Source organism: Drosophila sechellia, chromosome 3L (assembly GCF_004382195.2).
Source record: "Drosophila sechellia strain sech25 chromosome 3L, ASM438219v1, whole genome shotgun sequence".
NCBI classification, from domain to species: domain Eukaryota; kingdom Metazoa; phylum Arthropoda; class Insecta; order Diptera; family Drosophilidae; genus Drosophila; species Drosophila sechellia.
The window spans coordinates 14,052,757-14,599,665 of record NC_045951.1 but is presented as its reverse complement, the minus strand read 5'-3'; the positions used below and the strand labels follow the sequence as shown (position 1 = coordinate 14,599,665).

General features: G+C 39.8%; 44 protein-coding genes, 3 long non-coding RNA genes and 2 other non-coding genes across 75 annotated transcripts; 27 read left to right on the top strand and 22 right to left on the bottom strand.

Annotated features, from left to right (window-relative positions):
- The first annotated feature begins 18,499 nt into the window (after window positions 1-18,499).
- On the top strand, window positions 18,500-19,108 carry LOC6605711. The gene has a single exon (XM_002030491.2). The coding sequence runs from the start codon at window positions 18,542-18,544 to the stop codon at window positions 18,779-18,781; it is 240 nt and encodes a 79-aa protein (XP_002030527.1). The 5' UTR covers window positions 18,500-18,541; the 3' UTR covers window positions 18,782-19,108.
- A 1,443-nt stretch (window positions 19,109-20,551) lies between these two features.
- Window positions 20,552-21,155, top strand: LOC6605710. The gene has a single exon (XM_002030490.2). The coding sequence runs from the start codon at window positions 20,594-20,596 to the stop codon at window positions 20,828-20,830; it is 237 nt and encodes a 78-aa protein (XP_002030526.1). The 5' UTR covers window positions 20,552-20,593; the 3' UTR covers window positions 20,831-21,155.
- A 768-nt stretch (window positions 21,156-21,923) lies between these two features.
- LOC6605709 (echinoderm microtubule-associated protein-like CG42247) lies at window positions 21,924-60,766 on the bottom strand. 2 transcript variants are annotated; one of them, XM_002030489.2, is made up of 11 exons: window positions 59,690-60,766; window positions 33,090-33,284; window positions 25,712-25,828; window positions 25,057-25,445; window positions 24,846-24,995; window positions 24,550-24,721; window positions 24,393-24,488; window positions 23,930-24,328; window positions 23,428-23,845; window positions 22,949-23,345; window positions 21,924-22,827 (listed from the first exon to the last, which is right to left on the bottom strand). In XM_002030489.2, the coding sequence occupies exons 1-11, from the start codon at window positions 60,554-60,556 to the stop codon at window positions 22,674-22,676; spliced, it is 3,354 nt and encodes a 1,117-aa protein (XP_002030525.2). In that variant the 5' UTR covers window positions 60,557-60,766; the 3' UTR covers window positions 21,924-22,673. The 2 variants fall into 2 exon arrangements, with proteins under 2 accessions (XP_002030525.2, XP_032574743.1); XM_032718852.1 differs by lacking the exon at window positions 59,690-60,766 and adding an exon at window positions 38,359-38,790.
- Window positions 60,767-76,083: 15,317 nt separating this feature from the next.
- LOC6605705 lies at window positions 76,084-76,856 on the top strand. 2 transcript variants are annotated; one of them, XM_032718606.1, is made up of 2 exons: window positions 76,084-76,353; window positions 76,439-76,856. In XM_032718606.1, exons 1-2 carry the CDS (start codon window positions 76,139-76,141, stop codon window positions 76,587-76,589), a joined length of 366 nt encoding a protein of 121 aa, XP_032574497.1. In that variant the 5' UTR covers window positions 76,084-76,138; the 3' UTR covers window positions 76,590-76,856. The 2 variants fall into 2 exon arrangements, with proteins under 2 accessions (XP_032574497.1, XP_032574496.1); XM_032718605.1 differs by having other exon boundaries at window positions 76,428-76,856.
- Window positions 76,857-88,171: 11,315 nt separating this feature from the next.
- LOC6605703 (Ig-like and fibronectin type-III domain-containing protein 2) lies at window positions 88,172-156,826 on the bottom strand. The gene is made up of 18 exons (XM_002030483.2): window positions 156,358-156,826; window positions 130,276-130,368; window positions 105,297-105,390; window positions 105,055-105,225; window positions 104,854-104,991; window positions 103,403-104,525; window positions 102,673-102,886; window positions 101,995-102,268; window positions 100,471-100,788; window positions 99,399-99,715; window positions 92,896-93,049; window positions 92,698-92,815; window positions 92,097-92,289; window positions 91,793-92,039; window positions 90,848-91,526; window positions 89,897-90,213; window positions 89,575-89,819; window positions 88,172-89,062 (listed from the first exon to the last, which is right to left on the bottom strand). Exons 3-18 carry the CDS (start codon window positions 105,370-105,372, stop codon window positions 88,694-88,696), a joined length of 4,953 nt encoding a protein of 1,650 aa, XP_002030519.1. The 5' UTR covers window positions 105,373-105,390; window positions 130,276-130,368; window positions 156,358-156,826; the 3' UTR covers window positions 88,172-88,693.
- Window positions 156,827-158,551: 1,725 nt separating this feature from the next.
- LOC6605702 lies at window positions 158,552-159,548 on the top strand. The gene is made up of 2 exons (XM_002030482.2): window positions 158,552-158,691; window positions 158,750-159,548. The coding sequence occupies exons 1-2, from the start codon at window positions 158,664-158,666 to the stop codon at window positions 159,445-159,447; spliced, it is 726 nt and encodes a 241-aa protein (XP_002030518.1). The 5' UTR covers window positions 158,552-158,663; the 3' UTR covers window positions 159,448-159,548.
- A 266-nt stretch (window positions 159,549-159,814) lies between these two features.
- On the top strand, window positions 159,815-160,640 carry LOC6605701 (H/ACA ribonucleoprotein complex subunit 2-like protein). Its single transcript, XM_002030481.2, has 2 exons — window positions 159,815-160,142; window positions 160,203-160,640. Exons 1-2 carry the CDS (start codon window positions 159,892-159,894, stop codon window positions 160,432-160,434), a joined length of 483 nt encoding a protein of 160 aa, XP_002030517.1. The 5' UTR covers window positions 159,815-159,891; the 3' UTR covers window positions 160,435-160,640.
- A 565-nt stretch (window positions 160,641-161,205) lies between these two features.
- Window positions 161,206-172,093, bottom strand: LOC6605700 (probable helicase with zinc finger domain). Of its 3 annotated transcripts, none has more exons than XM_032719737.1 (6): window positions 171,957-172,093; window positions 170,081-170,172; window positions 169,589-170,021; window positions 168,782-169,394; window positions 163,612-168,315; window positions 161,206-163,498 (listed from the first exon to the last, which is right to left on the bottom strand). In XM_032719737.1, exons 3-6 carry the CDS (start codon window positions 169,916-169,918, stop codon window positions 162,798-162,800), a joined length of 6,348 nt encoding a protein of 2,115 aa, XP_032575628.1. In that variant the 5' UTR covers window positions 169,919-170,021; window positions 170,081-170,172; window positions 171,957-172,093; the 3' UTR covers window positions 161,206-162,797. The 3 variants fall into 3 exon arrangements, with proteins under 3 accessions (XP_032575628.1, XP_032575630.1, XP_032575629.1); XM_032719739.1 differs by lacking the exon at window positions 171,957-172,093 and adding an exon at window positions 171,424-171,725; XM_032719738.1 differs by lacking the exon at window positions 171,957-172,093 and adding an exon at window positions 170,475-171,394.
- A 263-nt stretch (window positions 172,094-172,356) lies between these two features.
- LOC6605699 (tudor domain-containing protein 3) lies at window positions 172,357-175,289 on the bottom strand. The gene is made up of 4 exons (XM_002030479.2): window positions 175,184-175,289; window positions 175,047-175,131; window positions 172,831-174,972; window positions 172,357-172,725 (listed from the first exon to the last, which is right to left on the bottom strand). Exons 1-4 carry the CDS (start codon window positions 175,216-175,218, stop codon window positions 172,435-172,437), a joined length of 2,553 nt encoding a protein of 850 aa, XP_002030515.1. The 5' UTR covers window positions 175,219-175,289; the 3' UTR covers window positions 172,357-172,434.
- A 545-nt stretch (window positions 175,290-175,834) lies between these two features.
- On the top strand, window positions 175,835-185,858 carry LOC6605698 (patatin-like phospholipase domain-containing protein 2). 2 transcript variants are annotated; one of them, XR_004361761.1, is made up of 8 exons: window positions 175,835-176,273; window positions 183,328-184,010; window positions 184,073-184,239; window positions 184,309-184,417; window positions 184,570-184,658; window positions 184,723-184,991; window positions 185,089-185,222; window positions 185,346-185,436. XR_004361761.1 is itself a non-coding variant. In XM_032718609.1 (7 exons), the coding sequence occupies exons 1-7, from the start codon at window positions 176,114-176,116 to the stop codon at window positions 185,528-185,530; spliced, it is 1,662 nt and encodes a 553-aa protein (XP_032574500.1). In that variant the 5' UTR covers window positions 175,836-176,113; the 3' UTR covers window positions 185,531-185,858. The 2 variants fall into 2 exon arrangements, 1 of the variants encoding a protein (XP_032574500.1); XM_032718609.1 differs by lacking the exon at window positions 185,089-185,222 and having other exon boundaries at window positions 175,836-176,273; window positions 185,346-185,858.
- A 358-nt stretch (window positions 185,859-186,216) lies between these two features.
- On the top strand, window positions 186,217-192,975 carry LOC6605696 (tyrosine-protein phosphatase non-receptor type 23). Its single transcript, XM_002030476.2, has 9 exons — window positions 186,217-186,425; window positions 186,829-187,578; window positions 187,649-190,555; window positions 190,622-191,614; window positions 191,679-191,807; window positions 191,868-192,049; window positions 192,104-192,291; window positions 192,366-192,485; window positions 192,544-192,975. The coding sequence occupies exons 1-9, from the start codon at window positions 186,342-186,344 to the stop codon at window positions 192,654-192,656; spliced, it is 5,466 nt and encodes a 1,821-aa protein (XP_002030512.1). The 5' UTR covers window positions 186,217-186,341; the 3' UTR covers window positions 192,657-192,975.
- A 55-nt stretch (window positions 192,976-193,030) lies between these two features.
- LOC6605695 (alpha-1,3-mannosyl-glycoprotein 4-beta-N-acetylglucosaminyltransferase A) lies at window positions 193,031-194,786 on the top strand. Its single transcript, XM_002030475.2, has one exon. The coding sequence runs from the start codon at window positions 193,052-193,054 to the stop codon at window positions 194,570-194,572; it is 1,521 nt and encodes a 506-aa protein (XP_002030511.2). The 5' UTR covers window positions 193,031-193,051; the 3' UTR covers window positions 194,573-194,786.
- Window positions 194,591-200,190, bottom strand: LOC6605693 (alpha-1,3-mannosyl-glycoprotein 4-beta-N-acetylglucosaminyltransferase A). The gene is made up of 4 exons (XM_032719848.1): window positions 199,820-200,190; window positions 199,132-199,193; window positions 198,984-199,042; window positions 194,591-198,532 (listed from the first exon to the last, which is right to left on the bottom strand). Exon 4 carries the CDS (start codon window positions 198,347-198,349, stop codon window positions 196,583-196,585), a length of 1,767 nt encoding a protein of 588 aa, XP_032575739.1. The 5' UTR covers window positions 198,350-198,532; window positions 198,984-199,042; window positions 199,132-199,193; window positions 199,820-200,190; the 3' UTR covers window positions 194,591-196,582.
- A 111-nt stretch (window positions 200,191-200,301) lies between these two features.
- On the top strand, window positions 200,302-204,876 carry LOC6605692 (probable tRNA-splicing endonuclease subunit tsp-4). The gene is made up of 6 exons (XM_002030472.2): window positions 200,302-200,428; window positions 200,486-200,572; window positions 200,673-200,933; window positions 201,113-201,220; window positions 201,283-201,619; window positions 204,793-204,876. Exons 1-5 carry the CDS (start codon window positions 200,380-200,382, stop codon window positions 201,606-201,608), a joined length of 831 nt encoding a protein of 276 aa, XP_002030508.1. The 5' UTR covers window positions 200,302-200,379; the 3' UTR covers window positions 201,609-201,619; window positions 204,793-204,876.
- Window positions 204,877-205,004: 128 nt separating this feature from the next.
- Window positions 205,005-212,488, top strand: LOC6605691 (transcription factor GAGA). 4 transcript variants are annotated; one of them, XM_002030471.2, is made up of 6 exons: window positions 205,005-205,222; window positions 207,602-208,067; window positions 208,173-208,508; window positions 208,668-208,805; window positions 210,350-210,852; window positions 212,375-212,488. In XM_002030471.2, exons 1-6 carry the CDS (start codon window positions 205,031-205,033, stop codon window positions 212,435-212,437), a joined length of 1,698 nt encoding a protein of 565 aa, XP_002030507.1. In that variant the 5' UTR covers window positions 205,005-205,030; the 3' UTR covers window positions 212,438-212,488. The 4 variants fall into 4 exon arrangements, with proteins under 4 accessions (XP_002030507.1, XP_032575737.1, XP_032575738.1 ...); XM_032719846.1 differs by having other exon boundaries at window positions 208,668-208,928; XM_032719847.1 differs by lacking the exon at window positions 212,375-212,488 and having other exon boundaries at window positions 210,350-211,883.
- On the bottom strand, window positions 205,929-206,909 carry LOC116801282. Its single transcript, XR_004361916.1, has 2 exons — window positions 206,313-206,909; window positions 205,929-206,224 (listed from the first exon to the last, which is right to left on the bottom strand). It is a non-coding gene; the product is annotated as an uncharacterized LOC116801282 (long non-coding RNA).
- LOC6605690 (sericin-2) lies at window positions 212,433-214,166 on the top strand. The gene has a single exon (XM_002030470.2). It carries the CDS (start codon window positions 212,453-212,455, stop codon window positions 213,392-213,394), a length of 942 nt encoding a protein of 313 aa, XP_002030506.1. The 5' UTR covers window positions 212,433-212,452; the 3' UTR covers window positions 213,395-214,166.
- A 56-nt stretch (window positions 214,167-214,222) lies between these two features.
- On the bottom strand, window positions 214,223-277,590 carry LOC6605689 (venom dipeptidyl peptidase 4). 2 transcript variants are annotated; one of them, XM_032719844.1, is made up of 10 exons: window positions 251,168-251,290; window positions 226,073-226,165; window positions 217,644-217,898; window positions 216,794-217,570; window positions 216,207-216,660; window positions 215,920-216,140; window positions 215,691-215,860; window positions 215,460-215,620; window positions 215,193-215,398; window positions 214,223-215,128 (listed from the first exon to the last, which is right to left on the bottom strand). In XM_032719844.1, exons 2-10 carry the CDS (start codon window positions 226,118-226,120, stop codon window positions 215,012-215,014), a joined length of 2,409 nt encoding a protein of 802 aa, XP_032575735.1. In that variant the 5' UTR covers window positions 226,121-226,165; window positions 251,168-251,290; the 3' UTR covers window positions 214,223-215,011. The 2 variants fall into 2 exon arrangements, with proteins under 2 accessions (XP_032575735.1, XP_032575733.1); XM_032719842.1 differs by lacking the exons at window positions 226,073-226,165; window positions 251,168-251,290 and adding an exon at window positions 277,168-277,590.
- On the top strand, window positions 228,460-229,407 carry LOC6605688. The gene has a single exon (XM_002030468.2). The coding sequence runs from the start codon at window positions 228,553-228,555 to the stop codon at window positions 229,339-229,341; it is 789 nt and encodes a 262-aa protein (XP_002030504.1). The 5' UTR covers window positions 228,460-228,552; the 3' UTR covers window positions 229,342-229,407.
- Window positions 232,694-233,456, bottom strand: LOC6605687 (thioredoxin-2). The gene has a single exon (XM_002030467.2). The coding sequence runs from the start codon at window positions 233,208-233,210 to the stop codon at window positions 232,791-232,793; it is 420 nt and encodes a 139-aa protein (XP_002030503.1). The 5' UTR covers window positions 233,211-233,456; the 3' UTR covers window positions 232,694-232,790.
- On the bottom strand, window positions 251,851-252,594 carry LOC6605686. Its single transcript, XM_032719850.1, has one exon. The coding sequence runs from the start codon at window positions 252,444-252,446 to the stop codon at window positions 251,997-251,999; it is 450 nt and encodes a 149-aa protein (XP_032575741.1). The 5' UTR covers window positions 252,447-252,594; the 3' UTR covers window positions 251,851-251,996.
- Window positions 256,132-260,688, top strand: LOC116801280. The gene is made up of 3 exons (XM_032719841.1): window positions 256,132-256,230; window positions 256,293-258,318; window positions 258,644-260,688. The coding sequence occupies exons 1-3, from the start codon at window positions 256,219-256,221 to the stop codon at window positions 260,623-260,625; spliced, it is 4,020 nt and encodes a 1,339-aa protein (XP_032575732.1). The 5' UTR covers window positions 256,132-256,218; the 3' UTR covers window positions 260,626-260,688.
- On the top strand, window positions 260,820-261,495 carry LOC6605685. Its single transcript, XM_002030465.2, has one exon. It carries the CDS (start codon window positions 260,820-260,822, stop codon window positions 261,267-261,269), a length of 450 nt encoding a protein of 149 aa, XP_002030501.2. The 3' UTR covers window positions 261,270-261,495.
- On the bottom strand, window positions 265,990-266,624 carry LOC6605684. Its single transcript, XM_002030464.2, has one exon. The coding sequence runs from the start codon at window positions 266,518-266,520 to the stop codon at window positions 266,179-266,181; it is 342 nt and encodes a 113-aa protein (XP_002030500.1). The 5' UTR covers window positions 266,521-266,624; the 3' UTR covers window positions 265,990-266,178.
- LOC6605683 (protein PIH1D3) lies at window positions 272,135-273,501 on the bottom strand. Its single transcript, XM_002030463.2, has 3 exons — window positions 272,927-273,501; window positions 272,636-272,874; window positions 272,135-272,578 (listed from the first exon to the last, which is right to left on the bottom strand). Exons 1-3 carry the CDS (start codon window positions 273,054-273,056, stop codon window positions 272,315-272,317), a joined length of 633 nt encoding a protein of 210 aa, XP_002030499.1. The 5' UTR covers window positions 273,057-273,501; the 3' UTR covers window positions 272,135-272,314.
- On the top strand, window positions 273,817-274,404 carry LOC116801281. The gene is made up of 2 exons (XR_004361915.1): window positions 273,817-273,986; window positions 274,043-274,404. It is a non-coding gene; the product is annotated as an uncharacterized LOC116801281 (long non-coding RNA).
- A 2,246-nt stretch (window positions 277,591-279,836) lies between the features above and the next one.
- Window positions 279,837-283,430, top strand: LOC6605681 (trypsin-7). Its single transcript, XM_002030461.2, has 2 exons — window positions 279,837-280,576; window positions 282,514-283,430. Exons 1-2 carry the CDS (start codon window positions 280,224-280,226, stop codon window positions 283,283-283,285), a joined length of 1,125 nt encoding a protein of 374 aa, XP_002030497.1. The 5' UTR covers window positions 279,837-280,223; the 3' UTR covers window positions 283,286-283,430.
- A 126-nt stretch (window positions 283,431-283,556) lies between these two features.
- On the bottom strand, window positions 283,557-283,628 carry Trnam-cau. Its single transcript has one exon. It is a non-coding gene; the product is annotated as a tRNA-Met (tRNA).
- Window positions 283,629-283,955: 327 nt separating this feature from the next.
- Window positions 283,956-284,027, top strand: Trnam-cau. The gene has a single exon. It is a non-coding gene; the product is annotated as a tRNA-Met (tRNA).
- Window positions 284,028-285,428: 1,401 nt separating this feature from the next.
- LOC6605678 lies at window positions 285,429-285,901 on the top strand. Its single transcript, XM_002030460.2, has one exon. The coding sequence runs from the start codon at window positions 285,528-285,530 to the stop codon at window positions 285,879-285,881; it is 354 nt and encodes a 117-aa protein (XP_002030496.1). The 5' UTR covers window positions 285,429-285,527; the 3' UTR covers window positions 285,882-285,901.
- A 405-nt stretch (window positions 285,902-286,306) lies between these two features.
- LOC6605677 (glypican-6) lies at window positions 286,307-324,955 on the bottom strand. The gene is made up of 8 exons (XM_002030459.2): window positions 324,186-324,955; window positions 293,417-293,581; window positions 292,814-293,048; window positions 290,439-290,595; window positions 290,115-290,381; window positions 288,043-288,593; window positions 287,813-287,982; window positions 286,307-287,711 (listed from the first exon to the last, which is right to left on the bottom strand). The coding sequence occupies exons 1-8, from the start codon at window positions 324,493-324,495 to the stop codon at window positions 287,266-287,268; spliced, it is 2,301 nt and encodes a 766-aa protein (XP_002030495.2). The 5' UTR covers window positions 324,496-324,955; the 3' UTR covers window positions 286,307-287,265.
- Window positions 324,956-325,539: 584 nt separating this feature from the next.
- Window positions 325,540-329,396, top strand: LOC6605676 (ATP-dependent DNA helicase Q5). 3 transcript variants are annotated; one of them, XM_002030458.2, is made up of 5 exons: window positions 325,543-325,731; window positions 325,794-327,092; window positions 327,369-327,820; window positions 327,880-329,101; window positions 329,160-329,396. In XM_002030458.2, the coding sequence occupies exons 1-5, from the start codon at window positions 325,629-325,631 to the stop codon at window positions 329,261-329,263; spliced, it is 3,180 nt and encodes a 1,059-aa protein (XP_002030494.1). In that variant the 5' UTR covers window positions 325,543-325,628; the 3' UTR covers window positions 329,264-329,396. The 3 variants fall into 3 exon arrangements, with proteins under 3 accessions (XP_032573556.1, XP_032573555.1, XP_002030494.1); XM_032717665.1 differs by lacking the exons at window positions 327,369-327,820; window positions 327,880-329,101; window positions 329,160-329,396 and adding an exon at window positions 327,161-327,357 and having other exon boundaries at window positions 325,540-325,731; XM_032717664.1 differs by lacking the exons at window positions 327,369-327,820; window positions 327,880-329,101; window positions 329,160-329,396 and adding an exon at window positions 327,166-327,356 and having other exon boundaries at window positions 325,540-325,731.
- Window positions 329,382-334,778, bottom strand: LOC6605675. Of its 4 annotated transcripts, none has more exons than XM_002030457.2 (5): window positions 334,539-334,778; window positions 330,631-330,684; window positions 330,401-330,507; window positions 330,068-330,228; window positions 329,382-330,007 (listed from the first exon to the last, which is right to left on the bottom strand). In XM_002030457.2, the coding sequence occupies exons 2-5, from the start codon at window positions 330,650-330,652 to the stop codon at window positions 329,770-329,772; spliced, it is 528 nt and encodes a 175-aa protein (XP_002030493.1). In that variant the 5' UTR covers window positions 330,653-330,684; window positions 334,539-334,778; the 3' UTR covers window positions 329,382-329,769. The 4 variants fall into 4 exon arrangements, with proteins under 4 accessions (XP_002030493.1, XP_032573560.1, XP_032573561.1 ...); XM_032717669.1 differs by having other exon boundaries at window positions 334,626-334,778; XM_032717670.1 differs by having other exon boundaries at window positions 334,665-334,767.
- An 845-nt stretch (window positions 334,779-335,623) lies between these two features.
- Window positions 335,624-342,975, bottom strand: LOC6605674 (ecdysone 20-monooxygenase). Of its 4 annotated transcripts, none has more exons than XM_002030456.2 (7): window positions 342,526-342,975; window positions 337,863-338,157; window positions 337,083-337,677; window positions 336,840-337,017; window positions 336,543-336,782; window positions 336,162-336,377; window positions 335,624-336,085 (listed from the first exon to the last, which is right to left on the bottom strand). In XM_002030456.2, exons 2-7 carry the CDS (start codon window positions 338,149-338,151, stop codon window positions 335,975-335,977), a joined length of 1,629 nt encoding a protein of 542 aa, XP_002030492.2. In that variant the 5' UTR covers window positions 338,152-338,157; window positions 342,526-342,975; the 3' UTR covers window positions 335,624-335,974. The 4 variants fall into 4 exon arrangements, with proteins under 4 accessions (XP_002030492.2, XP_032573557.1, XP_032573558.1 ...); XM_032717666.1 differs by lacking the exon at window positions 342,526-342,975 and adding an exon at window positions 339,051-339,129; XM_032717667.1 differs by lacking the exon at window positions 342,526-342,975 and having other exon boundaries at window positions 337,873-338,203.
- Window positions 342,976-347,982: 5,007 nt separating this feature from the next.
- On the bottom strand, window positions 347,983-351,137 carry LOC116801106. Its single transcript, XR_004361777.1, has 3 exons — window positions 351,033-351,137; window positions 348,767-349,134; window positions 347,983-348,188 (listed from the first exon to the last, which is right to left on the bottom strand). It is a non-coding gene; the product is annotated as an uncharacterized LOC116801106 (long non-coding RNA).
- A 77-nt stretch (window positions 351,138-351,214) lies between these two features.
- On the top strand, window positions 351,215-352,025 carry LOC116801127. 2 transcript variants are annotated; one of them, XM_032718896.1, is made up of 4 exons: window positions 351,215-351,333; window positions 351,386-351,479; window positions 351,535-351,742; window positions 351,836-352,025. In XM_032718896.1, the coding sequence occupies exons 1-4, from the start codon at window positions 351,320-351,322 to the stop codon at window positions 351,913-351,915; spliced, it is 396 nt and encodes a 131-aa protein (XP_032574787.1). In that variant the 5' UTR covers window positions 351,215-351,319; the 3' UTR covers window positions 351,916-352,025. The 2 variants fall into 2 exon arrangements, with proteins under 2 accessions (XP_032574787.1, XP_032574786.1); XM_032718895.1 differs by having other exon boundaries at window positions 351,794-352,025.
- A 6,612-nt stretch (window positions 352,026-358,637) lies between these two features.
- Window positions 358,638-374,796, top strand: LOC6605673 (homeobox protein abdominal-A). Its single transcript, XM_032719225.1, has 4 exons — window positions 358,638-360,381; window positions 362,063-362,248; window positions 367,941-368,137; window positions 373,995-374,796. The coding sequence occupies exons 1-4, from the start codon at window positions 359,454-359,456 to the stop codon at window positions 374,223-374,225; spliced, it is 1,542 nt and encodes a 513-aa protein (XP_032575116.1). The 5' UTR covers window positions 358,638-359,453; the 3' UTR covers window positions 374,226-374,796.
- Window positions 374,797-389,824: 15,028 nt separating this feature from the next.
- Window positions 389,825-390,492, bottom strand: LOC116801101 (keratin-associated protein 5-5). The gene is made up of 2 exons (XM_032718744.1): window positions 390,439-390,492; window positions 389,825-390,375 (listed from the first exon to the last, which is right to left on the bottom strand). The coding sequence occupies exon 2, from the start codon at window positions 390,242-390,244 to the stop codon at window positions 389,870-389,872; it is 375 nt and encodes a 124-aa protein (XP_032574635.1). The 5' UTR covers window positions 390,245-390,375; window positions 390,439-390,492; the 3' UTR covers window positions 389,825-389,869.
- Window positions 390,493-394,971: 4,479 nt separating this feature from the next.
- On the bottom strand, window positions 394,972-397,698 carry LOC6605671 (COMM domain-containing protein 4). Its single transcript, XM_032719098.1, has 4 exons — window positions 397,593-397,698; window positions 395,648-395,788; window positions 395,365-395,596; window positions 394,972-395,300 (listed from the first exon to the last, which is right to left on the bottom strand). The coding sequence occupies exons 1-4, from the start codon at window positions 397,593-397,595 to the stop codon at window positions 395,080-395,082; spliced, it is 597 nt and encodes a 198-aa protein (XP_032574989.1). The 5' UTR covers window positions 397,596-397,698; the 3' UTR covers window positions 394,972-395,079.
- On the top strand, window positions 396,916-397,543 carry LOC6605670 (leucokinin). Its single transcript, XM_002030452.2, has one exon. It carries the CDS (start codon window positions 396,951-396,953, stop codon window positions 397,431-397,433), a length of 483 nt encoding a protein of 160 aa, XP_002030488.1. The 5' UTR covers window positions 396,916-396,950; the 3' UTR covers window positions 397,434-397,543.
- Window positions 397,699-406,776: 9,078 nt separating the features above from the next.
- On the top strand, window positions 406,777-416,529 carry LOC6605669 (protein phosphatase 1 regulatory subunit 3B). Of its 2 annotated transcripts, XM_002030451.2 has the most exons (6): window positions 406,777-407,213; window positions 407,597-407,758; window positions 410,175-410,540; window positions 414,637-414,843; window positions 414,909-415,221; window positions 415,280-416,529. In XM_002030451.2, the coding sequence occupies exons 2-6, from the start codon at window positions 407,667-407,669 to the stop codon at window positions 415,454-415,456; spliced, it is 1,155 nt and encodes a 384-aa protein (XP_002030487.2). In that variant the 5' UTR covers window positions 406,777-407,213; window positions 407,597-407,666; the 3' UTR covers window positions 415,457-416,529. The 2 variants fall into 2 exon arrangements, with proteins under 2 accessions (XP_002030487.2, XP_032573503.1); XM_032717612.1 differs by lacking the exon at window positions 407,597-407,758.
- Window positions 416,530-417,515: 986 nt separating this feature from the next.
- Window positions 417,516-419,915, bottom strand: LOC6605668 (phosphate carrier protein, mitochondrial). 2 transcript variants are annotated; one of them, XM_002030450.2, is made up of 4 exons: window positions 419,812-419,915; window positions 419,093-419,510; window positions 418,445-418,785; window positions 417,516-417,999 (listed from the first exon to the last, which is right to left on the bottom strand). In XM_002030450.2, exons 2-4 carry the CDS (start codon window positions 419,480-419,482, stop codon window positions 417,660-417,662), a joined length of 1,071 nt encoding a protein of 356 aa, XP_002030486.1. In that variant the 5' UTR covers window positions 419,483-419,510; window positions 419,812-419,915; the 3' UTR covers window positions 417,516-417,659. The 2 variants fall into 2 exon arrangements, with proteins under 2 accessions (XP_002030486.1, XP_032573504.1); XM_032717613.1 differs by lacking the exon at window positions 419,812-419,915 and adding an exon at window positions 419,680-419,802.
- A 526-nt stretch (window positions 419,916-420,441) lies between these two features.
- Window positions 420,442-421,127, bottom strand: LOC116801108. The gene is made up of 2 exons (XM_032718756.1): window positions 420,807-421,127; window positions 420,442-420,755 (listed from the first exon to the last, which is right to left on the bottom strand). Exons 1-2 carry the CDS (start codon window positions 421,063-421,065, stop codon window positions 420,508-420,510), a joined length of 507 nt encoding a protein of 168 aa, XP_032574647.1. The 5' UTR covers window positions 421,066-421,127; the 3' UTR covers window positions 420,442-420,507.
- A 2,842-nt stretch (window positions 421,128-423,969) lies between these two features.
- Window positions 423,970-534,052, top strand: LOC6605664 (serine-rich adhesin for platelets). Of its 3 annotated transcripts, XM_032719232.1 has the most exons (8): window positions 423,970-424,111; window positions 439,708-442,074; window positions 442,902-445,207; window positions 529,634-532,059; window positions 532,128-532,256; window positions 532,366-532,780; window positions 533,150-533,290; window positions 533,355-534,052. In XM_032719232.1, exons 2-8 carry the CDS (start codon window positions 439,730-439,732, stop codon window positions 533,501-533,503), a joined length of 7,911 nt encoding a protein of 2,636 aa, XP_032575123.1. In that variant the 5' UTR covers window positions 423,970-424,111; window positions 439,708-439,729; the 3' UTR covers window positions 533,504-534,052. The 3 variants fall into 3 exon arrangements, with proteins under 3 accessions (XP_032575123.1, XP_032575124.1, XP_032575126.1); XM_032719233.1 differs by lacking the exons at window positions 423,970-424,111; window positions 439,708-442,074 and adding an exon at window positions 442,707-442,804; XM_032719235.1 differs by lacking the exons at window positions 423,970-424,111; window positions 439,708-442,074; window positions 442,902-445,207 and adding an exon at window positions 520,137-520,259.
- On the top strand, window positions 431,300-433,214 carry LOC6605667 (trypsin-1). The gene is made up of 3 exons (XM_002030449.2): window positions 431,300-431,717; window positions 432,314-432,882; window positions 432,954-433,214. The coding sequence occupies exons 1-3, from the start codon at window positions 431,336-431,338 to the stop codon at window positions 433,125-433,127; spliced, it is 1,125 nt and encodes a 374-aa protein (XP_002030485.2). The 5' UTR covers window positions 431,300-431,335; the 3' UTR covers window positions 433,128-433,214.
- Window positions 434,503-435,123, bottom strand: LOC6605666. The gene has a single exon (XM_002030448.2). The coding sequence runs from the start codon at window positions 435,037-435,039 to the stop codon at window positions 434,503-434,505; it is 537 nt and encodes a 178-aa protein (XP_002030484.1). The 5' UTR covers window positions 435,040-435,123.
- Window positions 534,053-534,109: 57 nt separating the features above from the next.
- LOC6605663 lies at window positions 534,110-537,275 on the bottom strand. Of its 5 annotated transcripts, none has more exons than XM_032719237.1 (6): window positions 537,187-537,275; window positions 535,999-536,222; window positions 535,647-535,837; window positions 535,125-535,435; window positions 534,865-534,954; window positions 534,110-534,599 (listed from the first exon to the last, which is right to left on the bottom strand). In XM_032719237.1, the coding sequence occupies exons 3-6, from the start codon at window positions 535,822-535,824 to the stop codon at window positions 534,282-534,284; spliced, it is 897 nt and encodes a 298-aa protein (XP_032575128.1). In that variant the 5' UTR covers window positions 535,825-535,837; window positions 535,999-536,222; window positions 537,187-537,275; the 3' UTR covers window positions 534,110-534,281. The 5 variants fall into 5 exon arrangements, with proteins under 5 accessions (XP_032575128.1, XP_032575130.1, XP_032575129.1 ...); XM_032719239.1 differs by lacking the exon at window positions 537,187-537,275 and adding an exon at window positions 536,262-536,563 and having other exon boundaries at window positions 535,999-536,111; XM_032719238.1 differs by lacking the exon at window positions 537,187-537,275 and adding an exon at window positions 536,471-536,563.
- LOC6605662 (mucin-5AC) lies at window positions 536,728-543,306 on the top strand. The gene is made up of 2 exons (XM_002030444.2): window positions 536,728-537,260; window positions 539,998-543,306. Exons 1-2 carry the CDS (start codon window positions 537,113-537,115, stop codon window positions 542,952-542,954), a joined length of 3,105 nt encoding a protein of 1,034 aa, XP_002030480.2. The 5' UTR covers window positions 536,728-537,112; the 3' UTR covers window positions 542,955-543,306.
- An 826-nt stretch (window positions 543,307-544,132) lies between these two features.
- On the top strand, window positions 544,133-545,935 carry LOC6605660. Its single transcript, XM_002030442.2, has 3 exons — window positions 544,133-544,285; window positions 544,680-545,507; window positions 545,739-545,935. The coding sequence occupies exons 1-3, from the start codon at window positions 544,156-544,158 to the stop codon at window positions 545,828-545,830; spliced, it is 1,050 nt and encodes a 349-aa protein (XP_002030478.1). The 5' UTR covers window positions 544,133-544,155; the 3' UTR covers window positions 545,831-545,935.
- The last annotated feature ends 974 nt before the right edge of the window (window positions 545,936-546,909 follow it).

Below are 546,909 nucleotides of genomic sequence, written 5' to 3'. Positions count from 1 at the left end.
ATGCTGTGTGTTTGACCCTTGCACGTGCACAATGATGGACCCTTTTTTTTGAGAATGCAACAATGTTCAATCCACGGACGTAGGAGTGGGGGTGGTGGTGGAAGGGTACCGAATATGACCGACGAATGCCACTCCAATCCAGCGTAATTGTGACCTTCCGGAAAAAGGGATTAACTGCCGCCATTGTCCAACTTTGAATTTTTGGCCTGAAATCAGAAACGCTCCTGTCCACATAATGGTAAAAGGGTCCTATAAAATCCGTAGAGTTCTTCGATTTCAATACAATCCGACAAAAAATGTACCCAAAATGTAAATGTTCTGGAATTGTAAGAAAATCAGTTGAAGCGACCAAGAAGTTTCCCCAAAATAATCTTTTGAATAGAATTTGAATTTGAGCGTGATGTTTTTGTGAACGCCGTTGATTGATTGATGCGTTGGGCTCAAATTATAAAATCAAATGAGAAGATCCCTTAAACGATAGTCTTTGGGGTTGAGAAATTGAGTGTGTCCTTCGCTTGTTTCATTTACGGGGTGTGGGGATTTATTTGATGGTTGGGTAATTGAACGCGTTTGTCCTCAGTTTTATATACATATTTTCGAGGTTTTTAAGTGCTTTTGAAATTGTAAATTCCTTACACAGTAACTTCAATTTCACTCATACACTTATACTCATACTCATACTTATATAGGTTGCAATCAAATGTATGTTGAGATTGGTTGTCAATATTCTACGTTCTTACATATACATATGTGGAAAATATTATAAAATCCTTTTGAATATCAAAACAAAACATAAAATGACTTTTGTTATTTGCTTTATTTATTTTTTATGATTTTTTTTAAAGAATTTTTTGTATATTTTTTTCTTTGCAAATATGTAACTCTTAAATTGTATTCTTTGAATAAATATTTTTTAATATTTGTCTGAGTTTTGTATTTCTTTTAGGGAATCGAATCGATGCATATAGTAAAAGAAAATAAAGTAGTATATTTATGAAAACGATTGTTTTAATTGCGAAAATATGAGAGTTTAGTAACACTTCTTGCTAGTTAGTTATTCGTTTTTTTTCTGTTTGTCTTGGTTTTGGCTAACTAACTGAAAACTGGGCCAGGAAGAAAATTTTTTGTTTAAGAAAATAGTTCAAAACGATTACACCTACACACACCTATAGAATAATGCAAGGTGCGTATGAGGTGAAATTTTAGGAATTATTGCAAGTTCCCTAAAGATGGATGACATCAACCTGTTGTGTGGCTTCGTTGTTCTCGTCCTCTCAAGTGTGAAAAATCGCGCACTTTGAGACAAAAGAGAAATCCATATAAATTTTGGAACGGCACTGCCAATTCCAAGAATGTCAGGTCGAATGACAAAAATGCCAGACAGTGGATAATTTTCCTGGCGCCGGCGTCCTGTCGTTCATTGTCCTACTAACGACTCGAGACGCCTTTGCTGCGTCTTACCTGTAGCAAAACCAAAGTGTTACCTGTACCCCTAAAACCTTATCGTCAAAACTGTCGTAAAGGAAAACCATTTATTTTTTGTTGATAATTTTAAATAGCGTCACTGTTTCAATTACTTTACTCTACTTCAGACAAGGCCAAAGTCATTAATAGTCTCAAAAAAATATATATTCAAATTTGAATGGGCAAAGTGCATTATCTTGTCGTCGATTCGGCTTGCCTCAATCGGCACTTTAGGGATCGTTAGTTATCGTTTAGTTTTATGGATGCACTACTCAAGTGGCTGTGGGCCAAGCCCCACGAAAAGCGAAATGAAAATTTTCCGCACTGGAACACAGTTGTTTGGTTGGTTTGGTCATGGTTGAGTTTGATTCAGTGCCAGACACAAATATCATTTTACAGCCGATAACATTCCATTCGGGTAGTTTTCATAGCTGATTAGTAAAGATTATTGTGGCATGGTAAACACTTGCGCCTCCTCGCCCAGAAAGCGGCACTTGAAACGGCTGAGAGGATCTAAAAGGACCTGATTTGGGCGGGTTTACCATATCGATTGTGGAGTGACGCCCGAAATGCATTTTCGAACACGAGATCATCTTGCACATCGAGGCATTAAATTTCAGGAGCTGGGATGGATGTTCGTGTTAGAAACTGCACTTGACAATTAAACTCAGAAAAAAAAACAGATGAAATCCGTGTTGTCAAATATAACAGGGATCAGGACAGGACAGGGATTTGGTGCCAGGACCCTCGTCGTAATCCGATCCCTCGTAGCCCGAAAGTCGCGCTGTGGAGTCTCGAGTGTTTAGGGGTTGAGCATCATTATTTACGATTCATGCTCCATTGGGACTAATGGATATCCATATGCAGCCGACAATTTGTGAAATATTTTAGACACCTATTTGTTAAAATCGAAAACCAATCTAAAGCCACATGGTGTCTACGCTTGTTTATAATTTAGTTTAAATATATGGCTGAGGAAGTTTTTTATTTAAAGAAGCTGGAGTATTGTGTTAATTTTACCCGTTTATCATAATGTAGAAGGGTATTCGTGTTTGTTAAAATAAGAGAGGAGAGCGTACCCGACTCCTTAACAATATACATTTTTGTATTTACCAATCCATCGTCATTTAAGACACATCATCCTAAAATTCTAAACAAATCATATTTTAGAGATATGGTGAATATTATCGCAGGCTAATGTTTTCATTAATCGAACCTAATATTTTATATTTTCAATATAGGCTTAAAGTTAATTCAAAGATTAGTATGCGTACTTTTAAGTAAATAATATATTTATGTGTTCAGCCTTTGACATTTTATAATGATTTTCTTAAACTTTAATTTCAACTTTAAAATTGACTCCAAATATCAAAACTCCATTATAACTATATTAACTATATTATATTAAAAATATGATCATAAGATTAAATCCAATCTTAGGTCGACTAATGTACGACAATAAATTCAATAAAATCGTTGCGAACACTCCTCTGAAATTAAAATAATTACCAAGGTCTTAACGAGTCAAATTGATTATGCATAATAGACTTTTAAATATTGAATAAAAGAATTTCACATTTTCAGCTTCACTGCATTCCGTTTGAACCCTATATACTTTGTTTTTGTTTCATAGTTTATCTTTTCTTATCCCCTTCGTACTTTCTTTACAGCAAATTTATCTTGCATCTAAAAATCTAAATTAATTGATTTGGAAAGGTCTCCTGCGATTATCAATTTCACAGTATTTGTACGCTTTTGATATATCCCTTGAGGCAAAAGGATACGCAAGCTAATACACTACACACCTATTTGTTAAAATGGATAACCAATCTAAGGCCAAGAAGCGGTCTAGCATCGTTAAAAAAACGGGGATAGACAAAGATACAAATTTAAACCGAATTTTAGTGGAACATTTTCGAGCTAATGTCGATCGGTCGTTGTGGCGGTCAGTTTTCCTTTGTAAACACGTGTGCGAGGTTTTCCTTTGTTAAATTTTATTTTCTTTTTTACTTTAGTGCCCTTGGCCCTTCCCCTTCCCCTGCCTCTGCCCCTGCCACTTCCATTGCCCTTGCCCACAACATGACTTGCCTGTGTCCCCTGTGGCGTTGGATTTTATTGATTTTGGGTTTCCAATCTTTTCTCCTCCGATGTCTTCGCTTTTTAGGGGCGTTTATCGGGCATTGTCCATGTAGAAGCAGTACATAGGAAGTCCATATATGAAGATTAGAAAATTTTTAACGTATTTTTTTTTCATTTTTGGGGGCGGCGTTCTGGGAGTACAGCCCAACAATCAGCTACAAACGATATTGTTAGAAGATTGATGGGAGACTTTCTGGTGTAAATTGTTAACACTGTTTTCCCTTTGACTTTGGAGGTCTTTGCATGGCGGCCCAGGGCGGTCTGGGCGTGGTCCTCGCCCTCTTCCGCCCCTCTCTGTGTTCCACTGAAAAAGTGTTGTCTAGTGAGTTTTAAAACATTTTGTAATGCCTTGAGTATGTATGCTTAAGATGATTAGGCCTAAGCAGCCTTTTTAGTAATTTACTAATGAACCTGAAGATGCCAGATAGGAAGTGAGTCGGGACTTTTGAAATAAAAAAGGAGTTGCCCTAGTTGGAGCTGATTAAAGGATCTGCTTATTCGGCATGAATTAGGGTTGCGCCATCGTTAATTAGGTCCTTTCATGATTATTTGTAGGAGTCAATCGCAGGATCAGAAGTAAATCAGATCGAAATATGTGGTCCAATTAGGTAACAAAAACACAAGAGAAAATAATGATAGTTTATTGAAAAATAAATTACTTTGATAAATATTATTACTCAAGGCTCATTTTAAAACATAAGTGATTAAGAACGTTCTACTTTGTTTCTTTGATAACATACCAATTTATCGATATGCAAATTTCTAATTTATCCAATTCCACAGAAAAGTAATCAAAGAGTTAGCAACAGTTTTCTATGTGTTTTTCTCAATTTAACATGAATTATTAAATAAATGGAAGAGCGATTGATCAATTTTGAGATTGCTTCACTATTGCTAAACCGAATAATTATTTATTGATCCCCTCACTTAGGACCTCGTGGGCAAAACATCTGGTTAAGATCGCACGATGGATACAATCCTCGTGGAGAGCCCACCTAAACGTCTTAGACAAAAGCCCCTGTAAACATCATATGAACATCAAATCAGCTCAGGATTACAGCAGAGCAGCGTCTTTTACTTAAGATACTAGTAAGGAAAATCGTTTTTCAAACAAAAAACTGTACACATACGAGGAGCGTAGACAATAGAAGAGACTTTCTCTGGCAAGCCGCGCATTTCTGGCCAACAACTAGAGGTAAGACACAAAACACACATCAAACAGAAAACGCTTCAAATTTGCTCATTGTTTTGTCAAAATACCAAATAACATAAGCGACAAGATCTCATTTTCCAATTTCCCAAAAGGGAAGCGAACTAATAGGGCTGTGAGCAACCAGACCGGAGAGCAATAGGTCATGTCATAGGTAAAATTTGAGCAATTTAAAAGATTATCACGTTAGGGATCTGTCTCGAAGATGGAACAAAAACAGACTGGCATGCACTTACACTGAAAAAAAAGCATATTATTGTGGTGTTTATTATTATTAATTTATTATTCATTTTAATAATATTTTAAAACAATTTCCAAATGAACAAAATGTACATAAAAATAAAAATATATATTACAATTTCATTTATAGTTTTTAGAGTTATAATTAAAATTTCTGAACTTAAGAACTAATTAATGACATTAATTTAATGATTTTATTTTGAAAATACGTATTTTTTTTACGTATCTGACATTATGTTGAGCTGAATTATATTGTATTTCTTTCAGTGTAATTGACTACACTTTCAGTCCCGAATTCGCATTTGAATCTGGATTCAGATTCGGTCGAGCAGACAACCGATCATTATTTCAGCTATTCTCTGGAAATAAGTTGCGAAGAAAGGAACCTTTTTTGCTGCTCGATCCGAGCAATCCCCGTTGTCGTCTATTCGAAATGGTCCAGTACCAAATTAGAGCTCGTTAAAAGGCACACTTTTGTATGGGCCGGGGCTGAGAGGAGCAGACAGAGGATTCAGGATTCGGAGTCGAGACAGGGGATTACCCCCGGCCGAGTGCGAGTCGGTCTGGGATCACGTTTCAACAGATTCTACTGCAGGGGCTGAGCATCCCGGGTCCGTTGTCGGGGCTATTAATAAGCCTGGCGGTTGGTGGCTGGTGACAACACGTGAAACTCCATGACGTCTCACTGTGATGTTGGGCCAACCTACCTCCAACCCTCCTCCGTCGGGACAATGGTTAGCCTTGGCAAACACGGCAAATTTCCCAAAAACGTGTTTACAAATATTTTCAAAAGCCGCCCAAACAATGCGACAGCCTCGGGGGGAATCTGTTGCCCTATTGTGTGCATTTTGCATGACTTTTCCTTTAACCGGGCCATGAATATTTCTATCTATTCCCTCCTCGCTGGCTGTTGTTCATTTCCAAATTGTTGCTTCTTTTCAGATATCTGTTTCTGTACCATATATCCTCATCAAAGCGTTTATTTGCTGCTACGGTTACCTCGATTCACTTTTTTTTCGACGCTCATTATTCTCCATGATTGAGTAGTTGCAATATCTATAAATTGGTATGTTCTTATGGATTTCTCTATTGATGGTCTTGCATTTGAGTTCTTGGAGCTCAGAACAAATGTCGGTTGGTAAATAAACCGATATCTGTGTTTTTGTTTGGGTATAAAGTATATTGTTTGCAAAAATATCATGAAAATATTGAAGTTAAAAGAAAGATATCACAAAATGAAGGTAACAATTATGCTGTTATAAGAAATATTCAATGAAATTGTTGGTAAAATATATGTAACTTTAAAGTCAAACGAACACATTTAGTATTTTACATTTAATATAGAATTTAATTTTATTTTTCAATTAATCAATGGCTTAAAGTTTTGTGTTATTCAAAACGATTTAAGTGATCTATCTACTAATTCTAAAATTAACAAAAAGTAAGTGAATTAATCTTTGAGTGTAGTTAATGAGGCTATACAAGATTTTGTTGTATTTAATTTAATATTTAATAGTCTATGAAAGTAAAAATATTTAAAAACGTAAAATTATTATTAAAAATTATTCGTCTTATTTTTTTAAATATATAAATACCTTTGGAATGTAAGCTTTCTACGCATTAAATTTCAAAAATATATGCAATACCTTTTTATAAAAACATTAATAATATTAAAAATTCAACAATGTTTCAACTGATAGGTTGTTTAAGTGCTATCGAATATTACATTTAGTTATGGGTTAAAGTCATTCCAGAGATATTTATCGTCTTAGACTAAAATATTTTCACAATATAAATACTTTTGGAAAGTAAACGATCTACACTTTCAAAGTTAAATAAATAATAATAATATTACAAATGAAATAATGTTTCAATAATAATATTTTAAATTATCTACATATGGCATAGTTAGTTGTTGGTATACCAATCAATATAATTTTATTGTCTATCCCAAAAGGTATTAAGTAAGATTACGGTTGGCCATTTTGCGTTTATGAAGCGGTTCCGTGCATAATTTCCTTTTCCAGCATTTTCCTTTTAAAATAACAAATTCGCTCTAAAATCCATATAAGTATATTCATATCCCAAATATGCATAGAATAATAGATTTCATCTTTATCCTCGGCAAATTACTCTTTCCATGTACCTTATCTAAGGATATTATCGGGAATTTCTTGAATACTCGCATATCGTCTATGTTATTTCAATTTTGCCTAAAAAAACATGCACATGTAGATGGTCTGCCATTGATAACAAATTTCATACGTAAAAGATTACTTAAAAGGAGCTCAGTGCGTAAAAATGTTATTGTAGGATTATGTTTCCTGTTTCTTTGAAAAATCGTTCGGTACAAAAACACATATATGTTTGACAATAGGTCGGATCAATTCGAATAGGAATAGAAATGGAAATGGAAGTGGATGTGCATGTGAGGCCATACATTGGACCACAAATACTGTGTGGGTCTTGGGTTTCGATGGTCAACCACTATGTTGGCTTGCCACCACGGTAGTCGGATCGAAATGTATGGGATCAACAAGGATCGGTTCGGATTTTATGTGCGGGTGTGCGAGGGAGCGACTTCTTCTTTCATCCCGTCTCCTTTTTCGCCTCTGGGCGTTCGGTAGGCGACATGTAGGTAAACAAGGACATATACGTGTATCTGTAGGGATGATATCTTCTTGAAGGCTTCTTGGCATCGGTGATTAGCTCTTTTGTTGAAATCGTCTTGCTCCTCGCCCTCGAACCTACCTCTTCTGCCTCCGCCGCTTTGTTGATCTCTATGTGGCAGTACAAAAGTGCACAATGTCCGTATGAGATACTTGCCTTCTCTAGTAGCAACTCAATTCGAACAAGAACGTTTATCTTTCAATCTTTTTGCTGAATTGTCCCCTATGCTCTACCTTTCCGGATATGTGTAACAATTGTAAATATTTAATACTAGTGCAGAGAATGGAAAGTCTATTGCATGCTTCAGCAAATTCCATTTGTTTAGAGTCTTTACTGTTTCGATTCTCGGAAAATACTTAACATTTATTTTTGAACTACTTTGGATCTTTAAAATAAAACGATATTTTAGCGATGTGGGTCAGTATCAAGTATTTGGTGTAATGTTCCAGGATAATAAGTAGTTGTACTAGATAAGTAGACCATACGATACTAAGGTAATACAAATTTGAAGCCTTTACTGGGACCAAATTTAAAACCAAGTCGAATGGTTCTTGCTTAATTTCATTTTGAACCATTTAGTTCATTTAATGAACTTCTTTATAGCTCAGAAAAATATAATTATTTTAAAGACTCTTTATAACATCACACTTAAATCCTTTCGAGTTACGAAAATATTCAAATTACCATTCAGCTATATTATTAACTAAATAGACCAGTATAGAAATACATTAACAATGAAGTCATATATTAATATTAAAACACTGAATTCGAAAGTTTTATCCTTATTTATTTTATTTATTTATTTGCAACCAAATAAGTAAATTTAAAATCTATATTTATATTTCAGTTCAAACTATGTATATATATTGAAGAATCAGAATAGCTAAATAAAAGTGTAAATGATGTTAAAAGAGATTAAGTCTTTGCAGGTTATAATAAAACTTGCCCTATTCAATAAGCCCTACTTTGCAAACTTTTAATCAATTGTATTCTTCGCACATCATTGTTTAAATCGCTATTAATCATACAAATAATCTAAAAACAGTAAATACCTTGTATGAAATTTATGAAATTTAATATGTATAAATTAATAAATAATCTCAGTATTATCCCATAATCAATAATTTGTGATTACCTAAAGATCGTTTTGATCTCATGCCCAAAAAGGCACACCTCTTAAATCACATATGAATGAACACCTATCGTAAGGGATCAATTACTATATCAAACAGATCTCCTTGTTAAACTGAGATCATTTATCACATATGGAAATGGGATAGCCGAGATATAACTATTCCTCAAGAAAGCAATCACTCCGAAGTGATTACGCATATCGTCGATGGCATCTACTAGAACCGAAGTTCACACATGATCCTGGATAGTGGAATCTGGTTAACCAATTCCTGGTTACAATTTCTATCTTAGAGGTTCAATTATCGGGCTGGTTGGGATCTGGCAGAGATAGCCACTTCTACTTCACAGCAGATACTAATCGGAGCGGCTATCTCTAGACCAGATATCCCAAAAGTGAAGTGTGAGGGCACCCGAAAGTATCTCAATCATTCACATTCGTTATGCTCTATTCATTGTTCCGTAAGTATCTGCATGCGAGGGATTTATGGTTATCAGTGATGTGCAATCTAGAAGTGCAGTACGTCTACTTGCATCCCAGATTATGCTGAGCAGTGATCCCAACTGCAGACGAGATCTAGATAAGGCAGCCAACAACTAGCTGGGTCCTATTTTGTTTGAGCACTTGGTTTACAAAATATTTTCCCTCTGTTTTCACTGCACTTCAAGATCCATTGCCAGCGATAAGATCAACAGCCTAACAATGGAACCCACCAGTCGGAGCCTCAAATTTCATGCATAGCTATTTTTTCAATAAATATTTCCCTGTCTACCGACGCGTCACTGCAAATGATTTAGAATGTCTCCGCACAGCGCAGCCAAAAATTAAGAAAATATATATACAACTAAGTAGGAACGCCAAATATTATTCCAATCGACTTGTCGGACCATCAGACACTTGCTATCGTCCCGAAAATAATGCATTCTGTTTGTCTCCTTCTGCGTTTTCTTAGTCCTTTGTCAATATTTGCCGTACAAGTGCAAAGAAAACTTCTATTTGCCCAGCGAGAAACGCTTGTGTTAATCGACGATGGCAGCTATATTGACATAGAGCTCATTAGATACCTTCTTGAACACTTGCTGACCCTGAGTCCGAGGGTATTTTTCAAAGTCACGACGTGTTTGTCGGAGCGGGAATTGAATTTTTCATCCCAAAGGTGTTTGTTTTCTTGATCTTAGCATCAATGAAAATGACGATAGCGTAGATGAAAATGCATGCGTGTCTCGTCATTTTCATTCTTTTTTTTAACAATCTATAACACAATATTATCTTAAAGCAAATTGTATATTTGTTATTAGAGAAATTTACTTAAGCTAATTATCTGCACACGACTTTTATTTTTTCAGAACAAATATACTATGGCTTCATTCGGTTCATTCGGAACTATGCTATATGATAAATATATTTTTGGCTTAGCTTTTTTTTTAAGCGGCAAACTGTCGGTTTTTAACCATTATACCCTTGCAGTGGTATAATTTATGATCAAAAACAATGAAGCTGTGATATCTTTTCTAATATTTCAATTAATTCATTATATAGTCGCCCGATATTTACAAATCAAAACTGTATTTATATATTGTCAGAAGACTGGTGTATACCCAATTATGATCAAAAATAACAAAGGTTGTTTTGGATTCCCATTAATCCTATGACCTATAAGATGGCCATCCGGTTCGTTCAAACTTATATTAATAAAGTTTTAATATAAAGAAGACTTTTGATACGATGGGAGGACTCTCATTCTAAACTTTTAATACTTTATATGGTTGCAAATGTCTCCTATCCGGCTTAAATTTTTCAGGGAAAGCAAATGAACATACGTACAAAATCGTATAAATAGGGGAATATACTATGAATAGTAAATTCGCAAGGTACAGTTCGGTCAAGGACGAAACATAAAGGACCACCATGATGTGAGAAGTTGAGCATACCAAAGTTAGTTCTCCATGCTTCTTTTGTAAGCCATTAGCACTCCCTTGAGAAATGGTGTTATTGTTTTAAATTTCAAGTTGTGACTGATATTCGGCTTCCGGTCGCCTCAATATTTAACAATTGCATGTAAATTGTATTAGCAACGCATCCTCTTTTTATTAGCCTTGTCCGGCAATTTCAATGCTAAAAGGCTGCATAGGACTCTGAAATTGCTCAAGGCTGTGCAGGAACATCCTGGCTGTTCTTTGAGAGGATTTATTCAATTGCATTCTTCTGAATTGAATTGGCATGTAAAATGCACTCGCCATGTTTGCGTGCAATTGTGACCAATTTTAGTGCGACGATTTTGTACTGTGGTTCCAAATTCGAATGGTCTGAATGGGCCAGAGATGTCCTGCGGAGCTACGCACGAGTACCTCTCAATGGACAGGACAATGCGGACATTCTTCGCCGGCAGGACCTCTCGCCAGCATTCACACTCGACGGTCGAGTGAGAAAGCATTGTCCTTTGAGAGGGCAACACAATTATTCAGCACTCGTTTCCCCGCAGACAATGCAACATTTATCTGCACATGCGCAACGAATGCTCCGCTGGTCCATTGAACGAAATCCATTCCCAATTATACATACATTTATTGTCTACTTATATTGTTTTTTCCGAACGCTCTGTGGATATGGCTAACATGCTATGAACATGTCCCTGCTTGCTGTTGGCCATAAGTCCCAACGATCCTTCAGCCAGATCTCAGCATCCATCCATATACACTCAGAAAAACTACTATATTCAAATGAAATGAAAAGAGAGTTTTCTAAAATATTAAAGCTCTATCAACTAAAATATTAAAGCTCTCACAAAAATATAAATAATTTTAATTATTAACAAATTATATGGTATAAAGCATAATATCAATAATGAGATTGCGAGAAATTTGTTTACTAAAATATTATTTATAAATATTCTTATAAAATATTTAATAAGAACATTTAAATTTAGCTTAAAACATATAGTTTCTCTCTATGTACGTATTCCGATTCTAGATTTTCGAACCACTATTCTTTTCTGATGCTTAATCGTTTCATTGCCGATTTGAAAACATTTTTTTCTGCCCTAAGATAGACAATAGCTCCACAGGCTTTCCGAAGTTTCGCCTTCGTCATAGCCTTCTAAAAGATCGTCCACCATTTTTGTGAAGTATCCACGGCATTTTCCAGGCAATTAATTGTTTAGTTGGCATATTGTTGTTCATTTTTCAGCTTCCCACCTTCAATTACTCATAGGTGCTGCTGCCATTAATGGTGACAAAGAGGAGTCCTTTGAAAGCAATTTCGGTCGCTAAGTAGCAAACAATAGTTTGGCAATTATCAATCGTATAACGCACTCTTTTTCAAGAGCTGCTCTTTTGAGGCACCTTGTCAGCTGCGGATTCCTGGTAAAAGGCAAATTATTGTTAATAATCGTATAATAGATGACCATAAATTTCGAGTCAATTTCAAAAGGGACATATATCCATATCCAACAAAAAAATGTTCACAATTGCTCTGTGACTGTACCTAAAAGTAATCCATGGGATAACCCAGATGTTCTCCCCGTTTTGTTCACGTCAATTTGGTGGCAATTTAAGTACTATGTTTTTTAACAATACCTAGAAAAGAGTCTAATAACAACAAAATGGGAAAGTAATGCTGTGGATAAAATACATTTTATTTTTGTCACTTGGGCTTATTCGTTTCAATTCTTTGATTTAGAAATCTTTCACAAAACTATCACTTAAGTAGTATATAGCAGTACAAATCTGAAAAACTTTTATATATTAATGACTTAAATTATATAGAAAGAAAACATAGTCAAGTTCGTCGGGTATGTACCTGATACTAAGATAGATTAGAACAAGAAATATAAAAACTGTCAAATAAAATTTTTTTAAAATGGATGTAGTTGGTGTGACAACGTTTTGAAACCTACTTTTGCTCCGTCTATTTCTATATGATGTAAGAGCTTGAATTTCTAGCCTTTAAAGTTCCAGACATCTCGACGTTCATATGGACGAAACTACAAACAGGAGGACGAACATGGCCAGATCTGGATGGTGGCCTAATCAAAATTAAATATATGTTTATAGTGTCAGAAACGTTTTCTTCTACCACTCGCACACTTTTCAAAGTATGTCTTTGCTTTTACCAAAGATCTTTTAATAACAATAACTGCCAGCACAAAGAAATCGTGTGTAAATAAATTTTAAAGCATTACGCATCTTGTCATTCTAATGTCTTTGATTATTTTAATCTGTGATTAACGGATGCAAAAACAAACAAGGAAATTTTTTATAGAAGCAACAAAATTAGACTCGCCTGTCCAAATCTTTTTTATTAATGATTTAATTTATAGTTGTCCATTTCATATGAATCGTGCTGCTTTGCAAACCATTATTGGTCGTAAAGATTATTAGAGACCTAGTTTGAAAAACGACTTTTATTTAAATTAAAAACGATACAAAGGGACGTAGAAAACTAACGACTGCTATCACTTTTCTCCTGATACTCAAATATTAATTGTAACACATATTGGACTTTAATCTTCCCAAATAGCTTATAACTGAGCAAAAAGTGAATAAAAATAATGGCAATTTTGGGAGCAATATGATATATAAACTTCACAGATTTATAAAATGTTTTATAAAGAATGCGAATCATTAAATTGGATCGCGTGCATTAATCTTTTTTATAAACTAATTTACTGTAACTTAACTTTTATAAATTTTAGGCAGCAAACAAAATACTTTAGTAGGAAATCCAGGAAATTTCTTTTAATTATTTGGTATTTTATATAAAACTGGCATTATTTATTTTCAGTTGCCTAAGGCTTTTGCATAGTCAGCTTGTTACTGTAAATTAAAACTTTAAAAGACGGTTTCGAAACGTCTTAGCCAAACAAGCTCTTGTTAACCCAATTTACGGATCTGTTGAAGAGATATTGCCAACCTTCGGAATGCAATTCGATACAATTATGTGTCTAATGAACTGGGCGATTGAGGGTGTTTTAGTAAATTCGTGTTGAGCTATATAAAGGATCGCTTGTGCGGAGATCAAAAGCGAAACCGAGACGAAGACCACCAAGCCAAATGAATTTTCCGCTTTGATCCTGCCGTGGCCGCTCACCATTGTGACTGCTAATCGCACCAGGTGACGGATGCGTCGGCTTGTCGGGCACCCAGGATCGGGGATACCTAGTAGTGACAAGGGAATAGTTCGGAGGTGTCTCTTTTCATGCGCCCGAGCATTGTGCGAAAAGTAGCAGTTTCCTCTTCTCCGCTTCTCGCTTTGGCCCGCCTTTTGTGATCTATGTGGGTAGTCCTGCGTGTCCTTTCTCTCCGTGGGCTACGAAAATTGTTACATAGACACTCTCAATTTGCTTTCAAATTGCCGACAAATTGGCCTTAGTCGAGGGCCACCAACATTGATTGCCGATCGTGATTTCTACCGATCTAAAAGGTCTAACTAGAGCTCACTCTATGCTTAGTTGGTTGAACTATCTGAGCCACAGTCCCAGCTCTCGCACATATGGCATCCGATTTGCAACGCTTCTCCGATTCTTTGACCCGAAAATTGAAAGGATCTGAAACGAGGACAGGATGAAGCACGAACGTGTATCCCATTTGAAACGGTTGATTGGGTTTCTAATAGGATTTATGTCCTGCCTGCATCTTCCTTGTTTCGAATTGATTCGTTGCACTCGGTTGAGATTCAATAATGAGCTCATCTGTTCGATCGAATGCGTTTGTTTTCATTTGCCAATGTTCCAGGTAATCCAGCCAGGAAATTTCAATTTCTTCGCTATCATTTTTTTCGCTTCCATGTTTATTTAGGATGTTAATTGGTAATTGGCCTACTTTATTTTAACGAATTTTGGTCTTAGCTGAGCATTTCTTTAGCAAAATAAAACAAATATTTGGAAGTAGTGGTAAGAGCTGGTAAAAAGGTGTTTAAAATTGTGTACTTCTTAAGGATAAGTGAATTAAAAGTAAAATAACATTGCCTCGCTTGTTTGATTAAATTTTGTGATTCACTTAAATAAAATAAACAAATGTTCGTTTATTAGTATGAATATAATTGAGTATGAATAAAGGAGTACAGACGTATACTTTACATTAAATTAACTTTTTGGGAAAGGTTACACACATGTGTAATGAATTCAGATAGATTTTAATTTTGTGTATTTATCCATTTAATAATATTCAAAAGTCTGAAAAACATTCTAAATAATATGAGGGATTTAAATATAATCCTAAAGGACATTATTCATAAGCCAGAGGATTTAAAAACCAAAACGTGGTTCTGGCCCGTGCATATGTACCTATGTACATATGTAAATCGCTTTACAATTTGACTTGATATTTATGATCTTTCATTATACCTATATTATTAACAATAAATTCTCTTTTACCAATATCTCCATTTGACTTGGGCTGCCTACACTGAAAAGAGCATAATCCCTACCGTTTGCCTATTTTGAATAATTACTAGAGTATTGTTCGCTTGCAAGCCAAAGAAATATCCTTTTCACGGGACTGCTCATTGTTCCGCCGCTGAACACAAAAATATGAAAAATAATTAAAATTTAAAACCCTGAAAATTAGAAAGTGCCACCTTTATACCTAAGCGTATTTAAGAATATAATTTGAGAGTATCATATATTTAAATATTATATTAATGGCAATGGAAGTACTTTACATTAAACAAAATATATTTTTTAAAAATAATATATTATATAATATATATAATATTTGTTAATAATATAATTTGTTTAAGTTTATATTTCCAATTATATTCTACAAGAATTTAAGCTATAAGAGAATCTAGCTTGTGCAAGTCGATGACTTTATATCCGGGCGAAAACTCTCTAAAAAAATCTGGGTTATGCTGACTAAGAACAATTTATGATCAAAAACAATGGCAATATGATTTCTTTTTATAACTTTCAATCAATTCTCAACTGTTCCTGTGACAGCTGCAGGATATCATCATCCAATCTCGATAAAGCTTGAACCGAATTTATGTATTGTACAAAATCTGCTGTATACCGATTAAAAACACTTTAAAAGAAAGGACAATTAGCACTAAAACTCAGATACGGGTTTGCGTAGAAACCCAGGGAAGGAAGGACAGACATGACTGTAAAGACTCGGCTGGTGATACCAATCAAGATACTACTATATAGTATAATGTAATTTATACTTTATATGGCCGCAAGTGTCCCCTTCGTGTATAAATCCATGCACTACATATGTTTCCTCTTCTGTATTTTGGCTACTTTTAGTTCAAGGTATACGTTTTTAAAATTTGCCCATGAGTGCCCATGATTATAAGTTAAAAATCTAAATCTGTCTCGTTTCTTAAGTCTTTGAAGACCTTATTATTAATTCGTTAAGTAATCTTCAAGCATTTGAGGACAAATTTAGATTGGCGTAGTAATTTCAATTTGCACAGAGAACGTGCTTGGTTCTAAGAAATCTTATTTTGCTTTATTCTGAATAGAACTTTTGCTTCGGTTATATTTCGGCAAAGGTTTGGAACGAATTGATTCGCCTTAGAAGTTGGCGACATTGTCGCCAAAATACAATTATTCATCGGGCACGTAACTGACTTTTCACCCAAAAAATAATAGAGAACGAAAACTAAAGAAGATTTTGCAGTGAAGTAATTGTGCCCAGGAATGTTCAGGCGTTGCAAATTGGAACATGCACTATAGGATGTAAAAGGATCGGGGGTGTATTTGTGGACATGCAACGTTTAGTCTGACTCTACATCCCTCAAAAAAAGTGTGTCCTATAGACAAAACCCATGCTGAGCCCTTTTCGGGACACAAAAAGATCCTGCACACACTTCTTCGGCTCCTCAGCGATGCGTACTTGTTGTTCGGGTCACGTCACGCTTTTTACCATCGGAGCCCATTTGTGACATTTGACAATTATTCATTTTTCGTTTTATTCCTTAGAAATAAAACTCGGCCGGATCGCTTCGAATCGATTGGTTCCAAATCGTTGCGATTCAATTGCGAGTTGCCTTTCTGGCTTTTTGGCATCCTGTTGCCATTACCATTTCTTTTCAGCTGTTCGACACGATCTATTTGGTGTTTTACGCTCATTTCGGGATGAACAAAGTTTCAACCTCGGAATGTGGAGAGTTTTCGGTTATGCGTAAATCGGAGTAAATCGAAATACTCCTACGAAATGATACGGTGGAAATCGCAATTTTCACGTTAATCCTAATTATCCTTTGAACTTAATTGCTTAATTAGAAGACTATTCGAGTGTGGTGCATCGCTAAGGCTGGACTGAAGGTGTTCTTATGGAATTGGTAGAACGAATTTGATTTTCATATCAGTTCTTATGGGGTGGTACATTATTACAAACAGCGTGTCCTAATGAAAACAGGATAAGATATGTGGCATCAAGGTCGGCTTCTATTTTTGAAGGTTTGACCGCATATGTGTTATCACAGGAGGATAAGATATGAAAGGGAACGCTCCCATTACGGTAATCAAATCTTTGAATATTTCATATAATTAGAGGAAAGATATCTTTGTTAATACGGCACATCAATGGCTTTGAAGATTTTTCCTGTTTATTGCAACACCATTGCAACAGATCTACATTAAGATAACGTTTACCATTGTTGAAAGAAAACATACATAGTAGTTCAATACTTTTTATAAGTAATCTACGCTTTTCCTACCTCAAGTATTAACTTGTTGCTTATGATAATAAAAAACAAAAAGCTCTTCGGCAATCCGAATTCTTTATGTTACTGCAGTACTTATATATTTTAATAAAAATATAATGTATTCCGAAGTCAACACTATGATAATATAATGTATTTTATTCCGAATCCGATTCCATGACAGCAATAGTAGCCCCATTTAGGCAGAACATATATATTGTCATAGAACTGGCCATGATTAGAACATTTAACCATTTAGGCAATGATTACTATGACACTTACATGATTATTCGTCTGATCTGGACCGTTTGGAAGAACTCTTCTGAAGAGGTTCACGTTATATACACATATATTAAAAACATACTTCCTGTGTAAACTTTAACCAATATAACCAAATATACCCTCTACAAGGGTACAGGAAAAACGCAATTAAGCTAGCTCGCACTTTCTTGCACTTGTATCAAAGCTGTCCGCATGAAACCTCTCCAAAACGTATTTATCTTAAACTTTAATATATAAAAAATACTAAATACTATTTTTACAAAATGTTTTGTATTTAATTAAAAGTAACATATGGATTGAACCCAATTATCAATAGTAAACACCACATTTAAAAACCATACTCTGTGCTCTAAGATAGGTAATCTTATTTTGTGAAATGGGATACTAATCCTTTATTGATGTGATCCGCCTCATTTCGTGACTCTTTATTTTCATTACCGATCTTGTTTGTAATCATACTCAACCAACCGAAGAAGTACCCGCAGTAATTGCAATTAATTTGGAGTGCTCCTAGATAAGTTGCAACAATCAGAAAGCAGTTGATGTCAGAAAATACGTTATCATGTCCCGACCTACCTGCAGTCTTGATGACGCATTTCATACCCTTCATCCTTGGGATTTCGGAGAGCAGGTAGGGAAGGACCCTGCTAGTCATTGCACCACCATCGGGTATAAAAGGACGAGCAGCAAGACCAACAGCATCATTCGATCAACAGTTCTCCATCCGAGCAGATCATCAGTAACCATTCAGCAAAATGTTCGCCGAAACCGCTCTTGTTTCCAACTTTAATGGAATGCCAGAGAAGAAATCTCTCACCGGCGCCTCTACCAACCTGAAGAAGCTGCTGAAGACCATCAAGAAGATCTTCAAGAACTCCAAGCCTTCGAAGGAGATTCCGATCTCCAACATCATTTACTCCTGCAATACTGAGGAGGAGCACCAGAATTGGCTCAACGAACAACTTGAGACCAAGGCAACCAGCCTTTTGTGCTGAACTCTTCTGGGACATCCCCTCCATCGAGTATCTGTGATGTGACCCGATCAAAGGGTCTATAAATCGGCACTCCGGCTTTAATATCCAACTGTGATGACGAGAACACGAGACTGACTTGTGTGCCGTGGAGGTGACAAACTTCGTCACCTCCGCCAACTGTACATATCAAACTAGCTGCTAAAATGTCTTCAATAATGCTTTAATGTAGTCTAAGTTAGTATTATCATTGTCTTCCATTAGTTTAAGAAAATCATTGTCTTCCATGTTTGTTTGTTAGGGTATAAAACTAGGTTAAGAATAAAAATCCCTCGCGGAAAGAAAACAAAACTTCATTGTATTAATTTTTCTTCATGCTATTATTAGGTTCAATTATTTGTTTAGTGTTTTCAATATCCTTAAAGATATATTAGATGAACACAATGGTTTAATTATATTGTGATTAAATAATTTGGTTCGGCTGTTTTCTGTACACAGGATATATACTAAATAGTGGGCGTTAAAAAAGGTTCAAGCTAAATTTATCTCGGTATTTTGCCATTGATAAAAATGTTTTTGAAAAACAGAACCGAATATCTAATATGGGCGAGAAAACTACAAAGTTTGCAATAAAGACCGACATCAAATCTTAATTTAATTTAATTTGAATATAAAATTTTTTTAAGTAAACGCTATAGTGGGAATGTGTAAGCCACCGCTTATTTTTTCTAAGAAAGAGCTCAATATTTGTTTGAAAAAGTGTTTTTTCGTTGCCAAACATGATTTATGCCTTTATTATATATATATAAGAACATATACTTTGAACTAATGCATCGGCAAGAAATTTAGTATTTCTAAATTGAACTTCCAGAAGATCTATTAGATATATTTTCGACACCATGACTTGGAAATATAAATTTTGTAGACATATTCAGTATTTTAACATCTACTCTGATAAAATGCGTCTAAGAAATGAAATGCTTTAAATTTATTTTTAAAATATTATATAAAAAAATGCATACAAATATAGTTGTTTTTATGCAAATGTAATTTTCTCACTCTATGTAATTCCTTGAAGGTGATCCATAGTAATCGGCCGCAATGCAGATGCAAGGTGCACCGGACAGTCGTATTCTAATATATGTTTGAAAAAACAAAAAAATTTATTTGAATCAATTATTTACTTGATTTGAAAAAAATTTAAACGGTTCACATAGTTAAAGTTGCAAATTATTCAGGAATTTAACATCTCAAAAACTCAAGTTTTTTACTTCGTCCAATAGTTAGCATTCACAAATCTAATTGCTCGCTGAGTTGCATGCCTTAATGCATATAACTTTTATGTGTTTTTATTTCTTGTCGAATATTTTAATCTATTGCTTTTTATAAGATCGTTTTTGTAAGATCGCTATTATTTAACGGTAAGTTTCAGAAATAGTTATAAAAATGTCTTATTTTCTATAGCCAACATTACCAAAATATGATTAAACTAAAAATCTAAAAACTAAAAATATTAAAATTAGGCAGGTGGAATATAACTCACATGCGAGCCCTTCAAGTAGGCAACACATTGTGCAAAAGTACAGCAAGCAGACAATTTTCTAGCTTGTAACTTTCTTTATGTTATTATTGTATTCGTTTTAGCCAACTCACCATCTAAAAAACTGCTAATTCTACCTGCAAAACGGTTTTCATCCCCTTACCCACTGAAATTTTACAAAGCAGGTAGGGAGGATTGCGAAATCTGTGGGTATAAAAGACCGCGCAGCTAGACCAACAGCATCATTCGATCAACAGTTCTCCATCCGAGCAGATCATCAGTAACCAACCTGCAAAATGTTCGCCGAAGCCGCTCTAGTTTCCAACTTCAATGGAATGCCAGAGAAGAAATCTTTTACCGGCGCTTCCACCAACCTGAAGAAGCTGCTGAAGACCATCAAGAAGATCTTCAAGAACTCCAAGCCTTCGAAGGAGATTCCGATCTCCAACATAATTTACTCCTGCAATACTGAGGAGGAGCACCAGAATTGGCTCAACGAACAACTTGAGACCAAGGCAACCAGCCTTTTGTGATGAACTCTTCTGGGACATCCCCTCCATCGAGTATCTGTGATGTGACCCGATCAAAGGGTCTATAAATCGGCACTCCGGCTTTAATATCCAACTGTGATGACGAGAACACGAGACTGACTTGTGTGCCTTGGAGGTGACAAACTTCGTCACCTCCGCCAACTGTACATATCAAACTAGCTGCTAAAATGTCTTCAATAATGCTTTAATGTAGTCTAAGTTAGTATTATCATTGTCTTCCATTAGTTTAAGAAAATCATTGTCTTCCATGTTTGTTTGTTAGGGTAAAAAACTAGCTTAGGAATAAAAATCCCTCGAGGGAAAACAAAACAACTTTTGATCTTTTCTATTCTCTTCTGCTTTAAGGGCGCTTGAAAATTTGATTACAAAAACAGTAAAATATAACACTGTCCAACAGCTCAATAGATGTGCAATAATGACTAATTTCTTGGAAGCCCAAAAAATTTTATTTTGGTGTATTGTTATTAACTATTTCTATGTGACAACTCTATTCTTGACATATGTCTTTATACAAAGTCTTTATACTAGTCTAAATAGGTAATTAATCGTATATACTACTACTTATATATACTTATAGATCTTGTGGTAAGGTGAACAATTGAAATACTTATTATTGGTAATGGTAGGCATATTAAAGTTAAGAAAATATTTAAAATGATACGGATATAAGATGGTAGTAATATTATTATTTAAATTCTAAGACGCACGCCAATCATTTCGACTTAAATTAAATAAATAAAGTGCTTAAAACTGTAGTTACCTTTTTAAACATCACATTTCATGAGTTTGTAAAGTACTTGTTGTTTGTAAAGTACTTGGTGGTTCAAGGGAAAAACGAGTTTCCTGATACAACATTTTAGATTAACAAAAATAATTAGATCATTAAATTTATAGAAAATAGAAAAAGTAAAATCAAACAGCCTCCAATGCCAGTTAGTTGCAAGAAACCCCCTATTTTTAAAAAGTTGGTATTCTATGGCTCAGGCTCAGTGGCGCCGTTGTTCCTCACCTATCGAGTCCGTTTTCAGAACTATGAGCACAGGCGAGTCTCGTTTCCAAAAATAATCGATAGGCGAACGGTTGCCCGGGCTTTTTGCTCCGTTTCAAACTGTTTATTTATTTCAACGCTTATAATAAAAGTTGCTGTAACAATACACATTCGATATATGTATATATAAGTATATATGTTGGAAGTGCACTTGGGTTTCGTTATCCGTGTAGGTGATTCGGGTGAGATGTATGTCTGTTTGTCACTTGCTGTCTGGTTTGCTGCATTTGTTCGGAAGAGTTCTGACAACTTTCTGGAAGATGAAGTATTTATATGCGGTATCGTCGTTTAGGGTTATAGTTTTAGATCCACCAGTGGCATGTAGAGTTTGTTCGAGGGGCTCAAACAAATGTGGAGCGTAGGGGACAAATGCAGATGGCAAGACCGAAACGGAAGAATAAATTTCTGAGTGGAAGCCGACTTTTGGATTGCTGGATTGCTGGACTGCGGTGCTCGTTGCTAGTGCGGGTTTCTTTTTTCACTTTTCTCAAAAACTTCTCGAAAATATTAAATTTCTCTCGTATTAGGTGCAATTATCTAATATCAATATTTTGTTCGTCTAAAACCAAAAACGGAACGCTGGCCAATTGTAGTTCGTCTGGGTCTAGCAAGCAGTTCGCCGCCCATCTCCGATTTCCCTCGTACTCAGCACTACGGATAGTCCACCGAATCGCTGTCGAGGATCGTAGAGGAGACCCTCGAGGCGCGGCGGTGCCAGTAGTCCGAGTAACTGGCTTCGTACTGGGCGGCGGTGCGGTGCCACGGTGGCCATTTCAGCTATTCCTCGACAATGTCCCACACCATCAGGGACGCATCTGTGCCGCCCACGGTGATGAGCGTGTGGTCGCCGCACAGGAAGCGGACGCAGGCCAGCATCCCGGAGTACACCTTCGACTCGTGGAACTCGGCGCGCGGCGAGATGCAGGGATATCTGGATAAAATGGCATAACATAAGATTTAAGGCTATACAAATCCCAGAGTTCAAAGAGAGACAAACGAATTCCCCTTATCGAAAGTTGGGATGTTATATTAAAAGCATTCCCGCAGCTCACCTGAACAATCTCAGATAGCCCTCGGCGTCACCGGATGCGAGCATGTCGTGGGCGGCGGAGCGACTGCAGGTGGCCACGATGGTGTTGGTGGTGCTGTAGTAGCGGTTGCTCCACTGGCCCGCCACCAGGAAGCCCACGGTGCAGTTGTTGGTCAGCCACTTGACGTCCTTCATGGCAATGGGACTGCGCTCCGGGGACAAGGACTTGGCATCCCAGAAGAGCAGATCAAAATCGATGGTCACCGTCTGCACAAAGTTGCCGTCCATGCTCCAGTCCAAGTGGGTCAGCGGTTGCGATCCCCGGATCTTGTTCACCTTCTTGTACGAGAATCCGTCGCGCGACACGCGGAACAGATAAATGCTACCGTTCTGGGAGCCCATGGCTATCATGTCGCCAACTGCAAAAAGGATAACAGGTGAATTTTATATTTTCAAGATTATTAACTATCGATGTAATACTATTTAACCCTGATATCTTACCCTGGTTGTAAGCCACGCAATTAAGGGGCGAACCGCAGACCCTCAGGGTCAGCATTACTGCCCCATTTTCGCAGTTGATGACCAACAGGTGACCTTCGGTGCTGCCGGCGGCCAGAGTGCCGAATGGATGGAATGCCAGTGCCACGCACTCATAACCTGTTTGAATGGTCCAAATGAGCTTGTTCTTGCGCCACAGGGCCACGTGCTTGTCGTGCCCGGCGGTGGCGTACAGTTCGTCGTCCGGATGGGCTGCCAAGCCCCATAGTTGACGTCCGTGGCCAAAGACCACCTGGGTGAAGCGGCGCTGCAGCGAGCCCTCCAGGATGTTGTTCCGCGTGGTGCCCACGTAGATGTTCCCGTCATTCCGCCCGGGCCGCTGCGGATAGATGGTACGTACTCCACCGGCGGCCTCCGGGAGCTGTGGTTTCGAAAAGTTCAATTAGCTACGTTCCTCTGTTTGTACATGGAATCAAAACAAAAATCAGCTTAGACCGAATCTTACCTTAGTATCGGCAATCTTCTTGTAGTTCTGCAGGGAGTCCCAGGCGGCGATCTTGCGATCCTTCTCGCCTCCGGAGAGTAGGGTGCCCTCGCCCAGCATGATCAGGCATCCGATACCCTTGTTGTGCGCCTCGAACTCCGTGCGGACGAAGTAGGCGCCATCGGAGTCCACCGAGTAAATGGTTATGAACCCATCCGAATCAGCAGTGATTACATCGCCATCCGGCTCGAATTGCACACTGGTGACATGGGAACGCGACGGCTGCTTCACGATGTCCGTGCGCTCAAAGAAGCCATCCTTGCGCCGGTGCCAGAAGGCAAGGTGACCACGTCCATGGGTGATGATGAGATTATCGTCCAGCGGGTGGAAGGCAGCCCCCGACAAACCCTCCTGCAGGGTCTGTAATTGAGTCGAGAATCGGAATTAGGACGCTTCTTAAGTGGGCTGGATTAGGCGAACTTACGGCCACTTTGCCCAGCAGGTGACCCCACTGCCACTGCCACACGGACAGAATGCTCTCGCGTCCACTGTCCACCGCCAGTATGTAGCTACCTCCGTTCTGCCGGGGAATTCCATTGGTTAGTCACTAATTCGGTTTAAATCCTGGGGGCATGACTTACCAGCTGCGAGAAGGCCACTGCCGTCACCCCGCTGTCCAGTTCGCCCATGCCAAAGACGTAGAGCGTCTGCAGGGACTCGGTGCTCCAGATGCGGACGTGCGCCTGCGACTTGCGATCTCGTCCAGCTTTCTGTCCTGACGCAACCAGCTCCCTAGAGGGATGCACATCCATGCTGGAAGAGAATAACTGTATTTAGGTTTGTAGCTTCATGGAATTGATTTTACTTTTAATTAAGGGAACAGGTTAAACAATATAATCGTAAGTTATAAACTTTAAATATTAATTTAATTGCTAACCACATGATATCCTCGGTGTGTCCGGTGTAGTGTCTCTGTGCATCCTCGTCGCGGTCAAAGAGTACGGCCACGGCAGCCACGTAGTAAAGCAGTTCTCCGGAGGGCAGAACCCAGAGATTTCGCCGCGCATCAATGCCGCGATAGCCATGGCTAAGAACAGTCGAATCTCTGTAGGATTGGTTAAAACAGAAGTCGAATTCGATATACATACACCCATTGAAGCTGCAGTTTTTTGTCCGGCGGGGAATTGTCGGCCGGCGCATGGTGAACGGGCGGATAGAAGGTGCGCCGCAGTCCCCGGATTGTGACCTTGGTGGGCTCCTCCTTCATGATGTCCAGCATCGTGTACTCGCCGTTCGGCCGCAGGATCTCGCTCTCCGGAGCGTACAGAATCCGCGGTCGGCTCTTGCTCCGCGGACGGGCGCCTCGCAGCGGCACCTTGGGCAGCTCATCCGTGGGCAAAATGGGTGCGGCGGCCACCACCGAGGGGCGGGACCTGGAGCGCCGGATGGGTGAGCCGGCAATCAGGGCCGTTCCCGTGGCCAGGTAGAAGGTGTCAACGTCGGCGAACTCATTCCGCAGCTGAGAAAAGCTGCGCACCTAAAAACCAAATAATATATTATTAATATTATTGGAAAGTTAATAGACAGGATAATATTTATGTTATATAGACTTATGAAAAGGTATATGTTGTTTGGGTTCCGATCAAGTCTGATATACCCAAATTAATGTTTTTTGTCGCCGTGCGTGAGGGCAATTTGTCAAGCAATTTCGCAAGTCGGCTAAGTTCGGTTCTTCATTAAGTTATTAGGCCGTGTCAAGGTCGTGCAGTTAGCAGCCCGGCCACCCCATGGATATATACATACCTCCTGGCCAGTGCCTGTGTACATTTTCTTTGCTCCGTTAATTTTCAGCACTTGACCCAAATCCTCGAGCACTTCCTCGAACGGCTGCGAGGTGCGTAGGTTCAGCAAAACGCGACACTGAAAGGGGAAAACAGTGGGTGATATGGCATGAGTATATAGATTTGTATATGTGGAAAATCACGTGTTAAATCTGGACGGGTAATTAGTCTGGCAAGTGGCTACATACACGTATGTGCCACGCGGCCCTTTCAACACATTTTACTTGACCCGCGGACAAAAATTTAGCCATGGCACGCAACTTCCGATCGTCGGCTTAAGGGCCCGACTTTCCCGATTCCCTCTGGGTTTTAGTAATGCTTATAATTATATGTTGTCGTCGACTTGCGTCCTCGCCGCATTCTCCAGCCACATCCACATCCACTTTCCTTTGAGGCTTGCCCCACAAATCGAGTCTGTGACCCAGTTTGCGTTTTCTTTTAATGCTTAATACATTTTATTTGTTGCAAGAAGCAATCACGCGAAAAAAATGTGACTAGTCATCCAGAAAATTCTGGGATTTCAATAATGTGCACTCACAAAATAAGACATTAGCTTCTTATAGATATTAAAGGAAATACATTTGGAAATTGTAAAATGAATTAAGAAGTTATAATTTGCTTGACCAATTTGAATGGTTTTTCTCTCCGTGCATGCAGCATTGTTTGCCTGCGCCCCATTGTAGATATGCTTATTGTTGTTGCACTCGAGCTCTTGCGCTCATAATTGGGTGCACCCCACGCACACCACCACCCACCACCCACACACAGAACCACCCAGAGTGAAGGCCATGCTTTGTTGCATTTGTTGGGTGGCGCTTGACTTTGGCTTTTCTGCTTTCCCTGCTTATTTTTCAAGTGGAATACTTGAGTTTTAATGAACTTCAAGGCCTTGATAACAGTTATTCACGCGTGTTAAAGAAGAATTTGTCTCTCCACTTCTGCCAGGATCCTCCATCTCCATCATCATTTTTCTGTAATAAGGACTGGCTCAAAATTAAAGCAGCTGCCACGGAAGTTTTTATTTGGCCAAAAAGGACGAGGTCCTGCATCCTGGTCCAGAGACAACGATAAACTTTCGCCGTTGTCTGGCCGAGCTTGGTTTAATTTATGTATTTAGTTTGGCTTCGGAAAAGGCGTCCGTTTAATGGTTTTATGTCCGTGTTGAGTGGTTTTCCCCGCACATTGCTGCCACTTAATTTTCCCACCCAGGTCGGACTGATTGTCGGCAAACAGGAACAGAAAAAAGAAACCTAAAACCAGGGCTCCAACTTTTCCCTTCTCCCCACCCATTTATCCAGCTCATTTTGAAGTTTTTGGCGAAAAGTTGGAAATTTGACTGTTTGCTAGGCTTGACCGAATATCAAAACTTTTTCGGTGAATTTGTGAATCAATTATAATTATCATCGAAGTAGGCCGAAAACTATCAGTTGAAAAGTTTGTTGTCAGCCGTTTTTTCTGTCCATTCAATTTTAAGGCTAATAGCTTTAGAATAATTCTAGTTTTAAGTTTAAGAATGGAAGAATAATAATATATATATTACATTTAATCAAGTTTTTAAAGCCAAAACATCATCTTGGATAGGTGGAAAAATCAATTTTACGCATTCAGCTTCGCTTAAAAATTTTATGTATTTTCTTTGCCATTTCTAACCCCTTTTTCATGGCTTGCAATTTGATTTACACTGACGACCATTTCGACTACCGAAACGCATGTCTTTTATGGGTCGTTAGATGGTCCGGTTCTGGTCCAGGTGTATACCATTTTCCAGCCGGACCACACCGGACCCCATGGATTGTGCCTCTATTTATCACAATTTATTTACGGTTTATCAAAGCGCAGCACCTGCGACACAATTGTCCGGCAAAAATGTTTTCAAATTCAAATGTTGATGGAAGAGTTGGGCCTTTCATCAAATAAATGGACAATATTCTAGGATGTGGATGCAATTGGAAGACTTAAAGGTAAAATTATTTATAAAGGGGAAACTCAAATTTATGTTTTATGAAATGGAACATGGCAAGATCTAATACTCCTTTCAGTACATTAAGTTTCACTTCACCGAAAAAGTGTCAAATTTTTGCCAGAACTCGAACAATATTATCTTAAATATTTCCGGATGGTAAATAAAAATTTCAATAAGTATGCTTACTTATGTAAATAAGTATATTAAATTAAACTTAAGAAGAGTGTCCAATTTTGCCGAGAACTCCATCCATATTATTTACTCAATGTATGGTCAACTTAAAAGCAGCTCCGAGTTCCCAAAGCGATAAAGCCAATATCCATTAGGCAAATTATTGGCCCATTTGACATTAAATTTCTAGCTGCATATGGGTAAAGTTTTCCTAAACTTTTCTTTCGGCAGTCCAATCGAGTGTCACTTAATTTGCTGGAAAATTAATTGACAGAACAGAAGCTGAGAAGATGCTTTTAATAATTTAGTGCAATGCATTTCAGGCCCGAAAGGCTGCAAACTATCGATGTGTGTGCCATAAATTATGCATGAATGTGTCTCTGGAACTTCCTATTCGCACACCCTCATGATACGCATACGTATGTATGTACGTATAGATGTACATCTGGGCACTTGGGAGCCATTGCCGTCCTTAAGACGCCTTGATGAGGCATATGGGCTGCCGACATGGACTACAAACAAATATAATTATGTGAGCAAATAATTACATTATCGGCTACGTTGCCAGTTGCAATCACGTGACCCCAAACAAATGGCGTTTGTTAAGCCAATTACGTGCACTTTTCGTAAGCGGCGGCAGGTGGAAATCGGTTGAGGAGAAGCTGGCAAACAGCTGCCGGAAGGAAATGGCCAGGACCTCCATTTTCCCTACGTCCTGTGTCCTGCGTTCTGTGTTCATGTGTTCATGTGTTCATGTGTACATGTGTGCATGTGTGCATGTGCTAGTGTGCCAGCGTGAGCGTGAATGTGTTGGTGTGATTTAAATTGTCAGCATTTCTCCTCGTCTGGAAAATTGTCCTGGTTTTTCAGGCATTCAATCGCTCGGCCGTTGCACAGCTGATTTAATCTTGGTGACGTCAAAACCATGCAAATTTTCCAAATATTTTCGTTTGCGGCAACTTCTCCTTCCACTGTTTTTTCTGCAGTTTGCCATCTCCGTACACACAAAGGAATTCCAATAAAATACAAACATGCATAAAACAAAAGACGTTAAACTGCAGCGCTGTTAGTCGTCCTTATTGTTGTCAACGGTCGTTGAGTTGCATAAAGGGAACACAAGTAATTTAAATGAAAAACACAAGAACGACAAAATACCGAATGCGAGTAAAGTGCGGTACGCGAAATTTAAATGGGACATTATATAAATTATATAAGCAAATAGTTAAGTGCACAGTCCATGAACATATTGAAATCTTTCACAGTTTTCAATAAGTATATAGTCCAAAGTTCAGCTTTTTCATAGCTCATAATTTGCCTCCGCATGTGTAGGCCTCATATCAATTCGAAAATATTTCCGAGTAGCTTTTCCATTTATTGAAAATTCCCTTACAAGCCTGGAAATTTGGTATCCATGCATTCGTCTGGGATGTGGAAACTGAAACCATTCTTTGAGTGAGTTGTTTTTGCGCTTCGAGCTTACTTGCATATTCCCTGCCTTTTTCTGTTTGCCTTCATCGAAAGTCCAAACGAAACACAGAATGTCAGGTGAGGCTGCCTGCTGTTCTTGCACCCCTTTCCCCCCTGCTAGCCACCTTTCAATGCCCCGGTGGCGTATACTTTATGAAAAAATTGAACCAAGCCCCTATGCATGCTCGACATTCGTGCACAGAGAACAAATACTTAGTGTGGGTTTAATTACAAAAGTTTAATCCTCAAAAATCCTCTGCAATCCTTACACTGATTGGTGTTGAACTAACTGATTTGATTTGAAATATTTACTATGTTTGCTTTTAATTTGGGGTTTCGTTCTTTAAATCTCCATTTTACAAGTTTTTTTCTGTGCCATGTGCAACCCATTCAAATGTGTTTATAAACACATAATACTCGGTTTTCCAAAGTTTCTGCTAGTACGTCAAACACGTAAGCTGCAAGTTGAAAAAGTCAAACAACAAAGTGCAATGCGACACGTTGCACTTTAGTTTGCCAAATAGCCCAGCACTATGCCATACTATCGGGTGATATATACATGTAGATATATGTATATTGCGGAGTCGAGGGACCGCCATTATTGAGTAGCCTGCCATTATGCATAGCCTTTTATTGCGGCTTTCAATTGCATTACCCGACGAACACTTGGTGTATCTACAGATATAGATGTCGATGCTGATGTAGACGTAATGGTAGTGGTAGTTGTATTGGCAGTTGTAGTTGTGCAGCCCAGACACAAACAAATAAACACAAAAAAGGGAATTCCCGCAGACTGGGACACAAAATACAGACACAGTCTCAGACAGTAAGTGGGCGGCGGAAGGAGGGGTGAACAGTGTCAACATATCAGTTAGAATAAATAGAAGTTTTAAGGGCAATTGGAAACTATTGTTTAGACATTACACTTCAATTTGGATACTTATTTAAAATTGGGAGCAGTTAATCGCAATTCCAAATTCTTTGTGAAAATACGAAATTTGTAAAACAATAATTATTCAGTAAGGAAAGCAGCTAATGCATAAACTATGACTTCTTTACTTCAGTAAAGTTTCTAAACGAATATAAGCATAAATCTTATATGCACATTTTAAATATGTGATCAGAGAATGGTGTTGAAACTTAGTATTTTAACTACATATTCTCCATATTTCCCATCCTACAGTGCTGTAACTTTTAGAGACCCAGGACTCGGGCGTTCGGGGTAATGTACGTGTAATGCAATCGGCGTCAGCACTCCGTACATTCAGTGTTTTGGCATGGAGTACATGGCTTGGAATACCCAAGCATATATTTGTATATATTTTCGCCAGGACTTCGTTGTCGGTCGTGGGGCGTACGAGGAGCGACATGTCCTTGGCCTTGGTCAATGAGCGCGTGCTAGGTTGGATAGCGTTGGGTTGGGTTGGGTTTGGTTCAACAGCGGCAACAAACACTATGACTACTACAATTTCCTCTTTCGCCTTTGTTGTCGGTTGTGCTTTGGTCAAATTTGCATTGCAAACTCCATTAGGGTTGTCTCGTGGGTGGCGGGAAAATGGTGAAAAATCGGAAAATCGGAAAGGACTGCCTTTGTTTTCGGCCCCTTCCCTTACGCCAAACTCGCCCTCTCTTTTCCATTGTCTTGGCCATTAATGAGATTCGATTTGGGCCTGGCCAACATCCCCGGCACAAAGTACCTGTCACGACTTAGACCAGCCTTTAATTGGCCCGATCAGGTGTGGCCTTCGCCAAGGTTGCAGCCCACGTGCTGAAAGGTGCCGAAACGCCCAAAACGTAAAATGTACTTTTGATTCATAAAACTGCACGAATGCCAGCACCAGCACCACCAACGCCACCAGCTGAAAAACAAGGGGCCAACAAAATGTTACTTGCACTTAGCAAAATTACCATAAAACGTTACTACGACAACGGTCGAGGGCGGTGGGAAAATGGGGGAAAACTATAGTGCCGAAGCCAATTCATATTTTAAAGGCATTTTCGTAATAATAACATAAATTACGAGTACGGGTGTGGCGCAACGAGAGCCAAAGAGTTATGGGGCCATACACCTGACTGCAAACTTTTTGCCGGGCCTTCCCTAGTTATTCCCTTTCAAAGAGTAGTGTAGATTTTGGCCAAAGTTTGCCAAAATTTGAACAAAAATTGTAACAAAAATACAATGAAACTTGTATATTTAATCTTGCAATAAAAATGTTATTTTACTTAATGCCCACAACAAATTACAATTATTTTTAAATTCGTTCCCAAAAATGGAGTTATTAGAATGGCTTTATTTTCTATTGGGTGTAAGTTATTGGAGCCTGAAACTCAGGTTTATGCGTTTAATATTTTGTATGAAGTATTGGCTGTTTTAAATATTAATACTTAAATGATTGAAAGTATCGCAGCTGGAATCTATTTTAGTTCTGCTCAATAAGAGTGCTTAAAGATTCGATTCCCGAATCTAAAATTCCTGCCACTTTTTCCTTGCCCGATTTTTTAGCTGTTCTTGTTTTTGTATGTCAGCGGAAATTACCAAATTGACCGTGGCTTCAATTTTGTTGCTGTTGGCTGTTGGCCCGACTCCCTGGCTGCATACAATAAAATACAAATTACAGGCAATTGATTTTCCATATGATTGCCGAGGAGCGAAGCCCCCGAAAGTAGGAAAAGGTTAATTGCAGACTTCTGCAGAGCTTATTTCGTGGTCAAAAAAAGTATTAAAGTGGCGCATTTTTTCGCAGATCTATAAAAGTTTAATCACAGCACTCAGGACATTTTAATAGGAAATTCACAAATAAAATGCACATTTTAATATGGCAGGGAAGTGTGGAAAACAGTGGAACTGCATTTGAAAAATGGAAACCGCAACTAATGACGTCCCCGAGGGGCAATCAAAGAATTTCAGCATTCAGAAAAACAAATCAAAGTGGGCTCCACCATCAACTGCGGCTTGGTTAAAATAAAATGTCAAATTATTTATGTGTTGAATCCTTTAATGACAGTTAAGTCTGTTTGGTCACGGGTTGCTGAAAAAAAGAATAAAAAATACACTCCACTGACCATAAAATATTGATGGCAAATATTTATACAAATAAAATCGAATCGGTTTGACCCTCGACTCCGAGTTGGTCTGCATTTTTTCGCACAACCCACTGAGGCGAAGCGAAAAAGTAAACCACCTCCCGCAAAATGCATTTCACAATTCGCGGGGACAGGTGGTGCATCCAAATAAATATGTATGTATATTTACCCACTTCATGTGAGCCGAGCCCTCTGCATTCCAGCTTTAAATATTTAAACACTTTTTTTTCCGTTCTCTGTTTGCTTGAAATATTTGCCTGGCTTTGGCGTATTTCAATGAGCACTTTGCATAAATTTCAATAAACTTTATAGGCCTCTACGCCACGCGGCGCTCTAATGCAATAGTCAAACATAAATTTACATAAATATTGCAGGCCGATGCGCGCTTTAATCGCTGCCCAGACACAAATACAAAGGAAATTGCGAACATAGCGAAAATGCCGCAATCGTTGGGAAAATGCAAGGCACGAGGTGCAATTTTCCCAGAAAGACCCCTCAGCCCGCCCACCACGACCAAAAAATATTTTTGTGCATTGTTGATGACGTGGGCTGGCCGAAACAATAAATGCGATATGGAGCTGGTGGAAAATGACCAGCCTCCTCCTTCCCTACCCTCACCCCTTATCCCGACCGCCTGTCAGGACTCAGGACTCACCTGCACCGAATGATCCAAATTATTGATGATGCGTATCACACGGCCGGCGCTGCGCTTTATCGAGCCTGATGTGGTCGATAATGTGCCCAAATCCGCTTCCATTATTGAGGGCTTCCGACTGGCGGGCTTGGAGCCCCATCCCTGATTTCCAGGCGATGCATACCACATCCCGTTCTTCTTGCCGTAGCTGGCAGGCTGTCCGGGTTCGGGAAATATAAGAGCGAAAATGGGTAAGTGGAAGTGGGAATCAAATAAATAGTAAAGGTACGTGCGAATGGCTGAATATTTCGCATTGACTAGTTATCCCATCATCAGAGAGATGGGATGGTAAGTCACTCATACTCGTATGTATGCATGAGATAGGTACAGTACTTACTACGAGTTATAAAACAGGGTTGTATTTGATAATCTTCTTATAAAGAAAATTATATTTATCCTAATTTAGATGTATCATCTGGTAAATGCCTTGCTTTCAGAGGTTTATATTCATTTTTTGACCATTATTTCTTATAAATTTTAATATAATAAATAATTCTAGTAGTATTGAGTTCCAATGTGCCACATCACATCACCAAAAAATCCCTTTCCCTGTCCATGTATTGTGCGTGTGTATGTATGCCATTTACAGATTGCTGGCATCGCGGCTTTCGTGAAAAATTCCGCGCAAATCTGGAATTAATTAAATTGTTTTGGAGCACGCACCGACCTGGCTTGACCATGGAAATGGATGTAGATGTGAATTTGGACGTGGTGGTCGTGGACATGGACAAGGACACGCACCCACACACGACACAGTCGACTGCCCAAATCAAGCAAATCCACACCCACCCACTCGAATTCACGCACTACGAGATTCACACACTCCAACTGAGCAGTGCGGTGGGTATTTGGTTTCCTATTTCTGTTTGAGAACCAAGACCTCAACCTTTCAACGCTTGAAGGTATCAAAAATGCTGGCCTTTCGGTTGGGATCATGAGAAATGGTATAAGATTGAGATGAGCTGGGATGAGTCATGTGAGCTTAGGGTATTTAAAGCAAATTATATGAACTATACTGTATATAGGTATTATGATCAAGATCAGATTAAATATGTTCAAAAGGTATGTATTTAACAATAGACTAAATTGCTTTGATTATATGCTTGATTTAACACAAATTTATGGTACTGTCTTGTTCATCATCACATTAATAAGTTACCTAATAAAGATAATTAAAGCAGAATATATTCTGGTGCCCTTAAGATATAAGGCACACATCCTGCAACATAACAGTATACATAATACTGAAAAATACATATGAAAGAAATACTTAGCTTTTAGCAAAGAATTTCGACACATTAATATAGCTACCTATCAGATACTATCCGAAACTTTGACTTTCTGGTATTTTACCTTCACAAATCCGAGTTCTGTTCGTGAGTTCACTCTATGGTCACGAAGCCATCTCAGTCTCGCTGGCTCTTGGAGCCAATCCGCAAATTGGAAAGAAGTCGGCCGCAGAGTGCGTGTGTATTGGCATTTGCTTTCATCTCATTGAATGATTAGAGTCACTGACAGTGTGAGATTAGTTGGCCCACAGTCTGAATAAATTATCAGCCTAATCTGTTTCGCCCAGGCTCCTTGCTTTTGAGACTCTCGACGTGTCTAATGCCGGAGGATGAGTTCGAGTACTTATAGTTTCCCTAAGCTTTCCATTTGCCTAATCATCGCCAGTTGCCCCGGGTGAAAATACGACTTTCATTCGAGGCTTGCAGTTCTTTGACAAATATATGTGGCATTTTGCACTTTATTGGGTTGAGAGACTTTAAATTTAGCTGTTCAGCCATCGCATTCAATTTGACAAATGCATTTTTGCTATTTCTCGGTCTGCGGTATATTTCAGTTTCCTGCCACAAACAGAAGTCGGGGCCATAATTCAAAATAAATAAATTGTTTAATTTTAATTGTTTTTCGTCTTGCTGCATCGACTCGACTCGTCTCGGTTCGTTTCGATTCGTTTCATTCCGTTTGATCCGTAGGTGAAAATTCAATTTTAATTTCACATTCGGCTTCGATGGATTTTCAATTTAATTCTCCTTTTCTCCGCACACCACTTCCTTTCGGCCCAATGCCAATGCCTCCTTTCTCCATTCCTTTGGCGCGCAAAGGTGGATGGGATATATACAATTATTGTAGACCGAAAACGGGGGCCCAAAAGGACGAAACAAAAAGTGGAGACTGAAATTAATGTAAATTCGTTTTTAACACAATTCCTCAGCCGGCAATTTTACATTTGCTTTGTGGGTGGAACCAGAACACCAGAGCAGAGCACCCAGAACACTCATAGTAACCCCCAACTGACCCCAATATTGTTTTCTGGGATCCTACACACTTGGAGCCCATATAGAATTGCGGGGCGGTGGGGCCCAGCATGTGTACAAGGTTACCATCAAAATCAAGGCTTTTAATTGAAATTCAACAAAAATGCAGAAATTCAAATATGGCCCACTCGGAAATTATGTTGGTGCGTATCTGTGTGTTTGCCGAGATTTGGCTCTCGTGCAAATGGAAAGCCGGAAAACTCATTGCACGTGTCAATGATTGTTGTTGCTGCTCTGGCTGACGCGGACGGACATTTCCTCCCTTGGCAAAAATCAATTAAAATTCCGCCAAAACATAATAAATATGTGGCGTTTTTGCCGCCTACTAAAATCGTGAATGAATATATTTTCATTGCATGCAAAAAGTCTCCTGCGGTGATTTAAATAAAATAGAAGTAAATCATTTCTGCCTATCAACGCATTTATTCTCAATATTCGGCTATGGCTTCCTAGCCAATGCCATATATATATTTAATCAAATTTTATAATTATTTATTGGTGGTAATGCGATTATCGCTTTCAGAATTTTCAAACTAACTTTTAATTATTCAAGGCTTATCCAATTGAACGAGCTTTTGTTGAAAACTTCAAAGCATCGTTGCCTTTAAAGCTAAATTCTAGGGAGACGTAACACTACTGGGAATATTTGAATTTTATTTTGGCCCTACACGTAAAATAAAATTCATTTTCTTAAATTTGAGAGGCTTTTATAAATTCCCATTCTAATAAAAGTAAAATAACATCTATCAATTTTATCTAAACAATTGGAAACATGTCCAGGATTACATATATTACTGAGTTTTAGACAGACATGCAACGTTTTTTGTAATACAGAATACTCTACGGTATTTACAAGTGAGACCCAAAAACGGCAGCTTTGTCTTCGCTTAATTAAAAATGGTTTTTTGAAACGACACAGATTTGTTCGCATAGCCATTTGTTAGTCTAGGCGCACATGAAAAAATGCATTAAATTGAAAACCCGAATTGGCCGAATAACGTTTTATTTATTTGAGCATAAGGGCCCTGTTTTACATTTTTGACCGAGGGTAGAGATTGGCTTTAAAATTGGTCTAAACTAGTGGGAAAATGGGGCTCCCTTTTGGGGGCCGGGCGGTGGATTTTAGGGGGTTGGTCATGCCACTTAGCAACTAATATAAGCACCAAAGTGGCGAGCAGGGCAGCTCGGCAAAAGCTTAAATTACGCGCTCAATTAAACTTTAAGCAAGTTGGAAGAGGCCACCAATTCAATACAAAGGGGGCCGGCAAAATCTAAGCGCAACTTCAAAGCCCTTTCGACGTTTCACGTGCAGCCTCGCAGAAAATTCACTGAATCCAAAGCGGGGACCCTAAAAAGGGGGACCGTGGACGAGGATGTGGCGCCTTTTGGGGACGTGGCAGCATTTAAGTGGCAGCTTAAGATGCCGCATTTTACGCATATTTAAGCCGCAGTCCCACTCTGTACACTTTCCCCCCGGCAATCTTTATGATTATTATCGGTTTCTGGCGTTGGAGTAAGATTGGTTTTTGTTTTGGCGTAAACAAATAAAATAGTTTGCCCAATAAACTGGTAAACATATAAATACATATTGACATTTATGCCTGCTCTGGAACCCCAGAGATTCTCGCGCTCTGCTAATGCTAAATGGGTTTTAAAATTTACGGTCAATATTATGTGTTTTGCCAGGCGTTCACGTAATATGGTATTTACTGTTTCACACCTTAGCTGGTTTTGTTTGGATTAGATGGGGATTTGGAAATGATGAAAAATTATTTCGAAATGCCAGTGAGAGTGATGAATGTGGCTTTGCATTAATACATTTGCAATTTATGAGGTGGTAATAAATAAATGTTTACTTCAATGCCCATCTATGTATATTTATTAAACTTGTGGAATAATAAAGTTTTGGCTATCCTATCAAATAACAATATTTGTTGCTCTGCTCCCATTGGGTTTGATTTCCATCTATTCAAGTTATGTTTGCCATTTCATACAGAACTCCCTCGCACACACGCATTTCACTTAATCAGCAGTTTAGAGCAAGTTAGTGGCTAATGTAAATATCATCTACTCAACGTTGTGTGAACTTTTTGGGCATAGCATAAATTTGCGCTGACATGGCAGATGCCACATGTCGTACACACAAATGTGCACCGGGAAAAAGTGTATGCATTAAAATGTTGCATAACTTAACAAAGAGCATAAAAAGATCAATAAATATTTATTTAAATGTCAATGTTTTCAGCTTTGATTGACCTTTTTTTACGAAAAGATTAAGCCTGAAAGTTTTGTAAAGAATTTAAAGAAGCTTACAATCCTACAAACAATACAAAAATGCAAATCGAAAGGCTTTTAAGTTGAGCTCAAATGGACTTAAATGAAAACGAGATTTAATTGAATTAAAAGTTTTAATTATAATAATTGCCTTTCCAGGTTAATTACGACTATATGTGAACTTATTTAACGAAACATTTTCAGTGGGTATTATTCGTGAATGTTCGAATCTCAGTGTCTGCAGTCAAGTGGCATGCCGAAGGCTAAGGGAAATATTTAAAATTGAGCATACATCAACGATGGGCAGCAGGACAGGATTCAGCGGCCAGCACACGTAGACCATTAAAAAACACTTAGAAAAACAACAAAAGTCATTTAAACTTTTTGCCAACTTTTTTCCCGCCCGCCCGCACACTGTCCTGCTCCTCAATTTCTCTCTCGAAGGCAAAAAAAAAAAAAAAAATGAAATGTGAAATTAAGAGATGTGTGTGGAGATCGTGGGGGCTCGGGGCACTGGGAGCCCGGACATGTGTGATGTGCCGGACACCGGACTCTGTTCTCTGGACTACAGGACTACAGGACTCCAGGGCTACAGAGTCCGGTCTCTTTGTTTACATTGTGCGGACTGAACTGACCCAAGACTTCGTGGGGGATGTGAGCATCACAAAGGGCGAACTTTCCTCACTATCCTCGTCGATGTACATTTAAGCGAAAGTTTCTTTCCCGTTTCCCGTGTGCGCGTGGATGTGCGTGTGTTTGTAGAGTGTTCGAGGCACTTTTAATTCAGTTGCAGTTTTATCCGCCGCACAGCATTAAGTCCGCAGAAACGTATAGTCGTAGAAAAAGCGCCGAGTGCAAAATAAATGTAATTTTCTGCGCGCAAATGAGTTAATTCAAATCATTTACATTTAATTGCACTTTAAATTAGTTAATTCGCTAAGGTTGATTTATGCGGAGCGGCGGCGACGCTCTGGCGTCCTAGAGATGGCGATTCTATGGCTATAATTATTGGCTGCACCGGGTTCACATTTCGTTTTGGTTTCGTTGGCGTTCGCTGAGCAACTGAATGAAAGAATAAACTAAAAATGAAAGGCGGCGGCAACGGTACGTATACGTTATACGTGGCGTATACGTTACGCTGTCCTCAGTCGGCGGAGTGACCACGCACACAGCCATAAAACTTCTATATAGCGTGTACATAAAGAATATTCAAATTGGCAACTCAGCACCTGAGTTACCACTTTTGGCGCATTCGAGCATGAAGTGTACTCAACGTACTCAGCGCACTCGTCACACTCACTCACTCACTAACTCACACATTCTCGTGCCCACCTGTGCTCATATTTCTTGTATACTTGTATTTATTTATTGTTTGGCCAAATCAGGGCCGTCAATCTCGAAAACTTCGCGGCCATTAGCCGCCATCACCCAGCTATGCCTTTATCCCCGTGCCACCCATATTTTCCCACAGTGTATGTGTGCCGCTGCTACCGCCACTCGCCGCATGGGGGCGCTGGTGTTGTGAATCAACAAGGCGTCGTAGAAATTGCGCGCCAAAAATCCGTGGAAATGCACACACACATGCATCTGGCGTGGTATTTGTGTTTGCAAGCGAGTCCTGTACCCGTCTGTGTACTGCTGATTTGTTTGCCTTAAGAGAAACATTTGCTGCATGAGCTATTGGCCAACGCTTAGGCCGTGGGCCAATACACGAGCTATAGCCCAGCCCATATTGGATGTGCACCGATGGAGTAGGCATCCACACCTTGTCGAGCAGAGATGTGGTCGATTATCGATGAACTAGTTCGTGTGCAATTAAGTTGAACAGCCTATTTGGCAGTTGTCTTCAGAGCCTTTCACAGCCCTTGTGGGCGTGATCTCATAACTAATTAATTCAATTTGCAAACCGTTTTCGTGGAAATTCCCTGTTTAATGTAAAAACTAATCTTAAAATTTGATTTATTATATTGTACGGATTATAAACCAGGCTTTTGCAATGTCGCAGGATTTTATGGACTTTGTTTATCATCTGGTTATAGTTCAGGAAATCGGTCAACTTTGATGGATAAATCACGAAATGAAGTATGCATGCCCCATCTACAAAAATATTGCTTGCGGTGTGTTTGTATGCGTGCCAAAAGAGCCGTATAACTTTCACTGGCGAAAGAGTCTCAAAGGAAAGCACTATGGTAGAAGAGGAAGAAGTGGAGCGTGCTTGGGTTTTCCCCGCTTTTCCTCGTATTGCTTTTGTCGCTGCTTTGTTTTCCACTGTGTTGTGTTGTGTTTCCTCTGCCTTTGCCCTCTGAGACGGCCACTTTCGCTCTCCGCCTTCGGCACTCACATTCACATTCACACTCACATTCGCATTCGCATTGGTGTTTGCTAGGATTTTTGTTTGTATTGGACTTGGTGGTGCTATTGGTGTTGGCCTGCTTTTGGATTTATGTTGATTTATAGTTTTGCGGCAGGTGAGGTCCGTTCTTGGGCAACTTGATGTGGTAGTTTAGCTTATTGCTTTTCACTTTGAAGTGGCTTATATGGATATTTATTACCATGTCGGTTGTATTTGAATTTCCCTAGCAAGAAGCACGCGCCAGCTCTCTGACTCTCACACTTTTCTCTCTCTTTTTCTTATATGCTGCTCCGGTTGCACCAGTATTTGCCTTTGATATGGTGGCCTACGGCAAATACTTCAACGTCTACGCAGCCTTTTTCCATTTCGCCTAACTTTTTCCTCTCTCATTGCTTTGTGAATGAAAATGCATGAAATACACGGCTTTCTTTCAGGCCGGTTATTGCCCATTGCTAGGCTCACTTGCTCGGTTTTCAGTTGGGAAATTATGAAAATAATTAGCATACACCAGGAGAAAAAATCCTGGTTATTAGCTTGCATATTGCGATTGCGATTTCTGCCTGCGGTCAGTTTCGTTGCCATATTTGTTTGTGGCCACGACAGCTGCACAAATGAGTCGGGCAGAAATGGGTTTGGGGATTCTGATTTCGGGCTGCTCATTAATAATTTTATGCTCTTTTGTTTGCTTTGTGGGTGTTTGTCTGGCATTGTCACTTGGCCCGGCATTTAATGCGGTTGTCCAAACAAGTTTTGGCGAAAAGCTCGGAAGCTCGGCTCGGAAAATGCTGAATATGCGACACCGCAATTATGTGTTGCCTACTTATGGGGATGGCCCACAGGGCGTATGAGAGTTGCCACGCTGTTGCTTGCTACAAAGTGTGTATGCGAATCCAAATTCGTGAAATCATATAGGTTCTTGAAAGACGTGAATAGTGTGCAAATACCAACTTTCTATTTTACCATATTTAAGATATGTAATTCATTTAATTAAAGAGAGAATATAATTGAAAATAATAAACGAAATGTTATCGACACCTTGTAATGCACTAACAATTTTTTAAAATTATAATTTGCTATTCTAGCATTATTTGAATAAAACGATAACTAAAAAAACTTTTTTATGGCTAGTTTTTACACACATATTTATAGATGCCCAAAAATCGCTCATAAGCAGATGCATAAGTAGAGCACATTCGTTCTTCATTTGCAATTTATATTCCAAAATTCATAGCGTAAACTCAGTCTTTAATGCCAGCTCAGTTTACCTCACATTTATCTTGAAGGTTAGCGTCAAGATTAATTTTGTTAGCTCGACCTTTTTGGCCATTTGTGCTGGTTGCCTTTCGTTTCTCGGAGCGTGTCGAAATAAATCGTCTTAGGTCTGTTGGCTTGCTTTGACTTTAATTGAATTAAATTGATTTTGCTCCACTTGCCAGCCGGCAGTCATCAATTGCCAGACGCCAGGTGAGAATGAGCTGCTCCTGTTGCCAACGCACTTGATATAAATAGAATTTTCTAATCTAGCCTCTCGCACCGCAAATTTGACATGACAATCAACTCAACTTGGACACGTATTAGAGACGCACACACTTACTTAAACACACACACAGGCACACCCTCACTGCGATCCAATGTTTATGTTTTTCCAATCAATTGTGTCACAAACATGGCTATGAAAATAAATACGACCCAAACCACCCACAGGACATTCTGTTACTGTTGTGCTCCGAACGGATAAACATAGACACGAACACAGGGACTTAGATACAGATACATTTGATGGCCATTCTCTGGCATAAAACAATAACAAAAGCGTGTTCAACGTGGACAATGAACCGAAAATGAAAATGAAAACTCGCCGAAATTGATAGATACATAGATACAAGTTCGGTTGATGGGATAGCGGGATAGTGGGATCCGTGGCATATGAAACTGCAATTTACAGCCATTGTGTGACGGTCATTCAGTGATTGTTTGGACAGTGGCACAAAAGTGATTGACTGCGCACACAACTTTTAAGTGGAAACTCGATTGCTCACTCTATTTGACTTGTGGCCACAGTGGGAAAAGTTTGTCCAAGTTTAACGACTGCCATATTTGCTGACGGTGCTATAGAGGTGAACATTTGCGGTGAAGTTTGATTCCTGAGAACAGTGGTGCAATGTCAGGAAAACATTTTCAATCGGCAAAATAGACATTATGGCATGCAGACTATTTTAAAGATTGCCTAACTATTCCTCTATATAACATTTATAATCCAATGTTTATAATTAATTTAAGCAATGCATAAAATATTTATTTTTAAGGCATTAATTTCTGTAATTAATTACAATCTTAGGAAAATTAAACATGTATTTTTTAAGAAATATAATTAACAAAATACAACTAAAATTTCTCTAAAATGTTGTCGTTTTATGAACTTAATTATTTATTTCCCACTCATGTTTGGCTTCACTGTACTCTGAAAGTGATGGTAATGCCACGCAAATGCGTAGCTGCCATTTTCATTGCCGTTCTGTTCAGTTTATGGAAATTCGAAATATTTTCACAAAAGCCACATGAACGGCCAGAATAATTCACATTTTGGCCATGCGATGACATCGCATGCATTTTTTCCCAGCCCGAATTTTCCCGTAAGTACGTTTTTCTGTGTTTGCTGGGAATTGCTAGTGGGTCCACACCACTGGGGGCCATGTTTTCAATTTCCATTGTTGCTGTCATGTCTGCACTGCACTAGGATCCACCACTATCACCACCTTCACATCCGCCTTCATTTTGAGGCTCAAGTTGTTAATAAAAGTTTACCGATTTTTGGACGTCGGAAGAATGATTACTGCCACACTGCACACAATTTAAAGTTTTCCCCGCTCATACATAAATCAGCGAAAGGAAAATCCTTCTCGAGGGCTCCGAGGAAACGCGCACGACAAAAAATATTGTCCGCGAAAGTTGGCCGATTCGATGCGATGCGTGCAAAGTTGTTTAGTGAGGAACTTTAACTGGACGCGGCCGAAACTAAAGTTGGCCAAAACTGAACTTGGCCAAAAACGCTAAACGCAAAATGGTACAAAGTGTGCCATGGCGGTGGTTTCGGGTTGTTCGACGGTAAAATTAATAAAAGTCGTAATAATACTCGCAATTTCCTTTTAGCGCCGACTTGCCATCGCGCATTTTCCTTTGGCTTTGTTTCCTTTGCCTTTTGCATAATTTTTTCAGTAAAATATATATGTACATGCCGACATACATACATAGATATATTTTCCTTGGCTTTTCCCTCGCTGTGTGGAAATTCCACAGCTCTTTTTCCGATGCTGGACTTTGAGAAGTTTTTGATTTAAATAGTTTGGCCTGGCATTTTACTGCTTGCTTGGCTGGAATTTTTTAGCTGCCATCGACTCCTACAAGTCCCTATTATTTTTATTGTGTTTTCTCGTTCGGATTCCTCGTCTGCCACGGGCGGATTATTATTAGTAAACATTATGGACAAGGTTAGGTCATGATGTATATAGGTTTTCCCGCCCCATTCCCGCTTCTCAAGCGGAAGTTGTCCAGCCGGGGCTGACTTATCGTCGCCATTTTCAGCGACGAGTATTCGTGCATAAATAATTTGTTAGGCATTTATTATTTGTTTTAGGTGTAAATATTTCAAGCTCACAAGTGAAGCGGCCTGCAGAAAAGAGGTCGAGGTTTATAGCTTAATTATTCCCATGCATGAAACGAGCCTGCTTTAAGCCTCCTCCGTTTCCAAGAAGGAAGAAATTTCTTGCCGCCATTGTTCGGTAACCCCTTTGTACGGTCCCGGGCTTTTTTTTATTTCCCCCAGCACACACGCATATTATACATAATTTTTTATGATTTATAAAATGTTTGCTTGTGCGCCTGCACGGGAAGAGGAGTGGTATAATTTTAATTATTTCCTACATGTGCGTGGTTTATTAATGGCCACGTCAGCTCAGCTCGGCTTATACTTCTTTTTTGGTTTGGCTTGGTTTGTCCCTAACCTCTCGCTTTTTAATGGAGGTCAACTTTAGTTGGACAAAAAAAAATGCATAAAGATTTATTGCATTTGACAAGTTTTTGTTAATGATTATGGCACGTGCTTTGGTAGCCGTTTTTGCCAAGGTTTGGCGACCCCTTTTTCTACTTTAATTTACAATCCCCTTGGAGGAAAGCAATAACCTTTCAAGGATGTAGTTTGTGTGCTTACACAGAACAAAATATATGAATTACAGTAAATTTGAATACTACAAGTGTGCCATTTGTTCAAAAATTAAAAATTGTTGGTTAGAATATCTAAAGAAATTTGATATATATTAACCATAAATTTAAAATAGGTATGCATATTCAACTATTACTGTAGTCAATATAGTCGTAAAAAAAGATATAAAAGAAATTTTTACCGTCATCCGAAAAATAGTTGAATGATTTGGTATCAATTTAAAATTCTATGTTTTTAGAAGCTTTCTAGGACATGCATGCATAATTGATTCCACTGTTACTTTTCTGGAAGTACAAGTATAAGGCAGTGGGTTTTCTTACTTTATCAGATAAATATTCAATATCCTGAGACATGTGTGTCCTTTGCCACCGAAGTCACGCACTGTCAATAAATTAATATAAATGTCACTTGCCAGACTGCATCCCATAAATTTTTCAATCATTTCGACAACGCAGCAGTTTTTCCACCCTGGACCACGCCAACTTTATGTGCCTGCGGATGCGAAGGAGGTGTATCCCGGTGGAAATACCATTACACGGGAGCACAAAACTGATTTGAATTTAATTACTTGCTTGGCATATTTTGTTATTTTTCCGTAGACCGTTAAACGTTATGCAAATTGCTTCGACTTACAATACAAGAAAATGTTTCTTTTCTGTTGCCACTCGCTGACAAATTGTTGATGAACGTTGAATATATATTTTCTTTTGTGGTGGTGCCAAGTAGGAGGGAATGAGTGGGCGTGGTGGGTTGGGGGGAGGTGGGGCTTAGGAGGTGTATGGTATCCGTAATTGCATTTGCGTGCCGGAGAGCGGGAGACGTTAATGAGCGATACCGAAACGCGCTGGAATGTCAGCCTTAGTAAATCATCATGCCAAAAGCAACGGCCAGCCTTGACGTTTTGCCATAGGAAGGTGATGGGTGGGCTAGTGGGTGTTTGATGGGTGGATAAGTGGGTGGATTGGACATGGTCACAGATATGGTGAGGCTGTGTGGGTGGGCTGGTTCTCAATGCAGGGTGTGGTCCTCTCACAATCACATGCATATCACATGTGTCCTTAGCATAGCCAGTGACATTTTCTGCTCCATTATTTTCATCATGTCTGACAGACGACATTTCAACATGCAACTAGCAACTAACGGGGGCAGCTAACACATACCGCCTTTCCATCTCGCATTTCCCATTTTACACGGCTCACCCCTACAGTAACACGTATGGTAAGTGTAACTCGAACTGCGAAGTGTACACAGCGAGAATTGGTGCGACACTTTCAGTATGTTCTTATCAACGGTGAGAATTTATGAACTGTAAATCTTAAAAGGTTAAGATTTAGATTTAAATATATTTTTCAGAATTTATCCTCACACTCCTACTTGCTGAGTAACGGCTATCTGACAGTCTTTTCTCTTGATTTATATTTTTATGTAAAGCACATTTTACCGTATAATTTTTCCCAGTGCAGTGCATCTGGAAAGTGCTGCCAAGCTGGCTCGCCACACCACTCCCATTTCTGCTCAAGTCGGGCATTTCGTCCTGTCTGCTTTAGACACCAATATATTATGCCATTGTCATGGTGTGCGTGCGCGTGTATCTGTCCGCGGTGTGTATGTGTGAGTGGCAGTTCCCTGTTGCATGTACCCTGGACGAGTGTGCAGTGCCAGAAACCCTCACTAGTGCCTATTGGTACCCTCTCATCCATCCATCCACCCACTAGATTTCACAACTCTCAGGGGTCCTTCGTCCTTCCGACTCCTTCTTACGCATTCAGCCCATCTCATTCGTTTAGGTCGAGTCAGCATTTTGCATTGCAAATATTTATACCCTACTTAGTTTGAGTTTTATGTGCAAGCCCATAGAGTTTGTCCTGACTGCAACGGTTTGGAATCGGGAATTGGACTGAGTGTGAAATGAAGACAGTCAAGTTAGATTAGCATGAACGGATACAACCGCATTTACAAATTAGAGCTGTCTGTAATCGGAATTTCCACGTAAAATTCTGGAAAACCCCTTACAGAACAAGCTTTCTAAATAAAAAGGTGGGGCTTACTTTTTGATTTCTGCAAAAATTCTTTATTAATAAATCAAAACTAATAAATTATAAATTATGGAAACCAAAATTAGTTTTTATTTAAATTATTATTATGGTTTGAATAATTAAATCATTGAATATTACTCAATGGCTCGTTATAACCTTAATATGGAGTTGATCAGTTATTTCCATTTGTTTTGTTTATCTAAAAGATCTAAAACAAAAACCCATCTAAATTAACATTAATCTTAATGCACTTTTAAACTCCTTTTAAGATCTCTTAAAATTTAATTTTTAGCACTTTCGCTAAACAGCAATCTTTACTGTTCGAGGACCGTTTGTCCTTGTGCATTTTAGGAGCTTCGTTTGGTTTGACGTGCCATTTTTGCAACACCACATGCCATGCAATTAATTTGAAGCAATTGCACGGCATCGAAAATAATATACAGAGATGGAATATTGTAAATGCCATCTAGACATATTTTGCATGCAAATTTGACACTTTTTGCCTCATTATTTGACGCCATAATAATAATTTTGTGCCGGGCAGAATGCCAGCAGCATATTTCATTTAATGCCATCGTGTGTGTGAGTTAATAAGGAAATATCCTTTTACACATGTGACCCTAATAATTTCCCCGAGTTCTTAGGTTCTGAGAGCAGGCTGCATTACTAATAATAATGCCATTGTATGCATGCGTATCTGTGTGTGTGTGTCTGTGTGATGATGCGGTGGTATTGGTGGGGTATTTTGTGCTGTGTTGTGATTTATTGCATTCGTGTGCCAGATTTTACAAATGTAATGCGCCACACTATGGCACCGATCCCTTGCCATCCCACTCCACCCCCGCCGCCATCATGCATATGCAAAGTTTCGAATATTTTGCCTTGGAAATGTGTCACAGTGTGCGTGTGTATCTGTGTGGCATATAAGGGGGTGTGTATATCCGTATGAGTGTGTGTGTGGAGGAGTTCTCGCATAAATATTCCGTACGGAGTCATATTTCTTTCTTTCGTTTTGTATGCGCTCCACTCCTTCAAAGTGGCGTGGACATACGTGTCGGAATTATTTGACTTCCGTTTTCTCCGTTCCGTTTCCGTTTCGCCTCTTTTCGGCTTCAGTTTCATTGTCAGCTTTCGGCTTGGGCATAAGATGAATATGAAATTTTTATTAGCTGGCAAAAGTTGTAAATGCAAATTTGTTAACCGAACCGTACAGAGGTCTCCTGTTGCTCACAGGATCGGATCACCTGGCGCATGATGTAAGCGGAACTTGTCAATTCACAGAGCATAAAAATGCGGATTTCTTGAATTCATTCATATGCCACAGAATCATTTGCGCAATCTTGAAACTAAAATGCTGTCACTCGATGGCAAATGCACACAGAATCTGTGAAACTGTGAACTGTGATGGCCTTCTCTTCAGTTATTACGTATACGCACTCGAACACACTCACTCACGTGCAATCGAAATGGGAAAAGGAAACTATCTGTGGCAATGCGCATAACTATGCATAATTGTTGTAAAATGTCGGAGCTCGAAAATCTGATAAATTATAACTAAAAAGTTTTTGAGTGCGCCAGCAGAATTTTAAGCAATTCCAGCCACGCCCAGCTGGGCAACAAAGGCAAATGGCCCCCGTTCCATTCAAAAGTGTAACTGAATCCCATGCAAAAGCCGAAAGTTGAAACATATTCAATTTATGACTTTAGATGAAAATTCCCCCAGCATTTAAATCACTTATGCACTTAATCAGTGCACTTAAAATGCAAGAGAAGTGCCACAGCAGAGACACTCTGACAGAAGCTATGGCAAGAAATATGCAATCGTTTCGCAGGCACTTGTTAACAACGTTTTTTGGCAAGCCCTTAAAATTCAAAGACCGAGAGTGATTACAAATTATAATTATAATTATAATATTATATATTTTTCTACCATTGAAACATTCAAATTGAATTAAAAAAAAAAAAATTAAATTATAATGATTAAGAAAATAGATGCGGTAAAGAAAAAATTCGTCATAAGAATGAATATTTAGAATAAAATTATAATCTATATTATATAATAATATAATCATTATAATCTATAAAATGGTTACAAAAATTATGTGGAGTTAAAGATTAAAATACATTGGACTAAGTACTATACGAAAAGAAAATAGAAATATTAAGAAATTTAGTTTAGGTATGCTTACAAGTACCGCAATTTTTGGTTAAGTATCTAAAATGATCAAAAATCAATATAAAAATGTCTGAAAAGTACTTTCATTGTCTTAGCTTCATTCTTTCTCTACTTTGCTGATCGGTGTATTGGTCGGAGTGCGTGTACGCCATTTGGTTTTAGATTGCTTTTGGGGTAGCCAAGAGAAAATGTTGACACTTTTGATTACGCAGTATAATAGTGTCCCCACCCCGAAATTCCCACTGCCACTCCCATAAGTTTCGCCTCGATCAACAATCGATATGCGAGGGAAGTGATTCGAAGTGTATATTTACATGTGAGGTCTGCAGGAATGCATTCACAGCCGACTCCTTGGCCCAGAAATCACGTAGGGTCGCCTTTTCCGGCGGCTCCCTCTGCGGATAAGCGGTCATCTCCGTTGTGGTCGATTCGGCGTACATCGATGTTGATTGCGATTACACCGACACGCACACGCATACAAAGGCGGGTGCCGTGTACCCACACACTCTCACTCGGTCTACTTAGCCTAGTTTTGGACAATATATATTTTTTTTGGCTATACCACCACACGCCTTGACTCGGATTTGGAAACAAATGAATTTAGAGCACGTGACAATTTGCGCCTTGATTTATGCGCCAAGGTTTTCTCGACGCTTATTTATGCTATATTTATTTTCGGGCGTAATTTGAATAATACGTCCGTATAAAAAAACATTTATCACAGTTGATATAATTAATGTCACTTGCACAACAAATGTTAAATATGAATTTGCACAACTGCGTCAGCCGCCGAGTCAAGGAAATATTTTCGGAAATTAAATCGCTGGCTGAACGATTTCGGGCGCGTGTACAGAGTCCTTTCAAAAGATGTCCTTTGGCCGGAGAGTTTTAACCGCATTAGTCGCTGCTAGACACCAAACTGTGCCTACAGTCGTGCTGAAAAGTTTGGTCAGGCGCGTTTTCCAAACCGCAGGCCACAGCAAACAATATGACGCAAAATATTGCACCGCATACATAAACATAAGCCAGGGGGGTCGGACAATCCAGGGGACAGCGACGGAAAATCGCTGGGGAGAGGGGCAAGGAGATGGCTGAGGTAGAAGAAGAAGCAGCAGCGTCTTGTCACATTGCGCCTGTAAGTGTGACATGGTCTAATGGCATTTCCAAATAGCTTAGCGCAAAAACTTCATACGACCGTCACTCACTCACACAGGCGCTTTTCACAAAGACTCACTTACACTCTCTTAACTTGTCAGGCCATCAACAACGACAACAGCAACAACAACAAGAATAACACCAACGACAGGAACCCCAACGAACAGTTACAACAACAACAGGGCAACAACAATGGCGACGTTTCAATTGCATTTCCGTTTGTACCAGTTTTCATTTCAAAACTCATAAGTTTCAGACGACATCAACGACGAGGACGTGACCAGCGGGCTCGTCCTCTTCGCCTAGCAACTTCTTCTTCTTACACTTAAAAAAATATTCCACGAATATTTAAGGAATTCATTATTTTTGTCAATGCTACATATTCCAATATAACACATAAAGTAAAATCTTCAAAATTCATAACTCAAAAAACAATATGCTTAGATAAACAAAAATGTAATTGATTTGATAACTGCTCTTTCATTTTTATTTTATATTTCGGGTAAATTAAATTATAAAGTACAATTCTATAGTTCCTGTAAATTGATTTCACTGCATCGAAGGGAACACACTGCGGTTGGGAGCGCGGGACAACTGTTTGCAAATTCTAAAAAGTTTTCAATATGTTTGACGACGTGTGCCACACACAATGGGTGGAAAACACTTTTTGCTTATTTAAGCGAAGGTGGAAAATAGCGCAGTTAACTCGCAGGTAAACGGGAAAGTTTTCATTCGGAAATAATGGATGGATAAGAACAACGATTATCCAAAACCACGCACTATGCTTGTATTTAAATATCAGCATAATATTTTAAAAAAGTTATTTCATTAAAAACTTGGAATATTACATTTTAAGTTTCTTTCGAAATGTTAAGCTTTATCTAACTGTTGTTATTTTGTTTAATCGCCAATGAGATAAATCAAAAAGTAAAAAAAATGTGTAAAAATGGTGGAGGTTTTTTAAACAGATTACATTTTCCTATACTACTATACTACTATATACATTTGATAGTGCTGCAAAAACTAACAGATGAATTAATGTTTGTAATTTTAATAAATCACATGCTCTAAATTAAGATTTTAAGCAACATTTAATTTTGATTTTTTACGAATAAAAAGCTAACGGAAAAGAGCATAATTATGACACGAAAAAATAAATTATTGCCCTCGCTTAAAAGCAATCTCGATAACCTTTAATGTAATTAAATCATCCACATTTGGTTATTATTAAATCTGAGCTTAAAGTTTCTTCTTATTAAACATATATCTTTCATTATAAAGAAGCAACGTTTTTTAGCCAATGTTTGACTACCCCAAAAAGTATGGTATAAAAGGTGGTCGAGTAATGCCGATTTGGTGTGTTTTTTATCGGACCTACTACCATTTAGTTCCCTTGTGCAGCGGGCCGGCTCTCTCAAGTGAAAGTTGTTGTCTGAGGGAAAAACAACGGAAAATTGCGCCTCAACCCGGAGCCCATAACCCCGCAGCCCACCGTAACCACTATACTGGTACTTCCACTTTACCACTTGAGCCGCTTGACAACTTTCACCATTAGCGGAACAACGGACAGACAACACCAGCACACTCACTCACAATATGGCTCACACAAGTCGATTTCGTAGTCAGCGCCATCAATTTGAGCTGAAGACATTCCCCAGCCGCTTTTCCAGCTTTTCCAGCCCCCACCCAACAGACCCCCTTTCTGGAGGCCTGTGTTTTATTGCTCTGTGCGCTTTGAGGGCGACAGGAATGTTTGCCGAGTGCTTTACAGCACCACGGTCCGATGGATTGAGTTGTTTTGCATAGTTTAAAGTCGAGTGACGTCAGTCACAAAATTATGAAAATATTATATCCAGTGGGCTGCATTCGTAACGCCGGCAAATTCAAAAAGATGTGGGTGTACGAGTGTAAATAATTTATTTATTCCTTTATGCCTTTTGGGGAAAACCGTTAAGACGACTTCCCTGGCTGCGAGGAATTTGTTGTCATTTATTACAGTTGCTGCCAGTTGGCCACTTGCTTTTTTGGCAACAGCCGAGTCCGTGTTGCCAAACGTAGAGCGAATAAACAAAAAGCCAAATAACCGAAAAAAAATCCCAACAAATTCTAATTACTGTCATTTGGCTCTGGTCTAAGTTTTTCTCGGAGTTTGCGGCTTGGTTCTTGGCAACTTGTGCTCTGGAACAGCATAAATTGGCTTCCGAGCAGCCAAAAAGTTCGGCGCTTCGCTCTTCTTTTGATTAAGTTAATATATTTTAATTTTGTTTTATGGTCACGGGAAGTAGTAAAAACGAGTGAAATTATTACAGCTCATTGAAAACAAAACAACAGTCGTTTACCATTTAAACCCGTTAAAGTGGATTACTTCTGCGGCCGCTTCAATAAAGGGAGCAAATGATGAAAAGAGCGAGTATTTTCGATGATTTAAATGGCCAATTCTAATTTCCCTCTTGTAAAATAAGTTCAACCCTTTTTATGTAGCTCACTCGATAAACTTTTATAGTTTCTCCAACGTTACTGGCACTCGGAAACCTTGCAGTTTCAACAGTTTAAACTGTCCTCGGCTATTTATTCAACACTCCGGCTCCTTGTTGTTGCTGGCGTTGCAATTAAAAACGCTGATATATGTTCTTTTTACAATTCAATAAATTTACGCAATGCTTTACTGTTGCCAGTCAACCCGGCGAACCTTCTCCATTCCCCTGGCTTTTAATGCAATATTTGTGTTCGCCTGTGCGCGCTTTTTGTATACAATTTATTTTGACTCTGTGGCGCGGCGAAACGATTCAGAATCTTGCAAACCAATGACAGTTTAATTAATTGCCGCACTGTAATGCGTTTTAAATTGTCATGTTTATACAGAAAAATCCAGCGAGGGCCTCTGTATTGGTCCAGCACGTCCTTTCTGCTTGTGGGCGAGTGGCAGGACAAGAGCTCACGGCATGTCCTTTTATTGCGAGTGTGTGGGTGGCTTAATGCCTGATTGTGGGACAATGAGGGAAATTGCCAGTAATAAAGCTATGGCATTATATTTTCAATGTGTGTAGAAACTATCTGTGTGTATGTAATAATTTAAATCTGTTATTCAAAATAAGCTCCTAAAAATATATATTCATCTGATATTATTTTGGTGCTAAATAAAATTGCACGAAAATGTTGAAATGTTCCAAATGAAATCAAACTTATTATTTAACCCAAACAAATGGAGAGGAATACCCTACGACTATTTAACTTTTATTTTATTTTAGAAGCTCCCTTTTTTTAATAGCACATGACTGGCACATTTAATAACTCAATGGCGAAATTAACCCATGGTAGGCCATTTATGGGCATGAATGTTTGCGGGCAGTAGGATGGCTGGCTGGTAATATTGTTTTTCATTTGTGTTTCATTGTTTTCAATAATTGTTATTATTGTCCGGAGCTGTTTTTCGATTTCAACACCTACATATTTTCATAGGAACTCGCACATGCGGTCGCTGCTGTCCCGACACCCGCAACCCGTCTCCCTTATTGCTAGTGCAATTTCAATGGCCGCAAACTACAACAATGAGCCATTTAAATGTCAACCACAATGAGGATCGGGTAAACATATATATGAATATTCACATATTTATGCACCGCACTCGTGCAAATGTGTGCGTTAAGCCACGGCATGCAACTGCTCTGATTTGATAAGACGCTTAAGTGCTTCGGTTGGACTAATTTATTAAAGTGCTTTATTAATGCCCTTACGAAATCCCAGAAATTGCGTCGAGGCATCTGGATGCTCCTAATTGTTAGTCCTGCCCGAAGGAAAACTATAGCAGGCCAACAACAATGGCGGTCTGGGTCACATTTTCCAAGCCAATGCGCCTGCAACACGGCGAATGCGTAATATTAATAGGCGTCTTCGTAAGCAAAATTCTCTTGGCTCCCCGCCCAAGTTTCCATGGTTGTTGCTACTGCTGTTGCTGTAGCTTTTGCCATAATTGCAAAACGCCTTAAGGCTATAGACGCGTTCGAGCCCATACATATGTCCATACATATGTAAACACATAATTATGACTACAGAGGGTTGACCAAGGACTCTTAAGGAGTAAATGTTGTCGAATAATACGGATTCATGCTAATTATCGTTTGCAATAAGTTAGTGATATGGAAATTCGTATCGAAGATCAAAATATTGTATAAAATAACAAGGGATGTTTATTATCACGAAGCTAATAGTGCATACGTTATATCTTTACAAGCTTAAAAGTTTACACGATATTTTGTTTTATTGATATTATATACATCTTTCAAAAAAAGTGAAAGGTTTTTGTTGGTTTCTGGAACAAACTGCAAAAACTTCCCTCTGCCGTGTAGACAACATTTCCGCCTGCTGCATCTTCATTATGTGCGACCAAATTAAACACATATACGTAATACATGTCCTCAATCGAGCACGCATATTGTTCAACAACTTGGCGACTCAATTCGAACTTGACTCCAATTAGATTCGAAGGCGTGACACAAATTGTTTGTTATTGTTCCCGGCCTGAAAGCCATTTAATTATACAAGTAGTAATGTAATTTTTCAATAATCGAATCTATCCGCAGAACGGAGCAATTATTTCGGGCCTTTTCAATACGACGATTGGCAAACAAATTTAAATGAAAAAGTGCAAAAGGACAGAAAAAATGGCAGCGAACAACAAATTAAGAATGCGATGAAAGGCGGCAATTAAACGGTAAAAATCCGGTGGCTGGCATGGCATTTCGCTCGGAAACTCCCCACCATCCTTCTGCCACTCCAGATTTTCGATGTGAATCCCCTGAATATCCTGATGCTGCAGCAGTTACGTGTGCCAACTGTCAATGCAATCAGTAGCCGTAATGCTGCACCGGCGGACAACTCAAAAATGTAAATCAAGCATGGCTCTGATGACGTAGTCAGAAAATCATTAAAATGAGCCCACAATGGCACCAGTAGATCCTGCCGAGAAGAGTCAGCAGCGGTCAACAATGCCAGGACAGCAGAAAACAACAAAAAATGGCCAGTCTGTGTTTATATTTGTGTCGAGCAATTAAAAAATCATTGCAGCAGCAGCAAACAAGCTGGAAAAGTTAAGGAGTTTTGAACTGTGGAGTGATCAGGAATTATTTTAATATATACATATTTATTAATATACTCGTAAATATTCTATGAAGTTCTGTACAGTTTTCAATATATTTTAAGCAATGAATTTATGAAATATATATATTTTTATATTATTGTGTAATTAAAATAAATAACCGCGCTTAAAACATTTGAGTTATATACTGCTCTATAAATTATTCAATAAATCAGAAAATTCTGGCTTGTTGCCTTTTTTTGAGTATGAATATCCGTCGGATCAAAATAATTATAAGTACATTATTTTCCAAATTTATATTCCCCTGCTCACCACTCGTTCAGTGGGTATTGAGTATAAAATTTTCTTGTAATTGTGAAGCAGACGCGTTGTACACACACAAACGCGCATTACTCATACGCCCGGTTGGCTTGCACCTTTTGCTAAAGGGTTGGGAGGGGCAAAAGGCAGCTCTGGAGGCAACTGAGATTTTGTCGTGGCGCTGTAAGTGAAAAGGATCACGACCACGCAAATGCGCAATTTATGTCGTCAGGTGCAGTCAACGGACACAGTTGTCCCGGCCCCTCATCGCCATTTTACCCCCTTTCACCTCGTCTTTACCACCACAGTCCTTACCCCACCTGTTAGCCATAGTCAACTATCTGAGCCCACACCATCGCCATCGCCATCGCTCGCCAGCTGGTTCATCCACATTTCACATCCCTGGCGCGTGCAACACGTAAATGGCAGCGAAATTTATCAAACGCTTTATAGCCCAAAGGCAAGTTCCGAAGTTTTTGGCTTTCTGCGGTGTGGAAAAGCGATGAGGGCGGAAAACCTGGGAAATAACGTAGACGAGACGGTGGTTTGTGGGGTTTAATCTTGTTCACATGTCACTGCAGCTTGTTTGGTCATAAGTTGGCCGCCTTGGCAGGCAAAAAAAAAATAATAATAATTGACGTGAAATCTGGTCGCTCTCCATTCGCCTTTTGCCCACTGCCACCGCCGATTACCACCCACTGCCCACTTTATATGCAGTTAATTACAATGGCGCTGACCTTGCGTGCTGCATGCCCCGCATTTTGGCTTTTGTTCTCTTGGCATGCCGCTCACGTTTGTGCCAAAAATCTTAATTTCTTTGCGGCTCTGCGTGTCCATTTTTCTTGGCCAACCGGGTTTTGGGGTGCAGCAGGAAAAGGAAAGCAAAGGAAAGTCCAGGCCATCATTCATAATTGGCGTGCTGCACCTTTAAGGCATATTTATGGCACAGTGGCATTATCGGTCAGCAGAATTCTGGGCACTGGGCTGGTTGCTAAATTGCACGATATATATCTAATTTCAGCGCTAAATTGGCCAGCAAGGAGAATTCAAATGGAATTTCATATTGCGGCTTGTAAATGACATTGCAACTGCATTCAAAGGTGTGGTGGCAGAAGAACAAAATAAATTAAATAAAAAATGCAAGGCGGTATTAAATCATTTCTTCATTTTCTTGAAACCAAACTTTTTGTTATATTTTTATATGTATAGCACGACACATTTTTACTTCTACCGATCAGCTTTTAAATGGAATTTTTTATGGCAGTCAAAACTGATGCTATTTTTCTCATGTGTTAAAGGGTAAAATATAACAATTTTTCGTATTTGTTTAGCATTTATGGATCTATACATTCAATGATTGAAAACTTTAGCTTTAAATGAAAGATGCTTATGTCGCCCTAGTCTAAAATAACGGTCAAAATATACATTACAAAAGGGTTCTGTTTTGTGTTTTACATTCCTTTGGTTTTATTAAATTTACTTTGAGATTATTTTCCATCCGCTTTACGAAGAAGATGAATACCATAAACAAATTAAGAATATGGAAATGAAAAATTGTTAAGGCGACAGCAACTTGAATTCCTTTCAGAGAAAGCTAACAAATTCCATTAATGCTCGTTAATCCCTTCCCCATTATTTTCGCTCGGCTCCTTGGAACAACCAAAAGCGACGTTTCCTTTTCATTGTCTGAAAATTCCTCTGTCTCAACCCACTGTTGGGCCTTCGACCTTCGCTGGATGGTTAGAAATTTAAATTTTGATTACAAACTGTGTGCACAAGCCACCCACTCCGCGTTTTTGGCGCACAACGCAGCAATTATTTGGCGGGGCAAGCTTTTGACAAGGTTAATGCAATTTGCTGCACCCAAAATCATTCAAATTTCGCGGGTCGGCGTGAGTGTCGTCACGCATTCCCGGTTGAATAAATTATCATAAATGATTTTGTAAACAGTTTTCGTCCGCTTGGCTCGGCCGCAAAATGAATTTATATTATTAGCCAGGCCAAAGTGCACTTTGCGCCTGGTTCTGGCCCGATTTCTTGGCCCCTCCCGTTCGGCGTAGTACTTTGCATACATTTTTAATTTCCCTAAGTGAAACGCCACAAGTTTTCAAATTGGCCTTTTTCGCGTGAGAGCGCCCGAAGTGCCGGCTGATTTTCTATGCATTTTCCCATCTGATGAGTATATATGTGCCCGCTGCTCCATTGTTCTTTGTGGCCTTTTGTGCCACGGCGTGGAGCTGGAGCCCACGACCCCACACAACGGATCCCCTTTGGTTGCCGAAGAGAGCGCCTCTGGCTCATCATAAGTTTTGATTTCAGGCGGTGCAGCGAATGGAGCGAAGCCCTATACATAGAGAAAAAATGGGAACTTTTCTTACTTCATTGGGAATTTTTTAGGCTAAACATCTTTGATAAAAGAGTCCCAGTTCTGCATACCAAAATTGGGAATTTGAATTACCAGATAAAATATTCTGAAAATTCAGAGATTTTGCACATAGAAAATACTTAACTGAGCTATACGTCACAAATACATTTATAGCCTTTTGTCCATTACGGCCAAAGTAACTATATGATTTTGACACAATTTGTTTGGCTTAATGGTTAAAGCTTCTTTACCAATCGCATTTAAATTTTAAATTAGTAATAATGGCATTTTTTTCTTAAATTTTAACTTTAAATTTGTACCATTCTTAACCACAGCTACGTCAAGTTATAGTTATACTTCATAAATAGTCAATTTTCAGAAATACATTGAACGAAACCGCGAATTGCGGTTTATTTTGGCCTTGGTTTTTATTGACCGTATTTTTTGGTGAAAACCGCAAACTCTCAGTTCAATCATTTTATGTCGGTGAGTTTTTCAGAAGTTTTTTAGTGTTGCAAAATCAGGTTACATACTCAGTACTTTAAATAGAATATTTAAGGCCCAGTAGTTAAAAGATGACGTTGCGCATGTCTAGTTATACGAATGACTTAATAATATTATAGTAAGAAGAAACACTATTTTTTAAAGGCTTAAGTTTAATATATGTATGAGTTCTGTCAATCTTGACCGAAAAAAAATATCCTTGTTTGAAGTATTTTCGCAAGTGCACTCTGCATGCTCCATGCTGCGCTTTTGTTTGCTAGCCGCGGGCCAGGCACAATTGCCTTCGCCGTAGCGAGTTGCAGCTGAAGTTGAGGCCGGAGTCGCAGTCGGTACTTGGTGTCCCGTAGTGGAGCCCGGAGGAGAAGTCCCAACCTGGTGGATAGCGGGTGGCGGTCTTGGGCATCCTGGCGGGATGGAATGGCTGCTTTTTTCTTTGTCTTGAGCACTGGCACATCGTGACTTTGGCTAACGCTTCGACTGCATTAGACGCATAGTCGGGGATGGCTTTTGACTTGGTCGTTATCGATTGCCGCAGCCTCTCCAGCCACCACCACTATCACCCCAACTCCCAATGCCACTCCCACTCAGCCTTATCATCATCAGCCACCCACAACGTTTGTCAAACGGAAGGTGGAAACTTTTTCAATAGTTGTTCCGGAACATGTTGGATGTGCGGACGCTTGATTGCTGCACCCGCATGATGTCTGCGATTTGTGTGGATTTTTTTTTTGGCCAACTGCCTCGGCCAGATGTAAAAAGAGAGGACTTTAAAGCCAACTGTTTGGAGAGTATCTGATTGAAATTTTTGCGAAAGTCAATCCTTCAAATGGGTTGCTTAAAAAAATATCCTTGGGCGACGAAATTTTTCTTTGAATATTATACAATGTTTTTATGACTTGATCCCATTGTTTGTTACTTTTAAATCTTTTGTTATTAATATAATTAAATTGTTTTTGAGTAATTAATGTACTTTGTAACTAAAATAAATCATTTTCTCCCACGAACTTTTGGATGAAAAGTTATATTTAAATCTGTTACTTTTAATTCGATTCCCTCGACCGCTTTCAGTATATTGAGGGAACTTATCGATAGACTGCCAGCTGACCATTTTGCCCCAAAGAGTTGATGTCCTTATGATTTTTTGCTGAACCAAGCTACTCTTAAGAACCACTGCTCTCTTAGCCGCCTCAACTCTCAAGTTAGCCCACTCTCAGTCGACCATAAAGGCTAAGACCTAATTCCCGACTTGCCCTCGTCGCAGGCCAAAAGGCGTGCTAATTGTTGGTATTGTTTCTAGGGCTAGACTCCTACAACAGCGAGAGTGAATGAATGCGAATGTGTATGTATGTGAATGAGAGCGAGAGAAATCGAAAGTGCTTGCATGCAAAAATGTGGCCCCACCGACCGACTAACCACCCACCCGCTCACTTCACCCATTTCCCCGCAAGGACCCGCTTTTCCGAAGAAGAGGGAGCAAAACAAAGAAGCCGAAAGGAAAGCGACGCCTTTGATTTTTAGGCCAAGTGACCAAGTTTTCTCACTCCACAGCGCTGACCGTAAAAAAACGCCAAAACCTCGTATATAGTTTTATGTATGTTATGCACACTAACATACACAACCGGCACACTCACTAAAATTATACCAAAATATTCAAATTTATATTGATTTTGCGCCTGACGTGAAAACTCTCACTTAAACTTCAAAATCATGGAAAACTTAGCTGAGCTGAATGCAGAAATGCATGCAAATAATCTGGTACTAACCTTGAAGGCCTTGAACGAGGATACGACATAGAAGGCTCCATCCTCCAGTTCATCGAGATGATATTTTCGATCTCCGTCCATGGAGAACACATATCGAGCACCCCGTGGCAAGTCCATCTTGGGCGAGATCTTATCGAGAAGATTGTCCAGCGAGGTGACATCCCGCCCGGGACGATATCGCAGCTCCACGCCCGGAAAGAATGGATCCCCATTCCGGTAGAACACCACACGGCGTGCCTTCCAATAGGAGAGATTGTTATAGCGCGATGCCGCTGCACTTGAAATTTCTGGACGGGACTTGGATCGCACCAGCGGCACCACCGGCGGCTGCTCCGAGTTCTCGCTCATGTTGTCCAGATACCCGGGACTAATGGCGCGACTCTGCCGCACACTGGTTGCACCAGTGGTCGCACCGTTCCGTTGCTGCCAATAATCCGGCACCTGCCGATCTCCACCAGCCACCTGCTCGCTGGCTGCTAAGTCCTCCTCATCATTATCGTACCGGCTGGCGTTCTGAATCCGGAAGCTGGAGGACACCGGACGCTTGGGACTCTTCGCAGGACTGCTGCGGTTGCTATCGTTGTTGCCGTTGATGTTGCTGCCGTGCTTGTTAATGTTGCTGCTGCTGCTGTGGATGCCGTTCCCGTTCCCGTTCCCGTTGTGCAGATTATCATCCAAATGGGGCTGCGTCGGTGGCGGCGAAACGTTTCCCTCGAGCGGTGCGTTCGGACTAATTTGTGGCATTGTTTGGCCGCCCAGAACGGAGTCGTTACTGCCAGCTGCCTCTCCACCGCCATCGACCTCATCCTCGCCGGTCTGGGCCTGACTCAAGCTGGCCATATAGTCGTCGTTCTCTTCGTTGGACATCGTCCTGGTGTTGGTGCTGTTGCTTGTCCTGCTCCCAAAGCAGTCACGTCAGCTTTCTCTTAAGGAATTGGCTCAACTTGCGTGCTCGGTTTGTTGTGGTCAAACGGAATCGCTAAGGGCAGCGTCGCGTCGACGCAAAGGAAAACTTTAAGCTCCCAAAAGGTGGGCAACTTCTTGGAGGTTTTCTTCGAGCACGCAGTCGCTGGTTGCCCAGCAAAGAACCACGTTGCTGGCCTGGCTAAAATGGAAAATATTTGATTAGAAATTTGATTAAGCAGTAAAGTTATTTTAAATTAAATTATTGGATTAAAAAACCTGCATCTAAATGCTTAATACTATTTTACAATATTAAATTAAAATATACAAAAAAACCTTTTTTATAAAACATCGATTCAAATGTCACTCTCCTAATAATCTTAGTTATCTAAAAGGTTGGATGTAAATTATGTTGCGGAATCAATTAGTTGTAATATTCGTAATTCGAGATTGTTTATCATTTATCAACTGTGGAGAAACAATTCTAATTGTCGTTATTCAGTTATTCAGTTCTCTGATAGCCTTAAACATGTCAATAGATCGAATATGTTGTGTGTTAGTTTCCCATGTAATGTCTTCATTCATAATCCTCAAACACAGCATACATATGTCCTGGTCCTTGTTCCACTCAAGCCCTGCACTTAGAAATATCAACTGTTAACCATATCCTCACCCTCTACGTAATCGATATGCCACGAACTCTCGATGCAATGTGTCCAATGCTCCCATTGCCCAGGGCTCTCCAGAGTTCCGCCCTCTCAGCCTGCCTGCTGCTCGCCTCCCCCACTTCATAGGACTCCAAAGGATTCAATGGGCTGTCCGGCGAGCACTTGCCACTGCCTTTGTCCCAGCAAACAGACCAAAGAGCCCCACTCAACCATTCTGCGTGGGCACTACAAACATTCACACTTCTGCGGGGTCGAGGGACAGGGCTATGGGTTCTGGGTTCAGGGTTCACAGTTCAGGCGGCTCCACTCCTCTTCACTTCTCTCCCGCTGGAGAGGCCGAAAATATCGCGTATTATTTGCCCTGCCTTGCCTTGCCTTCATTTGGCTACCTCACATCGATGAGGGTACACTCGAAGTCGTATGATAAACTTCTAAAGCATTCTGTCTCTAGGTTCAAGAACTATATATTGAGTCCAAAATAAAGGCATAAGCAATTCTAGTTGTATTTATATATTTTTATTGCTAATACCTAACTAATAACTCATTTATCACTTTGCAAATTTGTTATATTTAATACCTGAATACCAAAGAAACAGGATTTTAGTTACAAGGAAAATTGCTCTGCCGGTTTTTCCTGATTTTTCCCCAGTGCATCGAGTGGTAAGCACCGAAAAATTGCAGACGGCAGGGAACAAGCCGACGACTCCTGGCTTAAGTGGCATTGGTCTCTTGTGTCTTTGACCACTCTGCACTCACACTCACACACAGTTCACCTACAACCATTCACACACACATCCACACAAAACGGGATACAAGTCCTTTTCACTGCATTGGAATTTCGTGTATTTTACAATTGCAACAAAAAATAAATATTTGTGGGCCAAGGGAGCTGGAATTTTCACTGGTGAGCCCTTTTACTTGATTTTTTTTATGGTTTCACCTTCTTTATTTGTGGGGTGGCGGCGGGCTTGGGTTTGGATTTACCTGTTTTATGCAAATTTGTTTTTATTGCAACACGTTGCACGTTGCTTCTTCCTTTTGGCTCTCGTATTTATGGCCGTATATTTTTTCGGTTGGGGTAAAAGTGGCGCGGTGGCTTCTTTTGCGGCAATTAGGTTAATGACACTTGGGCCGGCGGTTGTTGCTTTGGGTTATTTATGCATAAACAGTGGTGCCTCTCCACTTGCAACATCAGTAGCATCCACTTCCACTAATTGCCTATCAATCAGCCGCAATTGTCTCCAATTTTGGATCGGTTTTTTGGAGGAAAACGGGAAAAACACTCACTTATCGGATGGCACAAACCCATTTACTTGAATCAAACTTAATGAACTCGAAGGCGAGTTTATTAAAACATCTCTCGCGCTGGCAAGAAAGTTGGCCAAAACAAAAGTGCGAAAGTTTTGCTTACTTTCTGGCATTTACCGATGCACAAGAAGAAATTCCGTGTGGCAACTTTGCCGGTCAAAGTGTTTTTGAAGTGTGTTTCGAGCGGCGCTGCCTGCTCGCTGTTCTGCTGGTTTTCCCGCAGCTTTTGCTTCTGCTGCTACTGCTGCCTTTTGTCCACTCTAAATTTCCTTGGCGACGCAGCCAATTTTCTTAGAGAGTGCCTTTCTCTTTCTACCGCCTTTCCTCGAATCGCGAATCGAATTACACGTACGCCTGTGTGAGTGACTGAATTATGGGTCTAACTGCCCACCGCTTCCCACCCGCTCCACCACTAATTGTGCCCTGCTTAGGAAAACCGCAAGCACTAACACACAAACACACTCACACAGACATGCACTCATACCAGTGCAAAGGAAAATCCAGTGGGCCATTTGCTGTGTTCTCTTAGCCGTTTGGCTTTTTCACCTTTCTCATTGCACTATTACCTGTCGACCAGTGGCGTCGTCAGGAGATTCCTTATCCTCTCCAATTATTATGTTCGCATGGGATCCAGTAGATTCCTGGCTTTGACCGATTGATTGTGGGATTGTGTCTTTGCCCGCGGCGGAGCTTCGGCCTTTAAACTGCTTTCCAGGTGAGAGCTGCAGGCCAGGGAAATGCTTACCACGACACCGTAGCTTTAGCCAAAGCAGGTCCTTTTACCCCTCGTGGCTCAAAGGCTTCATGGCACTGTGGTCAGGTGTTTTTGACTTTAATAAGCTGGATGGCTATTTTCTAAATGATTTAAATACATATTTGATTTAGAAGTTGGTTAAAGGAAAGGCATAAACCCTTTCCAGAAAATATTACAAATTATCTTATCCCTGGTTTGTATACAATCAAGAGCGTTGGCCAGCATTTGTTATGATTTTATATATTAATAAAATATATTTAATAAGTTAAAGCCACTAAAAGTAAGCATATAACTTTGTTGTTATTTAAGCAGTAATGTTTTATAGCTATTTCCTAGGCATAAAAAACAGTTTTCTCTACGATTAACTTTTATAATCGCTTGACTGGATATGGCAGCTGGATTAATGGTACGTAATTGAAACTTTATATTTATATTTTCGAAATTCCCGAACACTGCACCACAGTACCTGGCTTCCCCTGACCAAGCACCGCCATTTCGCTTTCAAATTCTGACTTGGGGCACGTTCCCCGAGGGGAAGTCGCAGTTTTTTGCTTATCGTGTTTATATTGTCGTGGTTGTGTGTGCTTGGGGTTTATGTTCGTGTGTTTTGTCGTCGCCTTAGTCAGCAACGTCAACGTCAACCTCACGGCTCCAGCAGCAGCACCTTCCTTATAGGGGGGGTCTATAGAGGGGGTCCTCGAGGGGGCTGGTTATGCGCCACTCACATGCAACTACTTGGCCAAAACAATTTGTGGGTTATTTTCGCTGCTTTTGGCAGTGCTGTGAAATTTTCTGTGTCACGCTGGTCGCACGAGCAACAGTCCCCGCGAATAGTCCACTCCCACTAAGCCGCAGAAAAAAAATCCTATTGGCGGTTGGTTGAGATTGGCTGGGGTAATGCTTTCATTTTTTCTATCGTACAATTAGGCCAAACGTTTGTGGAAATTTGTTTTTATTACAATGCTATTACTCGTAAATTGTATTGGTTGGGGCGAGGACTCTCCGTTAATAACTTTGTGAGTTTCCTTCGCCGTACGCCCTCGCATTCCTTTAAATTAATCACATTTTTGTGTGGGCGACGCAACGTTTTGGTGAAGTTAATGTATTATTTTAATGCCATTTCCGGCTGGCTGCGTGATTTATGGATTTTCAGCCATATTTCTGTTTAATTATTTCGGCAGCTTGGTGAATTGCCACACAATTGAATCATCAGCTGAAAGTAGCTGCGGATTATCTCCGCTCCGCTAAATGGGAATTTTTTCCCATTGGCAATTTCAAAGTAATTTTCTCATGGCCCGCAGAGGTAAACTTTTAAGCTGACTTACGTAGCTTCGATCTGAAGCATCATTCTATCCAGTTTCATTTTCAATTATCTAATTTTGCCCAACAGACCCAAGCTGGCAAACAACGAACTATTAGAGGAGCCAACAGTGGCACGCCCACATCAGTTAACAACTCAAATAAGCTGCCTTTCTGTTGCCAATACGACTCCTTTGTGCCTCCCACTTTCTGCCACCAATCAAATGAGAGCACATGAGAGTGCTTAGGGACTGTGCTGGCAATCCGGACGCTTGTGGTAAAATCTTACTCTGAAACAAGTACCATATATATATCAGTTTATACTAGATATTAAGAAGCAAAATTATATAAATACTCTTAATTGAAAGTGCCACAGAAAGTAATATAAGGTAGATAATATAAGGAATATTACGTCTTAAAAGTAAAAACGGAAGTTTTTATAACTTCAAATGGAATTTCAGACATTATTTAAATATATTGGTATCCATTTTAAATTAGCTATCTAGAGAGGTGGCAATTTTTGAATCTTAAAAGATATACACTTTTTTAAATTTTTCTTAGCTATACAACGATTTTTTTGCAATTTCCTTAGTTAAATTTTATATATTTGGTTTCTGTAATGATAGAATTTTATGAATAAATGCTAATGTGTTGAATATTTTTCAAAGTCATTGAACGTTTTAGTAGCTTTTTTGTAGACATCTTGCCCTCGTTTTGGATTAGATTCCAGCATCACTGGGTGAAAAGGTACCTGCCATAATGAGCTCTTTCAATGGCCCAGAGAGCGGGTGAGTCGAGGTGCGGGTGGTGGAAAAGTGCAGGCTGCAGCACCTTGTTGCCGTTCGGCATTGTGCTCACATGAAGGACTCTGGTGCTGCGGCAGCGGCGGCAGAATCCACGAAAAGTCGATGGCCACAAAGGATGTTATGTTTGCTGTAAATGTCCACTGTGCAGCAGCATGCACACACACGTGCCCACCTTAAATTTCCAGCTAATGTACTCACGTGCAAACACCCACTCATGCACACACACACACACACTCCCGCACATGCACACACCGATGCAGACTACGAATAAACAGAAAGTGCAATGCAAGCCACTAAAAAGTCCAATGCCGCCGGCATGCATTTTGTATTGCATACTTTTCTGCGCCGTGGCCGAAAGAAAAAGAAAATTGCAGGAAAATTGCAAAATGGCCGGGGTGGCGAACATTGCATTGGGTGCGGGCTGGCGAAATGCAGTGGAAAATATTGTGCAAAGGGCGCGGTCAGAAGTTGACAACGACAACAGAGCCAACAATGAGGCATTTTTAATGTGACCATTAAACAATGGCAACGAGGACAATGAACACACACACAGACACATATACACATTCTAGCCAAAAAGAAAGAAAGAAACACATTGACTGCAGTGGACGGCGAAAGTAATAGTTTACCCAACAAACCAAATTTGAAAAAGATATTCCAAACGTTTAAGACTCAAAAACAGAGGCTTATATCTTGATATAATTGTAGTAATAATTATTTCGAGCAGGCAATCGATTACATTTCCAAGTACTTATTCAATTGGAAGTACTGATTTAATTGCGATTATACAGCACTTGAAGTTGAATCAAGTGGCGCATTGGGATATCCGTTGCAAGCCAAAGTTTCCCAAGACGTGGAATGTACATATATATCTATATATGTGCGGAAAGAAAGGCAGACTTCCCATTCAGCTGCTGTCAGTCGCGCGCGAAAACTTTTCAATACAAAGTATGAAGCCCATGATGCTACTAAAAGGAGACATTGAAGAATGCGACAGCCCCGATGAGGCGACGGCAACAGTGCATCAGAGGGCCCAGGAGCAGACCAAGAGCTATAAGCCAACCAACGAGCCACGGTAAGGACTTTCGGCCAAGCCGAGCCACATATACAACTGAATGAACCGCAACAAAGGCACTCAACTGACTCCGATTGCGACTCCGGCAACTACTACGACTACAAGACTTGGTCATTGACTATACAGACGAAAAGAACATATTAATGAAATTGGAGTACATTTATATTGTTTTTCTTAAACTAATTTAGAATGTATTATAACAATTAAAGTAATTAGTATAAAAATATTAAATAAGACTATTGTTTAACTGGTCAACGACGACTGTACATTTAAGAATGTGCACTTAACTTTAGCTAGAAACAAGGAAAAGTAATTTATTGATTGATTACCAATGGTCATGATATTTTTCCACCGTGTAGGGGGTCTGCGATTGGGGCTCAGGCTTTGTCTTGCCACTCAGCTGCACAACAAGCCCCCACCCACCGCCGCGTTCCCATAGACGCTGTTGCATTTGGCCATGGACAAAACCGCAAGCAGGGCGAGCATAACAAGAGTTCTTTGAATGGCATGGCAAGGAAAGGAAAGGAATCGAGCTGAGGGAGGTGCTATATAGAAGGGAGTCGGATGGCTGACCAGGCAGCTGCCATGTCAAACTGAATGAATGGATGGGTATATGGCTGGAAGGCAAACCGACCACAAGCAGCCCAACAGCTTGGCCAACTTATGTGAGCGCACATGCACTGCAACAAAAAGCGTTCGACAGATTAAGCAAATAAAATAAATAAATGGTTACATAGAAGTTTTGTTATGTGTGAAAAAATCGCAGTACTTACGATTTTTATACTAAGTATTATCATAACCAATTTCATACAAAAACTGAATTCTTCATCATAATTTTCAATGAACTTAGTGAAATGCTTCTAAAAATAAATTGCTTAACAGAATACTAATTGCATTGCCCAAGTTGCTCACATTTTTCAGTGCTCAAACACATGCTTTGGCACATAAGAATGGAGAAGTTGAAAAGTGGGAACGGAGGTCCTGCCAACGCATGTCAAGCTGGCCGGCCAAGAAGAAAAGCTCATGTCCTCAATTGTGAATGGGACCAGAAGTAGTCATAGTCGTAGCCGTAGTCGCACCCATTCCCATTCCCATTCCCAATCTCACTCTGGAACTCGTACTCATCCTCGAACAAAAAGTTTCAATTGTCTCTGGCCGAGAATGTGTGAATGCGATTGTCCAAGTTTCTCATTTGCGGCAAGGGTTTGGATCCGTTTCGGTCTCGTTTCCTGTTGAATGTGGGCCCAATTAATTTTTGTTGCGTACATGCAGCATGTGATCGCAAGGATAATGATGATGCAGCTGGCCATGCCTTTTGCGCCCATATTGTGCAATCCCTGGCCTGATAAATGCCCCACTTGACCCTTGTGCCAGTCGAGACGTCTCCAACTCTTTCCGTCCCGACTCGCAATTCGGGGTCCTGTCTTTTGTGGCCACCCGGGGGGCTTTATCTCCATCTCAGATAGTGTCAGCACCAGAAACTTTCGCCATTAATGAGTTATGCAAAGCTCGAATGGAAGCGGGTGTGCACTTAGCGCCACATCCTGCATCTTAGAAATTTAATTCAAACCTGGACATTTGCTTAACCCCAGAAACATATATCTTAAGTCTAGTAGTTGTCTCAAGTCAAAGCTTATATTCAAAGGAAAGTCTTCAGGCGTTTTGTTTCTTTATAACATGTTGAATTATTATTGTAATAAAATTAAAATTATTCTAAAATTTATTATTTTTAATTTCTTACAAAATTATTTTAAATGCACAACTAATTCCCATTTCACTTTAAAAATTGTATTGTAAAATTAAGTATTGGTAAAATCCCGTCTTGAATGGGTTAAAGCTTGGCCTTCCTCTTTCTACATATTTTCTCGTTAATAAAGCAAATGACCAAAAAGTTTTCAGCCAGGAAATTAGCATTTGGCAGCATTCGCTGTGAGCCAGTTTGGCCACAATGCTCCTCCATTTTCCTGGGGAAATGCAAATGGCTGGCCAAAGTGTTACGGTTTCTGGTGCTGCTTTTTTTCTCGCTTTTGCCACCGCGCAGTTGATGGGTAGCCATGATTAGTTTAGGTCGGAGGATCGCAGACATAGCCATTCCCATTCCCTACGTTCGCGCCACACGCCGTGCCACATGCCGCATGCCTCATGCCGCATTCTGCTGGCTACATGCTCGCGCTGTTTTGGCATCAAATGTTTCGCACTGAGGCTCTGCTTTTAATATGATTGCAATTCCCGATGCGCGGCTCTAGCGAAACACTCGCATTCACACGGCTGGATGGTCCACTTCGCGGACGTGGATGCACTGCACCATTGGCGATTGCTCCACACTGGTACATCACTTTTTTTAGCCGACTTTGAGTCTCCAATATTCGAGATCAAAGTACGAAATTGAAGTGAACAAATCTTCTTAAATTTATAATCTTCAGTTCACTATTTAATTGTTCAGTATGCAGTAACAAAATATATATATATATATAAGATATAAAAAGAAAATTCAAAAGAAATTGTTTCACTTAAGTTCAGAGCAAAACAATAAATACTCAGACAACATTTTATGATTAGAACTTACCTGTTTTGTAAGCGAAATTCTTTGAGTGAAATGTAATTCTCTGCCAACGCATTTCATCAGAAAGAGATGTGCTTTCTTCAAACGAGAAGAATTGCAAAAAGAAAATTACAGCGGGCAGCGGCAATTGCACACGAATGACATTTCTACTGGCGGTTGGACATTAGATTCGCTTCGCTGGGCCCAAATGGTTTTTGGCCAGCCGTCGGTGTCGTCATAGTCCTGTTGGCATTGGACCATAGTCCTTCCACCTTCCACCTTTCGCTTTCCTTTACTTTGTGGTAATTAATGTACATATATATGGGTTCGTGTGAGCTTGTGTCTGTGTGTGCGTGTGTGTGTTGGGCGTCAATTACTTTGGCTCTTGCAGTTGGCCGGTTACAAATTACAGGCTATGAAGGCGCCTCGCCTTTCATGTGGCGAATCCTTTTTTTTAACTTTATTGGCAAATCAATTAGGTGGCTTCAAATTGTGTTTGGCTGCTGGTCAGCGCTTAATTTATTTGATTTCACTGACCGACCGACCGAACGAGCCTTCCTTCAAATGAATGCCAAAACTTTTTGATCATTATTATTTAATATATATATGTATATGTCGTGGCGAAAATAATGAGTATGCGTGTAGTCGCTGTTTACTTCTTCTCCAAGTTCCCTTTGCTATTATGCGTGTTCCTATTTATGAACACGTGGCGAAAATAATGAATGCGTTTAGTCGCCGTTTACTTCTTCTCCATGTTCCCTTTGCTATTATGCGTGTTCCTATTTATTGTCAATGTGTGAGGATGAATAGATGAATTATCTAGGACTTTGCAAAAACGAGAGCGATAGAGCTGTTGCTGAACGTGGCCACTTGCGCTGCTTGGTTAGAAAGGGAAAACTATATAATGAAAAGGAAATGCCAAAAATTGAGAAGAGACAAAGCAGGCTGCACGAAACGGGAGTGAGGTCATTAATCGTGGAGAAGCCAAAGCAGACGCAAGTGGACTCGTTGACTGCGCACAGCTGCATAAAAATTATATTGTGAAAAGAGTTATGAGCAACGCTGATATGGACGGACGGACGGACGGCGAGGACCCTGATATTCTTAACCCGACATCAGAAGTGGGATCTGTGCCACACCCTGCATTTTCTGAGGATCAGTGGCATGCAATAGTCGAAATGCAAAATCGGAATTTGGCTGAACTTGTAAAAATCATGCAAGTGACGCCGGCACGTGAGCAGCAACCTAGTTATGATGTTAAGCTACCCAAATTTAACACTGATGCTGCATGCGTAGAGGCAGCAAAGTGGTGTTCAACAACCGATATAATTCTAACTGAGCACCCCCTTAAAGGAAGTAAATTGATCATGGCACTAAGTAACTGCATGGAGGGAACTGCATCTCAGTGGCTAACACAAATTTCGTACCATGGTATGACTTGGCAAGAGTTCCAGGAATTATTTCTGCAGCGCTTTGAAACCGAAGAGACGCCGGCCGCTACGTTTTTAAATTTACTCAACAGCCGCCCGACTGCCGCCGAATGTTACGCGGTGTATGCGAGTCGGCTGGTGACGACGCTAACTACGAAGTGGCGGAATATGGAAATAGAAGAAATTGCCGTTACAACTGTTCTTGCGCATATGGCAAACATTGACAGTCGTTTGCAGCGCGTCCTCTTCACATCCAATGTGCGTACCAGAAGTAAGCTACAGGCGGAGTTAAAAGCGTTTACGTTCGACAAGAAGCGACATGCTCGAGATGACAACCTTGGACCTGACCAGAAGAACCGTAAGGCATCGCCAGTTGTATGCCACTTCTGTTCAAAGCCGGGACATCGAATTGCTGAATGCCGAAGTAAAATGCGACAAGATAGACAGGCGAAACCGCAGCGTGAAAAATCAAATGTTACGTGCTATCGGTGCGGCCAACCGGGACATTTCTCCAACCAATGCCCGAAAAACGGAAGTGCAGCCAAACAAGATGTGACTCAACAGAAGACTGTTAACCAATGTTGTGTGATTGAGCCAAAGGGAAGCTTGCATCAACGAGGTGAGATCTATCCAATTTGTTTCGATTCCGGTGCAGAGTGCTCCCTTATTAAAGACGACATTAGCAATAAGTTATCTGGTAAACGTATAAACAATACTGTAATGATAAAAGGCATTGGTGGTGGCAGTGTGTGCAGTACATTGCAAATCCTGAGTGAAGTCACTATAAACGAAAATATTATGGAAATATTATTTCATGTAGTCCCGAACGAGCAAATGAGGAATGATATTCTGATAGGGCGAGAAATACTTAAACAAGGCTTTTATGTAATTTTGACATCCGATAATTTTAAAGTTGTAAAATCAAAAACTGTTAATAATTGTTCCGTTACTGAGCGATCGTTTACTTTGTCCGATATTGACACCGAATTACTCGACAATGAGAAAGCTCAATTAATTGAGCTACTTGAAAAGCACTCAACTTCATTTACCAACGGGATACCTCATACTCGAGTAAATACAGGCGAAATGAAAATCCGTTTGATTGACCCAACTAAAACTGTTCAGCGCCGACCTTACAGACTTAGCCCCGAAGAGAGAGAAGTAGTGCGAATGCAGGTGAGCGAATTGATAAGATGTAATATTGTTCGCCCAAGTTGCTCTCCCTTTGCTAGCCCCATGTTGCTCGTCAAAAAGAAGAACGGAACCGACCGTCTATGTGTTGATTTTAGAGAGCTAAACTCGAACACGATTTCGGATAAATACCCCTTGCCGCTTATCAGCGATCAAATTGCTAGACTTCGCGGAGCAAATTATTTCACATGCCTGGATATGGCAAGTGGTTTCCACCAAATCCCGATTCACCCTGAATCCGTGGAATATACTGCATTTGTGACCCCAGACGGCCAATTTGAATTTCTTACAATGCCTTTTGGCCTCAAAAATGCGCCATCTGTTTTCCAGCGCGCAGTCATAAATGCACTTGGTGACCTTGCTAACTCTTTTGTAATCGTTTACATGGACGACATAATGGTAGTATCGCCAACCAAGGAATTGGCTTTGGAAAGGTTAAAAACTGTTTTGAATGTTCTTACAAAGGCTGGTTTTACCTTTAACCTTTCTAAATGCAGTTTTCTCAAAACAACGGTTCAGTATTTGGGCTATGAAGTGCGAGCTGGAGAAATTCGTCCGAATGTGCGAAAGATAGCTTCATTAAGCTCCTTGCCTCCTCCTCAAACTGTCTCCGGCGTTAGACAATTCATTGGCTTGGCCTCTTACTTTCGCAAATTCGTGCCTGGATTCTCCCAACTTATGAAACCATTGTATTCACTTTCCTCTGGTAGCGGCAAGATTACATGGAGCGCTGAGCTGGAAGAGATCAGACTTAAAGTTGTGACGATCCTCACAAATGAACCTGTTCTGGTAATCTTCGACCCGCAATATCCTATTGAGTTGCACACTGATGCAAGTGCCTGTGGATATGGAGCGATACTTTTGCACCGTATAGAAAGTAAGCCCCATGTAATCGAATACTTCAGCAAAACAACTACCTCTGTTGAATCTAGATATCACTCCTACGAGCTGGAAACCTTGGCAGTGGTAAAAGCCGTTAAACATTTTCGCCATTACCTAATTGGCCGTGAGTTCGTTGTCTATACAGACTGCAATTCATTAAAAGCTTCTCGCACAAAAATAGATTTAACACCCAGAGTTCACCGCTGGTGGGCCTACTTACAATCGTTTAATTTCGAAATTCAATATAGAGAGGGTAAGCGTATGGCTCATGTGGATTTCCTATCAAGAAATCCTTTATCACCCGAACACATTTTGTCAATAAACAAGATTCCCGAAAAACGAGTAAATCTGTCTGAAATTTCAAGTACTTGGCTTCTTGCTGAGCAACGGTTAGACCTTGAGATAATAGAAATAGTTAACAAATTGGAGTCAGATGAATTGGCTGAAAATTTGGCCAAAACGTATGATTTGCGAAAAGGTGTATTATATCGCAAGGTCCAAAGACGAGGTAGAACAAGTTATTTACCAGTTGTACCCAGAGCTTTCAAGTGGTCAGTAATTAACCAGGTACACGAGTCGATAATGCATTTAGGGTGGCAAAAGACACTTGATAAAGTGTACCAGTATTATTGGTTCGCTAAAATGAACAAGTATGTTCGAAAATTTGTTTCAAACTGCATAACTTGTAGATCAGTGAAATCATCTTCCGGGAAGGTTCAGGCGGAACTTCATTCCATTCCGAAGACAAGTATACCGTGGCACACCATCCACATAGATATAACGGGTAAATTAAGCGGCAAGAGCGATTTGAAAGAGTATGTCATTGTTCAGATCGATGCCTATACAAAGTTTGTTTATCTGTATCACACCTTAAAGATAGATGCCGAAAGCTGTGTTAATGCTATGAAATCTTCTATATCCTTATTTGGAGTACCAGATCGCATCATCGCCGACCAGGGCAGATGTTTTACTAGCTCTAAGTTTTCCGAGTTTTGCGTATCGCAGAAAGTTGAACTTCACTTGATTGCTACGGGAATGAGCCGTGCAAATGGGCAAGTGGAACGGGTGATGGAAACACTGAAAAATTTGTTGTCAGTGGTAGAATCAAGTCAACGGTCGTGGCAGGACGCACTTGGCGAAGTCCAACTTGCACTGAATTGTACAATTTCTCGTGCCACTGAGGCAAGTCCGTTAGAAATGTTAATTGGTAAACAGGCTCGACCCCTTGGATTAGTTCCCCCATGTGAGACCGAATGTGAAATAGATTTGGCAACTGTTAGAGCTCATGCGACAGAAAATATGAAATCCTTAGCGTCTTACGACAAATCCCGATTTGATAGCAGTAGGGCAGCCGTTGACAAACACCACGTAGGTGACTATGTGCTATTGAGGAATGAAGAAAGACACCAAACTAAGTTAGATCCGAAATTCAGAGGACCGTTTTTGGTAACTGAAGTATTAGAGGGTGACAGGTATACACTAAAGTCGTTGACGAGTAACCGATCGTTCAAGTATTGCCATGAAGATATACGTAAAATGCCGGATGCAGAAATCCCGAATGAGTTAAACGAGAATGTAGAGCAATAGCTGAAATATAGAAACAGTTGAATGAAAAGAAAAGCCCGCCAATGAGTTCTTTTGTGAACGAGAGATATCCGTCTAGGTGAGACGATGAATTGTGAGTTATCCGTCTAGGTGAGACGATGAATTGTGAGTTATCCGTCTAGGTGAGACGATGAATTGTGAGTTATCCGTCTAGGTGAGACGATGAATTGTGAGTTATCCGTCAGGTGAGACGATGAATTGTGAGTTATCCGTCAGGTGAGACGATGAATTGCGAGTTATCCGTCCAGGAGAGACGATGAGTTTGGATTGAATTAATAATCAAGTGTGTGTGAACTGGCGGAAGATCGATTTATAGAAATCGATAAATGATAATGTTAAGATAAGTTGTAAGCTGATTTATTACTGATCAATGGAACTGAATATGAAAACAGAATAAGTTATCTCAGCAACAATGAAATAAAAGCTGTTTTGTTTCTTCACAGAATTAAGATTTAAGAAATACACCTAATAAAGTCAAACTAATGAAATTAAATGTTATTGAATTGTGATGAAAGTATGTGATCTTGATATCTTGGTATCTCGGTATCAAAAGCTTACACGAGGACGTGTAAATGTCAGAATGGCCGTGTCGTGGCGAAAATAATGAGTATGCGTGTAGTCGCTGTTTACTTCTTCTCCAAGTTCCCTTTGCTATTATGCGTGTTCCTATTTATGAACACGTGGCGAAAATAATGAATGCGTTTAGTCGCCGTTTACTTCTTCTCCATGTTCCCTTTGCTATTATGCGTGTTCCTATTTATTGTCAATGTGTGAGGATGAATAGATGAATTATCTAGGACTTTGCAAAAACGAGAGCGATAGAGCTGTTGCTGAACGTGGCCACTTGCGCTGCTTGGTTAGAAAGGGAAAACTATATAATGAAAAGGAAATGCCAAAAATTGAGAAGAGACAAAGCAGGCTGCACGAAACGGGAGTGAGGTCATTAATCGTGGAGAAGCCAAAGCAGACGCAAGTGGACTCGTTGACTGCGCACAGCTGCATAAAAATTATATTGTGAAAAGAGTTATGAGCAACGCTGATATGGACGGACGGACGGACGGCGAGGACCCTGATATTCTTAACCCGACATATATATATGGCATTATTTTTGGCTCTACCCATGCCAGATGTTGTGGCTCTCGGTTCTCTGCGGCCGTCGTTATTGCCAACAATCAGTTATGGATCGTGTGTTGATGGTGAGGAGCATTTCATAGAGGAGGGGGAATCAGCGTAAAATTTAATTAGCTTTAAGTGTGTTGGTTGCGGCGGTTGTTCGGGAACGTTGTTGTTTGCTACGGTTTCGTAATTTGTTGTTAATTACTTTTTGCAGAGCGGCTTTTTATTGGAAATTAACGCCAGCAGGTTTTCGGTATTCCAGTGTGTATTTCTATTTGTTTGCGGCAGTCGGTGGGCGGCGGCGGCGGAGGTTTGCTACTTAAATTGAAATCAGCCATAAATAGGCATTAAACTTGGTACATAATGATTTTAATGGCGGTTTTCTATATTATGCTGATTACTGTAAATTTTCGGTTTCAATTTGCCCGTTGTTATCGATTTCCCCCTTATCTGTTTTTTGCTGATGGCTATGTTGTTGCTGCCGCTGTCTTTTTTCAATTTGCCCCTGTTTGTGTGTGGAATTGGAAATAAATTTATCTAATGACTCTGCCATTATTTGCCTTTTGGGCGCGCATTTATTTTATGGCGAATTCAATGCGTTGATTTATGGGATGTTTTAAAATTTGCATAATGTTATTAATACGACTTAGAATTCGACTGGCTTAAGATGTCGAGGCTGCGATCTGAATATATAATCATAAATTACTTAGGAATTTAAGTGCAATTAAAAGCATTCACGGTATAAGTATGCAACCATACCATTTACAACTTAATCGAACAGAGCGTTCTGATTATTAGGTAAATAAATTACTTTGAATTACTTGTCACAAATTTGACGAATTCGCATTTTATAAAACTGTATGGAACGAAATGAATGAATCCACGCCAAGTGACTGCAGCACACCCAAGACACAAATACCTATTAAAGGGATTCTTAGACAGACCAGGGAAAGTGTAACTGAGATCTTTACCAAGTACCGCCAAAAAGTGGGCAATGGAGCTTTCCAGGCGGCTCAGAGGGTCAGAACTTCCCAACAATTGAGTCTTATAAAGCCAACCTTGCGTTGTGAAACCAAACGACAACGGTATGTAATTGAGAAAAATTACAATAGAAAATTAGAAATTCAATGGTTTGCGATGTTCCTAAAATATTCAACAGTTTCTTTAAAGGATATGGTTGCGAAGAGGTGGCCACTGTGTGCCTTTTGGTGGTCATTCTGTTGATGCTCTTGTTTGGACTTTACCTGGCCAGGAACTACAATCACGCCTTTATCTATGGAAATGGCGGATGCCTTTCGACGTTTTTGTGGACATACGATGAATGCCAAATAATTACATAGGCACAAACGGTTTTGTTTGTATATGAACTTTATTGATGCTCAATTGGTTGTGGCCAATGTCAAAGCTTAATTGCATCAATTTTAAACAGTCCACCACACAGACAAAAAGGGGTGACCTCCGCACCTTTAGCTAATTAGGCCGTTGGCAGAGTGGCTCTTTTTTTCACCGATGGGGGGCGCTGCCAATCATCAAGCTGTTTAAATAATAAATCACTTTAAAATTAGTTTGCCAACTTGTGCAAGTTGAGCGACAGCAAATTAGTGAAAGTTAATTAAAACTATTTAAATTGCAAATTATTTTAACGTTTTTCACACACATCCACACGCCCAAAAGACCTGAAGTCGTGTAAAAAGTTGGAAACGGAATTCACGCACACCGCCCACCAAAAGAAGAACTCAAGCCACCCGATCCGTATGAGTGTGCGCTCGTATATATATGACTTTTCACAAAATGTTTAAATGAGGGAAATTAAAAAGGGGTACAGGAGGCACACGGTGGAGTATCTAAAAAAATGTCAAGTTGCCCTGGGATGGATGGTAAAGTCAACCGAGGCGGGGGTGCTAAAAAAGTGGGAAAAAAAGGAAAAAAAATTAAAAAGAGGCGGCGGTAGGCGTTGGGGCGTGTACGTGTGGCGCAACAATTTGCATATAAAAAGGGTTGTTAGACTTTAAATAGCAGGCATGGCCTATTATATGCATTAGGCCCCAGATATGGCGGGGCATTAAGATAAGGCACTTACGCCCAGCTTACCACGCTCCGTATTTCGTATTCCAAAGACCCGGGTAACTCCATACACCTACGCAAAAGTTAATTTATGCGGGCATGTCTGTGCTATCCACCCTCTCTTTCACGCTGCCGTGTGCCGTCTCTTTCGCTTGGCAGTCTGGCTTGTTGAAATTTTAATTAAAGGGAAAATATTTAAGGATGCAGCAGCAGTAGCAGTACCAACAGCACCACCGGCAGGAAGAATAAATACAAAAAAAAAAAAAGCATAGCGAAGCGAACCAAAGATGAATGGAGTCAACGGGATCGTGGAGTTTGTGGAATAACCCGCATACTCTAAAAACTTTTGGCCTTGCAAAGAACTCCGGCATCATCATCATCACTTGACATGTACTTGGCTTCCGCCACTGACTTTTGCTTAATTCCTAATGACGGGTTCCCAACTGCATAGCACGTAAACAGATGCGAAAAAATAAAACAGCGAAGCCAAATGTTTGGCTCATAAACGTGAGATAATTACTCGGATGACAAGAAGTCTTCTAAACCGGGTGGTATGAGTAAAAAGGTTGACTTTTTCTTAAGAATTTGCCTGAGCATGGCAATTACGCTTTCATAGCTCTCCAAAAAATGTAAGCTAGTTTGAACGACTTTAGTTTTAAAAGTATGCAAAGAACTAAGGAAAGTTATAGCTGTTTTTTATACTTCAAGGAGGTTTATCGACAAGATATTTATCTACAAACCAACTGCCGTATTGTAAAGAAAGTGCACTGCCGATTAACTCTACTAAATGAACTCTTGAAAAATGCAAATCAATTGGACTCTCAAATCTCTGCACTATTTAATTAATTAACTTTCAATTACCTTTGCCGAGCTTGCAACTCTTAATTAGTTTATACTTTCCGTATCTCTTGCCTTGCCTTTCCAATCGAAACTCGAGCTCTTTGACATGATTTAACCTTTGGACCGGTCTGGACGCCCCAGTCCTCGTACTGGTATTTCAATTAGCAGCCTAATAGAGGCTGAATGACTTCTGACCCCGCAACGTGCAACAACTGACCGCAAGGAAGGCACGTCGGCAGCCTCCAGTTGCATTTTGGCCAGTCAGCCCGCATCTCTTTTAGGCCAACCGGATTTTTTCCGACTCCAGTCGGAAGATCACGAGGCAACAATGGATGGAATCAGAATGCAAAGCACTTGGAAAAATTTCAGAAAATTCTTCATTTTCATTTTAATGATTTAACCTGCAAACGGAGAAGCTAAACGGCTTAGACCTACCACCATTTACAAAGCAGCAGTAGTTATCCAATAGATTACTTTACAAAATTCTTCCAAACTAGGTAACTAACTTAGTTCAAGAGATTAACAATAATTCATTTCTTAGTTTAAAAACAAAAATAGTTACCTGGTCTTGTTTTCTCTGCGTTTGAGCATCAGCGGCGTTCGCAAATATCTCAATTGAAAATGACTTGGTACGTGAAATCCTCCACCTGATGTCTGCCTCCATTTTCGGGTGTGGTTGTGTGTGTGTGTGTCGGCCTGAATGTTGACCAGGCTGCTTTTATGGGGCTCTTCTAAATCAATTTGACAGGGATGCGGAATAGAGCATGCCAGGAACTCATCAAGACCGCAACGAGGTCCTCTTCAAAGCGATTAAACGTGGAACGTTTGCGTTAGTCAACATAGTTTGACATTCCAAATTAATGAGCACTTAAGCGCACGCATAACGCATTTATTTTGCGAGCAGGTTGGTATTGGGAAATGGGGCGTATGAGGATATCTGTGTGCTGACACTTTGCCGATGAACCTGCCAGCACGAAAGTTAAGTGTCTCTGACAGACAGACACCGAATTTGGTGGCTAGATTACGGCACACACACTCACTGGGGCATGATTTATAGGGTTACCACGTGGAATTATGCTTGTACCCGGCCAGAGATTCTAATTATGACGCATTAATCACCGAGCGGCGAGTTTATATATCTGCTTTTTATGGCCGAAATATATAAAGCAAGTGCTATAAATTAGCAAAGATTTGTGGGCCTGGTCAAAATTCTAATTTCAGTATATAACCTTGGCGCGCAGATTTTCAAGCACTTTAATGTAATAAATGAAAGGTGTATTATAAATTAAAATAATACCCTTCACGTACGGCTGGCAAATTAAAACAAATGACATTTTACACAGTCACTCGCAATCGCGCGCACGGAATCGTAAAAAGTAAATGAGAAATAATAAAAGTATAAAACGAGAACTTAACGCGCGTCCCGCGATGAGAATAAAAATAAAAATCACCTCAAAGCAGTAAAAATAACAAGAAAAACTAAATTTTTCATAAATCCCCAAAGCGGCAACAACGCAAAAACCTCATATAACTGTGGCCGCGCACACGCACACACTCGCACATACCTATAATGTTGAAAAGAGGAAAATTAAATCAAAAACATAAAAATAAATATTAAATTTTTTCTGGTTTCCTGCGCTGCAGCGCCACAAAACAAAAAGTATAAATAAAAGAAAACAAAACAATCCGCGTTGCGTATACGCCACGTTGCGGTCGGATTCAGATCTGCCATTTTGGCCCCAGCTTGTTAAAGCTCACGTGGCTGTCAAACGATGTCAGTACTTTCCCGGCAGCCCCCCAGAAAACGGAGCAGGAAATTAGACCGAACGCCAGCAGAAGTCGCACAAAACAAACAGACAAAAAGTTAATTGTATGAAATCAACACACTTAAAGTCAACAGCAACAACGAACACCGAACACCGAACAACTCGAACAACAAATACGCTGAACATGTTGACAACAGTCAAGGGCAATATTAGGGGCAGGCCCCAGAGCCCCTGTACCCCGGAAAAAGCCGGGGAAAACCCCAGCAAAGTGCTGGCAATGATAGCAGGCCAGGGATGGGGCGTGGCAGTGGGAAAGGGGCGGTCGCTGGAGCTGAAGCTAAAGCTCAGGCGTTGAAGAGCAGGCAAGGACCAGCTCACACAGCATCCAAGGACAACTGCCGGTGTACAGAGAAAAAACTAGTACGTGATAAGTGATTAAAATGAAAATAACAGGGCGTGCACGCTGTTGAAAAAAATTTAATTTAATAACTGTCACTTTTAACTTCTGTTGACTTAAAGGAAAATCATGTTAATTAGTACTGTAAGGGCTTATAAGTATAATACCGAAGTAGTTATAAATGATTTTATTTGCATGGTAATATTAATTCAATTTTTAAACCATTACCCTAATGTCTTTTTCCTGAAAATGACAAATGCGTTTATTAGAGATAAATAATTCAATAATACATTTATAATTTATATTTTTCTATCACAACATTAATTATTATTCTTATAAAACTAATGTTTAGTACCGTTATAATTTATGTAATTCGAAAACACACAAAAATATATTGTAACTTTAGATATTTAGTTTACTTAAAAATATTGAAGGCCTACATATAATGCAATCATTTGAGTTTATTAATTCTTCTACTAGTTTCTCTCAGTGTTCGAGTGCGAAAAGAGTAAAATGATGGAGCTGCTTTCTTGGCTGAGCTGCTCGCTGCACATGAAAAAGATGAAACTGCTCTCGGTATTCGGTAGGTAAGCTAAATACTCAAGGATCCCAAGGATGGGGAAGGACGAGGACCCAGCACAGGACACTCGAGCAGAGACAGACAGTGGAGACAGTCAGACAGTTGGCCCAGACAGAGACATACCTTGACACTCGCTTGCTCTTTGGTGGAGGAGGACGAGAACGAGAACGCCGGAATGTGTCCTCGTTGTCGTACGAAAATACTTGAGCAAATCGTGTTAAATCGCGCTCAAGTGTTAAAGTAATAAGCACTTTTAATAAATAAAGTTGAAAGGTTGCCCGGGTATGTGGCTGTGCGGGTGCGAGGGCGACAGCGTCAACACAAACACGCGCAGACAAAGACAGATATTCGCAGGCAATTGCGGTGCTCAGGAACTTGTTTGTCTTCTAATGGTCGGGGTTATTACATTTCTTCTGCAGGTGATTTCGAAGGAAATAAATTGGAATTGGCATTCTGCCTGAATAATCGGGAATATGGAAAGGCTCGTGCTCCTATGGGTATTGTCGATTTTAAAATCGATAGTTCATCAGATTAATAAGTGGAAGGCAGTTCTCAATTGGATTACTTAATTTCAACTATGCCCGAAGCTAATTTGGGCTAGAAATCATTTAGTTGGGTTTAAAAGTGTAATTTAAAAGGAAATAATATATGTATCAAGCATTTTATTCATATATGTTGAAAACAGAATGCTTAAGAGGCTTAGACTTTTGCAGCACAATATTTATCAAATGAATGATATTTTAATGACTGACAAACATCATTATTTTAGATGACAGTCTATGTGCTTAGCTAAAAGTCAAATAAGTGAAAACGACAAATGTTACTCATTCCTTATTTGTGCTCAAAATAAATTGTTTTTATTTAATTTCTGCTCTCTCAATTAAGCCAACTGAAGTACTTGTGTGAGTAATCAATTCATTTAACACATTTCCATTCAGCCTGAAGTGCTGCTCATTAGTCTTTGATATTTTTTACGCATTCTCGTGAAATCCACTTGAGCGCAAAATATCAATGTAAATCACTTAAAGGCATAATTAAAACAATATGTTGCATGGAAAATGCGTTATATATAATAACGGGTAATTTAAAAAGTAAGCTGAAATATGCCGGGCATAGCAGCCATAAAGGGCGTGGATGGGGGCGAGTGCATCTCGTGGATATGAAATTACAATGGCGAGTGCATTAATTCAATAATTAACACTAATTATGTGCGCCAGGCATTTATTATGCAGTGACTGTCATTCGACTGCCGACGATCTGGCAGTAGTGGCCGACCCGAGTAGTTAATTATAATTTATGCATAATTAAAAAGATATTTATTAAAAAAGGGATGACAATAATGCAATTCATATTGATTGGGTAAGCCAGGGACACTCTATATTCTCTATCTCTCTCCGTATCCCTCTCTCTCTCTTTCTGTTATCCCCTGTTTTCAGGACACAAGCACACACACAGACACACACAGCGACATCCTGCCTAATACCGTTAAATGCGCCATCATTGTCAACAGCCGTGGCCTGCTTTTAGGCTCCCGTTTTCATCCCCTTCTGCTCTCCTCTATTAGGAGCATAATTTTCCACGGCCATAATCACTTTAAAACAATTTCGTGTGCGCCACATTTAATGAAAATTAATTTAAAACTTGCACAGGGTTAGGCAGCGCCTTTACATACACACACATAATTTTTTTCGGGATTTTCTTTTTGGATCCTGGCAAAAAGCCGCTTAAATTACCCCAAAAATCCCAGACATATAATCTTTTGCCAGCTTTTCTGCCTCTGTGTGTGTGCGAGAGCGACTTTTTTGTTTTTACATTCAACGAAACTTTGGTTAGCTGTCGGCTGGTGTGGCAATCACTTTTGAGCGTAAGCTGCGCCATATTGTCTGCCATTATTGTCAGCGTACGGGAAACGGAAATAGGGTGTCATATTTTTCACTGTCTGCCTAAATGTCCTGCCCTTCGTTTTCTGTGTGTGTATGAGAGCAACTGACTGTGTGTATGTGTTGTAAAAATGCGTTAAGCTCCACTCGTGCTTAAGCATTTCAGACCGGCCCTTTCTGTTTGGCGGCTTATATCCGGCCAGGAAGAGTCCAGCTTATGACATCGGAATGATATCTCATTACCCGGCTTAAGCAAGTTTAAAGATTCTCAGTAATTTCAGAACATTCACACATGAGCAATTAATTTTGGTCGACACTGCAGTGACTGTATGGAACTGGCCTCGGGGATATTGGTGGATTTTTTGGTCAAGGTAATTTTATTTCCAGGTACAATGCTTTTCCTGGGATTACCTTTTATTTTATATGAATGTGTGATAATAATTTGATTACCTTTTGTATGTTAAAGCTATATTATTGTACTGCATGGCGATCTTATATGAGTGTGTTATCAGTTTTTACTATACACAGCATATTTCACAAAAACGAAAGATTTTTATGTATGCTATAGATATTAGTTTTAGAACTACTGTTTACGAAGAGATTTACAAAAATGACTAGGAGATTTTTGAACTCAATCACACAACATAAATGTCGTAAAAAGATGCAAGCCAGCAACGATAAAAGGGAAATTAGAAAGTATAATGAAGTGTTTCAGGCGTTCCTTTATATTTTGTTTGTCCCATTACCCGGTCACCACCCACAACTCACCTCCATCAACTTTCTGCTGGCTTTTTGCTGTTTCCACCACGAACCGCCTCCCCGTGGACCAAAGTGTTCGCGTTTTATCAAGTGCCACGAGGGCAACACTCATACGCCATGTGCGCCATGAATATTTGTTAACCGCACTGTAAACTGTGTTTACAAAAATGTTTGCCCCGTGTGCATGTTGTTACTCATACAGTTACAGTATGCAAAAGCGCTTGAGCCGCCCACTACGTCCCCAATCCCCCGCCCACTGAACAAAAAACATACAAATACAAAAAGCCAGAGAGCAGGGAATACCGCACCTGCGGTTCTTGTTCTGTCTTTTGACACATCGCACTGCCAAAGGGGGAAAAGGCAGATGTTTTTAGCTTTTGGGTGTAGCATTACGCATACGCCGCGTGGCGCTCACTTGGAAATGCCTGAACACATCCTTTGGTTAATGCATCTTGGAGCTTGGCCATTTGTGGTCACCAGCCAGATGTCTTTCATTAGGTGGTTAAGCTTAAATGGTATCCTGGTCCAGCCATCTGTTTTAGTTCTGATGGCGTGCCAGAATGTCTTCATTAAATTAAGGAATTTTCTCGACAGCTCTTAATTGTTTACGGAATTTTCTTGAAATTGTTTTGTATGGTTTACTGATGAAATGCTTAAGCAAATAACAACCGAATTACAAGTAGGCGTTCTGCAAGGATAGACTGCAATTATTAATAATAAGTCAAAAATTATATTTTCTTTTCTTGTCATACGAAGTTGTTCATTTAAAGAAGCAATCAAAATAATTATAAAAAATCTAACAATTTGTAGAAATTTAAAGTTCCTAAGTTATTCAATTTTTTGTTATCAAAAACCAAAGGTACAGGTGAAATCTCAGCAATTTTTTGCTTTTGTTACATTATATTTGGGTTTAACGATTCCATCAGTTGCTCAATTAACATAACGCCGGCCAAGTGAAGCATCCCTCGAGCCCACACTCACTCTCACACATATGCGGGAATTGCTGGAGCGTCTGGCAATAAAATCAACAAGAATGTATTATTGTATGCTGGAGCATACTTACCGGAGACTGGCGGACGAATCAATTCAGACATTAATACGGATGTGCGCTTATGCCTCACGACTGATTCAAGTCAGAGGCCACCCAGCGGGCGCCACATATATTCGCATTAATGCCTCATATTTACAGCACTATTAACGCGAAGCATATGCTGTTGTAAATTATATAATTAGCACGCAGGGAGTGGGATAAAAAATAACAGAATCGATAGGTGGCATTTACAAACATTTATTATATGTCCAACAACATGCATGACCCCATAAAAAGTTAATTGTTAATTGTTATTACAAGTACCATAGTGTTTGTGTTGTGTAAAAAAAAATATGCCGAACAAACAGGCAGACATAAATATAACAATTATTTTAGAGCAGTACTTACGTGTGCGATCTGCTCTTGTTATTTTTTCCTCTGCATTTCTTCCCTAATGCGCTAAACTCACGCAATGCCATTAAACCCAAATTTTGTGCTGCTCCTGTCGCTGATTTCCACACAAATCCTGTGGCAATACCAGCTCGAAAACTCGCCTGTCCACGCTTTGGCAATTAAAACTCGAAGGCCTACGAAACGCGCGACCCCGATAAGTAGGCAACAGAAATATGCAAAAAAATAAGTACAGGAGTAAGAAAACTGATTTGTGATTGCCTCGGAAGCTGTAAAAATTAAAAATAAATATAATTCTGCCAAAGCAAACATCGAGTAATAATCGTAAAGAAAACGAGCGAGGAATAAAGCCCAATGGCGAAGCAATGTCCAATAAAATTTTGTAGGACAGAGGCATTAAAAAATTAATTTCGCTGGCACTCACCCATTGTACTTTGACACGCAGAGTGTCTGTGAATTTTTTTAGCATTATTATTTTGTTTTTATTTCCCGTAGTTTGCAGTTCGTTAGAGTTAATTGTTTGGATGCCGGAAACGAGTAAACAAATAAAATCATTAAACCATTATTTAATATGAAATTTATATGTGTATAAGTTTTTTGTGGCCAATGCTTAAACCGCTGCCACTTATGAGTTTTTGCTTGGACTATGACCTCTATTATTATTATTTTTTTCTAGCCGTCGATTCGGGACTCGGCACAACATGGCGTACACAATATTTTCCATTTTTATGCCAAGATTTATTAGTTTAGCGATAAATAAAAGCTGCCGCTCTACATGGCATAGCACCATACATGAGGGAATCCGAGGGGCGGAGGACCATAGAGGAGGTGAGCTCTCTGTCTCAATAAATCACTTGGCATACTGTGAAATTGGCTTTTATGTCCCCATCCATCGGTATTGCTTTCATTTCATTTGTGATTCTCGAATGGATCTAAATTTTAAAACAGCCCTCTATCTAAATCTATTATGTCATATCTATTTGAAGTTATTGCCTGACAACCAGTATTGAGAGCATGTGACGTGGCTGGGCATAAAAAATTGATGCGATTGGCGTATATGAAAATAGAATGGAATCCATTTAGTTTTGAAGTTGTAACTAAAATAAACAAGATTATGTGCTATAGGAGGCTTTGTGGATATCTCTATCTATTTTAATTCTATTAAAAAAACTGGCCTGAAACGCATAAAAAATATGAAATATTTAATCCTCTTAAAAAAATGCACACATCTTACTTTTTAACAGCTTAAATATAATTTTAGCTGATTTTGAAATGGTTCTAAGTATTCTTCAAAAGAAAATAGTTCACGTCTATCTTAAACTGCTTAATTAAATATTATGTAAAACTTTTTGTACATCCTCAACTTTTTTCTTCCTCACTTGTACAGTACACCTTACCTAATTTACTTCGACGACAAAATGCAACCTCTTCTATAGCAACTGCATTGATCAATATATTTTTATAATTTATGCATAACAGAAAAGTTGCAGCAAAAAACTCATTAGGGCCACCGCAGGACGAAGGCAAGCAGGTGTTCTCTTTCGACAAGGACACTCCACGACTGAGGTAATGTGCAATCAGCCACAAAGTGGGCAGCTGGTTGCTAGACAATATCATTTACTTGTAAATTTTCAGTTTTATCTGGCGACTGTCAACAGTTTTATCAGCATCTATAGCGGCAACCAGCCAAGAACCTTCTGCAGTAGAGTAAACAAAATGCACAAAAGATTCAGGGGTTTCGGTGGACGTGTGTATGTGTGTTTGGGCACAAAGAATGCAGGCACTTAAACGTGTTGCATAATTCAGGCGGCGTTTATTCAGAGCCATTGCACTCTGCCAGCGTTCTCAGCAAACCATCAGCAGATCAAAAAACGGAAGTTACTCAAGAGCTCTTGCAACATTTGATGAGCTCGACTAAACTCTCGGATCCTGCTTACTTATTAAAGTGGAATTTGAAAGGATAAGGATGGCCACACACGGAGAAAAACACCAGCTCAATCTAAATCTGGTTCAATTTCAATGTAATAAAGTATAAAATTGGTTTTGACTTTAAACTAAATAGCTGTCTGAAATAGAACAGAAAACTATATATATATCTTGATAGTAAAACCTGAGATGCCTACAAAGAACTGATTTTTTCTCTGCATGATAACTGGATGGTTTTGATGCCGTTTATTTATTGCTTAGTGCTCAACCATTTGAAGCCTTCCGTTGTTTGACATTTATGAAGTTTACTCTATCGCTGTTTACACGCCTTGCTCCAATCATACGAAAAATCTGCAGGATTTCACTTTCCGCCTTCGCTACTGCTTATTTTGCATAAAGAATGGCGTACAAGTGTCGTCGCAGGGGCCGCGCTGGTAACTAAATTATAATAATCTCTGGCGGCACAGGCTGTCACTATGATGGCATCATCCGTATCAGTATCAGATCATAACGGATTATGAGTGTATCATGTCGAGCGGCGGCAAAACTCCTCCATCAGGCGGCTCTCTATCTCTTTCGGATATTGTACTCGTAATAAAAAGGAATTTACATATGAAAGTTAAACTTTGTGCGCATATCGCTAGCTGTTTTCTCCTCCATCGGATGCGGATGCGTCCTTTTGCTAATAATGCCAGTGTGTGTGTGTGTTTGAAGAGGTACAAGCGCGCGTGGATGTACTAGTGTGTGTGTGTGTGCTAGTCGCCATAACGTATGCAACATTACACGAGCAAACATCTGACGGCATGAAGCGAACGGAGCGGAGCAAAGCTTCCATCTTCGTCCTCATCAAAATGAGAAGCGCAGGGAAAGGCGTAAACACGAGGACGGTACGAGGGGGTGGGGGGAAGGTTAAGGTTTTCAGTAGGGATGGAACCTACACAGGCATCTTTTAATATTGTAGTCTAGCGTTGTTTACATACACTTGGAGAAGTCAAGCACACACAATGCAAAAGCATTATGCAAGCACATAGCAAAACTTAATAAACTTTTTGTAATAAAATAATAATAATAATAAAATCATTGACACAAATATGAACTAATCAATTTGCTAAAATAATATCTAGCAAGTAAAATTTCAAAAGCAGAAGCAAAATCTTATTAATAATAATAAACTATATTTAGCACAACTTCTAGACCTTATCAAGCGTTCTAGACCCAACTAAAGCCAAAATGAAAACACATTTAGCATATATAGATTTTTACTAATCATTGGTATTTTTTTCTCAATCAGTTTTGCTTACTTCGTTACCAATTAGTTAATTATTTTACATTGTTTTCGTTTTGAATCACAGTTACATACTAAAAATTTATTACTTATTACACGCTACCCAATAAAGATTTTTGCAAGCAAAAATTTATGTTACCCAACGTTTTTTCGCGCAATGCATTCTGTAAAGATGTCACAGTACACACTGTCTACGTGTGCGTGTGTGTGAGTGTGTGGTTGTGTACTTGTATTTGTCATCGTCTGTGTTTTTGTTTGTGTATGTGTAGTTGTTTGAGGTTGCGCTTCGCGCGGTTTACACGGCCTATGTCTACATTTAGCGTATATATTTCTATATATATAGTATATATATATATATATAAGTTCGCTAGCTATACTTGGTTGTTGTCGTTCATGTTTTTGTTGTCATGTGTCCCGTGTTGCTGTTGTTGTTATTGTTGCTGTTGCTGTCTGTCTCTGTATGGTTGTTATTATTATTGTGCTACGTTTATGGCACAAGTTTCTTAAATCCAGCACCTTCTTGGCCAAGTTTGAGCTCTTCATAAATTGTGGGATTTACTTCATTGCACTGCGTATTGCTGAGCGGGTTATGAAAGTGATGCGCCGCATCTGCCGCACTCTTGAGTTGCTGCTGCGGTTGCTGCTGCTGATGTTGCCTGTTCCCCGTGAGTGCGACACCTGCCGAGGTGGCCGATGCCGCTGCCGTCGGCGCCGTTGTCGTTGTGGATGTCGTCATGGTGGCGGCGATGCCATTACGACCATGACTGTGACTGTTGCTGCTGCCGTTGTTGTTGCTGCTGCTCATCCCGTGGTGGTTGCCATTTTGCGTCGTGATGGCCGATGTGACGGTGGGTAGCTATGGCCGTTCATATATGTTTATGTCCGGGTGTCGATGTGTCGTCGGTTAGAAGGGGGAGGCAGAAAAAGACATTGACAGTTATAACACCCAAAATATAAGTAAATACACACCTACGAAAAGCACACAAAAACATATAGCTATTATAACACTAAACAAACTTTGGCCAACTCGCAGTTTAGCAAAAAAAAAAAACTAGGGTGACAAAAGCCGACCACGCCGACTATATGATATCCATTAGATATTGTAGGCCTACAGTAAACTATTAATGTGTTCCAATACATATTAAATTTTTTAAAATAATAAAAAGATATTTTCGATCCACTGTTTTAATTTTCAAAGAATTCCTTTCTCTGTTAAGCGGACAACCGGTTTAGAGGACAACATGCCACTGCCTGTGCATATATTTATAACGGCAGTGCATAAAATATTATATACCCTTAGCAGATATGCAGATACCCTCATAAAAAAACAGAATGATGGAAAAAATGGCAATCGATCGTTGTACACACCTGCACCTGTTCGAGGCCCCTGGTGTAGGTGGGATTCTCGAACGCCACATTGCCGTTGGCCGATTTTCCGTAGCTGGAGCGCTGTCGGCGATAGAACACAATGGCCGCCGCCGCTAGAAGAATGGCCAAAATGCTGGCCACAATGCCACTGATGGTGCCCACGGCACTTGAGTAGCTGCTGGTGGCCGAGGTCACATGGTGCTCGCCGAGGGTGAACCTAATCGGATCTGTGAGCACGCTGGCACCTGCAAGACAAGTCGGCAAATTAAAACCTCGCCCAGGACTTGAATCAGCTTTTTGGGCATCCAGGTAACCAACTCACCGTAGCTATTGCCAGCCTTCACCACCAACTCGTAGAGCACATCCTTCTTGAGGCCATTAATGCTTATTGTTGTGTCCTTTACGTCGATGCGTCGTATCTCGAGAGCAGCCATCGCGTTGTTGCTGTTGCCCATACTTGTTGCATTATTCATGGCGGCCAGGGTATCCATGCCGGGATTCTCCATCGAGGAGCCTGAATCCGAGGATGGGGAACCCGAACTCGAACTCGAGCTCGACGTTGGCGGCAGAATGGCGGCCTCGTGGTAAAATATTCTATAACCGTCAACGGCATTTGGATTCTTTGTCGGCGCATCCCATCTGTAATGAAATAGTTTTCATAGAGCGACGGCGCCGCATTATGAGTGCTCGGTAATATTGTTGCAGGCGCGCACACACAACTTGTCTGGAATTTTAATAAATTTAATGCGGCACCAGGTTGAGTTCAGTTTGAAAGGTCCGCTGCCCTCATCAACCTTTGACGTTGACCGAGTGTATTAAAGTGAGATAAAAAATCTCTGCTTTAATGGATTTGCGGTCTATTAGTGGCCCAGTCCTCACACAAGTCCCTCCTCACACATACATACAGAGGCACATGAGTGGATGTGAGGCACAGAGAAGGATAATGAATGTATTGGGTTTGGTGCGCTAAATGGATGAGTCTACTTCCGCTTCGGACAAAAGTGTTTAAGAGCTTAGCCGAGGGGTTGGAACGTGTCCCACATAGTTTGAGGGCTTAAAGCCAAATGGCTTATGCTCGGTTAAACTTTGTTTAGGTAGAACGCACTGGACGAAAATAGATTGTATAAAATTTGTGGACTAAGGACGCAAGGGACCTCTTACCATTATAATATCGAAAATATTATGCTGGTCCGTTTTGAATTCCAAAGAAGTTTCTTATTGAAAAGCTTACGTAAATATACTTTTTTAAGGACAACTTGATAGATTTACTAACCTGATATTAACTTCGCTGTCGGATACCACGCTCACTACAATATTTTCCGGCGGTCCAGGCAATCGATCGCGGTTCTTCTCAAAGCAACCCACAATGGTGCGGGCATACTGCAAACTGCAGATCTCCTTGGATCGAACGGATTCACCGCGGCACCAATTGAGGCACTTTCGGGGCACATGCTCATCCGCACAGCAGGATCTGTGATCCGAGCCATCGGCGGCACATCTCATCAGCTTGTCAAAGTCCACAATGCACTCAGGTCGATCCGCGATAGCATCGAAGTCCACATAATAGCTGCAGGCACTGCGACAAGCCATCGAAACATTTTGCGCCGCACAGCATTCGGAAACGTTGTGATTGAGCGCCGGCGTATTGCGTATACGCACCGATACCGGCGTGGTGGTGGCTCCGAAGGGATTATCCGCATGGCAGAAATAATCGCCGACATCGTTGGCCTGCAGCTTGCTGATTCTTAACGACATTGTATATATCGAGGGTCGGGATTCATTGGCTTTCACGGATATGAAATAGTTTCCGCCATTTATAACGGGCACCCTTCCATCCTTTTCTCTCCAGAAAATTGTCTTGGGCGCCGGTTTGGAGTCTACGGTACACCGCAGTTCGATCTCATCACCAATATTGGCCACGGTGATACCAGCAGCCTGGATTTTTGGAGGATCTACAAGGAAAAAAGTTAAGTAATTATATTGCCAATCTTTTTTAAAACTTCAAATTATTTCAAGAAAATATTTTCTATGATTGCGCTTATAAAATTAAATAATAAAATAAACTAAATTTAGAACCTCTCTGGAATTAGTTTAAAATAAATATTTTCTAATGCAATTTAAATGTGAGTATTTACTTGCAATATTTTACATTTTGCAGCAGAAGGACACTTGACACTATAAGGCAGCTAAGCGAATTAACCCTCATTGTATTACTTACAGCATATGTTAACCCTCCTGGTGGCCTGCATGGGCACTCCGTAGCCGTTGTCCGCATAGCAAGAGACGTGCTCCATGTCGGCCGACACGTTGTGAATGACCGTGACCATGTGCCGCGAGGCGTCCTGCCGCACCAGATGTCCACCCACGTAGAGCGAGATGGTGGGAGCCGGGTTACCGAAGGCCAGACAGAGAATGGTCATGGAACCGCCCTCCGGGATGTTGTCCGCCGGATGCACAGTGGGGGGCTGCAAGTAAGGTACACCTCAGTTAACCCGAAAATAAAGCCTGAAGTGAGCACTCACATCCACGAAAGCAGGCAGGGCGGGATCCGTCCAGGCCACCAGCGTCTCCGAGGGCAGGGAATCACCACGTTCACCGACAGCTTCCACGTAGAGCACATGCTGGGAGCTCGGCTTCAGGTTGTTCATCCTCAGCCAGGCCAGCTTCGTTTCAATCTTTATGAATTGCTCGGCCCTCATGGCCTTGTGGTAAACTCTGCAGGAGGAACAAAAAAGGGGAAGAGGGAGTCTTAGATCCCGACCAAACCGGAGAAAAGACTGCAAATTGGTTTTTAAAACCTGCAACAACACACTTTAATGGCCTTTAAATAATTTATGATGTTTGCCACCTTTTTGAAAAATTACTCAAAAATGAATTCATAAATTCAAAAATCATTATATATAGTTCAAAGTTTATGCAATTAAAGTTATTAACATTTACTTTAAGAAAATGTCCCCAAAAATGGCTTTTTAAACAAACTCATTTCTTACTAAAACAAAAACAGAAATTGTTACTGTAGATTTAAAACAAATCCGTATGTAACAACTGAACTATTAAAAACTTTTTGAAAATGCCCGCCAATTTTTTAGCAGTGGCTGCTTAAGGCGCGTTCCCCTTGCTCACCTGTAGGTAATCCTCTCATGCGGATGGGCGTACTCCGGAGGCTGCCAGGTGAGCTGCATCCAGGTGGCGCTGTGGGCCACCACAGTCAGCGAGTGGGGTGGTGAGGGGGCTCCCCAGGCTGCAGTGCACACACACATAGGAAAGGAGACCGCACAACAATTAAATCTACAAATTTTGGATCTGAGTTGGCCAACTCACCTTCGCCGGTCCGTTGTTGGTCGGTTGTATTCAGCAAGAGCATGGATGCCGGCAGCGATGTGCCAAATTTTCCGCGCGTCACAACCGTAATTCGGTACAAGGCATTCGCATCCAAATTGGTCAAATCGATACTCGTCTCATTGGTGGTCAATTCCTAAGTGTATAATTGCATGTGAGTAGCCGACGACGAGACGTTAACGAGAACGAGAAAAAAATGTGTGAAATTTGCAATGAATAAAGTGAACTCAAGAATCATGAGCAAAACAGAGTCGACTCGCAAATACCCTTAAATATAGAGATCAATCGAAATTGAATATAAAAGTATTCAGACTTGTATCTTATTAATAATTAATAATGTATCTTAAAAATTGCTATGTTTTATATTCCTCCAACCAGTATCCATTATTAGTCAATAATAAATCACCTAAAAACTCGGCGATACATCTTTACACAGCCATATACCCCATATACTGCACTTTAATTTTCCAATTAACCCCAAACTTCCACTCCTCCTATTGAGAGTCCTCCATTTCCCTTTAAACGAATAAAAAATTTGTCCAGTCTGCACTGCTGTCGTCTGCTCGTGGCTGTGGTTTGGCTTGATTTCGCTGAAAGACATGTCGGCATGATTAGTACTTTTTGTAATTGCTGCCACGCAGCGCAATTTGTGGTATTTAGCCCACAAAATGACAGCACACCCCGTTTCCTACAGCGTCCAATCCAACCAGCTGCATCATCATCAGAGTCACTCGCAGTGTGCCATTGTCGCAGTCATTCAACTCATCGGGCTTTTCTGCCTGCCCCTATCTCGCCATCTGTGATTCTGGTCCCAGGTCCAGTTCCAGTTCCAGCTCCATGTCCCCACTGTCCGCACTGGCGCTATTTTGTTTCAAAAGCCATCCTCGAAATTGACAGCTATATCTCGGACTCTGGTCTATGCATGTGACCGACGTGACCCCAACTCCCAAAAAACCCCACTTCGCGCAAATCCACATTAAAAATCGTTAGCGTAATCTGTTGGTGTTACAGCTTTGGGGGCAGCTAGATGCGCTGCCCTGTGGGAATTGGGAGGCATATGGGTTGGGATTGAAAGTATTAAATTTCTGTTCAGGGTAATCCTCATAATAATGTTGAAATGATTATTTTAATGAATCTGTTTAATAATTTACTATGGAGACAGTGTGAAAAAAGAGAAATAGGCTTGGATTTGTAAAATTAATAAGATGATTATTAAATATTGTCAGCAAGTTCTAAAAAAATTAAAGACAATAGTATTATTATTTATTAATATTATTATAATCAAGTATTACACATTTTTTGTATACAAAGTCGATATATTTATGCCATTTTGCTCTTCTTTTCACAAAGCTATAATAAAATCCTAACGTCCTAATCTTTGCATCATACCCTGCAATCTTAAAACCATCTCAATCATTTACACACCGAATCGCTTGGCTGCCTGATGTTGCTGCTGAATTAATGTTGCTGCTGCGCTGATGTTGCTGCTGTTGCTGTTACTGCTGCTGTTGCGTTGTTTCATTCTGTTTCGTTTTTTTAATCTCCTGCAGATGTCGCAGTCGCGGTGCGGTTTTTTGGCCTTTAATTGCATTTTTGGCTGCGTGGCCAGTGCGAAAAAATGCGGCGCGTTAAGTAATTTATTTCGTTTTATGGCCTAGCGCTGTTTGTTTTTAAAGCAAAGTCAGTTCTGGGGGGCAGCATTAACTTGTTTTTATCAGCAGCTTGGCAGCAGCAGCAGCCGTGGCGGCATCATCATCATCACCATCAACGTCATCGGCGACCAGAACAGAGTTTGTTATTTCAGCTACTTAGTGCTGGCAATGCGCTAAAATTATTTGATTTAAGTGCCACGCCTCCTCCCGAGCAGCCGCCTCTAATAGCAGCAGCATCACACGATGAGCTTATCCGGCGTAACGAGTCATTTTGAGTATGTAAGTCAATGTCAGAGCGATGTTGGACATCTGTTCGTGGAGCCAGTTTGGCCAACCTCACTAAATATGTATGGAGGTTCATCTCGCTTATGGTTAGAGGTTTTATTTTCTGTATTTGTTTTATTTTTTTTTTTTTTGGTCATGCCGGGGGTCAAGTCGTAAATCTCAATTTCAGCGGGGTTTGCTTGCCCTGCTTGTGACAACTTGTGTCAAATATGAAATGCCGAGCAATGGACCCATTTTAACCTCAGAACCCGTCCGAAACGGGGAAGCTGAGTAGGGGTTAAAGGCAGAGATAGAGACATCCATTTGACACAGGTAGTCTGCGATAAACTAACTAGAATTTAGTGGCCACTGCCCGAGAGAATAAATTGCCTGGCTCAATACTAATTTCCTTCCATTAGAAACTTATCTAAAACGCATTAAATTCAAAGCCGAAAAAGATTGTCAAGGCAAAGAAGGGAAAAACGATTTATTATGCTCTCGACAGCCCTTACAGCAAAAAAAAAAGGGCAACACTAATAGCAGCCAAAGGACTTTTAGTTGGGCGTGTGTCCTGTGTGTGTCGCGATTTCGCTTTGCTTTTTCAGTCCCCTTTCGTAATTACATTAACCGCAACTTAAATGTGCCACAATTGGCATGAAGAGCTGGTCCTAACTGAATAATTAATGGGGTTACCTTCCAGAAATGGAGGTGAGTCGTCCCCAGCAACTACTCGAGCGAATAGCTGCTCAAAATGCATAGCGCGATGTCCTTCGGTACTAAGCTTGTGCACTTACAGAAATTAAACGCTAAATTAGCGATCCCTTTAACGTTTTCTTCCACTGGAATATACTACGGGTTTTAAGGGTGGTTTTTTTTAAAGCAAAAACAAATATTTAGTCTATAGTCGACTAATTCGTGAAGGGTCTATTATTTTATTGGATAATTATTGTTGCAAATTTTAGGGCACCTAAAAAATGGTCATCCTTGATTCAATATAGCTTTGAATTATATATAATAAAAGCATACAAATTTGTTTCAAGTGTTTATCTACTGTATCTAAAGTCCTTCCCCCTAACGGGAGTCACATTCCGGCCATAAAACTAGGTCCCTCGTCGCTCATTTACCAGTTGTCTTGGCCCGAAGTCGACTGCAGTGACAAAGCACATAATCGCCGTGGCCCAAACCCCTTTGGCTCCTTCACAGCTGTATCAGAATATTTAATGTGTCTAATTTCTGGCATCGTGGTCAGTCCCTTCGCAATGTTTTTTTATTTTCCTTACTTTTCAGTGTTGCTGGCTATATTAAAAAGTTTTTTATGGTCGTGTGTTTGGCAAACACAAACACAAATAGGAAATAGTCCGACTCCAACTAACGCGGAGCGGCGGCACTAAAAATCATCACAAAAGTTACGTTCGTTTTCGGCCAGCGTCAACAGAGGAATCATTTGAAAAGCAGCGACTGTGGAGGAAAACCTTTTATTTCCGTTTTCCCGAAATCCCCCCATTCCCATACCCCACACCGCCGCCATCCCTCGTCCTGATGGTATGTAATATCCTGTAGATTCGAATAATGTTTTTGTGGGACTGTTTGTTGCTGATGCTGCTGGTGACACAATGCCGGCCGTGCATTGGCGACGAATAGAAATTGCCAAATTATTGGCACTGATTCAATCAGGAAGGGTTGCAAAAACACAGCGGGCTGCCGGCGAAATTACCTTTAAATATCGAAATGGTGGAATTGCGATTGCTAGTTTGAGCACAACTTTTCCGCCAGCCATTAGTCGTCTTGGCCCAGCGGTTTGTCGCCCAATGAGGTTTTACTTTGTACCCATTCTCTACATATTTCTGACACGTCCAAAAGCAATTAAGTTTGTCCATAAAAGTGTCACACTGAGTCAACGCATTGCAGCCTTCTGCTGGGGTACAGTTTCCCCCGATAGCCACGAACTTATAGATATACATGCGATACAATAACCCATTCAAAAGGGGTCGCGAGGCGCGTTTAAACCATTTGACACCAACGGCGATGCGATGGTGATGCTGATGGTGGGGGGGGCACCGCAAAAACGGCAAAACTGAAAAGCATTTAAGCCAAGCCGAAGCCAGCCCCAAGTTAAGCCAACAGCAACAGCATCACCGCAACAGCTGCGTGCACTGCTGACCAAAGCAAGCAAAAATAAAACAAAAAACTAAAAACAAAAAAGAAAAAAGTGGAGGGAAAACGAAAAAGTAAGCAGCCAACAGGGCGAATGAATTTTCCACAACACAATCAACAAAAAACAGCTCAGAGTATAAGAAAAAAAAATCGAACCAAAGCTGACACCGCACAGTATCTTCCATATCGATTGGTTTTCTGGTGTAGAGTTGCTCACGTGACGAAAGATTCTGTCACGCTTGCTAAGGGGATTTTTTTCATTTTTTTTCAGCTGTCAATAGAAACTGTGATTCCCACACCTCATGATCATCATTCATATTTAATCAAACGAATGGCAATGAATCTTGATGAGAAAAATAAGCAATGAATCCCATAGAAAAATACATCAATGCAAAAAATCACAAAATAAATAGAAATTAAGTTAACACAAAGTTTGTAAATTTTAAGATAAACTTTGACGGGTTGCTCAGGTGATGATGATACAAAATATTTTTATGTTGTTTTGAAAGTTCTTAAATAAATCAGTTAATTGCATAATCTACTGCTACTGCTAAGCATTTAAGCATTTTTAGTTTTTTTTTTGAGTATTTTTCTAGTACCAATTGGACTCCCTAAGCGTATCTCACGACTACACCTCCCATGAAGCCGCCGAAGCTGGAGCATCATTGGCAGGTCGTCGACGACAGGTTGCAATGCCCCCAGCAGCAGCAGCAGCAGCAGCAGTAGCAGCAATGCCAACAGCAACAACAGCAAGAACGGCAACATCGACCTCACTTTAAATACATTTCTGTGCGCATCAACACGCGACAAACTCTGGCCAGGCTTCTTTTGTTGTTGCCGTATTGCTGTATTTTTTAGCATTTGCGAGTTTTTCGAGGCCAATAACTCTGGTGATGGCCATGGCTGATGCTGCAGCAGCAGCAACAACAGTGCAGCAGCAACAACATCGCAGCAGCAACATCAACCAGGCCCAGCTGCCAGCAAAGCGCGTTGATGTGTGACAACAACGGCCAATAACTACAACAACAAATGCAACAAAATAGCAAAAACAACAACAATTGCAACAATAAAATGACTAAAACAACAACAAATTGCAACAAAATAGAAAATTACAACAATGCCAATGGCAAAGCCAGAGCCAACTTTGGTCCGTTGTCTGGTTTTGGTTACTCTTTTTGGGGATTTTTCTTCATCTATTTTTGTATTTTTTAGTGGATCGGCTGCAATTTTTAACAGTTTATAGTCACGTTTTGCACGTTGCCAGTGCATATGGCGGCCATAAGTCCCCCAGCCCCGCCCCCCTGTTGAAAAGGCGTCAAAAACTTTTGCCATTGCTCTACGTACATCTAAACCTGGCCATCCCACCCTTCAATCGATGCTTTTTGGACAGAGTTGAAAGATTATTATACTGAATTGGATTAGCGGCGGCGGCGGCCAACCAGAACTATTTGCCAGTTTATATCTATATATATATAATATTATATACATATAGAACTAAATTTAAGCTGAATATTTTGGATAGAGAGGAATGCACTTGAAATTCGTTGGGAGAGTCGGGAAAAATCCAATTGATTTCAGTCGATTCAATGGATAAACAATGGCCATCGATATATGCATTTAGTGAGATTTAGCCGATGGCCAAGGACTTAAATAAATAATTGAATAATTGGCTTAACTGCGAATATTACTCATCCGCCATGTGTTTGGTAATTTTTATCACAGCCTGGGGGTAAGATTTCATTTTCTATTTTTTATATATGTCTGCCCTAAAAGTGATTTAAATAATATCTATTACACAACTTTAATAAATGCAATAACTTAAAAGGTATTTGAATAGAGTTCATGTGCTCCAACATTCAATTAAACAATAGAATCCAGATAGACAATTTCCACCTGACGTCTTAATTGAACAATTAGTATAGCCTCTCACGTTGCTCATACACCATGTATGCTCAAACGGCCACAATATATGCTTATATGACCGCTTGTTATGGAAGCAATTTCCTGTCCCCGAACTTCTTCATTAACTCTGCTGGCAATTTAAGTTCTCCCCGGTCGGAAAGTTGTTGAAACGGTTATTGTCCTGACTCCCCGGCCTCCGGCGCACAGACAAGGTAATTTGTAAGCTCTTTTCAATTCCATTGGCACTCGAATATATATAATGTCAGCATTTTGGCCCAAAAGGCAAATCGTAATAAGGCGACCGCCCGCAGGCCCCAATGCAAATGAAGTGCCCCATTGTGTGTGTGAATCTCTGAGCCTGTCCAACAAAAAAAAAAGGAAAAAAAAAAACTTTTCCGAGCCAACAACTCACAGGTGCGGCGAACAGAGAAAGCAAAGTGGAGGAATAGTTCTGCACTGGAAAAGTTTGTGCAGAACGAGACGTTCCATTGTCCAAAACCGATATATACTCACATTTTCCAATTTGGCAACTGTCTCGTACATGGTCATGTTATTGACTTTGCCATATTGTACGATGAATTCAATATCCTCCGTTCCAGTTGTCCCACTTGTGGCGTCGCCAGCATTCGGCACATCCTTTCCAGCGTTAGCAGGATCCACGGCACCAGCTGCCAGTTCATCGCCGGTTATCATGTCACCTGGCGATGCGTTGCCACTGCTGCTACTATTGCTATTATCCACATCAGGCTGCGTCCAGACCAAACTGACGCTGCTCTGATTCACGAATGTCGCATGCACATCTTCCGGTGGTCCTGGGATATTCTGTGTGCCTGAATAGACCAATAGTGGGATTGTGGAGTGAGCAAACGGCATTGTTTTGTTTTATAATGCAACTTTAATTGGCCAATATTGGTTTTGTCTGACGGGCTGTGGTCGGTTGCCCCAAAGCATTGACCAAATAATTTAGCGCACAATGGCGTGCAACAGTGCGTATACTCGACGTGCACAGACACGCCATTAAACAAACAGAATTAGCTGCAAACACAAGCCCAGCAAGGCCAGCGGCATCCCATCCACAGAGAAGACCTACCGATGGATTCACCAAAGGGCGTGGCCAGTGGTGCAGTTTATCTGCCTGCCGGGCTGGTTAGCTGTGACCTCCAGTGACTGAGGGCACGCATTTAATGAGAACAAATTAAGCTTAACATCGCTAAACCATCCTTAAAAGTCATATAGTTCTTTCATTACATAAAACACTTGATGGTGGCTCAAATACCATTCAAAACAAATAAAAATCAATTTGATATTATCGTTAAATGTGATTTGATGGGTTTCTAAATTTTGAACTTAAAAATCCAATGGATATAACTCAGTTCTATGTTTTTAAACATTAAAAGACCGCTGGCATTTGTGACATTTTGTGATTCGCATGCATCTTGCCTAATTATCTCTACGTTGCACGGAATAATTTTAAATGAGCTGATTGCATTCACTGACAGTCACAGTTCGCTATCCAAACTCAGCACTAGGCACTCAGCTCCAACAGACAAAGACCAGGATGTGCACTGCCATGGTTACTACTCACCTTCCTCGAAACACTGCAGAATGTTGCCGGCATATGATAAACAATCGGGCACATTGCTTGATGTTCCCGATGAGGCAGCCGATGATGATGATGATGATGTTGCTCCTGCCGCATTGCTGTTACCGGTGGCAGATGCAGATGTTGCTGCTGCAGATGATGATGATGTTGCAGCTGCAGCTGCCGATGCTGAAGACGATTTGGTGGTCAGTGCGAGCGGCATGACGCCACGACAGAGGGGCATGCAGGCGTTAATGACTCCACGGCGACTGCAGCACGGACTATGATCACGTCCTCCGGCTGCACAACGGGCCAGGATTGCTAAGGATTAGAGTGCCAGATGTGTTAATATTGTGGCATCATTTGCATAAACTTCCCCAGCCAGCGATACGGCTCATTGTGCTATGTTATGGAACAATTTGTGACATGAACTCATCAATTCTGCCCCGTTTGCCACTTCGGTTGAGATGATAATTTAAAGGATCCGAGTCCGTGAGTCGGCAACTTGGCAGCAATTTACAGGAAATTAACCGAAAGATTTCCTATCATTGACTAGGTGACGGGTAAATTGGGGCACAATTCTGCCCACTCATCGGTGGCATTGGAGCAGATTCAATTTATTTGATTGAGAATGACGGGAATATTTTTGGCACTGAGTGTTTCTGAGCAAACACAAAAGAAAGATAATGTACAAATTCAAGGAATTTCGAAATTTCGACTGAGCTCTGATTGCCCGTAAATCAATATTTGTATTTTATTTAAAGCGCTTTCGTTGATAAAGCGCATTTTAATGTAACAATTTATAGAAAATGTTGACATAGGCTTACTTTTATTAAGCAAGACCTATGCCGAAAGATTAAGAACAATATTTTTAATATTGCTGGATAAATCAATAATCCATACTACTTATTTATTAAGGTTTTTTAAACGGTTTAATTAACATCGTACTTTTATAAAAACATTAGGTGTTGTTGGGTGTTAACATTTTGTATAATTAGATAATCAACTCTTAGCTATTCGAGAAGGCAAGAGTATCTAGTTATAAGACCCAACCATTAAATGTTATGGGAAACCAAGGGGGCTCTTGTATCTGTTATGGAAAGCATTGTTTACTCTGACTGAAACGAGGCCAAACAATGAGAGTATCTCTTCTAAAATTAAATAAGCCAGGCAAACACTGGCAATCTCCTGCCAAACAGTTTTCAATGATATAACCATTTCGCAAAATTAACGTGTATTTAGTAACATCAAACATCCCTGTTGGCCATTTTTGGGGCTTCTATGCGTCTAATTAACTTAAAATTGATTTGCATAAGTGCAAAAATTCATGATGCCCAAATGGCCAAGCGCGTCACTTAATATTCCAAATTGCATCGCCATACGAAACTAGAAATGCAAAATGAGCTCGTTAAATTAACAACAGTCCACAGGACAATGACTGGTCTATCCACTCGCTAATTAGTGTTTTCCAAGGGAGCGATATCATGCGGTTCGAGGAAAACCCCCGAAAATCCATCTGTTACTTACGCATTTGGGCTCGACAAGCCGGACCCAGTCGCTCGATATCGGACAGTCGAATGTTGTAGGAGCAGAGGGGAGCACACTGGGGCAGTAGTCCGGAGGCCTGGCAGCAGGTCGTCATGTTGTATCTGGCGGCTGTCTGCTGGACAGGCTCCGCCGGCAGAGTCCGGGTGATCAGGCGGGGGGATGGCTCGCTCTTGCCGTACGCGTTTATCGAGACCACGTAGAACTCGTAGTAGATGTCCGACTCCAGGCCCTCGAGAATCAGCGGCGGTTGGCGCTGCAAAGCTTAATGAATTAGCCAAACCATTTAGGGAATGGTTGCCCGCGGCGGCAGATTGTCTGCACTTGGGGAAAAATCAATTTCTAACATCAAGAACTTTATGAATCATATAAGACACTATAAAGAGAAGAAAATTCGTGCCCTGTAGATACAAATTCAATAGTTTCTATTGCCACTTAACTTTTTATATAATTTGAAATTGTCTGACCATTTGAATTGTCTGTTAATTATTTTAAGTTGATTTACTCGTATGCTTTTACAAATTCCTTTAAAATACTACTGTTTCTATTTCAATATTTATTTAGCGTAATTTAATTATTTAGGTATAATGTATATATGCTCTTTTAAACTTCTTGATATTAGAACGAATTTTTTTCCCAATATTCTCAGTGTAATAATACCTTCTCCACGGTCAGATAGTCATCACCCACTCCTAGACGTCGGAACTTGACGTGATATGTGCTGACGGTGTCGGCCAGGCGCTTCGGCTTGTTCCAGTCCAGAATCACGAAGCTGTCCGTCTTGGCCACCGTCCGTAGTTTTGACGGCGGATCGGCCAGTACGCCGTAGCCCTGGAACAGACAGCTGTTGTACTCGGACATGAAGCGCAGGCATCTGCAAATAACCAGAGAGCGGAGAGGAGCAGAGCTCCGTAATTGGCATTCGGCATAAAAACTCATCCTACGGAGTCATTAGCAAGTAGCATTGTGTTTGGGCGCTGGATAAGGATAAGGGTGCGGAATTGTGGAAAAGAAAAAAAAATTGGAATGGGTATAGGAATAGGCATGGGCATGGGCATAGGCATAGGAATGAGATGGGGAATGGGGAAGGATGGGATTGCTAAGCGATTAACTGCGGAATGAGAAGCTCATTGATAATTATCGATTCAAATTTGAGAGTCCTTATGAGAAGTACCAATACAAAGGAAGATATATGAAATAATGGCAAATTGGAAAAAGGAATTTCTGGGTAAAATAGGCGCAATGGGCTCAATGAACATAATAGTTGCTCATTACTGATGAGGCAATTACATTATTTGCTTGTAAAATCCTTACGATACATTTTAAGCACCAATCATCTTAGTATTTTTTAGTTATTCAAAAATGTAGTTATTTAAAATAATCTACTTACTTAAATAAACTAAAGTCGAGGGACGTCAGCTTGCCAGCACATAGTGGAAAGCAAGCCGATGGGATTCCTCTGGCGCGACAACACGGCGTATGATCTATATTGTTGGCCAGACAATTGAAGGTGATATTTGACCAGGGAGCGCAAACCATGAAATCGGGCAAATTGGCCTGATCGGTCTTCTGCGGATCGCACATTTTGTCCAGACACATGCGATGGGTCATCCCATTGTCCTCGCAACATTGTCGGGTATCCGGAAGTTGGGGCATTGCCTGTTTGTCCGTGGTTCCGGCTTTCGATTCCGCCGCCGAGGCACTGGTGTGGGTGAAAAATCTCAGCCGCTCGGTGGGCAAACTCGATCCAAATTCGTTGGTGGCCGTGACAATTACGGCGTACATGGTCAGCGGACTTAGATTGCTGAGCGCCAGCTGGGTCTGATTCGCGGGCACCGAATAGAGACTAATTGATTCTGGAGAATCTGACGCCGTTCGGTGAACAATCTCGCCACTCAACTCATCCTCATCGAAGCTGTGCAAAGTGGTCAGATTAATGGTATAGCCTGAAACGCGATCGGCCAGTTTATCCGGTGCAGTCCAGCCGATGGTCACACTCGTTTCGCTAACATTTTCGATCGTCACGAAGGTGGGCGAGCTTGGTATCAACTGCACACCCTTCAGGATGCACTGCAGCCCACTCAGTGTGTGCTGAACGCAGGATACACGGGTCTTCAGCTTGTCTGTGAAGGGAGTGTACTCGCCGCGGCACATGTCCTGGCACAAGTCCGGAATCTGCTTGTCCACGCAGCAGGGCACATGGTTGCGGCCATCCGCCATGCAGCGAACAATGCCGGGGAAGTCCCGTTCGCAGGCCTCCGGATCGATGCCAGTGGTGCCGTCGAGGATGTTATGCACATTGCAGAAGCCCATGCATTGCGTGGACACGTTGGCCCGTTCGCAGCACTCCGTGAAGTCGTGGGTCACCAGCGGTGGCACTTGACTGGGCCTCCAAAAGCTGCGATTATCCTGCGCGTCCAACGGTGGCGGCAGCAGGAACACATCACTCGACTCCGCGGTTGAGGTGTCCGTGGAATTTACCGGACCGCCCGTCGACGAATGAAGCTCCTTAACTGTCAGGGGTTAAGGCGTGAAATTAAGTTTTGTACAGGGAAAAATGTAATCCATTAAATAAATAAAATATCCTGTCGTTTTATAGTTTACCAATGAATGTATACCAATTTCTTATGGTATTTAAATGGATATAACGAAATAATGTCCGATGTTCAAATGATTAAAACATAAAAATTAAGTAATTCCTTTTAATTCAATATTCGTTTGATATCGCACTAACCAAAAAAAAATATAAATCGTTTGCTTTTTGTATATAAGTGTCTAATACAAATCTAGCTAAAACGCTTGTTGTTTCTTCAAGTGTATCGATTTTTTGTCGGTACTCACCTGTCAGGATGTGGATGCTGCGTAGAACGGGATCCGAATTAAGTTCGCATATATATGCCCCCGAATCGTTGGGCTTAAGAGTTTTAATCAAAAGCACCCAAACCTCTCCCCCCGTTTCCAGGTTCTTTCCCTTGGGATCTAATAAAAAAGTCCACAATTTGATTATAATTCACACTATCTTTTATAAAACATAAAACATACTCTCATCGTGCAGGATTCGCACACGATGATCCTTGGTTACCCGCACTGTGCCGGCGGTCAGGATCTCGTCACCCTTCTTCCATATTACTGTGTTGTTCGAGGAGTTATCTGAGACAACGCAGGTTAATAAAGCATCTTTGCTCTCCAAAATAATTGAAGGTCCGCCGGTTCCTTGAATTCCAAAAATGTCCATATGTATATTAAATATAAGTTATAAACATTCACTAAATATTACTACTTACCAATAGGCACACCACACTTAACAATAGTTATTAGCACACATATCGTAATTATGTGAACCAGCAAAAGCCTGAGCATTATTCCTTGTAGGATAACCTGCGAAACAGAAGACAAAGGAAAAACGTTTACGCAAATCAAACAACATTTTTCTGCAAAACTTTAAAGAGCGAAGCCATGGAACAGAGAATATTTTTCAATCATTTTCATCGCCGGAAAGGAAACATTTTGATATTGCAATAAATGGCCAGGTGAGGCGAAATGCCAGTGGCAACTATGATGGGGTCGGTAAAAGCGAGGGCGTGGCAGATGGCTGACCTGGGAAATGCAGCCAATTGGGAAACGTTGGACAAGAGGAAGGAAGCGAGCACAAACAGCTGAAAGCAGCGTCACTTTTGCCTTGGATCCCGTGTTGACGTGAACGTTGCCAGAACATTTGATGTTTGAAAAATAACATTCAGAACCCCTCTCGAAACTCGAATCGCCCCACGCCACTTTTACCTCGCAGTTTTCCCGCAGGCTGGATGCCTGGTTTGGTTACCTGTTCGCTTATGGCCAACGTTTTTGGATTTTTGTTTAAAAATTCGAACGAGTTGTTTTGCTCTACCTTTTTTTTTTGCGTTGATAAAATGTTTAACATCAGCAGCGCTAGTCTACACAATGAAAAAATGTATTTTTCTGTTAAAAAATTCCATATACGTTAATAAAGCATAGGCAATGTGATGTTATATAACAATATTAATTTACAAATTTTTAAAAATATAAAAAATTAACAGATATACCCAAATTTTTAATAAAGTTATGGGTATTGTTTTTTTCACTTTAGAAAAATATATATTGGCCTTTTGATACAACTTTAAACTTAAAACCTTCATTTTATATTTTGTGGTCAAGTTCTAAGTGCACCTTTTTTTCTCAGTGTTGAGGGGGTCTAGATTTGTTGAAATTGGTTCGTGCATTCTGTGAAAGGTGCTCGAGCTGATTGTACCTGTGCGTATGTGTGTGTGTGTGTGTTTACTCTTGCAGCTGTGTGAGTGCCCTGTACGTGAGAGCGTAACTGAGAATTTGTTGGCAGTTTTAGCGACCATTCCACGGGTAATGGCAACAACAAATTGCGTACACTGCAGCAAAAGAAGTGCGTGTGGCTGCTGCGCTTGTATTCAATTACGAGAACGGTTAATCGATTCACCTAATCGCCGAAGGGTTGGCTGAGGTAAGCGGAGAGAGGTAGGTGGTCACCTGCTGCTGGCTGGGTCGTCATCAATGACGTTTATCACCCAACCCCGCACATTTTCTGACCCCCATTGCGCTGACAAACCGCTTAGCTGGCTGGCATTTGTTTGGCCATCAGCGACACTGAAAAAGACCACCCTTTTCCGAGTGGGCGGCACTTGTATGTTATCAGAGTGGTGCGAAGTGGGTGGTGGGGGTATTTATACCTACGCGAGCATAAGGTGTACAAGGTGGGCTTGTACCTGCCTTTGTGCGCATCAAGCGCATTTCAAATTGAATTTACAAAGTGCGAACGCGATGCCCGAGCACGCACTTGCCTCCTTCCACGACGCGAAGATTGAGTTACCTGTGCAGAGGTGGAAGTACCTTTGTCTAGATGCGCCCCTCAAATGCCATTCATAAATTCCAACAGACTGGAGCAACTGCAGTCGTCTGGCGTGCAACTCGCGAGTTGCTCAATTGCAAAGTGACAAATTTGATTAAATTATAGCGCTATTGCAAAACGATTTATCTTTCGCTGCACTCTGGTGTCACTTGCCACCCACTCAATTAATTGTTTTTGCTCTTGGCCCCTTGGCTTTTGCTCTTTGCCGTTGCCGCTGCCATTTTTGCGCACTCATGCAGGCACGCACATTATGTGCATAGACACACACGTACGTGTATGCCAGGATACACGGAAAATATTACATTCTGGATCCCAAATAAAATATGTTAGCAATAAATTACATTTAAAAATATTTGAGAGGATTCTGACAGTAAATGTTAATACTAAGTGAACTTTTTCTGGTTTCATAATTTAAATATAATAATAATAATATATCTAGGTATTTATAAAATTAATTAAAAAATTAGAAAAATAATTGCAGTTCTCTTTAGTACAATCATTTGCCTTATTAAATATGATTTATACTTCCGGCTTAATGTTAATTTATTGCACAGCATGCAAACGGCTCTTCCGGCTTTTACAATCTATTCAAATAATATGTATTTCAAGTTGCAATTTTTTAACACCATTATAGGTTAGCTTGCCTTTAGTGTAAGCGTGTGCTTGTATGTATGTCCTCCATGATGTTGCCATCTATTTGTCTTCATCTGGGCCACAACTACCAAACCTCCTCGCTTCCCATTTCATCTCATCTCGTCTTGTCCCGTCTTGGTGCGCTGTCAACGTTCTGCTCGTTGAAGTTGTAAGTAAATTGTATAACGTGGCGTATGAGTAATATGATATGCATGCTTCGATTCGAAGCGTTACGCTGTGTTGTGCTCCGTGCTGGGTGCTCTGTTCCGCTCAGCTCGTTGAAGATGATGTGGTAATCAGTTTTGATTTTATTAGCACAGCAGCGAAGGAACTGCCACAGACAGTTAGCTGGCGTGCCACCCCAAAAATGAGCGGTAAGCGCCTCGAATCTTTTTTTACGATGTCTTCCATCCAAGTTATATGTGTTGCTCCCTCAACTTCTTGGCATGTCAAGTGGCACACATCAATCCAATCTCTCAACCTCCTACCATCTGATACCATGGGTTATGATGTAAGATGCACAACCCTAATGCTCGGGTCATAATTGTTAATGAAATTACGTATACGTTTTTGACTCGAGCGGTAAAGTGGAGCGCTTAGTTGCGCTCCCCTTAATTAAATTTCCCTGGAAGACAATGTGACAAGAGCACAACCGAAATTCAAGTTCTGAATTTAATTCTCAAGTGGTATGTGTAAGCTGTCAGTTAATTTTATTTCACGGAAATTAAGGGTAAATGCGATTTAATGAGAGAAAAAGCTCCTACTCCGCCGTTCTTGGCAATTTACCAAAATCACTGTTAATGCGATTAGTTAATAGTAAATCATTAAGAACTATTAAAATTGCTTTTTGTTTAAACGAATTTTTTCAAATGGTTTGCCAACAATTAATTGAGGTATAAAAACTTTCTGATCTAGGCACTCATTTTCGCTCTCCGCCCATTTTCCTTGTGGGTCCATTCCTCTTGGAAAATCTTATCAAGTGCATAAATTAGCATACCACACCATATTTTGTTTTTTCTATTTTTTATCACTCGATATTTTTGACGGTGCCCGTCACTAATTAAGGAACTGGGCACACACATTAATGATAAAACCGGGGCCAACTCTCAAGGTAAATGAGCCCCAAATAACAACAAAAAATCGAGATGAACAGCAAAAGACAAAAAAAGCGGAAAATAGTCCCCATGAAGGCAACATAAAAGGGCCCAGGCAGGACATTAAGTAAATTAAACAAAAAAAAAAGAACGAGAAACAAAAACGAAGAGTGGCGGGATAAATGGGAAAAAAAGGCAAGGGACATTTACACATTATTTTATAACATGGCCAAGACAGACAAATGACAGCCGAGACAAGGTGGGCAGCGGCCAAAAGGGGCGGGGCTGGCAATTGCCACACCAGATCTACTTCATGATAAATAAAATACACCGCAAAACATTTTAAAAGCCAACCGACAACACTTTCCACTTTGCTGCTAATTTAAAGTTAACACCAAAAAGTCGCAGCCACTAGAAAATGGTGAAAGACTCGAAGAACAGGGGTGAAAATGCGAGGGTGGCTGAGGTGAGCTGAGCAATGGAATGGTGAGGGGGCTGAAGGAGTAAAACTGAACGAGGGTTTCCCACAGCTGACGCTCCAACTGTCTTTTCGTTCTGGCCAACTTTGTCTGTCTCTCTGTGTGTGCGTACGGCTTTTGGCCAGGACTACTTTATGGGCTTTGTTGTTGTGCTTTTCTTGTTTTTCTTTTTTGGTTTTCCGTTTTTTTTTTCTCGATTTTTTTCCCCACTGCCGGGCAAGGTAATTTTTCTTAATTACCGCAAAATGTTTACCTTGTTGCTTGTGCTTCGGCTTTGGTGGTATATTTTTCAGGTAAGGTCCCAGATAAGGTCCGCATCCCTCGAAAACAACAACCCATAGATTGTGAGTCACAGTGCAAAAGGTGTAAAATATTTTCGACAGCTCCTACAACACTTTACATTGTTATGGCTTGGTGTTTTTAAGCAGCTTTTGTTCGTTTCTTGTTTTCCCACGCAGCGGAGTGCGGGGCAAAAAGTAAAAGTGTTGCATACTTTCCAGTTGCGACAACCTCTTGAAAACGCACACACTCACACAAATGGAGGAGGGTCGGGCAAGGTGAAAAGTCGAGGCTGCAAGGTAAGCCAAAAAGACCTACAGAACATACCCAAACAAACACGCACACACACACATTTTCTTTTCCAAATTGAAACTAATGTTCATAGCTGTGCATATTTCTGTTCTTGCTCTTGCCCGGAAAACTTGAACTTGAGTGTAAAAAATAAACAGCAGAGAAGAAGAACACTGTCAACCTTTTCCATTCATTTGCCGTGCGAAGGGAAGGTAAACGTGTGTTTAGGCCTTTTGTTTGGCTTTTCCGGCTTCCACTCTGAGTGAGAAATATGATAATCAAACAAAAAAATTACTCATACGCCGTGAGAGCACAAGTTGTGCAAAACTTTTAGGCCGGGCGATAAGGCGACAAAAGCCCAACTAAAAACAGAAAGGCACAACTTTTGTTTGTTTTTTGTTAGGGTCCAGTTCAGCTAGAGCCTAAATGGAAATGTTGGTTTACAGCGAGAACACACCTTGATTAAAGAGTTAATTCCCCGAATTTGAGTAGGCTCTGGCTATTATGTACATTATGCGCAAAAATGTACAAGAAAGTGTTAAATTATTCAGGAAGCCCCAATCGAATTTTGTAATTAAAATTAATACGCAGAACAGCAAGAAAAACCCCAACAAATGCAAATGCCAGAGCCGACCACCGAAATCGGCTTGTGGCATTAAGCCGGAACAAAAGGGAAAAAGCAAAAATTTGTTTTTAGCATTAAAACAAAATCAACACACCTCAATGTAAAAATCTCCCCAAAGAGGCATAAAAACGATGGGGATGCACAGATGCTGGGAAAATCGCAGGTTTGTAAGCAGCGAATAAGCAAAACATGTTACAACAAAGGACCAAAACATAATGAACAATAACAATGAGAGCCGCAAAATGGCAAAGTGTGGTTTCCATTTGTTGCTCGACTGGGAAATGCCCTATGTTAGTTTACTTAGGTGTAAGCTTTCATTTGTTGCTGGGCAACTCATAATTGTTGCTAAAGAGCTTACTACAAACTTAATACTATTATATACCAAAGCTAATCCGTGTGTCAAGAGAGTTTAACTGAGAAAGGTAACGAGTTTATAAAATATTCATGAATATCTTTTAACAAAGATGTTATATTGATAATTTAATTTTGAAAAACAGGAACGTTTTTACCTTATTTAATTTAACAGAATTGTTTATTTTATACTTAACAAAAATACCCAACCGTTCTTGAAATACCCCTCGATAAGATTGGTAAATATGAGAAAAAAGAGCAGAAATAAATGCTCAAGCATAACAATAACAGAAGCGGCACATTAAACAAATATTCCGGCGCAAAACAAAAACCAAGCGATGATAAAAAATAATTCTGCACAAGCAGTTGAGAAGGGGTAGACGCAAGATTTACTTTAAAATATATATTTACATATGCAAATGCCAAGAGAAAAGACATGTTCGTCGGGTCAGGGGGATGGCGGGGTTTTTGTGTCTAAGCAAGCATGTGAGTATTTGTAAATCTGACATAATTGCATGCACATGTGTGTGTTGGTGTGCATAAGTTTGTTTTTCGGATTGTTTATTTTGTTTGCACATTTCGCTATGGATAAGGAGCAAAAACTTTTTATGCATTTTTCATACACATAATTCGCTTCAAGCGCAAATGCACAATAATAATAATAAGAATAATAATAATAACAATAGCAGCGCACAAACAGACATAACAATCAGGAGCATCGAAATGCACAGCACACTGACTCGAGCTCGAGCCTCGAGCAGCGACAACAATGCCGCATTTTCTCCAAAACCCCCAACTATATGCAACTATATGTTCAGCCATATTCAGCCGAAGCAAAGAACTGCCAGCTACAGTTCTACGGCGACAGCAACAACATTGATTTTACATTTCCGCCGCTTTGCCTGCTAACTTCCGCTGCCGTCATTTCCACAACACCACTACATGCACACATTACACTCCCAGCCTCACAGCATTTTTGTTTTGCCACGCACACACATGCTCACACACACAATACACGCAGGGGAACAACAAGGACACACAACAAATGTGCGCTGTTATGGGTGTGGGTGCATTCGTTTTCGGGTTCTGTGATTGCAGGCAACGGGACAAATGTGCGACAGATGCACTTCAATGGAAGCCAGGGATGTGCAACCAAAGACGTCCTCATCTGCCACTGGGGAGCTGGGAATTTATGCAAGCTGGTTGCGTACAATAGGATTCTTCCTTGCGAATAAATACATAATTATAAACTGCAAAGCAACTGGTTCATTTTTTAGCAACGAATTTTAAAAAACTTGCTTTAAGTTTCATGTTTTTGAAATGCATACTAATTTTTAATCAAGCCGTTACAGAATATATGTTTTTTGATTTGTACATATTTAACTAATTATTTCAGATGATAACATTTATTATACAAAATATGTCAAAAAATATAGAAGATACTAAGGTTCTATGATAGCATTTTTGTATAAGTTCCTATATAAAGTCGTTGAAAATATCTTTTGTAATAAGTAGATTTTGATAGATTGATGTTTGTCATTTTGCATGTCTTAAAAATGCTTAAAACATTTAACGATTCAAACTCGTTGACATATTATAATGGATTACCATAAAGCTGCAGCTAAAGATGCTGACTTCATTGGCACTGAGTAGGTTATTTGTGTCAAATTTTTTTTATATATTCACACCATGTTTTACAAAGTGACCAAATTAATTCTGGCAAGGGACTTTCGGACTTTTTTATAGAATTTTCAAACTTTATTACTTGTGCAGGTCAAATGCATTTTCCATATGCGTATCAGCGTTCATTCCTGATGGCAAAGATGTGGCCACTTCAGACTTTCAACATGTGGCTGCCACAGAGCTAGAAAGCACCAAAACAACTTGATGCAAGTTGTAAAGAGCATAGCAGAGCAATCTGCAACCTGCAGTGGCAAACGCAGTTGCACTTGCCTTTTGCTTTTGCTTTTGGCTTTGCCCGTTGTTTCTAGTAGTTGGCAACAAATAAAACATAGTAAAACTCCGCATCAAACGAGCCACGAACACACATATGTATGTGTGGGTGTGACGGGTGTTTGGGTTAACTGAAGTGCTTACCAGGCCAACAGCTACAAGTTGGCTAAGTCAGTAAGCTCAGAAAATGCCAACAACCGACGCTCCGAGCAGTTTCTGCAGTTGACGAACTGGCTCAGACATCCTCGAAGGACCTCGGATGCAGTTACATGGCTGCCTGCCTGTGTATTGGTGCTGGCGTGTGTGTGCGCGTGGTTAGAAATTAGATTTACTAGTTTCCCGACAAACCCCAAAAGCCTGAAACCCAGCTACCCTGCCGGGAAACTACCCTGCTGAAAAGTACCAAAAACTTCATCTAGGCCAAGTCAACTTTTTCCCAAAAACCTAAAGAACCTAAAAAAAGAGAAAAAAATCATAAAAAAGATACCAAGTAAAACAAATGCTTGGGGCACTTTAGAGCTCGTATACCCCGTTGTACTATTAAATTTACCCATGGGAATGTTGACTTTTTGACTTTTTAGGGGCAGTTTCAACACTTTTGTTGTTCTCCGCACCAAATTGGTTGCACAAGCAACAGCAACTGTGGATATCAATAAAAAATATTGCTCCTCTTGCCCCATCATATCTGTGTTTGTAAACGACTTAATCACTTGGAAATATCAGAGACCAGCTGAGTGTGGCTTTTACCAAAGTGTTGCAAGTTTATGGTCATCAGCAGAACAGGAAGGAGTGTAGCAAGAAAGAAATGTGAACAAAACGAAAACTTTTATTACGGACATTTGTGGCAGAACAGCAACTTCTAAGTGGTTCAATTGGACTGGTCATCCTTTTGGTCGCAATGCGGTGTTAGTTTTGCTCAAAACTTTTTTGGCCTAATTTCGCCATTGAAAATCAACTGCGATACTAAGGATTTAGACAGCTAAGATGATAAACTATTTTCTTGGCAATGTGGGGAAAGTTTATTGAGATTATAAGAACTGGGAAAATGTATGTTTGAAATCAAATGAAATAAATATAAAAGAATAACAACCGGAGTAATGGATGGGATTTTTCTGCCTATAAAATATTCGAATGAATCATTTCCAGATACGAAGAAACTAAACACCTATAGTTTTCGTATCTTCTTAATTCCTTTGTAAAAAGTCTCATAAATAAATTAGTTATAATCAGACAAGGTAGCAGCAGATGGAAAATCTAATTATGAGCCATCGCGGTAATTTTAGCACGTGCCTGAGGACGACAGCGGCGAAAGGAAAAAGGACGACCCTGATTTCAAAGAGCAATTACATTAATTTTGCTCAAGAGCAACATGCACTCAGCGCTAAACTTCATTGCAACAAAATTTCCGCACCAATGTGCAAAGAGTTTTGCGGCAGTAATGCCAAAGTGGAGGCGGTGCATCCGAAACTGAGTCCTGGCATGAGGATAAAAGTGAGGCCTGAAGGCGTCGCCGCCATCGAGGAAAGTCAACCGCGACCGAAAGTGCCAAGTTCGCGTGCCGCAGTGTTGGTGTGCACTGTGAGTATCCGTGAGTATCTGTGTGAGCACCACGAGGTGCTAATGAGCTGCAGTTTGCAGTCACTGAAGATGTTAGCAGGCAGCCATTTTGCTGTTACCAACTTTGGCTCTTTTCCGTGCTGACAGCACTTAAAAGCTTTGTGCCACACACACACATACACTCGAAAAAAGTGAAACCTCCGGTCGAATATCGATAATCTTCAAAACATAAAATTTCGACTTACTTTGATGAAAAGTTTTAGTAAAATTAAAGAATACATATTTTAATAATATGTAGTCATAAAAAATAAGTAATTTTTGCAATATTACTACAGATTTTTTATTTGTGTAACTCGTTTTCCCCTCCCCAATTTTCCGCCCACTGTTTGGTGACGTGTGTTTATGCTGTTGATATTTTTGACATTTTCGTTTGGCGTTCTCGTTATTGTTACTGCACTTTGTACAAGAGATGTTGCTGCTGATGCCTTTTTGTTTTTCCTTTCCTTTGCTTGTATTATTTTCATTTTTGTTTTAATTAAAATTTCACATGTCAACGATTTTGCGAAGGTAACTGTGCACGTAGGTATATTGCCACTGCCGCCGCTGCCAAATGAATGAGTTTCTCATTTCCTCAGCCAACGAGCATCCGCTCAATGGCTTTCTTCTTATTGGACCACAAAATTGAGGTTCGGAATTTCGATAATTTACATCTGTGCGATTATTTAAGATATGTATGAAAAAATTTCCTAATTTAAGGAAATAATATTAAATTTTTGTTAAACAATGTGCACAAAATCATGGTATGTATTATATATATTAGATTTCCATTAAAAATATATTATTAAAATATAAAATGACCCAGCGTGCACAGATCATTACATATTCACATATACATGAATCTACTATCGCCATTCATTACCCTTTATTTAACAGGTATAATAGACAACTTCTCAAGGAAGACTCACAAGGTATTTCCGCGCTTCTAGCATTGAAGCATGAGTAAACTCAATTGCATAATTGTTCTAATTGCTTAAGCTTCTCATTAAAAGCAGTTGGTAATCTGTAGCCAGTATCACGTTGCTATTAACTTGAGTTGGTGGGTGTTTTGTAGTCTAAACATTTGCCTAGATTTTATACATATATGTATATATATTTTTTTCGATGAACTGTCGCCGTTTTTACGTTGGATGGCTGTCAACTGCATTTTGCGCTGGCAAAATGCATCGCTCCATCTACTTGGACCCCTGCCCACCCATTTTGTACAGATTTTTTTCTATTTTTTTTCTGCTCCCAATCTATCAAGTTCAAGCACCCGTCGTCGCGTCATCTATCGATGATTTTGCTAACTGTGAAACTATAGCGCAGGGCACACTGTCATCGGATTGACATCTCACCCGCCCACACTCACCTACATTCATATCGGAAAGCCACCCACCCACTCGTTTCCGTGTTGTGTTCTCGGGGCTTTGTTCCGCTGACATGATGCGCGTCAATTAAAATACGGAAAATGGAAAAGTTTTCCACGTTTTGGCCATGATTTTGCCGATAGCAGCGGGAAATTCGTTGATCGACTTTTATGCGCTTTAAAGCTGCTGATGTCTCAGACAGTCGGGGGATTATCCCTTTATCCCGTCGTGAATGCTATTATAAATCACGAGTAAAACCCAAGTTGACATCTCTTTGGGAACCAATTTGCCCTTTAACTATTTCAATTTAATATTATAATTCGTGCAATTTTTATGTGTATGCAAAACTTATACATATTTGATAAGTTCCATTTGCCAAGGCAATTAAAAGGCCTGAGAAAACATTTAATTTATTGTCGATCCAATGGCGGGCATCCATTTGTTAACTTCGCCGGCGGTCTTGTTATTTTTTAATTAAATAAATATATGCGATTTAATAATGTAATCCCTGCAGCTGTTTGCAATGTCCCCTTGCTGACACGAAACAATTGTTTAATAAACAAATACCAGGGAGTGCTGAAAATATTATTTTATTTTTCTTTACACTCGCATCATCCAATCCTTAATCAAATTAATTAAAATCATTTTAATAGCTTATGATAAAATTCAGTCATTAAAAAAAGACCCACCAAGTCGACTTTGTAATGCCCTTCTACAAGCAAATTAAGTGAACTTTCACTATATTACAAGAGATGTTCGACTTTTAGTAGTATTTGCCTGAAAAAATAATAAATATTTGTATTTGTTATATTCAACCCTGACATCGTAGGCCTATTCATTAAATTTGTAAAATGCAAATCAAAGTCCATTGTCCGACCGTCTGGACAATTAATCAAAAACCCATTAATGATTTTCGAGTTGCTGGTCCACCCTGAACTTGGCCCGTACTGATTAAATGCAATTAATTTTCTGTCACCAACAATTGTGCCTACAATTTAACAGGCGAGAGCAAAAAGTGGACATAAAACAAAATAAGGCATCTTTCCTGAAATCAGTTGCAAAAGCCATTTCAGAAAATTAACAAATAAATACATGAGTGAGCAAGCGACAGCGAAAATGCAAACGATGGACAAAGAATGAAAAATGTAAATACAAGTTGTTGGGCATTAACTTTGTTTGGGCTATACAAAAATATTTTTAATTAAAACGAAACGAAAGGGTGGCGTCTGTAGTGCCATAAAGTTGACAGACTTCATAAAGTTTTCGAAAATAAGTTCTTGGTATTAATAAGACACAAAAACTTTCGAAAGTCTATTTCATACAATGACAGTGAGTGATTTGATTAATTATATTTAGTTGAATGCTATTATAGTTACTTTGCTATTTTTATATTGAAGGCATTCAAATATTTTTCATGAAAAAACCTTATACATTTCTATTCAAAAATCAGTTGAAAGTGCAGCTACAAATTCTTATATAAGAAAACTAAAATAGCTTATTTTTTTAAATAGCATAATTTTTGCAGAAAGAAGAATGGGATTGCTTATTTTTTATATTATTCTTGTCATTAATAATTGATTTATTCGAACCCATCCATAAATAAAAACCTTTGGTCTCGACAACCGTATCGAAATATCCAATTTTTAACTCTGCGAAGTACATCCAGATGTCAGCCTATCGAAATTGTTGATTCAATAACACTTCAACTCCACAAATAATTAATCATGGTACGTCAGTGGGCCAATGGCTGGAACTGTAGGAAGTAGATATACCATTCCGATTTTGACCCGGCCCGAACTGAACTGGAAACCCATTCCGCTGCGGGCAATCTTCAGTCAGTTGTCAGCGTTGTCAGACTCGTTGGACGAGCAAAGCCAATAGCATTTGGTTTTAACACGTTTTACTGTTTCTGTTTGCCAAAACATTTCGTTGCTCGTCGATTTTTAATGAGAAAAGGGTTTTATTCCGTTTCACTTTTATACTTTTTTGCTGGTGGGTTTTAATCACGAAACCGGAGGGACGGGCCATCAGTCAAAGTGGCAAACTAATGGTTTATTTATACAGACAGGATTGAGGGATTAAATTAGATTTTAATTCGGAAAGAAAATGTTGCGAAATGCTGAATGCGGTCGGGCCATTCATTCATGGCGGCAAGGACATTTTAAGAGGATAAACCACTTTGGAGACTTCACTACATTAAGCAAAGATCATAATCGCCTTGAACAGCAACTTTTGTACAAAACTGAAAACAGAAAACTGAAAACTAAAAACGGAAAACAATGCAGCGGACTACACAAAACTGTTGCTTACAGAGAGAGAGAGAGAGGGGGGGAAAATGGTTAAAGGACGAAGGATGTTGCTGCTTAGTGCCAACAAATGCGCGAAAATTTCCAAAACGAGTTCTCACCCACTTAGGTGCTGAGGTGCAATCTGTTTACTCAATAATTTGCACCAAAATGAATGTACATTTTGCATAGAAATTCCCCAAATGCCGAGCGCATTCTGCTGGACTGTTGTATGCAAACTATCCAACTGGGAGATGGATGGATGGAGGCAGGAATGGCTCCTAAGCGCGAAGGATCCAGAGTCAAAGAAAAGTTCCCTCAACAAAAAAGTTGATTTATAAACAAACTTTTGCGGCACAAAGTTGTGTTCGGACCGGACCGTCAACAAATGGAAAAGAAAAACATGCTCGCCAAATGGCCAAGGAAAGTTAAAAGTACGCCAAGCCATTCGACCAGATGCCGTCTTTTGGCGCGTGCTACCCTCGATTTGGAGCTGTTCCTGTGTGTTTGGGCCCAGAAAATCTGCAAATGTGCAAATCCAAACACACAATAGATGGCCCCAAGAGCTGAGGCAAAATCAGCATAAAATACGCAGAGAAAAACACATCATTGAGGGCATTCACAAGTTAAATAATAACGCGACCAGATACAAAAGCACAAATAAAGTAGTTGAGTTGAGTGCCAAGCATTTGCCTCATCCATTCCCGCCGCCATCAACTTGGTGTCTGGATAGATGGCTCCAATATGCACAGAAAATGGAGTTAAAAGTTCACTGCAAAAAATCAGATTTGTGTTTTCTGGAATAAAATATTAAAAATTTATAAGTTTGAACTTCTATAATTGGCATAGCATTCCTTTCTGCTCTCAGTATCAACTTGTTACACAATAAATTTCAATTCAATCTCATATTGTTCTTAATATTTGTATTTGCATTAAAATACGATATTAAAAAGAATTTTACCTGAATCTATCTTTGCTACAAGTGCACATCTGGCTTATGAGAATTGCAACTATAGCTGGATTAAATACCACACTGCCGAATTGACACTAATCCATCACTTAAGTTCCTACGCATTTGTTTTGCCCAGTGGCAAAATAGCTGTAAAAAACTAAATAAGAACCTGCCTTATCCGCCTCCCAGTGCTGAACTCCCAACTTATATTTCCCACTTCCAAATCGCCGCCCGTCGGCAAAGTCTTCAGTCAAATCAGTTGTTGGCACGATTTCTGCAAGCAAAAATAAATCGAAAAAGGACCGAAGAAAAACTCTATAAAAAGGAAAAACAAAGTTTCAGCACTGCGACCACCAAAAAAGGAGAGTAGCAGAAAAGCACACTGTAAAAATAATTAATTGAAATATTAAAATTATTATTATTATTATTACTTTTTCTGTTTAATAAAATCTATTACATTACTCTTTTAAAATAGATTTTTTAGCAAAAATTATTGATTCATTTCCAAATATATGATTTCTGTTTTAATTGAGTGATTTTATTACTAACAATAAGAATTTATAACCACACCGTACATTAGTTGTTCTTAAATGGTTTTTAAAATAAAGATAATACATTTTTTACAGTGCAGCAATTCGGCGAGTAACCAACGCAACGCACAATCGACAAGTTGTGCGCGTTGCCTTAACTTCTGCCACAAAATTTTAGTTTCCGGCTTTTGATGGCTGGTCTGCATGCTTCTTTAGTCTTCTTCTGCAGCAAGTTTTATTCTTTCGGCGTCTGGATGCTGGTGAAAAGATGTTTTGGCTGTTGCTTATTTGATTTTCCTGCTGGCTTTTGTTGCATCAACAACCAGAGATCCAGAGACAAGAGCATGTGTACGACAGACACCGAGTCAAGGCAACCACCAGAACAGCAACCGCCGAGGCAAATACGCAAAAATGTTTGTAATTTTCCAACTTATAAGCGAATATCTTCAAAACGGCCAGCCGAACCGACCAAACCGAAGGCCAAAAGTGGGCGCTGTGAATGCCAACTTCCTCCCCAGAAAGCCACTTGAAAAGCGGCTTTAAGCCAACAAAACCAACAGACAGCGAACAACGAACAATTTGGCAAGAGATGAAGCCAGGGAAAAGTTCCGAAGGGACCAGCAGCTGATGTCTGGCATCTTGAAAATGAAAATGAATGGGAAACCTTTTTGGGCCCGCTTGATTGAAAGTGTTGAAATAGTCTTTCGGGTCAGCTGTCGGGGCATTAACATGGCCAAATTGTATCGGGTATAAGCGCTAAATGATATTGCAATATTGATAGTTTTCGACATGGCCCCAAAACTTATCCCTAGTACAAGTACTTATCGCAAATGAACGTTGACGAAATGGTTCTCGATTGTTTGGTGTGTCCTTGTTCATCTTCCCATTCTGTTGTTTCTGCGAAATATTTACAGATAAGCCATTCGGACATCTTGGGACTTAGACATAATCGATGGGAAATCATTCTTGTACAGATAGACAGTATTTACTTGGGGCGCATTGAGCTTTTCGTTCAACGATTAATCGCTCGTCGAAGGAAAATAATAATTCACTGCGTTCGATCGAAGAGAATTTATGTGGGGAAGAATGCTTAACGACTCCATTTAAACAAAACATAATTCAATTTAAAAATATGACAGTCTTACAAAACTAACTGAAACCCAAGATAAGGATTCAGCAAAGCTAAGTAGGAATGTATACAAAATGCTTTAACTATAAAATACTAATTATTTCTTGGTAAAATAAGCCATAAGTTGCTCCCACAAATGGAATAAGAAACTTCTACTATATTCCGTACTTTCTCTATTTTTTTAATACCCATCTGCTTATAAATAGGCCACCACAGACGCATTCTTGAGACGCGCTAAACTAACAGACAACTAAGCCAATTTCCTTCATCCCCATAAAGAAGGATATTTAGCAGGAGCACCTGCCACAATCAAGTAGCCACGCTTCCAATCTGGATCAACTCCCACTCGGCAACTCTCAAAGAGAACTCATAAATCCGAGGTCGGGGAGCAGGTTTATAATCATCATCAGGCCATAAAGTATTGTCTGCTCCAACAGGTAAATAAGAAAACTTTTGCCTCACTCAACCTGTGCCATAAACAACTTTCCTTGTCTTGGACCAGCAGCAAAGCCAAACCAAGCAGATGACGTTGGTCACTGGTCTGCAGTTAAAGTTGGTCCGCAAGTCCACAGTCCAGAGCATCCTGGTATTTTGCAATTAAACAAAAACCGAAGAGAAGCCAATAAAACTTTGACCACTTTAGTAGACCGGAGCAAAGGACGCAATCCAGACTGCCCACTACACACACACAACCAACCACACACACAGAGATAAAAGTGCGAATAATAATTAATAGAAAATTAAATTTTCCACTCTGTGGGGGAAAATATGCAGAATCGGCACGGAACGCAGCAAAGCAAATAATATTTCAGACCATAGACGTGAGCAAAGGCTTTTGTTTGCAAATGGAAATCGGTTTAGCAAAAACTTTTAACATTATGCCGGACTTTTTTTTATTCATTCCTCAATTTGTGTGCGGTACATGTGGACATAAAAAATTAGCAAAACGCTATGATAGTCCAAATATACAAAGCAAATATGTTACAAAATTATGGTTATTTTTTTAATTGTGTTTGAACAGTTTATTAGTTTCAAAAGTTTTTTATTTAATATTAATTTTTGGGTTGATATTTTGATGATTGTAAATAGTTAGTTAGGCCACATAGATATTTAATATTATAAAGAGCGGTTTTTAAAGAATCCGTTGATTTATTATACAAATTTTTACTTATTCTGCTCTTTTTTTCATTTTTTACCGTTTAAACTTAATTATGACTCTCAATGTTAAAACCACAATAAAACGTAATGGGGATCCAGCACATCAACATCGTTAATATGCCATATGAACAAACTGCATATGTATAAGTAACACCAATCATTCCAATCCCAGCACGAAAAACGCTGTAGAACACAAAGCCAGAAAAAGACCACGAAAATAAAGAAACTCCCGCATTTACTCCTGATTATAATTGAAAATTTAATTATTTTCAATGGAAAGGAAAGCCCAGCAGGGCTTATTTGTTCACAGTATTTGTGGGTGTGTGCGAAAACACACATGTAATATATATATATATATATATATTCATACATATATGTCTATCTGCTCGGTTGTGTATTTGTGTTGCTGTTTGCTGCCTATTAATGTCAAGTTGCCGTAATGAGCACACAAAAAGCAGCTGATGATGCTTGGAAAAGTTACACCGAGAAAAATTATACCTATATTAGAGTTGTTATACTATTGACTAAGGTAAAAGGAATTTTACAATGTGGTTCTAGAACAGTTACACTAATTACGGAAAATATAAATTTATATATAAATCAGGTAAACATATTCTGCATTTCATTATTTGTTTTGCCATAAAATGACAGGTGTAAATAAATTGACATAAAGAAAGCAAAAGTTCAAATCCGTCTTTAAAGTATTTATTTTTGATAAACGATAAACGATTTTATTTTTGTGTACAACCGAAGGACAATTGGGTTGGAGGACTTTGTATAGGGATTGCGGGGGCGGGGAGATATCAGGGATTTTCCTGTGTCAAGGCGTAAGGGCGTGCAAAAGCATTAAGGTTAGCTGGAATGGGTCCTGTTCGAAGGATATATCCGTGTGGATGGGACAGGGATTGGGTCTCCTCCAGCTCCGTCTGCTGCTGTTGCCGCTTTTTCACTTATTTATGAAAATGAACCAAAAATCAAGAAGTTAAATTGGTTTTGTGTTTTGTTAACTTTTGTCTGCCAGGCAGCCGTTCTCCTTCCGATTTGCCTTTTTGAGCTCTGTTTCAACCTGTCGACTTTGTTGTTACTTTGTTTATGCATGCGTTGTTATGTGTACAAATGTGTGTATATAATTGAAAATACTCGCACACAAATCCGTACAATCCGCAGGGGTGGAGGCACGGGGATGGGGCGAAATAAATATGGGCCCAGTGAAATACAAAGTGAAATTTATACCCGTCCGCCTGAAACCTAAATACGTATTATGCAGACGCCACACTTCACTAACCCGACGGAAAACCCCGAGAAAATCGCCAACCCACCCCGACATGTGGGGAAAACTTTGCCGTTGACAAGGCAACTTGACATCGAACCGTCGACGGGGAGGCGGGAAAAGCCAAGATACTGACTGACATAGTTTTGTGGGCGTCTTTTGTATTCTCATCTAGTTGAATTTTCTTCTTTTTTTTGTGCCCTGTGTTGTGGGCCGGGCTAAAAGTTATGGCAGAAAGTATGAGAATGGCTGTAAGTAGTTTTGGTAACTGTTTTTGATAATCAAACGTAATTTATGTGTCTTGAACTTGCCCCTTTTGGAACCAGCTATCTCATTCCGCCGGTTCAACGTACTCAATATTAGCAGCCATAAATGTTTATTACACACAGACATTTTGTTAACCCCTTTTTAGCCTAAGGCATGGTTACTGCAGATATCCTTAGGAATTTATGGTAATGCCTAAAGGGTTTGAAGAAGACGTTAGATTCAATAACATCAGAATGAATCGAATTGACCATAGCCCTCACAATTGATGACTAATAAAAATAAGCTTTAAGATGTGCCGCACAAATAATGCGATACTAATTTTGTTCACAATTAACAGACAAATATATAAATAAGTACGTATATGTGTTTTCTGTCCAAATAGACAGCTTGATATGTGTATATTGTGTATATTGTTTTGGTCGAAAACGTATTTAAAACCGGTTTTGTTTATCTTTATAATCTCTATCGTATAGACGTCAATAGTCGTCTGAATTCAAAGGTAAGAATTACAGATCTCAAGTAACGAAAATGCAATTTGTTTAGTAATTTTAGCACTAATTTGAGAAAGGTAATTTATAGGGAAACATAATATAGCAAATTATTAAATTATTTTGGCAACTTGGGGGAGACAATTTACAACGAAATACGACCTCTTAATGATTACAGCAATGCACTACAGAAATTTAAATTCAACTGAAACGTATATTACTTTTAATATTTTTAGAGATATACTTTACCACTTTTCAATTGCTAAGCCAAAGTTCAACCCCAATTCACACAGCTGTCGTTGGCCCACAAATCCTGTCACTTATCGGCCATTCACCTGACCGCTTTCTCGTCTGCTAACTAAATTATGTGAAAGCCAAAAACAACACTGAATGCATTTGACAGCATTATAAATGCAGAATTATCAAGGTACACCAGGGACAGGACCGAGGAACATCAGTTCCCAGGACAAAGAAGACGTTGCCAGGTTGCCGGGGAATCCTTAGCTTAGGGAAATGAAGCAACGCTTTTGTCAGTCCCCCCCTCATAAATTGCATTAATATGCAAGGGGAGTTTTGGGGCTAGGGTAAATTATGCCAGGACATCAGCAAGTAGAACAACAAATAACCGCCTGATTGCAGACTATTAACAGCATTAAAGATGAACCATTTAAATAATTCCCGCCTGAGTTCAAATGTTTCGGCAGACGAGCCTCTTGCAAACCCAGATGTTCACTCAGTGCTCGATAATTCGGTTTATACATATATATTCCAAATATATATATATGTATATATGTGAACAAGCCGAGACTGTCGGTGAAGCAAAGCATATAAATTACTAATACGCAGTGTTGTCTTTGCCTGCAATTGGACAGATACACATGTTGCTACTAGCATTTGGAATTCAAGTGTAGAATAACAACGTTTTCACCTTGCCCACAATGTTGCCAAATGTTTCACTTTGTCTGGGATACAAAGATTCAATTAGTTTGTCATTGAATACATTTTGATATGTCAGTCAGAGTTTGATTTAGCACAGATTGTAGACATTTCCTAATTGAATTATATTTATCGAGAATTCTATGATTTTGTTGAGGGATTTTGTAATTAGGTTTTCTAATGGAATGTGATGGAAAATTTCTTAGAACGTTAATTGCGATTTATTATTTAGGCACTTGCCTAATTTCTTATTTTGAAAATCGATGTTACTTTGTAAAACCTAATCACAGAAATTTGCATTAGAATTATGGAAGTTTGTCTCAAACATAAATTCTTAGTTAGTCAGCTGTTGCAGTTTGTCTTTTGTTCAAGTTTCTGCGATTCGCACAGTTTTTATTCACTTCATTTGCATATTTTGTGCGCAGGCGTAGCGCGACAAATGGATGAAACAGCTGTTTCAGCTTTCAGAATTAAAATTGTTGGATTGTTGAATGGTTGAATTGATGTTGAGTTCGCCGAGTGGATTGGTGGGTGACTGGCTTTGGGTCGCCTTGACCTTGTAACTGTTTTCAAAGTACTTTGTCTCGGTTAATTGTCTCGCGGTATTTACCAGCCATTTAATGTGAGCATTTTTAAGTACCTCCATTACCTACGGTTTCGTTCTCCACTGAAGGTGTGAATGAAGAAGTCCAACAAATAGCGTTTAAAAACCAATAAAGATGTTCACGACATACAACTGTCGATATTGATTTAGCTTGACTTAAGCAAGTCGGTTTTAGACACACTTGCAGTGGGTAGTCTAATTATTGCATGAACCCATAAAGTTAACATATTTATTACAAAGCATACGTAATATATCCTTATAATTTGTTTCTGTTGGGAGTTTAATACGGCTGATGCTCGGCTACACTTTGTTTTCTCTTTTTCAATAATTAAACAAATTCTATTATTTAATTCAGTTAGTATTGTTTAGTAAAATTGCATTCATTCTAATCAATCAACTGTGTATATGAGTACGCTATTAAAGGTTTTCAATAGTTACATTTGTAGTAAGCCTAATCTCTAGGGTATTGATATATTCGGTACGCTAAGATTCATATATTATTTTCAACATTTTTTTTTACAACTTTTGCACTAGAATTCATAAATATTCAAATGGCCGGCCGAGCCAGTTTGTTTGAAAACTTGTTTCGCACAAGTGTGTGGATTTGGATTTGGTTTGGTTTCGCGCAGTAAAGGGTGAGTGAGAACCTACAGTATGTGCACTTGAAAGAAATGCCTTACGGGAAAGAACCGGTTTGCCTGCCTGCCTCAACCACAAATCTATATATTAGCCAAGTTGGCTATGAAAAATGGACAAACGACTGACTGACTGGCTGACTTGCTGGTTGGATTGAGGCAGCTTGTTGGCGTTACAAGTGGATGGATTTGGATTGAATTCAACCGGAGACGAATAAACGAAGTGTTTTCTGTCAATTATAAATCATTAAGCTCGCCTAGTTATACAGCAGATCATCGCTGATTGTATGCAGCCATGAATGATTCAAATCACGAAGGGAAATCGATGGAAACCGAGACCCGGTACCCAGCATCATCTCCATAGAGCTTTTCGCTTCACAGGCAGATATCCATCATGAGAGACCCATAATTGCTGATTCGGACAGGTCCGATCTGACCCTACAAGGTCATCATTAGTCTTGTACTGAAGACAGACATTAAATGCCCATCGAAAATTGCCAGCTATTCTCTGTTAATCTCGTTCTATGGAATCAAAGCCGACAACTAATGACATCCAAAGAGGAAACAACAAGGTTGGCTTGTGGCTAGCTAATTTATTTAATTAACAAATGTTTCACTTTGTTCTTTCTTTTGGTTTGATTCGAGTTTCTGCGGTTAGATTTACATGGTAGTTTAGATATAACTTATATCACCAAAATATAATCAATTCTCAAAGAATTAATGTAAAAAATCGTTATTCATGATACTGAATTATTTTATTTAGCTTTAACTTATTGTTTTAGTACGCATAGAATATTGTTTGCACAATTATCGTCCAAAAAACTATACGGATAATTACCATTTCATCGCTTTGAAGCTTAAACGATAAAAAACTCAGTCGGAGATGAAAAACAAAACTGTGTCAAAATAAAAGTGGGATCATTCAAACAAAAGTTTACCATGGTTTGGTTAAAATCCCTAAATTGCATAAGGGGGATAGATTCCAATGCTACCCAATCCACAATCCCAAATCCCCATTCCACAGCCGCAAGAAACTTTCAATTGCCAACTCTGGAAAAAGTTAAAAAGCGGCACGCGGAAATTTTCTATTTTCTTTTTGTTTTCAGTTTAGTATTTTTGTTTTCTTTTTTTTGCTATATAGCGAGCTATCAACAACAACTGACTGCTAAACTGCAAAGCAGCAACCGCCACCCTCTGACCTCGGAACCTCTCTTCATCGGGCGCCTCCCAATGGCAGCCATTAAATGAAACTTAATTAGCCCTAAATAAGCAACAGAGCCAATGAGTAAAATGTGGCTGAAATGGGTTTGGCTTGGGTTTTTCGCTGGGTGGCTCTGGTGTTTTCAGGGCTTTGCATTTTAATGCACAAACTGAAAAATCATTGATTACTTTGCTGGGCGTACTTTTTTTGGGTTGCAAGTTGAGCGCTGCACTTGGCGAACTGAAAGAAAAACGTTTTGTGCATTTTACGCGATAAGTTGATTAAATTGCATAAAAGTGGGCCGAACAATTCGAAGGCAGTGTGGCATATAAGGAGGCTGCACTGTGGAAAAATGTGATATCAAGCGAAATCTTGATTTTGAAGTTCAGGCTGTAGTTTTTATGATAGCTATTTACTGGCAGAGATATAAAGATATATTTAAAAAATATTTGAAATATTATTATTATTATGTAGATATCTATTCTATTTTCCTTAGTGAAAGCATTCGGTCTTTAAAGTGGGTATCATAAAACGCATTAGCTGGCGGTTGAGTGGGTGGTCGGAACTCTGCCCCGATTGAGATTGAGTGCCGCTAATTTGAATCCGTAATTTCCTTGGGAGGCGTCATGCACCACGCCCCTTCAACCCTGCAGCCCCTTTCACAATATTTACCCAGTGGGTGGGACCGTTAACCGGCTTAGAACATGGAGCTGCTGCTGCAATTTTGTTGCAACTTCCAGCAGACGTAGCATTCCCAGTTTACGGCCGTATTATGTGCTCCGTGCAGCCCGGCCTCAGCCTTTTTGCATCTACTTGTAGTTCATCGAGTGTTTGGATGGGAATGAAAAAATAGATGGGGCCAAAGTCCAACCCTCCCGCTAAGGAAAAAGTTGCAACTTTTACGAGCCGTAACGGTCGAACGGGCAGGCAAGAACAGTTACACCCGGTGGAGCAAGACACCCGACTGGTTAGCTGTTAACAAACTAGCTGGATAGATGGAAAGATAGTTTTATTCAGCACCCGTTCTAGGGGAACCCCATACCACCGTACCCACCATTCTACCCCCAACAACAAACTTAGGCAGTCCGCGGGGATTTGGTGGCATTGCAGGCCAAACCCCCACAAATGTAGTTCAAAGTCGTGCAACATCGTAAATCCATCGTTGAACTATAAAAAACCGTCTTACTGCAATTTGTATCTCTTTTGCCGGTTGGTTGGGTGGCAAAAAGGTTTCGAATGGGGGGGATTTATAATACCCGATACTGGTAGATTACGCGGGCATACCGCGAATGCAAAAATTTATGTTAAAAGGATTAAATAGCGTTTTGCTTTCCATTCTGTGAATAATTAATCGAGTCAACCCCGAAGATTCTGAGATGCTTTATAAGTAAGATTGTCAATTTTGGGATGCATCCTCTTTAGACTCTAAAATACAATATTTCTTGACCACGCTTTAAAATAATCAACCAAAAGCTGCTTTTCAATGACAATATCATATTATATTTATAAATATTATATATTTATTGTAATGTTTGTGCCATTCAGCATAGAAAAACAGGATAGTAAGTATCTGATAGTTGAAACACTTGACTTTTCTGAACTTTCTTGTCACTTTTGTTGTTTTTACTACTGTTTCTGAGGTTCTGGCAGCCGGTTTTGGCTTTGGCTTTGGTCTTTTGCTCGGTTGCTCAAACCGTGAGCACTTTTTAATCCGATTTTGTTGCATTTTTTACCATGCTGAGTATGTGTGTGTGTGTGAGTGTTGCTGGCGATTACGCTTGCCGCTTCTTCTTATTTTGTGCTACTGGTACTGCTTCTGCTGCTGCTTCTTCTGGCTTTTCCACCTACTTTTGCCAGTTTTTTTTTTTTTTGATTATTTCAGTTGCACACGTTTCGGCCGAGAGAGTCACCCTCATCACCCTTAGACGGCCCTAACGATTTTGCTTTTTTTATTTAATATATGCGGTGTTGCCCTTTTACCCACCGCTCTCACCTCTCCGGCGTAGATGTTGCGGCCCCTGCTTAGCCTTGGTTGACTATTTAAAGCCGTAAAACCCTTAACCGTGGCTTAGCTGCACGGGCCATAAGTTCAGCCGGAATGAGAGTGCACAGCGAGAAACGGTTCATCGAAGGTAGGGGAACCAATAGCTTTTGATAGCGAGGTGGGTTACTGCGCAGGAAAGATTAATAACATATTTATTTAATCTACAAAACGTGTTTTTATAAAGCGGAAAAGTATATTCTTTGGATAAATCCGTTTATCGGACTATTAAAAGTTTATACATAGTTTTACTTTTTATACTTTTAATTTTTGACTTTCAACGCTTAAATACCGCCTTAAGCCTAAATCACAACCACTTGTGAGATTAAAAGCTTGTTAAAATTTATCGCAGTGCCTAGTAAAACCAACAATTGACATTTTTCTTTGCGATTGTTTTACTGTTTTGTGTGCCCGACAGGATCCCTCATTTGGGCAATGCCAACAATGGACGGAATACCTGATTCGTTTGATAATCCTTTCGGCCGAAATGTGCTTATGTACAGACAGGCCAGATTGCCGACGAATCGTCCAAGGATCGAGGACCATGATGGAGGAGTCCGAGGAGTCGGGATCGAGTCCTGGCCGGCTTGCAATTCCGCCGCCGGGCTATTATTTTGCCGTTGCCTTGGCATTCCGGCTTGTCTCTGTGTGTTTTGGCCTATTTGCATTATGAATTATTTATTTTGTTTATTCCTTCTTTGCCACGAAAACACAGATACAGTGAGTTAAGGCAAAGGGGCGGCGAGGTGGTGGGGGGAAAAACCGAACCCGGAAAATGTTGCAAAAGTGGAATACTTGACGTCGTCTCAGTGATAAACGTGGGCGGCCAAATAAAAACAAAAACGGCTCCAGTATGAGAAAAACAAAAAATATAGCGCACGAAATACGCGAAAAGTGTTTGCTCGGATTAAATTTATGAATATTATATTCAAGCAAAAGTTCTGCCATCCAAAAGCACCCGAACCACTGCAATAGCACAAGTTTGTCTATAAATTTTTTGTGATTCCTCCCAGTCTGTCCAGAATTTACGGTCCCCGCCCAAAATAAAAAAAAAAATGGGAGGTAAATTGCCAGCTATTGCAGCCCGCTTAAGGGTATAATTTTGGTCAAGTTGTTTATTTTGATGGCGGCCCCGTAAAATGATATATCGACTGTTCCATATCGCGATGGGGATTCGATGTTAATGAGTTTGCCGCACTTACTGGGCTCGTAAAGTATGCGACGACTGCTTAATCCTTTCAGCTCCAAGTTTGCCTTCAAATTCATACAAATCATTCGTTACAATCGTGGAAAGTCTGCAAATAAAGTGGATTTAAAGGGCTAATTAGCTTTTAATTAGGACAGATGACATTTATTAAAATTTTAATTAAACGGGTTATATTATATCAAAAAGTGTGTTTGAAATGACTAAAAACTTTAAAACCCTTTAATTGAATAATGGAATTTATTTCATTAAATTATAAGAATAGTTCCTATTATTTTCTTACAGTAAGCTCAGAGTATTCAATAAGCCACTTCCATTGCAGAATGCTATTAAAATCACCTAAATCCATCCAAGGACATTCTATTTCAGCACGGCATAAAAACAAAGGACTCCTTGAGCTCAAAACTGTTGACTGCCTTTGTTCATAAAGGAAATTAACTCTTTTCATGTACCAATTTGCATTAAAAATGTTATAAATTCGCTGGTAAGCGTTGCAAAGGCAACTAAGCACATATAAATTTACCCCAGGACCTCATCGAAACGACTTCAACTCGTCCTGTTTCCTCGGGCCAAGTAAAGTAGTAAGTGATTGTAGCTCCTTCGCAGGCAAAATAAAGGTGGCGAAGCGAAAGGTGTGTCGGCCGGGCGGAAAAAAGGGGGGCGGGAAGTTGGACGGACGGGTATGAGAGCGATGAATTTGGAATGAATGCAATCTTGCTAAAATATGCAAGGAACGCTCACACACAGACACACCCACTTACACACACACACACTCAGGCATTAAACATTGAAGCGACAAACGAAATGAAAAACGGCTGTGCAAATTAATTTTACGTTGTACGAACAACAACAACTATGGCAACAGTAACAGGAGCAACGAAAGTAACTGCGTTTGTGACAACACTGAGAGAAAAATGAAAGAATATATATGCAGAAATAGTAAAGTTTAGTTTATAATATATATATGTTAAATCCTTCCTTAATCCAAAATCTATTATAATAAATTAATCCATAGTAATTATATTATATTTTTTCTCTAATAAATTATTTATTTCCCTGCTCTGTAATGCATATCTTAAGAATGAAACCTCTTTGTTTTGTTGTGGTTTTCTGTTGGCTGTTAACTTTTTAATTTGTTTTCTTGAATCGAACAAATTTTTCTCAGTGCACAGTTGAACCTCCCAGCGAGCACGATGAATAGCAAACAACAACAAGAACTATGCCGGGCACGCCCATAACTCCAACATCTACATGAGAATGGGCCTCATCTAAAGGGGGCGGGGTTTTCGTGGGAGTATGGCCAGAGCGGGATACCAAGGATAAGGATGACTTCCAAACAGCTAGACAAACATTTAAAGGATTTGCCAGCAGGATGCCGCCACCCATCCGCACTTTATTTCGCTTTAATTACCAAGCTCTCAGTCTGCTGTTATGTAGCGAAAAAATAACCACCATACATAAATATATAGGGTGGCGGGAAAGTAGGCTGAGGATTCTACCTTGTGTGGATCCACAATTTCCGGAAAAACACCCGACACGTACTTTAATAACAAAAGGTGTGATCATAATTAATATTATGGTCAAAAGTTGATGTGGTTTCATTTATTTACGTGTAACATTATTATGAGTAAGTGTAGGTTACTTTATAAATGATATTGTTTTAAGATTGTAAATTAATTCGCACATCAGCACTTGATCTATGTTTAAACCAAACCTAAACGATCATTTGTTTATACTTTAATTTAATTCAAGTTAAAGCCATGAAAATAACACTTATCAAATAGACTGGGAAGATCCACAAATCTTAGGCCACCGTCACTAAAATCTAATTTATGTGAAGAAAGAGAACGCCGAGAATCGAAGGGTGAATCGATAAAGGACAACATCTCCTGACTCAGCGCAAGTCCTTGCTAAGTCCACAAATAACATTAAAACCCTATTAGCTCGACCATAGAGAAGTGTCCTAGGAACCGGAATAAACAAGCGAGGTGTAGTGCAGCCCAGGACTCGCTTAGCGGCCAAACTATTTTACAATTAAGCATTTAAGGCCATGGTTAAAACATTGTATCGCCGAGTGTCTCGTGCCACCTGCACGGCAGCAGTTAGCTGGTAGCAGGTAGCAGTTAGCTTTTTATTTAACCCATTACTCTAGCTGCAGGTAAATAAAGCCAGCACTAAAATGTTGCCCAACGGCAGGCGGCAAAGCCACCCGAAGCTGCTGCCTGGCAGGAAGGTAAAAAGCGACGCCAGTCTGCGCCAATAAATAAATTCGCAACACCCCCCAAAAAACAAACAGTGCCAACTGGCGGGGAGCAACAGTGGAAGCGACTGTAAACTGGATACCAACTTTGACTTTAACCACACTGCACCAAGTTATCCCATCTATTTTTTCTGGCTCCTTTGGGTTGACATTATTTTACTTTTTTTTATTTTTTTTGGCTCGCCCTTTTACGTGGCGTGTTAGCAATATGCATATGGTAAGTCCTTAAGACCAAGTTTTTCGGTCTCGAGCGCGGTGGAGGGTAAGCTTTTATTTGATTAAATGTTCTTTACCTTAAAAGAGGGCAATAATAGTTTCTCGACGGCTAACTTGGCTGTATACAAGGTTTCAATTACCAATGCAGGGTAATGGAATTGAACACGTGAAGCGGCGATATCAATAAACATTTGATCTTTATTTTGGGTGGCAAGTTTACATTTCAGCAAATTAAAACGTAACTATTTTATGATCCTCAAGGAACGAACAAAGGACGAAAGGACTTGCGATAGTTTTTATAAATATGTGAGCATAAATGAAAAAAGAAACTAGAAGTATTTTCAAGCAATTTAATTTTAAGTTTGGGCTAATATAAAAACCCAAAGATTTCAATGCATTTTCTAAGAAAAACTGTATTTTATAGATACTTAAACCCCTTCAAAAAGTGTAGATCGAAAGTTTCGTGAGCTTCTTAAGCACTCCAAATTTCAATTAAAGTATGTAAGCACTGGCGCAGCTGGCAAGTTTCAATTAACCCGTCGAACTCTTGGCTGATCGAATTCCGAGCCACACTTTTTTTCTGGCTCCAGCGTTCGTTGCGCAACTTGAACTTGGCAAAAAGTCGTCCTGGTGGCCGCCCATTTCGTATCCTTAAACTTCGCTTTTATGCAGACATACGGGTAGTTAAGTCGCACTCTAAGGGGGAGGGATAGGGGGAGATTATTTCCGTTTCTTATCTTCATGCGTTCAGGGTGCACAGGAGCACTTGGCGCTTAAAAAGTCAACGGGGCAAACTACCAAGGCAGCCTGCCAATTTGTGACTGTCTTTTGCTAACCCTCAACTCAACTCAACTCAGCCCAGCATATATGTATATATATGTACTATATCCTCCGATTCCTCATTTTGGTGCTGCCAAAGCGCGACGGTGCAAAGCTGACAGCTGCTTAAATAATTTCCAGTCATGTGCGCCGCCCACAAAACACAACTAAACCGTACGTACGGCATGAAAAAAAGCGGAAATAAAGAAAGGCCAACCACTACAAGAAACTGGGGGAAAAGTTGCCATCTTATGCCTTTTTTCCCCAGCTTCCTCCGCTTCCTTCGCTTCCATGAACTTCCGGACGGGGTGGAGTTCTTGTCCTTTAAGTCGACTTTACGTCGTCGTCGTCTGTGTATCAATATGCGGGGTCAGTATTTAGATACCCTCACTTGGGGTAGCTGCAATACCGGAAATGGCCGCGTCTTGCGAAGGAAGTCCTGCTGATGACGAACTCCCTTTAAGTGAAGTATGAAGTCGGAATGCCTGAGGCACAAAAAGTCCTTTAATCATAAGTAAGAATGGCAACTAACACAATATTACTATGCATTATTACATAACATGTTAGAATAATCATTATTTGGCGCATTTACTATAGATTATTTATAAAGATTTAAATATTTGAATTGTAAAATACTAAAAGAAAAGCTTAAAGCAGCACAACAAACACACTTGTTTAAGCATTGGTATATAAATCATATATTCACTTTAAAAATAGTAACAAAAGCGTATATTTAACTTCGTTTTGGCACACTTTCCCCAACATTTTTTAGTCGAGTGGAGCTGAGCATTGGTGCTGCGGAAAATCTATGTGTCTGCTACATGTTTAATTGCCGCTGCGTGAAGATGTTAATCTATTTCGAGCGGTGGCCAACAAAAAGTGCCGCCTGTCGTTGGGACTAGTATATGGTAGTACGAGTTCTGCTGACAGGGAACATTGTTTAGCTGGCTCAAAGGAGCCCAATGACAAAGATAGATCGGGAAAATGCGGGGGAATGGAATGGAATGGACTGGACTTAAAGCTGAAAGCAATCAGTAGAGACTAATTCAAGTTACTTCTCTAAAAGCCCGCTTTGGTCCAGGTCCATAGAGCAGGCATCGCGGAAATGTCGAGGAAATTGTGTAAATTGATTATAGATAGCATGACTGGCTACCCCACCACGCCTCCTGGCTAAGTGGAAAAGTCAATCATAGCTGCGTGTATATATGCAGTCATTTCGAAGTGTTGGCAACTCTACATACATATATATATTTAAATGCTGCTTTTTTGTCGACGTCTTTGCCGAGGATTTTCTTTTTTTTTCATTCTGAAAGAATGCTCGCCTCAGCAGAAAAACAAAATTTATTACGAATGAAAATTAATTAAATTAAATGGACTGTGAAAAATTCTTGCTCAATATTATCCGGTCGTCTCTCGCTCATTTTCTGTCAACTTCTTTTCAGCAAAGTATTAATATTAAAGTTTCCCGATGAGCGCTAGTAATAAAGGATGCCAAAGGAAGCGGGAAAAGTCGATTGGGGATGTAATTAAAATTGTTTTTTATGATGTGGCTTGCTGTAATGCGCATCAAAATCTTCTTTAAGGATTACAATGTTCAACACTGTAATCCATTCGAGGATTTTAAATCGTCGATTATTTTTTCGTCGAGTCATATGAACATGATTTAAACTAGCATTTATCGAGTGCGTATAGCAGACGGGAATTATTGTAAATTCAGCCTTAAATGCTGTTTGACATCATTTTATGGGCAAATGTAAATTTATTTTTTACGTGAGAAAAATAGTGCTATTAACAAAATTTTATATGTGAAACCATATTATTTTGTTTTGATAAAAAAAAACTAATTTAATTATGCGAAAATTAAATGTAATTGAAGAAACCTTTTAAAGTAGCAATGGAGGAGTAGAGTCAGAAATAAAATGCCGTAATGAAAAACCATCTGCATATCTGAAATAATTTATGTAATTCTCTTTAAGCCATTTAACTCACGCCATAAGCCACCGAGTATTTCCCAGCCTGCGATTTAAGGAAAGGCAACACCCCCAACAGATCATCGTACGAGCCAAGATGTACCCAAATATACATTTCAAAAGAATTCCAGCTCACGTATTTAAAAACATTCCTTAATTAACCACCCACTTACCTCATGTGGCGCATTATATCGTACATTCAAGTCCCTTCAAGCAGAGCTCTATAATCTTTTATCTGCTCAGAGCACACACACACACACACATAGCGAAAGAGACGGAGATAGCCGGCATATATAGCATAGCATAGCATATATAAATGCGCCATAAATATAGATCTTATTAACCTGTTGACATCAATTTCCACACACATTGCGATTACCGCACAAGTGAGTGTGTGTGCATCTCCTCCAAAAAGGAAAAAAAGCCAAATACTCGAAATGCCATCGTCATCTAATTTAATGGGAGGGAATCCACCAATTTTGGGTGGCAGTTCGAGTAGCATTGATATAGCTGTACGAGGCCTAAGGTGGGTAGCATGCTGGGGGAGGGGGGTGGGAGCATGGTTTAAGGGGGGTTTTGTTGGCTAAGGACTCGGCGCAAACGAAATCAGCGCAACGACAGTCGTCCTTGTAGTCGCTGATAAGCTTTGATTTCCTGTAACAGGCGTCGACGAAGTCGTCGCCTGTGACGCACACACATACAGTTACACTAATACCCCTACCAGACACACACACACACCCACACACTCAATGAGAGCACACATTCACACACAGTTTGGGGCACATGCAAGCGGCAATATCAATACCAATACCAATATAAATCGCAATGGGCGTGGGCGGATGAAGCATGTTGAAATCCGCTTAGAGACTCTACATTTTTAATACCCAATAACCAAGTGACTATACGAAGGGGTATGCCCAGCTTTTTCGAGTAATATCTGCCCCGGAAATGCGGATAACTTACGTAACTTGAGATTGTACACAAGGGAGCACTTGTAGAGCCCGTAGATTAATTGCCAAGTTGGGAGTTAGCAATTAACGAACACAGTCGAATTGTAAACATATTTTTATATTCAATTAATAAATATTTTAATATTTTCTAAGATTTCTTCTGCTTGCATAACAGTATGAATGATTTAAATAAATATTTATAAGATCACTGAATAGAAAATATCATGTTGTTTCATATAAAAATTTGCTATGTTTGCAAGATGCAGAACAAAAATATAAAAAATCCGGAAAAAGGCATTCTTATACGAGGAAAATTAATGTTCCCCCTGCTAAGTATTCCGATGTCGGAACTCTGGTAAACATTCCAGAAACCTCCTTTTTGTTTTCCCCCCAAATTATTCCGCTGACGAATTTATTAGCGAGGCGATGCCTGAACTTTTTATTCCATTTTCGCATTCTTTTCAGCTGTCTTACTATATTTTCAATTTGATTTTTTATTTTTTGCTAACGACGTTATTGACTTTTATAGCTTTGCCATAGCTATAGATTCGGTGCGTGCTTAGTGGGTTTTTGTGTGTGTGTTTAGAGTGGTGGGATAACTTGTAATTCCGTTTATTTTTTTCCGGCTGTCGGTTTTTTGTTTGTACTTTTTATTGGCGGCGACACGTAGCGTGCGGTGCGTAAAAAGCGTGAAAGAGACAACCGCATGCATTTGCCGGATTGCCAGCGGAAACGGAAATCACAACACAACGCGCGGACTAAACATGACAGCCAAAAGCTGTCATGTCCCACAGCAATCCGTGTGTTTGAGTGTGTGTTGCGTATATGGGGATATTGTAAGCGATGCCCTGGAAAAAAAGTGTCACGAGCGAAAGGAGGGAAAAAACGTGAACTGAACTGGACTGAGCCAAACCAAACCGAACCGAAATGAAATGAAATTGCAGGCCCAGATCCCCAACTACAGAGTTAATACGATTGTGGTCTAATGAATTAAAGGCTGAACCAACACACACGAACGGAGAAATCCAAGACAAATCAACGCAGAAAAATCTGCTGCGAGAACGGTGTGTGGGTTTCATGCACTGTAAAAAAACTATCTACTATCTATTCTATTGGTGCATTGAAATAAAAGTTGTTAATAAGTTGGATCGTTATTCAAAAATCTAAAATTATGAAAAATAAAAGGTAATATTATTTTACTATTGTTAATCGAATTACTTAGATATAGGATGGATTTAACATACTGCTTATACTATTTGGCTTGTAATATAACAATGAAGTTATGGATATATTACATTATTTCTTTTGAAAAATTGGCATATCATTGATTAAATATATATTTTTTCAATGTGGCAAATTCAAAGCTAGCACAAAGTGCCAGAAGATTGTAGCGAAACGTGTGTCACACCAAAAACAAAACCAAAAGCAAAACAAAACATGTGAAAGAAAAACTCGGCAAAAGGACATCATGGTGCTGGAAAAGCAAGTGCAAAATTGTACGAACAAAAGTGAAGCGCTGCCATTGAGAAAAAACACACAGGCAGTAAAAGATTGAATTTGTATCTATGTCCATGTATCTGGACATTCCCCCAATCCCCATCCACATACCAAATCCCATTCCCACGACTGGGTCAACTGATTGTGTGTGCCTGAGCGAATAACTGGCCGGGCAGATCGGCCATCTGAGACCTATGTGGACATGGTGCGTTTAACCACGTAATAGTCTCGGCGGCTCTGCGGATTTACGGCATCAGTCAGTGGGCTTAGCACAGTGGGCCCAGAACAGACCCAGGGCTCTAAGGTATCCCTATAATTAAACCAATTTCGGTTCGAGTGGGGTATAAAGGTATTTTCCAGCTTCTAACGAGTCTCGCTTGAGACTATAAGCCGCTAAAAGCCTGTTTCGAACTTGAATCGCCTGTGAGTTTGTAAAAATGTCTACAACTGGAATTTTACAAATTGTTCTTGGAAATAATCATTATTTAAAAATATTGCTATTTAGATGAGCAGATAAATTGATAAAGATAAGATAAAGATGCTGTAAATAACTCAAGAGGTTGTTACTGTCCATTTGCTTAGCTTCTTAAGTAGATGAATCATTAATAAATTTAAATTTGTTGTGTCTACTTAAAACTTATGCCATAACTTTTCTATATATCTATATAATAGTCTCTATAATATTTTTATATTTATTTTCCTCTTCCATATCTATTGGGAAATTGAAATAAATATTTAAATACATATATCGTTTAATCACAAAATAGAATTTTCTCGCATTCTGTTGGGAATGAAGGATCATAAGCCCTATAAATTTTCCCATCACACGTTCAATTTGTTATCATTGAATCCCAGGCTTGTGCCTGCCATTGTTTCATCTGGCACAGATTCATGGCCATTTCCCTTCGGAGCCAGCCTTTCAAGTCCGCTCTACGTTCACATTTTTCTTTTTAATAGGAAAAACACGTCTTCAGTCTCCTGGCCATGGAGTGCGTGTTTGGCCAGCTTTGTTTTCGCATGTGAAAGTATTTAATTCAATTTGCGCTTAATTGAGACATGCTGACTGTACGTACGGCCCAGCCCCACATCCCCTATCACAACCCCACCCAACCCACAATTACCAGCCAACCCGCACCAGTAGGCAGCTGTCAAGGCAAAACCAAACGAAGCGTTACGCTAGCTGACATCCCGTTGCTACCCAGCTCCACCCAACGCCACCCATTCCAACCGCCCAACCCAACCCCATCACCCCTATCCCCAATCTCCACCCCAACCCTCATCACAAAATTCCCGTCAGTTGATAAAGCATCAAAAGAAATGTACGGCCAAGTGTTGTATCGTTCGTTGTCTTAACAATTTATAAATTAATTATGTATGCACTGCGAGTGTGTGTGCTCTGCTGAGCTGAGCTGTCTTGGCCAAAATAGGCGGAGGCAGAAGCGGCGGCGATTCAACGATTCAAGACCAACATATGCATACACATTTAGCCATAGTCATACATTTATGTACTTAGCCAGACACCATATGCGTAGTCAAACATTTTTACGTGGTACAGATTTTTTTCTGGTTTGCGGCCCTGTCAACACCGGAATACTAAGTGCTTGGCCAATAAATTATTAGGCCAGCTGGCCGGTTAGACTGGAAAAGTTCAGTTATGGGTGCTAAACAATTTTCTTACATCGTTGGGCTGGAACAACATGAATGAGACATCGAAGTACATGATATATGCCTTAAACTCATTCTTGATTTACCTAGACTGCAACTGATACATTTAATATCTACTAATTAGAAATTTGTACAAATTTGAAGCATATTGTCAGCTGTAATAATGTACAATTTTTTAATTCATAAGATTCTATTTAATGTAAAAATGTACTTATGATTTTCACTAGGAAATATTTCAGTTTACATTACTCATTTTACAGCCTTTACTTTTGATGTACACCCGCTTATATCGATATTACATTTTGTAAACTTGATTGAACTGAAAAGATTTATATCCCCCGGCAATCGAGTTAGCCTTAAATCACAAGCGTATTTTATGTTTCTCTAATTTTATGACTCCGTTTTTATGGTTTTAGCTATGTCAAAAACCAGTCACGCTAATATTATGGCTTTTTGGCACCCCTCAATTATTTTCAAAAATTCTTGTTTAAAATTTTGATAATCAAGAATTAGGGAAAGCATAATTAAAGCATATCAATTTGCAAATATGCATCACTGAGTGCCAAGTGTCAGGACACGTTTCACCAAGCCAAAAGTTGTCAACTTTTCGCCGAGTCTCGCATTTCACAAACTGTGTCGCATTACACATTTTCGAATTGAAAATTGTTCCCTCACTAATTGTCACTAAATATGGCTTCAGTTAATTCCAGTTTCAGTTACTTAGCAGCACAGCTACACAAGCGACTGCGAATCGAGAGATATGTACACAACCGTCCATCATTTGATAAACTGCCTGTCAGTCAGACAGTCATTCATTCAGTCAGTCAGTCAAGCAGTCAGTCAGGCATTTGGGCAGGTGAGTCAGTGAAGCGTTCAATCTTCTCACATTTTTTAGCACCTTTGTCAGCTTATCTAGCTTGTGTCAATAGCGTTTGTGCCCCATTCGCTTGAAGTGCTAAAAATGTTGCAATATCTTCTTCACTTGGCACTCTGACAGATCCAAAAACGCCTCTGGGGCTTGTCCCAGCAGAATAGTTTTGAGAATGCTGTCACACTTTTTGTCACCCTTCCCTGAATTTTGTCAAAGTTGGCAGATAAACAAAAAAAAAAAAAAACAAAAAAACAGAAAACGCAAAACCCACCGAGAGCAGAACAACAACAGATTAAGGAGTTATAACTTCTTGGGCAAGATGTGTGAACATAAAGCTCCAGTTCAAATCCCCCAACAAGTTTGTAAGCCCTTTGGCTTACACATGTCGAAGTCACAAAACGTTGCAATTATCCCTCTTGTTTTCATGGTTTTACGTCCAGAATCTCTATTTGTATCGCCCAGAGGTATTTCAAATATTAATGTACTAACTTTATTCCTAATGATCGTAAGACGTCAGTTAGTCGCACAGCAATCTTGAATTTGGGTTATGAAAAACTGTAAGTATTGGCAATTTGTGAGCCAGAGATTATTCCATGAGACAGCTACACACTTATCATTTTATATCATTACTAGGTCAGATTTTCTGAGACATTTGAACATGCAATGCATAAAGCTGCATATTAGTTTAAATGAAAGCAATTAATACGAGTTGAAGCAAGTGCTTATTATTTTAGACTTTATAGCATCGCAAAGGGTTACTGATAATAAACACTAATTTTTTAATTAACTTGATGGTTATTATAACCCTAACTAACTTAGGTTACATCATCCATAATTTAAATAAAAATCAATTTGCAACTAATATTACAACCTACACTTTTAAATTTTATTGGAAACATTTAGTGCTTGCACTTAAAATTTTTAATTGGTTTATTTATAGAGTATTCAAAAGTCCCAGGTCTTTAAAACTATATTTCTAAGCGACTTTAATTGCTCAAAGTTATTATTTTGATTAGTCTTTATATTTTTCTTTATCTTATTTTCAACGCCGAGAATTCAATACGATACAAATGCTCAGCTGACCTTGAGGCGCATCTAACGATGCTATTTTTTTTGCGGTTTGAGCTACGTCTTTTTTGTATTTTTTTTTTTGTATTGTTCTGACTATGTTGCTGTATCGTTATTCTCATATTTTTCTGTCTATCGTTTAGTACTCATCGCTGTACTACTGTTGTTTTTGCCTATCTGTCTTCAGTTTCTCTTTTTTATAATTTTTTTTTTGGCTTTTAAATTACTGATTTATTTGCTGCCTTAGAAGCCAGCATTGACTTTTTCTCGATTCAAGTTAAATATGATTTTTGTATCTTTTCGTGTAATCAAGAGAAGCACCTTGCAGCGATTTTAATTATTGATTTTGTGGCGCAGTCGGTTTTTGTGGTTCCTTCCAATCATTATTATTTGACTTTCATACAGCTCATGCATAGTTATTGTTATTGTGGATTTCAACCAGATGGGGGGAAGGCACTGCAGCTGGGTGGGAACGGGGGGAGGGGTGGTTAGTGATGGGGATGGGGAGCCCTACCCACATGGGCAAATCTTAAACTGGCTGAGAGTCACCTGATTGTGTGCAATTATAAGGGGTCTGCCACAGAAGGTATTCATTGTTATCGAAAAGCGCTAATTGTGTATTGAAAATCCCTTTATTGACTGAATGCAAATATAATTAGTTGTTTTATATCATTTATTTTTATTGCAGGTCGGTAAAATAAATTCATTTGAATGTTTACTTTGGAATAAGCCTGAAAAATATTTTATTCATTTTGAAATGTGGAAACGTCTTAAACAAACATAATTTTCAGCTAGAAATACGTGCATTGTTTAATGCAACTATTTATCATAATTTTTAATATTTAAGCAACCAAAAATAATTTTAAAGTATTTGGCATGGATTATTATATCAAAAATAGCCATAAACTACATAGGCATCCGTCTCTTGACTGCATTTTATATAACATTTTGTGTACTTCTGTACTTCTCTATATATTCTCTATAGCCAGTGCTCACTGTGATCGCAGGTACCGGGCTCAACTGACCCACTCAGCTGGCTCAGCTTCATAAGCATCACTCAAAGCATTTCAGCTGCTGCTGTTTTGCTTATTTGCATCAAGTCGAGTGGGTTTCGCTTCTTTATTATTACGTTTTTTTCAACTTTAATGATTTCTGTTCTATGGTTGCTAGTTGCAATAATAAGCAGCGGCGAGAAAAATTAAAAAAAAAACATAAAAGAAAAATAATTGTTATAAAAGTGTTTATAAGTCAGGGTCAGGCTAAGCACTTTTTTTTACTTATATAACACTTTGCAACCCCACTTCCCGTCTTTTTCTTCACTAAGCTGGGGGCAACCTAGTTCCGTTTTATTTATTTTTATATTAAATGCAAGCTGCGGTCCTTGCTATATGTATATGTTATATATGCGCATTTTATACACGTTTGTTTGTGGATGCACTTATATATATAAAACATTGCATTTTTATTCCAGTTCTGGCAGGCGCAAGTGGTTTTCGCCCTTGTGCTAAGCCATCTCAGGCAGCAAATGCATTAAATCCAGCCTTGAACTATGATTTATATTGCTTACAAACATATGGAAAATATATATATACCATATATATATATATATATATATATATATATCGTGTTGGATTCTATTCGTTTTGCTTTTTCTTGGCACAATTTTTAATTTGGCAAATTTTCCGTTCTGTTGACACTTTTCTTCCGATTGAAATCTTCTAGATGATTTCCGTTTGCTAAATTGGCATTTCGATTGCCTTGGTTAGCCGCAATAAACCTGACACTATTCCAATAAATTATTTAAAGGCAATCGGGAAAATATGAAATGTGTAAATTTAAATGCGACTGATGTCTTGCCTTTATTATTTCACAAATATTTCAAGATGATTTCGATTTCTTTTATGCCCATTCTTAATCACTCAAATTAATTAATTATCATTATTTCTTTGAAATTGTTTCCGCGCCTATGAAGTTGAAGGCATCCAAGATCTTTTCAAATTGAAGTCTTTTAAAGAATCCTTTCTAATTTGACCCCAAAAACCCCAAAATTGCTGAACAGAAACGTAAAACGGTCAGCAAGGGAGCCACAACCATTTAATGCTATTAAATATATACAATTTAATAGATTAATTGATTCTAAAATAACCAAAAAATATTCCGTTGAAAGCCTTTTTAATAGCATTAAACACACAAAAAGGGCACACCAAACAATCGACCCCACCCCAAAAAAAGCAACTCTACTCCACTTTATCCCCACTCAAGCACACACAAAAATATCTTGAAGAAGATGAAAATATTTTCCACTTGCGTGCGCCAAAGCTGAAAGCCAATTTGAGTATAATTTCCTTTAAGTAATTAAATTTGAATCAAAAATCTATGAGCAGACAAAATGTTGTTTGCCATCGCCATCGCCATCGCCGTTGTTGTTTTGTTTAGACAACACTCCAACTCGGCAGCAGCTCATTAATATTTCTTGGCTTGGGAGATGTTTTCGGTGGCGTTTCGCCTTGAAATGGGTCGTCTGGGCTTTGGGTCTCTATGTGTGTGTGTGTGTAATTAAGACAAAAGGTCACCCAGAGCCCAGCGCCACCCGATGGGGATTGGGGTCTTCCACCTGGTGCCAATTCCGGTGCCCAGACCAAACAATGCCTATTGAGCATATTAATCATCTTTAACACGGGGTAAGCATGAACATTTAAATAAGTAAAGTTGGGTACACAACCATGTCGTATACGTGATATTGAGTACACGCTTTTGTTTACTTAAATGTTCAGGCCTAAGACAACGCTGGTAAGTGACTGATGATTTTATAATTGATTTACAATCAATAGCCTTGTTATTAAGGCCGAACAGCATTTTTCTTGATCAAGTAAATTTTTAAAATTAATATGCAAAATGCTTTATATTGCCAACACACATTCCATTATAAAATTAAGGGAAAAAAGGGAAGGTAAATATTTAAATTGATTTTAAAACTAAATGCAATATTCGCAAAGTATCCCCGAGCTACCATTTCCACCCCATCAAATTTACCAAATGCCCTGAATAAATTAATCGAATGCACATAAATTTCCAAACATATTCAAACACAAAAAAATATATAAAATAAAACCAAAAAATTAAGCTAAATTTATATTCAAGCAATGCAGGGGATATAAGCACTGAAAGTACTGAATGTATTACATTGCCAAACATTTCGATCACGTACGCAGAATTTTAAGAACAAAAGTGCGCCAAGCTGGGAAAAAGAGCACTAAGATGCTGCGACAAGAACGAGCGAAGGGTTTTCCGAATGCTCACACACCATTTAAATACAACTCGAGTGCATACAGTTTTGCGCTTACTGTGCAGTGCACAGTGGTTCAGAGTCCGTGAAATGTGCTTCAAAAAATATTAACGGGTCTCAAAAGCAACTATGTATTAAAAAATTACAAAATTAAAACACCATGCTTTTTTATTCTTAGGATAAAATATTTAATAAAATTGGTATCCCATTAAATATGCAAGCAGATTTTAATACAAATTTCTAACAAGAAAAAATCCACAAATTATCGAAGCCTGAGCTCTTAGGTTTATCCTATCCAAGCATATAATAAAACTTTCTATGTTATCATTAACATATCAGAGAAGGTTTATATTATATAGTTATAGTCTACTAATATAGTCTCACTAATCTTTAAAAAAGAGTTCGAAATGTTGTGTTTGTTGAACATGGAAATTATTGGAGATCTCTAACCACTGTGCCCCGCAACGTGCAACCAATCCGAGCTGAAGATGCTGGTGGCCCTTGTGCTGCATTATGGAAATGGTCGCGTCTTACGCGTGTATTCGCTGCCATTAAAAATGCTGGATGGTGGGTCTGGATTGCGGAAAAGTGGGTTGGAAAAATGGACGTTTGGTAAAGTGTGTTGGGGGAGGGGGGTATGTTGTAGGATTGGGAGCGAGGGTGAAGAACTGCAGACTGCAGTGGCTCTTCCTGCCGCCGCTGAATTCTCAGCCGAGCACGTGGTGTGAATGACAAATTACACACGGCAGCCAGCAGAACAAGAACAAGAAGTACGAGTGGCGATAGCGGCAGTTTCTTTTTCTTTTGCTCGTTTTTTATTGTAGTAAACGATTTATGCAACAAAAGGCTATAAAGGCAAACAATGGCCACAAGTGTAATGGCTGCTCGGGCCTCACACATTCCAGCTGAACAAAAGACCGAAATTGCAGCATTTAAATAGTTGACAATAAGCTTGCCAACGAGTTTTTGGCCAGCTGCTTGCTGTGTGGGGGCGTCAAGTAATTTTATTTTTTCAGCCTGCTTTTTTTTCGTCCACGTCTGAAGTTGGGTTTTTGCCGAGAAGTGGCTTTCAAAGTGCCGGCCAAACAAATAAACACATGGCTGCAATAAAAAGTACTGGCGAGGGCAAATTGGCGGCTAAGAGGGCTCCAAATCAAGGCTGGTTCATGCGGCAGGTGTAATCGGTCCAAACATTGTTTGCGGCCAAGTTATGAACTGTCACATTAAATGTGAAAAATGTGGGAAAACTCATGTTCGCCTATAAAAGAGTGATTTGTGATTGGGGTTTCTTGCTGCACTACCCCATAATTACGCTTTGAAAACTATGTTACAGGCATTCGATGTTGTGAAAAAGAACATTAAAAAAAAGTAACTTAACTTAACTTAACAAATTAATAGGCTGCAGTAATAAAGCAATAATAAGAAATGACAACATTATCTATTCAATCATTTCTAAAATTAATTTCAAATTGTTAAAACAAATAACCCAAAATGCTTTTTTTCGGAATTTCAGTAAAAAAAAACATATTCAATCTTTGCGCTGCGTGAACCTTGAATTTTTAAATTCACTTTTGCAATGGCAACCTGATGCAACATTTTTCAATTAGAAGTTCAATCTAGCTACAAATCCCGCAGCAAAATTTGTATTTTTATGTACAACAATGAAAATAGAAAATAAACGCGCACTATCAGCAGATACAAAGGCCATGAAAATTTCAACTGATGTACCCGAAAACTGAAAACCACGCCCCCTGCCACAGGAGCCGCCCTCCGGCAGCGTCCAGCATGCATATTAAAATTAAAAATATTCCCCAACCGACACAAAACCTCCCCCCCCCCCCCAAAAAAAAACAAAATAAACTTCATTGCAGTTTTCCATGGGTGTCACACGGAAGCCACCAAACTTCCCCCCAACTTCCGAAAAAACCTCTTGGTGAATTTCAAGGGACTCGCAAAAAATGGCCGGGTGTGTGCACGGTTTTAGGGAGAAATGAAGGGCTGGCTCTTTCCATGCATACAACATACTGTTTACTCTGGCTGCTTTTCTTCTGTGTTTTTGTTTATTAAGTACATTCGGATATTCATATTTTAGCCGTGCTCCAGTCCGTCCGCACTGTCCGTCTGTAGAGTTGTCATCCGCGTCCGCTAAGCAAAAGCTTAACTCTCTTCTCAGTTACTCAGAGCACGACTCGTTGCCGCTCATTTCTCATTCAGCTTTAGGGGCACAATTACGCAAATTGCAATTATGTTGTATTCCTCGGTTTTCCCCAAAGTTTTTCCCAGTTTCCCACTTTACCACCCCTCCAACTCTCCTTCTTTTTTTTTGTCCCAATGTTTATCCGATGAAGAGAAAGGGGCGGAAATTTTTGAGACGGGGGAGCATCTGGCTTGATGACAGCGGCGTGACCACAGTGACAAAAACAAAAAGAAAAAAAGTTACACTGGCCCCTCAGAGCTATAATAAGTAAGTAATAACAAATTTAAAATTTTTTTGTATGATTGAAAGTCCGCAGAAGTTTTAGATTTGTTTGGCCGGGAACAAGAGTTATTGGGGCTTTAAAAGCAGGACTTTTTTGTATGCTCCAAAAGCCCTATTATCCTTATTTATTAAACAAAAGTGTTTTAAGCATCATAAAAATGAACATAAAATCTAATTAAATCCTTATTAATATAATTTAATACAATATTTTCAGTATTTTTTTGTATGCTCCAAAAGCCCTATTATCCTTATTTATTAAACAAAAGTGTTTTAGGCATCATAAAAATGAACATAAAATCTAATTAAATCCTTATTAATATAATTTTATACAAAATTTTCAGTATTTTTCAAATGGTGCACTATTTTATCTAACTTCAAACTATAAGCAACCCACACCACTGTTCAAGCCATATAGAAAAGCGACAAATGCAGGAACACGCAGGACCTTTTGGGTTCACAAAGTCTAACTAGGAGCAAAAAAAAAAAAAACACGAGCTCAAACATTTTCATATAAAGGTTGACAAGTAAAAAGAGGCAGCGGGGTTTTCGGAAAAGCGGAGAACCACATGATCAGGGGCCGCAGAATTTTCGCTGTTGCCCTGTGCAGTCGAGCACATTTTTCAAGTGCTAAACAAATGTTTTTCTTTTGTTTTCCTTCAGTTGCTGCTTTTACCCTTTACCCATTCTCACTTGGTTTTTTTTTGGGTTATGGCTACAAGGGATTTGGCTTTTTGTTTATTTGCAACTTGTTTCCATTTTTACGATTCCATTTCGTTTGCCGGATTTCTAGATTCGCATTTATTGTTGTTGGCCAGGCAAATTCAAAGTTTTACTATTCTATGGTGACATGCAGCACAATCCATAATTATTTATTTATCCCATCGTTTTGTTCATTTTGTTTTTTTCTGTTTAACCCGCAATCAGCATCTGAGAGAGATGAGACATGACAAATTTATTTGGCTTATCAATCGTGTGTATAAATTATATGTATTTTACCCCCGGGGGCGGGCAATACATTAGACATAACTACAGTGGTAAACCCAAGTGCCGCATTCAATTACCATCAAAAATGTTCATTAACCCATATGCACACAAACCCTCACATCCTTTGAGCACCATAAATTTGCCTCGACTGCAGCCATTAGTCAATAATATCCTTCCTCCATTTTGGATCCAAGACAATGAAGTGGGGCGCACATAAAAAAATTGATTCATTTTTTTTGTCGATTATTGTGGGAATAATGGTGGTGGGTGGTTTTGGACAGTGGTCCTGCAGGCGGTGGTACATTTCCTTTAAATAAACGGAGGCCGGTTTTTACCGGGTTTCTGGCCGCGGGATTTGCCATTCGCTTTGAAGTCCAATAATGAGGTTTCGGGCCGAGCCGGCAGTCAAATCCCTTTCTGAGAATTCCATTTCGGAAATCAACTTATGGCCATAAACAAGTCAAAAAGGCCAATAACAGAAAGCCACGACAAAAACACTCAAAAAAATCGAGGGAAATTCTTGAAAAATCTATAAACCAATACAAAATAGTGAAATATTGTAAAAAATTGAAAATAAAATGGAAAAAATGCAAGAAAATGCGAAATTTGTAGGTTCCCTCTTGAATCTTATGTAAGTTACAAAACATTCAAATACTTTCTTCATAATAAATTAATATTGGTTTGAAACCCTTTCTTTTAAGTACATCACACTTACAAACAGGACGAAGTAGAGATCCTTTGAGATGAAGCCATCGGTTGCAACTCGCGGCCGTTGCGCCTAAGCGCAAGATAAACTTTGCGTCTTCAAGCGAAACGAAACGAGCAGCGGCCACCGCAAAAACTTCAAAATCTTCAGGCCGCAACAGCACGGTCCCCCCTTTGATACCCCTTTTTATACACCACCACCCACAGCCCACCAGCCCACGTAGAATCCCACTTTGCGAGCGCCTCTGTAAGCCGCGCTTTTAGGCCCCCTTTGGAGTCCTTTGCTCCCGCCATTTTGCACTTCAACTTGCTGGGGAATTGTTCTCCCTTTTCGGATACGTATCTACGCCTGCATATATGTACATATGTATGTATATGCATGGATCTGGATGTAGGTTGGGATATTTTTTCACTTCTGGGGCATTTTTGCATGTTTGTCTCGCAAATTATGCGCTGCACACAAACAAAAGAGGAAACGTCGTCGCAGGCCCTGCCATCCACGGTTTTCTGTTTTTTTTTATTTTTTCGCTACCACTGTTGATGGGCTGGAATTTAGCGGGCTGAGAATAAAAAGGACAGTGAAGGCTCGCGATAAGGATGTATCTAGATGAGCAGCCCAGGAAAAACTATCAATTCGCAAGCATAAAATATTATACTGCTTCTTTTCAGTGCGATCTCCGATATGCAAGCTCATCGAAATAAGCTGGTATTTATTAGTATTCATATACATAATGAGGTCAGCGGAAAAGTAGCACATATAAGCCTACAACAAACTACTTATAATAACACTTAAATTATTTTGAAATGTACATAAGCCTTGTGCCGTAGTACCAGCAAAATTTGAAGCACTAATCTTCAAATTAAAAGGGTTTCAACCCTGCACTCCCTTCGCTCATCTCGAACAGGATTTGAGGTTGGCCAACGCGGCGGATGAGTGTTATTTTGGTCGGTGCGGAGGCCTCATTTTTTTTCGCACGCCACGCCTGTGCTTTTGGCGTGTGCTGCTTCCTGCTCATTGCATATCCAACTTTATTTTTCGCTTCCAGCCGGAAATAATAATTGCAACATGGCGCTGCATCCCCAGTGCGCTTGTTTGTTGCTGCTGTCGCTGCTGGTGCCGCCTGCAACAGCGGGCATTAGCGAATTTCTACTTGTGGCACTGGCAGCGCCAGAAAATAGTGTCACTTGTGTCACACAAGGCACTCCTATTTCCACTCCCACCGCGACCACGCCCCCCATTGCCCGCCGCCTTTGCCATTTCGGTGGAATTTTTGCTCATTTCTCTAGCGAACACGGACAAAGTCTTCATCGCATTTTCTCCCCTGCCGTTCCCATTTCCTTTCTATTTCTTTTTTTTTTGACGGCCAACCCTTTTTTTAGCAGGATTTTAATACGTTCATATGGTTGAAAACTATTAAGGGGTTGCATTCAATTTTGCGCAACATTATAATGTTGCAAATCCGGCAAACTTTCTTGGCAATTTCATTTTGCTAAGTAGCAAGTAGGTAGTTTTGGATTTAGCAAAGGGGCTTTATCTTTATTTTTTATTGATACAGAATAATACATATATTAATGAATAAATGCCAATGCAAAGGACATCAAATGAGCGTATACGCCTAAAATGAACCAAAAATAGATCAATGCGTATTTCGATGCGAATCAAAATCAATAGCAATTCCCCAAAACGCCACTCCACAGCGGGGGAATGGTCGAAAACACCTCCGTAATTTCCCTCTCACTTACGGCGCGAAAACGCTGCAAACGAGCACATGAAAGTAAAGATTGACAGGGTAATACGAGCGAACTCCGTCGACAGGCAGTCGTCTGGGCACACAGACGATATATGCGTATATATATCCGGATATATGTATATGTGGGGCTGTACTGGGCTATATGGCTATATGTCTGGCATATAAACAGTGCTCAGCTGTCTGACAAACAGACGTAACGTGCAAAAAAAAAAAGGAGGAAAACGTAGTAGGGGAAAAGCGAAAAAACTGGGCAAACAATAGAAAAATTGCGAATGACGCGACGCAACAACGGCATCAGATCTGACAGTTCTGGCTACATCTCGACCCCCTGTCACAGCCCATCTTTTAGCCAACCAGCCAGCCATACATCCATCCATTAGTTCTTCCGTTTCGGCCATGTTTTTCCTACACTTAAACTATATCCATTTATTTTGATGCGACGGCTCCTGCGCTGCGACTGCTTCCATCAGAGCCAAAAGACGTCAACGTATTCGTCACTCGCTTTATCTTAAGTTTACTCGCCCAAGTACACTCGGCACTTCAAAAAAAAAGTTTTGAAAATGATATGCAGCCACACCATTTCTGCCAAACTAGCCTAATTCATTTCCATTAAAACTTCATTTAATTATAGTGGAAAACTGCATGTTAAAAAGGATTTTTATCCAGCTTTCTATCTATTATTCATATTACCAAAAATATTTATTAAAGTGTGACTCTTTCGCGGGGTAAATTCTTTTATAGTCATAGTCTGCGTCTCAGTTTTGCTCTTTTTGTGTTTATGTCTCTTTGATGTTGTTTATCAACTTGTGCAGAGATTTGGAAAAGCAGAAACTTTTTTAACTCATCGAGGGGGTAAATTACAAAGTAAGAAACTATAGTTCGTAATATTCCATGGGAATGTTAATAAATGTTACTATATCTTTTTTTTTAGATGAAAACTAATTTGAATAATTTTAAGACGAAGTATGATGATCGTGCAGCAAAAGAAATATAAAAAATGGAAATATATATAATATAAAAAATTCAATTACCCAACCCTTTGCTGTTTTAAGAAGCCCACACTAATCGTGACCCTTCTGCTGATTTAATTGACAGCTTAAGTTAGTATTTTTCCATTGTTCTAGGGCTTTTTTCCAATAAACAAATTTCAGCTATTCAACGGAGTAAACGATTGAAGGCATGCGAAAAATCTTCGAACTTCAACTCTAAGCAGGAATTCCGAGCCCAGCGGCACAAAGGAAACCTGCAAACGAGCCAAGCATTTGAGCATTTGACCAGGCCAGCCTCTCGCATGTTCAAAGCTCAAAGGCGGCCAAGTGCCTGTGATTCTGATTCAGATTCAGATTCTGATTCAGATTCGGGCGCTTGCTATGGCTGCGGCGGATCTAAATGGCAAACGGAAACCCAGAACTCAAAGCTCACTTCCAGGACGAAATCCAATTGACAGACAAACATGCAAGCAGGCCATCGATAAATGGAAACCCACAAAAAAGATCCCTTCGACTTGGCCCAAGACTCTTTTCTGCTCACTTCTTGATGGCACACTGACAAAAAAAAATGCCATAAGTTGTGCCAAAATATCAAACTCAAATCCAAACGTGACAAGAACTACGAGTACCATAGAAAACAAAACCAAAAATATTTTACTGTAAGCATATGAAGTAAAATGATGTCAATACTAGATAAATATATTTGAAGTAATTATTAAAGGTTTGCAATGTAAATATATATTGGAAAAATAAATGCTTATCTTATTAATATTTTGAAAATTCCTAAAAAGCATCAATGAAATTTTTTCACGTTTTAAAATGTCAAAAATTATATATCCTTTAAGTAAGCTTTTTTTCTTCGAGTGTAAATGCACAAATGCAGTGTGGTCAGTAGGTAATAAATGCAACTGGAATATGAAAAATCAAACCGCAAATCAAGGCTAAATTTACCACATCCCTTAATCCATTAAATTTCCAGATTTCGAGCAAGAATTTATTGCCATCGCACGTCGATTTGCCGAAATTAGTCAAAGTAACTGGGAACTGGGAGGGCAATCAGGGCAATCGGCCACCCATGGGCTCCCGATAGTTTTTCCCATTTCCCGACCGGACAGGGAATTTTCAAATGAAAATCAAGCTCGACTAGATGGCTTTGACCTAACCTCACATTCAAGTAATTGACATTCTGTTGCGCTATACGAGCCCAGGACGACGGATGGAGGACCAAGTACCCAGTACCAAGGAGCAAGGACGAAGGACCAAGCGCCAAGCGCCAAAGAGCAGGCGGTTCAATTGCAGCTCCTTTTGCTTGTCTTGCCGGGGATTTATTGCAACCTCAGTTGTTTGCCATCTTGGTGCCTGGCCCCCCAGCTCATTCCCATTCCCATTCTCATTCTCAACTTTCAGGTTTGGCTCGTCTATATTTTTTTTATGGGGCGTACATCTAAGCCGTCATTTCGGAAAAACGACGCCCATTGCAATAGCGCCGAGATTTGATCAGTTGTTTGCTTTCGCTTTATTTATCTTTCACTGTTTTAAAATTGCACTCATGTGACTTTAGCTTCGTCACTCGACGCTCGTCTACAATCGCCCGTACAGTGGGCACACAATAAACGGAAAACGTCTTCTAGCCATCATTTAATACTATATTTAATATTATATTACAAATACATGGAAATAATCTTTTAAGATTTCCATTAACTGGGCTTAAATAAGATATGCATTGTTAAATATCACTACTACAACTTTAGCTTTACTTCCTTTAACATTCAAATGTTTTACATAATAACTTAAAATAAGTTCTTTATTTCATTGCTTAATTTTGAACAGATTTCTAGCACTCCATCCCATTGTAACTGCAGTTTTTGGGCAAACACTTTTTTCTGGCAAATTGTATCTGTACTTTTATGTATTTTATCCTCTGTTTTTTTTATTTTTTTTTTTAGTTGGTCCTTGGTGGCTGCTCTATTCTAAAGCGACAACAGAATAAATTTTGGTTGGACAATTCTGCTTCATTTTTTGTAGGTCTGGTTAGAAATCCCCAAGTGCAGGCGACTCAAGCTGGCAAAACATACGATGCACATTCATATTCATTTTGGTTCTTAGGGTGGAAACAGATCCTTTGGGAATTAGACGAAGCACACTCGTTGAAACACATGCAAGTGGGTTTTATCCTTTAATTTAAAATTTCACACATTTCTGCAGCTTTTCTTTTGATTTTGATTTTGTTTTTTTTTGTTTTTGCTGCTAGCCATTAATTATGGATTTTATTATTCGAAAACTTTTAAAATGCTTAGGCATTTATTTGCAACACTCCGGTTGAACTTATTTAAAAGACTTTCGTTTGCGACCAAATCCTGGCCTGCAGATTCTGCTCTAATTGGCAGACTTCCGGCAGGCTGTCAAACATCCTTGCTGATAACACCGAAATCCAACAGGAAAACAAGCAAAAAACCCCGTGAGGGAGACAGTTGAATTTTTCCATCCAACTGCTTTCACTTGGTGCCCTATGCAAATGATGTTAGATTACGCAAATATTTACATTATTTTCCTCGCCATAGGTTAGTTTTTTACTGCTATTACTATTTATTTATTCAATGCGATTGCTGCCTTGCGATCAAATTTAATCGAATGCTTCACATTTGATTTAAGCATAATTCAATTATTTCCGTTTAATTTTCAGCAAATACTTGAACGCATTTCATTTGCATATTTGACGGTGAAAAGATAGGGAAGTGAGGGCATTAAGAGAAAAGTTTAAAATCAGCCAAATCAAAAAGCCAGAAAGTTCCTTGGCATTTGTTTTAATCTTTGCGAGTTTCGCAACTTCACTTTGGACTGGGTTTTGTTGGATTTAAACGGAATATATGATTTTAACAAGCGTCTTTGCCTCTATCAAAAATTCTTTTTATCGATAGCATCAGTGTGGGTTAAAAGTTTTTTTTTTTGTTTTAATTTTACCCTGCTAAAAATTTCATTAAATTCAATGTGCAAAATTCACAAAACTTCACGCCATGAATTCCACTATATATCCGTGGAAGTATACTCTAAATATTCAGGTTTTATTTACGTTCTCAGCGAAAGCAAACCACATTTGCTTCTTCATTTTTTGTTAACTTTTTCTATTTAAATTATCGCAACATTTTTTGGCCAAGCGAATGGGAATGAATGCGGGCAATAGGGGGGAAAACCGAATTTGACGTTGAAAAAAATTCCTTTGACTTGTTACATTTTTCAACAATTTGCTCGTACTTCCCGTGCTCTTTTATTGCTTTCGGTTTGTTTTGGTCTATTTTCAAATCTGTTTGCCAAAGCGAATTTTTTGTTTGTACATTTCCAAATTTGCTTTTATGCCTTGTACACATTTTTTTTAAACAGGCCGAGGGTCCTTGTATTTATTTTAAATGGGTTCCTCAGACTTTCGGCTTCATTATAGATTTTATACACATTTTTTTTATAAAAGAACGGAGTCTATATATGTATTGTATTTGGTGTGAGCTGATTTATTTTTAACTTGCTTAGGCATATCAAATATTTCGTTGAACTATACAAGTGCTTTTAAGCCGCTTTGCTCGGCAAACGTAAATTGCAAGTCTTTAAAAAATATTCCAAAACATATGCTACTTTTATTTTGAAAATTTCGTAATCAACGCAAAAACTATATAACATTTTCAATTTTCTAACTAGCACAAACAATAATAAGGCTGCCTTGTAAAAACATGATTAATGATTATTCTCTTTAACAAAAGTGGCTTGCATTTACCATTTTTGATGAGTTTCAAAACTTAAATTTTACCCATTTTTAAGCTCTACGTTCCAGCTCGAATGCAATAAGTACACTTTTGAAAATTTAATTTCGCTCTACGTATTTTGTATCATTGTTTATTTTTTAAATATTTATTTATTATGCCACTTGTTCTAGGTGGCAGCTGTACTCTGGCTGTCCATTGTGTATCATTTGAGCGGCAAAAGAGCAACAACAATTCACTTTTCTGCGATGCCTATGATTGTTTGGCTTTCTTTTTGTTGTTCAATTAAATATATTCCAGTGCAGCCCCAACCGTGAACCCCATACCCATACTACCCCCTCCCCACCCGCAGCACTTTTCGCCCCGCCGTCTGTTGTTATTAAAAAAGTTTTTTTGAGTTTTTTATTTGAATTTCCATGAGAGAGGAGCACCGGTCGAAAGTGAAAAAATAAAGCAGAGTGAAAATCTACTTGCACTCCTAGTGCGAAAACTAGTACAGCAAAAAAATCAGACACAATCCGGCAAAGCGATAATAACTGACCGATTGGGTAAGTTTTGCAATTATTGCCAATATACCCAGAAATGCTGAACAAAAAAAAAAAAATAATAATAACGAAACTTTTGCAATCACCTAGGGAGCTCAAATATGAGGTAATCCAATACAATCGCCGAGCAAAAACGAAAGAAATCTAAAGAATCGAGCTTGGCAAATACAATTTTTGTGTGTGTTTCGTTTAATTGCTTAATTTAATTTGCATGAAATCCACGGCAAGGCAAACAAAGGCAAAGCTCCAACAGTGGAAAACCGAATAAAAACCTACCAAAGTTCTTTTGTTGAGGCGGCTTCGTCGTCGTCGTCGTCGGCGGCAAACAAAAAAATAAAAAACGTTTCGCAAGTTGTCGCTAGTTGTAGTGCTTGTTGTTACTATTATTTTTTGCTTTTACCCTTTTTTTTTAAATTTAACACTTCACTGGCTACTTTTGCATGTCTCAAGAACACGGCTCGAGTGGTCGAAAAGAATTGAATTTTTTTGGGTCTCCCCAAAAATTGATTTCGTTATATTCTGTTGGATACTTTATGCACTTTTGCATACAATTATGCGCCCACAGCACAGCACTCGTAAATGATTTTTGCCTCTTTCTTTTTTTTGTCGGTATTCAAACGCACTTGTTTATGACTTGGGAATATTTATTTTTTTTCGCTCTCTGAATTTTTACGACAGACAACTACGTTGGGTTTTCCACACTTTGGCTAACAGAACTTTTCCAGCTCAGCTTGGTTTGAACTCCGTTAGACGACTGAATCGCTTTGTGGCCAGCCATCGCTATTTTATACGTCCGTTCTCGAGTCGACAAAAAGCTCGGCTTTCCGCTTCGGCTTTCGGGATCGGGGGCTATATATATGTATATATGTATGGCTAGTGCGCAGGCGCTCCGATGCTCGTGAAAAAAATATAAACACAAAGCAGCTGGCCGAGCTCAGCTGTTTCTTGGCCAAAAGCCGGCAACAACAAGCCCCACATGTGTGGCCAACTTGGTCGAAAGGGGGGAGTTTATGGTGCGCGAGGGGGGTCCAAAGCTTCGGCATTGCCGACTGCGCAAAGACAATAATTCCATGTTGTTCTTGCCCACGAAAAACCAAATAAAGCAAGGTAAGCGCCTAAAACCCAAACAGCAGCAGCAGCAGCGCCAAAATATCTGTGGGGCTTTAACAGGTGGCAATGTCAAGATTTCACAGTGCACAAAATATTATATCTATACATACATACATATATCTATAGATGGTTTTTTATCTGAAGTCATGGGTGTTGAAACTTTAGTAAGTAAGCCTTACCTCCGATTTCTTAAAAATATCTTTTATATAGTATAGAAGTGCATACTGTGATATAAAAGTAGAATTTTTAAATGCATTTTACAGCCTAATAAATCATTTTCAGGCCAGATATTACAGTTTACTAATTATTAATTTATTCAAATAATTATTGAGCTGCAAAATAATATTTTTTCATGTAAAGAGAAGCAAGAAAAATATGTTAAAACGATTATCAGATGACATGAAATAGTATTTATTAATAAATACAACATTAATTTGCGCAGCAAAAGACTATAAAAGTAATACATTACTCTCCAAAGTGTACAAAAAATTTAAAATCATTTAAATTTAAAATCAAGTGTTTAATACTCTTTATGAATATTGTCATGATTGCACGCAAGAATTGCGAGTTTTCGACGTCATTAAATTAACTTAATTGATTATTTTCGTTCAATTTATTTGCACGTTTTGTGCAACAATTGTTTAGCTTTTATCGGTTCATCTGTTGACTGCCGATTCGCAAAAAAGATTCGTCGCAAAAACTTCGACGCAAAAACCGAAGCAAATCAAATCAAATCGCAACGCAAAAGTAACGACTAAAAAACTGGACAAACTCGCTTTAATTAGAAGCAAAATAATATTATGTAGACGGTATAAAACGATATTTGGTACTTAGACATGTGAAATGGTAAATATTAATGCGTGGCGAGTTCCTTGAACTTTTATTCTAATTTATTTATTTCACCCAAATCACGAGGGTAAAATCAGAGATTTAACAATAGCAAAAAAAATTGGATATGAATATTCTAATGTGCCAGATTAACTTTTATTCTTAATCATTTATAAAAAGGCACAAAAACCTTAACAGAAACAAAACATTTTTTTATTTATGTTTTTCGTTATTGATTTATTTGTCAACTATTTTTTTTAAGTTTCGTATAAGTTAATAGGCATATTTAAAATACTTTTAAACCACACTTTGCTTTTTTGAAAACATAAAAGATCTAAATAGTAAAAAATAGTAGCTGTTGTTCAAGTGAAATATATGTATTATGATCTATATAAGATATTAATTAAAATTTTAAAAACTCATCATAGGTTCTATTTTAAAGGATCGTTTTTCAGCACTGATAATGGTTCTATAAATAGGATTTTATGAGTTGCCTGATCTTCATATTTTCGGCAATTTTAACCGCTCTTAATGCGGTCGCATTATAAACGCAGTTACTTACAGTTAGTTACTTTTCGCAATTCTTATTGCACGTTTGTCGTCTTTTTTGTGCTCGTGGAAAATATTATTTGTAAAATTACAGAATGGAGCGCTACAATCGCGTCTATAGAGGTAGTATTGTTAATACTTTTGTAAAAAAGATTAAAAGATATCTTTGAACTTTCAATAGATCCCGCATCCCCACTGACCCCACTTACTCCGCTCTCCACCGAAGCTTTTACATTCGAAGATGTCACGCCCACTGGGGGCGTTGGTAGGAAGGGTTCCGCGAAATACGGACTCTTTGGAATGCCGAAGGAAAATAATCTTACGGTTCCAAACAGTCGACCGGCATTGTCCGGGTTAAAACGACTATCGGAATCCACTTTGCCCCGGCGATTTTCACAGAAATTTATGCTCACGCGTTCCGTATTTTCGCCCACAAGTCAAAGTACCTTCATAAATGGGGAGACCAAGCTACTGGGAGAATCCGGAGATTCGAAGCTACTGAGAACTAGGAGGGAAGACAGGCCAAAGCCTGATATCCGACTGCAGCAGGAAACGCGGCTGAAGCAGGAGGAATCCAAGTTGAAAAGTTCGAGAACAAAAATTAAAGTAGAGGACTCAAGGAGTCCCACTCCCAGTATCCATCATCCACGCTATAAGCCCTGCTCCCCGGTGGAGCACCCCACATTGAGTCCTCGGGTCAAATCCCTGCTCGATCGCACCGGAAACGCGCATCTCACGGAGCTGTTCACGCGCCAGGAGATCGACATCGAGGTGCTCATACAAATGACCCTGGAGGACTTGGCGGCACTGGGCGTCCGCGGCGCCCGGGAGATCCGATTGGCCATGAATATTATCCAGCTGGCCAAGCAATTCTTCTGATTTTATATCCTGTAGGATTTCTGCTAATTTTAAACTGTTTTATGTCATGTGGATTTGAATTTGAATGTGAGATTTTAATAAATGTTTAATGTGTTCTTAAAGTATTTTTGCGCGGTGATTGCTTGGGCAGCACTCTACTTTTATTTTAATATCAATTTAACATTAAAAACTGTCTTAACTTTTTTTAATCTATTTAGGCGTCAGGCCTGGAAGACCATACATGAAGTAATATTTTTTCTCAGTGTAAAAACTTAGCCAAAAACATTAGTAAAGTCACAAACCATAAAGCAAGTCCGACTAATCCATGTCTGAACGGTATTTATTTTAGTATCTTTTTGGGACAATCTAGTATACTTCAAAATTCGATCCGCGGTCACACTGAACACGTGTTTCGAACAAAAACCGCAGTTTAAACAAAATATCCACGTTTTTAACAGAATAGCAATGGGCAAAGTGAAAGTAGAGCGCTCCGAGGATGCCGATGAGTCCGTGGTGGCCAGCGGCGATGTTACCATCAAGGAGGAGGAGTCCTACGACGACAAGCTGATCTTTGTGAACGCCATCGCGAAACCGATGGCAGGTAAAAAACTGGCCAAAAAGTGCTACAAGCTGGTGAAGAAGGCCATGAAGCACAAGACATTCCTGCGGAATGGACTGAAGGATGTACAGACTCGCCTGCGCAAGGGCGAAACTGGGTGAGTCCTGCGTGATCCGTGCCTGCAAGCCAACAAGAAATATACCCACATCTTCTCCAGCATTTGCATCTTTGCTGGCGATGTTACACCTGTGGACATCATGTGCCACTTACCCGCCGTCTGCGAGGAGAAGGGCATCCCCTATACCTACACGCCCAGTCGAGCGGATCTGGGTGCTGCCATGGGCGTGAAGCGCGGTACAGTCGCCCTGCTGGTCCGTCAGAACGAGGAGTACAAGGATCTGTACGACGAGGTAAAGGAGGAGCTGTCGGCACTGAACATACCCGTCTAGATCTGTAGGAATAGTTCCACCTCCTAATTAAGTACCTAGTTAAGTCCAAAAAGTACCAATAAACTTCGGAGAATGCCGATTCTTTTGGCATCACGAAATCAATTTGATAACTTCTAACTCTTGCATAGGATTTAATAATTCTCGTTACTATATCAATTATAAGAGTCTAGGTAGATGGTGAATAAACAATTTTTTTAACTGCCAAACTATTAACTACTTCACTCAACGAGCCAACACATTTTTTGCAGCCTGCTAAGTATTTTAAAATACAATTTATGATGAAGTCCCTTCACTCAAACAAAGTTCTGATTTTAAACGTTAGTTAATAGATTTGTCGTCATTCTTCAAGCGATCCTATATAGTCCGATATAGTATTGTTAGTTTTGTTAATAGAGAAATAGTTTCAAAACTGCTGATATGGAAATGAGTAATTTCGAAACCAGTTAAGATGGAATGGATGGCCGGCAAAGGAAACCAAAAGTGCAAGATTTTTTTTTGCTGTCCCTTGGGGATCTTTTTTGTTTTCTCTTTTTTTTGTGATTTTTTATAAGTATTTTCAGCGTAGCTGGTTTCATATAAATTGTTTTACATATACAATACAGTTGAAATGGAGGATTTCGTTAGGCTTCTGGTTTCTGAATCTGAATCTGTTTCGTTTCACTTTCTGTTCTCGTGGTGCTCGATGTGTGGTGTCTGCTATTATTATTGTTTTTAGTTAGTTGCTGTATGTGTGTGGTGTCTAAATTTACATATAATTTAACACTAAATGTGTTCGTGTAGCAATGTAATGTATTTCCTAGAAGATCGTTTAACAAATGACATGAGTGGGTGTGGAGAGATGGGGTATTATTAAAAGTACAATTTCTTGTTTATTAAATGTAATTTTTCGTTCGTTTTGTTTCCGCCTTTTAGTTGGTTGTTATGCATTACATTGGTTAAATAATTACAGTTATATAAAGTTAATATGTTTACGCTATCCAAGTCGCTAGCCAAAATACTACGATAAAAATCAAAGATTGATTAAATACTCTTATCGAAAAATTCTTATATTTTTGTATGCTTGCATTTCTCCTTCGTATGTTTTACATTTACCAGTCGTCAAATCGGACTAAACGATGAGTGGGGATTTGGGGTTATATAATTGGGAAATTGGAAAATGGGGGCGATGTCTGCAAATTTTTTCGAGGGAGGGGGGAGGGGTGCTTTTAACAATCGTAATATAATTTACACATGCATCGACAATTTCGGATGGGCAAAGGAACAAATAACTCGTGCACAAATTTAAATATTTATATGCAGATTATATATATATATGTTTGTATGTTGGTAAGTATGTATAATTCGTACACAAAAATGTTCATATCCCTTATAGCCATTAAATATATATAATAGGTATATAATATGAAGTTACAATTAATAAGGATAATAATTTATGTATTTGAGTGCGTGACAAATTTTCAGTTTTAATGATTTTGTTAATATTTTTGTTGTTTTTTTCTTTCGTTTGTTTTTGTTTTCAATAGTCAACTCCTGTACAAAATTGAAACTTTCAACTGAGAAATTAAAGGTAGAAAACGAACGAAAGTCTCACTTAAAATAGAAAAAATTTACAATACAAATTTTCTTGAATATGCTTACATCTAAAGCTAACTATGCATTTTGCAGTTTATAGTTATTACATGATTATTTCCTTTTTTTGTGGTTTTTATGTTTGTTTGTTTTTTTTTTCAGTTTTTTTCATGAGTTTTTTTTTGTTTTGTTTGTATGTTTCAAGAGTCTAATTAATAAGGTTTTCTTGCATAGGCGTTTAGATTTTCATTTCTGGGCTGCTCAGAGCAACCCGTTGGATGCTGGGAAGCCACATGGGCGGCGCCTGAGGCGCCCTTGGGGGCGTGGCAGAGGGGTGACAGGTGGAGCGGGAGTCGCGCTGTTTGTGGGCAAGGGTCAGGGGTCAACGTCAACAAATCCCCGCTGCGGCATTTGGGCGAACTTTAGTAACCACTAAACATTAACTAAATAGGTAAGTTTGTATATTATTAAATAATTATAATAATTCACACTTTTAACTTAAGACTACCATAATTAATAAAATTATTTGCAATTTAAACGAAAGCAAAAAATTAGGATAGGGACAACTATAATTAAGAAGCAGTTCTTTTTCGTTTTCTCTTCCGTTTTTTCCCATTGTCTGGGGCATTTTTTGCGTTTTTTTTTGTGTTCAGCTAAGAATTTTGCAATTTTTTTTGTTGTTAATTTTCTTCTTTTTTTTTTGTTGTTTTGCTTTTCCTTTTTTTGTTGTTGCTTTTAGATTATATGACCCTTTGATGCCACAGCTGGAGATGTGCTGCCGCCGTCACCTCTCCTCACTGAAAGTAGTTGTAGAATCCGGTCGTGGCCTGTCCCAACTCACGGATGGCCGCAAACGGATCCTTCTCCAGAAGATCGTTGCCACCAACCGACGGCGCGACTTTTCCGCCCGTTCCCGAACCAGCCACGCCCGCCTGCGCCTGCGACTGTCCCGGCGATGGTCCTGCTCCAACGCCTCCGCCAACCACCGCCTGTGGTCCCTGGCTCAGCACAGCCGCATAAGTGGTTGCCGATGAGCCAGAGGACTGCTGGTGATGATTAGCCGCCTCCGAGTGCGGCACACTGGGCGCCATCGCCTGGAACAGGTCCAGTTCGTGGCCGCCGCCCTTCATACCATTGAAATTGTTGTACAGCAGGCCGTGCATATGGTCCGATGACTTCACCGAGTGATCCACCACCGAGTTGTTGGCCTGGAAAAGTGCCTCTATCAAGTTGGCGCCAGCGTCCATTCCATGCATGTTGTTGTAGCCGCCATTTCCGCCTCCAATCCCGTTCCCGGTGAGCGCCTGGCGGCGATACAAGGGCACCGAGTTGTTGCCATTGGTCAGCATTCCATTGTTGTTATTACTGTTGTGACCGGCAACTCCTGCGCCAGCGACTCCCATCCCGACACCACCAACTCCGGCGCTGTTCAAGCCCACGTTGTTGTGCATGCCCACGTTGTTGTAGGGCTTGTCATTGAGCAGAGCATTTCCGGCTGGTTGGGAATAAATATATTAGTATGGAATGACAAGGCTCGCTGGTAACTTATATTTGATACTTGATAATGGGTTGCAATCAAACCCAATCCTTGTACTCTACTTCTCTTACCATTGCCCATAAAGTTGGTGTTTCCGACGCCGCTCAGATTACCTCCGCCATTGGGCGGCGCCTGGTGAAGACCAGGTCCGCCCAGATGATTGGGATAGAGTGGCCCAGGTCCTGGCGGTGGTTTGGCCTGTTGTTGCTGCTGCTGTTGTTGTTGCTGCTGCATCATTGCGAATAGGCGGCTTTGCTGCTGCTGCTGCTGTTGTTGCTGCTGCTGCTGCTGGAGATCGACTCCGTTCAAACCGTTGCTAAGCGGAGGACCAGGAGCATTGCCCGTGCCAGCTACCATGCCCAGGACATCGCGCAGTATCGGTTGCGCTACATCATTGGCTCCATTCATAATCGAATTGAAGACAAGATCGATCTGCTGGTTGAAGTTCTCCAGCGGCGGTGAAGCATCTACAGATTGCTGTGGAGGCTGCTGCTGCTGTTGACCCTGTGGATACATCATGGGATACTGCGGTCGCTGCACATGCGGATTGTTGAGCATCGGATTGTTAACCATTGGTGGCTGCGGTGGCTTGTGTTGCTGCTGCTGCTGCATTGTGGCCATCACCTGGCGCAGCATTTCCGCAAACTTGTTGGCACCATCCTGACCCACGGTTTCAAGAAGTTTAAGGTACCACTTGTATTGCTCCTCTTTCGGATTAAAAGCCATGTCATAGATGCTTACATTGGGTGGGAGTAGCTCGTGCGTCATTGGTCCAAATCTCATAGAGCTCGGAGACGGTTGCTTGCCGGCGTACATAAACGGATTGGGTGGTGGCTGTGGTTGCTGCTGTGGCGGCGGTGGCGGTGCTCCCGGATTGTAGCCACTACCATTGTGCCTCAGATAGGGAGGTGGCGGCGGTCCGTTCTCCATGGGCGACATGGGTCCGTTTGGCACACTGCTGCCCCTCTGCATACCCATCGGCGGTGCCTGCGGCTGTTGCTGCGATGGAGGCGGCGGTGGTCCTGGTCCGGGTCCATAATGCTGATGGTGCGGCAGTGCCTGGCCATGGTTGTACAGCGACTTCTTGGCCAAGAAGCCCAGTTCGCTGGGATTCCTTAGCAGCTGAGCAGCCGTCGAGGCATTCGGCGGCGGTGGCGGCACACTACCACCTCTCAGTGGAAGAGACGGGTTTGCATTGAGTGGCGGTGGCAAAGGACCCGGTCCACGTCCGGGCGCGCTAACTGGCGGTGGCTGAGGTTGCTGTGGCTGCTTACTGGGCGGCAACACACTCCACGGATTCGTTTGCGGCGGCGGACCCCAGAGACTGGCATTCGGATTTTGTGGTGGCTGCTGTCCTGGGCCTTGATTCTGTCCCTGCTGCGGTGGTCGCCAGTGCTGCATGGCTGGATATTGTCCATATGGTGGCGGTGGCCCCCCGCCGCCACCAGCTCCGCCTGGCTGCTGTGCGGGTGGCGGTCCACCGGGTGGCATTCCCCGCAAATGCGGCGCCGGTGGCGGTGGTCCTCTCATTCCCATGTGTCCGCCACCACCCCCGCCGCCGTAGTGTGGAGGTGGGCCTGGACCAGGACCGGGACCTCCGCCGGTTCCTGGTCCAGGGCCATTTCCAGACTTTCCTCCGACGGCAGCTGCAGCGGCCATCATGGCCATGTGGGTGGAGTACATGTGGGCTGTGAGCTGTTGCTGATTGGCAGCCATGGCAGCAGCCATTTGATTCATCTGGTGAGCAGCGGCCGCGGGTCCGGGACCCAGCATTCCAGCAGCGTTGGCAAAATGAGCCGGAGGACCCGGCGGTCCATGGCCACCGTGTCCGTGTTGCGGTCCATTTAGATAGAGAGCAGCCTGCTCCCGTAGGTACGCCTCGGGTTGGAGGGCACGCGGGACAAACTCGGGAGCCAGAGGATTTAGCACATAGCCACGCTTCAGCTCCACGCCATCCAGTTGGGAGCGCAGGTTCGACCAAGTTAAACCAAAAAGACTTTTATGTTCGTCGCAGATTTCAATGAAGCGCTCCCACACTTTGCGGCAGCGACCAATTGAGCAAAGTGCCACCGGATCACCAACCACTGCAACCAAAGATTGGGCTCGAGTAATAGCCGTGTTCAGCAGCTTGGAATTGCTCAAGAATCCATAGTCTGCGTCGGCATCGCCAATGCTGGTTGTGGAAGCGGAACCAGGGGCACTTCCTTGGGGCATGCACGTGCGTCGGGTTCGAACTGTGGAGAGGAATACCGCCCGAAACTGTTTACCCTGGACATTGAGCACTCGTTCTACGGATATTCCACCCATGCGCCGTTTTCTCAGCTCGGAACGAATGCGAAACACCTGATCCGAGTAGGGAGTCATGATGCCAATGCTGGTATCGTTCAGTTTACCCCAAGCACTGGGCCAACGTTTCCGCAGCTCGGAAACCCTTTCCACCACCTCATAAACTTCAGCATTATTATAGAAAGCAGTTGAGTTTTTATCCTGAACATCCTCTCCCCGAGTAGTGAAGAAGGTCAAGGGATAAAAGCGATCGTGCCGTGGCTGTTTTCCGGAGGCCACCAGCTTTTGTTCGTAGAAAAGCTCCGAAGTGAAACGGATGATGGCCTCGTGGGCACGGTAGTTCTCGCACAGCAGGATCTTGCAGGGGAAGTTGGAGGGATAGTGATCGTACAGCCGCTCCAACAGCGAAATGTGCAGCTTGCGTTCCTTGGCAAAGGCTGAGAACAGTTCCGGACTCATTTGCATGTGATCTCCAGCCAAAACGATCCTTGTAGAATCATTGGCCAAAGCCAGCGGCATAATTGCCTCGCATTCCATTGCCTGAGCAGCTTCGTCCAGAAAGATGTGAGTGAACAGTCCTTTGGGCAGACCCAAAGTGGCCAACTCCATGCTGATACTCAGCGTAACAACTACAATCCTATGCCGCATTATATCCTCCACAGTGGGCCTTAGGAAGTTGCCAACTCCATCGGTGATGCAGTATTTTTGCACCACACCGTTTACCGTGGCTGACCATCTCTTATGGTAGTAAACTCGCAGCGGTGTGGCTTCCTTCAAACCCTCCTCGATCCACGGATGCAGGTATTCCTTGATGTACAAGTCAGCGGCTGAATTCGAGTGTGTGCAGATCAGGATTTTGGCCTCCGGCTGCGTCAGCAGTTGTTTGATAGCTTGGGCCAGCGTGTAGGTTTTTCCAGTGCCAAAGGGTCCTATCAACAGGATTGGCGGCAACTTAATGCTCAGAGCCGTGGTGATGGCATTTACGGCCTCCCTTTGTTTGGCATTCAACTTCGGTTCACAGGAATCGGCCCACTGCTTCTTCGGTGTCCACGGTATGCTTGGTTCCAGTTCCGTAGCCGGAAAGATTAACCGGAAATCTGTGATCTTATCCACCGCATTGTGCCACTCGCAGTATGGCATTCGATTCAGCTGGAATTGTATGTCCACCTCCAGTTCGGTATCCGCCTGCAGAGCCATTGCCTCTACACATTTTGCGGATAGTTTCAAGTAAATCACATTCTTGCCCTTGTCCTCGATCAACGCCTCGTAAACTGCACGTTTAGTTGGGTCAGCTTTCGAATCGGGATCCTCAGGTTTTGAGATATACACACTGCTGCAGTTTGAGAGAATTAATCTGCCAGGAGACGTATCCTCCGAGATGTCCTTGCCCAAACGCATGAGAGCAAACAGTTCACCTGCCAGGGAATACTTGGCCGTGCTGGTTGCCATTCCCGCGGGGGTGAGAATGTAATTCGAGGCCACTGTGAGGCGAGTCCTTACATTATACCTCGCTATCTGCTCATAGCGGGCAATCTCCTCCACTGACAACAACTCATGGATGCGGGAACGATAGTTATTCTGCGTCAACCGCTTCTCCACAATGGTCGATTGTGTCAGAGTGAAAGTGGCTGCCCTGGGACAGGGATACCTCTCCAATAGCTCCCGTTCGTGCTCCAAATCGCTGAGATATGCCTCCGTTTTTAGATGAGTGCCAATGGTCGTTTCGAAGCGTGTGAGCTGCGTATTGGCGACATCCCATCGGGTAGCAGAACTGTTTATGATGTCCCGCTTGATCTCCTCGATTTTCTCCGCATCATTCACGGGCAACACATCCACGCACAGATGCCTCACAAGCAAAGGCTCCTGACCCACATCGAAGCAGATGGCTTGCCGAAAGGTGCCGTAGATCTCCGTGTGAAACTCAACTGTGATTTCGTGAATCAAAGTAGCAGAGTCCTCGGTGGAAGTATCCGTTTGCGATGAACTGCCTGCCAGCCACTCTTGGTCTGATTTGAGTTCCATGCTGGACTCCGTTGGCTTGCACATTTTGATGGACTTCAGGGCAAAGTGATTTCGATGGGCATCCTGCAAGAGGGCTACCGCTTTTAGCGGCTTCTTCGTCTCTAACTGGAAGAGCCACTCCCGCTTGGAGGTCTTTGAGCTAATGCTGGTCACCAGCTGCTGCTCACAGCGTGCCTCCATGTCCGGCACTCGCTCGCACATCACCCGCTCCGGTGCTGTCGCCTGGATCCAACGATCCAGCACTTGCTCCGTGTACGACTTGCCGTAGAGCTCCTTCTCACAGGCCTTCTGCATCCGCATTCGCCGGTAATCGAAGCGCTCTTTCCACTCGTTCAACTCATCCTGTCCATGGGCCTCCACGCATTGGGCTCCATAATGACAGATGTGCGCCTCGCTGAACGTCTCGCACAGGGAATAGGTGTCCAGTGTATAGCCACGGGGCGGCGGACGCCACTTCCAGTCGCGACCTAATCGGAAAGTCAAAACATTATTGAGTGTGAATGACTGGAAATTCATTTGTTTTTTTTTTTTTTATATATATAAATATATATGTGGCCAGAATTCAGTGTTGAAACATTTAGATATATAGTTTTAAAATTACTTTCGAGTTTTTTATTTATAAAACATATTGCCATTGATATTTAAACTTATGCAAACACAAATGAGATACCATATTCAGGTAACATTTTTATATTTGAAAGATTTGGTATTTGCAGAGGCAGTGACCTATTAAACATTGGAGGTTAGTGAATGCATAAACAGTGCTCCAATGCTTTCAAACAATGCATCTCTTTACACAACATTGGCATTCTAATTATAGCCATGTCTATCAAATCATAATTCTGACGGTAAACAGAAGGTTAAAATATGCACATAAGGCTAGTATCCTATTTCAGAATGCCTTATTTAAAATGCTGGCTGCAAAATACTCACCCTCATCGCTCATGATCACCTTCTGATGCGCCTCGGTCTGGCAGTGCTGTCGCAGTTCGTTCCTCGTCTGAAAGGTGATGGTGCAGTAGCTGCAGGTGGTCGATGGAGCCGCCTGATCGCACTGATCCGAGCCAGATCCGTCGCCGGAGCCCGGCTGGTGTTTTCCTGCCGTCAGCTTCATGGCCGCCAGCAGATCGTTGGTCTTGTGAAGACTTGTGCTGGAGCTGGACATGGTGCTGCTGCTGCCAGTGGAGGAGCTACTGCTGCTGCTCGCATAACTGCCGATTCCATTGCCATTCTGCTGCTGTTGCTGCTGTTGTTGCTGCTGCTGTTGCTGCTGCTGCTCACGCTTCTTCAAGCCCTTGTTGCTGAGCAGCTTGCTGTACTTGTCCAGCGGCAGGTTGTTGGTGGCCCAGTGATCCAGTTTGGTGTCCAGTATAGCCATCTCGTCCTCGAGACGGGCGTGTGGGATCTTCAGGGCCTGCGCCTTGTGCTGCCCGTTCATGATCATTTGAATGATGGACTTGTAACGCTCGAGGGTTTTCGATATGTCCGAGTATATCTGCTGGCCGCTCAGCTCGTTGATCCACTTGCTCAGGAAGATCTCGGCATCCTGAAAGAAAGTTGGAAAAGGGTAATTAATGCTAGATCCGCATTGCCGTAGTTCCAGTAAATTTCAGTATGCTTGGCATATTTTTACAATCTCATACAAAGCTCATTACATTTTCTTGGTAAATCATATAAGCATGTGCAGTGAAATGGAAAACCTTATCATCCCTGCTCTTGTAAACTCCGGATTATACATACCCCGTACTTGTGCATCTTGAAAAGGGCGTGGACGAGCCATCGGCGTGCTCTGGACACGCTGGCCAGGCACTCTGTTTGCTCGGAGAGCAGCGTGAGCACCTTGTAGGCGTCCGCCAGGCAGCCCTCGAACTTTCCCAGCTCTAGGAGGCACTCGCATCGGCCCAGTAGGCAGGCGATCTGCTGGTCCTTCTGGGCCCTCGATCCCGCACTCTGGCCACCGCTTCCCTGGCCGGGATTGGGCGCAATCAGCTGGTCGTAGAGCGCCACAGCACGGGCCCAGCTCCGACGTCGGACCATGTCGTGGGCCTGCATCTCCTTCTCGGCGGCCATCGTTTACTGGCTGGTGTTTAGTGGCTCCTCCGGGTGGTCAGTCATGCATGTGTGAAGTTTTCAGGTCCTTGTCTTGATCGCTCGTCTAAACTCTACGGTAATTCTGTAGGAATAGTTTAAAGTTTTATTTTCGACCATTTTATTCTGTGAATTTATACTTACACAAATTAACAGTTTTTTTGTGTGGTTAATAATAAGAAATCGATTATCGTTTTTACATTAATGTTTTAGATACTTTGCGGGCATTATGTTTACTGCAAAAAAAGATTTTTGGTTTTAGTTTTAACATTCTTTAGGGATTTGTTTATGCCACTTATTTGAGTTTTTTATTTTCAATTGGTTGAGTGTAATGTATTTAAATTTTGTTATCTTATTAAATATTTTTGTTGGTATAGAGCACGTATTGTTTTCTTTTGTATTTATGTTTTTATGCAGTTATTTCCCATGTATAGGTTTAATTTCACTTAGTTATTTTAATAAAACACATTTATTGTCTTTGGTTTGTAATAGTACTATAACATTAATGTATGCTTTTATCTTTAATGTTTATAATTACCGTTGTGTTCTTGAAAATTGCACACATTTTCACATTTTAAGTATTCTTAGTCCTGAATTTTCCTATTGGCGATTTCACATTTTTTATTTGTTTAAAGACCGGCTTGTTTGTTCGGATTGTTATTGGGATATTGAAGAATTGATTAAATCATCTTAGTTGACTGTTCGCTAAATCCAAAACAGAAATTGTTTATATCTCGCTTCTTATCGGTTCCCAAACAATTGTGTGTACTTAGTACAAATATACAGACGGATTTATAGAGTCCGCCTGCAACTAAGCATATATATATATGCACATATGTGTGATAAACAATCCAAAGTGCTGTGTCTTTATTTTTCGATTTACACAATTTTCATTCTAATTCGGTTACGCAAAATTTCATAAGAGCAATTTTCACACTCGCACCGGCACAAAAGGGGGGCGGAAAACTCGGAGGGGGGTGGCATCTCGGGGGGAGAAGAATCCGGTGGAAAACACTTGCACAGAACGAGAAAATTCGCCAGCATAATTAAAAGTAATTTTCAAGTTGTTTCTTATTATTTTTCTGCTTTTCTTCTTTTTTTTTTGGTAGAGGTGCTTGCTTTCTTTTATATTTGCTGCTACTTTTTTCGCTGCGTGTATGTGTTCGTTTTGTTGTTGTGCGGTTATTATTTATATGCGGCAATAAATGGGTAATGGTATTATTTATCATTGAATTGCGAGCGCAGTTGGCGATCAAATGCAAATGCCAGAAGTTTTGAGCGTAATGTTGATTTTTCTTGGCTTTTTTATATACATGGTCGGATTTTCTTGGCCTGACGTTGACTTTTCAGCTGTTCGCAGGCTAAAACAAAGGCACTTTTCACGGATTTTCCGCTGTTAGTCTACGGTTTATGTGGCTGGTTACGGTTCAAGCGTATTGAATTGTTAATTTGCACCATGCCCGAGAATCGAGCAGGATTTATTTTACCATTTTTCTTTTTACGTGCTGAAAACAGCAGACAGTCGCCAGTGTTGGCCAACGTCGCAAGGCACTCGCCGAGTATCGCATGTGGAAATGAATGGTGGGATCAATCATTTTTTCCAGTATATAACGAGTGACACATGCAAAACATTTAATGACGGGCAATAACAATTCAATTTTGTTTATTTTAATGCCATGTTAATTGCTCAATAAAAAGCGGCACAAAACATTACACGAATATTGACAACCGTCGCTTTCCAACACCGCATGCGAACTTGACAGCACTGGCGCATGTACTACACGATGATTTTGCCATCATATGAAAATATATGCGCACAATACATGCAAATGACCGCATTGCACTTTTATCTAATTAGTCAGTTTTTTATACGGCACGTTAATCGTTTTGCATGCTCAGCAAGCGACATTTACTGCGCTAAACCCTTTACAGCGCGTTTATGGCAAGTCAGCCAGCCAGCTGTACACTTGCTGGCCAATTTGTGCGTACATTTCGGGCTTTTGCACTCTTTTTGCGTTACCTTTGCACTAATTCCTATTGTTTGTACACTACGTACTAATTCTATTTTACATGGTTAAGCACAAAACTATGAGAGAAAATGCACATCACGTCGAAAAATGTTAAAAATAAGTTATGTATGTATGAGGGAAAATTCGCGAAATGCACCAGTGCTGAGCAGCGGCGCGAAATAGTGCTGTTCATGTCGCGCAGAAACCAGGGACAATCGATAGCACTGCGCCCGAAACTAATCGAATTCGAATGATGTTTACAAAGAAAAGTAAATTTCTAAATTAAATCAAACTCAGTTTTATTCAATTTTTCAGGTTTTAGATGACGTATTCAATTCAAAAGTAAGGTGTAATTAACAATATGCTTTAAATTATTTGAAAGTCAGCAGATTACAAAATACGTACTCAAAGTTTCAATACTCTGTAAAGTTGTTTATTCGAAACATTTTAATTGATTTAAATACGTTAACAGGCTGTTACCATGTTGTCTCAATGCTCTCGTTTGTGGGGCGGCACGTAGACTTGCTGCTGCTGCGTCTGACGATCTCCGCGGTAGCGTGAATGTTGCTGCTGCTGCAGATGCGGATGCTGCTGCTGCAGATGCGGTTGCTGCTGCTGCAGATGCGCCTGCTGTTGCTGCGCTGAGTTGCTCAGTGGCCTGTTCTGGGCATCGGTGATGGGCAGGATGTCGACCTTCAGCACCTCCTCATGGTTTCCATAGCCCATAAAGAAGACCACGCAAGTTTTCTCCGACACGCCCGTGATCTCAGCCTCATAATACTGGAAAGTAAAGAAGGAATGATAAGTTAAGTCCAACAAATCAATTTGAATACTTTGTGCTACTACTATTGCGAATGTAATTTCAGTCAATCGACCTAAACTCACCCTTCCATCGTCCCAATACTTGGCCATGCACAAGTCGCCCTTCTGCCACATCCACGCATCGCCTGGCACCATGCCGAACTGCTCCCTTGGCGCAGTTTGTGGCACAGCTACTGGAGCAGGTTGCGCACGGGAAACAGGTGCTGAAACGGGGCCAAAGGACGTGGGTGGCGATTCCTGCAGCTGCTGCTGCTGTTGTTGTTGTTTTTGGTTGGGCAGTGTGACGCCCTGGCTCTTTAGAAGGCTCATGGCAAACTCGTTGGCCTCCTTGCTCTGGAAACCCATGATCTTGCTGGGATCGTAAGTGTAGCCATTCGGCAATTGACTGTAGTTCGCGTGCGAATTGTGCCTGGGATTGTGATGCTGATTCTGATGCTTTTGCTTGGTTTGAGCCTTCTCTGGCTTCTGCGAAAGCAACTGAGCTGGCTGCTGCTGCTGCGGTGTTTCTGTGCCCGATCCCGCCAGGCGATTGGCTTGTCCCTGCCCCTGTCCTCCTTGCTTACGTCGATTCTCTCGCTTGGGCACACTGCTCACCTTGAGATTAGCTGTTTCCTCGGTTATCTTACTCAAACGGGCGTTGAAATCATCGCCAGCGCTACTTGTTGATTTCGCCACTGAACTCGCCGAAATTGAGCTTGCTGCCGGCTTGTTACGTCTGTTGCCATTGGCGTTGCCGTTCTCTGCTCGATTGGAGCCTCCGCGATTGCTGCCTCGATCGCTGCCACGTCGGTTGCCAGTGTGGTCCTTCCCATTGGTTGTTTCATGATCTGGCTTAATCTCGGAATTCGGTTTCACCGGTGCGTTATCCGAGCCATTGCGGTTGGCGGTTTTTACGGTTGCCGTGTCTGGTTTGTAACGTCCAGCTGGACGATCATTGAAGGCTCCTCGCTCTCGCGGTGGTCTCTCCTCTTTCGGCGGTTTTTCTTCCCTCGGAGGCCTGTCTTCCCTGTAGGATCGCTCCTCTCTTGGTGGCCTTTCGTCCCTGCCGCCACCTCGGTTACGGCCACCGCCTCGCGACGAACCAACATGTCCACCACGATGTGCGGCAAAGCTGCTCGATACGTTGTTCTCAAACCTAGAACGATCTGCAAACTTGCCGCCTCCGCCCATAGCTGAAGATTTGCTGTCGGACTCGCTGAAGCGCGAGTTTCCATATTGCTTGAATGGATTGAAGTGATTGGTAGTGGGTGGGGCAGTCGGAGCGGCAGCAAAGGTTTCTGCATTACTAGCGGCCGGTGTTTCCTTGGCGGGCAGTTTATTGGTTAGGAAATCAAACAGCGTGGTGTTGGCAGCCGGCTTGGCTGCTTCAACTTCGTCCTTGGCGCTAGCTCCGCGCTTTCCCTCTCTGGGCGGACGATCTCCGCGTCCCGGACGACCCACGGATTCAATCGGACCCACTCCGCCAGCTTCATTGCGTCTTTTTAGATTGTATAGGGCACGCTCCAAGTTGTTTCGGGTAGCAGATAAGGCACTAAGGGCCTCCTCCTCGCTGAAGCCCTTGTCTAGGATCTTCTTAACATTGTGATCGATAATGTTCTGGCCACCGCCGCCAAAGATCTTCTTGCCGCCGGCCTTGCTGGCCACGGCAATGGCCTCTGTGCGCATGGCATTGAACTCTTCGTTCTCCTTTGGCGTCTTGTCCTTGTCGCCCGAGGAGCCCAGGCTCTTGAAGTTCATTTCGCTTTCGGCGTTGCTATCGATTTTTCGGCCAAATGCCACCCACGGGGGTGGTGCTGATGTCCCATTCAAGGGGCGCCCACTGCGCGCATATCTCATCATGGTCCTGGCCAGATCCCACTTCTCGTAGAGTGCATCTACACGGCCGCCGAGCAGCTGAATCTCACTGGACTTTAGCAGCAGGAATCCCTGCAAAAGCTGCAGTTTCTCGGCCTTGAAATAGATCTTGCTTCCGGGAGCCACATTGAGATTCAGTTGGGGAACGGGCTCCAGCTCCAAGGCCTTTATGGAATTCTGCCCATCACTCAGATCCAACTGAAGGAGGCGTGGCGCCGCCTTCGATTCCTCATTCGCTTTGGGAGCGGCAATATTTCGCACACGCTGAACCTGCAGCACAATTTTACCGGGCAAAGTGGCATCTTCGCGTTTCGCGGGCAGTGCGCCACCGCCGATATCGCGCAGATCTCGCTGCAAAGCGTGAGTAATAGGTTATAATTAATAATTACATAGAATGCTGACCAGCCGGTTCGCCTACAACTCACATTCAGAGCATCATTGACTATTTTGCGGACATCCTCGCTGCCGACGGCTGTTGTCACGATTTTAAGGCCCTCCTCTGTCAGGTGCCTGCTTAAGTCGTTAAACAAAATTGTATGCTACAATTTAAAATCGTACTTACCACCCGACTTCTCGTAGTTTCTTGCCTAATTCCATTTTTTCATGAATATGATTTTTTTGCAACTCCGAGCTAGGGATGACAAAAGTATTAGATGTGTGTACTCGCTAGTGGTGTGCTGTGCGACGACTATCGGCTGAGGGTGCATACTACTATCGTTTAAGTTTAAATTGTTTAATAATATAAATGCTTTTATAAAATCGAAATATTTAAATATTGCTTGCATTTTGTATATATTTAGTTATTTAAATATTGCTTGCTTATTGCTTATATTAAAATATTGGTATATTTGTTTTTTGAATAATTGCATAAACACTGATTTAAATTTCATTTAAATTTGTTATTCTTAAGTGCGACGAGAACGAAAAATGGTCAAATTGGGTGCAACACATATACTCGTATCTATATTTTTGATAGATGTATATTGATAGTATTAAAATGGTATATATCTCAGTTATAAGCAATTGGAATAATAAATTGATTGCAAGTCGTAATCTCTACACTTTTAGCATATTAAAGAAAACGGTGTCTCCACAAAAAAGAGTACCCTATACGCGCAGCCACTCTAATGCCAGTTCTAGTTTAGGTGGTAATGCGAATGAAATGCGGTCACACCGCGCCGCAAAGAATGTATAAAAGGGGGCTGCCATCCGCAGAGCGAGTAAATAACGGTTCGCGAGCAACAGATTTTCATTTCGAGAGCGAAGTAATTTTTCCAGCCGACAAACACAGTGATTGAAAACCCAAACGAGATTTATTTCGAAACGCGACAAAAAATTGTTACATCAAAGGAGCTGCAACGACTAAAATCCGCGAAGGAAAACAGTGGAAAGTGCGAGAAAATACACATAAAAGAGAAAAAACCAGTGACAATTAGCAACAACAACAAACAGTCATCGAACGATTTATAGAATCTAACGCAGAGTCCAAAGCATGAATCTATCATTCGCTGGCTGCGGATTCCTGGGCATCTACCACGTCGGAGTGGCCGTCTGCTTCAAGAAGTATGCACCGCATCTGTTGCTGGAGAAGATCGGAGGCGCTTCGGCCGGTTCCCTGGCCGCCTGCTGTCTCCTCTGCGATTTGCCATTGGGTAAGTCTCTTCCCACTTGCTTACATGGGCGGGTCTAGTGAGGGGGCTTTCGGAATCTTTGGAATTTGGCAACTATATGATAGCGATTATCCAAGGCGAAACAAAAATAAATTTTTATTTTGCCTTGCATAAATCTTAATTCGTTAAGTTTCTTGTTTCTTCTCACACTCCGCGTCTGAACTTGGCCTTTGCACAATGTTTTCTGCTTGGGAAAACCCCTGTGAATATTTTCTGCACCCCTCTGGTGTTTTCTCTACTTCTCTCCCCTCTTCACACTTGCATTCGCAAAACAGCTGAGTGCAAAAGCAACCACTGGGCAGTTCAGTGACTCTGTGAGTGGGAGTGAGAAAGAGTGCCAGTGGGAGTGGGAGAGCGCGAAAGATGCTGGGAGGCTCAATATAAAACGCATTGAATTGAATTTTATTGATAAGCTTGTTTGCGTTTGTAGGTCGCTAGGAAGTCATAATAGTCGTTCATAATTGCCTGCGATAGTGTGTGTGTGTGTGTGTGAGTGTGTTTTTGGGCGTGTTTGTCCAATTTCGAAGGGGGCTCGTCCCATCCGCTCAAAAGAAAACTGCGGCACAGTTGAAAAACCTTACGAAAACAGAAAAACAAGTTTCGTAGGCACGGGACAACGCACTTTTGTAAAGCGGCACCCGAATATATGGGCAAATGGTTGGGCTACACAAGCACAGCAGTGGGCAAATGAATAGCAACGCAGTACGAAAATGTTACATAAACTTAAAATATCTAAATTTTCAAATTTCACGAAATACTTATGCCAAGAGATTAGCCAGCAACTTTATAAATCTAAACTGGAGATAAAATCACTTACTGCCAATCTTATCTTCAATTGCCAATATTTAATTAAATAGATTAAAGTGGACTTGTGATTTAGAATTGCGATTTCTTCCGCGAATTGATTAAATTTAATTTGCGTCAGAATGATAAAGTCATATCCTTCATACACCCTCTATGTAGGCCCTATAGGGCCCTATAATTATGACCGCAACTGTATGCACACAAAACCTATTTTGATCGAGATGCTTGAAGGTCGAGTGCTTATTTATACATATGTATGTATATATGTATATTTTGTTTATGCTTAGGAGGCGCGTTTATCTAAAGCCGCCTAATTTGATGGCAAAAGTGGTGCCACTGTGGAATCGGGTCTATATATAACTGCGAAATATATACATACATAATGGGCCTGTTCTTGTTGTCGATTTTTCAAATGTAACGCTTCGTTTGTATCGTGGGTATAAACATGTCAATCACTGGGGGACTCAAAACTAGCGAGGGAGCACAACAAAAGTCAGCTGCATTACTCATGGCTACTGGGCTACAATGTCCAGATGCATCTGTGTATATGGCTTATCGCTTGACCAGGGTAATCGTTAGCTATAATCTGGAATAACGTCAGCAGAGGAGGGGCAGCAGGCAGCATCATTCGATCATTAAAATAATCAATCGGCATTTCGCTCGCTTTTGTCCCAGAGGAGATGATAGATGATCATCATCCCAAGGGGCTTAATATGCTCAATTTCCCCTCACTTTGCTACCATTGATGTGGCCATAATCGGCATATTACGTTCTAGAATTGGGATTCTCCGACCCCGAAATATAAGTAAAAAGCGTTTCAAAGGGAGCTTTTAATCTATGAGATTCGTAGATACAATAGATCATAGCAGCGTTTGAAAGCAAGCTTTCAATCTATAAGATTCGTAGATACAATAGATCTTAGCAGCTTATAAAGGCCATTCTGGACTTTTCTCGTTTGCATCTTCTGCGTGGCAATCCAGGTTTTCACTTTTGAACTACCTGATCTTGATCCCCAGCTGGTAGAAAGTTCGTTAGCCCGTGCAGCTGCGGCAGGTACTAGAATTTTCCTGTAATTTCAGTTTTTCCACTTCAATTGCGGCAATTAAAGTTGGTCGGTTGCATTTTGATCTATGTATGTAGGGCCATTTTGATTACTCAGCACGCAGCGTGTCTAATTTGGACTTTAAAATCCGTTGTGCAGTTTCGGGTCCCAAGTACAGGTAGGTATACAAAAAGTACAGAAGCGTTTCCACAGACAAAAGACGTTCTGTTCCGCCGACAGATTAGATTTGTGAAAGTTCGTACTCGTTTTTGAGTTTGCCAACAGTGCGACACAAAAAGGTGCAATTGCTATTGGTTTTATATAGGATAAATGGAGTAGAAATGCACTCAGCTTGAGCAAACTATGTAAGCAGGGCATTTAACTTGCAAATTGAGTTATCTTTGTGAAGCACCTCACTTCCTTTCAACTCGAAATAATGTAATCCACACTGCTTAGATACTTAGATACTTCAATATTAACTTGTTAATTCTATTACTATTGTCGCCCGCTTCATTTGTACTCGAAATAGCTGCTCCAATCCAAGGGTTATTCAGATAGGTTGTTAGAAAAACACCTAATCTGACTCTATAAACCCATTCATTCGTGACGACGGCTCTTTTATGGCCCTATTTATTGGGTGTTCACCGCGCTTCCTCTTTGTTGTTGGCACTCGAAGCACTTGAACACGAGTTTGCGGATCGCCACGCGAACTTGTCACCGTATCGTATGACGACTCTACCACTATATAACTATATATACCATGCCATAAATACACATCTATATATATATATATTTGGCAGATATCTTCCCATTTCACCGCCAAGTGGCTAGCCCCTTCAGATAATCGCAATTTCCCTCTTCGAAATGCAATTCTTGCCTTAGTGACAGAGCCCTTAAAAACAAATCCTTATCAGTTAGTGGAAATTGCCGTGTTTTGTTGGATTCTCCCGTTTCTTCACGCAGTTCTGGTGCCCAAGTAAGCTTCGTTTCTAAATGCAAATCTGTAAATCTTAATCTTAAAAAGACTTTTTTAAGTCTACGTTGATTTTAAGTGGGAAAGCCAACGGCCGACCTTCATTGGGTACGGCTATCTGGAAATTTTAGAAATCTCAACTGCAATTCATCGTGCTGTTCGCATGCGGGCACGATCGTACTTTTGTATGGATGTACATATATATTCATTGCTTATCGGTTCGATTTACCTTTATGGGCACGTTATCACGGGGGAGTCATGTTTTGTTGCCGATTTCCGTCGATTAAAGTCCAAGTTGTGGGTGTATCAAAAGTTCGCTTACGTAGTATATGGACTTCTCAATGGTCGTTCGATTTCGTTGCAGCTGGTAATGCAAAAATATATGAGTCAAGTGCAGTTTCGCTATTTGAGTCGCACATCGAGCTCTTTGTTTGATTCGAAATTGATCACTATCTATATGGATGGCGGTACAACTGCCTATATGTACATATGTAATGATGCATTCGATTGACGTATTTCCTATTGCTATTGCCAGATGATTAGAGCACACAAAGCACACACTATCTGCACATTTATATGTGGCTCGCAGCTGGGTCTTCGCCCAATAGCATCTACATACATATGTACATAATGCTATCAGCTCTGCGGGGTCCTCTATACGTGGCGTAATTTCCAGTGATCTCCTCCGCTCAATCATTCGGCCATGCAAATGGGGCTTCTCATCATTATCGAACGCATTATTGTTGATTGACACACTTTCAAAACTAATCCACGATGACAGCTGGTCACGAGCTGCGTTTTAAAAAACGAATATCTTGAATAGTAATGCTATTTAAGGTTACTATCTTGTATTATTAGTATTGTATTGGTTGATCGAAGTGCAATACCTTAAAATACATCAAGATTTCGGGTTTCTTATCAATACATTCATAAATGAGAAAGTTACAAATAGAACCTTTGGATCCTTTCGTATCTTACATACTTGCATGTAATCACTAAATAACCATTCTTTGAAAGATCATATCAAATCTGCGAAATGGATTACTTCGAAACACAAAATCGCAGCTGCCACATTTCGTGGATAAAATTCCATCCCACCTTTCTCCCAAAACCACCCTGAAAAAAAAAGGAAAGCGAAACAGACGAATGCTTTCCAAAAATCCGTTGCCAAGTGAGGAGAATTCACGGCATTGCAATGTGACCTATATAAATAAATGTATTTGTGTAACGGCTGCATAAAAGGCACTCAGAAAACTTGCATAGTCAAGGTGATAAGTATGTAAACTTGGCATACAATTAGGTAAATTTCAATAATTAATACATTTAGATATATGAAATTCATAAAAAAAAATTAGTATTTAAATGGCATTTAAAGAGTTTATATATATTATATAATTTAATTTCAAATGCTAATTAAAGTGAGTTGCCAAGCATAACAGCTTAAAATTTTTAACGATTTTATGTACAGTTTTAAATTACTCGGGCTTACCGAAATGGGAGATTTTAGAAATGCAATGGCCTGAACAATAAACCATAGTCGTCTAGCTATAATAAAACAACAAGAAAACACAATACAAAAGTTGTAAGTCATCACAAAATAAAAAACAATCATCCAAATGTAAACATACTGCATTCAAAATATCGAAATAAAGAAGTCTTACAAGGCACAAAATAAAGAAAACAGTATAGTGTAAACATAATTACTTTGCTCACTGTAAACATATGTAGCACTTACATACATACATAACTATGTATTCACATATATGTATGGCTTTCTGGTTTTCGTGCTCTTTTTGAATACAACCACAATATCACGTGATGTTTCTTATTCGTTTTTGTTGGGTGCCCTGTGAGAAGTGAAGAGAGCGGCGAAGAGCGGAAATAACTTGACTTTTGGGGGTCAGGCCGCGGAAATGGGGGTGTGTGCGTGTCGCGTTTCTCTCTCTCGCCTTCGTTGAGAGTTTGTTGCCTTTTCTTTTACCGTGGAAAGCAACAACTGCCACTCCCCCTTTTTCCTCCTCCTCCCCCTCCTCTCTTTCTCCAGAAACTGGTTTATTTATCCATTGAAGTCGAGCCTCCAAAAGAAATGGTATTTTTGGTGCAGCTGTTTGCTGTGTGCTTGTGTCTGTGTGTGCGCATGCATGTGGCTTTAGTGCTCGCTTCGCCGTTTTCCTCGTTATGTTTTGTTTACGATTCCGTCTCGTTTTGGTGTTCATTTTCCATTTGCCGTTATTCAGCCGGCCTCCAAAGTGGGCGTTAGTTGCACTTGACTTGCGATTACGTTACACATAACATTAGACGGCCCTACTGTACATTTCACGCACAGTTGCGGTCATGGCACTATAACCCATTAGTTTTAACTACTTAAATGCACACAAGTTTCATAATATGAGTTTTTGAAACAGTTTAACCGAATTTGGATTAGTTGCGTGCTTTAAAATGCAAAATATGTGTACAAGGCTAAAAATGGAAGGTTTAAATGGGTTTATCTACATGTTTTCAGGTTGTGTGCAATAATATTTGAGTTATTGTTATTATTATCATTAGGGAGTAATTATTGAGTTGCAAGTTCGTAATTTGTTATTACATTGCAGTTCAAAGTTTCATTGAATATTCTGTCACTTTCATCCCAATATATAATTTGAAACTGAGGTGCAGTTCTAGCCGCGATTGTACTTTGCTTCGAAGGTTGATATAGGTGCTAAACGAGTTCATTTAACCCAGAGCAGCCACGCCCACTTTTCTGATTCTGTTTCCGTTGATAAATAAAGCTCATTTTTACACGCAGTTGCTGGTTTGCCTAAGCGAAACAAAAACAAATAATTAAGAGGGCAGCACGTAACGTGATAGCGTTGTTTACTTGCATTTTCCTCCCTAGTTTATTATTGTCGCTGACAATCAAAAGCGGAATGGCGAAAACAAATTTGATATAAGACCGAGAATTGGGACCCCCGCGAGTTTCATGGGCTCCACGGGTTCTTTGTGGTTCCAAACTCCATTCAGAACAATAGTGGTGTTCAATGTCATAGCAGCTTTAAATAGTTTAACTGATAAGCGAGCGTTATGTGACTTGTTTGTTCTAACTATTCTTGTTCCCAACTATATATACATATATATAGAATCGATAGTGTGACATAATTCCGGGGTTTTGGGATGGGTCCCAACCTTAGCTTTCGCTATTCCGCGTTTCAACTTGTCTGATGGCCTGATTTTCGATTTACGTCAATTTATTGAATACAATATAATAACGAATTCACGAACATAACACTATATAGTTTTCGGAATAACCTTATCATAATCATTGTTGTAGGCCGTTCGGCATGCATCTAATCAAAATATTGGGAAAGTTCGATCGTGTGGCACTGCGCGGGGAACTTGATTTCTTATCAACGAGGCACATGGCGCACGCGAAACTTCTATTTTTATGGGTACAATGTGAGAGCAAAGGTTCTCAAATGGGTTTCACAACTACACAAATATACCATATAGATAAAAACCAACCACTTTATGCCCTTTATACTAACTTGGCAAATGATGGCTTTTCTGTTTCTTGACCATATGTATGTAAATCTATTTCCGAAACCATGTTTCTGACTTCCATAATCAACTAGAAGAACAGGTTCTCGAATCGTACGATGACCTATTATGAAATAACCCATTTTCGCTGCCCCATTGTTGGGCTCAAGTTGTACCATATGGTGGGATCCATAATTCAATAGTGGCTTATCAGCGCCATAAACTGTGTTGGGGATCGAGTGGCACATAGAACAAGACAAACACTTTCGAGCCACTCCAAGGTTCGTACGTCATTTCCCCGCCATTAAACGAGAGCTTCCCGGCTAACAACAATAACACTGGCTAACAACAATAACACTGCCAAGAGCAGCACTTGACCCTTTGGATGACACAATGACGCAAAAGCCGCGGGCATCACACGTAGATCGGCAATCGGATGAGGAGATAACCCAGTGAACCCGAAAACATCAATATTCATATTGTATAAGCTCGATTAGCAAGGGTATACACTACACAGTCAACGATCTGTTACAAGTGAGGTTTTTTACTAATAGAGAGGTTTGTGCGTTTTTAACGATTTTGAGTTAATAGCAGTTAAAATTTCTCTAAATGCCTTGGGGGTCGCAGCAAAGTTCAAGCCAAAGTTCAATTAAAATGCCAATTCTTACTAAAATTCCCCTTTCTTTTATTGTGCTTTCCAGGCAGCATGACTTCGGACTTCTTTAGGGTCGTGAACGAAGCTCGTCGCTACTCCCTGGGTCCCTTCAGTCCCTCCTTCAACATCCAGACCTGTCTGCTGGAGGGTCTACAGAAGCATCTACCAGACGATGCTCACAAGCGGGTCAATGGACGTCTGCACATTTCGCTAACCCGCGTGTACGATGGCAAGAACGTGATCATCTCGGAGTTTGAGTCCCGGGAAGAGGTCCTGCAGGCGTTGTTGTGTGCGTGCTTCATACCCGGATTTTCCGGCATCTTGCCGCCCAGATTCCGTGGCGTTCGCTACATGGATGGTGCCTTCTCGGACAATCTGCCCATTCTGGACGAGAACACCATTACGGTGAGTCCGTTCTGCGGCGAGAGTGATATTTGCCCGAGGGATCAGAGCTCGCAGCTCTTCCATCTGAATTGGGCCAACACCAGCATCGAGATCTCCAGACAGAACATCAATCGCTTCGTGCGCATCCTATTCCCGCCGCGTCCCGAGTTTCTGTCCAAGTTCTGCCAGCAAGGATTCGACGATGCCCTGCAATTCCTGCATCGGAACAATCTGATCAACTGCCGACGCTGCGTGGCGGTTCAGTCGACATTCGTGGTTTCCGAGACGGTGGCCCAGCCCCAGGAGTTCGATCCCGAGTGCAGGGAGTGCAAGAAGCACAGAAAGGTGAGGCACTAACAAGTAACTCTCAAATGAACTTTCTCTAACCTATTTGTTAACTCTACCAGGACGCTTTGAGCTCAAACATGCCCCAAACGGTTCTGGATGTCATCCAGGACTATATCGAACAAGCCAATAAGGGTCTGGCCAACTGGATCTTCAAGCATCGCGGCATTAAGCTGCTTTCCCTGCCAGCCACAGTGCCCATGGACTTTCTGCTGGCCACCATTTCAAAGTAGGTTCCCATCTCTCATAGTTGGAATATAGCATATTTAACTATCTTTTCTATTCCATCTTTATTTAGAATATCAGCACTGACACCCAAACTTACCAAGCAGGCCAGAGTAATGGTGGAGGACTTTATTCTGCAGTTGAACAACGCCATGCAGATACGATTGCTAAATAAATTCACGGTAAGTTAATTAAATGCCAGCCTTGTGATCATTTGCTTAAGTAATCAATTGAAGTGCATTAAGGCTGTCGCTCACATTTTCATAAATTTGTTTTATTTAGAATTAATTGGAATATTAAATGAATTATAGTAACGAATGTGTTTTTATTGCAGCCCTATGACCAGCCCCACTTCGATGACACAGGACTTCTTCATTCCAGCCGCTTATATGGACCACGTGTGTCTATCCTTGTTGATGAATGGTAAGTTAAGCAGTAGGATTAATCCGCCAAAGAAGCGTTTAACTAATCGTAATGTTCTTTTTAGTGGAGCCACACCGCTAGAGGACGATGTCGACAACTTTGAGCATGTCCTCAAGATGACCACGCACAACGACGCTCTATATGCCTATTACTATACCGACAGCAACACGAACAAGGTGAAAGTTACCGAGATCTTTGACTTTGACGAAATAACGGAGCACGACAAGCTGGCCACCGATCTGCAGATCTACGAAGGCTCGGTCGAAGATCACCCCAATCCCCACCAGCACAGCCACAATACGGTGGTCAGCGAATGGAATGGCGTCGAATCAGGTTGGTATTTGTGAAACGACGGCACTTTCAAATCAGAAATCATATCATATCGTAGAGAAATCGTATCATTTGAATCAACACCAAACATTTTTTGCAGTACAAGTAATGCCCACGACTCCTGAACTACACGACGTAGCCTTTTAAAGCACTTACAAACTAAACGACTATAAATGCACCTCCATAACCCTTCACCCACTCAAGCATTAAGTCCAAATTTTAAATCGTTGGCAGGTAAATGAACCAAATTTATAATCACTCCCCCATTATTATTCCCATAACCAAATTTCATTTTATAAAGTTCGCTCCTCTGGAATGGTTAAACTAAACTCTGTTTTACTTTCTCATGCTCCACAGACTTCTTTATCGATGCGCATACACCAAATGTGGAGGATAGTAAAACAACAGCGCCACAATTCGCCCGCCTGGACCTGGAGACCGAGTCGGATGCTAGTGTGCTCAGTGATCCCGAGGTTGACCAGACTTTTAGCTCCACGGCCTCCACGCACAGCAGCGACATGTATATAGAAATTGAGGGGTAATTAGTGATGGGGAGGGGGCAATCCTCTTAGGAACTGTAACGAAACATCTCCAAAGCGGCTCGTAGCAAAGCGAAAAGCCTAGTAGCGTTTCCATTAGTCTAATTTAGTTTTAGTACGACCAACGTATGTACCTAACTTAACTTAGCCGTATGCTGCCATTGTATCATCGTCAGTTTGTAAGCGGTTTGTTTGTAAATTAGCGAATAATTGCATTCTTGTTATTAGTCACCCTCACACGACTTGTATTACATCCAAATCCCCATCTGTGTTTAGCCTAAGTTGATAATGTGTAAACAATAAAAACAATAAACAACAAATATTTACAGAATGTCTGCTTGCGCATTTATTATTCATAAAATAAATAATTATGATTTATTGGGAATTCAAGGAGGGGGAAAATCTAAAAAAAAAACCAAAATATGGTGCGCTTCGTCACTATGTGAACGAATAATGTATGTGGATCCGGTGTATTTCTTTCTTCTATCTATAAAATGTTATATAAATTGCTAGATATTCGCATTGTAATTAACAATTTTAAATTCCCTTTTCTTTATAAAATTGAATTGGCATAAATATTTTATATTTCTGGAAAAGAATACCGTTCTAAAAAGAATCGATGCCAAATGAATGGAATACCCCCTATGTACCTGCCATTTTTAGTGCATATTTCCAGCAAGCTGAAACGGTCACACTGCACCATTTTTCATAAAACAATCTTGTTTTGATATTGGTAAATTAATTGCCAGCAATTAGTATAAATTGTGTGTAAAATAAAAGGCCAACTGGGCAGGCAACAAGTAAACTAAACACCATGGAGGCGGTGCCCCGTTTGCATATGCTGTGGTTCGCCCTAAAATCGAGTCCCGAGGGAACCTCCTTTGCGGCTTTGAAAAAGGTAAAAGGAAGAGAGTGCGAAAGGGGGAGTGAAATAATTAAGAGAGCCAGCAAGACAAAGAGGAGACAACTTGGTGAAACGGAATTATCGGTCAAATTGGGAAAATGCGTTGCTTATTGGATTCATATTGGAATCGAAATTCCCATTCTCACAATGCAATTTGCTCCATTATATTTTCCGTTTTCACCAACTTTTAAGCCCCCTTTGTCTGGCGGCTGAGTCATCGCCGTCATCTGATTTACTCGACAAACAAATACAATGTTATAAACAAACACTGGCTGTTTGGTGGGTTATTGCACTTAATTCCACATGAAAACCCTTTACCCTAAAATATATTCACAATTTCCTACATTAAACTCCATAATAAAAATCCAACTTAAAACATTTCACGTTTTGCTTCCAGTACATCGCCGAATTTTATCATGAAGATCCCGAGGCTTACTCCAAAGAGGTCCATGCCCTGGAGACTCTGCGAAACCAGGCCATGCACACCACGAAAGATGGAGCGCCGGTGATGAAACGCTACTACTGCCAGCTGCACGCCCTTCAGAATCGATTTCCACAGCTGGCGGATCGCGGAATCTTCACCTTTAAATGGAAGGATCTCTATCACAGTGCCGTTCACGAGGTCACCGATCTGCGATTCGAACGGGCTGCCGTGCTGTTCAACATTGCCGCATTGCACACACAGTCCGGAGCGTCGGTGACCCGTGGCGATGTGGATGGAATGAAGATGGCCTGCACCCACTTCCAGGCGGCAGCTTGGGCCTATGGAGAGCTGAGAGAACGCTATGCCAATGTCAATAGCGGAGGGGATTTTATGACCCCAGAGCTGCTGGTCTTTCAGCAACAGGTGTGCTTTGCTCAAGCCCAGGAATGCATACTGGAGAAGTCGCTGATCGACAATAGGAAACCGCATATTGTGGCCAAAGTGACGGCGCAGATTGTGGTTTACTATGGAGCTGCACTGGCTGCTCTCCTCACGGGAGGAGATGATGGTCCAGTGGCCCAGGTCATCGATAGTTCTGTGTACAAACTGTGGAAGAAGTACGTTCGCTTCAAGATCAACTATCTCACCTGCATATTGTACCTATACCAGGGCCAACATTCCGAAGAGAAGCGTCAAATGGGCGAAAGGGTGACGCTCTACCAGGTGAGTAACTATAATAATTTCAGCTCTATTTAAAAGAAAGGTTTAAATGCTTACTTAATATTCCTTTCAGGCTTCCTGGGACAAACTGGAGGAGGCGCGCAAAGAGTCCAAGGGCCTCCCTGACCAACGGGAAATCAATGAATCCCTCAGCTTCACCGCTGATGTGGTGGAAGCAAAGCGCAAAAATGCCAAAAACGAAAATGAGTTCATTTATCATGAGGCGGTGCCCGAATTGTCCACCATTGCAGCTGTGCAAGGAGCCAATTTGGTCAATGGGATTGGCTTTCAAGTAAGCGATGAGGAGCACGCGGGTCCAGACATCTTTGCCAGATTAGTGCCCATGAAGGCCCACGAAGCCAGCTCTTTGTACAGCGAAGAGAAAGCCAAACTTTTGCGTAAGTACGGAGCTCTGCTGGAGGAGAAGGACACCCAACTGGAGTCGTACATGAGCTCGCTCACCCTGGATAATCTGAATATCAACGAGGAGCAAGCCAATAAGTTGCCTCAGGGCATCGTGGATCGCTGTGCCGCCTTAAATGCAACCAAGACTGCTATCAGCGATCTTGTAGAGGCCATGTCTCAGCTGGCTGAGATTACAGCCGATGTGGAGACCAACCTGGGTGAGATCTCGAGCATGCTGGAGGCAGAAGCCAAAGCAGAGCGAGAGTTCCAATCCGCCACCGGCGTTCAACGAACTCCAAATGCCCACATTACCGAGTTATCGCGAGAGTTCCAGAAATACAGTGAAGCCCATGCACGGGCAGGGGAATCCAATAATACGTTGAGAAAAGCCATGAGCCTGCACGTAAATAATCTAAAGATCCTAGCCAGACCATTGCCTGAGATTCAACAACTGATGCCCAAACTAAGTTCGGAACTGAATACCACCGAAATTTTCAGGGATGTGAAGCTCATCCTCAACAAAGTCAACGAAATGAAGGCGCAACGTGCTCAGTTCCATGCTGATTTGAGGATAGCCATCAATGAGGATGATATCACTGGCAAAGTAATTGCCCACGGTGGACAGGAGGGCCTCCAAGCTTTATTTGCAACCGAGCTAGGCAAGCACGACAAAATCACCGCACTTCTGGATCAGAATATGGTGGCTCAAGGTAATATTCTGCAAGCTCTAACTGAGAACTATGCCAAGGCGGCACCAGTTTTGAAAACGCTCCAGGACGTGAAGCAGAAACGGGAGCACTTTTACAGCTCGCTAGCTGCATCCTATGATGTTTATGAGGATCTGCTGGCAAAATCCGCCAAGGGTTTGGAATTCTACAAGAAACTAGCCGGAAATGTACAGAAGCTACTTACCAGATTTCGATCCGCCAGGGATGTGCAGTCCGAAGAGCGCCAGCAAAGGATGCAGAGCGTTAAGGCCGCAACAACTCCAGTTGTCAGCAAACCAATAGCGGAAACTACGCCCGTGCCAGCGGTGAGCAGCACCCCAAAATTAAGGGATTACCTCAAGGCCAAGGCAGCCATGGCGGATGGCTCGAATCCCGCCTATGTGCCTACAGTGCGTCCAGTGCCGGTGGGCTCGGAAAATCCCACGCAGGCCGCTTGTTCCTATGCCACTGCACCACCGAATGAGCCACCTCCACCCTATAGTCTCACCCAGCAGCAGTATTTTGATCCCAGTGCCGCCGGCTACACGAATCCCATGTATCAGCAGCAACAGCAGCACATTGCTCCACCGGCCTACAAGGCCCAAGCATCGCCAAACTCGCAGACCCTGCACGGAGCGCTCGGTCAGATGAACTTGCAGGGCCAGGCGCAGGATAGCAACCAAGCAGGCATGGCATACAATTACGGGTATCCAACTGGGTCTGTTCCTCCTCTAGCCTACGCTCCAGCCGGAACAGTTCCTGCAAGCTCAGCTTCCCAGGGATTGAATATCCAGCAGCCTTTGTATGTGTCTACATCGGGCAATCCAGTTTCGGCTTCAAATCCCAGTGAGCTGCCGTCCACACTGCAGGCACCCTTCGTGGTCAATCCAATGTCCAATCCTTACCAAACAGCGGCAGGATATTCAGGGCAGGCCTACCAACAGGTCAATGCTCAACAGGTGACTTATCCTCCAGCACCTTCTGGTTATCCAACAGGACAATCAGCCCAACAACCCTTGGGTTATGTGCCAAGTCAAGGGCCACAGCAGCAAGCTGGTGGATATCCACAATCTCAGACACCGCAGCAACAGGTGGGAGCTTATCCACAGCAGCCATTATCAGGTTATGCCCAGCAACTGACGCCTCAGCTCCAAGCACCCGGCTATGCCCAAACTCAGCAATCGACTGGACAACAGACACCACAGCACCAACAGACTGGATATCCGCAGACACCTCAGCAACAGCTAGCTGGGTATCCTCAGTCCCAGCAACAGGCTACTGGATATCCACAATCGCAGACACCGCAGCAGCAGGCCACCGGGTATTCCCAGTCCCAGACGCCTCAACAACCACTGGCATATCAGCAGCAACCATCCGGTTATCCACAACAACAACAACAACAGTCACTTGCTCCGCAACAGCCATCACTTTATCCATCGCAGGCTGTCCAAGCGTCGCCACAACCTATTCCTGGCCAGCAGGCAACACCTCCGAATGCTGGGCAACCTTTGTCAGATCCACATCAGTACACTGATCCCAATGCAGCTCCAGCCCCAGCTCCTGTGGTTTCTTCTGTACCAAGTCCTGCTCCAGTTCAGACTCCAGTCCCCACTTCATTTCAAGCTCAGGTTCCCACATCTCCTCATCCTTCGGCCACCTACAGCAGCTATTCCAACCATCCTGGCTATAGCTTTAATCCGCAGACAGGTATATACGAGTACAGCAGTGGGTATCAGCAGGACACCAGTTCGTTGAAGGGATCCCAAGCCTCGCAAAGCTACCAGTTCAGCCAGAGTGGCAAGCAGCAGTCGGTGGGAACCACGGACTCGGAGATTGCCAGTCGCAGCAATACCGCCACTGGATTCGATGTAAGTGCTATACACATATATATTCACGATATTCCGACCCCGAATAACGAAATATTTATCCAACAGTCGCCTATCGTGTCCCACACCAAGGTTAATATGGCAGCTAAAGACTCCACTTCCGCGATGGAGGGCAATGAGTCATCCAACTACTACTCCACTCCCTATGGATACCTTGGCAGTGTAAATCCGCAGCAACAACCCACTCCTGCGCCTCCTTCGAATTCAACTGCTTCGATTTATATGCAAAGTGGGGCGAGCAGCACAGCTGAAACCCAGACGACTTCCAGCGGAGCTCCTTACGCCTCCTCCGTGGCTTTGACCAAAGTAGAACCAAAGCCGGAGGCATTGGCTCCCAAGGTTACCAGCAATGTGGATCTGCTTAGCGACCTGGACATTGACTGCTCCGTGGCTGTTCCGCCGCCAATGTTGCCGCAGCCTGTTTTGCAGCCCCAGGTGGTGGCCACTCCTACGCCGCCGGCAAGTCAGGTATCGGTGCCAGTTAATGTTGAAAGTGTGGCAGAGCATGCTGCACCCGCAACACCGGAAATTCCTGTAGCAGCCACCGAGGGAACTGCTCAAACTCCGGCTACCATTCCTTCGGGTCCGAAGTGTGCAAGTTTAGATAACCTATCCAACTGCTCCGACCTAAGTTCCCTGGAGAACTTTGACTGGGACTCGGTATCCGTTACACATTCCGTCAGTGAGAAACCGACCAAGGCATCTGGCACCGCCAATGGCCATTCGAGCACTTTTGCATTCCAATCCGAAACTTTTACGGACGAAAAAACGACAAAATATTTCCAAAAGGAGGTGGAGAGCTATGAAAAATTACTGGAGAATCTGCACGTGAAAATGTTGAATGGAAAAACACAACTGGGCGCCAAATGGCAAGAGCTGCAGCAAAAGCTGGATAAAGAAGCCGCGGCCAACAAGCGATCCACCACCATTGCGAAACTGTTCCCGGAGAAAAATCGATCCCTTGATTGTCTGCCCTACGATCATGCCAGAGTAAAGCTGGACAAACAGACCGATGACTACATCAATGCCGCCTACATGAAGGTGAGTTATTCCAGCAAATGTTTATATAGCACACAATATTTAAACGCTGTTCATAATCATTTAGAACTTGAGTGCCGGCTGTCCCAACTTTATTGTCGCCCAGACTCCCCAGCCGAATACCATCAACGATTTCTGGTCCATGATCTGGTCGGAGAAGTCGCGCACTGTGGTTTGCCTGCACACCCCAAATGAAGTGAGTAACTTAAGCAAAAGTATCAGACTATTGATTCTAAATATTTGATATGTTTTATAGCTTTTCGATCCCTACTGGCCTCAAGCGTTGGACCAGCCCACTCACTATGATGATTACACCGTGACCTGCTTGAAATTGCAGCAACTTAGCCACTGCTCCGAGTACCAACTCAAATTGTCCATGCATGGAGCGGACGCAGTGCTGGATTTATCTCTACTGCAGCTGAAACAGTGGACCAAGGGGTAAAATGTCCAGATTTCATCCGATGGAGGGAAATAAACATTGCTATTTCACAGGGCTCCAGCTCAACTTCTGGGAGTGGCGGAAAATGCTTTGGAGACTCATCGACAGCGCTGCCAGGCAGCCAATGCTCCGCAGTCGCCGCTCATTATGAACTGCTTAACGGGTTCAGAGCGCTCCGAACTGGTGGCCATTGGAGTATGTGCTATTATAGCGACCCAGAACAAGCAGCCAATTCTGATAAGTAAGCTTAGTTGATTTTTAACCAGTTTATATTTGATCTCTATAAACTAACACTAATCGCGTGTTCCTATTTAGATACGATTGATGTTTGGTCTCGCATTTGTGCGCAGCGTCAAAATTCTCTTAGGGATTCCGCCATCCTGGAGCAGTCCATGCAAATTGTGCTCTGCAATGCACACAATGTGCTAAACAAGCGTAAGCTATATGATTAAACATTGTTATAATTAAAACTCAAGTTACCATTGTCCTGCAGGTGGCATAATGACCTCATATCAAATGAAGATGGCGCCGCAGGTGACAGCCAAGGAGCAGCAGGAAAACAAGGATCCGCTCAACGAGTTGGATGCACTTTGGAAGCTGAAGTAAACGACTGAGCCAAGCAACCAACTAAAGAACTATGCGTAATCAAAACGAGTATTTATACAAATATTTAACTGTGCAGACCTATTTCTAAATATCTAATATTGTTTCAAACAAGTTAAGGCAAGAGAAAAGTATTTAAAGGGATATCGAAATTATGTTTTATTCTGTATCGTAATCGTCTCTTTCAACTGTTATATAAATTGTAATTCGATGCAAACCGAATCGTGATGTGTATGGGATATTGTCAAGCGTTTCAAGCCACTGTACGAGTATATTAGAAATCAATCGAACATTTATATCACTTAATAAAATACATTAAAAATCAAATGGGTGTAGAAAGCATTCCTTGTGGAAAATATCAGTATTAGCCAGTATTTGTGTCGAATTTACATCGAATCATGAAGTTGATCAGCATTCGCTGGAAGACCTGCCTGCCAGGTCTGATAATAGTTACTTACCTGGTGAGTGCTATGCTATATTTCGGAAAGGATATTACCCAGATTGAGCCAGTGGAACCAAGAGTTGTGAAAAACAAGACCAAAGTGCCACGAATGTATGCCAAGACCATCAATCATGATGGCAACTGGGAGACTATTGTAACCAATCCGGAATTAAAGCCCAGATATCGCGTTGGCGGCGGAAGGACTCGTGTCAAGTTCGTGATTGGAGTACCCACTGTACTGCGACCGAAAAAGAACTATGTGCTCCAAACCGTGGACTGTCTGATCCGTCGAATGACTCCGGAGCAGCGCAACAATTGTCTAATTGTGATATTCGTGGGTGAAACTAAGCTGCAGTTCGCCAAGTTCATTGTGAAGGAACTGCATGCGAATCATTCGACGCATATGCGAGCTGGCCTCATCGATGTCATTGCGCCACCCCTTAATTACTATCCCAACTTCTCGAGGCTACACATCACGCTGAACGATGATCCGCAGCGGGTTCAGTGGAGGACCAAACAGAACCTGGACTACATATACCTGATGTCCTATGCTAAGAGCAGGGGCTTGTACTACCTGCAACTGGAGGACGATGTGATGGCGAACGTGGGTTTCCTGGACTACATCCAGAAGTTTGCAGTACTGCATAGCAGTTTTCGGATCGCCCAGCAGATCGATTGGATTGTGATGAGCTTCAGTGAGCTGGGCTTCATAGGGAAGCTCTTCCGCACCTCCGTGCTGAGCTCCTTCGTGGCGTACCTGAAGTTGTTCTACAATGACCAGCCCATTGACTGGCTGCTCCAGAGCTTCGTGACCCTGCAGAGCTGTCGCTGGGATAGTGTTTCCGATCCCGAATGTCAGCGGAACTTCGAGTCCCGACTGCTGCGCTCCGCGCAATCACAGTTCCAGCATATGGGTGCCCAATCGTCTTTGGCGGATAAGGAGCAATATCAAAAGGATGCCTTCTTTAACCATAACTTTGCAAGGCAGCGCTTGAGGCATCTGCGACAGCCGCTCAACCTGATCGCCACCCATCGGAACTCGCTGTTGAAGCATAATCTCGACCTGGTTGAGGGGGAAACGTTTATCTGGATCTACATGCCACGGATGCCCAAGATCATGAAGTATCTGATAACCAATCAGTTCGAGCAGACGCAGCTTCACATTCGCAATGCGAAGGAGACAGCCCACAATCTGGCCGAGTTCAATATTGAATTGGTCAAGGGATCGCCCACACTGGTGGCCAACAGCTCCTCGACAAGGCAGTGTGGATTCGTGATGAGTCACACCGTCCAATCGTTTGCAGAAAGGGATGGTAAAGCGGAGCTGCCCTATAATTATATGTACTATTACATAAAGGAGGAGCCCGAGGGTCTCAGCTGGTTCCGTCGATTCCTTTGGGCTTCCAATGGATCCTCTATCGTCGAGCTACGATCCACAATGGTATTACTCCTGCTTGCTTTTCAGTTTGCACAATAATTAATAAATTTCCATCAATTCAATTTCAAATACTTGAGTTATTTATTAAGCTTATACACACATTACACGCATATTTGTTGTTCTCGTTTTTGATTCGATTAAGTTTTGAGTTGTCCCAACGGCTTATGAATATTGTAAAATTGTTATTTGTAATTTGTTGTAATTCAGCTACGATCGTTATGTGTTCGTGGAAGGGGAAGCCTATAATGCCAGCTAATATATATATTATTCCGATTGATCACTATCCGCTATTATTGTTGCTTGCTAATTTGTTGCAATTTGGCAAAATGAGTGTGTCTGGGAGAGCGAGTGCTGTAAATTATTGTTGCTAGTTGGCGCACACGTAACACAGGAATATATAAAAATATATATATATATTTATGTTCGTACAATTATGCAATAGTAAGTATATGCAAAACATTCGTTTCAATTATTCAGTTTATCGAAAGCAGTCTACAATATCTGTTACACTATATATAGCGGCATACGAATTGAAATTGAATAACTTTCGAAAGTCAAAAAATGCAACAGAATGCATCGAACTTAGCTCGTAAATATTTATGCCACTATATATTGCAATTCTCTTTACTCAACAGGAACCAAGTTTAAACAATCATCATCTTGTTTTTGTTTTTAGTTTTTTTTTTTGTCATAGTCTATAAAAAAATTTGGCGTTTCCAATTAGTTGAACCAATCATAAAATGGATCGTATGTATATATAAAAAATGTTTTCTTATGAATGATTTTTGTTTTTGGAATTTCGTTTTACAATAGCTAATTAGAGTTGTTTTACATTTACGTGTATATGTATGTATATAATGTAGGTATATAATTATTTCATTGTTATGCACAAATTATTAACAAATCACAGTAAAAAAGCAACAATGCTAAAAATCGTTTCGTTATTTAATGGTTCAATGTTTATGTTTATGCATATTTTATTTATGTATGTAGTTATGGCTTCATCTTCAAGAAGGTGGCTATATAAAACTAACACAAGCATGATGGGTGAATTCATAATATTACGATAAATTATTAAAGTAAAGGAATACTTTTAACCAATTAATGTACAGATTAAACTTAAGTGTGCAACAATGTGTAAATATTTCTTAATTCTTAATTGATCGATAAGATTTCAGCGGGTTCGAGATTCTTGATCACTTGGAAATTAAAAAAAGAAAACAAAATAAACTGGAATGTGTTGGGGTTACCGATAAAATGAGGTTAACACTTATAACTAAAGGAAAATAAACCAAAAAAGATAATATTCGAATACCAAGAAATAGCCTTACTAACATAGCCCACAACTTGATTTTTATAATCTATACCAATATATATATATTACCACCATGAAAAAATGGAAGGGGCACTTGGAGTACATATATCAAATCCATATGGTTATGCGAAAAATATACTGACAGCTTGAGATTAAACAAGACTTTTGGGAGACTGTAGACCAATGATATTGCCGAGGCTCGTAACGCTTAAGTTAAAGAAACCCTAACGAATTGGTTCTGTGGATGTTTGGGGCAATATAATCGGTCTACAGCCGTACTTGAGCCTTATAGCTAAGGATAATCACTTAAGGTTAGGAGAGCGAGAGAGGAGATGTTCGGAGAGATTATTTACACACTGAGAAAATCGAGGGTAAAAGCATCATTCGAAAAATATACACACAGATGTACAATTATTGGGTTGGTCGACTCGCAGCTATGGAAAAACCATGACAATGCCTTGGGAGCAAAACGAATTCTTCAGCAAAAAGTTGCATATTTTTAAGAGCCATGGGAAAAAAAGTTATCTTAATTATTCCTAAATGTTTCTCAAGCAATTTGATTAAGATTACGTTTTGCTCCCACGACTGCATCTCAGCGAAATCGACACAATCCCATAGACAAATTGTGGATGGGGATTAGTATAGACATTAACTGGAGAGGGATTCGATGGATTACCAGGACTGATTGGCTCCTATTCATCCCAGTTTTGCCGCTGCCGGTGGCGATGCAGAAATCAGCTGCCCCCCACATACCGTGGCTTTGCCGCATTGTCCTCGGATTTGGAATCACTGCCCCATTCCTGTAGTTCGATCTCGCTGAGCAGGGCCCAATTCTCGCTGTCGCTGTGGACGTGAAGGCGCAGCTCCTTGATGGCACCTATCTTTGCATCCAGAAGGCCCTCGGCCACGCCCAGGCTATCGAATGAACCCACCACCAGATAGCCGTCCGTGGTGGTGTTGTAGTTGCTCCAGACGGACGAATTTTCGCTCAGCGTATCCGCCGGCAGGAGCTCCACCGTCGTGTTGTAGAACCTGTCGGACGGGTGCTCCGAGTTGCCGCTTCGGAAGAGATAGTGCCTCAGCTGCGTGGGTCGCTCGAATATGATCTGCACCAGATCTCCAGGCTGCGGTAGCAAGCCCCAGAAGTAGGATTCTCCTCTATAAGCGCGCTGCAACAGATAGTTCTTATACGGCGCAATGTTGGACTTCACCAGAGCCGGCGGATTGTGTGTATGGGCATAATACTGCGGCACCTTACTGCCGAACTGCTTGTCCTTCAGCTTTTGAACTTTTCCTTTCAGCGACGAACTTGTACCAATGTGTTGGAAAAGGGATTTTCGAAAATGCTGCCAGTACTTTGCCTTCTCCGCATTGCAGTGCTTCTGATCCTTGTCCGTGCGACAAACCTTGGACTCAATGAAATACGTTAGTAACCAGTCCACTGGCTTGTCATTATAGAACATTTGGAAATAGGTGATCAGGTAGGGTAGCTCCGCACTCTTGAACATCTTGCCAATAAAGCCAAGCTGGCAAAAGTCTAGCACAAACCACTCTGGTTGATCGGGTTTCGTCAATGCGCTCTTGATTAGAGCGAATTTCTTCATGGTGGTGATAAACTGCCGCTTGGTCAGTATATCGTCCTCCAGTTGAACGTAAAAGGTTCCCTTCGAATGGGCGTAGGCCATCAGGTAGGCAAAGTCCAGATTTTGCTTACTGCGCCACTTGACGCGCTCCAAAGGATCATTCAGTGTGATGCGAAGTCGTTCGAAATTGGGATAGTAACTAGGCGCAGGTGCTATTATATCAATCAGTCCACTCTCCACATGCTGATCGAAACTGGCCTCGATTTGACGGGCAATAAGTTGCACGGACTCCATATCCGTTTCTCCTATATAGACAATGATCAGTGTTTCGTTCTGCTCCTCGTCGTTCATGTTCTCGATGAGATTGTGGAGGGTTCCGAGCAGGTACGATTGCTTCTCCCTCCGCACGGTGGGCACACCCAGGACAATGCTCACATCCGAACGGCCCTTGCTTTGCAAGTATGCTGGTCGCAGGGAGCCCGCATCGTCCAGGAGATGCGGCAGGAAATGATAGGCATTCGGTAGCCGTATATTCTGGCTCCTGGCCATCGAACCATTGGCACTGCCACCCTTACTGATATGCGACGCATTTCTCAGCAGCTGCCTGGCCTCGGGACTCAGTCCGTCGAGCAGATTGACCACGGGCAGAGGTGGCGGCGGCGGTGGTGCACTGGCTCCCGTCACATTGACGCTCTGCAGCTGGCCCAGGTACTGGGAAAGCAGCGCCACGTCCTCCTGGCGGGCGCGGTACATGGACTCCAAATACTGCAGCCGCATATGGCATTCGGCCAGACGCTGAGTCAGCGACTGTTCGGTGGATAACTCGGGTCCCATCACCATCAGGATCACTATGCATGGTGCCAGCACCAGGGCCGTCACTATCAGCATGCAGTTCCGCTGCCTAATCTTGAACATCATTCGCTCTGCCCTGGATTCCTCCGCTGGCTGTGTCGTATTAATTAGCTAACTGTTTGCCTTGGGGCTGCTTTGCTTCCTCTTCTGGGTTCGCTTTTCGTTCTGGCTCGGTCTCTGGTTCGTTGTGCTGGTGGCGTTCCCTTGGGCCGGCTGTCATCCTCATTCCTCCTATGACTAATGCAGGCGCTGCAACAAAAACAAGGCATTAAGTTTTGTACACTGCCAACAATTGGGGAATAAATACATATTCAAATCTATAATGATTTGTATATGCTAATTCTAACAAAAATAAAACTCTATCCTTAGATTATTCAATTAAGAGAGTGATGAGCAATCAGTTATATTGAACTCATTTAAAACTCCAACTTTGAAGATCTTTTTCACATGGAAATATGTTACATTTATTATCCATTTAGACCTTTTTAATCTGTTTGCCCTATAAAAACTGTTTTAAACTTTTCCTACATTTAGGTGGGACTTGTGTTTTCACATGTGTGCTTTCGTCTATAAATCCCTAGTGTAGTTGCTAATTTTATTGGCTTTTTTGAAGAGTGCCGTGGGGTGGCCCATGGGGGGCTGCGTCCGAAGGTCGCACCGTTTAACGCTTCTTTGTAGCCGTAGCCGCCTTTTGCCTTACCCGGGTTGGATTAACGATGTCGTCGGTGGTGGCAGCTGTCGCAATTCTCGCCACATGACCTGACCGTGAGTTAGAATAATAATAATTGTTATGTACATGTACTGTGCACTTAAGACGTTGGCAGGCAGTAGACCTAGACTTAACTTACATGGCCAAGTGCCCGGAAAGCTATGTTCTTCCTCCTCGCCGCCAAAAGTTCGATCGGTGGGTCTGAAAGTGGGAGCAAATGCTGTTTACTTATTGTTAATTCGTCTGGTTTGGGTTTGGCAGCTCAAAAGAAAGGGGTATATTTAGCGGGTCGGTTGTATTGGGCTGGTCGGCGATCCCATTGCGATTTACTTATTATTCACCGAGGATATTTCGCGGGCCAAGCCAATTAAATTAAAATTTCGTTATCACTGAAAAGTTATTTCTGTAAACGAGGAATGTTCATTGATTAAACTCTTACTAACCGTAAACATCAATAAACTCATTTGTTTATGCTTAGTTTTAATAAGCTGACAAATTCGAATGACTAAAGAAAAGCAAGATTTGTCATTTATAAATTAATAATCTACAAATTTGCAATCACCGAATATTTCGATATATGCTTATATTTTTTTTACCCTCTGTTTTCACACCGGGTATCAGTTATTCGATATGAGAGATCGGCACTCGGCATTGTGTGAACATTAACAATGTGAAGATATAAATTTTCTCACTTCGTTTAGCGCACGCAGGCGAACGTAAACAATGGGTCGAAAGAATAAATAAATCCGAAAAAAAGATAAATAGGTAAATAAACAGGAATAGCGAAAAGTTCGCACCCACGCACATGCACACCCTTATTTACTCACACTTGTTTGCAGCTCAAGTGGGTCGAATGGGTGAATTAACTAATTAATCAGCACTAAAATAGGAACAAATTGAACGCAGTGAATTCTATTTATCCATCTGGGTATTTTGCACGCTGCTACTTGTAGACAATTCGCAGTTTTCTCCCTTTTTCGATGATCCTCCTATTTTCGCCATTCGTTGTCGTTCGCACGCGTTTCTCGTTGTCTTCACATATTTACGATTGCCCGCCGAGTGCGTTATGTAAATGCAAGTGATGTAAATTATTGCAGCACTCGGATTGCTTTGCTATTGTTTAACGTTATATACAATACAGCGGGGAATTAGTTTCAACGCCCCCGACCAAAAACAACAACAGAACAGGCTGCTGCCAAGCAATCGTTATCGGCATTGCTGTGATGCCAGACAGTCGCTGATAATTGAGGTGGCCACACTCTTATGTTATGCTTAACAGTATGGCTTCTGGCTTATTGGCATCGGTTAACATATGTTAAGGGAACAACAGGTACCTGAACTTCGCCCATCTCTAGCCGCATTTTAATAACAAAAGAATTTTGCAAAAATGTATTTAACTCTGCTTAACGGTACTGGCTTCGTTTTCAACGTGGATGGTGAGTGGCTTGAAGAACAATAGAATTGGCATTTAAACAAATTCGCTTACTACCCAGATTACATGGAACTGCGGAGCAAACATCGCATAATGGGTGCTCCAGTGGGCACAGCGAACACAAAAGGCTGGAGTCCCAATCAATCCAGTAAGATATTTACTTATATAGGGCTTCTTCCAGCTTTGGATTTGTAACCATTGGTATCAAATTATGAACATACATTATTACCATATCTTACTATTTTCAGCTCTGCCCGTGGAGCTCAGTAAATTTGAAACCCAATTGCTTTTGGATGAGAATATAGCAAAGTTAGTAGATAAATCCAAAGATCTAAAGGCCAAACCCACTGCCGAGAAACTGGAGGAGTGCAAGGCGGATTTTGAATCCCGTTTACTGGGACAGGAGGAAGCACTGAAAACGGAGAAACTACGGGAAACTGAACGATACATGGATAAGATACTGACGGGAAAACGCAAGAAGTTGCTCAAGCAGGGCAAAAATGATTTGGGTAAAATAATATTACTGGGAAATAAATATAATATATGTATAATATTTGGTATAAATAATATGTCTAGTGGGTATGTATGTCTAGTAAATTCAAAATTTTAAACTTAGCTATCAGCGCACTTAAATCTAATTTTATAAAATGTGCATAAAAAAAGGATTATTAGATAACTTCATTTTTAGCTGCCGCTCTGACTGACAAGGATGTACTAATGGAGATGTCTGCTAATTTCAAATTCGATCGCCAAAATGCCTTGCTAGAGGTGCCTTGTGAACATCCCACGAATCACTGTAGATATATTAAAAACTATATCTCTCGATAAATAAGCTTAATTCAATTCTATAACCAACAGCTGCGCAAATAGTTACCGATCCCATTGTGCACACCAATTCCCTGAAATATCGCGTTTTCAAAGATCTTTGGCGGCGCGGAAAGTACGTGACTTCCGGCGATGCATTTGGTGCTGACTTTCTGGTTTACCCCGGCGATCCCATGATCTACCATGCCTCCCACATTGTAATTGTGCACGAGCAACCTGTAATTAAGCCCCTGGAACTGATAGCCAAAGTTCGTCTATCGGTGATTGTCAACAAAAGCTGCGTATTCGCCTACGAGATGGAAAATAATGGGGAAAAAATCCATTACCAAACGGTCGCATGGTGCAATCCTGGCAAATGAGGAAATCACAGGCAAGTAGATGTAGCAAAAGCACATGAAATTCTAATAATGATATTCTAAATTATTATTATTCTAAAGTTAGTTTCTAAACTTAGAAAGTAGACTAATACTTTAGTCATTAACTTTTAATTGTTCTGAATATCTGTGACGCATTGAGAAGATTTTGCGCTCAAGAGAGGAGATCTAATTTCGACCAGTGTATTTTTTTTTTGTTCCAAAGAATCTTATTTTTTTTAAGACTGAGCGGGAGAGAGTGGGCTTTTTGTGAGCACGGGTTTTGTTTTTGGCGCCGAATTGGGTTTATTTTTTAGTGGAAATTGGATACAATGCCGGAGAAACTACGCTCCCGCTCCGCTCCATTTCCCCGCCGCTCCTCCCCTCTCTGGCGGACTCTACACGTTTCGCCGTCTCGCTCTGAGCGGCAGGAGCAGCGCCAAAAACGGTTTCTCCCACTCACAGTTGGAAATTGTACACAGTGCACATGGTAAATCGGTTTATTATGACCACGACATCCAACTGGAGATGTTTGCTCGCCACTCCGTCTAGGGTCCATTGTTGTGGTTTTTAGGCGGGAGTCATTAGTCGCTTCCCGTTAAACTTTGTTAAATTAATTAGTTATACGAAATGAGGTTTTAATTCGATGGCCCCCATCAAACGCCAGAGCACACATACAGATGCACATCTATAAGCAAACGGCGATAGGCAAATAAGTCGCATACATTTGCGTATTTGTTTTCAACAAATTTGTGCTGAATTCTTCATGTTTTGCGTTCGTTTCAAGTATATTCAGTTTTTTTTTTAAATAGAAACAACGTGATAAGGCGCGGTGGGGAAGGCCAGGCAAAAGTCGTGCCGCGCCGTTCGAATTTCAAACACTCGGGTTGGCGCACGGTGGGACGAGAGCTATCTTTAGAAGTTTTAATTTTTTAAAGTTTCATACATTTTCATAAAACACAAAACTTTAGTTTGGAAACATTTAACTAACGTACGGCTCAACATTAAAAAAAGTAGCCAATTGAAAAAATAGTCCAGTAACGTTTTAACAATTTGCTTACAAAAAGCAACTATACATTTTATTCCAAAATGTAACATGGTAATTTAATTCCTACCACTTTTTTTATACCACTGTGCTTGGTTCGCGCTCGTTCCTCCACCTCTCTCCCTCTTCCACAACAACACTAGCACTCTGTAGAGTCACCCACCACCATCACCACCCCCCGGCGCTCACGCTCTCCCTCATTCTCTCATCATGCTCCGTTGGTCGGTATTGCCAGCTGCGAAACATGAAACATGCTCACTGCTTTAACGCCGATTGGAACTTTAAAGGGGCATTTCGAACGGCATTTCTCATGACCCCCTCCCCTTCCCAGCAGCATCAAAACAGAGAAAATTGTAATCTTAAAAATTTGGACACTCGCTCACTTTATATTACTTTCTTCTCTGAGCGTTGACTCGAAGTGCCACTTTCCTTCTCCTTCACTTCCAAATTCGACTAACTTCCCTATCGCGGGGTCTCTCCGCTCTTAAGCTGGACTTGATCTGCATACGAGAATGAGACTGACTATATGTTTTTACCCCGTAGGGTCTCGATCTCTGAGATGTGTCAAAAGTAACAGGTGATTGGATTGGATTCGCATGGTGAGAGGAGAGTCAAAGACAGGGGAAAGAGAATGTAGAGCGTAAGAGCGAATCGGCTTTTCTTCCAGTTGTTATTATTACTTTCACAGGATCTGTTGATATTCGGAACCGAAGAGAAACCCAGTCCCGATACATATCTATTTTAATCCAAACTTATCAGATTCTTATGATTCTTGTGTAACTCTCAGTAACATTACACTTGTTCCTAGAAAAATGGAATATGACATTCTTAAAAAGAAAACTGAAATTTATTTATTCTGAACCCAATACCCTTCTAGATTTTGGTTCCAAGAAAATCTGCTTATCCATTTAATCATAGCTAATATTAGAATTTATTTCTAATACAATTGCTATAATTTTAATGGCTATAATTCGAAAACGTTCTGATTTCTTTATCCTTAATTTTAACTGTAAAATTGGTTCTATTCAGAGTAGAGTAGAAGAAAATGTTGAACACTGTGATCCCGGATCAGATAGTTTTAGAACCGGAACCTACGGATACCGTTGACCTTTTTCTTATCGCACTCTGATACTGTGACCGGTCGGTCACATGTGTTTTTCGTCCGTGAAGTCGGACCAGAATATTTCCATCATTCAATATTTACCACCTTTTATAGTTTTGTTTACTATCTTGACGACTTTTTTGTCTTGTCGTCTTGCTCTCCTCTCCATCCTAAAAATACTCTTCCTGCGCTCCATCTGGCAATGCCGCTCGACAACTGTACTTCAAAGAGCGTTGCCAGGCAGGTCACTTCTCTCATAGATACACAGATACAGGCGCACACGCACACCAGCACGCAAAACAACCACCACCAGCAGTACAGAAATTACACATTTTCTCCCCGAGTAGAGAACTGAAAAACTGGCCGCGCTGGCAGCGCCGGAGCAGCGAAATTCGATCGAAACCATTTACTCAGTCTCAGTTCGAGTTATCCAACGTTGGCGAGCGGACAAACAAGCAGGAGAAAAAAGCGTACGGGCAAGAGAAAGAGAAGGCACAAAATCACCCACAGCCACTGAAATTTTCTTTTGCGCTCCGGTGAGAAGATAATTTCACAAACCAAAACCGAACCAACAAACAAAAAAAGTGCGCTCCGTGAGCGGGAAAACAATAACAAAATCAAGAGACATGCGATTATAAAACGCACAAAATAACTGAGTGACAAAAAAAAATTAAATGCGTGTCTCATGGCTTGACTGTACTGTGTATTAAAAAATGTGATTGTGTCTGCTGTCCGTCTGTCTGTGTTTGTGCGCGTGTGTGTGCTGTTGGCGTTTTTAAATGTGGCGCGCTATTTTTGTGTGATTTTTGTGGGCAGAAACGAATTTTGAAACATCAAATTTATACTAGTAGTCAGTCCCCTTGTGAAAAAGTCTCCTCCAACAACAAAATTCCTGTGAGCAGCCTACACACATGCGTTGTCTCGCTCTCGCGCGCTCTGGCCCCCAAAGAGTGCGAGAGCGGGAGAGTGAGACCGAGAAAGAGAGAGGGAGAGAACTAATAACTAATTTCTGTACTCTTTTTCTTTTCTATTTTTCATTTCAGTTTCGAGAAAGCAGCGCGCCAAGCAGCAAGAAGAAGAGGAAGAGCAAAGGGAGTTGGAAAAGCAGTGGCGTCGTGGAGGAGGAGTAGAAAGGGGATTTTCGCGAAAAATCCCAACTTGAAGAGAATTTTCCCCATAACCGTTAAACATTAAATCGTCGTGTTGGAGACAAATAGCAGCGAATACGCTAGCAACGCTGGGGAGGAACAACAATTGTTGGATTTGGACGCGACCGCTTTGATGTCGCTGCCAATGAATTCGCTGTATTCGCTCACCTGGGGCGATTACGGCACCAGCCTCGTATCGGCAATCCAATTGTTGCGCTGCCATGGCGACCTCGTCGATTGCACGTTGGCCGCCGGCGGGCGGAGTTTTCCCGCCCACAAGATAGTCCTGTGCGCCGCCTCCCCCTTTCTGCTGGACTTGCTAAAGGTGAGTGCTCGATTCGGAAACACTGCCTAAAACACCTTTCAATAAGAGAGCTTCTACATAACCTCAAACGTGGCGTACAGTTTGTAAACAGAGAAATCCAATCGCAGAAATAGGTTAATGTTTGGAGCGCAGAGAAACTGACACTCGCACGCAAATGCATACATATGTATAAATAACGCAGATTTACGCTCCGCTCCAAAAGTTGTCTAGAGATTTTTGTACAAGTTTTCCACTGTCAATTGAGTTGAATGAGTGGATCCGCCCCCCGCATTCCCGCCGTCTATCTTGCTTATCAGCTTTTTCTTGTTGCAAAGTTCACCGGAGAACGAGAGAGTGAGACGTAGAGACAGAGCGCATACAGAGAGGGAGAGAGCGAGAGAACCAGTTGGTTCGGTTGAAAGAAAAGTTGTTTTGGCCCCGGTGGTGTAACAGAGAGGGGAGAGCCAAAAGCTGCTGCGCCAACTTTCAGTTCGCATGTGTTAGAGCGAGCGCAAACGAGAGCGCCAAAAGCAGCGCAGCAACTGTTGTAGTTGTTGGATGGTTGGAGCTTTCGTCTTGCCTTTTGGTTCTTGCTGTTGTTGGGTGCACACGAGCGCGACCTCTTTTTTCACAGACAGAACTGTACAGTTGGCACTGGCTAGGGGGGAATTTGAAATATTGGGGGGAAATGGATACATATACCAAGATTTTTTAATTTAAATTTGTATTGAATGGTTTGGTGTTTTTAAGTTTTATTTTCGGTTTGATCTTAACCCATTTCCTAAACTCTAAACCCTTGCATTTTGAATGTCACTATTTTAGATTGCTAAATTCAACAAGTCCAACAGCAAACGTCGCTTAATTAAAAGTTCCTGGACTTTGATAGACTTATCTACTTCAAATCTTTATTTAAATTTATAATATAGTGACCAAGTCCAGACTGTACCAAAGATAAGCAAGCCTGTCTGGTGCTTTGAATAGCACCGTTTGTCTCGTATCGAATCCGACCCGTATTCCTAGAAACTAAAGCATATCATATTAGGAGGGCGCACTTTTAAATGGAGCTTGCCACTTTTTCCATTTTTTCATGAGCTGCATTGCGATACTGTACTTTTTAACCACTCATTTGCATTTGCACTTTAACTTTGGCGCTTTTCCGCCACTCTATCGTTTATTCAAAGTGTGCGCTTAAGTATGAAAGTTGAACCGTCTTCAATGCGTGGCCCTATCGTAATGGAAATACTGACCAAAACAGAGCGCGGCCAGCGAAATGAAAACACCTGATGCGACGCCGGCAGCGGCTATTCTGCGCTTCGCTCCCCCTTATTCTCAGCGCTCCTCATCTCTCCTCTCCTTTCCTGGGCCGTGAAAAAAGTAAACAGAGCGTAATTTTTAAAAACGCCGCTCAGAGCCGTCGTTGGGGAAATGTCAAAAGAAAAAAAAACAAAAAGAACGGGACCAAATGCGGCTGTGAACTCTGCAAGAGTCCGAAATGTACAAGATGTACTGATCTCGTTACACTCACACACGCACGAGAAAACACATGGCGGTCGCTCTTTGTTGCTCTTGCTCCCTCTCCCTTGCTCCCAAGGCAAATGGAATGCAACTCTGAAAATCGATGAGCGAGACTTTGGTTGGTGGCAGAGTTCAAAGAGCGCAAATGGGAGTGTGGGGATGTGTCATTTGAAGAGATTGGCATTGAATGAAGGGTTGGTGTTGGTTAGGGAGAAGGTAAAGGGAGAGGGGTTGTTTTCTGAGCAATGCTAACTAATTAAATGTTTGGAGCGGGAGCGGGAGAGGACACAGAAGAAGAACAGCTAAGCGCTCTTTCTTTAAGCGCTGCTCTGTTTTCTTTTTCAGCATCTCGAAATCTCAAAATCCTGCTGCAGAATGTGCAGAGCGCGCAAAAGTAAAAGCCGGTTGTCTTTTGTCTGTGTCACTGTGTGCGTGAGCGGAGGAGAGTGTGAGCGACGCGTCGCACCGCGAGTTTCCATTATTTCCATCTCCGTCCGACTGTTTTTGTTATTGTTTTTATTTGGTTTGGTGGACGGACGAACGGGCCTCTCAATTCACGCCAATAATGTGAGACGATTTCAAAACAAACAGAACTCTCTACGATGAAGTTTGAGCCAAGAGAAATGTCGAATGAAGAACCTACGAACATCAAAGTGTCAAGAAGTTTTTCTTATAGAACATTTTTTGATTTTAATTAGAAAATTTATATAACTTACCGGTTTGGTTATCGCACATACCTTAAACCATAAAGGAAATAAATATTTCTAAACCATTTAAAATCAATAAATTCAATCCCATTAGTTATGAGACTAGGTATATTACTTCTATAAATGACTTATTAGCTCTAAATAAATTAAATTATATGTGTTTTCTTGATCTTTACAGAATACACCATGCAAGCATCCAGTGGTAATGTTGGCTGGCGTCAATGCGAACGATCTGGAGGCGCTGCTGGAGTTTGTGTATCGCGGAGAGGTGAGCGTGGATCACGCTCAGCTGCCGTCGCTACTGCAGGCTGCCCAGTGCCTGAACATCCAGGGACTGGCCCCGCAGACGGTTACCAAGGACGACTACACCACGCACTCGATACAACTGCAGCACATGATTCCGCAACACCACGACCAAGACCAACTGATTGCCACGATCGCCACGGCTCCACAGCAAACGGTTCATGCCCAGGTGGTGGAGGACATCCATCACCAGGGCCAGATTCTCCAGGCAACGACTCAGACCAACGCAGCAGGACAACAACAGACCATTGTGACAACCGACGCGGCTAAACATGACCAGGCAGTGATTCAGGCTTTTCTTCCGGCACGCAAACGTAAACCACGCGTAAAGAAAATGTCACGTAAGTTAAAATCTGTATTTGCTTTATAAACTCGCAACGTATTAATTAGCCATCCGAAACGACAAACACTGACTATAATAATAACATACAATTCTACTTGTGCAGCTACGGCACCGAAAATAAGCAAAGTTGAAGGAATGGACACGATTATGGGCACACCGACCTCTTCACACGGCTCTGGATCCGTGCAGCAGGTGCTTGGCGAAAATGGAGCCGAGGGCCAACTGCTATCATCCACACCGATCATCAAGAGCGAAGGACAAAAGGTAGAGACTATTGTGACCATGGACCCCAATAACATGATACCGGTAACGTCGGCTAATGCGGCAACTGGCGAGATAACACCGGCACAAGGAGCCACTGGCTCATCTGGCGGCAATACAAGCGGCGTCTTATCCACGCCAAAGGCAAAACGCGCTAAACATCCGCCCGGAACAGAAAGTGAGTTTTAATTTCGGTGTATTCACTTGCCGGCTTAAAGTAATTACTAGTTAGAAAGATATTTTATAGAACGATGTACTTTGTTAGAGCCAGTGAATACTCAATGTACCATTCCACAACGTGTTCCATGAACTAAAGAACGCTATTTTCCCTTTTTAGAACCACGTTCACGATCACAATCTGAACAACCTGCAACTTGCCCCATTTGCTATGCTGTCATTCGTCAATCCCGGAACCTGCGGCGCCATCTCGAGCTGCGGCATTTTGCCAAGCCCGGCGTGAAGAAGGAGAAGAAAAGTAAGTCCGGTAACGATACAACCCTAGACTCCAGCATGGAGATGAACACCACGGCAGAGGGCGACAACACAGTGGGCAGTGATGGAGCAGGCGGAGCAGGATCAGCAGGAGGACAATCATCTGGTACGACGCCAACGAGAGTGATATCGAATGCACCGCAGGCCGCGGGGGCGCCGGCCATCCTGGCCCAAGGTGTGCTGCCCCAGCAGCAGCAGCAACTGCAGCAGCAACACCAGCAGCACTTGACAGCAACATTAGCGGGTGGTGGACAGGCATACATCAAACATGAGGGCGGCGGCGGGGGCGGCACTGGGCAGCAGCAGCAACAGCAGGCGGCACAACAGCAGGGCATGCAGAACGTCATACACATTGTTGGCGATCAGGTCTTCATACCGCAGCAGCAACAGCCGCAGTCGCAGTAGCCACCTCAAGCCGAGCCTTCAATCATTCCAACGCACCAACCATCATCCACATTTCCAAAAAAACATTAGAAAAAAAAAACAAACAAACACCTTGCATAACACTCACAAAAACGATTTGTAAATAACAATCAGCAAACAAATTCCCCGTGATCTGATCGAATGATTTGTGTTCATTTCCTGTATCATTTTTAATTTTTCCATAATTAATTGCTGCGTAAGTTTATATTTTGCATAACTTCAAAATTGCGCTTTTAACATATAACATTTTCTTATGCAGTATTTTCTTGCATATTGTACTACAGAGAATAGGACAAAAAGAGAGAATTCCATATGTCTCCGCGTAAATGAATACTCGATTAACTTACTTAAATAATCTAATTAGTGTCGCAAATAATTGTTGTAAAAATTAATTGTACAATACAATCGAGGATCGCAATCGGTTTAAGTTTCTCTATTTTAAATATTATATTACAAATTGTTTAATTAATAAAATATTATATATTTTTTTATATAACAAAAACAAAACCCAAATTAATCTCTGCCTGTGGCACGGACTTTAATTTACTGCAATTGGCTGTTTATTATTATTGTTTCTCTTAGTTGCAAGAAAATACTGTTGGTCGATTTCCAAACCTACTAACTTCGTACTGATCTTTGTAATGTTTCGTAATTCCTCTGGAGCAAATCTTGCGGATTTAGAATTGACGATCTGGCTGATAATCGTATTTAAAAGAATTGAATTAACGTTGAATTTTGTTACGTTGTATCTTTTTTAATTAACTACACGTTTGTTTTATTATTTAACAGTTTTTCACTAGAATTTATTTTATTTTTATTATTATTTTTGTTATTTGTTGTTCATATTGATTTAAAACTATTGTTAATATTTGTTTTGTCTTGCGTTTTTAAGTTTTTTTTTTAACACCTTTCATTTACACAATCCACACATCTTCATGTCCTCTTTCTGGCTGTAGTCCTAGAAGGCCGCGTTGTTTCTCTATTGGGCCAGAGATGTTGCTGTAGTGTCGTCCTCTCGCTCTGTATTACTCCTACTATCCCAAAGTCTACCTCGGCTAACTCCAGCGGCAGCCTTCTCACCAGCAACTCATTCCTTCCTTGCAGCAACCAGTGGCAAGAAGTCTAGTAGCGGATCCAGCGGTTCAGGCAGTGGGGCACTGAGCTCCAGTGGCAGTGTGCCGCAGGTTCAGACGGTTCAATCCCTGCACACCTTGCAGGGTGTGCAGGTCAAGAAGGATCCGGATGCCCAGCAGCAGCAGCAACAACAACAACAACAGCAACAGCAGCAGCAAGCAATGACAGTGAGCGGTGCGACGGTCGGACAAGTGCAACAACAGGTGCAGCAAGTGCAGCAGCAGGTCCAGCAGCAACAGCAGCAGCAGCAACAACAACAACAACAGCTGCAACATCACCAAATCATAGACTCGTCGGGCAACATTACAACAGCAACAACGAGTGCTCAAGCGGCAGCTGCCGCACAGCAACAGGCCGCTGGCCAGCAGCAGCAACTGGTGGCACAATCCGATGGCAGCGAGAGTGGAGCTCCGCTTTCGATTGCCCAGGTGCAGACGCTGCAGGGCCATCAGATCATAGGCAATTTAAATCAGGTGAATATGACTGACTTTCAACAACAACAACAGCAGCAACAGCAACAGCAGCAGCAGCAACAACAGCAGCAGCAGCAGCAACAACAACCGCAACAGCAAACACAACAGACGCTCTGATCGGACCGAAGTCATAGATCCACCTTGTACTATTCTATACGATTATTAATTTGGGTTTTTGCTAAACGCTTTAAATATTCTCTTTGCGGAATGCGTAGACGAATTCTAAATTAGTTTTAGAAAGCCAGAAAGGCATATTTAGTTGTTTACCGTTTTGTTGTGCAATCTTATGACTTTAAATGTTGTTTTACCCCTCCTACAACTTATTTTGTTGCTAGATAAACGCTTAAGTGCTCTATGGTTATTGGAAATTACGTGCATATTTTACATACTTTATAAATATTATCATTTTATATGGTTTTACAAATGTCCCAATGCTAGAGGACCTCTAGTCACTTTGAAGTCCTGCAGATCAGTAAACATCTTAATCCAACAAGGATCCCTTGCTCACGTCCATGTTTTGGCCATGAACGAATGCACCTTGATTTAAAAAATATTAATAATTACAAATACATTAATATACAAATCCTTGATTTACAAAGATTTACTTAAGCAGCTCAAAAGTAATTGATCTGATCAAAAGAGAGTTCGCTCAACAAGGTTTTTAAAAACCCGCCCACCAACAACCACTTAAGTAATCAATCAACCAATCAACTCGATATCTCTGCTTTCGTTTTTGTTTAAGAATTAGTCGTTCTATGTTTAAAATGAACCAATTTTATATGTATATTACTTAATTTTAATAGTTGCAAATTTTTCCTAAAATTTAGACCCCGTTTTGCCAGTTTGGGAAGATGAAATATATTCCTGAAAACTATGATTTAATTATCTAAATCTGAACGAAAGGGTATATTTCATCTACCTAAACTGGTAGAATTATTGTTAGTCTTCTTACACACTTAAATAAAATCTAATTTTATTTAAAACAAATTACAAAAAATAAGTTTAATAAAACAAAACCTTTTCAAACAAAATTATGATTAGTATTTTCTTTTGTTTTTCGCTTTTCGGTGATGGACCTTTTTGATTTAATTATTCAATTAATATACTCATAATCCCTTTGGCAACCAACACTACCATTTAATTAAGTATTTTTGTAATTACTAGCATGAATGAACATTTTAAATATTTCTTGTGTATTAGTTTTTTGCTTTTACTGATTGCAGTACGGCTGACCTAAAAAATGAAGACAGAAACTTAATGAAAAATCAAATAGTGACTAATGACACTTTACACACCAGCACTGAAAACTCATCAACACCACATGCATTCTGCACTGCAGTTTACACCATTTTGCAACACATGAGCAATCATTAACAATTCGTTTTTATCTTGTCTTCTTCTCTTTCTCGCTGCCACGTTAATAACAACTAAACGTCATCTAACCAATCAAATTCAATACATCTGTGTGTAAAAACTAAACATTCATGCATCCGACAACAAATCAAAATCATTAAAAAAACAGGGCAACAACAAGAACATTTTGGTAAAGAAGGTTTTCATTTTGAAAGGCGGTAATAATACGTAATGATGATCCAACGATATGTCCAGCGGCCCTGGAGGAGGAGGAGAAGGTGGAGGCGGCGGCAGCGGGCAGCAGCAGCATAACACCAGCAGCTCGAGCCACAACAACAGCAGCAACAATTGCGGCACGGCAGCAGCAACTCAACTGAGCAGCAGCAACAACAGCAGGAGCATCACACCAGCAACATCGACATCATCGACTGGAACTGGAACAGGAACCACATCCACGCTGCAGCGTCGTATACTGCGCGGTCATGCGGCGCAGACGACCAGCGGCGAACGTGTCCTGCTCATCAACTATGTGCCACAATCGGGAGCATCAGCCACCGCATCCACTCAGAGTACTTCTCAATTGCCCACCCGTAAGATACTCCAGGCCAGAGCCTCGGCGGCAGCAGCAGCGGCGGCAGCATCATCGTCATCATCTGGTGGCGGAGGATCCGGAGCTTCATCCTCCTCGCCACCAACCACGCCAGCTGTTTCGTTTGCCGGACTGGGCTCCGAGGTGACGGTCACCTTGACGCGCACAAATCAGCGCGCTAGCGTGACCAGTGTCACTGCCGCCGGTCATATTGTTCGAAATCAGCAAGCCACAACCTATCATCAGAGCACCAACACCGCCAGCACAGCATCGACCCCAAGTGGCACGTCGGCGATCCATGAGCACATGGCCACATCAACGTCGCCACCGCCATTGGTGTTCACCCATCATCCACATCATCACCACAGTCAGCAGCAGCAGCAGCATGAGTATCACCAAGAGCACCAGTTGGTGGATCACCATCAGTTGGATCAGGAGCACATAATCATAGATCATCACCAACAGACGGAGGATGATCAGTTGATCGAATACGATGATAGCGGAACGATCGAGGAGCAGCAACAACAGTTGCAAATGCAGGAGGACTTGCAGCAACAGCAGTCACATCATGAAGTTGTCCAAGAGGTGTATCTCCAGTAGGAGCTATTAGTGCTAAGCCGTAGTGAAATAAGTTTTAGCCACTCTATATAGAATTTTGGGACACCCAAAATGTGTGCAGAAGCAGAATCGAATTGGACAAAGCTTTAATTTGGAATTTTTTCTAAAAATGTATCTGTATCCCTAAGTTGTTTACCCATTTAAATTTATATTTATAATCACCTGTTTCAATTGCACACATTTTGAGGATTACCAATTGAGATAGTGTACATAAATACAAACTTATTAATAATCTTAGAATCGTGGAATTTTTAGAAAACCATGTCTCAATTTGTATATAATTTTCGGACAAGTAGAAAAATATTTTCGAATGAAAGTATTAATCTCAAATGAAACATATTGAAGTAAAAATTCAATCAATTACGAGTTAATAAAGATTATTTTTGTACTATACAAATACCGCTTCTAGATACTTGCTAGTTGCGAAAAATGCGGATATATATAATAACCTTTGACGATCTATTCAATAAGCTATTGTCAGTTAAAGATCAAAACAAACAGCAATCGTAATCAATTGTATGATATATACACTTCAATGTAGAGCAACAAACTTCGCACATAATACGCATGTATCTATGGATCAATTCAACTCTGATTGTTCGAAAACAGTTTGATAACGATGGCCCTTTGGATTACATTGCGAATAGAGCGATGAGTATCTGTTCTGTAGGAGAAACATATTCATGCAACCCAGTATTTGGGGCCAAGGCAATAAAGTGAGCCGGTTTGTGTACTGAAAGAAACATAAAAAACATGTGCACTTGTTTTTATGGGGGTGCAAAAGTTAGTTAGCAATGAAACTCAGTTGCGATTTGTATTGTTTTATCTATTTATTGTTTGTTGCCTTTGTAACGGTTGCCTATACACAATGTTGTTTTCTAATATACAAAAAGCCATTTAACAGCTATCTCTTTTTACTATTTACAAATTTAATTACTTTTTTTACAAGTAGCAAACTAAAAAGCTACAAAATTACGTACTACCTTGTGTTTTCTTTATATTTAATTTACACGTTGCGGTTACCATTTAAAATGTCTGTCCTACGATTGGTAAGCTTAAATTGGGGCGCTTGGAGGTTTTTGAATACACAATTTGTAATTTGTAATTGAATTGCAATATCTACAAAAATGTTTATTTTCATTAGCATGTAATCAGGCACTAGCTAGACAATATTTTCCTTTAATTGCAGCTATTTTAAATAATTTTTTGTTTGATTTCTCCTGTTCTCTTTAAGATAAAAATGTCTTAAAATGCAATTTGAAAAGATTATTGTTCCAAGTTATCTTATAACACTTTTGGACCTGCATAATGTTGGTTTATAGTTTTTGTTTAACTTTTCTGTATTAAGCACTTTGAACTTTGCATCGGTTTAAGTTCTTTGATTAATTAGTGGTTTAAAGTTCTCGTTCACTTTTGCAAATCTATTCAATTTTTAAGTACCAATTTTTGTTTCTCACTTCTCTAGTAGCAGCTGAAAAATGATCGCAGAACATAGCTAATCATTAGATATTATCTGGCAATTATAACTATAATGTCTATTATGTCAGTGTTTTTTTGTTTTATCAATGTTTATGTTATGTTGCACAATTATTGCCCTGATTATTTGGCACTTTTCATTAGGCGACTGCTGGCAAAACATTCGCCAAAGAAACGATCCAATGAGTGATACAAATGGGGTCGCACATTGGACAGTCCATGATCCTCGTCAGCGTAGCTCTAAAAGATTACAAAATTGTAAAGAAAAATCCTTCTGAGCCTAGCTCTTTAGTTTTATACTCACAATCTGCTTGAACAGAATATCTTGACGCTCCAGGTTCTTGGCCAATATCATGGCCTGCTGGTAGTGCACATTATCATCCAGTGTGCCATGTACCAGGAGGTACTTCTTACCCCTCAGCTTCACGGCCATTGTGCTCAGTCTAGAGTTGGCATAGCCCAGCTCATTCGTGTTGGGAAGACCCATATAGCGCTCTGTGTAAATGGAGTCTGTTGGGAAAAGTATACAATCTTAGTTAAGTCAAATATCTAAAGTTTGCGTTAGACCCACCATAGTAAGCCCAATCCGTGACTGGAGCTATCGAGGCTGCACACTTGAACACCTTGGCTTCATCATTGGCCAGAGCCATGGCAGCCGCGTAGCCACCATATGACCAGCCCCAAATGCCAACGTGGTCGGGATCAATGTAGTTGAACAGCTGGGAAAGTTTTCTAAAAAAAAAGTGGGAAGTTTAAATAAAATTTCATCTTGTATTATTACTTTTTGTTAAAGGTTACTTACTGAGTTACGTTGATCTGATCGCTGATCTCCACGGTGCCCAACTTTAAGTAGATGGCATGGAGTAGACTCTCTCCACGGAGTCCGGAGCCACGACCATCGATCTTGGCATAGATCACAGACTGATTGGAGCTCAAATATGTGCCCCAGTCCACCATCCATTTGTTGGTAACCTAAAATATTTTAAATTTTGTAATGCTAGCAAACTTCTTAGAGCTCTAGCTGAACTTACAGAATAGGAATCTGGGCCACCATAGACATCCACGAGCATCGGATACTTGGTTGCGCCACTTGTGTCTAAGTTGGGCGGCAGCTGGAGGAGCACCTTTGCCTGGAAGCCGCCGTCAATGTCTACGGTTAGGATTTTGTGGGAAGGCAGAGCCACGCCCTTCAGCTTGGCACGCAGGCTTTCATTGGTTTCCCAGTCGAGGACTTTAGAGATGACAACTTGAGCTAAACAACAAGATGAAATATTAAAAAATACAACAAAATTATTATTATATGTAGTTTAGTACTTACAGTTCTCATATTTCCACTCGTATATATGGGATGTGGGAATTCCAGGTCCCTGAGAGGTGATCACAATGTGGTTATTGTCATTAAACGTGGCCGAGAAGTAGTTCTGTTGCACATCCCCGGACTTGATAAGATTGCACGTGAGGCACTTGGGACTCTGCTTGGCCAGTGCTCGAATGGCGTACAGATGCAGCTGCTCGGGATGATCCTCTGTGTTGGCCGTGTAGAAGATGATGTCGTTCTTTCCGTCCCAGTGGAGGATGCTGTCCACCACATACTTGCCCTCGGTCAGGGGCTCCAGTGCCTGTGGCTCGGCACTGGCCACCGTGGAGCTCAGGAGCTGGACGTGCTTATAGTTGTTGTGCGGCAGGACGAAGGCCAGACGGGATCCATTGCGGTTACGGAACGGAGCGGTATAGAGATCAACCCAACCGGTCTTCGATTCGGCACTATAAATCTGCGGTGCAAAAAAGATATAATTTTAACTAATTAATAATAATAATTTTAACTAATTTTTACAATACTTCAACATTGAACTATTTACTTTATCAGTAATTATACTTTTTTATGTTATAACAAAATTTACTTACCACTTTCCTGTTGAGTCCGTCGAAGGTGACGACATAGGCGGCATTTTGGATGCGGTTCATCCAGATGGACAGAACGTTGTCATCGTCCACCCAACTGACCACGGTGACTATGTAGTCCGTTTCCGTGTTGAGGGCCGGCGGAACCGGCATCACGGTCACGAAGTCTCCACCGGCAACGGCTCTCTTTAGATCGACCATCACCAGTTCCACCCGCGGATTCGAGGATCCAGCCTTCGGATAGGCGATAACCTGATGCAGTGGATACTGATAGCGCAAATCTCCGGCATCTCCGTAGTAGGGGAAATTGATCAGGTGAGTGGACGAATCGTCGAACTTGATGAAGGCCAATTGGGTGCCCGAAGGATTGAACCAGGTGGCCACATTGGAGCTGAATACCTCCTCCTCGTACACCCAATCGGGAATGCCATTCAGTATACCCGCTTGTTCATCGCTAGTGATGGCAATCTCCTGCGCCAAAGCACTCTCCTTGTAGTACAGATTCCGATCGTAATTGATCACAAGGGCATTCCCCACCGGTGACCATTGGACCATGCTCAGGTAGCGCTGCTCATTTTGGATGTTCAACGTGGTCAATGTTTTTGTGTTCAGATTGTACAGATCGTACTCCGCTAGGAAGCTGTACCGGAAGTTCTTCTTGTAGTTCTTTGCCAGCAAAAGGAACTCCCCATCGGCGGACTTTTCGTACAGGACATAATAGTGCGCATTTTCCAGCAGGATGGAATGTTCACCCGTCTTGGCATCGAACTCCATGATGGACTGTATATAATATTTAGATAATAATAATAATATATCACTCATACAACTTGTACCCCTATTATGTTAAACCTACCGAATTCTCCTTGTAAATGAGACTGTTGCCATTGCTCCAGCTGCCGTTGAATCGCTTGGCATATAGTTGACCATTCAGCACATCCTCCAGATTGATGGCATTGTTTGAGTCTGGGTCGGAGTCGTCGGCATCCTTTTCGTCCGTCCGGAGAATGAAAACCAGGGCCGTGGCCAACAGAGCAAGCGCTATGACCGTGGTCACAATAGTCAGGATGATCCGCACCCGGCGCTTTTTCTCCTTGGTATGCATTAGATTCTAAGTAAAGTAAAAATTTTAAAATTATTAATATCATATTTATCTGAAGGTGGTATTATTTTAAATTATAATTTATAATAATAATCATAATTTCTCAAGGGGAATAAATTAGTTTTCTAAGTTAGTTACGTTGACTTTTTCCACAAGTTTTAATCAACATCCGAGTTTACCACAACAAATTTGGAAGTAAAATAATTAAAGTACATTTCCATACAAAGCGAATGCACTTTCGAAATGTTAACCCATGAGTTCATTAACCCCTTTTTCCATGCCGGGAAATCGGATCCTATTTTGAATGGCCCACCACAATTCCTCGTTTTCCATTCACATTTCTATGTAATCAGGCACATTTCTTCTGCGCTGACCAAAGAGCGCAACTTGGCCAGCCCGCACTGTGGCCAATTTGGGTACAATCTTTTGCCAAATCAGCGGCTCCAGGCACGTATATGCTTATATACTTCACTTGATGAGGAAAGTGACGTTGCGCATGCGCAATGACTCTTTCTTTCTCATTCATACCCATTCACTCGACGTGTTTCCACTCAAATCGCTCGAAAGCAAAGCAAAATGCATAAGATATGGAAGAAGATATAGGGGATAGAGTTATGTACATATGTATATATATATATATAACTTATAGGGAGAGGGATGGCAGCCAAATGAGTGAGCGAAGTGTGGAGCGAAAATGAAAGTAGTTTTTTGTTAACCAGCTTCAGACTGGGTCGACGATAACTGGTTTATGCTCTGGTCAGTATACTGATCATATATATACATATATATACTCAGGTGGGATAGGTGCTAAAAGGGGGGAAAAGGGGATACCCAGTGGCTCGGGCAATTGCTGCGTGACGTAAGTGAATAAAACCACTTATGGCTCTTTTCGTACGAGTATATTTTGTTGGACTTGTCTGCGGTTTTTCGCCTATTTGTATCTTTTACATAATTTTACATTACGCGACTAAGTAATTGCTGTTGTCCACACCCAAAAAAGACAAAGAAATTCAGCGCTTTCGTTTCAGTTTTTCACTTATATATTCAGATAGACTTCGATGAGATCATTGAGCTGTTGAAATGTATCATTAGGCGAAATGCTTTTCATTTTATTTATCTATGTTTTCCTTTTTTTTTTGACGAATCATGTCAACAGATTTGCGGCATGACGGTTTCTTGTCATGACTTAATGGGATTTATTGGTTCGAGCTGAAGGTTGGGGAATGAGAACCATAGTTCAATTGTGTTTATGTGTTTATTATATGGTCTGTACCTGGTAGCAATGTCGTTTTGGTTGTTTGCACTGTTTATTCAATTAAGAATTGGGGACAATAAATCTGGTACCAGCTTAATTCATATAGACGAAACACAATAAATAACAATACTATTCGCGGAAATCAAACAATGGGGGGCTTATAAAATGGATCTGTAATGTAATATTTCAATTTGTATATCTCAAAACACTCAAAAAACTAAATATTAGTAGTATTAGAAGTACATTATTATTCTGGCCAGCACAGTAGATGCTATTTATTGACGTGGCCAACACTAATAATAGTATCATATTGAACACATAACCAGAATTCTGGAAACCCCACTCATTATATAACAAGCACGACTGCACCTTTGGCATTCTCACATTTTCAGATGTATACACACTGTGCATACATTAAATACCTGCACTTTGTAGAAGCTTTGCGAAAATCCACGACCAAAATGGCAAAAGCCAAAGGATAGAGTCGAAATTGTTCTCGTTCTTTTTTTTCGGAAATCAACGACACGTGTAGGGGATTCCCCACTGACCACGTAGCCAATCCCCAAATCTCTGGGATAATATATAGCCCTATGGAGGCACAACTGGCAACGTCAAAGACATGTTAGTTAGAAGTTTTGCAGCATTTTATATGCTTCCGCATCGCATATGAACACCGAATTTATGGTTCCTCTTGGATTTCATTGCGATGGGAATTTGGGTTTGTGAATTCGCAACTTTATTCAAATTGCGAGTGGACTTTTGTTGTGACAATTCGTTAATTAGTTTTCTTTATTTGTCTATGTGAAGTTGATAAGCTAGAACCACTTTGAAAAGTTTAAATATTAACTAAGGAAATAAATTGATTTCACTTTACTACGTATGTACTTAACGCAAGATAAAATCTGCTGATGCAACATAAAAAATCCTTAAAAATAAGTATAAACTAATAAAATAAAATAAAATATAAATGTAATATAATAAATATGTTATTTTTATATATAATATATTTTTTGTATAAAAATAAATAAAAAAATAAAATAATTATTAAAATTAATAAAATAAGTACATATGTATATAAAAATAAAATATACACATATCGTTATTATTGCGAAAATAAATCATCTATCGTATATTCACTCTTCTTAAAGAATACCCGAGAGATCACTTCAACTTCGACATAAATAGAGACATCCTGTTACGCCTGGTTCCTTTCATAAAATTGTATCCATCGGCGCAACGCTTGGCCAACTCCAATCATATCGATGACCATTCAGAATTTTTTTCGGCCTGATTGTTTGGGGATTTCCCTTTGAATTCGGTGCACAATGTGGCGCAATTAGTCAGCTACCTGTACTCAACACACACTCTACTTCCCAGACTTCGGCGATTGATTAAATAAATATGAAACTAAAAGGTTTTTGAGAGCACAATTCTCGCTTGATCCCTTAGCGGAACACTAATCGTTTGCTGGACTTCCGGCAATTGGTTGCAGTTTCCACCAGCCAAGTGGAACGGGGGGCTTTTCCATCCGTGTTGCACCACGTGTCGTATACTTGTTAAGCTTCGCTTTTTGTTTAGCCTCTTATATTGGCATGTTGCTGTCAGTACATAATCGCCATGACGTGAGAGGCTTGACAACTATTCAAGGACTACATTCCAATCCCCTTAGACAGGACAACACAGAAAAAATTGATGACCCCTTGTTTGGCTGAGTTTATCGTGCCTTTTTGGGTTTGTTGTTCGTTTGGCTTTTCATTAAACTGGCACGAAATTAATTAATTTGTCTTATCATGGGTGTGTTTAGTCCTTGGGGCTTGCTTTTTCTCCTACTTTTTATTCTGCTAATTGTGCACACATTTTAGCGTGTTTAACTAATGACACACACATCGTAAGTTGAGCTTGGGTGCTAAACATAATTACTTGGTGCCAGTGAAAATTGAGTTTAGGTTAGTTAGTGATTAAGGCGTGCGAGAGTATTTAACTTGGTAGCATTGAAAAGGAATAAATGGATGGAAGCTTTATAAAGGTTTTCAAAGAAGATTTCATAAGATTAATCCAATTTGAATTTAAATTCCCTAAGCAGATCCCTTCAATGTTGAGCATTTATTATTATGAATATAATTCACTTAAAATTCACTCTATTTGAATTGAAAGTGCTCTGCTATCATATGTAGTACATCATAGCACCATATGGCATTGACTACCATCAGTCTGTCCTTCATTGACCACCTGTTGATGGGAAACCACAGAGTGATAAGGGAGGACACCCACATCCACTCCCATCGAGCCACAAACGCTCCCACAGTTTCGATTGATGTATTAGCTGCTCATTGCTCCATTCATCTTGTGTTTATCAGAATGGCCATTGTGGTCAATCAGCGGCTCATTTTCGCACTCATGAACAAATCAATTTAATTACTGAGCTCGCCGGGCATTTAAACACATCGCCAAATGTTGGCGAATTGGCAGTGTTTTGCGCTTGTGTTTGCATTAGAGTTGACAGTTTGGATTTATATGTCCTATTGTTGGAATTTTTTGTTAAGCAAATGCTTTAATTTTTAGCAATTGTTGTAGTCAATGTGTAGAAAAATAACCATAAAAACCAGGTTGATGAATAAATAATTATTTAGTTTTGAGAAAGATTAAAGACGTACTCTTTTTCAAATATCAATTCTACATTATTCAATGCTCCAAATTTTAAGTTATTTGTTAATAACAATAAGTACAACTAAATGGATAGATGGTAAAACTTAGCTCACTTAGAACACTTTGGAGCAGAAACCGCAATTTGCTCCACTTGTGTGCCTCCTTTATGCCTTACCATGTCTTGGAAACCTGGTCATCTCTGATTCCCTGTCTTACCTTGAACCGCGACATGCCCTCCCCGAAGCTGCCGGCACTGGTCCCGTCGTCGTCCTCCAGACTGCTCCCTCCGCCCAGCATGGACTCGTGCAGCTTGGCGCTCGAACGTCGCCCCACCGCGGCCTTGTAGTAGTAGGGCGGATGCTGGTGGCGTCCCACGCCTCCGCCCCCAACCACGCCCACATTGGCGGCGGTATTGCTGGCGGTGACGGTGGCGATGACTGAGTCTTCGTAGCCCATCAGTTCGATGGACGGATGCTCGCATTTGCAGCGGTGCGGTGGTGTGCGATGTCCATGCTGATGGTGCGGATGTGGATGGATGTGGGAGTGGAGAGAGTGCGGATGTTGCTGTTGCTGTTGCTGCTGCTGCTGTCTGTTGCTGCCATTGTGGTGGCTGTGACTGTTGCTGCCACTTTGATGGGGCGGCTGTGGTGGCGGCGGTATGTCTGCGGGTGTTATATAGATTTTGCCACCCAGATTTTCGCCACCCGTCTGCTTGCTGGGCCAATGGAACTCATCGAATTCGCTGGAGCTGTTGGTCAGTTGATGTTGCAGCTGCTGATGTTGCTGCTGATGCTGCTGCTGCTCCCATTGCAATTGTCTCTGCTGCTGTCGCAGGCAGCTCTGTTGTTGTTGGTGGTGCTGCTGATGTTGCTGCTGTTGCTTGTGGAAGCGATAATATTGATGATGTGCAGCTGCATTGGCAGTGGTTGGCAGATGAAACTTGTGGTTGTTTTTGTTTTATTTTTTTATTTTTCGGCGGGGAGAAAAGGAACACACACATAAAATTGGTTTGTGGACAGCATCCTGTTAAATCGCTTTCCCCGCAGGGATACTCCATATTGGTGGACATGGGTGGTCGTGTGCTTTTGTGGGTGGTTGTAAGGCTCAAAGCAACGGCAAAAACAAATTGTGGCAGCAACAAAGGGGCAAGCGGTAACTACAAGACGGAACACAACACAAAGGATACAAAACAACGTGGCAGATTTATTTTCCAACCTCTGAACGGCTGCATAACATAAAAGGGTTTTTAATAGGATTGCCAGTACGACTCCTGAGAGTTCTAAAAGCAATTTTTATTTTAGAAAAAAGAGCAGTATTGAGTTATCGTAAAAACAAAAGAAAAGCTGATAAAATGTTATCAGCAAATATTTATGTAAGCTTCTATTAAAACGATTTTAGAAATGTAGTTTATTTAACTTCAAATCATGATGTCAACATAATAAGAACAACTACATTAAAACACTCTTCTTTTTACTTTTAACTTAAAAAAATATTAACAGATTTCATAGACATATTTCTTAGGAATCGTATACATGAAACAATGGTTTCCATAACTATCTAAACATAAATGTTATACAATAGTTCTTAAAAACTAGTTAATATCTCTTTTGGTTAAACATGCAAGAAAGTAAAACTTGTTTTTTTAATGCACGATAATAACCACTGTGGACTTGCTACAACTAAACTTAGCTAGTGAACACAAAGTTTGGCCAACTGCTTTGGTTCACTCAACATTTTTACCTCAACAAATTAGATCAACAGCAATTCTTAAATCCCCCATCGGGAAAACCACGAAAACTAAGTTATGAAATGAAATTTGCGCCAAAGTCGGGTTAAAGTAAATAACAAAGTCAAACTTGAACGAGCCAAAAACTATGGCAGTGCGCTCCAAAAAGAAAAAACCATACCAAAAATCCATATAAAACGAAATGGAGGGAAAAAAGCCAAAAAAAAAACAAAGAAAAATGGACCGAGTGAGATTTTGCGCCAAATACATTAGCTCGATTTGGTTTGGCGAGTGCGGTGCTCACCGCAATTATTTAATTACACTATAGCACTACGTAAACCAACCTATCGCAACCGAATCACCCCACCCCGCATCATCCTTTCGGTTCCTCGGCAACTCCCGCCGGATTTTGGGTTTAATCAAAGAGCCAACCAAGTCAAGCTTAACACAAAGACCGGTCCGAACGGTTGAACGAAACTTTTGTTGCAACTTTTCGGTGCAGCCAAGCAAATCGAGGCGCGACCTCTGAACCCTGCCATGCGGGAGGGGGTGGGGTACGGGGATAGGTGCAGTATAGTGTAAGGGTTGAGGGGACAATTGAAGGGGAGCCCACATGCAGGCGACCCCACTTTACTTACGCTCATACCCCGGCCGATTCGTATCACTAATGATGATCAAATAACGACCAAATGTCGACCGCCTCGCTCTCAAACACATCGATACACAGAGAAATTAAGTTAATAAGTACAAAAAAAAAATGTAAAAATGTATAAATAAAGTGCTTGGAAATAGTTTATATAGTTGTCTTCCTTTCAAAACACGAAAAATGCTTGTAGCTACTAAAGGCAAATGAGCTCTAACTCACCTATATATATTTTTAGTTCTTGGTATTAGTTCTTTAGATTATAAGAAACTTCTATAAACAGAAGAATGCTACGTTGGTAAGACTTTCTTTAGTCGGAATGTTATTAGCTTTTTTCGCAGTGTATCTTCCCATAGACGCAGACAAAGCGGACACAAAATCGTTAGCCCACTTGGCAGGGAACCAGAAAAATTTTTGCACACTCGCCCTTTAACTGTGTCACGGCTTCTTTCCCGTTCTCCATATCTCCAGTTGGCCAGCCTCCGACCTCCGGCCCACAATCCTCCGATGTCGTCTGGCGTAATGAGCAGTCTTTGGGTTCTCTTTCCGGGGCAGAAAGAGTTAAAAGGGGCTGGAAAGGAGGGGCTGGGATGTACACAAATGATATGTAAATACCAAACAATTTGCCATGAGCTGGCTGGCGGGGTGGCTGGGTGGCTGGATGCTTTGAGGTTCTATTTGATTAGTGCTTGATCAGTGCGCCAAAAAGTAGGCAACGATGGCTTGATTTTTGGCAGCTCGTCTGAAGGATACGGGAAACATGGTAACGAATCATGTTAATTGAGGCTGGCAGCGCCAAAAACTTGTCATAACCGAAATGTAATTGAGTTGCAGACAAATGCGACACAAAGTAGTGAAATTTGTTGGCACATATCCACGAGTCTTTAAATACACATACATGTTTGTTGAACCAATTAACAAATATTAATATTATTCTGTAAACCGTTTTATTTCATTAAATTTGATTTTACTCCTTAAACTCCTTTAGGTTGTACAAATTTAACGCATGTTATTTTTAACAGAAGAATTCAATTAAATAATAATATAAATAAAGTAAATAAACAGATTAAAGATCTTTATGGTGCTTTAAACTCATTTACGAAACCTTAACACCAGTTAAGCTGACTCAACACTTGTTCTATAAACCTTCTTGATAAACCTTCTTCTATAAGCCATTCTCATTTCCCCATGAGAAATATATAACTCCTTTAAGCTGGACCCATGAAAACATTTTCATTTCACCTAGAATACTAAATTTAGAATGTAGAACGTAGCCATAATAAATTATATTTCTTTGACACAAAAACCCACAGCCCATCAAGTATGGGCGTGTGCGTACGTGTGCCAGACACCTAAATGTAAGCAATAAAATTTCAACAAAATAACCAAATGCATAAATATGTTTTAAGTGCTATGTGAATAAAGCCCTGAATTGCCTTAAATATGCCCATAATGTATGCAAAAATAGGAAAAAAACACACGCGCACACACATAGAAAAATCATTGTTTGTAAAAAAGTGAATATTCAAACAGAACGGGAGTGTGGTATCACCTAACCACTTATGGTCCCTCATCCTTCTTGGATGAATATGCAGCACAAACAATGGTTTTTGAAAAATATCCGGAACAAAATGCAACCAAAAATCGGTCTGCAAAAATCATAGCAAATATAAACCGTGCCAGCAATCAAACAGTGAATATGTAAACAAAAGTTGATACTTAAATGGCGTGGGATCAAAGGGTTTAATTACCATTACTATATTCATAGCGTTGAAGGCTTTAAATGCATGCAATATTTTCCGTATAAATAATGTGTGGTATTGTGGGCATTTGTTTGGGGAAAACCGCTTTTTTATGTGGGGCATTATATTAATTTAGAGATAAAGTATGGCTGAGTTGAGTAGATTACATACCTGATCGCTCTGTGCTGTTTCAGTCACCGAAACATCATTACCAGACATTTTATCGGATTTTAATTACTTAGCTTCCCGCGTTTAACTTTGCAGCTACATCAAAAAAGGGATAAACTTGATTTTATTTATATACTTGTAGAAATATATATTGTTTGGTATTTCATTCAGTTTCCAGTTCGACAATTCTCGTTTTGCATTCCGCGTACATTTCTTCGGAATTTTTTCTGACATTTTAGCAATGATTTATTGCACACATTTTATTTGCATTTCACATGATTTTCCAAAAATGTTCCCATCTGGATGGGAAACGTTTTCACTTCGTCGTGGATTTTTCGGAGCGTTTTAATTGTTGCCTGGATTTATTACAATGAGTTCTATTTCTTCATATTTTTGGTTATAACATACATATGTGTTTTAGAAATTATTGGCTTACATTTTTTGCCAAGCTATTTTTGATTCAGTTTAACGAGTGAAAATGTTCATATAACAACACGGGGTTTTCGCTTGGTCAATACATTTGATATTTATTTATTTATATATTTTATTTTATTCTTTTATGCCACACGTTCTTTAAGGAAGCGAGCTGTCACTTAATGCAAATTAAACAATTTAAATGAGCAAACAAACCAAGAAAATTGAGAAAGGAACGAAGACACACGAAGAAGTTTTTGTGGCAGCCACACACACAAACACAGACAGCCAAACTGCGCATTGCACATAACTCGTAACTCATACGCCCCGTTGTACAATGAGAATGGCCGCGTTTATAAACGTTTGTTTGCCTGTTTGTTTGTTTGTTTGTCGGTTGGTTTGTTTGCCCGCCTGACTGCGGTTTTTCAATTGTCAGTGCCAAAAGCGAGCCGAGCGAACCCAAGAGCCCAGAATGGAGGAAAAAGTTGGAAAAAAAAGTAAAATAAATAAGAAATACCAAATAAATTGAATTGCGTAGCCGACTATAAAGAGACAGCCAACGTAGGTGAGTGGAGCAAAGCCAACTGGAAGCGAAGATAAAAGCACAGCATCCCCAATGGCGAATGGTAACGAAACGAACAAAAAAAAAAACAAGTCAACAAAAACAGCTAAACAACAAATGTGATAAATGTGCTGCGACCTTTGTGGTAATGTGCATAAAATATATTTCTAAATTGTCAAACGGATGCGAAAAAAGCGTCCAAGAAAAACTTTGATGTTATCGAAAGAGGTCAAAATACACTTTTTAAGCATTTGCTTTAAAAGTGTGCCTTATCATTTATTACCCAAATTATTTAATGGTTTTTAAAGCTCTCTTTACAAATATTCTGCTGTGGCTCAGACTTGGCAAAATTGTTTGGCTTAAGTTTAATCCTTAACGACTGTCTATCCATTAAGTCATTTTATGTACAACTGACCAAGGCGCAAATAAATATTTGAAAACGGACCATTTAAGTTGCTTAACTTGCGGTTGAGCTGGAGCATAATGTTCCTTAGTGGCGGTCACATCTGCCGGGCTGCCTAAATGCATTAAATATTAATGATCTTAAAAGCGGCTAGTAATTTGTTGTCCCCGAAGGGGAGGGGGGTTAAGCCACGCTCAACTGACAAATCGCCTGGTTATTGATATAGGAGCAACGATTACTCGGTCCCCCAGCCAAATGGTTGCCTTTGAAACTTGTCTGCTAATCCAACAGATACAATGTGCTCGACGGACTGTTTGATTTTTCATTTGTGCATTTGTCAAGTGCGAAAACGAGAAATTGCTAGTGGCAACCGACGGGCAGCGGATGGCCAAACAAACAAACGTTGGGGAAAATCGGATGGGGAGCAGGGAAAACCCCAACAGAAGTTTCATCAATTTTACACAATCCACTTAACTTGAAAAGCCAGGGGCAGTCACTCACAGAAACCAAAAAGGGAAGAGCTTCATGCACAATAATTCTCCATATTTTCCAACTCATTTGAACTTAAGTTAGTGGCAAGGGAATTTTGTCGAAACTGCAATTAATTACCGGTCGTTAAAAATTTTAGGGAACATTTAGGGGAGACAAAAATCTGATAAGAAACACTACAGCCTAAATTCTAGAATATTTTTTTCTAAACATTTATCAGCATTTTACAATCGAATTCCATTTTTAAGCATTCTTCGCTGCTTGTAAGCATGTAGACTGATAGAATGGTAACACATTCCAGTTAGTATATTATAGATAATAATAATAGATAATAGGCTTTCCACGCATGTTGGTAGATCATCGGCAGTTTCTTTAAATCAGAAAAGCCAAACTCCAATATGCATGTTCTCAAAGGGCAGCAAGATCCGTAAAGAGCACAATGTGTCTATGACACATAGAGCACATAATTTATTTATAAAAATACTTATAAATATACTATTGTCATTCTGGACGGTATTTAAACGTCAAATCTCTGAACACAACAATTCAGAACTCCTTTGAAGCAGTCACTTCATTTTTCGTTGACCCTCCTGGCCTTTTTCACCGAATTTTAAAATGTCCGAAATCGAAGGGTGTGCAGAGGTAGATGAGTTGGACAGTGAGGAGTCTGGGGAAGAACGGACTCCATCGTTCGCTACGGAGGACCTGAATGACAATGCAATTCTGGCAAGAACATCGGATTCGGGTACGGATACGGACTTGCTATCGCTATCGTTATCAACCACCACTGTGGATGGCAGTCAATCATCAGGAACCGAAGAATCCAACCTTGATCTCGATACCAGACTTTTCGGCTTGCGACCTGTGGAAGGTACCACCAACTTGCGACCCCATTCTACCCTTACGTCCTCACCGTCAGGACCACAATTACCTCTATCACCACCATGGCAAGTAATAAGGAGACGATTGAGATCTCATCGGGAAGTGATCAACCGTCCCTCTGGCCGATTCGAACGTGTGGCACGCCTCTATACTAGCGAGATCGAGGAAATGACTCGACTGATCACGGAATTCATGCGGGATCTAGTAAATTCTCGTCCCTCCCTCGAAGTTCAAAGTGGCCGTAATCGCATGCGGGCAGAGGGCATAGCTCGAGCTCATGCTCGACCCCGACTTGATGCTCGAAGGGTGAGAGCCGCATCCTTACACCGAACTGCTTTGAGGCAGCAATTGATTGCTGCTGAGCAATTGATTTCGGCTCCAAACGACCAAGAGCTGCCGCGTGCAAATAGTGTTAGCGATTGCAGCCAGTGCAGCAGTGATGAGGAACAGGATCAAATCGATGGCAAGAATAGAAAGCCTACTGTTCCCAGTCATCTCACCGAATGGTTGTATCCAATTTAAACTGTAAATTTTGTTATATTACAATAAATTAAGAGTCATTGTTCTGTCAGACTCAAAGAAAGTATAGTTTATTTTCGATTAAATTATTACTATCTGAGTATGAAAATATCGGGCAAAGAATGTATCTTCGTTGACTAAGTTCGAAAAGAGCCTAATGACTCTTTTTCTCAGAATGATTAAATGGAATTAAACAAATATATCGAAAGTCATATAAGTAAAAGGCTAAGATGTTAAGTCTCCTGAAATGCATAACAACTGGAAGCAATTTGCTTTCGAGTTGCCGCCACTGGACCTGCTACTTGTTGAAAGTCTTTAAGGTCTTTTCATCTAGCTTTTGCTCCATTGTTTTCCCTAGATTTCCAAGCAGCCACTGCCACTTCATACGGGAAAGTGTTTATATGCAGCTGCGGGGGTGGGAAGATGAAAATAATAATGAATTTGCGGCATGCCACACAAACACTTGCTGCGGCCGCAACATGCGCCAGATTTCAGCTCTGGATATCAGCAGTAGCTGCACATGCATCAGCTCCACAGTCCAATCTCACACAGAGAGAAAATATAGGAGATTTACTTTATGAAAGGTAATAATCAAAAGTTGGTATAGCCTATAAATACAGCTTGTAGATATAAAGAAATTAATACATTTCCTTGTTTTACTCAAGACGTAATAAACAATTCTTTGTATAGTAATGAATTGCATTGTGAAAAAACTTCTCAAATTTAAAACTTTATTATTATAAATAATAATTGGTAATAGATGCAGGATTTTAAAAGACCATAATCAAGTCCTTCTATGACATTATAGAATATTTATGTAAAATATGTGGACAGCACGCATTGATTGTTTACAGTGCATATTCAATGGTATCAACACTACCCAACCATCCTGGTTCTTTCCTTAACCCACTGTGCGGCATGTGTGGCAGCTAATATGTTGGCTTGGTGTGTCGCCTCTTGGAGCCGTTGAAAAATGCACTGACATGTGCCACAGCTGCTGCTAACCCCCAAAGTCCCGCCTCGCCGCCTTCGGCTGGCAGACCCCCATTTTCCCATTTTCACCACCCCCTCTGTGAAACAAATGCACAGGGCGTGGGCGGTTGCGTGTGCTGCTCAAGGGAGGCGTGTTGATGCGCTGAACAATAGCTATAAAAAGGATTAACTTGCATAACAAAGGAGAAGCCTGGCGGAGGAGAGGCGTGGGTTGGCTTTCGACCAGGCTGGCAGGGCTTGGCATATAAATTTCAACAGCCAACGCAGCAAGCCGAAGACTCGGCATTGGTCGAGTTCCAAATTTATAGCCACACTCCCACTTCGATTTCCCATTTTACCCGAGAGCATATGGTTTCGTATTTACTTCCATTGTTTATCTGTAGTTTGCCTCAAAGTTTCACTGTTCACTGCACCACATATCATTTGAATGTTATTATTATTGTTAATTGATGAATGGAAATTGCTTGAAACATTACACCGTTTTGTTAGTATTTGAATTATCCTAAACACTAAATCATCTATGTCTAACACCTGGCCAGGAACTATATAATATTGAATCAATTTTGATGTTGATTTATACTTAGCTCGATAGCAGTTCGAGTTACTTGTTTACTATTGATTAAACCCAATAAATTAAGAAGTACATATGACGTTTTAGGAAGTATAAAACACTGCATATTTGAAACGGCAAAGACCATTTTAATATTTGTGTATTGCGCGATCGCAAAACCCACACGGACGTCACCTTATTTGTTCATGCTATCAAATAAAAACTTCATTTTCCATTGTTTAACAGTTCGTGTCATTCCTTAAAGCGCATTACCATCTAGCCCCGCTTTAACCCCATTGCACCACCTTAACCCCTACCCGGGCCCCACTCCTTTGTCCATCCTTGTGGCGCCTGCACGAAGAAGACAGCATTTCAGTCAACTGCAACTGCTGCAATTTCTCATTTTAATAAAAATGCAAATGTCGCTGGCTGAAGAAAGTCAAGCTAGCATCAGCTAGCTGTCTCTTTCTATTATCGCTGTACTCTTCCCGCCCAAGCCGTCACTCCCACGATTTTTTCTCTTTTTCTCTAGCATCCTTTGCTCATATTAAACGCTGGCAAACTTTTCGATTTTACGGTATAACGAAAACAAAAGCAAGAGCTTTCAAAAAAGTGGCAGAAAAATAAAATAAAAATAAAAAATACGGCAAGGCACATAAGTTTTCAATAAGGTCCTTAAGAATGTTAAAAGGAATGAAAATAGAGGATTGTAGTCGGCTGAAGGTTGAGTAAAACAAAGTGTCAGTTTACAGCTGTCAGTGCCCAAAGGACATATCATCGCTCTCCCTCGCTCACACTGTTCCCCTCTTTGTCCCACTATTTCCGGTCCTGTTGCTGATTCGCATTTAAAGTTGAGGCTGCCAGATGGGGCCGCAATGTTGGCGGATTGCAGTGGTGACAATTGAAAACTGATTCACAATAAAAATTGTTGTTGTTAAATTTATGAATTCATATGATTTAGGTTTGCATGCCTCTAAAGGAAAATGCTCCCCAATTAATTTTCTAATTTCTAAACATTTTTTTCTAAATTGCATTTCACAAACTAATTTAAAAAGTCTGTTTTGACAGGTGTTTGGTGACTTTTAATTTATAAGTTTTATTGTCATGAATTATGATTTTGTCAGGGAATTGACTACAATCTAATCGTTGTTTGTCAAAAGAAGTTATGATTTCACAATTCAGCCGGTATCAGGTAATTACATTTTTGGGCCTGCAATGCCCAGCCAGCATCACTGCTAAAATATATCCCACTGGTTCACACCACACATCGGGCATTGAGCCGTGCGGGCCGGGCTTAATTAATCTAATTGAAATAATGGCAGCGACAGGCGAGAGTCGCACATATGGCCGGCTTACGGGCACTAACAATGGCTTAGGACAATGCCGGCTCCCTATAAAGTAGATCCAAGATTGCAGTGGCATGAGGACTCCGAACAACAAAAGGCTCTTTGTTTTCAGCGAGGCGGGTGCGGGACTTGAAGTTGGCACTGTTTTAGATAGCCAGGCTGGAATCTACTTAATTGGGAATCTCGTTAACGGCGCCACTTAAAGTGGCAGCGGTTAAGGTCAACACCACTCAGATTTAATTAAAAAATATATTTGGCGAAGAGAACATAGATCAAATTACTGCTTTGACATGACTTTGCTGCCTAATACCTAATATAATTGGCTTTTTAGAAATGTTAAATAGGGGATGGTATATTAATTTAAAGTACTTTTCTATTTGAAGAGAAAATTGAGGCTTAAAATTGAAAGCCTAATATAAAAGTACTGAAATGCTGTTAATATAGGAAGATCGGATATCAGCAGATATTTGTATATCAAAACTTTTTCACACACTTTAATTTCGATCAATGCTTCATGATGATAACCAGACTAAGAGACCCCCAAGAATGTTAATGTTTTAGCGTTAAAGTTTCGGCACGGTAGCTGCACTAGCACCAGCACCTCCCTCTTTCGACTTGTGCTCCTTGGAGTCCTCCACCTTGCCCACAAATTTCTCCACCGTGCTGACGACCCTTTCGACATTGCCGCCCACGAACTGGATTAGTGTCACTCGGTTTTTGATGATCAGAAATGTGGGCATGCTGTTCACCTCGTACTGAACGGCCAGATCTTCGTTCTCATCCACGTCAATCTTGAGGACCACCATCCGTCCGAAGTAATCCGATGCCAGTTGCTCCAAGCGGGGACCAATCATCGCGCAAGGACCACACCAGGTGGCAAAGAACTCAACAAGTACGTATTTGGTGGTTCCCGCATCATCGATAAGCTTATCGAAGGAACTCTTCGAATCCACAATGATGACCTTCTTCTGCATGGCAGCCATCGGAAACCGTCGTTTTAGAAACTTGTTTCAAAAAGTTACCCACAATTTTTCGAACTTAAAATTTAGAGTTTTTAGGCGCTGTAGGGTAAGTGACAATTGGTTCTTAGCTAGTTGCCCTTTATTTTCTGCTAATGGATGTGCTTTGTTTTCAGTCGGTGGGCGTTTTCCGACTTGCACCTGTTTATGTTGTTGTTGAGGCTTTTCTTCTTAGTCCTAGTTACACTTTTTAGTGGCTTGAGGGTATAACTATTAACTTATAAAAATTTCAAAAACCCAAACTAAAAGAATGTATTTTACTCAATTGTTTAAGAATATATTCATTTATGAAAAATTTATTTTTTTCTATGGAACATAAGTTCATTCTTATGTTTATTTAATTTATAATATAAGCTCGCGTTGATTAGTTGTGTTGTGAACATGTTTAACCCATATAATTTAAATGTGCAACCACTATTCAAGATGCCATGTTTTAGGTGGCTTAAAGAGGACATAACTGCTTTGTCTTTCCATTCCAAAGCTTTTTATAGTGCTGTCTGTTTGTTTGCCTTGTCTTGCATTTGTCACAAATTAAGACAAATGCACCGCAGTATCTCGAGTGTGTTTAAGTCGCCCTCGCCCCGTTCAACTTTCAACTTTGGTTGCCATGTAGTATGTTTGCTCGCCACAATGGGGGCGTTATCTCTTGAGTGTGTTTACCTAAGCCTTTCTCTTACTGTCTTTTTGCTATCTTTTCATGCTTTCTTTTACTTGGCACTTTTTGTACTGTGTGGGATTTTGTTCACGTGGCTGTTTGCGGTCTAAGCCCGCTTCAAGTGTATCTTTCAGTTGATTCTAAAATTCTGTTGGCTGGGCTCTTTAAGCGCTTGGCACTTGCCATTGGGATAGTCGTTGGTAATCTGAGCTTACTGAGCAAAAATCTGTATTCCATAAATATATTTGGTTCCAGAATCAATGGCAGAATATGTTCAAACGTATACCATTCTACTGAACTCTCATTTTTTAATATAGCTGTAGAATTTGTATTTTTTTTTTTGCATTTAGAAAGATATTTTTCTGGGTGTTGTTGTTTTTTGCGTCTCTTAATCTGCGACTTGCATAACCTAATGAGCGGCGCTTTGCGACGGAACGAAACGGAATCGAACGGAAATGGCTGCCGCGTGTGCAACGCTGCTGCAACATGTTGTGCAATCAGTTCAACATCCGGTAGTAGCAAGGATTTTTCGGTCCTGCCAGCGAAAGTGCGGACCTCGAACCGCCGCCAGAACGTTGCGAATGCTAAAGGTAATAAAATGGGGGGCATGCGAATAACATAAGTATCCAGTGAACATATTTGGCCGCCATATATTCGTGTTTTTGATGAAGTACTTGGCGAGTAGAATAAGTCACGTAGCTGGCAAGACAAATTGCTTCAAGTGCTCGAAACACGCTTGTGGACTTTTAGTTTCCTCGGGCTAGTCTGTTATGCGGATAGACAGTTATTTTTATTGCGCATACGCCATGTGGCTGGCATGCAGATTAAATACATACGTATATGTATGCGTTTTGCGGTCAACTACAAAATGGGGTCGAAATGGGGCTGGGATTTCTGTTACTCTACTCTTGTCACAAATCAAATTTCGGTGCCTCTGAATCAGAAGATCCGGAATGCGTGATGGATTTCCTTGGCCTTTAGTGCGAAGCATTTTACGTTGATGGATATAGTTATGATATGGCATATGCACTTATACTTATTTTTCACACCCAGCTCAAGGCATAAAACCGCCAGGAAATCTGAGAAATTTGTTCGTCATAGTGTGAAGTTTTGAGATAAGCATGAAATGCCAGCAATTTGCCCCCCTAAGTGTGCCGTTTTCAGGATTTCTGCAGTTTGGCTTTGGCTTTCTGCTCTCGGCTTGCAGGTCAGCAGATGGTTTTGTGCGTTGCGGGCCACATAATTGGCTTTTGTTTTCCGAAACAACAACGGAATTGGTGTTACGGAGCACGTTTAGGCATGTCAATGCCAGATGCTGGCTGACAAAATGATGAACAATCCGAACACAAAACACTGAAAGCAGAAGACAAGCCCAACTACCAACACCGACACCCAAACGGCAATTTAAGTTAACAAGTTTATGAGCTCCGTCGGGCGACAATGAAAGTCCCTGCATTTCGATTTTATAGTGCGTCGAACTTTGGGCTAAAGGCACACACTTCCTGTCACCCTTACTTCCGTTTCCCATATTGAGACACTGAGGGAAATACTACTGTGTCTCCTAAGACCACAATTGCAACTTTAAACATATTTGCTATAAATATGCATTTCATTTTAGAGCTTATTTTGTAATACAACTCTTGAGGAATATTTATTGTTAATCCTGTTATTTCTTCAGAGTTTCTTTCTGTGCAGCATTGCACATTCATTTGCCAGCCAGGACGAGCACAGTATAGTTCCCATTCCTGCCTGCCACGGACGCCTTTTGTCAACGAAAATCTCTCGAAAACACAAGCAAATTTTATTTGCTGCCAAAAATGTTGATGCTCGAACCGAATCTGGAGATTTTCCCCCATTTCCCAGGCACTCAGCTCCAGCATTTTCCCCTAGCTGTTCCTGTTGTTCTGCTTCTGGGACTACCGAACTTGGGCTTACCCCTAACCACATGACAGTTGGCATTTGGCGGTGCTGAGCCTTGTAATGAGCTTGGGCGTGTGGAGGAGGTCCTTTTTAGGGGGCTTTCGGGCGGAGGATAAACAGGAGTAACAGGAGGCGTTGGCGCATAAACAGGAATACAAGCACGGCCCTTGGCTTGGAGCACTCACAGTTTTTACAAGCTGCTAATGTGGGGCCCGACTTTTGTTGGTTTTCTGTTCGGCGCAACCGTGTGAATGGGATTTGCATTCGCCTACTGAATTTGGCAGCCAGAAGTCCTTTTATGTCCGGGCTTTGGTGAGAATCCGCAAATTGGGAGGCTGCAACTCATTGGAATTGCTTCATTCGGGCTCAGACTTGGCGGGGTACTTATCGACCCCATGGAAATTGCGGCGACTGTACTTAGCCGCGTGACAGTAGGCCTATTTTATTATTTCACAACCTAGAGGAAGGATTTTATTCAAGATTGAAGGCTAGGCAGAACTTCTGTTGAAGTCATTGAGGACATTTAGAGAAATTAAATATTTATAAACGTTATCGTTATTAAAAAATCTGTGAATCTGTTAGTTCAATTATTGATAGAATATTATTATTCATAATAATGTTACATATATACCATTTTATTAATTATAACTTCATCCTTTGTATTCTCCAACCTCTTATACGATTATAATCAACTGACTTTAAATTGTAAGCAATCGACATCTGACGTGACTGTCCTTGACGCAGGCCGAACCCCATCTTTCCAAGAGCTGCCCCATTATTAATCACTTTAAAATGCAAATATTTTGCCAATACTTAGCCGACAGATTGCAAAATGCCTCAATAAACTAAATGCCACAACCAGCAAACGTCAGCTCCCTAAGCAGCTTTCCTCGAAGTCCTTCGCCACTTTTCCAACCCCTTAACCCACGACTCGGGCAAAAGTTTCAATCAATCAAATGCCATGATAGAAATCATCAACAGCAGGCAGTGAGCAAAAAGGATAAAGGCAGTCGAGTAACTCCCCACAGAGCTCATCGAGTGGCATGAAAACCACATGTGCCCCAACATTTTACGCCCCAGATGGCGAAAGGAGTAGCTCTTTTCCTGAACGGGTTGCCCTGGTCCGTGGTCCTGTCCCCGCTCCTGATCCTGTTCCATAGCCTTTCCTTGCTTCCTAACAAGCTGCGTCAACAAACTAAACCACTTTGAAATTAACACGTTACATTGACATTGACAGCATTATGCGTGGCATGCCAAGTGTTGCTGAAACTAGAAACTGGAGCAGGAGCATGCTGAAGGTACAGAATCACACTAAAAAAAGGATTTATATAAATATTTAAAAAACTAGAAAGGTAAGTGCAATGCAATCCCAGCAAATGCGACAATTTAAATTGCTGTAATATGAATCACTTACATATTTCATTTAAAAAAAATATAAAAGTTAAAGTTAAATTTTAAATATTAACATATGTTCCTTTTCAATTTAACGTCTTTCTTCTTTTTGTGTGCCAATATTTTAGTGAGATATATTGTAAAATATTTATATTTATATTTATTTATATATAAAATATTATTTAATATTGTATATATTTACTTTTACCGATTGGCAGAGATTTTTCATAAGTGTAGCTCCATGATGAGGCAATGGCAAGCTGTCACTTACTGAAGTATCGCCGAATGCTGGGTGGGAAAAAAGCGTGAGGGGAGAAGGGGACTCGCACAGAAGCGGAAGTCGCGCAAAAAAGGCAATTTCCGTTGTATGGTGTGCGTAGATATGCCCAAAAGGGGCAAGGAGGAGTGTGGCTGTTGGTTGGCACCCGAATCGCGGTGGCATCTCTGGCACAGGAATTACCAATTCAAATGTCAGGCTATGGCGAAACACTTCATGCGGAATTAAATTCAGTGTCAATTGGTATACCGCCTAACGAGAATTGTACGCTGCTGCTGCTGCTTGAATCCGAATGCACGAATTCGGCAGCCTTAACCCATTAGTTACCCGGCAAGGTTAAGGCTCCGGGGTCCTTGAGAATTGTTACCCTCTTCGCCAAGCAACCCAAACAATTTTTCAACTTCATCCATTCTTTTCACTTTACTTTCCACCTTTTTTTTTTTAATTTTCGTGCGTGCTTGAACTGACCCAACAGAATTTATGTTTGGCAGGGATAACCCTTACCTAACCGGAAAAGGGGTAAAAGCAAAAATTAGTCAGTGGCTTGGGACCACGGCGGCATTGAAAAGTGCAAGTACTGCAAAAGCAAACTGTGCGGAAATATTTAAGGACTGGAGAGCTCTCGGGTTCGTTTGTTGAAGGGGTTCCAGAGCTGTTTGCGATAATTGGAGGTGCTGGTAGAGAACTGGCGAACGCAATCTATACGCAACACGAGTTGGTATTGCTTAGATTAATTCTAGTTCAGTTCTCGATAGGGAGCTGTCGTAGACTTTTATCGATGCCACAATCTTTATAGTTGGTCTATGAACATGACCTGATAATTTCATCTATCAGTTGTAAATTGTATTGTAGAGTTTATAACTGGCAGTCAAAGTCTTTGTTTATGGAACAGTTACTTAACCTCTACTTTACCTTCCCTATAGCTATAGTAGAATTGAATTCGATTTCTAAGATCCATTTTTTATATTTTATTGATGTTTTTTGAAATTATTTCTGAATAGCTTATCAAACAAAGCTAGGTTCTTTTTTTCGTTAAATAAATTGGATGGCAAACTAATGCCGAAGCTTTAGACCAACAATCCCAATATTTCATGCACCCATGCCAGCGGTTCCCTTTCTCCTATTTTTCTTGGGGTTTTTATGCTTGGTGTCCCTACAGTAAAAGTGAATTATATTACACAAAATTCTTTCTTCTGGGGTTATTTGAGGATTTGATTGCCTTTTGATATTCGTTGTAGTCGCTTTGCAATTTTTTCCGCAGACACAAATATCCAAGCAATAGATTTGTTGCCTCAGCAATTTGTTTATATGCTATAAATTTTTTTGCAAATCAACGATAATGCAATTTATTTGCGTACATCTTATTTTCTCTGCGAACTTTGATTTCCTTTTTTCATTTGCATTTGGCATTTTTTCCTTTATGTCAATTCAATTGTTGTTGTCTTTGCTCCCATTTAATGCGAAAAAATGTTCACTTTATTGGAGGTCAATGTGTTTGCGTTTTTTGTGTGCAGATTTACGAGTCTCAGAATGCAATTTTTTCGATATAATATTTCAAGAGACCGACACTTGGCCCGTTTTACTTTTTTGTTACTGACGCCAGTTGTCAAATTGAACAAGAATAAATATTGGCTGGATATATATTTGTTTTTTAATTATGTCGTAAATTAGCCAAGTGTGCGGGAAGTCTAACAAATTAAGAATAGAAAGTGGAGAAAGTGGGTGTTTTAAAAATTATTATAATAGGGAAGTGCAGAAAACTATCTTATTGGCGAATAATATTAGTATTTTCAAATGATTTAAGCATTAAATCTTTGAGAATAATATTGTAAGATTTATTAAAATTAATCCGTTTGAGTGTTGAATTATTACTAATATATTAAACCCAATCATTGTGCAAAACTATCATCAATATCAAGGCCTTAAATCCTCTTTAGGATTTTACTTTTTAATCATAAACATTTCGTTTTATTGTGCTCATTCGCTTGGAAAGCAGCATTGCTAGTGTTTATCGGTTTTCATTACGGATTCTTTGAATGGTTGCTCTCGCATTAATTTTCGCACACATTTTGCTGGCAATAAATGCGCTTTTAAATCATTTATCTACTCGTTTCCAGCCTCTGCAAGCCCCTATTTCATTTGAGGTCCTTTCATCCAGGCCGATTGCATTCCGCACGCCTCCCCCGACCGATTCCCCTGCAATGCGACGAATAATTTTTATTAAAATGTCAACAGCCTGGCAATGAGCATTGCAATTGGTTCTGCCATTCCCTTTTCGTTTTCTGCCCGGCCTTCTGTTCGCCTGCCAAGAGTTTAAAATGCTTGCCAGGACATTGCTGCGAAAGAGATAGAAAGTTGCCAAAAGGAGACCAAACATGCCAAGGCGCTGAATAGCTGGGAACTGCAGCCGACTTTCGGGCGCTGGAACACGTTTCATATGGGGGCCATGCTCACAAATGAGGCTAATACAAAAACGTGCAGCAATTACAACCACAATCTATGGAAATTGCCGGCCGAGTAAATGGAATCATAACCGAACCGAATTGCAGAACTTTAAGTCAACTTGGCACAAGAAAGAAATCTTTTCTAGCGGGAGGGTGAGCAGAAAGTTGGAAAAAAGTTAGGCCGGATATACCAAAAAGGAAATTTCTCTACTCCTTACGCGCCAAAAACTCTCATTTCAGTAAAATGTTTCCTTTTTTAATTGCAAGCTAATTAAAGTCTCTGAAGATGTTATTTAAAAAATATAAATTATTGCAAGGATAAAAAAGAATTGATTCCAAACCAACTCAAATATAAAATCTTTACTGTTTTATTTTTAAAATCCTTTCCACCTTCTGCTGTTATTTAACAGAGAAGAGCGTAACTTTTTCATCGCAATCCCTTTGGAAAAACAATTAGACCCTCTTAAAGGGCATAGTAACTGCAACGAATTCCATTTACAGCTTTTGGGATTTGTAGGGCAGGCAAGCAGAAACGAGCTGAAACAAAAAAATATTTTTAAATGTGGAAAACGGTTCCGATTCTGACTCGACGGCTGCAAATTGTCCGCTCATGAGTTGCAGCTCAGTTGGCTAAAAAAATGGCCAAAAGAGGCGCAAAAAGAGAACAGAGAAACAGCTTAGAGGAACCATACCAAAAAAAAAAAAAACAAACGGTGGGATGCCAACTACTGCCCAAGAGTCTATAAAGCTTTCCCCCTTTTTCCACCCATTTTAAGCCATTTCTGCCCTCAAGTACGCACTTCAATTAACTGTTTTACCAGCGCCAGTTTGTCCAAAGGCGTTGGGAAAAAATATAAAAACTTTAAAATGTCTGCCCCCACATCGGAAATAAAAGTTTATTGAATATCGTAAATGTTTACGATATACAACAAGCAGCACTCCTTATGGAGCAGCACTCCTCAAGTTCAAGGAAGTCAAATTAAAGTTGTTATTGCTACCCCGTCACCTTTTTTGTCTCCTTGGAGCTTCTGGCTTTGAGGTTGCTCCTTTGGCTGCCTCAAAGCGATAAAATTCGAGATTTATATGACAATTAAATGGCTCAATTAGGCTGCACCATGGCAATTGTGGTACTTATATATGGTGCCGTTGTGTGGCAAAGAAGGGTTAAGGATCGGTATTGAAGTGGCGAAAGTGTGAAATCTAATTAAATTTTCAAGTTTCTCTTGGACACGCAGAAACTATTTTGTATGCCAATCGAAGTGGAAAGCATGGTAATCAGGACATACATAAAGGTGATAAACTAAAGTTTCTTTTTAAGAAGCTGCAGCTTAACAAAGTTTAAATTTGCGCTATAAAATCTACAGCTTGTATAGATTGGAGTTGTCGTCCTTGAATTTCATAAGAATTCAAGGTGTATGCTATTTATTACATTGAGACCATAACTCGGACTTAAGGCTCCACTTTACCGTTCTTATTTAAGGACTGCAATCTTTTACGCTGGCCTTTTTCCGGTTTAATACCTACATTCGCACAAATATGAATATGATCATTTGCTCCACATCGAAGTTTCAAAACGATGACAGGAGTAAGTCAAAAATTCATTTCAGAAAAGCAATAATGGAAAATACTTAAATGGCTATCAAAAATACACTTATGAGGCATACAGCTGGGCATAAAGCCAGCCCACCCACCTACCAAACTTTTCCTTCCCTTCAATTTTCCCAACGCCATTCAGAAAAGCCATCAAACTACAACTGGCCGTACCTCTTGATGCCTTCTCTTTCGCACGGCAGCCACCTTTCTCTTTCTGTTGGGCCCAGCACATCTGGCGCTCTCTTTTTAGCCCCCTTCTTCCAGCTCGTTGGGCTCAAGTTTTATTTGTCGCAAAAATATTTCATTGTTGCAAGTTCATAAATAAGCATATAAATTTAATTTAATGTAATGCAGCAAGGATCTAGGCTGGCTGTCAACTTTAACAATGTCCTTGCGCGCAGTAAACACGCAAATATATGTATGTATGTATGTATGTTTCCAGCTTATTAATGTCGCCTACACGTAGAGGAGATTGCATTTAATAAGCAAGTGGAGGGTAATAAAAAAAACTTGGGTCAAGTTTCGCACGGCGAAATGAAAAAATTAATCCCGTCATGTTCATACCGCGTAGTTAAACTAGTTTTAATGGCAACAAAAAGTTGGCCAGAAAAAGGAAACTTGTGGTACTTCCAATTTTAGTAAGTAAAAAGCTTTGCAGGCGGAAAATCTTGTTGGCGAAAAATGCTCCAGAGCATCGTTACGCAGAAACTCTAAGCCACCTCAAAACACCAACAATAAAATCAAATATTTACTATATTCATATAATTGAAGCTAAAAATCCAGAAAATTTGGCCGAGTCTTTTGTACAGATAAGGAAGTTGCTGAAAAGAAAACCACAAGCCAGATGAGCTTCACTTCAGACTAAATGTCCTTTGGGAATTCAGCTGGAGATTAAAGGAATCACTGGGAATCATTGTGATGTGAAAATATGAAAATAGAAGCCTAAGAGACGCAAATTATGGAATATCAATTTGCAATTATCGGCAGAGACAACAGAATTGATAATTCAGTTTTTCATTACAACACAATAACTTAAAGTATAGAATCAGTTTTACACACTCAGAGCGTCCAATTTCCTATCTCTTATCACAAGCAAGTTATTTGTCTGCGTTTTATTTACTTGCTCACAAGATTTTGATTTATAATGTATTCAGTTCTTCAAAGTCATATGGCCAGTGCGATAAAGCCATGTATAAGCCTGCCAACGAGTCACTTGGCCAATTTATGGCTCTGAACCATCGCCCACACCCAGTTTATCTGGAGCTGTCAACAAAGTGCCAAACAAAAAGACTTTCATTGAAGTGATAAGCTGGTTATTATAATAATAAGTGAGTGACTAACAATGAAGAACGGTCAAAGGTCACTAACAAATTATAATAACATTAGGCGATAAAAGTTAATTGGTCTAATGGTGCCCTCGAAAGTTTATTACTTTTGAATACAATTTTTCTGGCTCAGCCACTTGAAAGAAAGTTTACAACATTCTTGCTGAATTGCTCCTTTGCAGGAAAAAACATTTTTTCAAGTGACAAACTTTTGGCAAAACTTCAAAGATTATAAGTTTGCCCGGAAAGGATTATAAACTTGGAAATTTTCAATCAAATTAAATTGAAAGATTAATTGAAAGATACCTTAAGACCGGAAGAAAATACTTTTAAGCTTGAATTGTACCATTTTGGCTACGAAGTAAAGTTACATTTTTAAATCCTTGATTTTCATTTCTAGGGCTAATCAAGCCAAAAAGCCCGGAGCTCATTGCCAAAAATGACAATGGGCAAAGAAAAACAAAACTATTAATTAATATGAAAACAGAAAAAAAAATGCAACCACAAGGGAATTCAAATAAAAGCAAACAAAATCAAAACAAACCACTAGGGCCTAAACAACAAATTAGCAACAGTCGTTAGTCGTGCGTGCTCTTTCTCCTTACATCTGTCGGTCTCTTTCGCACAACAAACTTTTCCAAGGTTTTGCTGCAAAGTTCCTTTTGTTCTTCTGGGCAAACACAAACACACATATCCATAATGGTTGGACCACAGCGATACGATGTAGACCCAATAAAATCTTTAGTTTCTACACTTGAAGACTTTTTCATTGATTAACTTATAGGGAGCACGATTGTCTTGGGAAAACTATAATACAGACACTTATACTAATTCTTACAATTAGTTAGGGGAATAATAGAACTCTATAGCGATGAAATATATATATATTTACCAGACTAAATTTCTTTTTGTGCACGACAGGCCTCCAAAAATAGTTGCCTGCACTTTAAATATTGATTTTGAGCCCGCTTTTGGGTCTCTTCCAGTTTTGCTTTGAGCAAATGTTTACAACTCAAGCCGAAGAAAAAAAGAAACCGTTTTGGAGAAATTCGAGTGGGATAGGTTATCAAATAGGACTGAGTCTTTGTCTTTTGGTCATTTGGCAAACATGTTCGAGATACTTTTGTTTGCTTGCTCGCGCCCAAACAATTTCTCTCTCCGGCATTTCAAGCATTGAAATTTGAGTGCCCAATGATAATTTCAATGGTAATTTGAATGCAAATAAGTGGATACAAGATACGTCTGTGCTTTGGCCATCTATTTAATCGTCATTAGTCAGATACAGTAATGCTGGCCGGGTGAATCCCCTTTGAAGTCAATGCCGTTCTGAATTTCTGGATAATTGTAAGCAGCAAACTAATGCTCGGATTCATGTGAACAAATTTATGAGTTGAAGAATGGATTAGATAATACCGCTCTAATCATACTAGAATTGTCGGTATTTGTGCTATCAGTGATTGGTCACATAGCGTGTGATTTATATGGCCAACTTGATTGGTATTGCATTTCATTCCGTTGTTCTTCAACTCGTTAGTTTCCCCAGAAACTTTGTCCAATTTCGTTGGTAAATTTATTTTAAATGTCAAATCTAGCCAAATAACTCAAAAAACTGAAAGAGAAGGGAGGGTGTCCTGGGGTGCATATTTGAGAAATGAGTTAATTAAGTTTTCAACTTCTGCTGAGCTGGGGAAAATTAGCTGCAACTTTGACGGACAAGTGCGACATAATGAGTGCAATTGGGATGAAGTGGGGAACTAATAAAGAAAAGGGGAGAACTGGCGGAAAATTATATTGTCGAAGCTAATTTCAGCAAAAGAAGTGTTACTTTTTACGTAAAAGTGAAAGAATAAACAATTATATTAGTAGTCAGTAGTAGTTATATTAGTAGTCAGCAGTTCTGAGAAAATTCGAGCTTATCGAGTGAAAGTTAAGTTATTTTCATTAGGAAATGCTGAATGATTTTGGGATCACAAAAACTACTTTGCTGCTAAGCAAACCATTTCAAGTTGATTTAAAGTTTTCAGCTAATCTCAATTAAGGACCATAAATAAGTGCTTCTTATCGTGGTTTCCAAAGTTATGGCCCACACACTTCCAAGCACAAGATTCACATAATACTCCGATTAGATAATGCAATTGCCAGGCATTTGGCCATAAACCTTAAAATCCGATTAGACTAATGTGTAGAACACAAACTAATTCAACGTACAAAAGTTGTGACCTCCACGTAAACTTCAAAAAATAAATTAGACAAAGGCATGCCCATCGTCACCTTGGAATTTCACTCGAAAACTCGTTTCTTTGTCTCGAGGACTACAGAAGAAAATAAAACCCCGCCGTAATTGTAAGGGTAATCAAATAAATTAGTCGAGTACGTGCAAGTGCGTTATTTTCAGCACATTAAGTGATGATTTTAGTTTTGTTGTACGGACCGGGTGAGCGAATGAATGAATGAATGAATGGATGGGTGGTACAGCCGGATGGAGCACTCTCAATAAAAAAAAGGGAAAAACCGAAAACTAGACTGAATGAATCAACTCGACGGGTTGTAATGGCCACTGACGATCTGCCCGGCATTAAGACAATCATTTTAATTGGAGTGCCACTTGCGTACTTGCAACCAAATCCCAACGCGACTAGGGCATCTGCCCTCTCGCTCTTTCGGTCTCCCTCTGTCTCTGTCTGTCAATTGTCGGATGTGCCACTAAGCGCTTGATAAAAAGTTTTTGGGTTTTTGGCCCGCGCGCTGCTGCGGATATTGTTTTTAGTTTTTGGTATTTACTTTGGGTTTTAAGCTGCCGCAGATTGTCCAGTAGCTGGATAAAGTATATTTTATTTAATCTTCTAGTGAAGCTACTTTTGTGTTATGCAACACTGGCCATTTGGGTCGCGTTTTGTGGCCAAATTGCTGGTAAGTTACACAACATACCAACTGGTAGTAATCTCTTTGATGAATTAAAAATTACATTTTTGTTTTGATTTAATATTTTTTAGAGTGTCAACGTCAACAATCATTTACATCTGAAAGTCAAACAAAAACTAATCATGTGTACATTTAATAACCGCTCTTATCAGTTAATATTATAGTTCAAAATTAATTAACAACCTAATCAGGCTAATATAAAACAGATTTAATTGAATGCCTAGCAACTATGCAAATATGTGCAACTATTCGGAAATGGCGATCCATAAAAGTTTTGCCAAATTGTAAATAAACTAAACCACACTGTCCACAAAGCCGCAAATGGAAAAGCCTGGTTCAATGCAGTGCAACAGTTGCAATAAACATAATTATGCCTTAATAAGATTTGGGGTTTTTCTCCCATTAAGCAGTGAGAAAAAAGGATGAGCGGCTTTGTCCCAAGTTAATAGTTCGACCGGAATAAATCTATATCAGTAGCCCACTTTCAACATGCCCGAAGCTCGAAGGTCCCATTGCCATTTTAATTTTAATATCAAAAGGTGTGTGTGCGTGAAAGGCCATTGAGCAGACGTGTTCGAGTGTGAGTGGGAAAACCCGCTACCCCATCCGACAAGCGCCTAAAACATTTTCCACCCCCAACCCCCACTATCCAACCACACTTGTTTGCACATTTCTCATTTGACGTACTCGCTCTGCTTTCAATGTTAATTATACTTGTTGGGCACAGCCCACGCCTCTTTTTCTCACATCCCCATCGCCCACCGACCACCGCCCACTCCCAATGCCACTCATTATGCAGCTCATATGGGATCCATGGAGCATATAAACCATATAAAAGTGAGCATGTTTTCAACAGATTTTCCTTCATCCAGGCCCTCTTGTAAAGCCATTTGCTGGCATTTGTGCAGGCCATTTTGTTATTTTTTCAGCCTTCTCATTTCTTCTGTTGCTTTTTGTGTGCGTGTGTTTTTTTTCCTTTCTCTTTTTGCTCTTTTTGTCCAACCTTTTCAGCGTTTTATTATAAATATGAAAATTAATCACTCAGCCAAGTCAAGGGTTCCGAATCCGGAGGGTTCGCACACCGAAAATTTGTTAGCCATTCCGAATGGTCCTTTAATTAGCTCATTTCAAGCGGAATGCGAAGCTTGATTACCGCTGACTTTCCTCCTTCACTGCTCTTTCGAAAGGATCAAATAAATATATTAGGAACACTGAGTTGTTTAATGTTGCAGACTGGACGCTTAATGTGCTGCTCATTATTCACGACGAGTTTATTGAGGAATTAGTTCAAAAACAGAGGAAACCGTAATAAACCGAATAGAAATTTGTGTGTTTTCATGATTGAAAACAAAGTATTTAATGTGCATTGCCATTGATCAATAGTAGTTTAGCTGCGGAAAGTATTTATATAAAAGTATACAAGTATATATTAAAGCATTTCCTAGCAGTTTATATTCAATACAATTTTTGTATATACTTTACAGAAAGGGCAACCAAGTTCTCCTGCTCCTCCTTAGTTTTTATTCCTTTCGTGTGGTTTCGTGTGAAAGAAACACAACTTGAAAGGACATTTGTGTCCCGCCCTTATGGTCAATGTGGCACTGTGTGTGTGACTTGTTTATTTGCCTTTTTAATGGGACGCGCTTGGCGTGCTTTTATTTCACGCTCGAAACACGCGGCGCATACGCAATATTGGCGCTTCGAATTAGGCTATGAAATTTGTGCGGAGGTAATGAAAACTATGCCAGCAAAGGGCATTTGAGTCTCGAAAAAAACCAATGCAGTACTTTTGTCAAATCATCGAGGGACCAGGACTAGAAACAAAAAAAAAAAACCATTGAATCGGGGGCGATGTCTCTAGCTGAAAATGAAACCGAAACAAACTCAATTGGGCATGGACGGTGTGTCCAAGTTTTTGGTTTGGTTTTATTTTCATTTTCATTTGCCAAACGGGGCCAATTGAATGCGCAATGAAGCTCGTGGCCGGAGTCAAAAAACAACAAGTTCCAAAGGACTGGGCATTCCGAACGGCCCCAAACTTTTTACATTTTTGCATAAATTCAACGCGCCATCCGTTTATTTTGGTTGCACAATTTAAGCGATTTCCGTGACTATCACTGAAGATTTGTTGCCGCAGAATCTGCAGGCGAAAGCTGCTCAAAATTCATAAAACGAAGGGCTGCGAAATGGTTTCTGGGTGGCGAAATGGATTGAAAATGGCCGGAAATGCGGGTGGAAGTGCAACAACCGCCACTCGAGCTTATTGTTGACATTTAACGCCGGCAGCTCGCCATTCTGCCCACGGAAATCTCCTTTCCAACCGCAATCCTAGTGTTAATTAAGCTTACCAAGCGGCTGGACCGAACCGTCCGAACCGGCATGAATAAAGTTGTTAAGTTTTTGTCAAGCCCTTGGTTGCTGTTGTTTTAGCTGCTGGCGGCTTAATTATTTTTATAAATTTTTTTTTCACATTTTTCCGCACGCTTTTCCGGCTTGTTCTGCAACTTTGTGTCCAGAGTTGTTGGCTTTTCTGGTCATCTCATTAAATCATATCAATTAATTTTCATTCCATTATTCCATTATTATTTTTAAACGTGTCCTATGTGGTGGCAGGTCATTGAAATTTGTTTCGGTCGGCAATTATTAATTTGCAAAAAATTTAATTGAAACGCGTTATTTTCTCGTGATAATTGCTTTCAATCTTTTAATTGGCTTTAACACTGTTTTGATGCAAATTGAAAATCTCAGATACTGTTTATTGTGATTTAAAATGTGACTAATAAAAATATAAACAATATATTGATTTTATATAAAAGATATTCTATGGGAATACAATGTTTATTATTATTACAAAATTAATTTACTAACTCTCCTTATTCACTTGCGTCAATACTACACAATGTTTTAATAAATTTCACGTCTCTGATAACACCATTAAATATGAAAAATTATTTAAAACAATTTATTATAATTAAAGCTCAGCTCAATTACTCACGCTTTATAAATTGTTTAATTGCTTTAATACAAGTGCAAACAATTTCATTCACTTCATGATTTATAAGTATACGTATATGGTTATATATTAATTTAAAGCATTTAAAATAATATGTTTTCTTTTATTTCATATAATCCGAAAAAATATTCAATGAAAGCCAACGAAAAAGATTTGGCTTTGCATATGACAACAAATCACTTTTTTGTTTGGCTTTTGCTTTAAGACAGCTTATTCGTTTATATTCATATATATTTGTTTTCACTTTGCTTTTTGCCTTCCTTTTTATTCGGCTTCCCGGTTTTCTGGTTCAGCGGGGAATTCCTAGTGTCAATTGTTTATGCACTTTATATTTCCTGTGGGATTTTTTATTTCATGCAAAACAAGCATAGATTATAAAACAGACAATGATATGGCCCATTTAATTGGATTTGGGGAAAGCCGAGATGATTAAATTAAAACTTTCCCTTTTTCTTAGACCGTCCAAGCGACCAATCAGTATTAATTAGTCAAGTTTTTGGAACATTACTCATTCGGCATATATAGAAGAATTCTAAATATAGTCGACGCTCATATATACATTATGTAGAGAACGTGGAGCAATTTAAACGGCCTAGATTTCTTGGACAGCTGGCTGAATACGCTGTCGTTCTCCCCCTACGCACATAAATATGCTGAAAGCAATCACAATTTCTCAGCAGAGTGTAGAGAAATCTATTTTTCAATTATGTGAACAATGCGGTTCCGTTTTAATACCTCTTAGGCTTCCCCATATTTCCCTTCAATCCGCACCACAACATTATCAACTGCCTCAATTTTCGCTCAATCTGCATTACTCAGACATACACATTGCTTGTTTGGGTCTCTTGACCTTTTTTTACTTAAATAAATAAAGTTTCATTTTCTCACGAATTTCTCGGGACTATATCAAGCTTAGCTTGATGATTGCTTAAATTTTCTGTTAAAATATTTGCTCTCGCTTTCATGTTTACTTGTCTGGCCGATTCTGACACTCTTGTGTAAACAAGCTAAAACTTTGAGCAAGGTTAGTGACAAATTAACATGGACAATTACGTAGGAAATTGTGGAAAAAACAAGTGGTGTGCATATTAGTTTATTCTTGATAATTTTATTTTATATATATAAAATAATTATTGTTATTTTATATATATTTTTTTATTTTATATATATAAAATAATTATTGAACGTTGCGTTGAATTTGCATTAATTCAGGGAATTCACATTATTTTATCATTTTAAACTGTTTCCGTTGCTGTCAATTTTTTGTATTTCACATTAGTAAGTCAGAAATTTCCGCAAGATTGAAAATACGATTGTGTAGTTGGCATATTCATAATTCTATGGTAATTAATTACCCCATAAGCCACAGAATTTATGTTACTTTATTTCCGCTTATAAAGCCTTAAAATTCCATCACTTCTAGTCCTCAACACACACTCCTTTGATCACTTCTTTTAGATTCTTTTCAGCTCCGCTGAGCACTCACTGAAAACACCCAAAGTTTTTCCAATTAGTTTAATGCATCATTTTGTCATTTCGGCAGCCAGCCAAGGATGCTCCACATATTATATTCATAAATGTTGTTTAGACAAGTGCAAGCCAAGATTCTAACCACTTCATGGCACTGCGAACGGAATGTCTTCACATGCATTTGTTATTTTTCGATGTTGTTCCCTTTGCCCTTTTTTATAAGCAAGAAATGCTGCAACCGAAATGCCAAAGAAATATTTAGCTGGCAAAGTTTATTTTACTCTTGGCTTTGTTTCTTTTCATGTTTTCCATTTTCTTCAGCTGGCTTTGGCTGTTTTGTGGGGTAGACAAAACGGCGGCGAGCACGTTTCCGGTTGCGAACGGCACCGGAATTATAACAAGTTGTAAATGAAAGGCAAAATTTGATTACAGCCGATGTCAGAAGTCAAAGTGAGAATTGCAGAACTAGTTAATTTGAATGGAAACCGAATGGGGGAGACCGGAATATAAACAAAATCCGATTCGGAGAACGTCAGTCAGTTACAAATATTAAATAAAATATGTTTACTTTATCAAAATATTTATATACTACCATTTTTTACTAGAAGCACAACATTTTTGTTTTTCATATGACAAGTTTTAATTTTTTTTACGTTGAAGTTGTATTTGTGGATAGTAAATTGATTCCAAACAATTTATATACTTTTTTTGTTTGGTAACAATTTTTAAAATTTGTATATTGATTTATTTTGCAGTGTCTTTCAAAAATTCAAAAGCCAATTAAAAAGCTTCATTTGAAATTGAACTCCATTGAAATGTATCTCCGTCGTATTTTATTCCGGATCGAACTTTATCTTTATCTGCATCTCTCCCCATCCAAACTGACTTTAAGCACGCGAACGTCACTTACGCTTACTCCCACTCGAAAAATGCGACGTAAACTGGATTTGTAGCGCGGCGCAGACTTTCTAAGGAATCCGGATCCGCAACCGTAACCGAAACCGAACCGCACGTGGCGACTGACAAGCGGCAACTGAACTCAACCGCAGCTGGAGAACCGTCGCCAAGGCAAAAGCACTCGGAGTGAGTATAAAAAAGCAGTGGAATGAGTGCGAATTGCCGATTACCGGCGAAAGAGCGGAGCAAAACAAAGCCACCGTTGAGTGAGTTTGCTTTGAGTGAGAGAGCAGAGAGCAGAGTCAACAAGTTGTTTTGCTGGTTGGTCACTTAACCTCGTTACTCTCTCTTGTATTCCTCTGTGGGTCACACGGGGCGTATGTGCAATATGGCTCACTCGGTGCCTATGTGTGTGGCGTGTATGGCTCAAGTTTGCCGACAAATCGCCGACAAATTGTTTAGGAACATGGATGCTGGCTACGCACACAACTTGGATTACCAGTTGGGATTGTCTTTAACCCGGGCTGTGCCCTGTCACAGTGCGTATACGTGATTTTGTCTTGACTTTTCTGCAGGACAATTTGTGAGGATGTTGGCGAGCTTTTCTCTTTGCTTTCTGAGTGCACGGCTTGAAACCTTGCCACAACTGAAAACTGAAGAAAGAGAGAATATGGGTTTTGTCATTTCACCATGCAAATTTAATTGAATCGATAAAAAATATAAAACATTTGCAGCTCTGACCACCTTGTTATTCCTTTTAAATGTGGGAGGTGGAATTGACAACGCATTAAATTACTCGGTACTCATCGAATTGGTGCGGTCTACAATCCAACTTAAAATGGTTACTGGTCTTCTGTAATGTTTTTATCAATAGAATCCGGAACATCTTGAGGATATTGCTGATTAAAACCAGACGCTACAAGACTAAGGTCATTCACAACTTCTGGCTTATCGCAAATCGGATCCAATTCGAGAAACGCCTTGGAGATCATGTTGGGATTTAGTTCAGCATTCAGGTCGTTGTTCTCCACTATTTTAATCAAAATATCCAAGAGCAATTCACAACACTTATTTTCGTAGCCCATAACATTGGAAATGGCGTTATGGATTGTGTCCTTCATTTTTGACAGCTCTTGATTCAAGTTTTCGATATCAAGCAGAGCTTTCTGGGAACTCGCCAAAGAAACAGCAATGCGACGTCCCAGATCCTCGTGCTCCAGGCGCATATTGATGGCATTTTCCCGAAGACATTCCAGCCAAATAGAACGCGTGGTCATCCCCCTCATGTTCATTGTGAGCGTATAAAATATATAGATTTTATTTGAATTTATTTTATGTGTGAATATCTTATTACTTTCAGGCCGTCAATAGTATTGGGAATCTATTTTGGGTCCATAGAAATGACACAGAGGCAACTGGGAATGAGTAGCCTGCTTGGGTGGCGCTACAATAAGATGACTGACATCAATTATAATAATTATCAGAGTAAGCCGATTAGCTGGCTAATGAATTAAACATCATGGGAATTTTGAGACCCATCCTGAAGGCGACAAATCATTGTCACTTAAAACATATAATTATCATCATTAGCCGCCCAAAAGCATCGCACTCCTTATGAACCTAACTTTTATTACAGACTATTTTGAAAAGCTGATGGTGCTCGGTGTTGCATTCATAATTGATTGTCCTGTGGGCAAACGTGTCCTTTGCCTTTGCGTCCCTTCGGAAGATAAGCACTTAAGCTAAATGAAAGCAGATGGCTTAATTTTCATTTAAGTTGCTGACAAAGAGATTTCTAAGCTGTTCTGTCAATGCCTTCATCTTCGACCTTCCTGCATAATTTTTTATTTCGAATGTGCGAACGTAAATGAAAAAACGCTTGGTAATTGGTCAAAGCTCTTGATTCCGGTCAAAAGAAAGGATTTCATTTTTAATGAGAAGCAAATATGTTCAGCCCTAATTGGATTAATGCGAAGTCCTGCGGGATCTAAACGGCTTGCGGTCTAGGTCAGAGTCAATGCGATAGGGGCGATTTTTAAATGAAAATGTTCGCTTTGTTAACAATTTAAAAATGTTGTTGGGAATTGCTTAAAACTTTTTTGGAAAAGAAGAAGGATTAAATGTGTGATATTTGAAAAGCCTATTTATACATATATTATGATACAATCGCATTCAAGAGATATAAATACAAAAAGTTCAGCTTTCTAAATTCTAAGAGATTTACGCATAGCATTATTATTTTTATAATTAAAAAGGCGCAACTTGTTGTGAACATTATTGTAAGCAAATGAAAAATTTTATTTAACCGGTATGATAAATAAATCATGCTCAAACAGAATTTGAACTGAAATCTGCATCATCGGTTTAACTTTTCTTCCGTTTCCTCCGACCGGAAAAAGCTTTTCCTTAGCTGTCAACTGCTAAATGCCGAATTCTATCAATTCGTCATTCAATCATTGCACGAACGTTGCTAAGCCGACTATGCAAATTGAAGTCAAGAGGCATTAAGTCCAATCCCAAAACTAAAACGCTACTCCATGACACAATTGTCAGGGTTTTATCGGCTTATTTCTATGCATGAGTGCATACACTCACAAGGACACGCTTATACCCACACAAATGCAGAACACTTTTTGAAAAGGAAAAAGCTTTGGCAATTTTCCGATTATTTTTTCTTCCATATCGAACTTATGTGAATGCATATATAAGAACATCAATCTTTTTTGATTGAATTAAGAGAACTTTATTTCTGATGTGCATTGCAAATACTATTCGATTTTAAAGTCTATATTGTATTTAAGAGACTAATTAAAGACATGTTGACTTTTGCTTATAGTAAAGTTCAAAATGCACGTTATTTATTTCGTTTATTTTTTATATTTGCCTCAATAAAGAATTTTTTATTTTTTGTTCTTTTCTTTAAATGGAAGATTTAAAGTTCTTCGCTACAAATACCTTACATACATACAAACACTATAAAACTGAATATGTATGCAAAAATAATTGAAACCAGTTTGATTGATTGGCTGAAATATAGCAGTTAACTAAGGTTCTGCGCTTTGGATTATTTTGCATCCCCATTTGGGGCTTTCTAAAATTGATGTGCGGTTGGCAGGTGATTTATTGCGGCTTGAAAAGAAAAGGGCCTCTTTATTTCTCCGCCTGTGCTTGCTTATCATGTTTCGGCAAGGATTTCATACTGCGACACATATTTTGTTGAAATCCTATGGTAATTCAATCAAGGCAACCTTTTTCACAGAAACCAACATAATTGACGAAAAAATTCGATAAACTAGATGTTATAGGTCACAGAGAGTAGGACGAGTTGGGTCAATAGAAAGATGATAGATCTTCTAGATATTGGTATTGAAATAAAATCAATACAAATCAAAATAAACCCAAGAAATGTATTTTAAGACTATTTTAAGACAAATACTTTAATTAAATCTACTTATTTATTTTTAAATATTTAAATTCGTGTATATCTTAAATAGTTCTAGTTTATTAACAAACCTCTTTATAAACTCGTCATAATTTGATGGGCTCCACACAATTAATCTTCAACAAGATTGAACTCACATGGAAAGTAAAATAAAATTCAGGGAAAAATATTTTAACATTTTGTATGTTTTAGATTTTGTAATATTTTGTTCATTGAAGTTGAACATAATATAGGGAAATAATAAAAAAGAACAAAATTGCCAAAGATATTTAAGTTCACTGCCCATTTATAATAATTTTTCTGCGTACTGAAATGAAAGATGGCTGGGGTAATAAATTAAATAGCTTTCGTTATCTTTAAGCTTGCCCTGAGCTTTTTCTCATTATTGTTACTATTAACTATCAGTCGACTGACTTGCGATACGCTTGCCAATTTCCCTGGCCGCTCAACTCAACTATGCCAACTACTTAAGAAAGTTTCAGGGGTTGCTACTTTTCCTCGAGCCATAACACCTATCATTTGCATCTGTCTTGTCTTCGCGTAGGTACCACGATTTACCTTAGGTATTCCGGGGACTTTTCCCGTCCAACTACCGCAAGTCAAACGCGAAAAGTTCGATTGCATTTTTGGTGGTGCCACCATCCGTCGCATGTGGCACGTTTCCGGTGCTCTGCAGCCACATGACGCATACGCCATGTTGACTAATTAAACTAATCTCCTCGCTCGATGGCTCGGCAAACACCTTGAGCTGAAATTATTTGAAATCCTCCAGCACAACACAAAATTGTACACATACATATATATTTTGCACTTTATTTCTGCGGTTTAACTTTTGCTGTGATTTCATTTTCGGTTCCCTCATTTTTTCTGCTTTTCCGCTTAGCGATTTAATTTTTGTGCTTCCCTTTTTCTGAATTTTTTTTGTGTTGGCCTTCCCGCCGTGTTTGCGTAGCTGAAATTGTTTTCCATTTCAGGTTTTTCCGTCCGCCCATGGGGACGGAAAAATAGGGAACTGGAAGCTGGGTGCTCTAGGGGTTGTCATGGATCCTGGTTGCTGGATGGCATGGTCGGGAGTCCCAGTTTCGACTCCCTGTTGGGTATACATTTCAAGTGGCTGTGCAGCCACAACCTGTGCGATGATAACGAGTAAATGCTGCTCAGGGCATTGCGAATTGCATTGGGTTTCCCACAAATTTATGCTGCTTCTTTCTGGGTTGTCCAAAAGTTGGAATGAGTTTGCTGACAGCAAATAAGGTATAGGTAATCCCGTGTAGCACACGGGCCATTCTTTAACGATAAGGTAGCTTTGGATAAATTATTGGGCAGCTTATTTAAGTTGTTATATTTGTTATTTAAAGTATGGTAAATATTATTGAGGTAGAATAACATATCTGGAATGAAATGTTCAGTAAACTATCTGAATAGATGTTGAATTTGTAGGAAATGTATGATTTCTCTTGAAAGTTTCGGATCTCTCCTCGTTGGTTAATATCAAAAGCATGCAAATCGATTGATGCTCACTGCTCTTCACCAATTGTAACTAATAGTTCTCTCTGTGCCCAGTTAGTTGAACATAGGAGACCAGTGGCAGAGGTTCGTGGACCGCAGTAAACGTGACGAAAATGAAACCAAAGGTGAGTTCTGTGCATCGTCCATCCAAGATGTGTTCATTTAGCATTGCGAATGTCATGCACAGCTATCGATTGCATCAATACTTCCACTGCTATTAGCAATTACGGCGATGAGGCACCAAGTAAACATTCCTGAATCTGGCAGTGCTTCAAAAGCATCTTCGGAAACAGATCTGTGCGAGGATTACGATTATATTACCAAGTGGAATGATAAGCAGTTAAAGATTAATGGCCAATTAAGGGACTTTCAGATGGTAATGGACTCGATAATAACTTCTTTCAATAGAACCACATCTATAGAGAAATGCTGTTTCTATGATAACAACTCAATGGTACTATTAATTGAAAATGTCAATGAAATTGATCCAGTTAACCAAATTCAATTCAGCAAACATCTTTCAACGAATCTCAAAAATATAATTTCTAAAATCAGGAAAACCATCGTGAAGACCTTTAATAGTTGCTGTGGAAATTTGCGAGGCGTAATCGAAAAGGTGAAGGGAGAGGTAGAAGAAAAAGTAAATGGTATAGAGATAAAATATAAAGAGATGGACAACGAAAGTTCTAAAAGAAATGACGGTATTCGGAAAAAGGTAAACCAACTGGAGGGCCGAATGGAAGCTGTGAAATCAAGTTTGGATAAACTTCAAAAGGAAATGGATAAAAATAATGGAAAAACCAATTGTGGTGAAGAATTAAAGGAACAACTTTCGGTTTTGGATAGTAACATTAGCACATACAAAAATGAGGCAGAGAACGAATTCAACAAATTAAATAATCAACTCAAAGAGATAAAGGAAAAGCTATGGAATCAAGATAAAATATCTGATGCATTTAAAAAAACTTTAGAGGGCGGTGCCGAAAGTACTAAAAATATAATCGACAAGTCCAAAAACAACTGCGGAAATATGAATAGTAGTCTAGATAAGCAAATTCAAAAGGAGGACTTAATTAATTTGAAAAAGAAAACCGAAAACCTTCAGAGGCTGATTATAAACCTTACCAATAAAATGGGCAACTTTGACAATCAGGGATCGTCAACAAGCTTTAGTGTAACGTTAAATACCTGCATGACAAATAATGCAAAACTTAATACAATTCAATCTTTACTTCAAGAAATGATAAAACAACAAAATCAAACATGTTCTAAGGCAACAACAGAAATGACTAAAAGTGGTAGTCCACCAGGTAATCCAAGCTGTTCCTCAGATGAACAGCTGAAGGAACGTTTGAAAACACTACAAAATGAATCTGCAATTCTGGACGACGAACTTAAAAAGTTTCCCAAGTGCTGCCAAAAAATAGATAAGCTTAACGTACAGGCGGAACAAATAACTAACGAACTTCAGATCATGAACACAACATACAATAATCAAATAAAGGACAATACAAATAAATTTAATTCGTTAAAGGATGGCTTGGATGTAAATGGTAGAAGGATGGGCCAAATTAATTCTTCAAACCTTAATAATAGTGTTCAAAAGCAAGTAAAAGAACTTCAAAGTAAGGTATATAAAGCTGCCATAAATTTAGAGGCATTAAAAGAAACTCAAGATGATTTCATAAAGCTAATGGACAGTACCAAACATCTAAAATATTCGCCCAATGAGATGGAGAGGCTAAGAAAAGATTTCGAAGAGTTCCGACTTAAAATTCTAAAACAGTTAGTCGATTATGATCAGAAAAGGATACAAGAACCATCAACTGATGCTAGACAGCGCGAGATACGACTACAAAAAATCCACGATAATGTTCGCCAGGACATGGATAAACTGAATAATACTATTCAGCTACAGGACAAACTAAAAATGAAGGCCCAAGATGAAATAAAAAAACAGAAAACGCCATCAAAGCTTATGCTCGATTGCGAAAGAAAGTGCAAGGAAATGGACCAATTCGATAAACTCCTAAATCTCATAGAAGAAGCAAAAAATCTGGTTAAAATGAAGGGTGAAAAAACTACGGCGAAGCCAACTCAGAAATATATCCCAAAGAAAAAAAAGAAAAATAAACCCAAGCCGAAGCCAACACGAAAATGGTCTGGGGTCATGGTTGGGGGCATCGATTTTGAACCCAATCGGGATGTATTTCGTGGATAGTATATTAAAAATGTTGTATTCGAAAAACAAAAAAGACAAATTAAACATATTTACTAAAACAAAGGTTTACCCTTTTGTGGTTTGATTTATTATGAAAAATTTCCTCTCGTAGGAGTACAATAAGTTTCGTTTTAATGTTTTTAAGCATTTTTTGGAAATAAAAATGTTCCTTTTTTTGCGCATATTAAGATCTACTGTAAATTCTGAAACTCCCCTCGCAGGGTAATAAGCACAGCACGCAAATCGATTGCTGGTCACTGCTCTTGACCAATTGTAACTAATAGTTCTCTCTGTGCCCAGTTAGTTGAACTTGGCAGACCGGCGACAGAGGTCCGTGGACCGCAGTAAACGTGACAAAAATGAAACCAAAGGTGAGTTCACTGGATCGACCATCGAAGATGTGTTCATTCAACAATGCGAATGTCATGCACAGGTATCGATTGCGTCACTGCTACTTGTGATATCTGCAATTACGTTGGCGACGAACACACATGACTACGGAAATATTTATAATCAAATAAGAGCACCACCGGTAAGGGAGCGGTGTGATGACTACAATGACATTTCAAAGTGGATAGCTGAGCAGGTGAAGCTTAGTGCCCAGTTGAGAAAATTTCAGAAAGATCAGGATGCTATACTGAGCTCTTTTGGCAAAACGCCTACTTTAATGACCTGTCGGTTCTACGAAGAAATCAACCTGAATCGAATAGTGGAGAAGGTCAATAGGATAAACGAAGTGAGTGGAAGTCAAGTTGAAAAGCTTAAAAGCAGCGGAGATCTGGAAAAAGATTTGGAAAATGTTTTACCCCAAATTAAAAAGTTCGTTTCTAAGGGCATCAAAAGCTGCTGTGAAAACTTCACCAAATTAATAGAAAATTATAAAAAGGATCTAAATTTAAAAATCAAGAATCTGCCAAGTAAATTAAATGAGAAAGAATTTGGAAAATTAAATGAAAATGACTCTATTCAAAAGAATCTAGGGTACATAGAAAAACAACTTGAAGAAATAAAACCACTTTTTGAGAAGCTACAAAAATATTTTCGTGATAGTCAGGCGAATTCGAACTGTTGTGATAGTCTAAAAGAATCATTTCAGGCTTTGGAAAATAAGTTATCGTTAGCCAAAGGCAATGGATATAATCAGTCCCTAAAGATAGAAAATCAGCTAAAAGAACTAAAAGATAAAATACAGGAAAATGTAGAAAAGACAAATGTTTTAAAGACAACTTTAAGTCACCGCTTTGAAAATACTAAAAATATTCTTAGAATCTGCAATCAAAGCAAACATAAATATGTTTCAATGGACACAACTATTTTGCTTGACTTGGAAAAAAATGCAGAAGCCTTGCAGAAACTCGCCGAAACGCTTTTCAAAAATTTAGGCGGCTTAGACATCCATAAGCCCTCAATGAATTTAAATGTAACCCTTAACACATGCCTGGAAAATAATGAATTGCTAACCAATATCCAATCTAAAATGGGGTATTTGCTTGAGCAAAATTCCAAAGCTTGTTTTGAGGGATCGCCCACAGACTCCGAAAATTCTAGTGGTTTAATTATTAAAAATTGTTCATCTAACGAAAAGCTACAGAACAGTATTGCGGAGCTTGAAAACGAAATAGGAATCTTGCGTAAAAACCTAACAAACTTCCCGAAATGCTGTCAAAAAATCGACGACCTTATCGTACATATGGGAAAACTAGAAAATATGATGAAGAAAATGAACCAAACTTACAATGATCATCTAAACGCCAACTCAAATCAACTTAATTCTATAAAAGATGGCATGGATAAATCCTTAAGAAAGATAAGCCCAATCCATGACGACGGTGATAGTAAAAACCTTCAGGAGCTGGCAAGAAAGCTTAAAAAAGATCTTATAAAAGCTAGCTTGACCCTAAGCATTCTAAAAGAACGACAAGATGACTTGTTAAAAGATAATAATAAAAATCAAAGTTCACTATACTCTCCTGAGGAGATGTCTGGTTTGAAAAAGGATTTATATGAGTTTAGCCAGGACATCGATGGAAAGTTAAAGGACTTAGAATTAAAGATGCAAAGCAAAATGGACGCTGTTAAACATATCGATACATTCAACAAAGAAGCAAATCAGCATCTAGATAAAGTTAAAGCAAATACCCTTGAACACAAAGAACTAGATATGCGGATCAAGGATCAGACAGAGAATCAAATTAAGCAAACAAATGAAATGCTTAATTGCACAAAAAAGTGTTCGAAAATTAACATGATGAACGATCTTATGGACCAAGTGGAAGACATGGAACGGATTGTTAAATAAAGATGATCCATGATGTATAAGACGCTATTGTTAAATTAAGCAATCCAAATAGCCAAATTTTTTTCTTTTTTTTTACAATAATTATTTCAAAATTATATTAAATAAATTAAATTATTAAAAACTTACTACAAAAATGGTTTTAAGATATCAGGCGTCCTGAGTCTTTTGTCAGAGCTGTACTGAGATAAATATAAATGATGATACTACAATCGGAATTTACGAAAATCGACGATGCCCTTGACATCTGTGTCTCCATGGAGGAGGATCTGAACGAGTGTCTGAATAATGTGGAGGCAATGATCCAGAGGTACAATGCTCCCGGACGCTACACCATATCCATGGATCCCTTCGCAGAGGATTTTCAACTGAGCACCAGCGAGTCCACGGACTTGGATGGGTCGTCCATAGGAAGTGGTGACTCCGAGCTGGACATGCTAAGCCAACTCTACGGAGCCAGAAGTGCCCAGGAGTTGGATGAATCTTACGTCGATGTGCGCTATAAGTTCATCAAGCTGAAGCGGTCATACGAGGGTGCCTTTGCCCATTTTCAAAGGATCGTTGACTGTGCTGATCGTCAACACAAGATTTCACATCGCATTTTTATGAACTCGCAGGATAGCAAGGGGAAGCTGTGCAGGCACTAGGAATGCAAATTTCCTCCAACTATTCCATCAAACTTGCGCGCGTGTGTAAACTGCAAATTGTGTCGACACTTGGCAGGTTTTATTAAAAATTACTGTCACCATTAGTCGAGTTGGCCGATGACTTTCAGCGAAAAAGAGGTGCAGGGGTGAACTTTCCAAAACTCATTTGGCCTGACATGAAAATGAGGCAAAGTTTTTTATCAGAGCCTCAGTTTTTCTTGCGACACAAGTTGCGTCTGACGTTAAGCACGACGACGATGATGACGATGATGTTGGTGGGACAGTAACAAGTCAGCTGCATGTTTATGAGCACGACAATGGGTAAATACAAATACGGACATGCGAGAGAATATGTAGGGGAAACATGAGAAATTGCCAGCGCAAAACTTGAGATAATGTAATGCAAAAGTGGCCCAGGACCAGACGCAACTTTTCCATAACGCTTTGCCAACTTGGCTCTGTGTTTGTGCTTGGTAATATATTTGTGAGCATTATTTTGTTTCGTATACCTTTTACTCGTAAGCGGGTATATAGACTCGTAATATGCTATTTTCGTTAGTCCGCACGCCCAACCATTCATATAAACTTGGACTTAACATGCTGATACTTCATGTGCATCAACATCTTCCTTGCACATTCTTTCGAGGGGTATGCGATAGTCGAGGCTCTAGATTACAGCGTTCTGGCTTGGTTTTTGTTTTTATTTTCTCGGACTTCCTCGAAAGGGGAATGGCATCCCCACACTTCGTTAGTGAAACAAGTAGCTGGGACAAGGACCAGGACCAGGACCCCTGGCCGGCAAACTGGACAGCTGCAAGGACATAAAACAGTGAAGTTTTGCATATTTAAAGTAATATCAAGGGGGAAAACAAACTTTTCTTTTTCATTTTCATTATTATTATTTTTTTTTTCTTTTTCTTGGTTTATTACCCAAAGGGTCATGAAGTGTGTGCTGTCCATTGAATAGAGGCATCAGGATCAAGAGGGTTTGGCATGGGGTCTAAAAGGTGTTCATTGAGTGAATGCTGCGGTCACTCTTTGTGATGAAATGGTTAAAATGTTTGCCAAACAAAAAGGTAACCAGGAGTCATTATTAATGAAAGGAAATGTAAGGAATAAAGAAAGACCTGCCCCTTCAGCTTGGTACTAGTTTAATTTAATTTAGCCTGCTTCTAATCAAGTTTTCACCTTTAATGGGTGATTACCAAACTTCTAGTTATTATTAGGTACTATATAATTTTATCGCTAGAAATAAGCAATCAAACGAGGGAAACCGCATGAGTCGAGTTTTTTGCCTATCGGTAAGTTAAATTGGTAAGTTAAATTGTAATATCCAAGTTAATCACAACCTTAGCCTTTCGCAGCTGTACACGTTAGAGTTGGCGTAGTTTAAATGCTAATCAAATTAAAAATTAACAAAGTGTTTGATTCTGAATCAAGAAACTCTTGCTTCTACCAGTTAAATACTTTGCCAAGTATTTTAAAGTCCGCTGGCTCGACTAAATATGGCGGACTGTTATTTATACACTTCTTGTGCCCAATGGAGCCAGAACAAACGTTTGCCATTAAACAGGGCTTTATGGGGCCTACATCTCTGAACAGCCATCGATTGATATGAGAATGAGAATTTATTAGCACTTTAATGGCTAAGCCAGTCGACCTGGCCCCAGAATGTGGAATTCTCAGGGCTGTATTTGGGTTTTGCCATTCCCGAGTGCATCAGAAGTGCTTTAAGAATACCCACTACGTATTTGTGAAGTATCCTTGATGGCCAAACCAAAGCGGGTGTAGACTCTGCTCTCTGGAAACCTTAAACAAGCTGGCCAAAATCAAAGTCGAAAATGTGCACGAACCGCCAAATTCTTTTGCACGTTTATCCGCAAATTGAGTCTTGATTACCCCTTTCCGGCCACCTCATACTCAGGCTAAGTGTATCCGGAATAGGCATTTGTTCAACACTAACATGAGTAGCTGCAAAATCCTTTACTACCTCTGTAGTCCCAAAGAGCTTCTCGATGTTCCATCCTGTTTTGCTGCAGAAGACCATTTAGAAAAGATTTACCAAACAAGTTTGTTTAATTAAGACTTCCTGCGGGCCAGTTGATTGACTTTAAGTGGCGGGAACTAACCGAATTAATGAGGCAAGCTCCCAGGCGATTTGAGATCTTCAGACAGTGTCTGGGGAAATTTCATCCAAAAGTTGATGTGGGACGCGAGCGAAGCATGGCGAATGAGCAAATATTTGTAGGAAGTACTATTTAAAAGGGTGGCGCACAGTTTTATTAGTTACTTATTCCATTCCTCTATAGAATTTGGGGTAAGTTTCCTCGAGAGTCATTTAAACTAAAATATAATCTAAAGGCAACAAGTCTATTAAATTGCACCTACTCATTCAAAAACTAGACTATTAATATTTTGCCACATCACTCTCATCAGCTAAACCACGCCATAAAGGGATACCGTGTTAAGTAAATTAATGGAACAATCCGAGGAAAAGTCTCTTAAAGTAGTCGGCAAACAGAGGAAAAAAAAACTTTGCAAAGTAACCACAGTTCATAAATATGAACGAATCTCCCAAACTGGGCAAAAGGGAAAACACGTTAAGCACTTCCGTATGAATAAATATTTAATCAATCAATTTCGACAATTTTCCTTTTCAGAGCTCGTCAAATGCATAAACAGAATGTATACAATTTCATTTGGAGAGTGATGATGATGATGATGAGGGTGATCAGGATGCCTTTGTTGCTGTCATTGAGGCATAAAACAAGTCAGACACATAAAAGTAGATTTGATTGAAATGCTAATTTCCACAGATTACCAACGGGAAAATCCTAACGGGAGTTAGGTGTATTTCAGAGTTTCTATTTTGTCCATTTTCTCCACAGAATTCGAACATCTTTTTTTTAGAAATAAATTGAGTTAGTATCTCAGCTATATAAAATATTTAGAAAATATTAAAACGCTTAAAGAAATCGTAAACAAGTCTTACTTTTATTTTTTTTCTTTGTAAATTGTTACCAAATTGTTACTTTTTCCCGCTGTTTTGGCTGATTTGTTCCTTTTTTTTGCAATAGTTGCTAACAGCACTGTTTAAGCCGACATAAAATGGACAGTCATTGAGAGTTAGTCATCAATATCATCATCAGTATTGCCATCAGCCAGAGGGCCTTGAAAAATCTGTTGAGTGAGGACCTTTTGGCCAAATGACAGGACACTTCTCAGTCGAAACCCATCAGCCGCAGCCTCAGTTTCGGTTTCAATTTCAATTTCGATTTCAACGCGATTGATTTCCCATGAATGCCGCTTTTCCCCCGCCGCCTTCCACTTTTCACTTTCCCAGTTGCGATTATCGAAACGTTATTAGTTTGTCGGCTGCCTGTGACAGGTTACATTGAACTTGGCCATTTTCTCCATTTAGGTCTCCTCCTCGTTCAACATTCTAAATTGTGTGGGGACGGCCCCAAGTCAGGAAAAAAAAGACTGACGAGCTTGCGTGAATTAATCGGCACAGATTCATGGCTGGCTTTTTGGATTTTGTGGCATTTTGTAATTGAATTTCATGTGGGGCTCATATTAAAATTTTAATGAATCGATAACGTAAGGTTCAGGACTTCAAAGGATACAGGCGGAAATTATATGCTTAAGTCGATGCTTTTAATTGATACCATTTCAGTTGTACGCCCGGTTTCTAATTAAATACCTTATTTCTTGCCCACTGCGCAACGAAGTGATGTTTTTTTTAAATGCCCAATTATTAAAATCCTTATTTAAATCCCAATTATATTTCTCTGCAGAAGAATCTCTTTTTTTATAAACATTATGTCAAAGTGTAGGAAGAGAAATACAAACTATATTTTGTACATAAGCCTTCTGCACCAGCGTGAAAGTTTCGAATTTATCTTGGCACTGAGTTCAGCTCTGCAGCCATTTTGCCCACTCAGGCACCCATTCATTCAACCGAGTGAGTTCACTCAGTCAACTCGGTTATCACACACATTGCGTACTCACAACATTGAGGCAAAGTTTACTTAAGCATGAAGCTGGGAGTTGTGACACAATGCGACTGTAAGCCACTGGAAATGCGAGGACTACGGCTGCGGACTTTGACAAACTGCTACAGGATTCTAGGAGTAGCAAAGGGAATCCGAGGAGCAGCTGCCACATGGCATAGTTGCACCAGTTGGAGTGATAAACACGCTGAACAATTGCTGCCGCCGAGATTTAGCAGCTGACAAAATGCTTGTGACATTTTTGCAAGTTAACAATAAAAATATTTCATATAATTTAACGCTGCTGCAACGGCATTTTATGGCAAATTATGTTTGTTTTGTCGCATATACGTTTTTCCAATACTTCGAGCGGCAGACGACGAACTTGAAGAAGGTCCTTCCTTATTTATTGCTTTTAACATATTTGTTTGGCTCCAAGGCAATTCGTCTTTGTATGTGAATGTGGCGAAAGGCAAATGCAAATTTCAGTCTCAAATTTTCCGACTTTGCCTTTCGTTTGGGTCTCCGGCAAAGTTTTCGACAAAACAAAAGGCCCCCATGACAAAGTGCAGCTGCTCGAAATTGCTTGGGGTAACATTTTTGAAGGGCGGTCAATGAAAAGTTTATTGTGCGCCAAAAAGAAGTCATAGTTTGTGGACCGAACGACAGCAAGTTTGGCAATTGTGTGTGGAGGGCCACTAATAAATTGCAAATATCGTTGAAAATGGTTTAAATTATAGCGAGAAGCGACAAGTTGTGGGTCAGTTTATTATATGCGCTTAGTTTTCGAATCCTTGGCTTGTGTTAATGCATAATTTGTTAACAATTAACTCGTGTTTGTTTGTGATTTGTTAAATGGGCTTTAGACAATAAATTTATACATATTTGAAAATGAGAAATATAACAGTGTTCTCAAATCATTCGTTGGTGGTTTCGTTTTCTTGTTCGACGTTTTCGAATCGCATCGGATTATCGCCTCCAGCCAACTGGTCGGCATTTTCGCCAACAGGTGCGGATGGAATTCGAGCATGGAGTTTCGTCTTCATCTGGGCCACGGCAGAGTTGGCCATGCTGATGCGTTTAATGATTCGGTTCAGACGCTCCTGAATGTTGGAGAATACCTGCTCGGAGAAGCGAGCGTCCTCAGAGGTATCGAGAGGCCCCACTGCTGTTGCCTCGTCACTATTGTTTTGGCTACCTTCGGTATAGGGCTCATAGCTTTCAAGGTCTTGGAATATATCTGATCCGTCGTCCGACATCTTGACAAAAAAGTATTTTCGAAATTTTAATAGTTATTCAGGAGCTCTGAACTTGAACAGACTTTAGTGCAAATAGATCAAAGACAGAATTTATACTGACAACAAAATCCAGAGCAACATGTTTGCTATGGTGACTCTATAGAATAATAATAATAATATTATTAATCCAAAGTCCATAAATATGAGTAGATGGTTTGTAATTACGCGGCACATCAAACTTTGTTCATGTGAAGTTATTTTTTAGTTAAAACCAACGTTATAATTATCTTAAAATTAAGAATAATAGGATTTAAAACCTCTTAAGAAAGCGCAACCCACTTGGCATGTAATCAAGTGTAAAATGTGTTCAGCAGGGTCATAAAATCAGAAATCAATTAAAGCCATTTAAGAGTGAGGAGAGCAAACGATACGGATATGAATGTCGAGAGTCGAAAGTTGCCAGGGCACAAGGCAAATAAATCTCTGAAACGACTCTGCCAAAAAGGACGCACTTTGGGTGCCAGTGGGGATAAAAGTTGCCCCACAGCTGAACGAGGCGAACGAAATCAAAGTCTATAACTTAACGACTGCAATGAGAATGATGCTGATGACGATGTGAAACGCCCTCAAGGTCCACCCCATTCCGTCCACCCGTTCCACCCACATCCCGCCACCATTCGAGGAAAATCCCTACGCAGAAAAGGACAGACAAAAGCCGAAAAAGACGGAAATGCAGCATTCACTCTCTCGCCATTTTCCCCTTAACCCTCCCCTTTTCCCATGGCTCTTTGCCATCTTTGCCATGCTTTCAGTGAGTTTTTCGCCTCCATGTGCTAAATATTTGCCAGCCATTTCTTTATTTTTCTCTGGCCTTTGTCGCCAAACTGGATTCCCATCTTGATACCCATCGCTCTGCCACATCGTAATAAAGCAATAAATCTGCTGAGGAACTGCTCCTCCTTTATAATAAATTCCGTTACGCATAAAAACACTTACAAATGACTTTTTGTTCAATGGAATAAATGGCATGGCACTACACACATACTAAGATATATATGGAGCTGGAGCTGCGAATGCATGTTCATGACTGCACCCAGTCAGATTCACACACTTGGCTTTCTATATCTTCCGGGATTCGCTGAATCCTCTATTGATAATGCCATTTGGCATTTGGCTTGTGGCAAGGCTTTGACTTTTGCGACGTCTTTCACTTTGTGGGCTTTCTATTGAAAACTCGTTGCGCTGCTAAGTAGGCAACATTTTTCAGCTCGCTCTCGATTATTCGTTTGTATCTTCGGGCGTAGTTTATTGCAGGATAAATTAAGTTTTTGTAAATAAATGTAGGAATCTACTTCATTGGTAAAAAAAAGGTTGCAAAGTGGTCCTGTCACTAAAATTAAGTTACAAATTAAGAATAGAATGTACTGGAAAGAAAAAAATAGTAGATTAAAATTCTATGAAAGTCACACGTTTAATCTTTAATATATATACTACCTAAATTATTGTATGCTATAGCAGTTTAGCGCTGTTTTTTATATTTTACATAATCATAACATAGAAAAAACGGGATGAGCATTCAAAAGTGGTTTCATAATCATTTCTTTACGCACATATTTCACATTAAATATTAAAAATAACAGCTCGCGATCAATCTAAATTAGTGGAGATGTACATATGAAATAACACTCTTACTTCCTACCCATGTTTATGCCAAGTAGTCTCATGCTGTTACCTAATTTGCTGTCCAAATCACTCTTGCAACATGTTGCACGACCAAATAATTGATGATATAATTGAATGTTCAGAGACCATTTCCCAGTTCGTTAGGCTCCGGCGCTGCTCCACAAACCATATCCCATATCACGAACAACATCTGTCAGACCCATCACAATAAATAACCATATAGTTATAGTTGAGTTTCCTGCATTAAAACGCCATCAGGCTGGAGATTAATGTGAAAAGGTCACGCCCAGCTCCTTGGGAGGTGAAAGCCATTCACTTCAGCGAGACATTGACATTTGCTACTGGCTTTTCCTTTCCATTTCGCCACATCCTTTGTTTTTGTTGCTCCGGCTCTGCTGTTTCACTTTTGTGTGCCTTTCCTGCCGCAGGACGCGCCAGATGAGACACGTGACAATGTCAGGGCGAGCATAAATGCCGTGTGTCAACATCCAGGTCGCAAAAAGAACTAAAGTGAAAATGTCTTTTTATCAACTTTCGGGAAAGTGCCAAGCAAGTGCACAGCAAAATGCTTTACGCATTAGTCTTTGAAAGCAATAATTTCGTTAAGTATAATAATTTTATTTAAATTTCAATAAAGTCTTTCTAATCCTTATTTTTTAAAGCAATGTTTAAGTACCATATTACTTTAATGATATAACATCTGGGTTTATATAAACATTAAAATCCTTTTGGCTTTGAGACATTTGTTGAAGAAGGATTTCGTAACCTCATGTGGGATTTATATTATTTTTTAATCTTTAATTAATATGATTTCCTCTACGTGCAGATGCTATCGCGCACGTTTTTTGTTTTCGGGGCATTTTTGCTGTAGTTTTTACATTTGTCTTAATTAGGGGGGTGGCGGTCTGAGAAATAGAAGCCACTTGAAGAAATGTGCTTGAAGGGCCATCAGCTGCCGCTGGCACTCGGCACTGACTTGTCTGACTTTCTCCGAGCTTTCTCTTCGCAGCATTTCTCCGCCCTACTGGGGCACACGTGTGCGACTTAATGGCAACACTTTCGCATCCTGCGAGTCCTCGTATGCCGCTCATGTCTGTCTGTAATTTATATGGCTGCTGGAGTGCCACAGCATTTCCTTGTGCCCCTTCGCCATCCTCCATTTTTGCCTAGCAAAATTTGTTATTACGTTGAATTAAACTTGAAAAATGTGTTAATGGTCTCGTTCTCTTCTGTTCACACCAACTGCGGCTCCGAACGGGCAACTTAATTAAATTCCACAATGATTTTGTTATTTTGCCTTGTAGCAACAAGGCATCTTCTTGCCTAACTACCAGAGCCAGAGCGCAGCGCACCACATGGCGTATGTGTGATATTTTCGTGTGCTTCGCTTTTCCTTAAACGGCGCAACTTCTAACTTCATACGCATTCTCTGTTTTTCCAGCTATCCCGTTTAATTTGTTGTCCTTAATGAGCTGTGAAAAGTGTTTTGTGCGAAAATTGGTAAATTGTGGCAGTTGAAGCAAACTGTGTGAAAAAATAATGATGATCACAAAATAAGTTTGAGGTCATGGTGGCGAAGGGGATGAAACGGAATTGAAAGGAATTTTGTAAAATCACAGTAAGTTCTTTAACATTAAGCGCTTTTAAATTGCTACCTTTTAAGCTTGTTGAAATATTACAGAGAAGTTCATAAATTAAAGATATACGTATTTATAATATAAATACACGTTCTTAAACGGTTTTCAATTATCACTCACCAGAAACCTTTGCAACTTAAAAGCCTTCCTCTCCAAATACATTTTCTTGTATTTTTTACTTCTTTTTTTATAAAAATTTATTTGGGTTTTAACTTTTAACTGTGTCGACATGAAAATGGTTTTACTGGTAATTAAAAATAAAACCTGCAGATTTATGTGGAACGGAAGCTCAGGAAAAAAAAATACGAAATAAAAACAACAGAATATTTTCAGTGACCAACATGGACAATGTCGCACAGATCCCACAACTGAATCACATGCAGCAGGGTGACTTGTTGCCGGAAAAGCTTTAAGCCGTAAGCGGAGTTAACTTTAATCAGATGGCAATTAGCAGGCAGCGGAAGCAGAATGGCATCGAAGGGGCTTCCAAAAGGGGACATGTGAGGTTAAACATGGGTACTTTTTTCGATTTAAGGATTCATCAATCAGCTTATTCTTTTAACCTTGTGCCGCCGAACTCACTTGCCCCAGTTTACCAGTCACGAATCCCCAGAGAAAAAAAAACGGATTACCGCAAAAGGAAGTGTGGCCTTTGGCTTATTGCTTTTTTCAAGTGTGGCCAAGTGCTACAATTATTCATTGGATTCCAGAAGAACAGCCAAGGACAAGCCACCGTTGAATGATTAATATGTTGGAGCTTAAAGTATTTTGCACACGGTATTTTACATATATTAAAAACTTGGCAATTTTCCTGCCCCGGAGTAGCTAGAATTACAGTTGCAGTTGCAAATGCCCCAATTTGCATTTGAATTTTGGTTCCCATTTGCCAGTAACCGTATTTGTATTTGTGTAGTTGAAAACATTTCTAAAAGATGATAAAAAGGGTGTGGTTTTGGCCGGGATGATCATCGTGATGATGATGCAGAAACGTGCGTTTGTGTAAATGAGCTGCAAAAAAAAGGATGTTTTTTGTCAGCCTTTTTCTGTTGGTTTTAGCGTAGTTTTCCTATTTTTTCGGGACGGCCAAGTTTTCCTTTTGTTTGTTTATGAAGTCTAACATCAACACATGGTTTTTACTGGTCTTGTTTGTATTTCCTGTTGAACGTCATTGAATGAAAAAGAGCCTGTATAAGAGTATTCCGGAAATGCTGATACAATTTCAGATTGTTTACCTTGTCTTCGTCTTGTCTTGAAACTTTTGCCTTTCTCCTACTTGCGTGAGAAATTGGTTCTTAAGGATAGGATAAATATTCGTTTGCTTATTGAACGTGTTTCCCCCTTCACACATATCTTTGCCATCATTTAACTGAGAGTAAGCCATTGGATTATAATAATTTGTTCTTTAAGAGCTCACTCCCTAATTTGCTGTAATTCACTTGCCATTTCCACACTGCCGACCATGAGACTCAAGCATTTAAATTAAATTGAAAGTTTTCCGTCGACAGCCGAGTCTTTGTCAGATGATTTATCATCATAGTCCTGTGGAAAACTTTCATCAGGGAAAAGAAGCAGAAAGCAAAAGGTCTTCAACTCCCCAAAACCCCTCATGCTCAGATAGTTCGCCAGGCGAGGCACGCACTTCCAGCTGCCCAAAACTTGTGAGTTTTTATCTTCTTTGTCCCGATTTTTGTGTGCCTGTGTGAACTTTAGCTTATATATATTTTTTTTTTTTTGGTGGGCAGGATGACACTTTATCATGTCTGTGACGGTGACCGGGATGGCCAAAATCGGATACCAGGCAGCCCGGAGCGCACAAATTGAAATGTGCCTGTGTCAGTCAGAGTAAATGAGGCAAAACATAGCCGCAGACCCAGCGGGAAGTAATTGTAGGTGGCCCGAAGCCTACAAGTACAGCCAAAAAATGCGGGAAGTCCCTTTACCGCCACTCATGCCCTATTAGGTCGAACGAAGTATGAAAAATCTCGATTTTGAACTTTTCCTTTTGGGCTTCCCACTTTTTCTTTTTTTTTTCGTTTTGTTGTATTTGACTTTTGTGTGTGTCTGCCCTTGACAAATATTTAGCCAAAGTGATTTTTGACAGCATCATAATAAAGGCTGCCCGAGCGCCCAAGGAATACTTCATGCTTCGTTTAAGCGTAATTTTCGATTGACCCGACATCAAGGCCCATGCGGCGTATGCGCAATTTGGTAGCAAAACAAGCCTAAGTGCCGGCAATTGAATTGAAATTGCGGAAAATTTGAAAACTCTAGCGTCAAAATATTTGGTGAGGATTTGATAGTAACACATCTTAATGTCTGTTGGTGGTTAAGAATGTTTTAATATTAAAAGACATACATCTTGTTTCTGAATAAACGATGCAAGCAAATTTTTCAAACACGTTAAAATTTTGAGACTATAATTTTACACTCTTATACTGTGTGTGTGTCTATTGTGTAATATGAAAGCAATTAAAAATTAATTATTTAGTCGGTTTTTAAAAATTAACATAGTCTAGTTCGCGCTGCAGGCGCAAAGTGAGCCGTAGTTTCTTCAGCTCACTATCGTATTTTGCATGACAACGATCCACATTGACGGGATGGGGAAGCGGTAATCGCAAGCGGTACAAACATGTACCCAAATCCAATTCAGTTTCCTGCAAGCTGAGCGTCATCTTGTCAGCAGTCATTTCCTCGTCCGGCAGGGAAACCTCCAAAATGAGGTCCTCACAGCTGGCCGAGGATCCGGTGCGATTGCCCATCTAAGAAATATTTCGTATGTTATTAATCTATTCTATTTAAAGTGAGGACTATCCAACCTGCAAGAAGACATCCTCAGTGCCCACTGCTTGGCGATAGGTCATTGTATACTCGGGAGTCTTTCGCGATTCAAGTATATCCATGTCTTCCTTCTCCTGCTGATCTTGCCATTCTTCCAGACTGTCTGGCTGTTTTTTCACTTCCTCCACTAAGGGAGTGCACACAGGATTGGGCTTCTTTTTCTTCTTAGCCTTAGCGGTTCCATCCTCCCCATTAGGACGTCCAATTGTTCCAGGGTCTATGCAGGGCATTTATGATTGACCAATCTAATACAAATAACTTTTACTTACTCAGCTTATTGACGACCATTGACTCCTCCTCATCCTCGCTACTGCTGTAGTCAATGCCGCCTCTTCTCTGATTGGGATTTAAAAGGCCCTGCAGCATTTTCAGCTGTTCCGGATGGTCAAAGATCGACATTTTCACTGTGTGAGTTGAATGCACTTTATGGATGTCACAGGATCTCACACTACACACACTTCACAAGTTATAAGTAAATTTGTTGCTTTAGCTTTTAGACAGGTTGAGCACTGCTGGGCTAAGCTCCACCGAATGGGGAAAATCGACAAATCCGTCTATTACCCAAGCTTGGCAACTATATGGCAGGCTACTACATATTTCTTGGCCCACTTCACTAGGAAAAATATATGCGAACTGCTTACCTACCTAAACGTAAAACAATTCTAGACAGTACAATGTAACATTTTATATATTTTCCGAGTGTAGTAGCCCTCGAGATTGTTTATTTAGTTGCCCAGGCAATGTGATTTAAAATTTCCTGGCAACGCGGAAAATTCGAGAGTTGTTCGTTTCCAAACAAGCCAAAAATTAACAAAGGGTTATAGGGTCCCCAGTTACCCTATTCAACAACAGTTTCCCGCCGTTAGCGACATTTCACTTTCAACTGGCTGCCGAAACTATGGGCTACCCACTTTAGGCATTTCAATTAAAAACTTGGGCGGCCCATTTGGTGGCAAACTTTTTGCCAGAGAGCCAACTGTGCTCGAACAAAAATATTTCACTTGTCAAAAACAATTGTTTTGTGAATTATAAATTGTGTAATTATTGTTCCAGGCTTGACCTTCTGTCCTGGTCATGGCCAGTACAATTATGAACAGCAAAACAAAACAGAAATTTGCATTTTTCACGCTCGCCCCTCGGAGTGGCGAAGGGAAACGCTAATTTGACTTTCTGGCAAATCGTTGGATAGTCGACACGAAAACGTGGCCAAGTTAACAACACGATTCTGGCCAACAGCGTGGCTCTTTTACAATGGCACCGACCGCAGCGGGGCACCCAGTTTGGCATTCGACAAAAAGGATTCTCGCCTGTGGGCTGCTTCTGTCCCCGGTACGTGTTTAATTTGTTTAACACGACCTGTCGTTGAAAGTGTCCCCATTCTGAAGGGATTTTTCTCCTTGTTCTGGTTCAATGGCGACCACTTGACAGTTCTGGCCGGGCTTAAGCCGACCACGGTCCACGGACCATGGCTTTGTCATTTGCAGCTTGGGTAAGCGTGGCACTAACCAGGCTTAAAAGGCTGTTGGCTCAAAGGAAGCACACGGACGAAGGATGGCACTGGAAAAGGGACATGCAATTTATTCAGAACACTCTTAAACTGCTTTTGCTGAAATTGGAGCAAAACAACCTTTAAGCTCAGACTATTTATATAAATATATTTTTTTTAATTATTAGAATTACTTTTTTAATATTTACTAAAACATAATTACATGAATCGGCACTATAAACAATTTCTGAAATATTTCAAGTGAAAGTTGTATAATTTACTAAGTTTAAGGTAATATCAGAATTTTTTGTACGGAATTTTAACAATAAGAGCAATTTCAATTATAAACATTCCAAAAAATTTTAATTTAAAATACATTCACTTTCCTCCCAATGCAATAAAATATTAAAGTAAATACGTATCCGTATTCCATTCTGATGAGGATACATTCATTCATCTGCATGGCAAAAAGCCACTGAAATCTGTTTCCCAAAAGCAACGCAAACATCACGTAACAGAACTTTCACCTTGGGCTCGCAATGCAATCCAACTATCACTGTCAACAGCGGGTATTCGTTCGCATTGGAATGCATCCCAGGATATGGGATATATGCCCCGATCCCCAGCTGACGTCACGCATCCAGACAATGAACATGAATCCATAGTGTAATTGTATTTCGCTTGTCGCACACATTTCAATGAACTGCAGATGGGGGGGTTACAAAAAAAAAAACCCGGGGAGCCACCAAAAAAAGGCCACGCAAATTTGTGTTGACTGAATACACAAGAACGTCTGTCCCCCTGAAAAAAAAGAACCTCTGAACCCTCCCGATATTCCCCTTTATAGCCCTAAGCCCAAGGCCATTGCCAAATAGATTTCTGTTTCAGTCGCATATGTACGGTGTTGGTAGGGGGGAAAGTCGGGGAAAATGGGAAAAGAGGGACAGCAGCTGCACCGAGGGTAAAAGTGAAAGCGTTTTCCGCATTGTGTTGGCAGCTGGGACGTGTCCTTCCGCCCGTTCCGCCCCCCGAAGGAATGTGATTTGTGTGCGGCGCTCCCTTCTCGACTCTTGTCTGCTGTTTTTCAGCAAGATATTATTATTTTTTGGTTGTAACATAAAATGTAATTAAGAAGGCATTAAGTAGCGTGCATAAATCATTGAGCCACATGTGTGTGGATGGACCCCCACCTGCACCTCCTGCGGAAATGGGAAAATGGTTGTTGTTACGTAAGAGTTGGCCAGCTGGTAGGAGCAGCTAGCTGGGAGTTGAAACTTGGGGCCAAGTTCCCGGCATAGATTTGGGTCTACTGATTGCACTCGCTCCTTTTTTTTGTTCAGGCGACATACTGGCGCACAAATTTTTGGCGATTTATTTATACATTTTTTGCTCGTTTTATTTTGGAAAGCATAGCTGAAAAATGTATGGAAATGCACTTGGAAAAAAAATATTACTAGGAGAGGTTTTATTTTAATGGTATATTATTTTTAGTCAATGTCAGAATTAAAGAACGAAATATATATAATATACAATTTTACAAGTATAGATCTTTTTTGTGTTATCCCTTTCATTAAAATGTATACCTCAAACATTATATTTGGATAAGATATTTTGGCAGTGTATTTCTAAAATGAATGCGCCTAGCTGAATAATTCGCATAGAAAAAAAGAACATGGACACGAAGCCAAAATGGAAAAACAGGATGAACAGGATGTGCAGTCAAGCGAGTCAGGAGCAGCATAAAAATAAAACTAGCATCGCAAAAACCCTTATCCCCTCCACCTTTCCATCTCACTCACACACGGAACACAGTGCGGCTGAGCAATGCCAACAAACAAACAAACAAACAAAAATTAAGCCAAAAAGGCGCGCAACTTTAAACGACTGCGGCTTTAAAGTCCGCTGCACCACGAAATGGTATAAAGAAATAAATAGAGAGAATCATAGAAGGACGAAGCACAAAAACGTTAAGCCGAAATTCCGGCAACGACTGAAACTAGACCAAATGCCGGATTGAAGCCGATTATAGTCAGATGCTGAGATCTGAGTCAAATGAAAAGCCCGGCGGGAAAATCACTCATGAGAGCAGTGAGCGAAAAATGGAAAAAAATCCGTTTGGAGTTAGGGAGAGTGCAGCAGCTTTTCGCCGTTTGTTTGTAAACAAAGTGAAAGCTTTACTATCAGCTGTTCGCGGAAAAAAATTACAGTGGATCAAGACTAACATTAATTTAAAAATTTACAAAAAAGGTATATAGAAATTATTTAATTATTATTTTTAGGTTTGAAGTGCTTTTATATTTACTTTTATGAGGCTATTTATAATGCATACAAGTGAAACAACAGAAAACAAATATTAGATATTTAAATTTGCCACTAAGCATTTGATTGGAAGAAAGCTTATTACAGATTAATTATAACATTTTATACCAAACAATATGTTGATTTAAATTCATCGTTTATATTATATTTCTTAATTATCTAGACTTATGGCGAACGAAAGTGAAATCACATAGCTCAGAAACAGAGCGTATCGACCAGTAACACCATTATAAAATGACTTCTCATTAAACAGTTATCAAATAGCTGGCCATTACAACTCGGCCACACCCAAGTTATTAATGCAATTATCTAATATGCCAATCGAAATTAAATTTAATTTTATGCAAATGAGCAGCGCCAGTGCACATAAAACGAAACTGAAAATGGAATGTTTATAGTTTTCCATGCGACAGTTCGTGCTGAGAGTGAACCAATTTTGGAAACAAATCCAAGTCAGATAAAGCCGCACACGTAACTGTAGTGTAGAAGACCTGATCGGAATATCGAAAATCAGCTGATGGCGATATCAAAATGCAAACGAGTTAATGAGAGCTTTCTTTTCAACCAGGCTTTTAAAACCCATCAGAGTAGCTCCATTAACGAATAAATAATTAAAATTATTGATACGTATTGATTTATATAATCAGTTAGAAGAAATGCTATCATAATAAAATGTTTAATAACGTGAAAATAAAGTCCACTTACCTTTTTCCTGGCATTCCTTCGTCGCTTCTCCGAGGTTTTCCTGTGCCAATTGCGACGTTCTGCCTCATTGGCAAAGAGATCCTCGACACTACTACTGCTGCTGGGGTCCTCATCTTCTCCCGATGAACTGGATGCACTGGCCATCCTGCCAGATTCGGCATCCCTTTGCCTAAGTTTCCTATACTTGCCGGAGTCCCCAGATGAGCTGCTGAGGAATCGCTCCCGGAATGACTTGATTATTCCAGAACTTATGGTACCAATGCTGCCACGTCCATGTACTCCGGCCGCTGACGAACTTCGTCCGGCATAGCTGCTCCTCCGTTTGGTTCTCACCTTTTTCACTGACTCCGGGGGAGAGTCTAGGTTCTGAAGAGCTGCATTCATATCAAGCCAGCCGGCGGCACTCATCTTGCTTGGCTACTCCCAATAATGCCTTCTAATCGCGATGATGCAATGATTGTCGTCACGGATTTCAAACTCTGGCTCGCATGTCAGGGAATCGCTTTCTGGTCCCTTGGGTTTTCTAACTTTTCGCTGCTCTAGTAGTGTCTCAGTTGGCTTCCCTCCAATTAACAATTACGAGTGTCTGCTGGCCGAAAAGAAAGCAATTTAAAGTTTGAAAAATTAGAAGAGGCGAAATTTGCATGCTTTCAATTAATAAGGAACCCCATTGAATGTGCACAACTTATGGAGATTACTTTTCATTTTTCGGCATGGATTGTTGATTTTTGCATAAGAGAGTAATTGCAAGTAAATCATTTTCTGTTGTGTTTGGGCAAATCGAGAAAATTGCACTTGGAATGGTTGAAGAACATGAAAGGAAGTAATAGGGAGTGTCTCGGTGGGTTGTTAAACTGGAATTCAAAACATTTGCATGCGTACTTTCACAGCTTGTAAGTTAAATTCCTGTTGAAAGAGTAAATCTCTCAAAAATCAATCACTGAAAGCCAAATGCATACAAGTTTATGAAATGAGAATTTTATTATGCCATGAAGTCAGTGCTTAAATTCATAATTTCCATTATCCATTATATGTCAGTTAACTATGAAGCCAACAGTTTATCATTTTCACTTAACTTAGCAGAAAATACATTTTCCATTCTGTCTGTGACATTCATTTTGCCATCTGTCCAATGACATTAATTGATTTAATGACAATTAAACGATTCATATTTCAAGAGGAATGTCGGCGTGCACTCGATACATTATCAAATCACACAATAATAATATTTGATGCTGGACACTTTTAATGAATTTCCACTTAATTGGGTCAACTTTAGTAGCCGAGTTCAGTTGAAATACATTTAAAGTAATTTAAATTACGCTCTGGTAGTTGAGCAAATGCAAAAACTGAAATTACTCGATTTTCTTTTTTGTTAAATCATGCAGTGGCAAATGAACATGAAAATGCGAAAAATGGTTGGATTTCCCTCTCCCTTTCCCTGAGCGAGTGAAAAGGCGTCGGAAAGATGAAAGGGCTCAAGTTATGAAAAACTAAAATGAAATACCACGAGTCTAAGTATCAGTGTGTGTGTGTGTGTGTGTGTGTGCTCGAAGGCTCATATCATTATGATCAGAAATATACAATTCAAATCTCTCTTTCGCCCACTTAATATTTTAAGCCCATATTTACCGATCTTTAAGGATGTTGGAGTTGGCTGTGGGGAGTGATCTCTTGTTTCCACTTCCACTTTATAAGTGTCTGTGAGCCATTAGAAAATATTTGCCAGAGGTGCACTGCCAATAATTTCTTAGGCTACTCAAGTTGATAATATCCTAAGCAAAGCTTGTTTAAAGTGAACTGAAGTGCGTTAAAACTATTAAAAGCAATATTGAATATAAAATGTTGCTTTAATGATCCATTATATAAGTATAACGCGTCATTGCCACATTTCTTATTTCTTTATTGAAACCTTGTAATACTAACGGTTATTACTCTTTTATCTGCTTTAAATGCCTAAATCAATTCCCCATTTATTGAAATTTTCACGGTGTATTGACGTTACGAGCATAATAAACAAACGTTAAACAGACGATGTCGGCGACAGCAGGAAAGAGGAAGAACCAAGAACTCCCAACGCACACACTCCATCCAAAAAAAAGAGAATAAAAAAAATTAAACTTTGCCAAAGCAAACTGTCACATTAGCATATTGAGAACCGAGGTTAGCCAGCAAACATGCGTCTGCTCTCTTCGTTCTGAGTTGTCCAGCTCTGTACACTGCGCGAAAGAATCGATCTAAGGAAAATATCGAATTTCTACCTATCTCAAGCTAATTATAAAAAAAACCTTTTTAACTTTCTCTTAATACTCTTGTTTAAAAAATCAAAAATAGCGAAAAAGTTAAATTAATTAAATAAAATTTAATTTAATATTTTAACAACCGAAACGCTGCATATTAAAAGAAAAGTCTGAGCATTGCTTTATTAACCATTTTATCAAATTCCATTTTTTCGTGACTCCGAAATATTGAATTCAATACCATTTTGTTCTGAGTAAGCTCTGCCGTCCCTCTGCGACCTCCTCCGCCGGCGTCGCTGCCGACGCACGGCTGCGCTGCGCATGCGCAACTTTCTTTGCCCCAGCGGCGCCAACTGAGACGTCGACTGCGCTGTTGTGGGGGCCTGAGTAAAATGGCTTAGTCGCTCTTCTGCGCCAGCACCTCGTATCAGTCGACTTGCAGACTTTCGCGTGCGCGGTAGTGCAAACTAACTATTCCGTTGATATATAGCACCATATAATATAGCAAAGAGCAAACAAACAGATCGAGAAATTCGCTGGGATTAGGGCGCGACTTGTTGACAGTTTGCAGTCATGTGAAATGGTTCAATTAGTGCAACAACAATAAGACATAAAAGAAACCGTGTTTGATTTACATAATTAACAAGTGGAGTGTGAACGGGGTAGAGATTTCGAAAAATTCCCCCGCATTAGAACGAGCAGAACGAGAATCGAAATATATTCCGATAACGGCACAGATCGTCGAGACCGCTACGACGACCAAAAGGCTCATTAAGTTTACATGCATTGAATTGCATAACCAGCAGGCAGAAGAAAATGATGATGCTCCACTTACGTCACTGGCCACTGGTGCTGGCCATGGCTTCCTGCCTGCTCTTCACAGCAGCAACATCTGCGACACAAGCTACACCAGCAACACCAGCGACATCAGCACCGCCAGCAACATCAACAGCAACATCATCTTTATCCTCCATTCCGGGCAAATATCAAGCCTTGGGTGCAGCCCACCATCAGGCAAAGAAGCTGAAAATCGGAGCCGTCAATGCTTCCTCCTCGGATGCCAATAAACCTGTATTCCGGCAAAATCCGATCAAGAATTGGTTCGGTGCCTTCAATCGCAATAATTCGCCGGCAGCTCAGAACCAAACATCGCCGACATGTTCCTGCAGGTGAGTCGTTCGGTTTGAGTTTGTCCCCGTTTGTCCCTCCCCCCAGAGATACAGATACAAAACTTAAGTTACGAAGATGCAACACGCACGGCGAGATACAAAAGCTGTCATGGCCATGATGACAACTTCCAGTTAGACGGGCAAAGAAGTGATAAACAACTCTGGCGTTGTCATTGTCACGACACCCAAATGGCACAAACAGTTAAAGTTACAGGTAGATTTTAGTGCCTGCGAGGAGGTCACGCAATCGCAGATATGTTTATTCCTGGCCACACTCCTCCGAAGTAATCATAGGAGACCGACACAGATCCCATATAAGTTCCAAGTTCTATTTTAATTATGGGAAAGCATTGAATCCATATAATCCTCACATTTAATGTGAAGTGATCGTTAAGAATAACTTTACTAATGGTATAATTTGCGTTTTATTTATTGCGCAAATCTTTTATATTAAAGGCACATTTATCATGAATTGATCTTTCTCCTATTTCAAAATAGAAGTCTATAAATCACGTTGCCATTCAACTTATCAATAGACTCCATTGCCTTAAGAAAAATTTTAACCATCTTTTGAGTAATAAGCTGACTACCTTTAAGTGAGCAAAGGTGAAGTCTTAAACATTTTTAAGACATTCTTCTTATCCCAAAAGAATCGCCTACCCATTCGTTACCCGTTTCCAAAAGCCAATTCCCGGCTTGACCTCGAAGCCGAGTTCCCCCTGTAGAATTGCATTCGGAGTGCATTCTTGTGTGGCCATTAAACAAATTGCATTACCAATTGGGAATTCAACTTTGGCTTTTGGCATAGGTAAACACCCCAGGGTATTAATAGAGTCGGCAGTAAAAATGAAAACAAAGGCAGCAAGTTCTTAAGGGACATAAAAATCAATTCAGTAGGCTCCGAATAGGTAAGGTCCAAAAAAAGGGACCTCTAAAGATTATTTTAGCTACAAGCTACATAGTTATTTCCCAACTAAATTCCCCGATTTATATATTTGGAAAATCTCTGAATGCTATAAATTTACTTGGAATCGATAGTCGCAACCGTTCTAATCTTTGTTAATGAAGACCCGTTTTATTTCTATATATAAATTTTACTTTTTTTTGCATGTGAAAGAAGAAAAGAAACTGATTTGCATACGATTTGATAACAGTCTCTGTTTGGCTTTCGAGAACGTGTGTGTGTTTATACACCCAGCCAGCAGAGACAGATGAGTACGGCAGATACTGTAAAAGGCGTATCTTCAATGCGTCATGTCACATTAATGTCTGCGCGGGAGGCAGGGGAATGCCGTCGACGTTTTCTTCGGCTTTTGGCCGTTTTGGCCTGTTTGGCCGTCTCGGCTTGTCTTGGCCGTCTCCGAAGTGGGTCGTTGTCGCACATTTTGCTTCTTTGTTTCGGGACGCTTCTCGACCAGGCCACCATTTTGGGGCAATGACACGATTAAACATACACAAAATCTGAATCCCAAATACTTGTTGCGGCCGGATCGATTGATTATGTGGCCAAAATAAATAAAAAGATATAAAGAACAGAGATAACTTGTTACGCTTCCTTTCCCACTTGGTGGAATATTTTTTTTATTTTGACTGCATGCGGTGTTCTCTTGTTTACCACTGGTAATTAGAAACCTGTTTAATGTAACGCAGCTGGCAGCCATAAAATCTGCAAAAATCGCTCATTTATTTTATGTTCGTCAACAAGGCACTTTGACACTTTCTTTATGTCGGGGTTGCTGAACTCTGAACTTGCCGATCGGGAGAGAGATCGAAAGGCCCGTCACCCTTGACCCAACACATTTTTCTCTTCTCGCGAAAGGCATAAACTTCGTAAATGTTATTACTAATGAGATAGAAGTTGAATTACAGTGCAAATATAAATATAAATTAAAAACTGACTAGTTATTTACATAATAATATTCTTTATCTATCGACAGGTGCGGAGAGCGCAATGACGAGTCCAGAATCGTGGGCGGTACGACGACCGGCGTCAGCGAGTATCCATGGATGGCGCGTCTGAGCTACTTCAATAGGTTCTACTGTGGCGGCACACTGATCAACGATCGCTACGTGCTGACGGCGGCGCACTGCGTCAAGGGATTCATGTGGTTCATGATCAAGGTGACCTTCGGGGAGCACGATCGTTGCAATGACAAGGAGCGCCCGGAAACGCGCTTCGTGCTCCGCGCCTTTAGCCAAAAGTTCAGCTTCTCGAACTTCGACAATGATATAGCCTTACTACGTCTGAACGATCGGGTGCCGATCACCAGTTTTATACGGCCCATCTGCCTGCCACGGGTGGAACAGCGCCAGGATCTATTTGTGGGCACAAAGGCTATTGCAACGGGCTGGGGAACACTCAAGGAAGATGGAAAACCCTCGTGTCTGCTGCAGGAGGTTGAGGTTCCCGTTCTCGACAACGACGAATGCGTCGCCCAAACGAACTACACCCAGAAAATGATCACTAAGAACATGATGTGCTCGGGCTATCCAGGCGTTGGTGGGCGGGACAGTTGTCAGGGTGATTCTGGTGGTCCCCTGGTACGCCTTCGTCCAGATGACAAGCGATTCGAACAGATTGGAATAGTATCTTGGGGTAACGGTTGTGCTAGACCCAATTATCCAGGAGTTTATACCCGAGTCACGAAATATCTGGACTGGATTGTGGAGAACTCGCGGGACGGTTGCTTCTGCGACGAGGATTACTGATATCATAAAGAGAGTCCTCAAAGCGGTGGACAATTCTTCGCCTTAGTCTGTAGTCAATCCCTTAGTAGTTTAGGTCATATTTTGTACTTTTATACTAAAACAACTGAATAAAGATAAACAATGCAGTAGGTTAGAAATCCCTTAATCAGCGCGTCTTATTTTTGGTTACAACATTTTTTTCTACTACCTGCAAAAAAGCATTTTATATACAAATATTATAAACATCAAAATATCGTAAAATAAAAAAATTCGCCCATGCGATCGTACCACATAGCAGAGCAAGGTTTCGATCCTCGGACCTCTGGGTTATGGGCCCAGCACGCTTCCACTGCGCCACTCTGCTTGCATGGAGTAGTGGACCTTAAGGCTAGTTAATTACAAACGGGAAGCGGAGTACCTTGTTACCGACGAATATACACTTGGGAGCGTTTACAGTGCACTGCTTTCTTAACAGCTCTGTTGTCGCTATTGCTCATCCGCAAAGCAGTGCTCATGTATTACTATAAAAATATGCTTTAACCGTACAGTATACAGTTGCAACAACTGAACAGTTAATGCTTACATACAGTAGTTAGAACACTGTAATATGTTCCACATTTCTATTTATTTTCATTGGTAACAAAGTGTCCTTTGCACTTACCTGAGCTCAAGGGCCCATTTGCTTCAAGCAAGCAGAGTGGCGCAGTGGAAGCGTGCTGGGCCCATAACCCAGAGGTCCGAGGATCGAAACCTTGCTCTGCTATGTGGTACAATTCGCGTGAGCGAATTTTTTTTAATGATATTTGGTTTTTAATTTTTTTTTATTATAAAACCACTTATTAGCTTTTTAAGTATGCGTTATGAAAGCATGATGAATTTTACTCTAAGAACTTAAATATACGATTAAGTTATATATAAAATCCGAACATTTATGCCTTTCCGAAAAATTGTTAGATTGAAAGATAGCGCAAGTACATATGTTGCTAATATATCTAAAAATCTTTCCGACGAAACAACTGGCTTTATATACACTGGCTAAGAGAAATTTCAACAGGTGCTAAATTTGCTTCCATTCTTTATTTTATCCATTACTTGTATTTATTTTTAGTCATCCCTAGAAGATTATACAGCTGACAACTGTTGCTCAGCAGTGAGTTAATTGTGCGCCTAACTGTGTAAGATACAACAACCTTCAGCCAGCAGCAAAAGTTGCAGTTAGAAGTCTACACTTTCCGCGGTTTGATGCGGCCCAAAAAGCAAATATCGTTAGAAACATTAACTGGCTAGTCTATGGCAAACTGGTTTCCATGGATCAGCTGAAAACGCAAGGGGGCAAATAAAAGATGAAAAGAGCTTAGAAGAAGACGTTGACTTTAAAAGTCAAACGTTGCTTTGGCCGGAGCACCAAAAAAAGTTTTTTCATTTCGAATGTTTATTTATGAAATTTTAGTGTTTTGCCTAATGAAACTTACGCGGAACTGCGGATGAACGATACCGAAACGAAAGATTGCTGATAGCCTTATCTATTTGTCGTCTTTCACTTGTTTATAATTGGTTACTCATCACCATCACAGTGATCACAGGAAAATTGACGTCAATTTCCACTTTCGCTTCGCCCACTTTTCATTTCATTTCACGACCGCACTCACGTGTGCCCCGCCTTGCGTAATTATTTAAATTCAAAATTTTTGCAATGCATCAAGATTCACATTCGCGCATCTCGCAGATATATTTTCGTGTGCACAGAGGGGCGCTCCAGGTTTACGTTTCGAAATTTTCTTTGCCGCAGTTCATTTTTCACGTTGCGTTGGCAGCAGTTGTTGTTTACCGTACGCCGATCGCGCGCTCACTGAAAAAGCCACCAGAAGCTCCCCGCGCACCCAAAGATAGACAGAGAGCCAGCAGGCCAGATATTCCGACGGATGGAGCGACGCCTGAGATCTCGAGACCTTTTCGCTTGGCCGCGATCTCGGAGTTTCCACGCTCTCCCACTTGCCGGTCATATGAATGAATGAATATTTTTGGTACATGGAAAAAAATATGATACCAAAATGGGTTACTTATTTTATATATAGCTAGATAGAACTGTTTTCTGAATATATTGCTGGCTCCAGCAAGCGGATTTCAATTTCAATTTGGGTAATCCAGGAGGCCAGTCATTAAAATTAACTTTTTTGACAATATAGGAGTAAGGTATATACATCGATCATTGATAGTCTCTGAAATTCTTTCCATCTTAGAAAAAATAAAAAAAAAATTAGAAATGCTTTCCCCGGAGTCTCCGGAGAAACCGAAAACAAGTTTAGACGATCTGGGGCTATTAACAAAGACTGAAGAGAAAACAAAAGGGAGCCTTGTAGCCCTCCAGTCTATCGACAAGCGCCTGAAGACCCTCTTGGATCGCCTTACAACTGTGGAGAACTCAATAGCTAGCTTGAATTTACCTGCCTTGGACGAAGCTAATGGGGATGCCTATCAGGATTTGGAGTCCTTGGAGTATGAGTTGGACAAGAAGGAGAAAGAACTTTCAGAATTTGCAAATGAAGAAGCTATTGATGAAGATAAAGATGTTGATGAAATTAATGAGGTAGAAAAGGAAGTCACAGGAAATCAATAATATGATTTTGCATTACATAATTCTTCTTAATGCTACATTATACACGAGGAAAGCGGGCACAAAATTGTTAATTGTTAATTGTTAGAATAAAAATCGTGGCAAAAAAATGTTATTTGCTTGTTTACTCCTTGTCTTCTTCAGCTTAGTTGTTTTGTAAAATTTAGACAAGCATAATTTTCCGTTAAGAAATTCTGCGCTTTCGGCAATTTGTTTACACACGACTTCTACATTGGCACAAGTGCGACCTCTAGCTTTGATGAAACCTACAGCTGAAGAAAGCTGAAAATTCTGGCAACGCCTGGCAACTACTGTTGTAGTAACGGTTTTTAAGGGCATGAGTTAATGAACTTTTGAAAAACCTTTTTAACCAATTCCCACAATTAAAAGCGGAAACTCGATTCTTTTGTTACGTTTTTGTATTTTTTCTTTTTCCATTTGTTTTAATACAATATATAAAAACTGATAAAAAATCAAAAATAAATATAAATATGTAGGTGTACACAGTTTAGTTTGAAATGCGTTTGATGGCTGGCAAAAGTCAGGGCTGTCTACGAAAGTTACAAAATTACAAAAGCCGTGGCTCGGACGCTTTTCTATGGCCATGTTAACGTAAATAAGACTTCAGTTTTTTAGATTTATCAGTAGACTACAGTTACAAATTAGTTATTGCTCTTCATTTCGGGGATTATTGATAATTGTGTGCTGTGGCTGGTTACATTACATATGCGCGTAGGCATAAATATAATACAAATTAAATATTTAGGTGTTTGTGTGTTTTTTGCTTAGGTCTCTAGGGGCTAAAGTGTTTATAGTTAATTTTTGCTAAACGATCACATTGAACAGGCACTCCGCTCGCACTCACACTCGGTAAAAGCATTCACCCCGCGACATACACGCACTCACTTATTCATTCATTCACTCTCTGGCTTACAAAATACAATTTCGCACTTAGACTTAGAGTGTGGGGGAACAGGGGCGTTTGAGGGCTTACTAAACTAAAATGGGCTCGTTACGTATTCTCTCTCCTCCACTAATTTCTTTTTCTCCTATCGGATCTCATTAAAGAACCGCTTTAGATCAGGCATTTTCTGATTTTTACAATAGCTGGGAGTTTTCAAAACTTAAATTTTAGATTTAGAGTGAGATTTCATCTAATTCAAATTTGAAAAATTCCTGACGAGAGTAAAATTCGAAAAATTACCTATTTTCTTGATTGCGTTTTGATTGCTACTATCAAAAGTTTTTATAAAATTTTGGACTCGCATTTCGTATATAAGGGTAGCATGTAGTTCTGCTAATAACATTTTGCTTCACGGATGAATGACTGAGAGGTGTAGGGGATGCAGCCGTGCTCCATCTTGGCTGCATTTCGCACGTTGAGTAATCACAGCAAATCGGCGCAGACGCCACCGAACCACGCCATATAAAGGGGCAGCAGATAAACAACCAGAGCGCGACGCAACGTCATCTTTTCTGGGGCATCGGATGATCGATTGTCATTGGCCCCGTCATGGCCTGTATCCGCGTCCTCATCCTCATCCAGCTGCCTATGATCCTCATCCAGATCGTTGTGATCTTGGTCGAAGTGGGTGGTGTGGATGAGCGGATTCTTGTCGTCCACTCCGCTCGTCGGCCGAGATGTGTGTGTGGGCATGTGACCCCGTCCACCGGCGTCCTCGTCATCGTCGTTGTCTGCATCCACCGAAGGACGCTCCACGTCCGGCTTGTGGCTGGGTTCAAAGGGTCCCAGGCCAGAGCCCTCGTCATCGTCCTCGTCGTCTTCGGACCCGGATCCAGAACCAGCTCCACTACCCGCATATGGCAGTTCTTCTGTAAAACAAAAAAGAAACAAAGGGTTAGTAAGTAAAACCAAAAAGATTGATTGGATGGTTTTATAAAAAGACTCATTACCAATCACCAGCATATATTACCTTGTTCGCTCCACTCCACATCCTGACCGTTGTAGGCATTTCGAAGGTGGATAATGGCATTCTTCAGATGGCTCAGTTGAGAGGCCATTTGAGCTGTTTGCTTAGTACTGGCAGGATTGCCAGTGAACTCTGGATTCGAGCCGTGTTCTGTGGTAATTGAGTGCATGTATCTGGAAAATATAATATGTTTAAGATGGCTGTGCTAATTGTATTCAATTTTTTCGGCCTACCTATCAATTGTGTGACCATTCCAGCACATGCCGTCCACATCGGAACTGGAGGCTATATCCTCGTTGCTGCAAACCGAGTGCGGCAGATTGGACCAGAACTTTTTGTAGTCCTTCACTCGCTGGCGAATGTCCCTGACGATCCTGTCCAGAATCGGTTCACGTCCACCGCCTCCACTCTCATTGTCATCGTCATCGTTGTCGTCACGATTGTTTTGCTGTTTACGTCGCTGTTGCTGCTGCTTTCGACGTTGCTGTTGCCGCCTGTTGTTACCGCCACCGCCTCCTCCTCCATTTCCACTCTTTCCAACTCCCTGCTCTTGAGACTGTTGTGCTGAGGTCTCCTGCGAGCCGGGTTCAGCGGCTCTGCGCTCTCTCAGCACTATCGCCTCGTCCAACGTTTCATCAATGTCCAGAGTATCCGCCTCCACAGGACTCCTTGCGTTGAGGACTTGAACTCCTTGCAGTTTGGGGCTGATGGAGCGCTTCATTTTCTTCAACTTGGGCCTACCGCATCCTTGGAATACGCGATTGGTGATGTCCTGGCCAGAATCCTGTAATGAATTAATTTGAGACTTATACACTGTTGCTCAATACAAAGAAAAATAATAATCTGATAATTATGCAATAACTAACTAGAAATAAACCAGAAAGTGTAAGATTAAACACAAATAAAGAAGAGTCAGCACGACCTGATTAACCCTCCTGAAAGTGACAACACATAAAGAACTGATATTTAATATTTTTAATTTTATAAAAATTAGAAAGTCTTGAGTTGAGATGACTTTTGAAACCAGTTGCGCAAGGGAAATCACATTATTTCCCATACTCAACAGCAATTCCATTCACACCCCACTGAGCTTGGCCTCCTAATGGCTATTTATAGCTAGTTTTTATTGACCCATTCAATAGATAAGAATTGATTTCAGTCGGCTACTCATTATGGGCCACTTGAGCGATCAGAGACCTCTTCCCGAAGAGTCAACTCTCTACAGAAGCTAGCGCTTTGTCAGTCTTATCGGCACTCCTATATCTCCTGTGTGTTATTTCTTTCAATGGCCTCTTCCTCGGCAGTTTACAGTTCATATAATTACGGAGGTTGGGTCAGGTTGGGGTACGGAGCACCAGAACTTAAGAGCCAACTCCGGTTCATCATAACTGTCGACCCGACTGGGAGATGGCAATCATCAAAAGCGGTTCGTCGGTTCAACGAGCTTGGAGATTGGGTAAACGGAAACAAATCAGAATTAAAATTGAATACTATTTCGCATTTTGCATTTTTGGCCTTTTATGGGGCCGTCGACCAACAACAACAAACACCGGCTAAAGTAAACACATTAAAAGCCAAATGCCGAAACACAAACAACAAAAGCAATAGATCCAAACAAAAACAGCGAAGAAGAAAAATCAGAGGTTGAAAAAAGAAATGTATAAATTTTAAATGGAAATATAAATTAAATTCATATGCGGGCCAAATGTTGTGCAAATAAATCGTAAAAATGGCAAAACATAACAAAAGACAGCGGTGCTAGAGAGGTTTAAAATATTGCAGTAATCAAAATTCAATAAGTTATGGCCATCCATGTGGAAATTATTCTTTAGCTTTTTGTGTAAATGTGGTGCATATTATTTGTGTCCTTTTTAATAGATTTATGCCTAGATTTTAATGGTAGTAAAATCTTGGAATTTACATAAATATTTAGTTGAAATGGGGGAAGGATAATTCACAGCTATCAAAAGAAATTATTCATAAAAAATTCTCAAACTGGAATTTCCTAAGGTCCATAAATTTGCTTAGTCTCACATATCAATCGTCACGATCTTCTACGGTTTCCCCCTTGAATTATTTTGCGACTCGTTTAAAATGTATGCGTATTAACTAACCACGCGTAAACCACTCTGACGCACTGACAGTTTTATGGGAGCATAACTTAGAGTCCCACTGCGAACGGGCCAAGAGATAAAAATTAACCAGCAGCTGCTTGGTCCAAACGAGTTACAAATTGCGATTGGTTTATGCAAATGCTAATGATAATGACCCCTAGCACATCCAATTATCCCGCTGTGGATCTCACCTGGAAGTTCATGATGGCCTCGGAGATCTTGATGTTGAGTGGCTCCACCACCATCACAATGTTGAAGGATCCCAGCAGCCGTTCGGCCACCTTGTCCATGGCCATCGCAAAGTTCTCCCACTCGCTGTCGAACTCGTGCTGGTAGTGCAGGCATCCCTTGATGACGTTCACACAGTAGTTGGTACAAGGTTTTTCCGTATAACCCTTGCATGCACCGCAGTGCTGCATCTTGGTAAGAGCCCCTGTACAGTCGGCATTCAGTCGCACCTAAAAGACAAACATATGATATTAAATATGAATGAAATATCCGTTTAGTTAACTTACATTGAGGACCTTTTTCGCCACCTCGGAGGCGGTGGTCAGAGCCTGGCCATAGGTGCGCGTAGCCACAAAGGATCGCTTGATTTGCACGGAAAGCTTGTCGGGAACATCTCCGAAGGGCTTCAGCTCCTTCATGTGCTCGCTGACGCATCGCATGTAGCTGGAAAATAAGATTAAATCGGTGGAAAATGAGTCCGGAATGCTGGGGAAAATATTTTCATTGGGCGTGTTGCTGGCGGCAGAAATCTGCACTTGTAAATGGCACGGCTCAACGCCATCGCCTTCGCCCCCGACTTCACCAACATCATCATCGGCGCATTCTTTGCCGCCGCCGCACAACTAAAATTTTTATGCGGAAAAATCATAAAAATAGTTGCTCGCCATGTGCTGGCTTTGTTGATGTTTTTGTTTCCCCCTGGCAGCACCACTATGCAGTAAGTATGTGCCTAGTCCTACAGTTTGGCCATCGAGCATGACAGTCATTGCACTTGTACGGCTGCATTTGGCCCTCACTGTCACTGCCTTCGCCATTATGGTCAAGAAGTCGCTAGCTTCCTCGTTTCCCTTCTCCACTTTTGCTAAACAATTTAGGAATTACTGCAAGTCGCATTCACAAAGGTGACAGATCAGTCAAGCGGCAGCACTAGCAGCTGCAAATCGCTGATGGGAGGGGAGTTTGTGGAGTTTGGATGCCCTAGATGGTCAATTTAGCTTATGTTTCAGAACTCCATTAAAGTAATAGTTTTAAATAAATAAAAAACTAAGTGATTATTAAACTTTAAACAGCCATTTATCATTAGTTATCTATAGTTTCACTCCTATTTGTTTCTATATTTGTCACGCCATTTCACTCCTCATCCCTAGGACATATTGCATATCAGGGTTCTATTCAAACACCCGTTGACTTCCCATAGTTTACTCCACTGGTTTGGCCAAGCCCCTCCCAAAGTCTGCCAGACAAACTAACTGCTTAAGCTACCCCCTCATTAAATAGCCAGGAGGAGAACCCTAGATCCCAGGTCCAGCTCGAACTCTGTGTTGTGCGGGGCATCTGATCCATTCTAAGGGCAGAACCAACGCAGTTCAAGCGACCGACCAACCGCACAGAACAAACTACAGCCACAAACAAATAACAGGGGGACATTACACAGGAAGAAAATGTGTAGATAATTCATATTATAAAGAAAGTGAACGTAAAGAGGAATTTTAATTGAGAACTTAAACCACTTAAGCCTTAATGTTGAAATATTCAACGTCCATTTGGAATCATAACCATTTGCGTTATGCCCAAAATCCTAATGTCTAAATGGGCACTCTTTTTGCGCAGTGTAGAAGGGGCAGGCGGCAGGCAAGTGCCGGCAATTACGCGACATCGTTGTTGTCGTTGCTGCTGTCCAATGGCAATAAACGACAACGTGCCAAAGCACGTACGACAAACTAAAACGATGACAATAAAAGCGAATCGCTGGAGTTAAGCTAAGAGACGGAGTTTAAGTCAGCGGCATCAATTGGAAAGCGCGTGGGTAACACGAGCCCTTCACCAACGAGGAGTGGCCGTGCAGGGAGCAGAAGTCATTTGGCCAAGTCGCCGGTTACCGGAGACCAGCGGAGATCGTTCCGGGGCAATGAGCCAAGTGGGCGCAATTTTCGCTTTTTTTTTTTTGCCTCCTCACCATTTTGGCGGAAATTCGAGCAGCTGACACAGGAACTGGCATAAAGTGCGGTTTTTGGTTTTGGCTGGGTTATGGGATAGGATGGGAAATGGTACAGACCAAACATACGTGGTGGGCCGGAATGGGTTGGCTGGGATGAATAAATCGCAGTAGGTAGATTGGCAGTGGGACGTGATGTAATATCACCCATGTGGGAGACAATCTGCCTGTAGACTAAAAGGAGGTCGGTTCAGATAGTCTGGATCTGAATGTTAAATCTCAACCATTGGAAAATCTAAACCTTGTAGGGTTGCTAATCATACTGTAGGATTTCTAAACTAAAACATAGCGTTTCCCTAGAGCATCTCTTATTCATATAAATGGAAAAACTACCCGACAACTTCCTCATTTTCTCTTTGCTGTAAGCGTTTCAACCGCAATCGAAAAATCTGGCAAAAACCAAAGCAACTTAAAACTCTACAGAGCGAAGAAAGAAAACATCCATAGGATACTCATATCAGGGAATATCGCTAACTGAAATCGCACACCGGCCGTGTCTAAGTTTCGACGGGCCGTCAAGTCAGTTAGTTGTCGTCGGTCGACAGCCCGAGACACTTTGCGGTTTCACACGTTTTGTTTTTGCCAACTAAACGCGTAGTAGTAGGCCTCTAAAAATCGGTTTCGCTTTGGAGCATCGGGTTTTGGATTTCGCAGACTACTACTCACTTTTCATCAAATGTGTACTGGGTGTTCAGCACGGTGAACATCTTCTGGTACAGCGTGTTGAAGAACTTGTCCATGACCTCCAGCAAGTCCACGCGACCGTTGGCGAAGTAGGTTTCCAACTCCTTGAACAGATCCGAGAAGACGTACGAATTTCGCTCGTAAATGACGCCGTATGTTCGGATGAACATACTATTGAACTGGGTTCGCGACTCTTTGAGCAGGGCGGTGAAAATATCTGCAAGCGGAAAATCCAATTAGTGGAAAATGTAACGAGCATCGATTGTGCGGTGGGAGGGGATCAATCAGCACACATCCGCTCCACACGACTAAATGTTTAGATGTTCGATTTTATTTCTAGCCAGCATCCGCTGGAAAATATAACATGCAGGCACATCCGCATTGTCGCCTGCCACTTGACATTGTCAGTAACTCGAGGCCCGCATCATCGTCTCTCAATGGATCATATATCTATATAGATCAGGGTTCTATTCTGTGTGGGGGCAGAACCACTTGACGCCCGAAAGATCTCTAATCGGTGGCTTCTGTGGCATTTTCAAGTGGCTCCTTGACGCAACGAGTTTTTAGGCTGGATCGGTGACCTACCTTTGAATTTTGTGGCCTTGCTGCCCAGGATTCCAGACATACGTGAGATCTGGTCCTTGGTGTGCCCTTCGAGCTGCTGGCGGGATTGCATCGCCATGCGGGTCTCCATGTTGTAGGTGCAACAAGTGCCCACCGAAGGCGACTCGCAATATCGAAGGACTCGTTCTGGAATAAATAGATAAATATAATCATAAAATGTAATTAGTACCATTTTGTAAGGCTTATTTATATACTTTTTAAATGTTTCCTATACCCTTAACACAATATTTCTCACTGTTTGGTAGCAATTCTCACATTTCTACTGCTTCTATTAGCTCAGATCTAGTTAGACTATTCTCAAGGTATACAATTCTACTGACTGCCACTTGTTTACCCAAATATTAGACCGACTTCCAGATGCATAACGTTGCATTGCTGCCCGCCACGAATGAAGGTCTATCAACATTCCAGGAACTAGCACCGCACTCGAGTGCATTTTGCCACTTGACATGGTAACCAAATACTGAACAGCAACAGCGATTCGTTGGAAAAAAAAACAAACGAAGCATAGCTACTGGTAAGCGCAAGTAACTCAAAGTAGTACCTGAAACCAAAGTCAGCCTAAACTGCACACAAAGAAGAAAAGTTTGAGAATTCCTACTCGCTGCCTGTTTTATTTACGCAAGCATTTAACACATTTTTTGGGAGAAAATTAGAGGAAAATATGCATTAGTTCCCTGCAACGATGAGTTCATTTCGGGCGACTACCTATTTTCCCCCAGCTTTATGCGATGTTTTTTTATAGCCGCTGTGGATCCATGTTTATTTAGATAATTCTCGGGCAGCAGAAGAAGAGCAGGAGATGGTGGATCGGCGATCTAAAAGTTCAACACTAATTGAAAGCAAACAAGTTGGAAGTTGTACTTTTTTTTTGGTTCTCAATCCAAATCCGAATCGGAATTTGTATTTATATTCCATTTCGTTTTTGTGCGCTCATAAATTCCCGCTGCCCAGTTAAATGCATCATCTGCTGTGCACACATACCGGCTAGTATATGGAGTGCTGCACTGTTTGTTTATTTCTTTTATAAATTTAGATACTTTAGTGCACATTTTTCGAGAGGCGAGATGTAAACAGAGTTTACTTTCATTCGCTCGGCTCCATTGGCCTAAAATTTCCCCAACTTCCCCAACTTTTATTGTCTGTGCTCGACTGCTTCGTTTTATGGTCTTTACTAATTGTTATGTTGCACAAGATATGAATGGAGTGTGGCACCATCTAGAGACTCGGATACACATACAGGATACCGACCCTTTCAAGTCCTTCGGTCTGCTGGGGCTCCCGATATCCTGGGGCTTATCTAAATTGGCTCACAGTCTGTGGTTTCCCCTTTTAATTGTCTGTCGCGGGGGTCGTTTTTGGTCCTATGTGACTGGCATGGCTAATGTTTGGCTGGGATTTCTCAGTTAAGACCATTTGAGTTAATTGAAATTGTGGCAGATAAAACAGCTCAAGATTTGATGCGAAAAATATACTCACTCGATGGGGAGATAAGGGAAATTGATAATAAATAAGTGGGGTTCAATGCAAGAAATGGGAATACAACGAAATATTTATTGTTCTTTTCAATCGAACCTTTAACAGTCTCTTACCTTCTTACCAAGTTTCCCCTAGAGATCCTTAAACCATATTTACTACACCTTTTGTTATTATAAAAACGCTTTTTGAAATCTATTAAATGCCACGCAAAATGACAGCCATAAAGCAAACCACACACCAACACCCATTGGTTTGGTCACCCCAAATAAGGTTTCTTGATTTAATCGATGAACCGTAGCTAAAATCGATGTTAGAAAAATATATCGGCATTAAAGTAACGCCAATGGTTTTTCTGCCAGCCATTTTTATGAATTGCTGCATAATTTTGCAGGCAGACAACAATGGGAAATGGAAAATGGGAAGAGGCAGCGGGGCATCCCAGATAACAAATGTTGCCAGGCGGCATCATCGAGGGGGGAAATCACCAAAAAAGGAAGCCGGAACGGCTAAGGATGGAAGGTGTCATGAGCATAATAAATGACCTCAACTTACCGATACGGCATTTTCCCTTTTTATTCTAGCTGACGCTGTGAAAATCACCCCGTTGTCTAATAGAAAACTTTGGCTTTGCTTCGCAAAAAGTAGAAAGACGACAGACCAAAAAAAAAACAACAAGTAACCGAAAAACCACACAGAGAAGTGGGTGACAGAGCAACAAACACCGCACCCACCCCCTGGGAGCGCTGGTCACATGTTTTCCATTTCCACGCGCAATCCACTTAGTTACCAGGAGGGTAGGAAAAACTTCTAACGAACACTAAGGGAAAATTACTATATACATTGCAAAACAACTTGCGAGATAATTAAGTAAGCTAGGATATACTAGATACTAAAAAAAATAAGTTTATAATGAGGCAAGTCCTTTTTTTGCAGTGCAGACGACCCACCGAGTGGAAGTGAAATTTCATTTCAAATGATTTACTGTAACGATCAACAAACGCAGGAATTGCCCCAGACAGACGAGTCAACCCCCGAGGGCGCCGCTTAAAGGGGTGCGAAAGTTTAGCGAGCGTATCGCAGTCAATATATCCAGAATATATCCAACAGCGATAAGTTCGGGGTGAGTGGAGAATGGGAGCCCAGGATGCCCCAGCAGGCGGACATCTCTCCAAGGTTAACTTTAAGCTCATCTCTACTGGAGGACTCTTTAAGAGTGCGAAAAGTTGTCCCTAGCCGGGATGCTCAACAGGATGCTTGACACCGAAACGAAACCTGGATGGCGAACTGCACCCTCGTCGTTGGGGAAAAACAAAGAAACCGAAACTGTTGGTTTGGTTACCATGGGTGCGAAGGGGAGATTTTGCGGCTAGATTTGATAAACAATTTTGGTATTTAAATGAGGAGAGGTTTCCCCATTACAAGTCTAACAATAATATTTAAAGCATGAACAATAGGGTTTGCTTATCAGTTTTGCCTTATTTGTATTAAAATAATTCATTCAAATTTAAATAGAAATAAAAACTGGTATACTTTATTAAAAAGTTCTATGTTTTTAAGGTAGCACTGCCTTTCCTATTTTCATTCAAGTCTCATTTAAAGAAACGCTGTGTATGTTATCTCATCAATATATTTTTACTGCATATGCATTTTCCGTTGCACAATTCCTGTCGGAAGTGTGCCACATCCATTTCCCAAGCTGCAACACTTGTGCATTCAAAGTTTCACCGCCCCACCACCCACATCCTGTGCAACCCCACTGCTCTTTCATCTCTCTCGCTCTTTTTAGACACTCTTTGTGCTCCACTTGGAGATGAAAAGCGCAAAACAAAAACACATTTGAAACAGTTGGGCGAGTGAAAAGCCGAAACCGGCAGGCAGAATGGAAAAGCCAAGAACAACAACAGACAAAAGCAGACGCCGAAAACTAAAACCCAATGCCCCCCATCCACTTTCACCCCTTTTCCACCTATCTGGCGTGGCAAGGCGAGCCAACAAAAACAACATTATCAATGGCTGCAAAATGCAGGGAAAACTTAACTTTTGAGTCGAGTTTCAATGGCCACTACAAAGCGGAGAGTGCAAAAGCGGCGGGAGCGGCAGGATTCTCACTCATCGCTTCGTCCTTTTTGCGAGGCACACAAATGCGAGCCGGCAACTCCACCAGGCGGCCAGAATTTCCCAGCAGGACGATTTCGAAACTGTTGCACACGTGGACGAAAAGTTTTCAGCACAACAACAAGAAATAAAAATGGAAATGAGGAAAAAGGGAGAATGGATAGCCAGACAGAGAGAAAAAGAGAGCTGAAGAGAGAGAGGAGCGAAGCCTGCGAAGGGGTCGTTGCACGCATGTAGCTTTCACTTTCCACTATGCTGCGGGGTTGAAAGAGTGAGGCCGGTGATATAGTTTTCAAAAGTCACCCCAAAAACATATAAAAAAAAAACGGTATATAAGTATAAATAAAAAAGGAATATAAAACAAGACCAAAATTGTCGCCGTCTGGCAAGGAAATTGCATTAGGCAAAGAAAAGGTTAAACAACCTGTAAGCTCCTGTCCGGTTGGCTTTTCTCCCTCTCGCTTTTCGCGCTCCTGCAAATCGACTGAAATTTCCTGTCTGCAATTTATTTCATCAACACCGAAAACAAAATAGTGTTGCATAATATTTTAAAACATTTCACAATAAGCAAGATATTCATATTCTTGGATAGGTATTGGTGTACAGCAATTTTCGCTAAGTGCATCCCGTTGCTTCTTGCACTGCTTTGTTGGCCATCCCATACATTTTTTCCACAGTTTTGATGATGGAAATTTGCTTGCTCAAGTTTTATGCTTATGGTAATGAGTTTTAATTAGGCGCACAGCAAGCAAAAGCAGGCAAAAAGTAAAAAGGAAGCGCAGCCACCACCATTTCACCATTTTACCGCTCAACAACCGATCCACCACCCACTGGGTCATGCTGCCCCATAGTCTTTAACCGGCAGCAAAGTTTGTGTTTTTAATTCGCACGTAAATTGAAAATGATTTTTTTCCTCGTAGGATATTATTCAAATTCCAGCAGCAACATCTGGCAGGGACTCCCATTTAATAAGAGCGGGGGGTAGGTGTAATTTATTGGGTCAACACAGCAAGGTTTCTCCAACACTTTGGGCAGCAGTATTTTTTCCCTCTCGACGCACAGAAGTAGTACAAACTATGCGTTTATTTTATTTTTCAGGTCAGCAAATGCAATTAAATCTCAATTGTTTTTAAAGAACGCTGAATTTGTTCAGTATCGTAAAGTTTTAATGGCTCTTTTACCACACTCCATAAGCCCCGAAAATAGAAACAAACAAATGCCGAAAATAAAAAACCAATGCACTTCACTGCGGATTCGGACAACACTCGGACTCCATGAGGACCGCACTTTCAACACATATAACTCAATCGCCGCCACCCGTCGGGAATTCGATTCCCAATAGAGGTGTAGTTCACAAAATAGGAATAAAAAGCGATAAGTGAAGCAGAAATTTGTACAAAGATTGGGCCACTGGGATCTGCTGGGTTCCATCCTCCGAAAAACTTCGACTCCCATTGCCTCGCACTTAATTATTTTAGCGGAGCTGCATCGCTTTGGGATTTGGGCTGAAATTCGAAGTTGTATAAGGTACTGGGACCACCCGCCTGAGTTTATAGTCAGTTTTACAAAAAAATTATACAATTGTAGCCTAAAAGTCTTAAGATAAAATCCTTATTCCCAACGCCTTAATAAAGTTTACAATTTTTATCTAAGCAAAGACGAGAATTTCTAATTAAAATACTAGATACTAAAATACTAGTATTTTCTATTATATTATTATTCTATTATTATTATGTTAATACTTTAATATACTTAATCCTATTGGTCTTATTATATTATTACAGCCTAGTTCTGTTTGGCAACTTTTATCTAGAGGTCATGTATTAGGACTTTGGCTAGTCGCTCCATTATTATGTCTATTTACAAAGTACTGCCATTTATAATCGGGCCCTAGACAAGTGTGTGCCTCTCCTCGGATAATTTGCCACAGAAAAGTTTTGTGAAAACCGTTCATTTTGCAACATTCAGATGAATAATGCGCCAGGAGAAGGCGTTGACTGTTAATTCTGTATCCGCCGGTTGCATATATGCAACATTTAGACTTCGTTGCCTTTTCACGCGGTCGGGCAAAACTCCCACCCAGCGATTCCCTCCGACTGACGACTGACTATCTGTAATTACACAAAACGTGGGCTAAAATGTTGCATGGAAGATTTATCTTTTCTTCGCACTGGCTTTTCGCTCTTTCTTCGCTTTCTTCGTGTGCGCGGCGGCTCTTTTAGGCGTAATTAAAATCACCCGAAGCGGGGGGCAGGGATAGGTGGGCTGAATGTTTATTTTGCAAACACGTTTCATCTGCGGAGGAATCTGATGATTCAAGAAGTCTTCCTGGTCGAATGGGGGTTGGAGGTCGCCGGGCTCTTTGCCTGATGAAGTGACGACGACGTCAGAGTCAGAGTTTTCAAAGTTTTGCACATGTTTCGCCCATTTGTTGGGCTGCCAAGATGTCTGCGGACAAGCTGCATCTTTCAACATTTGAACGCACCTCTCTGTCTCTCTCGAATTCAAGCGAATGACAATTTTGAAATATGCGAAATGTGCGAACATTTTTCATCACTAGCGAGGCATACAAAAATAGAAACGGCAACAAAACAAACATTTTTTCCCTTGGCGTAATTAACCATCTGAAACATCTGTTAATTGGGGAAACCAAAAGAGCAGAAAAAGCAGAAAAGCTGGGAATTAAGACTAGAAATCATGCAGAACTTCTTGGGAACCGAAAGTCTAACAACTTGCACAACATGTGGCAAAAAGAATTCAGATTTATGTATTTAAAGCCCCTAGAGCATTTTTCTACAACTATACAATGCGGATATAATTAATTTACTTTTATGTTGTTCTCTTTTTTTTATAAGTTCCCAGCTGAACTTTATCCACAAGTTTCCACTAAATTTTGCGCTGCTCTAATTACTGGCGACATTTTTTGGCTCTGTGCACATTGCTCATACGCCTCATTGTACAATTTTTGGGGGCAACAGCAAAATGTGTAAACAGCAAACAGGTTAAACAGAGGCTTTCCAGAGACCAAAACACACACGCTCCCAACAATGCCATTAATCAAATTTTATTGTTTAATTAATTTCGCTTGAATGAACCGAACTCCGCGCGCTGGGTGCGGGGTGTTCGGGTGATGAGGCGGTTGTTGGTAGTGCTGAGAAATGGCATTCAAATCGTTCGATTTCAAAGGAAACCAACCGCCTAACCTGGTCCACGTTCGAAATTCTGCCTTTGTTTACATCGCCAGTTTGACAATTATTGAATTTTTTCCCTCTTGCTTTCCCACTTCTATTTATTTGCAATTTATTCATTGCTGTTTCTGTTTGTCAATTGATGATTTGTCATGGTGTCCGATGAGGTAAGAAATTTTTTTGCTTTTTTTCTGCGATTAATAATAGAATTATGGATTGGGATCAGACTTCTTATTGAATGATTTCGTTTCACTGGCGGCGTTTATAAAAGGTTTAGCTGACAATTGTTTTTGGAACTTAATAGGAGTCCAATAACAAGTTGATTACTAAAAAAATATCCTAAATAATAAATAATCTAAATGGTAAAACGATTCAAATGACAAATCTTGCAACTGTAATCGAAAGGTTTACAATAAATGTTCACACTCTTCCCAATTTGTTCCCAAGTCCTGATTTATTTTTATTGAACCATTTGCACAATATTTCCATAACCATTTCATTCAATTTTATTCAATTCACATCAATTCGCGCCGTCAGGCGATTCATTTCGAAGAGAAAGGAGAAGAATCAGAAGGAGAATAACAGCTTAGGACCCGGTCAAGAGTGCCGCAAAGCCGAATTCAGAGACATGTTATGGCCCGGTTGATGTTTTGACTGGATTTAAATTCGATTTTGGACACGAGATAAAAAGTTTGCGATAGGGAAAATGCGGTGAATCGAGGGAAGAAACTGAGCGAAGACAGAGATTTAGCGAATGCAGGCAGCGTCCAGTCAGTCCACTTTGTGTGTTTATTCAAAGCACGTTCCTGTGGTTCAGTTTCGTCTTTTTGGTTTTATTTTACTTTTGCAATGCCGAAGACATTGACTACGTGTTGCTGTCAAACTGTGAGTGATTTTTTCCTTTTTCTCAGCTCGCCGGTCAACACACGAGCAGCATATTTTGTGGGCCAATTAAAAACGTTAGCAATGACGAGTCACCGAATCAATTGGCAGACTGCGCTTAAGCCATAAAAGATCATTTAAGCCCGGGCTCTCACCGTTTTTGCAAACCTTTCGCAAAACCGCAAGCGTTTAACCGCAAAAGCCATAAAAGCAGAGATTTCTTCTATAACTACACAAGCAGGCAATAAACTAAAAAAACGAAGGGAAAAAATAATAACCAAATCCAGCCTGGTCAAAATTGCTGTTGACCACAAAACAATTTAGGGTCCAAAAGGGGAAAGCGAAATAAATTGCCTAAATTTTAAAGCTCATAAATGATTTAATTTTGTGGCATTTTCGAGCCGGCTTGGATTTCTTTCATTCCCGGCAACCTCATTCTTTGGTAATGAATCTGACAAAGAGTTGCAATCAATACCGAGCTCAGAACTAAACAATGACAAAGGCAATAGTCTTGTGGTTGGAAATGAGATATCTCATAATATATATTTTTTAAGATCAAACCACTTTGATGGAAATTGATATTACAAATGAGTCATTCATATGGTATTGCTAGAACAAGAAAGTTCTATTCAAGCAGGTGAGTTGTGCAACTTCCCCATACAATTGATTTGCTCTTGAAAATCCATTTGCGCCAGCCTTGGCGGGGTTCCCTAGCTATATAAAGCCGTTTTCAATAAAAGAAAATCTTAAATGGAATTTATTAATATTTATTAGAGCAACAACAACTGCGAGCGACACACACAGAGCGTTCATAATTAATTAAATCAATAATCGATGGCAGTTCCACGGAGAAGAGCAATTCAGTGACTGGCATAGGGAGAGGTAAGACTCCAGAAATACATTCTACAAAATCCATGTGGACATAATCGAGCATAAATTCCCCAAAACAAAAAAGGAAAATGAGAAATCCATCCCAAAAAGTCAAGCTGTGAGTGGCAACAAAGCGGAGAAAAGGTCGAAAAAAAAAAAAAAAAAAAAACAATATCGGTTGTAGACGACAACAAATTGGGCATGTGTTTGGGCAGGTAGACGAAGAGCAGAAAAGGATGGGTTTGGTACGAAAATATATACTATATAGGATGGACGACACCCTGAAAATGCTAATGTTGCATGCCACATAATCCTGTTAGAGACGCGTGAATGGAACTGCCAAAAACTTGGACTCCTCTCCTGTTTGCATGTGACAACATAATTTGTGGGTTCGCCCCTACTTTGTCTTAAGGTCCGCTGCTGATGAGCCCGCTGATGATTATTAATCACACACATTTCTGTTTGTCTTTTGGCCGGCATACTTAATGAGCTTCGAACAACTAATAACTGGGCTTTATTTGACAGTTTATGGCCATTTAATGTTGAGGAGAAATTCGGGTTATTTTTCGCTTTTCGTTTTGTGGCAGGGGTATAAATTAACATAAGCAAATTGGAGAACTTCTTGGGCCAGGCAAAAGTCAAATGTCGCCGAGGCGACCAGTTTTTATAGCACTTAAAAGCCCATCAAATAAAGATATCACTTGATGGTCGTTGGGAGTTGCAACAGACCCACAAATACGACGCTCCCTCGTTCCGTTCTCCGTTCCCCACCCAAAAACCCCAATTATATTTAGACAACGCTTTGCGTTGTTGCAACGCCCACGCTTCTTTTGGAGCACCCTCATCGGATCTCGGGCTGAAATATGATTATATAGACGCTGCTGCTTCGCCTGCTCGCCACCACTTATAAATTATCTTTAATGACAAGTGCACTAAACTAAATAAATTGTTGCCGACTTAATAACGTAATTCTCCTTTGGCCAACAAGTGGGCGTTGTCTTACTTCCCCGCGCTATCTTTCCAACTCGGTAAATTCTCGGGAAAATAGTTTAAACGATTTATGGATCTGCCAGGCGGAGATCAGATGTGTGGAAAATTTACAGGGGGGATTGGGATTACAAGTGACAGATCGCGATACTTGGCGACACCAGAGCAAATTTCTGACACATTTACTTATTTGTGGGCGATATTTAATTACTAACTAAATGAAATTTGTATTATCCAATAATATTTATTGCTTAGAGAGCAAAAATGTCGCTTCATATATTTAAAGGCTTTTTAAACGTTTTTCTTAATACCAGCAGGCTTCAGTCTTTTTGAATGTTATTTAAAAATTTCCTTAATACCGTATTCCTGCAATTTAATCCGCTTTCTTATGCACTAAGCTCCTTTAACACACTAAAGCATCCCCTATTATCCTCCTACATCTGAAATTTGAACAAAAACTGCTGCTGACAATACGCAAATGAAGAAAAATGGCATTATCCGACTCATCATTGTGGTTCCCGTTGTTGGGACGCCTCTTCATAAAGCTTGCACTTGAATGCAGACCAAAGACATTTATTTAAATTGAAATGCCACAAAAGAACTGGAGACTCTGGAGTAGCTAGATCATTGTTTGCAGCACAAGTTAGATGAATTTGCCTCTACTTGGAGTTTCCTTTATACTCAATGGCAGGGAGAAGACATTGGAACCCCCGATTGTGTATATGAACGCAAATTTGTTGCTGATAAATTGTGGGCTTATTTAGTGTCATTTAACAGTTGCCAAAGGCAAAAGGGGATGGTGGCGAACAATACTCCTTGGGGGGCCGATTATTATTGTGAAATGCACAGTGCTCGGGTGCGAAATGCAGCTGTTTAATTAGCAGCCAGCAGCGGAATCGAATCTTTCAATGGGGCAGCAGCTGCAACATCTAATTTGTGCTGTTCATATCAATCAATGGCAATTGATCGAAATTAAATGGTGTTGCACTCCATTACATCGAGTGGAGCGGAGAGATTCGAGGTTGATGCACTGCGGGGAGACTAGAACTCAGAAAAATTCTCAAAAATATGGGAAACAAAACAAAGGAATTAAAAAATCGTGTTTCGACGTATGTTGCAATTCAATGTACAATTAACACAGAAAATAGGTTAATAATATATATAGTGCATTGTAGTTTCTGTAAGAAGTTGAATCGTTTGTTTAATTTCTTGATCCGAATGATCCGAACAAAGTTCGATAACTTCAATATGTCATTGAATTATTTTTGAACAAATATATATACCGATATCGATTTCGCATGAAGCAAGCGGAACAAATCTGAACAATATACCCCGTCCAGACCTCAGATATAATATATGAATTGTGCCAAATTAATTTGCATAAGTGGAGGATTGCGGGAGGGCGGCGATGAAAAATTATTAAAAATTCATTAGGAAGCAAATCAAGACAATTAAGAGACATCGAAAATCGAATAATCAAATCGATTCGAATCGAATAATCAATGGGGCGTTCTGCATGCGAGACATGGCCACCATTTATCATTTCGGACGGAAATCGAAGGAATGCGAAAAGCCGTGTTTTTGTTGTGGATCTAAAACAGAAGGCCCTCCAAGATGATTCTTCCTCCCATCCACTCGGTTGAGAGAACGAAATAAACACTGGCCAAGAACAAAGCAAACTGGATGATGATCGACCCAAGAGGCCCCTCAACTAATTGAGTGGGCAAATAAATGATGAAAAGCCTCAGCATCGAGTGGCCACCACTCCTCCTGACCCCAAGCACTTTGATTAAATTTGCCCGATTGACAATTCCTCCCATTGCGGATTTTAGCTCTTCACTTATCCAGAACTTGTCCACAGGAAGTTGCCACTGCCAGATACGACTACGAGTACTGGTACAAGATGCAACAGTCGCCACGGGGAGCTGCATTCATTCAAAAACTTGTTCTAGACCAAAAATAACCGGGGGAAGGGAGAACGGAGCCAAACTCCAGCCGGAGCACATTCCGCAGCCAATACCACAGACCAAGAACCGGGAAAATTGCACTTAACAAACTAAGTAACACGAAAACTTGTAAAGAATGATGTAAGCCAATTTAAAAAGGCCATCCTATAAAATTCGTTCTCTTTTTATGAATGCATTATTAATAAGAAATATAAAGCTTGTATAACCACTTTAAAACACCTAGTCTGTATCCCTTCTTTCCCTCAGTGTATAAGTTTATGAATCGTCAGTCGGTTTGAGAATGAATCTCTTTTTCTTGGGTGTCTGGTCCATGGCCCACGATATTGGTCGGCGTTTCGGGGCGTTTACAACGCTTTTGGTATCTTATATTTATTTAATTGACGTTTGTACGTGTTGGTATTATAAAATGATCAGGAGGCGATCTCGGCTGGCTGGGTCGCTCATTGGAGGTTCTAGGCCCACAGGTCCAGTGGCCTCTCTGGGGGCAATTATGACAGCATTTGGGGCGTTGCTGGACATGCATGTGGGGGCAATAGATCGCCGTCGCCTTGCGGTTTCTGCACATTGTGGCTCTGTGTGTGTTTGGTTTGCTCTACGTGCTGGCAGGATAATTAGCCTGGTCGCTAGCCAACTCCCCAGCGAAACGACTGCCTTTTGATCTGTCTGGGTGTTAGTTTATTAAGACTAAAGTGGGATTTTAATGGCCTGAAATATGCCAGGCAAACTGAAATTGCTCGGCGAACGGAATCTTGGGGGATTTCTGAAATAAGAGTGGGTAAAAGTGGTTTCAGTTGGAAGGAAGTTAAGGAAATAACTCTGGACATGATTGAGTGAAAAGTTCCTTATATGGTAGCCTATAATAATACTACTTCAATCACTGAAACCAACTCAAGCAGTCACCTTTCTCACGCTATAAAGATGTCAAATATCCAAAATCCACCTAATAAATAATAAGCAATTATAATAATTTTATGCCTCCATTGAAAAGCCATTAGGAGCAGGTCTGATTTGCCCAAAAAGAGCTGCCCAAACAGGGGGAAATAAAGTTAAACAATGAAAAAACTGGTAAGTAATACCGGACGTGATTGGATGATATATAGCTATTTCGATCGTTCGGTTGCTCAGCAATCACAATCAATGAAGCTATTCAGGAAAGATGCTCCAGCAGACTTAACAAAAATTGAGTTGTAGTTGAACCCGATCTGAAAAGCAGACCAGAGTCGTCGTCTGGAGAAATGATAAGATCATCGCCTTGCCAACTAATAACAGGCAATGATGGCTCGCCGACGCTTTAAGATATGACTTGGCAAATTGTGCGCATTATTAAGACTCGGGGACCGAGTCGAGACGAGTTCTCTCAACTCTCGTTGAGATCTTTCGGATCCGATTATAACCATTAACACATTTTGTTGCCTTGCTCAGACGGTTTTATGTCGACAATTAAAAAATCAAATAATATTTGTGGCCCTGTCCCATAGATGATGAGCAGAAATCGGAGATCTTTTCAAATGTAAACAGATTTGGAATGTTTTGCTCTCAGCTTAAATCGAGTGAAACAAGCATTTGGGGTAAGAAATACATTTCCTGCGGACAGGTAATTAATCCATTAGCACATTTTATATATTTCATCGGTAGTTTCAGTCTCGGAAAATCGATGCGATAAACAAAACGAAAAGGGACACATTTATTGGGCTTCGTTTGGTTGCACCTGTTTGTATCCAATAGCGATTGTGCTGATCTAAGCTAATTCAAATAAACTGAAATCAACAAGTAATCTTCGCTCTCTAACGCTAATTTCATCATTCGTGTTAGCGTGTATAGAAAATACTTTGCTGTCATCGCGAACTCGTCATGATCAGTTGTATTTTTTGGCACATAGATGCGATATTTACAAATGTATCTAGGCATATATAAATTATCAATAATATATTCAATAATACATGGGTTGGGAACAGGAAATTGCACTGAACATGTCATAAATCTGATAGTGATCTTAAGCTACTTTAAGCACGAAAATATATATAACCCACTTATGTGTATTTAGAATTATTGCACCCAACTCATACAAAGTTTTCTCCTCGTAGGTTATATGTAGGTAACCCGATTTGCCCCTTACTCCCTTACTCATATCACTGACAGGAAATCTTTAACCCAAATCAAATTTAAAAGAAAAAGACAGAGGTTGTTGGAAACTTCGGTGATTTATGTGTACAACTAATTGAGGATTTTCAAAGTAAGCCCAACCCGTTCGCCTTTTTTCATCGTTGGGTGTGTGCCACTTTCATTTCTGTGATCGATTTGTACAAACAAAATGGCAGAAGATAACAATATAATATATAATAATTGATTAAAATTGAAACGCCACATTATCGCACAGAAAGAAAACCACTCGTAATTCAATGGAATTTCGTTTTTTTTTGTGCCCATTGAGAAAAATGGTGGGAGAGGACCGCACACCCAGATTAGATTACTACAAATTGACACATTTTTCTGTGAGCTGTCAGTGGTAGTTGGAAAAGTTGGGTATATAAAGTAAAGTTGGAAAAGTGTCACTTGAGCGGATTCGTTGCGCTGCATTCAGCCACATTTTCTCCGTTTTCCCTGACGAAATGTGTGTGGGGGCTGCTGCCACTGATGATTCCCATAATGAGAGCATTAAACGCTCAGTTCCCCTTCACTTTGTTCTAGGCTGCGTAACGCATTATCCCTTTGAATTCCATTGTTATGGTTTCAGTAACGCCTCTTCCTGGTAACCAAACTCCTGCTTTTTGTTACAGATTCGTACCGCTCACACACCTCGGGACCCTCCCCATCACCTGGCAGCAAGAACATTGCATGATTAGCCCTAATAATCCCGATTTGAACATTAGGTGCGCGCCTATTAATGGGCCCAGGATATCCCAAATATTCGACGGGGGTTATGGCAAGAGCTTACTAACGTTTTATTCACCGGAAATGAAGGCAGGAATTTATTTTTCCCATTTCAGGAATGCTTTTAGTAGTTCTTTATGCATTAAGGATAAAATATAATTAATGCGTCTAAGATTGTCTGACAAGGATTTATGTTTGCTCACCAAAGAAAAGCGCTGAAAAAGTATACACAAGTTTGGTTTAAAGAAAACTTATTTACACTTCCAAGTTTTATCTAAAAGATTAATTTTGCTAATTTTTTAGTCCCCGACTAAAAAAATTGTAATTAATTTTAATTTCATCATTAATCACACATTAGCCATCAGCGCTGCATTTTTGTGACTCAACACCCAAACTAATCACCACTAATCAGTATCTAAAAGCGTCTATCATTCGGCTGCCAAAAGATACAAATGTATCTCGCGGCATGTGGGCATACAGCATCTTTGATTAATAGAAAAATACCCACTCGCAGGCAAAGTTTCTGATGCTTTTTATCATCAACCCACCCAGATGGATGCAACTTCAAACTGCAGAGGCAAAAAAAACTTATGAATTCTGTTGGTCTGAGGTATCCGAGTATCTGTCTCCGAGGCGAGCGAGTAAAGTGCTTAAAAAGACATAAATTAAACACTCGGCTACCTGTCATCATCATCCACACATCGTGTCGGCATCACAAAGCTTTGATTTCAACAGGGCTTACCCTGTCTCCGCTCCTCGCTGCCCTCAGTACCCTTCAGTCTCATCCTCATTGTTGTCGAGTGTTGTTGTGTCGTGTATCCTACACACAACCTAACAATTAAGCCTCTCCTCTCGTACACTCGCGGTCACATACAAAATGCATGTAAAATAAAAGGTGCAACATAAAGGAATTCAAGTTTATAAAAGTAGATCCCAATAAGAAGTCATGTTTAAAAAGTGATTTAGCCTAAAACTTAATTCTGTATGCTAAAGTAATCACTCACAACATTTTGTGGACAAATTTGGGCATCCTAAAAAATTGTTTTAAATATTCCTATGCATTCCATAATATAATTTCATTAAAGTCATGCGAAATCAAGTTACTATTTTTGGAAACGGGTTTTATCCAGGTGGTTTTAACTTATAATCCCAGCTTTATTTCTCAACATTGTTTTACAGTGTTGTCTACCTAGGTTATTGTCAAAGTCCATGGAATTCTGTTTTTTTTATGCTACTGCTGCTGTTGCCACACATAAAATAAAATGCGTTTTTAATTTGCAGATGCGCGTAAAAACGAAATGCAGACTGGGGGGTTAGAGTAAAGGAAAACTTTGCATCTGTTCGCTGTGTCTCGTTTTTGTTTTTATTGTCGCCGCCTTATGGATGGTATGGAAATTATTCGCAAGTGGAAAAAGTTATGCCAGCCATCAGGCCATCAGACGGGGCGTGGCAATATGTGGCATAGTGATGGAGATGAAGCCCCAAGAAGAGCTGAAACAACCACCTGTCTCTGCGACAGGTGCAAAGTTTGGATGAGCCAAGTCGAATGGATGAGAAGTGGCGAGAGAGGCAGCAATTTACGGATATCAATAAGACTGAAGAATGAGGAACATTAAAAGAAGGAATTTCAAGAAATTAAGTTCAAAGAACCTTAAGAAGATAGCTTCTTTAGAAGCTTATGGAAGAGAGAAGCCAATTTGCGAAACATTACGCGATAAATAAGTTCGAATTTTTAAAGACATACATAATTTCATATTGAATCGAATAATGATACAATATTTTTAGAGAAATATTTTGAAGAGTTCCAGCAGCGGATAACAATTTGCTTACACAATGTAAATGCATTGAAATTTCCGATCGCTAATGGTAGATTCTGTTTACTTTGACGATTATCTGTTCACGCTTTTTCCGCCTAACAAACCATAAATATCCCATCTGCGACATTGACAATCCCCAATTGCAACTTCCCACTGCAACAAAGGAGGAGGAAACCCCTGCTTGTTTTGCCAGTCTGCTCACATGTGCGTAAGCGTTGTATCTTCATAGCCAAGTTGCAGATGACAGAGACATTCAACGGGGGGATAGGATAGAATGGGTTAGGATGCAGAGGGGAAATGCCTCAAATGCCGGCACAAAGCGAAAAAAAAGCGGAGGCAGCTACGACGACAGCGACATCTGGCTCCCCTCGATTCTAGGCGTTTTACTTTGGGCTCAGAAGTTGCCCGTGGGTAATGAAATATTGCCATGTGCCAGCGCCTGCGCCTCCTGACTGACTACCAATGCAGCCCCCTTTCGTGCCCGCCTCCTCAGCTGACGGTCCCACCTGTACCGCCCCGATTCCCCCCTGCCCCCTTTGAATTGCAAATTTTTGCGGGCAACAGCTGCTGTTTCTGCCGCTTCTGCTGATTTTGCTGCTGGCGAGGATATGTTGTTAGTGTAGGTTGACAAACAAACATGCCAGCGCATAAAACAAAAACATCATGCAGATGGAACCAAGGGACACTGAGAAAAAAAATATAAAATAAAAATTGCATTGAAATATTTTTAATAGTTTTACTACTATATAAGGTGAATTGCTGATTACAATAATTTGCTCTTTTCGAAAGCAAATGATTCTTATATTTGTATGACTTTGGCATATCTTTAGTCCCATTTTTTCTACAGTGATTTAAAAGCAGCGGCAGCAGCACCAAAAGGAGTCAAAGTCAGGAAGAGAAGCACTTGAATCGCCGCCTCCTCGACTGCCTTTCTCGCCTGCATTTGGTCTCCGGGTTGCACTTGAAACAAGCGACTGCCGCATGCCTCACCTGCCCGATATCCTCACCTCAGCTCAGCTGGCTTCCTTCTATTTACCTCTTGAACATGAGTCGAGACTTACGAAATTCGCATTCACGTTTTGGCTTTTTACCTTTGCGCCTATTTATCATCAAATGCAGAAACGAAAGATGGAGCACTAAGGTTGGCAAGAGGAGGAAGGAAGCAGGGGATGGCAGGATGAGGTCAGCTGCTTAAAGGGATAAGCATATCAAGAAATATACGGATTTGGAATACCCTTAAACCATTTGAATTCATGTATCTTTTACACAAGTATCTCCAATTGTTGCACAGAGTAAAGATATCTCTCACAAAACTTTTATCTCTACACGTAAGTTAAAAAATTATGTCTATGATGATCACTGGGCTTTTATGATCAAGAAGGCAGTACAAAAACTCAGAGTACCCCGGCCCTAGGAAGCAGAGTATCAATGGCATAGCTGCCATGCAAATGCACTTGAGTAGAAAAACCAACGACGTCGACATGTGATACCATTTAAACCTGGGGAATGGGACTGGTACTGGCACTGGTACTTTGACTCCGACTTCTCGAATGGGTCGGCAACGTGGTCCTCCATGGCAACATGACCATGTGGCGGACCAAGTCCGAATGCAATCAGGCAAAATTGTTGCCAACTGTGCTCCGCATTCCAGGGAGCCTGCTCGACTTCTTCTTCGTCGTTTGCTGTACGGGGTGTGTGTCCGAAAATAGCGTGAGAAAGCAAAATATTGATTCAGGGATTCAGGAACCAGGGAGGCAGCAGCAAGGAGCTGTGGGTTCCTCATCCGGCGATATGCAAAGCGCGATTAAATTCCTTAGTCGCGGCCCGAAAAACCGGCTCACCAGCTTCTGCTCCTTGCCAACTCCCTTCCAACCAAAGGTGCTAAATGAAGTTCTTAATTAAGTGCGAGTGGCAGCGAGAAAAATGAAAAGGGAAAAGGGTACCTGGAATGGAGAGAACGAGTTTTATTGGCACATCGTTAGCTTGGGGATCCTGCATTTATTGCATAATTTGTTAATGAGCAGGGAGTGGTGGGGCGGCGAGAGTTCGCGGACACGCTTCGTGGCAAATGACAAATTAGCATTGGAATTGGTCGAAAATCGAGCGCGTGAGAATGGAATGTGGTTGGGATGGGTCGTTGAATCAACGCGAAGGGAAATAACCAGCCATATAAGCAAGAATGATGCGCTCCACTTGAACTGACCGCTTATCTTATCGCTCTTGTTTGCTGGTTGGTAACCCAGTATCAGATGATTTATAGAGGGAGTTAAACACAAATACCACCTGATTCATCTAACGATAATGAAGTGGGAAAACTATATTCAGTTCCACAAGAAATGAATCAACTGAAACGGATGGAAACTTCAAGATAGAACAAAGGTCACAACTTATTCTAGCTATATTCGTGCCTAATTTCCAACCTGTCCCAACAGATCTTAGCTAGCCCCATTTCTAGACCTTCATAAATTACATTAACATTTGCCACATTCCACCTTAGCCATAAATAATAAAAAAACAAAAGGCGGCAAGAAGAACAACTGAAAAAGTGATTATGATTAGAGTGCGACCGAGCGGGATGAAGTTCGAAGACCGGGCGATCCTCATAATTAAGCGACATTTGCCGGCATGACATGCAACAAGCTCGAGATTAACATAAATTTTCAGATACCCGAAGAGGGAACTCGAACATTTTATGGACCGCAACAAAGTAGAGGGCTGAAAAAGGAGAAAAAAACCGAAAAAAAAGTGCGCAACCCGCGCACCTGTCAAGTGAAGATAAAAATACAAATTATGATTATCATGTACTTGACATCGCACAAAACGAGAAGGGATATAGCGAGGGTAAGCGTTGGCGTGTGGTAATTGGTGGCGATGAAAATATTTCCGAGCCGTCTTCTAATTATTAGCGCTAATTCTTTGTATATAAAAAAAATCTCATCCCCTTGGTTTCAAGTGTCGAGTCTCTCGTCGCCGTTGATTGAAAGATGTGCCTAATTGATAGTCGAGCACGAGGCTCCTTTTAAAAGCGGCGAGCGAGTGAAAAAGACAAGATGAGACATCATCAAGTGCGTGTCATTGTGTAATTTGGGCTTGATTATTATTAATTTGCAGACGCCGCCAGCGTTGAGGTTTCAAAACCGATGCTGATGAAGAGGGAAATCGGGGAAGGCCTCAGTTTGATGAGAAGGTCTCTCGACCGCAGGCCAAAAAAAAAAAGAATTTTTTATTTGATTTGCTAATGAACGGACCGGAGGGGTTTCAAGCTGATAGATCACAGGAAATGGTAGACTTACTTAAACTGTTTCGAGATCGAAGGGAAAAGCTAAGCGGTTCGCTGGGAACTTACCTGTAATGAGAGCAAAAGAAAATTATTTTAGATTAGATGTTGAAATTGTACAAGATTAATTTTAAGTACCGAAGATCATGCAATGGCTCGCTATTGAGACCCCTAATGGTGCTTAGGGAAATAGTTAAATTAAAATAAGTAGCTTTCTTTGGTTGGTAATTTATTTTCATGATTTTAAATAGTTTCTAATACAATAAATATTGGCTTGATTGCAAAACGACACATACTTTTAAAGAGTCAATTTATTTAATCTATAAATTTTTAAATTATAAGCTTGCAGCTTGTGTTTTTCCTGCAATTGACTAAGGATTTATGCCTTGCCTTTGCTTAATCGCCAGAGTTTTCTGAAAATTACTTTCCCATAGTTCAAAGACTTATTTCTTCGCTGAAACCAAACATAGATGTTGCCTCACCACCTCTATTCCAGACAATTGACTGCTCCTCTTCAAGTCGCTCGGTAACCAATCTTTGGGCGAAAACCCCTTAAGAAACTTCAAAAGTCTAGCCGAGTCTGGGGCGGCGTCTCCTAGTTATGGTGTTTTTTTTTTATTTTTTTCTATCTTTTCGCCCAAGAAGGGCTTCGACATCAAGAGTGAAAAACCCAAGTTCAGAGGAAAAGAAATATGCGCAGACGACGAGTCCCACAGAGAGTTGCGTTTTATAGCAATCTCATGTAAGTGCCACCATGTGGCCATAATGCAGTCGTGTGCGTGCGTGTGTGTGCACAACACCTTTTACCAAGAAACAACAGCAACAGCAATTACAGCAGTCATCACCTTTGGTGGTTTCCAGTCGTCGTCGGCGCCTTGTGAACCTGCTGAAAGTCTCAGCTCAGCAGAAAACTACCTAAGCAGCCCGAAAATAACCGAGATACATGTAGTGTGTAGTAGACGGAGATGGAAAAAGAGATCTATGGAGAACCCTTTTCCGGGACACGGGCAGGGGGGCGGCCGACAGGTGGGGGAGTGGCTGCGGTAAGCGAAAGACTCGTTGTTTATTGTCTTACGTCTTGGAAGTTATAAAACAAAGCGTCAATTGACTGCTGCCGTCTGACTCTCAATTCTGCTCCTGCTGCTATCGGGGTTCCTCGGTTTTTGGCCCCTGTGAAATTAACATGAATGTTTACCCCAAAAAAATAAAGGGAAAACTACTCCTTTTTCGCCTCTGTAGTAGCCGACAAGCTGAGAGTAATGGGCAAAGGGCAAGAGGAACTGATAATAGAGGAAGTCAAGAATAACAAATTTTGTGGGAATCGAAAGTGATATAAGACTATGTCTGAATAAAATAATAAGCTTTAAACAGGGGATATTAAGAAAGTAGAAACTATGTTAGGAATCCCCAAGGATTAAATGAATGGTGACCCATTTCTTGGTTTCTCAACCAGAGATAAAATATATTAAAGTTTGCCTCGTGATATATCTGTAAGTACTGTTCATATCTCATCCCTTGAACCAAGAAAAAAACGCAACTTTCATCAAGATATATGTTGGTAATATCTTTCTTCTCGACTTAAAAACAATCTCAGATAATTGAAACCCCAAAGTGAAACTGGGCCAATCGCCAGCATTTAAGCAATGTCCAGAGCTCAAAAGAAATCTGAGAGATACCGACAAGCGGAGCCACATCATTACATTGTAATGTCTCTACCCCCGAAAGGCGCACATTTGACCATTTCGCCTCCTCGATCGTCGATCCTTAATGGCTGCAAAACACGCGTCTTATAACGGTTTTAATGAAACACATAAATTCAGGTTGAGTTCCTTTCGAACGCCTCAGAAAAATCAGTCGACTTGGGTGAGCCCCACTGCAGTAATTCCGGCGATCCGAAGACCTCTCTTCACGGATCGTCTCTTTCTACTCGATTGCCTCGTGAGCGTGAGCAGTTTACTTAAAAATATCTTTCCAATGGTTTTCATTTATTTTTGTTGCGTTCCAACGCTTTTCTCCAACCCCACTTATTAACTGCAATTTTGCTGCCTGAATTACCAAATAATCAAAGCCAAAATGGAGAAGATTTGAGATAATTTTTTGGTCTGCAGTACACTGTACAAGGATCAAAAGGCGATACAGACTGCAGGCAATGTTGTGTAAGCAATTTAGTTAGTCAAAACACTAATCAACGCATTAAAAATCAAACAAATAACATAAACACATATAATTGCATTTCGCATAAAATGACTGAAACACTTTAAAATCTATCCAACAAGAGTATTTTAAAGCACTATACTCTAAACCATATCCTTTTGTAAGTGGCTATCCTTTTTGCGCAATTTACGAGGCAAAAATGAATGGAAATGAGTTACAACGATGGATGATGCCGACAAAAGATATGCCTCTCTGACTGAATCTCTGCGCCCTGGCCATAAAGAATCCAACACTATGGAAGGCCACTCAACTGTGAAACAGGTAACCCGAAGGAGGGCGAACGGACGGACGAGCGGACTGGCGGACGGACGGACAGCGGACAGGATACGGACACACGAGCAGACGTCGGTAAAACTACAAAAAAGAATCGAGTCAAGTCGCGTTCAGTTTGCTTTGAGGTGAAAGAAGAGATTTTCCCATTCCAACCGACTTTTTCTGATTCCGTTTCTGGTCTTTCATTTGATTTCAATGAACTGTCTTTCTTTGGACGCAGAATGTTGCAAGTGCGGACCGAGAACAGCCAAAACAAATAGCTGATAAAAAATGCAATTTGTATCTATGGGAGACAGATGCAAGTGCGGAACGGAGCTGGTTATGGGACAACTGATACTTTAGTTTGCCTAATGCCAAAATCAATAGGACACAAAAAAGGACATTTTCCTCTTGTGGGGATTTCGTTGTTTGCGTTGTAATTGTAAACCATTTGTCAGCAACTTTTCTATATAGTTAATTTTCTTTCTCTCTCTCGGTCTTTCTCTCCTTTTCCCTTAAGTTTTCCATTTCCTTTCTCCCAAAGATGCCGGAAATGTCTTTATTTGCCTTTGAATTCAATAGTACGAGCCTCTTGTAGTCGTTTGTGTAATTTATGTGTCATTCTGCTTATGGGATTTAGTTTCTACTTCCATACTTTTTCAGTTAACCAACTGAACTCATTTTAGCTTAGACTAAGTGATACCGTTTATTTGCAATTTATTAAAATAATATAAGATATATTTTTTAAAGAAATATTAATATATTCAGCTTTTTTCAGTTTGTTTTTGTTTTTTGTTAATTAATGTTTTTTAATGTTTTTGTTTACTATTTAAGTAAGCACTATCTACTTTTTAAAAAATCCGAGGTTTTCACACGTCTCATAAAGTAAGCTGTTTACTATCGACAATTTTCGACCGGCTGAAATTCTTTCATTATATCATAACTTGACCCAGGACAAGTTTTAGTTAGTAGCAACTACCTCATAACCATTTAAAATATAAGCTTTTATAACTTGATTATTATTTGACAGCTTCCTCATGCAAAAACTCCTCCGCAAAGAGAGGAGCAAACCAATCTCCGCATTCATTTCGAAGATGCGTGGGTAGGGTTCAAAAACCCGTTTAACTCAGACCCAAACTATAATGCCAAGCGCCAGTTTTGAGTTTAAGCCTTCCTATACCACCGGGCTCATCTTCATGTGGGTTGTTGTCTCTGAAATTTATCGCTCATCGTTTTCGACTTCTACGCATTTATGTTTTGATTTTTATTTGAGGTTTTGCTTTTCTTAAATTTTACCTGGCCTTTGTCAAAATTAGTTTCCATTTTATTATCAGCACCTTATAGAATGAGATAGAGGAGGCGCTGACGGGTTTCCGGTAGCTTTTGGTCAATAAAACCCACAAATTTATGACCTCTGAACAACGCTCCAAGACGTCGTGGTAAAATATTTTATATACAAAATTAATTTTTGAATTTTTGTGGGTATTTTTTTACGGCCGTTTAATGTGTTTTATGCCTGGAGGTCTGGGGCATAATGAAATTGTCAACAAATTTAATGGCATGACGCAGTATGAGAAGGGGCAGATTACACACTCTGCATTCTTCCTCTGCACAAAGGCAATCTCCTTGAGTTGATCCAGGGTAATCTGCCCTCCACACACAAAGCACATTCATCTCTGCACTTGAGCTTAAGACGAATAAACAGAAACTGGACCAAAACTAATTGAATACCATTATTTGCCAGATTAGGACAACGCATAACAAATGGGCAAGGTTAGGCGGAGATTTGCATGGCGAACCCTTAACGAACTGTACGAAATGGATGCCAGGCCGGTTGGCCAGGCAATTGCATTTTATTGTAATAGCCAAACACTAAAAGGAGATCAGAGCTGCTGGGAAACGACCTTTGACGATGAAGTCCATGTCTGGGCCTGCGGATAAGAGCCCTCATCGGACCTCGGTCCCGGCTCTTTAATGAACTTTTAGGCACGCACGTAGACGACCGGCATTAATTACAGACTCACTGCGAGTCGGAGAGTTGGAGTTTGGGTTCGCATCTTGATTTTCCGAGGGGCCAGCCAGACATTCTCCGGCGTAGCCTCCATTCGACGGGACCGTGTTATCTGCAAACGCGCCATCAAAGTAGGTGGCGCAAATTAACAAATCTTTCATGTGACCCAATTAAATCAACTCGAACCCGGCAACCAACCGGCGGCTTTGCGTTCTCCTGAGCTCTTGGCCCCGGCAATTTGGCATTCGTCATGCTCGCCAGGCAATGAAAATAACCGAAGGCACTCGCCGATGCCTGGATTCTGGATACACGTAAAGAAATATAATCATGATAGGTCTAGGAATACTTAATAAACACACAAATAAACTTCCTGCATATAGTTTATTTTTCAGTGTTGTGTTCCATGGGAAGCTTGAAATCTGTTTTGAGGGGAAACCAAGGATCGTCTGTGACCAACTGGTGGTTGATGAGGGAGTCGGTGTATCAAAATGGGTAATGAGGATCTCTAAAGAAGAGGACAATGGTTTGCCACAGAGAACTAATTCAAGGTTTACTTTTCTGGATCATGTGCAGGCGGATCTGACACAATGCAAATTTTGCAAGTTCTTTTGGTTCATAAAGATTCGGATATATTCAAGTTTCAAACAGTACATTCTACGAATTTTACAATAAGGTACTTTTAAAGAGTGGAAATGCTAGAAATAAGTTTTCTTTCACCAAGATGTTATTCATTTTAAAAGTTTTCCCAGGAAAAGTGTTTCCACTCATTTAATTACCGTCTGCATTCATTTTCTACTTGTTCTTAGTTAAGATATCTTAACAAAGTTTTGAAGAACCGCCCAATGCTTTAGCCCCACTCTACTTTTCTCTCGTCTCCGTACTCTACTTAAATCTTTTGCAAACTTCGCTTTCCTGGCATTCCTAGATTGGAGAGCCGGTAGAGAAGAGTCTTAACCCACAACATGCTCATTATGTAAATGCTGCCTGCCTCCTCCCAACTGCCACTCCCCCTTTTCTGCCGTTTCTTCTCCTGCACTTTGCCTACTATTATTATCTAGAGTCGGCATTTATAACTTTTTTGTAGTTGTGAGTTTGTTTCGTTTGTTTGTTTGCACGATTTAATGCTTCATTTGCTTGAGACTCAAAAGTGGGTGAAGCTAAAAAGGTTTGAGATTTGCGGGAGGGTCTTTGGGGGCACAGAGTTTCCCAGTGAAGTACCAAACAAGGTAGTGGAGCCTCCGCCACAGCTTCATATGCGGCTCTTAGCTGGTTAACTACTTAATTATCATTTTGGTCAAATGGAGCCGCCAAATGGTTGAGACCCTGTCCCTCCGTCTTCCTATCCTCTGGCTTATTAATAAACATGTTAAATGTAATTGTTATTCGGCGCTACCATTTTGGAGGCATGGCTAATTGGTGGGCTTTAAGTTATGTAATTACCCAACCATCTACTGCGTAATCTTTGGTACCGAAATGAAAATCAGAGCGTGAGAAAGTGTAACAAGATTTTTTAAATAACTATCACCAAATATGTTACCCATTCTTTGCCCATATTAAAATAATGTATGCCATGTTAATTTTCAAAGTTGAAATAGCTTTTGCTATATGGTATTACACCATCTTCTTAGGACCAAAAACGAAAATCAGACCGTGAGAATGAGTAACCACATTTCCGAAATAACTTTGGCATATGGGGATATCCTTGAAAGGCATTTTCTTGGTCTTTACACAGAGGTGTTGGGGTAAAGTTGGTCCAGTGAAACCACAAAAATAAATTTACAACAAAATGCCAGTTCCATCTATCTCTTTTTAGCCCTGATAAGGCACCTCTTTCTTTCTTTGGCTGCACTCCCGAAAAAGGCATTTCAACGATGGCCATATATGAAAGTCATTGCTTCAACTGTTCCGATGGAATGAAGGCACGAAATGGACTCGGAATGCACCGAGAACTTGTTTAAGGAGTTGAGACCGCGAAAGAGACAGCCAGCGGAGATGAGAAAGAGACAGCAACTGAGGTGAGACCACACAGGCAAAATGTTATCTCGCTCCATAAAGTGGCCACGTTTGACCTGCTCGAGATGACTGGGAATGTTGGAAGTCTGGCCGAGAGTCTGGGATTCTCTTCTCTACCTATTTTTGGTATCCTCCACCGACACTTGCCGGCAATTAAGTCGTTGGCCCAGCCACGATCGTTCACTCCGCCCCGGTTTCGTTTTCATTTTATCCCTTACTCGAATCCAACTTGAATCATCCGCGATCCACAGGATTCATTCTTAGAAAATTTGCTGACGATTCTTTTGGCTTTTGTTGTCACAGCAGTGGCTGCCGGCTGGGAGATCCCATTTCTGTCAGCATCGTCAGCTAATTACGCGAAATTGCCCAGATCTCCGATCTTTAGTGCGAGATATCTCAGCAAGTGTTGACTTTGTAGGCGAAATGTCTGGAATCCCAGCACCGATCACTGGATCAGATAGCACCAGCTGGTTTTTGAGATCACCAAGCAACTGAGATGATCTCTCGATGGCTAATGGTAGCCCCTAGGAACTGAGAAATTGTTATGGGATATTAGGGGGCGAGATCGCGTGAAAGAGTTTGCTATCGATCATGATCGCGTTTTTAAGTGGGACCCCTTGGCAAGCTTTCGGTTTACCAGGTGTTAGGTGATCTAGTTTAGTGGGTTATCTATCAGTGGTGTTCAAGCTTTCGTGATTTTAGATTTTATATTACCAAAGACAAGTTCCAATATGCGAAAAGCACCCGTGATAAACGCACCATTTATCCCCTCAATGACCTCATAAACAAACACCAGACAGCAACTCCTACTCGTTTATATCCCCCGCCCTATCTAATCTGCATTCCAATCGAAACCCGAACCCAATCCTCCTCCATACAATGGTCAACAATTGCAGAAGTATATATCACATGATCACACGCCGACGACGCCGAATGAAGATGATGATGATATAGTGCCATATAAACCGCTCGCTTCGTTTCTTCCTTTTACACGGCCAAGGAATGCGACAGTGCAAAAAATACAAAAAATGTAAGAAAAGGGCCCAAAGAGTGAGTAAGAGAGAAACAAAGAGAACGAGATGGGGCCATTCAGTTTTGGTTGCTGGAAAATGATTAATAGTCATGCGGTGGTTGCCTTGAAGCGGGCGGGATGAGGGGGCGGTCAGGGGCAGTCGGCGGATGCAGTGCAGCCAGTGGAGACGCCATCGAAGTGGAGCAACCGTGCACGGAAATAAAATTAATGAAGATTCGGTGATTCGTATATTATGCATATTAAGGTTATGTTAGAATACTTTATTGTATTCCTAAAATTATTGAGAGGCTTAATATCAAAATTGTACCGGTACCGGTAGCAATATATTCCAATTTTTTAAAGCAAACCATACATTTGTTTTTTTCAGTGAGGGAAAGCACTGCTGCTGTGCGCAGTAAACTAAAATCAGCTCTGTTGCAAATATCTTTTGGCAAAAGGCAGACAAAGATGGCTAATGCATTAGAAAGAGATGCAGAATAGGAGGAAGCAAGGTGATCATTTCTGTGAGGGAAATTCGTTGGTTGGTCCGAAAGAGTATTCAATACCTTATTGAAGGGTTGTACCAAAGATATGCTAGTATTATTTAGTAAAATTGAGAGGACTTAAAAATATTTATTTCATATGGATCTTGATGCTTTACCTTCACTTTATAAAACTAAACTATAGAATAAGTATTGAAACTATTGATAAGTTTGTATGAAAATAACAATTTAAGGGTATTTGAAGCTTCGATCTACGAAGCCAATCTTCGCTCTGCATCGAGTCTCTCTTGCCCGCTCCTCTGATATTATTTTTAACGATTTAATGTTTTGCGAACTGTTTAAATTGTGCAAACAATTTCAGCTAAGTGCCTGCCTACCACTGATGATGATGATGGCGAGCCGGGGACGATGGTCAAGGGGTTTGGGGTTAAAGTGGGTTCGCACAGCTTTTTGATGTGGAACAGGAAGTGCAGCTTTAATGAAGCGTTTAAGTGGCAGCTGTAGTTGTTGTTTGCCATGGTTGTTGTTTGTGCAGCACGGGAGGTGTCATGCAGTTGTTGTTGCCCAATGTTTGTTGCTCTTCGTGGTTCAATGGAAAGGAATGCGCCTGAAGTGTGAAGATGAGAGCGCTGGGAAATTGACCAAAAACACTTAGACGTGACTGTTCGAAATTGTACCTTAAATATATGTACGAAATTTTCGCTTGGTAAATATGATTTTTGGTTTTCACAGCATCTGCAGTATTTAAATTACATAATTATATATCGAAATCGAACTATCTAACTACCCACTTTATATATACTTGTATTCAACCATTCAATTTTCAGAACTTCCCTACGACAATATGTTGGCCCCAAAAAGTCTACGTTTCATAAACTAGTTCACCTATCGCAAATGGAAGTTTAGCTTTATCAGACGCACAGCCTCACCAGTTAGGTGGCCTACAAAACCACGAAACTCCATCCAGAAGAACCTATCGCAAAAGTAGTTCCCAGTTAAGCAATTCGAGAAGGCATGGGAAAAGAACAGGTCGGAAACTTTATCTAAATGCTGGCGCTTATCAGGCGGACAAGGTGCGAGGGGTGGGGGTCAGGTGAATGGAAAGGGAATGAAAAGAAGAGAACAAGAAGAGAGGACGCAACATAAGAATTTATGACTCACACGGTGAAAGATGGAAAGAGAAGCTGTGCACTGGGAGAAATGAAATGTTAAGAATTGTGGAATTTTAGATTAGCATAAATTTAAGAAATCTTGTACTATTTTAAATAATTTTCCATTCAAATAAAATTTTTTTTATGTTTTAAGAAGCACTGAATAACAATCACATGGGTATCAATAAAATGTTAATGGATCACAAAAAGATATTAAAATATTATTTACGGATTGACTTTAATAATTCGAGTGCATTCGTTTTTTGAAGCCCATGGGAAGGGGATTCGAGTTGATCGGGAAGTAAAAGGTTCACATAAAAATGCCGACAGAGAATAAAAATCCTGAACTGCATAATTTAAACGATTTCAATGACACCTTGATTAATATCAAAGACAACACAAAAGGGAACTCGAGAACTGACCACTCTACCTGTTGGCCAGCCCGGCCCCTCAACGCCCCCCTCCCCGACAGACATTTCCATGAAATTATGAACGAAACGCAACGCAACGCGCAATGCATTTGACCAACAGATAAAGAATAAGGAAAACATATCGGGAGGGAAAAAAAAACCAATCAGGCAACGTTGAAAACCAAAAATAAACAAAGGCAGGGCGCAGGTAGAGGGCCAAAGAAGGGGCAGGGGTATGGACAGTAACAGGGGTATGGGGTGGGGCAAAGGGCAGAGGCTGCAACAGTTTACCTGGCAACAAATCAAACAAAGAGAGAGAGAGAGAGGGAGAGAGAAACTGGAAGCGACGAAGAGAAGGCAGCGCAACTTATTGCAATTAAGCGTGATTAATTCAGGATTTATACAAATTAACTAAAACCCACAGGCGATCGAGGTCGAGGCTAGGTCCTCCCCTCTCCACCCCTTATAACCCATTAAGCTATGTGTAAAAGCGGTGTGACAACATTTTTGCTCTTGCACTAGGCGAAGAGTCTGTAAATGGGTTCCACAGTCCAATATCTTTAAAAGATTCGTATACTTTGAAAAGCATTCGAACCCAAAAATATAAATAATTAAGGAATCCTTAAAAGATTTAAATAACTCTTATTGCATAGCCCACATAAATATAAAAGGGGTAATTCACGCAGTTCACGCCAACGATGCTCCACTGTATGCCCGCGCTCTTCTCGTTTTATTTCCTTTTTTTGTTCATCAAAAAGGAATTTCTTGAGAGTTTTCGCTGCGGCTGCTCCTGCCTTTTGGACTGGTCTTGGAAACTGGAACCCTTTGCCCCCACTGGGTAGGAATGGACCGGGGGCAGGAATGGGGACTGCGATGAGCAGGCGACGCATGCGCCAAGATCTCTGGGATGGACACGCTCTCCGACGGACTCTCTCTTATTTAGAGCCTGTCTTGTGCTGCTGCTTATTCGCATTTCGAGTTGATTTGCCTGGAATTTTATTTCCTTCGGGGGGCGGAGGGAGTGGAGCTCTGCAGACGCGTTGAAGGAACAGAATGAATCACGGAATCGCCCAATTTATACGCGAGTTCTCTTTGTTCCTTTGCGAATCAAACTTGTTTCTTATCTCCGGCAATTTACCATTGTTATGAAATATACGGATTCTTTGTTTTGGGTTAAAACCAATATTGGTTGTTATGAGTTTTTTATTTCATTGGAGAACTAACTATATATTTAAGCTTTTTTAAATAATTTTTTTCCATAATAAATTTACATATGTAAGTATATTTGCATACCGTATACATTTTAAAAGATCTGATAGTCACGATCTGATTTTCGTTATCTTTTTTGCATTAAGAATGGCACTACCACAAACATTTCGCACTTTGAACAATGCACACACTTTGTTATTTATGGCTACAAATTAAAATTTGTACTATTTTATTGACACCATATGGGAAGGCAATAAGAGATAATAAGCCTACTAAAGTCTCGGAATTTTCAAGAAAATTTTTGTCTTTTATTACAGAAAGATGTGTAGGTTATTACATGATGAAAATAAAATTTATTTTAAAAAATAATGTGTTTCGAAATTAAAAAAAAAATGTAATGTAATTCAAACTTAGAATATATATATTTACAGTAACGATAAATAAGGCTTAATATTTCTCAACAGATATTCATTAAGCTATTTGTAAATAATATCGAACCTACCGTTACTTGGTTTTTGAGGAATTTCGATGGCATCGATTCCTCTCGCTTGGAAAATGTGTGTCACAGCACTGCAATTCGGACTGAATTGATCAATGATCGAGGACCCTGCTACTCCCCCCGCTGGATTGGGGGCGGCAAGGGCGGCCACTTGGGGGGCGGGGCCATTGTCCGCTTGCAGGGTGGGCGGAAAGTGGGTGGTGAGTAGTAAAAGTAGAAGAGGACTGCTGAATATCACAAGGCGGGCAGTTGTTGTTGCTGTTGCTTTTCTTCTGCAATGCAGATGTTGTTGTTGTTGCTGCTTATGTAGCATTTTGATAACTCTTTCTTGATTTTAAGGGGAAAGAGACAGCGAGAGACAGGGCTAATTTCACCGGCGTTTGTTGTCGTTTGGTTTCGATTGGGATTCGATTCGCTTTGACTGTGTTTGTTCTCTTAACGGTAAATATTTTTGGCAAACGCAGGCACCCACACTGAAGCACGCACACTAATACACCGCTTTGTTTGCCGGCATTATTATTATAAAACTTATTTTTGTCGTTTGCGTTTATCAGTGCGCATTTTGCGTTCAAAAGCAATTAAAGTGCAACATGGCTTTCGGGTGTTATTAAATCGGGATTATTAACAATTAACAAATAGCGGCACACGCACTGCACATAGACGCACTTGCACCAACACACACGCACCCGCTACGACGAAAGGCGAATTGAAAGCAAAGCGCGCAACGCAGGAAGAAGCAGCACAGCGCGTACTCGCGAGTCGGCTGTAAAATTTTGACTGAGAAGTCTCTTTGAATTCCGACTGCTTACCGTCGATTCTTTTCAGCCTAAGCTTATCGATTGGTGGCCGCGGCTATCGATGTCTATCGCCTTATATCGTTTTTCGGTATGTACAGTGTCACTATGCCATGAGAATTTCATTCTTAAAATTTATATAAAAAAAAAATGAAAGTTTCACAAGAAATAGATTGGCCGCTTTAATAAAATGAATTAAAAATTAAATTAATTATAAATTTTATAAATATTTTTTTGTTTGCCAAAACACGGCTATATATTGACATTAAGATTTAAATTGCTTGGTAATTTAAATGGTTATTGAATCTTTTAATCGCAAAAAATAGAAACAAATGAATTATGTATTGATATTGATATAAGTTTACGAGTGTTTGTTCTCAAAACGTTGTAGTGAGATATCCATGTCATCTTTATAGGCAAGGTCCATGCTTTTTTAATTAAACTTGAAGTATTTTGTTTACAAAACAAATAGTGTGGACATCTAAATTTGTTCGAAATATGTGACATCGATAAAGGAACGCCCTGACTATCGAAAGCCACTCTCCAGCCGCATGGTTCATCTCTAACCCAGCTGTTTTGGCGGCAACGAGTTTCGGTCTGAAGCAAAACAATGTTTATTTAAATAAAACGCAATTTAAATAACGGCCCAAGTATGGCGCATGAGAGCGCTGTGCACGAGGCGCTCAAAAAGCATTTCGGCCACTCGAAATTTAAGTCGGATCTACAGGAAAAAGCCGTGAAGTGCGCTGTCAAAAGTGAATATTGGCCAAATTCTTACCCAATCTCTCAGATAATACCTCTCGTAATTCTCTTACAGAAAAGCAGGATGTGTATGTGTCGATGCCCACGGGCTCGGGTAAATCCCTGTGCTTCCAATTGCCTGGTTTGATGTCAGAGAATCAAATAACCATTGTTTTTTCTCCACTTCTGGCTTTGATCAAGGATCAAATAGATCACTTGACCAAACTAAAAGTGCCGGCGGATTCTTTGAACTCCAAGATGAGCACCAAAGAAAGGGATCGTGTTATAATGGACTTAAAGGCCGTGAGGACCAACCTGAAGTTTCTCTATATAACTCCGGAACAGGCCGCCACCAAGTTTTTCCAAGACCTGCTTCATACCCTCCATAAACACAAAAAGCTTGCCTACTTTGCAGTCGACGAGGCGCATTGTGTTAGCCAATGGGGACATGACTTCAGACCGGACTATCTAAAGCTGGGGGAGCTGCGTTCCAAATATTCCGACGTCATCTGGTTGGCCTTGACTGCCACAGCTTCTAGGGAAGTCAAGGAGGATATATATAAGCAGTTGCGCCTCCACCAACCCGTTGCTCAATTTAGCACTCCTAGCTTTAGGAAAAACCTCTTCTACGACATTGTTTACAAGAATTCAATCGAAGATGACTTTCAGCACCTGGCAGATTTCGCCAGACACTGCTTGGGCGATCCGAAGGAGTTTAAGGATACACCCAAGCCACAAAGAGGCTGCGGAATCGTATATTGCCGGACTCGAGACCAAGTGGAGCGCATGGCGATAGGAGTAACCAAACAGGGAATAGGAGCAGTAGCCTATCATGCTGGTTTGAAAACAGGAGAACGTACAGAAGTTCAGGAAGCGTGGATGCGTGGTGATCAGCCCATTATATGCGCAACTAATAGTTTTGGAATGGGTGTGGACAAACCAAGTGTGCGCTTCGTTATCCACTGGGATGTACCCCAAAATGTGGCTGCTTATTATCAAGAATCAGGTCGCGCTGGACGCGATGGCTTGCAGTCATATTGTAGATTATACTACGGACGCGAAGACGTCCGGAGTATACGTTTCCTTCTTCAAAACGATGCCCACAGAGCTAGGGGTCGTGGTGACAAAGAGCTGCTTACGGAGAGAGCTATTAAACAATTTGAAAAGATCACGGAATTCTGCGAACGAACAACTTGCAGGCATAAACTCTTTTCGGATTTCTTTGGAGATCCACCTCCAGATTGTAATGGGCAATGCGATGTCTGCAAGCGTCCCAAGAAAGCGGAAAAAGCACTGGAGATGTTCCATCGATTATGTATGGATGATGCTTTTAAGTCTCATATTTCGCTACAGGATTGCGCAGATCTGTATGAGGGTGAGTTTTTAAACTTCCTTATCTTTTTTTGGTATTTCTGATCTTAAAGCGTTTTCGACCATATAAAGTATAGATATTCTTGACCGGGATTACTATCCGAGTCGATCTGGATATCGAGATCTAAGGACTTAGCGGGATCTCTGGAATCACCTGGCGGGGCCTCTCCCACGGTTTTAAAAAAATGTTGACATTTTTTGATTTAGTTATATGTCAAAAAGTATCTTATAGTCGAGTAAGTCGAGTATAGCGCTCTCTCTTGTTTTTATATCATACTAGGCGGCCGTCCAGGTATGAAGCGTGCTGCCCAGGAGTACGCAGGCGGTGAATCCGGCTCAGATGACGATTCTGGTCAGAGTCACTCATCAATGGCCAAGAGAGCCAAAAAGGAATCGCAGGATTTCATTAAGCAGCAGTTCAATCTTCGAAAGCAAATCAGTGCAGCTAGGCAGTTGGAACAGGAAACAGCTGCTCAAATATCTCGCGTTCGAATGGCGGAGGCCACTGAAAAGAAAATCGCAGGTCTTCAGGCCACTCATCGGGAAAAATATCTGACAGCTTTAATCGACGCACTCAAAGCCAATGTGGACAAGTGCAAAGATGAGCCAGAGCAGCAGCCAAAAAGTGTACTAAAATACAATGACTATGAGGCAATGGCAGTGGATATGGAATATGACGTGTTTCGCCAGAATAAGGTGGCCAATATGTACCGACATGCTTTAGTTAAAGAGGTAAGAATAATTAACTGTCACAAGATATATATGATATTATTAACTTCTTTCTCTGATAGATATCCACAATCAAAAAACGCACAGAACAGACTAAATTATTGCCCCTCTTGGTGGACTATATTCCGAAGCCTGAAACAAGTTCTAAAGGTGCTTGGACAGGTGGAAGCGTGGCCTACTTTGAGCGGAAACTCAAAGAACTAGAAGAACAAAGGCCACAAAGCCTTAAGGAGGTTCCAAAAGCCCTAAAGGACAGAAAGGGGTTCAAAAAGGAAAATAGCAAGCAGACTTCAATTTCGTCTTTTTTTAAAAAAGAAATTAAAGAAGAACCAATAGACTCGTCAATTCAAGAAGAACGTGTAAATATTAAAAATGAACCTGCGGACAATCAGATGGATTTAGAAGAAAGCGCACCTAAAGATATTGCTTCCAATCCTGTTAAGGAGGAATCCGTGACCCCAGAAAGTTCTGATCGTGAGCTTGAACTCCAGCCCGACAGCTTAATTGGAGAAAGAAAATTTAAATTAATGTCAAATGGTGATGGAAGCTATGACACTCACCGCAGGAAAAGAGTTTCACATGAATCTCAACCCAAAGAGAAGGAGTCAAGTAAAACAAAGTCCAGTATGCAGCTTCTTTTTGGTTCCCTTAAAAGCGAGTCAGAGGAGTCCAACCAATCTTCGAATGGTTTTAAAACTGCTCGACAAATGCTCGAAGAAAATAATGCAAAACTCGAGGGCGTACCTGAAAAATTACCTACTAAGGATGGCGATAAGAGAGTTTTAGAAAGCAGGGACGATTCTATTGGATTTATTTCAGCCAGGGAAATGTTAGAGAGAAGCAAAGAAAAGGAAGGGGGCGAGAATTCGAACAACAAACTCAAAAAACTGGGATTTGTTTCAGCCCGGGAAATGCTGGAGAAAAACAAACTTAACGAAAGATGTTTGGACAAAAAAAACGTTAAAGAAATTAAATTAGAAAGTAGGGAAACCAAAAGATCACTACAAAACAACGAATTACAACATAAGAAAGAGGAAGACCGTAAAGACATAGCACAGCGCAGGAAATCGTCAAAGGAATCATTATCGAACTTGAAGAAGGAAGGATCCGACTCCAAAGTTTTGCAAAAGGATACAAAACCAGAAAAGAACCATCAAAAAACCGATGTCAGCAAAAACGTGGTGCAGTGGCTCAATCCGTATTATAAACGAAAAATAGCCACCAAAGAACTTTTCAAAGCTTTGGCAAAATTGCTCACTCAGCGCATTTGTGATGGTAGCTTGGGTAAGATATACATACATACTGTCTATTGATACCTTTAAAATGGATCATAAAACTCTAGGTGACGGCGATGCTGGAAAGTGCTATATAAAGGAAACCTTTCATGGCCTGGAGATGATAAACAACGATCAGGACATTGAAAAATATTTCATAAAATCCAAGTGACTAAAAAACTCCGCATGATTTTTTCACGACACATTGTTTCGCCTTGTTAACAGTTGTATCATCTTTTTTTTCGTTAATAACTATTTTTGTATATAATAAGCACATTAATTATCAATAATACATTTAAACACGACATTTTTATTTGGACAGTTTCAATAGAAAAAATATTGATTTGGGATTTTATTCGCTCGTACAAAATTTATTTGCGTTGAATCTTATTTATTAATTGAATTAGATATAACATTCGTGATGCTCGATGTATTAAGCTTATAAAAAAACTAAACAGGGCAGCCGATTAAGAACTTTAAACCTCCTCGGACGTCGATTTTGTACATTTTCGATTCGATGATGGCAATTTGTTTTCTTGTGGGATTACAATTAGCTTGGGAGACGGGGATGTGAACGGGGCTCTTACTTCTAAGATGGAGCTATAAATATTACAGTCCACGCTAGGCGAGAATCGAATGGATACCTCTTTCCCGCCAAACTTCACGGGGTCGACCATGTCATTCCAGATCGCCGTGGACACCAAAACGCAGGGTGATGAGTATGTCCAGCAAAAAGACCAGCGAGGTAACCAAGGCAATCGAGGCGGAAGCCATCACGAGATCCAAACGATGCATATTCGGGTGCCAGTAGTTTCGATCCTTGGTGGTGGACCAATCCCGGAAGAGCAGAGCGGTTACGGCCACGAACAGCACAAAGCCCACTAGATTCCACAAGGTAGCCGTACGCCATGGAGTCCTATTAGTACATAAAATATATCAGTACTAGGATTTTAATTAAATCTAACTTTTAACTTACAAATCACCGAAGAGCGCCATTATCAGATAGATCGCCGTGTAGATGGTCAATGCTCCAAAGGTCACATAGCAAAGGGAAGCTACTCGGGGAGTGATGAACACCCGCAGATGAGAATTGGTGGCCGGCTCGTCGATTAGACCCAAACAGCATATAAGCAGGCACTATTGGAAACGACACATAGTTTTCATAAATAATTTGTTTTTAAATCATTTATACAATGTTGAATCTTTATAAAATGTAATTGGACACCATGAAACTAGTTTCTTATCTGAATTTAAAAAGTTATTCAAAAGATTTCTATTTAAAAGTGTATTAAAATGTAAAAAAACTCACCAGTTCCACAATCTTGATGCATATCACCGTGTAGGTGGCCTTTTTGTTTCCATGAGTTGTGGCAAAGGAATTATCGTCAGACGGCGACATTTCGACGCGTGAGATTTCTGCACCGAGCAATTAAACAATTAATTAATTAAGGAACACTACTATATCAATTGGTATTTTGGTCACTTTGGCATTTGCTCGGAGCGAGGAAAGAATGACAATAAAACTTATTGTATATGTACCTATCGATCGCAAGTAGCTCATTTTGCAGAGTCTGATTTGGATACGTTCTCGACCTACAGAGGAAACAAAATCTTCAATTTTGGCTTTTTAGTGTTCAGTTAAAGTCGGGTTTAATGGCCATTTTTGGCCTCCATGTCTGGGTTATCGGATATTTGTTATTGGGGTTGCTCGGTGGAGCGTGCAAACGAGTAAAACCGAACAATCTACGTTCTGTTGTGGATTTGTGTCAATTGATGGCCGAAGGTCTTCCTCTCCCACATGAAATACATCCAGTTGCAAACCGAATTGATTAAGGGCACATTCTGCGATGATCTCATCTATTGGGTGTGTGGGACTTTTGGGTGGGGTATGTATCTACGAACATATGAAGCTATATTCGCCAGCGAGGTGCCGAGTTGCATACCAAATTCAACCTGGGAATGCGAGCAGCCTACGTGAGTTTGCATCAAAAAGTCGTATGAATAATAAATCCAACTATAATCGCTGTCTTGTGAACCTTCATCTATAATTCCATTATTGTCAATCATTAATTGCATACCCACAATGAAGCTACTGTCGCTCAATTGTCACCTCTTTGGGACACAATTCAACACCTCTTTTGATAGAGTTCTTTATTCTTTTTCTACACTAAAAAAAGTGTAGCGAACCGAAAGGTAACCTATCTCAGTATATTAAGGCAGCTTAATCTTAACATTATCTCATCAAAAATTCTAAATGCAGTTGTAAATAGAATATATATGATTCTTTAATATCAAATATTTGCACACCATTGAAATTTACATTGAATTCAGCTTTAATGATTTTCTGGGTTATCATAACCGGTTACTCGTTTTTGCCGTGTATAAAGTGGGGAATTGGATCTCCACTTCATGAGCAACAATGGTCCCCCCATTGATTGAAGCTAATTGCATCATATAAAGAACAAAGCATAAAATCCCAATATTAGCCAAAGGCACGTACAGCAAAAGTGAAGGGGCGGGCAACGAGGAGGGAACTGTGCTAGTTAACCCCGCGATGCGTAACCCCATAAACAACAATTAAAGTGCGAGGGGGAACCAGAAAAAATAAGTCAAACTCGAAATGAAACTGGAAACTCAACACAATCCCTAAAAAAAGGGCCACGCACAACTTTCACTGCGTGTGGGGGAGGGGGAAAATGTGAAAGGGAGTGAGATGGGAAAGAGCTGTAAAGAAAAATGGAGGGAAAAAGATAAAATGGGCCCAAGACACTCCCTCTTTACAAAGCGAGGGCTCGGAGCTTACAAACATTTTAGTGTCTAGGTTCTGGTTGCAAAGGTAAACACAAAATAGACAGTGAAACTACCACTTTTGAAAACAGTGGAATAAAGTTAGCTTCTTGTATTAATTCATTTGAATCCAAAGTGATAATTTCCTAAACTAATAATAACCCCACCCCTATACTAATAATAACCCCACCACAGCAATCCACATATTTTTAGTGTAATTTTTTAACAATCCAAAAGTTAATTTAATTTAATTTTCTATTAAAAAATTATTTGTATAAATAAGCATATATAAGACTTTTAAAAATAATCCAGACACACTTGGTACTCTTTAATAGATTTCTTTAAAGCCTATTCTCCACCCATTAAATCTCCTCACTAATTTTCGGGTATGTGGGGCTCTCCAAGATGGGAATTTCAGTGCCTAACTGCTTGCGTGATGTTGCTAACGAGCGCTTCACGTTTTGGCCCACACTCGAACACCCCGCGCAGCACCCCTTTGAACCAAAAAAATAAACAAGTTTTCTTTGGCGGCGCTTAGAAGAAAGCCCAAAAAGCAGAAACCAAACAAAACACACGCAACAAGCCACGAAGCACAAAAAAAGGTAAACAAAACGTATTGGCTAAGAAAACTTGTTTTAGAAAAAAGAGCATTTGGCTTAAAAGAGAGGGGCTAAGAGTTCGACTACCTGCCACACCTGCGTATTTCAAAAGGGGATATTTTCTCTCGAAAGGTGGGCATAATTTAGTGCCCAGCACTGTGAATTAACCTCGTTTCGCTTTCAGGCTCAAAAGGGACTTTTTCCCACTGAGCAGCCCTATAACTGGTCTGAGTTTTGGGTCAATGACTCGATTCTCCGTTTTTGTTTTGGTTCTTCGATTCTATCCAAAGAATTTGTTTAAGCCATCCACAACTTAAGTTGCCTTAGTAAGTCTCATTTCCGGAAAACCAGAGATCCAAAGCGCTACATCATCTTTACTATCTGTATTTCTCAGCTTTCAATCGCAGTTTTGGGCAATTGAAAAATGCAACAAAACTTGTTTGCCTACCGCCCCCTTTTTTGCCCCCGCGCGTGTCTTAACCCCCCTCACTCGTTTGCTTTGATATGCACAACTGCAAACTGGTTGCAGGCGAGAGCGACAGGGACGGACGATGGGGGAGTGAGAGGGCAGAACCACCTCAAACACAAATGTACATGCAAAAGGCGCCTACTGTACTTGGTCATCGCCATAGTTTTCACTCCTCGCGAAGGGCAGTACGCGATTTTCCAGCTGCATTTTCCAAACATGGTCAATACCCATAGAGGGTACATACTTACAATTATTTTTTTTTTTAAATAAAATTAAGATGTGTCCTCCTTTTAATTTGTTTTTTTTTGTTACCTTTTACAAATGACTTTTCTAAGAATAATGTCGATCACATCAGAAAGTGTTTAAGAAAATCTATAATATCTAATTATTTACGTATATTTTCTTATGGTTTTAAAGAGTAATATTCATACGTTTTGCTGACAATATTTTTCTTATCTCTTTACTTAATACTGTTGTAAACAAAAAGTAATGGCAAGCCATAAATCTTATGAATGGGAACTTGGAAGCCATATAACTTTAAAAGTACTGTTCATGGCGGCATTTTTGCAAATTATTTAAATATTCCTACAAAATCTATTGCTACTGCAGTTGCCTTTGACCCCATTGAGACACACACTGCTTTTGGCAGTGGGGAAAAACATGGTTTAGCCCTAAGCATGCAACATTTTGCGATGTGGGCGGTAAGGTAACGGGCTTACGAGGGTGGTTGGTGCTTGGGGGAGTTTTCTAGGCGACTCCCTTAGGGGTTGTTGGTAAATTCAATGCCAAAGCAATTGGCCAAGGCTCGTCGGGATTTATTATGAGTGTACTGGCGTTACTGTAACTGTTATTGTTTCGTGTCGAGCCTGTCAGTGAAGGTCAGTGCCCATAAATGATATTGGTATTGAATCGAAAGGGTTCCGTTAGCAAAAGGGAGCTTCTGCACACGAAACGTGTAATTGAGTGCTAATATAAACAACTGTGTTCAGTGTTTTTGCCATATTGTTTACATATTGACAGATTTTGAACTAACAGCGTTCAAATATTTAATGTAAAGAACGGTAAAGAAATTAAAAAGCTCATTAACAGGAATTTGTATACTTTAGTTGAACACTACCTACTTGTTTTAACGCTAACGTAAGAATATGTTTTTTTCGCTTTAAAAAGCACAGTATTTGTCAGCTAATTAAAGCTGCATCAAAGGGGAGGGGCCGCATTGATGGTGAGAAAATTGTCAGTGAGTCACATTAAACAAACTAATTTGTGTTAGCCAGTGTACTGTTTTGTGTAGATTGTGCAAAATTAGCATGTCTAACAATAACAACAAACTACTGCGATCGTCTTGCTGATGTAGTCATTGTTGTATCTGTTGTTTACTGTACAATTAGCTCTGGGTGGGGCCCTCCGATCTCACAGACTCCATTTGTATGAGAAGATCTTTGGGGGAGAATCGAATTTCGACGGAAGCTGAACCAACTTTAGTTTTCTTGTTTAGTGCATTTTCAACTCGTTTAAACATTAGTTACTGCCGAGCAGACGACAAACTGGTTTTAGTTTTTACTCAGAATTTCGTTTTGGGGTTATTATATTACATTTTTCAAATTTTCGTTGAGTTGCAGATAGGTGCGGTACACAAGTGCAGCCAAATGATTCGGGTTAGCTGTTAGGTTATATCTCACACTAAATACACAGATAAATCAATGAATTCTTTCACGCGCGTTGAATAGTTTCAGTAGTTCAGTTTAAACTGCGACTCAGAGCGGGAATCGGGTTTTAAAAAACCGTCTTTCAAAAAACCTCTGAAACCGACGACACGCCAACGACAACTGTTGTAACCTGAACCCAAAACCGAATCCAAAGCCCGCCAAACGAGCTATTGAGCCACAGCCCAAAAATAAGAGAGTATTTCCCAATGAGAATTATTCCCAAGACGCTAGCTGAACAAATATTAAGTCATTTTATGGCGGCTTCAAAATTAGCACCTGCACGCCATGTATGCAAACAATTTAATCTTGTCTTTTCTTTAAAATTAAAATGCTCTTTTAAATTTTGAAGTGAAATTGTGTCGTTTTTAAGAAGAGCATTTTAAAAACAAAGCCTTTCTTAGTGGGAAGCGACTGTTGAAAGCTTTTATGAAATTTCCCTGCTATAATAGTAAAGACGCCAACCAAAACCTAAAACCAATAGCATAAAAAATTAAAAAAAAAGAAAAGGTATTTAAGGTCATTTAGTGTGTGTTTAGTATTTATCAAAGATAATAAAAATAACTACAATAAATCGAGCATAGGTCTAAATAAGTCTCATCATTGTATGAAGAAAAAATGAAATTTTTAATTAAAAAGACCAGAAAGCTTTTCTCCTGTGCTATAAGCAATGGATCTCAGAAAATAACTATTAAATGAAACTCAATCATTTATATTATAACATTTATCATTTGATTTCTGTTTAATGTAACTCATTTCGTTTAATTATTGTTTTCTTTTAACAAATATATTCACAGATGTAGAGATGAAATAAAGACAAAGGCAGTAAAAACACTTGAATAAATACAATTAAAGTTAAGCTGTACATAATTAAAGTGACAAATTTTTGCGAAACTATGTACAGAAAAAACTGTTAAAATCGTGAAAAACAAAACTTAAACACAGTCTTTCCGTTTACAGAACTCTCAAAAACAATTGCTGCTAGTTATTTGCTACGACTAATAATAAATTTAGAAGTAATTACAACAAAACATGACGTTTGTATATACATCTTAATCTACTTTACATCCAGTCAGCATACATTTGTAAATTTATTTTAATTGGTTTAGCTCTTTTTTGATTGCTTCACAGGACTAGGCTGCTGATGCTGGCTCATCAGGGATAAAGGATATACATATATATGTATACAGATATGTGTAGAAACCTAAGCATATTTTACATTAATTTTACTTAATGGTTCAGTTCTTAGCTATTTTAGTTGTATTTGATACAAAACGCCTGAGGGTAGGCACTGTTTGGGGATCAGTTTTCCTAAGCACCCATTATCAGAAAACCCGATCGCTGAGTCTAAGACTGAGTGGAGTTTTGGGTGCCAGCAGGAACTCGAACTCCGTTTCCAGGGGCTTCACAAAACTCACATCAAAGGCTAGGACCATCTGTTAAAGATAAATATGGTTGATTTAGTCAGTGATCCTTGAAATACAATCCCTGGGGCTTATAGATTATACTCACCTTAGCTAGCAGCAGCACCACCTCCATTTCCACGAAACGCTTTCCTGGACACGATCTTCGACCCACTCCGAAGGGCACCACAATACTGGCATTATCCACGTTTACCGTGAAATTCTCCGTGGCAGGATCAATCCAACGTTCTGGGGTAAACTGCTTGGCTCCTTGGAAGTTGCTGTCTTTGTGGCAGGCTATCATATTCTGACAGAGCACCACAGTCTAAAGATCGGAAACATAAAATCAAATCAAATCAAAAATCATAGGGGAAACTATTATTTATTTTCAAATTAAAATATTAAATAAATTACTTTTATATAGATGTAATTAAATTCAAAGAGCTTGGAAATAAAAGAAAGAGTGATCGAAACCTAAACTTTAACTTACCCCTGCATTAAGCGAGTAGCCCGAGAGCTCCATGTCCTCCTCCAGAATTCTGGCCAGGCAAAAGGCTGTGGGCCTCAATCTGTAGGACTCCTGTATACAGGCCTTTGTGTACGTGGCATTCGTTAGTGCATCCTGCAGGATATTCGTGTCCCGGTACTCGCAGAATTCACTTAAGATTCGGGGCATAGCACCAGGATCTCCAGTAACAGAACTCAGCACAAACAACAAAGTGTTGGCTAACTGAAAATTAAAAATTCTTTAACATGAATTCCATTTGAAATACAACCAAACACCCACCGTTTCTATGCCAGCGGCAATGAAGTCTATGATCGCTGACTTTTTGTCCCTGATATCCAGATCCTTCATCTCCAGAATATTCAGAAAAATACTTCGTAATCCGGCAGCCTCGTCATCCTCGCAGGCAGCCGACTTTTTGAGTTCCTCCAGCTCATGATCGATGATCTCGGAGATCACACTGGGTTGAGAGCGATTTGAGTTAGATGGGAATAGAAATGGGAGCCCAACCTTCTGTGTACCTACTCATAGATCAAATCCTCGGCGCGGGCAAAGTCCCTGTACGTTTTGGTTGGGAAGTATTTCCACAGACCCAGACCGTAGTACGAGTCCCTTTGGGAGATGAAAAGCTGTTTGACAGCAGCTGCCAGTTGGCTGATCTTTTTCGGCTGCTTGGTATCGATAGCCAGGAAACCCATCCTTCTGCCCAGCATTAAAGTGCACACAGCTTCCAGACCCATCAGATTGGCCAGCTCTTCGAAATTGGGAACCACCAGTGTATCCGGATCCCGCCTGGCTCGCAGTAGTTCGATAAAATCATCACAAACCGCATTTAAGGCTGGAAGAAAATTCTGCAGGACCCTGGGAGAAGTAATGCTGGAGGTCAGGGAGGATCGTAATCGCTGCCACATTGGTCCTTGCTCGTTCACAATTCCCACACTCGCATAGCGATCCGGTCGGGATTGACGGTACATCACGATGATCTCGGTGGGAGGTCGGAATGGGTATTTGCTGGGGTACTTCAGAACCTTCTCCAGATCATCGCGATTGTACAGGTGCACTATGGGCACATTGGAGGGCATCACCTCCAGCACTATGTCGCCATATTGTCTGTTCAAATCTAGAATGTACATTTAAGGTAAAGAAATAGATTATTAAAATACTTTAGTTACTAACTCACTATGGGTTTACCAACTACAATAATAGAATTTATCTTAAGTTATAGAGCTATGAAATAAAACCCATTTTTAGAAACTTTTCAAAGGGAGAGATTTTAATAACTATCTTAACTAAATAATGTCTTACCCGCATATACCTCGTGCAGCTTGGTCATCTTGTAGCGGCGAAAGAAGAGCAGGAATATCCACTTGGTGCCCAGGAAGGGAATCCTCTTTGGCCCGGGTATGTCCCAGATGCCGCGCTTCCGCCTCTTTGGCGCCTCCGGCTGAATCAGCTCGGCATGGTAGAAGTCCTCCAGGAGCGTGTTCTTTAGGAGCGGCCGGAGGTATATATCCGCCAATTTGTGCCGATGGAGAGCGCAGTAGAAGCCAAGTACGAGTGCCAGGGCCAGCAACAGTATCACGGCCATTACCATGGGGCGCTGCAATTAGAATTCTGGGTCTTACTGTGTTGATCCGCTTTGGAGGCACTTATGCTAATTCCCGCCAGCAATTCTAGGTCTTTAATTGAAGTCTGGCCTTTCGTTTCGAATCGATGCCAACCGGTCGACTAATTTGTATTTGACTTTATATAGCTTTTTTTGGTCACAACAACTGATCATCGATTTTGCATTATTATTGGTAACGATAACACTTTGTTCTCGGTTCTTGGTTCTCGGGTTTTTGGCTATTCTGCAAGGCAAATGTCTGGCAGAAGAGAAACAAGCTTTCTGGGTTTTCACACTAGATAAGATAATGTCCCAACAGGCGTGATAAAGTTCAAGGTTAATAGCCAAAAAAATATGTGTAACGATTGTGTTGCGAATTTCGAAAGATTGCAAAGGCCTACAAATTGCGATGTTTATTGGGGATTATAAATGTTTATAAAGTTAACAAATTCCGCAAGACCAAGTCAATTATTTTATCAAAAATAAAAACCATTAGAATAGAGTGCGTTAGGGTCCTTTTTCTTCTCTGCCTTTAAATTATAATGTAAAATTGAATTTATCTAGGAGAAAATTAAAATTATTTAGCTACTACTTTTTTAATCTTGTGCTAATAATCAGAAGTAGACAAATACCTAACCTACCCTATAAAATTGTTGAGTGTTCAACTAGTTATATCAGAAATGCGAGTTGATAATCTTTTTAGGGCCTGCCAGACAATGAACACTAAGTGGAGAGTAGGGTTTTTATTTTTCTTATTGGTTTTAAGTTTAGGTGGAGTTTTTTCCTTGTTCTTATAAGACCAAACCTTTTTCCTATTCCTATTGCCAACCGGATATAAAATACTATATAAATAAGATGAAAATCGATTAAAACTTCAAGGGGGCTACCTGCTCAAAGTGATTAATGAACTACCCGGTAAAATACAAAAAACAGAATCAGAAACCACAGATAGATGATCGATTCTAATATTTGCCCCAGCCACACAACAGAACAGCCACTCGATCGCTTGGCAAATAAATGCGGAGTACGAATAGAAAACCTCACGATGACTTTGGGCTACCGAAAAATGGTATTTGCAAAAGAATCAGAGGGCCAGATAAGAAGTCTTCGGGCCCAGGTAAGTAATGTCTTTATCTACGTGACGCCACTCGCCTAGAAATGTGCGTGATACTCGGCGGGAGAGGTGTGGCAAATCTATCCATTAATGCAAATTTGCGAATCGCCAATAGGCCTGTGCAAATGTAGAAAAAATGGACAGAAAGAAGAAAATAAACTGGAAATACAAATCACAGACATCTGAGGCGAGCACTTCCTTCTTGGGGGCTTAATCACTTCCTCATCTCATCATGAGATCGCTTCTCAGCGCGACGCGTGCGCCGTTCTATGCGCTTCTCACTTTTCCAACGTGCTTAGAACAACAAAAACACAAACTCGCTTTTTAATAAGAATTCTTGCGAATTCTCCTCTGCACCGGCCCCATTCTACGGCTTACTCTCTGATTAATATGCAGATGGGATCCACTCACGACTCACAACTCCACCTCGTTCTCATCGTTAGAGTTGCGTTAGAAGCAGCCAAGAGGTATATATGGAGCTATAGCAGCTGGCTAAAACCGGCTTGGAAACCAGCTCCCAGCTCCAGGCCAAAAGAAGGAGAAGAAAGCACCCAGCGGTGGGTAGAAAGCATATTATGTAACCGATTATTATGTAAAACAAGAAACGATGGGAAAGTTCTTTCTCGTGGTTTTGTTTTCTTCGTCGCTCTGTTTTGATCTTGGAATTTCACAATTTCTGGCCGTCATTTCTACAGCTCACCTAATTGGGTTAAGACGCAAATAAAAATTTCGATTTTTTTTCGGTTCTTTCTTATTGACTATTTTGTTCTACAGCCATTAACGATTTTTGTTTACCCCAACAAAAATGTAATAAAAGAAATCGAAGTTTATGGGTCCGGGAATGACTTGGCTTAATGGATATTTAAGAATTTATTTTGGAAGGTGTACGAAGAGAGGTTTTGGACCATAAAAATATACTCAAGAAAGAGTACTTTAGAATTTACATATTCTCGAAATGCATGACTTTGCTGATATGTGTAAGTTTATGATCTTATTACTTATTCGATAAATAAAAATATTTATTGAATATCACAACGAATCTTTCACTTTTCTTTTGGCAAACCAGCTTCGAAAGCCTTTCTAACATGAGACCGTTTTCTGCGGGTTCTGGGACGGAAAGCAAGTTTCGATAGTGGCTTAGACCAGGATCTCGGCAAAGTGGCAAAACGGCACAAATCTAATGAGAAAATTTCTCTATTTCTATTTGCAAGGCTTACTTTGTCGCTCGCCGTTTGCACGTCGTCTTCCGTACGTTGAACTTGCCTAAAGCCAAAGTCGAGATAATGGATACACAGAAAATAATTTCCAAAAAATAATAACCAAAAATTTCAAAACAAGTTTACCTTCTTAGGTAAAGATTTAAAGGAGCATAGTTTATTTGGGAATAGGCATATCGAAATTAACATTATTTTGATATATATCTTTAGATTATTTTACATAAATTATAAAAATACATTTTTTCGTGTTCTTGTGGCCACACGTTTTTTTTGCAAATGAAAGGAGGTAGGAAACAGCTGACCGAGGAAAGAAATTGTTAAGCCATGTTTCCCGTTTGTCGGTGGTGGCCGTGACCATGAAGACTCGCCCGATATCTGGTCGTGTGCACTCTATATATGTATATATGGCTATATGGCCATTCGAATGTGAGTGGCACAAGTGACATAATCTGCTGATGTCTGGCTCTGCGGATCGCGAGCCGTTTGAGCTGAGCTCGGGTCTTCTGTAACTGCGCAGCGGTCCAAGCTTTGGGCCATTTTTCGGCGGGTTCTTGATTCCGAGCGATTTGCATAAATGTGAAAAATGTGCCAATAAAAATAGCCACGAATAAATAACGAATAAAGAATCAATCGACATATATAGATGTATGTAAATTCTGACGAAAACATAAACTTGTTTATTTTGCAAAAAATTAGCAGACGAAAAAAATGGTAAATTATTTCACTTTTTTTTGTGTCACATTTTGCCGCCTGTCGTTGGATTTTGGCAACGTGTGCAGGCGCAGTCGCACTTTCGTTTAATGATTATGTTAACTCCAATTTCTTCCTCAATCCCAGCTTTTGAGTGCTTGTGGACAGTCTGACGCCAAAAACTTGAAAAATTCATTTCGGCCCAACACCCCACATTCGTTCCTGATGCATCAGCAAAGTTCGTCAAATAAATCGAAACCGAATCGAAAAAGGAAGGTGAAATATGATCGCAGAACATGTCGCGAATTGTCATCAAATTTGCGTAAAGCTCGCGTGTGGTTTTGGATTAAAAATAACGTTATTTATATAACAAACTAAGATGTGCGAATTGGTAGGGTGAATCTGACCAATATAGCAACTTCAGATAATTATTTAAAATTAAAAAAGTAAGATCATTGCTCGCATGAGTCAGACTCAACGCAAATGTATCATCATTGACAGCGACAACCAAATTTACTCTTAATCTCTCGGTCAATACATTTCAGGTAAGTTAAGGAAAATAAATAAAATAAAGTCAGTGGAAAATACTTCAAATGCATACGTAACCGATTGACATTCACTTGGTCAGGTAATTATTAAATTTACAATCCGATATTTGCAAAACCAGATGCAATAACAACTAACGAGAAACTCCACCAGTTGATGACGCGTTTTTTAATGATGATAATGAACTTGAAGCTGCCTCACATAATTGATAACAAAAGAAAATCATCAAAAATATTATTATTTATATATTTTGTCTGGTTGCGTTACACTTGAAAACGCCCGTGTTCGCTAATAAATGTGAAATAATAATGGAGAAAAAATTAATAAATAAATAAAAAATTACTTGAACACGCTGGGGAAAGAGAATTGGAGAGCTGAGGGGCTAATTGCAATTTAATGCGTTTGTTTGCCGAAGTATAACACGATTTATTTTCCAAGATTCATACGCGCATACGCATATTCGTTTTCATATATTTTCTGAAGTTCGATGCAATTTTATCTTAATCGTATTGCATTTATGATTAACCGAGCCACTGGCGTCGGTGTGGTTGTGTAAATATTAAATATTTTTATTAAATAACCCGTAGAATAGTATAAGTAACAATAAATGAAACGTCTTCTAAAAGTTATATGGTGACTGGTTCAAGGAAGAGAACTTAGAATGAAACTAGCGGAAATGATTTTTAATGTAAGTTAACTGTGCAAGTTGTAAGTTTGAGTTTTTTGTTTTTTAACAACGTGTACAAAATGATCTGATTTTATTTACAACAATTAGGACGCATGGAAATTACTTACCACTTAAATGGGGTTGTCTTTGAAATCCAATTCGTATATATCCACTTCAGGCTACATCCGACTTGTAGACATTTTAGGTGGCATTATCATTTGATATGCTTTGATTTCCAATTTGCCAATTTTTTATAGATATTTAAGTGTTGCATCACTTTGCACGTTACATTGCACATTTATTGTTGATATTATTTAAAGCTTTGGACAATCGTAGTTTCTGGTGTGAGGAAAACAATAGAAACTTCTAATCACAGACAGAAATTGCACTCTTGGACTTTATTGTTTTGTTGGTCGTGTGTGATACGTTTAATGTTCTAGTAAAGTAGTTACGGTAAACACAATAATATTTTTAAGCCGTGGCCAGGGACGACGCACTACTCCGGATTGACCGAGCCCGCAACCGAATCCCAGATCTGCGATCTCCGATCTCAGATCTCCTCCGCGTCTCTTGGTTGCGACAACTGCGAAGCTAAGTCAAAGACTGAATCGCTCCGTTTTTTTGAATGGGGGAAATGCTGAGCCGAGCCCAACGCACACACACACACCAGCGCACGATTGCTCGGCACTCACGCACACACTCTCACTTAAATGACGATCGGCGCTCACGATGGGACGCGATTTAATGGAGAACCACCAACCACGCAACAAGTGCCTCCATCGATCCGATCTATACGATCGATCCAATGATCCGATCGATCGGTCTCTGCCCGATCTCGACCAGCTGTTCGAATCCGTTTTCAGTGAGTAAGGTTCTTCGGGTTCCCCGAGGTGTTCTCCGCGTGAGAGATTCACAGTCGACCATCGCTAACTCGAACCACCACCACCACCTGGCACCTATTAAATTTGAGCTATAAAGGCTCGCACTGATAGGTCGTATAATTCAAGAAGATCCTTACTTATTGTAGCATTTAAAAAATATTATTTATTCTATTTTCCCTTGGGATGGCCAAGTCGACTAATAAAATTTGTGTAGTGAACAGGGAATGGAAAAAAGATATATTTGATATAATATCAAATAATTGTCCTTATTAGGTTTTTCTCAGTCTGTCGCCAAAATGTATGCAATGATTATTTGAAGTAATGTCAGGGTGTCCTTAATATTATATACAAGTTTAAATCAAAATATTTTGACATCCCCAAACAATGAAATACAAATATAAGTTGTAACTTAATCATGAAATTTAAGATCAGTGTGTTCTAGTTAATGAATTGGGACTGTATTGATAGCGCCGATCACTCTCGCTCTCTGTGTACCCACTCTCCTCCTTCAGCTTCGTGCTCCCCATGCTGCTGATAAGAGCCCATGTGTTTGTATTCTTCTTTTCGCCTATAGAAACTCAATGAAAGTTTGCCAAGAAACAACGCCTCAAGGCTTATTGAAATGTTTACTTGTGGCAAATTTATGCAACACATTACGGCAGCAGCAACAACAACACAAGCAGCTGGGCGCAGTGCGTGAGTGAGTAGCTGGCCACTCGAGTGTGAGTGAGTGAGAGAGGGAGTGCTCTTGTGCGTGTGGGTACGATCCGTGAGGTAGGTTGCACTCCATATATATAGATTTCATATTCCATAATACAGTCCAATGTAACAGGTTCGACTTAGGCGGCGAACGAGTCTTGAGAACACGAGAAATCAGCTGTGCGACCGGCTGTCTGGATGTCCGAACCGTGACTACAATGTTGCCACTGGCTCTGATTTTTTATTAGAGGGTATGTCATCGGTAGAAGGGGTATATCAGCTCATTTAGCATTTTAAAGTTTTATTTTTATTTAGGTTTTTATATCAATGTTCTCAGCAATATTAACTATATAAGAAATGATTACTATATAAGGAAAATTACAATCCAAGTCATACGGGAGTAGCAATCAGAACCAATTTTCGCACAATGATAGTATTATAAAACAAATAAACTTTTACGATCTCATGTAATCCTATCATCTCAAGGGCTATAATATAATAATATCTTGGTCAATAATTGTCTCGAGGATATAGCTTAGTCCCAACACCCCCGTCTTTCAATCCTTCAGAACTTGCGGAAAGGGGTGTGGTGAGGGGTAGATCCAGGAGGAAGGGGCGGAACCGATGCTATCGTGAGTGTAGCTCCAGTGTGCGCGCTAATTGCCTTGATTGAGTTTTAAATTAATGCGAATTAGAGTTGTGGTTGTTTTAAAGCCAAACAACGCGTATTTATGCATGGTTGTGTGCATTTAGGGCTAGAGAAGATCCACGAATATCTGACGGGGTGCAGGATATATACCTTGTTGATATAAGAATCACGCGGAAAATGTAATCTTCCTAGAATCAGAATCTATGGTATACTATACAACAACTATAATAAAGGAATAAGCTAGAAATATATTGTTTTTGAGTTGTTTAGATAAAATACCATTTAAATATTCATACAACCGATGATAATTTTAAAAATAACCATCTTCTTTAATACCCATTTAGGCAGAGATATAAAATACTTATTGGGTAACTTGGAGGTACATACATATTAAAATTAATTCCTGGTCCCCAATACGGAAACCTTTCGGATCCTGCCATATGAAGTGAGTACACTTGACTCTTATTATCTTGTAGATGCGTATCTGTTTCCCCTCAGCCGTCACATTAGATACGATTCCCTCGTATCTGTGCCTCCGTTCTCCGTCTGGTCGGGGGATTCACACGCTCTCTTCGCAGATGGATAAATTCTTATCCTGTCGATCAGTGGAAATACAAATTGAATTTCTAAGCAATTGCCTGGCTGGCCGACTAAATGGCTGAATGACTGAATGACTGCCTGAACGAGTGACTGAGTAGGCATTGGCTGTGGATTACTAATTAACTGTGCAGTTGCTTCTGTCCGTGATGCACTGCCGCTTGTTGATCCCACAATTATGCCATACCAGACATCCCGCCTCGCCGCCCTCCCCTTTTTCCACCATAACCCTATTACAACTCCTTCGTGTTGGTCGGTCAGTCAATCAAAGGCACAAAAACAAAAGGCAGAGCGTTGTTAATACTTCTTTTCAATTAGCTTCACACAGCCACAGGGCCAACAACAAGAACCACGCGAGAGCCTTTTCCCAAGCGAACAGGTTTTACACGCAACTACAACAATGTTTGTTACCACGATGATGATCACGATGATGAAGTCCTACACAGAGACAAATTACACGAGTTCAGCTTTTAGTGAGATTTTTTAGGAAATATAAAGGAAAATAAAATAAGCTAATATTATGAAATCGATGATCTTTAATTTATACAAAATGAAGTTTTTTGGAATTTCAATTAATAATAAGCAAACATGAAAATTTGTGAAAAAAATACTTTTAAGATAAACAGAAAAATGTTTTTTCTTATTTTTTTAAAAGTATTCAAGTACATTTAATATTTAAAAAAAATGTAATTCGGGTTTCCTAGTTTCGTTTCATGGATTACAGACTTAACGAATATTTACACTCGACGTGACTAAAAGTTTGTACATAATCAAACAGAATTTTATAACATATATTGTTCTTTGTGTAGAAGATGACGAAGATATTCATGATGTTCTTATGAATTTTCAATTTACGATTAAGTTTTTCTTTTCTTGTTTCAGGTTTTCGTTGTTTTGTGTTTTATTGCTTGAACTTTATTTACTGTCATCGACCGTTTTGGGGCCTTTTTGATTTTATTGTGCCGAGGTTGTCTTCCTTTCAACGCGCCCGCCGCGACTTTCTGGCTCGCTTCATTTTATTGAACTAAAGCCCACAGCTCCGGGGATCCGACTCTGCCACAATTTGAGGCAGGGCTTGGGCCGAGACAATTGCTTCTGCCGTCGATCTGCGAGCTAAACTCAGGCTCTCGAGCTCAGAGCCGGCTCACAGCTCCCTTAACATTTAATGAGCATTAACAAGCTGCACTTAAATGCAATAACAACAACACACCGAGCGGGCGAAGGAAGGGGCGGCACACGGGGAGGGGGAGGAGGCGGATTCCCAACAACAATTGATAACAAGTAAGAATACTTCAAAGGAGGGCTAAAGCCACAGAAAAGACTTAAGACTAAGCTTATCGTAAGTGGCCACCTTTAAATGCCCTGCAATAACGTTTTTGCCCGTATATAGTTTTCTGTCTATTTAAATTATCATTAGAAACTAACACAAAATATAATATCAATAGAACTATAATTATAAAAAGTGTATCGCATTTAACATTATCATTCATATTCGCTTATCATATCCAAGTTATCCAAATCTTCCCTGAACAATACTAATGCCTTATCAGAAAAGCTAAATAAAACTATTAAAGTACTCATTGCGCAAATTCATTTATAATAACATTGATATACAATTTATTCTTCTGAAATTCTAATAACAACGGATGTATGAGAAGTTCATAATAGATTTAAATAAATATTTATACCTGTCATATGGTCAGCTCATATGGAAGGGTAACAGGAGCCCCGGACAAAAACAAAACCATTCACAATGGAAGCTCCACGCTGTCTGAGTGAGCGAACAAGTGGCATCGTTGCAGGTTGCAAGTGTGTGCGAGTGCCTCACTTGATTACCCACGAGCTGCAAATTCATTTCTGCCTCCTTTCTTCGCAAGTGGCCGGAGAATCATGGCTCGGTAATCGGGGATCTTCTGAAGAAGACAGCCTTCAGGGGCTCTTATGCTCAGTATTCTTCTTTTTTTGCAATGTTTTCACTTTGTTCCAGTTGCAAGCGGTAAAGTGACTCTGAGGGACGCATCTGCACACATAGTGACCCAATGATCTACAAAGGGCGCGGTCTGCCCAAAGATTACTAGGGAGCGAAAGAACAGGATAGAGATGGTCAGAATAAAAGTGAAATCAATTGGATCGCAGGCTTATCAATCCTCGTAGAATTTATGGAATCATCTAAGGTGCATGTACAGCCTTGAAAAAAAGTTCACTTCGTTATCTTAGTTTTTTTTTACATCATTAACTGCCGGAAAGTAAAAAGATGTTGTCTTAAGGTAGAAAATAAGAAAAGAATAAATGTAAAATTACAAATAAATAATGTGAAATTTGTTATTAGAACTTCATTTTGAGTAAGGTTAATTTAACTTCATTTAATATAGAGTAAAAAATATTTCTTTTGTTTTGCAACATATAAAGAGCATAATATAAAAACATATGTATACACTATTTTTCCCTGTGCACGCATGCTCCCAATACCCCTTACCCACATTTCAGCTTCCTCCTCTCCATTCATTTCCACTTATTATTGCTGATAGCTTGTCCTTGAACTTGACCCAGCAGCTGGGACAGCGAAGACGATCTGCCCTTTATGATTATAATTTTTACTTTATGCTCTCTCTTTATCATGCCATATAGTACTAGTACAAGTGCTCACTATAATTAATCAGTTGCCGCTGTGAGTGACTGAGTGGGATCTCCGAAAGGGGCCCCGTCATCCCATCTCCGATCCGTAACTGTTGTAATACGAGTATATTGTTTAATCTCGATTCATTCACAGCTTTTTTGCGCATAAAACATTTTTTTAAATTGACACCTTGCCAGCAGATCTGTTTGCATTTATTGGCGTGATAAGGCCTAAGTACGTCTCAAAAATTGATGAATTTTTATTGGACTTCGAGCTTATCGTTTAACGAGTAACGGAAATGACCAAGAGATCTGTGGAGGTTGGGATGAAGTTACGCTGATGATAAGGCTAAAATAAGAAATGGCAGAGTAATTTAATTTAAGACTTTGTTTACATTAACTCTGATTGCTTAAATGAATTAAAATTATTTGCTTAAAATTGCATATAGGTGAATTTACAGGCACTTTTAAAATTTTAGCCTAGTTAATACATTTTTCAAAAGCTCATTTTTTGGTATCATAGATTTGATAGTCACAAAATATGTAAGAAAACAGAATAACCTCTTATAAGTATTTTAAGTTATTTAATTTGAATAGTTATTAGTTAACATTGAAAGAATCCATGAGGATACGATTAGGCTCGAATAAAACGTGTTATTTATGTGGGCCATTAAATTACAAACAATTTTTAAACTTATTAATGCTACAAAACCTGTTGCTCACACAACTTTAAAGTTCATTTCATTGGACCCAAATAAGTCGCGAGCAATTAAGCATACGCATTGTTGGCCCGGAAAAGTTATCAGCCGCATGACACGTGTGCGGGCCTATGACGAAATTACCATAAAAAGGCGCCAATTGCAAATAAAAAGGGGCAGCAAAAAGGCATAAATAACACTAAAAAACAAAACCAAAAAACAAAGTTACCATTTAAATAGCGCCATCCACTGAAATTTGTTGACACGACGACTGAGGACAGCGGGGTGACAAAAAGCGCTGGTAATGCGAGTAGCTATCGAAATTTCCACCTAGACATTCAACAAATATTTTGCAATCATATCTGATGACCTATGAGAAAGTCTGGGAAAGTTGAGCGATAAGCGTGAAATATGTCACTGCAGAGTGGGTAAAAAATATGAGTTGCAATATAATCCCAAGCCACTCCAACTAGTCCAATTGCAGTTGTAATCAAAGCCAAAGTCAAAGCCTAGGCCTCGTCTAGTCCACAATATGGGGGAGATAGGGAGCTCCGGAAATGCATTATGCATCACATAAAAAATGTGCAACCGCAGGGCCTAGAAATAAAGGGGTTAATTTATAAGTATTAATAGAATTGCTGCAAATATGCAGACAAAATGCTGCAAGCGGAAAGGGGATGGGAAATCTAGTTTATTGCGAGTTTAGTAGAGTAATAGTTTAGCGGCAGTGTATCTGGAATAAAAATTCTAATTTCTAACTTAAAAGATATTCAAATTAACATAAGCTTAATAACAAAAAAATTGGAGTAGCTTTACTTTGCTGAAATTTTTAATTTGATGCTAAATTCTTAAGTTTAATTCATTAAATGTCAGCAAGAATTTAAACAATTATAGATTTATTGAAATAAAAAATAAAGCGCCGCTCTAAGATCATTACGTGTCTTTTTCGAACTAGACCGAATTTTCAGATCAGCCAGAAGGTATGCCCTTAAAATTTATTTTTACTTCAATCTATTTATTACAGGGTGACCCAAAGCCAAATAAATAGGTAACAATATGCTGCAACACTAACACTCAAAATAAAATTAAAACAAAATGTAATTAAACGATACCAACCAAAACCAACAGCAACAATCGTTATAACAAACAACCGCGACATAAACAGCTGCGACAGTTTCGACTTTTCGGCATTACCAAAAACATTCCGAGGCTATGAAAAAATTGGGGGTGTGGCGTTCGGAAAATACCCCTTTTTCACAATCCGCATTACACACCCCCCAGCTTACCCAATGCAAAGCCAAAAAAACCACAAAATGCGTGTTTATTAATTAAGCGCATTTGTTTTCATTAAACAAACGTTTTAATTGAGCATGAAAGCTGGCGCCGCCAAAATAAACGCTACATGGCAATAGACGTGGCCCATAAAAACGAGCTGAACCCTTTAACCCATGCCACCCACCTGACGCACACAAACAGCCAGGAACCGACATAATAATTAATTTCGCTGTATTTTAATGGATTTGCGTTGGTAGACATAAGGAAAAGCTGTAGCAATCCCAATGAGCTCACTGCGTGATTGATGAAAGTGTTTTCCACGATGATTATGCCATGGAAAGCGATGGAAAATATTTTCAAATTCTAGCAATATTTAATATCTGTAGGGGTAAGTATATATACCAGAAGTCGTCCTTATACTTGAAAACTTAAACTCTTTGCAAATGCAAAGATATTTGTTTGCATACAATTTTTTTCTTTACATTGCTGGATTTGGCTTTTACAAATTTTATCTTTCAAAGAAGAAGTCTTAAGAATACTTTATAAAGGCGACTAACCCATTTTTGTTTACCCGCTTCATTGCTCAATGTATTCAGCCATTCATCTTGGAGTCTCTGACCCATCCTCTTTTCAACGAGTCCATTGGGTGCAATTAAAATTCGGCCTCGAAATTATTATTATTGCTCATGAAAAACACTTTGCCACCAACGAACTCTCCGCCCTTCGGCAACTGAAGCTGGGCCAAAACTTTTTGGCCAAGACTTGAACTCTTTGGGATGTTTTTAAAAGCACTTTATACGCCAACCACACGCTGCAAGATATATATATATATATATATATATATATAGATCAACCCCCTCCTGACCGTTGTCTCTATGATTATTTTTCATAAACTTGGCAAATGCTTTGGGAAATCCATTTAGCGGGCCAAAGCAGCCGCATTACTTTATATCTATCTAAGGCCATCAGGATTATGATTTGTGTTTGGGTGTGGATACTCGAACGGGCAAACCGACTGAGTTATGGGCCAAGGCAAAAGCATCTAACATATATGGTTGTAAATTTTGCCAAGTCAAGGAACTTGGAATGGTTAGCAAAGTTGCGAGGACCACAAGCGCCAAAGTGACAATGAAAGCAATTCAATAATGATATATGGGGGTTAATAGATAAGGAATAAATAAATACATTGCGCGTACGAAGTTTCCTATTAATTTAATTACCTGCAGGGAGTTTTACACATTATTGCAATAATAATATTAGAGCCAAACTAATTTAAACTAACTAATTTATTTTATGTACAAGTTATTTGTCTTAAAATGCGTAAACCAAATACATAGATTGAACGAGAACTACTGGCGGATCACTTGTAGTGTGACCTAAATATTTGTTTCTAGTAGGCTTATCGAATTGATTATCACTTTTATGTTCGTGTAAATTTCAATTTTTTCACTCACACTCACTTTTTTGATAAAAGCCCATTTAAAACAGGTACAGCTGTTTATTTAAAATGGAAAAGTATAGGTAAATAAATGTAGTAATTCTTTAAGTCAATAACTTTTTAATGTTTTTACAGTTTGCTGATGTGTATCATAGCAACGGTAGTTTTTCCAGAAGTCTGTGCCAGTCAACCAGGCCCATGTCGTAATTTGTCCCAAAGATATGCACCAGTTGGTTAACTATTGATTTGTATTGATTGTTTACTAATTTTGAACATTTATGCAGAGCAAAATTAAAGGGAAAATGGTACATCGATCGCTTTACCTAGATATTTTTTCTAAAAGGAAGACAACAGTAAAGCCTCTTAGTATATGCCTTCGCGAGATCTTTCCACCAACTAGACTGAAAAACTACACGGTTATAGGCACGGATAATAAGAATTTTGTTGTTCTATACAAATGTGAATACAATCCCATTTCACAATCCAATACCGGTAAGTCATTGTATCTCATTTATTTTTTAATTTATTATACTTCAACTCCAGAGTCCGTCAATACTTACACAAAATGGAAAATTCCGGGAGCAGCCACCTTAAAAAGAATTTCACAGGCCTACAAAAAGAATGGCCTGCAGGAGAGCAAAGTTTTGTTATTGTGCCAATTGTAGCATACAACCTGCCATGGTAAAAGTGTTTTCTTGCCACACGAGCGACTCTGCTACATTATACATATATTTAAAAATTAACAATAGTAAATATAATAACAATGGTGAATATATAGGTATAAATTGTAGAAGATATTTATAATTTGAATTTGGCATATATATATATATGGTAAGCCTTACAATATTCGTAATATTCGTTTGTAATCGATCTTCAGCTTCAAAAAGCCGTATGGAAAATAAGTGATAAGTCTAATAATTCATAGCTGGGCTTATTAAGTTAGGAATTTTACGAAAAACCTAATCCGAACCCATATGCAATATCGAAAAATTCAGAACTGGGCTTACAAAAGTGGAGCGATCCAGAAAGCGTAATCAGTGCCCAGATATTACGAAGTATACTTTTAGGATTTATTTATAATTTATATATATCATAGAAACATTTAATATTTATAAATGCTGGAGCTTAAACCAAGCGTACTACACAAAACTTGAAATCTTTCTAATAAATATAATTATTTTTAATACTTCTAAATTTCTTCTTTATAGTTGATACTTTAGTTAATATCTTCATTTTCAATTAGAAACTTTGTAAATTTAGAAAAATATTTGTCTGAAATCTCCTAGTTTAGCCACATTAACTGCAATTTTCGAAGCCTACAAAAATATGTTTTGAATAACCGAAGCACAGTGCTTTTCCGACAGAAATCGAATGCCAGAAACTAATTTTATTTTGTGCTGGCGATGTAAAGGTATAAAATATGAGTGCGACCAATTTTTTAAGTTGTTCTTTTATTCAAGTTGTTTTTTATTAGTTTTCTGCTTTACAAATTCAATTTGCGCCAATGTGCGGGGAATTTTCGTCTCACCTCACTTTCAGCCCACGATTTCACCCTCTGTTTGTCATAAAAATATGCGACATTTCGTTTTTATCGCTTTTGAAAAACTTTATTCTTGGCTCTTTGCTGTTCAATTTCTCCTTGGTCTCTGCATTTGCGCGTTCTTTTGATTTTTTCTTATTTTATTTACAATGGCAATTTTCTTTGTTTTAAACAAGCAGCGCATTGCTTTTTATTTGTGACGGGCGATTGGCGATTGGAAAGCGCCCGATTGGCTGCGATTTCTTGAAGCTTTGGTTTGGGTATTACTGTGGAACGTATAAAATTAAATTTATAAAATTTAAATATTTTTTTACATTGGAAAAAAAATGTTAGCTCAAAAATGGTTATTTTCCGCTAATTAAATAATTATTATTACTTATTTATTGTATATTTTTTCACAGCTCTTCGAAGAACTTGAACATTTTTGTCTACTGTTTTTTTGCCCTCCCAACCAACTCCAAGTTAACATCATCAACAACATGGCTGACCCGCAACTCCCCCACACCCAAGAAGAGGGGGAAAACAGCTTTTCCGCGTCGCCATAAAATGTAAGTGGTCAAGTGGAGAAGCTCTGGGCCAAAGTCAAAGAGGAAATCACAAAATGAAAAACGAAGAAAAACAATTAAATGGCTAGAAGCTGCGGCAGCAGTCGACAGGAGCAAAACAAGCGAATAAACTTGGGAAAATCTTTGGGGGGAGCGTGAAAAGCGGGCAGAGCGAAAACTGAAAGCTGCATTTGCGACACGTCGAAAAGCGTCAGCGCCAATGGCAACTCAGTTTAATTGAAATCAAGTGGATAGGGGGGCGGAAAATGTGGGTGGGGTTGGTGAAAATATGCATTGGGTATCGGAAAGTTGATTGCCGGGGTGGATTGCAAGTCGAAGTGAAACGTTGAAACGTATTCGAAAATCGACAGCAAACGTAATTGAAATTGCATGAGCAACAATGTGCGGTGGGTGAAGAGAGGGGGTGGGTGGATGGAGGCGGTGGGTGGGGGTGGTGCTGCCAAATGGAGGAGAGCCAAACGAGTGAACTGACCCCCAATCAGCCGCTCCTTGCTTACTTTACACATAAATTGGCAGCACTGCGGCACAAGTGGGACACCAAATATAAATTGAAACCCGATCAAAGTAATACACTACATTAAACACCAATATATATAATTAAAAAACATATTTAATTATTATTATTAAAATTAATTATAATTTAAATTATTACCTTTTGTGTAAAATGACTCCAAAATTAATCAAAATAGAAAAAACTAATTTATATAAAATATTTTTTAATTGTAATTAATTGTAATTATATTTGGTATTTTTATATTTGAATGGAAATAATATGACACAATTTCAAAAGTCACCATATCCCAAAATATCTACAATGGTTCCAAATTTCATTTCCTTGACTTTTTATGGATTTCAATACGTTTTTCTGTTGCCCCAGCCACAGAAGAAAATTTATGGGCCATGTTTAAGAAATTAAATTCCCAGCAGCTGCCAGTTTCTTAAACTGATTAACAGTTGGCCAAATTTGCGTTTAATTACTGCGGCAGAAAAATAAATCCAATTCTGCAGTCAGATAAATATCCATTTAGTGATTCATGCAAAGATCTCGACTTGGCATAAGGCAGATTTTTGAAGCAATTTGCAAATTGTTTTCTAAGCGCACACACAGATACAATCACAAGCAATGGCAATGGTGCAATAATTTTCTGTGGGCGAGCGGAGGGGTTGGAAAAGTGTCAGCAGAATAAATGCTGACAATAAATAAAAATGGAAAATGATTGAAACATGTGTCGGGCGTTTTCGATTTTTTGATATGCCGTGCACGTTCTGAGCCTCCATCCTCTGGTATCCTTTTCATCCTGACACTGTTTCTATACCTTTGCGTATGTCAATAGCCTGGAAATGTAAACAAATAAGAAAGCAATCAGAAGCGACATTTTCTAACCTAACGTGAGTGCGCACAAAAGTATGCAATAAAAATATGATGAGTCTGACAAAGCGGCGGAAAATGTGAAGAAGTAGGGAGAAGACTTTCAGATGATACAAAATAATATGTTACGAAATAATATGATTGCACATAAAAGTTTTTGCTAAAGAAGTTTACATTGTACTAAATAAGATTAGGTTCTCCTAGAAGAAAAAAATTTTCTGTGAAATGATTGGGATGAGTTTAGCTCAACAAATTCACGTAAATGTAAAATTTATTTTTAAGTCCTGGTAAAATAGCTAGTTTTTAACAGAACAATTTGAATTTATTTTACTTTATTTTATTTTTATAAAAAAATGTTTTGTTTTTTTCATTATAGCTAATTAGTTAAATGTTCTAATAAATAATAATACTTATTTACTGTGCGCTTAGTAGTTTGATAATCGCCCTCTTCCCCTTCGTATTTTATCAAAATCAATAATCAATATCGATGTCATTGAATGACAAGCCAAACTAATACAATATTGATGGCCTGGCCAATAAAACTTCACCCAAGAGGGCATTTGCACCACATAACTCGGCATCAGGCGGCACATCCTGTTGAAGTATAAAAGGGTTTATGGCTTGTTTGCAAAAAACGGTAGGATAAATAAAATAATAATAGCGCAGGGAAAGGAGCAACAAAATCCAGAACAAACATTAATTTGTAACGCACGTTCGGCCAATTTTGGTTTTACAATTTTGACCAAAAAATGTACCCCAAGTGACCGCATAACGAGCGCAAATCAATTTGCCACGTTGATAAGCAACCCTCCGCCGATGATAACCCTTTTTTATAACCCTTTGCCCATTGGGCCTCTGCTGTCATAGCCGGGGATTTATAGATATTAAATTAGACAGGATTTTAACACGCGCACGTAACTTTGACATACATCAAGCGGACTTAACTTTGAAGCACACAAAGGAATAAAAAATAATAGAAGACAAAAAACCATATCAAATAATGCAAATTGTATGCCAAATGTTGAGATTTGTTTTGCTGACCGACCAGGAGCATAAAAAACTTACATATATATTTTCCCATATGAAAGCACTGGAGTCCCAGCTGCGTCAGTCTTCGCATCCTGCGGTTGCCCCAATTTCATTTCCGAAACGCATTATAATCATAATAATAATAATAACAGTAAGCAAAGATGACAGCAAGTTTCAAATAGGTGTGAAATGAAAATTCTGTTGTGTATAGATTGGTCAGCAGTTGGTTGCGGGTTTCGGCTTAAGGGGGATAAAAGGGGTACAAAGTCGCAGATGTTATGTGGCCAATGGGAAATTCAAATTTGGAAAAGGATTATTGACCAAATATTGGCTGGGATTCGGATTGAGATTGTTTAGCCTTTAGTTTGGATTTGTCGGATATTGAAAATGTGATTTTAGGAAGCATTTGATTTAAAGAATCTAATTGATTTATTTAAATTTTCACATGGTTATATCTCTTAGTTGGTTTTATAAGTAAGCAACATTGCTCAGAGCTGCTACCTTCAAGCATAGCAAAATTAATTCATAGAACCAAAACACCTTCCTCCAGTTTAATGAACTGTGAGTGGGGGGTAATCCCCAAACGATACCATACCATACCATAAGCCCGAATCCAAGACATTAGCCATGGCTATTTACCTTTCAGTTCGGCTCAGTTGAGCTCAGATTTTAGGGCCAACATGTGAAAGAAAATAAAAATCTCACAAATTATTTATTAATTACCCAGCGTAGCCTTGCTCAAAAGATGTGAATCGAGTTTGGGCCCAACTGTAGGCATTTAATAGTGTGTTCAATTCTCTGCTTATCGAAATTGTAAATTTTAAATTTGCTCCTCAGCTTCCATCTCGGTTCTTTCATTTTCTCTTTTTTTTTAGCACAATAAAACAATAAATCAATCACAGTTAGGGCCTGTGTAGTTTTGTTATCTTTAACCAAGTTTTTAGTGTCTTGTTAGATTTTTTGTGGGGCCGAAATTTATGAACACTGTAAATGTACTGTAAAAAAGACTTATGAATTTATAAAATATTTTTTTCTTCGTAAGTTTTTGTATTATTATGTTTTTTAATTTTCTATTTTATATGTACCGACAAAAATTTTTTATTGATATAATAATAATATTATATTCGTTTTAATTCAGATTCAAAAATAGTTTTTATATTAAATGTTATGCATATTATATTATATTTATAGGCCTATAAGCATGTTGTTTTTGGATATTCCCTCAGGCCACCTTAAATTTTAAAGTGTAAATTTTTTCATATTTTTCGTTAGAGATCTGTTAACTGCGATGAAAGAAAATTCTATGACATGTTTTCTGCCACGCATAAATATATAGGGAATTGTTTCAGATCAAAGCAAAAGATGAGGGCTGCTTAGGCGAACTAGGAAAAGAGAGACGAATGGATGGGTAAGCCTTCCAGGAGTATTTAAGGTCTTCATTTTATGGGTCGGCAAAGTCAATTAAATAAAGAACACAGTCGAAAATCAACAAGCTGTGGTGGAAATGACCAGCAAAAGATAGAGATACTCACTCAACGGTTGAGTGCGTTCGCTCATTCTTATTCTCACTCACATTCATTCACATTCACAATGGCGGTCCAAGTTCTCTCTCCCTTTCTCATTTTAGTGGGCGTGGCCTTGCCCTCTATTCCACATCCCATTTCATTCCTATGAGATCTCACCGTTTTGTCTGAGTAAATTAAAATTGTGTGTAGTTTATTATTAAATGAAGCGCATTTTTGTATTTGTATGTGGACCACCCGTCTGCCTGTCAGAGTAAGTGTGTGTGTGTGTAACACCAGCCACAGCGGTATTTTTATATAGATAAACATAAATATAATTCGTTGGCCGTCGGTGGGTTAACAATCCACCGGCCCACCGACGGGCACATAATAATATTAAAATGTTAATTAGCGTATTAATTCAGTTCGGTGATGAAAGTGTGAGTGGGACAAAACGTGATATATATGTTGGTATGCTCTGCTAGGACTTACGTTTCTGAAATTAATTTATAAGATAATCTAGAAAAAGGATTCTTGGGGTACATGGTTTAAAAGTCCTTAAAATTTAGAGTACCTAAAAAAGAAAACTATATATATATAGGTATATGCTTTAAAATTTGCGAATAAAAAACATTTTTACAAATTTATATTATATTACTTAATTCTAGAATTTCTTATTATATTACGACATTACAACTTGTTCACTCAAACATTTTTAAAAAAAAGTGTTGAAATGCTTCTACTTTAACCTATAGTTTCTCGTTTACATTTATAGCTCTCATTTATCGCCAGCGCAATTTTTAATTATTTAAATGAATAAGGCCAACGAAAAAAGATGCCAGCTTCGTCTCAATATTTATAGCTTTTTAAACAAATAAACGGAATTCGCAGTCGACAAAAAGGCCACCCACAATCCAGCGACCCAGGGAAAAAGCCATGAAAATGCACTCAGCCACAAGGAAACAGTGGACCAGAATGGGACAGAAGGAGGTGCAAGAGAGACAAAGGACACCAAGAGTGCCAGGATAAGTTCCCGTTTCAGACCCAGGCTCCAATCCGAATCCGAAATAGTTGATTTTAATGATGTACATAATAAAATTCCCATTCGTTTTGTGCCAATGCCACTGCGTTCCAGTCTGCATTTCATGTTTACACTGATTGTGGAACGCTCTTGTGGGCGAGAAAGAGACAGGCAGGGCAACCGTATACGACTCTCCTACTCGCACGCTCTAAAGATGATGCTGCGAGTGGAAGTGGAATCGGAATGCGGAGGGTTGAACGCCGTACCCCAACCAAAAACCGAAACTGAAATTGAAACTGAGATTGTGTGACTGAGGGCCAGTCGAGTCAATTTCGAAATCATTCGTTAGTCGTAGGCCTAAACAAGCGGACACGCGCGGGTATTCATTCACTTCGATATTTCCCGGCCACGGAGTTATCAGTATATAGCCTGATCTCGTTCAAATCGATTATGCCAAGTGTAGTTTCTTAAAATCTAAGAACGATTTGAACAGTTAACACTTTCGTGCTTCACCGTTTCGGTTTCGTGCTTGTGTTAAAAAGGATTTAAGATCATATGATCTCGAATATATAGAATAACCAGTTTTGATCGTATCGTGTTCGGATAATATTAAAAACCCTATATACATACAAATACTATGTACATCGGAAAATAAAGTGCTGACATTATAATTGAAAACAATTCAAGCAAAAAAAAAAAACTATTAAGGAACTCAATAAGTTTTATAAGCATAAAGCAGGATATCCCCTTAAATAATTTTTTTGGTCTTCACTTTACAATAGGATAAGAACTTCTAAAACGTTATAGAAAATTGTCTATGAAATAACATACGATTTCAAAGATATATCCACAAGAAGCTGCTATTCCTTAAATACTATTTATAACCAAACTAAAAAGCCCAGATCGTTACGATTCGATCTTCTCCGCGTGAATACCTATCCGTAGACCGATCCCAAGCTGGGTAGTCCATTCCTGAGCATTACGCCGGCGGGTGGCAGCAGCAATCCCTCGCCCACGCCTCCACCGCCCGACGCCAAGGTGGCGGCCAAGCAGCTGGCCCAGAGCTTCCAGCTGTCCGCCAATTCCGCCTTCAACTTGGCCCTTCCGCCGGCATTTTACCGCGCACCACCGCAGCAGCACCCGGAGTGCCTGGACTACGGCCACGAAGCGCCCGAGATGGATCTGATAAATCCGTATATGCGCCATCACAGTTTTGCGGCCGCCGCCCAGGGAAGTCCCCCGTCGGCGGCGCAACGTCATCATTTGGCGGCGGCCATGAGCAATGGCTTCGCGGATGTCCATGCCCATGCGATGGCGGCGGCGGACTACCAACAACAGTTGGCCGATTACCACAGTGCAGCGGCGGCAGCGGCCGTTTATGCCAACAACAATAATAATAATAACAATAATAGCAGTAACAACAACAACAGCAGCCCGCTAATGTTGCTAAAGGCGGCACATGGCGGAGGTCTCAAGGATTCGGACTCGCCATCGACGACACCGCCACCCGCCTCCTCCAGACTCCATTCTGACTCCTCGCCATCTCCACGATACGAACACAATTCCAGTCCCGGTGTGGACAGTGCCAAGTCGTATGCATTGAGCCAGAGGAGCAGCGGAGCGGAGGATCCATGCCAGACCAGCGAATCCGCCAGTCCACCGCCGCAGGGCCAGAACGATTACAGTCCCGAGAATCTCAGCAGCCAGAGGGCAAAGTTCCAGCACCATCATGGAGTGAACCCACTGGCGCTGCACAATGCCAACCATGGCGGAAACCCCGGAGGTCACAACAACAATAACCACATGGATCACAAGCTCCCACTGAGTTTTCTCGGTCCCCCGCTGGCCGCTCTTCACTCGATGACCACGGAAATGAAGGGTCAAGGAGTCGGTGGATCGTCGGCGTCGGCAAATGGCTTGTCCTACAGCCACAGCCCGAATTCGCATTTGATCAGTGATCGCGGATCCGGTGGCAGCTCATCGTCTTCCTCCACCACGGCCACGAACACCAACAGCCAGGGTGCACCCAATCCGCACGGCATCGACACCATCCTCTCCAAACCGCCGCCGGTGACATCGGCGGGTCTAAGTGCTTTAACAGGAGGTGAGTAAAGGAATGGGTTTAATGTGGGTTGAGTAGCTTTATTATATATTATAGCTTGTTATTTTACACCAATTATGTTAAGGAAGGTATATAAGGCCATGATTTGGGGACTATTTATAGGTTTTGAACTTCTTAAAGATGTTTGTTAGAACACACATTTTAATAATATATAAAATAAAATACATAAACAATGGTTCAAATTCTTGTTTTTACAATTTTATTGACATAAATCTAAATTTCGAAAAATCAAAAAAATTTAATTTAAATTTAAGCGCTTTCCGAAAAGTTTAAAGTTGCTATATGAGTTTCTTAATGCTGAAGAACTTTGCTCTAATTTGAAATCATTTCTATTAAACTTAATTGCATAATAAAAATGAATTAGACTACCTGTTTAACTACAATTGTGTCTCCCAATTCAATGCACCTAGTCATTATGCAACACTGAAATATTTGTACATATATATCAGACATGAATCAATAGATATTATGTATGCACCGAACTCACACACAACCAAAGACAAAAAAAAAGCGATATATTTTAAATGCTTCAAAAACTCGTTTCGCAAACCAAACAGAAAAATAAAAAGGCAATCCCGTCGAACAAAAACGACCGAAAATTGTTGTTTTGTTTACGAATCCGGTTTGGCATGATTCCATATGATTCCATGATTCAATAAAAGCCATGCCCCAGCCCACAACCCCCTGTCATTACGCCCCCTGGTCCCTTTACCTAATCAAAGCAATTTTGGATATTGAGCACACCGTTTTCTATGAAACCCAAAATGGTTATAATATCCAATTGCAAAATTACCACAAAACGTAATGAGATACGCGTTTTAACGTTAAAAATTGCAGCAATTAGTTGTCAAATTGTTTGTAATTAAATCAAAATGACACACGAAAAACGTGGTCTATATGGGAAATAAATGGAGGAGCGGGGATCTGAATCTGTGACGCTGTCGTTTCACTAAAATGATTTGGTTTTTCAGCCACTCTGCGTCGCATTTTTTGTACTTTTTCACTCAAATGTAGACCAATTGTGTGACATGACAGTGGTTTGAAATAGGGGGCGCGGTTGACAGGGTGCTGACAATTTGCCATAACATTTTTAATTATTTTTAACGAGGGCGTTTATGTGATTTGATTCGTTTATTTGGTTTTTTCTTTAAACGATTCGGTCACCAGAAACGTAACTCATTCTTTGACAAATTATTTAATGGCCTTTAATTAATTCGAACAAATTCCGTATTGTGTTTTTGAGTTCGCCATTAGTGGGCAGAAATATTAGCTGGTTGAGAACAAATTGGGCAAAATTCTCATGAAAGGGAAATAAACTTTTGAGAGGATTAGTTAATGGGGTGGGCTTATTAAAATGATTATGCAAAAAAAAGTATTTTGAACATATAGAAAAATATTACAACAGGGATAACATTATATCAATATGCGAACTACTATTAAAAGGTTTAAAGTTTGCGGAAGCTAATTGTGCTTAACTATGTAAATTGTTGCTTTAAAAAACTATTATACATCTTGAGAACTTTTTAAATCAAATTTAACACCTTTAAAATTCATTGTATTCCTTGTTTTAAAAATGAAATGTTATTGTTTAAATAAATTTTTTCGATATTCCTGCCAAACCCATTACTAATCATGGTTTTCCCATCCATTTATTTACCCCCAGCTGGCATTCCCCGCTTCTCGATCGCCGCCGCAGCAGCGGGAATGGCCCAGTATCTATCGCAGAGCCAAGGGGCGCCACTGAAGACCCACGCCGGACACATAGTGGACCGCACGCACCTGTACTGGCCAGGATTACAGGGACTGGTGGCCAATCCCATCGCGTGGCGCGAAAGGCTCTCCAACACGAGTAAGTAGACTGCAGCTTGTTAGCAAACAATCATTAATTTGCGATTGATCGGTGAATCGGGCGCGTAATTTGGTATCGATTGTAAGCGGCGGGCACACCTCGTTGCGATTTTCACTTCCTGTTCGGGAGGCGGGCATCGAATCGGATTGGATTGGGTGGGGGGATCTGACGATCTGGGGACCCGGGGAAACCGTTAACAAAGCGCAGCGAATGCCCAACTAATGATCACGGTGATCAAGCGATGGGCTTCTCAAGTGATTACCAATGTGGCTTACAACGGGGGCAAGTTGCATTGTCCGACTCATTAATAAGTGTTGAGGAACCACTTTAACACGATCAGCGGGCTCGGAGAGCTCTCTTTCGGAATGACTCCACACAAAAGTCGATAATGATGGCGATGATGATGCCCGGATGGGACATGGTATGCCAATCCACCCTTCTTGGCCATATGAAAAATTAATTTACTGAGCGAGCGAGCAACCGATTTCTGATTTCTGATCTGGTTACTTCATTATTACATCTATTTATAGGCATCGCTAAGCTCATTAAGTAATGTGCCACCAGCTCGAAACTCGTTTTCCTTTTCCAACATCCAATTGTTTATTTGTTTAAAGGCCCCTCTTCCTCCTCATTATCACTATCGTCATCGGGTTCGCATTGGCAATTGATTTGATTTAGTGCTGTGGGCTACTGCTGCTGCTGCTGTTCGCCTTTTAATTGCGGCCATGACTGTGCACTAAAATCTTGGCCCACAACTCGGAAATCGTTCACAATTTTCTTGCATTCATGCGATCGTGGCAAGGGGCACATACAGATTCGTGGCACAGACTCTATGTTTATGTTTGGCTTGTGTTCGATTTGATTTCTGAAGTGTGTCGTTAGGTGCCGTGGAATTTTCACGCTTTTGGTAGCTCTGTGGGCAACATTAAGCAAATATTGATTTAATTGATTTGCTAAACAGAGCAGCGAATGATTGGGTAGCTGGATTGGACAAGGAGACTGGATAAAGTCGACAGGAAACTGTCGATTATTAAAAATAGTTAAATAAAAACATAAACGGATGCTAACATATATAAAAGATAATAAATAATTCAACTAAAATTCTTAATATCTACTAGTCATGTCTAAATTTTCTTAAAGTCTTAAAGCTACAACCTTGTTATTCATTCGTCTTTCTTTACCATACAAAAATCAATACATTTATATTTGAAAATTTAAGTCAAATCCAACAAGCCATAAAATAAAATTGAATTTGAAAAACATGTTTCAATTGTCAGTTGCTTTGGCTCATTGTTTCCACATCATTTTTGTTTTGGTTAACTTTGGCCACGTTTAACATTCTCATATTTCCCCTATTTACATAAACATACAACCATTTCTTATATCCATTTTTTATTTATCTGTGTATATACGTATTTATGGCAGAAAAGATGCGACAGCTGGTGGTTCCAGACGGAAAAAAACTTTCGTTAGTCGAAAACAAAATGTTTAAGCAGACTGCCTGTGTATGTACGTATATATACATATATAATGTATATAGGAAGATAAAGGCAGACACAGACGCTGCGAGAATATGTTGCCACATTATTATCTAGCTGAAACAATGGGGGGTGGTTTGTTTAGCCTCACTCCGATGTTCTTCCTTTTTATCCCGAAATGGAGCAGCCCCACATATTAGTATGTATTTGTGTTTATGTGCTTGTAGGCTGTCATGTTAACAAGGGAGAAAGCTTTCTCCGCTGCCCGTGCGTGTGTGCGTGTGCGTGTGCACATGAAACGGCAACACACACAAGCTCATTTGAATTTGTTCTCCTGCCCCAGAAGTATGCTATGATTTTTTGTTCTCCTATTTTTCAACACATTTTATTTGTTATTAATAATGCAATTTCATTTGATTAGCTTTTGGGTGGCATTATTTACTCTTTGATTAAGCCTGCAATTTTTTTATTTCATTTGGTAGCATTCCACCTGTTTATGGTTATCAACGCGTTTATTTGTATTGTTCATTATCAATATTTGCCGTGCAATAATGGAAATTTATTGGCTTTCCATTTATACTAGTTCATTGCGGAATTTTATTTAATATGATTGAAATGGATTAAGTGGGGTTTGCATTATAGTTGATAGTGTGCATTGAAATTGTTTGGTTGACTTATCGTAGGTGGTAGGTTAGTTATCGCTGTGCAGATACAACGGGTTAATAATGTGGGACAATCAAACTAGTGACTTTACTGAGGAACGGATAATGCACGCAAATATATATTATTAAAGTGTCTTACCAAACACAAACTCACTTCACCGTTTACCATTTCCTCCAGTGCTGACTTTTATTCATTAAAAGCGAAATGAAAATAAAGCGTGTAACCGCATTGTGCTAATTAAATAATTAACTTTGGCATAAAAAGTAAATACAGGACGAGAGAAAAAGAATCGTAAATTCAGAAGAGGACGGCAACTGAAACCGCAGTCTGCGTTTGACACAATTCATTAAGCTTAATGAAGACAGCAGAAAGAGACGGCACTAGCCTGTCTAGCTGTTGCGTTTAATTAAAATTCAAGTGGCATTTTCTGTGTCATCCCCCGGAATTTCCCCACTCCCCCCTTAGCTCCATGAAAAACTTGTGCTTTAAGCATATAATCGGGCATAAAACAGGCCATAAAACACCGCACAAGACACGAGGGAAAGACAGGGATGGCAGCAGTGGCACTTAATGAGGCAACCGACCATGCCACTTGCATATACATATATATATAAAATCGCATACTACAAGGGGTATATAAAAAAGGTGCGGATTATCCGCCCCAACCGGTGTGTGCAAAGATTTTACTGCTCAACAACCAGATTGGCATTAACATTTTACAAGATTGTTACATCAACGTGAGAAGAGCGGGGAAATGATCTGGGTTGCGTGGACGGGGATTGATAATAAGGACACTTACTTCAAATGGCTAGCAATTCAGCAAGCGAAATGTATAGGGGAATTTTTTTTTTGAATATTTAGGAATATATATATAACCCAAACTATTGTTTTCTATTGTCAATTAGCATTAGTACTTAATACATTTCCTCAATTGAAAACTTAGCAGACGTACGGCAGTGGTGATATCATAAGATAATCCCTAGTCTATCAATATTTGGTGTTAACGATTGTCTCGCTAAAATCATTCCATCCTCAAATCAAATTATCCCGCCTTTCCTCGGTTATGGCACCATCAGACCCGATAATAAATGGCATTTTAATATTTTCAATAAGGGAAACATTTACACAAAATAGCACACGCCCACCTAGAATTTACTTGCCACCCCACCAAAAGAATGTCCAAAAAATATTAACGCCGTAAAAAATATTGGCAGTAAGGAAAGGCAAAAAAAAAGGTATAGAATGAGAAAGGAATTCGAGTGTTGGGAGGAAAAAGTGCAAATGCAGCGATGCCAACAGGGTGACTTATGCGATTATAGACAACTGCCAGTGCCTCAATCGAAGGACACAGGGGCGTGCGGAGTGGTCAGAAAAAAAGAAAAAAACAACAGGCAGCAGGGGCGGACCATTTCCATTTCATTGCATTGCGTTTGAGGGCCGTGACATGAGCAAATAAACGCTTCATATTTGTCGGTTATTTATGAGGGTCCTTGCAGGACGCAGCTGCCAACCGCCAAGGAACCCAGGCAGTGCGAAAGAGACGGAGGGAAGGGGGCAAAACGAGATAGCTATGGTATACCCAAAGAGAATAAAAAAATTATCACTGCTACAATTTTTCTTGCAAGGGATTACGCTTGTTACATGGCGAATCCCCATCCAAAGCGAAAGTCCGCGGGAGATACCCTCGAACAACCTATCCCCCTTTATTGACAAGTCTTGTTAAGCTTCAGAATTGTCTGCGAAAAAAAAATAAAAAAAAAAAAACGTATAAATTTAATGCCACACACATTTTTATTTGGCAAGGCATTTTGTTTTCATAACTCGAACATGGCAGCCAAATGGCACAGAAGTGGCAGCTGAGATTGAATTGAAATGGAAAGTGTTAGGTATTGGCTTGGCTTCAAGTTTATAATGTCATTAAATTGTTAAATATATATTATACAAACTTTTATCAGATAAATCGAAGAATATTTATAGAATGAATAGCTTTAATAGTTTTATAAATTAGTATGTACCAGCACGTTTACTATTTTCTACCTTTTATGTCCTTAATTAGATCAATTCAAAGCATGCCGTTTAATTGCAATGCCTTTCTGTAATACAAAACACATCCTCCCATCACATGTAATTTTGCATAGTGCCCGGGCTTAACCCGAATAAAAAAATATCCTTATCTATATGAAAGCTGTTAGAAATAACAATTTAAATTAATAATTCTGCGCAAATGGCACCAAAGTATCATAAAGGGACAAAGAGTTTCAACCCAATGTAGACCGAAAAAAGGACCACCCTTTCGAGGACAACGGCTGTATGTGGCTTTACCTTTTACCAAACCCCATCTGCCCTTCCACCGGATGTCCCCTTTTGTGTTCTGCGTTGGGCATATTTAGTTAAATCATTTCACATAATTAGGTATCATTTAATAATGGGGTAACATTAATTGAAAGCACACACACACCCACAACCCACAACCCACCACCACCTCCACCTCCACCTCAACCCACTCCCCTTTTTGCCATTCCCACAGCTACCGTTTAATTTTATGGCCACCCTCCATGTCCACTTGACTGACTTTACGAGCCAACAGGGCACGTAGCGCGCCCCGGCGAATCCCCCCGGCGAATCCCCCCACCTACGACCCCGACAATCCCCCTTTGCTGAGGGGGGCGTGGCCGTCGAATGGGCGTTCTGTTTTGGACCACTTGGCTCGCTTTTATTGGCCTCTTGCTGTCGTCGTCGTCGCTTTTGCTAATTGATTTTAATGAAGGCTCCGACGACCCTCGGCGGCAAAAGTTTTCGTCCTCGGGCTCCTTGTACCATAAATTGCTGTGGTCAATTTGGGTTTGTTAATTGGGCAAACGTGTGTATAGGGATTTTTTCAGTCTGCCGCTCTGCACATTCGTTTTCTTGCCAAATTGTAATTAGTGTGAAATTATCAAACGGCTGCAGAAATTTGTCATAGTAAACAAATACTGGATAATTCTTACGAGCATCAAACTATAATTTTTGACTTAATATTTTTTAATTTTGTATTTATCATTGTTCATATCGCAATATTTGCTGCTAAATGTTCCAAAATTGAGTTCCAAAATCATTTAATGTTAGTTGACAACCCCTAAACACCTTTTGCAGTGCCTTTGTCCCAAAAGTTTCTTCTCAAATTAGCAGCTGTCGCCTCGTAAACAATTAATAAATGTCATAAAACTTTTCTGCCGCAAAAAGGAAACCGTTTTACAACCACCCCACGATGCGCTAAACAACTTTGTCCCCGTCTTTACGGCGCGGCATTATTTAACAATTCATTAAAACAATTTTTGGGGGGATGTAATGTTTAAATTTCGAGAAATGCTTGTAAACAAGGTGCTCAAAGTGTTTCAACTCCTGCAATTCGAAAAGTTTGAACACAGCTTAGAAAGAGCCGAGATATTTAATGACCAAATTTGGTATGACGGGAAAATTAGAGCTAATGAGCTGAGCTTTCGTGCTTCCTAACATATATTTACATGAATTATTAATATATTTATGAATATATACATTTTTCCGTCTTTCAGTGTCCGCCAATCTGTCTCAATCGCATCAGCATCACCCATCGAACGACAAGGATGGCAAAAAGAAACACACCCGCCCAACATTCAGTGGTCAGCAGATCTTCGCCCTGGAGAAGACATTCGAGCAAACCAAGTATCTGGCCGGACCAGAGCGTGCCAAGCTCGCTTACGCCTTAGGAATGTCCGAGTCGCAGGTTAAGGTAAGCAAACATGAACGGGAAACCCCTCCAGACCCTATAAAATTCGGGACGCAGCCTTTTTGGCAAATGCAAATTAAAAACTCATAAAAATGGCGGAAGGGGCAATAACCCGGATCCAAACCAAATAAAAATAGAAAACTGACTCCGCAAAAGGTGAACAGGAGTAAGCAGAACTTCGCTTGTTTTGCCCCTGACTTTTCTGACAAATTTGCATTTTTATTGAAAGACAAATCTCGTGGATTTTTCGGCCTTACCCTCGAAATACAAAATGGCGCCAATGGGTTTCAATGGTCCCCATTTTCGTCCCTCGGGGAACGCGTATTAAAGGCTTAGTGCAATGTGTTATCCTCCACCATTTTAAAGTTTCCTTTTTTTCCGGCCATACAACGGCGAAAAAGAAGGAAATGTTATCAACAAATAAATCCTTTGTGTCGTCAAATTTGTTGTCATCAACTTTTGTTGTAATCCGAAACAGGGAAACGCACGTGTCATGGTCGATGGTCCGTGGTCTCGTCGCGTGTCGTTCGGGATTTTGAATCTTTCGCCGCGTATCTGTATTTGCGGTTGCGCTTTCTTGTAACTCCCGAATTAGTTGTAATCCAGGCAAGTTAATTGGTTTGCGGTGGGTTAAAAAACGACAAAAATGTTGTTGTTTTGAAAAAAGTTAGTACCCTTTTGAAGTTTTTAGGGACCCCAGTCTACACTTTTTTATAGAGAAGTATTTTTCCTACAAGTGAATTGAATCCTAATATTAAATTATGGTTTAACTTAGTGCTTTAATATTTAATTTTCAACTCATAAAAATTATATTTGTAATAAAACAAATATATAGAGATTGGTCACCATGTATAATCAAATCAGATGTCCTGCTAAGAGGGACATGTTTGCCCCATTTGTTCAACATCATCTCTTCCAAATGCCCCCAAACCAAAAGCGATACCTTTTCTCACCACTCAACTAAGTGCAATCAGAAGTGGAAAAGAAATCACGTTTATGATGAGGAAAATGATTAATTGCCAAAGAATGAGGCACAGAGGGCAGACAGGGACAGAGAAGGCGAGGGAACGGAGATAGAGATAGATAGATGAACATTCAGGATTGATGGCTTGAGCTGCAGCTAAATATGCGTCATTTTGTGCTAAGGACTAAACAGGACGAACAGGGAGCGGCGGGCAGAGAATGCGCTGATGACGAGTACAAATGGACAGGGAGATGGATGAAAACTGCAGGATTTCGGGTTGATTCTGGCCCCAGCATTTTCCCCATTTTCCCGCCGCTTTTCCCCCGGCTTTCCTTCGCGCTGTCTCAACTCGTCTCTCTCTCTGATAGACATGCCAAATGACTGGATGACTTTTGGGTGAGTGTAAATTAAATTCTGGACCCGGCGGGATGGCACAAAATGCAGAAGGGACAACGACAACGATGGGCAGCCTGCCAGCTTCATACATATTCAATTAGTGTGCGTGCATGTGTGCCAGTGTGTGTTAGCCAGAGCCAGATGAAAAACAGCCATGACGATGATAGTATGCAAATTGACAAACAAAAAGGCAGAAGCTGGACAACAGCCGCCCCCAAAAACCAAGCCAAATTATGACAGACAGACAAAATGCAAAGTGGCAAGTGCACTGAAAGAAAAGCTATGCTGAAATACAGAGGTTATTCAAATCTAAGTTTCTATTCTTTGTTTTTAAATTTTAATTTAATTTAATAGATATTTTGTTTGATTGTATTGAAATCTAGCTTGATTTTAACCTTAGTAATTTGTTAATACCCGAATTTTATGCATTTTGAGAGTGATTTCTTATTTAAACCTTAATTTGAATTTTAGTCAGGAATTATATGCTATTTTATCCAGTGCACTTGTATGACAGTGGGAGGTTGGTCAAATGATCTTGACAAGAATAATTGCGCTGTTATCATAATTAAAACGGCGAACGAGAGAAAGCGACTCTTTTCGTCCTTCGTTTTAGCAATCATTTAATGCAAATGGTCGCCATTTTGTACGCTCTTATGAGCGGGAGACTTCCGATGCCACGCCCCCCCTCTGATGAATTATATCGTCTGTGGCCATTATTAATGACAGTCCATGTGTTTGGGAGCATAGTTAGGAGGTACATTTCGAGCAATAAAATTATTCCATGTTTTGTTGTTATAGCTTTTTCGTGATTTTTGCCCGCTCTTCTTCCTTGTTTTGCATAAATGTAATGGCATTTTGGTCCTGATTGTTCAGTCAATGTATGTAAACACTTTGGTCGGGATTGTTTTGCAAATAGTAGGTGGATAGGAATAATGGCAGAGAGCAGTATAAACAGGCAACGGAGAAGCTGCCATTTGATGTAATGGGCTTAAAGCTGAAGATAATTTGGGGAATTAATTAAACGGGGGTATAAGCAATTACTTAATTAAGAAAATGTTTAGGTTGGCTTAAACATGTCACGCAGTTTTCAAAAGAAGTCCATATTACAGAGATACCCCTTTAAATATTTAATTGAACATCATTTAAAGTTTAAAAACCTTCAATACAAACTTTACAATTTATGACAAGCTTTCAGCAGGGGCTTGCTATTAGTTATATACAAGATATAAAATATAAATATTCATAAAAGAATATCTTTTGCAATGTGTCTGAGTGTCATTGGCTACAGAAGACAACAATATTTATTATGGTCTAAAATGGCTATTTATGATCTGTTACTTTTGATGAGACAAAGATCGGGCCGCATAATTAGCTTATGGACCAAATCCGATTCGAGGCGACTGTCAGAAGTGACAGTTTGGCAATGACAATGGGCCACTGACGAAAACTGACAGTCCACCAGGCTGACAATGGGCCGGTTCATAAAAACTTATGACAGAAATGGGGAATAATGTATAATTGATTTTGTTTTTTTTTCTGGTGTCGAGGAAGAATTCTATTGTGACTGGCTAATGGATTTGATTGTGTGTTAATGAATGGATACGACCAGGAATTTACATAAGCGATGAAGACGATTTCTAGGTTTACTGAACAATTAGTCGAATAACCCAAAAATAAAAAAAAAAAAAAACAAAAACGAAATGCACTTTTATGACTCAAACCCTGAGCTGGCTTCAAGTTTATGGCTACAAAATACAAAATCAAATAAATCACAAACTCACATAAATACGGAAAGCGATCCCCATATAAAGAGCGAGGGCGAGCCGGCTATATACAAGTAGATTCGGAAATTTACGAGCCAGAACTACAAAACACACACACTCGAAATGGCTAAAATAAATAAATAAAAATTCTCTGGACCAATAGGAGAAAAAAAGTTGAAAAGTCGAACGAGGTAGGAGCCAACTTGTCAGATGTCGATGTTACCAAAAAGGCCAACTGTATTGGCCATCGGTGTGCGCAGCCATGTTGTAAATTTTCATGACTTTTAAGTATCCCCCGCACAGGACGCGTAAACAAATAAATTTCCAATTTGCCCAAAGAGTCATATATTTCGCTTTGAGGGCACACCACACTCCGAAGGTTTGGTTTTGACATCCTGTCCATTCCTACGAAATTTACATAACACTTTTTATCCTTATCTGAGGGCTCACCTGACGGATGGCCCAGGAAACACGGACTCCCGCTGCGGTGCCAAAATGGAATATGTTTTATAACGTTTTCCTTTTGTTTGAGCACTGTTTCGGTTTTTCGTTCCCTTTTTTTTGTTTGGAGGTGCTGCTCCTGCCGCAATAAATAAATCCCAATTCGATATCGAAGCGTAACGTGACCAAGTCCAATTGATTGCCACAATATTTGATTGACTTTGACATGTTGGCTGTCATAAATTTGGCTCGGCTCCCTTGACCATCTTTATGCATTAGTCACTTGGCTATCTAACCTTACCTGCAAAGGCGGCTTCTAAGTTCTTGGCTAATTCCAGATAAGCCATAAAAGTGTTGCCAAGAGTTGTGAAATTTCAGATTGGGATTCGAACAAAAAGTGGCTACTACAACAACCTCACTTTCCTTTAAAAATATAATAGCTTTGAGGAAAAAAAAAACAAAAATATTACTGCGTATATAACAAACTTAAACCCCGACAATTTTAGAAATAGCTGTACAAATTATGTACTTATTTACTTTCCTCCCTAGTTTTCACCAGTCTATTTTCTTAAAAAATTTTCTCGAAATTTGTTTTTCGGTTGGAACACTTGCTTAAATATCCAAATTTTTGCGAAACCAAGCTAAGCATTTTTTTAATAGTCAGCAATCTGTTGTCATTGCAACATCAACAACATCAACTGCTTTAGTGGGTGCTAGATGACGCATACGCCGTCGTTATGATGATGATGAAATGGGAAAAAGAGACGTGGAAAATCGAGTGGCGTTGGGATGGGGGAAAAAAGAGAAAATGCCAGGAAGCCAGCCACTTGCCCCAAGCTCAGTTTTCCTTTTTGCCCATGGCTCAGTGGCAAATCCCGTAGCAACATGGACACAGATGTTACCAAAAAATAATGACCATGAAAAGCAGCCTTAATGATGCCAACTAATGTTGTTGTTGCCGCTGCTGGCTGTGTGTTGTTTTTCCGAGGACCAAGACACTGGGAAATACTGTCTGTGCACTCTCCCTGCGGCTTGTAACACACGGAAAATATTAATCGTATTTTTATTTCGCATAATGTTGCAAATAATAATTACACAAATGTGCAAATGAAGTTGTAAATTATCCTGTATCTGCTTTAATTGCACCTTTGGGCTGTTTGCCTCCACGTTGATTTCGCCATGGGTGTGGGCCAAACAAACACTTAACCAAAACGGTTATGACAGTCTGGAATAATTAAGTTGATCTCTTGTATAGGGCGTAACTAAACAGAAGTCTTGCAAAATAAGCGTTGTAAAATAATAATTAAATGTTGGTTATTTTATTTCCATAGATTATCTTTAAACTTTCTGGAGAACTGTATTATTCTGCTTTCGAAATCATTTTCAAAATTCTGTGGACTCTTACATTAAGTGCCCATTTATACGCTTTGTTAATGATTCTAACTGCAAACAGCTACCAAAAATCTGCTCCATCATCAGGCAAATGTAGAAATTATGCCGATTTTGAATTTGAAGCCCATGCCTTCTGAGGGGTAGAGAGTGGAAAGCTGGAAAACGTGCATGGGACTTGGATGGGTGAATGTGAATCCCCTTTCAAAACAGCCATTGGCGCTGTGGATGGGAAGGTCGAGGAGGATTTTGGCCAACATATGTTGCCACAGAGCGAGGCAAACGAGGCCGGCAAAATGAAGCGCAGCCAAAGACGTTAGTCATGGTTTGTGCATAGTTTTTGCCGCTGAAAACAGTTGCTGCCTTTGCTGCTGCTGTTGTTGCTGCTGCGGTTGATGTTGCTGCTGTGCTGTGTTGATGCTGCTGCTGCCGGGCAACATTTGGCTGTCCAGGGCTTAATATTGTCTTAATTGAGGGTTAACCGGCGTTGATGATGCGACTTATGGGCTGTTGCTGGGCCGTTTGCCCCCATCCTCATGGCGACTTAATGACTTTGACAATGTGACTCGCCTAATTACACATGCACAGAATTTTCGTTTTAAACTTAAACGCAGATAGAAACACAGCTAAGCAGGAAGTAATATTCGCAAATCAAAGAGATCCTTCCATGTTTCTTATCTTTCAAATTTCTGAGAAAATATACATGAACATTCGGAAAATAAATTCGATTTTAATATTATATTGAACCGTGAAATTTTTAAATATTTTGAGATTTTGAATTAAGTTTTTAAATCACCTGGGAAATATTTCTAACGAAGCTCGTTTGATTAGGGTCAGCTCTAGGAATATATAAATTAAATTTTATTTCGCTCTACTAAAGCGTAGTTATTTCTTGGTTTTGTTGCAGGTCTGGTTCCAGAATCGTCGCACCAAATGGCGCAAACGGCATGCGGCGGAAATGGCCACGGCCAAAAGGAAACAGGACGATATGGGCGGCGATAACGATGGCGATTGCAGCGAGACCATGGATAGCGATAACGAAAGTCTCGATATGGGGGAGTCCCCGGCTCAGAACAAGAGATGTCGCAGCAACAGTTCTGGGTCCTCGCAGCAGCAGCAGGATAATTATCGTCATTAAAACGAATTTACAAACTATGCAATGACATGGACTCGCAATGAAATGGAATGGAATGCACTTAGAATAAATTTCAGTGCGCCAGCGCCAGCTAATTAGCTAGAAAGCCCAGCAAAAGCAGCCACAAAAGCAGCAGCAGCTAGAAACAATTTCAGCTAAATGATTTTGGTTCAAGTTTTAAGGTTTTGCCACTTTACTGTCTTCTGAAGACTTAATTTCTCCCCCCCCCCCCAACTCTCTTACTTATTTTCCCACTTTGTTCAATAGGTGTGTAAATATTTATGTTAATTTTCTAAATAATATATCTAACATGAAGCTTAATTAACGCCACTATTAAATAAGCAAATCGAACGGAGTTGAGGCACTGGCACAAAAATTAAACTGAATTTATTACATATTGTATGTTTAGTTTCTAATCCTTAACTTTAATGTAATTTCGTGCATTAAAACCGACTTTAGTTCATACAATTAAAAATATATATATACTATTAACTATTAACTATGCTAACAGAGATTGCGCAACAATATTCACAATATTGATGATACAGGCGCAAAACATGATGATTAACTATTGCGGTAAATTATATGTAAAATGTATTTAAATTAAATTGTAATTTTAATTATTTCAAATTGATAAAAAATAAAATGCAAGGAAAATAATTCGATTTGGTTTCAAATTAAGGGCTTTAATGGATAAAACGGCTGCAATTTTGTGCCTTTGTGTATATTACGGCATGGAAAGTTAACAGGTGATTAGTAAACCAGCTAAAATTTTAAGGTCCGAAAAAGACGAGGAATTCTGTAGGATTGTATGAACAAAATCCGATCAGCCAACTCCTACAAGGGAATTAAGAATTGATTCTTCTGACTTAAGACTCATAACAATTACAGACCGGAAATCTGCTTTAGACACTCCTCGCATGCAGTCAATCCGGTAAGAGAAGTCAGTCAAACGACAATCCGTCAAACGGACAAAGTCAAAAGGATTAACTCGAAAGTATTTCTGGCCAACAAGGTGCAGACAAATGAATTTCCGAAACGAAAGGAGAGGGCGAAACCGTCACCCAAGAATAAGGGAATGTGTGAAAAGAATCCAACTAAAACCGAAAGATTGATTAACTGTCAATCAAGTGTGCATATGAGTAGAAAACATTGGACAGGCCATGAATGGAATCGAAGCAGGTTGAAGTCGGAGCGTAAGGAAGTCGGGGGAGTTGGCCAATAACAATAAATATCATTAAATTATGTATGCCCTCCAAGGTGTTATGAATGAATAGAGCAAAAGTCTGAATGCAACAAGTAAGAAATGAAAACTGGAAATGGAAGCCTGAGTAACGAGGGAATATCGTATATGAAGAACTATGCCTAAGATACCAAATTTAAAAATGTTGGGATATATTGTTGACCAGTTTTTCCAGAGAAATACAATTTAAAAAGTGCTATCCTGTTGGTAAACCTTTAAAGTTTGTAAATCTAAGAGTAATATAAAACCGAATCCAATTCTCTTGATATATATTAATTTCTAACGCTAGAAAAATGAATCTAAAATTTTTTTTGTCTCGTTGTTATCTATCACCGTCTTGAGAAAATACCACAATGAATACTCGAATATTTGAACTTCCATTGAGTAAATAACTCCATTACAATGGACGGTATCTCCCCAAATAGCTATCAAACGAAGGAGAGCCTTCACTTCTCCACCAACCAGTCACACGACTGGAAAACAATCCAAACTATACATTATACGCAGACTCACTGAATCGAGACTGGCTAATGACTCCGGGCACTGACTGTTGCAACTACCGAACTGCCATTGTTGACTCGCTTCTAATGGGGCACCCACATTAATCATGCTTTAGCAGCGAGTGCAATGGCAAACAATCGGTATCGGTAACTCTTTTTGGGGAGGCGGGCCCGTTTAAAACGCCATTAGCATACCGACGATAATTACCAAGACGAGCCATTAGCGGCAGCTCAGAAAACAGCCGCCGTATTACGTGATATTCATGGATGAGTCTTAGGATCGTAGATCAAATAGCAGAAGAATGGATGGCATATACACTCTGCGAATTTCACCAAATCATTGAAAACTATTGAACCTGGCACGTTTTCCGTCGAATAAAAGGCAATCGGATGAACTTCCGCACAGTTCCGGATAGGTTTTACCCGGTATTTTCACCTTTGTCTTAGTACGCGCCTAAAGTCAACTTACAGCAATTGACGAACGAGTGTGAATTGCCTTTGAATTTGCCATTTCGAATGAGGTTTACTTTTTCGCCAGCTGCGCAGGCGTCCGTACAGAATATCGTACGTGCTCGTTTTTAGGTTCCTTCTCAGTTTCAAATCGAAACCGATCGGTTTCAGGTAAATCCGGGCTAAGCCGCTTATTGACTCTGAGGTTAATAGAAATTCGGCAAAAAAAAAGTAAACAATAAACTGTTCCTGTGTGCGAACGTGTCCCTGGTGGACAATTTGTCTTAGGACCTCAGGCCTGTTAATCTGCTCGCTGAAATATTGCAAACTGACTTCGAAACGGGGCTTGCCAATTCGGTTTGTTTGTGTTCCCGGCATGTCAAATATAATTTGATTAATTGCTTTATTGTTTTCGGTCACTAAGAGAATGCTAAACCAACCAATGCATTGGCATTGCATAAGATTAGAGATCTGAAAAATCATACACTTAAATGGTTTAGTTATTGGTCTGGTTTGGTTTTTTGAGGAATTTCAAGAGCTAAGCTGGATTACTCTTTTCTTAGTTTATTTTGTTATTATAAAAATTCTTCTTTAAGTATCCGATATAGCAATATTAAAGTCCCTTTCTAATTTTCTAAGTTAACGCATGAATGTCCTCTTTGTGGTATCGGTCTAGCACAACCTAAAATCTCTTCAATCTCTACAACCTTCAACAAAGTTGAACGGCACCCTTTAAGGAGCTTTCCTCGAAAATCGATAGAATAGGGAGTAAAAACCTGCTCCCTTGAAAAGAGAGTGCCGGGAGAATTACGAGGAGAAGCTGGCATTCGAATATGTGTGCTGGCCATAAATAGCACGACAACAAGGGGTCCTCGGCAGGATTGCTGGCCAAAAATGTACTCCCCAGCAGTCGGCAGCAGTTTAGCCTGACAATGACAGGCCGGAGTTTTGGAGTCGGCCATCAAAATGTCCCCCGTTCATTCGGTTCACCCCTTTTGGATTTGGGGACGACACCTCATGAATGTCCGTGGAGTGGACGGAATGGCCAACAAAACATAGACACATTGGGAACGGGACATGGGGTCCACTAAATTGTCCCTCGACACAAATTCGAAATCGATAAATGATAAAAATCAACAGAAACTTCATGGACGCTCCATCTCTCTCTCTGTCTATCCAGCCCTCCCGCTTGCACACACCCCACTCAAATGATGGCGTCGGCAATGTCGCTTCATGAAGCTTTTATTGTCTGTCTATTTCTAAGCTTTGTACATGGACTCCACCGAAAACCATAGCCATATAGCCATACAACTGGCAGTGGTGGGAGCGAGAGGCAGACTTTTTGGTCCTGCGCGCCGGATTAGATGTGTTCTCTCTCGCTCGCACTCGCCAAATTTTCGAAAACTTACCAAATTGTTTTCGTTGCTGGGGTTTTGCCGGGTGGATTCCAATGCTGATATACGAGCGCTTTTCCTTTTGCTCCCCCAATATCCTGTCTATTTTCCGGGGTATGTCTCTCCATCTCCGAGTGGGTAATGTACGATGTGGACGTATCCGTAAGTGGGTGTTGCTGTACGGCAGTCCTTGTAGGCAGACATCGACATTGATTATGCCGTGTTTTTTGCTTTGTTTTTCCCTTATCCCAGTGTCATCCTTGTTGTTGCTGCCACCAGAGCGAATTGAATTATTGTTTATGTTTATAGCAAAACAATGTCAGGGTATGCGTTTTTAATGATCATTGTAGGGGCAATTTATTTATATAAATAGGGAGACTGTAAGTCGGGGGATGGCAGGCGTATTAAAAGATGGATTAGTTTGAGGCACATTTTTTTCGTGTTTTGGTAAGAATATTTACGACGGTTTTAAGAAATGGATTACACAAGGTTAAGGTTATCAATGATAAATACAAAAATAAATAAATAAATTATAAAAACTGTTGTCTATGTCTATGTAAAACCCGTATACCCGCACAACTTGTAAAATTTTGATTATTATTGTAAAACAAACATATTTAAAAAAATATAATTTAACAATAAAAATAAATAAATATTCGTAACCCCTTTGGTATGTAAAGCAAGGTAATTCAGGTATTTAAGCAATCTTTCTTAAGGCGCCGATCGATTCATGAAAATTAAAGACTAGTAAAGTAATAAGAGGATAATCTCTTTTAACTTTCTTAAAAGATATTTGGGTAAGCCCAGACAGATATTTAAGGCCTTATACCCTTATACTCCGGAAATACCCATTCAAAACAAAATGAAACACAGAAATTTTTTTTAATTAAAAACCTAAAGCGATATCATGCAAGACTGTTAATGAGCTGGCACCGAGGGTCGCACGGTACAGTAGCCTATCAAATATGCAACAAACACGTCGCAAAGAAACAAGAAAGAAAAAACAAAGAGGGACGAGAAGGTCAAAATGTAATCAAGTTGGGGCAGTCAGTACGGTATAAACCGGGCTCACAGAATCCGAGCTCATTATCTTCACCACAGAGCGGCTGTAAGTGAGTGTGAGTGGAACGAGGTCGTTTTGAGTGGAATGCTGGGAAAGGCAGGCCACACCCCCAAAAACGAAATGCCCTCACGTCATGCGCAAGATGGCCAGTGTTCCGATTCCATTTCGTTTCCTCGGTGGAGTAAAAGAGCAAGGAAGACCGAGCGGGAAAGGGACAGCGTAGGGGAAGTTGGGGAAGCCCCATGTTTTTAACGCGCTCGACATGAAAATGAGCATGAAACGTGCGACAAGCGATGGAGTCCATTTTGAGTTTATTGTTTGATGATTTGAACATTTTATATGTGTATGTTTGGCTCTGTGTGTGTGAGTTAGTCGCTCTCTCCGCCTGTGTGTGCGTAGTTGTATCTATTTTTTTTTAGTAATTGCCTTGATGCTCGCTAGTTACTTGGCTTAAGCTCCCTGCTATCTACCCATGAAAATAAGATATTTTAGACTAACACAGAAAGAAATTATTATCTGCTTTTAGCATAGTATATTATATATAATATATTTTTTTGATATTTTAAAAATGTAATGTAACCAAGTGTAATAATTGTTATATGAAAAATTACCTTAAATCGATTAGATTCATCACCTTATTTTAACCTTTCTACTTCCTTTTAAGCCAACTATTTGGATTTTAATTTGCCTTGGGACTTTTCTTCTTTCTCGCGGGCCTATTTATTGCTCTTTGATTGACACTTTGGGCAGCGTCAAATTGCAATTAATTTGCCATATAATTCATGCGTCACGCTATCTCATCAATTTCTATTGTTTAAACGTTTGTCACCTCCACGGCCGGCAGTTTATTAATTGTCAATTTTTATACAGGCCAAATCAGTACATAATTGACATTCAATATTCCGGGGACCTTTTTCTTGCTTAATATGCAAGTGTAACTAATTGGGTTTCCTGTTATGAATTGGGCTCGAAACGAAAAATGGTTGTCAGTTAAATTTACGAGGAGGGTTGGCAGTTTTCGCTGAGAACTAAATTTGAATGAAAAATTGATTAACGAATATTAATAATTGTTTGACTTTAGTAGCATGGAGCAATAAAGTACTTTGATAATTTTATATATTACAAAGCATTTCCTAAAAAAATAAAAGGTTCTTTTATTTTTGACTCACAAAAGGTAGTTTTGCGATAGAAAATAGTTTTAATATTTTTAAATTATTTTCTAGCTACTCATTTTAGGGTTTTGTCATGTGAGTTTTTGTCATTTTAAGATTTAGTCAGTTCCCTACAACCCCAATCCATTCCTCACTTCATATTCAATGATACAACCATAAAATAGTTGTCCAACTCAATGAACTGCAGGAGGAAGACAAAGGACATTCAATCGATGGATGCAATTGACACTGCTCTGGAAAATCTTCGACTGACATTAAAGCCATTCCGTAATTTATGGCCTTTTAATTTAATGGGTTGGGCTGGGCTGGCGAAAGTGTCCCCTCGAGAAAGACAGACCCACATGAGATATGAAAGGGAATTGTCTGCTCTTTGCTATTTGCTACTGTTGCAGTTTCAGAGTTCATAATCTATCACATATGAGGGTTGCAAATCCATTGGATCGAACGCGAGAAAGCAAAAAATAAAAGCAGAGCAGTAGCAAAAATGAAAGAAATAATGGCATAAATTTACCCAGCAAATGTTCTCTTTTTCTGGGTGCTTATGTGGAAAATTTTTAATCTATAAATATCTATAAAAATCAATTTTGTGTTCACGCGACAGTTTCGACCTTAAATGGGATTTTGGACTCGGCTTTGTCGGGGATTAATTGCAGATGTTATGATTTTTTTTTGGGTAGATTGGCGAAAAAATTTTAGAAACATTTTTTCCAGACGATTTGATGTGCTTGTGCTAAACGAATGATGCATGGATCATAAGAGGAATATTTTAAAATAAATAAATAACAAAATGGTGGACTAACTTATACATTTTAAGCCATATAACATTTCTGTGTTCAAATTTGTAACAATTTTTATTATTATTTTTATTACATATAAACAAAATAAATGAAAATTCAAGCTATTATCAAGAAATAATTTTTTAAAATAATTCAAATGTAATATTTAAAATACAACAATTATTATCAGAGCTTATCTTGATTAATTGGAGAATCAAAAAAGCCTCCGAAGATAAAAAAAATCTCAGATCTTCCTAAGTCCACATATCATAGATCACACAGGAAAGCCAATTATAAAGCAACAAACAGGACACTGACTAATTATGCCCAAAAGATATAAGGTACGGATATAAGGGGACAATCAACCCGACTCCAGGCCTTTCAAAAACTCATTTATCACACTTTAAGCGGTTCGCTGCTTGTAATTCGCTGGCCAAGCTGCGCAATTAAAGATCACCCGGAAAAAGAGGAGGCTCACAGAAGGAGCACGAAGCATTTTACGGAGACTCATTGAGCTGCGAAATTAGCAAGGATAATGGCAGCGGTGACAACACACGATGAACAGGACAATCTCGTCTAGGGGTCGTGCCAAAACTCAAACTCGAATTCAGCTGCGCAGGATTGCTTCCGTTTTCACGAGGGGATGATTTCCACAAATGGACAATCTGGTTCAGGTAGCGCTCGCACAATGCCACACAACCGGAAATCGTATCACTCAGCGGCTGTTGCTGCCACAATGCCCCGAAAGTATCGGAGTATCTTCTATACGTGGCTAGCTTTATGTTTTTTGATTGATCACCATCACCCAATTAGTGTAAATGCGATTATGTATATGAGCTTGTGAGGGTATACTGTGTGGAATATGTCGCAAAGGCATAAGCGGGAACCGTTGATACACTTAGAGAAATCGTATTTATTAAAGGACATTTTACTAACATTTTCAACTCTTCTATAAGCAGTAGATTAAATCCTTTAACCAAACGATTTTAAATTTATAAGCATATCAAATATCAATGACCAATCGAAAAAACTACTATAAATTATGAATTAGTTATAAGAAGTTTTAAATTCTATATATATAAATGTTAATTTTCTTTTTGTCAATCTAATTTCTCCCAGTGCAATTTGTACCCATAAATGGCTACATTATTAGTGCACAAATTACATTTCAGTGCCACTGTCAGTCCCTCATCAAATCGTGGCAAAACACTCGGCTTGACTGTGAAATAACAATAGGATTTTTGCCAAATTAATTTTTCCCAATTGACTTTCGGCAGGACAAAAAGTCAACTAGGGGGTTGATCCCGTACAGCCCGTCCCTCGATTTCCCCCTATCATTAACCGATCATATTTAGGGTAAGCTAAGCACATAATTAGGGGATGGTTCCGATTTGAAGTTCTTGTTGTCATTTGAGTAATTGAAACGAGGCGACTTTTTGATTTTCTGTGAAATCGCAGATCTCCATAAAAGGGATCCTCTAAAAGGGGAAATATCATTAACGCGGCCACACTCAAATCGATCCAATGAAATGGCGACAAGATGGCGCCCTTTTGCCATTTGCATTCAAATTGTAATTAATATTGGCTGGAAGATGAGTAAACGGAAGTGCCCCTCATGGAAATGAAAATGAAGACTCGACGCTAATGTGTAAGCTCTAATTAAATCCCCTACTCCACTCGAAATATCTACAACGTACATATGTGCGGGGTGAAAGTAATTAGCGAAATCCCCTCACTTTTCTCGTAATCTGCAAAACGAAATCATAAAAATATGCTCAGCCAAGAGACAGAGCGAGTTATTATTATTACCGTAGCCGAGGCGAAGCACCTAAAAACATTTAACCAAATTAGCTGGAAATGCAAATGTAAAAATGACGACAACGAATCTACCAGTAGAATTTTACAGCCCTCTAGGAAATAAGCATGTGTGTGTGGGTATAATTCACACGCATGCACACAGAGACAACGCCATCTTGAGAAATAATTAAAATGTATGTAAATGGAGAAAATGCTGAAATTGTTAAAAGCATAATATTTCTTTGGAGGCGCTAACTCAACTCCCAAAAACCGAAAGCCCAAACCTCGAACTCCAACCCCCAACCCCTAAATGACGTCGCACATGTGTTGAAATTTTTTGCTCCACCCAAGTTATAGCTTTGTTTGCCTGGGTCTGTGTGTTCGTGTGTGCGACGCCATATTCTAATTCAATTATCACTTGGCCAGCTCAGCGGGGTGTACAGTAAAATCTCAAATAGACGAGTGTATTAAGTACCATATTCATTTATTTAAATTGAATATTTTAATGTTTTGTCTATATCTAACTATTTTTATTTCCTATTTTAGTTATGCAAGCAAGCATATTTATATAATAATAAAAATTGAAATGCCTTAGTCCGCTTTAAGCAACATTTACTGTTTTTGCGGGTTGCGTGCTTTGAAAAGCAGAAGATTACGCCCAGCTGACACTAAAAGCTTTGTCAAATCGCCGACTTGGCCACGGCAACTTTGTGGTAATGCACGGGGGTACGTCACTTTGAAACCCGGTCCGGATATATGTTCCTACTTAGATCTGTGTGCCAAAACGGCGTAATTTAGTAGTGGAGTGTGGCAAACACGCAAGTTGCTATAAATCAAGTGTATCGGGTTGAAAAGTATTTGAATGGTGGTGATTAATCTCGGCGGGAGAGCAAACACTAAAGAGCATACTTATAAGTAGCTAATCAAATAAATAAAATAATTGGCTGCTAAAATGCTTGTTGAGATTTAGGTACTTAATTATGATAGTTGTAAGGACACTTCATTTATAAGTTACATAGTAATCATATTAAGTTTATTACTACAAGGCTTACTGAACGATTTCTCTAAACGAACCAAATCAATTAGCTAATTAAGTTATGCACGTCCCTAAACACCATCAACATTAGCAATAAATCTCGAATTATTTTTACGCTTGCCAAGTGAGAAATCTTTCGAAAAAATCCAACAAAACCTGACCGCAAATGCCTGAAGTTTTCGTTAGCCAAAAAATATGCCAAAAAAGCCACATCCATAAATTTTAACTTGGCCAAAATGCTTCTTTCTCACTTTTCTTTGTTTCTCTGTCGAGAAGAGAAAACTTTACCGCAATGTAAACAAATTAACTAAATCAGATTCTAATTGCAATTAGTACTTGGGTAAAAGAGTTCCTGAGAGATCGGAAGGGTCCGAAAAGGGTTAGAGTTGTTTGTATTCTTGTGGTGAGTAAAAGGAAACTGATGGTTACTCAGTTGGTTGAAAAGGTAAATACATAAATAACTAAGAAAGTTAGGTTTGTTTTCATGATAATGCGAGAAAAATAAAGACAGATTCTTCGAGTCTTATAAAATTATATCCAAAAATGTAGTCTTGCGATGTAATTTAAATTTTCTCCTTTGGCAATTAATTTTTGGTGCTACCATAGGCCATTTTAATGGTCGCCCCATAAGGCGAAAATATGGCCAGTCAAAGTCAAAGTCAAATACGGCTCAATATTAACCATTATGTTGGATGGCAATGTTTAATTTTCTGATTACACACATGTGTTGGCGTTGGCCAAAAAGGGGACAAAACAGGAAATTGCAACGCACACACAAAATTTCTAATTCTAATTACGAACAATAAACGAAGACTGGATGAAAAGCCTTATAAATGGCCTCACTTCATAATCCATTCGATCGTACCACCCCAGGGCATCTAGGAAAAGAATTAATATTCAGATTTATGTATTAATTAATAACATTGCCAACGGTCTCGACTTTGGGGTCAACTTGTGTTTATCGTTTAATTAGGAACCACGACCATATCAAGATTGCCAGCCACATGTGACCACACTGCCATTTCCCATTTCCAGTCAAAAGTCGCATAATTAATCTGCTTATGAAGCGGGTCTCGGTGTTTGGGGCGAGTGTGACTAAGTAATAGCCTCGTAATAATCCTCCATATTAATAAAACAATTTAGTTTTATGTGAGGCCCAGTTCCAGCAGCAGTTACTGGTTGTAAATCCCGGCTGGCAAATGGTTACAAGCGAAATTGTTTTGTACGGAACGGGGTTGGTATTAATAACAATTTAAGTTTTCGGTGGTGGATTAGTTTCAATACAATATTTGTAAGATCTTTTGTATTGTTCATACTGTACTTTGTCGATTTTTAACGATTTTACATTTTTATTAATATCTGCATTTGCAAATATATATTTTCATCAAATTGGTTGTCAAGAATTAAAATATTGTAACTTCTAAAGTGCATTCTATTCAAGAAAATATCGATTCCAATAAAATCGGATTTCAACCTCTTTATATAAAATTCCATATTTAATTCCATCCCGACTTATGACACACTCCGCGATCTCAATATTCCTTTGGCAATCAGCGCATATGTCATAAATCAATTTGGCAAAAAAATGCACCTTCATGGGGGAAGACCGAGTTTCTCATAATTTATATAGGAATTTGGCAAGCAGCGTGGCGTCAATAAATAAACAAAAGGAGGCGTATAAGGTATGGCATAGCGGTCTCCAAGGACAAAACTATCCGCTGCAAATCCAACCAATCCACTTGCCTCAAACATTTATTTATGGCCTAGCTGGCCGTTGGAAATTTACATTTTCCAAGCCACTGGGCAGGGTCACATTCTGGGCAAATGACCCACGATGGTTACCGTTCTGGTGCCCGGAAACGGAAATGGGCAAAGTGGTGCCGAGTTGAGTGGTTCAGGGAACGCAATCAAGCGCCGTCTATCGAGATTCCTTTTTTGTGCCTCTGCTTTTGGCTATTTTCATACACATGCGAGTGGCGCTAGAGCGCGCGTTTCGCCATTTTGGCCCAACATATATCATTGTCTGGCCATACAGAAAGAAAGCCACTACCAAAAAAAAAAACGAAAACCAAAATTCGGGAATACCTACAACTGACTCGAGGCGAGTCGAATTCAACCTGCCGCCATTTTCTGATTTATGATGCTATTTAGATTTCACGTGATTCGTTTTCAATGCGCGCTCTCGTCCACTGGCAAAGATAGAAAAAAATCGCGACCAATAAATCGCAAGTGGGAGTAGCGAAAAAAAATGAAACTAGAAATGAATCTGAATGCTAAAAATTACAACACACAGCTGCGTGTGCATAAATCTCCCACCCAACGGTTTAGAAAAAATAGAAGAGTGGGGCGGATCTGTTTCTATTCTAAATTCAATTCGTTGGAATTCAATTTCCACGTTTTGGCTTATCAACTACTTGAAGAATATACAAATTAAATTGTTAAAATCCGTTAGATTTGTTTGGTCCGGCTTGGTAAATTATTATAGGATGGTATTGAATCTATATGATCTATGGTATCTACTGAAACATACAATTATTAAAAAAATGCAATAAAGGAAGAAGATATCTTTGGACCCGTTTTAAATTCAATTCGTTTCAAAATCAATATCTTTGTGTAGGCTTATCAACTATTAAAAGCAAATGGCAACAGCAACATGTTTAGCATGAAATTGGCAAATTCCGAGCCGCCAATTCCCCTTACCATCCCCTCCAATTATTACTTTGGCAATTCGATTTGCATACAATCGCCGGGCATGAATAATTGGGGAATCCCCGTCCGATTCGCTCGCTAACTCATCAAGTTCATGAGCCTGCCCGATTGACTTTGAATATTAGCTGAATGTAACTGGATGTTCGGAGGCATTACGGGGAGTTTCTGGGGGGAGGCAGTGCGACGCCAGCTGTAATTGACATGCAAACGCATTTCCTGGGCCCTGATTTGATTTCCATGTTGTTGCTACGCATATGATTATTGCTCCGTGAGGGGCTCCCTCGTGTAATTCATTTGATTAATTATAGTACGACATCAGTTATTGCTCCCTATGGTCGTGGGTGAATGTGGGTGGATGCTTGTATGTTAATACAAATTAATTAATCTTCGCAATATTGCAGCGAGACTGAGATTGATTGCAGTCGCGAGATGGCAACAATTTGGCTAAGTTTCATCTATAAGGGGGAACATTTTATGCAATATGGAAAATTAAAAACAAAGAGAGCATCAGTATACAAATAGGATTTCGATAGGCCTAAATTTGAAAATATTGTAGTTATAGTTATCTTAAAAATATGCTAGCAGCAAAAACAAATAATAACAAAATGAACGATAAATATTGTAGAAATATTTCTATATTTCACTGCTATTTTATAAATCCTTAAAGCTATACATTTAGAATTTTCTCTCAATAATCTCGAATGGCTTTAAAGTAAAGCCCAAAAAATTAAAAATACAAGTAAACAATAATAAAAAAAATCTCAACACGTGTATAGTTAATACCTTTCGAAGAAAAACATATCCCATCTACCACAGCCATATCAACCCTATTTTCCTAATGGCCTTCGCCTCCTGCTGGCAGTCAAAACAAAATCCCACGATTTTAAATTCTTTAAATTTGTTATCTCCTCGCATGGACTTTGTAATTTTGTGGCGCATAATTTACATGAGCATTAAAAAGGACAAAAACTTATCCACCATTATACCAATGAATGATGAGGCGACGGCACGCGGCAAACCGCAAAACAACGCCCCTCGGCCACGCCCACCCCCAACTTGCCAACAGGCCAACTATTAAACGCTTAATGGCAATTTCATTGGGCATCATATCAGATATCGGTCGGATATCCGATGTCGTCGGACAGTCCCAAGGCCACATGTTTGCCGTGATTACATGAGAGTTGACACGCCGCCTGGTTGGTGTGGACACGTGATCCGGTCACGTGTCGCCAATTCGCCCACAGGCCGCGTCTAAAAATGCCCTGCAAGTCATAGGCAGCTGGATATACTCTTTCCTTTGGCAGGGTGTAAGCGCTAATTCGAGAAATAAGCGATTAACATTGTCTTCTGCTTTCAATATGTAAGTTCTTAGTGATAATAAAAGTAAGCCATTTTCCAAAAATTATTTAAAATATATTTACTTATTTGAAAACATTTTTTTATTTGTTTATTATTTAAAATATTAAATATTTAAAAATTATAAGATTTTGATCATAAACGAAACTTTTCCCCTTCATAGAAAGATAAATATATTCTAGTGTGTTACAACTTCGTTGAATGAAATTTGTCCCATTCACTTTGTTTTCATTTCGTAATGTAATCAAATTATGAAAATTATACGAGACTTTCAGTAAGTCAAGTTGGCAACAATTTTGACTGATTGTTTTCGCACGACCCCCCCCCCTGAGGGCGCCCAAAAAACCCACTTAGCAACCCCCTGGGTGCCCCGCCGAGATTCACTTGAGGCAGCAACCCCTTTGGTGGGCGAGAGGTGTTCGCCAGATATGGATATGGTGGGCAAACAAATTATATTTAAAATCCCAGTCCCAGTGGGTTTCGGTCGGCCCAGTGGGTGTTGCCGCTTCCATTTCAACGCTCAACAACTTAACCTGCCGTGGATCCGGTTCCAATTGGATATCCGTTTGGAGCTCGGCAGGGCCCTTGAGTCATCATCATCATCTCCGATGGGCTTGGATTGTGTATTGTGGGTTTAGGGTTCCGGACTAAGGACCACCCACAGGGTTTTACTTATTACTTTCGAGCGATCCTTTAACTCCAGCACAGTCTTTTGGGGTTAAACTGCTCTCTTCCCCTCTTCAAATGACACATCACGAACTTTTTTAATTTGTTTATGATAATTTATGCTTTATACAATAGGCAAAGACATGACTACAAGTCATTTATTATTAAATGTTTTTTTTTCAAAAGGATAACAAATGGGAGGAAAAAGTTAATGATAATGATAATGGCGGCTATTTGAAAGGACCTTTAATGGATTAGGGTCGGATTGATTATTTTCATAATGAATTTTTATTTTACAAAGTTTGTTTTTACAATGAATAAAGTAAGCTTGTTGTATTATCATTATATTATGTACATATTATTAGAATCTTACACCTGCGTCTAAACATGAAAACATCAACTTTCCCGCTTTAAATCTCTCAAAATGAAATCAACCTTAAGAGCCTCCTGAGTTTCTCAATGACATTATTTGCCAATGAGCCTGCAGGGTCCCAATGCAAAAAGGTAGCAAAAATCCAAACTTAAATCAAACGTAAAATAGTAATAAAAATGTATACCTATTGATGGCGTAACACATGTGAAGATTATAAATATGAATTTTTATTGTTGACCAAAGAACATCAGCAGGGCAACTGTTGCCCTGTCCCCAAATTTTCCCTCATGGCGAATTTTTAAAATCAAAAATTGACGATTATGCAAAAATACGAAACATCTTTATAGCCGGGAAAGAGGGAGGCGCACACATGATTTGGATTCGGTCCTGAGTATGACATTTGTTTTATGCCTCCTTCAGGTTGCGGCAGCATAAAAACCGCAAAAGAAATCCGCAACAGAAGGCAACCTCGAAGAGCCAACCTGAATTTGGCCTAGAACACATAAGCGAAGCGAAACTGCCACGCGATAAAAGTTAAATATGCAAAGATGAAAATCTATAATTTTTTATTAGCCCTGATCCCCGGCAAGTGCGTCCTTATGCGGCTTTTCCTTTTATGCCGCACTGGCTAATTTGCCCTTTTGGCCCAATTTGTTGCGGTTCTTTCCACGACGCCACGGGAATTTTTGCGAAATTTTTACGATTTGCGATTTGCACGAATTATGCCAATGTTCTTGCATACTTTTTTATAGTTTTACAATATGGCGTCACAGTTGAGGTATCAACATTGCATTTTCTCGTATTTCTTATTCAATTAGGGTTATGCTTGGCAAGTTAAGGTAAGTTTATTACGTTTAAAAAAGGAAATGTATCTTAAAAAGTCTTAAAATTGATATTTCCATACTGTCAAGGATTAAATAATTTTAACCATATTAGCAAGTTTTATATATGCATAAAGTGACACAAATAATAAAATAAAATAAGTTATCATTATATTTGCCACTTATCAGAATCTGCTAAGCAAACAACACGAAATATTTCAATTTTTAATTTAATTTGTAATTTTTTAAAATTAATTTGTTCACAACATCGTTTCACTTATCCATATCTTATCAGCACTTGGATCGACAACAGGTCATGCAAGCACAACAGCAGGACCTCCCGAGATCGGGAGCCAGCCATGAGAACCAGCAAGGATCCAGACAGGACTCACACCACGGACCAGAGCAGGTTTCGGGGAATATCCCACAGCAGGAGGATAAGCATCCGGCACAGCCACTCGAGCACGACCCACATGGTCCGCGGCAGGATCCGGACTTGCAACAGGATCCGGATGTGCAGCAGGATCTGGAACTACAGCGAGGTGGGGGAGTGCAGAAGGTTTTGCAGCGAGCTCCGGGCTTTCGACAAGATCTGGTTGCATCGGTCTTACAGCGGGAACTAGAAACTGGAACTCGACATCCAAGCCGTTGAACTTGCATGCACATGGTCCACGGATATTTGAGACTCGTTGGTGGAAGTGTTACAGTGGAGCTTATACACAATTTTATTAAATCAAAAAGATACCCCGAAGAAACTGAATATTTCCCCTTATATATTCATCGCTGATTCTTCAGGCCTAAGTGGTTATAAACTTATATAATCGAAAGATTTTTGGCAGATTACGAAGTTCATGACTTACATGAAAATACATAAACGAAAATAGATAGCTTCGCCGGGTTTTCGGAACACTTTCGCAACGATAAATTGATGGAGCGTTTAAAAATATTTATAAATTAGTAAACGAAATTAAAATACTGAAACAGAACGTAGGAAAAATACATTATTTCATAATAATTAAACGAAATCATTCAACTGATGATCGTTACAAATCATTTAATATTTTAAAAATACTGTCATGTTGTATGAAATTTTTGTGATTCCTAAAACGGGTTATATCACACTTTCCCTGACTTTACAACCCTCCAATGGAAGACCACTTTAGTTAATGGTAAAGCGCATAAATGAAATCATAAATAAACGTCGCAACTTTGATTTACTTGCGTTGACAACAGCACAACATTAAATTAAGTGCAGTAAACCGACCAAAAAGCAAGGAGAATGAAGTCAAAGCTGGAGAAGCCCAGTGGATAACCCCATGGTACCCTTCCCTTGGGTCTAACGAAGCGTGAATTAATTGGGATGGGTAAGTGGAAATTGCGCATTAGCCTCGCCTGCCGGTGGATGCAACCAAAGCGAAAGCACACAGATACTCAGGATACGCGCCATTCCAAAGACGACAGGGAACAGGACAAATAAGGAATCGAAACTAGCCATTCTAGCTGGAAATCGAATTTCTCACTGCAAGTGGAAGGAGATCAAATAGAACCAACTAATGAATCACACTATAATTAGAACATAAGTTTGCTACATTTCAGGCACTACGCAGACCAAATGGGTCATGAAGAGGTATGTAATATTTAATAATATTACTGAGGTACATTCAAAATTAAAGCCTATTAGCAATCTTTTTTTACCCGTATATTCATTTAAGTTTATAGCACTAAAAATGTAGGAAAATTGCTTTCAGTTGGAACATTAAATTGGCATTCAGTGCGGCCCATAAACGTTGGCAATTAAAATCTTATTTTCGCTTATTACACTTTCACAGGTGTGTGCCACATCCCAACCCCTCACTGCATCACGCCAATAAACACGTCTAAAAATTTTAGCCAAAGAATTTGTCGCCTGGCTCAGGCCACCTGTTCCCCTAAAAAAATGTGTTTCTTTTCTTTTTTTCCGTTTTGGGTAATTGAATCATTTTAGCGCCATTTATTTTGTTCAGGATTGCGCTGGCTTTTTGGAATGGAAGGAGTCGAGGTTGCTTTCAGTACGCGTGACATTTGTTAAACAATTTCTATTTCGAAAATGAAACAAGCGCGAATGCTCGCGGAATTTATGCGCTGATTAATGCGGAGCAGTCAATCTCCACCAGCTTTTGGAACAGAGGACGGAGGATTTCACCACCCACTTGGCCAAGTGCTCAGGTGTGACCAGTTCGGGGGCGGGGAAATGAAATCTCCAGTTCATATGAAAACTCGATTGAGCGCGTAAATCTGAATTTATTAGAATGAATTAAATTATTAGAATAGAATTCAAAGCTAAGAGCATATTTTTTCAAGCCAAAATACCATTTTTTCATAACACTACAATTTTCATAACTTTCATAACTTTTTCATTGTTAATTTATGAAAAGAAGCAAACAAAAATTTGTATGATCATTGTATCATTGTATTGTATTGTATTGTATCATTGTTTCAGTTAAATTGGCTTAGTTGCTCATAGTAACTCTGTTTATATCGTTTGTGGTTACCGAATAGCCTCCAATAGAATTATTTTTCCACACAATGGGACCATAAACCAAATCCCATCGAATTAATTGAATGAGATCCACTCCCACCACCCAGCGTGCAACCCACTTTCCCTCAGTGCAAAATACGTGGGCATTTAGCGAAACGTTTATTTCATTATTACGCCTAGGGTAACCGTCGAGGAAGACCCAAAACGCAGAAAGTCAAATTGAAAAAGTCAAAAAGTTGTATTCCCCCGTTTGCCCTGCTAAGCGAAGGACATCCAAGGGGGTGGCGAATAGTGGTGGCCACCACCCGAAAAATCATCGCAGGGGTGCGACATCGCATCATCGTCGAACTAAAAACCGGAACGGAAGCAGCAACCGAACAACAAGAAGGATTTCCGGCCTCCACCACCACTGAAACTCGGCGGGATAAAAGGCTAACACTTGTGTCCTCCGCCCAAACCAAATCACCCCTCAAATCACATGCATAAGGTTTTTAAGTTTTGTGCTTTGTCATACAAGTGCGTGGAGGACGATCTGCAGATACAGTTGTAAAGATATGGTAAAAGGCGCGTAATGCGACAGCCCTTCGCAGGATGGCTAGGATGTTTGAAATGTTTGGGGAGTCGGGCTCCGGTTCGGAAGGGTCGTTGGGTGGGGCTGGCAGAACGGTACACATGTTTGGGCGTTGGCAGACGAAATCGGTTGTGGGTTACGGTATCCCAGGATAGTTGAATACTATTGCAAGGGCCGATCTTAATTTAGTTCGAGTGCATACTTAACATTATATAATAGTAAATATAACTTGCAACTTGAAACATTTTTAGTCATTGATAGCCTTTAATGTAAACTAATCTTTTGAATAATTTCTGATATATTATAAAGTCAAAATATACATTACTTAAAAATCATTATAAATTTAATGATACATATAATCTTTAATATTTTAATATTCTAAGGAAATTTGAAACTGCTCAATCTACCCATCCCATCCACCTCCCTTTTTGTTTCAGCTGCCCCGTAAGCCCACAATTACCTCACCTCCTTACCATATTATGTGAACCATTTCTGTTGACATTGCCGCCTTGTTTACACGAATTTTGCGCCAAACAGTCACACCGTCGAATGTTTAGATATCATTTTGCGCGAACGAAGGTCGGAATTGAGAATGAGGCAACGCCAACTAAATGCTGAGTAAATAGTTGCCGGGGTAATTGGGACAGAGCTAAGAGGAACATTTATTTACCATCCGATATGATATTTGCACACTGCTGGTAGGAGGGGCTGAAATCAATGCAGCAGTTCATTGAGACCTTGAGGAGAAATTTAATTAAAGAACAGGTGACAATGCCAACAGGGCGGTGCTGAGTTTTCTTTCATTGGGCATCATAAATCAAAGTTCCAAGTGGAAAGAAATTCAGGAAGGAGGGGAAGTTGGTGCCCAACGGCTGCTGCAAGTGTCAGCAACATGTGGCCAAAAGCAGAAAAAATGCAGAAAAATAAAATGAAAAAATATGGAAAATAAACCAAAAATAAAAAAAAGCAATGCGCAGTAATCAAAAAATGTCGCGGACTTCTCTTCGTCTTTTTTCACTTTTGACATGGTCAAGTTTAATTGAAAAAATAATACAACAAAATTTGCTATAAAAAGAAGGCAACTTTTAACCTCTGCAGCTGCTGCAAAAGCTCATAATTAGAAAATCCACTGAGGAAGGAAACAGCAAGCAAGTGAAATTAATTTATTCTTATTTTTTCTATACTTTTAATTGAAATTTTCTTCGTTTTTTACCACCTTCCCTTGTCCACTGCATATAATTTTAATAACCGGAAGCAGGAAGATGCCCAAAGGATGCGACGGTAATTGCCGTAGCAAAAGGATGATAAGCAAATGTGAAAACCTGAAACACGCTTACCTCTCTCTTCCCAAAGAAAAGGGTTTTTTCCGACCTTTTATTAACAAATTTTACTTTGCCCACGCCGCACGTTATGCTATAATTAATAATCAGGCTGCATGGGCACTAAAAATGCTGCACGAAGTTGATTAAATTTGATACAGTTCATGGAGCATTTGCAGCGATATGAGTGTCGCTGCTTTGGGTTAAATATTGGCTGAAAAGGGTTAAAATTGTGGTTGGCTTTTGATGACATTAATGACCGAGATTTTTCTATTAATTGGGGTTCAGAAAAAATGTTGTGGTAAAGCGACCACCAGATTATAAAAAACTTATTGATTATTATTTTGGAAATAAAAAAGCTAATTTAAAAATATAATTTAAAATAAGAGAAATATTTAGTCGAGTTACTTACTCAGATTATTATTCCAAGGCAGAATGTGAATAAAATTTTTAAATTTTCAATTAACAATTTATAATTCAGTCTAAAAATGTGTGTTTCCAAAATCTCTTTCACATACTTATTTATAACTTTTACTCAACAGGTGATGTATATACAAACTTTCATTAAAATATTCGAAAAGCCGTTTGGTTTTAAAATAATTGTTTATTATCCTAGTTCGCAATATTATTTTATTAACAATTAAAGAAAATGGAAAAAATCTTTTGAATATGATAGATATATTTTTTTTTACTTAGTATAACAATTTTAACATTTTAACATTTTTGCAATTTTCCACGGTCGCTTAATTAACCAGCCTATGAATTCGCTTTGGCGGAACGCACAGCGAAATGAAAAGCTCGACACAGAATGAATCAAGTTCCGGAGAATGGTTGGTGTCCCGACTAAATGACACAGTTTAAGGCGAAAATAGCTCCACCTATCGGCAGCCATCAAAATATCCAAAAATTTATTTTTATGCATAGTTTATTTAAAAGATTATTCACCTACTTATTTCTTATCTACTAGTTAGAGCCTAAAATGGTGTTTTAGTATTGTTAAGATAGTGTTTGAAACATGTTTATATTTGCCAGCAACGAGCTATATAATATTTTGTAACAAAAATGCACAAAATGTTTAGCATTAATAATATTTTTAGGAATCTGGTTTATTTTCATTTTTTTGCATAACATCACGTGCCAATTTCAGCTCCGCCAGCAGAGCCTTCATTTGGGCGCGATCAATGTTAAGAACATGGGTGGTATCCTTCGGAAGGCCATCGACCAGTTCTTGCGAGATCTTAAGTTCCAAGGTGGCGTAGTTTGGAGGCGTTTGCCCGGGCGTAGATATGTCTCGAACGCTTGTCAGTTCGTTAACTAAAGTAAACGATTTAAGAAAATAAATGCATGACTAGACTTTATATGTGTTTAGACAACTCACTCCTGAAAGATTTGTTAATAAGTGTTTGCCGTATGGCGGCGGAATGCTTTTGGAGGACTCTGCACATGGCTGCGGCATGGTCCTTGGGCAGTCCCAGTTGCTGGATCTCCTCGCCAAAAATGCTTTCGCTACAGCTATAGCGAGCTGCGCTGGTCAGCATAAAATTGATGCATGCCACGGCGGTTTTACCCTCATTAGTCAAAGTGGATGTGAGCGACTTTATTTTAGCTTCCTAAGAGTAAAGGACTGTAATATTAAAGCATTCAAACAAATAATTACAAACCTCAAATGTCTCTCCACAAATTCGTTGGGCAACTAAATCGCTAAGTTGTTCCAAGTTTTCAATGCTCAAGTTCGAGAGTGTTGATATGATCTCAGCTAAGACCCAGTCGGGACAATCGCCTTCGCCACAGAAGCGGAATTTCTGTAAAGGGCAAACCAAATGTCGGTAATCAAGAAGTTAGGTAATTCAAAAAACAGAAAATAATCTAAGTTCATACTAAATTTCTTACTAGGGCGCACGCCCACAGCAAAGTTAACCCATCACGTTTTTGAGTAAATTAAAGACCAGAACACGTCAACAAGTGGGCTTCAACCAAATGAAGAGCTCTTAAGAACAACAGAAACCAAGAGGTGTCGCAACTGAAAATACCCTGGGAAATCGACTAAATGCTAAGAAACTATTACAAAATTAGTTTTGGCATTTATATACTTAATAAGGTACAAAATTGTTTAACTGCCCTTGTGTCTTAGCAAAATACAAACTTATACATACATCAAAAACTAAAAGTAACCAAGTAAATTGAAGGAACAAGTCTGACAATGTTAATAAGTAATAGGATATAATATAGAGGAATTCATTTAAAAAAGGCCTGAGAAATGCCTCTCCAATTTCTTAGAAAAGTACAAGCTATCTAAGCAAATTTGGTTCAAACATGAATTTCCTAATCATACCCTATAGGGATAGCATTTCATAGGTCCCAAGAACTCCCACGACAGCAACAAATTCGCGTCGAGGAAAAGAAAAGTGGACGATATTTGCATATGATTAATTTCATACGCTTCCCTGCTAATCAGCGAGCAATTTGTACAAGTGGCGAGCGGAGAAAAGGGGTTGCAATGTTTCGTGGGTCGGGCATTTTCCGGCTGCGAGTTTTCCCCTCCCCCCACACATATAAAGAAGGAGCGTTTGGGGAGCTCGTCTCAGTTTCAAGTGCACGTCACGTTTATCTCTGGGCAGGATTAATAAACTCGAGTTCGGAAGGGAAGAGGGAGTTAAGCGAGTGAAAATTTATGACACTTGTTGCCATTGTCTGAAGGGAAAACGGAAAAGTGTGTGGAAAACGTGGAGACGCTTATTAATACGCACTCGTATTTATTTAGCGACGTGTGTAACGGCTTAGAAAATGCGAACGACAAACGTTTTATAATTATTTTATGGACTTCAAAGTTGCTGGCTGGTGGGTGCTAGTGGTGGTGGTTTTGGTGGTGGGCTTAAGGATCGAGTGCCTATATAAGCAGGGCTGCAGGGCGCCAAACAACGCAGTTGGCCGAGAGGATTAAGACGGCTAAAACCGCTGGAGAAGATGGCAAAGATAGTCCTGTGTATGGTGCTCCTGGCCTTTGGCCGTCAAGTCTATGGAGCCAGCCTGGCGCCGGCACCGATTTCTGGACAGGATCCCGAGCTGGCAACCTGTGAGCTGCAGCTCTCCAAGTACCGCAAGTTCATCCTTCAGGCAATCCTGAGCTTCGAGGATGTCTGCGACGCGTACAGCTCCAGGCCCGGTGGCCAGGATGCGGACTCGGAGGTATGGCTCTTCCGGCACTACGCCCCACCACCCACATCCCAGCGTGGCGAGATCTGGGCCTTCTTCCGCCTGCTTATGGCCCAGTTCGGTGACGCGGATTTCTCGCCCATCATTCGGGATGCGGTGATCGAAAGGTGCCGCATCAAATCCCAGCTGCAGCGTGACGAGAAGCGCAACTCCGTGGTGCTGGGCAAGAAGCAGCGGTTCCACTCGTGGGGCGGCAAAAGGTCACTGGAACCACCGATCCTGCCGGACTACTAATTCCGGAGATTCCACTCCCATCGTTTTCCCCTTCAAAGTGTATGAACAGCCAATGTTGAAGTCCTCTAATTAATATCAGTGTCTAAATAAACCCGATGATTGCAAACCGAGAAGCGGCAAAATGGGTGTTTTATTTGGTTAAATTGGAAAATAACTCACCATTTTAGTGCTGTCTTTATTTGTTTGGGATTTTCTAATCTAAATATTTAATTTTTGCTTGCTGAAGCTATCGACAACTAATGTTTTTGTAATCGGAAGGCAGTATTGGTTCACAGCTATCGGTGACTATCGATACTCAATATAAGAAATAGTTATTTTTTCAAAATTAATCAAAATTATCCTATTATTTCTATCTAAAATTTACTTAAATACATTTTAGAAGTTCTAGCTAAGAGGAAAACTTTAAATATAAATGGCTACACTTTGGCAAGCGTTGCCAGACAGTTTATAACACTTAACATTACATTTTACACGTATATTTTGAATTGTCTTTTTTATGGGCGCCAACGCAACGGGAATTTGAAATTTGTTGGATTTGTTGACAATGCCAAGTTATATTTTTTGGTTTTAGATTTATTTGTTCTTTGTTAATTTAACTATACTATACTATATATACTATACTATATATAATTAATTAGGCCCTAATTGAATGAAATTAAAATATTATATAATAATAATATATATTTAATATACAATATATAAATAATATTTTGTTTATGCCAACACTTTGTCATTGTCCATTATCTAATCAAATGTTTAGCGCTTATCAGGCGATAGGGAACTGAACGCCCACCAAAACACACCCCTTTGAACCCATGTCGGACCCACCTGCACCGCCCTATCGCCACGATTGAAATCTTGCCGATCCCAACAGTTTTTGGAGCAACATTCGAGACCTTCTTCTAGTAGCCAGAGTCCGGCGGGGATTGTAATCCCAGATTGGAGGTGGGCACAACAAACCCATAAACCTTGTCTATTTATACAAACTAGGCGCAAAAGGGGCGTGTGGGTTTGTGCAGGCGGCAATAATTATAATTATCTCATCTGTCTCGATGCTCTGGGCCTTTTTGCCAGAGCTGGACACGCTGAAAACAAATGTTAACTAATCGCACCCGGCCTGCCCAGAAATCTAAATTCGAAATCATTAAATTGACTGATAGTGGTTCACTATATTAAATGCCCGGGAATCCAATCCACAACGTGAGCGACTTTTTCCAGCCTGCTTGACAGCGGCGCCAACGCTAGACTTGAATCCCGATTAGGGCCTGGAAACCTGGGCACGACAAATCTTGGGGATTTTGCTAGGCTAATGCGATTATGGGCTCTGATTAGGTGGGCGTGATATTGCTGTAGTTCAATAACAAAATCCGGAAGGCAAAGTACCATCTAAAAATATACATCGGGATTCTGTAAGGCACATCTATTTAAAGCCATCGATCGGTGATCTGCTGACCCCCCAAGCGGAACTAGGCCCGATCACTCAATCGATCAGTTGATCACTTGATTAGTCGATTAGCAGGTGCTACAGGTATGCAACTTACCTCATGCCAAAATTAAGACGTAGTTTATTACTCGTGTCTAATCTCATGTTTTAAATTTTATGGTAAAATTTAAAAATATTTAATGTTTGTCAGGATTAGACCACCAACATAACATATGTAGATTGCCAGAGTTTATAAGCAAAAGTAACAATTCGCAAATTTGGGAATAAATAATTATTTAATTGCCAAATTTTTTAAATAAATATTAAATCTTATCTATAAAGCAGTTTTGTATTCTTTTAAAAAGTAATATAAAACTAATATTATTCCCAACCAAAAATACAAAACACTACTGAGCCCAAGCCGGACTTTCCCAACCTATGTGCCTTGGTTGTACATACATATATGCATTATTCATGCTTGTTAAATTTATTAATTGACCTTCCCCCTGAGCTCACACCTCTGCACCTCCCATTTGCACCATTTTCCTCAAAATCGACGAAGAAACTAGGCCATGACAGCATATAGAGTTGATAACAGACTGTCGGGCTGATTAAACCTTGTCCGATGATTCTCGAGGAGAAACAACGAAAAGTAGAAAGAACAAAACTTTTTAATTTAGTCATTTAACTTAACATTGAAGACAAGGAGAGGAAGTGAGACGGGAAGACTTTTATTTGCTATTTTAGTTGGTCGCGCCGTTGGGTGGCAACAACAAATTAATCTCCCGACATAGCGCCACACACCATATTTGTTCTTAATCAACGCCCGATATAATTGTATAGAATAATATACTTATACACCAAGATAAAAGAATGTTTTAAAATCTATACAATACCATTAAATAAGTTGAGAGCTTTAGCAGAAAATTCGTATGGAAACATGACGACGTATTCGAAGAAGTATATTTTATAATATAACTAAATTTTAAAAAATAGAGTACGATACTAGTTATAACAATAGTTTTTAAAAACGTTTAAATAAATATTAAGTTTTTCACTCTGTAGCCAGGTGTCTTTTACCAAAAACTGTGTGGGCACAAAAATAAATTCATTGCAAACAGCAAACGTTGTGGAAAATCAACTTAGTGGAAATTTTATTTTTAGGTTGTTTTTGATTAATTTACAATCCCCTTGATTAGTGGGCGTTAACTGATCTGATAAGGTTTGCAACCATTATCGCCGGAAACATTGGCTATTTTTCCTTTTAGCCAATGCCATAATGACTTTTCAAATAACCAGTATAAAAACGTATGTCCTATCCAGGTAAAACGATAAATTACTATAACTCTTTAAAGTCGCATGTTAAGACACGTGCTTACAAAAAAAATTACAAAAGGATCCCACATAAATAAACAAATTTGATTGACGTCAAATACTACAATATGTGAAGTTTACTATTACAACATTTAGCAATAAAAAGTTTAAAAGGTTAGCCGATAAACCCATTGAACTTTTCTGATCTCTAGGTTGGGGTGGAAAATTTTCAGAGGCATCTTCCTGTTGATTATTTTGATGCGAAATATTTGTATTTTACAATCGTGTTCGCATTGCAGTAAGTCTTTTGTAATTTATATTTAAACATGAGTGTATATAATTATACAAATATATGTAAGGTATATTAATGATTATCTCTGCTTAATACTCTTTTAAGGGGTGTTTTTTTAATGAAATAGCTATATACAAGATAAATTCATAAATAAGGCTATTAATTAAAAGAAACATTTTTTGTTTAAAAATATATCTGAATGTAATAAATAATAATAAAATAATAATTGCAAATACATAATAAAATTCGTACTAATCTGAAATTCCCGTCAGTTAAAAAATCTTGAACTTGTTTCAGAACCCTTTAAATAATTTTTTTTCATCAGAATTTAATGTGTTATTCATAATATTTTTCTTATCCTGATATTCGATTTGTTAAGGTATTCGAACAATCACTATTGTCCAGGTAACCTTGCATTCCTACATTTTTTATAATTATTTTTATATGTGCATGCATTGATAAGCCAAAAGGTGACCCATTTGAGACCTACGGGATGCCTTAAGTATAACAAGTTAACAAATATTTTACTGATCAGTCGGCAAGGGAATTACTTCAATAAATATATTGTTAGACATACCGAAAATGGGAAACAGCCTATATCAGATTGATATTCGTTCGCATAAGAAACAACCTGGCACCATACAAACAATAAAATGAAAATAAACAATTGTAGCTTGTGCAAATTCTTAAGCCAAGAAGTTTCAATGTGGGTTCAATGGCCAGCCAAACGAACTACTCCTTAGAAAATGTGATAGAATAATAAATAATGGAATACCATCAGATATCATTCAAGACTGCAGACTGACCTCACTGAAAACGGAAGGTTAATTGAATCAAAATTTGTGCCAAAATCTAAAGTGCGCAGAAAAAGATTTTGTCTGAGAAATTTTGCGTCTCACTGACTCATACAACGGTAAACTGTAAACTGTAAACTAGTCTACGCGTTTCTAGTTGTATCTACAAGCAGCACTGTATCTGTATCTGAATCTGTGCGCACACATGCCCATCTACAGATACATTTGAATCTTGCCAGTGCAACGCACGCATTTAACATTGGATGCTATGTTTGCACATATTTTTCAGCCTGACTTTTCTCTCTCACTTTTATTTTAATGTCGCATAAACCGGAACCAAGAATAAACATTTTAGTGCAAATTGGCGGAATGGGGAAATAGTGCTCATCGGTTTATACCGTTGTCGCTGATCGCGAAGAAAGGTTGAAAGAAAGGTTATAAGAAAATTGCTTATATGTATGTAGGTTGGCATTGCCAATTTGTTCATTCACTATTTGGGTTTCATGAGCCGGAAAATGTTTATTTTAAATAGAAAATGTTATTCAACCCGTTAAAATCAATTTTCGTTTAAAAATATTTAATTTTATTAAGGGTTATTTGTTGAAAAGTAATTCTATCTTCTATCTTTATATAAAAGAAAAAACTCAATTTAGATCACGCCACTGTTTTGTGTTCGTTAATATAAATGTTTCTTTAATTGCTTATCAGGTAGCAACCCGAAAAAGTTAATCTCAGATATTATGCAAAATTATTTTATCAACTGAGATTCAATAACACAATTTGGAACCTGTCAATTAGCTCTCGATTTCTTGTTTTTATTATTTGCAAAAATGTTGATTAAATTAGTCAGGTGTTCCTTTTGGTTAATATCAACATTTTATTGCAATTAGAAAGGTAATGAAATGCCTTAAAGAGGATCCAATAATTTAAATAGATTCTTATCTTATATTAGTATGAAGCAATTATGTTTTGCTTGCAGAAACCTTCTGCCAACTATTAAAAAAAGTGTAAAGTCAATCTGTCGCATACTAATTACTAAATTAATCGAAAGGTATTACAAAACGCCATTGACTTGGAGGCGTACCGCAACTTACTTGCAATCCAAATACATTAGCCACAGTAAACACTCGGCTGGCCAAACTCTCGACTCTGTTTCGACAGGTGTGTTGATAAGTGGCACCTTTCTGTTTGTTTGGCGATTAACAGGGCTATAATGAAGAGGTTTCGTCTGCCTATTTTTAGGGTGTTTGGGGAGTTCTTCAACTGCTGTTTTTCGACTACCAGCCTATCAACATGCGATATCAGACGTTGTGGCGTTAGCACCTCCCGTCTGGCCAGATAATTGTACTATATAGATACCGTGGTGTATAGTGCCGAGCCCGTCTGGCGATGTCAATGGAACTATCGCCCTCCGATTACGAGTATCTGAGGCAGCCGGCGAAAACGTGATCAGTTGTGGTCGAGTTCAGATGCGGCTGCTGTTTGCGTGAAAGCTTTGGCTTTCTATATACACTCGCGTGTATATATTTGCATAATAAATCGCATAATTAAGTTTGTTTTAATGCTGATCGTCGAGTATCGATTGCAGTAGTTGCAATGGAAAATTACGCGATCGCAGTGCCAGCAAAACACGCAAGAAAACGCAGCTTGGGATCTCAGATTGCCTATGACCCCGTACAAAGTGGAAAAGGATCATCGGTTGAAATGCCAATTCCTTGCTTTATTTATAGAGCAGACATATTGCGACTTTTCGTTTTCCGCAGCGGAAGAGCCCCCTTTTCTTTGCTTGCCAAAAAATAAATGCCATTTGATGCCACTTAGAAGTACGAGTATGTTGACTTACTTAGTATTTAACTTTCAATGAGAACCAAAATAATTTCGGTTTATAATAATAATAATAATAATATAATAAAGTTTCATTTCTAAGCAGCAATCAGGGGATTCGTTCCAAGAAGAATTGAAACCAAATCTATATGGTATTTCAGCAGACTTGTATGTCATATAAATCTATATGGTCTATCAGTAGAATTATATTTCATATGAAAAGTTTTCATCTTGGCCTGCTTATTAAAAGAGTTTCAAGGAATTCGCATTCATGGCTCATTTTGATTTATAAGAACGCAACAGAAAGTAAACAAATCAGGGTAGTGCGCATCGCACTATATAGCCAAATATATAGCGCAGCCTCTGGCTTCTTTCTTTATTTCGCGATCACGCTTTGATCAGGTGCTCTAGGTCAGTTACGGCATGCTGATCACTCTGCGGCGGTCTGTCTTCTGTCGCGTTCCAAAAATAAACCAGTTCTAAATTTATGATTTAAGTTTATGCTGCGCAGTTTATCAGCACTTTCGGGTGCTGATCTCTCCCTGATGGTCCTGACTTTTGTCTGCATTGATAAGGCGAAAGAATCGTACGTAAGTCGCGCGCCTTCAATCTAAATTTAAATCACCGCCAGAGGGATTTTGAAACTATGCGGTATAACATGCTATCAGGTGGTCTACACAAAAACTGATAACCAAGTGCCAATGGCTAATAATGTGGTTCGACTGATATGCATTGTCGGCCAGTTTCATCAGCCGTTTTGCACGTTTTTTAGCGGTGGGTCCCGCGACGCGTGTCTCTATGTTTAATTAAGAATTATGCTTTGAGTCAGTCCGAGTTGCCTGACTTAATTTATTTTATTGTTGTGCGAATTGTCTAGACGTTGGGTACCTTTCCACTTTGGTCGTGTGAATCTGGCGAGCGACTTGTATGTTTTCTTTTGGCTCAGGCTCACGCAGCGGGTGAATGATTTGGCATGCTGGAAATAAACAAAAATTCCGTTTTTTTATTGAAGCGTTTTAAAATATTTTTTGAAAACGAAACATGTGGATATTTTTGAAATAGTTCATAGTTTTATAATTTTCTTAAAAATGAATTATTGAATACATCAAATAATAACTGTTATTAAAATCATATTAACAATATTATAAACCAGATCCAGCAACCACATGGGACACACCTTAATCGAGTGAAAAATGGAAAGTCGCCCGCATAAATTGAAAAATGTAAATGGTCCCCAACGACATCCGTTGAAACCGAGGAAACTATAAGTACAACCGCATCCCCAAGATGCATGCATGAGAAAATATGAAAATCTGCACAGAAATAGACAAGACATATTTATGTAAAAAGCGTGTGCCACTAAATTTGCCAGCGGGTGCAAACAACAGAGGGGCTAAAATGCAATTTCAAGTGCAACCGAAGAGAGAAATCTTGCTGAATAATGGCATATAAGAGCAAAAAAGAGAGTTGTGTAATTAGGAAGCCTGAATGCACCCTGAAAAAAGGAATGAAGGCATTCCTGACTACAAGGAAGTAGAAAAGGGGCGCCAATGTAAGTGAAACCTATAACTCAATAGTGATTCAAAGATATATCTTAATTTTTCAAAAATCTAAATGTAAAGCTCTTCAATTGTGATGTACATTGGGTCTATCTCCATAATGTATGTACATATACTACCCCGCTGTGCCATCTCATCTGGTCTATCCCGACAAAAATGACCGGCAACTGCAACGAGGCACTCAAGTAACCACTTCTGTATGCACGCAGGGATCTCTCGAAACCGGCTTTCAACTAGGCAAACAACTTAGCCGGCCGGCTCTTTTGCCCCTAACCCCTTTCGAAACCCCTTTGTCCGCAGAAACCCCCTTCCTCAGTGAGGTTCAATGGGATGCTGCGTTGGCAGTCGAAGAAGAAATGAAGAAAGTGCGCATTCAAAGTACGTTTTTGTTTAACAGTCGTTGAGGCTCTTGAGAGACAAAAAGCGTGATCTCTTCAGAGAGTTGCACTATCATGGGCTTCGAGATGTGATTTCAAATCAGGCATTACGAAAACATTTCCCTGATCAATAAAAAGAAAAGACTCGAATGTCCATGCACCGAACCACCATGAATGAATGTATACCGTGCACGCACACCAAAAATCGAGCATAGATAAAACTCAGATAGATATACAGTCTCTCTATATAAAGAAGGCCCAACCACAATTTCGAGTTCCGAATAGTCAGTCGAGCTCGAAGCCTGAGACTGCATTTTTGAGCAGACTTGGTTGCATTCAGCGGTTTCCGCTTGTCTGGGACAGTTTTGATGTGGGTACGACAGATATCATGTGGGTCGAAACTGGCCTGAGCTCTACATGCATAGATTGGGAAAGAAAAAGCGACGAGGAAAATCAATTTAAATGCTTCATTAGTTGGGTCTTTGAAATTTTGAGCCTCTTATGCAGGTTTAGGTGTGGATTTCTATTTTATTAAAGGTTTTATGAGATTCATAAGGAATTTTAAGCTATACTCACTAATGACTTGGACGCGCTTTTAATACGAATGCATTTATAATCAGCTGTTATCTTATCAAAGCAGATAAAATATATAAAAATAAGAATAAAAGGGGGTACTTTTAGAGACAGAGATTTGGGCTTTATAGTATTTATTATTTAAAAATCAATATCAATTAAATTCGAAGCCTTTTTTATAATTTCAGCAATGAAAATAGACTACGAGTGTCTCACTCAGAAGACCCTCTTGAAATGTCTAATTGATTTACATATGTCAGGGGAGCACATTCACATAAGGGAAATGCGTGGGCCGAGCACATAAACCCAAGACCCACTCACAAATGAGTCGAGTGGTGAATAATGTCCCATATTCAATTGAGTGCGGAAGTGACCCTTATATAACAGAGTAAAAAATATTTTTTAATAATAAATTAACTAATAATGACAATTTTATTTCGTAAGCCAATAACTATTTAACTGGGCAGATCAGAGGCTATAGCCTACCGACTTCGATAAGATAAATATTTAAAAAGCGGAGACGGAAAAAGTGTTTGCCAAATAAACCCTTGAAATTCACTCGAGCGCCACGAGGCTCAGTGGGAAATTTGATTTTGGGAGATGGGATGCTCCCCGTGCAAGTGATCATGTCTCGAGGGGCTGACACCCGTTTTGACTTTTGTGACCGCCAGTGGCGCCAAAACTAATCAAAGCAACTAGGACCGACGCTAAATCGAAGCTACAACTACAATCACTGCGGAATACCAAAATGCAATCAAAATATGCAAGCCACGTCGATCAGGAGAGAGAGAGAGACCGGGGCTATTCTAGAAACTAACGCTAGTTCGGAACCCTGAGTTCTGTATACCCTTATGCAGACTACCTACACTGTCAAACAGATACATTGTAAGTGCTCCTGGTTTTCTTAAATGAATTTGGCGTTACTATTTTAAAGTAATAACAAAACAGAAAATATGTTTATTTTAAAAAGTAACCAACCACCTTGTTTTTTCTGTTTTCGGTTTTTATATACAGGCCTCTTGATATATAACGCTTCCACATCACATTCTGATTACAGTACAAACGCTCCGCTAACACATGTATACTTTTTAGAAGGGTATACAAACACCCAATCTCTCTCTTTTTCTCTCCCTCTTTCTGCCGCTCCGATCAAGTCTTAACGGCAAGTTGCAGCAACAAACATTTTCATTCGTTTTCGCAGCGTCGAAGCGTACGGTTCATAGGAGGAACGGAACGAAGCGGGGAACGCGACGGAAACTAGTTGCTGTTTTTTTGTCCGTGTTAAATAATTGACACAAGAAAATTTAGCTACACTTAAGCAAAGTCCGCGAAAAATCTATTTAAAATCGTTCGTCGTTTTGTGTGTGTGACCACGAAAAAAAGTGACCCGATCGGAGGATTTTAATAAATTCAATTAAGGTTCCGTCCCAACGATCGTTTTTCATTGTCTGACGCTAACGCGTGATGTACAAATGAAAAAGTAAAAATTTAAATAAAATCAAAGAAAGAAAGATCACAGTAAAATTGAAAGTGATTGACTCTGCACAAGAAAAAGAAAAGTTCCTTACCTCCTAGCCAGAAGTCAAAAGTGAAGCGGAAAACAGAGTGGAGATAACAATTAACGGTTAGTTGTGAAGCTGAAACTGCACAATAAACATATCATGAAAAACTCTATAAAACATACAAGGGGGGAATTTCGTCTTTTAATATTTTGGGTATCAGCATCTACATCACCTGGTTTCGAATCAAACTGATTTTAACATGCATTTGGACCAAACTAACAACGTTTCGAATGTTATCTCTTATGGAAATGGTATTGCTATATTATACCATCATTAATTCCGATTCCACCTGAGATTAGCAATTAATATGAAATTTCATAAACATATATTATATATTCGGATCATGCATTCAATTTGCACATTACTTTCCAATTAAACGTTCATTTATTGCCGCGCTTCGATTAGCAACAAAAACAAATCGTTAATTTTCTATATTTTTCCACAGGGGCTTCCATACCAAAGTTCCTTGTTTGTAGAGATCATTGTAATCAGCGCAGATCGAAGCCATATATAAAATGATTTCGCACAGTCCGCCCATATTCAGTCACAGTCCACCCGTTAGTTTTCTGGCGGACTTCATGAGCGGACATCCCCGTCAATCGTTGAAGTAAGTTTACAAAAGTATAGCACTCATAAATAAATATAACCAGCAATTGGACTAATTTAACACTGAATTGCTCAAAGTGAATTCACGAGTTTCGGCAGCCAATCAAAAGAAATTAAATAGCCAAACATCATTGAAAGAGTACCAATGCAAAGGTTTTTTTCATGTCGAAAGAAAATATTCTTTTAACTTTCTTATCGGTTGATAAGGAACTAGAAGCATTTTCTGATACATCATCTTTTATGAATTTAACAGCTGGTGTACGTGTTTATAAGAGAAACGATATAAATGTCTGATAACCTGAAAAACCATGTGATAGTAAGTGAATTAAACTGAGAGATAAAAAATACATAACAGATAAAAATGATGAATACCCTTTTGCATTAGGTGTTCTCTCTTCTGAATATTTAAACAACAATTCTGAACATTCAAATTCGAAATAAATTTCAAAATACCCAAACATAACCCTCATTAACAAAATAAACAGAACGGAATGTCATAATTCCGTTTAATGAATATAAGAACTCAGTTGTTTACACAATGCAGAAAACGAATAATATCGATCTCTCGAGGGCTGCCAATATTGATTCACTTGAAACACCTGTTCCAAGTGTCGTCTATGGAAATTTTAACACCTGATCAAAGGCAGGAAACATGTCTTGCCCAATAAATTGTATTTAAACCAAAGAACTATTCGGAAACACAATGAATGCAGGTACTAAAAATATTCGTGCTAATTCTCGTTTTTGGTTGACAACAACAGATTGGCAAAATATGAAAAGCAAGCATTCAAGATCAAGGCAAGGCAGAAAGAATACTGAACCAAAACAAACATTTCGCCGATTCTGAGGTGATCTTTTGCTGGTGGAGCCAACTGAGGGGGGGTGACGCCAAAAATTTGCTTGGCGACAATTTGCGCGTGGCGCTTGACGCAACTTTTTTTCTCAGGGGCACACACGAACAAGCCGAAAATTTGACAAATTGGTAAAGGGAAGAAGGGTATTTATTATCTATATATACAGAGGCGAGAGCAATTGATTGAATTAAAGCAATTTGCCGCGCATCATTTGCTGCACGCGCTGCGTTTTCATCATATTTGTTGAGAGTATTTTATTTTTGGGAATGATAAATATACAATACCGAAAATTTGTATAATTTATATTCGTATATATGAGGACTTGAGCCAAAAATAAATCTATATCTAGAGTATGGCCAAGCAAAACAAACGCTACAAGAAGCTGTGAAAAACCCAATAATCAGTTAAGATTAAAGAGGTTCAGTAGATAAACCTGTGGAAGGTACTATATGCGAAAGCCCTACTGGGACCCCTACCAACTATCAACATTTCTTATCGGGGCACGTGAGCGGCATGCCTTCAAACAAACTGAGTACTCCAACCAACTCAAGTAACGCAGCTGCTAATGCGTCAACTCACTTGAAATTTCACAGCGTAATTTTACAACAGTTTACCCCACCCAATACTTAGAACTATCCACGTAACTGGGCGGATCGTAATCGAAAATAATTGAATTGCATTCTTTAGGTTGCCAACTCAAGCACTAAAATTGCTGATATTGTGTCCAGACAGCGGCAATTAGCCAAAAAAAAGTTGGTGATAATAGCAGAGCAGACGGAAATATTCCCATAGCCAGGCCCACGCCGAAAAAGACGTATCAGCATGCCATCAACATATGTTTAGCATGCAAAAGTCCACGCGAGCCCCATTGAACGATCCTTATCAACCATTCACTTTTAGTTTTATGAATGTCTAGCCGAAAAATTATGATAACTACAAATGGGATGTGAACTGTGCCAAATGAGTCTTACTCATTCAGTGAGGCTCTCCGACTATACGAATTTAGAAATGACTCACTGAAGAACCCAAACAAATATGCTTCACTTTCATACTACACATTTCTCACCCACGGCCAACCCGAATTAAATGGGGAGGTCGCGCGCAACTCCTCTTATCAGCGATGTTTCTTTATAGACATACACGTATCAGTAGGAGTACAAGTACAAATACAAGTAGTACATAGGCCTCCGAACAATGAAGGCAGGCATTGAGGCAGTAAAAATTAAAGCCACCACTCTTATCAGGCCTGATAAAAGGCAGCTTAATGCGTAGATGCTTGAAATAAAAGACTGATCCAGGGGAATTTCTTTTCTGCTTTCCAAGCGAAAAAAAAGAATCACAAAAAATGGTCAAAACAATTGAAAGATGGCTACCATCTGCTGATGTTTAAATATAGAAATTATATTTTCAATTAGTGGTGTTAGAGAAATATATTTTAAATGATTGCAAACTAAATAGTAACGAAATTAAATTGTAAAAAAAAAATATTAAATTCGTTTTTATAGTTTATAATTTAAGTTTTGGAATATAGAGAACTAATTTAATTTGGATTCGTTGTTTCAGCTACAATGACGAGCCCAACAGAGCGTCGCGCTACTGCCGACCCCAAGTCATAACTCTGGCCTCCAAAGCCATGGTTAACAACGCTTCGGCGGCGGTCCAGGGTCAGGGCCCCAGTCAGCAGAAGGCGGGTGCCACGCCCCTGGGCGTGGGCAGTCGTTCCGGACGGAGTTACCTGGAGCGAATGGCCTCGGCGCCGCTACTCACCAATCAGCCCAAATCCTGTCTCAGCCGCAAATCCTGCCTGCACAAATCCCAGAACACTACAGCCAGTTCCGCAGATCTCTCGCCGACGGACACCGAAGTCAAGGACAGTGCCAGTCATAGCTGTATCTGCAGCAAGGACAGCGACAGCAACGGCGAAGTGAGGTGAGTGTGCGGGCGATAAGATTACGTAATGTAGGTAACTCGATACAACGGCGCCGAAACAATCAAGAAGGCTGTAAATGCCGGCGGGCTCAGTCACTTTGACGTCAGGCCTTCAAAGATTATGGCGCCGCACTTACTAAACCACCAACTGAACTAGATGGGAACTTAGTGGTGTGAGAGCCTGGGTAATTGTGGTCATAATGGGGTGTATCAACCTATAACAGATTCATTAAATAGTAAGATGTCAATTGAGCGGAAATCTCAAGGAAAGTCCGAGAAAGCGAAGTAACACAAGAAGCTATAGATGGTTTTCATAGGGTATCTTAATTTCGTAGACTGTGGTTAAAAAGAAATCGAAAGCTTGTGAAACAAATTTAAATCTTTAAATTTTAATAGTCCGTTTTCTGGGGGTTTGTCTTTGGTCTTAAAAATTGGAACATGAAAAGATGATTTCTTATAAAACTGCGAAAATACCACTTCCGCCATAATATTTTATAAACAAAGATTAATCGTTTATAAGGCATTTGCAATAGTTCTGGTAAAAGGAATAAGAAAATCTGTTGGCAGTCGAACAACTTTGCCACAGACGTCATAGCCGAGCACATGTCATTTGTTAAATAAGCAGGGAAAGTCAATTGCAGACGGCCGCCAGGCTAAACAAATGCAAAAAGATCATGAAATATACTCGAAAGTATATTTTATATATTTTTAAGAGCATGCAATTTCACAAAAACAAAATATAAATTATCTAAATGACTGTAGAAATCTGCCAAAATAAAAACACGCCACTGCATCGCGAGTTGAGAATCTGCCACCTAGTATATCTGAGATAAAAAATCGCACATTTTAAGACTCAAATGGGAATAGACTGGTATTTAGTATAGACCCCAACAGCGAGGCGCCATTATTTTCGTTTTTCCTTGCCATTTATTCGCTATATATAGGGAAGATACATTATCGATTCATATGCAGGCCATGAAAATATTTGGGTTATCGATGTCTCGCAGATATTTTGTAAAATATATATATATTTCGCTTTCAAAGAGCCCTAGAAAAGATTTCCTTCTTTGCACTTGAATCTGGCATTTTGAGAAATGCCTAAAAATACACAAGCCACGAGATAGAGAAAATAATTTATACGTTCATTTGCGTCAAAGATGCGAACACTATTTCTATTTGGACTGCGTCTCCTAGACAAGAGATCAGGCTTAAAGCTTCTCAAACGAATGCAATTACCCATAATATTATCAATGTAAACCAGACGTGTGCTTGTTGATATTGGAGATTTTGTGTACACTTTGCGGTTGCGTATTTTGTATGCCTCGTTTTATCAGTTACGAAATCCACTGTAAAAAAATTAATTTACTAATTCAAATCTTTAAAGTAAATTAAAATTCATTTAAGGTAACAAAAGAACGTATAGCAATGCAATCGAACAATTATTAGGAATTATCTTCTTTGATTTAAGAATCGAAGACCTTATTCATCACCTTCCAAAGCATATCGCAACTGCTTGTCACCCATGTAGACATTTGGCCCCACATTTTCCAATGAGTTTTGACAGCCAATGAAAGATCTTTCTTTTGTCTTAATTACCCTCCCCAAAAATCATCAAGATCAACCACAAAACGAGGCAGACGGTTCACGTCAAGGCCGTAGAATTATTAGCATAGAAGCGTGATCGCTTTCAAGCGAAAGGCGTCATCTCATAAAAGACACAATTTTTTTCGGGTGTAACGTAACTAAAAATATTTCAACATTACAAGCCTCGGAATACGAATGCACACAAACGTAAGGTTATATATAGAGATGGGGAGATATGTCTGATGTTCATGCAAAGATCACGTGAATCGATCGGAAAAGTGAGTCTGGGGCAGATGGGTCTGATGTACGCACCTTTAGTCGAAAAATGTAAAAGAATTTCGTAAATTTACAAAAATTGTATTTCATTCGTAATTAAATTTATATTTATTGGTAGCGATAGAGATAATTAAGAAAAACCAAATCCACGACCGAATTATACGAGTTAAAACTATTTTCAGTCTCTTACTATTGGACTTTGAATGTGCTTAGGGGAAATTTTCGAAAAATATAAACGATAGGTATATTTGGCCAAACTAGCATTCTGTTGGGGGAAATAAAATAGAAAATACAGAAAATTTGGCGACATAAAATACGGAACTACCTTGATTCGTTTACAAAAAAGTAGTTCGATTGTAAGGTCAACCAGAATGACCATCAAATCAGCCAGAATAATTTTTTTTGACAGGTTATTGACTTTAGAAAATGAGGGAACTCGAGCAAGGTCTGCAAATTGAAAACTAAGGAAATTAAAAAGTATTTTTAAACACAATTTTCATTTACATGAACGTTTCGATTTTAAAAAGCCCTTTTGCTGCAGCCCAAACTTGTTTCTCCTGCACCCATCAACGATCTTAATGCGGCTTGCATATTGAGGAGTTTACAAATTTATGGACTTTAAACCGGACCCACGAAAATAAATGCGTTCCGTAACGCATACGGAATTGTGACTGCCTTTGGGTTATAAGAAAAGACAGTTGATAGTCGTATCTCGTTTTCCTTGGAGAAAATGTAAGCCAAGTGGAGGAAAATTAATGAAAATGTAAATGATTTTTTTATTTGATTTTTTCGGGTGATCTCTTTCAACAAGTTGACAAGTTTTAGGAAAGCGGTCGGTAAAAAACGAGACCCGTCCGCGGTCTCCGGTTTCTGGTTGGCCTGTTGGGCGTTGAGACCCACCCCACACACACACCAGATAAGCGATCGCTAAGAAACCTGTTGAAGAAAATGCAGCAACAGCAGGCGCACACCGATCATGCCCTCGATGCGTGATGTCGGTAGTCGGTAGTGGTTACGATCCGATTCTGGCTGAGTCGAGTGGTACGATCTGCGATCTCCGATACACCATCACCACCACCGATCTCTGGCAATACGGCCGGCGTTCAATTAACCGAGAGCCAGTCTGTCGATAGCCATTTCAATTGTTGGCTATTTGTACTTCGCATATATATTTAGCACTCGATGCGTTCCCGCCGACTCTCCTCCAATTTGCAGACCAAATAGAGTCGGCTCTGTGTGACGTCTCCAACTGACGGAAACTTTTCGCTTTTGGTTTGGCAACAGCAAAGAACCATACAAAAATCGAGCCCCTACCCAAGCTGATTAGCCACAGTTAGTCGCTATATCCTTTCGAATTTATGGCCAACTTCCTAAATAGAACTTTTATTGGATTTTTTTAGTAATATGAAAGTCAAAAGGGCGTAACATTATTTCAAAGATTATGGAAAGTATTTAACTGCAGCAAATACAATATATTGTGACTTTAAAACTATTATTCGTATCTTCATTTAAATTAGGTAAAATTTTAAAAGTCCGATGGATTTCAGATTCCAAGTAAATTTCGTTGAATAACTTATATATTTTGAATCACGAGTTATCCTCTATTTTTGATATATCTTAGTGGGTGTGTTTTTATTTACATTTAAGCAAAAGAATCGTGGGAAGAGTCGCCCAATAAAATAAAGGCAAAGAGAAAGGAAAAGCAAAAGTAGGCGTGATTTACATATAGATTAAGGCAAATCTTTGGCAAAGCCGTACGTGACTTCTAAAAATAAAACCAACAAAAAAATATACAATACACATAACTCTTTTTATGACGCAGGGAATTTTTCGGGAAACGCAAAGGAAAAGGAAAAATCATACTAAAGGAAAAGTTTCACTCGATCGGGATTGTCAAACAATCGACAAAGATGGCAAAGGTCATCTTATAGAGCAGGAGCTTTCAAAAATGGTTTTAAGAAATGCATTTGGCAAAGACGCAGTTCGCTAAACTAAAGTCAAAACAAACCAATAAAATGAAACTGTTAAGGATAGAAATAGAAATCCGCGCACAGAAAGATGCTGAGTCAATGACCACAAAGAAATAAAATAAATAATTCCGAATGGGGGGTCAAGTCAAACTGATAAAGCCAGGGTCAAATCTATATTTAATAATATATATTTTAATAATGAATAATTTGCTCATAATAAATTGCGATGTACTCAATGGATGGTATTTCTTTTTTACTTTTTGCAGCCGTGGCCCCAAAAAGCATGTGATCTTCGCTGATGATGAGGGTCTATCGCTAACCGAGGTTCGTGTGATGTCCGAACCCTCGAATGTGCCGCCCTATTGGAGCATGAAGTTTCTGGAGCAAATTACACAGGGCCTGGTCAGCCCACATCCTCCGGATCAGTGGACAGTGGACTTCAAGCAGCCAGCCTCAGACTATCTATCATTTAGGTGGGTAGCCTATTTACACAACTGTAAAATATATACGAGTATTCTAAACATTTGTATTTACACAGACAAAAGATAGAACGCGACTTTGTTTCCTTGGAGAATGTGATCGTCAAGGATGAGGAATCGATTGTCGTGGGCACCATCAAGGTAAAGAACATCGACTTCCAGAAGGAGATCATTGTCCGTGTGACCTGGGATGATTGGAAGAGCCAGCAGGATATCTTCTGTACATACGCCAGAGCCTATGGACCGGCTACTTGTGCTCATGTAGTCTTCGATACATTCTCCTTCAAGATCACCTTGCCACCATCCTCCAAGCGCCTGGAATTCTGCATCTGCTACCGCACCAACGAAACCGAATATTGGGATAATAATGATGTGAGTTTGGCATCAAAATAAATCAAAAAATATTTACAAAATTTGTATTTACTTACAGGGTAAAAACTACACCATCAGCAAGCGATCGCCCTTTTATTACAACGCCTTGTCGCCCTATGATAAGGGTCAGAATCGCAACTCGAGCCAGCAAATAAGGTCCACCCTGACCGAAGCCTTGGCCAAGGTGCAAGACCAAAATGGCTGGCACCAGGAGCCACATACGCCATATTGGTGAAATCGCCTGGGAACGGGTTTGGATTTTCCTGACCCAAGCGATTGAATAAAGTTTCTCATTTAGGCCGCATGAACAGAAAGAAACAGAATTGGAACAGATTTAAAGTGTTGTAATCAGTTTTATTGACAGAGAGAGAGTCCAAAAGATTTTACCACTAACGAAACTTTTTGACCTAAGCTAATACCTGGTACAAATATCCCAATTTTAATGTGCCATTGACTTGAGGTTTACTCAATATAAAATGAAATAGGAGGGCTTATAACTACTTCTACTGAGCGAAGCCCGAATTTGTATGTCTTGTCTTTAGTCAACTTGATGGAATTTCAAAATCTATGTATAACTTTTTAAATGTTTTATGTTCGACTGTAAAGAATTTTTGAAAAAGATCGATTTATATGTTTACCTGTATGCCTGTGTGATCGTCTACATCTATATAACTGATACTAGATTTATATTAACTAAAAACGAAAAGAAAACCTTATAAAAATGAAAGGAGATGAATTTTGAGGCGTGAAGCATCCAAGCAAACCATTGTTTCGAAATTTACTGCAACTGCAAAATAAAGAAAACGAAAACCAACAAAACACACATTATGAAACAACACAAGAAAAACAACAAAATTGTAGACCTAAGTTTATTCGTTATATTACTTATCATTTCTATTCTTTTCATTTTACACTTTTATCTTTTTGGTTACTTGAAACGCTAAGACTGAAATGGCTTGTTATGGAGAAGAAAACACGTCCTGCAATACATTATATAATAAAAAGAACCCAGCAATTTTCGCATCACCACATTACAGACAACAAAGTACTTTGTCCTCATTGTTCTGTGTGATCCAGATCCCCGACTATATATGATATATACACCTAGCTAGATTTAAGCGATTTGTACATACAGAAGCAAAAGCAAAACAATATACCAGAAAATTGCCTGTTAAATACATTTATATACACATATGAATTTAGTTATATAACGATGACTAGTTTTTAGTTCTTAGAGGTTATTTAGTTAGTAAGGAGCCCAACTGACGTAACGTGAATAAATCAACTATATATGTGCCCATATATAAAGCGTACTATTTAATTATTTAGTTTTTACTGGACTTATGACACAACGAGCCACTGCAATGTCTTATTCAGCTCAAAGCTCATAAATAAAATAAATATTTTTCGAAAAAAAACTGTAGTTATTCTTATTTAGACGGCAATAATTTATAAAACAAATTAAATTGGGATGAAGATCTGCATTTGAATTCTATAATAGCAATAAACAAATATTACAACCAAACACACTAGAATAATTCTAGTGTCTTTGTTACAACATTAAAAATCAAAAATAAAAATCCAATAATTATACAATACAAAGATTTCTCTCTCGTATTGTTAAAATATTAATTATAATAGATTTGCTTCAACATCTTAAATCCGAAGCCGAAATTAGCCATATTTCCTTTAAAGCAATCATCATTCGTGATCTCTTGTTTGGTTACCTCACAATGCTAGTTATAACGCCATAAAACCCCACTTTCAATGTCAGGGAAATCATTGATTGGTCATAAGGTTATCTCCACGATCGTTCTAATGTGATCGCAGCCACAAGCTATAATAACCAGTTCCCGATAGATAGACAAGATTAGAAAACGCAGCTTGGTAGTGTTTTTATATTTTATAATTTAATTTATTCAGAGTGCTTTCTTGGGTATCGGGTCAGACAATTGAAACAGCATTAATATCATATTCGCATGTGTGGCCTGTGGGGCAGCGGAGAGGAGATAACAAGGGGGCTGGCCATCAAAGGTACAACATACGGACATACTTTCCAGCGCAAGCTAGGCAACACATAGGGTTAAATATAGCACATAGTATAACAGAATATATATGGAATTAAATACTTTGAACTTGAGTGTAGCTTAGTTTCGTACGATAGAATGTTTGGCTTTTAAAGTTAGAAAGATATGTTTATAAAAAAGTTTGTATAAGTGCTGTGTTAGAGAAATGCGTAAAGTGTTGTTTTGGAATGTACATGTGCAATGGCACACACGCAACATTAATGTATTCTTGCTGAGAAACAAGTATAAAGCATTTTTGCTATACTGAAATCGAAATTCGTTAGAAAGTAAAAGTATGTTGCTCCTGGGTCTGCCCACAATCGCTCCAACTAGTGAACTCTGGCCTTAAGGTAACCGATTGGACTAACCAACTTAATGCTGCTTGGCCTTCAGGCTAGCGGGCATCTCTGGTGGTGGTGGGCGGGGAATGCCGAGGGCGACCTTCACACCATCGTAGATGAACCACTGCAGAGCGGTCAGGGTACCGATCATGATAATACGAGGAGTCAATCCGTTCCACATGCCACTGAAGCCCAGCGACTTGGCCACGCTGATGGCGCTGGCTCCCTTGGACTGGTTCAGCTTGGACACCACCACGTCAGCGGGATGCGACACCACGGCGCAGAACACACCGGCGATGTAGCCAGCAGCGAAGGTCACGATCAGCTGCTCGCCCTTGGTGCAGTCGGCACGGGGCTTGGGCACTACATACCTAGGAAAAGTTGCATCATTAGTATTGATTTAACGGGGTTCGTTGGGGCTTGACAACCCGAACTGTGAACGGTATTGCTCTAGTTTTTACATTTGAACTTTAAGTGGCTACCTAAATTGCACTCCAAAAGGAGTGCTCATATTTTATCCATACTAACAAACGAGTTGTGAAATAATACGATTTTCCTATATTTGAACAAGATAAGCATTTGTCATTGGTTTTTATTCTGGCGTATCATTAGATACGAAAGCCATTCTTATCTGCTGACGCGCAGTTTTGATCAATTAGCAAATCACTTTTGAAACTTCACAATTTAAAAGTCTACAAAGACCTTTGAACTATTATAATAGCACAGTGCTAATATGAATACAGATATTGTGCACAGCACTGGAAAGTTTTTCCGCTGTAGAAACTAGAGGATACCTAAAGAGGAAATGTTACTTACTTGTAGAGCAACTCCACGGTGCGCTCGAAGCAAGCGAACTTCATCATGGTGTAGGGGATCTGTCGCATCCACAGGGGAACCAGACCCTTGTAGAAGGCATTGACGCCCTCCTCCTTCAGCATCTTGGGCACTGCCTCGCGGAAGTTGTTGGCGAATCCGGGAATAGTCTGGATCTTCACCTTGGCGGCCTCGAACGGCGCCAGAGCGATATCGGCGAAGAACTCGGCCGAAGCGGAAGCAGCCAGATACAAGGAGGTGCGGTACAGGTAGGCGTTCTCCTCGCCAATGATATCGGCGTACTTCACCTTGAACAACTCGTACAGACCGAACTTGCAGAGACCCTGAAAGATACAGTAGCGCGAGTTAGCCTGTTGTTTCTCAGAAGTTAATTTCCAGTTTTCAGTAGTATCCAAGATTCTATCTTCGGTATCTGTATCTTCCGTAACCACAAAGTTGTCAGAGTTGTGTTGTTATCCTGAGGTATACTAAGATATCAGCCTAAGAATCAATCTTCCTAATGTTCGATTGAAATCACTTTTATCTGCTTTAAGCCCGGAACCGATGTAATTAAGGTCACCCGACCTGGTCACGAGCATATAATCCGCCTCCAGACGATTATGCAACCCATAAAGTGAAGCCCAATCTCACCTGTGCCGAGTAGCCGAGCAGGGTGGGGAACCAGCCCTTAGCCAGTCCGCGGGCGCCCTCCTCCGCCACGGTGACCTTGAATCCGTGCACCAGATTCTTGTACTTGGCCTGGTCGACCTGCAGACGGCACTTTACCAGATCCAGTGGGACCACGAAGGTGTGGGTGGTGCCGCAGCTGAGGATGCCACCAATTCCGCACAGAGCGAAGTACTTGGTGCTGCCGAATTCGCACGAATCCTGCTGGTTGGCCACCGGAGTAGCGGCGGCGGCGATCTGGCGACCCTCAACCGGCTGGGGATCCACAACTGGGGCGGCGGCATCGCATCTTGCCACCGACAGGGGGGTGCGGAATGGCGAGTTCCGGGCAGTTTCAAAGAAGCTGGAGAACATCTTGATTCTGTTTTTGTTCTGAGGTCGGCTGAAAGTAGAGAGACCAACTATTAGTTACGTATATATGTACCTCGGAGGCGACATGTGCTTTATCTAATTATATATATAGCTGGGTAATCAGCTGCTTTTCGCTATTGTAGGTTACATAACGGCGTGCCTCGAATTCCGAGCACCCGGACTTACGACACTAAATTTACCCGAAAAGCGAAGGATTTCATGCAACCACGTAAATTTAGTATGTGTTCAGGGAGCGATAGAGCACCGCTCGGCTACTTTGATTTAGATTTTTCAAAACTTATGCAATTTTCGCTCGGAATTTTCGCACTTACTATTCGTCAGCAACGTTAGCGGCTCGTAGGCGGGGATTCAAAGAATGAGGGGGGGCTCACGGAGGTGCAGCGATTTCTCCCGAATACCAAAACGCCTTAGTGGGTTCGCGGTGGATAGCTGTATCTTGCAGATTGAGGATAGTTGGCCACACTTATGTCAAAATCTTAGGCTCTGGACTGAAACCGTGGAACAAAACTTTGGTGGCGCTTCAGCGTGGACCCGAACCATCTGCATACGAGGTATCAGGTGAGAGTATTTCAATGCCATTGACTTCGTTGTGAATAAAATATTAATTTTATATTGATAAAATTAGTTCTTAATATTTTAAAAAAATAATGCAAAATTTTACATTTTAGAAAAATCCGGAAAATTAAAAAATATGATATTTAAACATTGGAAAATAGTTAAAATTTTATTTAATATATCAATATAAATCGTTATAAATACGTTTTAGTGTAGCTAACATTTCTTGTGTATTATTTGTTCGTTCATGCAGTCTTTTTTTGTTTTCATAAACAAACTTTAAAATAATAAATTCACTTGTAAGATCCTCGTATATTTGCATAGCATTTGTGATTTGTTTGCTATTTTACACAATAAAACAAGTTTTAATCTAAAGTTCTATAGTATTATACTCTCTATGAAAAAGATATAACAATTTATTTACAATTTTAGGTACAATTTAAATTTATAAGCTAGAACCCCATCGTAAAACTGGATAATTTTATAAGTAAACAAGTAAAAACAAAGGTCTGCCATGATTTCACATGGACTTCGCCCAATCCTTCACTTTTTACACACGGACAGGAAATTAGTCCTTTGTATTCCATTTTATATTTCACTCTGCAAGTGAAACAAAATTCTCCTTGGTGATCTTCAGTTAATAATATTTGACAACCGATTTCAGGCGACCAAACGCAGCAGACTTTGGCATTAATAGTATCTGTAAAATTAATAATTTAGTCTTTTATTACCATTCAAATGCATATTATACCGATATGCATTCCGGGTGGAACGCAAACATCCTCTTTATTGGTTGTTTTTGGGAATTCACCTTGTAGTCGTCCCAATCGCCTATAAAAGTTTCCTTCATAACAACTAAATCCTGTCTCTTTAATCCGACACATTTCCTTATTTTCCTTCCTACAGTCTAAGCATCTTCCATTTTCTATTATTGACACGTTTTTTTCGGCACAGGTGATCAACAGTCTCCCACTGAGTATTATAAGAAAATATATACAATTAAAAGACATTTAAAATAAGATAAATAATTCGATGAGGCCGCGTTGATAAAGTTTATGTATGTATTTCCAAAGGCCACTGTGTTTCGACTATGTTACAAAACGAGCCAAATTTACTTATTTTAAGAATATTATATTAATTATATTATAAAAGTTATTATTAAGTTCAAGGATTAATTAAACCTTTCCGCCAGTTTTTTGTTGCTAATACCAACAAAACTTTAACGGATTCTTTCACTAAGCTTTGAGTCTGGGTTTCGATTGTCTTTGCTCTTCTTTCTTTTCCTTTGCCGCAGTCTTTGCTTTTGCTTGTGCTTTTGCATTTGCTGTGTTTGCTCGCTCGTGGATTTCTGTGGAGTGGAGTTCGGTCGTCAGTTTGAGTTTGGTTCGTAGCGCGTTCGCACACGCGCGCTGTAGTAGTCCGATATATAGTTTTATCCCATTCGAACCGAGATCCGATCCGATATGATCGTTGTTGTGCCCCTCGCCGCCTCTCGCTCGCTCTAATCAGTTGGCCAACGTTTTGGGTCTGCGTACTTCGCAGCTAATTTCCAACTTAAGAAGTGAAAAACAACAAAATCAGGCAAATAATTGAGTAATTAAAGTTAAACGTAAGGAGAGCTGCTCTGCCCAAGTGTTTTGTGTTAGTGTTTTTGTGTAACGGTCTGCTAACTGGAGCTATATCTGAAATAGAGATTACGGCAAAGTGTTTGAGTAAATTGATTGTGGATAAGTTTTGAAAGCTTGAGAGTGGATGCGATAAACTGATCACTTTGGGTTTAGTCTGAGAGGAGGAAGCGTAAATCGAAAAGCAATCAAGAGACTGACTGGTCATGTTTTTACAAGCGGAAAAGAAAGTTTGATTTAGGAGAATCGAACAGTGATAACAAATGAGATATGAACTTAAGCGAAATATAGTTTCTGTGTATAATTGAATACATAATATGTACATATATACAAAAAAAAAAAAAAAAATAATATCTCTTTCTAAAGAAAATATTGTTAACTTCCAAAGTCAAGATTATACAGTTCTTTAGGTGATCGTTTAGAGTATTGCATAAAATCAATAAAACATTACAAATTGCTCACTGCATATTGCATTGCAAGTGATCTCATAAGATTATCTCATTTCTAAAAGCGGTAAATAAGATGTAAAATCTGAACTGGTCATCTTAATTGCTATTTTCTTAATAAATCTATGTACATTAGGAACGGAACATGTACATTATATTTAATTAATTTGGTTCCGAGTCTTCTAATAATTCTTAATAAGTCTGACTGTTAGTGGTTCTTGTTTAAACAATTCACGGAATTTTATTGCCCATTAAAAACGAAGTGAGTCCTAAAGAAATTCAAAGAAAAACTAATCAACACCAGTTGCGACTTGTTAACCAGCAACAAAAATTGGCAACTTCCTTCAGTTGGGCGCCAAGTCATTAGCTACCCCAATCCTCCCCCTTTTTCCCCCAGTTTGGGGGCCCACTCAAAGTACCGCTATGACTAGACAGGCCTTGTCCATATATTTCTTTATTTTTTCGCTTGCGAATATATATGCAACCATTAGCCACCGCATCAACAAACGAGACGCCACAAACACACTCTGATCTTTTGAGGCACACACATAGATACTCGAGGAAGGATCGGTCGTAAGGGGAAAGAAGGGGAGGGGAAGGGATTCGGTGACGTTTGCTTTGGGGCCCCTTCACTTTTTGTTGTGGCACTGCAAGAAATTGCTTGCTAGAAAGTCATTCCGAAATGTAAAATTCGAAAAAAAAAATAATAATTGAGAAGTTGAGCAACCAGACAACCTCTTTTAAAACTTAAACTGTTCTAGAAATTTAAGAATGGTAAACATTTTATTTAGATTGCAATCTAAAAACCCTTACTTTTTTATTCTCGCTCTAAAATCTTATCACAAGTTTTTCTGCGTGCAGATCGTGGTTTTTTGTGTTCGGATGAAAAAGTTGCCGCGGCAAGTGCAATTCGCAGTTTGCCGTCCGCGATTCGCATTCCGCTGGCCGAAAGTATCTTTGGAGTTTTGCATCTTGTGGATGTCTGCCGCGCTTAACTGTAAATTGAGGCATGTGCCGCGCACTCTACCCGTCTTTCTCTTTCTCTATGCCGCTAGATAGGCGCTCTCTTTCGTCTGTCAAGTTCAATGTGCGTTGACAATTTTCCGTTTCCAAATGGGCGATGTTTTCCACGTTGCTTCTTGTACTTTCACACACATTGGTTTTCCATTGTTGCTGCGCAACTGTGCGTGTGCTTTAATTTATTTTAAATCGAACGGCAATTTAAATTTAAGCATCAGTAAAAATAAAAAATGCAAAACCCTAGTGAGTTTTTTGCGCATTCAACGCGGAACTTAAGGTATAGGAGTACCCGAAATCAGCCAGTCGCCCTGCCGTTCGAGTCGTGTGTGGATGTTTTCCAAGCAATGTATCTACGTATCTTTTCATCCTCATCGCAAACGCAATGCATAAATCAACGACGGAAAGAAGAAAAAATCTCTGCTTCGCTTTTTTGTTAGTTTTGTGAAAGCGCAAGTCGTAGCGTAATTTTTACACTTTTACCAAAGAGAAAGAAGACGGAAAGATACATATATACTCTTTACATACGGCTCATAAGCATCTTTTCTCTATTACCCACCGACATACACGATTTTCGTTTGCCGTTGTTTGTCTTTAAGCCGCTTAATTGAAAGTCTTGGCCTGACTTATGACTGGTTGGAAAAGCCAAATGTAAAAAAGAAGACCTCAAGATGGGTAAATGCTTTTCCATCTAGCCCGAAGTGAAACCGCAGGAGCGATGAAAAATATAATTTTATTGATCGCAGTGGGACTGGGTAAAGGGAAAGCTTTCAAAACTCTAACCAGAAGTTCCACCTGATTTTCAGTGCGATAAACTAATTAAACTAAAGTGAAATATGCCAGCAAATTCAAAATAAATATAAATAAGTGATTTTGCAAAAACCTGCAAATGTTTTTATCTGCCATCAACTGCAAGTGCCCAAAAATCAAACGAACAAACTGAATCCTCTCATCATACAGCGAAAAAGGTAAGATCAAATTGATTTTAATAATCTATGCCCGTTTTAGTTTTTATTTATTTTTGCATATCCATTTGTTAACTCGTTTGCGATGTCTATTAACGGCATTCATCGCCCTGGGCAGTGAGCTCATCTCGGATCTAAAAGATATTCTCAACCTGAAACTTGTTCGATGATTCACTTTTCACAGCTCGGTTTTTCGATTTGTTTATTTACAGTTGTGATATCTTTTTGCTTTGCATATTTTGGCATGCAATACGGGCACGTTCAAATATTTAATCTGTTTAACCGTTTCGGTTTAGTTCATTCAACATTCCGCGAGCCTTTGCCATTGTTGTTAACTTTCCAAGTCGCTGCGCATCTTTTCCCCCACCAGTTGGTTCCCAATGTCAAGGTTGCCATTGTTGATGTTTTGGCTAAAATAAAATATATAAAATCTGCGAGTAGCCGGCTTATTGCCAATTGTCTGCCGCTAATTGGAGCTCAACACTTCTCAAGTGGAACGAACGCCCCGTCGTACCGCTCTTGATCGTATAATTTGTAATTGCTTCGTTTTTCGGACAAGATATTTTACAACAATAAATGAAGTATGGCAGGCAATTAGTTAAGTCTTAAGCTGGCTATTTGCAAAACGTAGGCAGATTTATTGCTGGCGATGAAGATGGAAAGGTGGACGTGAGCTGAGGTTGTTGATAAGGTTTTGCCTGTTATAAGCCCAAAGCAGGTAGAAAAACAAAATAAGACGCTTTGTAAAACTTTCTACAAGTATATTGCAATGCAAATTGTTTTACATTTAATGTTAATTTAAACTGAAGATCACTTGCTAGTTATAATTCAAGTTTTATTTAATTAATATCTATCAAGCCGAATTGGCCTTAGGTACACTTGAAATCTTAATTATGGCCAAAAATAAAAAATATTGCTAAATGCCATCACCATATTCAAGGTTATTATTAAGTATCGTTAATTGTGTCAACGGCCATCAATAAACACATCTATCAACATCTTATGAAACCGGCAGACTTAGACACATTATTAGCCATATAAAGTTCACAAAATTGTTGGTCAATTAATATGCCATTAGGGCAGATCTTTAGTTCCAGCCTAGAGCAAAGAATTCTAAAATCTATCAATACCGTTCGCTGTTCTTTTGGGTTTCTTTCTCTAAGATTTTTGCCCCACAGCAAAGATGCGGAACCGTTAAGCATTTCACCTTAACGAAGTCATGGCGAAAAGAAAGAATAAAAGGAGATCATAAATTTAAATTTTTAATGTTTATGAAACATTTTTACGAGTCTTTTATGTGTGAAAATTACGCAGAAGGGCATTCAAATAAACGAGACCACGAGCCGCGAAACAGTCAGCTGGCAGGTGCACAGCCAAGTTAATATAATACGTCATTACGGGAGCCTCATCCGCAAAGCACACGCATACAACTCTGTTTTGGAGTTCTCTTAGCATTACACTCAGAAAAATAAATTATATTTTTAAACAAAATTTGAAAAGAATAAAAGAATACATTTAAATTAAACAAGTTTCTTAGATGTAATATTTAGTTAAACATATCCTTCGTATCACAGTTATTGCAATTACAATTATTAAACATTTTAAAATATATTTAGGTTCCTTGAATGTTTTTTATGTCATGTTGCTAGTAACTTTAAAATAAATTGGTATATTGTTAACAAGCTAACCCTTTTTAGGTTCATATATGTTTATTGAACTAAACTTTAAATGGAAAAAAATATCTGTTATTTCTCTCAGTGCACTTAGTACCTCCAGATCATGACTTGGTAAAATGTGTGACTTTGGAGTGAGTTGACACCGTGTAAATAGCCGCCGGAGAGGAAAAAACTAAGCCGAAACTACTGAACAACAAGTGTAGAACAATCAGACGCGAGGCGGTAGAAAACTGTCCAAGTAGCCGGAACGAAGGTCACTGAACTTTTGGATGGTCGCTTCAAATATATTTTACACCAAGGTATTAACAAAAGTTAGCCCCCTTGCGACGCACTTCTTACCAAAGTCAAAGACGTGTGATAGAACGGTATTTAGTTGACCAGTTTTTTGTGAATGGCTTTTATTTAACGTTGGCCTGAAATGGCCAAAAAGTAATGGTTGGAAAATCATAAAACTCGCTAATATGGGTTATTTTTGGGTTTTATTTCGCCTGCTTTCTGAATTTCTGTATATTATGTCACTTGGTTTTATGGAATGTGGGTGTGGAATTGGAACCAGTTATCATGAGTCAGTTTTGTGTTAAATCGAGTTTGAATGATCTATCATGATCTTAATATTAATTTAATTATTTACAGAAATATCTTAATGAAAATAAATGTAATTTTCATTCACTTTTTAAAAATGTAAAGTCTAATATTATGTGTAGATTTTTTAAGCACTATTAATGCATTAAAAAATAATTTTAAATCAAAAGATTTTGAATTAATTCAAAGCTGATCCAATAAAATCTGTCTTTTTAAATATAATTTCTTTTTGCCTTGATTTTTAAGTTTTGTTTTGTTTGTTTATGTTTTGTACTTTAATATACATTTTCCACTGTTCATTTTTCTATTATCTGTTCGACATTCTTGTGCATTCCCGAACAAATTGCAGTATAATTGATAACACTTTGTGAAGCTAGTGGCTTGAATGTCCGGAAAGTAAACCGCTTCCAATAACTGTAACCAACGTGACAAACCTCGGCCGTCAAGCTCGTCCCCATTTGCAGCAGGCCCATCCACTTGCTGACCCACTCTTGACCATCGATGGAGCATCATCCACACGAGAATAGAATGCGCCGGGCCATACGATACCGAGTCATCAGAAGACGACGGTTAATCGTCCAGTGGTCTCATTACCAATGGCCGGCAATTTCCGCACCTACTTAGCCGCCTCGCATGTCTAACCGTAAATCCCTATTGACCCCCATTTCCCAACCGTAATGCTTGACCACACACACACATCCTCTTTCGCAGAGGGCCGATTTGTAACTTGATCAATGTGGCAATTGCTTCCTCTTCTTCTTCCACGCCACTTGGCCTTTTCATTAGCTTCAATTTCAATTTGCTGCCTGCTAGCTGCTATTTGCAATTTGCAATTTGCGCACCAAACTCTGTTTCGTTTCTGTTTCTATGTTTCAGCCATTTTTTCATCGGCTCGGGCCAAGAAAAAAACTTGTTTATGGCTCCTACAAGAATGTGGAAAGCAAGAAAACGAAACGAAAAAAGATATAAACAAAACTGGGTTAAAATTGTTAGACAACCTGAAGTTGCAGTTGCCGATTCTGAAATATTGCATAGGTATGGGGTCTGCTATCGAGTCTGGTCTCTAAGCTATGGCCTCGCCAATCTGCAAACTCCAAACCCCTTGTAGTGTGTGTTCGGATTGCAAGCACACACCGAGTACTAAGTGGATTGGAATGGAATGGTTGGTGGTTCTAGGATGATCTTAATGGAATTCGAAGAACATTTTTAAAGAATTTTTGGTGTAATTAATAGAGGCCCTAATACTAGTACACCTACAAAACCCTTCCATTGCTGAAACACGATTCCTGCAATTTGCACATTTTGACTTGCTTTTCATTGACTTTAGTGTTTGATTCGGTTGTACTGCACTTGCGCAAAGCTCAGAAACACTGAAGCCCTACGACAGTTAACCGAAACTCATCTTGGGTATGGTCAGTAATGAAATAAAGCCGAACTGAACCAAGCCAAGCCGTGGCAAACCGAGCCAAGTGAGCCAACTATCGGCGGCTACTTAGTATGCCCGGCCCGAGTTCGACACTCACTATGAGAAGAAGGCTGCAAAGGTGCAACAAGACGCAACGTTCGGTTTCAATTGGCTTGTTGTTGGCTTATTAATTACCTCACCGCACAATTGCGTGGCACATACACAAAACACCCACCAGAAGGATGGGGACTTTTGGGGGCTGGGGGGTTTTGACCGCTTTTGTAGAACCCACAAAAGGCGTTGGACGGTGGCGGGTAATACGAGTAACGACTTTTTGTGGCCCGTAAATGGAGCCTCGGTCTGATGAAGTCAACAGTCTTAACCAGTTTGAATTTTAATTTTGGATTTCTTGTTCGCTATTTACTTTATATTTGATTTAAATTGAGCACCGAGTAGCTGCGTGGCTTTCCATAAACAAATGAAGAGCTCGTGAAAATTGAGAGTGACTTTGTCGACTTGCGTTCATTTTTGCAAACTCGTTTTTGCATATTTCTATGCCGTTTGCTGTCGGTTACTTTCAAATGTCAAACGAAGTTGAAGGTGGCCCACAATGATATTTGATTTTTTCCTATCCTACTCTTATATTATATGATTTATTTTGAGTCACGTTGAAAACGAACACAGCGCCTTGAGAAAACAAAAGACTTGAGCAAAAAACTTGTTTATGGTATTTTTGGAAAATTACAAGTCTTTCGATGATCTGGGAATTTTTTAAGTTTTTATAAGTTTATAAATGAATATAAAAAAATGGGAATAATGAAAACAAAATACTTATGCAAGAAACTTGATTCAAGGATATAGTGAGAATAGCATTTATTATTAAACTGTGTGTTTTAGATATTGATCAAACTATCTGAAAGTCTCTACTAAAAATTGTAATGTGTGGGAAATTTAAATATATAGGGAATATCCAGTGAAACTTTAAAACTTGTTCCACAATAGCCAGAAAAAATGCATATTAAAAACGCATTAAAATTGTTCGCTAAAATCATTTATCATACCTTCACTTACAATTCAATTAAATTCAATGCACGATGCTCAGAAAATCCGCAGATGGCAAACAATTCCAAAAGCGATTCCGAAAAGTCATAAGCAAAATCGTAGAGCTGTCCACGAGTGAAACTTAATAAAGCCTGAGAAAGTTGCTCAAGGCTCAGGTGACAATCATTAAAATAAAGCAACAAATAGCTGGCTAACTAACAAAATACAATAACCACAAACCAACTGAAAAAAATGCGATAATTGCTAACAAATTTGTACGACAGGCACATGCCAAACATGCAACACACAAAAGCCACAACGCATTTGAAGAGCGCCTTTCTGGCGTGGCACTAACTAAATGAGTTTTAATTTATTTTTGGCCAGGTTTAAAGAACGTTTTAAGAAAGCTACACATGAGGTGGTTCTGCCTATATAGACTCTAATTCTACTCTCTTGGCTTGTTGCATTTTCTCGACTGCTGCAAATGACCCAGTTTAATGCAAGTGGAACGTTTGACCAACAACTGCAACGCGGCAACAGCTCTTGGCCATAAATAGCCAGCGGCAGATCTTTAGTTGGCTCGTACCAGAATAATAAAAGAGAGGATCAGTGAAGTTTTGCAAAACACCGAAGCTTTAATACCCTTTGAACTAGTAATAATAGATTACACAAGCAATTAAAAGTCATTTAAATTTGCATTTGCAACGTAAAGATGAAAAAAAAAATTTAGTCTGGCTTTAAAATAGTGTTATTTCGCATAAAATAATATGACGTACTTCGCAATTTTGATTGCATGTCTATTAACTTTAACATTTTAACGGCCAAGTTAACACCATAAATTGCTAAGGTTTATTGGCTAATGTGGTATTAATGTTTACGATCCAATGTACTACCATTGCTTGAAATTCGGTATGCCTATTGTCTATAACTAGGCGGATATTATACTTTTACCAAATAAACTTCACTCAATGAATGAATGAATGCTACAGAGATGCGGCTCAAAGTCAGGCTTCATTCTGAGTGGAAGAGAGTTGGACAGATCCGAAGAGAGAGAAACTCGTTTCTTTTGGGATGCTGGAGTGGCATGGCAGAACTTTCTTCTCATTGATTCCAGCGGCCTGCATATAAATAAATAAATTAAAGAGACTTTCTTTCTGGCGTTGTGTGCGTGAGTCTGTGGCTTTGGCTTTGGTGTCATCATCTATTCAATGCCTCCAAGCTAACGCCTCACTTCTTCGTCTGACCCAATTACTTGGAAGCTCTTTCTGCGGAGGTCAGATACCAAGTCGATGTCGAAGTCTGAGCCTTGCTTTTTTGTACACCTTGTGTCATTTTTGTTGTTGGCGATCAGAGATCGAGTGTTTGGGTGGTTGGCTGTTGGTTCAACAAGCGGACAGATTATAAACATCAACCCATTTACAAGTATTTCCAGTCCTCCGGCTCGGTTTTCGATTATACGCATCTTTATTAGTTTGACCCAATTTACATGAGAGTTCTTTTTACTTTCTATTTTCCCCGCGAACGGCTTAAGAATATATCACGTTGTGGGACGAACGATTTTATGGACCTCTTGTTAGGCTTTTGATTTGGGGAAGTCGATTTACTTTCATTTGAGGAAATTTTTTTCGGTCTTGTCGAACATTTTTTGATTTATGGGCGTTCACGAACACTTCCGTTGTGATGTTGGTTGAAAAGAAAATAGGTTTATTCGTTTCGGATAGGAAATTTCACCTTACAGCACGAGTAAAAGTAGCCAATTAATAGGTTTTACACACAGCTTTTAAGTTCTTTTCACATGGTATACACCGTTTCAGCACACAGAAACCTTAACCTTTATTAACCCCACAAGCAAATGTGGTCAGCACTCTTTGATGACTTGTAATTACGAAGCGATCAGAAAAAGATTTTTTCACCACACATGCGGTTTAACCTTTAATGTTCTCATCATCCTTTAGTTGGACTCGAATTTAATTGTACTTCTTTCTGGGTCGTGCAAATGTAAAACCCGATTGGCAATTTCTCTAAAACAAAAAATGGTTTATTTGCGAAACCAGAGCAAAAGTTATAAATCTCTCAATCCAGAAATTAGATTTATAACCCAAAGCTGCGGGATTTTTTTTCTATTTCTGACAAAAAGAAAGCGGATCTGACTATTAACATAAAATTTTGATAAAGACAAAACACGGAATCGCTTCGAAGACATCAAAGTTCTGCGGGGTAAAATGCTAAATTATATTTGCCAGATTTATTGACAAATGGGTTCGGATCTATTTTGTGGAACTAGGTCGAGTGATGATAAAGGGCTTTCGATTGAAGATTTGGAATATGCAAAGAAATTTTGCTGATAAAATAGTTTGATGGACAGCCTAAGAGCTTCATTAAGTTTTTAATGTTTTTCGCATATACTTTTAAGTATTTGAATATTAAGATGGATTTGTTGAGCTGTGCTATAAGAACCGTTAAATGGCTAGGGCAGCCCATCAGTTTGTGTTTGCTAAGCGATTCGGTCGGTTCGCCGGGAATATGAAACTCAATCCGCCAGTTGTTCTAATCCTTCTTGCTCTTATTTCGATCTGCGATCGAAGCTGGGCCGTCTATAATTATATGCCACCTTCCCGTGGTTATTTCTATCCGAAGCCAGCGCGTTTGCCACCTCTGCCAGTCAATGGATCTGCGACTTCCAGTGCCGGCCCACCGCCCGGAGTTCAATCGGACTTCATTGATGATCTGATTGAGGGCCATAAGCAGCAAATCTTATCGAATGTCTTGGGCGTGGCCAGTGAAACTCCCTCGGATCCAGCCTCCTCCCTCGGATCGACATCCTCATCCTCGTCAGCCTCCCCGATTTTTCCCCTCGAAGGCGGTGGTGCCAAGGCGTTTCGCGTTAATCGCTGTGCCAGCTGCAGTGAGTTGGGGAAATTGTAGTGCCAATCGAAACCAGCCAGGGAATGAAACGATCCCGGCTAATCTCCGGCTAATAATTGGGAATTTGGATCGGTTATTGTACGCCTATCGGGAAACGCAATGCATCCAAACGTGTTTGTGAAACGTGCTGTGAGCATAGTAAAACGACTTTATTTCTTTACGCTTTTGTGTAATCATATAGTCCAAATCAATGAAACAGTTGCCATACGGTTAAGCATTTATTAGTAATGGCGCTTTAAATCATCATAAACAGCCAAAAGTGTCATTAAATTACAGTTAAATAATTGCCAATACTAAAAAAAACTATTGCAGACAAATTTTAATACAATATCAACACTTTTCTTATAAAATAGAAAATTGCTAATTTAAAAAAGAAATAAAATTAATTGAAAGTTAATTAAAATTAAATGGCGCACAAAACTTTTGTAATGCTATCTCATATTTTCCAAACGTTTTCGATTTCAACTATTATGGTTGCTTAACTTCCGGTCGTCCTACGTTTTCACTCCCTGGCTGAGAGAGTCTGCCACCAAAGACCACCAACCACATCAAATCCAAATTTCAATCCTCTTGCAGCCTGCGGCGTTCCGAATGTGAATCGCATTGTGGGCGGCACCCAAGTGCGGACGAATAAATATCCGTGGATAGCGCAGATCATCCGCGGTACCTTCCTGTTCTGCGGTGGAACTTTGATCAACGATCGCTATGTCCTGACTGCCGCCCACTGTGTCCACGACATGGACATGAGGGGCGTGTCCGTTAGACTACTGCAGCTGGACAGGAGCTCCACTCACCTGGGAGTCACCCGGTCGGTGGCCTTCGCCCATGCCCACGTGGGCTACGATCCGGTGAGCCTGGTCCATGACATAGCCCTTCTGCGATTGGATTATCCCATTCCGCTGGTGGACACCATGCGCCCAGCCTGTTTGCCCAGCAACTGGCTGCAGAACTTCGACTTCCAGAAGGCCATTGTGGCGGGATGGGGGTTGAGTCAGGAGGGTGGCTCCACTTCCAGTGTCCTGCAAGAGGTGGTTGTGCCCATCATCACCAATGCCCAGTGCCGGGCCACTTCGTACAGGTCGATGATCGTGGACACCATGATGTGTGCCGGTTATGTGAAAACCGGAGGGCGGGATGCTTGTCAGGTGGGTTTGGAGCTACTTGAAACGATCTTTAAAGGTTACAAATGACCACTCTATATGAACCACCTTTCCAGGGCGATAGCGGTGGTCCCTTGATCGTCAGGGATCGCATTTTCCGTTTGGCTGGAGTTGTGTCCTTTGGCTACGGATGTGCCAAGCCCGATGCTCCTGGTGTCTATACTCGAGTGTCTCGTTATTTGGAATGGATAGCAATTAATACAAGGGACTCTTGCTACTGCATAAACTAGTCCTAGAAACATTATTTATTTACCCTAAATATGATTTGTAATTGAAGCCTAATTAAAGTTAATATTTAATTTCTTTTTTCAAATGCATATTTACCTAGAAGTATTTGGGAGGGCTGACTTTAAAATTAAACATAGTTCTTTATCAATTTGTTATGCAATTGCACAATAACTTTCCTTTACAACTTGAATAAAGGAATTAATGATTTCGATTGATTAAATATATATATCTTCCCATCGGAAGTGGAGTAACTTTTTGCTTTTCAGCAGCAACCCACGGTCACATAAAAATCCAGTTCTCTTTCTCGATCGTGGGGTCGGGCTTATTTATTTCGTTTGGGGAATTGGACCGCGTGTGACCCACGCAACTCCCTCAATCGACATCTGGTTTTACTTTCTTAATGCAAAAGAAATAAAAATTGTACAAATATTTTGTGGAAACAGGTTATGGAAACCCTAGCAGTGACCTTTCACTTTTTGCCCCGCGACTACTTGCAGAAAATCAATAAAACTGGAACTCGGAGTTGAAGTTGAAGTTTGCTGAGCGAAAATCGAATCGAAGCCCAGGACGTTTTCCGTCGACATCGCCTGACACATTGTTATCACTTGTCAAGGCTCCACAGCCGTCCTGCGAATCGCGGAGTTGACAAAACCTTTATCTTTATCCCTTTTGGCCGGGCAGACCGACTTGTGGCCGACAGTTGTTTAATGGATTTTCAAGTTATTTCTGGTATTTTGTTGTAGTTGCCGCTGCATGTCGCAGAAAATACGGCAAAACAAAGATATCTCACCGCGGAAAGAAACTCGTTTGTGGCTAGGGGCCAAAGAAAATGCCGCATAATTGCCGCCGCCACGACTTCGAAACAAAAAGGGGCGGGGCACCCAGAAGGGGCGGCGGTGGCAGGCTAGCCAACGAATCGACAATCTTGTCAATGCTGGCTGCTCTGGCATTTGTTTTTATTTTTAACTAGACTATAATTGATGCCAAGCATTGCAAGGGTTATCGAGAAGAAACTCGACGGGCAAGGCAAGGGGAAATATGTATGTGTGGAGTTCAGGGAACAGCGCAATTTATCTTAATTAAAAACGTGCCATCAGGAAAGAGTTGTGTACTAATATTCATGAAAATGACACTGCTTAGCTAATTTACATAGATCAACCTTTATGTGAGACTTACCATTTCAGGTTTAAATTATTTGTGGTAGGGGAAAGAAGTGGTAAGATATAACTAATTCTTTGGTAAGCAATGCCTTGTATACTAAAATTGTATGTTCTTGCATCTAAAGTAAAAGGGGAAAGAAAAAACTATCAATAAGGATATCTTTTTATGAAACGCCAGTTTCACCAACAAGTTTTTATAATCATTACTTTTAATTTTTCATTTGGCATCTGAGGATAATGTGGTTTGATTAAGAAGGTTTCGCAGATTCTCTATAGAGATGATAGTCGATTGAAGTTTTCTTTGGACATTCGCACATTCAACTACAAGATCCAGACAGTTATCACAATGCCTATTCGCGATTCGCAAATTGTCTGACACCAAACAGCCAAATATATTCTTTACGGGTAGTAGATATCCTAGGATCGCGTTAACAGGAAGTCGGATGATCTTAAAAACCTTTCCACAGTAGTTATCTTTCTCTACGACGCGAGTAAGAGCCTTGTAGGGTCGTCCCCTTGGCAATTGGGCCTCTGCTGGAATTCGAGACTGGTGCAGTCTTACTCTAGCCAGGACTAATTGAGCTCTACATGACTCCTTGTTGACTTGCGAGTGCAGCAGCTCAAGGTCTTCTATCAAATGAATCATTTGCAGGAGGAGGCCATCTAAAATACATCCGACGTCTTCGTCCTTTGAGATTGATCTGCATGCTCGCTTCGGATCCGATTCGTCGCAGGGCACTACCTTTTGGCTCATCTCTTAATAGTTCTTCTGTATGCAGGATATTTCTCTTTAACAATTTTTGAAAGTTCGAAAAATATCGCTTTGAAATGAGTTTGATTTGAAACGACATTGTGACTAAAATATCAAGCAAACCAAGCAATATTTCTGTTGAGATTGTTATTATTTCGTTTTCATGATACTTTATTGTATTGTTTCAAATTAGATATGTATGTAAACGTTCTTATAATCCAAGCGATTACAGTTAACTAACTAATACAAAACGAAAGATCTTAATTGGATTAGGTAATGTCATTGTCTTTAAAACCACCTTTTCAAATTAGTTTCCCAGAAAATGAACTAGTTACTTACTACACTTGAAGCCACGTTGTTTGCCTTCAAATTTCTTAGAGTTTTTGTTGGTTTTGATGAATTTATCAGATTTGTTAGTCTGCCTTGAAATGAAGTGGGTTTCGAGAAGGGGAATCGTCGCACCGCACGCTTCGCTGGCTAATTTAACATAATTCTCACATAAATCGCCAGCGAGTTGGGTAGAGAAATTTTCACGCCTCGCTTAACGCATTTGGCATAGCAAAAATCCATTTCATGGCTTGTTCTCCTGCCATTTTGTTAGCGCTTCCTTTCCATATTTTTCTGTTTTTTTTTACAATTTTTTATGGAGTAAAAACAAATGCCCAAAATTGTACAAGACACGAGTTTTCGCTGCATCAACGCGGCACTTTGTGGCTAAACCGCAAAACATTTTAATAAATTGCCAGTTATTAGTTTCTTGCAGAGCGGCAGGAAAAAGTGCAATTAAAATGCATTCGAAATGGGGTGAGGTGGCGGGTAGAAAATCGGGGGACAAAGGAAGTTCCGTAGCAAAAGAAATTAGCATAAGCATTGACTTTTTTTCCAAAGGGGAAGGTGGGGCAAAAGAAAAAAAACTGTTGCGCTAGTTTCCCATAATTTGCCCCAGCGAAGATAATGAGCAAGAAAGAGTAGCCAAGGGGATGGGTTGGAAAAGCGGGGGGAAACGGGGCCCACGGGGCGGGAAAACTGCGGTCAGTCGCATAGCAAATGGTGTGAAACTCTGCTGAAAACCGGTAAGGAGGGGATGCCCGCACTGCCGTCATTGTTCAACGTTGCACTCAGTTTTTGTTGCTGTTATAATGGCCACCGCTTGCAATTTGCATAAATGTTTTTAATTAAATGCATTTAAAGCATATTTTTCCAAGCACACCGGGCAAATTTGTTAATGAAATCGAATCATGGGGAAATGGGAAGTGCCTTTAAGTAAAGGTTATTATGCTTAATATGGGAACTTGGCAGGGAAAGTAGGAATATCATAACAATTGGCTTGCGTGGGGTAAGCCGATAAGAAATTTAAAATTAGATTTTTAATGCGATAATTTGCTTTAGAGCCTGATGAGTAAAATGATTTAAATGGATTTAAAACATACTTGTGAGAGATAAAGTATTCAATAAAGTATTAGCTTATTATAAAATAGGGCAGATAAATTAATAATAGGACAAATTATGCCTTATTCTGTAATACAAGAGGTTGTTCGTGTTTTTTTGTTACAGGGGTTCAAATAAATGGCATGAACCTTACATTCACAATAAATTTTATTTAATGTTAACCGTAAGACAATAATATCAAGGACTGGGCAGTAAATTATCAAATCTATTCACCAAACTATTACTTTAACATTATATAAGTCCGGCAAATACCTTAATCAACTGCCAACCCACTTATCACTCCCTTGTCACTCGAAACTAACCGCATCTGAACTAACCATAAAATCAACACAAAGACGGAGGCGATTAACTTGTTTCACGAACTTTCAAAATGCAACACCAAAAGAAATGAAAAGAAAACTAAAAACCAAAAGATCCCACAACAAACTTGCCAAAAACTCGATTCAAGCTTGCTTGTTTCCTTCCTGTGCGCCACCAAAAAAAGGCAACCGCAAATCTGTTTTTTTTCCTACCTCAAATGTGCAAAAAAAAAAATGTAAAAAACTGTACAAAACAATTTATGTCAACTTTCTTTTTATCAAACAAAAAGAAGGAATCAACGTGTTGCAAAACGGTGGGGGGAAAATTCCAAACAATTTTCAAAGCCACCGCAAAAATCTTGCACCACAGACTCCCACACAAAGTCAGGCAGTCAGGTGGGTTTTGGTTTTGCCTTTTTTTTTTTGCGGCTCCGAACAGATGATTTAGCGACGGGTTTTTCTCTCCACTAGTTGCAGAGGTTGCAAGAAAGTTGCCGAATCATGAAGCAACTCCTTCGCCCCCCGCCATTCCTGAAAAAAGAAGCCCCTCGTCCGCAATCGGGTACATATTTTGGGGGAGAGTAATCGAAAAGTATTCGATGGAGCTCTTCCCCGGTGGACAGGTGACCAATAACCACGACACACTGGTCGGTTCAGTTCTGAAACTTGTTTCAATTTACTGTATTTTTACCGCTACCGTTCTCGTTCATGAACATGAAGTTATATACCCTTTTTAAAGAGAATAGGTTTCATTGCCCGAATTGGTTTGACTTTAAAATGTTTAAAAATAATAATAGTCTGTTGTCTGGTATATTATCTTGTTGTTTTACATAGTTTAAATAGAATCGAATCGAAAGTTTGAAATATCCGAAAATAACTCTACAACAAATATTACTATAGAACAATCAATAAAGGAATTTATAAAATACTTCAAAGGCTTAAGGCAAGTTTGCTAAATGTTCTTAATACCAATTTTGTAGACTTAAACGAAATCAATTTAATGCATTTTCTTGGTCATTTTCCCTCAGGGCATTCTTTTTTCTACACCCGGAAGCCTAAGGCTTTCCACTTATGTTGGTTTTGTTTATTTCGGGCTTCTGCGCCCATCCTTACTTATCTGTTTTTTTTTTTACATTTTTTTCGTGGCTATAACTGTTGTTTTGGCCGGTGCCCGGTAATTACCAATGTCGGGAGCAGGAACGAGAAATGGACCGGGATGGCAAACGAGTCAAGTCAGTTCCCCGCGTCACCGAACATCACAAATTTGAAATCAGTTTCATTATATAAATTGTTACCTTTAGACGATGTGGCAGACAGTTTGGGCCGGAGGTTTGGAGCCCTCATTGAGCCAGTTTTTGCTTCAAGCTGTGAAATATATTTTTCTTTTCTCTTTTCCTTTCGCATTCCTCTTTCAATTGAAAATTGCACACAATTTGTGCTGCATAATGTCAAAGTTGGTTTGGCTTTGGTGCGAAACGAATTTGATTGGGCATTCGTTGGATAGAAGTGGCTCAGAGTAACGCACTTGACTTCAATTAGACAGCGAGCACTTACCAATTGCCCGGTTTTTCCCCTCACCCGACATCCCCGGTCCTTCATGTACTGGTCAAACAGCTTCCTCCTCGAAAATGGCAAACTGTGTCAGTCAGCAGCGACTTTGACTGGCATTCGTCTGGCGTCCCATCGCAGTTCCTCGGTTCCTGATTTTTCCACTCCCATCTCAACTTTCCTCAGCTCAGCCCCATTTGTTCATTTTGTTTGCTCATCCACTAAGGAAAAAGGTATCGTAGAATGTTAGAAGAGCTCCCAGACTACGTGAATCAACTGCATCTTGCAATATCGTACCAATGTATTTCAAGCAGAATAATATATGCCGAAATAGTAGTTAATGTAAGGACCAGAGTAAATATATGTGAAGGTATTAAATGAAAGATTAAGTAATATATCTACCTAAAAATATCTTTCGATCAAAGCGACGTTAACAAAAATAGTTATATTGCTTGGTTGGCCTAATCCGAAGAAATATTGTTTACTGGAGGGAAAATCTAGAGTTCCAGAATTATTCTGCGTGCATGTCTATGGTCACCGGCTGTCAGTCAGCCGCCATTGTCCATCCAGCAGGCGAGTCCCCACCCAGATTCCGCTCCTTTGTTTGCTCCCCTCGCCACGGGGCTCCCTAACTGTTTGTGCTATCCCGGGTGTTGACTGACAGGTGCCGCCGGAGAATTTTGGCGCTACAAAGTGCATAAATAAAAATTTTTCCAACTCTGTTGACAGTGGAACATGGCAGAGAAAGAAAAACGCCGAAAGAAATATCATGAAACCAGGGACCAAGACCCATTAGTTAGATGAGTGAGCAAAGGAAGAATAATGGTAGGAGGGCACTTCAAATGTTAATTAAAGTGTCTTTCCTGGATTTTTAAAGTTTCCTTACCTAAAATTTCCGTTAAAATTTAAGTTAAGACCGACAAAGTAAAAAATTCATATCGGTTTTAAGTAATTGAAAGCTTATTATGCGTTGAATTATTATATAAATAAATATTTGAATTTAAAAATCGTCTTACTAAACGTTGCAAGGAAATCATTGCACGTAATATACATGCTATGTAATTTTACGTGCCCGGTACTTTTACATGAATTTTACATTTTCAAGTTTGTAATTATTGATCTACATGTAGAAGTCGTGTTTAACCAAATTATTATCTACGATCGTTGCTTGGTTTGAAGCCATGATTACTTCAACATTTTCAACAACGAGATTTATGAAGAGCTTTAGTTGAGATAAAAACCGAGATCACTAAGCCAGATCAACAACCCACAATTTGTGTTAAATTTTAAGTAATTTTTACAAATAATGTTTTATGTATACACATCTTTAATTATTAACTAAATTTCTTTTCATTTCCTTCTTCTTCTGCTACAGGCTCTAACTTAACACTTCTATAATGGCCTCCACACCAAAAGAGAATGGCACGATAGCGAAGACGGCAACCATAAATGATGACTACATAACGGTCGTGGAAGTTGACGATCCGACGTCGAACTCGAAGGATCGCCTTAAGAAGCTAGTCAAGCGTCAAAGCTCCGTGGCGGAGGACTCCTCGTTCATCACAGTGCTGACAATTAATGAGATGGAGTTGCTCCAACAGCAACAACAGGAGAAGGAAGTTGGTAGTGACTCAAGCCCCACAATGGAGGAGCAAATAGAAAATGTCACATTGTTCAGATTACCGGGAGAACGTCTCGGTTTTGGCCTAAAGTTTCAAGGAGGCACCAGAAGCACAGAACTCGTCCAAAAACTGTACATACAATCCTGTGCGACCGACAGCCCTGCCTCCAAGGTGGCCACCAGCTGGGGTAATCTACGCGAGGGTGATGAGATCGTCAGTATCGATGGTCGGGATGTCCGGGAGTTGACTCGAATCGATTGCGTTCGCGGCCTCAAAGACAATGTGGCCATTCAGCTGGTGGTGCGAAATGGTCACGGACAGAAGCCTCCCAGCGAAGAGGATCCACAGCTGCAGGAACAACTTTCGATTACACTGAATGCCCAACCACCGCCTCCGCCACCAGTGCCGCCAAGAAAGTTGGTAAGACGACAAAACTCCAAAGAGAACCAGGCTCAGTTGCTCATTGAGAAGCCATTGACACCACCACCGGATGCGGAGTACTACCTGGATCTTTTAACCGAATCCATCAAGGCGGGCTCAGAGTCGGATGATACCGCCAGCACAATTTCCACTGTTATCGACAAGTTTTCCGTGGGCTCCAATTACTCCTCGGACAGCAGTCTCAGCGGTCACGAGCTGGCTAAGGTTTTGCAACCTTTTACGCTTCTCGAGCAGGAGTTTCTGCCCTTGGAGCAGCCGCTAGGACATCCCAAGTTGCTTATTCCTGGCAACAACTATGAAAATGTGGAGTTTAAAACGGAGAAGGTCAATGTTTACGAAAATGTGGAGCTCAGGAGTCCGGAAACGACGCCGACACCGAAACCCAGAGTCCAATTGGCCACCGTGGAGCCAAAGAAACGATCGATCATACCCATGCCACGAAAAATTCCTACTCCAACCAAGCTGCCCATTGAGGTGACCCCACCACGTGTTCCCGTATTGGAGGAGCCCAAAACGCCCACCAATAACAAAGCTGAGTCTCCCAAAACACCAACAAACGAACTCAAGGAGTCTCCCATCAGTGCTACAAAAATACCTAAGGCCAAGTTCTCGAGGGCCAAAACTGAAGGAGAGATCAAGTTGCATTTGCCAACCCCAAAACAGCAATCACCACAAAGTAAATCTCGTATACCCATAGTCAGTACCCCTACACCACAAAAAACTGTGGCCAAACCAGTATCACCCACATTGAATGGTACACCACTCAGTTCAAATATACCACGGCTGTTGCAGAAGCAGAAATCGGAAACGGATCTGAAATTGAATTTGTATAGAAGTAAATCTAAGGAGTCGAGTCCCAGACCGCCATTGCAAAGAGCAAACTCGGCAGAGGCTCCAGAAAGGACCTTTATCCCTGTACTTCTTAATGGGAACTCCAAGAGCTCAAACTCTTTGGAAAGCGTCAGTTCGATAGGAAGTAGTAGCAGTGGAAATAGTGGAAGATCGCCAAAAGGACCAAAGCCCAAGCCACCAGAGCGAGTTCAATCGCTTCAGAAAACCCAAATACCCAAATTGCAGGCACTTCCAACTACTCCACCTCAACAGATACCCAAATTGAGTATGCAGACGTTCAAGCAGAGCCCACCCACACCCCGATCAACTCCAGTGGGAACTCCATCTCCAAAAAGTAATCGAGCGATACGCTTCAAGATTCAGACGTACGAGAGCAAAACCCAGGACGAAGATAAACTACCCAGCTTATTTGACCTAGTGCACAGTCAGGAGAACGATAAGGATAAAGATAGGGATAGTGATTCGCTCAAGACCCACAATAGTATCACTGCTCTTTTGGCAGCCGCCGCTGCTGAGGCCGCTGATCTCTCTCGGGAGTCGCCACCTCCGTTGGTCGTTGGCAAATGCATGAAGATCGTCGATGACACCAATACCACCACCTGCTATTCCAGTTCCAGCAGCGGGGAGGAGGACGAGGACGATCTGGATGCCTCCAACCGGGAGTACATATGCGAGGATGGCGAGAAGTTGGGACCTCCGGAGCTGATAAATGGCCCCGGTCCCTCGGAGGCCTACTTCAACATGTTCTGGCACTCGAACATGCTGCCCACAATCGGCGAGGTTGAGGAGGAGTTCTCCTCCCTGGAACCCCAATCCCTAACAAACGGGTGAGTAATCGGTTTTGAAAGTGTCAGTCGGGGGATTAGATTAGGCTCAAGAGTGTCTATAAGCCATTTTTCCAACCTCTTCAGCTGTGCAGATTTCTATAGTAGAAGCAAATTCTAACAGGTCGATGGTAGAAAAATTGAAATTAAATGCATTTCAAACAATTATTCAATTAATAAATCAATTAATCTATTAATTTATCAGTTTATAAATATGCATTAATAATAATAAATATTTATTAAAGTAAATGCCTAATAAAAAGTAGTTCATTATAGTCAGGTTAGGAAGGAAAAATGTCTAGTCGTTCTAATCAGGAATTTTTATTACGTATGGAAACCTTGACTTTTTCCAAGGCATTCTTTCGTTCAGTGGCCATTGATTAGGTCTAGCTGCAAGTTCATGTATAAGTGCTTGGGGAACTTTTCTATAGTTTGACCAATACCGATTTTTACAAATAATATACTACAAAGCGTGTAGCGAAAACAGCTATCAGGGGTAAACCGGGCAAAGAGGTAACCCCCCACAAAAATGAAATAGAAAAGGAAGCAAATAAAAAACAAAGTCTGATAAGACAAAATGCCGGTGTGTTTACTAACACACTGATAATGGGGGCTTCAATCAGCCGATAAGGCGGAATGGCAATAGGAAAAATGCTATCAGTGTGGTTTTGGTAACGTTGGGCGAAGGTTCGGAACTGATCGAACCTGTCTCTATTGACGTTTTGCTTAGCAGGTGTGATGGCAACAAGTCAATTAGCATATCTATTCCACCGATAAGAAGCGTAATTTTCATTACTGAGGTTCTTTTACCATGTATTTTTTTTATCCAGAAACCTTGTCAAATCAGAGGAGTCGAAGAAATTACCCAAAATGGAAGTAAATGCCGGTGGACTGGCCCAGCTGACTGATGATAAGATTGCTGACCATGACGCAAGTGCAACCAGAGCGGATAGTCGCAATGAAGTCACAACGAACCAAACCCAGGAAATCAGCTCAAGCAGTTCGAGTTCTGTGAGAAGTCAAAAGACCACCTCAACCACTCGAGTGACCACCACCAAAACTAGTTCCAGTTCCAGTTCCTCCAGTTGCTCATCAACTGTTATCCCAGATATTGCCTTCAAGCTGCAACCCTATGAGGAAAGGGACGATATACTCTCGGAGCCCATTACCACCATCCACGAAGAACGACGAGTGCTAAGTGAGCAGAAGACCCTTAGTGAATCGAGAACCCGGGATGCACTAACCGGCGAAGAGCAGCTGGTAACTAGTGCCAATTCGAAGTCGAGCAGTGCCCGCTTCAAGAAGATCAGCAGCAACGACAACCTACTCGACCTTGGCGACGAGCAGGACATGCAGGAGCAGCCGTTGACCGCCACGATCACCCAGGAGTCGAGTCTGAGGGAGCGGTTGGAGTGTCCTCAGGATAACCAGAGTATCGAGAGGGGTACTCTGACCCTATCCGAGCGGGGAAAGCAGCTGAGCGAGAAAGAAGGCATCACCACCTACACGGAATGTGAGACGAGTGAAAAGGAGTCCTACCTAGAGGGCCAACAAGTCCTCAACACGGAAGGCGGTTTCGTTAGCCAGGATGAAAATAGTGACCTTCCAACTTACGAACGAGAGGTCAGCGAGACACTAACGATCGTCAACGATGGCGAAAAGCAGGTCACCAAGAAATTGGAACAGAACAAGGAAATTGCTGGCAAAAAGGGTGCCAAGCTCCTTAAAAAGACCGATGAGGAGCGACGTCTTGAGCAGGAGGCCCAAAAGCTGATCGAGAGCTATCAGAAAGTCAAGAAAGAAGCGGAGAAGCTGTACAAGCTGGAATTGGCCGACGATGATCAGGGCTTTGATCTGAGTGCCTTCGAGCAGGTGGAGGAAGAGGATAAGCCAGAAGTCTCTGAAGAAATCCAAGAAGTGCAGGATTCTAATCCAGTAAAGGTTGATATTCAAATTGTAGAAGAGGTTAAAACACCTCAAGTCGTGGAGGAAGTCAAAGTGGAAGATGTGAAAAAGGAAATTAAAGAGACGGTACAAGTCTCTCAACAGGAAATTAAGAAAGAGGTCAAGGTCTCACACCAAGAAACAAAAGAAACCTTGAAGAGTGAAGAAAAAGATGAGAGTAATGAACTCAAGGAAGTTAAGGAGGAGGTCAAAGTAACACATCAGGATCTTAGGGAACAGAACCAGGAGATCGAGGCTGTCAAAGTGGTGCACAAAGAAGTAAAAGTTATTAAGGAAAGTGCTAAAGTCACTACGACCACGAGTCACAAGCAAGAAACTAAGGAAGTAATGATCTCTAAAGAAGGAGTTCGCAAAAAGGATAGCGCACTTCCTGCCGTGTCAACCACAAAAGTAGAGATCATCTCACCTCCACTGGAAGACGACTTGGGTTATGTACTTCACAAGCACATTATTATTCCCCAGGAAAAGGTCAAGACGGCTCCTACGCCACTGCCAAAACCGAAACCGAAACCTCCAGTGCCCACGAACAAACCCAAAATGCCGGTCATTTTGACCAAACCGAAGTCAGCACCACCACCGGTGCCCAGTAAGAGGAGTGAGTTATCGGGATCCGGTGGCAAGCCCACACCCACCCAAAGACGCGGCAGCCTGGAGACCGCCCAACCTCCGAAACCGCTAGAACGTATAATTGTCGGTGTGGAGCAGCGGGATGAGCCTGAAAAGCCCCAGCCAATTATCAACTTGGCCAGCGTGGATCTGCCAAATGTGTCGCCCAACAGCAAGCAAGCGACCGTGGAAACGACTCCCGTGGTCGAAATGCCACCGGATGAGCTCCAATTCGAGAGCCACCAACTGCCGGATGACGGTGAAAAGGAAAAGGATTTGCACCAGGAGTCAAATGACCTGCTCAGCGGGTCGTCATCGTCGTCGGTAACCACGCCCATAACAACGCCAATTTTGGTATCTGCCACCTCGTCGATGGACTCGGTGCAAAGTGTCATCGAGGTCGTCAATGGATTGCCCATCATCAGCAATCAGCAGACTGACGACGACGACATTGATGAAGTTGCAGCGAATGACGATGGAATGCATTTGGAGGCCGAAGGTGCGAAGGATGTTCGTCCCGTCCAGGAGGTGACAACGTTGACGCTCGACAGGGAACACGAATCAGGTGAGTAACGACCAGACGGTTTTCGATTTTTTACGTGAATAATTTCGTATTGCTTGTTATTTTCTTTACAATTACAATTCAATGAGACGGGCTCTCTTTAAAATCCCTAAAATGAGTGTCAAAATTGATTTTTTGACAGTCTCCCAAAGCGTTGCAACCAAAACCCGTCGACGCACGCAATTATCAGCCACCAAATGAGTTTTGCAGCCATCGCACTGGTGGTCAGCCTGAAAACTCTGGACCCTCATGTAACTTGTCACATTGACCACAATTTTAGTTTCCTCTAGCCCCCGGCCACGCCCCTGTTGGTCCGCTAAAATGCCCCTTTCCGGCCATTGCGTATGCAAAACGGCCACTAATGGACTTTATGGACGAGTTTTGTTTGGTCGGTTTCGGTTTTTATTTTCTGCGCGGGGGCGTTTAATGGCGCCCTTCCAAGTGTGGTGATAATGTTGGTTTTTTGGGCAGTGTTTTTATTGAGGAGATTATGCCATGTAAATTAAGTTTATCTTTCAATTTGTTACTTGATGGCGTTTAATTAGATTAAAGTTAACAGTGATGGAGAACGTAGGAAGTGAAGGGGCTTTTTTTATATTTCTAATTGGATTGCTATCTGGGGCATAATAAAAGTTGTCGTGCTTATGTTATACTACAAAAATAGTAGTCAACTTTATCTTACATTTTTTTACCGCTTTCATTTGTCTTTATCAAAACTGCTCGACTTTAAGAACAGATTTATTGTATATTTATGTTGGGGATTTTAAAACAATAATAAACAGTAAACGATCAAAACCGTAGGCAAACAATTTTTATTTCATTGATCAACAAAAGTAGGCCTCTGGCAATTCTATAAACCTAAAAAACCGAAATAAATTTTTGAAAGTTAATAAAATGAATATTTTATTACACCTATGGTAGTTTTGGCCTGGCATAATTGTTTGGCTTAAATATTTCATGTGGATTGGATTTGTATCCCTTGCGTTTATAAAGGAAAATTTGCATTTCATTTATGGGCAATATCCAAGCGCATAAAGGCACACAAAAACTGGCCATCCAGTTGCAGCCTGTGAAAAATATTGGGGAAATGTTTTAATTAAACAAAAAACAGGCAAATATTGGCACCACTGTCATTCCCCTCCAATCCCCGCTCTCAGTTCATAGTTTCCTGAGTTTCAAGCACGCGCCAAAATATTTACATACCAAAATGCGTTTGCTGAGTGGCAATGGGTGGCTGGAATTGGGGATTGTGGGTTCAGATCTCAATATTCGGGGTGTGAAATAATAATGAAATTTTGCCTGGACAACCCGCACATTTGCATATGCCAGGAACAGTGGATATCGAGACATTTTTATGAAACTTATAAAATATTAAAGTTTACGTTTGTATTTTCCTGAAAAAAATTCTTATTTATATTAAAATACATAGTTGATCGAACTCAAATTCCCAATAATTGTTTAATATTAAAGTCTTGTTAACAAAACTACAAAAGATATATTAAAAATCAAAAACTTTTGTTGATTTATAATTATGGTTTTTTCCTAATTTCTAAATGCATTTTATAGGCCCCATGGTAACGCAATCAGGTTTTTGTTTTTGAAATATCCCAATATGATTCTCTCCACCTCAGCGTCAATGCTTTTAGTGTTGTTTTTACTTGCCGCCTGATAAAACTTAACAAATAAGTTTTTTTTTGTGTCCATTTTCGGTGTTTCGGAATTCTCTTTGGCCATGTAAAAAATAATATTTTTTCCGTCGCTGGCTGCTGCTATTATTTTATGTGGCTGCGCAAATTTGCAATTAAATCTGCACAAAAATATGCAAGATTTTTTGATTCCACTATTACTATTATTTGTACCTTGAATGATTTTTCTGGAATTTCATGGACGTCATGAAAGGGAATTGTGTTTGCACTATGAGTTTCATAATTATTATTGCTGGCAGCGAAACATTTGCTGTGACCGTGGATCGTTAATTCTCGGGCAATTGCATTGATAAGACCCTATGAACATTCCATGCGGCTCGGAACTTATCTGTTAGCGGTTTGCCCGCGTTTATGATGACCATATGGCTAAAGCTCTCAACGAGATTGTAAATATTGCTGTGCACGAAATGAAAATCATTCTGGTAGAAAAAGGGTGTTCTATCTATCAATATCTCCGTATATGCCAAATATTTCACACTGGTTTTCGTCAGTTGGGAATTGAATTTGAGTCAGCGCCTGGGTCTAAACTTGAGTCTGACTGACATGCAGCTCAGCACCATATCTTCGACCAAATTGCTTTTGGGCCCTCAACCACTTGGCCAATTGACAGCTTTTGGCTTATGAACATTCATGGAATTGGCTTACGGCAGCTGTGCTGGTGACACTGTCTTACGTGTGTGCATATACTATATTTGGAAGTTCTCAATAGGAGATTTCAGTTTCTCATTCACTTTGCATTTTACGCTTACTTATTGAATTTATGGCAGTTATAGAAAAAATTACTATTTTCGGCCCTTATACATAGCATAAATATTAAATTAAGGCTAAGCTCTATAAAAATTTTTCCCTGACAATTTATTATTATTATTATTTTTTACATCTTAGTGTGTAGAACTGTTATGCAACAGTCAAGTTGTCTACTGTTTTCCAGCAGCTTGTTGGTGGCTGTCTGGTCTGTTCATTTGGATACAAGTATTTTCGACATTTACAGGTCGAACACCCAGGAAGTGGAAAACCTTTTCCCCTCCCGAACCACCGAACAAATTTGAACCAAGCAATTCTCGACTTTTGGCTGTGTGTGTCACGAATGTTGCGCAAAATTTATCGCTTTTGTGAATATAAAACAAGAGGGAATACTATAGTCGAGTTTCCCGACTAACAGATACCCGTTATTCAGCTAGTCAAAGTGCTAACCAGAAATTTAAACATTTTCTAGAATAAAGTTATAAAAAAAAATTTCAAGCGTGACAGTTTAGACTTGTTTGTAGGCGTAACAAACCAATAGAAATTTACAAGACATTCTGTCTCTGGAAGATGCAAACTTAATCTCTCTTCCTTTTACCTGTTACAAACTTTTCAACGAACCAGGTATACCCTTTTACTCTTGAACTAACGGGTATAATTAATTTGAAATTAATTTTCAATTTCGATTTTCACTGCAGCTCGGTTGAATTGGTTGTTCCTTTTGTTGGCTCTGTGCAGTTTTCCTGATGTAATTACACGCTGTCCTATTTGTTGCTGTTGTTGTCATTGGCGCCTCGGGGTCCTTTGATTAGATTTTGTAGCTAATTTTATTGGGGTGCGGTTTTGTGGCTTATTCAATTGTTTTGTTGCCAATGCAAAAAGTGTTTGGATGCAGCTGTGGAAATCCAAATCCAAATCGAAATCGAATCCAATGTAAACTTCTGTTTAGTCTGCCGTATTGTGTTCATTCATCCATTCGATTTGTTTTCCCGCCTGCTAGGAATTTATATTTTCGCTTTGCTAGTATATATAGATACTTCGCTTTTCCGTTGGGTCTTCTCTGTTTGTTTTCCTTTGCATTGCCTTAAAAGTGCAACTCAATGTTGACCAAGTACTTGTATGATTTTTCGTTTTCCATTCGCCGCTCCTATAGAAATATTTATATACGTACATATATATGCATGCATGCGACTTTGGGTATTCAAAGCACTGCGATGATAAATGGAAAAGTGAAATGTCAAGGATGAAAACTGGGTTCAAATTGCAGTAAGAGGAATTGCAGTCCAGGGCTCACTCAATCAACCCATTCATTCGGTCAATCATGCTCGGAGCTTTGTGACTCTCAGCTGCTTATCAATATTTTGCCTTATTTGTGGGGCAGCCACTTTTAACCCCACCAGTGATTTTCTATGAACTGTCAAATTAAACGCCATTTAACTGCAATCACATCGCAACCATTTGATATTTAGCAGGATTTTGTGGTTATAGCTTTTTAGCGTTTTGTGGTTTTGACAAACATTTTCAAATGGCAATTGTTAGGCTTTTTTGGATAAAAACCACAGATTTTTCTATTTAAATTTAATGAAGGGTATTGAATAATATATTTTGGAGTGTTGCAGTTGTTTTCATAAAGCTGAAATTAAATATATATGTGATTTATTTAAAATGTCCCCCTTCATTAATTTGGTTTGTTTTGATAGTGGCAATACAGATTCTATCACTCTCATAACGACTTTGTCTTTGCCACCGTTAGTGCAACTCCCGATCTCAGTTCCCAGGCATTATCATTTTGTGTGGCTAAGCTCATTAACGGATCCACCGAAAAGAGTCGGACTTTTGGCCGCCTTATGGGGTTAACCCCATTCGCAGGAGCCTAATCAGCTGTCAGGTGGTGTTCAGTCCAGGTGAGAAAGGAGTTGCCGGGAGAAAGAAGGTGTCAACTGCGCCTGCTGCACTTTCAAATCCAATTAAGAGTGTGAACTTGCCGGAGTCTTGGAAATTAACAGTCAGATAGCCGGGGCACAAACAAAGTGACATTGTCACATTAAATGCGAAATGTGCAACAGTAGCTACTGGAGATAAGGGGCGAAAGAAGTCGTTGGAGGTGTAGTCAAAAAAAAAAAAAAAAATAGCAAAAACAAAACAGAACTCGCAGGAGCCAAGCCCAGCTGCACTTTTGTGTCAGAAAGCTGAATACAGCTAAGTGCATATAGAGAACCCAACGAGCCCCAACCCACCTCAAGCCTCATTACAGCTCCTTTCTGGCACACTCAAAAAACGAATGGGCCGAATTAAAAAAAAATAGTAAGCCTATTGTTTTAAGAAGTCTAAACAATGACTTACTGAAGGAACTGATACAAATTTAATATGTTTAAGCCATGCTTTATAAGAATCGCTTAATATGAAATTTGTAATACTGAATAAATACTTAATACTTAATAAATAGTTGAATTCGTCAGTCATCGATTATTTTAAGGCCTTAATGAATTGCTAATAGATTATTCTTCTACTTAGCTCAAGCTCAATTTTTAAAATAGAAATGTCCGCTATACAACAATTTCTCTAACTGTATCTCGAAAGCCTGACAGTTTGCTGTGCAGCCTGCGCTGCCTGCAATTATCACATTTCCAAATGGTCACGGACCACGAAATCTCGAGTTCAGATATGAGGCGACCCCGATCCCTCCAGTTGCTCTACGACTTCATAAGGCGCAGGGAAGACCAAAGGCTCGGGCCCTCTCCACTCGGGTTCTGCACTCCGGGCCACCAGAGGTTCTCCTATTCACTCCCAAACCCAATGTGTGTGTCATAATTCTCGCCAGCTTGACATTTATGATGTGGTCGCGGTCATGTGATTTTTCCAACCGAACCGATTTCGCAGACCGATAAAACAATGGCAATGAAGTCATGATGTCTCCGCAAACAGGAGAATTGGTCATGGTGCGAAAAGCAAGTAATTACCTTTGCTCTTACTTGAATCTTTAGGTTCAACGATTATTTAAAGAGTACCTAGTTTTTAACTTTAGTATGACTTTAGTATGAGTCAAAATTAAAAACATTTAGAGATTCAACATTTCCCAGTCATTTGAATAAAGAGTCCTATTGACCTTTCTGGTAACTTCCTTTTCATTTAAATAACAGTTGAATGATATTTCAACATATTATGAATACCCTATTGTGGTAGAGCACTAAAGTTAAAGCTCAGTGTCCAATAAAAAGAAATATAGCTTAAGGACTTTAAAACCATTTGGCCGTAACCCAGCCGTAAAAGTAGAGACAATAAACGCTTTTAAAGTCCTATGCAAAAGTATCTTAGAACCGGAGTGATTTATGGTCAGCAGTCGCAGGTCCAAAACCTATTCAATTACACAGTGGAAAGCCAAAGGATTTTTAGGGCCATCGCCTCATCATTCTAATTATACGATCAGTGCGAACATTAAAGCACTCTTTCCGAGACGAAAATATTTCTATTGAAAGCAAACCCCTTTTGCGTTCGGCTAATAAAGCTAGCAAACTATAATCATAAAACACGAAACTCAATTACCGCATTTGGTGCTCAAGGCCACAAATAACCGATGTTACGATGCGTCAACATTTTCTCCACTCGAAGCCCAAGTTCCAGGATGGACCCTGCTCCAAGAAGTATTTTCGTGGGCCAAACGGAGGGCAGTCTAAGGTCCAGTTGTCTGCGAGCCAGTGATTCATTGTTTTATTACCCCGAAAATGAGGCCTTCTTCTTTTCACCCATTCTCCGCTTGCATAATTATGCGCAGCAATGTCTGTCAGCAAAAATCTTCCCCATGGCGGCTTGTAAAATTCGAAAAAAAGATATTTAAAAAAGACACACAAGGATAATCATAAGTAAACAAGAAGAAACACCATAAAAGACTTAACTAATATTGGTTCATTCAGTAGTATTTTACAAACGCTTTCATAACCTTTTTAGTCAAAATAATGCAAATTTTGTGTCAGAATAGCCGGAAAAGCAATAATAAGGTATCCAAGGTTCTGCAGATAGAACACGGTGTCAATTTTTCTTCCCATATTTGTTTGCAAGAGCACGGCTTTAAGCCATTTGCAATAACAAGTCAGCAGTGAAGACCATATTCGTTTGAATAGTTTGTTTTGTCTTTCTGGACCGATTAAATGTGGGGGTATGCAGCATAATTTAATGTTTAAAGTATTGTTTCTTTTCAATTTAGCACAGGTATTGTTGTTTTCCAATCTGCCGTCCGTCTTACTTACACTCTGTTTTCAACTTTTTAAAGTGATATTCAAAAACGAGTCGTAATTTTTGAAATTTTTTTGAGTGCAGCCCGTCCTGATTCGGCGGCTTTTCTCAAACATTCATAAAAAATGTCTGGAGCTCCAAGACGTGGGGGAATCCTCCACGCCTTGCGGCCCTTTCCTCTGGGCATTTAATTCTCTTTTTTAGTGCTAGTCCGTCTTGTCAGCAGGATTAAGCAATTTTCAGCTTGGCTTGCGATTTTTTTCCCTTGCCAGTTTTGTGCACTCCTACTATTTGGTCCGTCATTTCCTTTAGTCCCAATGACGGGCGTAAAAAGTAACAAAAAAGGAGTAGGCCGTGGAACAGCCGCTAAAAATTTGCGATGCGTTAAATTTCGTTAATTTAAATTGTGAGAATTTGGCGAGACAGAGAAGGTTAAAGGGCCAATCAAAATCACAGGTGTTAATGTGCTCAAAACTGTTGTAACAAGTTGTAATTCTAATTGGAAACAGAAGAAATGCTTTGAGTTCTTACGTAGGAAATACCATTTTGGAAACGCGATTGCGATATAGTAATTCCCATTTGGTTTTAAATAATTTTTGGCATATCGAAAACTCGTGTATGGACCACGAGACAATACAAAATCAATGCCATCGTATTCTCACCAATTACCTGCGGTTTCATGCAGATCTTCACCGCAAATACTTGGGTAAAAACTCGAATTCGCTGTGCGGTCGGTTGTCCTGAGTCCTGGAACCGATTCCTGTAGCCACAGACTGGGCGTTAATATTGAATATAATTTGCGGCGAATTATTCATGAGTTGGCGGGGCAATTCTTGCGGCAATTATCCAACGCGTATGCCATGGGCCTGTAGAATCAGAACCTGGTCTGTCTTTCACTTTCAGGGACTTTTTGGGGAGTGTTGTGCAAACTGAAAATCGCAAAATCGGGTTAAACCGCAGCGTTGAAAAGGACAGTGAGTGCATATGCAACGAATCTGGAGTTTCGAACTGCGAACTGTCATAACTGAGATTGCACTGAAACAAATACTGTATTTATTTATAGGGTAAAAGTCTGCTCACTTTAGTGATATGATACTTAACTCTAAAATCATCTGATCACTATAACTATTTATATTAACTAGGTTTATTATGATTATTGGTTTTACTACATTTTCAATTGGTTTTTTGGTTGTGTCAAGCTAATAAATATCATTCTGCGGTATTAAGGTTTGTTTAAGTGTGAATGCCGAAAGGCATTTGGCTCCGTTGGTTTCGATTGCAAACGATATTTACCCGGTGCTGTTGTTGGTGTAATTGTTTGTGCTGTTGTTGTTGCTGTTGTCACATCCTGCGCTGGCAATTCCCAGGACACCAGGAAAATGGGCAGGGGGAGTGGCCGGGGTCAGAGGCAGAGGCAGAGCTGAGCCAACCTATTGACATTGACAGTTATAGCCGGGAGTGTATTTATACAACAGCGCAGATATGTGGAACAGAAGTCAGACGTTGGCGCGAGTTGGCTGGTTTGGTGCAAAGTGGTTACCACTGCTGCCTTCCTCCAATTTAACCCCCTTCCAGCCCAGAATTGTCAACGCTGCTGTTGTCATAGCCAGAATTGTGCATGAGTGCCCTGGCCCATCCGCGAACTGTGAATTGGGCCGCTCTTCGAATCGCGGTTGGTTGGGTTGAGTGGGTTAAGCACGTTAAGAGGAGGACTCCCCTGGCAAGGTCTTTAAAATATGTTCTCTTTAAACGTATAATATGCAGGTTTTCTATCTATGCCCTACGATGTTTTTTTAGAAAAGAAAACACTTAATTTGTAAGTTCTTACTGAACACCTGTTTCAAAACTAGTTTTTTTTTAATTCTCTAAACCATAAGCCCTTCATTACCTATGCTCCCCTTTCGCCTCAGTTAAGTAGCCATTACAGCCCCCACATAACCTACAAAAATATGCAATTCCTGCCATTCGCTAATCGATTGAGGCCTTTTGTGAGCAGCATCCCAGACCAAGTATCATTACCCACAGCATACCAACAGGCTGCCCCACCGCAGACACGCCAGACATCTCGTTGCCCCCCGTTTGGAGTCCCCTTTTGTGGAACTAAGGAATTAACCAAAAACAATTTTCCACTCAGGCGGAGGCAGGCAGCCAGCTGGAAAGATGCCCGAACAGAACGACACGAAACGCCAGAGCCGCATCATAATGGCCTAGAGCAAAGACGCATCTCTGGGATGCAAATGTATCTATTAAACAGAAATCAGGCAGAGGGCCCGCAGCCACCAGAAACAGATACAGAAACAGAAAACGGGCAGCAAGCAACGAGCCGGGCTAAGCACTTCACACCAAAGTGTCAATTGCATTTTTGTGGTTGGTCGCCCATGGACGCCATGAACAGGGCCTTCGAGCACTTAATGCAACAATAAAACAATCAAAGTGTCTAGAAAATCGATGGAAATCAACGCAGTCATGGTCTTTCTGTCCATCCAGTTCCAAGTAGCCATAGCCCGGCCACTTTGGCCAGTCGGCCGGCAGCAAATGGAAATTCGATGTGAAGTGTGCGTATCAGCGACTGTCGCACTGCAGTGCATCCCAGATCCAAGATTCCAGACTCCAGATCCGAGAGACAGGAACAGGGACCGGGACCGAAGACCGAAGACCGAAGACCAAAGCCAAAGACCCAAGACCACACACTTGACTGTCAGTGAGGAGTTCTACAATTCGGTTGGATCCTGCGGCACTTGACGGCCAAGTTGGCGATGGGAACGTGCCAGTGAAAAATTTTAAAACTATAGTGAAAAAATTAATGTGTTTTTAAAATAAAAAAAAAATAATTTTGTGAAAAACAAACCACAATTCTAAGTAAACATTTTAAGAGATCACTTTTAGTCTTACAACCTTTTAGGCTATCATCCCTAGGGCTGATTAAACAGTTCCCCTTGGGGCAACAAAGTAGCATGTAGATGACTGCGAGGCAGAGGCACTCGGAAAGACCTTTTCACACCTCCCACACCTACTTGTGCCACCGACTTGGCTTAGTGTCAAGTGGTTGCAAGGGGTCCCGGCTCCTGAATACCGACTCCACTCTCTACTATCACGTGGGTGTTAATTACTCATGTCCCTGCCTCAAAACCTGCCTATGCCCATCGCCATCATCATCTGCATCAGCAGAACTTTGTGTCAACTCGAGTCAGGGATCTCGGTGAATTTTTTCCTACCCTGTCCTTGCTGAGGATGCAGAAGGGTATATCCAAATTGTTGCTGATGATGCAGAATGCATCGTTCCTAAAAAGAAAGTTACCACTCAATGAGTTACCCATGAGAAACCGTTTAGCTTGAAACATACAAGTTACATAGGCCAGAATTTTTAAAACAGGTTGATACCAGGTATCACAAAGCACAGTTGCTCTACCAAACTGTCCTTTCTTGTATGCGCTCACTTTGGTTTTTAGCAAGGAAGTGCAATCAACTCTGCCGCTGCCATCGCCTGGCTATAAAAGTTGCGCCACGGACAGTTTGAACAGACATTTTGGACAGTTTCGGACATTTGGAACAAGTTGAGGAGAGCGGTTCAAGAAGACCGCTCCGCCGCTTGCAGCTCTGCCACTTGAAGGCCCGCATCCTCCGTGATCCGATGGGATTGGACTGGGGACACAGTTAAGGGACATCAAACAAAAGTTGAAGGGATTTGCGACCCGAAAATGGCAATGCCAGAGCCCCTTTCTACTCCCTGATCCCTGCTCCATTGCCTATTTGACTTGGCTGGGGGCTTTGGGATGGGGCACAGTTTCGTTTTCGGCATTTTCGCTTTTTGATCATTTTTCAAATGCAGGTAGACTTGGGAGACAGTTCGTGTCTTGGTGTCTTTCGGATGGCGGCAGCGGGAAGTGCTTCTTGGCTGCATGACAAATTATTTGTTACGTTCTTTTTTCGGTTAATTTATGGTGTAAGATGTTTGCCAGCAGCGGTTTTGCCAACTTGACTTTGCTTCGTAGAATTTTTGCTGATGCTAGTCTAATATAAAATAAAAGCTGGAAAAATGTTAGAAAATATACACTTTCAGTTCTTAAAAGTAGCAATAATAAAATAATATAGTTGCTGTTGAAAATCATTTTAGTGTTATCACCTAATAATGTCAATGTTCATCGAATTGAGTTCGTAGCACTTCTGTTCGGGTATTGAATATTGATATCAATATCGAAATGATTGTGCTTATTGAACTAATTTCCTGCATCGGCCAATCGAATCGTACGCTATTCGCCACATTTTCCGTGTTTTTCTTAACCTGAAAAGCGATGTCAAAGCCAGACAGAGATGGACTCTAAGTGACCCAAGCCGGACACTTTTCCAGCCAGGAAATTGCCACTCAAAACGCCACGCGCACTTCCGTCAGCCCATGAACATGGCGAACAAACTAATCAGAACCCACGATATAGTAATGCAAATGTATCTGGGGATCGGGAGTCGGGAATCGGGGGATGAACAGTGCAAAGAATATTGCAGAGCAGGTGGGATGGCTGCAGAGTTGGAAGTCCGAGATGGAAATGGGGGCTGGGGATTCGGTCTCTAATAGACCATGGTCCGAACATCATTTCGCTTTCAGCGGCTCGCCGCAGACACACCACAGAAATTGAAATGAAAATTGCAAAAATCTTAGCTGCCGGAGGAAAAACGTCAGCCAAGGCAGCAGCTAAACAACTTCATCTGTCCGGGAATTCAAAATGAATTTCTCCAGGGCGGAAGAACAGAACAGAACCGAGCCGAACCGAACCGTAGTGGAGCTGCTCGAAGAGAAGGCAACGGAGCGAGCCCAAGATTGACACAAACCAATTAACATTTGTTCCTTTTATTTCTGGTCTTTGGTCTCTGAATTTATCGCACGTTTGACTGCGTTTACCAGTCAGATCTGTCCGACTTGAACCACGTTTTGCGCTTTACAACTGCTCCGGGTCCCTACGTTTTCCCTTCCTGTCCGCAAGATTGTTGCGCTGGGTGACTCCCTCCTAAGACCGATCTCTTGGCTCGGACTAATCCATTTATCTATGCCCATAACTCTTAAAATAGCCTGGAAAATTTGCGCCACAATTCTGCGGCTGCCTGTGGCCGGGGCCAAATACCGAAAGACGTTTAAAATGCACTAATTACCCATGAGGTTTCTTCAGTTTCTCTTCCTTTTTCACTAGTCTTTTATTTTCTTGTTTTTCGGTGCAGTTCCTTTTTTTTATATTTTTCTTATGCAGATTACAGAGCTCTCGGGGCCGACACTTGGCTGTCCATTTGGAAATTTAACGCGCTTATCTGAGCCCGACTGCCAAGACATCCTGGCAAGATAGGAAAAGGGGCAGCAAAGGAGCTCATCCGAGAAATCGAGCGTAAGGCAGGCAGCTCGGTAGATAACCAACATCGGGCTAATTAAAATTATAAGAAAAAAAAAAATGAAAACGAAAAGGCTCTGAATGGATCAAGAACTATGCTAGGGTTTTGTCTAAGAATGTTAAGTAGACAAAATGCGATTCGGACATAATGAGTGAGGGAAAAAAGCTAAGAAGGCAGATAGACTCAAGTCCGCGGAATGACACAAATATCCCCCTCGAAGATTGTTGAGCATACTACGCATAAAAAATAAGCTAAAGATATATTTGATTGACATTTGAAGTACCTAAAATATAAGTTAACCGTTTATTTCTTTTTTATTTCGGGTAAGAAACCAAAACTATTTATTTATGACATATTCATGGCATTTATGGCTAATTCCTTAGATTATTCATTGAATTTGAATTTGTTCACATATTGCAAAGAGAAACCACAAACTTTTAAGCTGACTCAATTCAAGAGCGACATAGAAACATTGGATTGAATTTATTTGCATTAAAGGCAATATACGAGTTTCGGAAATGTGTGCTCTCTTATTTTTGCCCACATGAAATACATATGTATCTGGATAATTTCATTAAAGCAAATGGCACTTATTGTAAAACACAATCAGGAGCAAGAAAAAAGTTTCTATCTCTACTTTTGCCACTTGTAAATTATGCAAAAAGGTCTTCATTGAAATTGCAAGCAGCTGCTCCGTCCACTGTTGCAATTTTCCCCCACTTTCCGCTTTTTATCCAGCCCTTTGGAGGATGTTCTTCGGACCCAGCCCATCCCATTTAATTAGCCATTAAGTTTTATTGCGCGCAATTTTGTTTAATTTGCTTTAAATACAGCAAAAAGGATACCAAAAGGGCATTGGCAAAGGAGCTTGGACGGCGAAAAATAGTAGTTACTACTTGGGTGGGCGGATCCAGTGGAAAAAATTTAAAAAAGAGATAGAAAAAGATAGAAAAACTGGGCAAAATGTGGAACTTCATGTTGAACTACTTTGAGTGGTCCATTATTGCTTCTTCTTCGGCTTCGGCAATTGAAATGAAATTTCCTCCCGTTTTTTTTTTTTTTTTTGATGGCTAAATATATGCTCTGCTGAAAAGAGGGAAATGTAAAGTGGCTTTTGTAGGAGAGCAAATGACTACAGGATAAGCTGCCAATTGTAACAATAATCCAAGTAAGAACAGATTTAACTTGAAAACCCTTTTGACTATCCCAGATTTCGTGTATATTTTTTAACTAATTTAAAAAAGCTATATGCAAAGATAACTTGCTTATGGACATAGAATATATCATTTATTTTGTAACTGCAATGAGTTTCATGTTACCTTTATCTTCTTTATCTTGTAAATGCATTTTGCCTTTATATCTCATTAATTCAAAAAGAGCGAACCCACCCTTCACTTGTCAGTAGCATAAATAAAATTAAAATCCCTTTTGGTAAGGACTCTTCTTTGAGTCTACCCACTTCTTGCTCTGAATTGCAATGTCCTTTGGCACATTTGAGTTGAGGCAATTTTCCCATTTCTTTTTTCAATCTTCCTGCTTAGTTTTTTATTTGTTTGACTGCTGCTCTTCCTGCTCCTTGTTGGCCATTTTTCTAGTCCTCCAACTGTGGACCAGATCCCTTGGACTAGTTTCTTTGCATTTAGCATAGAAATAGCCCCTTAACCAAGTAAACTTCTGTCATTTCGTTAGGCGGCGGCATCAGCATATGCAATTTTTCGCTGCAAGTGTCTGAGTCGAGTTCTGCCCTTTTCTGCCCCTTTTATTTCCTACTACCATTGTAGTACTATATGTCTTTTTTTCGGAGCGCAGCATAAACTTTTATACGCAAATTTCATTTTATCGTTTATTGGAAAACCCAATTTGCCTTCCTCACATTGCCAATTCAGTTTTCTGTGTTCGGGAGTTAAAAATATATTGATGCGAGAAATTTGTTGATTTAGCTGCTGCTGTTTTTATAGATAGTAAGATGAAAGTAAAAAATTTCTGTTGTAAATTAAGACTGTGCTTAAGTAATATGTAATTAGTATAAAACAAACCAGAACTTTTTCATTTTTTTCTACTGAGTTCTTTGCATCTCTCGAAAAATGACTCAAATAATATTTCCCACTCCCGCGACTCATATCCATGTGTATTCTTAAGACCAATATCTGGCATCTTGGCCAACTTAAGTTCGGATCCAGAGATGGGTTTAAAATACGGGGAGCGGCACTTAAAATTCAAGTTCAATAGTCGCTGAAGGGACAAGATGACGGCGACGGACGTGTCTGCGCAGCATGTGGCGCGTTCTAAGAACTTTGCAACAGTTTGCCGACTTCTGCAGGAGCTGCAGGAGTTGTGACGTTGCCATTCGGTACTGCCTTTCTAGAAGGTATCATCGGAATCATTTGGAATATTTTAAAACTAAAAAAGCTTCTTGTTCTTTTTGAACAATTTTTGTTTATAGCTCCTGAGCTCAACCAAGCTGTATTACTCGACACATTTTTTTTTTAATTTCATATCCTTTCAAAAGGGTATTCATATTTTGTATTCTAAATTCTAGTGAGACTTTGCTGTTGTTGTTGCTGTTGGCCACCTTGGCACGAATGTCAACTGCACGAAAATGTAGCTGCAACATAGTCGTTGTTGCTGCAGCTGCTGGTGGTGCTGCCTGCTGCTTTGGGCCCATTCTCCTGCCGCTTCTGTTTTTTTGTTCTATTGATCGTTAGGCGGCTGCATCTGCTGGCCAATGTGGTTGTTGCTTTTGAGGTCCCTTGTGATAGCATTTTGCTCCTTGGCTTGTCAAAAGACAACCGGCAGCAGTTGCAGCAGTGCTGCAGAGGTAGCGCTTGCTGCAAAGGTTAACAACATTTTCGTTCGTGCCGCATCTTGATGTTGCTTCCTGTTGCATTTGCTGCTGGATTTCGCTGCCAGCGCTGCCGTTTGCCTTTTTAATTAGCAACTTTTGGGACTCGCCAGCATCCCAAAGCGATGCAGCTGCCTCTTTCCCGCTCAAAAGACCGCTGCTTCTAACTGCATTAAGTATGCAGTTTTTGGTCTTCGGATGGGTTCCTTCTTGTTCTTGCATTTAATTAAATTCTCATAAGCATGTGACCAGAACCCAAAAGGAAACCTTTTTGGCCTTCGGGCCAAACAGAGTCATTGTCTCTGTGGGATCACTTAAGGGAGTTTGCCCAAAACGGAGGATGGATTATGCTTTGAAATTTTACATGGTCACTTTAAACAACACAACAATCCCTAATTCGGCAGGAAGTTTTTAAAATAGTAAAAGTATAATTGATGGATTTTAAACCCTATAATACTGAAATGATAAATATAATAATTAATAATTAAAAATCTATAAACAAACTAAGAGTGAGGAAATAGTTTTACAGTGCCAAACCTGAAGTCCTCATGCCATACCGTAAACACAATACTTCTAAAACCTATAAAACAGTTTGGCAGCCGCGTCGTGCAATTGTCACATCAAATGGAGCCAGAACAGAACTATTTAATGTCACTTTGGCACTTCCTTAAATGTCGAAAGATCTGCCGTTTCTTGTCGCTTCATCGCCGACAAAAATATTTTCGCCTTGTTTGGTCTGTTGCTCCTGCTGCTTCTTCTGGACTTTTTTGTGAGCTGAGAATTTCTAATTAGTGGCGCCATATTGTTGCAGGAGCCAATACATTGCCCATGCCCCAACCTCGCCCCCTGCAGAACAAATGGGCACCAATCACAGGTTTCTCTAACTGTTTAGTTCTCGGCGCACAGTGGAGCAAATTCAATGCATCATATAGAAAATGTGGTCATAATCTCCTTGATTTTTTTTATTACCCATAGAAACATTACGGAGGGAACGACAATTTCATAAAACGATGATTTACATTTTTAAAGTAACATGTTTGTATACCTGTGTGAATTCTTTAAAATAAAGTTATAGCATACTTATATGGATAATACCGGATACTAGAAATTATATAGTTGAAATTAAACAAAAATATGAGTGTTTTCTATTTCGCAATAGAAGATTTTTGGCGAAAAATTCAACTCAAGTTGTTGAGGGGCTTTTATTAACTTTTAAAAGTCAACTTCCCACTGTGCTCCATCTTTAGGTGCCTTCGTCGTCGAAGACTTGTTTGCTGCCTTAATTCGACGCAAATAATTTGCAGAGAGAGGGAGATAGAGAGGGCTCCAGTTGGACGCACTCCTTTGGCCCGTTTGTCTGAAATTTGCTAATTACGTTAAGCATTCGACGTGACACGCCTCCCCCCGTTACGCGCTTCGCTATTCTGCAGTTGAAATCGGTTATTTTGGTGTTAATCACATGGCCTTTTGTTTTTAAAGCTACTGCGTGAAGTTTACGGTTATTTATTTTAAGACAAAGGCTCTAAAACTTGAGGGTCGTAATAAAGCGCAGGCTTTATTGCAATAGTGTCAATAAAAGATTTTATTTGAAAAAAAAAATAGTTTTATTACAAATATTTTCGTAATTACATTGCTTTATATTGGCACAATAAATTAAAAACTTTCTCATATTTAGTATAATTTATGTTTCCTCAACTCCCACATTTTTATTGCTTTCTGTTCGTTGGAATCATTTTTCTATAGCCCCAGAAATCGAGTGGCACAAATCATTTTTGGCAATCAACATTTGTATGAACTTTTGGTTTTGTGGGCCTTCTTGGTTTCGCTTCTCCCTCGACCGCAGCCACTCAAAGTCTCAGCTCATAAATCTCGCGTGCTGCAAATCTCTCATTTCATTTGATTTCGTTTTGTATATAAAGCTATAAAGACAGCGGCCGATAACCATGCAACCCTTCGTCCTTCCCATCTACCCAAGTTCCTTTGTGTAGTTGTTTTTAGCTATCAACTGGCGCAGATCAAAAGAAGGAAGAAAACCTTTTGCATTTCGAAGTCCGAATCCCTTAAGTCGAGACCCTCCACTTCTCCAGCATCTCGGCATCATCATCATGAGCTGCTTGATGTTTTGACCCTTTTCAAGATGTTGTCTTCATTGCGTGTCTTCTGTTGTCTGGATTAGTCTTGAACTCGACGAAGAAATAAGGAAGGCTTTTTTAGGGAGCCAAAAAATCGCGATAATAATATTTATTTGCTGTTGGGGGTATTTGGCAGAGGGCGCTAAGCGTGCTTCATAATATATTATTTTCCGGGCTTTTTTTGGAGCATGAAAGGCAAACAATCAAGGAGCAATCAAGGGAATCAAACAAAGTTAAAAAGAGTGGAATGAAAACATTTTGTTGAAAATTATATTTAAGTGAAATTTACTGTTTTTATATCGCACTTAATTGGAATGAATTGTTATTAAATGTTAAGCATTTAAATTGCATTAAATTTGCATTATTTATTTAAGGCAAATAATACCCATTCTCACTTAGTTAGAATGTTCCTAACTGAAAAAGGTGATATCTCGGGTCTCTTTCGCACCCACGATGAATACCACTTTGTAATTAACATTACACCCAATTAACATTTTCCGCGGCTGCTAAACTCCTAACTGTTAAACGCTCCACGAATGTTAAAGTCGCAGATGGTTTGGTTGCTACTGCAGTTGCAATTGCAATTGCTAGTTGCAAGTTGCCACCGACAAAGTCAATAAACGCGTTTATTGTCTTAGCCGCTTTAGACCCTCTCCCCTCTCATTTCTCTACTTGTTAGCCATCTCCCTTGTGTACATTGTCTGTGTTGGTGCCAAGAAAAATGTTGCTGTCGCGCCAACATTTTGCCATTGTCTCCGTCTCTGTCTGCGCCCCCCTACCCGCCTCATCCAACTTCCTCCGTCTCGTTCTTGTGCCAACTTTTGTCCATTTTAAGGCAGCTGGAATGTTGCTTTCTTGTAAATTGTTTAAATAAAATACAAATACAACAACGTCGCGGACAACAGGAACAAGAACAGCTCTATCTTTCTCTATCCTGCTCTGCAACCTCTGTTGGTATTGCTTGCTCCCTCTTTATCTAGTGTTCTTCTATTTACCTTTGTTGTTGTTATTGCTCTTGGAGCAATCAAACAAAAAGCTAGGGAGCATTATTTGCTTGGCTCCTTATTGGGTTTACTTTTTATCCATACATTTTAAGCCATGTTTCTGGGTGCGGAAATGTTGCACCTGCTGTTAAAAATGTTAACAGCACGGGGAGCAACATTAACAGCGTGGGGCTGAATTACGGCCAATGTTAACGGGACTGATGAGCTAATGCATTCAATTGGAATGGTTGAGTTTCTGATCGGGAATTATTTCACTTCGGTAAACTTATATTTTTTACTATTTTTTCGTACATTTGGATAAAATCCAAAGAATTTTCAAACATTTTTATTCCTATTAAAAGTTATGAGCTACACAAGTTAATAATTGAATGTAGTTACTATTTGAAAGAATGCATTTACTAAAACTTGCAAAGGAATAAGAAATATCTTATAATTTACTGGTTTAGAACAATGTTGCAAAAGGGGAATTGCTTGCGAGATCCCTTATGAGGCACGTGCTAGTCACGAACGAATGGAGAACCCTTCTAATTCGCATTCTCATCTGGTGTGGAGATAAAGTTGCTGCTGCTTTAATTAGAATTCCAAATTCCGTTTCAAAGGAAGTTGGCGCTTGTTCAGACATTATTAATATTTATGGTCTAGTCTGGAGCGATGATGGATCACACGAGCGACGAATGCCTGATGAGCTGCAGTCGCCAATCTCCAGCTCCCCATCTCAACATTTGCCCTCTCTATCGGACCACGATTTGCCGTCTCTTTCGGAGGAGCTTGCCACGTTCCAAGCCAAGTGCACGCAGTCTTTGAGTTGTCGGAGGTCATTCTTGAGAAGAACATTATCGGAGTCATCTTTCCCTTTTATCTAATTATGATACCCACGACCAGGACGACGATGATCATTATGATGATGAAGATGGTTCTCTTTTTCCTCATAAAATCGTAAAATCCTCGCATTCACGAAGGCTAACCCATAATTTATTTGCCTGAAATTCAATTTTCATTCAGCAAAAATTGCTCAAATATTCCTTGGGTGGTCCCCCAAAACCGAAGCAAGTTTTTAACTTGAACCGCTGCCAAATGTGGTTCGGTCTCTATCCCTGTCTCTCACTGTCTATGTGCGAAAAAGAACTTTAGGTTTGGATTTAAGTTTTATGTTGTTGTTTTGCCGCGTTTCCTGCGACTTTTTGCCAAATGACTCGTGTGAGGGAAGGCATCCTGGGAAGGCTAATATTGCTTGCTCTGCAGATAGTACAGTGAGCTGCTAGTCAAGAAAACTAAGCATGAGGACATTATTGAAAACGAGTTCATGATTTTGCTTATTTTCATAATATATAGCTCAAGATTAATGAATAAAAATTAGTGGAAAATATATATTAAAGTTTGTATTAAGTTTAACTGCTCAGTTTTTACTGTAGTTGGCTGAAAACACAGTTGGTCCTCACTGTAAGGATGGCCAAAAAACTTAACAAAAAGCCCACACACGTTGTGAGGATTCCTCTTCCGGCACAGTTAGTCAGTCAGTCATTCGGTGTGGTGGCAACCCTGTCAGTTTGTTCAACAGCCAGCCAGTTGCGCTACTTCGCCAGTCACTCATAAATTAAAACGCCTGGCGCAGTGTTTCTGTCCCTTTATTTTGAGAGTTCCCCTTTTACTTTTTGCAGTGCGTGAATTTCACACCTTTTTGTACCGCTGATGCTTTCATTTTTTCTCCTGTAAGGTGTGGGTGAAGTTAGAAAGGGAGCGGTAGAGCGGGAGGACCAGCAAGTTTCAATAAAACGCAGACGCCAGCGGAAGGAGTCGGATGACTAATGCACAGCTCTACGTTGATGCACTTCAAAGAAACTAAATACTTAACAATTTAAATAAATTAGCGTGTGTACACGCACTTCCGAAAACAGAAAAATAAATTTGGAATGCGTTAATATACATAATATACCATATTATATTTAATCGAATTTTTTACTGTTTTTTGTCTCAGTGTGCGGTTTCAAGTGCAGTTGTGCTGCGATCTGTTTCCCAGGCTACGCAATTTTGCATTTTTATGTCGTTCGCTTTACGCTTTTTGAGTTTGAGCTCTCAGTTAATGGTCATTTATATATATGTGAGTTCTGGTTTTTTGCCTTTTTTCAAATCAGTCAAAAAAGTTGTGCTAATGCGAGGGCAGTTCCCGGAATTTTGAGCCAGGGACCAAGCGACACTTGGTCCCGACACCCCCGACTTAGTTCTCCTTTTTAGTTTTCCTTTTTTTAGTTCAGAATTTTTTCTTTTTTTTTTCAATGTTTTGTTTCAACCAGCATACACTACTCAGGTTTCAGTTTCAGGTTTTTATTATGGCTTGCAATACTTTATTTTTCGTTTTTCGAATTTTGTTTTTTTCTTTTTTATGTTCTTTATGGCTTTTTGTCTGCCTCGGAGTGTGATGCCTTTGTTGGGCTAAGCACGAACTGCATTTAATGGCATTTGTTGGGACAGAGCCCCTAGATCTGGGCTCGCATTTTCGTTGTAAATGAAGTGTCAAAGACTTTAAATAGCTTTTGATGCTACTGCTGAATGAAGCTGTTTTTCTCGGCTCTCCGCGAACAAATCTCCTTCCCATTGAAACTCTTTCAGGCTCTTTGGAGCTGCCTTTCATTGTTGGGCTTTCGCATTTAGTAGGAAATGCAATTAGCTTTGGCTATAGACGAGAGGTTTCCAAGTAATTGTGGACACAAAGTGAAAAAGCGCAGAGGGGCGCCACTTTGTCAGGGGAATTGTTTGCTTAGCAATTGCAAAAAACCTATTAGTACATGTGAAGTGTTTAACAAAGATTAGTTCGCTAACAGTAAATTATAGTTGTAATTTTATAGTCGATTGAAAAGCGTGAATGATTGCAAAGCGTACAAGATTATTTTCTTATTGCTATTACCTAATATATCATAATTATGTATCTTAGAGTTCTTAAATTATATACTAATTAAGATTGATCAACATTTTGGTGTATACTAGACTGCGATCTAGAATCGCCACCTCGCCTTGGGCATCCATCACAACTTATCTCATCTGATCACTTCGGATCACTTCACATTTGCTTGTTTGCCTTTGTTCTTATTGTTAAATTCTGTTTGCCAAATATTTTAGTGTTCATTTTTCGACAAAGCTTCCTTGACAGGTTGCTTTTCGGGCCTCAGACTTCAGACCGAGTGACGACTGTTGATGGCTCGGCGGCTCACATGAAAAAATACAAATAATAAAAACATGAACTGGGGTTGTTGATATTCTGGTGGCCACTCGAAACCGGCAGCTGTCGCACTTCACTTCACTTGGCAATATGAAAACCTTCTCCTCCTTTTAAAACATATGTATATTCTTCGGTAAACCCATGCATATTAAACGCTTTAAAAAAAGCTTCCGTATAGCCTTTTTGCAAATATTTACAGTTGGTTTTATTTAATTACGCAAAAGACAAAAAAAAAATATTCCAATAAAAACGTAAGCTGATAGCTGTTGTGGAAGCTTTGAGGTGATACACTGGTAGAAATTGTTTACTAAACATTAATTAAAACAGAATTTAAAAATCAATCGAATAAAAACATTGATCAAATTTTATGTCATTAAATTAAAATTATACTTTAATCTTCAGCTAAAATAAATAATTCATTTATAAAATTTATTTGATAAAGAGGCTTAAAGAATTTAAGTAGATTACTTTCATTACTCTGGTTCTTAAACTGTGATTCAAGTTGTTCTTTTTTTGCATCGTGGTGTTGTCGCTGTGATGAATTGTTGGCTGAGCTCCGCCTGACACTGCGGTAGGTTGTTTGGCTTTTCAGATATATGAACTTATATGCGGTGTTGTCTTTTTTGGAATGTTTTTTTGGCCATCTGTCGTGCTCAAGTGGATATTCTGCCTGTTGATGATGAGGTGGAATTCTGGTAGGGGATCGTGTGAATGAATTCTTGTTGTTCTGCTGCGGTTTTGTGGTTAGAACAGAAGCACTTTGGTTTTGGTTAGACGGTGGATTTAAACACTGATGATACTTAAGTAAAGGTACTAGTCAGATTATGAAAGTATGAGAACTCCTGCTTGGTTCGCTCCATTCATTCAATCAGAATTTAATGAATTTGTTTATTGCTAGATTTTATCGTTTGCTCCCATTTTCTTATCAATAACAGGGAACTTATCATGAAATCGCTTGTTTAATTATTTGAGTGTTTTCGGAAGCATAAGATAACTCAAGATAATTAATTAGCCATTTATCAATATTATTACTAAATGATTGAACGATATATTTTACAAGTTTAATCTTTCATAATTTTTAAATATATGTAGTTAACGTACTTGTCCATTTGATTTAACAGCAAATTAGCAATAAATGGAATTATTTTAAACAAATAATAACTGAATTATATTTTCCTTCTGATAAATCACCAAAACAAGTCATTAATTTTCTGAAACCCTTCAGTTTGTGGATTTCCAAATTTCCAAATTTCCTTACTCGTGGCCACAATCATTTCGTACCGCTTCTGCTTAGATTATTTTTCTTCAGGACTACCTTCCTTGCAATCCAAATCCGCCAAATTGATCAAGCAAATAGTTAAAGCTCGCAGCTCTTAATCTGCATCGGGCCCTAAACTGCAGCCCAGCCCATTTGAGGCCCAACGATTCGCAACATTTTCTTTTCCCTTTGCTATTTTTTTCCAGCTGCTGATCAATCGTACAATTGAGTAAAATCCTACTTTATTTGCAGGAAGGCAGCGGCAACATCGCCTGTTGCCGGTTGCCAGTTGCAAGTTGCTAGTTGCACGTTGCCTTTTGCCTGTTGCATGTGCCACAGACGATTCAGGAGAGTCCCCGTCCAGGGCTTTTGTTGTTTTAATGGCTTTCGCTAACATAAAAACCATTAAGATAACATTTTTATAGGATTTCAATGGCAGTCACGGCAGCAGCAGCAACAAAGAAGCTTTTCGCGCGGCGATGCCTGTTTTTTATGGCCAACTCTCAACTTCAGTTGCTGCTGCTGCTTCGGATGCTGCTGCTGCTACCACAAGCCAAACACCAAATGTCATTGACTATCAATAGAAGATGCTGCTGCCGCTGCTTCTGCCTTAGAGCCTCGGAGATTCAGGCTAAGAGCCAGGGCCAAAGCCAAGTCCAATCCCTCTTTCCGATTGGCAACAGGTTGGGCCCATGGCCTTTTGTTTCTGGCCCTACGCGTTGTGCGCTTATTAAACGCAATATTTGTTGCTAGTTGCAAGTTGCTGCCATGCCTGCTGCACCATTGCGACCATAAAGTGCGATTTATTTTGTTGATTTTTTGCGTGCTCTGCTCCTTTTTGGCATTCGACTACACTTAAAGAAATGCCCACAAAGTTGGCCCATAACATTTAGGTTTCAAGAGAAAAAAATCAACATTAAACTATGTTTACTATTCTATTTAAACCATAACCCCGAATATATTTATTTACAAATCTTTAGTTATAATGGCATATTTATTAATAATGTAACCCAATTCAGGCTATCATAAAATATTGGTACATTTTTTCTGTACGTGGTACATGGAGTAAGAGAGCTCCAGGCTTTTCAACCGAATAGGGACTTTTCTCATTTTTTCCCGAACTCATTTTTTGTTGTTTAGCGTTCACTTCCTACTTCCTAGATTTTTCGGAGCCCAGCCCTCAGCTGGAACACCCGGCCATAGTCACACTTTTTTAGGGGCCAAAGAGTGGAGTGCTCGGCACAATCCCCAATTCCCCAATCTCTGTGCCACTCGTTGATGCACTTTGGTGCGATCCACTGCCACTGATTTCGGTTGCAGGACAGTGAGGCAAAAAGGACCCAAGCTAGATTCAACACTTAAAGTCACTGGTTCCTGAAAAAATGTTCAAAGCTATTCTTCAAAATAAAAATGTTAGAAACCGGTATTGCATGAGCCATATATTTAGTTTTAATGATTTTTTTAAGTTTGTACCTACCCACCGTGCAGGCACTTGCACACTTTCAACAAATCGCCTCGCATTCTTCTGTTTTTATTTATTTATGTTTTGTTTTCGTTTTGCCTTCTATCTGTATCTCTAATGCCCGGCCATTGTTGCCACTTCTTCCTCGTAGTTTGGCAACGCTTTTCATTTCTTTTTTGGGGAGAGGCCGTAGCTTAGCTATAAGATACCGACCTTACTTACCCCCTTGGACTAGGCTACTCCTCCGTTCATTGTCCATTATGCAGCATTATTTGATGATGCTGCAGCTGCCTTGGAAACTATCCTCTGCGATGCGATGCCCTTTTTGCATTGACCGGCAACAAACACATAAATTGCATTTGTCGGTTTGTTGTCATTTTCATAAATAAGATAAAGATAAACGACCAAGTTGCATATTATTTGTAATTGCATTTCTTCCCGCGTTGCATCTCCGCCTGAGCGGTTGGCCATAGATATGGCGCTGCGAAATGTTTTGCAGCATTCTGAATTTATTATTGACCAGCTCGAATCACTAATGGGGGGAAAAGCAACAGAAGATATTTTTAATAAGATCCGTGGCGGGAAAGGGAAACGGGAATAACTTGGTGGAAATGTTCAGTACTAAATGGGAATAGTTATGGGTAAGTGGAAGAGTTGGCAAGCCGTTGATGTACGTCTTTAAGTTTCTGATTTAAAAGGCTTATATCATGTGCACCCATTTAGTTTTATGAAAAACGTTTAGTTTATAATAATGCTAATATTATACTTAAATGTAAATCATAAAAAAATAAAAATTATGGAAATTCTGTGGATATTTCATCTATTGTTACTGATAAATGTGCAATTTAGGACTGATTCTCCTATATTGACTTTTTTATCTTAACCAACTTCGAACATAAATCGCATTTTCATTTTACGAGCTTTTTGTTGCAATTTGCGCGCGGCTGAGTCAACGCTTCAACAATTTGTTGGCGTTCCTCGAACTGCGGACACTGGGCGATAACAAAAGGCAGCAAATATAAATCAGCTACACCTAGACTCATGAAAATGTGTCCAATAAATACAATATCAGCCAACCCTACCAATATTGTGGAATACCCTTAAGTTTCATTGAGGTTTTTAACATTGCACGGTTTAAAAATATTAATAACATATTTTATTAATATTTCAATAACTTTCTTTATTTACACAAAGTGTAACTAATTCTATATTAATATTTAAAATCAATCTGATTAGTTAATATTTTGAGTTCTCTATCATTTCGAAGGCCGCGTAATTTTTTTTAAATTTTCCCAGAGCAATACCGTTTCGGTTTCCTTTTCATCGAGAGGTTTCCTTTCCATTTTTTGCAAACTGTTTGCAAAATGAATTTTGTTGACTTGGTTGAGGTTCCTCCTGTTTTTTTTTTTTTTTTGTGTATTTAGCGCGTTGTTGTGGACTTTTAGCGTGGGCTAAAAAACAAAAATAACAACGGCAACAGAAACAACAAGAGGGACAAGAATCGACGGCGCCGTTGCCGCTTTATTATGAATTATGGCCACGTTGACAGTTTGGACCCAGACGAGGGCGTGGAAAACTTGACAGATGCGCTCGCAGAATCCAGGGAACCAAAAGAACACCAAGCTGAACGGCAGAAAATCTTGCGAATAAAGACCTATTCCTGGTATCGGCCACGAGCTATGGCTCTATTTCTTATTAATAATGTGATAAAACTGTCAGACGACCAACTGGGCCGAGACCCGAAGATTTCCATTCGTTGCCTTTTGTGTAAACTCTCGCAATCCATTCCACTAAATTAAGCAATTAATTTCCCATTTATATAAGCCGACAACTACAACTTCAACTATAAATTATTCTTTTTTTTTGCTTATCTCATTTGCCTGGTTTATTTTTCTCGAGTGGTCGGAGATTAAGCCAAAAAAGAGTTATGTCCATTGCTGTCACAGCGAATTATAATGGTTAAAGACAAGGAAAACAAACAAAACGTAGTTGTACATTTTTCAGGGCAAAATTGGAAACTAAAAATCAGTCAATTATGTTCAAGTTGATTTTGACCTAATCGATTTTGACTTGCGACGCATGGCGGACACAAATTTTGAATTTAATTTTAAAGCTCCTTTGAAAGTGAAAGTGAATCAGCTTGCAAAAGGGATAAAAGTTGAAGGCTTTATGGTTTCAGCTCAAAATACCAATGTTAAAACAACTAATAATTTCTTAATAAACTTGCAGCATATATGTAATTTAATATTAATTTTGATTCTCTTTCATTGCAGGTGAGCTAAAAATCGGTTTTATGTGTTAAATTCTCCTTCAATGATATTTATATCCGAAAATGGGTAAGTCTGACGACCTCCAGGGCTATTACTTGGTTTTACTCTCTTCCCACTTCCTAATTACATTTGAGACTCAGAAAATATTAAATGCAATTTCATTCTCATCATTTCCGAGATGGAAAAAACTATGTTCCTTCATCTCACTGACCAAAAAGCACAATTGAAATTAGGCAACGTTCATTGACTTTAGAAATTTCTTGGGCAACATCATGTACATAAACTTTCGAGCACATATTTACTTGTGGTCACCGACTCGTCTCTCTCATGTATGAATTTTTTCACTTTTATTATTAGTTGGACCTCGTATTAAGCGGCTCTTTGTGCGAGTTTATTGGCCAGGGGAGCTGGTACATAAGACCTGTAATGTAATCGCATTAGTGGGGCTTTATTGCCGTCTTCTTTCCAATGCCAAATTAGCCATGAATGAGTCGATGGCAAGAAGAAAAAGCTGACTACGAAAAAAAAATAGATTTCATTTAGACACGATCATTGGCTATAATAATATGAGGAATATCTGGAAACTAAGAAGCAGGAACGATCTCAGTAATGACAGAGAACCAGAAGTTGACGGTTCTACAAAATATAAGCTGATAAGAGTCAGGAAACCAGTGGAATTGACAACCGAACTGCTGGAGGCTGCGATGATGAAAGACAGTAGTCAAAAATGGACGTCTAAAAGAGGAGTAGGGGATAAATGGGAGAATCTATTTATGTATTATTGCAAACTAGAAAATATAGTAACCCATTTCATAATTAAAGTTTATTCAAAGTTGGGTCAAAGATTTGATAAACATTAATAGATAGATTTCTATCATTTATTAACTCAGATTAAGCGACTAAACTGTTAGAGGCTTGAAATTCCGTAAGTCGAAAGCAAAAAGAACAAATCCCCAAAATGAAAATTCAATAACAATCACAATAAATATCGATATAATTGAGTAAATAAAGTGAATCAAGTAGAGTGAACGAAATCTCAATGAGTGCTGAAGGTCAGAATGCTTTAGGCATTCCAAAACGAAACCGAAATTGAAATTGGAAGTGGGAATCGAAATTGTATCGATTGTTTGGCGGCTGTCGCCAATGAATTCTTGAGCCTCTCAACGCAATTAAATGCCAATTGAAGCTCTGCGTTGCTGCTTTTTTTTTTTGGTGGCTTACAAATTGAAATTAATGATTGGGAATCTTAAAAAATTTATTTTAATTGTGTGACAAATTCGAGCGAACTTTTTTGATTAATTTTCCCTTATTGATTTGCTAGCTAATCTGCCAGCCGCCGCAAGATTCCATAATTTTTATTTTTAAGCGATGATGTTGAATAGTGTTTTCTGCGTGACTTGTCTCCCCATCCCGCTCTTCATATTTTCGGTGGTATATTTCGTTACTGAAATCGCAGTTCAATGATCGCATTTAATGATTTTTGTATGCGAAAATAAGTAGATTTCGTACTCTGTAGATGGATCGCACTCGTTCGCACACAAAAGTGTTGTCTGCGGCCCGTGCGAAGCTTTCTTTTGTTTGGTTTTCTGTGGGTTTTGTTTTCTTTTTGCCTGCCTTATTTCGATTTCAAAACTGCTACAAAAAATTCGTGAAATGTTTTCCTATGACCATTAAAGTAAAGATACAATTCGCGAGAGGCTGATCTTTTTGCTGGGGTCCATCCACTTTAAGTCGAGTGGCAATTGGCGCAAGGCAAAAAGCCGACTGTTGAAATATGGAAGTATTATGTAATTAAGAATGGTCTCAAGAGTTAGGGATTATAGGTAGATTACAATTTGATTATCGCTTTGAAGTATTATGTCGTCGCCACACTTCAAGTAAAGTTCTTTAATGGTTTTGTACCTGAAACTCTTAAAAAGCTTTTAGTAATTAGCAATAAGGAACTTAAAGTTGCAAATATGACAGAGTTAATATATTTTTATAATAGTTACATTAATCACGTAGGCGGGAAAAAAATTCCGTGTTGGATCATAAAAAGATACAAGATCTTTAGGAAGCTCAGTTAAAGGAACGCCCCCTACCGTAAAACCTAATCAAGTTCAACAAACTTCCAGATTGATTCCTCCCCTCGCCAACACTTGAAAACAAATAAAACTCGTTACTGACTTGGCAGATATCGCTACGCATATATCCCTGGTCAAGCATCAAATTGGGTCAAAGTTTGCAGCCGAGGCAATTTATTTTGCTCCTACTGACAAAATATTTGGTTCTGGTAGCCGAACAAGAGGTTGAAGAAACCGAAACGATCAAATTTACATGCCAAACCTGTGTTTTGGCCTCCGTGCCGAAGAAGATTTACAACTCAATAGATAAAGATCTCAATTTACCTATGAATATGTTCTCACGCTTTATTGTGTTCTGTTGTTTTTGGCATTCTGTCTCGTATTTTTGTATCGGTTGAGATGTCATGTTAAAGCTCGATTCTGCCCCACACAACTTTGTTGCCTCATTTTGAGGGCATTAAAAATGTAAAACGTTCTCGAGTAGTATCGATTTTTATTGGTTAATGCAACTATCAAATCTCGGTTTATGGCTTATGGCACATTTACTACGAGGATCGCTTTGATTTCCCCACTTTTACGAGCGTTTTGGGGGGCAGGGCCATGGGCTAATTTTTACGATCTTTTCGTTTACACGCAACATCAACGATCTGATTATTGATTTCGAATGTCGTGAAAAATCGCCCTTATCTCGTTTTATGTGTCAACTTTTACAGTCCTTCTCGTCCTCTTTGCATAATTGGATAAAAAAGTCATCTCAGGTTGAAGAGAAAAAGTAGTTATAACGCGGCCAATCTCAAGGGTACTTTACACGGTAGCTATTGGTTATTAACAGCAGATGTTTAAGCATTTTGTTTATGGATCGTACTTATCAATTAACTTAAGTAGTATGGAACTAATGATTTGATATGGACTATTTAGGTTATCTACAAACTTATAGCTTATAAGTACACTCACCAACAGATTATAATATTACCCATAAAGATGCGGGCTGTTTTAAATTCATTAACATATTAGTTGTTGATTGATTTTAGTTTGCTGATTTCAAATGGCAGTGGCATAAAAATCAATCATATAAAGATGACCGACTTAACAAGGTCAGGTTTCAAAAGTATCTAACAAATGAAGTTGTGTTAAATGTCAAACCTAAAATCCGACATTTGAAGATTATTAACTGTTGCTAAAAAGCGCTAAGACATTAAAAAAACAACTAAATAAACAAGTAAAAATGCTTAATAGGTTACTAATATGTAGGTGAATATACAATTTTAAATAAAAATATATTTTTTAAAGTGCAGTATATGGATATCTGGCCAGCAAACGCATCATTATAATTGCGATCGCTCAACGCAGAAAACTCAAGATCAAGACAACCTCGATCCAAGTTCACTGCCAATCCGTTGCAAGTCGAACTTGTTTGATCCAAACGGGTTCGCTTCGAACCTCTCTTACCCATAAGACTCTCTTCTGCGGGAGCTCTTAAGTCGGAGGTTCGGCAGTGCAACCCCAACTATGGACAATGGAAACAAGTTCTTCTTTGCGGCCCCCCGATCTTGCATTTGTTTTTGTTGCTTTCAGCCTGTTTTGTTTACCTTATGCCTCGTTAATCTTCACTATTTTTTGTTGCGCTTTTTTTCGCGACGCCTTCCCCGCAAAAAGTTCTCTCAACTTGATTTTGCTCTTGATGTGAGACAGAACTAGTGAAAGAGAGGGTCCAGCGAAAAGGGTGGTGGAGTGGGGATGGTGGAGCCAGAAACAGAGAGCCAAACAAGTTGCAGTTGCTCGATTCTCGATACGATTCTCGGGACCAACAGACTCCTACACGAGGTCTCGCCTCTTTCGATCCCCAGATATAAAATTTTTTCCATTCTTCTTCTTCTCCCTCGGCTGCTAGTTTTTTTTTACTTTTTTGCAAGCAGCAGGAAGTTCAATTTTCAGTTCAGTTCAATTTTGCACGTCATCTCAAGCGGTCCAAGCGGCGTTCGTAACTCGATTTCAAGTTAAGACTTCGGACTTTTGCCAAACCAGAAACAGACCACTGAAACTCTGTTTTCTTCAACGACTCTTTTGTGTGGCGCGGGTGTAGCTGAAAGTGGAAAAAAATAGTTACGAAAATAACTGCAAAAATAATAAATCAAAACAAGTCCATAACAATGAACTGTTCCTTTTTGTGAAGTTTTACCCTCTACAAAGTGAAGTTTTTAAATTAATACCCAATAACGTCCAGTCAACATGTATCGCCTACAGAGACGAACTGCTTTGATAGCCAAACAAGGTAAAATAATTGCACTTTAACTATCATTGGTTCGGTACACTTATTTAAAGGGTATCAATTATTAGTGAATCTCAGAAGCATACATATATCATCAGAGTTTAGCAATTCTTGCTTTTTTTAAAAGTTTGCAGCAAAATAAAAATTGCTTCCAAAGTTTTTAAATTACATGCTTTATTTTTTATACTTTTATTTATATAACATGTGTATTTTTTGTATTAACATTTTTTTGAATATTTTGTGTAATTCCTTCAAAGCTAACTAATTCATCTCTGCTAGATAATATTGAAATATTAAAAGCTATGCAATAGTCATATAAACAAATTGTGATTTAAATGTTTTCTTACTCATTGACTCATAGGCGCAACAGAAAAATTTATTGTTTTAAACATTACTCATACGCACCGTTGAGCGGGGAAGGGGTGGTCAGGCTTATTTAAACCGTTGCGGTTAACTCGAATATAAATCTTAGGCTTTTGCGGTATGAAGAAACGTGTTTGGGCTTTGTGTGGTCGAGATAGGTGTTAAGGTAGTGAGTCCTTTGATGATGTAAGTCAGATATGGCAATTATGTATTAAAGCTCAATGTTGGGGGTAATTGTGATCGAAATTACTAAAATGTTATTATAGTTCATATTTGTTTTAAATTTATTTATACTTGTATAACCAGACATTGGTAACATATCTAAATTTATGGAAATATTATTTCTCTAAATACAAAGATTTTTATTTGGGAATATTATTTATAAAGAAAACGACCTTGCATAGTTTTTTAAATGGTGATAATAGAACTACAAATATAAATTAAGCCCTTTGAGAATTTCTTGAGGGGACTTACTTTAGCTGATTTCCTAACTTTCATCACCACAAAATGCGAAATGAAAAAGCAAGCAACTGGGTCATCTTCTTAGAAAATAGTCAATTCCCGAGGAAAAAAGAAAAAATAAAACCCAAAACACGAAATCGCAATCATTTTACTTTTGATTATAAACGAAATAAAATGAAAAGATGCCGGAGAAAGAGGATGAAATTATTTCTAGCCACTAATCGCTGCCTGAAGTCGACCTAGAAAGGCCTCAGCCCAGCCGCAGAAGATCATCTTCTTTCTATTTCATTCGGTTGGACATGAAAAGCCACGGAAAGGGACAGGAGCCCCCTGGACGACAAAGTGAAAGAAAATGTCTGAGGTTTTCCTCAGCACGATTCGGCCAGCATATAATTTGAAGATTTAGAGAGTCGCGTTAGACAAGATCGCATTTTGCATGGCAAATGCTGGGCACAATTTGTCCTCATGCAGATCCAAAAATCCAAACCCAAAACCGAAACCAAAACCAAAACCAAACCAAATCCGAACCAAGTTCAAAGTCGTGCCCAAAAAACCCTCGCCCCTCTGGTTACCGAGAACTTTCCGCACTTCACTCTACATCTCCATCCAAAGAAGGTCATGGACAGATCTTTAGGCTCCCTGCAAATCTTCTCGCTTCGGGTCCACTGCCGTCTGGTATTGGCCAATTGACTGCAAAGATTTATTATGGAAATCTATAAAAAATATGGCCATAGATTGGCATACATTCCCTCATGGAAGGGGACCCCGGCTCTGATAGCTTTATAAAATTTATCTACCTTTCGAAATCTGTCCTAATTAGGATTCGATTCAGCCGGGCATTCGATAAATTCTTTTGGTGTCGATTCTGCTTTGTCTTAACTTCCCCTGTATTCCTTTGTTTACATCCAGACTACACAGCAATGCGGATATATTTCTATAATTTGGCCACGCACAGTGGAGATTCTAGAACGAGGAAATCATTCAAGATTTAATTTAGCAAAAAAGTACTTATAAAATAAAGAACAACTTAGATTTATTTTTGGAACACGGCATTAAAGACCGCAAATCGCTAAATAAAAATAATTAATAATCAAGGCAGAAACAAATTACTAATTAATATAACGGAATATAAGAAATTCCCACAGCTTAAGTCAGATTGCGTAAGAAAAATTTAATTTAAGTAATAGGTTCCAGAAATGAAAATTGCAAGCCAATCCCAATACTTTTATCTCAGCTTTCCGAGTCCATGACCATCGGTTATGCATTCAAGAACTGATAGAAGACATTTCCTCTTGCTTCGATTGATTTTATTGTCCAGTAGTCGCTGTCTGTCTATTTTTTCCCTAGCCAAATTCCCTCTGCCCGTTGGCTACTGACGATTCTAACTGTAAAATTACAAACTTGTGCCCCTCCCCAACACCCTACCGACCCCTTTTCCTTTGAGCCAAGAGTCTGGCTGATTCTCATTTAATGCATTTCCTTAAGACGACAACGTCGTCGACGACCAGCACTGGACATCGGACTCCGGACAGTGGACACTTGACTGGACTCTGCGGACAGTGAACATTGGACAACGCGCACCGGACTTGTGTCAGCTAAATTATTTCCACGGCTCGATTCGATTCCTCAGCTCGTTGGGGCTCTTTTATGGCCAACTTGCACGCATCTGTCAGTCTAGCGAAAATCTTCCGCCCGCCTCCGGTTTTTATGACCTCTGCCAGTGGCCAAGTTATCTACGAACCAACTACACTGCGAAAAACTCAATATTTTGAATGTAATATGGTACTATTTTTTCCATTTTGGGAAAACACAATCCTAAACTTAATATTTTAATCCTGAAAAAATTAGCTTTTATATATCCTCTTATCTTATCAACTGGTTTCAACGCTCACTCATATAAACATATTTTAATATTGTCTAATTTAATGTTATTCAACGAAATGTACTTAAAAAGAATATTAGAAATGATCACTTTTTAAATACTAATTTTTTTAGTATAAGAAAAGAGAAGTATTTATGGGAATAAATTTGATTTTCGATTAGGATATATAAATCAATACTGCCTTTACAACTAACTTTAGAAATCGCAGTGTTAGCAAGGCTAGAGCAGGACAGCAATGGCTTTTACCGTAATTCTTTGGAGCTGTTCTCTAACGAAGCGCAGCCCAACGGTTGTTTTCCCTTTCTGGCTAGCATCCGAAAATAGAAAAATATATTAAGAAAGAGACGGGGCTATTGCAGCAGAGGGAGACGGGCAATGCGCATGCGTTACTGCCCAATGTCTCTGGTGGTGCTTCTTCTTCTTGGATAACTTGGGTGAAAAAGTCTTCCTGTTTCGGCCTCCTCTTCATCTGCATTTTATGGCTCTTTTTAGTACTGCCTCTTTTTTACTCCTTCTCCATCGTTGCACTCTGTTGCAGTTAATCAATTATAACGACTCTTGATTTCCTTCCTGATCTAGATCAAGATCTGAGTTGCCTGTTTCCCCATTTATGTGGGTTCACATGTTGCATGTGTGGGGGGGACTTTACAGTTCTTCTCGCATTAAGTCATTTGAGTATCTTGAAGATCTCTCCCCACAAGTCTTGTCTCATTTATTCGGCTCACTCTGTGTGATTCCTGATGTTATTAAGTCATTTCACGTGCTTGATTTGTTGATAGCTTTATCGCTTCCATTCTTTTTAGGAGCTTAACAATGCAATTGCACTTTAATTGCGTTTTATAGTGGAAGTATATATAAAATGTGTCTCATTACCGGTTATGGTTATATTTCTAATCGCCGAGGACTGCTTTACCATTATTTCCGTATATTTAGTATTCCGTGATTTAAAAATAAATAAATTTAGTTTTATTGTAATATTTATTTTTAATATATATAAGTTTAATGCGCAATTATTGTTAATGATATCCCTTTTTATCATAATTACATTTGTTGGTTTTTAAATACATTCATTAAGTATATCTCTAAAAACTATTATTATTTCTTACTTACTTAAGAGCAATGTTTTTCTATATTATCGGTTTTTATTGCATAACAATTGGCATGGTTACTACTAGGATGACTGCCAAGTAGATATTTGATAGCCCAAGCAAATGTTAACCAATGAACCATCCAAAGGTCGCTTCAGTATTTTTTGCTTTTCGCAGCGACTTTGCAGTCGAGACATTGGAAATGTTCAATGCACTTGACAAATAAAGGAACATTTTTGTTTGTTTGGAATGTTTGTCAGCTTGTTGCAGAAGATTGTAAGTGGGGGAAAAGAAGTATCGGTCTATGGGGGTTTTCTCGGAAAATGATGAGTGTGTTGTCTAACAAGTCGCTGCTGTTGCACTAACGGTTTCCTTTGCAGTTATGTAAACTTTACCTGAACTTCTGCCAAATTAATTAATGCTGTGAAAGGTGTAGGCCATTAAAAAGTGAACGGGAGTTGCGGAAAGATAAAAATGCAATGAAAATATAACTTCAGAATGTTTCCGGAGCATATTTCCCGCTGTATGCGATTTTTCTTAGATTGAAGTGGCAAATGCCGACCAGATGTGGAACACTGCACAAGGCCAGTTTTTTATTTTTAAATACATTTAGAGAAATCCATAAAAATTTATTGTTTAAAGATTCATTTGGATGGTGGCGTACAGCCGATGAAAATAGTCAAGTCCGCTCACTTCTGCTGACCATTATTTAATAGAAGGCAATCTCGACAATTTGCAATCGCAACGAACCGACCTTCCCCATTGCAAAAAACAAAGCAAACACATTCAAGCGAGGCTCGAGTCCCATTTAATGAGATTCCTTGGGGGCGCCAGACTGAACTGGTCCCTGGCATTACAAAGATGGACAAACAGATGCTGGCGATAAAGCCGAGAAGGAGGCTTTCCAGTAGCCGGGGAGAATCTCGACTTGTAATTATTAACTTACGGCATATTAATTTATTATTTGCTATTTAATGTGGCCAGCCCCCGAAAGGCCGGCTCCACTCCGTCCTTCGGACGCCTTCCTTCTGGTATTTTGCTGCCAGGCTGCGGGCCAAGTTTGCTTTTTTGACATTTGATGTATTTATGTGGTCTGGCCGAGACGTCTTCTTCGCTTTCCTGCTCGCTGTGAGCGTTTTGTGGGAAACTGTCCTGTCATGTGCTGAGTCCGCCTGGCATTCGCTTTTCTCTATTTTAATTGAGTGATTTATTCGGAAATTGTTGTTCTCGCAAAAAGGTATAATTAAATGGGCATAATGATGCCAAAGGGAAAGGCCAACGCACATCCAGCGGAGACTGATGGCGGAAAGAGGGGATCGGACCAGTGATTTAGGGAGAATTGAATGAAGGAGTGTGTTCCAGCAGGTGCTCCTTTGGGAAATTGCTCGTACTGGTAATGAAATCAGATTTACGTGGCTTAATATTAGTGGCAAATTACTCCTAGAGAGGGGAACTCGCCAGGGAGTGAGCTTCAGTAAATTATTGTAAAGATAATGTGAGAAATCATATTTTGTACTCACATAAACATATATTGTTAATAAATTAACTTAGATTGTTGAGAGTATACTAATAATGTTCCCTCTAAAACATAAGAAAAAAAGCTTACTACTACTAAGACTTTTTAGTTTTCTTAGTTGCTTTATCTCTGACCGGTAGCAATATTTAATACAAAACTATCCATCACCTGTCACACCGGCAGGTGTATCTGCCAACCTCCTTCTTTTCACAACTTTTTCCCCCATTTTAGTAAATCTTCGATTCTAGTTGCGGTAAACTAACATATTTGTGAATAAATAAATAAAAAGAAATGATTTCTTTGTTTACACACACATAAGGAAGTTATCGAGTGGTCAAATGTGCTATAAATAAATGCATTTAACTTGGGGTTTTCCTGTAGCCTGTATTTTCTCTTGGTTTCTGCGTTCTCTGCTGCGATTCTCCTACTTTTATTTATTTCTTTTTTGTTTTGCAACTCGAAGAATTGTTTTTAGCCTGGCTTCCGGCGACATCAAACTGCCGTTTGTTCTGTCTTGTCCCTCCCCCTCCTTCGCCGACTTCTTTAGCTGTAATTCGCGAATAGAAAGAGATGGGGGCAGCGAGAAGAGTGGGAGGGAGCGAGTCTCAGAGCAGCTGCCCAATGGCGTTTGCTCCGCTTGAATAATCCAACTTTAGCTTGGACTTCTATAGCTTTTTCAGCTTCTTACCCTGGAAGATAACTTCCTCTTCTCCTTATTAGTTGTCTTCCCGTGGTTTCTTCCCTGCTTCTTCTTCTCGGGGCTTTGGTCATCTACAAGTTGTGCGATTTCGAGTTTTGTTTTGAAAGTAATTCGTCTGTACGATAGCCATGTGCCCGTAATTATGGATTTTGGACGAGGGGAAAAAAGTGCTGAACGGAGGTCAGCAGAGGTCCAAGTTCAACCCACCCACATTTTATTGTTATCGCTAACAATGGCCAAGACCAACAGAAATAAAAGAGGCAAGGGCAAGAGTCGCAGAAGTGTAGCACAGCTGCTGTCTGAATCTTTTTTAGACTTAAGCCTCAAAGACGCGGTAATGGAGACCTGAAATTGCAGAAAGGGGGATTCCCAGTGGGACATATGGCTTGTGGGGTCTAGGGATCAAAATCGTTAGCTATTTGTATTTACTTAAATTACCGCAATTGGTTTTTTTTAGCTATTTTCAGAATCGCCGTCTTCTTTCTGCCTATTCTATTTCCAACACAAATCACAAGGCAAATCACAAGGCGATTTTTCAACAATTTATTTCAAATCGGTTTAGCTTGTTTAAGACTTTGCTAGACAATTTACCAACTTTTTATTCAAAAAGACACCTTATAGAGACTCTTTCTAGTCGGACCCATCACCAGAATCCAGATGCCCAACCCTAGGATAGCGCATACAACTCACTCACTTCAAGGTATAAGCAAATAAAAAAGCTATAGACAAAGAGGAAAAAGTCCAGGCAACGGCTATGGCGAAAAAAAAATTGCATAAAATGCCAAAGGCAAGCAAAATGCAGGCCGCAACTGCGCGCTGCTCCTCAGAATGCTGCAGAATCGGATTCAGAATCAGTCGGTGCATTGAACCCCGCGGTCTGGGCCTGGTCCACAATTCCATTCCACTGCACGCAAAACTAGAAACGTTCCTCTGCCGGCGATCGCAATATATACACACGGCCATATGGCGAAGTGATCGGGGTATTGGTGGTATCCGGGGATATCGGGGGACCAAAGCTATAGACATCGGACGGACTTTCGCACGAATGCACAGGCCAACGTGCGTTCCAGCTGTTGTTACAGCCACAGTGGTCAGTCAGAATAAGGAAACGCAAAATATGTCCCAAGAATTGAACAAATTTTCACAACTTAATTTACTTATACATTAACGGTTTTAATTTTACTAAACGTAATATTGAAAATTTGTAGTACACGCACGAGAATTCCTTAACTATATTAATAATACATTTCCATGCATTATAATTTATAAGAGTATTTTGAAATCATAAAATTGGAATTTTAAAAGATATTTTTTAAGATATCTATGCATTACAAATATATATACCGAATTTAAAAGTATTATAAAGTATTTAAATTACTTCTTAATAAGGGAATACTGTACTTGGGGTTGAGTAAGGCAGCGATTAGAAGCCTAAAAGGAAGTAATGTTGCAGAAAATGCAAAAACCGGAGAACGTGAGCGGGAACGAGATGGGTCTAGACTGAAAGAGAGAGATGGAGCAGATCAGATTGCCGCTGCGCCTGCGTGGAAGAACAGGACTGTCCCCGTCTCTGTCTTACGTGCGTAGTCCGTCTCTTTCTGCTACGTACGCCTGGCGATTTTTTATGATGACTAAAATTGAAAAACGAAGCTGCGGTAAAAGCTCAAGAGTCCTCCCTCCTCTCCCCTTCTGGGTTATTATTGTTGTGGTCTTGGGGTCTCTGTGTGTGTAATTATCCAAGGACGCCGCTGAGTAATGAAACGACCTTGAGTGCAGCCCCACACACACACCTAAGACCTGGTGTGTGTGGACTTTGGGCGTGATTTTTTCTCGATTTTCTTGGGCCTTACTTTAGCAGCAAACTCATTTGTTACACATGGACAAAAGAATAGATAGAGCTGAGAAATATATATAAACTGATATGCCCAACAATTTGTCAGCGTCACTGGATGCGGGGGCGGGTTGATCTGCAATGGACAAAAGAGAACGCCCACCGCAAAAGCACAACACCGAAATGGTCAGGAAAATAAAAGAAAAGAATCGAAGAAAAGAACAAAACCTGCAAGAATCGAAATGAATGTGAAAACGTTTGTATTTGTCTGGCTGCAGATCTTTGAGCTGAAGTAATCGATCTTGGCAGAGATATGCCAACTGAGTTATGAGCACAAAGCTATTTTTGGAATGCTTTTAGTGTTCCTAAATGATTGTGATCGAGATAGCAGAATTTTCATAATATTTCACAGAAAACAATATTGCTTATAAGCACTAAATTCGTATTAAATTATATCAACTTCGACAAACCACTATATTTAAGCAAAGGAATATTTTATTTATATTTGTTTGCTATTTTTTTTTTATTTGTTAAAAGTATTATCTCTCTATGTGGAGATTTTATTGAATTGAATATTTATTTTTGACCATAACATATTTTAGAGATATTGATAACCAATGTGATATTCTTGAAATTTATTGAAGAGTGCACTGTAACATCGCTTCTTTTACGTATCTTTTCCCGCCCCATCATCATCATCATACCATCGACTTGGACTAGGCATTCAACTAATCAGCCACAGAGCAAAAATTATTGCCATTTTTTACGCGCTGCTTCAAACGCGGCAGAAACCGCAGCCACCAACAAACATTGAACTTACTCGTACACTGAACACAATAAAAACAGCTTTTCAAATAGTCGACCCATCAATCACAAGCAAGAGTACATTTTTAAGTTCTAACATTAATTCATTGTTTGACAGATAAAATATATTTTTCGAAATACTAAATTTAATATTATCTCATTACAATTTTATTAGCCTTTGGCATAGTGTAGCTGTTGTTGTTTTGGTTGCTATTATCTGAAGTTGCTGTTGTTTCGTTGCTGGCATGCCAACAGGCTATCCACCATTAGGCCATAATCATCATCACACACGCCTTGGCCAAGGCCAGAAACCTAAACCCAAAATCCCAATCCCCAAGCACCGATCCTCTGCTCGAGGAGTGCCAAATGCCTTTTGTTTATGAGGAGGAGGGATAAGACCTCTGGAGACGAGGGGACCGGATCGAAGGCAACTATTTTTAAGTATAGGTTTCGGTTTCATTGTTGCATTTCTTTTTGCGTTTATGAAATTAATCCTCCTTGGCTCCCTCTTCATTCTGGTAAACAGATTGCGGAGGCCGAGGAAAAAAGTTAAGACGGTTGCATCATTTTCGCTGACTCTTTTGTTGTTGCCCATTTATTGACCCGCATTTTTTCGGCCTTTGCGCATGCGCAATTTGTTCAGATTGTTCAGACCCTCGAGCCCATCAGCTTTATACAGTTGAAATGTAAACAACGTCATCGCTCGCACATTCCATTTGGCTCTCTTTTTTAACCAATTTTTTGTGCCTTTGATTACTTCACACATTTGCATGTGTTGATCGCTGCTTCCTCTTTCGCACATTTATTTATTTATTTATCTTGCAATTATCCCACCATCAAAGTCTCATGAGCAGCTCTCAGTTTTATTTCAATTTTCAATGCTTAAGAGATATTTTTAATGACATATTTACTCACTCTTGGTCTTTTCTGTTTTATTGCAGGTATGTGTGAAACTGAGTATTTGGATATTTTTAGATGCTATGTCCCTTGCAGTTAGTGAGTCACTATTTTTGCTTAGTAATAATTTTAAATATATGTGGAAAACATATTCTGAAGTTCATATTCAGCTTACCAAAAAGATCTACAAGTTTATGCTTTATCTTTTTAAATTTGTTTAATAACTGTGAGTTATGAAGATAATGATATTCTCAAAACGCCCTTTAAAATAATCCCTTCAGGCAGACATTTTCCATAAAATTTAACCAACATCGTTTCCAATAAGAACCATAAAAAGTTCACAGGCGCAAAAAGTTCAGTATCGTAAAAATCACATCATTAATAACTAGCAATCGATCATATTTTCCGAGTCCGCAGTTCCCACCCGTAGATGGCGCCCCAAAAGATTTATGTGTATCTTCAACTCATGAACTTTATAGCGAAAATTTAACTGTCAGCCGACAGCCAAAATTCATAGGGGTGGACAGGGATTCCGGCGATCATCGGATGTGTTTTCGTATGCGGTTGCGGTAATTAGTGGGATTAATTGGTTTCGTGTTCGGTGTTCGGCCAAAACCTCACCTAGTAACCTCCATAAAACAATTAGAATCGACATAAAAGCTGCCATTTCAGTGCCTGTCGGAGGAACCAGAAATGACTCAAGTCAAGTCAAGTTAAGAGTGGCAGTAGAGGTGGGCTCCCAATTTGTTTGCAAGCCCAACTCGGTTCCAGTTTTCCAATGGGTTTGCTGTCAAACTGCGGCCGCTGCTACCGAGATTGTGGGCGTGACGACAGCCCACACTGACATCCAATTGGAAATATGGAAAAAGAGATAAAATACAAATAGCAAAATGAAAAAAGGAAAAGACCAAACCTAAAGCCAATAAGTGGCATTGGCCAAATGTGGTAAAACCATTTGGCAACTTGTTAATAAGCAATTGCACAGCACAAATCAGATGGAAGGTGCGTTTCATGACTCTATATCAGATACTCTAATGAAAAACTTTTTAATGACAATTTTTATTACTATATAACAATCAAGAAAATGAATTCTGTTTTTTTGTTTACAAATATTCCCATTTACTTTCCAGTCGAGCATTGGAAAGCTAACCAAAATTTAAATCACATCACTGGCGTTTGTTATTTATGCCTTCCGCTGTAAAAGTTACCATCGATATGTGTTTGATTTTCCGTCGTTATACAGCGAATTTCCCACAATAGCTTCTTAGGTGTGTTTTGATTTGGATTTCCTATTTTTTGTACCATTTGTCTGCGCTTCACTGACCACAAAGAAACCGAACCCAACCCAAACCCAAATCCAAACACAAATCCATAACACCGAGCCCCATATGCAAATATGCAAATTCTGCGGGGCGCTTACAAAGATAAGTGTGACAGCTGAGCGACGATTTGTTGAGAAATTATGGACAGTAGTTGGCCGTCGTGAACAAATAACAATAAATTCATCTGTGGGTTGGGAAGCAGGAAGCCTCTTTTTTTATTTTTGGTGGGGTCCTGTAACGCCCACTCCTGCTACTGCCACTCCCCCTTCACTGCACGCCCACAGCCACGCCCCCGCCGAGACGTAATGATGTGCAAGACTAACTGCATTAGAAAGTCAGAGATTAAAGCTTAATGCATGTGGAAGTGGCTGGGTGTGGAGAGGGGCAAATGCACAGAGGAATGATCCTGATGCCACATTGGGAAAATATATTGAAGGAAGAGATGAGAAATGAGTGGATACCTTTTCCTATTTGATAAACAAATTGTGTAGGCTGTCCCGATTTTCAAGCCGAAATTGATTTATTTTGCTAGCTACATTTGTTGAATTATATTTATATTAATTTGTCAGTGTTCAAACCCTCAGGTGAGACTTACACATTTTTTTAAAATTGATTGTTAAATACATTCGGCTGTTCGCCACTATATAAAAACATTTATGTATAATTGGATTTAATATCTTTAAGTCCATAAATCATGTTTAGAACTTTTGCCTTTCATATTTTGTCGCGCACAATTCCCACCAATATTAGATAAGCTCTCCCCCAAAACCAAACTAAACTCAAAGAAACTTGTTCAACCAAGATACAATTGATTAGCCTCGGGATTTCGACTTTAATTTAAAGCAACATTTCAATTTCCACCAACACTGACAGCTATCTCAATTGCCTGCCCGCTGCAGCAGTTGATATGCCATTTAGGTAACAACCGACTGTCAAAATATGCTTATTTATTGTAATAATAATTCATTCGATTAACTTGCAATGAAAAAAGCGAGACAAACCGAAAAACAACAAGCTAAACTCCCCATTAGCCTTTCTAAACCGTGGCCAGCCCACATCCCAATCCCCTGGAAACTCCACCATTAAAAGAAAAAACGCTCACGTTTAAGATGTCCAAAAAAATAGAGAGCGACTTCAATTGAACACCACCGGTTGACTACTGTGTAGTAAAAGAGCCAGATATTGATGGCCAAAAGGAGCTAGACTATTTACAAAGTCATAAAATTTCGCAACAGCCGCAAAATATAAATACATCAACATTTGTATTAGTCCATTTAAAAAGCTTAACGATTGGGATTAAAAAAAAAATACATATAAGGTTTGAAGTAAGCACGTCTACATTTTTTATAAATTTCATTACTTAAACACATTCTAAAACATCAGTATATGCAAAATTCTGATAAAAATTTTTGGTACTTTAATACTTGTTCATAATCTTTTATTTATTTCTTGAACTCATTAATTTTTAATATTTTTTTGAAGTGAACGGCTTGTGCAAATGATCCTATTTGCTTAATTAATCCCTCCAACCAACTTGATTTTTTAATACACTTTGTACCCACATAAAGAGGCTTTTAAAATTAAACAAAACCTCTATAATAGTAGTGTTTGAAAAATATTGGAAGAAAAATAGCCAAGAAGCCAACACTGGGAAAAGAGCTCTTAACAAAAAGAAAAGCACAGCCTCCGCCTGCAGCAGGAAAGGAAAACTCTTTGGATTTTGTATTTTATTGAGCCATTATTAAGTTATAAACACGCTGCTATTAATACAAACACAAATAAATATCGAACGAATATGTGTTGGTTTTGTCTTCGGTTTTCTCGGACAGTCGGAAGAGCCAAGTGAAAGGTTTCCCCATTTCCCAGTGCCAGGACTATGCTCGATTCGTGGAAAATGTGTGATAAATAAATATTAGACCATGCTGGATATTCTGTAAGCTCTGTTAGTGGGCGCAACATTTGGCTGTTGTTTTTATAGCCCGCTCGCTTCGTTTTAATGGCCCATTTCGAATGGAGTTGCCAGGTTTTTCTTGTGTCAAGTGGGCGGCCACCGAGGGGTGTGGCCCCGCTTTTCACAGTTCAATTTGTGAAGCATCATTTCGCCGCTCTGATTTGGGCTTCGATTATAGCGTGAGCCCATCAAAACTGAAAAAACAATTAAGCGAAAGGATTTTCGAAAGGGCAGAGTCCAAGCACATGTTCAGAGATTGTCACTTAGCACACAGTGCGAAAGCCAGTGTATTATAGTAAATGTTTTAGTTATGATATAAAATCCATCTGTTACTCTGCGATAAAATGTTAAAGTGTAATTAAAAGTATACAACATTAATTTGTAACCTAACATATCTACGCCTTAAGTGAGAAACACTAATACTTACTAATACTTAACCGGAATAATGTGAGAAATCGTGGCCATTTTTATAAATTGCCTTCAACTGTCTAAGCGCTGCAATTTGTTTCCGTTAAGTCCTGCAAGTTTAAATGGCAAACGGAAAATGCCTACGAAAACGCTTTTATGACCATTTTCATTTTCGTGTTTGCGAAACATTACCATAGTGCAGGCAGCCGCAGATTCAGTCGGAATGGAGCCGAAACATTTGGCACACTGAATTTAAGAACCATAATTTGCCGTTAGCCGCAGGATAAGCCACGCAAATTTATCATGAGAAAAAAGGCAGAGCAGCAACAGCAATAGCAACAAATAAAATGTTGAGAAGTGAAAATGAAAATCGCGCAAAGTGCTGAGGGGAGAACAGATAGTGTGAACAGAGATGCCAGCAAAGAAGAAAAGCGTGGAAATTGTTTAGTTTTGCACAACATTTATGTGAGAATATCGAGGCTAAATCTTATGGTAGTCTCAACTCTTTATTCATAGTAACTTTCAGTGTTTAACAATTAACAAAATATACTCTTTGATCATTAAGGAAATAATTGATATGAAAAACAATACAAAAAATGCATAAACAGCACAAAATCGAAATTTTTAAGACTACAAATAAAAAAGCTATTAAATGTAATAAAACTTTTTTAAGAGTTAAGTTTGGAAATATGTGAAATTTATATTCCTGCGAATTTTTATAAGTTCTTGCTTATTCCAGTCTTGGCCTGAATGCCAGCTTCATTTGGCAGCACTGTTATAGAGATTCCGAGGGACATTTGTCTGGCCGTTTTAGTCTATAAATTACAGTCGCTAGTCAGATCTTCCCCCTCTATTTCACTGGGCTTATAATCAGAATTTGCGCTTTCACACGCCGAAGGGTCTTGCAAAGTGGGGGTAATGTGGGGACCGTACACATAGCGAGGGAGTGGGGAACAGACCGCAGTTCCGCTCGTTATCTCGCTGACACAATCAGCGGGGCCAACTTGGGGCCAATGCTTCTAAAACTAGGCTTAGCCCGCTGTCTGTGCGGATTTTTTTTTCGAATTTTTTAGACATTTCTGATAAGCCATCTGCTCCAAATTCTTTTTTCTTGCACTTTGTTGCCGCTTTATTTTTTGGCGCTTCCTTTTGTTAAAGCTTGCGCTCGAGCAATTTATGGCTAAGGCTTTTTATTAGCTGATGATAAAATGCTTCTAAGCACGAGGGCAGCATGCATTTCATAGACATCTCAAATACTAATGCTGGGTTAAATATATATTAAAAATAAAATATGCATAATGTATTTTAAGAATGGCAAAATTATAATATTTTTTAAGTAATTTTTGACAATTTAACAAAATATTTTAGTAACATTTTTATAAATAAATACATTATGAAATTTACAAATGTTTCATCAACATATTGTAAGGTTTTGTAAAACATAATATTTGCAAGCGTTTGTCGCTACTTCTCATGTTTAATTATCACGCTTACGGCTCCGTTTTCATTTTGGTAATAAAGTGCATATGAAAGGAGAAAACTTAGCAATCTCCCCTCGGCAATTGAAAGTTGATGCCGTTTGGTCGATCAGCCCATTCAATGCTTATCAACTGCCATTTAAACTCGCATTTAGACTCATTGTACAATCTCCCAACTGTCCTGGGCAGCAGATTTAACTCCTTTTTATGCAACTATTGCTGCAGTTTATGTTTCCCCCTTTTTTTTGCTTTTTACACTGGGTTCTTCGGCGGTTTCCGCGGTGTCTTTTTATCGTTGGCGTTCATCTGCCTCATTTATCATCATCGAAAATGTTGAAGCGTGTTGAGTTCGGTTTCGTTTCGAGCGCGCTCTTTACTTTTTTTTTATTATTTTTTGTCTTTTTTTTTTTTTGTTTGGACAGGCCAGACTGCTGACCCACATTCCCCCCGACCCGCCCCCTCAATTGTACCAACAATTTGGACTTCCTTGTGAGCATTCAGTGTTTTTTTCTTTCGTTTTTTTCAGCTTTTTTGGTTGCTCTGCTGTCGCTTTTCGGTTGATAAATATATGTTACACTTTTTTACTGTTATTGCCGAACCGCATGTGGTTTTGGCATTTCTCCTGGCTGGCTTGTTGCTGGCTAAGAGGCGACTGCAACTCTTCCTTTCGAAATGCATTCGATTCCCATTAATCGTTGCGTCTTCTTTTCTAATTAAACTGCGGCCGCACTAAGCACACACATGTGGGTGTCTTGTCTTCCGCTGTCCGGGGTAATTATTCTACAAGCAGAATTATTGAAATGGAACTTTTACTTTGCACGGACCTAGTAAAACATATATCCCGCCGACTTTCGACAAATGCCAGTGTTTCTCTTTCTGTCCCCACTAAGTGGGCCAATTAGAGAGAGTGAGAATCACACGAAGCCAGCCAGTTGGTGGGGGTCCAAAAATTGTTGAGATTGGGCATTTTGTGTGGGCCTGGGCTTGGGTGGTCGACAGTTACCAGGGTGCTAATGGACCGATCTCTGGATCGTGGATAATAACTCTCTACTGAAGGCCGAAATTTGTGGGAATTCGAAAGGAATGTAGAGTTTTTGGTTTAGAAAATATGGGGAGCTTTTAAGGGAAACAGCCATCACATAATTTCAAGATGTTCTCTTTCTTAAAAGAGGTAAATAAAAAAGTCATTTTGGCATTATAAACCCATTAAAAATCTAAAATAAAAGTATATTGATATATTTAAAGGATTTACATAATAGAGTTTTCCCTAATTTACTGATCCTTTCAAAAACAATTCCTGGCCTTGATTTCCTTGAATTTTCCTTTGAGCACCACTTTCCCATGACCAAATCCATTTGATGGCCTCCTCGGCTGAAGTCACGCTCGTTTTTCAGCAATGAACTAATAAAAGGCAACGGAAACTTTAAGGGGAAACAATAGCGAGGACCAGAGATCCCTAGGAGACTAGTGTCAGGGCTATTTTGCAAATCCCTATGTCGACCCACACTGCGGCATTCCACGGCAACCATTCCATACGATTCCATAGCCATTCCGGAGTCACGACACCCACAGTCAAGGTAATTCCCAGCCAAATTTCAGCATTACTCGAAAATAGTGTTTTACCTCTTTGGCTCCCCGTCTCTTTTCATCTGTCAGTGGTCCGCGTCACGTGTGTGCATATTTATTAGGTCATCTAATTGTGTTTTCCATTTCCACAGTGCTGTGGCACGGACATGCAGCGGATTTTCCCAAACGGTTTTCCCACACAAATACACACGTTTTTTTGCTTACTTTGTATTTTCCATTTTCAACGAGTTTTTTCCTGCCATTTCGGTACCCTGCCGAAAAATGTGAAATTGAGTGCAGCAAAAGACCGATAGTTGTTTAACTGAGTTATTGAATCGTTGATGGTTTCAATTAAAGCATCCGCTCTATGTGGCAATTCAAACCATCTTTAAAAAATACCTACATTTAGTTTGGAACTGAGCCCTTATATTTATAGTTTAAGTTCTGAGAAAGTATTATCTTAACCACGACTAATTTTATATTTTAAAGAGGATCCAAATTTTTATGTTTTTTCTCAAAAACTAAATGTTTCAACGCTATTTTAGTTATAATCCCTCAAATTGGAAAGCTCGTATTTTTAATAATCTGGTAATTCTGGTTATTTTTCTCAGTTGTCAAAGAATTACAGTTCCACTTCCGTTTCGTCCAACAAACTGCCACTTCTCAGACACAAACAACCTGCTCATTCTTGACCTAACTGAAACCCCAATTTGTTGCTGGAGGTGCGACCACCTACAACAATTTTGGTAAGACGAGACCCCAGCTGCAAGAGCTCACTGGCGACTTTTGGCCAAGAACCCACGCCATACCAGCTGGTGGCAGTTGCCACGCCCCTCGACCCCTCTACCCCCCTCCACCACCTTTTTGACAGTGTTGCGACCCAACAAATAACACGACATGTGAGGCACACACCTTCTAAAGCGAGAAAGTCTTAGGTTACACATGCACCCACATGAGCACCAGAACTTTCTGTCTCTGTCTTCTTTTAGCCGCTTTCCTGATTGGCGCTTGTTAAATTAAATAACTGTTGTTTTTGGTATCTGATAAGAAATATTAAATACAATGCATGTAAATCTAATGAGTAATGTATTTTTTTAAAACATGTTATGAAAGTAAATAAATACTTAAATAATAATTATTAAGATGGTAACCAATGAACTTGATTTAATTGCACTAAAAACTAAATGAGTATTCAACTCATTAATACATTTTTAATGGATCGAGCGAATGGGATTTTTTGATAACATCATGATCCTTACAGTAGTGTCGTGCGCGTTGTGGAGTTTCCTCTTCGTGCATGCGATCGATCGAACACCTCGGGCAGAAATGAATCCATGGGCGAAGACGGGAAATCGGGGAACGCATTCTGCAAATTTCGGGACACCGGCACTCAAATTACAGTTCATTGAGCCATCTGGGCAGCGCAAACAAGAGCAGCCCCGAAGAATCTCTCCTCGACACTTGACGGACTTCCTGACCCCATTTCCTGCAGCTGCAAGGAGAACCTTTTAACCAGCCCCATCCTCTTTTCGACTCTCTTTGTACACGGTACAAAAAATATGTCATTAATTTGGATAGCAACAATATTTAAAATCGAAATTTATGTTTATTTTCTTTGAGTGTAGTCTTGTCTTCCCTTTCATTTCGCTCTTGATAAATGAAGAGGCTGAGTTTCGTTTTTGGCAAACATTATTATATAGCAGTTACTCATATTCTGGCCACTTTTGTTGTGACAGTCAAGTGCTTGTCCCGTCTCTTTCTTCGTACCACCCGCCGTCTCTTTCTCGGCGCACAGCCTGTGCCTTTCGAACTGTGTGCTTCAGTCGAGTGAACATCATGTCCCCATGTTGTCGTTTTGGGGTCCTCATCATGTGATTTATGAAGCTAAAGCGCTAAAGTGTTTTATTTTCATCGGGCACATATTTCCAGTACCCCTCCCCCGGTCTTTTTCCCTTTTGTCCCATCATTTATCTTTCCTCTACCTACTTGTCGGCACTTGGCCGAGAACATTTCACTTTTTACCCAAGAGCTAATTGCAACTGCTGCTGGGTTGTTGCAAGTTGCTGCTGGGCTGTTCAGAGCAGCAGGTTGTTGGTGGCCGGTTGCCGGGGTGTTGCCTCATATCATAAATCTTCAAACACTTTCACCTCCATTCAGTCCTGCTCATTTACGCACTGAGTTGTTGTCCTTTTCCTGCGACAAACTCATTAGCAAGTCGCGACGCATTTAAAGTGTTTTTCCTCTTTTCACATAAATTGCCGGGAAAGTGCAGTGAAAATGGGAACAGGAACAAGAACAGGTAGAACTGAATGTGGCAAGGTCGTGGCACTAAACCTGGTATTCATTCATGCCGATATCATCCGCAATTTGTCACACTTGAACACTGGGTTTTATGGCTCGGGGTCGTAAATAAAACAGTTTCCAGATTTGTCTGATTTTGGCCAGATATGTGTGAAATGAATTTGAAATAAATCAGGGATAATGTGTTGTTCCTATAAGTAATAATACATTTTGTTGCAAAGACTAACGAGATTCGAATATACTATTCAATTTATCAAATATAAAACGTTTTATCACAAAATTGGCATTAAACTCATCCAAAGAAATTATAAAAATCCACTAAGGACTCGAGTGCATAACTTTCTTATTTAATTCACCATTAACCCTTCATGTGATTACTACAACCTCTTTAAGAAGGTTCCTGCCGTAATTATTGTAATCAAGTGTAATCAAATTAAAGTCCAATGAAACTTTGGTAAGGGTGCAGAGATAGGTCGAAATTTTTGTTTAAAGTACGTTTTGAAGTAAACTCAAGTTCTCCCCCTTCCGATTCCTCCTCCAACAGGCTATACAATTTATTTGCATTTAACCTGCTTTCACTTGGCCATTGCCATGTCATGACCAACCGGCAACTGCTGCCAACTGTTGCACATTCAGCCAGCCAGGCTAACGGACACCGGGCCCACGGACGGACGACCGAACCAACGGACGGACTGACGGACAGCGGTCTGGCGACCCGGACAGGCGAAAAACACTTCTACTTCAAATGCGGTTTTAGATTCCGTGTGGGTGGGCAAAGTGAAGAGCGCGAAAATATATGCAAATCTGTAGATGTACACTTAGAAAACTAGAAAAACCTAACTAATAATCCAAATACACCACCATTTTATTTTTTATTTGTGATCTGCTAAGGTTAAATCGATCTCTGAACTATTTTGTTCAATAAGATAAACAAATAATCAATTTCATTGATTGTATGGTTCACCCATTTTTTCTCAGTGCTGGCACATACGTTTGCGGCCAAAGGTGTGCACCGGCATTGCGTTTTAATCTCTCAATTCAAATTCCAACTGGCGTCGTTCGTCTGCCGTCCTCGCTTCTGCGGCTTCGGTTAAGTGGGAAGACAAAGTAGAGTGGGCGGAGAGTGTGGGAAAGAGGAAAAGTGCAAAAGTGGGAGGTGGCAGCAACGGTTAGCGGTCGCTGGTTTTTGGCCACTTTTATTTTTCGGGGGCGAAGTGCTAAAAGCCAACACAAAAGTTAAATTGGTTTTCATTCATCGTGCGATTCCTGTGGCAGATCAGCATCAATTGCTTTTTCAAACAAAAGTTGCCTAATCTAGGCCGTATACTGTTAAACAGATAGATTCCATAATAGCGGAAAGGATTATAGTATTTTCTTATTTAACGATAATAAAGTGGCCCGATATTTTTTGAAAAAATTTTCTAATTTACTGTTCCTAAATAAATGTTCAATGGCCTCGTCAATGAATGAATTCAATCCATACAGTCATCTACAATTGCTACAATTTTCCCAACCAACTTTTGCTTTTCCGACTGCAACGTGATGAAATCTAGTTTAATTTCCCGCACGCGTTGAGCTGATTTTCGCCTTAAGACCCACACACAAAATATGCAAAAAAAATAAAGCCCCCTTAAATGCGGTATGTGAAATTCGATTTGGGATTTCAATATCCTGCCGAGGGGAGAAAGGAGGGGAACAAGTGAAAATCGGTTGTGGCATCAATCAGGCTTTGATTTTCACATGTCAAATATCGGCGATGAACATAAATTCAAATCGCAAAAAATGGAGGAAAACACAGTTGCCAACTTTCTAGCGGCAACATTCTCATTCAAATGATTTCGAGCGTGATTTAGCGATCCCCATGCGATCGGCCGCTCGATCGATCGATCGAGATCTTGTTCTGTCCGAGAGTCCAAAGGTTTCTCTCAATCGCCGTCCTTCTTCGCCCGATTCTCCCCGTCTGTCTTGCGAATTTCAGTGAGTTATCGCCGCGACACAATCACTTGTCATAAACATTAATTGAGCGTGAAAATCGCCAGAGAGTAATCATAATAAAGATGGATCGCTTTCAATAGCAATCGCTTCCCCAAAAGAAAGAGAAAGACTTGAGACTGTAGACTGTAGACTGCATACTGAAGAATTCGGGGGCTGTACGGGGAGAATCGGCCTTTGGCACCCCATTAAAAAAGGCGAAATTGGGTCAGAATGCCGTCTGCTCTTTTTCTTCTTTCATCCTGTTTCGACTTTTTGTCTGTGGATCGTGTGTGGATCGCATGTCGCTGGCTTTTTACTTTCAATTGTGACCTGCTTTGATCGATCGAACGATCGATGCCTGCCTTTTGATCATAATCGATGATGTTGCCAAAAAAAAAAACATATTTCTGTATACGAATTAAAAGGCACTGCCAAAACTTTTTAGTATAGTGTCCCACTTGTCAACGAATCCCATACAAAGTTAAAAAAAAATCAACAGTCCTAACAAAATCATGGCAATTTTCGAATATTCTTTTCATAAGATTTATTTAACGTTTCATCTCATTTAATTTATAATACATTTTACTGGGGTTAAAGACAAATATACATTTTTTTCGGTGCAACATTTAGTTGTTCCTTGAACTGGGTCGAAATTTCTCTGGCATATGTTTGTTTCCTGTTGCCCACTCTTACCCCCCGATCGAACCACCTTTGTCGGACTTCTTCAATATTTTTTATTTTTCTCCGTTTGTGATGTCTATTTTTGAGTATTTCCTTTGCAGCGATGCTGCGCCCACTCGATGGCCACATGTTGCATATGAAATTTATGCAAATCAGCGGACAAGGCGAAGAAGCTGCCAATAAACCAAGCATAAATTACATTACCAAGATCCTTTCCGCCGTGTATTAGCATATAACCTGAACGGGGAGATTCGATTTGGATCTGCCAGTTCCACAAGCAAATGTCTTCATCGCGATCCCTCCCCTAAAACCCCTTTTTCCACACCACCGTTTAATTTTCTCGATCTGCTGTGTCTGTCATTTTTGCCTGACACAATTACTGCAACCTCTCTGCATTTTATGAAACAATTCAAAATCTTCTCAGGCTTCTGAAGAGTCTTCTTTGACAGAGGAGAGCTGTTTCCAGTCTTCTGCTCTCATTAGCCGCCAGTCGCGAGACTTTATTAAGATAGTTCATATTTTTGCGATTATTAGTTCGCTTCTGAGTGTGGGAATTGTGGGAGATGCACATGAAGCGAAAAATGAAGTGTGCAAAAGACTCTGGAAATGATTTGAAATCTTCTGGGGCACTTTTGGGGCCTTTCTATGGCCTACTATACCCGGAAGTTTGTCAGCTCAAGTGCTGGAAATAGGAAAACTATAGCCCTCTAATTTATGATTAGCAGGCATTGCTCGTACAACGGTTCATTCTCTTAATTATCACAGTTTTCTGGCCGTAATTAGCGGTTACAATGCAGTGTTTCGTCAAAGAAGGGTACTGGAGTTCTCTTAAACTAAAGCATTTTTTTTTAAATCTGTTGTTCTGAAGGAGTAGAGTATAGCTACGACTTAAGGTACAAAGGTCATATAATCATTTTTTATCATTTTATCATTATAAATTAAATAAATATAAGTCGAATTTTTATATATATTATTGAAAGTTACTGCCTGCAACATATTCAGCAACATTTGCTTAGCAACACGAACTCCAGCTGGCATCATGTCGCTCCACAGAAAGAAAATAGCTTAGGGTGAAAAAGATTAAAATATTTATTTTCATTGGGTATGTATTTTGAAATCTAATATTACTGGTATAAAAAAAATATATTCGTTCGGTTTGTACGGTTTTGATCGAGGGTTATGGTGAACTGTTAGAGAAGCGTATTTAATTAATATGATCTTACAAATATGTTTCTTGTAATCTTTATTTATTTATCTAAATAAAGCAAACATAGACTACTCTAAATTTGTAGAATTAATTTCTAAAAAACTTTTTTTTGTGTGTGCTCAACCTGTTCTCAACTTGCTGATTGAGAGTTGGCTCGTGCTCTCTTTTTTTCTCGATGCTCCACCGCTATTAATATTAAGCCGGCTAACCGGCTTTTCTCTCCCTCTCTGTGTTTACCTGCAGTTTGCAGATCTCCGTTGCGATCTTCGCTCCGAAAATTTCTCGCTGACATTTCATTCCGGCGCTGCAGCTCCGCCTTAACGGACGTCGATCTGTCGCTTTTCCGCGTGCGTTTTCCGCTTTTCCTCTGTATCCTTAAGTATTTACGGAATTTACAAGTGCACAATAGGAAAATATACAGCATTGAAACCATATTTATAAACAATTGAAACTAGGACGAGAATACAAGAGCATCGCAAATACAATGAAATGTTAATTAGCTAAATATAAAAAGCATTTAATGTGTGATAGTTTTTAATAAAAAATGTTTATAATGTGTTTGCTCGTATAATCGAACATTTAAAAAATAACATTTTTTGCAAGATAATAAGTAAAGTTTGATTACCTAAAACACCTTTGGCGTAAGTAATAAAATATAGTTCATTAACAAAAACATTTATATTTAATCTTATTTGACATTTAAGCTTTTGTGTTTGTAAGCAAGTGCTTTAATATTTTCTGTTTTTTTTTTGTTTTGTATATATCAACAGATGTTATTTCGCATTTATCTAATGATCAGTATAAGTCTTATCACCAAAATCAAATGCAAATTTTACGACATAAACTAAATATACGCCTTAAATAAGAGTTGATTAATCATTGCCAGCGTTTTATATTAATCAAATGTAAATCCAAATATTATCTCTCGATCGATTAGATTGCATCTAGAGATATGGATTTACGCCTCAATGAAATGGAAGTTCCATTAACATAAAAACCACACTTTGCCATGTGAATTTATGAATATTTTCGCCTGAGTTTATGTGTTTCATTTAATTCCGATCCATTTATTTTGTTAACTTTTCGCGTGGGCGTTGGTATTTGTGTTGTTATCTGATTTATTTCGGACAGGCGGCATACAAAAGTTGACCGATAATTTGAAATTAACAACGACTATGGAAAAATTCCCCGACCCGGAGAAATAAAGGTCCAAAACAACGTTGACCTCGTTTTAAAAGGAAAGACACCACAAGAAATAACTGCAATTACGCAAGTGACGTAACGCAGCGGACATAAATGTAAGTGTAAGGCAATGGCACACGACACAGCGAAGAAAGGGAGAAAAAGAGAAAGACGCGGCAATAAAGCAATTAAAATGTCATTGAAGTGGCCGAGAGGGAAATGGGTTATAAAAACGGATATGAAGGCATAGATACAGATACAGATTCGGCATAAAGATTACCAAGGCCTTTAAATCATAAAAACTTTTTTTGGCAGTGGGTGGGTAACTGCAATTGTCGGGAAATTAGGCCTTACTATGGGGAACTTGAAAAGTTGGGGGCAAAAAATAAAAGTCGGCTTCGTTTGAACGGTCAAAGGTACTAAGTAAACTGAAAAAAAGAAAGATAAAGGTAAAATAGCGCGAGTTGATCAAATTTTCCACTGACAATATTTCTTTTTCTTCCTGGTTTGACTTTGGTCAAACTGTTGGAGTAAATATTTGCATAAAGTTGAGTTGTTTGCTCGTCACTTGATGTTCCGTTTCACTTGCCCTTTGCCCTCCCGCTCGCACTTTGTTTTCAGTGCCCGAGATTGCATTTACCGATTGCTGATTCGGTTATCCAACCGTTTCCCTCGGTTTTCCAAGAGTTTTCCCAACCCCCTCCCGTTCAGCTTGCACCATTCTTCTCGTGTTTGTTGTGATTTGAGATACGTTGTGAGAAGTACAAATAGCGATAGCTGGATAAACAGATAGATGGATGTTTGGAATTCGTGTGCACAATTGAGTCTCTGTTCAATTCGAGATTGTGCTGAAGATTGTGTCAAAGGATGATGGGATGATTGAATGCTGCTTGGCATTGGATTCAGGGTGTTATTTTGCTTGAGTACATTTGAACAGTTCCTATTCAGTCGCCTGAAAAAAACTAAGTGTTTAATGTAAGCTGAACTTTTTATTTTTGTACCGTTCTATAAATTACATTTTATTTTATAAAGCAGAAATTACCAAAAGGATTCAATGGGCCTCTACAACATCTTGTAAATAATTTCTCATCATATAATATACCGAACTGCTATATATTATTCGTGTGCCACAATTTTTTTACTTGCAAACGGTCCCATTTCACATGTTCTGGCCTGTTTTCATTTTTCAATTCCAAAGATATATCCTGTCTGCGCTATAAAACACTTCCATACCAGAAATCGACCGCATAAAATAAATACTGACCGTTGCAATTCTATAGAAATATCCCCCGAAAAAGCGAGACAGCTCAATATTTTGACAGCTCCAACGGAACCCGAACTCAGACCCAAAAAAAAGAGGAAAGAAAACTGCATGGCAAACAATGGCAAACAATTTTTATGCATTTATGCAAAAAGCACACTGTGCAACCAAGCCCAACCCCCTTAACCCCTGTTCACCAACTTGTGGGCAGCTGTCAGAAAAGTCACACCAGAATTTTCTGTTTCCCTCAGACTCTTACTCACTATTTGCTGCTGTCAAAGAACTGACGTTCGGAATTATTTATGTGTGGCAGGCAAAAGGAGAAATATTAAACAAAAAATACCAAGTTAAGGAATGTCATGGAATAACAAGTTAACATGTTGAAGAATATGTTTAACCGATCAAAGTTTTTAGAAAATCTTGAATCAAAATTTCACTTAATTTAAAAGTTAGAACTCGAATTCCACGTCTGGTGTAAGGTTTGCATCTACGCTACGTCTCAAAGCCGACGACCTTCAGTCGAGTTTCAAACCGTAGTTAATTTGAAGACTAGTGATTATTTCATGTTTTTCTCGCCAACACTTGTGCCCCTCGCTTTTCAAGTTTACGTTTCATAATTACCGCACATTAAAGCCTCAGTGCGTGGCTAAAGAAGGAAAAGAGTGTGTGGCGGGTATGGAGTATCTTTTCGCCCATATTCCATTTGCAGCTACGGCTACTGTATCTCAAAGATAAAACTACGCCTGAATTTGCCACGGTGACGCCTCGATTCCCTATGTGGTCTGACGCTTCTTTGGCTGGTCATTCACTTGTTTTGAGGGAGGGGATTCATACGTAAACAGATAAAGTGGATTGGGAAAAATAAGGGGGCGGCCTGTTTAGAATTTTTAATTGCGAAAACATCGCTTCCATCGCCTCACAGAGATGCACTTTGCACAATTGACTTACTGACTGACATAATAGAAATGTCAAACGAGACGCGCCGCTGATTTGACAACTCCATAGGGGAAACGAAAGAGAAGAGGACACTACATGGACACAGAAGACGAAAGAGAGAACAACAGAGACTGACTGTTTGCATTCGTTTTAATTGATTTTAATTGTTGTTGATTAGAGTCGAAGTATGGGGCTTATATTGCTGGGGATCAGTATGAACTGAGATTTATAGGAAGCATTAACGGAACTATGTGATAAAAGGAATAAAAGGTGTTTGTATATAAATTTAGAAAGTACTATTGTATCATAATTGTATTAAACGTATAAAAAGTCATTAAAAGGCACCAACAAAATTCTGTAATTTTAATGGAAAGACAGGTCACATTAGTAACTACACTACCATTCATCTCCTAATAAAATGGAGGCAACATAAAAAGACAAGAATATATTTTGAAACTAGAAGACAATGGATCCAGCGTGTTACAATTTGTCCTAATTTGTTGACATTTTCACGTAAAGCTCCTCTTGTCGAGTCAATGACCAGAAGAACAGCAAAGGTCAAAGAAAGTATCTTTGAAATTGTTTCCAGCACTTCAAGTGCAGGGGAGTTCTGTTGCATTGATTTCTGTGGTTTGTAACTTCTCAAAGAGAGTCATATGTATAGTCTGCCATTCCATGTCAGTGGTCAGTTCGGTTTGTTATCCATCATTAGACGCAATTTGTTACCCAGGCTACGCCTTAAACATGACCAAGCAAATTAAACAATAATTCGAACCCAACTCGATTCGGTTCTAACAGCATGACAAACAAAAGCAACAGAAGAAATGGTAAGGAAAAAATAATGCATAATTATAATAATGCATTCATTATGGAAAATTACAAAACAAGAAAAACTGTCAACACTTGAGGGGAGTTGGGCTGGAAAAGCGGTCGAAACTGGAACCAGTAGCAAGGAAAACAAACAGGCAGCGAAAAGCACTCGATAACCAGATCTCTCAACAGTTATCCCATAAAAGGGACCCAGCCTATATCTAGTATTTATTCAATCCCCAATTCCCACCAGTTCCTGAGTCCAGTCCCCCGCGATCCACACGAACTGTCAAAGACAAATGTGAAAATGTTAGCTTTGTAATTAGCTGGAAAGGAACAGTTGACAATTTGCAACTGTCAGGGTGACATTTGGGCAGCCCCGGCAGCCGAGGGTTAATGACACCCCGCCACACATGACAGCTCCAAAGTTTAAGTTAATTTTTCTTACAGATAAATATTTTTGAAATTTTACTTGGCTTGCTTGTATCTCTTGTCTCAAGTCGCTTGATCAGCCTTGAAGTTATTTGAAAAGCTATTTTTCGCTTTATTTTTGCCATTTGTTGTATCGTATTTCTGGTGGCAAAATGTCAAAACTATTTATAGTTGAGGAGTGCGTTCGAGAGCTTTGATATTGACTCGGATTGCGATACTTGAAAAATAAATCAAAATTATATTGGACAGATAAATATGACATGAATATTGTTTCCTCATAAGCAGAGTCGGTCAGAAAACTAATGAAGTCCGATTCACTTTAGTGTACTTATTTACTTATTTATGCCCATATACAGCTAAATTATACAAACATTTTAACACGATCCATACACTAAATGCCATATATATACACCGATTTACAACCGTAGCAAAATCTCATATAATTCAAAAGTGCAGTTTAATCAAAGGCACAACACCCTGCCACGAAATATCGTTTATCCAAAAGTGAAAGTTTCCCCCCAAGAATCTCCCGAATAGCTGTCTTTGGGGCATCTTTAACACTTCCGAAATGGACATCATTTGGGAATGATAGATCATTAAAATGAGCTTTTCTCCCTGTTTTCCGTTGCTCATTTTGTGGGAGTCAGTCACGACCTTCGGTTTTGGGAATGGTCGCCGCAGCAGCCAACTGGGAAAGTCATAAGTTGAAAGGTCGTGTGAATGACGGGAAAAGTGTTTAGGCGGATACCCAAAAAAAGGGAAAATAAACTGCATCGAAGTTCGTGTAAAGTTCCCAAAATGTTGGTTAAGGTTTCTACCCAACCCCTTCATTTGGTAACTGGTAGAATTGTGAGCAGGAAATGATTTATGGTTTTTGTGGGATGTGACAAACTTGGTTGGTAATCTTTTTATAGTTTGGGCTTACGTTGTGTAAGATCATTTAGAATGTTTTCCAGTCGACTGAGCCGGATGGAAATGATAAGGCGAAATTAACGGAATGGGAAAATGGCCTGAAAATTCAGTTAAATATGGTACTTCATTTAGATGTTCTTGGTGTGTATATATTTCATAAATATAATTTATATATTATGGTGTATATGTTATATATGTATATATACTATTGTTCGATATTTTTTTACTAGTATTACTTCTCCTTTTATTTTAAAGAAACTCTTGTGCCTTTCTAAATCTTTTTCTATAAAGTTTTTCTCAGTTCTACGAACAGTTAAGGCTAAAAAGCTTTCCACAGAATATTTCGATTGAATCAAATAATGTTTCTCATTTTCCCCGCTCAAATGTCATAACGGTTTTCATTTTCCCCCATACCCAAAATCGATTCTTCCATCTAATATTTGACATGAGCTGACGAAAAGCATTTCCAAGATTGACTTCCAAACTCCCTCGAACAATCACTTAACGGTATTTATGGGGAAAGAAGAGAAGTGTTCTCTATGCAAACTAAGCGCCCCCAAAACCACAAGCCCCATCCTTTACCCTCACATACCCCCCTTAACCACTCTCAGGCGGCAACAACAAAAACGCACCCATCAAAAGGCGTTACAAATTTTGATTTCTTTTGAAAACCTGCGACGCCTGCCCAGAAAGAGAAAGAATTTGAAGAAAGGAAACCAGAGGGAGATGGAACCAAAGGTTAAGAGCAAGAGGGCGGAAGGTGCTGAGCCCAAGAAAAATATCAATTACAGCATAATTATGTGTGACGTAAAGAAGAATTCTGACAGAAATTGATTGATTTGTGGGGTGAAAAAAGAAAAGCTACCTCAAAGGCTTTCCTCTGAACTTTTGACACATCGAAGAAAATTCTTTTCGTTTGTCATCGTATAATTTAATTTTAAACGTTACAACCTCCCCCTATATAAGCATTACTTCTCTTAACATATCCCATCTCTCCTTTTAATGGCCCAAGCAACGGTAAAACATCTTTTTTAGAGGGAAAAAATAGGTGGGTATAACGATTGTCAAACAAGAAAAGATCTTTAACCCGTATTGCATATTAAACAGCAGTTAACCAAAAGTAAAGCTGTCTCTCCTCCGCAATCTTCTCTTGTTGAATTCTTCCAGGCTGGCAATTCTCCACACATTCTGCCCCTTTCCTCCCAACTCCCTTCTCAATCTTTCTCCTTCAATGTCAATGTTGTGACCTTTGTTAGGCATTTTGTTTGCTTTTGCTTGCGGAATCTTTTTTATTATCGCCATCTCCCTCCCTCGCAATGGCGCATCTTTTTCTGATTCTTCAAGTACCGTTGTAATTGCTTGCTAAAGCTTCTCTTTTTAAAGGGAAAAATCAATTGCATTGTTGCTGCAGCGGCGCAGTTGCCGTTAAATAATATTGCGCAATTTTTATTCAAGCATCTGAAAGGAGTAGAAGAAGCTCCACAAAAAAATTATAGAAAGTTGCCCAACAAAAAGAGTGGAGGGTGAGGTGTGGATCATTCAATGATGAACGTTTTTTGTTTGTTCGCTGCTCAAGTTGAGTTTTTCGAGTTTTTTGTTAAGTTCATTTTTGTGGGATGCTGATGTTAAAAGATATGTAATGGATGGGCTGGAAAATGTACTCGGCAAGGTTCGATAGGGTTGTAGCGGAAAGTTCATGGACAAATAACGGTAATGGCGAAAAGATGATGGTAAAATGTTGAAATTGATTTGCGTTCACAAATATAATGGTTGCATTTGCAAACCATTTTTATTCCATTCCATTTAATGTTCAAATTCTTTTTAATAAACTTTCTTGGCAACTTTTTCTACACGCTTCTCGTTTTCACGGAAAAACGAGATCTCCAATAAAATCTTTGAAATTTTTCAAGTGCCAAGTCAAATACTTGATAAATAATAAAAATATTGAGGCGTATGAAAGCCAACGAAATAAACAAACTCAAACAAAACGGAAGTCGAACCAAAATCAATAAAGCATCAATTGGTAAAAGTGAGGCAAAGTTTTATAAACTTTCCAAGCACTCATGTTTAAAATACTCTTTTTCAAAGTTGTGGGTGAGCGGACTTCGTTGCATATTTTATTAGCTGTAAATTATATTAATGTGGCCATAAATTGAGAAGAAGCAAGCCCGAAACAAGATGCAAACAAATGCCAAACTGGGTTTCCAAAGGGGGAGTTGCATTTGCAATATGGCCGCAATGTGTGGCAACTGAGGACATTTGGAGTTGGGCAGTGTGTCGTCGCCGTTTTTCACGCAAATGGTTGAGATTTTTAGGGGATCGGGGAGGTTTGGATGGGGTAGTGTGCCATGGGTGAAGCGTTGAAAAGAAATACACGAGCGTTAAATTTATTTAAGCCAAAGATAAGGCACGCTAAGCCATGGCCAAAAGGAATAAAGGCAAATCCAAATGCACTCGAAAAAATATAATGAGAGTATAAGTTGAAAACGGAAAATCGTTCATTTAAGTTACTGCAATTTAGTCACTGATAATTCAATTATTTTCTAACTGATTTCCAACTAATATTAACACTTATATAATATTAATATGATAGTCTGATTTCATTTCAGTATTTATGATAATTTTTATAATTAAAAGTACTAATATTTTCAAAAGTGCAATAATATCTCTCAGTGCAACTTTGACCACAGCTAAAAAGTGCCTATTGCATATATGCATAAAACACGGGCTGTGGGTTCGGGAGGAGTAACTCCTGCTGAGTGTGTTTCTATACATTTTTTGCAAGTGTGTGTGCTTGTGGGGACAACAAGTTTCCCGCAGCAGCGACAGGAACTAAATCACGTGTTTGTTGCGGTGCCCGTACTGTTTTTGTTGTATCTTCTAGCTTGACTTTGGCCAAGTCATGACGACAGGTTCAAGATCTTGCTGGGCAACTTTAAAGGCGATCTGCGGTTGGGGAGGGGGGCTGGAAAATCGGGGGACTATGGGGAGTTTCGAACAGATCGTCAGGCTGCTTAGCAGCGGCTTACACATGTTTGTTTTGTCTTCCTCTGGCTTTTGTTGCAACTTACCGTTAGTTAGATGTATGCAACAAGCAGAAGAAGCCGAAGAAATCTCGTTGCATGTGGCAGGTTTTTAGTTGTTGCTTTCTCGATCGCCTGAAATAATATCTAATAATGCATATAATTTTCACATGCACTGCGAATCGCCAAGACAGAGGAGGATCTTCGGTGGAGAAGACCAAAAGGGGGGCAGGAACTATCGTAACGCGGCAGGGGATTCGATATCATTAAATATTATGACCAAATATTGCTGAGCGGCATTTTGAACTGAATTAGCCTCGATAGGGGATCAGCAAAAAGCCGCCATTTGTGGGATACACAAAGACAAAGGGGGATCACATGGGAGAGTGTTTTATAAATAGCGATAATATTCCGCCATCGATGTTGTGGAGTGATCGAAGCCAGCAAGGCGATGATGAGTGTCTGTGGGAAATTGAAGCTCGGCTTAAGTATCGATAATTAGAAGTTCATCCCAGGATAAAAAAGACGTTTTTGAAATTGATTAAAGATTAAGAACATGTAGATAATGGAGGATGATGTAATTGGTCAGAAACTTTAAACATTACTAAAAATATGTATGATGCATAAACGATTTTAAGATACCATGTTATAAAATATGTATATAAATTGTCGGAGGAAACAAACAAACCATAATCCGCTTAATTAAAATACAGTTTCCGAAGCAGCGATAATATTTTTTGAATTTTCAGCAGAAAAAGAAAAAAATCAATTATAATGTTATGGCGTGCCAGCTTCATATAAAAAGTAGTTCCACATTCCTTTCTCCGAATTTCGCATTTATTCTCACATTTTCACTACAATTTTCCCTCCACAAAGGTACGGCTTTTAAGTTTGTCGTATTTTAAATGAAATGAATTCCGCAAAGCCAAAATAATCACCGCAAAGCTAAAAAATGCCACCAATCTCGTCCAGCGCCGTTGCTAATGTTGAGTAATTAATTATAAGCAAATGTTAAAAGAAATTTCCAATTCATTCACACTGCCGACCAACCGCGGCCCGCATTATTTATTTATTTAAAAAATATTAAAATAAATTGCACTCAATTCACGAAAACAAAGCGGCAGACAAATTTTTGGCAATGGAAAAGGGTGAGAAGAAGATAAAGAGGGGAAAAAAGAAAGTGACTGAAGGGTTTTCAATTGTATAACACTCGCCGTTAGATTGATAAATTGTCAATAATTAAAGCAGCGGTGATCAAATTGATGAGCTGATCCGAAGACGAGTTTTTTGAGGTACAGCTCTTCATTTTGATTGATTTCGATGGGGTTTCATGGCCTGAGTTATGCAACGTGTGGGCCCGAGAAACTTTTGTAGGATAAGAGAAATTAAAAATAAATTTATTGGAATTTTTGCAATTGCAATCATTGGCGCACCCATTGAATTTCAAGCATAATCTCCTGGGTAATCAGCAAACACAAAGGAAAAGGCCTGTGGAAAAGGGAACTCAATAAAAGGAATTTCCTCTTATCGCTATAGAACCACAGTTCCCGATCTCTAGCCCCTTCCTCGCCAGATCTCTGCCTCTTGGTTTCAGTGGGCGCCAACTCTTCGACTCTTCGACCTAGACAATTATCAAAGAAAAAAGACCTTGGATCCGAAGGACAAGTGACGTTTTTCTTTAGATTAGTCTGCAAGTTAAATTCGATAGCAAGGCATACAAATATAGATTTTAATTTTATATGTTTAGCATTAATCCATTTATTAATTGTTACTGTTCTTTTATTTCTTTTCAGGTAATTTAACATTTCAAAATGCTCAGAATTAACCGCTACAGGGGTGAGTTAACAAAATGTATATACAAATTTTCGATGGAGTCCCAAGCCAGGTTACAATCTCTTAGAAAACCACACCTTAAAGTTTTTTCATCACTTCGCTGTTAAAAAAAAAATCCTAGACACGCAACAGCAAAAAAAGAAGGCACGCTATCAATTTAACAGCATCTGTCTATGATGCATGGGATCGAATTCCCCGCTCGAAAACGTCGATCCTCTGCTAGATTCTTCTCCTCTCCCACCCACACACTATTCAGGGATTTTTGCAACTTGTCCTAGACAGCATTTTTCCAAGGAACCTGCATGTACACACACTCGTGAATAGCAACCGTCGTCTATTTATAGGCTTTTCTGATTCTCAGTCCCGCGATCTCCACACCATCATCTCTCGGTCAGACTCTTACACTGAACAAAAGGATCTACTGAAGGGTAAATCAAGCTGAAAACTTCGTAATTTTCGAACATTTTCACATTTCAGTTTGTATATCCCTATGGCTTGTTTAATATTATATCTTATACTACACTGACGAGAGATTTTCTTATGCCGAATATATAAATTCGAATTCTATAGGTGATTTCAAACTGTTTTCCTAGCTTTTTTGCAGCAGGGAGTGCATAGAGAACAAAAACTGGAGCTATCAGCATACCACACATAAAAAACAGCAAACTTATAAGCTTATTTTCACGCTTTTTAATTTTTGCTTGTAAAATAATTAAGCTGAAAATAATGAAACTTAATCCCAGAGAGTGGGTGAGCTTTAACTGGGTTGCCTCAATAACCGCTGGGCGGGATTAACACGCTTTTTTTCCCGTTTTAATCCGGGGGGCATTTAAAACAGTAGCCGAAAAGAAGGTGAACAGCAGAAAATACACAATTGCCATGGCGATTCTCCCTTCATAAGTATGCAGCTACTGTGAGAATGCTTCCACACGGAAAAAAATAATTACCTGCGCATCAGCAGGACAAATTGCCACTACTTAAGCTGCACATTAAGCCGCTTTCTGTGGCGGTCCCCTTGAGCTTTTCCAGTTGCCAATCCCCGCAAGGCTGCGCACAACTGCAGTCATAGTAATGCTTAACGAACTTACAGTCCTTTGTTAAGCTTTGATTTAAAACGGAAAAAATATTAAATATCGAAAAAATTCCCTTATAGTGCAATGACCACACCAGCGAACAACGATATATAGAATAAAATTTAAAAAAATATAGTTGCTTCTAAAACTATTAGATCACGACATGAGCTTAACTCTGTTATTGATTACCTTTTAACCACCAAAAATTGCATAATGTTAAGTAAGTTGTTACGCTAACATAATCCACGTCAAGGGGGACTGGAGCTTACTTGCCCGGTTTTGGGGCGTGGCATACGTTTTAATTAGCCCTGGGGTGATGTGCATGTTACCTTTCATTGCCCCAAAGCTTGTCAAAAGTGCAAATAAGTTTCCGACAGCTAAAACTTTGATTGCCTCCCCTTTTCTCCAGAAACTCTCACAATGATTAGCCATATTTGAGATGAAACCGAAACTGAGAAGACCATTTATAAGGATGAGTAGCCACAAAGCTCGTGTTGGTATCACTTTCCTCATTTGTTTCCTCTACTTTCCGCTGCATGAAAATGCAATAAAAAGTAATGATGAAGAAACGAAGAAGACAAGTCGACAGTGAAAATAAAATGATTTAAAATGAATCGCAAACTTTGAACTCGGACTTGAATATTGGCAACAAAAAATTGCATCTTTGAATTTATAGCTATTTTCGCGTGGGCGATTTCTGTTGTTTTCCCTTTCTTTCTTATTGTGACTGTCGAGATTTCATAATAACACAGTCGGCTTGGTTTTGTTTGTTAACCTGAAAGTGAAATGCATTTTCATTGGCTCTTTGCGGTGGGTGGGTTGGTGAGGGGGAAAATTATCGCTTTATCACGATTCAAACGGTACCACTTTCTCAGCTTCATTTGTAGCAATAATTATGCAATTTGCTCTTCGAAGCCGCGATTCCAATCCGAGTCCAAATTCAAAGTTGAAGTCGAAATCGTAGGCCCCTGCAATTGTAGCATTTCCTTCGTTTGCGTTTTCATTTCGATTCGATTTGAAGGCTCTGTGCATTATAATTTCTGTTGTTATTTATAATTGTTGGACATCTGAGCGTTGTGGGTGCTTACTTTTCTCCAAAGAAAAAAGGGGGAGGGACCGACAATGGTGGTTTGCATAGCTATCACTCGCCCGATATCTTTTTCTCTGGAGTAACTATAACAACTTAATTGTTAAGAAAGAAACGATTTGGGGCGATTTTTCGGTTATGACAAATTAATTGGCTGCAATTGTTTTGTCTGGCTTTGAGTCGAGAAAGTTATCGATGGCTTTGTTGCACACAACTGGTGCAAGATGTGTTTATCTGTGAATGCAGATTAGGTGGTTATGGAGCTTTGAGATACTCAAAACTGCTTTAATAATAATTGTTATCTGGTATCTGGTCGGCAGGCACACAACAGAAGCACTATATTCAGTCAATATTATTGGTTTGTTGCATAAACTAATAATTTGGTAGCCGGATCAATGACTTTATCATAATATATTTTGGACTGCGTACAAAAGCAATGAATATAAGGTTATTAATTATATCTCAAAATAATATTAACAAGCCAATTAAAGGGAATACTTTTTTCAGTTATGAGACATAACCTACTCAGATTTTTAGCTGTATGCGAAATTTAAAAAAAATGCAAAGCCAACTAAATTATTATTTGTTTTAGGTAAGCTCGTTAATCTTACTAATATTTTATAGACCAGTCCTAAGATTCTCTTCTGTCTGAAATGACCGCAATACAAATAAATTCTTGTGCGACAAAACAAAAGCGTTAAAAAGTCAGTGAAATCCGCAGAGGCACAAAAAATTCGTGTCAACGAAGTGTGTCACAAATTTTACCAAAATAACTCTTAACCCATTAACTTAAACTTTTCGTTCCGTATGATCTTCCATTGATTGCCCCGCAGACGAAATTTGATCGATCAGGCGACTCGGTTGTTGTTGCCAAATATTTTTGCCAGCCGCAAGGCAAAACTTTTTCTTTTCTTTTCATTTCATTTTTTCCAACTGTCTGCCTCGTTTTCTTGCCGGTTATTATTTCTCCACATTTTTTCATCACATTTTTTAAGCCACTCGGTATGTGGACCACTGTAATTGGAGATGCGACGATGTCTGGAGCCCTTTACTTTGCTTCCTGATCGAAAACGTATATATACGTACTTATTTTCCATAACGACAAAACGTGAATCGAATTGTTAGATAAATAGCGTCAGGTATTTGGCAACCTTCTTCCTGAAAACAGAGTTTTCGGCTTGCAACAAAATTAAATTTAAACAATTTAATTTGCTGGCAATTTCATGTGCAAAGCAAAATTGTTGAAATGGCTTAATTAATTTGCCCAATTTTTTCGTGTTTTATTTTATTTCGGTTGTTTTTTTTTTTTTGCCAGGGGAACACACTTAAGTTGGTCAACTCAATTGCCCAATCCCAAAATGAGACCCAAGCCCAGTTAACAGGAAAACAACCCAAACGAACCTCGACAAGCCCTCAGATAAACGCCCACTCACCTTCCATCTCCCTCCAACCGCATCGGCCCGTCTCTCTCACACTACCTAGTTCGATTTGGTGCGACTAACTCACGCCTACGATTTTACAGTTCTCCGCTTGTTGTCTCGACTTAATTTGATAAGATTTATTTCGATCCGAGTGGAGAGTCGAGGAAAAGGCCAAGAAACCCAGCGAACATCGAACATTGAGAAATGTTTGCTGCCCTCAATAAATTGTAGGACGAATCCAAAAACAGTGACAAAAACAAACTTGAACTAGTATATTATTGTTTTACTAGTTTAAAATTGTATTTTTGAGTTGGGTTTAAAACGTAAGGTGGCATAAAGCATTTTTTAAAAAAACCAAGTTATTACCTAGGTTATTAACAGTTCCCAAAGTGTGTTGCTATCGTTATATCAAATAAAATCGGCTGTGAAACAATTTTTTTTTTGTGTGTCAACCACTTTGTGGCTAACATTTAAAAATCGTTGAAATAGAAATGTAAACGTTTGCCTTGTTTCGGGTTCTCACTGAGCACTCGAGACTGGGAGTGTGGGTGATCTTTATTTTGTGTTTGTTTTGTTATTGCCCCTCGGTGGGTGTATCCATTGGCTACTGATTGGATTGCAGAGCTACTGCGGTATGTGAGCAATGTGGGTGAGAGGATGGAATCGGAGGGGGACTATGAAGTGGTTTTACATAAAGGTTATTTAGGTTGCAAAGTGGTTTTAATTATATGCAAGTGAGCGCAGAATGTTGGTTTGTTCACTGAGTTAGCTGAGTGGCTAAAACTCCCCAATATATTTTTATAATTAGAACATAAGGAGGTTCAACAAACAATGTTGGTTAAACATTTTAGTTAGTGAATATAGTTATTGCACGTATATTTTACCCCAACAAACTTCGCTACTTCGGTTTTCCCACAATTTCGGCAGCTTCTGTTCTTCAGTCAAATTGTTAATGTGAAAGTTGAGGCTTGACTTTGTGTCTTGTTGCGTTTTTTCCATTAGCCGTGTTTTTTTTTTTTTTTGGCTTAGCCACCCGCCATGTAAATGTTTGGGTTTGACCCGCGCCCCTTTTAGTTCAAAAGTTCATTGTCAAGTCTAATAAAATGTTCGAATGACACGTTAAGTGTCAGCAGCTACAAGAGAAGTTTCCCTGGCTTTGAATTCCCTTTGCACTCCGTTTGAAAGACCGCCGCGAGTAGCAGCTAACAATAGGAAAATGGAAAAATACTGGAAAACAAGGAAAACTGGCAAACCAAAAATATCGTTTACCGCTCTATCTAAGGCTCTCTCGCTCTGTTCCCTTTTTGTCAAATGATGATAAATCGTGACCCGCCAAAGTTTCAGAGAAAATGTTTCTGCAATACCTTCAACCACCTTCAACTTATGCACTTGAAAAAATACTACTTACTAAAGAAAAACCAAAAGCGGCCTCCTTATACTGAATTGTCTTTATAAGACATTATTTTCATGATTTAAACTTGTTTAAGTCACCCAAATAATAATAAATAATATACTTTTTTATAGCATTTAAGAAAGTTTTTTGTTATTCAGACTATTTTTTTCCTGTCAGCTTCTTTTCTATTGAGTGACGTGAAGAGACCTCCAAGAGGGCTACCAATTTTTTTATTTTCCTTACCGTTTTTACCACCTAAGCAGGATACGCGGCACTTCACATTTTAGTGAATTATATAGTTTTTATGGTAAATTTGATTTATGCGATTGTATGTGCAAGTGAGTGAGTGCACTGTTGTCGCTTAGAAATTAGGCAAAACTATAATTTATGAGCCTCCAAATTGTCGATGCCCAAAGGTTGGGACCCTCTTGGTTAGGCGCTGTGTGTGGCTTCACTTCGGTTTTGATTTAAATGCAAATTTCGGATTTTATTACCTCGAGTATCAGTGGGGGAAACGTCACCTTTTCGCACCTTTAATCACGATCCCCGTTGAGTGACAAGTAAATATAAAATTTATCTTTTCGCATTTGCATTTTTGGATAGATGGATGGGGGAAACTCAATGATGAGAAAATAGGATATATGTATTGCTTTTTCAATTGGGAAATTTAAGATTACCAAGGTAAAATGAGCCATAAGAAAATGCCTTGACATATTTTATTTTTCAATTATCGATGACTTAATTTTTTCCATCATAAATTTCCTGTTAACAGTATTCCCTATCATTTGCAATATTGTTCAATTAAACGCACTACTTCGCCACAAGCTTTACTTCTTAAACTCCCTTTACTTCGATAATTGCCATAAATCTCTACGAATCATAAAAAAACGCATTCACAGCCAATCTATAGATTTCAATTTTGACATTAACCCTGACTGAATGTCAATTAAACTTCAACACAAAAGCTGATGACAAATCTCCCCTCAAGGTCACAAAACGGCCAACTGAACCTATGAACGATAACGATCCATTGATAAAATGCCTGAGCTATCGGTACAACTTGCGACTTACAAGCTCATTTGTCAACAGAGTTCCCAGAGCATGAGTATCTGTATATGTATCTGGTGAGTGCGCGAAGTATCTGTATCTTTGCATCGCTAGCGACCTTGCCAAAGTGAAACGGCAAAAGCAATCAGCTGCCATGAAATGTGTGTCTGGAGTGTTACAAATTGGCAAACAACTATAAAAAACTGCACAATAATATAAAATAAATGAAGTGAGCGAAACATGGCGGAGGAATTTTTTAATTTAGATAATTGAAAAGAGAGGTAGACAAAAAGAAATTCTCAGTAACGATGCGAATCAGTCGTTGGTAAACCCAACCCAAGATATTTCAGAACTTGATAATTAATTTGAAATCGGTTGGCAATTGTTTAATCGACCTCAGATACCAAACGCAAAACAGTGTTCCATTGTTCGCTATTGTTTTATTACATTTATTTATGCACGCTTGGCACTTTAAATTATGCACAAATACGGCCATACGCAAAATATGTCCAGCGCTATTTTTATTAATAATTTAAGCGATGATATTGGTTCAATTTGTGCGGTTAATACTGGAGGAATTTTATTAATAAAGTAATTGTTGCTTTCCTTTGATTGATTAATATTTGATTAACATAATTGTGATACAAAAAAAAAACACGTTTTTTCTGGCTTAAAAAATTGTTTAATATGTTTGCTGATTTAAAATAGTGTTGTTTCTGACCAGATTTTTTTACACGATATTCGTAAATTGGCGAACTGCGTCAATTGCGCAATCTCTGCGCTGGCAAAATGTCAAATGCATCAAATCAAATCTAAAAAACACGATCAGACTAATTAAAGAAAATAAATAACCAGCCAAAGGGGAGCATAAAAACCCACGCCGACAAGTCAAATTAATTAAAAACAAAAATACAATCAAAAAAGAGCAAAACAAATGCCACTTGTTGGCCAAAATGGTCCCCTTTTGCCGAAATAATACCCAGCCCAATACTGAGGGCCCAAAGCAACTTTAATCTACAGATGTTTTTTAGGTGTGTCCTAGCAATTGCCACGCCCTCTTTTTCGTCCAAAATCCCATTCCAAATCCAGTTGTGTTTACTTTCTAATACATGATAGCCAGGCCAGAATCACAGCCATGTGAACTTGGTCAACTTGCTGTCGGCTTAATAAAGGTCAACTCCAATAGGGGAACCACTCGAAAAATGTATGAAAAACTTATTAGCTCTTTATATTATTCGATCGGGTAAATTTAAAACTAAAAAAACATGACAATGGCAAAGGTTAGTCGGAAAAATATGAAAACCAGTGTTGCCTCAAGATTCAAAGCTTTGTCTTAATTTCTATGAAAACAGATATAACCATCCGCAGGAAATTATTATGTTTTTCTTAACTACCTTGCATTGCAACAAGATAGACCTTAGAGTACCCATTTTATTATAAGCACAACAAACTTTAAGCACCCTTTTTTTTTAGATTACAATTATTGCCGCACTAATTTATGTTTATTGTTTATTATGTTTGTCGATATTGTTTTTATTGTGTTTATTCCTTTGGGCCATTTCAGCTGTCGGAAAAAATTGAATTTAATTATTTGTAATGGTGGTTTTAGTTCCTTTACCAGCTGGACCAACTGATTGAAATTTATGCCAGCCTTTGTCCGCAAAAATTTATTAATATATCTATGACTTTAATGTCTCTTTTTGCGTGCTGGGTTCCTCGTAGACCTTGCGGATTTTTATGGTACAACGATTTTTAGTGTTTTTCAATTGATGTTTATGGATCGTTTGCGAGTTGTTTATGGTTTTTGAATGAAAAATAGAAGATTATCATGGAAATCGAATGACTTGCATCTAATCCATTAAGGTTCCGCCATTAGATGGCTAACCCGACGCATAACTCCCCCCAAAAAAGTCCGCACTCTTAATGAGCTCGAATATATAAAGTTTTCGCCGCGGTCAAGAGATTGTCTGTGTTGGGAATTCCGTATTTGGGTTTGTTTTATTTAAATATCAAAACCATAAATTCAAATGCAACTGTCAAGTGCAGCATTGTTAGTCGGTGGCCTTATGGGGTTAATGTGCTCATTGTGAAACTGTTTATTTTTCCAGCTAGTTTTTCAGTCTTGTTCCACTTAGTTTTTGCAGCTTAAGATCTGAGAATGAAATCGGAGTGCGAATGGTATCACATTGAGAACAATATTTTATCAATGTCCGACCATTTGTAATAACAATTCATCTCGATCATTGGTTGATATTCTATACAGCAAAAATACGTAACTACTATTTATTTTAACAGTAAACAGTTGCAGCTTATGACTTTTTACCTAGTAAAAACTTGGAAAAAAATTCAATTGAAATTAAAGCAAACTTACACTTACCATTTACACATTATTTAAATGTTGCTTTACCAATACCAAGTGTTGCAAATTCACACCCTTTTTTATTAAATTTAAAAATTAGCAAATGCTATAAGTCTGTTGTAATCGGCACTCTTGCATTCAAATTTAGATAATAAACTTTGACAAGTTTCACAAGATATTTGGTCAACCCCCAGCGGATGCAAATTTATGAGGAAGGACAGCTCCTCCCTTGATGTCGCATGTCACAATGATTTTTGCCTTTTCAAGTTGTGCCGCCAAAGCTTTTTGACGCAATTTGCATTTTATTCGCTATATATTGGCGCCGCAGCTTCTGAGAGGAAAAAAATTGATGGGGTGATGCAGGAGAAGGCCATGCGACATATTTTACAATGTTTGCCATATTTGATTGATTTGTTTTGCCGGCGATGCCCTGGCGCCAGATTTTGTTCTTTGATTGAAGGGTCGCAGAAAATTGAGCGCAAGGTCTTGCGGGATAGAAAACGATTTTTTGCAGCTGTTTTGCATTTTCACACACTTGATTCATTAGTCGAAGTAATAAAACACGAATAGAAAAGTAACAATTTCGGGTGGGGCCACATTTGGTTTCCATTTTAGGCGTCAATCACGAAATCAAATGAAAAACATAGCTCAAAAATAAAGAAAAAAATGTTTGAAATGATAAATGACAATTGGGAATGCTAGAATTCTCTAGGCGAGAAACTCTTCATATTTTCTCATGGTGGGAAAGAAAGTTTTTCACTGCGTTCGATGATTAGCCAAAGGTCGTGGTGCTATTATGCAATATTCTGTAGGAACCCAAGTGAAAGTTTTCAACGCACTTTCAGTTTTTCCCGTTTCCTATAGCGGGTGAAAATATTCGAACCCCAACCGTGCGTCATCTTCATGATCATTAACCACATCGAGTGATCCCAAATGCTCAAAGAGATCTTTATCCGAGAATTTTGTGTGGGCAGTGGGACTCTCGAAGAAAATGTTGAGCCTGAGCTCGATGCTCCGGAGATGGCTTATTAAAAATTCTAATCACATGCAATCACCACGAGTTTTGGGCTGGTTGGATCGCTTTGATTGTTGTTCCCCAGTTTCTTCGGGCCAGTACAATGGCCCGAAGTCGCCGACGGTTATCGATTAATCATCAAATTAAAAATTACCACTGCCAAAGAGAGCGTGGAGCGTGTCCGAAACAACATGAAACACCTCAAAAGGCAATTGGTGCTGTTTTTTATTTCCATTCTGCTATTCTTTTTGGCACTTAAAGTACGTCGGGTCAGCCAATTTAAACAATATCTAGAATTTCGTGGTCGGAAAAAAATAAAAACCACACGAACTTCGATTGGATTTAAATGTTTTTGGCAATTGTATGACTCGATTTGGGCAATAAAATGTGGGGAGCATGGGGTGGGTAAAAAAAACGTGTGTTATACCTAGCAATAAGGATTGATAATTGCCAGAATTTGTGGGACTAGCCAACTGAAAGCGAAAAATACAATAGGGCTTCAAAAAGCGTGGAAAAGTTTTCGCCAGTTAATCAATTTATTTTCGACCGAGTTACGTGAGCTTTTGGGGAATATATTTGTAATAAAAGATTTTTGGATTTCTTACTTCTCAAGGTCAAAAAAATGATTCAGGGATAATAATTCCCACGGTTTTCATGTGATGTGAACATAAAAAAATAATAAGAGCTCATTTTTTACTTATCGGAATATTATCTATCTAGGTGCATGGGGTTGTTGCTCCATAAATCCGGCAAATAGACCATACACAAATCTCGAATTCTCTGTTCTTGACCCACCCATTTCCGTTTCTTGGGAACTTATAAGATAGAAAACAAAACAATTGGTTCAATCGTTTCTTTAACAAAGAAATACGCAAATATATTAAAGTCGTATATTAATTTAAGTATTGCATAGAGGAGCAAATATTTTCTCTGATTCTTTCAGCAATTTTTCCACCCATAAATAACGCTTTGAAGCACCGCCTGTCGTTCGACAATTTAAAAAGAAACGAGGGATACAGAATTAATTCTCCTATGCAAAGCAACAAATAAATAAATTGCCATCAATACAAATAAAAAAATAAATTATTTAAAGCATGGTTTAAATTAAAAACCTCCCTTAAGCCGTTTAATAAGTACATATATACGGACGATCAAATACAATTTTAGGCAGTGATAAAGCTATCAAGAGTTGATATTAATTTTCTGTGTATCATATTACACTTGGCGTTTCTCATTCAAATTAATTAAATCAGATTCTTTCCAAAAATTCTTATCACAAATTTGTCATCGGCTTGTAAACAGCAGAGGAAGGCTCAGCCACATGCTGATCATAATGAAGTTAAACCAACGATACGATCGCTCGACGCCCAGACAATTAAAAATCCCCCGCCTCACAGCCAGAAGAATTGCAAGAAGAGAGCGGCGCAGACTGAGCTGCAGTTATCCGATCAGCTGGTCGCTTGGCGACTCTCTTCGGCTTTCTTCGCGGACCCAAACCTCCGAAGTCGACCGAACGGCAACACAGAGCTGTCGCTGCGCAGAGGTCTCAAGCTCGAGTGCGCGATCAGTTCGCTTTCAGCGATCGTCGCGAGCACTACGTTTTCCAGAGGGTGTCCGTAAGATAAAGATACACTTAACGCGATCCGATTCCACGCCTTCGTCAAGTTTCGTTAGCTGACCGTGAAGTGAGAGAGTTTCGTTCTGTTCGCGCGGATTATATGTAACTGGTGTGCAGTTTGTTTTTTGGCCAAGTTCATTCACGTTGCGCCATAATTAATGTAACGTAACGCTCGAGTCGAAATCGAACGTTAATTGAATTGCAATTCGCAAACTGTTTACATTTCGTATATTTGATTTCTGATTTCCATTTTCGGGCATTTCCGTTTCACTTTTGAGCGCGCATTCGAGCGCAACAATTAATTGCAGGCAATGCAAATTGTCCGTGATTGTTTATGATTGCCAGTTTGGCAACAAGCGCCGCAAAGTGAAATTTTCCTCAAACGCACATAATAATACAAGGAATTAACATAACAAATTATTTCAGTTTTGCCAAAAGCTGATAACTGTTACTGTTAAATGACAAGACAAAACGAGACGTAAGCCAATTTTCAGACAAAATATGGCCCATATATAAAGATATAAAAGCAACCTTCGAGTGCAAACAGAAAGCAAACTGTTTAAATATTTTTTAACGAAAATTCTTAAATGTGTCTGTGGAATCCATGCAAAAACGAAAGTGCTCAAAGCGGATCAGCGGTTAGAGAGAAAGGCAGGTAAGCGATGGGTAGTCAAGAAACAGAGTTGGAATCTTACTGGGAAATTCCATCAGTGAAAGATCGATGTTCAAGTGGAAATAATCAGGAAGTTCTTTATCATTTGATCTCTGGTGAATGAACGGTGTTCAGTGAAAAAATGCAAAGTGAAACGAGCGTAGAAAGAACGAAGAGTAAATGTATTTAAAGAAAGTAGAAGTTTTTTGCAAAAAGAAAACAGCAGAAGTGCCAAATTCATTTTTACACAGTATTTTCCTTAGTATGATTGCTTTAAGTAAACAAATTTCAAACGCCAGGAAACACCTAAGCTCTAGATTTCCAAATTTTTTTTACCTAAGAGTTACTAATTTAGGGTTTAAATTATTGGTGAAGCCTTAAGAATTATATATTTTTCTCATTTTTCTCGTTTTTTTTTCAAACATTTACGCTTTTACATTCAAATCGTATCTGACTTTGCCCAAATTGCATTTTCTCTCACTAATTACGCTGCAATTGAACTCTTCTATGGATCAGTGGGCTTATTCCCCACTATTCCATTGTTGGCGAAATCGATTTCCCTTGACGGAAAATCTACTTCCCCTTTTCCCCATCAGTGGGCAACCCACTAACTTTGTTTCTACTCCAATTTACTTTGTTAGCGAGCGTGATGATGACAAACACAACCTTTCACACTTAGCCAGCCGTGCACGGAGAAAAATATTAACGAATTATTTTTAAAAAGACGAAAACCCAATATATAATTTGACAGTTAACTCTTTTAAGAACTCAATTCATTTATTTATGCCATTTAATGCTACTTAAATATGTAGTTAATCCTTTGTTACAAGAATTATTTTGGGATATAATAACTAGCAATTATATTCAAAAATTGGTTTAAAATGTATTATTGTCAAAGCTAGGCCTAATTTTTCAGTGTCCCTTTGAGTGAGGCTGGAAATTCTCCGGTGATCTCTTGGCCTTCTCCGTTCCCCATTTGCACCATCTCGCCTTTTCTTTTCCTGCTCATTTGTGACACATTTCCTTCACCGACCAGTAAAAGTTCTTTAACAAAGAGCACGGAGACAATTTGTATGCCATGGACAAACATTTCTGCCAGTGAATTGAACTACTTTCATTTAAATCGGTGGGAAGGGGAATGTGAGGGGGCATTAACATAAATATTTGATGCGATTTGCCAGCAAATTTGCTTTGTCAAATGCACCATAAACACTCAACTCAAACTCACCTACTTGGCTGTCTGTCATCGCTGGCCAGCTTTCATTCTATTTTTTGCATGAAAAGCAGCGACTTGTGAGTGCGGAGGGGGCATGCCTCCTTTTAAATGCAACTCCAGCAATCCGGCCATAAAATCCAACATTTAATGCGAAAAAGAGGTCGCAGCTGAATAGTTGAAATTCGCCTGAAACAAATTTTTCGCTTTTTGTGACAAGAATTTGCAAATGTCAACGAAAATTGCGAATTTCGCATTAAAGAGAATTTGGCAAAAGGGGCGGACGAAAAGGGGGAAAATACCAAAGCTCCAAAAAGCGAACCAATTGAGATCGTTTTATAAAGTTTACTTGAAGTTATTTTTTGTCTTTTGGTCGCTTCTTATACAACTTCTGCATTTCTTTTCTGGGGCATTTTGTGTCTGGCATTTTTAAAGAGTCCAGAAAACGGATCCGTAACGGAATCGGTATCACATCAAAGGTATGGACACGATATGCCCTCCGATATATATTTCGATGTGATGTTGAGATATGCGGAGCATGTGGAGCGGGGAGTATAATAAATATAACTCAGGTGGGATCCATTAGGCTGATGATTCTGTGGGAATGAAAAAGTGTAATATTAATCTGTTCATTTTATACATATACATGGACATGTTTTATGTTTTATTATACTATTAAATTAAATAAATCAATGATATTATTTGACTTCACTTGACCTTAGAGGTAAGAAGAGGTATTGAAACGAAATCTGTCATACGCTGGTAGATTTTATTCATTCACATTTTCACTTGAATTGAAACACTCTATTTTTAGCGTGGTTTCCCTTTTAACCATATTGTATTTCCATCCGATCTGTTTGTGTACTTTTCCACTTGTTATTATTCTTTTCGTGGACGTTTCGCCGTCGCATGTAACACTTGTCTGGTCTGACTGACACTTTTGGTATCCGTCAGATACTTTTACAAGCTGGGTATTTCCATTGCGATTGCGCTGCTCACTTCCCCCTCTTGTTAATGACAACTTTGCTTTTATTGCCAGACAAGAAACGAATTCAAAGACACTTGAATAAATCGAAAGGTATACAAATATTTCGGACACCTGTCGACGCAGTATCTTTGTGCGGGATGCCAATAAAAGAGGAATCCAACGGTTGTAAATTCAATTGTTGTCCACAATATTATTTACTGGGGGATCTAAAAATGATTTCTGACTCAATTAGAGGTTGTTGCTTCTTCAATCCCGTGCCGAAGCTCATAGATATTTTCCGCTTCATTACCTAATTGATATTGTTATGGTGTCATAATTATTATCACAACCTTTTCAGCGATAAGGCACAATTTATTGGCAGTGATCACCGAATACCCGAAAAGGTCTGTCATCGACTCTGAGAACCCAGAAGATTTCTCCAACTAATTAGACCATAAAGGCGTCCCACTCTCGACTCTCTGGCCGAACTAATTCCCCAAGTGATTCAAATAAAACCACAACAAAGGTCACGCTTTAATTGATAAGAAAACAATGCAGAGTCTCCAACTTCTAATTCGTTACTTTTCAAAATCTTCTGCTCACTCGCTTGGAAATCCTCAGAGTCGAGCTTCAGGTGACGGGCCCTGCCCCGATAAAGATCGCACCCCAGACAAAAAGTCGGGGGCCCAGAACTCCGGCAGGTGGTAGGTTGTTCGGTTCATGCCACAATCGAGTGCACTCCTCCTCGCAGAGGAAACGCAGAGAAAGATAGAGATATGGATAAAGAAAAAGATACTGAAACAGGGACAGAAACCGAAACAGAAACAGCAACAGAACCAGAGAACAGAAACACTTTTAATAGTTTTGAACCTTTTGTGCTTGGGCTTCCACTTAAAATGTGCAGCGGAGCGTGCCTTTCTCTGGGGTATAAGTAATTAACCCATGTTGCCATTCTTCTTCGGGGCTGTGCAAAACATTTAATTGTGCCGATTGCATTTCCAGCATACGTACATATCTGAAATGCCAAAACACAAAACACTCAAATTAACTCCACTCCACGCGAAGATCAAAAGTTCTGGCCGCCGCTACGGTTCCTGACATATTCAAAGCATTTCCAAGTCGGGGTTATTAAAAGTACCAACTCATCATCATCATCTAAGCCGGCTGGGCTATCTCATAAAAACCGCCAGACTTTCCGGGTTATATAAGCACCACAAGCACCGCACAGCTCCACAAATGTCACACTTGAAAATTAAAGCAGAAAATATAATAAAAACGAAGCCCAGCAGTCTCCACTGAAGCCAATTAGTTGCTTCCGTAATTTCTTGGTATTATTTTAATTATCTTTTTTCAGGCTTTATTTGACTTTTGGTTCTTAGACTTATTTAAATTACTTTTTAACTGCAAAAAGATTTATTGGGTTATACTCATAAAGATCAACAGCAACAAAAAAAGCGTAATAAAGCCGAGCTAAGAGTACAACTAATTTATGGGGAGATGCATTTTTTCGTTAGACTGCTGATCGTAAAATTCCTGGGAAATTATCTTTTCGGATATGGTGGAGCTCTGTGGAAAAGCAAAGTTAGTTTCTTGGAACTACTATAGGGAACTGATTGGATAGCAAAGCTCGCCAAACTATAAGCATTTCTACAAAGTATATTTTTATTTTTTATTCGAAAAGCGTAAGTTGTATATTTTCTGTGTTGTATTTAACGTAATCGTAAATAGAGCCTTCCACGACATTACCTTTTCCATTATTTTCTCTAAGCCTGTTGTGCATAAGTTGTTTTCCACATCTGTTCGTGAGCAAGCATATATCCGTGTACAAATCTGATATATACCCAACTATCAAATAATTCATAACGTTCTTGCCGCAATTTCCGTGCCCCCTTTTCCAATTTCTTTCCTTTTTCTACGCACCTGGAGGCCTTTGCTGCGAAATGGGGAACAACAACAACCACAATGCAAGCAACAGCAATAACAACAACAAAAAATGCGTTTAAGTCAAGTTTGCCGCGAGCTTCTCGAAAAGAGTCGCCGCCGGCTTTTAATGTGTGCTATGTGTGTGAGCCACAGTAGAGCTCCTCTAACGCAACCTACTATAAAAGTTAACAACACATATTATGTTACGACTTCAATTGAAGGGTTAGTTTTTTGTTTTGAAAACTGAATTCCATTTTTGATTTGACATTTTAATGTTTCACTAAAGTAATACTGACTAGTGACTCACTATTTGCTTACTAAGAGCATGGTGAATAATAAGTTATAGCCATGTTCTACTGTAAAATGTTCTTCGTGTGTGGCAGCTGCGATTCGACCTCAGTCGGTGACTGCCCCTGCACCGCGCCCTCGTTTGTGGCACTTTAGCTCGATATTTATGCAACGGCACACACTTCATTTCCCTCTGCCACCTGCCCCCCTTCCCATCCTACCAGCCAACCCACCTCCACCTCCTCAGCTGCAATTTAAGCGCACATTTTTCTTGGCAAGACACATTTTCCTCCGCTGCATCGGAGTAGTTTTTCCAGCTCGCTCTCTCCCATTCTCTCTCTCTCATTGTTTGCAACACTTGGCGCTTGCCACATAACGACAACAGCAGCATAAGCTGCAAGTTGCAACTGCAACATATGCAACAGCAGCAACATATGCAACAGCAGCAGCAACTGCATCGTACCATGACACATTAAATGCAAAACGGCAGCAAGGTGTGAAAAGGGCGGTGGAGGGGTGACTAGGGGTTAAGGAGAAGGAGAATGAGGGGCTTGGACCGGGTCTTGAGCAGCGGCTTCTGACTGCTTCTTCTTCTTGGCCATCTTGCACATGCTGTTGGTCTTTATTTAATAAAGAAATGGCTTGCGCATTTCTTAACGTGCCCTACAACCAGATGGCTATGGCATTTGAGGGGTATATGGGTAGTAAGGACTACAAAGAAAGTTTGAAAGTAAAAATAATTATAAATATTTGTATTTATCTGTGACAATAAAATAGAGAGAAATTATCGATATTAAGGGTTACCATTATCAGTTAATGCGACATATAAATATTTTGAAGTTTTATACCATTTATTAACATGAGCTTTTAAGCATCGGTAGAATAAAATTCTTAATTTCGAAAACTTGTGATTCGTTTGTTAAGGGACTAGCACCATTTACTATTATTAAAATAATTTTGGTAGTTTTCTTGAATCTTTTATTATGAGTCAGTTAAGTTATTTGGAAAGCCTTTGAAATTTTTCCTGCCTAATGAAGACTTAAAAATTAGGAACACGTTCAGTCGACCATATCCTTCGTCCTCGCATCACCCTTATCCATTTTACGCATAATAAGCCGTATACCACCGCCGTTCTAACTGGTTACAGCCCGAGCAGCTGTTGCCACTCTGCATTCCTCTTAACCCTTGTTGTAGTTGGTGCTGCTCTTATGACAAAACAATTTTGAAAACCAGATGTGACGAGATGGAGGGCACAGGTAAAATATACGTAAAGATGGCAAAGATACGCATAAGAATCCAAGGCAAACTTGAAGTTTATTTTTGGCACACACACACACACACCAGTCAAGCAGAGTCGTCAGTCAGCTGGTGGAGATTATGATTATGCAAACGGATTGCAGTGGATAGTGATCATTAAATGGCATTAGATCATAATAACCACCTTAGGCCAGCCGTCAATCCGTCATTTCAGCATCGAACACACTTTAAATAATTGCACATTTCGCCCGAGAGACTTTAATAAAATAATTAAAATGAAATATGCGGAGCTCGCTAGTTGGGAAATCCAATTTTTTCTTATCACCACTTCAGAAAATTGCGATGAGGATCAAAAGAAGTAGAGGAACCAGCTAAAGCGACCGCAGACTGGAGACCGATGGGATAAAATTCTGCGGGCTACCAATCTACGCATTTTTTAACCCCTCTTGGCTCCCGTCAATTTGGAACGTCAAAAGAAGACCGACGGCGGTGCGAAACAAAAAGCAAAACGCGATAAACTGTTTCCATTTTAAAGAACTTTGTTGAAAAGCATAAAAATTCAACAGAAAATATTAATTTCAATTATTTAGGTACCCGCCATATCGCGAAGCTCAGATTTTTCCCACCGCAACAAAAAAAAAGGGCAGAGAAAAATGTGAAAAAGCAAGAAGGGGGGGATCCCAAAGAAGGCAGCATTTTGTTCGCTAAATGCGAGCAATTTGTTACAGGATTTTCATGGGTTCTGTGGGAAAATCTTTAGACCGGCAAAAAGGCCATTTATAATTATCAACTGTAGGTGGCGCTCTGGGAGCCTCTCGCATTGCGGAAGTTATTATAGGAAAACTGCAGTTATGCCACTGCGCGATTTTCCAAAGAACTTGACATTGGATGGCGGCTTCTTCTTTAGCTGCTTTGTCTTCCATTTTCCACTCATCTATTTTCTTCGGTTTCACTTCTAATTAAAGACGACACTTTGGCATGTTTTGTGGCACGGAAATGCTCGAGACAGCTTTGATGAAAGACCAGGTGAATTAAAAGAGGCAAGAACCAAAGATGCCGCAGAAGTCGAACTGAAATTGTCAAGTACCGAGATCTAAATGATATTTTAGCACGCCAATGCAGTGGAGTATTTACGAAAGACCAAAGAATGTAATTGAACATTGAAACTACCAGATCGATTAATAGATGGGGAAATGTGGACTAAAGGAAGTCATTAAATGAATTTAATTAGGCTCACTTGATTGTGTAAGAACATGTCCAGCTACAGAGTGACTTAAAAATAAAGTTAAATCAGAAATCACTAAATATGAGCACATGAAATTACGCCGCCACCAACATCGCATTGCAGTAACTCCCCGAAAAGAATTCATTATGAAATTACCTTTCCACAAGATCTCCTCTTTCACTTATTTGAACTCTCAATCTAAAATTGGCAAGACTCATTATAAGAATACCGTATCAGCAACCTTTCACACAAACTTGCTGGTTCAGAATACCCGTGGATTTTGAGGACCCCCTGAAAATTACAATTAAAACCAACTCCCAGACCCGAACAGATCATTTCCCAGCGGGTGCTAATGTGAAATAAAATTAAAGATCTGGGTAAGAGAGGAAATAAATAACAGTAAATTATGAAATCGTATTTAGAATCGTTTTTCTTAATAGTCGAACCATTTGGCAAATAAATACACGAAAATATACCAAGATTGAACTTTAACTCCGACACCAAGTTGATTCGATTAGCACTCGATAAGCAACGAGTTTTTGAATATTCAAATACCCATAAATACCAAACACTCCACTCATGTTACACTTGCTAGGCGAAGATTAATCGCTTGACAGCATACTCCGCTACAAAAATGCGATACTCGGATATTTTCTTACCTAATTTGATTAATTAAGCCTGTAGTAGCAGATATTTTTTGTTTGTAAGGGAAGATTGGTTCGATAAATAATTACAATTATTTTTAGGGGCTTTATTGTTGGTAGCTAATTCAATGGGAAATATATGTAATTGGGTGATATAATGCAGGTGCGTTGGATGGGTTGAAGTTCCGTCATCGAATGACGTAGCTTAGTTGTCTGACTCAGTTGGGGGATATGGCGTCGATATGGCTCATTGGGCAAACAGTTCGATGAGTTAATATTTATTTTTTGGTAACCGACAGTCTTGTGACTGAAGTTAAACAGCAAAAATCTATAAAAATTGGTATGCAAATTTAAAGCTATTGTGGACATGCCAGCACCTCAAAAACGATTCCATTTATATAAAAAATAATAATCATGACGAATTCGTCTAAATTCACAGATAATCTGAATCTTCCTCTCATGACCAAGGTCAAAGTTCTTTCATAGGCCCTTGACTTTACATTTTGCAATTTTTCACGCACTTCTTCAGCTTGTATTTTTTCCCCCATAACCATTTTTTTGGTTTCGGCACATGCAAACATGATTTTTTCCTGCCTTTCTTTTCATTAAACAATTCTTCTGTTTTTTTTTTTTTTTTTAATTTTGTGCTACTCTTCTTTCTTTATTTTTGGCAAACTTTACATTTGCTAAAGTTCATTAACATTTTGTGTGTGTGGCCAAAAGGCAGAAAGAGTAAATGATAAAATGGAAAAAATCCACGCAGCGTTTTCCATTTTAATGAAATTTTTTTTTTTGTTTTTACATTTTTTGTTCAATTAATTATGCAAATTGTTACAAGTCCGAAGAATCATTCCTCAGCAGCCTGCCCGTATTGCCATTTATGTCGAATACCATTTAGATTTAGAGCCATAAAACAAATCAAAACTATATGCTGTCATTAGAAACTCTTTCTAAGTAAGCCATAAATTATTTAAATAGAAATTGGACATCGAAACACCCCCGAGTGACCCAGAAAAACGTGCGAAAAATGAGGAAGCAGAGTTTGGCTAATTTTTTTCATAAAGGTTTTTGTCAACTCTTCGCTTGAGGGAATCGCTACCATTCTTTTGGCGACTTTCGCTTTTTGGAAAACCCTTTTGTTTTTGCTTTCAAAGTTTTGTTTTCTTCGCATATAATTTGTTTGCCTAAATCTTTGTATCAGCCTCTTTGAACCTTCTCTTTCTTCTCGCTTTTTGCGATTTTTAGAAACGCTTCTGTCAACCGCAGCGTTTAACCAATTTTTCTTGTTATTGTTGCGGTTTTTAATTGCTGGGATCGCATCCGTAAGATTCGCTTTTGTTTTTCGTCTCCGGTTAGCGCATAATGACAACTATTTGGGGGCTTGCTGGAAGCGAAAGTTTCGCTGGCTGGGATGGATGGATGGATAATTATTAAAGTTTTGTAACAGAGCTCTCCCCCGACAACTAATTGACTATTATTTAAATGATTTTTGTCTTTGCTGGAAATGACCTTTTAAATAGTATTTAAATACATTTACCTTTTTCATTTTTTCGATTACCCAACAGCTCACTACTCTAATTCCTATTACCTATAGTTTGTCAAAATGTAGGATATTAGCATGTACCCAATCTGTTGCTAACTTTTGTCTCTAAAGAACTAAATTATAAACTTTATACGAAATTAACTTTAAATATATCATATTTTTCTTAAAGTCACCACAAATTTTTATTTCGGAACTTCCTATGTTTATTAAGTTATTAGAAATTGTATACCTTCGTAGACCTTTTTTTACGTCCACTTGTTTACTTCCCCGTGTTTTATGTTTGACTAACCAGAACCTTTCCCACAATCCTCTTGCAGATCTTGGTACCCTCAGTAACCACCACAGCAATATAAGCAACATCAGCGGCATTAACGCCAGTAGCAACATCCCGGCAGCAACTTTAATCAGCAGCAGCATTAAGAAGACATCAAGTGAGGCGGCAACCACAAAACCTGCTGCACCCCTGATCCCCGGCAAAATGGAGCTGCTGAGCAGCAACACAGCAACAAAAACGACAACGACGACAGCAACGCACCACCTGCATCAGGCAACCACCACTAAACAGCTGTTGGTGCAGGATTACCTCAGCTACGCCTCACCACCCACCTATTCGCGCCTGCCGCCCGATGGTCATGAATTTCCACCCAATTTCAGCGAGCCACTGATCATGCACAGCCACCCACTAAAGGTCACCACCGAGTTGAGTTACGAGATACAGAAAGGCGGAAAGGATGAGTCCTCTGCACCACCGCTTCCCAAAACCGGACCACCAGCCACAGTTCCCAGGAAAGTATATCGCCAGGATTTGGTCATAAACGTAGAGCCAGCACCCAGTTTAACCAGGGACTATCAGAGATCTCTGAGTGGCGGTACTCATCGGAAGCCTAGCGATTGGCGCAAGGATGAGAAGTCGGAGAAATCAGTGCGTGACAAGATTGCCATGTTCTCGTCAAACAACGAACTGGATGCCATACCGCCAGCACCGGCCACAGCTCCCATTTCCAGCTCCTTCACCCGGAAGCCCTTGAATAGGAGCAGTGAAAATCTTCTGGACAGTTGCTCAGCATCCTCGGCTCCTTCGCTGAAAACTCGCGCGATGAGCGTGGAAAATTTGAATGATGTTCAGCGGCAATATCAGTTGGCCAAACAGCTGCCCCAGTTGCACGTGGCCGACTCTATGTATTCCCTGAACACAGTTACGCCCACACCGAGCTACGCGTCTTTGCCGAGAAGAAGCCACGGAGGATCTTATTCCTCTGGAGTAGAAAGAAGGATTAGTTTCTCGGGCGAAGGCGGAGACGCGGCCAACCGAAAGGCAGCCATTACAAATATCCTAGAGCAAAGAAGAAGAAGTTTGTCGAAACTGCGAGGATTGGTCATACCAGAGAGACCCCAGCTGCTGGAACCCATCCTGGATCTGCCGGAGATCAAAAGCCAGGTAAAAGCAGCCAGTGGAGAGGATAGTACCGATAGCGGCTTAGGGGAAAGCCGCAGTACGGTGAATAGGAATTGCCAATTGGGTTCAGGCGGTGCCGCAAATAACTACCGCAGCATTTTAAATACCAATCAAAGAAGACCACTGGAGCAACAGCTCTCGCAACCACCAGCCAAACCACCCAGGACATCGTTGACACCACTTCAGCCAAGAAGCATGATGATACCACCACCACCACCTCCTTTAGATCAGGAAAGTGATACGGATTCGGTGTTTTCGCACACTGCTAGGGTTGCCACTCCGCCGGAGAAGTTTGCACTAACCAGAACCCTCAGTTCCGAAACAAACACTTCGATAGCTAGTTCCAACACCTCTACTCTAACATCAGGATCTTCTGCCGGATCTCAAGCCAGTTGCAGTTCGCTGGGCAGCACACCAGCTGTGGATCTAAACAGGCGGATTCTCAAGAGCCAGGTGATCAATGGCGAAGCCGTTGCGCTCTCCAGTCGCAAAAGTATTCTGGCCTCGGCCAAATGTCGCAGTGCCAAGAGTCGTGGTCAAGAGGAGGATAACGACAGCACCGATGGTGAAGCCTGTTCCCTGGCCAATCGTAGAATGAAGCCCATTTCCAGCTATAAGCTCCAGCAGCAACAGATCCAACTCGGCAAACAACTGGTAGTGGATAAGCTGATCAGTGTGGCTGCCTATGTGGAACTAACCTCGGATACGGACGACAGCAGCCGTAGATCTGATACGCCTGCCAAGATCAGTGCCATGTTCATAGACGAGGAGCGCAAGGCCAGCTTCAAAGGAGATCCAAACCAGGAGGCTAAGGTCAAAGTGGAGCAGGTCAAACCCATGGTCCTCCCAATGCTGCTACCATCCGCGAAAAGGGAACCTCTTAAGCAACAGACAACCGCCGAACTGCGCGAAAAGTTCGAAAGGAGTGCTGCAGCCCAAGCTCAAACCCAAAACCACTCGCCCGTAATCCATAAGGTTACTCAGAAGCCCCATCATGAACGATTCTCCTCGCTGGACTCCCTGGCGTCCAGTTCCTCCGGCGTTAGTTCCACCACCCAAAACGTGAGCACCACCCAGGAAACGGCCACCGAATTCGGCAGCTTTTCCTCTCTGGGCAGCAACCAGAGTTTGATCACCGCGCAGGATGTCCAGCAGATAGTCGAGGAGGCTGACCCTCCATTGAAGACCCCAGAGGCGTTCATCATCGTCCTGCAAAGGGAAAATCCCGAGAGCAGCATCGGTATTACTCTGGCCGGCGGTTCTGATTATGAGGCTAAGGAAATCACGGTGGGTTAACGCATGCCATTCTCACTTTTAAACATGATCTTAACTTAACTTCTTTCAATACCCACCAGATCCACAAAATCCTGAGCAACACTCCAGCTTCCAAGGATGGACGTCTAAAGAAGGGTGATCGAATCCTTGCCGTCAACGGAATGAGTATGCGCGGACTGACGCACCGTGAATCCATCAGTGTGCTTAAGGTATTTTTAATGTTTGGTTAGAAAAGTGAGCATAAAATTGTGCACTTTTTGTAATCTAGGGAAAGTTATCTTCTTCTTCAACCTTAGCTGAAACATTTTTTCTCAACAGACCCCTCGACCTGAAGTAGTGCTAGTGGTGACCCGATCCGAGTCGCTGGTGGTGAAGGCGCTTACCAAGAAACGATCCTCCCTAGGATCACTTAGCTCGCTTAATGAGAAACCCACGGAGCTGGACTATGAACGCAAGAGGAACTACCACAAGGCCTCCCGATCTCTGGACTTGGATCTTGATCTGGTGTCCAATGAGGCTGGTGAATCGCCAGTGGCTACTACTCCCAGCACTGGATCCGTAAGTCCACCGCAGCCGGCGAGCTTGCACGACGAGGATGCGGAGGCCACCATCGCGGGTATCCGGGCCAGGAGGCAGTTGTCCCGCGGAGATGCCGCCAAGCTTAGCACGAGCGAGCTCCTGGAACGGGCGGCAGAGGCCAGAAATGCCATCGCAGCTGAGATTCGTGCACAGGGTGAGTAAGCCTTTTAGATGAAAAGTTAATTTAAAAATGTTAAAAATTATATATGTACATTAATCGTAAAAGAACTCTCTGCATTGTTTTTTCGTAATATCTAAAAAAAAATCTGTATGAAATGAATTTGAATAAGTATTATTTACACATCCAGTAAATTCATTAATAGTAAGTCAATTTAAATTCCATTAATCAAAATATTTATATTATTTGTTGAAAATACTCCGATAAATGTGAAATTTATTGTATAGTACAAAAATGAAAATATTTATCCCATATTTTTTATTAAATTTGTTGCAACCCTGCCCTATTGTATATTTCTAAAAGTCCAGTTCATAAATTATTTAAATGAGTCCGGTGTCATTATAGCGGAGGATGCGGCGGCCAGTGGAGGTGGAGCTCGTTGTGTGGAGATTGTTAAGGACAGCTGTGGACTGGGCTTCTCCATCGAAGGAGGCTTTGATTCGCCGCTGGGAAATCGTCCCCTTATTGTCAAAAAGGTGTTCATGGGTAAGGTTAATTTGTCATCCTCTCTTTAAAGCGATTATTAATGAAGGTTGTGTTTCTTAACCAGGTGGTGCCGCCCAGAAGACCAACCAGGTGCGCAATGGCGACGAAATCCTTAGCATCAATGGTGCCTCCACGTCGCGGATGACGCGTGTGGATGCCTGGAACTATATGAAGCAACTGCCACTGGGACCGGTCAAGATTTGTTTCGCCTAGATAGGAAGGTCTAAATAAAATGCCAACGATGGGGAAGAATGCGCCACAATTTTGTTAGATTTAAGCCAATTAGCTTGGTTACCCCTTAACCGGTCTAACCTTGGGGGTCTTGCCAATTCGATGGATCAATGCTTCGAGCGATTTGTTTTGCATTTAAACAAACCTTTAATTTTATGCCTAATTTAATAGATATTTAATTTAAAGTGCAATTGTTTAACTATTACAACCTTTTGATGCCCTGCTTACATACCTATAACTGATCGATGATTGTACATATTACTAATCGAGACTAATTTACGTATTAAAACCTTAAATCAAATTGAAGCCAGCCATCGGGCAGCGCTATTTCCTTATACACAACTTATTATTCAAAAAAACATAACGAAAAAAAAAACAATTATATTTTATGCCATAAATTATACGGGAACGTTATACATGTATATTATTTTAATAATTATTATTTTATTTAAAGAACAACAAAAACAATGTTTATGTATACAAAAGTATTTGCTAAAAATAAACATACAACATATATGAAATTAACCTTAATGTAACTTTTTTAAATTGTCTAGTTTGTATTTATTCCCTTCCCACAAAAATTGAGTCTAGTTTTGAATTTAGAAAAATTCATTTATTTAGTTTTTATGTCAACTTCACATTAGGCTGTTTATACATTATGGGGATATTCCTAAAAACAATTTAAAATGTTATTTGTCCTATGTACTGTACATAAATTCGATATCAGTGGATTAAAGCTTTGCTATGAGCAGTTCGCAAGCTACAAATCTTGGCTTGCATTGGCCACCCGCTTTGGTAGCTGCAACATTAGTCCCAAGTGCTGCAGTGGATTCGCCGGGGAGGGACACGAGGTTGTGGATAGCGTTCCGTTGACATTCTCCCTGGGATGTGGCTGCGCCGGGTGGGTTGGTGAGGCTGACTCCTCGGAATGGAATATCTCGCCAAGCAGGTCGTACACACGACGCTTGAAGTACAGCTTCTGGCGGAAGTTCATGTGCTTGATTTCGGGACGCAGTCCATGCAGGAATGCGTCATCGAAATCCATGATTGGCCATGCTTTAATACTGCGGGTTGATGTCTGAAATAAGAAAATAACAAAATCATAAATAACGCAGTACAAATTAAATTTTACATTTAATAGATTGTTACTTTGGGGAATTCAAGCAAAGGTAGCACTCTATATAAAGTATATTTAAAAACATTTTCTATAAGAGAAAATTGTATCCACAATTTTAGAATTTTTTATCCAATATTTTAGAAATGGTTAGATACGGATACATATTACTGATACACATATTGTGTACTACTGAATCGGGTAAAATCGATCTGATAATTGCTCCCACCTTCCCGCTGTCGCTCACTGTGCGCATTTCTGCAGGTACCATGCCCCCGAAATCCATGATTGATGATGTTTCATTATTACATTGTGATGTCTGAAGGATGAAATGAAACTGCATTATTAAAATTATAAATACAAATTTCAGGTTTGAAATAAAAACGGGGTGACAATATAATCTAAGCTAATTTGCATAGCTTTAACTTTAAATTTAACTTTGAAGTATAGTTTATAACGGTGCAAAATGCATCTGAGTATTGCTCCCACCTCAACTTCCGTCGCCGATGCAGAGTCGGTGCTGTGGCGGCTCTGCGCATGCTCCGAATCCAGGCAGCTCGGGGAGTGCACCATCTCAAGGATTGCCTCTAGGGGAGTTTTGACATCCGCTTCGTCATGCTCCTTCTGAGCCCTGGGTCTTGTCCTACGACCTCTGAGCGGAAAGGGAACTCCGGGAGTAATGTGCCTTTGCAGGAACGTCAGCTCGCTGCTAAGATAGTACGTATTCTCACCGTGATGCAGCTTAATAGAGCGGGCATAGCTGGAGCGAATGTTGTGCCAACGTTCCTTGCAGCTTTCAACTGAAATGATCAATAGCACTCAATAAAGCAGAACATGACAAAAGTGTAATATTTTATATGTATGTATGTTAGTATCGACATAGTAAAATTGGCGCTTATAAAATTATACTCTAATGAAATTTAAATTTAATAATTAAAATAAATTTAGTTAATGTTTGATATAAACAACTGTACCCAACATGCTATTGTCAAACTAGAGATAATAACCCACCCGTAATTCGCAGCTCATTAGATATTTCCTTCCACGCATTTTTCACAGTCGATTTCCGCAAGTAGTTGTCATCGTGACGATCGTATAGACAAGGATGTAGTTTCACCAAATTACATATTCTGGCATTAATGGCGTAAACGTTTTGTGGTGGAGCTATGGACCGACGGCGTGTATTCATTTGATATATGAAACTAAATAAGCAAATTTTAATTAATAGAGTGAAAGACCCGAAATCGAAACCGAAACATGTGTCGCCTGCGCGTGGCACAGCTGTTTGCCGCCACTTTGCTTCTCTGTTCTGACTTCAACAACAGTTATTTTCTCTGAAACCAGATCTTTCGTTTAAACTTACCTGAATTGGTTTTAAAAATGCTGCAATTAATCTATGTCAGTGCTTTTATCACGAGTTTTCGCTTATTAAACTGGGGTTCAAGTCGCTTGCTGCTTCCGTGCACGCGGGAGTTGCTGCTGTCACAAGTGTTTTGCAATTATAAACGCTAGAACTTCGTGTTGTTGCCAACAAGTGATGCAGTTGCAAATGAATGTTCCAATTTCAAATGGCAATTGTTCTTGATTCTAAAGCACAGGAGAACTAGATTGATTCGATTTGATTACCTGGACATTTGAATCTTAACGGGAGGAGAATATAAACCACCGGCAAAATAAATAAATAAAGGGGCCACAACAAACTGAAAGTCAGAGGCGTAGTCGCTCTCTTCGCATAGCAGCGTGGGTTACCATTCGAGAAGCATACAACCCTCTCAGAGAGCGCAACTTCTTGACATGCCACTGGATCTCACACACACAATGAAAGGCACACTCACTCAATAAAGACAGCACTGCCAGGCAAAAGTACAGCAGTTGGTGTTGGCAGGGCCATTCGATCGCTGGAGGGCTGCCAACTCATTTACCAACCTATTAATGACCGGCAAGCCCTAAATATTGTAAATTAGAAATTTACTCACGAATATTAGGATTTTTGTTAAATTAATATACAAAATCAAATATTTCATATTTGTACCGGCTGCCATTATTGTAAGATATAAGATAAATTTTAAATGAACTGAAAGACAAGTTTGAGCGATTTAGAGAATTACGAACAACGCGTAAAAAAAAATAATTTAAAAACCTTAAAACATATTATAGTCAAGCCCGACAGGTAAAAAATAAATTTATCCGGGGCCACATTGGTCAACCCCTTGTCACGACCGTTAGGCCTGCCAACTCGCTTTTCACTGCAACGAAAGGCGCTGCTCTCTGCTCCACTCTCGCTTGGCTGTGTGTGTGTGCTCAGCACTCGTTTTTAGTTTTCGCCGCAGTCAGTCAGCGTTTTTAGTCTCAGCTGCTGTGCGCGTGTGTTGTGATTGTGTGAATTGCGTTTGTAGCATAACTGGCTGCCACACAAAACCGATAAATTCCTGGCGAAGCGAGCTATCTCGATTGGATTCTTGCAAAGTGAACTAGCGATGAGCGCCGCCACTGAGCTGAACCTGCTGTTACTGCGGTCGGTAGAGAAGCAGACGGCGCTTTATGATCGTACCGATGAAAACTATAGGAAGCGCCTGCCGAGTGAGAACGCCTGGGATATGGTTGCCTCCGAAGTTGGGGAGTCGGGTGAGTCGTGAGCGCGAGCGGGATAGCAATCGGCGTTGCGTAGTTTTCGGCCAGTGCTGCACAGCGTCAACGCGCGCACAACAGTCAGTCGTCCCCGGATTATCGGCCGTCGATAGTTGTGTGCGAGTTGGCAGCGCCATGTCTGCATGTCATAGCAGCTGCCATCGATTAATTCGAATATAAAACGAGTCTCCTGTTGAATACGAAGGTGTTTGGGAAGAAATTATAGCTAAACCAAATTTGTATTGCTTCTTGCGGTGGCATAATTTTTGTAAATTTATATGTATTGCAGGAAAATAATTTATATTTAGTTAATTGAAAACTGCAATGATTGCATGTTAAAAAATAAACAAGTTATTTTGCTTATTTGTTATTATTATTTATTTATAAGTTATAATTTTCTCCATCAAGCTTTTTCTTTCATATTCAAAAAAATTCATTAAAATTTAAATATTACATTATTTTAGAAAAATTTAAAAATAAATAAATTAAATACAGAAAAACAGTTTTAAAAATATGACAAATAGTATCTAGTCCATTGAGTATCCAAATCTATTACATTTAATTCTTATTAGCTTTAAAACAAATTTTTTTTAAATAATTTAACTTTTTCTTCTGCGTGTTTTCATAAACTGGTAACACTAATCGACTATTAGCTGAGTCAAATTTAACATTACATAATTGGTATATTGTATTATATTGGTATATTATGAGTGGGTAGTTCGATTTATCCATGCATCTCTGATTTTGTTATCGGTGCATATCGATTGACCCTGATACTTTTGCTGGAAAGTTCTTTTGGCCAAATTTTCTAGCCCTACAACATAAGTTGTCGCTCTCTTATTTGAGAACAGAATAAATATTGCCAATGATGGGGGACGTCTTATTCGAACCTTCTTCCTGTAAGTTTTATTTATATATTGCAAAAGAAAGAAAAACACGTGCATGTTCATATTTAAGTATGATTCGCAATTTGATTGCGTTTATTTCAACGTTGTTTCTGACACCTTTTACTAAACTTCGCACGATTATTTAACACATCTATTCCTTAAGTAATGGGGTGTTTGGGTAAAAGAAAAAAGGTGTTTCTGCAATGTCTACAGGGTTTGTTAACTAACAAATTAAAACATATTTTAGAGGCTTGGGCTGCATGCCTTATAAATATGTATGTATGTATGTATGTACATATTTTGTCATATATGGTCATGCAGATAGATGGATGGTAATAATTTTGATACGCCTTACTCGTAGATTAAAAGGGTATACGTTGAAAGGGATACGTTGAAAAGTATGCAACTGGTAGAAGAAAGCGATTCCGATCATATAACGAGATCTCCTCAGGAACTAAAGAAACAAAAAGGCTCAGATTATGCATATAGATTAAGAGACTTGGACGCAGCGCAAGTCCGTTGTTTTATTTTTTTTTTATTAGTTTTGTAAATTTATATCGACTGTTTGCGACGCACGCGGTATTTTAAAAAAATTTTCTTAGGTGACTCCCCAATATCCTTCGATATGTCGGAAAATTATAAAATTTAACGTGCGCATTCTACTAAAATAACAAAAATTCCTTGTCTTAAAAATATAAAGTAATATGCAATACAACACATTTTTCTTGTATATGCTATTTCTTATATTATTTTTTTTTTTTTCACTTTAAAAAATGTTAATTGTTTTCTAGAAAAATGCATAGTTTTCATGACACGAAATTTATTTTAACTTTCCTTATGAAAGTGCAAGAGAGATCGCTATTGTCGACAGGAAGATATTTAAAAATCTTTTTGGCACCGAATTGAAATTTTAAAGAAAAATAAGAAAAAAATAAGACAAAAAAAATCATAAGTGTAGTCAGTTTGCCGGATTTTAGACGCGGTAATTGAAATTACCTTCCGCAGCGTAAAAGCATATATTTTTACAAACCATATTAATCGGCGAGTATATATCTAAGAAATTCTTGCCTATTACTCCCAATAAATTTTGCGACTTTCTATGCCAGCTATATGATGAGCCATACAAATTTGATCTATTAAAAAATAATATGGATATAACTAGTATACATCGAATAAGACCAATCATTTTCCTACTGTTCGTAATGACAATGTATCCCATAGTCGTCAGATTTTAATAAATTTAAACCGAAATTATTATATATTGCCAAAATATTCTTATTAAAAACAAGGAATGTGTCTAGAGTGCGGGGTCCGTGCTGAATTGTCGGCGGTGCGGAGTGCAAGGTCCTCCATCCGGGTTGTAGGATGCCCCGATTTTGTGGTGTTATTGACTAGCGATTAAATGTGTAGCTGCATTGCTTTTATTTTTATAATTTTTATCAATTTTATACATGTAGATCTAAATTATTAAATACTGCTACCTTCAGGCAGCTTAAACAAGTATGTATATACATATGTATAAACTGCAGGGCATGTACTCGGCACCGAATACTCAGTATTTAGATATTCACACATAGCATACTTTCAAGCGCAAATTAAACTTTTTAAATTAAAAATGACTTAACTAGTGTCTCTTCCAATTATTAATAAACATTCCTGAGCTCTTATTACCTGTTTATCTGATATGCACAAAAAGTTTATGATTTAAGATTATAGTGGAATTTTCCGGGCAATCAGGGGCTGTTATGCTAGAAGTAGAGGTTGGGCCGCTACCTGTTGCCTGATATATATTACGTATTATATTTTCTTACCTAGCCTCAACATTTCCCTCTTGTTCCCTCTTGCAGTGGAAAAATGCAAGCGACGCTGGCGTCAGCTGCGAAATGACTATACCCGCTGGTGCAACGCCGACGTCAACCGGCGCCGAAATGGCCAGCGTCGATTGTCTTATCCGCTGGCCGATGAGCTGCGCTTTTTGGACCGCCATCTAAACATAGCTGACGACATAGCTGCCGACGACGACCGCAGCGTATTATCGGACAAGGACAGGGATAACAATAGGGACAGCGAGGGCGGGGATCACCATTCTCAGGCGTTATTAAAAGAACGCGCATCATCGACAAGCAAGTTAGTTAAGGAGGTCAAGCTGGCAAGTCAAGTTCGTAAGGAAAAATCCCAAGACAAGAGAGAAAATTTCGAAAATCACGGAGAGAAACAGCGATCTAGGAGGAAAAGTGCTGAAGAGAAGTTGGATGAATTGGAGGAATCGGACAAACCAGAGAAGGTTCCTGAACTCGATAGTTTTCTGCAGTCTGATAATGAAGACGACGAGTGCATGGACGAGGAGCACCTAGACGATCTGGAAGGTTTCGATTTTGACTTGGAACAATCGAATCAGGAAAAGGAGTTTACGCCGGAGAAGTCTCCTGAGAAGAATAACACCGATTCAACTGTTAGCCGGCCGGAGTTCTTTGTCAAGCAAAACAGAGATCCTCGTTTGCTAGTCATTGGCAGAAAGAATTCGACGGCTTCGTTTGTTGAATCCAAGGCTTTAAATTCTAATTCCGGGAATCCTCTGGAGAACGCTATGGAGGATAGTGGCGATGAATATGGTGAAAAAAGCGTCACAGGCAGCGACACCATTTCTCCATCCCGACGTCTACGTCGCAAAGCCCGTGCATCAATAAGTTCCGCTGGCATAAGGGATTTACCGATTCAAAAACCAGACCAAGAACAACGAGTGACGCGATTGCAGCGCAGGATATCTATGAGTTTAGCGGCTGTGCACAGAGTAAGGAGCTCCACATCGCCTGTAAAAATGACACCAGTCCCCAGATCGCAGCCGATCAGCAAGCCGCCATCCGGGCAAGTCCAGATCAGGGAAGTAAGTCATCGGGATGACATCTATCCGAGACCTGAGGTGCCTGCAGTTGTGAATATAAATCAAAACCAAATCAAGACTCAACAGCAAGAGAAGCCGGTGATATATCCGAAGACCGATGCAGCGATCGCTAACCCGCAGGGATCTACTCCACCACAAAGGAGATCCGTGGGTAGGCCGCCCAAAAAGCTACCTGTGGTGCAGCGAATAGTTTCGCCGGAAACGCAGACCAAGCCACAGTCGCCCATAAACACCAAAGTCTTGACCGTTAGTAAGCCCACCAGCTCCGCCGCGAGTGGTAGCAGCCACAAAAGCAACATTGCTATCAAAAGCAACATCGTTACTAGCATAAGCAACAGCACCGCTACTACCAGTACCATTTCCAAAGGTACCACTAACAACAGCATCAAAACTACTGAAAACGTAAATGTTATAAGTTACAGTCCCAATTCATCTACCACCAGCTGCAGCAGCAAGGCTACCAGTGGTGTCTCTGGTGCGGTGATAACTAATATACCCACATCCACCACAGCTGGAACATCCGTTCCGGTCGGCAAGGTAATGACCCAATTGAAAATGGCTGAGCGAAGCACTCAAACCGGAGTCCCGAATCCTTTCTCCGACAATTACTTTCTGGAAATGATCAAGCCCCAGATGCAGGAAATGAATCCCCGTCAGAAGATACACTTTAAGAAAAAAGTATTTCAAGCGCTGATGGAAACCTTTGATGATGCTACCGATTTCCCAACGTCTAAAGAACTGCAGCATTTTAATATAAACACTCCTTCAGGATTTGAGCACATTACAGATCCGGAACTTCGATTAGTCAGGGAGCTGGTCAGCATGGTAAGCGCGGCTAAAGTTACCCTAATTAGACCGCCAGGAGAAGCTACAGCTATAGCTACAGCTTCCCGCAGTGCAATTGTTCCTGAGGCACAGCGAGGAACCCGACCAAATGTGCAACGCCAAGTCATTCAGAGGGCATACAAGCCAGGCACTGGACAAGAGATCGTCCCCACCAGCCCGTCGGGTGGACTAGATAAGAGGTTGTTCAGGTTAGCGCCTATAAGTGCTAAACCGAATGGCAACTTGAGTGTCCCTCAGGAAATGTTGCGCAAGGATAGTGTTGACAGTAACCATAGTGCGGTCAAGGTGGCCAACAACGCCCCAACAGGCAGTCCCAAAGGAGCTGCTATAGTGGCTGCTGTAAGGCCGCAGGGTTCATTGATCAACAAGTTCTTTGGACAAGGCAATGTACCGACGACGGCCAAGGGAGCTGCCTCCGAGAAGGCGTACGCCATTTCCAGAAGGTATTCCGTGTGCGGTAGCAGCAATCCACCCAATGCCCAAAACGCTAGCCAAGGTTCCGCTAACGGCAGCCCTATAAACTCCAATTCTAGCGGTATGGATGCGTCTATGCTTAAGCGGCGATTAATAGCACCTGGGCATGGAATGGTGCCACCTACCCAACGCCCTCGGTATTCTACCGTAGCTGCGAGTCAAGTGGTCACCGCATCGCAAGGCGGCAGTTTACTAGTAAGGAAGTCCGTGGGCTGTGTTCCTGCTTATCAAAAGCAAATCTCGCCCACTGGCGGTGGCTCCCTGCTTCAGAAAATTCCGCAGATTGCCAGTGTGCAAGGATCTGCCTTCAATGACTTTGTCCAGCCCAAGGCCGCTGCAACGCCCTCTGTAAACGGCGAAGATAGTTCGCCATCCTCGGCGCTGAAGCGCAGCTTGGTGGTGGCTAATACCAAAACCTCCTTTCAGGACCTTCTTCAGCAGCCCAGTCAGACGTTGCAGAGAAATAAAATTGAATCCTCGGAGACAGCAGCCACTATTGCTGCGGATGATTTTTCGCTGGAAAACCTTAAGCGAGAGCCAGTGGATTCCGCGGAGGATCACAATGACATACTCGGTATTTAAGCTCAGGCCAAAGCAATTGCCGAGTAAAGAATTAAGACAGATTAATTAAATCATAAATAAAACGTTGAAAAATTGATGAGCTATCTAATGCACTTATAATGTTATGTTAAACATTCTTTATAGTTTCATATAATTTTAAGAATTTCTGATTTTTTTTGCAAAAAGTTTTTAACTTTTGCATTTTTGTTCATAATTTTTAAAACGAAAAAAACCGACAGTTTTGTTCAAAATTTGCACAACAAAAACGATTAATGAGAAATCTAATCTTAACTTTATTTCACATTTTGTAGTTCTATATATCGAATAAATATTGCCTTTATAAGTTAAACAAAAAGGACAACTGAAAAAATAATTAAATTTGTTTTTTTGGAAAGATATTTTTATACATACATAGTTAGGTCAAAGTCACTAGAATATTATTCTAATTTGGTTATGTAGTAAAATATATTGCAGTGCATTTATACGACACAACTATCACGACTTTTGAAAATTAGTTTGTTTGGTTAACCAAACTGGAGGGTGCTCAGACGTTCTTCTACCAGAGAGATTAGTAAAATTGTGGTCCCGATTCTGGAGTATTCCCAAATCTTCATCTATGAGTTTTAGATTATTTTGATACTGATCAATAATATGAAATTGTTTTTATCAGTACATTGAAGTGAGTCAGTGGAATTAACAGTTCCAAAATACACAAATTGATGCAATTAAAAATGATGCAGGATAAATACGTGGTCTAAACTACGAAGTAACACGTCATCGATAACAAATGATTAGATATGAATAGGCTGACGCAGCTAAGAAAAGCCTATAAATAAGAATTCAGTAATAACATATCTTCTATATATTTAATTTTGTAATGCTAAAATATACCACAGAGATTAAAACGTCATTAAATCAAATAAATTTGCAAAAAAAAAACTTGCAAATTTGATATAACGTAATTCAAAAGGGCAGCGGCAATTTGGATGCATGGTCACGTTATTGAAATCAATACTTCCCGTTTTGGGTGAACCACCGGAAAAGATTTACAAGGTACCAGTACCAACCGATATGCTGTTCTTTTTGCACATTTGGCTGGGAATCTAATCTGGAGAGGTCTATCGCGAATGGGCCGTAAATAAGGGAGTCAGTGCCCAGATAAGGCCGCTATATAACCTCTCTTCAAGTGGCCGCGGGGTTCAGTCGAATTCGAGACATCACCATGAAATTCTTTGCCATTTGCGCCCTCCTCATCCTTCCGCTGGTCAGCGGTGGAATCGTGCCACGCACACCTACTAGACACTTTGTGGCCTACGAGATCCAATCTACCCATAATCTCCCCCAGATGGAAGGTAAGGGACAGTATTAGTTAAACCAGGTGGTACAATACGCTGTATGGATTTCGCTTAGCATTTGGATAGAACGACTTGAACAGAAATACATACGCTTAAAACGTTTACAAACTAACTAAAAAGAAAAACAAGGTGTCTTTGGATTTGGAAATTTGTAACATATCAATACTAATCACCAGATGTCTAGACAAGGTAATCAACTCAACGCGAAAGCTTTATATACCCGTTACTCGTATATCATTATACTATAATCGTTAATAAGTATAGAGATATGATCAAAGTGTTTTGAATTTTTCCTGTTTAAGTAAAGGGTGTCTGATAGTCGTTCTATCTCGTTATAAAATGAGCAGTAAGTAATCCAATTACAAAAATGATTTTTATTGTATCCGCTTAGCCATCGTCCAGAAGATGCAGATCCTATTACAGAACATGATTCCGGATATGTCCGTGTTGGCCGACGCTGTCGCCGTACCCGACATGTCCGTCCAGTCGGAAGCGGGTGTGCTGCCGGATATGTCGGTGGCCACTGACGCCGATGAGACCCCCAGGAGGCGCTCAGCTGAGTTCAAGGTCGCTCCGATCGCCAAGATCGCCGCTCCCATGGTCGCTGAGATCCCCGATATGTCTGTCCAGGCTGACGCCGGCTTAATCCCCGACATTTCCGTGGCCTCCGATGCTGATGAAACTCCCAAGCGCGCCTCCTTTGGTCTAAAGAAGCCACTGCTGGACAGAATCGCTGGTGCTATTGCTAAAATGGATGCCGATCTGATTCCCGATATGTCCGTGGCCTCCGATGGTGATGACACCCCCAAGCAGGCTGTTTCCGGTCACAAAACTCTCCCAAAAATGACCAAGATCTCTGGTGGCGTGACAGTGGAGCTTATGACCCATGCCGACGCCGATCAAATTCCAGACATGTCCGTTGCATCCGATGCTGATGATACCCCTAGGAAGGTTGTTGCTAGCCTTAAGACCCTGCCCAAAATGACCAAGGTCTCTGGAGGCGAGCCAGTGGGGATCATGACCCATGCCCATGACAATCTTATTCCCGACATGTCCGTTGCTTCAGACGCCGATGTGACCCCCAAGCAGGCTGTTGCCGGTAACAAGGCCCTTCCCCATTTGACCAAGGTTTCCGGAGCCAATCCTGTAGAGCCAATTTTCCAAGGTAATGCTGATCTGGTTCCCGATGTGTCCGTGGCTTCCGATGCTGAGGATAAGGGTAAGTAATATTGTTTTAAAAAAGTATTACTCATTTTAAATTAAATCCAATTGGGCGTAGAAATTTAATTTATTACCTTTTCATAAAAATATTTTATGTGCAATTTTTTGTCATGTCTTCTGGAAATATGAAAGTGCTGCTCATATTATTGATAAGGGGAAATATATTTGTATTCATAAGATTAACTTTGGTATTTAAATTTAAATTCAATTTTAAAATTATTTTTTATAGCCGCCAATCAGCTGCCCGATATCTCTGTGGCTGGCGATGCCAAGTTCGATCCCAAGATGACTCTTGCTGCCCTTTTGGCAAGGATCCACTAAATAACTCTGTCCCCATTAAAACGGAAATTATTCAAATCTAACTGGTTGTGTGCTATTGTATTCTTAAGACTTTATACGATTTTTAATCAATTTTTATAAAAGCAATTAGCAATTGGTTTTATTTTCGCATTCATTCACTATCAGCAATTGATTGGACTTATCTGACTGGGTTGAGTAAATATAAATAGTTGTCTTGTTCATATTGAAACCAAGTTGGATGTCAGCGATTACAAAATTTCGGAATTGGCGATACTCACTATAACATTTATAGAAAGGAGTATTTTACCAGAATAAGTGGTTATTGTAGTTTAAGATTTATTTATGGATAGCCCATTTATACCATTTTGATTAAACTGAATACTCCGTACTAACTCCATTTGTGCCATCTGAACAGATTTATCTAATTTATTTTACTGAAGTCCGCCATATTTACCACAGCAGACGACATATTCCAAAGGGAAGACACAAATGGGCCGGACATATTCCAGGTTCAGGCTTTGCATGTTGGCCAAGAAAAGGCTGATTAGTTTTGCCCTGGACTAACCTCCCAACTAACAAATAAAATTAGTTTTTTTTCTTGGTCGTGATAGCAGGGAGGCGGAGGTGTATTGTATCGCTTGCTATTTATAAAAAGGAATTAACGGCAAAAACCGGACCCACACACAAAAGTGGCCCGAATGTGATCCCAATGTGGCACATGGCCATAAACAACGCAGGGGTGCGGACGAAGAGTTTGTTCGGAGTGAGGACTCTATGACAGAGATGCCAACTTGGCAGATATCGGGAAACATAATAAAACATTAGGTATTCTACTTCATTTCATAGGGTCCATACTTTTTTACTTAAAAGGTACGAGTTTTGACAACAATATTTACATGATTGTGAAACTGTAGTTTTAATATTTCAACTTCATTCTTTCTACATAACATTTTAATAAGTATCATTGCATGTTGGTTAATTATGAATTTCTTGTTTTGTATGTGTGTTTTGTTTTCAAAATCAATTGTTGATAATTTTTACTACCTACCAAAAATATTCTTATTTTGGAGAGCTGGGTGAAATAAGTGGATGTCATCTCT

Excerpts from the sequence above, each read along its gene's own strand:
- LOC6605663 (XM_032719237.1), bottom strand. The coding sequence starts at position 535,824 with ATGAATACACGCCGTCGGTCCATAGCTCCACCACAAAACGTTTACGCC. Across the intron at positions 535,436-535,646 it reads TAATGAGCTGCGAATTACGG|TTGAAAGCTGCAAGGAACGT; the intron begins GTGGGTTATTAT and ends TGATCATTTCAG. Across the intron at positions 534,955-535,124 it reads CATCGGCGACGGAAGTTGAG|ACATCACAATGTAATAATGA; the intron begins GTGGGAGCAATA and ends TTCATCCTTCAG.
- LOC6605691 (XM_032719845.1), top strand. The coding sequence starts at position 205,031 with ATGTCGCTGCCAATGAATTCGCTGTATTCGCTCACCTGGGGCGATTAC. Across the intron at positions 205,223-207,601 it reads TTCTGCTGGACTTGCTAAAG|AATACACCATGCAAGCATCC; the intron begins GTGAGTGCTCGA and ends TGATCTTTACAG. Across the intron at positions 208,509-208,667 it reads ACATCCGCCCGGAACAGAAA|AACCACGTTCACGATCACAA; the intron begins GTGAGTTTTAAT and ends TTCCCTTTTTAG.
- LOC6605711 (XM_002030491.2), top strand. The coding sequence starts at position 18,542 with ATGTTCGCCGAAACCGCTCTTGTTTCCAACTTTAATGGAATGCCAGAG.
- LOC6605705 (XM_032718605.1), top strand. The coding sequence starts at position 76,139 with ATGAATGAATCCACGCCAAGTGACTGCAGCACACCCAAGACACAAATA. Across the intron at positions 76,354-76,427 it reads TGTGAAACCAAACGACAACG|TTTCTTTAAAGGATATGGTT; the intron begins GTATGTAATTGA and ends AATATTCAACAG.
- LOC6605687 (XM_002030467.2), bottom strand. The coding sequence starts at position 233,210 with ATGGCTGCCATGCAGAAGAAGGTCATCATTGTGGATTCGAAGAGTTCC.
- LOC6605673 (XM_032719225.1), top strand. The coding sequence starts at position 359,454 with ATGGATCTGATAAATCCGTATATGCGCCATCACAGTTTTGCGGCCGCC. Across the intron at positions 362,249-367,940 it reads CGAAAGGCTCTCCAACACGA|TGTCCGCCAATCTGTCTCAA; the intron begins GTAAGTAGACTG and ends TCCGTCTTTCAG. Across the intron at positions 368,138-373,994 it reads TGTCCGAGTCGCAGGTTAAG|GTCTGGTTCCAGAATCGTCG; the intron begins GTAAGCAAACAT and ends GTTTTGTTGCAG.
- LOC6605683 (XM_002030463.2), bottom strand. The coding sequence starts at position 273,056 with ATGTCGATCTTTGACCATCCGGAACAGCTGAAAATGCTGCAGGGCCTT. Across the intron at positions 272,875-272,926 it reads AATGGTCGTCAATAAGCTGA|ACCCTGGAACAATTGGACGT; the intron begins GTAAGTAAAAGT and ends TGCCCTGCATAG. Across the intron at positions 272,579-272,635 it reads CTGAGGATGTCTTCTTGCAG|ATGGGCAATCGCACCGGATC; the intron begins GTTGGATAGTCC and ends AATATTTCTTAG.
- LOC6605676 (XM_002030458.2), top strand. The coding sequence starts at position 325,629 with ATGGCGCATGAGAGCGCTGTGCACGAGGCGCTCAAAAAGCATTTCGGC. Across the intron at positions 325,732-325,793 it reads CGTGAAGTGCGCTGTCAAAA|AAAAGCAGGATGTGTATGTG; the intron begins GTGAATATTGGC and ends ATTCTCTTACAG. Across the intron at positions 327,093-327,368 it reads TTGCGCAGATCTGTATGAGG|GCGGCCGTCCAGGTATGAAG; the intron begins GTGAGTTTTTAA and ends ATATCATACTAG.
- LOC6605700 (XM_032719737.1), bottom strand. The coding sequence starts at position 169,918 with ATGGCCGCCGAGAAGGAGATGCAGGCCCACGACATGGTCCGACGTCGG. Across the intron at positions 168,316-168,781 it reads GGTGATCATGAGCGATGAGG|GTCGCGACTGGAAGTGGCGT; the intron begins GTGAGTATTTTG and ends CTTTCCGATTAG. Across the intron at positions 163,499-163,611 it reads CACCAACTTTATGGGCAATG|CCGGAAATGCTCTGCTCAAT; the intron begins GTAAGAGAAGTA and ends ATTCCCAACCAG.
- LOC6605674 (XM_002030456.2), bottom strand. The coding sequence starts at position 338,151 with ATGGTAATGGCCGTGATACTGTTGCTGGCCCTGGCACTCGTACTTGGC. Across the intron at positions 336,378-336,542 it reads GCTACTCGCTTAATGCAGGG|ACTGTGGTGCTCTGTCAGAA; the intron begins GTAAGTTAAAGT and ends TCCGATCTTTAG. Across the intron at positions 336,086-336,161 it reads TGGTGCTGCTGCTAGCTAAG|ATGGTCCTAGCCTTTGATGT; the intron begins GTGAGTATAATC and ends TATCTTTAACAG.
- LOC6605677 (XM_002030459.2), bottom strand. The coding sequence starts at position 324,495 with ATGCTACATAAGCAGCAACAACAACAACATCTGCATTGCAGAAGAAAA. Across the intron at positions 293,582-324,185 it reads TCCTCAAAAACCAAGTAACG|AACGAGTCCTTCGATATTGC; the intron begins GTAGGTTCGATA and ends TATTTATTCCAG. Across the intron at positions 287,983-288,042 it reads AATGGTCACACAATTGATAG|ATACATGCACTCAATTACCA; the intron begins GTAGGCCGAAAA and ends TATATTTTCCAG.
- LOC6605681 (XM_002030461.2), top strand. The coding sequence starts at position 280,224 with ATGATGATGCTCCACTTACGTCACTGGCCACTGGTGCTGGCCATGGCT. Across the intron at positions 280,577-282,513 it reads TCGCCGACATGTTCCTGCAG|GTGCGGAGAGCGCAATGACG; the intron begins GTGAGTCGTTCG and ends ATCTATCGACAG.
- LOC6605660 (XM_002030442.2), top strand. The coding sequence starts at position 544,156 with ATGAAATTCTTTGCCATTTGCGCCCTCCTCATCCTTCCGCTGGTCAGC. Across the intron at positions 544,286-544,679 it reads TAATCTCCCCCAGATGGAAG|CCATCGTCCAGAAGATGCAG; the intron begins GTAAGGGACAGT and ends GTATCCGCTTAG. Across the intron at positions 545,508-545,738 it reads TTCCGATGCTGAGGATAAGG|CCGCCAATCAGCTGCCCGAT; the intron begins GTAAGTAATATT and ends TATTTTTTATAG.
- LOC6605667 (XM_002030449.2), top strand. The coding sequence starts at position 431,336 with ATGAAACTCAATCCGCCAGTTGTTCTAATCCTTCTTGCTCTTATTTCG. Across the intron at positions 431,718-432,313 it reads TAATCGCTGTGCCAGCTGCA|CCTGCGGCGTTCCGAATGTG; the intron begins GTGAGTTGGGGA and ends ATCCTCTTGCAG. Across the intron at positions 432,883-432,953 it reads GAGGGCGGGATGCTTGTCAG|GGCGATAGCGGTGGTCCCTT; the intron begins GTGGGTTTGGAG and ends CCACCTTTCCAG.
- LOC6605678 (XM_002030460.2), top strand. The coding sequence starts at position 285,528 with ATGCTTTCCCCGGAGTCTCCGGAGAAACCGAAAACAAGTTTAGACGAT.
- LOC6605702 (XM_002030482.2), top strand. The coding sequence starts at position 158,664 with ATGGAGCGCTACAATCGCGTCTATAGAG. Across the intron at positions 158,692-158,749 it reads CTACAATCGCGTCTATAGAG|ATCCCGCATCCCCACTGACC; the intron begins GTAGTATTGTTA and ends AACTTTCAATAG.
- LOC6605709 (XM_002030489.2), bottom strand. The coding sequence starts at position 60,556 with ATGTCCAACGAAGAGAACGACGACTATATGGCCAGCTTGAGTCAGGCC. Across the intron at positions 33,285-59,689 it reads CCTCGTTCAAGGCCTTCAAG|CCTGCCAGCTACGGCAAGAA; the intron begins GTTAGTACCAGA and ends GAACCCGGACAG. Across the intron at positions 25,446-25,711 it reads ACACAGGCACTGGCCAGGAG|GTGCGCAGCTTTTCTCAGCT; the intron begins GTATGTATATAT and ends TTTGGTTTTTAG.
- LOC6605669 (XM_002030451.2), top strand. The coding sequence starts at position 407,667 with ATGATTTCGCACAGTCCGCCCATATTCAGTCACAGTCCACCCGTTAGT. Across the intron at positions 407,759-410,174 it reads CATCCCCGTCAATCGTTGAA|CTACAATGACGAGCCCAACA; the intron begins GTAAGTTTACAA and ends TCGTTGTTTCAG. Across the intron at positions 410,541-414,636 it reads GACAGCAACGGCGAAGTGAG|CCGTGGCCCCAAAAAGCATG; the intron begins GTGAGTGTGCGG and ends TACTTTTTGCAG.
- LOC6605693 (XM_032719848.1), bottom strand. The coding sequence starts at position 198,349 with ATGATGTTCAAGATTAGGCAGCGGAACTGCATGCTGATAGTGACGGCC.
- LOC6605675 (XM_002030457.2), bottom strand. The coding sequence starts at position 330,652 with ATGAGCTACTTGCGATCGATAG. Across the intron at positions 330,508-330,630 it reads GAGCTACTTGCGATCGATAG|AAATCTCACGCGTCGAAATG; the intron begins GTACATATACAA and ends TGCTCGGTGCAG. Across the intron at positions 330,008-330,067 it reads ATGGCGCTCTTCGGTGATTT|GACTCCATGGCGTACGGCTA; the intron begins GTAAGTTAAAAG and ends ATGTACTAATAG.
- LOC6605671 (XM_032719098.1), bottom strand. Across the intron at positions 395,597-395,647 it reads TTTGTGGAGAGACATTTGAG|GAAGCTAAAATAAAGTCGCT; the intron begins GTTTGTAATTAT and ends CTTTACTCTTAG. Across the intron at positions 395,301-395,364 it reads TATTAACAAATCTTTCAGGA|TTAACGAACTGACAAGCGTT; the intron begins GTGAGTTGTCTA and ends CGTTTACTTTAG.
- LOC6605710 (XM_002030490.2), top strand. The coding sequence starts at position 20,594 with ATGTTCGCCGAAGCCGCTCTAGTTTCCAACTTCAATGGAATGCCAGAG.
- LOC6605688 (XM_002030468.2), top strand. The coding sequence starts at position 228,553 with ATGTCCGAAATCGAAGGGTGTGCAGAGGTAGATGAGTTGGACAGTGAG.
- LOC6605685 (XM_002030465.2), top strand. The coding sequence starts at position 260,820 with ATGATGATACTACAATCGGAATTTACGAAAATCGACGATGCCCTTGAC.
- LOC6605703 (XM_002030483.2), bottom strand. The coding sequence starts at position 105,372 with ATGCTCAGGCTTTTGCTGGTTCACATAATTACGATATGTGTGCTAATA. Across the intron at positions 105,226-105,296 it reads TAAGTGTGGTGTGCCTATTG|GAACCGGCGGACCTTCAATT; the intron begins GTAAGTAGTAAT and ends TTGGAATTCAAG. Across the intron at positions 92,816-92,895 it reads CCAACAACGGACCGGCGAAG|CCTGGGGAGCCCCCTCACCA; the intron begins GTGAGTTGGCCA and ends TGTGCACTGCAG.
- LOC6605670 (XM_002030452.2), top strand. The coding sequence starts at position 396,951 with ATGGCAAAGATAGTCCTGTGTATGGTGCTCCTGGCCTTTGGCCGTCAA.
- LOC6605699 (XM_002030479.2), bottom strand. The coding sequence starts at position 175,218 with ATGGAATTAGGCAAGAAACTACGAGAAGTCGGGTG. Across the intron at positions 175,132-175,183 it reads AAACTACGAGAAGTCGGGTG|GCACCTGACAGAGGAGGGCC; the intron begins GTAAGTACGATT and ends CGACTTAAGCAG. Across the intron at positions 174,973-175,046 it reads TAGTCAATGATGCTCTGAAT|CGAGATCTGCGCGATATCGG; the intron begins GTGAGTTGTAGG and ends CACGCTTTGCAG.
- LOC116801101 (XM_032718744.1), bottom strand. The coding sequence starts at position 390,244 with ATGTGCATGCAAGTTCAACGGCTTGGATGTCGAGTTCCAGTTTCTAGT.
- LOC116801280 (XM_032719841.1), top strand. Across the intron at positions 258,319-258,643 it reads ACCCAATCGGGATGTATTTC|ACCGGCGACAGAGGTCCGTG; the intron begins GTGGATAGTATA and ends TGAACTTGGCAG.
- LOC6605696 (XM_002030476.2), top strand. The coding sequence starts at position 186,342 with ATGGAGGCGGTGCCCCGTTTGCATATGCTGTGGTTCGCCCTAAAATCG. Across the intron at positions 187,579-187,648 it reads AAAGGGTGACGCTCTACCAG|GCTTCCTGGGACAAACTGGA; the intron begins GTGAGTAACTAT and ends TATTCCTTTCAG. Across the intron at positions 192,486-192,543 it reads ACACAATGTGCTAAACAAGC|GTGGCATAATGACCTCATAT; the intron begins GTAAGCTATATG and ends ATTGTCCTGCAG.
- LOC116801108 (XM_032718756.1), bottom strand. The coding sequence starts at position 421,065 with ATGTCTTTTAATTGTATATATTTTCTTATAATACTCAGTGGGAGACTG. Across the intron at positions 420,756-420,806 it reads TCCACCCGGAATGCATATCG|ATACTATTAATGCCAAAGTC; the intron begins GTATAATATGCA and ends TTAATTTTACAG.
- LOC116801127 (XM_032718895.1), top strand. Across the intron at positions 351,480-351,534 it reads TGTCCCAAAGATATGCACCA|AGCAAAATTAAAGGGAAAAT; the intron begins GTTGGTTAACTA and ends ACATTTATGCAG. Across the intron at positions 351,743-351,793 it reads CATTTCACAATCCAATACCG|AGTCCGTCAATACTTACACA; the intron begins GTAAGTCATTGT and ends CTTCAACTCCAG.
- LOC6605701 (XM_002030481.2), top strand. The coding sequence starts at position 159,892 with ATGGGCAAAGTGAAAGTAGAGCGCTCCGAGGATGCCGATGAGTCCGTG. Across the intron at positions 160,143-160,202 it reads CTGCGCAAGGGCGAAACTGG|CATTTGCATCTTTGCTGGCG; the intron begins GTGAGTCCTGCG and ends CATCTTCTCCAG.
- LOC6605686 (XM_032719850.1), bottom strand. The coding sequence starts at position 252,446 with ATGAACATGAGGGGGATGACCACGCGTTCTATTTGGCTGGAATGTCTT.
- LOC6605695 (XM_002030475.2), top strand. The coding sequence starts at position 193,052 with ATGAAGTTGATCAGCATTCGCTGGAAGACCTGCCTGCCAGGTCTGATA.
- LOC6605668 (XM_002030450.2), bottom strand. The coding sequence starts at position 419,482 with ATGTTCTCCAGCTTCTTTGAAACTGCCCGGAACTCGCCATTCCGCACC. Across the intron at positions 418,786-419,092 it reads TGCTCGGCTACTCGGCACAG|GGTCTCTGCAAGTTCGGTCT; the intron begins GTGAGATTGGGC and ends TGTATCTTTCAG. Across the intron at positions 418,000-418,444 it reads ACCGTGGAGTTGCTCTACAA|GTATGTAGTGCCCAAGCCCC; the intron begins GTAAGTAACATT and ends AACTTTTCCTAG.
- LOC6605690 (XM_002030470.2), top strand. The coding sequence starts at position 212,453 with ATGTCCAGCGGCCCTGGAGGAGGAGGAGAAGGTGGAGGCGGCGGCAGC.
- LOC6605664 (XM_032719232.1), top strand. The coding sequence starts at position 439,730 with ATGGCCTCCACACCAAAAGAGAATGGCACGATAGCGAAGACGGCAACC. Across the intron at positions 532,257-532,365 it reads AATCCATCAGTGTGCTTAAG|ACCCCTCGACCTGAAGTAGT; the intron begins GTATTTTTAATG and ends TTTTCTCAACAG. Across the intron at positions 533,291-533,354 it reads TGTCAAAAAGGTGTTCATGG|GTGGTGCCGCCCAGAAGACC; the intron begins GTAAGGTTAATT and ends TTTCTTAACCAG.
- LOC6605684 (XM_002030464.2), bottom strand. The coding sequence starts at position 266,520 with ATGTCGGACGACGGATCAGATATATTCCAAGACCTTGAAAGCTATGAG.
- LOC6605666 (XM_002030448.2), bottom strand. The coding sequence starts at position 435,039 with ATGAGCCAAAAGGTAGTGCCCTGCGACGAATCGGATCCGAAGCGAGCA.
- LOC6605698 (XM_032718609.1), top strand. The coding sequence starts at position 176,114 with ATGAATCTATCATTCGCTGGCTGCGGATTCCTGGGCATCTACCACGTC. Across the intron at positions 184,418-184,569 it reads GATTGCTAAATAAATTCACG|CCCTATGACCAGCCCCACTT; the intron begins GTAAGTTAATTA and ends TTTTTATTGCAG. Across the intron at positions 184,659-184,722 it reads TCTATCCTTGTTGATGAATG|TGGAGCCACACCGCTAGAGG; the intron begins GTAAGTTAAGCA and ends TGTTCTTTTTAG.
- LOC6605689 (XM_032719842.1), bottom strand. The coding sequence starts at position 277,575 with ATGAGTGCCGCCGGCTGGCTTGATATGAATGCAGCTCTTCAGAACCTA. Across the intron at positions 215,621-215,690 it reads GATCAGATCAACGTAACTCA|AAAACTTTCCCAGCTGTTCA; the intron begins GTAAGTAACCTT and ends CTTTTTTTTTAG. Across the intron at positions 215,129-215,192 it reads ATATTCTGTTCAAGCAGATT|AGCTACGCTGACGAGGATCA; the intron begins GTGAGTATAAAA and ends GTAATCTTTTAG.
- LOC6605692 (XM_002030472.2), top strand. The coding sequence starts at position 200,380 with ATGTATTTAACTCTGCTTAACGGTACTGGCTTCGTTTTCAACGTGGAT. Across the intron at positions 200,573-200,672 it reads CTGGAGTCCCAATCAATCCA|CTCTGCCCGTGGAGCTCAGT; the intron begins GTAAGATATTTA and ends TACTATTTTCAG. Across the intron at positions 200,934-201,112 it reads GCAGGGCAAAAATGATTTGG|CTGCCGCTCTGACTGACAAG; the intron begins GTAAAATAATAT and ends CTTCATTTTTAG.
- LOC6605662 (XM_002030444.2), top strand. The coding sequence starts at position 537,113 with ATGAGCGCCGCCACTGAGCTGAACCTGCTGTTACTGCGGTCGGTAGAG. Across the intron at positions 537,261-539,997 it reads CTCCGAAGTTGGGGAGTCGG|TGGAAAAATGCAAGCGACGC; the intron begins GTGAGTCGTGAG and ends TCCCTCTTGCAG.